The sequence below is a fragment of the Kogia breviceps genome, chromosome 5 (genome assembly GCF_026419965.1).
Source record: "Kogia breviceps isolate mKogBre1 chromosome 5, mKogBre1 haplotype 1, whole genome shotgun sequence".
In the NCBI taxonomy this organism is placed as follows: Eukaryota; Metazoa; Chordata; class Mammalia; order Artiodactyla; family Physeteridae; genus Kogia; species Kogia breviceps.
In genome coordinates this window covers 18848523-19425238 of record NC_081314.1, presented here as the reverse complement: position 1 = coordinate 19425238, position 576716 = coordinate 18848523, and the positions used below count along the sequence as shown (strand labels likewise).

The window sequence follows — 576716 nt, the reverse complement described above, 5'->3', positions numbered from 1 at the left end:
CAGGATACAAAATTAATGCACAGAAATCTCTGGCATTCTTATACACTAAGGATGAAAAATCTGAGAGTGAAAACACTCCCATTTACTATTGCAACAAAAAGAATAAAATATCTAGGAATAAACCTACCTAAGGAGACAAAAGACTTGTATGCAGAAAACTATAAGACACTGATGAAAGAAATTACAGATGATACAAAATAGGTGGAGAAATATACCATGTTCTTGGATTGGAAGAATCAACATTGTGAAAATGACTCTACTACCCAAAGCAATCTACAGATTCAATGCAATCCCTATCAAACTACCACTGGCATTTTTTACAGAACTAGAACAAAAAATTTCACAATTTGTATGGAAACACAAAAGACCTCGAATAGCCAAAGCAATCGTGAGAACGAAAAATGGAGCTGGAGGGATCAGGCTCCCTGACTTCAGACTATACTACAAGGCTACAGTAGTCAAGACAGTATGGTACTGGCACAAAAACAGAAATATAGATCAATGGAACAGGATAGAAAGCCCAGAGATAAACCCACACACATATGGTCACCTTATCTTTGATAAAGGAGGGAAGGATATACAGTGGAGAAAAGACAGCCTCTTCAATAAGCGGTGTTGGGAAAACTGGACAGCTACCTGTAAAAGTATGAAATTAGAACACTGCCTAACACCACACACAAAAATAAACTCAAAATGTGTTGAAGACCTAAATGTAAGGCTAGACACTATCAACTCTTAGAGGAAAATATAGGCAGAACACTCTATGACATAAATCACAGCAAGATCCTTTTTGACCCATCTCCTAGAGAAATGGAAATAAAAACAAAAATAAACAAATGGAATCTAACGAAACTTAAAAGCTTTTGCACAGCAAAGGATACCATAAACAAGACCAAAAGACAACCCTCAGAATGGAAGAAAATATTTGCAAATGAAGCAACTGACAAAGGATTAATATCCAAAATTTATAAGCAACTCAGGCGGCTCAATAACGAAAAAAACAAACAATCCAATCCAAAAATGGGCAGAAGAACTAAATAGACATTTCTCCAAAGAAGATATACAGATTTCCAACAAATACATGAAAGAATGCTCAACATCATTAATCATTAGAGAAATGCAAATCAAAACTACAATGAGATATCATCTCACACCGGTCAGATTGGCCATCATCAAAAACTCTAGAAACATAAATGCTGGAGAGGGTGTGGAGAAAAGGGAACCCTCTTGCACTGCTGGTGGGAATGTAAATTGATACAGCCACTATGGAGAACAGTATGGAGGTTCCTTACAAAACTACAAATAGGACTACCATATGACCCTGCAATCCCACTACTGGGCATATACCCTGAGAAAACCATAATTCAAAAAGAGTCATGTACCAAAATGTTTATTGCAGCTCTATTTATGATAGCCAGGACATGGAAGCAACCTAGGTGTCCATCAACAGATGAATGGATAAAGAAGATGTGGCACATATATACAATGGAATATTACTCAGCCATAAAAAGAAATGAAACTGAGTTATTTGTAATGAGGTGGATAGACCTGGAGTCTGTCATACAGAGTGAAGCAAGTCAGAAGGAGAAAAACAAATACCGTATGCTAACACATATATATGGAATCTAAGAAAAAAAATGTCATGAAGAGATTAGCGGTAGGGTGGGAATAAAACACAGACCTACTAGAGCATGGACTTGAGGATATGGGGAGGGGGAAGGGTAAGCTGTGATGATGTGAGAGAGTGGCAGGGACATATACACACTACCAAATGTAAGTTAGATAGCTGGTGGGAAGCTGCCGCATAGCACAGGGAGTTCACCTCTGTGCTTTGTGACCACCTAGAGGGGTGGGATAGGGAGGGTGGGAGGGAGGGTGACACAAGAGGGAATAGATATGGGAACATATGTATATGTATAACTGATTCACTTTGTTGTAAAGGAGAAACTAACACTATTGTAAAACAGTTATACTCAAATAAAGATGTTAAAAACACCCCACAAACACATGGAGGCTAAACAATACAATACTATATAACCAAGAGATCACTGAAGACATCAAAGAGAAAATCTAAAAATACCTAGAGACAAATGACAATGAAAACACATTGATCCAAAACCAATGGGATGCAGCAAAAGCAGTTCTAAGACGGAAGTTTATACCTATACAAGCCTACCTCAAGACACAAGAGGGCTTCCCTGGTGGCACAGTGGTTGAGAATCCGCCTGCCAATGCAGGGGACACGGGTTCATGCCCTGGTCTGGGAAGATCCCACATGCCGCCGAGTGGCTGGGCCCGTGAGCCATGGGCACTGAGTCTGTGTGTCCGGAGCCTGTTCTCCACAACGGAAGAGGCCACAACAGTGAGAGACTCGCGTACCACAAAAAAAAGAAACAAGAATAATCTCAAATAAACAATCTAACCTTACACCTAAAGGAACTAGAGAAAGAAGAACAAACAAAACCCAAAGTTAGCAGAAGGAAAGAAATCATAAACATCAGAGCAGAAATAAATGAGAGAGAAACAAGGAAAACAACAGCAAAGATCAACAAAACTAAAAGCTAGTTCTTTTACAAGACAAACAAAATTGATAAACCATTAGCCAGACTCATCAAGAAAAGAGGGAGAGGACTCAAATCAATAAAATTAGAAATGAAAAAGGAGAAGTTACAACAGACACCACAGAAATACAAAGCATCTTAAGAGACTACTAAAAGCAACTCTATGCCAATAAAATGGACAGCCTGAAAGAAAAGGACAAATTCTTAGAAAAGTATAACCTTCCAAGACTCAACCAGGAAGAAATAGAAAATATGAACAGACCAATCACAAGTAATGAGATTGAAACTGTGGTTAAAAATCTTCCAGCAAACAAAAGTCCAGGACCAGATGGCTTCACAGGTGAATTCTATTAAACACTTAGAGAAGAGCTAACACCCATACTTCTCAAACTCTTCCAAAACATTGCAGAGGAGGGAACACTCCAAAACTCATTCTATGAGGCCACCATCACCCTGATACCAAAACCAGACAAATATACTACAAAAAAAATTATAGACCAATATCACTGATGAATATAGATGCAAAAATCCTCAACAAAATACTAACAAAGAGAATCCAACAATACATTAAAAAGATCATACACCATGATCAAGTGAGATTTATCCCAGGGATGCAAGGATTCTTCAATATATGCAAATCAATCAATGTGATACACCATATTAACAAATTGAAGAATAAAAACTATATGATCATCTCAAAAGATGCAGAAAAAGCTTTTGACAAAATTCAACACCGATTTATGATAAGAGCTCTCCAGAAAGTGGGCATAGAGGGAACCTACCTCAACATAATAAAAGCCATATACTACAAACCCACAGCAAACATCATTCTCAATTGTGAAAAACTGAAAGCATTTCCTCTAGGATCAGGAACAACATAAGGATGTCCACTCTCACCACTATTATTCAACATAGTTTTGAAAGTCCTAGCCACAGCAATCAGGGAAGAAAAAGAAATAAAAGGAATACAAATTGGAAAAGAAGAAGTAAAACTGTCACTGTTTGCAGATGACATGATACTATACATAGAGAATCCTAAAGATGCCACCAGAAAACTATTAGAGCTAATCAACGAATTTGGTAAAGTTGCAGGATACAAAATTAATGCACAGAAATCTCTTGCATTCCTATACACTAATGATGAAAAATTTGAAAGAGAAATTAAGGAAACACTCCCATTTATCACTGCAACAAAAAGAATAAACTACCTAGGAATAAACCTACCTAGGGAGACAAAAGACCTGCATGCAGAAAACTATAAGACACTGATGAAAGAAATTAAAGATGACACCAACAGATGGAAAGATATACAATGTTCTTTGATTGGAAGAATCAATATTGTGAAAATGGCTACACTACGCAAAGCAATCTACAGATTCAATGCAATCCCTATCAAATTACCAATGGCAGTTTTTACGGAATTAGAACAAAAAATCTTAAAATTTGTATGGAGTCACAAAAGACCCCGAATAGCCAAAGCAGTCTTGAGGGAAAAAAACACAGCTGGAGAAATCAGGCTCCCTGACTTCAGACTATACTACAAAGCTACAGTAATCAAGACACTATGGTACTGGCACAAAAACAGAAATATAGATCAATGGAACAAGATAGAAAGCTCAGAGATAAACCCACGCACCTAAGGTCAACTAATCTATGACAAAGGAGGAAAGGATATACAATAGAGAAAAGACAGTCTCTTCAATAAGTGGTGCTGGGAACTCTTGACAGCTACATGTAAAAGAATGAAATTAGAACACTCCCTAACACCATACATAAAAATAAACTAAAATGGATTAGAGACCTAAATGTAAGTCCAAACACTGTAAAACTCTTAGAGGAAAACATAGGAAGAACACTCTTTGACATAAATTACAGCAAGATCTTTTTTGAATCACTTACTAGAGTAATGGAAATAAAAACAAAAATAAACAAATGGGATCTAATGAAACTTAAAAGCTTTTGCACTGCAAAGGATACCATAAACAAGACCAAAAGACAACCCTCAGAATGGGAGAAAATGTTTGCAAATGAATCAATGGACAAAGGATTAATCTCCAAAATATATAAACAGCTCAGGCAGCTCAGTATTAAAAAAACAAACAGCCCAATGCAAAAATGGGCAGAAGACCTAAATAGACAATTCTCCAAAGAAGACATACAGACGGCCAAGAAGCACATGAAAAGATGCTCAACATCACTAATTATTAGAGAAATGCAAATCAAAACTACCGTGAGGTATCACCTCATACCAGTTAGAATGGGCATCATCAGAAAATGTACAAACAACAAATGCTGGAGAGGGTGTGGAGAAAATGGAACCCTCTTGCACTGTTGGTGGGAATGTAAATTGATACAGCCACTATGGAGAACAGTATGGAGGTTCCTTAAAAAACTAAAAATAGAATTACTATATGACCCAGCAATCCCACTACTGGGCATATACCCAGAGAAAACTATAATTCAAAAAGACACATGCACCCCAATGTTCATTGCAGCACTCTTTACAATAGCCAGGTCATGGAAGCAACCTAAATGCCCATCGACAGACAAATGGATAAAGAAGATGTGGTACATATATACAATGCAATATTACCCAGCCATAAAAAGGAACGAAATTGAGTCCTTTGCTGAGATGTGGATGGATCTAGAGGCTGTCATACAGAGTGAAGTAAGTCAGAAAGAGAAAAACAAATATCGTATATTAACGCATATATGAGGAACCTAGAAAAATGGTACAGATGAACCGGTTTTCAGGGCAGAAATTGAGACACGGATGTAGAGAACAATCCTATGGGCACCAAGGGGTAAAGCTGTGGTGGGGTGGGGGTGTGGGTGTGATGAATTGGGTGATTGGGATTGACATGTATACACTGATGTGAATAAAATTGATGACTAATTAGAACCCACTGTATAAAAAAAATAAATGTGCCTTCTTGATAAAATGTTTAAAATAAATAAATAAATAAATTTTAAAAAAGACAGCTCATCTTTAGTTCCTTGGGTGAAATCTTTCTGAAGTTTTGATTAAGAGCTTGCAGGTTCTCTATCTCCTCAGCCCTGAAAGTTCTTCCTGTTTGGAGGGTGTGTCACAGGAACAGCACAAGACAGCTCCCAGGCCAAATCTTGCCTGTTGCATGTTTTTGTGTGACCCACAAGCCAAGAATGGATTTTACAAATGAAAATTTGAAATCTATTTGATGATTGGGAGCACTAACTTTGAATTGCTATTAAGTAAAGTGTTATCTTGTCCAAAAGAATTCTGTTTTTCTCATAAGTAGACTTGTATTACCAAAAAAAATTGTATTCAATTAATATTATTACGTTTTGAATTTATTTAAAAAATTGTGAAAATTTATTTTCTCTTTTTAAATTTAAGTACCTTTATAATATCCTCAGTTTGCCTCTTAGCCTGCAAGGCAAGTATAGAAATATTTAATATAAAAATTAATACATATAGTTATTTTAAAATGTTAAATAAAATATTTACATAAAATGTTTGCTGACCTCTGGTGTATAAGAGTTTGATCAGAGCAGCAGAACCAGTATGAATGACATGGAATAATTATTATTTGGATTAGACGTTATGCAGTTGTGGCAGCTGGTGGGGAAGACCATGGAAGGCTGTTGCATCTGTGTCTAGCCACAGGTCTGAAGTTGCTATTCACTGGCATGGCAACACCTTGCTGTCTGCACTTTCCCAAACACTGCATATTCTTTCAGACCTGGGTGTTTTTGCCTCTTGGAGTGTCTTTGAAGTGTCCTTACCTGACATCCCACTTAACATCAATTAATTCTGCAAATTCCAACTCAAATGCTAAATTCTTTGCAGGTTTGCATGCTCTTTCTCCTGTGCTTCCATGCCACCATGTACTTCTGCGTAGGTAGCTTTAAAATCTTCCTTTCCAGCCTGGGAACTCCTGGAAGAAGTATTGAGCTTTGTTCATGTCTGTGTCCCCAGCACTTGGGGCCACAGCTGACATCCAGTAGACATCTACACTTGTAGAATGAGAGGAGAATGAAAACAGAAAGAGAAAAAGAAGAAGACAGAAAGAATTACATAAAGAAAGAAAAAGAAAAACAAGAAGAAAGAGAGAAAATGATGGAAGCTCAACTAAGAAGTGTGTTCCTGTTGAATCCACAGAACATTGTGATTATGAGTCCTTCTAACCCAAACTCTGCCCATAGGAAGACATTTTTACTGGAAGCCTCTCTCCTCTGGAGCCAAGGCTAGTTCACACCTGCTCTTTGCAGGCATCTGTACCCAGTGCAACCCTCTGATGAGCCAATCTGCCATCATGGCCCTGATGTGCTTTATTTGGACGTGCCGGACAAGCTGGGACTTGTTGTTGAGCTGGAAACTTATGCAAGTAGTGTGTGGATCCCAGAATGGAAGGGCCATGGCTCACTGGAGAGGTGGGTCCTGGCTGGAGTTTCTAGACTCTCTTTGGAGGGAGACAGCCCAGGATCTGCCAGACACACAAAAAAAGAGCAGAATCAGCTTGCTTCTCCTCTGAAATCCTAGGTCTCATAGCCAGTCTCTGAGAAGCAGGGGTCCCACACAACATCTCCAGGGTTTGCCTAACTTTTCAGACTCCTTTATATTTAACACTTTAGCCAGTGCATGTGCAGCCCTGGAAAAGCAAACAAATTCAAACAAAAATAACCTCTCAGAGGCAGGGACTCCCTCATTCCTTTTGGATCTACTGTGAGGCCTAAATGTGCAGGGTCTCATTGCACCCAGAGTTTATTTACAAGATTGATCCACTTTATCTTCACCTTGAAAGGGCCTGACCAGACTCCAACCCACCTCCTGGGGACCTGAGTCTCTAGAGCAGGTGGCTGCTCACCTGTACCTGGGCCTGACCACCGATGGGCAGCTCACGATAGTCATACATGGTTGTTGACGCTGCCCTGGAGGGGACAGGTTAATGGTGTTCATTGACATGAGCTGGAATAGATGGCTGTTCAACCATCTTTTCGCCATGGGCTGGAGCAGTGCTGAGGGCTCTCTGAGATGCTATTGGTGAGGTCAGTTCCTCCTGGCACATGAAAAGGGCTGTCACAAGAGGGCTGGTCTATAGACCAGCTGGTCTATAGACCCCTGCTCTATAGACCTCTTCATGGGCTCAAGGTCTTTCACTATCTGGAATAAGTCTTCCTTCCCTCAAGGACCATACCAAAATGCAGATATGTACCCAGAGAGGGAGGGACAGGTTCACCTAGGGCAGCCACTGATACCTGGATGGCAGACAAGCAGCACCTATGATGCCCTTGTCCCTAGAGGGCTCAGGGCAGACATCCTGAATCGATCCCGGAACTCTTGCTTGCTGAGCTAAGCTCTGGCCACAGTCCTCATGAAATGAGCACTCTAGGTGACAATACCAATCAATCACGGTTGGCAGCAGAAATGAAATCCATTTGCCATCCTTGCATTAATCTTTTATCAGAGATTAAATTGCCTGATTGGTCAGGGACTTCCAACAACAACAAAGCTTGGCCTGCAGGGACCCGGGCCCCAAGGGAATAGGTCACAAAAAGGGAGGTTTTCATTATCTTGATGGGTCACTGAGGGAATGATCAAGCAGTCTGGGGGTTTTGATGCCCAGTATGAGTTAAGTGGGTGTGGAGAGCTGCATGAGTGAGACCCCTCCAGGCTTGGGATGACCTTCTTCTTTTCCCTGTTCTGCAATGTCTGGCTGGTTGAAAACTCTGTGCCTTTTACCCCACCACGGCGCCAAGTTCTGGCAAATCTCTCCCATTTGTACATCTTATTCCCAGATGATCAGGTTCTATGCTCTATTACATAGCCATCAATTGCTAAATATATGTATCCCTTGAAAATTCAGGGCAGTGCCGTGAAATGTGGGGGGACACGTGTCCTCCTGCTGCCTTCTGTCCCCAAATGACGAGGTTCAAGAGTGTTGGACCTTGCCCGCGGAAGGGTGCCCAGGAAGATGATTCAGGGTGGGCTGGGGGTTAGCTGCATGTGTGTGTGCACATGCGTGTGCTGGGGAGCCAGCCCACCGTAGGCCCTCAGACATGTCAGTGTGTGCCTGGAAGAGCAGCTGAGGTGGGGTGGGCTATTTTCATGAGGGATTGGGGAGCCTCCTGGGAAGAGGAAGTCAGGCAGCAGTTAGGCTCAGGAACAAACCCTCTGTCTTTAGAGGAGCTGTCACTTGGATCTGTGCCCAGTTCATTGTCCCTGGGACACGTGTAAGACCCAGGGTACAGATGAAAGGAGATTTTTCAGGGGCGACCTTGAAAGACTTTGGGTGCGGGAGCAGCCTTGCTTTGGCACCAAGTGGCAGAGCTTCCCACAGGAAAGGGGGAAGGGGAAGGAAAGCATCCTCTTGCTTTAGGCCTCAGCCTTCTGGCTCCAGAAGCCACAGCCCCATTTTGGCAGCTCAGGGCTCTAGAGCCTTCTTGCTGTGGTGGTGGAGGTAGTGCATGGTGAGGGTGGCTGTGATGTGGGCACTGGGGTGCCTGGAGATACCCGAGGCCTCAGCAGCACGTAGCCCTGGAAGAGAAGGGCTAGAGTGAAGGACAATGACTGCTGTGAAACGGTCAGTCAGGGGACCCATCCAGAGGCACGCGACAGGGATCTGAGAGCTCCCAGAAATGACTGGGGGGGGGGGGGGGTGTGATGGGGGGAAACTCTCATCACAGAGCTGTGGCTATTTGTTCTGGTGTGTCTTCCTCCCTCTCTGGACGGTGCCCTGGCATAAACAATTCTCACATTAACAAATGACATTTGTGTAGTGCTTTACTTGTTTATAAATACTCTCCCAGTGAGACTTCACACCCCTCCTGGGCATAAAATGTATCTCACCTCACTTATAGAGGTAGTCTGGAATAACGGAAAGAATTCAGACTTTGGAGCCCACAGAGCTGAGTTACTACCTTATGTGGCCTTGGTCGAGTCATTTAGCCTCCCTGATTAAGAAAGGTAAGGTATTTAGCATGTTGTACCAGCATTATTGGACTATGATTGGTGATCAATTGATGGCAGAGAAATAAATATTAGATACATCTAATTGGGTTTGGGTATGAATTTGAACACGGGGTCTTTTCTGTCTAAAGATATTTTTGTTCCACTCTGCTGCCCCGGCTGCAGATGATTCTGAGAAGTATGGTTGGGAGAAGAAGGCACGATGCTGAAACTCGTGTAGTGGTGGGGTGAAGGGGTCTGGGGCTGGACGGGATGGTGGGAACCATGCCCTCCAGCATCGGTCTGAAGGCCCCAGTGCTGCTGTGAAGTCCTAGGTTTGGTCTCACAACACTGAAGCCCGTCCCAGTGGGCTCGCTGCTGCCATTGGGCTCAGGGATGCAGAAAGTTCACACTGGAGGTTTGAGGTCAACTTGGAAAACAGCTGGTTGGTTTCTCCCTGGACATTTTCAAAGGCTTAAGTCATGTCATTTGTTAAAAATGAAGAGTTCTATCGCAACCGCGGTGAGGCCACGTGCCGTTTCTAACGAGGACACGTCCAGTCTCGACCTGGAAGTACGCAGGGTCACCGGCAGGATTGCACTGAGAAGCCCAGGCTGTGGGGGCGTTCTCTTGGAAGAGGTGAGAATCATTTACATTTTCAAAAGACATTTTTGCGGGCTTCCCTGGTGGCACAGTGGTTGAGAGTCCGCCTGCCGATGCAGGGGACACGGGTTTGTTCCCCGGTCCGCGAAGATCCCACGTGCCGCGGAGCGGCTGGGCCCGTGAGCCATGGCCGCTGAGCCTGCGCGTCCGGAGCCTGGGCTCCGCAACGGGAGAGGCCACAACAGTGAGAGGCCCGCGTACGTCCAAAAAAAAAAAAAGACTTTTTTGCAAAAAATAAAAATTCAAACAGTGCAGTTAGGTTGATGTGTACAACAGCGGTCCCTGCCTTGCTCCTGACCACCCGGGTACCATTCTCAAGAGAGCCTTTCATCTGTTTCTTCTGTTTATCTCTATCTCTTGGTGATACATAATTGTACTTCAGTTTCTTGATTCTCCAGCTTTAATACTATCTATTAACACATTATTTCAAGGTTAGGATTTAGCCCCTTCACACACATACACACACAGACACAGACACACACACACACACACACTTTTACACCTCCCTTCTCCCAAACTGTTTATGCCACAAGATTTGATTAAATAAACGTTCAGTGTTTGCCATACTATGACTATAAAAATAATTGCCCATTAAGCAGCCTATTATTCTAGGATTACATTTCGTTTCTTTAACAACTTATAGTTTATCGTTTTCTGCGAGGGTGGGGAAGTGGGTTAATTGCCTCATTTTTAAATTTGCTTTAACTTCATGTCTCTATCACTCAATTTCCCAGCACTCTTTTCCCAACCAGCTGGTATCTACCAGCTTCACATTTGCTTGGGGACATCAAACCTGGCTTCTCCATCCTTCCTGGTTCCTCTCCAGGCCTTCCGCATACCCGTGACTGTCACTCTGTGACCTCCCTTTACTGTCATCCCAGCAGCTCCCAAGTCCTGGGTCCCATTTCTTTCTCTTTCTTAGTTTATTCCCTTGTTTGGTGAATCATGACTCTTGTGGCTTCCTGACAAAGGGTGCATGATTCCAGGACCTTGAATATTTGTTGAATTTCAGAAATGTCTTTATTGGCACCTGATTAATAATTTGTTCTCATTTAAACATAATTTTTCCTCATCATTTTGAAGGAACTGCGCTATTGTCTTCTACTGCACTTAGAAGTTTCTGTTCAGAGGTCTGATGCCACTCTCATTTCTGATCATTTCTATATGACTTTGATTTGTTTCTGTCTGGAAATTTTTGCCCCAGTGTTAGGAAACTTCACGATCATGTGCCTTTTTTTTTCATTTTTCCATTGTGGTAGACACTTGATAGGCCCTTTCTTTGGAGAAACTCATGTCCTTCAGTCCCAGGAAATTTTCTTGTGTTATTTCTTTGGTAATTCCCTCTCCTCTATTTCCTCTGTTTGATCTTTCTGCAACTCTTCTGTTGGACTTTGGAACTCCTGAATTGATTATTTTATTCCTTATCTGTTCTCCCTAATTGTCATCTTTCTAAAATTTCTAACTTCTGGTAAATTACCTTCTATTTTTTAAATCGAGTTTTAAATTTCAACCTTAAAAAATTTCATAAAACTCTTATTCTCTCTTCCCTCTTCAAATATGACATTATTTTCTCATATTCTTGTATTGTGTGAAGTATTTCCTCTTATCTCTCTAAATATTTATTAAAATTTTTTTTCTTCCCCCGAATTCTGTTTCTCCCAAGTTTTTTAAAATTTAATTTAATTTAATTTAATTTAATTTTATTTTTTTTGCGGTACACAGGCCTCTCACTGTTGTGGCCTCTCCCATTGCAGAGCCTGTGCTCCGGACACGCAGGCCCAGGGGCCATGGCTCACGGGCCTAGCTGCTCTGCTGCATATGGGATCTTCCCGGACTGGGGCACGAACCCATGTTCCCTGCATCTGCAGGTGGATTCTCAACCACTGTGCCACCAGGGAAGCCCTCTCCCAAGTTTTTAAATCTTCTTTTTTGCTTTAGTTTGTTTGTGGTTATTTGACCCCATCTTGACTTTTGCCATTCTGGGCATCCTTGGCTGTCTTATCACATTGAAGAGGCTACATAAGCTTGGGGATTGGGCTTTACTCTAAGGAGGTCAGGCAGGGACTGGGATGTCTTGTTGGTGGAACTCAAATTATAGAGTGTTTTCTCTTGGGGCAGTTTTCCAGTTTCCACAATATTCTCCAGTTTCCTGCCTGGATGTAACCTGGCCATCAGCAGCCTGTGAGGTAGGGAGAGGGCTGGAACTTTCAGAATGATGCCTCTCCCCTACTCATCATCACCCCTGGTGTCTTCTCATCCAAAGCATGTCTGATTCAATTTCTCTGAAGCAAACCCCTCTAGTTTCATGTCTGTGTAGCATGGGGAGGAATTATGTGTCACTATCAGACAGGGTAGGTTTTGGTAACAATATCAAAATCCTCTCTGGGGCTGCCTACTAGGAGAGTTCCTTTTCCCACAAGGTCCAGGCATGCGCTTCTGGGGAAGGACTTACAGCAGCCATTCCTTTCTCTTCCCCTTTGTAGAGTCCCAGTTGTATTGGAGTGTCCACACCTGTACTGGGTAACTCAGGCATTCAGCCACCTAAGCTGATCCCATCAAGTAATTTTCCTTTCCCCTTGCCAGCAGTTGGTTTAGGGATGGGTGTGTCACCTATTTTCAGCTAATGAGACATGAGGGGAAGTCTGCTGGAAAAGGACCCGTCTCTCTGAAATAGGAGATACCTGGAAGAAATAGCCTCTCTTCTTCTTGTCTGATCATGAAGCTAGGAACTACAGCTGTTAATTTGTGACCATGAGGCAAGCTGATCTCTGAGGAGAGAGGTATATGCTGAGAATGGCTGAGAGGAAAGAAGGAAAGGGCCTGGGTCCTTGATGTCACCACGGAACTACTGCATTAACCCACCAGACAGCCACCTTACCTGGGAGCCCCATTTTATTTTATTTATTTATTTATTTATTTATATCTGTAATTAAAAAAAAATTTTTTTTGGCTGTGTTAGGTCTTCGTTGCTGCGCACAGGCTTTCTCTAGTTGTGGTGAGCGGGGGCTACTCTTCGTTTCAGTGCACAGGCTTCTCATTATAGTGGCTTCTCTTGTTGCGGAGCATGGGTTCTAGGTGCGTGGTCTTCAGTAGTTGTGGCTCGAGGGCTCTAGAGCACAGGCTCAGTAGTTGTGGCGCACGGGCTTAGTTGCTCTGCGGCATGTGGGATCTTCCCGGGTAAGGAATTGAACCCATGTGTCCTGCATTGGCAGGTGGATTCTTCAATAAGTGGTGCTGGGAAAACTGGACAGCTACCTGTAAAAGTATGAAATTAGAACACTCCTTAACACCACACACAAAAATAAACTCAAAATGGGTTAAAGACCTAAATGTAAGGCCAGACACTATCAAACTCTTAGAAGAAAACATAGGCAGAACACTCTATGACATAAATCACAGCAAGATCCTCTTTGACCCATCTCCTAGAGAAATGGAAATAAAAACAAAAATAAACAAATGGGATCTAATGAAACTTAGAAGCTTTTGCACAGCAAAGGATACCATAAACAAGACCAAAAGACAACCCTCAGAATGGAAGAAAATATTTGCAAATGAAGCAACTGACAAAGGATTAATATCCAAAATTTATAAGCAACTCAGGCGGCTCCATAGCCAAAAAGCAAACAACCCAATCCAAAAATGGGCAGAAGAACTAAATAGACATTTCTCCAAAGAAGATATACAGATTGCCAACAAACACATGAAAGAATGCTCAACATCATTAATCATTAGAGAAATGCAAATCAAAACTACAATGAGATATCATCTCACAACTGTCAGAATGGCCATCATCAAAACTCTAGAAACAATAAATGCTGGAGAGGGTGTGGAGAAAAGGGAACCCTCTTGCACTGCTGGTGGGAATGTCAATTGATACAGCCACTATGGAGAACAGTATGGAGTTTCCTTACAAAACTACAAATAGAACTACCATATGACCCCGCAATCCCATTACTAGGCATAGACCCTGAGAAAACCATAATTCAAAAAGAGTCATGTACCAAAATGTTCATTGCAGCTCTATTTACGATAGCCAGGACATGGAAGCAACCTAGGTGTCCATCAACAGATGAATGGATAAAGAAGATGTGGCACATATATACAATGGAATATTACTCAGCCATAAAAAGAAATGAAACTGAGTTATTTGTAATGAGGTGGATAGACCTGGAGTCTGTCATACAGAGTGAAGCAAGTCAGAAGGAGAAAAACAAATACCGTATGCTAACACATATATATGGAATCTAAGAAAAAAAATGTCATGAAGAGATTAGCGGTAGGACGGGAATAAAACACAGACCTACTAGAGCATGGACTTGAGGATATGGGTAGGGGGAAAGGTAAGCTGTGATGATGTGAGAGAGTGACATGGACATATACACACCACCAAATGTAAGTTAGATAGCTGGTGGGAAGCTGCCGCATAGCACCGGGAGTTCACCTCTGTGCTTTGTGACCACCTAGAGGGGTGGGATAAGGAGGGTGGGAGGGAGAGTGACGCAAGAGGGAAGAGATATGGGAACATATGTATATGTATAACTGATTCACTTTGTTGTAAAGGAGAAACTAACACACTATTGTAAAACAGTTATACTCAAATAAAGATGGGAGCCCCTTTTTAGATGAAGTGATAGATTTTACTTATTGTCTAGGGCCATTAATTTGTTCCTTGAATCCAGAAGCTTCCTAACTGACAAAGTGAGCATCCTTGGGGGTGAGTAAATTGTAGCTCCAGCCTCCAGGTCTTGGATATGTAATTAAAACAGGGAGTTATGCACAGGGTCCAAGCCAAGTGCAGGCTTGATCTAGGGAGTGAGATATCCTGGGCCACACAGTCAGAGCTAGACAAGGTACAGGAATGTAAGGTGGTGAAGTCTAATGGTTAGGGCTCATGCTCTGGAATCCCAGCTTTGCCACTTACTTGCTAGGTGAACTTGGTGAGCTGCTTCATGCCCCTAAACGTGGTTTCCTCATTTATGAAATGAAAGTGATCATAGTAACTTCCTTCTAAGGTTGTTGAGATTATCAAATGAGATAATATCTATTAACAGCTCAGAACTGTGCCCATGACTGTCAGAGGCTGGACCCCTTGAGTGAGGAGCCAGGGCACCATCGCATTCTCTGCATAAGGGATGTTGAGTCCCAGTGCCAGGGTGTAATTGGGGTGGGACCAAGTGGATGCCAGCTGTGGAGAGGACACCTTCTCCCAAAGGCGGTGGGAAGAGGTCTTCCAACAATCTGAAATACCACGACTGTGGAAGTCATGATTTTGAAGATTATGAATAAAATACATTAGCCCAGTGGTTCTCAAAAATGTGCATGCATCAGAATCATCTAGAAGGCTTGTTAAGCATAGTTTGCCCAGCCCCACCTCAGAGTTTCTGATTCAGTAGGTTTGGGTGGGCTTGCAAATTTGCATTTCTAGGAAGCCCCTACATGACACCAGTACTGCTAGTCTGGGGACCACAGTTTGAGGACCAGTGTGTTAGAGGAGGCAGGGAGAGAGCCACAGCATGAGGGAAAATCAAGTGAGGTTGATGACTTTTAAAAATCTATTTTATTGGGCTTCCCTGGTGGCGCAGTGGTTGAGAGTCCGCCTGCCGATGCAAGGGACACGGGTTCGTGCCCCGGTCCGGGAGGATCCCACATGCCGCGGAGCGGCTGGGCCCGTGAGCCATGGCCGCTGAGCCTGCGCGTCTGGAGCCTGGGCTCCGCAACGGGAGAGGCCACAACAGTGAGGCCCGCGAACCGCAAAAAAAAAAAAAGAAACTATAAGACCATGTCACTCTTCTGTTCAGACCCTCCAGTATTTCCCCATCTAATTCAGAATAAAAGCCAAAGTTTTGGGCTTCCCTGGTGGCGCAGTGGTTGAGAGTCCGCCTGCCGATGCAGGGGATGCGGGTTCGTGCCCCGGTCCGCGAAGATCCCACGTGCCGCGGAGCGGCTGGGCCCGTGAGCCATGGCCGCTGAGCCTGTGCGTCCAGAGCCTGGGCTCCGCAACGGGAGAGGCCACAACAGTGAGAGGCCCGCGTACCGCAAAACAGAAACAAACCAAAAAACAAATAAAATCTATTTTATTAAAAATTATGTTATTATGGAGAAATGAGAGCTGTATAGTGAGCCCTCATGTACCCATCACTCAGCTTCAACATATACTCATGTCCCATCTTAAGTTCACAGATGTCTTTTGAATGGGCTCCCTTTCTCTCCCCATAGCACCAGCAGGAGCCTTGGCCCCATCTTGGGCCGCCTCCCAGGGCTCAGAAAGAGGCCACATCTTTGGGGCCCAGCTGCATGGAGGGATGACTAAGTCAGATTCACTCTGAGGAGAAATACTGTGGCTGGGCATTTCTTGACACCCCCCTGTCAGCCTCAAACGTTTTCCATCCCCACCACGGGTGGGCAGCTGAGGCGGTCCCGGGAGACGGTCCCCGGCCAGTCAATCATTCCATCCACTACACTGTGCCTGGTTCTGTTGGCTGCTGGGGAGGCTGCAGTGAACAGGACCCACTCCAGTGGGGAGTTGGGCCACTAAACTGGTGACCACAGACAACAGGCTAAGTGCCAGGGAAGAAGCCTCTGCAGAATGTGTCCTGGGAGCACAGAGGAGGATGCCGCAACCCTATGGGGAGGCAGGAAATCTAGGGAGGCCCTCCTGACTTGCTGATGCTGGAGCCGGTCTTTCAGGGCTGTGGAGGAGAAGGCCTGGCCACCCTGTTGACGGGCTGTCTGTCTCTCGCTGTTAGAGTCAGCCCATGCTTCCTTCCTGTAATCTGTGTGCAAGCTCCCAGTCCAATCGTGAGGGCACCGGGGTCCTCCCCCCTCCCCACGGAGCCTGAGCCCAGCTGCGGCATCTCTCATGTGAGCCCGTGTGGGGCTGGGGGAGTGCTCTGGGAGGGGCTAGAGGTGGCTGCTCTGGGATTCAGCAGAATCACAACTCTCCATCCTGAATTTCCTCCCTATCAATCAGAGTCATCAGTGATGAATCACACTCCTTCAGCTCCAGGAGTTTCCCCTTCTCCTGGTTTATGTGTAGCACACGGGTGATTCTGGGATTGTCTGCTCTGTGTATGATAGACATGGGGCAGGGCTGCCCGTGTGCATATTCAGCATTGGTGTTGATGCCAGGAGGGCTGGGCAGCCAGGAAAGGGGGGTGTCTCTCTCTGGAGGGGATGGGAAACAGGCAGACCCCAGAGGGCCTTGGCCACTTAAAGAGGTCCTGGTACAGAATCCTACAGGGAGCCCTGTGGGGACGGGTGGAAGGAAGCTTACAATCGATGCTCTGCAAATTTACTCTTTACAAAAATGTCTCTGTTTCCCAACGTATGATCCCACCAGGGCCCTCTGTTCAAGATCCTTCCTCCCATGATTAGATACAATCCCAGCAATTTATCAGCATTTTTATATTTATTTAAATTGCTGTCCCCTATTTAATATTTTTCAACTAGGCTCATAAAGCCAGATCTTACTTATAGGTCTAAGTTTTATATTGTAGCTTCTTTCAAAGGCTTTGTCATGGGACCTTTTTTTTTTTATTAGTATTAATCCCCTATAATAAATAACATCAACTCCAATAATGCTACACTACATACTTCCCCTGACTCCTATCTCCTTCCACATTTATTATTGACTCAGTTTATGTTCCTTTAAATCAGTTTCAGTCTGGGTAGCAATACTCTCATTTACTGACCCATCAGTTTGAATTTGTTTTATAAGATTCCATTAATTACTGTGTCCAATTCCTTTGCAGTGTCTGCAACCCATACATCCCTTCAGTCTCTTTGAATTCCCTCCAGGCTCTGCGGCTGCGGATTTTCATGGCAATGGTGTCTTCAGGTTAGGCTGGTGAGCCCTCAGATGCTCATGCTGTCCGATGTTTTCAGCCTTATTCCTGGCAAGGAGCAGGGGGCTGAATCACAGAGGGCCTTCCTGATACCTTAGTCCTCTAGGTCTGGCCCCTCCCCTGGTGAATCCCCTGAGAGCCCTGCAGGGAAGGGGATGTGAGGTTCAGAGGAGGATCAGCCTCTGCATAGGGGCACGTGGGACTCATGTGACAATTCCTTTTGTGCATAGCTGGGATTTCCTAGGGTCGGTCCCGTCTGCCATCCATGTGGCTGCAGCCCTGCGTAGAGCACCGGCACACATGCAGGAGCCTACCTCCCCCTGCCATAAACCAGAGGTGGGGAGGACACCTGAGCTTTAGCGAATTCCTTCCGTTTCCTTAATCTGAACCCATCTCCTGGCACTGTTTTATGACACTGTCTTCAGAGCCATGGGCGACAGCCCCCAACCTCCTCTTCCTCTACCATTTGGAGAGACACTTATTCTGTTGCCTGATGGTCTGGTTGCTTTACATCCAGCTGGTTGCCTATTTATAGGAGAACATGAGGCTGGGCACCCAAATCTTCTCTGCGATACTCAGACATGACAAATTTGGGGTGTGGGTTAGGTGAGTACAATGTCCCTAAGGTGCCGTCGGCAGACTTAACAGCAGCCTGCCCTGGCTGTGACGCCCCTCCTGGCTATGAGTATTTGGAAAAGTGATGAGATTTAGACAAGGGCTGGCCTATTGTCTGAAGCTAAATGAGAGCTGGTCCAATGATTTGCCTCTTCCAGGACTCGAGAACGGACAGTGAAAGGCAAGTTGGTTGGTGGAGTGTGAAGATCTAAACACGTGGCAAGTGGCTAATCAGGTGAATATGGTAGAGTGCTGGGTGAAGCTGTGTGAACACTTGCTGCCCAAGCCCCCAGCCATCCTCACGGCCGGAACTCAGAAGGTTTCCAGCTTCTGTGAGGCCTGAGGGATGGCAGTGATTCCTGTCCCAGATGCCCCCGAGCACTGCCATATCCTCACAATGGCAGCCCTGCTTCACACACACACACAGACACACACACACACACACACACACACACCGTTCTTTAGTTAGCTCGAGTGATCTTATTTTCTTGCAAATAAAATACTTCTCCTTGAATAAGGGGTGACTCGCCAAAGAGTACTATCTACAGGAGACATGATAATGCTCCAATGTGTCCTTGGAAAGAGCTTCTTTAATTAGGGCAAAGACAGAAGGCCAAGGCCAGTGACAGAGAGTGAGCGTACATACAGGCCACAAGGTTTGTTTAGGAGGGAAGACAAAAGGAAATAAGTCTGTTTCCAAAAGAGCCTGAAAAAGTCTATGCGCTATGAATTAGGAGGCTTCTTTACGATGAAAGGTATTGCGAGGCAGAAGCGAGTACCAGAGAGAGCAAGAATGCATGCAGTGGAGAGCCACTGTCCTTGGAAGAGTGGTTGACTCCCATCCACTGCTCCCTACTGGGCAGGGGAGATGGGGGTCATTCAGCCTCTGTTTGAATGTCTCCAGAGGTGAGGAGCCCTCTCCCTCTGTCCTTCCCAAAGGAGCCTCTAATCTGCAGGCAGTTTGTGGAAATCTCTTGGTTTCCCTGACAGACTTCTATTCTCCCTTTTGCAGGGAGCATCCAGGCTATTTTTCCTTTGGAAAACCACCCCTCCTCGAGTTTCAGTCCTTGTGGTTTGGGCAAGACTTAGCCCAGCTCTCAGTGTTAGTGGTGGGCAAATGATCCAAGCCTGGTGAATCATCCTGTTTCACACCATGGCCATAATGATTGTTTCAGAAATGAGCATGTGACCCAAGCTGTCCAATGAACGTCAGCCCTGAGAGTTTTGGTGGAGCCTTCAGGAAGGAGCTATATTCATTCTCTTGGTTGTTAAACTGATAGGATCTAAGTCTGGTGCTTCTAGTGACCATTTTGCCACCACTGAAAGAGAATATGTCCAAAAATTAAGCCAACATAGAGAAAAACAGTGTGGAATGATGGAGTGCCTGAAACCTATTTCTAGACTTTACATTATGTGAAAAATAAACTTTCCATTTGGCTTAAGCCAATTTGTGTTGGTTTCTGAGTCCTGAATGATATAGAAAGCTTTTAATTACTAGAATTTTATTACTTTTTAAATTTATTGCAGTGACTTCCCTACATTCTTCCTTTCTTAACCTTTGTTCTGCCCTTGGCATTACATAGAAAACAACCATTTCCTCTTTTAAACTAGCTCTTACTTAAAGATATTATAGCTTGCCTGAATCTTTACTTCTGGAGTATAAACCTCATCAATCATTTTATCTATTGTCCTTATGACAAGTTTTCTAATCCCCTCACTATGTAGGTTACCTCTTTCTAGACCAACTATGGCTTTCCAATGTTCCTCTTAAATGTGGCTCTCACATCTAAACCTGGGATTCCTGAGGTGGTCGGATCAGATCGGAGTACGCAAGGCTACCCTTTCCTTACTGGGATGGACCCTCTACTTCAATTAATTCAGTTTAAGACTCCAACCAGATTTTCAGTGGCTAGATGTGGTTATAAAGCCTCTGACTGTTTTTTTACAACAGTTGGTGAGAAGCTGGGCCTAACCCACTCTTAACTAGTAGTTATGGACTCTGCTCTCACACAAACTTGAATCCTGGCTTTCCCCATTTACTAGCTGTCTGACCCTGAGAAAAAATTTTAACTACCTTAGGGTCTTGCTCTTCAAGGTGTGTTACAGGCAGCTTTTAGAAAAATCAAATCTTAAGCTCTTTTCTAGACCTATGATTCAGAACCTGTACCTTAACAAATTCCCAGGGTAATTGCATGCACATTGAAGTATAAGAAGCACTTTTCTAGGATACAGATTTTTTTTCACCTGTGCAGTCAATTTTTTCGAAAAGAGCTTTATTGTGATATGTTACATATCACATAATTCACCCATCTAAGTGCACAATTCACTGTTTTTTAGTATATTCACAGGGTTGTGCAACAATTACCACAACATAATTTTAGACAATTTTTGTCCTCCCTTAATAAAAAAAGTTCCATACCTATTAGCAGTCAATTTGCATTCCCCTCCTACTCCCAAGCCCTAGACCTGAGCAATTACTAACCTACTTTCTATGTATTTGCTTATTCTGGACATTTCCTATAAGTAGAATCATACAATATGTGGTCTTCTGTGTCTGGTTTCTTTCACTTAGTGTAATGTCTTCAAAGTCCATTATGTTTTAGCACGTATCAGCACTCCGTTCCTTCTTATTGCCAAATAATATTCCGTTGTACGGAAGTATCATTCTTGTGTATCCATTCGTCAGTTGACAAACATTTGGGTTGTTCTCATTTTTTAGCTATTATGAATAATGCTGCTAAGAAAATTTGTGTATAAGTCTTTTACATTTTACATTCTCACCAACACTGTATGAGAGTTCCACTTTCTTCAATTCCTCACAAACAAAACTTGTCTGTCTTTTAAAATTATACCTTCTTAGTGGGTGTGAAGTAGTATCTCACTATAGTTTTGATTTGCATTTCCCTAATGATTAATGATTTTGAACATCTTTTCATGTACCTATTGGCCATGTATCTTCTGAGGAGAAATGTCTACTCAAATCCTTGCCCATGTTTAAATTGGGTTATTTTTATTTATTTATTTACTATTGAATTCTAAGAACTCTTTATTGATTATAGATACAAGTCTCATATCAGATATATGATTCAAAAATATTTTTTCCCATTGTGCATTATATATATATATATATATATATATATATATTGAACATTTGGTCTTTCATTTCCTTTTTTTAACATCTTTATTGGAGTGTAATTGTTTTACAATAGTGTGTTAGTTTCTCCTTTACAACAAAGTGAATCAGTTATACATATACATATGTTCCCATATCCCTTCCCTCTTGCATCACCCTCCCTCCCACCCTCCCCATCCCACCCCTCTAGGTGGTCACAAAGCACAGAGGTGATCTCCCTGTGCTATGCGGCAGCTTCCCACTAGCTATCTAATTTACATTTGGTAGTGTATATATGTCCATGTCACTCTCTCACTTCGTCACATCTTACCCTTTCCCCTCCCCATATCCTCAAGTCCATGCTCTAGTAGGTCTGTGTTTTATTCCCGTCCTATCACTAATCTCTTCATGACATATTTTTTCTTAGATTCCATATATATGTGTTAGCATACGGTATTTGTTTTTCTCCTTGTGACTTACTTCACTCTGTATGACAGACTCCAGGTCTATCCACCTCACTACAAGTAACTCAGTTTCATTTCTTTTTATGGCTGAGTAATATTCCATTGTATATATGTGCCACATCTTCTTTATCCATTCATCTGTTGATGGACACCTAGGTTGCTTCCATGTCCTGGCTATCATAAATAGAGCTGCAATGAACATTTTGGTACATGACTCTTTTTGAATTATGATTTTCTCAGGGTATATGCCCAGGAGTGGGATTGCGGGGTCGTATGGTAGTCCTATTTGTAGTTTTTAAGGAACCTCCATACTGTTCTCCATAGTGGCTGTATCAATTTACATTCCCACCAGCAGTGCAAGAGGGTTCCCTTTTCTCCACACCCTCTCCAGCATTTATTCTTTCTAGAGTTTTTAATGATGGCCAATCTGACCGGTGTGAGATGATATCTCATTGTAGTTTTGATTTGCATTTCTCTAATGATTAATGATGTTGAGCATTCTTCCATGTGTTTGTTGGCAATCTGTATATCTTCTTTGGAGAAATGTCTATTTAGTTCTTCTGCCCATTTTTGGATTGGGTTGTTTGCTTTTTGGTTATGGAGTCGCCTGAGTTGCTTATAAATTTTGGATATTAATCCTTTGTCAGTTGCTTCATTTGCAAATATTTTCTTCCATTCTGAGGGTTGTCTTTTGGTCTTGTTTATGGTATCCTTTGCTGTGCAAAAGCTTTAAAGTTTCATTAGGTTCCATTTGTTTATTTTTGTTTTTATTTCCATTTCTCTAGGAGATGGGTCAAAGAGGATCTTGCTGTGATTTATGTCATAGAGTGTTCTGCCTATGTTTTCCTCTAAGAGTTTGATAGTGTCTGGCCTTACACTTAGGTCTTTAACCCATTTTGAGTTTATTTTTGTGTGTGGTGTTAAGGAGTGTTCTAATTTCATACTTTTACAGGTAGCTGTCCAGTTTTCCCAGCACCACTTATTGAAGAGGCTGTCTTTTCTCCACTGTATATCCTTCTCTCCTTTATCAAAGATAAGGTGACCATATGTGTGTGGGTTTATCTCTGGGCTTTCTATCCTGTTCCATTGATCTATATTTCTGTTTTTGTGCCAGTACCATAGTGTCTTGATTACTGTAGCTTTGTAGTATAGTCTGAAGTCAGGGAGCCTGATCCCTCCAGCTCCATTTTTCATTCTCACGATTGCTTTGGCTATTCGGGGTCTTTTGTGTTTCCATACAAATTGTGAAATTCTTTGTTCTACTTCTGTAAAAAATGCCAGTGGTAGTTTGATAGGGATTGCATTGAATCTGTAGATTGCTTTGGGTAATAGAGTCATTTTCACATGTTGATTCTTGCAATCCAAGAACATGGTATATTTCTCCACCTATTTTGTATCATCTGTAATTTCTTTCATCAGTGTCTTATAGTTTTCTGCATACACGTCTTTTGTCTCCTTAGGTAGGTTTATTCCTAGATATTTTATTCTTTTTGTTGCAGTGGTAAATGGGAGTGTTTTCTTAATTTCCCTCTCAGATTTTTCATCCTTAGTGTATAAGAATGCCAGAGATTTCGGTGCATTAATTTTGTATCCTGCTACTTTACCAAATTCATTGATTAGTTCTAGTAGTTTTCTGGTAGCATCCTTAGTATTCTCTATGTATAGTATCATGTCATCTGCAAACAGTGACAGCTTTACTTCTTCTTTTCCTATTTGGATTCCTTTTATTTCTTTTTCTTCTCTGATTGCTGTGTACTTTCTTGATAATGTCCTTGAAATGACAAAAGGTTTTGATTTTGCTAAAATCTGATTAATCTATTTTCTCTTTTGTTGCTCATGCTTTTGGTGTCATAGCTAAGAGTCTATTGCCAAATCTTAGGTCATGAAGATTTACTCTTATGTATATTTTAAGAGTTTTATAGTTTTTGCTCATATATTTAAGCTTATAATCCATTTTTAATTAATTTCTGTCTGTGGAGTGAGGTGAGGTATGGGTATTCAGTGGTCATAGCACTATTTGTTGAAGAGACTCTTCTTTTCCCATTGAATGGACTTGGTACCCTTGTTAAAAATGAACTGACCATAACCTAAGAGTTTATTTCTGGACCCTCAATTCTATTCCATTGATCTATATGTCTGTCCTTATGCCAGTACCACACAATATTTATTATTGTAGTATTGTAGTCATTTTTGAAATTGGGAAGTGTGGGTCTTTCAATTTTGTTCTTTGTTTTTAAGATTGTTTTGACTATTCTGGATCTCTTAAATTTCTACGTGTTTCTTAGGATCAGTTCTTCAATTTATGCAGAAACTGGCAGCTTGCAATTTATTAGGGATTGCTTTGAATCTGTAGATTAATTTGGGGGGTATTGCCATCTTAACAATATTAAGTCTTCCAAAAAATGATCATGATATGTCTTTCCATTTATTTAGCTCTTCTTTACTTTCTTTCACCAAGTTAAGTCTTGTATTTCTTTTATTAAATTTATATCTTTTTATTTTTTTTGATGCTATTGTAAATAGAATTGTTTTCTTAATTCCAATTTTAAAATGTTTAATTTTGAATTGCTGGAGTATAAAAATACAGCTGATTTTTATATATTGATATTGTATCCTGCCACATTGCTGAATTCATTTATTAGTTCTAATAGTATTTTAGTGGATTCTTTAGCATTTCTATAAACAAGACCATGGCTTCTGAAAATACACTTTTACTTCTTCCCTTCCAATCTTCATGCCTTTTCTTTCTTCCTCTTACCTAACTGTCTTGACTAGAACCTCCTGTACATATTTTAAAAAATTGGTGAGAATGGACACCCTTATCTTGTTCTTAGTCTTAGGGGAAAGCATTTAGTCTTTCACCCTTTAGTATGATGCTAGTTGTGGGTTTTCCATAGATGCCCTTTAGCAGACAGAAAAATTTCCCTTCTGTTCCTAGTTTGTTCAGTGCTTTTATCATGAAAGTGCAATGATTTTTGTCAGTTGCTTTTTCTGCATTTGTTGAAATAATCTTATGTTTCCTGTCTATATTCCATTAATATAGTATACTGTATTAATAGATTTTTGAAGGTTAAACCAACTTTGCATCCTTGGGACAATGTATCTTTTCATGGCATATACTTCTTTTTATATGTTGCTGGTTTTGGTTTGCTAGTATCTTGTTGAGGATTTTTGTATCTTTAGTCATGAAATTCTGTAGAGATCTTGTGTGTGTGTGATTGTGATGTCCTTATCTGGTTTTGATATCAGGGTAATACTAGCTTAATAAAATGAGTTGAGAAATATTTCCGCCTCTTCTAATTTTCCTAAGAATTTGTGATGGATTGGTATTAATTCTTCTTTAGTGTTTAGTACAATTCACCAATGAATCTCTCTGGGCCTGATCTGCTTATCTTTATGGGAAAATTAAAAAATATGTTTATTTATTTATTTGGCTGCACCGGGTCTTAGTTGCAGCACGTGGGATCTTTTTGTTGTGGCATGCAGCATCTAGTTCCCTCACCAGGGACTGAACCTGGGCCCCCTACATTGGGAGCTCAGAGTCTTAACCACTGGACCACCAGGGAAGTCCCATGGGAAATTTTTAAATTACTAGTTTGATCTCTTTACTTGTTATAGGATTATTCAGATTTTCTGTTTCTTCCTGAGACAGTTTTAATAATTTTTGTCTTTCTAGAAATTTGTCCATTTCACCTAAGTTATCTAATTTGTTGATGTAAAGTTGTTTATAGTGCTCCCTTATAATACTTTTTATTTCTGTAAAGTCAGTAGTAATGTCCTCTCATTCATGATTTTAATGACTTAAGTTTTCTCCCTTTTTTCCTTGACCAGCCTAGCTAAACTTTTGTCAGTTTTGTTGATGTTTTAAAGAACAAACTTTGGTTTTGTTGATTTTTCTCTATTGTTTTTCGATTCTCTGTTTTATTAACTTCCATACTACTTTTTATTTCCTTCTTTTTCTTGATTTGGATGTAGTTTGTTCTTCTTTTTCTAGGATATAGTTTTTTAATCTAAAAAAAACTCCATAATATTTGCTTCAAAGTGTTGTTGAAAGGATTAAATAAAACATGTGCCTGGCATATAGTAAGTGTTCAGTAAATGTTAGTTCCCTTTTTAAATTCATCCTTCTTGTTTTGGACCCATAAATCCAGCCTGTTAATACAAATTTGAATTTTGAAATTGCCATCAAAACATATTAGTCATGCTACTCAGCTGGGTATCACCGGCAAATCTGGTAAAACATGATTCCAATACCTACATCCAAGATGTGGGTGAAAACAGTGGAGCAGGGCAGAAGGTAATGGTATGCCACTGCAAACCTCTTCCAGATGGACATCAATCCATTAGTCAATGCTCTTTGGGCACAGTGGTTCAGCAATAAATCTACCCAGCTGTCCCCGTTGGCCCCTGCCAAATGCCCTGCTAAAACTGTGTTGCCTGTGGCACTCCCCAATTCTCTCATCTCTGCAGTGGGCTGCAAGCCTTGCCCATCTGTCATCTGTGCTCCTTTCTAGGTGTGGTGGATTGAATTATTGGCCCCAGTTTTCACCCCTCCCTGCATTCACACCCTTGCCTCAGCCTTAGGAGTTGAGTACCCTTTACATCCTGCATTTTGACTTTGGCCATAGGATTTGCTTTGGCCAATCACATGTGGATGAAAGTAACAGTGTTCCAGTTCCAAGCCTAAGTCTTAAGAGGCCTCACATGTTTACCTTACATGTTTACCTCTGCCATCACTTTGAGAAGAACATGCCTAGGCTAGTTCTCTGGTCCAAGGAGGGTGAGAAATGTGTGGGACAAATCTAGGCTCACAATATTATGGCAAGAAGCAGAGCCTCTCCAGCCAACCCACAGATCTCTGAGAATAAATGATGGTTGTTTCATGGCATAGGGTTTTGAATTGGATGATTACACAACATTGGCACAGTACCTGTCAAATACACTAAGAAAAACCCATCCATGCGTGTAGTGTTTCAGCAGGTGTGACGAGGGATGGTAGAGTTACCTTAAAGCTGAGTCTCAGTGGAAAGAGCTTTGGGCTAAGGATGGTTCTGGAGGCGTCTCATCCTAGTCCCAACAACTTCAGGCAGCTCTTACCTCTGTCTACCTGCAACATAGGCCTCCCACCAGCACAGCAGTCCTCTGCCATTTTTCTGTCCCATTTTTCTATGGTGGGCAAGGCCATCTGTAAGATGCATCTCCTCCACAGGATCCAGATTTTGATAAAACTCTAAAAGATAGTTTTGTAGAAGTAAGTCACTTCAACAACTGACAAGCATCATGACAACTCATGGGAAGGCAGTAAAGGGCACTCACACAAGGTTCTGGCTCAGGTCCCAGGGGCTGCGGGTGAAGCGAAAGTCCACTGTCTCTACAGGTTACTTAACCTCTTTGTTTTCCATTCAAGAAAGTGGGAGAGTGAGGTTGTTATTATCCACCAGAGACCAATTTGCCTGTAAACGAGTGAAGCTTCGACTTCAGGGCCCTTACTTTCCAGGCCCCTTTCAAGAATCCTGGGAGGGGCCTCCACAATGTATGTATATGGTTCTACATTTTCGTAAAATTTGCAAAGCTGAAGGGTTTGAACTGCAATAGTGAAACCACTGTCACTGTCCATTCTCTCTTCTGCTCTGTTAAGCTTCTCTTTGTGTCATTGGTAGTATTGGAGTGGCCAAGGGCCTTTCTGGTATTTGTTACAGGGGTTTGAATTGGGATATATTGAGTTTGGGTTTAGTGGAATGTACTTCTGTGGTTTGCGTCACTCTCATTTTTTGCCATGCTGGTACAGGAGTGACTTCCAAGAATGTGCCTACTGCCCATTCTGCAGACTCTCTCAGCATCATGACATGAATACACCCCAGGTATCCAGCTCCTAAAATATGTGGGTGATGCAGGAGACATGAGGCTTGAAATGTACAGAGGCTACGGTAGGATAATCTTCTGATTATTAGGCATATAAAATTGTAAGCAATGGATTCAATTCTCATCAATGCCTAGTCAAAACAGAAGTCCACTTATGCAAGAATATACTCAATAAGGCAGAACAGACAAATATAATTGTAGTATATATCCTTTTTTCCTTTTTCAATGGGAATCATGTCAAATAGAACTGATTAGAATTGCTATGTTACAGGCACAGGCCTATAGCAGTATTTCATACTTCAAGTACAATTGCAGCAGCTCATATGTGAAAGAAATTTGATAAAAGTTTGCTTAAATTTGACAACAATCCTAAAAATTCATGTGACATTACCAATAACAAGTGGTGAAGCTAGAAGAAACTCTTCTAAACTATCAATAACTTAAACCAAATTTCAACAAACTGATCTAAGGGAAAGAGTAAATTTCTACTTATTCTCTCTAGAGAAAATATTATACAATCATTTTCATATGGAGGCTTAATCAAAGAGTATGCAACCAGAAACTATATAAAAAAGAGTATTATAGAGGTATGTCATGCTGTGAAGTATTATTTTTTAAAATTATATCATTTTTCTGGATCTTGTGGCATGTGTGTATTGTCATCACTGTGTAATTTGTAATTGTCATCACTGGTATTTGTCATCAAATTTGTAATTTGCTCTCATTTCTTTTCTCATTCTAAATAAATATTTGTTTTGCATTTAACTTTGTATCTGTAATTTTGTATTTTTTTTCTTAAAACATAGCCCCCAAATTTTACAGATATTGGCCCCCAGGAAACCTGTCTCCACTTTTAGCTGCCAGAGGTCACACCCCAAATGCCTGCAAGGGGCCAACAGTACTTTCACTGGGGAAGTGGTGTGCCCACTTAGGGACTCACAATGTCACCTGAAGAGAGAGCCTTGCCCCCTGCTGAAGGGATGAGGACATTCAGCTCCCATTGAGGGCTGACATCAGCCCAAGAGAAGCTGATAATATGAATTTTTATGTGAATTCTTTAAAGTTAACACTACATACTATGTGAGCTGCTATTTTTCACCCTTTCCTGAGATAACTTTGCCCTTCTCTAATTTGCTTTTTAAAAAGTAAACAACTTGTAAACGCCAGAGCTTTCCTGTTGCAACAATAACTTGCCATGGGCCTTGTGGTGGCATGGGTAGGTCAGGACACTGCAGCGGGCACAGGGCCTAGGGAGTCTCTAGGGTCTTGCTGGCTCTGATGCTCTGGCGTCTCTCTCCAGCAGGCACCCCCCTACCTGGCATCGGTGCAGATGAGAAAAGACTGTGAACCGTGGTCGCCAGGATGCTCTCCAAGGCCCGGGCAGGACAGGGGGCTCAGAGGAGCCAGGACAGCCGAGACCACATCTATAGAGCTGGGGCTGTGTCCTCTGTGGCCCCGAAGGACAGGAGCTTGTGGAAGGACAGGGGGAATACAAGAGTTAATGTGATAATGTCTGTCGATTATTTTAAGCCACATGGAGGAAAAATAAATTATAAATAGCAAGGGCCATAACAGATTCAAAGGGTAAGTGTATTGATAGCTTTTTTCTCTTCCTAAGATTTCTGAGGTTTCAAAACAAGATTATTTTGGGACTGCATCTATTTTAATTCAAAAGATTTTTCTTTAAACACGTTTCAGTGTGAGAGAGCCTGTCTCCTCCCGTTCTCCCCTCGCATTTTCCACGGAAAGGCAAATCTCTGGTTTCACACACCTCGTGCCGGCCTCCAGCCTTTAGAAACCTTTCTGGGCACCACACGGCCACCGTGCATGGTAGCAAAGACCTGGCTTTGGGTCAGGCTCAACATTCTAATCCCCAGAATCTGCCTTGTTTACCACTTGAAAGCAGGCTTCATTTTGAGGGCGGTGCTTTGTAACTTCCAGCTCCTGAAGCAAGAGCAACACACAGGCAGGCGCACACACACACATACACACACACGCCTGCACACACTCATGCACATGCACAAGCATGTGCATACATACACAAGCACGTGCACACACAGCAAGGATGTTCCCTGATCTTAGGGGCAGTCTCCTCTCCCTACAGCACACCAGGCCAGGAGACGCGAAAGGGCTGGCACAGAACAAAATCTTGAGTCGTACGCAAGTGCTGGTTTATAAAGGGCATTTAGACTTCTTTGGAGCAGCCTCGGGATCCCGGCCATGGTGGGTCCGGCCTTGACAAGCTGGGATTTCTTCACTCCCACAACATAACTTCCCCAGATCCACAGTCCCAGCCTCCAGAGCCAGATGCTGAAGTCAGGCTGGTGGCTCAGATTCCAGCGGCTCCTGTTGCTGTCACCGGGATTAGCACAGGGAAAGGCAGGCCAGAGCACGGGGGTGCGTGGCCTTCTCCTCTTCCAGCCTGGCTGCAGTTCTGTCTTTGCAAGCACTTATTTTTTAAAAACGACTTTTGCTGTCTTGCAGACACGCTCTCATGCTCTCTCTCCCTTTCCCCTTCCACCCTGCACACCTATAGTCCTCACATTTGAGGCAGCTTCCTTGGACTCTGATTTCTACAGATTTTTGAAGTTGGATAAAATGGTTCCAACAGAGGAAATAAAGATACTGCCACCATCTTGAGTTCTCCTTAAAACAGGAAGCCCAGTCTGCAGAGGGATTTGTTGCTTTCAGCCTGGCAAAGAGGCCGCCTTTTAGTGGGGAGGGCAGTGGATGAAACCGTGCACCTCAGACTGGGACTTGAACCCACGCAGCTGGGACTCGAACCCAGACAAAACCCACAGTCTTCCAACCGAGATCACACACATGATTTCAGGACTTTATGAAGCTCAGGTTCTTGATGTCTCATTGCAGAAAGAATTCAGTGAGAGACAAAGTGATAGGTAAGAAGTGGATTTATTTAGAGAGAAACACACTCCACAGACAGAGCGTGGTCCATCTCAGAAGGTGAGAAAGGCACCAGGGTATGGGGTAGTCCGTTTTTATAGGGGTGGGTAATTTCATAGGCTAATGAGTGGGAGGAGTATCCCAGCTATTGTAGGAAGGGGAGGGGATTTCCAGGAATTGGGCCACCGCCCACTTTTTGATCCTTATTGTCGCCTTAGAACTGTCATGGTGCTGTGGGTGTGTCATTTAGCTTGCTGATGTGTTACAGTGAACATATACTGAGGCTCAGGGTCTTCTGGAAGTCGACTTGTCCACCATCTTGGACCCATTTAGTTCTAATCCATTTATGTCATGTCCTCAGTCTATGTCATTCTTTCAAAGGTTGTGCCCTGCCCCCTTCCCTCCTGTTTCAGGGACAGGAATCAACCCATTTCCCCTCTCAACATGAGCTACTATTTAATGAAGATGAATTAAGATTTAACAGTGTTAATGCTGTTGAATTATGAGTTTGATTAAGGTGGGTGATTAGTTAGCAAACACTGAAGATGAGTTGTTTACATGCTCAGCAAATGCAAATCGATGGTTCTCCTCTCCTTCGGACCTGTGTGACTTTGACCTTGGCCATTCATTTGGCTAAGTGAGTGGCTGCAATATTTCATGATCTCCCATGGAGTACATGCAGGTAGGCTGAAGAAGGACAAAGGCCATATTTTATGTAAAGAAAGAGTCACCGAATTTGGAGAAACAAGAGAGGGCAGGATTCTGAACTGTTATAAATAAATTCCTTATTGTGGAAGTCAATACGTGTACTTCTGAAATAGAAATACTCATATGGCAGCTTAAAATTTCTTTGGCTATTTATGGGTAAAATGCTGTGATGTCTAGGATTTGCCTAAAATACTCTAGGAAAAAAAATGTTTTTCAAATGTCTGTATGTGTGTGTTGGCGAAGAAACATATAAACAGATAAAATTGTCAAAGTATTTAGAATTGTTGAAGTTGGGAGATGGGGACATGGGAGTTTATTGTACTGTTCCCTCTACTGTTATGTCTGTTGGAAATTTTCCACAATATAAATCTCCCTTAAACCCCTAAAAAATTCCCTGGAAACAATTAGGTAAACTATGAGGCAAGAGACAAGCAGAGAGATTCACAATTTAAAAAGAGAAGATATAGAAGAGAAACATGGAAGGCCCAGGCAGATAGATGGACAAAGTGTATGAGCTGGCAACAGGTTAAAAAAAAAATCATGTCTAAGAAAATTTGAAAACCTTTTCAAACTCACTAAAACAATTGAAGAAATTTAAATGCAAGCAATAGGATGCCTTTTCTCTTCCCCTGCAAAGAGCAAAGATTTCAGGAGTAGGAGCTCCTAATTTCAGTGAATGTCAGGGCCAGCTGCAGAGAGTGCATACTGGGACAACTCTTTGGAAGGCAAATTAGCAGTGTGATTTCAACAACCTTAAGTTTTTCCTATCCACTGAGCCAGTAATTCCATTTCTAGGAATTTTGCCTAAGGAAACAAGTAAAGATATGCACAGTGGTCTGTGATTCATGTATGTAGATGACTGTGCTAGCATTATTTAGAAGAGTGAAAACAATTGGTAATGACCCAAACATCCAACAATAAGTGACTCCTTAGATAATTTTGTATAATTAATTTTTGCATTTATTAAACAGATACTTATCAACATCCCTCTACAAGTCACACCCAGGGGACACAAAGATGAATAAGACACAGCCCTTGTCTTCAGGGAGTTGATAGGGCCATGGGAACATGGAAGAGTAAACAGGTAACAAAGGCCATTCATATAATGGACTATACTGCAGGTATTAAAAACAGAAGTTGCATGGCTTTGTTTCAAGGTAAATGCAGGGTAGAAAATTGTACATACTGCCCTATGTAAAATATTTAAATAACAATATAAATATTGATAAGCAATATGCAAAATATTAACAGATTTATCTCTAAGCATTGGAATAATGCATGATTATTTTTTCCTTAGACTTTTCTCTAACTTGCAAAATTTTCTCTATCAAAATACATAATTCTATAATTAGAAAAAATAACAATAAAAAGGGAAGCGTGCTACATTTAATGAATGCCCATTATATGCCATGTAGATTTCTGGGCACTACACACACACACACACACACACACACACACACACACACACACAAACACTATACATGCTACATACATAGCTTCATTTAACTGAAAACTTTTAGTGGTAGACTTTATTTTTAATTTTTTAAAATGTTCAACTTCCTGTTTTTATTTTTGAATAAGTTCCAAAATACAAATCACATGATTCCAAAATCCAAAAAATATAAAATGGTATATAGTGAAAAAATATCCCTGCCCTGAACCACTGTGCTTTGCACCACCATCCCCCATCTTCACACCAGACTTAACCACTTTTACTAAGTTCTGTGTATTATTTATGTAAAATAAGCAAATACAATAAACATATTTTTATAGTCCTCCTTTCTTATACAAAACACAGCACGTTATACATACTATTTGCCATCTTGCTTTTCTCACTAAAATGAAGTCTACCTGTTATTGTTGTGAGGATTAAAGAACTTCCTCATTTTTAATGCCTGCAAAATATTCTACTGTGTGGATACATTGAAATCTGACTAACTAGTTCTGCTGCAAATGAAGTTTGCATTTTTTCCTATTAATCTGTGTGCTTCTAAAAGGATAAGATCTAGTTCAAATGAGGAGTTTGCAAAATTTTTTCCCTTATGAGTCTGAATGGTGTCTAATATTGGGTTGGCCAAAAAGTGCCTTTGGTTTTTAAATAAAAATAAAAGACACATTTTTCAGTTTCACCCAGAACTTTATTGAACAATGTATTCACCCTTTTGTTCCACTACTTTCTGCCATTTTTCAGGCAACTTCATAATTCCATCTTTCCAAAACTTTTTTTTTTTAAAGACTTAATTTTGTGTTATTTTTGGCTGCACTGGGTCTTCGTTGCTGCGTGTGGGGTTTCTCTAGTTGTGGCGAGTGAGGGCTACTCTTCATTGAGGTGCATGGGCTTCTCACTGTGGAGGCTTCTCTGCGGGGGCTATTCTTGTTGCGGAGCATGGGCTGTAGGCGTGCAGGCTTCAGTAGTTGTGGCACATGGGCTCAGCAGTTGTGGCATGTGGGCTCTAGAGAGCAGGCTCAGTATGGGCTAAGTTGTTCCAAGACATGTAGGATTTTCCTGGACCAGGGATCGAACCTATGTCCCCTGCACTGGCAGGTGGATTCCCATCCACTGTGCCACCAGGGAAGTCCCTTCCCAAAACTTTTTATCTTTTTGAGCAAAGAACTGTTCCAGGTGCCTTTTACAGTCTTCCAGGGAACTGAACTTTTTTACATTAAGAGAATTATGTAAAGACCTAAATAAATGGAAATCCAAAGGTGCAATGTCTGGTGAATATGGCATATGAATCAGAACTTCCAAGCCAAGCTGTAACAGTTTTTGCCTGGTCATCAAAGAAACATGCGGTCTTGCGTTATCTTGATGGAAGATTATGCATTTTCTGTTGACAAATTCTGGACACTTTTCGTTGAGTGCTGTTTTCAGTTGGTCTAATTGGGAGCAGTACTTGTTGGAATTAATTGTTTGGTTTTACAGAAGGAGCTCATAACAGAGGACTCCCTTCCAGTCTTACCATATACACAACATCACCTTTTTTGGATGAAGACTGGTCTTTGGTGTGGTTGGTGGTGGTTCATTTCACTTGTCCCACGATCTCTTCTGTTCCGCATTATTGTACAGTATCCACTTTTCAGCGCCTGTCACAATTTGTTTTAAAAATGAAACGTTTTCATTATGTTTAAGTAGAGAATCACATGTGGAAATACGGTCAAGAAGGTTTTTTCTCTTAACTTATGTGGAACCCAAAATATCAAAGTGATTAACATAACCAATCTGGTGCAAATGATTTTCAGCGCTTGATTTGGATATTTTGAGTATGTCGGCTATCTCCTTCGTGGTATAATGTTGATTGTTCTCAGTTAATGTCTCAGTTTGATCGCTATCAACTTCAACTCATCTACCCAACTGTGGAGCATCGTCCAGCGAGAAATCTCCAGCATGAAACTTCGCAAACCACTTTTGACACATTTGATCAGTCACAGCACCTTCTCCTTACACTACACAAATCTTTTTTTTTTTTTTTTTTTTTGCATTTCAGTTGCGTTTTTACCTTTCTTGAAATAATGAAACATAATATGACAAAAATGTTGCTTTTTTCTTGCATCTTCAATAGAAAATGTCCACACAAAAATTTACCAATTTTGATGTCTTTTTTTTTTTTAATGCACGCTGATATGACAGCTGTCACATACAATCTAACAAAGTTGTTTCAAATGAAGTTAACGACAACTAAGTGCTACTAGAGCCATCTTACAGAAAAAAAATACAAATGAACATTTTGGCCAACCCAACAGAATAAGATTTTATTCAAAGTCACTTGTCCTAGTCCCATTTTATAGGTGAGGAATAGAAGCCTCAGAGAGGCTCAGTGAATTGGCCAAAGTTACAAGCTAGTAAATGAGTGATCTAGGCCTCAAACTCAAGCCTGTCAGGGTCAGAGCCCATGCTTTTTCAGTCAGAGCTGGACTGAGAACTAATCATCACAGATTTATTATAAGAATATACAGGGAACTTAGAATTTTGTATAAAAGGTCAATGATTAGCTTATTATAATTATTTAGGCATAGCAGAAAAAACAATGGAAACTTCTGAATAATTGAGAGCAGGAAAACTCATGGGTAAGGATTGGGGAGGGGATGATCACAAGATCCAGGAGGACTTCACAGTGATTTTGAGGGACCCATACCCACTGGAATCAAGAAATTTGTTGTTTTTCAATAAGGGAAGTTCTGAGTAGGCAAATGGTTAGCAGTCTTTTCTTGAGCTCGGGAGGAAGCAGTGCCTGGCCATAATCCTTCAGTGTGGGGTTTCCCTGGTCGGTTCTAGCTTCTGAGGTCTGACCTTGGCAAAAAGCCTGTGTGTGTGTATGTGTGTAGTGGGGCAAGTGTTGGAGTTGTTGGCGAGGGGCGAGATGGGAGTTCTAGCAGGCTGAAAACCAATGTTAATAGTGTCCTTATTCCTTAGATTAAGTGCTAAAGGGGTCCCTGAAAGACTGCTAGCAAATAAGAGACAATGAGTCTGGGTGTCCGAATAGAGAGCAGACATTTCTAACTCTTCTCAGCTCTGTACAGCAGAGACAGATCATGGGCTTACAAAGAAGAGCCATCTCGCTTTCCTCCAATCCCCAGTGTAATACATGGGTGAGGGTGACCCATAGGGTAGGGTTGTCAGATAAAATATAGGACACCTAGTTATATCTGACTATCAGATAAACATTGTGTAAATGTTTAGTATAAGTACATCCCATGTAAGGTTTTTATTTTCTAAAACTGGTAACCGCACCATAGGGGCTCAGCTCACACCTTCCTGCCAGCATCCATTCTTTTTCTGCAGGTATTTACTAATCTCAGGTGAGACTATTTAGGGCAGGAGGTGTTGAAGAGATTCTGCCTTCAGATGACTTCCATTTTATGGCTGTTGGTAAGTGTACCTGGTTGTAACAACACCATTTCCCTGTAAAACAGAGAAACAAACAAACAAATATTTTATTTATCTATCCATTTATGTATTAAGCTATCTCTAAATAATTTTTGGATTACAAAAAAAAGATATATTCATTGTAGGAAAAATAGATATAAATAGATATGTGTGTATGTATACATATACACAAGTATGTAACAATACATTTAATTTTACTTGAATTTGACTGAAGAATATCAAGGTGTAAATGATAAAATTACTAAACTCCAGATAAATATGTTTTTTACAGAAAGATAAATCAGTTCCTTAAAAAAACTCTAAATTAAAAAAAAAGTAAAAGCAGGGTAAATATAAAAAATGAAATAACATAGGAAAATTATTTTACATGTCTATAATCATGATATAAATGTACCAGACTCTCTAGTTAAAATATAGAATTATCAGATTAAATTGAAAAATCCAAACATATTCTGCTTGCAAGAGCCACATGAAAGCAAAGGGACATGAAAAGGCTGAAAATAAAGGGATGGAAAATATATATTTGCCAGAACAAAGCTTGCATAGCTATATTTTTTTTTTTTTTTTTTTTTAACTTAATGCCTAGATTTTATTAAGCTTTGAAAAGTACTAGGCTAGGGACAGCAAGTATATCACTGGCGGAAAGCAAATCAATGTTAATGACTTATGCCAATATAGTTGATTTTTGGCTCTTACCATATCTGTGCGGGTGACTTTTCCCCCAATAATTGGATATAATGACATTGCAGTTACTTTTGAAATCGTTGACATTGTCTCAAGAAAGATTTTCAGGAAAAGACCGTTTATGACTACTATTTGATAGTAAGGGAACAGAATTCCTGAGTTTGAGGCTTTGAGTGTGCATACAATTACCATTTACACTGTGTTTTAATCCCCCTTGAAGACACAAGTATATCACAAAAAATAAACAAAGAACCCATGTAGCATCTCTCAGCCAATATAGAGACAACAGAAGAATGCATGTATGTGTGTATAATTAATACTCTATTACATAAATAACGTTCTGATTTATAACACATCACGCTGTTGGGTTGCCTCATTTTTTTAGGCCTGATTATTTTTAAAATCATATTTTAATATACTTGATCTCTCTTCATGAGCATGAGGAAAATTTTAAGTGCCTCACAATAACATAAGATATGTTATAGAACATAGTTCAATTTTATATAATAATTAGCTTTCAGTTTCTTAGCAAATTAAACACTTCTTTCTTCTGAAATATATTGATTTTAAAATTAGATAAAATTATTAATATATGTTGTAGTAATAGGTAACATATTAAAACTAGGTAACATATAGTTTATCATACATGAGTAAACTTACACATTAAAAAGATTAATTAATAATTAAAAAGCAAGGTGACACACCCCAAAAGTGGACAGAAGCAGTCCTGTAAGCTAGAGAGTTTTTTTTTTTTTTTTTTTTTTTTTAACATCTTTATTGGAGTATAATTGTTTTACAATAGTGTGTTAGTTTTCCCTCTACAACAAACTAAATCAGTTATACATACACACATGCTCCCACATCTCCTCCCTCTTGCATCACCCTCTCTCCCACCCTCCCTATCCCACCCCCCCAGGCGCATAGCTATATTAATATCAGATTTTTTAAAAAGATGAAGAGGGCCAGTCAAGATATGATGATGAAATCTTCAACTCATTATAAACTTAAATATACTTAATAACATAGTCTCAAAATATATAAAGCAAAATTTGACAGACCAATAAGGATACATTGATAAACACACATCACACTGGGAAATTTTTGATATACTTTTCTCAGTAATTAATAGATCAAGCAGACAACAAATCTTTCATGGTATTTGAACAACATAATTAAAAAAATTGATCCAATGAATATATATATATGTATATATATATATGTATATATATATATATATACCCCTATAGAAAAAAATTGGAGCATATACATTCTTCTCAAGAACATAAGGATCATGTATAATAACTAACCCAAAAGTAGGCTGTTAATTAGGTCTCTGTACATTTTAAAGAATTAATAACATAGAGACCACATATCTGATTCCAGTGCAATTAAGGAAGAAACAAATAGATAAAAACAATTTAAAAATCCATACATTATGAAATTTAAAAATAAAATCGAAACAACTATAGATCAAAAGAGAAATAAAAACAGACATTTACAATACTTGGAATGGTCTGAAAAATAATGGCAATTCCTGCATCTATTGAGTTCTACACATCATTTCCAAAATCAATTAAGTCAAGAGGAAGAGCAATAAAATCATCCCTGATCCACACCTTTACATCACTAGGATACAGAGACCACCACAAACTTTAAACTAACTACAAGCTGAGAAATAAACACCATGTTTCAACAGAGCTTCTGCTGCTGTTGCTGGTAGGAGAGTAGAGGCTTATGAGAATCTGTGAAAAAGGAAATTGGGAGAAGAGGGCATAAACAACACACGTACAAAATCACTCTCAGAAAAAGAAAGTGCAACAGTAAGTGTCAAAATACTGAACACAGGTCTGGGACATGGTAGCTCACAGCATCAATCAAAGGAAAAATCGCTCGAAAGTGAACAGGACTGGAATTGGCAGCCTCAGAAATGCATAACTTCTAGGAGATAATAAAATAAATAGAGATAAATTATGTCCTTTGTGGACTGACAGTGAAGGGAAAGTTGTAAGTAAGAGAGGAAAAATATTGATTCTGTAGAAATGAAAAAGGGTTAAGATATGCCAATGCTTTTCATTCCCCTCATTGTCATCCATAAAAAAACTGCAGAAGAGGGTACTCTTAAACTATGAACTCTGTGCACACAGTGTTCAGGAATAGGAAAAAAAAAAAAAATCAAACCAAGTCCATATAAGACTAGTAGCTAATCAAAATTATCCCCTAGCAAACATCCCCAGAATGGAAGAAACTGATAACACATGTTGTGATATTAAATGAATACACTTAAAAAAGCATTTGGAGATTTAAAAATTAGAATCAGAAATTAAAAATCTAAAACCAAAAATGAACAAAACATTTTGTTTTGAAATGCAATGAGAAGAAATGCAATGAGAGTTGACCCAACTCAGGAAGGAAATTGAAGAAAAAGGCAAAACAATTTCAGAAATACAGAATAAATAACAAGCTGCATAAGGAGGAATATACTGAAGTGAAAATTTGAAAAGGAACACTGAAGAAAGTCAGAAAATAGTGAAAACAACAAAAGTAATAACAATGAAAGAAGTAAAATGGTTCTGAGAACGACTGAAATGGAAGATGGCAAAGAAGGTTCAGCCTACATATAGTAGGAATCCCTGGAAGAAAAGGGCAAACACAGGAGCAAAACAAATATTTAAAACTGTATTCAAGAAAACTTTCCAGAAATGAGAGAAAAGTAAGTAATCATATTAAAATGTCCCATCATGTTGTCAAGAACTGTGAAGAGTCTTATATTTTATCCTACTTATAAGCTAATAAGTTAGCTTGCCACAGTTTTATGGTTGCCAGTAGAAAACATGAGACTCCTAGGTCAGAGAGTAAAGATAGTTTATTACTCACAGCAATATCAGTACCCAATGTATTGTCCTTTTTATGTTGACTCCCTCAGACCCAATATTCAAAGGAGATGTGCAGAGGGCTAGACAATATCTGTACATACAGCGTAACAGGAGAGGTACTCTGAGCCTAGGGAACCTGAGTGTTTCATAATGGGTAGATAGCATCCCTTCCTTTTGCTTTATTATGCTGAACACCAAGCATGTTTTTTCTTTGTCCTGGAGGACAAAACTATCTCTATCTTTGGAGACTGTTTGCTATATAAACGCCCTTAAAAACATAGTCTGGAACAAGACAATGAGTGTATATTCTGTATATACTGCATATACTAATATATGTATGTATATACTGTATATATATTCTGTATATATTTGCAATATATACAGAAATATGAGTGACTCAGAGAGATGTCTCTCAACACATAAACTTTGAAAATTGTCCCAGAATGCTCAAATCTGAGACATAAATTACTAGACTTTAAAGACAAAGAAAAATCCTCAGGGATTCCAGGCACAACTATGAAATTACTTAAATGCATAAGAAAATTAAGCTTCCATCAGTCTTCTCAAGAACAAATACAAAGGAAGGTAGTGATGGAATGATTTTTTTTGCATGTGGGGGTGGAAAAAGAGTAATTGCAGATATAATTAGTAAAGTTAAGAAGATGTAATACTGGAGTACTATGACCAGTGTCCCTATAAGAAAAGAAGAGACACAGACACACAGACACAGGAGAGAAGACCATCATGTGACAATGGAGGCAAATATTGAAGTGCTGCAGCTGTCAGCCAAGGAACGTCAAGGATTGTGAGCAAAGCACCAGAAGCTATCAAGAGGCAAGGAAGTGTTCTCGCCTACAGGTTTCAGAGGGAGAGTGGCCCTGCTAACAATTTGATTTCAGGCTTCTAGCCTCCAGAACAAATTCTGTTGCTTGAAGCCAGACAGCTTGTGGTACTTTGTCATAGCAGGCCTAGGAAACTAATACAGATGGATACTTCCTTAACATGACAAAATATATAAACCTCAAATCCTAAAGCCAGAGTCCTACTTGATGGGGAAACACTAGAGCTATTCTGACTAAGGCAAAGATGTTCATTATCTTTAGTATGCTTTGACATTGCCTTTGAGGTATTAACCAATGCAATTGGATAAGAATAGACATTTAAAGGTATAAGAATTGGAAAAGAGGTAAAACTATCTCTATGTACACTTACCACAAGACTCAGCAATCACACTCCTGGACATTTATCTCAGAGAAATGAAAACTTATGTTCACGCAAAACCCTACATGTGGCTATTCATAACAGCTTTATTTGTAATAGCCCCAAACTGGGAATGACCAAAATGTCCTTCAACAGGTGAATGATTAGACAATCATACTCAGGAAAATAGATTAAACGTTTAAACAAAAAACTAGAAATTTGAATCCAACAGCAAGTAGGGAAAAAAAACATATAATCAGGTTGGTGTTACCCTAGGAGTGCATGACTGACTTAATGCTATAAAAGTATTTACAAAATCACTACATTAACAGATTAAGGGGGGAGCATATGATCATCATCTTCATATTACAAAAACCTATGAATATCTAATGCTTAGATCTCCAAGTTACCCTCTGGGGGTCTCTAATCTTCTCCACCTTCTGGGTGCTCAGGGTGTACAGCCTAATGGCCCCTTGCAGAGACTGGTGTTTATCTTGCTTTCCCCTCTCTCCTGTATCTATTTTCTTGAGAGGTCAGGGTGGATTACGCGTTCTTACTCCCCTTTCCTGAATTACATCTAGACCTTAGATCCTTACTACTCAAAATGTGGTGTGTCGACCTGCAGCAGCCTGGAAACCTGTGAGGAATGCAGAGGCTCAGCTCTACCCCAGAGCTACCAAACCAGAATCTTCCTTTTAACAAGACCCTACGTAATTCCTTTGCACATGCAAATTGAGTAACAGTTGTCCTAGAGCACAAGTTGACACTTTGTCTCTTTTGTCCTCTGGTCCCTCCAAGCTAGCTCCCCTCAAGCGCTGAGGGTTGGCCTTAGGGAAGAGGCCCAGCGGGTAGACAAGAGAAGGGAAGGGGTGCATACATAATTTAACATTTGACATCACCTTCGCGGCACTTTTCATACATTTCACCCAGGTTTTGAGGACTCTGCTGAGGACCCACGCTAGTTCCTATTTGGCTGTTACTCATCAACTGTCTCTGCTGGTTGGGGAAGAATGGTGGGGGGTGGGTGTGGGGAAAGTAAGCGGAGGTCAGTTCCCAGTTTCAGTTCATATTGTAACATCAAAGCCCTCTCAACTGATGTGTGGTAGCTGTGTGCTCCTGTGTCTCCCCTCAGTTTTAGGTCTCCACTTCTGTCCCCTGCCCTCCTTCACCCTCTCTGCCCTGCAGCTCAAGACTTTATGTATCTCTAACCCAGAGGGAACAGGCCCCCAGTCGGGCCTGAAGATGTGTGTGGACAATGTGTGGTCCTACACATTGTTTTCTTCCTTCTCTGAAAATATAAAACAGGAGGTTTAATATTCAGTTCTTCAGAGCCTCTGAAGATCTGACAGCTGGGTCCTCGTTGTCTCCCAGCCTCAGTTCACAGTGCTTGGGGAGGCAGGGGTATTCTGTCCCCTTTGGCTGGGACAATATCTCGCTCCTTCCCCAGGGTGTCTCCCTCACACGCCTGCACACGGCCTCTTCTCCTGCTTCCCTCCTTGCAGCCTAGCCTGGTGGACACTGGCACCGAGACTCTGATCCAACGGCCTTGGAAGACTTTCTTCTCTTAGGAGAATGAGTCCCAGGTGTTGGTGTCTGTCACCATACACACTTGCTGATCCTCTGATGTTTTTAGGCCTCAGCTTCTTGGTCTGAAAAATGGGGATTAGAATTATTTTTCACTTAGTCAAATCTGACAATCATTTCCTTTATGGTTTCTGCCTTTGCTTCATGCTTGGAAAGTCTTCATCACCAAACGATTTTTTAAAAACATGTTTATTTTTTCCAGTTGTATCATGGTTTGTGTTTCCACTAAACCCATCTGGATGGGTTTTGGTGTGTGATGTGAGTTTCTTTTTTCTAATTGTTTCAGGGCAGTTTATTAAATAACGTATTATTTCCTCTATTGTTTTGGAACTCAAACTTTATCATAAACTAAATACTTGGGAGTGTTTGTGTCTATTTCTGGGGCTGTTTGCTCCCTTCTGCCATGCATTCCCTAGACCCTCGGGGGCTTGGCCTTGCCTCTCTGAATGGACCCTCAGGAAATCTGTGACTCTGCCCATGGAGGCTCACACTCCACTGCACGGGGACAAGCCAAACACTCCGAAGAGGGGTGCGGGACAGTGAGCTCATTGCCCGTGGAGAGTGAGTGTGTGTGTGTGTGTGTGTGTGTGCACTGTGTATGTGTGTATGTGTGCCGGTGTGTGTGTTCTGAGGAGCTGTGTCCCATTGGGTTGCAGTTGCAGTTTTAACTTGATTCCATGTCCTACTTAACTTAGATCATGGGGCTTAGGACATGACCTCCTTCAACTTCCATCCTCTCCCTTCTCACCCATGAGCATGCCTCTCTCTGATTGGTCAGTACCATGCTCTGTCCTCCACCTCCTCACCTCTCATCAACCCCTGGGTCTCCTTCTGTCTGCCATTGTCCCTCTCTCCTGCATCTCCACCTTCTTCCTGTCCTTTGGATCCTGTCCTCCAAAACACAGAGGATGGAAGGGTCAAGTACATAGGGTGGATGGCCACAAGTCCAGAGTGGCAGAAACGTGGGGCTGGGTGGGTGGGAGATACCAGGAGATGCAACCAAGAGGTGGATGGGACCTGGCAGGGACCAGTGAGCACGGGGAAATGTGGGCACAATTGTTCTAGAAAATCCTCCCCGGTAGCGTAGTGGAAAAGGCTGGCTGGGAGGGCCCAGGACTGGAGACAGAAATCTTGCCGCAGGAAACCAAGTGAGAGATGGGGTTGGGCCAGGCCATTAGACAGAGATAAGGGATATGCTGGAGCTCCTGGAACGATCTGAGTTAGGATTCTCTCCACTGTGATCACTGTATACTTCTGGGCTTACTTCCATGAGCCCCTGGGGAGGACCTGAGACTTCATGTCCCACCTGGAGTGTCACAGGATGCAATAGCAGTTGGCAACAGGGTGCCAGCTATGACATCAGACCAGACCTCTTCCTTTACTCGCTCCTGACACCCAGCTCAAAAGATGGGCATATCTGCCTCAGCAGGAACCTGGCGAAGGCTGCTTTTCCCATCACAACCTTGTCCTCCCAAACTCTCCTTTCCTCCTGACACAATTCCATCAACAATGCCAGCCGTAACACAGCACGTTTTCCTTTTCCAGGGTCCAAGACTTTCTAAGATAAGCCCCTGCAGAGTCCTCTTGCAGAGCTTTATGTGCACCATCCTGGGGTTCCTAGGGGAGTGTGATGGTCACCCCAGCTACTTGGGCTGACTTTACCTGGGCTCAGCATCCCAATGGGAAATAACCAGAGCCCTGTCCACACTGGAGATTCAGTTGCATACAGCTTGATGGAAGGTTGGGTGTGTGGAAGAGGAATGTAGTGTGTAGACTGACACCAGGTTGCTAAGAAGGACCACGGGGCCTAAGGGAAAAAATGATCACATGAATAAAGATTGGTCTGGTGCAAGTGTCCAGACTTAGCCTCAGGTCCCGAAGAGAAAGGGGCACCCTTTGAATACACACCAGCATAGTCCCCTGGGGACGCGCCCTTCGATTCCTGGGAGGAGGCGCTTATGAGCTCAAAGTGAAAGCACTGTGTCTTTAAGAACTGAAGCTATCCTGCTAGGGAAATGGGTGGTGAATGGGGAGGGAGGAATCATTCTGCAGGCCCCCTTCTCCTCACCCAGAGCAGAGCAGTGGGAAGGAAGGCGGGGGAGTGCTCAGTGGAGGAGCCAGCAGGTCCAGCCTCCAGCTGGGAGCCTGAGAGGTCCCCGAGCAGGATACTGGGCAAGTGCAGAGGACATCAAATGATAGGACTCTCAAAGGTGGTGACAGTGAGCCAGGTGCATCAGGGAAGCTTCGGGAGGGAGCCTCCTGGGGCTTCTCTGGTGGAAGCAGTGGAATGCGGGGGACAAGTCTGAAGCCCCCAGAGGAAACAGCCTGGCATATGGCCTAGTGAACTAGGTGTGCCCCTCCCATGGCAACTGGCTCTGATCTGGATGGGAGAAACGACTCATGTGAAATTTAGAAATGTGTTTTCAATCTGTGTTCTTGCTGGACAAAATTCTGAACACCCACTGGAAACTGGATCCAGATTTTAGACAAAGATTATTTGTCAAAAGGCAGAGAGATAAGGATCTTACCAGAAAGATATTGACTACTTATACACACTTTAATGAGTTTCTGCTTGTGTTTTTCTAATGTAGATTATTCGCCATTACCTAGCAGAAATACCAGTCCTCTCATTTATTTTTTTTTAAATAACAGCTTTATCCAAGTATATAATTACATGCAATAAAATGGCATAGGGCTTCCCTGGTGGCTCAGTGGTTGAGAGTCCGCCTGCCGATGCAGGGGACGTGGGTTCGTGCCCCGGTCCGGGAAGATCCCACATGCCGTGGAGCGGCTGGGCCCGTGAGCCATGGCTGCTGAGCCTGCACGTCTGGAGCCTGTGCATCCGGAGCCTGTGCTCTGCAACGGGAGAGACCACAACAGTGAGAGGCCCGCCTACCACAAAAAAAAAAAAAAAAAAAAAAAAAGGCATAAAGTGTACAATTTGATAGGTTTTGATATGTTTTGTATACACCTGTGAGATCATCTCTGCAATCAAGATAGTGAACCTATCATCACCCCAACATACTTTCTCGTGCCCCTTTGTAACCTGTCCCTCCATCCTGTACCCCCCCACCCCTGCTTCCCATGGCTGCCTGGAAACTGTCTCTAAGCATTAAGCTGGGGCAGTCATAAGGCTCACCTCATGGGTTTCCTGTCTCTCAGGGATGAGCCTTCTTTTTTGCCCCATACCCAATGTCTTGAGCACCATTGTTTAGTATGTTTTTGTCTGGGCCTGTAGTAGTTTCAGGTCAGAGGGTAGACCTAGTCTCTGTTATTCCATCTTGAATAGAAAGGAATTCCAACCCACTCACATTGGATGATTCTCTGCAATTTGGTCAGAAAGCAGTGCATTGTCTCCCTCAGTTCAGAAGTCTGTGCAGTGCCATGGTGGATGGTCCTGAGAATCCATTATGTGAGGGGTGCGTCCGTTCATCCGGTCGCTCAACAAATATTACTGAGGATGTGCTCTGTGCAGTGCTCTCATTTTGGCACTGGGGGTAGAGTGATGGGCGAGACAGACATCATCCCTGCCCTCCAGGAAACCCTTGTCAAGGGAGGGACACAGACGGCTAACCAGGCCATCTCAGATCAGAGCAACAGGGCCGCCTGAGAGGCAGTCTCTGCAGATGGGGCAGGCGTGTTCACAGACCGGATCGGATGCTCTCAGGGCCCCTTGCGCATCCCATTGGCCTACTTCTGGTTTCACCGGCAGCCATGGTGGAAAGTTCCACATGAGCCAGTCCCACCTCTGTGCTTCTCTGCCTCCCGCCTTCCCTCAAGCTTCAAAACCCACACAGCTGCAGACAGGAGCAGCTCAGCAACAGTATGGAAGAGGGAGGGCCTTGTCAGCCCTGAACCATGGGACACGAGAGCTTTGCTAAATGACCCACTTCCTGTCCTCTGGATGCACGGTTCTGGGGACACATTCTGTGTGCTCCTCAGAGGTCCTGACAGGATGAAGCCTCTCACCAGGCAATAGTTAAATAATGTTTCCTCTTTCCTGACTTGCCCTTCCTAAATTTTCAATCCCACTCTCTGGGATCACTTCCTAAATAAATTCCCTGCGTCCAAGACTTTGTCTCAGATTCTACTTTCACGGGGACTCAGATTTGGACGTAGCGTGTCTAATTTTAATACAACAATCCCATTTTACAGTTGAGAAAAATGAGTCTTGGAGCTTTCCCTGAGGTCATAGGGCTGGAAAGTGGCAGAGTCAGGGTACAAGCACAGCTTACTGGACCCCAACTCCCTTGTTCTTCCCACACACTCTAGGTGCCTCCAGAAGCTATATTTCAAGAGCAGGGGTCTCAGAGAGCTGCAGGGGGCTTGCTGTGCATCCTCCAGGAGCCCACCAACCCCTCTGCAGTTAATAGTAAACTCAATAGTAAATGAAATAACCATGACTCTCTGTGCCAACGTGTGTCCAGGGATCTTGTGACAACCCAGGGAACAGTACTTAAGTCGTGGCTTTGAATCAGGTGCCACATATGTGCAGGGTGCTGGGGTTCACGTGTGCCAAGACATGGCCGTGCCCTCCAAGAGTTCCTAGTCTGCAGAGGGTGAGAGCAACAGGCTGAAAGCTAATGACAAGAGGGATGTAGGCTAGTCAGGGCCAGAGGGGACACCCCAAGAGGGAGTGCCAGTGTGCTCTGAGGGGAGGAGTCCACAGCACAGAGGCCTGGGACAGCCCTGCTCAGGGCACCGTTGGCAGGTGAGAGGAATTGAAGCAGGTGTGTCGGGAGGAAGTTGTGGAAAGAGGTGAGCAGGAGGAGGCTGGACTCAGAGGAGAAGCAGGGAGGAGGTCCCAGAGGTCCTGCAGGCCGAGCCAAGGAATCCGGGCCTGGCTGTGGGAGCCACTGAGGACTTTTAAGTAGGTCAGTGGTTTTCAGCTTTAGCAGGCATCATAATCACTTGGAGAGCTTGTTGCAACACAAATATTTGGAATCTAAAAAAAAATGTCATGAAGAGCCCAGAGGCAAGACGGGAATAAAGACACAGACCTACTAGAGCATGGACTTGAGGATACGGGGAGGGAGGAAGTGTAAGCTGGGATGAAGTGAGAGAGTGGCATGGACATATATACACTACCAAACGTAAAATCGATAGCTAGTGGGAAGCAGCCTCAAAGCACAGGGAGATCAGCTCAGTGCTTTGTGACCACCTGGGGGCAGGGATAGGGAGGGTGGGAGGGAGGGAGACGCAAGAGGAAGAGATATGGGAACATATGTGTATGTATAACTGATTCACTTTGTTATAAAGCAGAAACTAACACACCATTGTAAAGCAATTATACTCCAATAAAGATGTTTAAAAACAAAAACAAAAACAAAAAAACCACAAAGCATTGGGCCCTACACCGGAGTTGCTGAATCAGTGGGTCTGGGATGTGTCCTAAGAATTTGCATTTTTATCTAGTTCCCAGGGAATGCTGCTGCTGGTGGTCTGGGAACCACACTTTGAGAAGCACTGAAGTAGGGAAGTGAAGTGCTCAGATTTTCACTGAGATGGACTGGAGAGGGACTAGTTGGGCAAAGTGGGTTAGGAGGCTGTTTGGCTGCTGCAGTGATTCAACGGGGGCCTGAAAGGGCCTGAGCCAGGCGTGTGGGGACGGAGACAGCAGGATGGGAAGCAGAAATGTTAAGAAGAATCAACAGAACTTCTGTGGTTTGGGGAAAGGATAATATAAAATCCAAGTGGATCTTATCATCATTTCAAAATCTCCAGACCAGGAGTCAGGGTGTCCAACCGGGAGAACGGTACAGAGAGGCAGACAGACCCTCCCTTCCCTTTATTTCTTCCACCTCCTTCCCCACCTAGTTAGAAGAGCAACAGAATCTGTTCAAAGAAAGGAAAAAAATGCCACAAGGAAGATAAAGTGGGATGATAAAACAAAAGGAGAGATGAGCAGCAAATCGATTGCCAGCTGGAAGCCAGAGACCAGGAGAGCCAGGCAGATGGAGGGGTGGAGGGGAGAGGATGGACAGACAGACCACAGCTTCCAGTTCTGGGCCCTGCTGGAGGAGGGGTGTGTGCCCTGAGATGCTAATGGGTCAAGGTGCTCTGTGGCAGATCCAGTCTCCCAGTGGTTAATTAAGCCCTTGCTCCCATTAGCTGCAGGACACTAGCTTGGCATTGGAGGGAGGGGACACTTATAAGCAAGGGGTCCACTCAGCCAGATAACACTTTACTATTTCACCTGCTTAAGCTGGGTTGCTCTCCCCAGATCCTGCAGCTTGCAAGGCTCTGGAGACTAAATCACCATTAGCAGCCCCTGGATTAGCAGTCTCACTGTGAGCTCTTCCAGGCACCTTCAACCACAGCATTTTTATCCAAGACCAGGCCAGATATTGACCAAGGCTGTATGATGTGATGGGGCGGGGCCTCTGCTGTGGTTTTGGAGAGACCCCCTCCCTCTCTGCTAATAAATGTCCCTGCCCCTGTAGGTGCCTCCTGGAGGAGTGGCCCCACAGAGTCCATCCTTCCTGCCCCTACCTGGGAACTTCCAGAGCAAGGCTACCCAGCAGTCCAGGTAGATTGTCCTGAGTCCAGGGCAGCAGGATTCCCCTGTTCCTGGCACAGAGCTCCTAAAACTTCTGGAATTTCCTTAGTGATGAGAGTGATAAAGGAGTCTTTTGTTATATTAATGAGGTGAACTTTGGAAAGCTCCTAGGTCAACTAAGGACCAGGGGACCTAACCACAGGATTAGAAGGTTGGAACTTGCAGTCTCACCCCCAACCCCCCACTACTGGGGAGGGGAAAGGGACTAGAGGTTGAGTGCAATCACCAATGGCTAATAATTTAATCACTCATGCCTATGTAATGTAGCCTCTGTAAAAACCCAAAACAAAGGGGTTCAGAGAGCTTCCAGGCTGGTGAATTAGAACTCTTCCACATGCTACCTTGCAAGACCCCAAACTCCACGGAGACAGAAGCTCCTTTGTTCGGGACCTCACCATAGGTATCTTTTCCTCTGGCTATTGATTTGCACCCTTTGGTATTCTTTGGAATAAACTGTTAATCTAGTGAGTAAATTGGTTTCCTGAATTCCATGAGCCACCCTAGCAAATTAATCCAACCCAAGGAGGGAGTCATGGGAACATCTAATTTATAGTAGTCAGTCAGAAGTACAGGTAACCACCTGGACTTGCGATTGACATCTGAAGTGGAGGGCAGTCTGGTGGGACTGAGCCTTCAACCTGTGGAATCTGATCCTATCTCTGGGTAGATAGCATCAGAATTGATTTGAATTCTAGGACACCCAGCTGATGTCAGAGAATTGTGCAGTGGAACAGGGGGCAAAAATCCCTTACATGTTGGAACTGAGTTAGAATCAGAGGAATCACATAATATATGACCTTCTGTGTCTGGTTTCTTTTACTTAGCACAGTTATTTCAAGGTTCATCCACATGGATCAGTACTTCCATGTTATGGCTGAATAGTATTCCATTGTGTGGATATACCACATTTCATTTATCTATTCATCCATTGATGGACTTCTGGGTTGTTACCACATTTTGGCTATTGTGAATAGTGCTGCAACAAATATTTGGGTACAAAAACTTGTTTGAGTACCTGTTTTAAATTATTTGGGTATGTACCTATGAGTTGGATTGACTTATATGGGAATGGGTTATGTGATAATTCATTGTTTAACTTTTGAGGACCCATATTTGTAGTTCAGGGGTTTTCCTACCTCATCTGGACCCATACCTCACAGTTTCTAGGATACTGTGATTGTTGTGGTGTGGGTGGGAGATGGCTCCCAAGGTCTAGCTCGGGCAACTGGACCAGTGGGTGAATGGTGGTGCCATCACTATGGGGAACGCACTGTTGGAGGAGGTCATCAAGAGAACATGACTATAGCTGGTTGACCAGAGAGCTGGACCCAGACAACCAGAGGATCCTTCTCCTTCCCCTGTCCTTGGGATGTATGTTCTGTCCACTGTTCCTACACTAGGAGCTATTTCAAGGACACAACCCTCAGAGAGCAATGTGATGCTGAGACCATGTGGACTGAACACCTTTAGGGCCTCTATATAAAATGGTGATCTACTTGTCTACTGTCCAAGACAATCCTCTTATGTGAGTTCCCTTGCTGGTTAAACCTGCTGCCTACTAAACTGGAGTGCCTGCCTCTTTCCTCTGTTTCTCCTTGCTCTCCATGTATGGGGGCCAGTTTCAGATTTCACCTGGGGAACTCCTGAGATTGTGAACCTATGGTGGGAAATGAGTTCCACTGAGACCTGTTGGATTTGAAGTGCCTGTTTGATGCCCACATGGACGTGCCTGGAGGAAGGGCTAAGTGTGCTCACCTGTATCCACAGGGAAAGGTCTAGGCTAGAGGCTGGAGCAGGCCTCATCAGCATCCCAGGCCATCACATTTGTCTTAACTTAACTTATCATCTCCCTGGACACTGTTCTGAGCACTTTCCACTATTCCGTCATCCCAACAACCCTCTGAGGTTCTATGAAAATCCTCATTTTCCATATAAGGAAAGAAGTGCTGGGCTCCCTTGGCACATCTATATCCCCCAGGCTCAAGGCTCCTTGATATTGTTGTTGCTTGTTTCTAGCCACTTTCCTGGAAGATTGGGCTCCTGAGGGCAGGGGTTGCTCTTCCCACTCTGTTCCCCTGGGCCTGGCACAGGGCTTGGCACACTTGTCCAGTGGGTCCTGAGGGTGACAGACTCTGTGAGTGAGATGAGAAGAGGGCCCAGAGTGGCACCTGGGGAACATGACAATTAAGGGCAGGTGGAAAAGGGTAATCAAGAAAAGAGATCAAGAAAATCACTGAGAGGTAGGGAGGAACCAAAGGGAACCCACAAGGGAGGTATTTTAAGATGAGGCAATCCATCCCAAGAACACCTTGCCTGTGGACATGTGAGCACAAGTTCCTAGGGCAGAGGTCATATCAGATGTAACCCTCACTGCAACCAGTCCCGTGCTCAACACATGGAGGGGGGGGAGCAGAGTCAAGATGGCAGTGTGGGAAGACACAGAGTTCACATCCTCCCACAACTAGGGCACCTGCCAGATGCTGGTGGGGGACCTCGATGCCCAAGGAGATGGGAGGAACCCCCAAGTGAACCAGTAGGACGTGGGGGGACTGAGGCAGGAGGAGAAATAGAGGCCAGACAGGACTGGAGCACCTGAGGTGTGGCTGAGATGGGGGAGGAGTTCCCATGCCTGGAGGGACCCTTGGGGGCTTGGATCAGAGGATAGCTTGCCCAGTGTTTACCCTGCCCAATCGGCTGGGGAAGTCTGCTGGTCCTAAGCCCTCAGAGGTCCCCTCTGGGCCATGTTGGTCATGGGAACCTAGAAAGGGGGTGGAGGGAGAACAGGAGAGGCAAGCAAGAGGGGCTGTACAGGACTGGAGGACCAGGAGAAGGAGCGGAGGGCATTAGCCCCACCCACTTGGGCCCAGGAAGCCTGCTGAGCTCCCAGGTGGGGTCCCCTGTCTTCTGAGACCAGAGGCTGGAGGCATGCCTGGACCCTTTCTGTTCCATTGAGCTTAAGTCCCACCCCCCCACACACCTCCCAGGGTCTTTTCCAGCCCTGTCCTAAACATAGGTCCCACCCACCACCAAAACCCTGCCCCTGCTTAGGCCCCACCCTCCACAGCCAAGGCCTTTACCACTATTGTTTTTTCTCCTCCTCTTTCCTACTATTGTGATTCTGTTTTACCTTCTAGTTGTTGTTTCATCTATATTTTTATTTTTATATTCTTTCTAACATAGCTGTTAGTTTCCTAGTCTAATTTTATATTTTACTTTGTTATTGTTCTTTTTTTTTTTCCACCTGCATGGCTTGCAGGATCTTGGTTCATGAGCTGGGGGTTGGGCCACAGCTCCTGTGTTGGGAGCTCTGAGTCCGAACCACTGGACTAACAGAGACCCTCAGACCCCAGGGAATATTCATTGCAGTGAGTTCTCCCAGAAGTCCTCATCTCAGCACCAAGACCCAGCACTATCCAACAGCCTATAGGCTCGGGTATTGGAAGCCTCAGGCCAAACAACGAGTAAGACAGGAACACAGTCCCACTCATTAAAAAAAAAAAAAAAAAAAAAAAAAAGGGAGACAGCAAAAAAATATGTCACAGATGAAGTAGAAAGGTAAAATCCTACAAAACCAAATAAAAGAGGAAATAGGCAATCTACTTGCAAAAGAATTCAGAGTAATGATAGTAAAGATGATCCAGAATCTCAGAAATAGAATGGAGGAACAGATTGAGAAAATTCCAGAAATGTTTAACAAATATCTAGAAGAACTAAAGAACAAACAGAGATGAGCAACACAAAAACTGAAATGAAAAATATACTAAAAAGAATAAATAACAGAATAACTGAGGCAGAAGAGTGAATAAGTGAGCTGGAAGACAGAATGGTGGAAATAACTGCTGAGGAGAAGAATAAAGAAAAAAAGAATGAAAAGAATAACACTAGATACACCAACATTTGAATTATAGGGGTCCCAGAAGAAGAAGAGAAAAAGAAAGGATCTGAGAAAATATTTGAAGAGATTAGAGTGGAAAACTTCCCTAACATAGGAAAGGAAATAGTCACCAAAGTCCAGGAAACACAGAGAGTCTCATACAGGATAAACCCTAGAAGAAACACACCAAAACACATATTAATCAAACTAACAAAAATTAAATTCAAAGAAAAAATATTAAAAGCAGCAAGGGAAAAACAAAAAATAACATACAAAGGAATCCTCATAAGGTTATCAGCTGATTTTTCAGCAGAAACTCTTCAGGCCAGAAGGGAGTGGCAGGATATACTTAAAGTGATGAAAGAGAAAAACCTACAAATAAGATTACTCTATCCAGTAAGGATCTCATTCAGATTCCACAGAGAAAGCAAAAGCTTTTCAGGCAAGCAAAAGCCAAGAGAATTCAGCACCACCAAACCACCTTTGCAACAAATGCTAAAGAAACTTCTTTAGGCAGGACACACAAGAGAAGAAAAAGACCCACAAAAACAATCCCAAAACAATTAAGAAAATGGTAATAGGAACATACATATTGAAAATAACCTTGAATGTAAATGGATTAAGTGCCCCAACCAAAAGACACAGACTGGCTGAATGGATTCAAAAACAAGACCCATTAATATGCTGTCTGTAAGAGACCATTTCAGAACTAGGGACACATACAGACTGAAAGTGAAGGGATGGAAAAAGATATTCCATGCAAATGGAAATCTAAAGAAAGCTGGAGTAGCAATACTTGTATCAGATAAAATAGACTTTAAAATAAAGAATGTTGCAAGAGATAAGGAAGGACACTACATAATGATCAAGGGATAAATCCAAGAAGAAGATATAATAATTATAAACGTTTATGCACCCAACATAGGAGCACCTCAATACAGAAGGCAAATGCTAACAACCATGAAATGGGAAATCGACAGCAACACAATAATAGTAGGGGACTTTTACATCCCACTTACACCAATAGACAGATCATCCAAACAGAAAATAAATAAGGAAACACAAGCTTTAAATGACACAATAGACCAGATAGATTTAATTCATATTTATAGAACATTCTACCTGAAAGTGGCAGAATACATTTGCTTCTCAAGTGCACACAGAACATTCTCCAGAATAGATCATATCTTGGATCACAAATCAAACCTCAGAAAATTTAAGAAAATTGAAATCGCATCAAGCATCTTTTCTGACCACAATGCTATGAGATTGGAAATCAATTACAGGGAAAAAAAACTGAGAAAAACACAAATACATGGAGGCTAAACAGTGTGCTACTAAATAACCAAGCGATCACTGAAGAAATCAAAGAAGAAATTAGAAAATACATAGAAACAAATGACAAAGAAAATACGATGACCCAAAACCTATGGGATGCAGCAAAAGCAGTTCTAAGAGGGAAGCTTACAGCAATTCAATTGCACCTCAAGAAACAAGAAAAATCTCAAATAAACAATCTAACCCTAACCTAAAGCAACTAGAGAAGAAGAGCAAAGAAAACACAAAGTAAGTAGAAGGAAAGAAATCATAAAGATCAGAGCAGAAATAAATGAAATAGAAATGAAGAAAACAATAGCAACCAACTAAAAGCTGGTTCTTTGAGAAGATAAACAAAACTGGTAAACCTTTAGCCAGACTCATCAAGAAAAAAAGGGAGAAGATGCAAATCAATAAATTTAGAAATGAAAAAGGATAAATCACAACTGACACCACAGAAATACAAAGGATTATAAGAGACTACTACAAACAACTATACACTAAAAAAATGGACAACCTTGAAGAACTGGACAATTTCTTGGGAAGGTATCATTTTCCAAGACTGAATCAGGAAGAATTAGAAAATATAAACATATTTATCACAAGTAATGAAATTGAAACTGTGATTAAAAATCTTCCAACAAACAAAAGTCCAGGACCAGATGGCTTCACAGGTGAATTCTACCAAACATTTAGAGACAAACTAACACTGATCCTTCTCAAACTCTTCCAAAAGACTGCAGAGGGAGGAACACTCCCAAATTCATTCTGTGAAGCCACCAAAACCAGAAAAAGATATCATAAAAAATGAAAATTATAGACCAATATCACTGATGAACATAGATGCCAAAATCCCAAACAAAATACTAGCAAACAGAGTCCAACAACATATTAAAAGGAGCATACATCACGATCAAGTGGGATTTATCCCAGGGATGCAAGGATTCTTCAATATACACAAATCAATCAATGTGATACACCATATTAACAAATTGAAGGAGAAAAAAACATATGATCATCTCAATAGATGCAGAAAAAGCTTTTGACAAAATTCAACACAGATTTATGTTAAAAACTCTCCAGAAAATGGGCATAGATGGAACCTACCTCAACATAATAAAGGCCATATATGACAAACCCACAGCAAACATCATACTCAATGGTGAAAAACTGAAAGCATTTCCTCTAAGATCAGGAACAAGACAAGGATATCCACTCTCGCCACTCTTATTCAACATAGTTTTGGAAGTCCTAGTCATGGCAATCAGAGAAGATAAAGAAATAAAATGAATATAAATTGGAAAAGAAGAAGTAAAACTGTCACTGTTTGCAGCTGACATGATACTATACATAGAAAATCTTAAAGATGCCACCAGAAAACTACTAGAACTAATCAGTGAATTTGGTAAGGTTGCAGGATATGAAATTAATGCACAGAAATCTCTGGCATTCCTATACACTAACAATGAAAAATCAAAAAGAGAAATTAAGGAAACACTCCCATTTACCATTGCAACAAAAAGAAAAAAATACCTAGGAATTAACCTACCTAAGGAGGTGAAAGACTCAGAAAACTATAAAACACTGATGAAAGAATTCAAAGATGACATAATCAGATGGAGAGATATACCATGTTCTTGGAATGGAAGAATCAATATTGTGAAAATGACAATACTACCCAAAGCGATCTACAGATTCAGTGCAATCCTAATCAAACTACCAATGGCATTTCTTCACAGAATTAGAACAAAAAATTTTACAGGGCTTCCCTGGTGGCGCAGTGGTTGAGAGTCCGCCTGCCGATGCAGGAGACACGGGTTCGTGCCCTGGTCCGGGAAGATCCCACATGCCGCGGAGCAACTAAGCCCGTGAGCCATGGCCACTGAGCCTGTGCGTCCGGAGCCTGTGCTCCGCAACGGGAGAGGCCACAACAGTGAGAGGCCCGCATACCGCAAAAAAAAAAAAAAAAAAAAAAAAAAAAAAAAAAAAATTTACAATTCATATGGAAACACAAAAGTACCCAAATAGCAGAAGCAATCTTAAGAAAGAAAAACAGAGCTGGAGGAATCAGGCTCCCCAACTTCAAACTGCACTTCAAAGCTACAGTAATCAAGACATGGCACAAAAACAGAAATATAGATCAATGGTACAGGATAGAAAGCTGAGAAATAGACCCACGCACATATGGTCACCTAATTTACGACAAAAGAGGCAAGAACGTACAATGGAGAAAAGACAGTCTCTACAATAAGCGGTGCTGGGAAAACTGGGCAGCTATATATAAATGAATGAAATTAGAACACTACATAACACCATACACAAAAACTAACTCCAAATGGATTAATGACCTAAATGTAAGACCAGACACTATGAAACTCTTAGAGGAAAACATAGGAAAAACACTCTTTGACATAAACCACAGCAAGATCTTTTTTGACCCACCTCCTAGAGGAATGAAAATAAAAACAAAAATAAACAAATGGGACCTAATGAAACTTGAAAGCTTTTGCACAGCAAAGGAAACCATAAACAAGACCGAAAGGACAACCCTCAGAATGGGAGAAAATATTTGCCAATGAATCACAGGATAAAGGGTTAATCTCCAAAACACACAAGCAGCTCATGGAGCTCAATATCAAAAAAGCCAACAATCCAATTAAAAAATGGGCAGAAGACCTAAATAGACATGTCACCAAAGAAGACACACAGATGGCCAAGAGGCACATGAAAATATGCTCAATGTCACTAATTATTAGAGAAATGCAAATCAAAACTACAATGAAGTATCACCTCACACTGGTCAGAATGGCCATTATCAAAAAATGTAGAAACAATAAATGCTGGAAGGGGTGTGGTGAAAAGGGATACCTTCTGCACTGTTGGGGAATGTAAATTGATGCAGCCACTATGGAGAACAGTATGGAGGTTCCTTATAAAACTAAAAATAGAGCTACCATATGACCCAGCAATCCCACTACTGGGCATATACCCTGAGAAAACTATAATTCAAAGAGTCATGTACCACAATGTTCACTGCAGCTCTATTTACAACAGCCAGGACAAGGAAGCAACCTAAGTGTCCACCGACAGATGAATGGATAAAGAAGATGTGGCACATATATACAATGGAATATTACTCAGCCATAAAAAGAAATGAAATTGAGTTATTTGCAGTGAGGTGTATGGGGCCTAGAGTCTGTCATACAGAGTGAAGTAAGTCAGAAAGAGAAAAAAACAAATATCATATGTTAATGCATATATATGGAATCTAAATAAAAAGGTACTGATGAACCTATTTACAGGGCAGGGATAAAGACATAGACATAGAGAATGGACTTTAGGACACGGGGAGGGGGAAGGGTAAGCTAAGATGAAGTGAGAGAGTGGCATGGACATATCTAAACTACCAAATGTAAAATAGCTAGCTAGTGGGAAGCAGCTGCATAGCACAGGGAGATCAGCTTGGTGCTTTGTGACCACCTAGAGGGGTGGGATAGGAAGGACGGGAGGGAGGCTCAAGTGGGAGGGGATATGGGGATATAGATATGCATATGGCTGATTCACTTTGTTGTACAACAGAAACTAACAGTGTTGTGAAGCAATTATACTCCAATAAATATGTATTACAAAAAACAAAACACATAGGGGCTGTAAGCCTGAGATGTGACCCATGTCCTCCCATCAAGGGGAGGGAAGCCTGAAGAAGGAGGGTGGATCCTGCCCTGCACCCTCTAAATTGGGATCTCCTGCTCTGCCCACCAGGCATGGCCCAGCCCCTCCCTCCCCCCACAGTCCATAGTGGTGGGACTGAAGCCACCTCCCCTTCTGGGCAAATTACTGGAGGGATGGCAGATGATTAGGTACATGGACAGCAAGTTCATTTATTCCCTTTGAAAAGAATTAATTACAGTCATAAAAGGAAGACAGAATTTCTGCCACACTCCTCCACAGAGCGGGTGAAGCTAGGACAGGGGAGAGGGGCAGCTTCACAGGGCCAGGACACATAGAAGGACGGCACCTTCTCAGGAGAGAAAATTGCAGGAGGTTTCATTAATGCCGTTAAAATGCAGGACTGACAGTGAAGGTCCTTGGTGATTGCCTGTGGCTGCAGGAGCTGTCTCCTCCTGCTGCCTGGGCTCACCGATGACCTGCGCTGCCCCCCTGCCGCCCGCCCCACAGGCTCTACTGCTGCCCAGGCACGACACGGGCCTGCTGGCCAGCGGCCTGGCAGGGACTCAGCTGCTGGGAGGGAAGGGCCTCTGGGGAGTCCAGGCACGAAGTGGGTGCCAAAGGTCACCAGCAGACAGGGCTCTGTGTTCCATCCTTTGTTCTCAGTCCTCAGTGGTGGGGTCTGGGCGTACGTGATTACTGAAGCCTGTGATCCTAGATATCGGTCCTTCTGTCTGTCTGTCCTTCTGTCAGCGGGTCTCTGGCTGGCTGTCTCTGTGTGGTCTTCCTAAGCTGGGCTCTGTATACAGGTCCTCTCTGCTCGTTCCCTTTGCATCTGTCACTGCTCTATTTACAGTTTCTCTTTCTCTATATTTATCTCAGCTCTCTTTCCCCTCATTGTCTCCCTGCGGTCAGAGCTTCCTTCCATGGGGACTTATTAACGCCTGGGTCTTCCAGAAAAGCAGCTAGCAGGCTGAAAGTCCCCAAACTCCACCCCTCCGACGGTCCACAAGCTGTAGGTCTTCTGATGCTGGCTAGGGACCCTCATTCCCCGTGGACCACAGAAGATGGAAAACTGCCCTAAAGGCAGTGATACCCGGTGGGCAGAGAGCCAGTCCTCCTGGCTTTGAGAGCACCCACTCAGCATTGTCATCCTGGACGCCCACACACAGACGGCATCTCAGGGTTAAGGGACGGATCTCAGGCCAGGGCTCTGTGGGCCAGTTCCCGCTTCTGCCCTCAGAGTGAGCCCTGGGGGCAGATGGTTCTGACACATGTACTTTTACAAATGAGAAAACAAACGTAGGGTAACTGACCTGAGGACACAGAGCTAGACAGCAGCGCTCTTGGCCCAGGATCCTCTCTCCCAACCACTTCGTAATATTGCCTCGGGGCACTGTGGTGTGAGCCACGAACGTGTGCAAACCGCACACTGGTGTGCACGCTCAGAGCTGAGTATCTGCGAGGTCGTATGTGCACACGTGTGGGGGGGTGTTTTTATGTGTGCTGTTCATGCACCCCTTTTAGGCTTAACTGAAAATGTGACAAAATAGCACCTCTGAGCCCAAAGGGCTTGCCAGGTGCAAGGCCCCTTCTGGGCTGGATCACACCCCTGCCTGCCTTGGCGTCCTGCACCACACTGCATGGTGACTGGGGCCGGGCCGGGTGGGCAACGTTGTGTCTTAGCCTCAAGGACTCTTCGGGGAGTTGTCTTCTGGTGTCCCGGGGCTGCCCCTGCTGGGCCTGTGACCCTGTGACTGCCATGGGAGAAGCGGAGCTCATGCGCAGAGACCCGGGGCCGCCCATCTGGCCCATCGGGAATGTACTCAGAAGGTCAGAGTTTTCTTCCAGGGTTTTGGTGAAGGACACACAGCTCATCTTGTCAACAGAAGGGTGGCCTCGGTGTGAGGAGGGCCTCCTCCTGCATCCTAGCCCTTCCCCTCTATCTGGTCGCTCTCCCAGGTGCACCGACCTGGGGCTTCTGGCCATCCCAAGGCCTCGTGATGCCTAGCTTGGCCATTTTCAAACTGTATCCTCGAGACTTTTAGCCTCTGCATGAGGTGCTTCAGTGACTACTCAACTCAGGGGTGGGGGTGGGGTAGTTATGGATACTCAGGGGATGGGAGTCTGTTTATCCTCCTCTGACCAGGGCAGCCCTGGTTTTATGTTCTGCAAACTGGGTTTCCTTCTAAGAGCTTGGCTAGGCAGCACACATTTTTATTTGTCTTCTTAAGAAAGGCTTTAGGCCACCCTCTCCCTTGACTCTTAACTAGGGACAGGCAAGCTTTCAGCCCCTCAAATCCTCCCTGCCTGCCCTGTGGGTCTGGGGGAAGCAGACCACGAACAGGTTGCATGTGTGACTCTGACACTCCTCCCCAGATCTCTGCTGCACGCTGGCTCCCTCTTCACCGCGGTATCGTGGCCAGGACACACGGGGCCTGTTGGGCAGCTGGGTGTGAGGTCAGCTTATTCTGAGCTCAGAGGAAGGGTACTGGGCCATGTGGTCTGTGAGAGCTGATTTATGGAGGACCCAGCAGATACAAAGGGGGAGGGGAGGGGAGTGCCTCATCCTCTACCAGCTGGGACCTCCCGTCAGCCCTGAGCCCAGGAGGCCCGACAGCTCCCAGAAGGGGCAGAGCCTAGCCCTCACCCAGGGCTGCCCTCTAGTGGAGAGTCTGTGAATGGAGGCCCTCAGGTGGTCAGCATCTCAGCTCCCAGAGGGCATCTCTAGGAGGCTGGAGATGAAGGGTAGTGTCCCCATATTGTATGCACAGAACAATCTGGCTTGAGGGCAGCTGCAGGGCTGCTCCAAGCTGACTCTACCTCTAAGCCGGGGAGATATTGCCCCTTTCTTCAGTCTCCGGCGCAGGCTGCTTGGGGCTGGGACCTCTCCACGCGGCAGAGTTTCCCCCAGCCCCGCTCAAGGTGCCTCTTCGGTGGCTGGGGCCACATCTCAGCTTCTGCCCCCTCCCCTCCTTCATCCTGGCTCCCTTTGCGGAGAAGATACTGAGAGGAACCCCAGATTTGGTAACTTCCCCATACAGCCGATACTTGCGGCTAAGGAGCTGTATGTTGAAAGCTCACCTGGCTGTCTGAGTTTTTGATGAGAACTGGGTTGGTGCTTTGCATGTCCCCAAATGCAACGTTTAGAGAAATAGCACAAAGTGAGTTCCGCTCTGCCTCTGAGGGACAGTGCAGGGGGAATTGCCCCTGCTTTGGAGGAAGGCTTGCACGTGTAGTCCATGGGTGGCCTGAGACCCGTGCAGGGGCAGGATGGTCACCTAGCCCTTTGTGCTGGGGCACTTGCCCAGCCCAGTGGGACAGTCTCCACTTGGCACCCCCAGGACAATTTCAAGTGTTCCTGGTCTGGGTGGCATCTCTTAGCAGTACTTTCTAACTTATACATTCCAGCTTTCCCGAGTTCAGGTTCAGATCAGAGGAGAAGGCCCATGCCTCTGGGTGGAGAGCATTCCCAAAGGGACCATACATGGACAGCTGGGAAATCCTCATCCCAGCACTGAACATTGGGCAAAGTGTCAGGAGGCCCCTTATCAAGAGCCTTGCAAGGGAAGTCAGGTCCAACTGTGTGCAGGATGGAGGGCTGTGATGTCTGGTACATTTCAGGGACCAGTATGGTGTGGGGTTTAGAAACCAGTCCTGTCCTGACCACCGGAGGTCCAGCAAAACCTGGAAAAGTGGAGACCCAGGGGACAGGGAGCATCTGTCCCACACCCTATCCTTCCAGCTCTGGAAGGGAGACAGGGCTCATAGGACAAACTTCTTTATGGGCCCAGACCGTGCTCAACGGCAGAGAGAATCTCATAGCAATGGCTGGGGCCCTGAGCGAGACAAGCATTGGGACCCAGTGGACCTCAGTTTCTGTCTATTTCCCAGGTTCTGAGCCTCTAACACAGGCCACTCTATTCGCATGGAGACATCAGCAAGAAGATGTCTTTCCTTTTGCATCTCTTGTATGGAGGACTGATTGGTTACTTGGCTGGTGAAAAAACTGAGACTGAGAGGACCCCCAGGTTGCAGCAGATGTCACCGTAGACCAGAACTGGCCACCCACAGAGCAGCTGGGTTTGTGGCTGAGCATATCACCACCCAGGACAAGATCATGGTTTTGTCAATAAATACAAGGACAACAGATAATGATTAGGTGACCAGCCATGTGTGTCAGAGTCCTTAAAGCTCATCTAGCCCAACCCCACATTTCATGGATAAGCAAACTGAGATCAGTAACACAGCCGGTGTTAGACTTAGGACTAAAACTCAGAAACTTGTACTCTCATGATAAGGTTGTTTTATCAATACTTCAATCCAATTCAATCCAATTCAATAATATCTATTAAATATGCACAGGATTTGATGGCTGGCAGAATATTGAGGGTGGGTGTAGAAAAAGAATCAAGGATTATTTCAAAAGTTTCAGTCCCAAAGAGAGGAAGAATGTAGAAAATTAGGGAAGAGATGAGCAATGACTTATTTCAGTCACCTGTGGTCACCTGTGCCACCAGGGCCGAGCTCTGGGGAGAGAGAGGCGAAGGAGAGGTGCCCCTGGAGGGGAGCCGATGCAGTCTGGGGGACACCCGGAGTGGGTGCTGAGGACCTGAAGACCCCTGTGGAGGGAAGGGAAGGAGGGAAGCAGGATGGTGACGTGAGCTGCAGGAGGATCAAGGAAAGACCTGTTTCCAAGGCTGAGGAGAACTCGTTAGAACTGTGGGCTTTGGTGGAGGAGTCAGGGGAAGCGGGGACTTGGGGTGCAGAAGTGGGCAGAGAGGCTGGGGGTGGGTAGGAGGTGGCCCCAGCACTGGTGGGAGGAGGAGTTGGTGGGGTGGCTCCAGCCCCGGGCCCAGGTGAAGGGCCAGGAGACCGGGGGCTCAGTGTGCTGGGTCTGGGGTTGAACCTGGCTGTGAGCACCTGTTTGCCCCTCTTGTGTGACTGTGAGCTGGCGGAGGCTAAGACTAAATGGGGTTGGCCAGGGCCGTTGTGCAGAGATGAGATGACAAACGGAAAAGCAATTCAAATCACACCTTGTTTGACACAAAGTTGCCCCTGATCACAGGTGTTATGACGATTATCGACCATTTATGGACTGCTATAAAAAGATGGAACCCAAGGGTCAGCTGGGTGAGATGGGCTCAAGCCCACCCCAACAGCATGGTCTGTGGGAGTCCATAGGCTCTCCCGTCTGTCTGCAGACGTACGGACATGAGCTGTTCACGCCTTCTCTGCTCCCTCCTTCTCGGCTGGTCTCTGCAACCACACAAAGTAAGCCTCCCCTTGGGGCTCCTCAGAGACTCCCCATGCCCCCTTCATCCACCCGCAGGCAGTGCAGGCTTCTCTGAAGGGTCGTAGAGGAGACGGGCTGGGCTGGGCAAGCATCAGGGCAGCCTGCGGTCACCTCTTCTCTCACAGTATTCATTGTCCCCCGAGGGCACGTCACACCCACCTGCTCCGTCTCTGTCCCCTCCTCAGCCCATCCGCTGGCCCCTACCTCTCCCCTCTTCCTCCTTTCCTGCCTTCTACAGTCTCCCCAGGCAGGTCCCCCTGCTCCGAAGCCTTGGCTCCAACAGACGTGCAGCAAACAACCTCTCCCCGAAAAGGGCAGCGTGTTCCATCAGGTTACATGTAATACGTTTTTCACCACCCACTTATTATTCACGTTTCAGGTTTGCTTTATTTTAGGCGGCCCTCCAGCTCTGCACTGAGCTCCGATCACGTCTGTTCTCTACCATCACGGGCCTGACGACTCTCTGGGTGGTCACGTGGGCTCAACTCCCCAAACAGGACACAGCCGTGCTTTCTTAGCTATCTACACAGAGGAGAGGCACCAGGCCAGGAGCCAAGCCCGGGCTTTAGCTGTGGCTGTACCAGTGATCATCGTGGGGGAGGTTCCTTTTCCCAGGGCCTCGTTTCCTCACCTGTAAGGTGAAGCTGGTCCAGGAACCCTGACAGGGCATTTCTCCCCAGTGGCCGGCCGGAGGGGCAGCTCTAGGGGGATGCCGACTGCCGCTTCTCGCCCTCACTTGCTGGGCCTATCTCTGCCTGGCTCTGGCCCCGTTTGTTCCAGTGTAACCACACCCTAGTCCCCTAGACACGGCCACCCTGGCCTCCCTGGTCGCTGTGAGTCAGCTCCCGAGGCTGGGACACTCCCTCAGCATTATTCTCTTACTGCTCTTTGTCACCCAAACTTTGGGCTGCCCCAGTCAATGGCAGCTCCATTTCCCTTGAATTGTCACCCACACCCAAACCCAGGGCTTTCTATCGTGTGTGTTGTTTTGACACCCAAGGGATCACCCAGTCTCTGGGGGCTCAGCTTCAACTTTAGGACTGAGCTGGGGATGCCCTGGGGTCCCTCAGGCCCATAGACCATCCCTGTACGAACCTCCCCAGAGAATGGGATTCTGGTTATTAAGGAGCAGGCAAGTACCCCGTTCATTAATTCACTTATCCGGCACTTCCTTCCAAAGTGTGTGAGTGACCTCCCAAAAGAGAGGGGCTCCTAACCCCCAGTACCTGTGATAGTGACCTTATTTATTAAAAGGGTTTTTGCGGATGTAATTAAGTTATGAATCTTGAGATGAGATCATTCTGGATTAACCAGGTAGGCCCTAAATCCAATGACAAATGTCCTCCTAAGAGACAGAAGAGGAAAGGACACAGGGAGAAGAAGGGAAGGCCATGTGAAGGTGAGTCAGAAGTTGGAGAGATTCTGCCACAAGCCAAGGAATGCCTGGAGCCACTAGGAGCTGGAAGAGGCAAGGGAACAGATTTTTTCCTAGAACTTCCAGAAGGAATGCAGCCCTGCTGACGCCTTAGTTGTAGACTTCTGACCTGCAGAACCATAAGATATAATCAGCTCATGTGCTTTTAAGGCGCTAAGTTTGTGGTCATTGTTTACAGAGGCCGTAGCAAACAAATATAGTCTGTGGCCAAATGGGTCTTTCTCCCCCTTTATAGGAGCAGAGCCTGTCATGGCCATGGCCCAGGACTCTGAGAAATCAGGCCTTTACTTGCCAGATCGTTGCCGTTTCCCACAAACTGGTCCTGTACAGAGACCATAGCTTCGCCTCTGGCATCATCACCCCCTGGATTTTTCTGACAAGGGAAACCTTCCCCTCCTTCCAGGCTGCCTACAGCCGACCATCCAGCAACCCCACAGCAGGAAATCAATCCAAATGAGCCAGAAAACAGGTGGGCCCTGAGTTTGACTCACAGCACCTGGATTTTAAAACTGGAAACCAGTAAAGCCTGACTTGTAGGGCTGTGGGTGGAAAAAACCCTAGTTACAGTGGTGTCTAATGGGAGGAAGGGAGACCAAGCCACTTTCCTGATGTTCAGGTTTTTGTATAAGGGGCAGGGGTCTCTGGCAGTGATGTGTAAGCACAAAAGACTTCGGGAGCAAGCAATCCTAAAAGCAGAAATATAGCCGCGATTATTGCATGTACTCCCATTGATAACAATAGGACAGTAACTGTAATAATAAAAGAAGGCTAACGTGTGTTTACGATGTGCCAGGCTCTCTCCTAAGCTTTCAGCACATAGCTTTGAATCTTTTGCAATAACCTACAAGATGTTTGTCTTTACTATCCCTGCTTTGCTGATGGACAACAGGGGCACAGAGAGGTTAAATAATTGCCTAAACACAATTAGAACTCATGATTAGCCTGACTCTAGGGAAGGCACCCTCAAATCAAATGTAAAGATATTGATTTTCATCATCTCAGCCCTCAAAGCACTTTCCCACTGGTGGTTTCATTCCGGTGCCCAGAGCAGCAGGCAGAAATCCTTCTGTCCATTCTTGAGATGAGGAAACTGAGGTCAAGAGACTAGTCCAAGGAAAAAAGTGACCACTGCCATCCCTGTTCAATGTCTGGTATATCCACACAGCAGAGCCCCATAAGATAATTGGAAGGGTTAACAGTTACTGAGCAATTACTACATGCCTGCCAGGAATGGTGTTAATCCATTATCATGTGCACATTCAGTCTCATAATAGTCCCATGAGGTAGAGACCAGAGAGGTTAAGGAGCTTGTTTGAGGTCACACAGCTAATAGTCAGTGGTCACACAGCTAATAGCCAGTGGTCAAGCTAGAAACGCTCACATGCTCTTGCTGTGAGGGGAGCTCAGAGTCCAATGCAAACAGCTTTCTCACCACTACTTGCAGAACTCGATGGGTCCCGGGTCCCAGGGCCTTTCTCGTTGGAGGGCACTTCTGTAAGGTAACAAGGGATCGCACCTGCTTCGTTTCTCAGTGCCCACAGAATGCTTTCTCTGCACCGCTCCACTGAATTCTCGTGCTGGGACCCTTCCAGGTATTGGGAGTTTTAATTCTTTGGAATGACTAAGCCTGTTGCTCAGAAGGCTATTGCAAGAAAAGGCTGAGGGGGGCTTTCCTGGTGGTGCGGTGGTTAAGAATCTGCCTACCAATGCAGGGGACACTGGTTCGAGCCCTGGCTCGAGCCCTTGTCCGAGCCCTGGTCCAGGAAGATCCCACATGCCGTGGAGCAACTAAGTCCGTGAGCCACAACTACTGAGCCCGGATGCCACAACTACTGAAGCCCACACGTCTAGAGCCTGTGTTCCACAACAAGAGAAGCCACCACAATGAGAAGCCCGCACACTGCCAACAGAGTAACCCCCGCTCGTCACAACTAGAGAAAGCCCCCACGCAACAAGGAAGATCCAACACAGCCAAAAATAAATAAGTAAAATAAATTTAAAAAAAAAAGAAAAGGCTGAGGGGTCTTTTTGCTCTTAAATGATAACCTTCTAAGGTAAAAGCACTTCAGCTTTGCCCCCGAGGAAAAACGTGGATCCGGCTTCTATTTTTGCTGGGGTGACTCCTCGGCTCATCCACTGAGCTCTTTTGTTTAAATGCTCAGACAGACCCCGCCCTGAGCCTGCCAGCTTCCCTTGGCTGCCCACCAAGCTCTGCCATTTGTTCTCCAAATTGGCCCCCTAATCAAATTTTCGGGGCTTTTAATTTTCATAAACATGAATATGGAATATGAAGGGGGCCGGGAGGGTTATGGAGAGAGGCCCGCTGCTGCCCGGACAGGGAAGGTCAGGACTCTTCCAGGTGAAAAGTGCCTGCCAGGGGGCCCCTGGACACCCTCTGGGCACTGGGCAGCCCTTGGGCTGAGCCTTCGGAGAGGATGGCTCTGAGAAGGTGTCCCCTGGATTCATTTTAAAGCTGAGCCAAGAAAAATTCATTTTGTCCAAAAAGTCCAAGGGGAAGCTTCCTGCTTTCGCTGAGATGGCCATTGGCGGAAGCAATGTCTCCACCCTGCGCAGCAAGGTGGTGAGATGCTCGGGGCAGGTATCTGGCAGCCTTCTGGGAGTGCTGTCCACCGGGCCCTGATATCAGTGCTTCAGATTTGCCTAGGAGATTCAGAGCAGAATTTGCACTTCATGACTCTTTAGCTTTCTTATTTTCCCTATGTGTAACGCTTGAACGCACCTGAGCCCCTCACTTCTCCTCCTCTTCTATCCCTGATGAGGAGGTGCTCCTGGGGAGGCTCCTCCGAAGCTTCTAGTCACCCAACCTGAAAGTAAGCGGCAGGAGCCTGGAGATCCTCTCTCCACATTCTGCATACGACACTGAATTTCCTTCACCTCTCCAGCTGCTCCCGATTCCTCCTGCAGGAGGAGAACCTTCCAGCAGTCCTTCTCCTGAGAGTTAACGGAGTTGTCACATTTTGTAGCTAGCTGGGCAGAAGGAGAGGTGAGAAATCTTGATACTGACCCCTCGGTTATATAGAGTTTCCCACGTGTGAGGCCCACAGACGCATGGCTGCCACTGCAGTGAAGGTCCTGGTCTGAGGATGCCATGAAAATAGGCCTGGCCTACAGGTCCAGACTCTGAAAAGACTTGCAGGCCTACAGGAGGTCAGCCTGAGCCAGGCTAAGAGCATGTCTGGCTGGTTACCTACCCTGGGTGGGCTCTGCTGAGGGTGATTATTATCAATATATCGATTTCTCCCCTGCACTGTGGAAATGTGCCGTTTTCTGGGGAACTGGACCGGGTCACTTTGCACTCACATCCCCCATTTGGCACAAGTGCATGTAAGCGGGGTTGTGGGTTGAACTGTGTCCCCCAACCAAATTCCTATGTTGAGCTTTGAACCCCTAGTTCTTCAGAATGTGACCTTATTTGGAGACAGGGATTCATGGAGGTCATCAACTGAACGTGAAGTGATCAGGGTGGTTCCTGATTCAGTAGAACTGGTGTCCTGAAAAGAGGAAGACAGCGTGAAGGCACAGGGAGAAAATGGCCAACTACAAGCCAGGGAGCGAGGCCTGGACAGATCCTTTCCTCACAGCCCCCAGCTGCATGTGAGATCCTGCCAGCACCTGGATTTCAGAGAACAGTGAGACAACACATTTCCATTGATTAAGCACCCAGTTTGCTGTGGGCAGCTCTCGCAAACTTGTACAGGGGGCTTTACTAGCCAAAACAAAACAAACATAAACAAAAAATACCTCTAGCTACAAATGCAGGACTTAGTGAATAAATGGATAAAAGAAGTTCCCCCATGGGGTCCCAGAAACTCACTATGCAACTTCTAGGGTCTGTGCTGGCGACTCTTCTCACTGTGAATAAGAAGGGAGAGACAGTTTTCAGAACCAAATGGAGACGGGTGTGCAGAGGTGGGGGGGAGGAGGAGGGCAGCAGCAGCTTCATCATTAATTTTTGAAAGTAATTTACAAGGCTCATTAAAAACCACAGCTTTTCTATAGTTCAGGGCTGTGTTATGGAGTTCCATATCTGTTTTCCTTTGATGAATCAGGAGTCAGACAGACCAGGACTCTGAAATCTAGAAGTCTGAGATCAGTACCTCTGACATTTATTAGGTGTGTATGAGAGAAACTGTGAGATCTTGTTTTATTCTCCAAACAATCCTGCTTAGTAGATATTTTCATCCCTGTTTTTTTTAATAGAAGTATAGTTGACTTACAATGATTCAGGTGTTCAGCAAATTGATTCAGTTCTACATATGTATGTGTATATATATATACTTTTTTCTTCAGATTCTTTTCCATTATAGATTGCTATAAGATGTTGAACGTAGCTCCCTGTGCTGTACCCCTGTTTTGAGATAACGGTGAGAATCAGGACTCAGTTACTTGCCCAAGCTCACACAGTTAGCTGTGTATTGGAGGAGTATTTACCTCCAAAACACATATTCTTTTCAAAACAATCAATTTCTTGTGGATCAAGTGTCTCCCTTAGGTTTTCTGAGATGATGACCTTGGTGTCCTTAGCCCTGAAATAATGCCCTGTTCTTAGTAAACCAGTGAATGCTTTTCTAGCTCCAGGTGGCAAATCTGGGGTCTCCACCACTCACTCCTCATTTCTTAGGGTCCCACGTCACAGGGTACTAGGTAGAGTGACAAGGGCTGCAGATTGAGGCCTCCCCTTTGTACTCTCTGGGTCATCAAGGTGGCCCAGGACCGGTTTCATTATTGTGTAGAATATATTCTGCTGGCATGTGAAGACCATCTGAGAGCACACTGCAAAGAGATGGGCCATCTAGAAGCATATAGTAGGCCTACAGCCTGCTGCAGGCACAGTTCAACGCTAGTCCGCTCTATTTCCAGTGGCTTCAATGCCAAGTTTAAGTTGGCTTCAATGCACGAGTTCCCACATTCCTAGTCTTTAAAGGAAAATGAGCTCTTTGTGGTGGGCCTTCAGGGACAAGTTCAGGGACCCGAGTTCTGGTTCCTCTTTCCAAAGCCTTCTGAGCCACTTTGGTCTGCTCTCCCCTTGAGCACAGCCCTGGGTCCTTTCATTTGCCTTCATAGTGAGTACGTGACGATACCTGCGTCACTGCATAGTACTAACTTACTTCTTTGGTCCAGGCTCTCTTCACCACTCTGACCTCTGTTACGATCCAATACCTGTCCTGGAGCCTCCTCCTGAGCCCCGAGATGCCCACAGCCATGAGGCTGTCACTTCTGCGGCATTTGCCTCTTGCACTCGGGGTGTGTTTCATTTCTCACAAAGGGGCAGCGTGTGGATTTGGAAAGGGCTTCCTCCCTGGAACCTGCCATGAATGGAACACCTCCCCCATCCCAATGCTCCTTACTTCAGCCACAAAATTAGCTTTCAGCTCTCTGGGTATTCCTTGTTGTCACTTTTCAATTTAGCCTCCAAATTAGTCACCCAACAGAGAAATGATCTCCCCTCCAAACTCTTTTCATCTGAGGTGACACCTCCATCCCTGGAGTTATTGCTTCATACAGACCAATAACTTGGAGAATAAATTGACCTTGGCTGCTCCGAAGGTACAGCTCTGCTAACTGAAAACCACCCCCAAGCCTTGTGTCCAGCATCCTCTAAGCAGTGTTCACGTAAGGCTGATTTCATCGGACCTGCGAGTGCTATCACCTTCAGAACACTCTAGTGTTTCTACCCCTCTGAGGACTCCTTATGTGATGGCAGTGGTTCTCAAACTTGAGGGAGCCACCTGGAGGAGTATTAAAACCAAATGACTGGGCCCCACCACCAGATCATCTGATGAACAGGTCTGGGGTGGGGCCTGAGAATTTATGCTTCTTTTTTTTTTTTTTACATCTTTATTGGGGTATAATTGCTTTACAATGTTGTGTTAGTTTCTGCGGTACATCAAAGTGAATCAGCTATATGTATACATATATCCCCCTATCCCCTCCTTCTTGAGCCTCCCTCCCACACTCCCTATCCCACCCCTCTAGGTGGTCACAAAGCACCAAGCTGATCTCCCTGTGCCATGCGGCAGCTTCCCACTAGCTATCCACCCTACGTTTGGTAGTGTATATATGTCCATGCTACTCCCTCACTTCATCCCAGCTTCCCCTTCCTCCCATGTGTCCTCAAGTCTGATCTCTACATCAGTGTCTTTATTCCTGCCTTGCCACTAGGTTCATCGGTACCACTTTTCTAGATTCCGTATATATGTGTTAGCATACAGTATTTCTTTTTCTCTTTCTGACTTACTTCATTCTGTATGACAGACTCTAGGTCCATCCACTGCACTACAAATTACTCAGTTTTGTTTCTTTTTATGGCTGAGTAATATTCCATTGTATATATGTGCCACATCTTCTTTATCCATTCATCTGCCGATGGACACTTAGGTTGCTTCCATGTCCTGGTTCTTGTATATAGTGCTAAAATGAACATTGTGGTACATATATCTTTCTGAATTATGGTTTTCTCAGGGTATATACCCAGCACTGGGATTGCTGGCTCATACAGTAGTTCTATTTTTAGTTTTTCAAGGAACCTCCATACTGTTCTCCATAGTGGCTGTATCAGTTTACATTCCCACCAACAGTGCAGGAGTGTTCCTTTTCTCTACCCCCTCTCCAGCATTATTGCTTCTAGATTTTTTGATGAATGGCCTTTCTGACTGGTGTGAGGTGATGTCTCATTGTGGTTTTGATTTGCATTTCTCTAATGATTAGAGATGTTGAGCATATTCTCATGTGTTTGTTGGCAATCTGTATGTCTTCTTTGGAGAAATCACATTTCTTTTTAATTATTTTTTTTAAGGTAGAGTTGATGTACAATATCATATAAGTTTCAGGTCTACAACATAGTAATTCACAATTTTTAAAGGTTGTACTCTATTTATAGTTATTATAAAATACTGGCTATACTCCTTGTGCTGTACAATATATCCTTGTAGCTTATTTATTTTATACATAGTAGTTTATTCCTCTTAATCCCCTGCCTCTACTTGCCCCTCCTCCTTCCCTCTCCCCACTAAAAACCACTAGTTTGTTCTCTATATCTGTGAGTCTGCTTCTTTTTTTTATTCACTAGTTTGTTGTATTTTTTAGATTTCACCTGTAAGTAATATCATATGGTATTTGTCTTTCCCCGTCTGACTTATTTCACTTACCATAATGCCCTCTAAGTCCATCCATGTTGCTGCAAATGGCAAAATTTCATTCTTTGTATGACTGAGTAATAGTCCATTGTGTGTGTGTGTATGTGTGTATATATATATATATATATATATATATATATATATATATATATATATATCACATCTTTATCCATTCATCTGTTGATGGACACTGGGGTTGCTTCTATATCTTGGCTATTATAAATAATGCATCAGAGCTGGTGTGTCTCATTCTTTGTGAGGATGGGAGTCAGAGCCATCCTAGTCACCATGTCATCCCCAAGGCCTGGCTAGTGACCAGTAGCCAGTCAGAAAATATTTGCTGAATGAATGAATGAACAACATGAACTTGATCATTGTCTTATTAGGATATTAGCCTACATTTAAATCAGGCAGAATTTTAGTACCTTATGCATACACTACCATAGTGGTTCTCAAGGTGTGATTCTTGGACTAGTAACACCAGCATCACCTGGGAACACCTTAGAAATGCAAAGTCTCTTTGCAGACTGGCTCTGATGATATGGTGGGCTCAGAATGACAGGAAGAGAAGTATAAGCTGCTCCTGAAGCTCAGAGCAGGAGCCCCAGACCAGTCTGATGTGTGAATGAGAGAATAAGGGAGAATGGAGAAGTCTTGTAAGGCTTCCTGGAAGAAGTGGCATCTAAGCTGGATCTTCAAACAGAAAGAGGAGTGAGCCAGAGGAAGTCAGAAATGGGTTGTGTTCCAGGTAAAGGAGAGAGCAGGTATAAAGATCTGGGGAGGGGAGAGTTATGGCATGGCATGATGTGCAACCTGAAAGTTCAGGTAGCAGGGAGGGTGTCTGTGTGTGAGAGGAGGATGGGGAGTAGAGAGAGAGACTGGAGGCTGGAGCTAGCCATGGTAACAGGTGATACTGGGGCAGGGGCTCTTCAAGTAGTCCTTGGACCAGAAGAATCAGCATCACTTGGGAACTTCTTGGAAATACCAGTACTTGGACCCCATATGGATCTACTGAGTCAGAAACTCTGGGTGTGGGTCCCAGCCATCTATCAGATTCCCTGGAGGATTCACAAGCCCTCCAGGGAATCTGATGCAGCTCAAGTTTGAGAGTTACTTGACTAGAGAAGTAGGCAGAGGCTGGAGATGGGCCATGCAAGCCCTAGTAGGGCATCTGGATTTGATCCCACAGCAACCACAGCGCAGAATCATTTCTCAGTAACACATATTTGCTGCTTGATTGAACAAGTGAAAGATTTTAAACAAAATGGTAACATGGCTTACTTGCATTTTCAAGGGATCTCTTTGGCCAATGTGGAGATTGTCTACAACATCATTTCTGTACATACCTTTATTCTCAGGGTTAGTTATCTCTTCACTGAAGTAAGGCCTTGGGGTTATATTCACAGGGGTCAGAAGGTGGAGGTATTGGCTGAGCCTGGCTCCCCACAACTTTCAAATATATTTATTAATGTACCATACACCTACAATAGAATCAACTCATTCATTGTGTGGGAAGAAAGGATGTTCTGGTTTGTGAAATATTCCTGAGAGCTGAGGTTGGACAGGCTCATACTATGAAAGTCCTTGGGCTCAGGGCCCTGCTCTGCGTGTGTGTGTGTGTGTGTGTGTGTGTGTGTGTGTGTGTGTGTGTGTGAGATGTTAGGATCTGCCTCTTCTGCTGTTGACTGCTCTGATGGTAGAGGCTCAGAGATGCAGATCTGAGCAGCCTCTGGGATCCAGCAGTGTCTCTGTGGCTCTGAGCCAGGTCTTGCTCTGTCTTGTCCTGTACCCACTTCTGGTGCCTGCCTCCTGATTTGGGGACCCAGATTCTTAGGACCCTGCCCTCTCAGCACAAATGCCAGCCCAGTGCCCCCATGTGCCGCTTGCCTGTCTGCCTGGATCTTTTATCACCAAGGCTACCCTGCGGGGAATGCTCTATCTAGAAAGGGCCCTTCCCACCTGCCCTGACCACACTCCCCCAGTGGAGGCTAAGTGGGCCTAGTTGGAGACTGTACCACATGACCTGTAACCAGAGCCTCACCAGCTGGACCAAGGGTGGTCATCTGACCATCATTGCCTGCCTGGTCCATCTGACACTGAGCCTGGGCTAATGTCAGGCCAATTCAGACTCCTCCCTATAGAATGCGGAAAATAGACCGGATCGGGCCGTGAGTGGGGGGACTGAAGGAGCAGAGCCATGGTGCAGGGAGGATAAGACCAGGACAGGCTCGGGGGCTTGAGCAGTCCAAGTCACGTGGGGACAGAAACCACCTGTTAGCAGGTGCTGGTCGCAGGAGAGAGAGGGGAGGCCTGACACTGCAGGGACGGGAAAGCGGAGGCACCCAGGGAGAAACTCATCCTCACGGCTTCCTTGCTCCCCACCGCCTTTAAGTTCTAGTTTGTCCATGGCCTGGCGTCCCCCAGTTTCACTCCATGAGATCCAGCAAGAGCTCTGCTCCACCCCGCCCAACGGCATTTAAAAAACTGGCTTGAAAGGTCTGTATTCTTTGTGGCTCTTTGACCTTCAGTGGGCCTCCCTGTCACTGGCGGTATGCCTGGGACTGACTGGTTCTGTCCAGAGGTTGTCTTCCCACGTGGATGCCCAGCACACCCACTTACACTGTGCTGTGCTCGGGAGGACCATCTGATCTGCAGCCCAGTCCTCCCATTCGGCTTCATCTCGCTACCCGGAGCCCTCTGGGCCCAGCGGTGGGAAGAGGCTGGCTGCGGACATGTGTGCATTAGTGTGACTTGGCCTTTGCAACCACTACGTGGAGAAATGGGCTGCAGGGTACTCAGGTCCCAGGCAGAGACACAGCCATGCTTCATACCACGTGGCCAGTGGTATCGTGCAGGCAGTATCTCCCTGTTAGACAAAGAGGTCTCAACTGGAGGCTGAACCACAGCCCCCCTTCATAAGGACTATTTCAGTAGGTTAACTTCATAGACACTTCGACTCAGGCCTGAGGATTTGGGGAAATGGAAGGTGAGTGTTCTGGCCTTGCTGCTTCCACACTTTTAGCCCATGTCAAGATTCCAGACTGGCAGACCTGACCGACAGGCATGTGAACTGTGAAGTCGCACAGGGCTCCATGCTCAGGAACATCCCATGCTCGGTTTAATGCTTTGTCATCTTGAGATTCTTAATAACTGATTAACAAGGAACTCTGCATTTTTATTTTGCAAAGGGCCCTGTAGGTAAGAAGCAAGTCCAGTGGAATGGGCCCTCTTCTGGCCCTTTCCTGACTCCACACCGATTTTTCCTTCACATGCACAAATCTGGGTCTGATTGCTCTAAGTTTTTGCCACAGGTGTTGGTCTTGTTGCTTGTAAGCCAATATTTTTGGAAGCCCGTGCTGTGCCAGGCACCATGCACTCTTCAGGGAGCTCTCCATTCAGGGAGGAGATAGATGCATAGCTGGAAAATGGACATGCAGGAACAACTAATCTAACCTAGCCATGGAGAGGGAAGAGCCTTCCTGAAAGAGTAGTGAGTGATGGGTGATTAGAGATTAGTCAAAGATTCTACGTAGTTCAGCCTGAGCAAATATCTGGAGGAGTGAAGGTCACACTATGTTCAGGGAGCTTGAAACACTTATGGAGGACTCAGTGTGAGGCCAGGAGTGACAGGAGAAGAGGCTGAGGGACAGACAGGGACAAGACCAGAGGGCCTTTTATATACTCAAGGAACTTGGAATCTTTGGCATCAAATGGGGAGCCATGGAAGGATCCGGAACAGGCAGGAACATGATCAGATTTGCATGTGGGACGACCTTCAGGTGCTGTGCTGTGGCCAGGTGATTAGAGGCAGTGAGCCTGTAAGGTGTCTGAAACAAGCTGCCCCACTACCGAAGGTTATCTTTAGCTAGTCAGACCTGAGCTTCCTAGGAACAGGAATTCATCTGGCCCACTGCAGACTTTGCCTACAGATCTGAATTTTGCAAGCCCTGCTTAAAAGTTATTGGAGCTCTAATTAAGGCCATGAAAGGCTTTAACAGTGACCAGAGGCATTTTTCCTTCTCTTCCTATTCACATGGTACCAGAAGGAGCTGAGAACCCTTCTCTCTTCTCAGTTGGCACTGGCATCCCTTCCTAACTGTGGGCCAGCCCAAATGCTGGAAACCCAGGGATTCTGGATGTCCAGGTGCCTACTATTTACATGGCTGAAACTAGGAAGTCGTAACTTCTCCAAGTGCCTGCTCATTGGAAAGCACTGCTAAACAGGTAGAATGCTGTAGTGGGCAGGGGTCTAAAGATGTCTCTCAAATCCCTGTCCTAGATTATTCAATCAAACAGTAACTTAAGTGCTGCTGTGAGGGGACTTTGAGAGGCATTAAGGTTGCTACTCAGCTGGCTTTAAGATGGGGTGGTGGGCTTCCCTGGTGGCGCGGTGGTTGAGAGTCCGCCTGCCGATGCGCGAGACGCGGGTTCGTGCCCTGGTCCGGGGGGATCCCGCGTGCCGCGGAGCGGCTGGGCCCGTGAGCCATGGCCGCTGGGCCTGCGCGTCCGGAGCCTGTGCTCCGCAACGGGGGAGGCCACACAGTGAGAGGCCCGCATACCGCAAAAAAAAAAAAAAAAAAAAAAAAAAAAAAAGATGGGGTGGTTATCCCAGGTTGTCCAGGCAGGCCCGTGGAATCACATCAGCTTTTAAAAGCAGAAGAGTGTCCCAGGAGAGATTCCCAGCAGGAGAAGGGTTTGATGTTCTGTTTCTGGCTCTGATAGAGGGGCCAGGAGCAAAGACCAGAGAAGTTACTAGGCACTAGAGGAGCACCGGGTGACAGCCAGCTAAGGCATGGGGAACTCAGTCCTACAACCTCAAGGAACTGGATTCTGGTAACACCCTGACTAAGCATAGAAGCAGATCTCCACCCCCCACCCCAGCCTCCAATAGGAATGCAGCTGTCTGTGCCTTTCTAATCAAAACAGGCCCTAAAGGCAGGGCAGGGGCTTGGGCTTGGAGATGCATGAGGTAGAACAGTTTTGGGTGGCTCTGTGGTGAGGGAGGTATTACTTTATGTGGGTTCTGAGGCTGGCTAAGAAACAGGCATGAGAACCTAATTTCAATTGACTATAAGTTTCATGAGATGCAGGCACTAAGTACCTCAGTATCTCTTGAGTGTGGTCCTGGACTGGCAGGATCAGCATTACCTGGGAACTCAGAGAAAAGCAAATTCTTGGGCCCCACCTCAGACTTGCTGAATCAGAAAGTCTTGGGGTGAAGGCGGAAGTCTGTGTTTCACCAAGTGCTGCAGGTGGTCCTGATTCTGGCTCTTGTTTGAGGACCACTGGAGTAATGCTAGTACAGTGAGTCTGAACTTGGCTGTGCATTAGGAACAGCTGAGATGCTCTCAAACTTAGAGCTGCCTAGACCCTATGTCAAACCAATTTACTAAAAATTTCTGGGCTGGACATTTGTCATTAAGTTTCCCCTGCAACTCTAACGTACATTAAGAATTGCTACCCAGATGCCTGGTACGTAATTGAAGCCCGGTAAATATTTCCTGACTGGATGGTTGGTTCATAATATACTTTGAAAAATCCTTGGTATTAGTGATTGTTTCACCAGAGAAGTAATCCCAAAGCTGGACCCTAAGTGCCGCGGGAGCTGTAGGGGAGGAAGTGACCAACAGGCCTTGGTCCTGCTTGTCATCTTCTCCACTGAGCACTTTCCTGACCTCTAATCCATCCCACTTAAGTTTATCCAAAGAGGATAGAGATGAGATGCAGGTGTAGGATGAGAGTGTACGGTTATTTCTATTCCCCCTTACATCCTCAGTCCTAGGCTTTGGAGTGTAAATGGGCTCATTTCTGAGCCATGGGGGAACCGTATTATGCCAGCTCCTCATAGCTTCCTCCCCGTCCCTTCGCTGATGTGGAGCCAGCAGGTCAAGGCTACCTTTCTTCTCACGGAATTGCTTTCTCCATTAAGGTAAGCAAGTGTGCTTGCTTTTCAGTCCAAATCGTTAGTCTTCTCTAGCAGGTGGATAGCAGAAATACCAGATCATTGTGAAATCTGGTTGCCCACCAACATCTCCTGGAAAGTGACAATTTATACTGCTAGGTCCCATGTAGACCCACTGGATCACGAAGTTCAATCGTTGAGCTTTCATTAGAACCCCCAGGAGAGTCTGATGTTGTCAGCCCATGAGAGTTTGGGAATCACGGCATCCTAACATACTCTTTTCACAAAGCTATGTTCTTTCTATAAGAAGCTCTCAACACTGTCAAATATAAACTAACTTTAGCAAAGAGATTGCGTCAAGAAACGTATCAATACATTAGAGCAAAATTTAAAGAATTGCTAATACTTTGCAACAGTTACAATACTTTCTACTTATCTTCCTTTTCTTTTTCACCAACCTGATTCTTTTCTTGGGATTTACAGGTACTTCTCTTTCTAACCTGATTTCCGAATTTAATCTTCCCCTTGTGATATTTTTTTTTTTATTGTGCTATAATTGCTTCACAATGTTGTGTTAGTTTCTGCCACACAGCGAAGTGAATCAGCCATATGCATACACACATCCCATCCCTTTTGGACCTCCCTCACTCCCATCCCACCCAACTAGGCCATCACGGAGCTGAGCTCCCCGTGCTATCAAACTAGTTTGTCATCAAACAGCATTCAGGATGCTTTTACTTTTCCCCCTTCCTAGCTGCAATCATTGGTTAACTGTATCATAATTGATCAGGGGTGATAAAATTTATCTCCCTAGCCACGGGGTCTTTGCCATTTTCCCTCTCAGCTTCCACCTTACTCTTGTCAAGCGGCAAAGGAAAACTATAAATAGTTAATAGCATCATCAGGCCCACTCTTGAGTTCTCCTCTTGTGTCTGTTTTGTCTTAATCATTAGGACATGGGCTAATTAGCTTCCAAGTCTTTCAAAGTTACAGATTGTATGGATGCTAATTTGGAAAACAGTGATAAGATTTACATACTCAACACTTTTCTCCTGATTCCCTTAGCAACCATCCCCAAACTCCGCGCAAAATTACCCACCCATGTTGGCCAGAAGGTAACTGTAAGAATACATTTGGACAGACGCTAACAAGGGGAGCCCGCATCCTCACAGAGGTGTCAGGTGCTGAAGTCAGAGTAACCCAGCCTCCCACTTCCACACCATCAACTCTGCCAGCTTCCTGAGTCCAGCCAAGAGAAGCTTTACTGTCCTTTCTCCAGGCTGAGTGAGGCGGGCAGACTGAGGACCAGCGCAGAGCAACCTATGCCCATTTCCACCCTCAGAAGGCACCAGAGTCAGGAGACCTCTTTCCTCTTCTAGTTCTTGCCCACTGACACTTGAGAAATAGCCAGAATGTTCTTAAAGCCATGAGCACTCTGGATCCCTGACTTAGGGGGAAATATTTCAGGGATGAGGGGTTGTTTGCAAGGGCGCTGGTGAGATCGAATTGCAGATATCTTCATGGGGAAAGTGGATCCAGCCATCCAGGGTGGTGGGTGGGGCGGAAGCAGACATGGGGGCACCGAGCAGAGGCATCCCATCCTGACTAGCCCTGTCTGAAACGTCAGTCTAGGCCGCCCGTTGCCTTCTCCCCAGAGGTGCTGCGGGCATTGTGCTCTTTCGGTGCCAGGAGAGGAGGTGGATGGGAGAAACCTGACCCTCTGATGCCAGACGCCCGGTGCATCAGCTGCACGGCTGGATCCTCTTGCCAGACTTGGCTGGCCTCCCTCTCTGTTTGAGACAGCATTAAGGAGATTGAATTCTGTTAGCCAGCCATAATGGGAGACTGTAATGGCTGCGAGGGAGACACTGGCTTGTGGACTTCTTGCATGGATGCCAGTCACTTTGGGAGAGAGCACTTGACCGAGAGCCAGACAAGGCTCCTCTTCAGCTTCTTGCTGTTCTGTTTTCTCCCCTCCCTCCTCCTCTCTTACCCTCCATTTCTTCCCCCTGTCCATTCCCCATGCTCTCCCTTGTGGTCTGGAAATGTTCCATGTGGGAAGGACTCAGAGCCACTCTTGGCTTTGCTTGCAGGGTGCTTGCCCACCTAGATTCTCCCCTTGGTGTCCCTGACAAGGGTGCATCTGGGGTGGGACCTCTGCGTTGTCACAGTGGCGGGCTCCCACCACTGCCCCATGATGGTCCCAGACAGCCCTCAGTCTCATCGGCAGAGTGTAAGTGTTGCCTTGTGAAGTCTGACCGCTCCCAAGAGGGAACGGAGAGCTAGACCATCTCAGGCACTGAAGGGTCATTTCCAGGAGCTCAGCTTGACTGTGACTCAGTTTATGCCCCCTTGCAGCCTTCTGGGGTGAGGGGAAAGGAATTTGGCTTCTGGTGGGTGGAGACAGCTATCCAGGCTGGTGCTACCAAGGCCCTGTGGTCAGTGAACCTCTCCTGGGAAGGGATCTCCAGATTCCAAAGCATGGGTGGCAGCTACGGCCTCCTCTTTCATATACCCTAGGGCCTGCCCAGAGGTGCCCGGAGCCCCTTGGAGTGTGCTTGTCAGTCCCAGTCTCCCACCAGTGCCCATGCACTCGTGGAGACAGCAGGGCTTCAGGAAGCCTTGGGCTGGCCAGGTGGAGAGACTCCGCACAGCTTCCTTGCTCTCCTCCTCAGCCCTGGCTGCAAGATCCTGCTCCTGTTTGCTGCCATGTACACTCAGTGGTGAGACCAAGGCCTCCGAAAAGACAGGGGACCCGGACATCCCAGACATATGGGCAGTCCGGGGGGCTCCCTTCCTGCAGGAGACAGTTCCTCTTAGAGCAGGCAGAGCCCTCTCTGCATGGCGTGGCTGGGAGCGACCTTTGGAGGCCACTAGGCAATGACACCCATAGAGTCCAAGTCTATTTTGAGCGTTAAATTCCAGGTGCTGCTGTTATTAGCTGGTAGGGGTGGGAGAAAAGCCAAGTGCACCCTGGTACCCCTGGTCACAGGTGTATCCCTCAGCACACAACTCCATGAACCTGATACTTAAAATCGTAACTTGGAACAAACAGGGCTCCACATAAATGAACCCTACCCATCTTTCCAACCTCACGCCCTACACTTTCAGCTATTGGTTCCTCTCCAGGCTTCAGCCCTACTGCCCTCCCTCGTCCCTGACATTTCTGTTTCCTTCCCCTGATTAAGTGTTATGCGCTCACAGATGCCCTTCCAAATGGCCCTGGGTGAAGCGTGGTCCTCATCTCACCAAGAGTCACCCTCTGACGAGGTGTTTTACTTTCTACATGGCTCTTGGTTGACACCCTCTGAGATGATCTTATTGTATTTGCTTAGTTTTTTGAGGGGAGGGCGTGTCTCTTCTATACTTCCACACCCATGAGAACAGGGACTTTCTGTCCTGTCATTGTTTCGCCCAGGATGCAAGAGGTGCTCAGAAAATACATGCTGAGTACATCATTGACTGACAGCAGGAACAGAGAGCCTTGCCCTGCTGCAGCAGAGGCTTCCTGGGTCCAGACGAGGAAACACTGTCCTCTGGGCGCCAGAAGGAAGGAAACAGTTCCCACTGGCATAGCCTGGGGTGTCATTTCCTGATTGACACCTCCTCCCCGCCATGTGGGTTTGTTGGTTCACAAACACAGAAGGGTAACACATTGTTGTCTCAAGACTGCATTCTTGAATGGTTCCTAGTGGGGGAACAGTGGGCAGAACATACATTCCAAGGACAGGGGATGAGGATGAGGAGCCTCTGACTGCCAGGGTCAGCTCAGGGGTCAGCCAGTGGTCACATCCTCTCGAGGACCTCCTCCAACAGGCTGATGTCTTCCTCACCTTTACTCTTGTTCTCTTCCGCAGGCTGTCTGGGAGATGCTGGTATGTGCGTTCCTGTTTCTTCCCTTGTGCTAAGTCACATAACCAAGAAATGACCATAACAATTCACTCTCCAGTTTAGCACACAAACTTAAAACTTAATCCTTAACTTGAGTCAATGTGATAACATGCCACAATCCTAATGGAATAGAGAGGAAAATTACGGTATTAAGACTAATACCTTGTCAGGAGAGAGAGTCCTATAAAATGAATAACTCTTTTGTTCCACTGAATCCCCCAATGGGCTCTTGTCCACATGGATAGCCTAGAGCCAAGGCAGCAGCGAGGGTCCCCTGGGTGGGGCAGCTGAAGGACTTTGAAGAACAGGAATGTGTAATGTTTCCTGAGTCCATCTGCATTTCTGCAAAGTAAATATCCCTGTCCGTCCTCAGTGAAGTCTACCTCACACACACACGCTGTGTGAGAGTGGTGAGTGTGTGTTTGAGTCAGTTTGGTGCCTGGTGGAGAGGCTGAGGACATCCATGCATTGAACTCAGGAAGCAGAGACAAATTTGGGACTAGTGTTGAAAACTCTTATGCCCTGACCACATTCCCTCAGCCCTAACATTTCAGTCACAGTGGCCTGACTTCCAGCTGCCAGCTTTGGGGCCCAAGGTCTTTCTCTGGACCTTGGAGGGCTACCTGCCTGTACTGACACAGCTGGAAGTGCTGTGGAGTTGATGCTCTCCACCTTGGCAGCCTGAACAAATGTCTGCTGAGAATTGGTGTATAAATACCCCCACTTTCTCACCCTTGGGTGCGATAACTCGTAGGCCTGTGTTCTATGCTGGCATCCAGAATTTCCCCACAGGGTTACTCTCCAGGTGCCCGTTGGTACTGCTGGTTTGGTAATATATCGTATGTCTGCTTCTCCTCTGTTACTCTGTTATCTCACTTCCCCACTCACCTCTCCATGTTTCCTTCCCCTCCTCTCTAAGGAGGTCCCTAGAAGCAGAGCCTGAAGCAGGACTTAGGGAGAGGTGCTCTCAGGGAAGAGGCAAGAAGGCTGTCATGGGCCAGGGGAAAGAGCTGAGCAAAGCTGTGGTCTTGGCAGGAGACTGGCTTCAGCCTGATCCCTTGGGGAGCTCTGGACCACAGACTCTGTTGCAGAGTTTGTCCCGCCATGGAGTCAAGGGAGCTGGCCTTTTGAACCTCCACTTCAGTTAGTTACTTCCTGAAGATTGCCCTGAATGGTGGGGGTGGGTAGGCATATCCTCCTAGCAGAGGTGGTGTCCTTTTGGCCAAGGCAATGCTCCAGAAAAGGGCCCACCTGTGAGCTGTTAGCAGCCAGTGATCACAGTTGGAGAAGGGGTGCACCGGCCAGCGGAGGGGAGCAGCCAGTGCACCCGTGTATACGCTGGCATTCTAATCTGTCTCAGGGTCTGATTCTGGGTATGGAATGAGAGACAGATTTACCTTGATATCCAGGAGAGGGGAGGCATCAAATCTCTTGATAGTATATTCAAGTACCCATCAGTCCATTTGGTTCTGGAGGATACTTTGGATAATTTGTAGAGTTAATTAGACAGTGACCTCTTCTCTCTCCATCACTCATTCTGTGTGGAATGCTACCTCTCCTCCTGGAGTGACCTGGCCCCTCTTTTTCAGTCTTCTTCTTCCTGTCATTCATCTGTGAATGTGGGGGGTTTCTGAGTGCCCAAACCCCTCTTCTCTGCATCAGATCTACACAGTGAGCACTAACAGCTGAAATGGAAAAAATACCAGGGATTTTACCCACAGGGCCAGCTGCTTCCTCAGCAAACCACCTTCCTGTCCATTTATCTGTGGGTAGAGATGTCTGTGGGATGTAGGACTCCTCCCCTGTGTGGTAGCCTAGTCCCTCTGGATGCCCTGTACCACAACCCACCTCTGTGTGGCCTTGTCACCCACCTAATCCTTGCTAACCTCTGGCCCTAGAGAGCCAGATTCCGTTTCCCATAGTTCCAGTCAACAGCTGGATAAGGTAGAAATATTACATAAGCTATGTATTTTCTAATAAACACATTAAAACGGTAAAAGGAACAGGTGAAATTCATTTTAATATAATTTAACACAATATATCAAACTATTATTTCAACATGTAGTTGATATAAAAATTATGAGATATTTTACATTTTTTAATCCTGAATCCTTGAAAGATGGTATAAATTACAGTATATATATATATATATATATATATATATATATATATATTTTTTTTTTTTTTTTTTTTTTTTTTTCGGTATGTGGGCCTCTCACTGTTGTGGCCTCTCCTGTTGAGGAGCACAGGCTCCGGACGCGCAGGCTCAGCGGCAATGGCTCATGGGCCCAGCCACCCTGAGACATGTGGGATCTTCCTGGACCGGGGCACGAACCTGTGTCTCCTGCATCGGTAGGCGGACTCTTAACCACTGCGCCTCCAGGGAAACCCTACAGTATATTTTATACTGAAAGTACATTCAATTTGGACTAGCCACGTACCAAGTGCTCAATAGCCACTTGTGGCTAATGGGTACCATATTGGAGAGACTGATTCTAGAGTGTCTGGTAGTAAGCCTGGCTTTGCTGAAATGGCCAAACTATGGTGTCTAGGCTGGACTAGGAGGCAAGTGAATCCAGGAGGGCCTGATGCTCTTGATGATGTCGTGAGGCTGGATTGGGTTTGAGGACTGAGATTCATGATGAAGGTGAAGGATAATGATGAGTGGGGGAAGAGGAGGGATGGTTCTGGAAGCCTGGGAAGTCCTGGTCTAAGAGGGGAATTTCCAGAGTTGGAGATGATAGAGGTGGGGCAGTGGCCAATGCTGGTGGCTGTAAAGAGGAGGTGGAGATAGGGACCACTTGCTTGAGGTGCTAGAGGAATGTTCAGGCCAATGCTTTTAAGGCCTTTGAAACTATCCATAGTACTGGTAGCAAGAGGGGCAGATAGACAGGCTATGATGTCGATGCTGATGCTATTTGGGGCACCAGGACCACCTCATTCAGATGGGTTGAGATCAGAGCCAACTGTGTGAATCTGAGGCTCATCTATTTCGTGAGAAAAGTCAACTGTTCTTAATTCTAATTTTTCAAAAGGAAGATTTCCAAAGGTGAGAAGTGAGAAACACAAATTTAACCAGCATGTTTTCTATTGTGTTACTGAGTCCTTGGTGTAGGTGTTAAAAAAGGCACATGTTTCACATTGACCTCCTTGAAACATACTTGTGGATTTTATCATTAATAAGTCCCCTTTGGTTCTCACTCTCCAATTAATTGTGCGATCACCTAACAGTATTTTAATCTGGACTGTATTTCTTGTTATAATGATTAGCATTTCATACCTTAGACTCTGTGAAGAGCAGGATAAATTGCCTTCATTTCTTCTTCTTGATCAACCACAGAGAATGATCAGATTTTTCACCCTCAAGTGTCTTTTAATTGACTTTTGAGCAGGATATATATTCACCTCAGTTTTTAGATGGTTAAACCGAGGCTTTGAACAATTACTGGACTTGTCCAATTGACTCACTTAAAAAAAAATTAAACCTGGAGAGTTTGCTTAATGAAAATACATGGAAATGTTTAGTAATTGGGGTTTCTAAGTTTTACTTTTGGTGAGAGTCAATCCGTCAAATGATTGAATTTTGCAAAGAAGGGACTTTGTTTGTAATTCACTGCTGTACCCCAGATTCTGATATACTGCGTGCACTCAATACATATTTTTGAATGAATGGATGAGTTGCATCATCTCTTCATTTAGTTTTTTTAGATGGTCAAGTATCTTTTATTGGTTTTAAAACATTTTTAAACTTAATATTTAAAATAGTTACTCATTCAGGCTTTTTTTAAACAGTAAATTCTTTCTGGAGATAATTCAGAACAAATAAAAAATATATATACACACCCTTTTGGGAGATATAATACTGTTTTCTCTCACTTGTTTTGCAACTTGCCTTTTCACAGAACACTGGGTCTTGAAGATTTATGTACATTAAACACAGATAGTTCCACATCACTCTTTTAACTCTGGCATTAGTAGTATGGCTGGATCATAGTTTACTTGGTCGTTTCCTTAATTAATGGCATGTAGGTTATTCTTATTTTTTTCCTATTTTAAAATTTGATGCATCAAACATTTCAGCACTTTGAGTCCTTATGTGCCTCCATGACTATTTCTCTTCGTCAGTGTTGAGTAGTGAAACTGGAGTTCATAGAAAGGCCCAGTTTAAGGCTTTTAGATACTTCCAAAATGCCCTAAAGAGTAAAACTTCGATTTATACTTTTACTGTCTATCTGCCCATACATCTTTGCCTACATTCAGTATAAACAAACATTGGTTTTTACCAGCCTGTTGGCTGAAAAATAATATCTAGTTCATTTTGAGGAAGTAATTCTGTTATTATAAATACATACATATATACTTACATGTAATGAGTTATTATAAATACACACATATATACTTACATGTAATGAGTATATGTACATATGTGTGTATATGTATACACATACAATTTAAATATTAATGCCTACCACTCAGCTGAATATTAATATTGCCTTAGGAGCATCTTTTAAATTATACAGCAGTAATTCATTCATTTTTGCTCCTGTATATGAGTATACATAATTTTATCTTTCTGTTCTACAATGATGGACATTTGGGCTATTTCCTGATTTTTCCTATGGTGAATGGTGCATCTCTGAGCTTTCTTGTGTATGTCTCCTGGCTTACATGTGCACGAGCATGGCTAAGGTATACCTAGCTATGAAATTGCTGAGTCCTAGGGTACAGTGGAGACTACCAGTTGTCCACCCAAGTCCATTCTCCCCACTTTCACACAAGGTGTCCAGCTAGACATCTTTCCCAGCTTCCCTTTTAGTTGGATGTGGCTATATGACTAAGTTTTCATGAATGCAATCTAAGCAACTTTCTATTTTGCTACTTTGGGGTCAAAGCTTTAAGGCAATGGGTACACCTCTTCCATGCTCTTATCTCTCTTCCCAGTAGCCAATATTCAAATGTGGTGATAACCCAACTTCAACTTTGCAGAAAAGGGCAGAACCCTAGAGGATGGCAGAGCAATGACTTGCAAAGGACCAAGGACCTAAATGTTCATGAGGATCAAAGTTGTCCTACTGATCAGGACTGTAAACTTCAGGAACTATATGCATGAGAAATATAAACTTCTTTACCTTTAAGCCATTTTACTATTACTATTTTACTATTAGTGTCTTTATTATGGCAGCCTGTACTTTAATTAATACATAAGGAAGCACATGTTAAACCTCACTGATGCCATACTCTTACCCAAAGTGTTTGAACCAATTGGTACTCCCATTAGCAATGTATGAAAGTTCCTGTTGCTCCACATCAAACCAACCCTGCTATTGTCTGATTGTATTATTTTTGCCTATTGGTGTGTGAGGAGTATTATCTTGGTGTTGTTTCACTTGGAAATGAGGTTGTTCATCTTTTTAGATATTGCTAGCTCATTCATATTTCCTTTTACCTTTTTTGCCCTCTTTAATACTGAGTGTTTTTAAAATTATGGTCAAATATATATAAAATTTGCATTTTAATAATTTTAAGTGTACGATTCAGTGGTTTTAATTACATTCACAATGTTGTGCAACCATCACCACTATTTCCAAAACCCTTTCATCACCTCAAACAGAAACTCTACCCATTAAACAATAACTCCCCACACCTCCTTCCTGTGGCCCCTGTTAGCCTTTGATTTACTTGCTGTCTTTATGAATTTGCCATTCTAGATATTTCATATAAGTGGAATCATACAATATTTGCCCTTTTGTGTCTGGCTGAAAAATATGGAACAATTCATGAATTTTTGTTTCAAGGGCTATGCTAATTTCTGTTATCATTCCAATTTTAGTTCCAATATGCTGTCAAAGCAAGCACTTGGGCACTTTTAAATGTTTATTTTTGGTATGTACAAGTTCCTTATCTATTCTAGATATGAATACACTCTTTCTTAACTAAATGGGTTGCAAATATTTTCTTCCAGTGTTTGGCTTAACTATGTTTATGATGTCTTTTGCACTAATGCATCTCATTTTATGTAGTCAAATGTATCTATATTCTCTTCCGTAATTTGTGGATTTTGTGTCTTGTTTATGAAACCCTACTCCACCCACTGTTCCTCATTAAGGTATTCTCCTCTATTTTCTTCAAAAACATTTTTAGAGTTTTACCTTTCACATTTATTTATTTATTTATTTAACATCTTTATTGGAGTATAATTGCTTTACAATGGTGTGTTCGTTTCTGCTTTATAACAAAGTGAATCAGCTATACATATACATATATCCCCATACCTCCTCCCTCTTGCATCTCCCTCCCATCCTCCCTAGCCCACCTCTCTAGGTGGTCAAAAAGGACTGAGCTGATCTCTCTGTGCTATGTGGCTGCTTCTCACTAGTTATCTATTTCACATTTGAAAGTGTATATATGTCCATGCCACTCTCTCACTTCATCCCAGCTTATCCTTCCCCTTCCCTGTGTCCTCAAGTCCAATTTCTACATCTGCATCTTTATTCCTGTTCTGCCCTGAGGTTCTTCACAATGATTTTTTTGTTTTTTTAGATTCCATATATATGTGTTAGCATACAGTATTTATTTTTCTCTTTCTGACTTACTTCATTCTGGTTGACAGACCCTAGGGCCATCCACCTCACTACAAATTACTCAATTTCATTTCCTTTTATGGCTGAGTAATATTCCATTGTATATATGTGCCACATCTTCTTTATCCATTCATCCGCTGATGGACAATTAGGTTGTTTCCATCTCCTGGCTATTGTAAATAGTGTTGCAACAAACATTGTGGTAGATGTCTCTTTTTGAATTATGATTTTCTCAGGGTATATGCCCAGTAATGGGATTGCTGGGTCATATGGTAGTTCTATTTTTAGTTTTTTAAGGAACCTCCATACTGTTCTCCACAGTGGCTGTATCAATTTACATTCCCACCAAGAGTGCAAGAGGGTTCCCTTTTCTCCACACCCTCTCCAGCATTTATTGTCTGTTGTTTTTTGATGATGGCCATTCTGACTGGTGTGAGGTGATATCTCATTGTAGATTTCATTTGCATTTCTCTAATGATTAGTGACATTGAGCATCCTTCCATGTGTTTGTTATCAGTCTGTATATCTTCTTTGGAGAAATGTCTATTTAGGTCTTCTGCCCATTTTTGGATTAAGTTGTTTGTTTTTTTGATACTGAGTTTCATGAGCTGCTTGTAAATTTTAGAGATTAGTTCTTTGTCAGTTGCTTCATTTGCAAACATTTTCTCCCTTTTTGAGGGTTGTCTTTTCATCTTGTTTATGATTTCATTTGCTGTGCAAAGGCTTTAAGTTTCATTAGATCCCCTTTGTTTATTTTGGTTTTTATTTCCATTTCTCTAGGAGGTGAGTCAAAAAGGATCTTGCTGTGATTTATGTCATAGAGTGTTCTGTCTATATTTTCCTCTAAGAGTTTTATAGTGTCTGGCCTTAGATTTAGACCTTTAATCGATTTTGAGTTTATTTTTGTGTATGGTGTTAGGGAGTGTTCTAATTTCATTCTTTTATTTGTAGCTCTACAGTTTTCCCAGCACACTTATTGAAAAGGCTGTCTTTTCTCCATTATATATATTCTGGCTTCCTTTATCAAAGATAAGGTGACCATATGTGCATGGGTTTACCTCTGGGCTTTCTATCCTGTTCCATTGATCTATATTTCTGTTTTTGTGCCAGTACCATATTGTCTTGATTACTGTAGCTTTGTAATATAGTCTGAAGTCCGGGAACCTGATTCCTCCAACTCTGTTTTTCTTTCTCAAGATTGCTTTGGCTATTCGGGGTTTTTTGTGTTTCCATAAAAATTGTGAAATATTTTGTTCTAGTTCTGTGAAAAATGCCATTGGTAGTTTGAGAGGGATTGCATCAAATCTGTAGATTGCTTTGGGTAGTATAGTCATTTTCACAGTGATGATCTTTCCAATCCAAGAACATGGTATATCTCTCCATCTGTTGGTATTATCTTTAATTTCTTTCATCAGTGTCTTATAGCTTTCTGGATACAGGTCTTCTGTCTCCTGAGGCAGGTTTATTCCTAGGTATTTTATTCTTTTGTTGCAATGTTTAATGGGAGTGTTTCCTTAATTTCTCTTTCAGATTTTTCATCAATAGTGTGAAGGAATGCAAGAGATTTCTGTGCATTAATTTTGTGTCCTGCTACTTTACCAAATTCATTGATTAGCTCTAGTAGTTTTCTGGTAGCATCTTTAGTATTCTCTCTATATAGTATCATATTGTCTGCAAACAGTGATAGCTTTACTTCTTCTTTTCTTGTTAGGATTCCTTTTATTTCTTTTCCTTCTCTGATTGCTGTGGCTAAAACTTCCAAAACCATGTTGGATAATAGTGGTAAGAGTGGACAACCTGGTCTTATTCCTGATCTTAGTGGAAATGATTTCAATTTTTCATCATTGAGAATGATGTTTGCTGTGGGTTTGTCATATATGGCATTTATTATGTTGTGGTAGGTCCCCTCTATGCCTGCTTTCTGGAGAGCTTTTATTATAAATCGGTGTTGAATTTTTTCAAAAGCTGTTTATGCATCTATTGAGATGATCATATGGTTTTTCTCCTTCAATTTGTTAATATGGTGTATTACATTGATTGATTTGTGTATATTGAAAAATCCTTGCATCCCTGGGATAAATCCCACTTGATCATGGTGTATGATCCTTTTAATGTGTTGTTGGATCCTGTTTGCTAGTAATTTGTTGAGGATTTTTACATCTATATTCATCAGTGATGTTGTTCTGTAATTGTCTTTTCTTGTAGTATCTTTGTCTGGTTTTGGTATTAGTGTGACGGTGGCCTCATAGAATGAGTTTGGGATTGTTCCTACCTCTGCAATTTTTTGGAAGAGTTTGAGAAGGATGAGTGTTAGCTATTCTCTAAATGTTTGATAGAATTTACCTGTGAAGCCATCTGATCCTGAACTTTTGTTTGTTGGAAGATTTTTAACCACAGTTTCAATTTCATTACTTGTGAGTGTTCTGTTCATATTTTCTATTTCTTCCTGGTTCAGTCTTGGAAGGTTATACCTTTCTGTGAATTTGTCCATTTCTCCCAGGTTATCCATTTTATTGGCATATTGTTTGTAGTAATGTCTTATAATCCTTTGTATTTCTGCAGTGTCAGTTGTGATTTCTCCTTTTTCATTTCTAATTTTATTGATTTGAGTTCTCTCCCTCTTTTTCTTGATGAGTCTGGCTAATGGTTTATCAATTTTGTGTATCTTCTCAAAGAACCAACTTTTTTTTTTTTTTTTTTTTTTTTGTGATACGCGGGCCTCTCACTGTTGTGGCCTCTCCCGTTGCGGAGCACAGGCTCCGGACGCGCAGGCTCAGCGGCCATGGCTCACGGGCCCAGCCGCTCCGCGGCATGTGGGATCTTCCCGGACCGGGGCACGAACCCGTGACCCCTGCATCAGCAGGCGGATTCTCAACCACTGCGCCACCAGGGAAGCCCCACAAAGAACCAACTTTTAGTTTTATTGATCTTTGTTATTGTTTTCTTTGCTTCTATTTCATTTATTTCTGCTCTGATCTTTATGATTTCCTTCCATCTGCTAACTTTGGGTTTTGTTTGTTTTTGTTTCTCTGCTTCCTTTAGATGTAACATTAGATTATTTATTTGAGATTTTTCTTGTTTGTTGAGGTACACTTGTATTGCTATAAAGTTCCCTCTTAGAACTGCTTTTGCTGCATCCCATAGGTTTTGGATCATCGTATTTTCATTGTCATTTGTCTCTCGGTATTTTTTGATTTCCTCTTTGATTTCTTCAGTGATCTCTTGGTTATTTAGTAACGTATTGTTTAGCCTCCATGTGTTTGTGTTTTTTATGTTTTTTTCCCCTGTAATTGATTTCTAATCTCATAGCATTGTGGTCAGAAAAGATTCTTGATATGATTTCAATTTACTTAAATATACTGAGGCTTGATTTGTGACCCAGGAAGTGCTCTATCCTGGAGGATGTTCTGCGTGCTCTTGAGAAGAAAGTGTAATCTGTGGTGTTTGGGTGGAATGTACCATAAATATCAATTAAATCTACCTGGTCTATTGTGTCATTTAAAGCTTGTGTTTCCTTATTAATTTTCTGTTTGGATGATCTGTCCGTTGGTGTGAGTGAGGTGTTAAAGTCCCCCATTATTATTGTGTTACTGTCGATTTCCTCTTTTAGAGCTGTTAGCAGTTGCCTTATGTATTGAGGTGCTCCTATGTTGGGTGCATATATATTTACAATTGTTATATCTTCTTCTTAGATTGTTCCCTTGATCATTATGTAGTGTCCTTCCTTGTCTCTTGTAACATTCTCTATTTTACAGTCTATTTTACCTGATATGAGTATTGCTACTGCAGCTTCCTTTTGATTTCCATTTGAATGGAATATCTTTTTCTATTCTCTCACTTTCAGTCTGAATGTTCCCTAGGTCTTAAGTGGGTCTCCTGTAGACAGCATATATATGGGTCTTGATTTTGTATCCATCCAGCAAGCCTTTGTCTTTTGGTTGGAGCATTTAATCCATTCATGTTTAAGGTAATTATGTATATATATTTTCCTATGACTATTTTATTAATTGTTTTGGGTTTGTTTTTGTAGGCTCTTTTCTTCTCTTGTGTTTCCCACTTAGAGAAGTTTCTTTAGCATTTGTTGTAGAGCTGGTTTTGTGGTGCTGAATTCTCTTAGCTTTTGTTTGTCTGTAAAGCTTTTGATTTCTCCATCTAATCTGAATGAGATCCCTGCTGGGTAGAGTAATCTTGGTTGTAGGTTCTTTCTTTTCATCACTTTAATATATCATGCCACTCCCTTCTGGCTTGTAGAGTTTCTGCAGAGACATCAGCTGTTAACCTTATGGGAGTTCCCTTGTATGTTATTTGCTGTTTTTCCCTTGCTGCTTTTAATAATTTTTGCTTTGTCTTTAATTTTTGCCAATTTGATTACTATGTGTCTTGGCATGTTTCTCCTTGAGTTTATCCTATATGGGACTCTCTACCCTTCCTGGACTTGGGTGGCTATTTCCTTTCCCATGTTAAGGAAGTTTTCGACTATAATTTCATCAAATATTTTCTCAGGTCAGGTCTCTCTCTCTTCTCCTTCTGGACCCTTATAATGTGAATGTTGTTGTGTTTAATGTTGTCCCAGAGGTCTCTTAGGCTGTCTGCATTTCTTTTCATTCTTTTCTCTTTATTCTGTTCCTCAGCAGTGAATTCCACCATTCTGTCTTCCAGGTAACTTATCCGTTCTAATGCCTCAGTTATCTGCTATTGATTCCTTCTAGTGTAGTTTTCATTTTCATTATTTTTTTGTTCATCTCTGTTTGTTCTTTAATTCTTCTAGGTCTTTGTTAAACATTTCTTGCATCTTCTCAATCTTTGCCTCCATTCTTTTTCCAAGGTCCTAGACCATCTTCACTATCATTATTCTGAATTCTTTTTCTGGAAGTTTGCCTATCTCCACTTCATTTAGTTGTTTTTCTGGGGTTTTATCTTGTTACTTCATCTGGTACATAGCTCTCTGCCTTTTCATCTTGTCTATCTTTCTGTGAATGTGGTTTTTGTTCCACAGGTTGCAGGAATGTAGTTCTTCTTGCTTCTGCTGTCTGCCCTCTGGTGGATGAGGCTATCTAAGAGGCTTGTGCACATTTCCCGATGGAAGGGACTGGTCTGTTTTTCTGTTTAATGTTGTCCCAGAGGTCTCTAAGACTGTCCTCAATTGTTTTCATTCTTTTTTCTTTATTCTGCTCTGCAGTAGTTTTTTCTACTATTTTACCTTCCAGGTCACTTATCCGTTCTTCTGCCTCAGTTATTCTGCTATTGATTCCTTCTAGAGAATTTTAAATTTCATTTATTGTGTTGTTCATCATTGTTTGTTTGCTCTTCACTTCTTCTAGGTCCTTATTAAGTGTTTCTTGTATTAAGTGTTTCTTGTATTTTCTCCATTCTATTTCCAAGATTTGGGATCATCTTTACTATCATTACTCTGAATTCTTTTTAGGTAGACTGTGTATTTCCTCTTCATTTGTTTGGTCTGGTGAGCTTTTACCTTGCTCCTTCATGTTCTGTGTGTTTCTCTGTCTTCTCATTTTGCTTAACTTACTGTGTTTGGTGTCTCCTTTTCGCAGGCTGCAGGTTTGTAGTTCCCGTTGTTTTTGGTGTCTGCCCCCAGTGGCTCGGGTTAGTTCAGTGGGTTGTGTAGGCTTCCTGGTGGTTGGGAGTGGTGCCTGTGTTCTGGTGAATGAGGCTGGATCTTGTCTTTCTGGTGGGCAGGACCATGTCTGGTGGTATGTTTTGGGATGTCTGTGATCTTATTATGATTTTAGGGAGCCTCTCTGCTAATGGGTAGGGTTGTGTTCCTGTCTTTCTAGTTGTTTGTCATAGGGTGTCCAGCACTGTAGCTTGCTGGATTTTGAGTGAAGCTGGATCTTAGTGTTGAGATGGAGATCTCTGGGAGAGTTTTTGCTGTTTGATATTATGTGGAGCCAAGAGGTCTCTGGTGGACCAATGTCCTGAACTCGGCTCTCCCACATCAGAGGCACAGGTCTGACACCTGACCAGAGCACCAAGACCCTGTCAGCCACACAGCCAGGTACGTGGGGGTGTTTCCTGCCTTTTGGGAGGTCTGAGGTCTTCTGCCAGCATTCAGTAGGTGTTATGTAGGAGTTGTTCCACATTTAGATGTATTTTTGATGTTTTTGTGGGGAGGAAGGTGATCTCCATGTCTTACTCCTCTGCCATCTTGAAGGTCTCTCTCATATTTATTTTTAATCTACTTGGAATTGATTATATTTGGTATGAGAAAAAAATCTAATTTTATTTTTTTCAAATTGTCTCAGCAAGATTTATTGCTTGGTTTATCCCTTCCCCAGTACTTTGTAATTCTTTTCTTGACATGGATTTTCCATCTATACATTGGTCCTAAATCACTATATCAATTCCATATTGTTTTATTTATGGTAACTTTATAATACGTATGGATAGCTGATCAGGCAAGGTCCTTCATTCTGTTTGTTTTAAAAATTGTCTTGGTTGTTTTTGCCTTTTGCCTGAATTTGGAGTCAAATTGTCATATTCTTCAAAAATATTGTGGATACTTTTATTGTGTTTGTATTAAATTTATAGTTAAAACTTGGGATAATTGCCATCACTTTTCTTACCCATGAACATGGTATATCTCCTCCGTTATTTAGGTTTTCTTTAATAGAGTCTTATACTTTTTTCCATACAGGCCTTTTAAAGCTTTCTTTAGATTTATTCCAAGGTACCTCAATGTTTGCTGCTATTAAAATGCTATACTATTGAAATTTACTTTTTATTTTTTTGTTGATGTTTAGAAAAACAGTAGAGTTTTATATATTGACTTTGTAACCAGCAAACTTGCTCATCTCTCATGTTTGGTCTAATGACTTGTCTGTACAGTCTCTTGAGTTTTCTAGATATATAACCTTACTATTTATGACTCAATTTGGTTTTCTTTCTTCCTTTCCATTCTTTATAGCTTTCATTTCTTTTCCATGTCTTACGAGTGCTGGCTAGGACCTGCAGTAAAATGTTTATTAGAAACAAAGACAGCAGGCATCCTTTTCTTTTCCCCACCTTCAGAGGGAATGCTTCTGATGTTTGACCATCTGATGTATTATTTGCTCTGGGGTTTTGGTATATACCATGTCTCAAGATTAGAAAGTTTCTTCCTATCCTCTTATTAAATACATTTTAAATTGTGAAAAAGTTATGAATTTTTATCAAATATTTTATGTGTCTATGGAGATGAGTATATACATTTTTCTTTTAATCAGTTAATGAAGTGAATAGATTTCTCTAAAATTAGACTATACTTACAATCCTAGGACAATCCCAAATTGGTCCTCTTAAAAAAAAAAGAAAGTATACCATACATTGCTGGGTTCAGTTTGAATGTATTTTGTTATATATTTGTGCATTTATTTGGTCCTTTATTTTCTTGTACAGTTCCTCTCAGGTTTTGATGTCAAGTTTAAATTAGCTTCCTAACATGATTTGGGAAACATATCCTTGAATGTTTGGAGGAGAATTGACTGGCAAAACCATCTGGACTTAATGTTCTTTCCTTTTTGGTGCATAGGTTGTTAATTACTGATTCATATTATTTCATGGTCATGAGTCTATTCAAATATTCTAATTTTTTATGAATTAGATTATTTATGTTATATTTTTCTATTTCATTCAAATGGTTCATAATATTCTCTAAACTTTCAGAGTTTTATTCTATACCTATGTCCCTCTTTTCATCCTTAACACTTTGTCTCATTACAGAGTTCTTGCAAACCAGCTCAATCTTCTTAGAAGATTTTTCCATTTTTATTAGTTCCTTTTTTTTTCAGACAGTGAGTTTTGAGATGTGAGTCTTATTAATACTTTCTGTATTTTCCATTCCTGTATTTTTATGTATTTATCTTTATATTGTATTGCTTTCCTTTGAATTATTCTGTTTTCTTGCTCTTTTTAACTTAGTGATTTCTTTTATTCGTATAAACTTTCTAATATTCTGATATAAGATACAAAATTACCTTTAAATATCACTTTAGCTGCATGTCAAAATTCTGAGAGGCTGAGCTTTAATTATTGTTCTATTTGAAATATTTTTCATTTCCCATTAAGATTTCTTATTTAAAGGTTGTTAAAGTGTGTTTCAAAGTTTCTTTTGTTATTGATTTCTAATTGAATTACTTTGAGGTTAGATGCTGTGATTTGTATGACCAATTATTTGGGCTTTGTTGAGACTTACTTTGTAGCCTGGTAAGTAGTCAATTTTTGCAATTGTTCTACATATACTTGAGAATAATAGGCAATTACTAGTGATTGGATAGGGCTCTGCATATACCTCTTAAATTAAGTTGGGTAGTTATGTTGTTACAGTCTTCCAGTACCAATTTTCATCTGCTTGACCTATAATAACCAAATGAGGTATGTTAAAATCTCTCTCTGTAATGGTAGATTCGTAAACTTCTGTTTGAAATTCTGCTTTTTTATTTCTTTGTACAATTTGAGAGCATGCCTTAGGTGCATAGAAATTCAGAATCCATGTGTCTTCCTAAAAAATTATTCATTTTATTATTGTGTATTGCTTCTTTCAGTACTAATAATGCCTTTTCCTTAATTTTTTGTGTTAACCTAGCTATAACGGATTTCTAAAAATCAATATTTTCCTGGCATTACCTGGCATATATTTTTCTTGTCCATTTACTTTGAACATTTTTGAATCCTTATTTTTTAGTGTGTTTCTTCCAACAATATATAACTGGATTTTCTTCTTAACCAGTATGATGTTCACCTTTTAAAATAAGTTTATTTCATTGATATTTACTATGTTGCAGATACATTTATTGTGATTGCTAATATACTTGGATTTATTTCCATCATCTTATTTTGTGCTTTGTGTATGTATGCTGTGCTTTTCTTTCCTTAGTTTTTCTCCTTTCCTACTTACCACTGTATTGATTAAATTTCATTATTCCCTTTTTCCCCCACTGCTTATCTGGGAAGTGGTTACCCCTAACATTTTAAAGCATGACTGACTAGATAGACAAGATCTAAACTTTTTCAATACCTCTGACTGCTTCCAGAATGGCACCAGCATTTTTAAAAACATTTAGCTTTTTAACTCCTATCTTATATGCTGTTCATATTCAGTATTTTATTGTTATTTAGTATTTAGTGCTTTTGCAAATGCCAAAGATTTGCCCACATTATTGCTTCTTTCATCTTACTTTGCTCTTTTGATTTCATTTCTCTTACTCATGAATGATTTCTTTTAGTAGATCTCAGAGACTGTATCTTGGTGGTAAATGCCCTATGTCTTGTTTGATAAAGCCTTTATTTTGCACTCAGTCCTGAATACAAATTTAGCTGGATATAGGATTTTAGGTTATAGAAAATTTTAGATTCATAGTTATTTTCTTTCTGCACTTAACATTTTGCTGCTGGGAAGACTAATTGTCATTTCTTAAAAGTAACCGTCATTTCTTTTCTTTCTTTTTATTTTTTTGAGTTTCATAGATTTTTAATATGTAATATTTTCTCTTTTTTAACTTTTTATTTTATATTGGAGTATAGCTGATTAACAATGTTGTGATAGTCTCAGGTGCACAGCAAAGTGACTCAGCCATACATGTATCCATTCTCCCCCAAACTCCCCTCCCATCCAGGCTGCCACATAACATTGAGTAGAGCTCCGTGTGCTACTGTCATTTCTTTCTGATCACTTTTAAGAGTTTTTCTGTCTTTGGTGTCCTGAAGTTTCATTATGATTTGTCTAGGGATGAATATTTTTTTGTTTATTCTGCTCAGGACTTCCTAAATCTGTGCTTCCTAAATGTGAACAATCCATTTCCATCAGTTCTGGAAAACTTTCTGCCATTTTCTCTTAATATTGCTTAACCACCCCCAACTCAAATTACTTCAATTATTTCCTCTTAAGTATTTAAAAAAAATATGATAGCCTTCTCTTTGCTTCACCCATATACTTCAACCTCTTTTAATGTTTTACATGTCTTTAATTTTCTGTGTTGCATTATAGGCAATTTTCTCAGATTTAATGCGAAGTTCAGTAAACTTCTCTTTAAGCATATTTAATGTCTTAAGACTACCAATTTAATTTTTAGTTTCAGTGTCTTTTTTTCCTATTTTATGTTCTCTCATAAGTGTTTAATTTTTTGTACTGTCATATTTTAAATATTGATATTTAAGTCCTCCTCTGATAGTTCTATAATAATATGTCTGCTCTATTTAGTCTGCTGAATTTTGCTTATGGTAGATTTATTCATGTGTTCTGTGATTTTGGATTGTGGGTTCATATTTGGCAGGGTTTTATCTGTGGCTATTTTATGGGGGTGTATATCCTTTTTGCATTTCCTTCTACCAACCCATTTACAACAAATTATTTTCAATTGAGTTCTTGGCTTGGGAGATTTGAGATTAAGTAATATAAATCTGAACATTTATCATTCTGGATTTTAGTACTTTCTTTCTAGACTCTTGGGGATAATTATGGGTCCTTCAATGTATTGAAAAGAAGATACTTTACATATTATTGAGTTTTTTTTCTGGATATGTTTAGCAAGAGTTTTGTGGCTTAACCTATAGTATTATCATGAATGAAAGTTATTCTTTTACTATTTATTTTCCCCTTTGTTTTACATATGATATGTAAAACCATAATTTTTTTTAGCCAAAAAGTCTTCTTTATCAATATTCAGTTTATTCATATTTGTTATTGGAAGTGATTTTTGTCATTTCTTATGCATTCTTCTTGTTTAACAATAAGTTATCTTCTGTTTAATAATTTTTCAATTCCTTTTTAAAAAATATACAAGGTATATTTTATTTTTATCTTCTCCAGTGTTTTCAAACGTATACTTCTTTAAATTGTATTTGTGGAAAACTTCAACTATTTAAAACTGTTTTTAAACTAATTTTAAGTATTTTAAACCAATTTCAGTATTTGTAAGATACAAGCATTTAAGAAAAAAAAGCTTCTGAATCCCTCCTATGTGAACAAGGAATTTCACAAAGCTTTGTTCCCCCACCTAACATCCCCCTCCTTTTTGGTCTTAATATAATTTGAGCTATTAGATTTAGGTTTTTGTAATTTGAATTTTAACAACATGTATATTCTTTATTGAGACTACTTTTGATATTTTTATTCAATTTAAAAGTGGTTTGCAAACATTTAGACTTCTATTTTAATTGATTTATGCTTGTCACCAAACTTCATCTCTATCATTTGGATATATTTTCAAGTAACTTTGTTTTAAAACTGCTGCAAATTTTCTGAGACTGGAAAATTTAACTGAATGTGTCTGTTGCTTTTAGCCTGCTCAAATATATTATTTGTGTCACAGATTTTTCACTCTTCAAAGTCTAGAGCTCTGGCTCCATTTTCTTTTGGAATTTAGTGTTATGAAGTTAATGATATTTAGTCCAACTCTAGGTAATCTAATCTGTTTTTCTATGTGTCTGTGTGTGCCCTTGGGCTGACATAAGATTTCTTTAAAATATCTTCAAAAACATCACCAAGATGGGACTATCAGGTCTTTACTCAGCTAAGTAAAGTTTGTTTTTTTTTTTTTTAATATTGATAGCTTTTCCATTACTTTCATGACATTTATACTGCTGCCTCTTTTAGGAACTCTAAACTCTTTCAGGAATGTTTCTGGGAATTCTTTGGAGTCCCCAGCGCCTGGCCAGCATGAACACAATTTTATGTATGTTGGTCCTCCATCTTGTGTCTTCCATATGTTCATATTCTCTCTCAATGTTTTTCCTTGTCTGTCCACTTTGCATGCATTCTTGGAAAGATTCCCCAGCTTGTCTTCAACACCACTCATTCAATGCTCAGCAGCAACAAATCTGCTCTTTCCTGCCACACCAGTGTAGAGTTTAATTCTGCCCTGCATTTTTGTTTCCTTAAAACCGTCTCTCTCTCTCTTTCTCCTCCCTTCTCTCATTCTGTTGCCTTTTCCTCTTAGCCTGTTTTCTTGTCAGCTTCTTCCTTTGTCATGGAATTTGTCTTTATGCATACCAAGAAGCTTGTTGAAAATGTCTCTTGACTGGACAGAGCATCATTTTTAAAGGCATGCTCCCCCTCAGGGTCTTGGAGGTACTGTCCCTGCTCTTTGTCTTGCAGTATTTCTAACAGGTCCCTGGACTCTCTTGACCCCTTTTCACTCCTTCTTGAGGAGGGAGGGACTCATAGTCCTGTTTTATGCTAGGTAGGAGGAGTGGATTGGCCTTGGGTCCCCCATCTCCCTGCTTGCTTGATGACTGAATCATCGTTTTAGACCTACAGCTAGAGGACCAGCCAGTGTAGCCTTCATCTAGTATATCTGCTCCACTGAGGTGGCATATTTCTCCAACTCCCATGTTGATTCTCTGGTGCTCTGACCTGATGTGTCACAGGAAAAACTACACTCCACAGTTGTACTGCTCCCACAATTATTACCATATCTGCTCCAGCCTCTTGACCTTTCTTCCCCTCCAGAATTCATTGTGTCTCCATCAGCCCCTCATCTGTCCAGTTGTCTTGCTCATTTTCAGGCTCTTCTGGGTATAAGAAGACCTTGGGGAAGGGAGGAAGATGACCTGGGGAAACTGTGATGGATATTTACTCCATTCTCTGGTTAGTAGAGATCCTGGATGTCTGAGTCAGGTATTGACAGAGTGGGAATTACCATGTATCTTCCTATTTCTTTAAAGCAAGTTGTCTTTATGGAAGAGAACTTGGCATATGTCATACATGTGTTTGATAGGTTTTTCTCCATCCAGCTTCATCTGCCTTATAAGGATTGTCAGTTCCTTCCACATACTGGCAATTAGTTTGTCGGTCAGTGTTCATTCACCTTGTTACTCTGAGTCTTCATATTTGCCTGTATTTGCTGGGGTGTTTTCCTGAGAAATAGGGAGAGGCTTTGTTAGAATCCTCTAGCCAGAGACCATTTTGTACAGGAAGTCCCACAATGCATTTCAGTGTCTGTCTTCCCAAGGAGGCTCTGAGATCCTTAAAGGGAGTGTTTGGGTCACAGACATCACTGGGTCCCTAGTACTTTGCAGGAAACCAACACTGAATTCCTGATCAATGAACATTGAAAGAACAAAAGAGGGAGAGGAAGCTTTTGTTATTTGTCTATTATTTATTGTTAAAATGTTTAAAATAACTCGTAAATGATCCACCTGCCTCTCCAAAAAGAACTGATGAAAATGTGTCTTGCAGCTTAAGAATCTAATTAAAGGTAGCTTGGGTCATGGAGTGTATGACTAAGCCTTTCAGTTATGCAGTTAAATAACGTTTAGAAAGAAAAAGATGGGATAAGAGAGCAAGTTAATATCTCAGGTACAAGACACCCATATGATCATCTTCAGGGTGGTTACTATTTGTCTATGCTCCCACTACTAAGTATAATGAAGAAAACAGGCTTAAACTACAACAAAAGGGATGCAGGTTAGCAGTGAGCAGGAACTTTCTAATAGAGTAGCTTCATGATGTGTAGAATGGAAGCTGGGAAATTGCTTTCACTAGAAATGCTTTTCAATCTTGTAGACACAAAACTGTTTAGAGGTGGGGGTGACCTGGTTAGCCGCCCCCAAACCTTCCAGCCAGAAGGGCCTCTGAGCCCTAGCAAGAGGGTCAAGTCACCCTTGGGTGCCTGAGGGCCCTCAGCTGCTGGCTTGGAGGTAAGTATCTGTCACTTTGAAGGAATGATTTAGTGATATCAAATAGCTGGGTGATTAATCAAGAAAACAAGTGAGCATTTGACTTCAGAGAGAAGAAAAAATAGCCAAGGAGTTGCTTTGGGGAAAATGGGCACCCAGGCTTGGAATCCCAAACGAATGGTGCTTTCAGGGATATTTACAGAGCATAAATCATTGCAAGAGAGAGATCAATCTGCTGCATGGCTAAATTAATATTTAACTTTCTCAGGATAAGTCAATTCCCTGGGTTATTAGAGAAATTAACAAAAGCCCTAAACTGATGCTATTCTTACCTGAGCCATCAGCATGTGCTAAAAGTCATCAGTGCCGTCCCCCTCATACCCTTTCAAACTGTTGTGCCCCGTCCCCACGCCAATCCATCTCCCTCCTCTAACCCCTCTAATTTTCCCCCTACCTCCTTCTCTTCTTGCCACAGAACGCTTCCTTCAAACAAAACCTGATAGCCAATAGATGCCGAGTAAAATGAAAATCTGACGGAACAGAGGTGAGGTCTGCAGCCCCATCCACTGACCACTTCCCTATCTGCATGTCCCCTGAGAGGACCTCAGGGAACAGTTTGAAACTCCTAGGGAGTGGCTCCCGAGCCTCACTGTGCAGCAGAATCCACTGGCGTAGGACTATAAAACACACTTGTGGCCCTACCACATCCTTACCAACTTAAAATCCTCGTGAGCCTTGAGTGAGCCTTGTGGGTCAGAAGATAGTAAGTGGGTGATTCTTGTGTAATTTTCCTGGCACGGGTTCAGAGACCCTGGTAGAGTTCTTGGGACCCTGTAATTGTGGTGTCCCAGGGTCCTCCCAGGAGTGAGGTTTGCAGTTGGATAATGCCTTCAGCCAAGTCTGGAACTGCTGCTCTGTACCCACACAAGGAGCTGTAGCACAGACTGTGGGTGAGAGGGACCAGTTAAGGGACACCAAGGCTTTCTGGGAGAGGTGGGCTTTGGGTAGAACTTGAGGGCAAGAAATTCAATTCATTTCATTTCAGTTTGCATGAACACATCTGGTGCAGTGCCTGTAGGCAGCAGGTGCACAATAAACAGAAGTCATTCCCCTCATGTCTCACTACCCACCATCACCCTCTAGCTGTTAACCTTGCTTATTTTCCAGTCCTTCCCATCACCTGACACCTATTTCCTCTTTATTATCATCCTTCTCCACTACACCGTAAGCTCCCTCAGAGCAGGGTCTGTGTCTGCGTCTCCCCAGCTTCGAGCAAGCCCTGCCTGGCTCACAGTAGGTACCCAATAAATATTTGTGGAATAAATGGGTGAATGCATGGCTAGCTGGGTGCAAGAGAAGGAGAGCCTGGGTTGGGTGTGGGGAAGGTGAGGGGATCAAGATGGCTGAGCAGCCCAGCCCAGAGGGAGGCTGCAAAGTCTGGGTTGAGAAAGCATGTTCCAGGGAGCTTTTAGAGGAATCTGGATGCCACGCCGAATTGGTTGGCCTTTCTTTAGCAGACAGTGAGGAGCCATTAGGTTTCTGTGCTGGGAAGAGATAAGATCAAGCTTGGCTTGAGGAGGATTGGTTGGGCGGCAGAGTGCCGAAGGATTGGACAGGGGAGGGGATGGAAGCTGGGTGACCAAAGCAGCAGGCTGGCACTGGGACAGGCTCACGGGCATGGGCCAAGGGCATCAGAAGCAGGCTGTGGCACAGGGGACTCTGCCTAATTTACCTCTCAAAAGACTGTGATGTTCATACAGTGGATTTTGTGTTTTGTATTCAATATGCATCAAAAACAGGACCACAGTCCTTCCTCCTTGTAAAGTAAGAACATTTTATTTATGATGTGTGTAGTTTACTTACCCTGCCTCAAAAAAAGAAGGTTAAATATTACTTTTTTTTTTTCCTTTAGGAAATGTAATTTGGGACAATTATCAACACCATTTTTTTGGTCCTTATTCCTATGGAAACTGTATGTACATTTTCTTCTTGGGTGCTCTTTATGACTTTTAAAAATATTAAAAATAAGTAATTTAGAAGTAAGTTTTTCAAATAAAGCAATATTTCTTTAAAAAAAAGACTGTGATGTAGCAAAAGACAGAAAGGAGTCTGAGACTCATATCCATCCATGGGGGGAGGGCTGGAGGCAGAAGAGCAGGTGAAGCTGCTGAGGAATTGTCCATGGACCCAGCAAGAGTTGAAGAGGGAACAGTAAGAAGTGCTAAGATAGGTAGGAGGAGAGCGGGCACCATGGAAACTGAGGCAAGAGCTCCCTGATGTCAAGGGTGCTGAGGGCTTAGGAGGACTATGGGTAACTGGGAGTGGGTCATTCCCAGGGTGATGGCTCCCGAGATGTTGGGATGTACTTGGTGGGGTGAGGCAGGCACGCCGTTAAGGAGGATGAGGGAGTGAAGGCTGGTGCAGAGGCAGGGTGGGACGGAAGGCAGTGGGGAGGGAGGCAGCCTGAGTCAGAGTGGGGAAAGCAAAACAGTGTCAGGATGGGGAGAGAAGTCTGGCTATGACTGAGGGGGGTGGAGCTGTCCCAGAAAAGGAGAGACTAAACATTCAGGGTGGGAAGCTGGTTTGGCAAAGCTGGAAGAGGAGGACGTAGAGCATGGGAGGGGTCATCACATCTGCCCACAGTTAAGTCATTGACAGATCTGGGAAAGGCTTGGTGGGAAAGAGGCGACTGTTGGGGGGTTGACCTAACAGGTCCTCCCTGACCCTGTAGGACCAGACCATCATCAGGTCTGGGGTGGGGGTGCTGGGATGTGGACATTTCTCCAGCATAGCTTTACAGCCTCAGGGCAGATCTTGAACGCTCTGGCTATCCCTAGAGACAGGAAAAGAAAGCAGAGCTGGGGGTGCTGAGCCGGGGAGAATCGCCCCTGCCTCCAATGCCCTGTCCTCCTGTTGCTGCCTCTGCAAGTCCTTCCAGCCCCTCCCCCACAGTTTTGGTGCCTTCCCCCGCCTGCCACCTTGCAGAGCTCTCGCTGCCCCTATTGCATTCTGCCCCTCTAAGGGGCTGTGTGACCACCGGTCCCTCCCGCCTGACCTGTCCTCTGGGGTCGGGGCCCTCGGTGGATGTTCACAGAACACATGGGGAAGTGAAAACTAAAGGCAGCCAGAGACTTCTGGGGGACGAGAGCAGCAGGGAGCTGCACAGGAAGCATAGCCAGTGCCCTGCACCCTGGGGCTACCGCCCCCAGATTCTCTGAACCTCATTCATTCAGTCAACGGATACATGCCATCACCTTCTACGGGCCAGGCATTGTTCTAGGCACTGGCCATTCCGTAGTGAACAAAGCACACACGAATCCCGTTCTGGTAAGGAGAGACCCACAATGAACAAAATTGATTAGTAAAAACCACAGTGTGTTAGGTGAAGTGCTATGGACAGGAGGGATAGGATGTGCCACGGAGGCTGCACTAAATAGAGTAGTCAGGGTAGTCTCGCTGAGAAGATGAAAGAAGACAAATTTGATTATTTATAGTTCACCTAGTCCTGGTGGGCTGTAAGGGGAAGGGTCTTAGTCGGCCCCTTCCCTAGGCCCCCTAGGTTAGGGCATGGAGAACTGGGGCCGGCCGGTGCGGTTCTCTGAGAGCACCACCAGGGGGAGCCCGGACCCCTCCTAGCGCCTTCCCAGCCCTCCCGCACAGCCTTGCAAGCAAAAGTTTTTCTTAAACTAACAATGCCAGGGTAAGGAGGTGCTCGCGCCTGATTGGACAGGGGAATTTTGCAGGTTTGATTCCTTGATTGGACAGGAGGTGTTAGGGGTGGGGAGAGAGCTGATGGTGGGGGATCCCGCACCCTCCCCCGTCAGTCTGGCCGGCTCAGTCCTCCAGTAGGCTCGGCTGTAGCTCGCAATGTGACACCAGGACGAACACGCACTCGCGCGCTCTCCCCGGCTCGCACTCCCTCGCCCGCTCTCTCACACACGCACGCACACACCCACCTCTCCCATAAACACACACACACACATGCACACCCACACCCACGCTCGCCCGCACCGCCCCACGCGCGCACACTCCCGCCCACGCCCACGCCGCGCTCCGGGGAGTCCGGTCCCGGCCAGAGCGCGAAAGGATACGGAGAAGCCACCGGCGGGGAGCGCAGCGGCACCCCGAGACGCGGTGCCCTCCCCCCGCGGCCGCCTCGGCTCGGGCTCGGCCTGGGGACCGCCGGCCGGCGATGGCCCTGGACTGCCTGCTGCTGCTGCTCCTGGCATCCACAGCGGCCGCGATGGAAGGTAACGTACCCACCGCGGAGCAAGTTGGCGGCTGTATCCCCGGGGCTTCTGTGGCTGCTACGCGTCGCCTGCATCCCGCGACCCGAGGGCCAGGTTGTTGGGGAGCATCGGCCGCGGCCGAGCGCGGGGCTGGGGCGGCACCCACCCGCGCGCCCCCGGCCGGCTCTCGGCGCCCGCAGCTGTTTCGCGGAGCCCTCTGGCTCCCGCGCCCGGGCGCTCCTTAGCAGCCCCGGTCTCCCACGGCTCGGCTCAGAGAGCACGGAGCCCGCTGCATTGCGGTGCAGGCTCCTTAGCTCCGGCGGAGACGGGCATTGGGGAGGAAGGGGCGCCTCGGGCGGTCCGGGCCCTGGAGTACGGGCGTCAGTCTGCTCGCTTCCTATTCCGGGCACGGATGCTCTTAGGCAGCCGCGAGCCACCTCTCCTTTCCCTCCGCTCGGGATCCGCGGACTCCAGGACTCGGCCCGGCGGGCTAGCGCAGCGCGCCGGCACCGGAGAAGCTCTGTCCCGGTATCTCGCAAGTGGCTGCCGAATGAGTGGGGCTGAGTTCATTGGCTCGACCCTCGGGGGACAGCTGGTGGTACCGGAGCCTGCGGGCTGCATCTTTCCCGGGTCAGTCGGGGCGAGGTGGACACCTTTGTCGCCTCTTGCTCCTGAAAACGGGGGTGAGGTGGGGTGGGTGATCAGTCCTGACGAAACTCTCCCAGTACCCCTCCGGCCTGGGAAGGTAGCCGACGCGCAGCGACGCTCTCCCTGCTACTTCAGCCTTGGCTGTGCCTCTGCCGCCGTGGCCCGGAAAGCGCGCTCCTCGGGCACAGCGCCTGGCGCAGCAGGGAGACCCGCGCTCGGCGGCGCCCGCGAATCCCTGTGGGAAATCCCTGCCCCTCTCCCGCCTCCCGCCCCCTTCCCCCGCCCCTTTCCTCGAAGCCGAGCGGCGGCCACAGCCCCCTCCCGAGACGCAGCCGGCCTAGAGCGGAGTTTAGTGTCGGGATGGAAGCAATTCTGGGGGGAGGTACGCGCCTCAGCTCCGCAGCCCTGGTGTCCGGCGTGGGTGAAACTCCACCGAGGGACTCCGCACGCAGCCCCCAGCGCCCGCGCCGCCTTCCGAGCTGGGAGCTCGCTCCGCTGGGCCGCCCAGGTCCTCGTCCAACTGCTACTGGTTGCCCAGCGGAACCCTCCGCCCGGCCCCAAACCCTGTGGTTCAGCGCCCCGACCCCTCCGGAAACTGCTGCCCTTCTCGAAGCGAAGCTGGGGCCTTGTGGCCCCGAGGCGGGGCTAAGATTACCCGGCCTGGTAGCGAAGACCACCATATCCCGCGTTTGTTCTGGTGGCGGCGCGGCGGTGCGGCGATTAATGCCTAGAAAGCTCGCTTTTGCTTTTCTGAAAGTGGCTTTTTGTCTTTCCTCCGCCTGCTGCTGCCCTTTCTGGCTGCTGGGTCTTTGTGCCGAGGGGGTTGCTTTTGGGAACGTGCAGGGACTGGAACGTTGGGGAGCGCGATCAACACCCCGCAGAAGGGATGCTCGGATTTGGCTTCTTGAGAGGCAAGCGCGGAAGCGGTTGAATTAGGACAAGCCAGGCGAGGCACACCTCCAAACCAGTCGGGACGACCTGGGAGAGCGGGCATTTGCAATGGGCGAGGCCACACTGGACTTTCTAACGCTGGGGAGGCGCATCCTGCCCGCCGATCTTCGCGCCCCTTGGAGGGTCATCGGCTCGGTCTCGGAGAGCAGATAGGTGCCTACTTGGGGAGCCTGGTCTCGGCGTTGGGTCTCCATCGTTGAAGGGAGGCACATGCATCCGAGGGAAATTGGAGAGCAAATGTGTGGGAACTCACTGAGCGTCTGGGGGCGCGCGGTTTCTACCCTGGACCCCCTCTTGGCTAGACCTCCCTATCTGCTGGGCTCGAGAGGCCCCAGGGAGGGTGTCGTGGTGCCGGGGCCCAGCCGCGCGTACCGGTCCTGTCACCCAGGTCGTCCGGAGCCCTTCCCTCCTCGCAGCTCGGAAACTTTACCGTTAGCCTGGCCAGAAGAGCCCGGCTTTCTGGGCTGAACGTCTGTCTCTCCAGTAAGGGTTAAAAGAAATGCCACGTTCAGCAGAATATTAAAGCAGCCCTGGCGTCCCTGCTCAGTGCACAGGGATAGTACACACCATTCACTCCTTCCTCTCCCCGATGAACACAGGCAGGCTCATTCTCTCCTCCTCACCCGCGGAGCTGCCTTCCCGCCCGCCTGGCTGGGCTGGGGCCAGCGTCATTCGGTTTGTGATGAGTGAGGAATAATTATCAGAAGAGTGGATCAATGAGCTGCCTACACAGAGAGCAGATCCCTCTCACGCTGCCGTGGCCAGGCGGCGCCTCCCCTTGCTGGTTTGGCCACTTTTGTGTCTGTCTGTCTTCTTTCTCTCGTGGGTCTCTGTTGGAATTTCGGCGGGCCCTTGTCACCCAGGGCAAGCAGCTCCAAGAGCAGTCAGGTCCTCAGCCCAGGTCAGGGCAGGGACAAAGGGATAACGGCAGCCGTGGGCCAGGTGGTGGGGACACTTAGCCAGAAGCAGGCGGGGCCCTGGGAGACCCTCTGCCTGGGTGGAAGGAGGGAAGGGGCTGGCTGACCTGGGGAGTGAGGGGCCCACACTGAAGGAGACGGCCCCTTTCCTCCTCCCTTCCCTCCCCGCTTACAGTCCGCTCTGCTGTGTGGGGAGAGAGATGGCATGCAGGGCAGAGACATGGGCTTTTAAAGGCTATTTTCAGAGGGGTGCAGGCAGGCTGGGAGGCAGGGGTGCTGACATACTCTGGACTTCTATACACAGAAGAACCAGGGCTCTTTTCTCTGTCTCGAGAAAAACAACTGCCTCCTCAAGTCCATGTCTTTTCACACTGGGCCTGAGAGCTTGTTGAGAAGCGGCTGCTGGTGTCTGCGGGCTGCATTCTCTGAGCTGCCCTTTGGCCCATACTCTTTGCGTCCGGGTCTGGAGACCTGGGCTTCTCTTGAGGTGCTTCTCAGGTGTTGGGCTGGCCGCAGAAACTTCTCCCTCAGAGTGGAATATTCCTGGGCTAAGCGTGTTGGCCCTTCTGGGAGGCAGTGCCCTGGAATCACTAGCAGCTCATAGCATCCTTCCAGCCCGAACACTCACGGGCGTCCACGAATGACCATAGACATGCAGGTGGCCTCTGTGTTCCACGCTCGCTGACCAGAGCACTCCCGGGAGAACTGCTCTTTGATGTGGCCCCGAGTGAAATCCTGGGCTTGCCACCCTTGTACATGCACACATTTGATTTGGTGGTAGGGCTTAACAAATAGTGAGTTCTTGAAGGAATGGCTGATGTATGAATACATACACCCCTGAGTTACTGCACCCCTTCGTGGGGTACCCCACCTTGACATGCAAGGGCACTGAATCTCACCGTTCACAGTTTGTGGCGAAAAACCCCAACCTCAGCCTGTGTGCCTACAACAGGCCACCAGGCCAGGTGGTAATTGGCAATTTCTGCATTTTCTGTTAATATTCATTTGCTACATGTGCCTCTGTTTTGGGTATCCATGAGCGTGCATGAGCCGGCAAGCGGTAGCAGGCGCCAAAGATTGAAAAAAATGTCTGGAAGAGAAGAGTAAATTTGAGAGAATTCTATCCATTAGTTGATTATACTTTCTGTACGTTATGAAACAGTTACCATTACTCAGTGTTTGTGGAGGGATCCTGAAGCCAGTGAGTGGAATGCTGGCGAGGAAAGGTAACGCAGCCCTGGGCCATTGCTTGAGAAAAGTCTTGGCAGTGTAGACAGCTACAGAGGTAGGACCCAGGCCTGAACCTTCTGGGTTGGCGAAGCAGAGCTGCCAGTAGCTGGTGATGCTCACCCATTCCAGCCTTAGAAGTTAGACAGGTAACATACGTTATGAGCATATCCCTGTACTGGTTTAAAAATAAAGATGCTATTAAAGTCAAAGATGCATTCATATTATTAAACTAAAGCAATCATCTTAGCTAATCCTCAAGAGTTCTTAGAAACCTTAAGGTTCAGGAGCATAGGGTTTCCAGCGTGGGTAAAGGGTGGAGCCAGTTTTGGAAGCCAGTCATCTCAGGTAGGGATTTTGATGCTTTAGGTAGCCTCATGGCACCTGGGCAATTTGCTATAGACTCCTGGACTCTTCCCACAAAAGTTCAGCAGGTCTGGATAGAACCTGAAAGTCTGCATTCTGGCCTTCCAGAAAATCCTGTTGTAGGTGCTTCCTGGAAATTCCGCCCAGGGGAATGGTTCTAAAATAGTCTGTGGTCACAAATCCTGGGCAGGTCTTGCTCCACTTTGCACTTACTGAATGGCCTGGGATCTTCATTTTTTTTTTTTTTTTTTCGGTACGTGGGCCTCTCACTGCTGTGTCCCCTCCCGTTGCAGAGCACAGGCTCCGGACGCGCAGGCCCAGCGGCCATGGCTCACGGGCCCAGCCGCTCCGCGGCATGTGGGATCTTCCCGGCCCGGGGCACGAACCCGTGTCCCCTGCATCAGCAGGCAGACTCTCAACCACTGCGCCACCAGGGAAGCCCCAGGATCTTCATTTTTAATAAATGGGCCCACTGATTCAGATGCAGGCAGTCTGGCACCAGTATATTTAAGAACTGCTGATAATAGCTAACACTTAACGCTAGGTGCCTTACATAAATTAATTCACTTAATCTTTAGACAACCCTATCAGGTAGGTTTTATTATTAACCCTCCTCTCCCATTTTTCAGATGAGAAGACTGAGGTACAGGGTGGTTCAGTAATTTGATAAGGCCACATAGCTAGTGAGGGGCTTGCACTGGAACCTGGGCAGTCAGGTTCTGGGGTTTGTGTTCTTAACCACTCCACCTCACTGCATCACTTTTGTAGGCTTTGCATGAAGAAAGGTTCAGATCCACCTGAATCCATGGGCGGGAAGAATTCTAACGCTGATTCAGCCACTGGCCGTTGGGTACTCCATTGATTACTGGGAACTCCATGTTTTCTTGGTCACGGGAGAAGAGATGAGTGAAAGTTTTGGATAATCCCAACACTTCAGCTGAAGCACCAGTTTCCTACCCCTTCTTTCCCACCTCCCACTCTGTTCCCATCCTGTGCCCAGGCAGGCGCAGGGCTAGGGACCTGTACCGTGGGGAGGCTTCTGATAAGGAATCTAGTAGAAAGACTGGGAGCATCTTTGTTCCTCTTCTTGCCCTGGCCGCTCTCCCAAGGAAGAAATGATTGAGGACGAGGGTCCCTGAAGGAGATGGACCTGGGCACCCTATGCATCCTGGGTGCAGTGGAGGGAGCACACCGGATCCTTACCTGTCCCCCCCGCCCCCCGCCTCACCAATAGAGCACATCCCTGTGCCTGGATTCTAGGAGTCCACATTCCTTGGAAGAGCTCCCTTTATGTCTCCCTCTTCTGCATTAGCCACTTAAGCAACCTGAATATTTCCATCAGATTTCCGTGTCTCCAAAGATGGTGGAGAAACAGCATTGGATGCCTACCCTTCTTAGGAAATTACTGTAATAATAAAGTAACGCCCTGGGAGAGATTCCATATTTGAAAGCACAATTTTGCATGAGAAATTTCTCAGCCCCTTCCGTGGATTGCATTTCAATTGCAGCAATAGTCAGGGTCCCCAGGTGTGTGTCTGTGCTCAGAAGGGGGGCATTGAGCGGCCAGGTCAGGGTCACCTGCTCCATCAAAGGCCCTCAAGCCTGACATCTGGGTCACCTCACTGGCTTTTGTTGATCACTCCTCTGGGGGTTAGAGAGATGGGAACACACTGTGCAGGAAGGCCTGGAGGGCAGTGGGCTTGATTCTTCTTTGCTCATGGAACACTGCTTTCCATCTGACCTAAGACACAGGAAGCAACCGCATGTACAGTTCGCTCTCTCCCTCCCTGTGCCCCAGTTTCCTCATTGTTGAAAGGCTAACGGAGGAGCCGTCATGATGGAGAGGGTAGCAGGGGCTTGGGGTGGGTGCAAACCCCAAGGTAGAAGCAGTGGTAGAAGTAGGAGGTTTGGGGGTGACAGCTGCGGGTACAATGCAGTCTGGGGCATGGTGGCCCCCTGACTAGTTGTGGGTGAGGCGTGGATCCTCTTAGGCTGGCAGGGGTCCTGCAGCAGCACCTCAGAGATGAGTGAGGGTGAGCTGGGCTGACAGTAAGAAGGGTCTTAGCCTGGTGCCCTCCATGAGGAGACCTTGCTCCCTGAACCTCTTGTTGGCCTGGTCCAGGCCTGCTGACCTGGTCCAGCACTGGGGCCACAATCTTCACTGGTCTCATGCAGAATCATCCGCCAGGTGTCTCTCAGTGCAACTGGCTTTTACGTTTGCCACTAACTTTGTGAAAGAGGAGGTTTCACTTCCACAGCCTAGGAAGAATATCTTACCCACCTGTTCCCTCATTCCCTGGGCAGCATGGGAGCCGAAAATCTGGGGCCCTTCACTACATCATAACGACCCCCATAATGGGGTCTTCAGGATGCTCATCTGCTAGAGAGGCTGAAAAAGTGATGGAAAAGGCTGTCTCCCACTCTTCCCCCAGCAGAGGTGTTCCTCCAGGGCAGGGAAACCCCAGCGCCTGCAGACAAACCATTAGCAGCTTCTGAAGGAGGCTGCTCTGTCCCCTCTTGGAAGGTTCCCAGAATTCTCTGGAGCAGATCTGGGCCAACGTGGAAACATATAGGAAATTTCCTGAGAATTACCGGGACTCATTTCTGCCCACAAGTTGCACCTGAGGCCCGGAGTCTCTCCTCTCGTCCCTCCCGTTTTCTGGCAGCAAGTGACAGAATGACTGATTTGAATTTAACCTCCCTGTTCTGCTTCTCCATCGCCCCAGTGGAGGTGATAATGAGAAGAGAAATGGGCAGAGGCAGGTGGCCAGGAAGGGAGGGGCAAGTGAGGGAACAGGGACCCCAGGCTGCAGCCTAGCACTAGCTTCTGAAGTCCCTGGGACGGATCCTGGGGCCGCTTCAGCTCGTGGGGGCCAACAGGGAGTCAGGCTTGTCCCCAGGGCCCCGACTTGTCGGGAGAAGGACCGGAGACAAGTTGTAGGGAAGGGAAGAGACTTTCCAGGAATCCTACAGCCTAGCAGCACTAGAGCCAGGACTAGACTAAGCTTCTATGTGCTGATCCCATACCCTTAATATCCAAGCATCCGTTCTCCCATTTTACAGGTGAGGAAGCTGAGGCATTACTGGCACAAGAGCTGAGATTCAAACCCAAGTCTTGACAGATTGAAGTTGGACAGCTCCTCAGCCTCTGCCTCCCAGTTCAGTGGCTTTTCTATTGAACATTGTTTACTCATGAATGAAATCAGGGAGCACTTATTAAGCACCAGCTGTTTATTCACTGTTCTGCCAGGTGCTGCCAAAGGCACCACACAATATCCTGGCCTCTGTGCCCGCGTCCCTGGGGCCAGGCTGTCCTCCTGCTCTCTGGAACTGCCCCACCTGTGTCCCCAGCTGGAGGAAGAGCTTTTTCCTTCTCCGTTTGCATTTCCCTGTTTGCACATGGCCTTTCCCATGTTGTCCCACCAGTCAGACCCCCCACTGTGGTCGTTAGTGGTTTTCTTTTTGCTGCGTGTCCGTCTGGCTCTTGTCTTTGATGTGTTGCTTAGGCGGTGGTGGCTCGGTATCTGGGCCGGGCTCGTGATGGTGGGGGTGTGTGGGGGGCAGGCTGCTGTGGACCTCCTAGAGCTCCCACCACAGGCCCGCCTTCCAGCGGGAGGGCCAGTTGCCCGTGTTCTCCTTTGGGGACCGCCCTGACTTCTGCCGTGTGCACCCTGCTCTGCCTGGGGCCGGGTTACTCCCAGAGCTCTGGCAGCTCCTGTCCGTCCGTTGGGACAGGTGCAGACCCACAACATCAGGGGAGGACACGGGGACTTAGCATCAGGTTTGAGTGCGGAAGGGCATGTAGCAGGAGTGTGGAGAGAAACCCCTCAGCATCCTGGACTCATTGGGCAGTGCCCGGTCCCCCTGGGGCCGTGCCTGTGGACAGTGCCGAGAGGGAATAAGGGCCGGCAGCTTCATCGACAGGGGCAGCAGAGAAAATGCCTTATCTGTGAGAGGCAGCCAGGCCCTGCGGTTCATTGTTCTGTTGTTTTCCTCTTGCTATTTTTTCAGTACATCAAGGTGGGACCTTTGCCCTTGGCTTTCTCGTTGATGCTGACGCTTGAGCTGTGTGGTGAGCTTGCAAGGGGGAGAAAGAAGGGAGGAACCTCGCTCAGGATGGCTGGGAAGGGAGCCCAAAGAGGGATGCTCTCAGTCCCTTTGGCAATGCATCGAAGTGGTCTGGATGCATTGGGGATGGGGCGGAGCGCAGGTTGTAAGCTTCAGGGCAAGGAAGAGGGTCTTAGTATTAGACCATGCACAGAGCTGTGGCCGGGTGCCCAGGGGCCTGTGTTGGGCACTGGTGAGACCATACTTTGGGTGTCAGACCGCACTGTGCTACTTAGGTTTACCCTGGCTGGGGCGTGTGTGGATCTCTTCCAGCACCTTCAGGACCGATGCGAGGCCCTTCACAATCTGGGTCCTCCTTTCCCCCACTCTGGTCCTGCCAGCAGCACCTCCCCCTGCTCCACACGGGCACAGGTGCACACACGTTGCACAGGTGCACACACCCCGGGCATCCTCTTTACTTTTTCCCCATCTGTGCAGGGGCCCAACTGAATGTTCTGGTGCCATGGTCCTCCGGGTCTGCACCTGCTTGCTCTGCCTGTGTGGCGTTTGTCACTGATCTTTCCTTGGCCATCTCCAACTTAGTCTTTAGAATTTGCTATAGCGGTTGCCTCCTCTTGGAAGCCTTCCTCCTAGCCCCAGGCTGGACTAAGTGGCCTGCTGGTCCCCACCACAGCTGCTTCTGCCTCCCTCTGTGGGAGCACAGTCCACACGGGTCTGTAATTGCGTATTTATTTCACTGGAGACTCCACAGCTCTGTGAGCCCCTGAAGGGCGGGGCTCTGTCTTAATTGTCATGGTATCCCCAGCATGTGACATATAGGTAGCGGCAGTGTGTATGTTGTATTCATGAATACAAAGAAAGAAAAGGTCAGTAGAACACACGAAAACCTGAAATCATGTCTTACGTGGTAGTTTAAACCATGTCTGCAAATTTTTGGATATTCTTTTCATCAAAATGTGAAACCTAGCTCTTCTCCATTTAAATATGGGTTGGCCTTCTGCTTACTCTGATGGCAGAAGTGATCTTGCCTGACTTTGGAGGTGAGATCAGAGAAGACACTACAGCTTCTGCCTGACTCTCTCTCACAAGAGATGTGAGACCTTGTGACCCTGCCACGATATTGTGAGGAAGCCCAAGCAACTTGGAGAGACCATGTGGAGATGTTCTAGCCACAGCCCTAGCTTAAATCGCAGCCCACTGCCAGCATCAAATGCCAGACATCTGAGTGAGTGAGTCTTCAGATGGTTGCAGCCTCCATCTTTCCAGCCATTTCTGCTGACTCTAAGTGGGAAAAGACAGGATTTCCTCACTGAGCCCTGTCCAAATTATAGATCTGTGAACAAAATAAATCTTGTCATAGTTGAAAACCACTAGGTTTTGGATTGGTCTGTTATGTAGCAATGGATAACCAAAATATCCTAGGAGAAGTAGTAGAAGTAAAACGGTTTAGAGAAGATTGGAGAGGACTTAAGGAGAGGCTGGGGAGAGGGAAGAGAAATGGTATCTCATTCATTCAACATCTAACAAATATTTGTCAAACCTCCTACTATGTGCCAGGCAGTATGTGCAAAACAGAGAGTGATGGAAAGCGAGCCCAGCCTTTGGCAGCATCTTAGTGGCAGGACAGACAGTTATTAAGAAGACAAATAACGTAGAACATTAATTTTAGGAAAGTACTATAAATGGAGTAAACAGGGTGATGTGATCGAGGGTGATGGGTGCAGGCTTGGGCAACTGAAAATGAGGGGAGAAGGTGGGGAAGGGAAGACCTCTCTCTGTGAATACATGAAGGGTCATTTTGCCAAGCAGGCTTAGCTTTACTCAGCATGGGAGATGGATTTTGGCATGATTATTAAATTCCTTCCAGACAAACTGAACCAAGCTGGGATAGGCTGCCTTGAGGGATGATACAGCCCCATCCCGGGGTATCCAGGGAGGGCTGAGCCACTCCCAGAGGTGAGAGCCCCAATTCTACAAAAGGCAAATGGGGAGTGGGGGCAGAGGGGCAGAACTGACAGCTTGGCCTGGGAGCCATCGGGTTCATGAATACTCATACAGAGCACATTTATTGAGCATCTACATGAGAAACTTTGTACTTGAAGCTGAAAACATGAAGGTCAGGAAGACAGCCTTTCCTTCCAGGAGCTCACCGATTAACAGACTGGTGGGGGAGACAGAGCCATGCAAACTACAAGCTGTAACAGGATGTATGATGGCATATGCTAGCTGTGGGGTATAACAGTTATAACATCAGCTGCTAGGAGAAACCAAAGGAGAGGGTCATACTTCCAATGGGAAGGATTTGAAGCAAGAGTGTGTGTGCAAGAGAGAGAAACAGAGATAGAGACATGGGGAAAGCTCCTTGGAGGGTGGGTAGAAATTTGTCAGACAGAGATGGGAGTGGGTAGGGATGAGAAACCAAGACTGATAGTCATTCCTATTCTCTGTCTTATGAAGGTGGACTTCCGGAGCTCTCCATGAAGGACTTTACCTATTTTATTAGCCATATCTTTGGCTGTAGGGACATAACATACAACTCAAGCTAGAGAAAAGCAAAGGGTAAGGAGTGATTACTGGCCCTTTTTATTCCTGGACAGTTTGGGATTTAGGTTGTGATTATATTTGGGGCACCAAGGCTGTCTTAGGACTCGGTCTCCCTTTCTTCATTCCTTAGCTTTGTGTCTGTGTCAACCCAGGTCCTGGCAGAAAGCACATGGCATTCTCAAAGGGTTAATTGAGGAGCGTTTAGTGAAGAGACTTTTTCCAGAGGTATGAACAGGGTTAAGGGAACCAAAAAGTGTGGGATGCACCCAGGGTCTGGCAATAGTGGGAAGCCATAGCTCCCCAAGGCCAGAAGGGGGAAGGGGAGGGACTGGTGCCACCAGGACCTGGCAAGAGCTGTACTTGGAGGGGGCTCCCTGATGGGAGCTGTAGACGTAGACAGAGGAATGCAGTTGCTGCCCAAACCATGCGTGGGGATGGGGGGAGGGGCTTCATATTCTCTGAACTCTTTCTCCGCCACTATTTCAACACCTTCCAGTACCTCCTGTTGGGTGAACCCAACAAGTAGGCGGTGGACATGGAAACCTAGTCCATGGAAGTCAGTCTCCTGAGGCTCAGAAGAGGGCAAAGAAATGAGTCTGGAGGGGCAACGGAGAATAATCAGCCCAGTCATTTACATTGACTTCATCCTCCAGCAGCCTCTCCTACCAGATTGGTGATGTGGCCAGTGACAGCTCAAACTCACATCCTCTAGAAATTTCAGCAGAGGGATGAATTCTCACTCCTAGTGGCTCCAGCAAAAGCCCTGGAAGTTTTGTCTCCTTGGTTCCCTTGGGTTCTAAGCCTCTCCATGAGTCAGGCTTTGTCACCAGCATGTTGAAATGCACTCATCGGCCAGGCTTGGGGCGCACGACTACCCATCCCCAGAGCTGGGGGGGCGGTGAGAGTTAGCCCAGACCCACCTGAACCACCAGGCCTGAGATGGGTGATGACTGTCTCCCCACAGAAATCTCAGGATGCTGTTACCGGAAGAAGCAGGAGTGGGTGCCAGACAGGGTAACAGTCTTCCACACCCATTCAACCTTCCTGCGTCACTGGAACATTACAGAGGGCTAGTGTGCAGGAAAGGAAAGAACATGGACTCTGGAGGCAGAAGGAGGAGGCTGCAGCTGTAATGGTCCTGGATGAAGATGTGGGAAAAGCAGGGGAAAGTGAAGGTGATAGAAAAGTGAAAACCCAGGAAGGGAGACCTAGAGATGGCTGGGCAAACAGCTTCTTTCTTGAGAAGGATATTTTCTATATTCCTGAGCATCATGATCAAACTCAAAGTGATGAACAGTAAGACAGCAGGGGTGTTTGGCTGAAGGCAACATGATTTTACGACTAGGGTATCTCAACTAGACTCTGAAAAAGGGAGGATTCCTATTTGGGACAAGATGAAAAAACAATGAGTGAGGGGCTATGCTTCTCACTGTAACTCTCTGGGTTCCAACACAGATACCACAACATCTTAACCTAACCATTGCATTTAAACTGGATGCTCAGAGGAGAGCAAGAATGAAAGGAATGCAAACTCATAGGTACAATGAGATGGCTCATTTCCTCTTATTGTCCCCCATTCTCAATCATGGCTTAGTCTCACCAGGAATTTCCGTTTTGTGTCAGCAGAATATTTAGTCCGTTTTCTGTGTACTTTTTCTCTAGGTTTTGAGACTTGTATAAAGATGGCAGGTCTTCAATGTCTTTTGCAGACTTCTTTCTTCACATCTTAGATGTCTCTTTCTCTTTTGAGAGAGAGGCATCTAAAATCTGCTAGAGTTCATCAGAGGAAGACTCCATTTGCCCTTTCAAGTTCCCTGCTCTTGGCTCCAACTTTCCTCTACTCCCAGCCAAGCAGAAAAAGAACAGGTTGTTTTGTTTTGTTTATTTTTGTATTTTTTATAAATTTATTTATTTATTTTGGCTGTGTTGGGTCTTCATTTCTGTGCGAGGGCTTTCTCTAGTTACAGAGAGTGGGGGCCACTCTTCATTACAGTGCGCGGGCCTCTCACTGTCGTGGCCTCTCTTGTTGCGGAGCACAGGCTTCAGACGCGCAGGCTCAGTAGCTGTGGCTCATGGACCCAGTTGCTCCGCGGCATGTGGCATCCTCTCAGACCAGGGCTCGAACCCGTGTTCCCTGCATTGTCAGGCAGATTCTCAGCCGCTGCGCCACCAGGGAAGCCCTTTTTTTTTTTAAACACAGTAACACAATGCTGCCGCTCTGCATGAAAACCCGTGGTTTTCTTTTTCCAATCAGAAGGAAGTTATTTTCCTTTCACTAACCTCACTAACTTGTTTAAAGCATCCCCTCCTCACCCTTGTCAGATATCTTGCTGCTAAGTATTTGCCAATTCATTTGCATCTCAATGGTTCCTTAGCAACTATCATACCCTCAGGATTAGGTACAAAGCTGCTCTCTGACACAGACTGCTGGGGCTACATCGCCCTCTTTTATGGTACCTGAGTAACCAAACCGAGCCCTGCCCAGACACAAGGCACACTCACTGACAACATCACACAGGTTCTGAATTACAATGCGGTTCCTCCTTACCCTATCTGAGCATGCAGACTTCTAAGAAGACCATTGTTTTTGAAATGCTTCCAGTAGCCTATTGGTGCCTGCAAACTGCCCTCTGATAATATATCTTCAGGAAGAGAATCACAGGTCTCAGCATTGGAGGTGAGTCCCGTCTTCAGATGGGCAGTGGATTTGGTCCATTTTATAGATTTGGCAGCTGAGGCTTAGAGAGGTGAAATGGCAAAGGTGGGGCAGGGACCCTGACATGCCAGGGTAGGATGGGAGCTCAGGGCTCTGCTGTTTCCTAGTGCTTGCCCCACTCACATGCTGCATTCTGCTAAGAGTGACTTCCATTTGCCAACTATTGTGAACTCCAGGAATAAACTTAAAGAAAGGGTTTGTTTTTTTTTTTTTAACATAGGTATGCGACTCTTCTTCTGAGATCCTAGGAGATATCACTTCCCACCTAACCAGAGAGAGTAATTGCCCAATTGAATATGCCAAATATGTACATCGCCTCGTTTCTCTGCTCTTGATGGTTGGTATTCTTTCCATTCTTGGGCTTGTAGCTGTGGGTAACACTGGAGGAGTGAGGGGAAGCCCAGTGTGTGCGTGTGTCTGTGAGTGTGTGCAGTTGTGTGTGTATTTATGCAGATGGTGAGGATAGACAGTGGCACAGGGACTGGTTAGGAAATTAGAATATTCCGCCCAGAGTAGGTGGTGCTACTTTTGTAGCAGCACCAGGCCTCCACCACCAGGGTTCACTGACATGCAACAGCTGGCAAAGGGAAGATGCTATTCAGGAAAGGACAATAAGAACAAAGCTCGTTCTACAGTAGGGCTGACCTTTGCGACTCCCACTTCACATTGTTATTAAATATCTCGAAGGAACTGAAAGAACAATTATAGTATGGTCATACCGTATAAGTGCACAAAGCAAGCCTTGCGCAGGGAGGCTGGGACTCGGCTGAGCTTGACAAAGCAGGGGACTCAGCCACAGCGCTTCATTTCTTCTCACTTGGAGGTTGTTTTCATTATTTCACACGGGCGGAAAAACCACCAATGTGCTGCATGCGGTTCTACCATCAGGAGCTCCGGAAGCGAAGACGTCCAGAGGAGAGGGGTGGAAATCCTTGGATTTGTACTTGCCTCCCTGTAGAACTCCATGTGGAGTCCTGATTGTAGCCGTCCTGATGGCCTGGGCTTCAATGGGTGCTACCCGCTGGGGTTCCAGTGCCAGTTTGCTGAGTTGAGTTGGTTTAAAGGCCTTCATAGGATGGAGAGTGAGTGACTGGCTTTGCCATGACGGGGCGTCCTGTAAAGAAGGATCACAGGGGCTCATGTGGTCACACCCTCCTTCACGCATCCTCCGGCTCATGACGCCACCTCACTGTGGTAAGGATGGGGACCCATAACATAGGGAAAACCATCAGGTGGGAGTTGCACACGTGCACTGGGGGCTGGCTCTGTGGTGTCACAGCTCTCTCTGTTCTGCATCTAAACCAGTGTTTCTCAACCTTATTCTCATTGCCCCTCACCCCATCCCCCCACCTCCCAGGAGACTTTGCAGACATTTTTCCTGACCACCCCCTACCACACCCTATGAAATGTTAATACCTAGATATACTGTACATCTCTTTATGGACTGAGGCCCTTTGGGGCCACAAACCATTGTAATATCTAAGATTTTTCACTCCCCACCTTCCCCCAAGAATCACTTTGCACCCCTGTGCAGAAAACATGATCTAAATGAAATAAGTCCGGCAGCAAATTAGCCAGCCCTCCGCTGAGTTAGAGCACAGCTTGGCCTCTTCTGTTTTTCCGTGTAAGTTTTGCTAAGAGTGGCCCCGGCTGGTTGAAAGGATGTCCACCTTAGCTGGTCCAGGATGTCCCCTGCAGGCTGGTATTAACCTTTATTTGTCAGGTCCTGGTGTGGCCCGGGGAGCGGTGTCCATTGAAGTCCTGGGGCACAAGGGTAAGCAGAAGCCTTGGGCAGTGGTGATTTACCAGTAAGTGCGGAAGGATTTCAGTATTTGAACAAGCATGGCTGTGCCAGCCCATACTTAGTCAACATCAGTCCTGAGTTCCCCAGATTTGGAAATAGTTTCATGAGTCTGGGTCCATTTTTTAAATAAGTAAGCTTTCTTGAGGTATAATTTCCATACAGTAACGTTCACCAAGTTTAAGTGTACAATTCCATGAGACTTGACCAATGAATGTGGGTGTGTAGCCCCCATACGAACATGATAGAGAACGTTTTCATCACTCCACATCCCTTTGCTGCCATCCCCTCCCCTATCCGTCTCCCCTTGACGTTTGGCAACCACTGATCTGATTTCTGCCTCTAGGGTTTTGCCTTTTCTAGAAGTTCATACAAATGGAGTCACAGAGCATGTAGTCTATCTGTTTGGCTTTTTTCACTCAGCACAATGAACTTCAGATTCATCCATGTCGTCTCACAATTGTGGTTCCTTCCTGTTTATTGCTGAGTAATGTTCCATTGCATAGATATACATACTTGGTTTATCCATTCAACAGTTGATGGCCATTTCCTTCTAGTTTCTAGTTTTTGGCTTTCATGAATAAAGCTACTGTGAAGACACAGAACGAAAAATAGCTTTTTCTTAGGTATTGGGTAAATACCTAAGAGTGGTGTTGCTGGATAATACGGTTAGTGTGAATGTGTCTTTATAAGAGACTGACGATTTGTTTTTCAAACATTTTGCCTTCCCGTCAGCTGTGTATGAGAGTCCCTGTGGCTCTACATCCCCACCAGCAATTGTTATCGTCAACCTTTTTAGTTTTAACCATTCTGGATGTATATAAGGGCATCCCATGGTTTTCATTTGCATTCTTTCTTTTTTTTTTTTTTGTGGTACGCGGGCCTCTCACTGTTGTGGCCTCTCCCGTTGCGGAGCACAGGCTCCGGACGCGCAGGCTCAGCGGCCATGGCTCACGGGCCCAGCCGCTCCGCGGCACGTGGGATCTTCCCGGACCGGGGCACGAACCCGTGTTCCCCGCATGGGCAGGCGGGCTCTCAACCACTGCGCCACCAGGGAAGCCCTCATTTGCATTCTTTAACAATGTTGTACTTATCATGTGCTTCTTAGCCATTCATACATAGTCTTTGATGAAATGGATGTTCAGATCTTTTGTCCATTTTTTTGTGTGTGATTGGGTTGTCTGTTCTGGGTCCATTTCCAATTGTATGGTTGTTTGGAGGTAACAGGGAAACCTCACCCCCACTCCTGCCTGTTTGTTGGGGTTGCTGTGTTGTGCTGAGAAGACCATAGGTTGGTACCTGCTGGGTCTCATTCTTGGAGGTGGGGTAGGGATGGGCCATGATCTCCTCAACAGGGATGGTTGTCAGTTATCAGGTAAGAAGTGCATCCCCAGATCGGAGCCAGAAGCTTGGAAATTGGGCTCTTGGTGTGGGAATGTGTGAGCCTCTGCAGGAAGCCATAATTCAAGTGATCCAGCGTTGTGTCACCCTGTGTTTATTTCCCATGTGTTATCCCTAAGTTCCAAGCCTGTCTCCACCATTACTCCAGGGTAAGAAGGGAGGGCCCGTGCCCTGCCCCGGCCCAGCATTACGGGAGGGGCTGGGCCTCCATGGTGGTGACAGCAGAAATCAGGCAGGCAGAGATCCCCACACATCCTGCTTCTCCAGGTGGTCTTATTACAGGTATCTTTTGGTTTGGGGTTTCCTTCTTAAAGAGAAAGGTGATTCCTCTTCACAGGCTGCCCTATGAAGGTTGGTCTGGCACTGCTCGGGATGCCTGGTCTCAGGCTGGGTCCATTGGACAGGGCGCTCAGGTGGCTCATCACCTTTCTCCTGCTCCGACTCCTGAGAGGTTTCCCAGCCCCACCAGTGTGTGCTGCATTCGAGCCATGGAGAATGACTTTGACTCGTTTCTGCACTGTAGGTGACAGATGCAGGATTCCACAGGCTTCTCAACACCAGGGATGACGTAGGTGCTTCAACCGCATTTGCTGTTATTTGCGTGATGATGATAAGTGATCATAGTAATCATGGGGGAGGTGACACATAACAAGGGTGTGGAGGCCTGCCATGGTGTCATCAAGAATTGGGCTCAGCTGGGCCCTGCGTCACATCTCACAGCATTTCTTGTGCCCACGAGCAAAGATGCAGCTGACTCTGCACCACTTCTGGCTCTGGGCAGGGCAGGGCAGGCACCCTAGCCAGAATCCACCCTAATCCTAACCCGGACACAGAGGAGGTACTTGGTAAGTGATGGATGCCTGGATGGATGGACTGGGTCCCTATCACACTGCACAGGGTCACTCAGGTAGAAGGTGGTGCCGGGGGCCACCATGGCATAAAACCAGGGACTCATATCAAACAAAACAACAGCAGCAAAGGAAACCCAGATCGAACTGTGAAGACAAGACCAACACGCCTGGAGCTGGATGGAGAGACCCGAAGATGGTTCAGACCAGGAGACACCATTGAAAGGACCTGTTTTATGGGGAAGCTTAGGGGTAAACTGGATCTTGAACAAGTGGAGACGGAGAGTGGTGGGGCACGTGTCATGCGTAGCAGAAGCGGAGGTATGGCAATGGGAAAGGAAAGGCAAGCACGGGGAATAGCAATACAGTCAAGTGAGTGCTCAGTGGCTCAGCCAGGTGGCCAGGGCTGTAGGAGGTCAGAGGACGGAGAGACGGAATGGCCAGGGTAGCCAGGATGGCTTCCTGAAGGAGGGGTACCTCTGGCACGAAATAGAGGGTTCTTGCTGGTAGAAGAGGCAGAGCATAGGATTCTCTTCCAGCGAAGCTTGCCCTGCCCTGGGCCAGAATCCTCGGGGGTGGAGAACCTGCAGAGAAGCCTGTTTCTGTGACCTATGCCCCTCTGGCTTGGATCTCCTGGCTCCGGAAAGCCCAGCAGGTGTTCCTGTGGGGGAGGGCTCAGCATCACTGCTGCATCCTGAGTCCCAGGGTGCAGCTCACACTGCCAACGTGGGTTCACCTAGAGGAAAGCAAGATGCTTTTTGCAATGGTCTGGACCAGCTCTCACAGCTGTTTTCTCTGGTCTCACACTCGGGGTGTGGTGTGTGAGCCAGGGCCTGGGCTTTACCTGGGAGCTCGTCCAGAGTGCAGAATCTCAGGCCCTGCCTCGCAATGACCGAATTCAGATCTGCTTCGATCAGGAGTCCCAGGCTCTAAAGCTTTTGCATCAGGGACGTGGCCTCTTTAAACAATTTAACAAGCCTTTTTTGAGCATTTTTTTTTTAAAAAGGAATTGCTCCAGATTAATGAAGACCAAAGAGACATGACAAGTAAATGTAACACATGTTCCTTAACTAGATCTTGTACTGGGAAAAAAGTAGTTCTAAAGGACAGTATTTGGACAATTGACAGTGAACACCTCAAATTAAGGGAAAGGGTCTTATTAGATGAAAGTATCATCACAATGTTAAAATTTCCAAATTTAACAACTTGTGGTCAAGTAAGAGAATATCCTTGTTCTCTTAACGTATGTACCCTGTTCTTGGAGGTCTTGGGGAGGAAAAGAAGCGAACAAGTGTGTGCATATTCTATAATAAATGTATACATAATACACATGTATATTTTCTTATACGCTAAAATATACTTGTAGAAAGAGAGAATAAAAAAGCAAATGTGGCAAAATGTGAAAAATTGGTGACTCAGGGTAAGGGTATATGGTGAGTTTTTTGTTCTATTCACGCAACTTTCTTGTGTGATTGCTATTATTTTGAAAATAAAAAGTTTTAAAAAATGCGTCTTGTTTAAAAGTTTGATGGATGTTGCAAGTTACCCTCCAAAAATACTGAACCCATTTATATTCTCACAACACCGTGGGAGGGTTGGTGCAGCTGTTTGATGTAGCTATTTTTATTCAGCTATTTTCATGCCAGCGACTTTTTTTGATGGGGTCATATATCAGTTTTGACCTGGGGATATTTTGCTTTTTCCCAATTTATTATGAATATTTCTAAAAGTAAAGAAAAATCATAGTGCAGCAAACATCCATAGCTGACCACCCAGATTCAAGAATTGTTGATATTTTACCCTGTTTATTTATCAGTATGTATTTTGCAGGGAAGGTTGGGAATTGAGACGCAGCAAAATTCAGTAACAGCCAGAGGTAAGTGATGGAGCCAGCCACCGTATCCTCTGTACCCGGTGCTTTATCTCCTGTCTCCCAGATTTTCCCGAATTGCTTCCTGAACAAATAGAATTTTTTTTTTTTTTTTTTTCTGAAGCATTTTAGGAGAGTGTTGGAGTCAGATAAGCCTGAATTGGAACTCCATCTCTGACCTTGGGCTCCTTAACCTCTCTATGCCTCAGTTTATTCATCTGATAAGTGGGGATGGCCCTACATACCTCTTCAGATTGTAGTGAGAGATAAATGGGATAAACTGCTTAGCCATTATTATTGTCATTTCTTCTGAATGTCTCTTTTCATTTAGCACAGACCTCTAGGCCATCTCCTCCAGGAAGGCTGATCCCCAAGTCTTTATCCTGCCTACCAAGACCTTGTCTAGACCTTACGTTGCTGGTGTGTGGTTCTGTCTTGTCTGCTCCAGTAGTCGCTGGAAAGTTGATACTCAGGCGTGTGTGCTGAGGTGACGTTTGGTAGCTGGACATCAGGACCAGGAATCCCAGACCCTGGGCCTCCCATGTCACTAACCCCCAGCTGCGCAGGTCAGGGTGAAGTCCCCACAGCCCTAGCAGAGTAAGGAGAGGGCCTGTGGCCCACTGCTCCCTTTCCCACCCTGTCTCCAGATCTCTTCTCACTAGGCCAGGATTTAAGTTTGTGGGGACAAGCTAGCACAGGGCTGGGGCTAGGGTCAGAGGACTGAGGCACGCAATATTTAAGGGGACACCCCAAAACTCAGTAACCAAGATACATATTTTAATGGAATATTAAAAAAAAAAATCTTCACGGCTTCCCTGGTGGCGCAGTGGTTGAGAATCCGCCTGCCGATGCAGGGATCACGGGTTCGTGCCCCGGTCCGGGAAGATCCCACATGCCACGGAGTGGCTGGGCCTGTGAGCCGTGGCCGCTGAGCCTGCGCGTCCGGAGCCTGTGCTCCCCAACGGGAGAGGCCACAACAGTGAGAGGCCCGTGTACCACAAAAAAAAAAAAAAAAAAAAAAAAATCTTCAAACTCTAGCCTCTGGGCTGGCTGCCTGTTTTTGTAAACAGAAAATAGAGTTTTAAAATAAAATTTGAGGGCTTCCATCTGCCCACCTGCCCCTCTGCGGCCCCAGGAACTCTCCTGCACTTGCTGTCCTCAGTGTGGAATATCCATCAGAGCCGCGACTCTGGAGTTTGCACAGCTCTTTCATGCCCTAAAGACTGGATGCCCTGATGCTCTTAGCACCTGTGTCCCCAGGCCCATGGCCAGCGGGGCTCATGGCTCGGCTGGAGGGAACACTGGGCTGGAGGCGGATGTGTGTGGTGGGTTCACATGGCGCGGGTGGCACTTGTTTCCCTGTTGTGGTGGAGGGGTCCGCACGGGGCCCCTCCTTGGCCTTAAGCGGAAGGAGTGCCTCCATGGCAGAGGTGCAGTTCTGGGGTCAGAAGACCGGCTGCCGTGCTCTTGGAAAGTCACCTCGTCACCTATCTAATGGAGGTGATGGGGTCCAATCCCCTCCCCCCTGGGGTCTCTGGTAAGAGGTTGTTGAGTAGGAATTAGAGCTGCGGTGTGTGAGATGCTTTGTCCCAGAACTGGCCCTTGCTCTGGAGATGTCAAACCGCCTCTCCCGTAACAGTGAGTGCAATTGATTCCGGTGGCTAAGTGGTCATGCCCATAGAGGATCCCCATAGAGGGGATCAAGTCTAAGACCCCACCACCCAGCCCAGGGTGGGAGGGCTGGGTGACAGGTGAGAGTCTCCCTTCCATGTCTAGCCAGGTTCACAGACACCTCTCAAGGTCCCAGGCCTGAGCGTCCAATCACCTACTTCTCAAACAGGTGGCTTCCCGAGCGCCCCGTCCCTGCCCCATTCCTGGCTCACCTGAGCTTGTGGGGCTGTCCGTGCCCCCGACTCTGCTGAGGACCACGCAGGGAGGCAGGATAGAGAAAGGGAAGGTGTAACCAGGTACAGGATGTTCCCTCAGGTGATCATCTCACATTTCTGGGCCACAGATTTCACTTTTCTATGACCGTCACTCCACAGGTGTGAAACTTGTGTTCAGCTCTCGGGTAACGAGATCGGAAGTCCCTGGCACCCTAAGAGTCTGACAGGCAGACAGCCGGGTGGGGGTAAGGCGCCTTTGGTTTCTGATATTTGACCTGGCTCTGGTGTGTCCCTACTCCTGCGAACAATAATATGGTCCCCTGGGAGCCTTCCGCACACCTGGCCTCTCCTCTCACAAGACTGTGTTTTAGGTTGAACAGGGGGCTGATCAGAGGCCAAGGAGCACAAGGGAACAGGTAGCCTGGCTGGAAACGGGGTGGCGGGGGTGGGGTGTAGATGGGAGCAGATTTAATCTTCAGACGACCAAGGGATGCTTAGGGGCCAGCTTGTGAGCAGAGAGGGTTGTTTGCGTAGGACAGAAATGGGTCTACACCTGGGGTACCAAATAGGAAAGGTGGCAGAGGTGAGCTCCTAACTGAACACAGAGAAATGGAAGGTGGGCAGGCAGAAACACCCCTCTGTTTTACCATTGCCTTGATAAATTGGGGTTTTTCATTTGGTATGTGTCTCTTCCTTTCCTGTGCATGAATAATACCCCCTCGTAGGGGCTTCCAAAGGGAGAAAATGAGCTCACACAAGTCCGATGCCTGTTGCAGGGCTGAGTGTGTAGTGGGCACTCAATGAATGCGTCCTTCCACCTTCTTTCCCTCCTCCTTCGGGGCTGTAGCCTGGGGGCTTTGCTTGGAGAAGCTGGGTCTCCACGTGGAGCCCACACCCTTGTTTCCCACAGGCTGCTCAGACACTTCTCCTTGTGGGCAAGGTGGCTGCCCTGCCCCCAGCTCCTGCATCCCCCCTCCCCTTCTCTCTGCCCTGCTGGGGACTTCCCTGGGACACTCTTGCCTCCTTCCCTAGCCCAGCCTCGCCTCCCCCCACCTCCTGCTCCGACCGTCACTCAGAGGACAGATGGACACCCCTGGTGCCAATTTCCAATTTGGCTAGCGTCAGCTAATTGCCGTAACAGCAGACTCCGAATCTGTTACCCGACAAGATAAAAGTTTATTTCCTCCTCACATCACAGTCCACGGAGGCCAGCGGCGATGGCCCGTGCTGATGGAGGAGAAGGCCGGCCCTCTTGCCTACCCCAGTCTGGAGATGACACCCCACTTCCTCTCCTCTTACGGTCCCAGCTAGACATGAGCTGGGAAATGGAGTGCGCGTCCATCTGGGAAGAGGGCGCAGGTTTAGAGAGCAGCTGGCAATGTCCCTGCTGCTGTACCACGGCCTCTCTGAGTCTGGGCACAGGGGCAAATGCCTCCCTGTGGCCTGGGGAGGCCTGTCCGCCAGGAGGGCTCAGAACGTTCCTCCCTCCCTTCCTGCCTTCCCCCCTTCCCCCTTCCCTTCCTGCCTTCCCTCCATCCTTCCACAGTTACAGAGCAGCCCCTTAGACAAGAAACTGGCTGCCTTCATGCAGTGGAGGAAGAGATGCTTAGGGTAACTTTTCAGTTCATGAGGGCTGGGCTCTCGATCACAGGTAAATAATGATCCAGGTTATTCCACTTACCAGACGCTTCCTCAACAGCAAGTTCTTGGTAGTTGCTTTTTATTTATTTGGGTTTGTCTGGCCACATGCAGTGCGCGCTCCCCCCCTGGCACTCCCCACGCTGCTGCCTCGGCTGGGAAAAAGGAGCAAAGATCAGATAAGCTTTAAGAAGGACGACTGATTTTTAAAATGAAGAAAAAGTATTAGAATTAAGAGGATACGGACATTAAAAAATGCGAATAAAGTGGTACAACCAGGGATCTAATTGCTTGAAAGAATTAGTGGAAGTGAAAAAGGTGTGAGTAAAGATAAAAGACAGGGACACAAGTTATGGTGAAAAGAGGGTGAAAGCCCAAAAGGGCAAGAGGAAATGTGAAATCCAAACACCTAAAATACTGGAAGGCTAGATCATGTACCCCAAAAGACTAAATTTGGAAGAAAGCAGACAGTCCCAAACCATAGGTGATGGGGGCACAGCCTGGCTCTGTAACCATTTCTGTCCCTCTTTCTCTGAGGGTTCTTGGGTGTGAGAAGTTCTAACGTAGGGAAAGAAACAACGCTTCTTTTTATGAGAAAGAGGCTGCAGGCGGGGAGGGATGGTGGGGCTGGGGGCCTGGGGCAGCTGGTGCCATTTGTCTTGCCTCTGGGGTCTGGCCTTTCTCCCTTTTCTCCCTGTGTTTGGGACAGCTGGAGGCAAGAAGCCTGGGAGGTCAGAACTGGGGGCCACACGCGAAGATCAGAGTGGTGCTTCCCAGGCAGCAACTCCAGGAGAACATTGGCTAAATGGAAAGGTAAAGACAGTGTTAAAATGGGACAGGTAGGGGCTTAGAGGGTGTCACCAGGGGCCTGGTGCCGGTCTGGGAACTGGTATAGGAGCTGGGAGGTCTTCCTGCTTTGCTGGGGAGTTGGGTCCCGGTGTAAAGGATTGCTTCAGCTGGCAGAGACATCCCCTTTCCCTCCCACTACCCTCCGGCCCGGAACCCAGCCTCTGGGCTCCGCAGCTCCTGGTCCCCACCGGCCGCGTCACCACACAGGCGGCTTCAGGGCTGTGCCCAGACATGGGCAAACCCCACAGACACCCTCTAGCCAAGGCTTCCCAGACCACTGGCATCTCTGACCGCCGATGCTGGCAATCCTTCACTCCCACCTGGCTGCAGGTGAGCTGCGATGTGTCGCAGGCTGATGGTGTGTGCGGGCCGGTGAGGGTGGGGCGCTAACCAGCATGTGTGTTTTCCTTTCTCATTCCTCTTGCAAAAGAATTGGCCCCCTAAAGTCAGGGCCTTGCCCTGACACTCCAGGAATGCCCATGATTCTTATTTAAAATTGTAGGATATTATCCTGTTCTGCCACTCTCTCCCCGCCTTGCTCTACTGAGCCATCCCTTGCCAAAGCACGTTCGTTTTCCTTTTCCATTTTGTCTCATTTTGCAAAGGTGACAGATCTAAGTTACATCAGGGACGCTTCTGTTTTTAAATAGCATACTTTTGCTGTTAAAAGATTTTTTTCTCAATCACCTTGGAAGAGATTTGTGTCCTTCTCAGAAGTGTGGGCCTAGTTTGCGGGAATTGGCATGCTGATAGGAGGTTTGGCTTGGCAAAAACGCACTCAGATTGTCCAGCCTGGAGTCAGACTCAGCAAGACGTTCACCCTGCACCCTGGCCTCAGATCCAGCCAAGGGGGAAGCAGAAGTGCCCTTGATGGGGTGCACTGGACCACCCTTCACCTGCAGCGGGACCACCCAGCTTACCAGTTCCCTGCACCCCCAAGCACCCAGCACTGGGTTGAAAGGCTCCACTGGCTTGCCCCTGGGCCTGTGGCCTCTCAGATAATTGCTTTTGTTTAAAAGCCATTAAATCTCTCAGGAGAAGGTGTGAACTGTTGTAAATGACTCACCTGCCTTCTTCTTTTTTATGTTCATGTATGTACTTTTATTTTTATCCTACCCTATTCTGAAAAAGATTTGAAGAAGAAAAAGTAAAGAAACAGATAGGAAATGTTCATTCTGTTTAGTAATCAAATAATTGAGCTAAATTACAATTTTAATCACCCTAAATTATAAAAAAATCTTTTCTTAAAAAAACCTGTTATGAAGTACATATCCAGTTTGCAATTAATGGATATAATTTATAGTGCTAATGGTATTATAGTTGACAATCTTTTGGAAAGCAATATAATAGATAGATAGCATGAACCATAAATGTAGGCATAACTACGGAATGAGTAGTAATTCTAACGATTAGTAATATAATTTTAAAACATCAAAATAATATTCAATGGATTTTCATTACAGTACAATCTTTAATTTCAACTAAGAAAACACTTCTTAATTTCTTATTTCTATTGAATTGTTTTTTATCCAAAATATTAGAAATGAGTTGGTAAATTTGAATAAATGAAATAATATTCTGAAGCGCCTCATAAAATAATTATTGAAACGATGGAAAAACAAAAAATTATGAAACTATATCAAACATAACAGTACAAATGAGGATGTCTACCTATTGCATTTCTTGAAAAATTATTCATTGCAAACATCACCTGCTTTCTTAATGGAGGAAATAAATTCAGAGAGAGGCTTCCAGAAAACAACTACAGGCCAAGATCTCCCAGAAGGGTGGTGTCTTCTGTGAGTAGTGGGTTTGATGAAGGCATTGGGGCGGAGCTTGCACAATGGCAAATCAAAAGGGAGCCGGAGGTCACCCTGGACTTGGGGATTGGAAGGAACAAGGTGTCCTGGGGAAGACCAAGCCATTCCTCTGGGCCGGGAAGGAAGCCCTGTGCAGAGCCTGCACCTCCATTCAGAGCTGCCAGCCGGTGGGTCCTTCCGATGGGGCTACCAGGCTGACTGGTGAGTGCCCTGGGATGGTGGCAGGGAGATCTTTCTGGACTAAAGGAGGGTCAGGTCTTGGAGTGTGGGAAGGAAGAAAGTGGGGAGCGAGGAAGGGACGGGGGAGGAGGAGAGGGAGCAATGGAAGAAAGCAGAGAGGAAGAGGAGGAGGTAGGTGGGGCTGAGGATAAGTTTCTCCTGCTTCACTTGGCCCCTTCTGGGCAGAACCATCTGCAGAACCCAGGGGAAGCGGAGAGTGAGGACAGAGAAAGAACGGAGAAAGAGTGGGAGGGAACAAAGGGCCAGCGGAGTTGGTGGCATCCTGGTCCTCTCAGTAGCTCAGAATTTCCAGGTCCCATTACCAGCCCCCTACCTCTGCCAGGTTCCCCACTGAATCAGGCTGCACAGGCTCTTTTTTTTTTTTTTTTTTTTTTTTTTTTTGCGTTACGCGGGCCTCTCACTGTTGTGGCCTCTCCCGTTGCGGAGCACAGGCTCCGGACGCGCAGGCTCAGTGGCCACGACTCACGGGCCCAGCCGCTCCGCGGCATGTGGGATCTTCCCGGACCGGGGCACGAACCCGCGTCCTCTGCATCGGCAGGCGGACTCTCAACCACTGCGCCACCAGGGAAGCCCTGCACAGGCTCTTTAAGTCAGAACTCTGGGGGTCTTGGGGAAGAGAAGCCTTGCCTGTTGAGGGCCTGCCTTCCCGCAGGCTCTGTGACAGGTAACCCCAAAGGCCTTTCCATTTTACAGGTAGGGAAACTAAGGCTCAGCTTGGCCCAGGTAACACCAGAGCTGCTTCTGGGCCCCAGACAGGGTTCTTTCTACTATTCCCCTGAGGGAATCTGATGAATATTCTGGAAGTTGATGAATATTCTGGAAGCTGATGTTTCCCATCGACCATCAAGCTGAGGTCCTCTCAGGAAACTGTAAATGCAAAGACATTTGATTGTCCAAGTCAGAAGTTGGTGATAGCATCAGTTTTCGTGACAACAGGCTATGATGTCACAGACAGTCGCCTGGCACAGCAGAGACACAAGCAGGCGGGAACATGGAGAGCCATGGCACAGAGGGTGTAAGACACAATCCATTAGCATAGATGCTGAAAGCCGTCCACCCACCTTCTCCCAGCATCGGCTGCTGCTTTCTCAAAGGGAGGCACACTGCCATCTCGGAGCAAATACATGGGCTTGATGAACCACTGAATGCTTCTGCTTGCAAGCTCACACAATTAATCAAAGACAAATATGATTTCCCGAAAAGTTTTCTTTGACTATTTCCTAAAAGGACAATACTTTTTTCTTTCTTGTCTTAGTTTTTGTTTTGTTTTTGTAATCCTGGGATCTTGCAGTTGGCTAAGTGGTAGTTGGTTTCTTGTGTGCCCAGCGGGGGAAGCTATTAATTCCTGTCGACATGGCAGAGCAGGGCGGGGATGACAGTGAGAAAAGGCCAGTAGGGGCTCAAGTACTGGGAGGCAAGTGAGTTTCTGGAAGGAGACTGGGAGGTTGAGCCCAGATGCTGAATATTCTGGGGCTGAAAGGCACTAGTTCTGGGGTTCTCACCATGTGACACGGCAGCACTGGGTCCTCTTGCCAGTTGGAATCATTCTCATCGAAAAGCTCCATGTTAAAAAAAAAAAAAAATGTAGGGGCTTCCCTGGTGGCGCAGTGGTTGAGAATCCGTCTGCCGATGCAGGGGACACGGGTTCGTGCCCCGGTCCGGGAAGATCCCACGTGCCGCGGAGCGGCTGGGCCCGTGAGCCGTGGCCGCTGAGCCTGCGCGTCCGGAGCCTGTGCTCTGCAACGGGAGAGGCCACAACAGTGAGAGGCCCGCGTACCGCAAAAAAAAAAAAAAAAAAGGTTGCTCCATGTTGTTAAAAGCTATGACTGATTATGTTGTTCAAAGAGGGCTACAACAACATCTTCCATCCCACATGCTCTTTGGCAAAGGGACTGCGCCAGTGTAGAATTGAATTCCCCTTCCCCGGAATCTGGTCTTGGTGAATTGCTCCACCAATAATATGTGGCAAAAGTGATGGGCCTTCCAAAGATAGGTAATCGGTATCTCGCAGCTTCCACCTGGATGTCTGGGAACTCTAGCTGTTAGGATGCTCATGCTGGGAACCCAGAGGCCACGTTGTAAGTTGTCTAAGCCGCGTGGAGGGGCTCCAGGGACGGCCCCAGGTGTGCTCCCAGACATTTGGGCATCAAGCTTGGGAGAGGTTCCGGTGACTGCAGCCCCTGCCAACATCTGACTGCAGCCTCCTGAGCGACCCTCAGTGAGAACTACCCAGCTGAGCGCAGCCAACCTGCAGAATTGTAACATACAATGAGACATCATCGTCTCAAGCCACTACATGTCCAGGGCGACTAATGGTAACAGGAACACAAGCAATGACTTGAAGTTGTGTGAAACAAAACCCAGACAGGCCCAAGGTCAGAGACCACAGTCATGGCAGGTTACTGGCCCTGTGGTGGGCCCTGAAGTCCAAGGCCTCTGACCTTCAGAACCAGGAGACAGTCAGTGGCCTGCCTGTGGGTGAATCCTGCTGTAAGGAGGGCGTGTGGAAAGTGTGGGGGTCAGCTGTCAGTCAGCTCCAGGAGCTGTCGGTCTGCAGTTTGGCAACATAAGTGCCAATCAGGCCAGATCTGCTCCAGCTCTGATGGGGTGGTTTGGAACCTCGGCGTGCAGGACTGTTCATTTTATCTGGTTGGTTTTGGCTGAGTCTCCCAGCAATTGAGATTGGATGATTGTCCCTTTGCAGAGTTTCATCCAAGCGGTTGATAAAAATGCCAGAGAGCGCCGAGCCTGTGAAATCTCACGGAAGATGCTGCTTCCACGGGGCCCCCTTTGGGTACTGTTATTCTGCCAGCTGTGAATCCACCACTTTGTACTTATCTCGGCCTCTGCTTTTCCATCTGATCCACCATTTCATGAAGTGCTTTACTGAAATCTAGTACAGGATGATTTAGTGGCCTAGGAAAACTTCCAAGCAGGAAAGGAGTTCAAGTTAGTGGTTATTACTCAACCCATCATCCTCCCGGAGACCTCTGTGTTTCCTCTGCGTGTAAGTATTCTCTGGTCCCCACCTTCCCCCATGGGTTAGATCATGGGATACAGTGTTCATAATTTACATTTTTTTCTTTAAAGAAACATTACATTTGTCTTCTCAGTTTTCTCCCACTTTATTCATCCTTTCGTTTCCTGAAGATGCCTTTCTTTGACCGTATCTGCATTGTCTTTCTGTATTGTATTTCCCCCCAGATAGTATTATACTATAAAAGGCAATGAAAACATTTTTAGATTTAGAGCTTAGAACCAGTAGACATTTAAGAAGTTCTTCCAGTACTTTTTTTTATTGAAGTGTAGTTGACTTACAATGTTGTGTTAATTTCTGCTGTACAGCAAAGCAAATCAGTTATACATACATATATACATGCTTTTTTTATAGTCTTTTCCATTATGGTTTATCATAGGATATTGAATATAGTTCTCTGTGCTTTACAGTAGGACCTGCTGCTTATCCATTCTATATATGAAAGCTTACATCTGCTGACCCCAACCTCCCACTCCATCCCTCCCCCAACCCCCTCCCCCTTGGCAACCACCAGTCTGTTCTCTATGTCTGTGAGTCTGTTTCTATTTCATAGATAAATTCATTTGCATCATATTTTATTTTACTTATTTATTTTTTTAAAGATTTATTTATTATTTATTTATTTATATTTATTTTTTTGGCTGTGTCAGGTCTTTAGTTGCAGCATGCAGGATCTTTGTTGAGGCATGTGGGATCTTATTTGTGGCACACGAGCTTCTCTCTAGTTCTGGCATGTGGGCTCCAGGGCTCATGGGCACTGTAGTTTGAGGCATGCAGGCTCTCTAGTTGGGACATGTGAGCTCAGTAGTTGGGGCACGTGGGCTTAGTTGCCCTGTAGCAGGTGGGATCTTAGCTCCCTGACCAGGGATCTAATCCATGTCCCCTGCATTGTAAAGGCAGATTCTTTACCACTGGACCACCAGGGAGGTCCCTGCATCATATTTTAGATCCCACATATAAGCAATATCATATGGCATTTGTCTTTCTCTTTCTGACTCCACTTAGTATGATAATCTCTAGTTGCATCCATGTTGCTGCAAATGGTATTATTTCATTCTTTTTTTATGGCTGAGTAGTATTCCACTGTATATATGTACCACATCTTCTTTATCCATTCATCTGTTGATGGACATTTAGGTTGTTTCCATGTCTTGGCTATTGTGAACAGCGCTGCTATGAACATATGGATGCACATATCTTTTATTTTTTATTTTTGGCTGTGTTGGGTCTTCATTTCTGTGCGTGGGCTTTCTCTAGTTGCGGCGAGCAGGGGCCACTCTTCATTGTGGTGCACGGGCCTCTTACTGTCACGGCCTCTCTTGTTGCGGAGCACAAGCTCCAGATGCGCAGGCTCAGTAGTTCTGGCTTACGGGCCTAGTTGCTCTGCAGCATGTGGGATCTTCCCAGACCAGGGCATGAACCCATGTCCCCTGCATTAGCAGGTGGATTCTCAACCACTGCACCACCAGGGAAGCCCCACATATATCTTTTTGAATTAAAGTTTTGTCTGGATATATGCCCAGGATTGGGATTGCTGGATCATATGGTAATTCTAGTTTTAGTTTTCTGAGGAACCTCCATACTGTTTTCTGTAGTGGCTGCACCAATATACATTCCCACCAACAGTATAGGAGGGTTCCCTTTTCTCCACACCCTCTCCAGCTTCCTGTAGTCATCTTGATGTCTAGCCCATGTCAATTGGGGTGCAATGCCATCTCTCTTCTCATTTCTTTCCCCCTCATCGTGTAAGGGGAAGAATCAGGCCTCTCCTCAGCAGAGCTGCTCTCCATATAATTGACGGTTCTTGCTGTGTCCTTCATCTGCCTTCTCTGCTTCTGGATAAATGATCCCCACTTCCTTGTGTGTTTCCTCACTACCCCTGTTTTTCAGGGCCCTAATCATTTTTATTTCATTCTCCACTATAAATGATTTTAAAGCCCCTTGGAAATATACAGGTTGTCTAAATAATAAATCATCATTTTGGCAAATGATACTGAGACATTTAGAAAGAGAAAATTAATCACCCCCTTATAGCCACAGAGTGGCTTTCCACAGGGCGTACCAAGTAGTTTGTAGCGCTCATCGTTAATTCTCGACCCCTTCCTGGAGAAAGTGGGTAGGGACCATTTATTTTACCAGGGCAAAGGCCATGGAGGTGCAGGCGACTTCTTTGTTGGCACCTCTAGTCAGTGCAGTCCATGGTTTAAAGAGGCCTCTGTTCTCAGCATCCGACACCACCTGTGGGTTGTACGGTCTGTGCTCCACCATCACACAGGGGGCTTCCTGGGCCCATTACCTCTGTACATCAGCCTGTACAGAGCCCAGGATAATGACCATAAAGCACTTTTTCCTTAGAGCAAATTCTCTGTCCAGAGTGCCTCAGTGTCTCCCACTACATCTAGTACAAACACCACAGATTCTACCAATATTCAAGGAGCATGCACTTTCACATACATCAGCTCATGAATTATTATGTCCATTTTGTAGATGAGGAAACTGTGGCTTGTGGACCCTCAGAGGCTTATTCAAACCCACAGAGCTAGCATGTGGCAGTGCTGGGATCTGAGGCCAGGTTACTCTAATACCCTAGTCTAGTACTTTCTCTTCTCTCTAGCCTGAGCTTATGGCTACGTCCATTCTAGTTATTTAGGTTTTGAGTGACAGGAAGCAAAATCAATACACGTGGACACACATACATACCCCTTATCGGCCCATGTAATTCAAAGTACAGTGTGATGCTGGTTTCAGGCTTGGCTGGATGCAGTATGCTGTCGTGACTCAGTTTCTGTCTTGTGGCCCCACTTCCTCTGAGTTGGTCTGATGCTCTCCCATCATGGTCAGCAGGTCCGTTGTCCTGATACAATACAAACAGGGAGATTCACTTCTTGGTAGTTCCTGCACAAGTCCTGGGAGTCATTCTGGCTGATGTCAACCTGGGTCATGGGCTCATCCTTGAACCAGTCACCATGCTCAGGGGCTGGAATTCTCTGATGGGCCTAGATTACTCTTTCTCTTGGGCAGCTGAGGGGGTGGGGGTTTGGGTACTCTAAAGGGTGGGTGAAATTGCAAACCAAGACCATGGATAGTTATGATAAGGAGGAGGATTGGGCGCTGGCTGGCAGAAAGTAGGTGCCTTCCCTGGGCACCCACCCTGAGACCTCGTGCTCTGGCTGGGCTGCTCCTCAGATGGACATTGCCTGCCCCACCAGCATCTCTTTGCTAATTCTTGTTTCCTGCTCCTATTTTTCACCCTTCCCATATGAATCCCCCATACAACTTTAGTCTGTTTCATGCCTCCCAGGACCAAGGAAACCTTCTTGGCTGCCTGGCTCCTGAAAGCTTCCTCCCTTGAGGACCTGTGATCTGGATTCCTGCTTTCTTTTCCTTGGTACCCCATTGAGGAAAGACATCTGCTCGCCACCTTGGACGGTTTTCAAGAAATAGATTACGTCCAAGTTGGAATAAATGTGCAAAATTCACATCTCCGTGCCATTGGGGACTTTTGGTGACTAGTTGGTGAAAATCACTGCAGCCAAGGATGGAGGCAAAACCAAGTGTGTATGAATGGGAACAAAAAAGATCCTGGGGTCTTGGTAGATCGATGAAGACTCTGACTGTGACTCCAGTGCCATAATGAGAAGTCTGGCACCCGGGCACCCAAATGGGATTCACACAAATGGGGCATTTTGGCCTGGAAGTTCACGTCATCCTCTTGCTCTGTTCCTGGTCAGTTAGAACCTTCTCGGAGCCTCATCCCCAGTTGGGCCCATTATACCTGAAAACGTGTTAGTTCCCAGCATCTGACTCAGTGTGATCATTTTCTAGATCAGGAATCTGAGATCCTGAGAGGCTGAATTAATTCCCTAGGGTCATGCAGTGGGTTAGGGCATAGCTAGAAGTGGAGATTACTTCTGATGCTCCTCTAGTGCTGTTTCCAGTCTCTGGTTTTCCAGGGCGGCTCAGCAGAGCATTTACGCTGGGGAATGACTCTGTGTGGGAGGCTTGGGGACTGCAGGCCGTGCCCAGACAGAAGGAGGCTGAGGGCCATGGACGGGGTCTGATGGTGCTTCCTGGAGACTGGTCAGCATAGTCCTGGGCACACGTGCACGCTGAGCCAGTGTGTGGGCACCGGATTGGCTGATGATGCTTTGCAGGGTTGGGAAGATTCTGGTTAGGAAGGTACCGCCCCAATACTTTCTATACGGCAGAGGAATGGGCCCGTCAAGGTGACAGAACGCTGGGCTGGGCCACGCAGGATGGCCACTGGGTCCCGTCTCTGGAGGTATTAGAGCAGGAGGTCTGAGTGACTCGGACAGGAGCTGCCTGAGGCTGGCAGGGTGGGGCCCTCCATCACCCAGCTCGTACTCTGTTTGGGGAGCACCTACCATCTCCCTTTCCTTCCCGTAGTCAGTGACGTATTGTGGTAGAGGTGTGCCATTTCTCAGACATGATTTGGATAAATGAAAACTCTCATATGGGAGGGTGCTGTTTTTAAGGGATACTAGCTATGGAATAAAATTCTATGAAACACACAATTATTTAGCTGTCTTTTGTTCAGGAACATTCTTCTAATTAACGGCCACTAACATCTATTGAGATGTTGGGCAAGTATGCCTGCTACATGCTTGTTTCAACGGGGAAAAAAATTAATTTGTATTCTTGACCCCAGTCCTGAGTGAGCCTCCCCTCCAAGGACCTGAGACAGTCACCTCTGGGGTGAGGAGAAGGAGGCTGTCTTTGTCTGGGGGACACTGGGACTTGGGGAGGTCGCCTCCCCAGGTCCCTCTTGGCAGCGGCAACCCCCCCTCCCTGTGGGGCTGTTATAAGCCTGCGGCTCTGAGAGGGCTCCCTCAGTAATGCTGTCCTCCCCCGCACACCCTCCCTTCAGTCCTTCTCAGAGCTCCTTTTCATTTCTCTTAAAAGAAAACCCTTATTTTGAAATGATTTCAGACCTACGGAAAAAAATTTTAGTACAAAGAATTCTGTTATACTCTTGTATGGGTTGAATTATGTCCCCCACCCTCATTGAAATCCTAACCCCCAATACCCCAGAGTGTGACCTTACTTGGAAATGGGTAGTTGCAGATATAATTAGTTAAATTATATATATGATGAGGTCATATTGGAGTAGGGTGGGGCCCTAATCCAATATGACTGGTGTCCTTATCAAGAGGGGAAATTTGGATGATGCATGTGCACAGAGAGAGTGTCGTGTGAACACGAGGGCAGGGATCCGGGTGATGCATCCATGAGCCAAGCAACGCCAAAGATCGCCAGCAAACCACCAGAAGCTGGGAGAAAGGTATAGAAATACATCCTCTCTCCCTATTCACAGAAGTCAGCAAGGACTCGACAAGGAGGTGGTGGCTGGGGGTGGGGTGGGGGGCAGGGGCATACATCCTCATAACTTCCATTAGCTCTCCCTGCTTTCTTCTCTCCCTTCAGTGATTTCCTGCTCTCATGTCAACTGCATGGCATCCCCAACCAGAGTATTGCTCTTAAACCCTTCTAACTGAGAAATTCCAGAGTGGCCTCTGGGGAGGAGATGTGTCATAAGAGGGCTCCTCATTGGGGTAATTGAGATCCAGTGTCCTGTCCAGGCAGATAGCTTTGCAGAGCTCTGAAAACACTGACCAGAGTGGCCTCCAATCTTCCCTGGAGCTTTCAAGAGCAGCTGGGAGGCCAGGAGTGGGCCCTCAGAGTTTTAGGCTCTAATGAGGGAAGCTCTGGCCTGTGGAGCTGGACCCTCACCCCACAGTTCTAGACAAGCTGCCTGCCCCATAGCTGAGCAGATTCAGGATCCAGCAGACGCTCTGGGACCATGTCTTCCCACCGTGTCACACCCTCCTTTTCTCCAGTTTTCCTTCCCCAAGTTTACAGACTTGCTCAGGTCCCTCCAAACAAGCAACAGAAGTTTGCTTCTGGCTTATCCTACCCCTCTGATGCTTCCCCTTTCCCTTCCAGTGTCTCCAAAGTAGTTCCCACGGGCTGCTCCCACCTCTGTAAAGACGTTTCCCCTGCAGTTGAATTGACTTTTCATTCCCGTGCTTTCCTAAATGTTGCCTCTACACAAATGGAAAATCATCTCTCACCTTCACCTTCAGGCCGCTGTGACTTGGCCCTGTGCTTTTTCACACTTTATAACATTTACTGGCTTTCCCCGTGATTTCAAAAGAAATGCATGCTCTGAGCTCTCCTCATTTTCCAAAGAGGATATCCTGTAGTCGTCCTTGGTTCAGCTGCATTGTGGGAGAACTTACCTCTTTGAATGCTTGTGCGATCTGCTAGGGAGATTTGGGGCTGTTACTCTGAAAAGGAAAATGCCAAGTGATGCTTTCTGAAACCGTCCAATGTGCCAGCATACTGTGAGGGCAGCATGCTGGCTGGGTAGGGTCACCAGATAAAATACAGGATGCCCAGTTAAATTTGGAGTCCAGAGAAACAGTATATCATTTTTAGTATAAATGTGTCCCAAATACTGTGGGACATGCACTGACATATTGCATGTGACATTTGGGATATACTTAATGCTAAAAATGATTTATTATTTATCTGGAATTTACATTTAACTGGGTATCCTGCTGTTTGTTGGCTTGCTGAGTCTGGAACCTTATATGGACAGGTGGGATGGAGCTAGGCAACCTGTGGACGGCCTTCATCTGAGGTAAACAAGGGCATTCGTGAACATAACATAAAGTCCAGGCTGGGAGCAAACCAAGACAGAATGAAGCTGAAAGGAAATCTGGGACAGGTCATGAGACAACTGAACTTCAGAGCTTCAAGTGAAGTGTCTGAGTCATCGTAGCTCCCGAGAATTTGCCCATTTAATCTGAGGCCCTCTTCTGTCCCCAGCTCCATCCCTCTGAGATCACTTCCATGACTCCGCCCTCACCCCCTATGTGCTAGTAGAGACCTAATACTTTCCCCTAAATCAATTCACTTAAAACCTTGAATGAATGTATTTCATAAAGGAAGCTTGATCCCATCGCTCTCAGGGGAAAAGCAGTCTCACTTTTCACAAAATGCAGGTGACTTTCAATGTAAGGACAATGACATTGATGTTGTTGAACTCTAACCTTTGATGAGTCTGAAGCCTGCTCTTGACTCCTTAAAAAGTGAACTTAGTAAGTGGTGGAGAGGTGCTAACGACACACCAGTCCCGGCTTGAAATTTTCTTCTTGACGTAATCACAAGGGCCAAACCTCGAAGAATTGCAGGGGACACAACTTTCTAACCCTGCAGGCCAGCATATTTAATGGTTAATGTGACTCTTGTTTCTAGAAAGTACTGCTGTTGGATACATCTTAGTAATGGCCGGTAATGCTAGTTTGCTTGGTTTTTTTTAAAAAGTTCCTTATAAATGAATTTCTTCTTTCTGTGTAGAGAAGTTTGAATTTTTGCAAGTGGGAGTCAAGTTTCCATAGTGCATGCTCATGGTGACCTGATGTCACATCCTCTGTGGTAGGGCCACCAGCCAACATCCAGCAGAAATCGCCTTGGGGTCCTTTGGGGCTCTCGTTCCACCATGAGTGAGGCTACAGAGGTAAATGCAACTAGACTCTCCAGCTTTGATCTGAAGAGGCCCCACTCTGCCCCTGTGACCCCCAGGCCCCCCTCTGGTTTGATGGCAAGGCCAGAACAGGGTAGAGTGTGCTGAATGGACCGATATTCTTGTTGTTGGGACTGTGAGTGGGCTAGCCTCGTCCCCGACAGGCCAGGCAGGACCTGGAACACAATTTTTCCATGGAAACAATGTACTAAAGGGTGGTTAGGTTTTATTGTATGATTGGTTCAGGATAGTAAATTTTCTTTGAGCACCTAATATATTCCAGACACTGTGCTGGGACTACAAAACGTAGAAAACACTGTTTGGGGCTAAACGCAGTTCAGTCGTGTGGGAGAGATGGGCAGAGAACAGACGAGCGGGCATTGGCTGCTCGGGGTGATGGGTGCCAGGATGGATGGAGGCCCAGTGTGCTGTCGGGGTCCAGCAGTGGGCCCGGCTAAACCTAAGAGCGTCAGGAGGAGCTGCCCTGAAGCTGAGTCTTGAAGCGGGAGGAGGTGTTTGATGGGTGATGAGCAGGGATGTGAGGCATATGCCCAACAGGGTGGACAGCCAACAGTGGGGCCAGGGGGCTGTCCTGCATGGTGTGTGCTGAGCTTCTCCCATCCGCCCATATTTCTAAAGTAAGTTGAGTTTGGAGGGATAAGCAGAGAGGGGTTTTATGGAGCCCCCCCCCACCAGAGCCCGATAAGAAGTGTGGACTCTCAGTTTTAGGCAGGGGAGCCACTGAAGGGTTTTGGTCAAGTTTACATTTAAGGATGTTGCTCTGGCGGTTGTGTGGGTGATGGATGAGAGGTGCTAAGACGGAGGGAAAAGACCAATAGAAGGCTTCTGTGTCATTCTAGGCAGGGATGAGAAGGCCTGGGCCAGGGGTCTGGCTAGGCTCCCTAGAATGCAAGGCCCAGGAAGGCAGAGATCTTAATCTGTTTTGTTCAGACATATCCCAAACGCCTAAATGAGAGCTCGATACATAGTAAGTGCTAAATAAGTATGCGTTGAGTGAGAGGTTCAGAGTGAGGGGAGATTTAGGGGGTCCAGTTTCGTGGAGATGAAATGGGCATTTGATGTTTCAACCTGGATTCCTAAGTGTCCCCTCTAGCAGACCTCCAGAGACAAGGAGGTCTTTTTGTTTTTCTTACACAAAGCAAACTCCTGACCTATGGTTGGTCTTTTGGGATGTGAGTTGTTTGGGAATCTCTGGGTGAGGTCATCTCTGGGATCTTTTCTGCTGGACTCAGTTTGGCCAGCCCAGGCCTCTCTAGCTTGGTCCTTAGTGGAGACGGAATAATGCTTTGCCCTCGTTTTATGCTCAGAACATGTCACCTTCTAGCTTCTTCTTAGGGATAACCCTACCCTTTGAGCCTTTTTACTATGTAAACATCAAGTGGTCTTTCCAGATTCTCCCGTTTGGAGGTTGCCTTATAATCTGTGAGCTGAGGACACCCAGGGGAAGGTCTCCTGGCCGTTGGGCAGTTTGGGATGTCACCCCGTGGAGGAACGTGAGCAGCCACGCCATCAAAATCCGTGATTAATGGACATAATCTCCACCAGAGCATTAATTTGGGGCATAATCAAAGCCCACTGAATTACTTCAGTGTCAGACCTTGACAGAGAAGTCAGCTTGGGATTAGCATTTTGATTTAAAGTTCAAGGGGTGGTATTTATCTTTATTTCTGTCACATACGACTGATTGACTGTCTGTTCTAGAAAATAAAAACAAATGCTACTTCCTCAGTCAAGTGAGCAGGGGGTAATTTAGAGGTGCTTTTTCACCGTTGGCTGGACACGTACGGAATGGGTCAGCAGCCTCCTGTCTTGGCTTCCACAAGGTGCCTGGGCTTCAGGTTCTCGATTCTGTCAGAGGCCAGGTGACTGTGGGAGAAGTCGTGCTAACGTCTGTGCAGGTGTGTCGCTCCTGATGGTAGTGCCTTGGCAGAGCCCTTGCCTGAGCTGAGAGGAGCTGGCATGTGGTGTTGGGGACCCTGGAGAAACTAGGTCCATCCCCATGGGACTGGGTCAGAACATTGGAGACCCCGCCCCTTTCCCAGGCCGGACAGCACTGAATAGTGGTAGATTTCAGATTCCAGGCCCTGTGATTGCTGCTTGCAGCCTTGCAGAGGGGTTGCTCAGGGGAACACGTGAATGTGTGCGCGAACTTGACATTATTGATGCTGACAGTGCAGCCAGGCACTGGGCTGGTGTCTTTACCTTCATTGCCTTGAATCTTGACCACAATTCTTTATAGATGAGGACCTGGAGGCCCAGAGAGGCACTCGCCTGAGTCCAGCCCTGGACAGTCTGGCTCCAAAGCCTGGGTTCCTCGTGTCCCTGCACCTGATGCATCTAGCCAGGTGGGGCAGACCACGGGGCTGGAGGTGACGGGCCCCTGAGCCTTGAGCGTGGCTCTGTAAAGGGAAGGGCCCTACTGCGGAAGAAGGACAGCAAAGGGGTGTCAGGGTTTCCTGGGCTCCCCAGGTCTCCACCCATTCTTAGCCCCACATCTTCATCCTTCTCATAAGAGCCCTGACGCTCCTGTCGCCTGTCCTGTGGGCTCTTTGGCCGCAAGTTGGAGGCTGTTGCCTGGCAGCTGTTTTGGTCCTAACTCAGAAGTGATCGGCGCTCCGCCAAGAGTCCACAAGCTCCTTTGCAAATAGGGTTTAGTGAAAGGTTGGGTCAGAGTCAGCAGTTTGGAGCTTCTGTGGACGTTTCATCTGAAGGCAGAGGCTGTGTGGAGATGGGGAGGGTGCGTCCGCCCTCAGGGAGAGTGGTCCACGAGGCACCTGCCCTGCACAGCCATCCCTGTCCTTCTGGCCACACCGAGCACCCCCTAAAGCACAGACTCCCTTTGTTCTCAGGGTTATTTGACAGCAATGGTCAATGCAAAGTATGATTTCAACATCTATTATACTCACTTTTTTCAATTACAAAGTAAATTTTAATCATGGATTTTAGCTCCTTATTTCTCATAAATCAGATGCAGTTTTTTAAAAAGGTGCATTTAAAGAATTACTTCATTTGTCTATTTTTAATTTTGCATCTGCAAATGTAGTAACCTTTCAGGAATTTCATCGAACACAAATCGAAGCAGATCTTTGTAAATTAAGAGGCAAACCATCTGCAATCTAACAGAGGTATGATATGTACTTGGTGAATTTTTAAAAATTATACTTTTTTAGGCAAATCAAGTACAATTGAAGTAACAGGCAGTGAAACTATTTTCTTTGATTAAAACTGTATATTTATGTATTATGAATATTTATTTACATTCGACAACAGCACATTTTAACAAAAACATGTACCATGCATTGTTAGTATTTTGGTTATAAATATGAAACGTGGACTTATAAAAAAAAACTGTAGAGCTTCCCTGGTGGCGCAGTGGTTGAGAGTCCTCCTGCTGATGTGAGGGACGCGGGTTCGTGCCCCGGTCCGGGAAGATCCCACGTGCCGCGGAGCGGCTGGGCCCGTGAGCCATGGCCGCTGAGCCTATGCGTCCGAAGCCTGTGCTCCGCAACGGGAGAGGCCACAGCAGTGAGAGGCCCTGGTACCGCAAAAAAAACCCCCAAAACTGTAAATATGAATCAGCCTAAGTTTAATCAAGATAAGAAGGTTAATGTCTTCATTATGCAGCCGCTTACCTCCTTCTTCCTGTTAATTCATTGACCGGAAAAGAAATAGGAGCTCGCCTGCTTTTCCAATTCCCAAGTGACTAATCTCAAACTCATGCCCGATGGTCAGGTTTCTTATACCTTGGGAATGCAGCTGGCCTCCTGACATTCTGGTCTGAGCTCTGCCTTCAGGTGGTGGGGGAATTGTTATCACCATGTAGGCCCAGGCTGGGAACAGGGAGATGCTGCACAAAAAGGTGGAAGATTCCTGGGGACTGAGGTCCGGGGAGCCATAGGAGATCATTTACTCCCTCATTTCCAGAGTCTTGAGAGTGTTAGAAGCAGAGCCAAAAGGAAACTGTGGCTTCCTTCCTGCCCCAGCCTTTTTGCCCTCTCACAGTTTTCCTGGGCTTCTTTCACCTCCTGGGTGCCTCCTCCTCAGAGTCTCCTAGAAGTTTATGCTAAAATGTTGTCACCCTGTTGGTCAGTCAGTTCTTCCTAGCGTCTGTCATTTGTGTTGCCCAAAGTTAAAACCTTATCCTCTCATGTTATACTTGAAATCATGAGAGAATAATTGCTTAGTGCTGTCCTGTAAAAGAAAATTCTTCACTTAATAGAATCTTCTAATCTATCACATGTAGCCTTTCTTGCTCTTTGAAAATTAATGTATGGAAAATTCATGGTTGTAGCTGGATCTAAGGCAAATCAGGTGTCTTCCAGCTTGATGAGGAGCCCCGAGCAACCACTGCCACCTGGTGGCAATGTACCCTAATTACAAGAGAAGGATATAAAAAGAGGGCAGCTTTCTTGCGTGCGACTTTGAAGCTAGAAAATAAGTGAACATTCTACCCCTAGCCAGGCAGAGCAAAATAATTAGATGCAGTCTGGAACATGTTCAAGTAAATGAGTTGGTTTTTTTTTTTTTTTTTTTTTTTTTTTTTTTTTTTTTTTTTTTTTACTACATATTCATCCATTAATGTTTGGGTGAAAGAGAAGGAATATTTATGAAGTGCCTACTGTATGCCAGGCACTGTATTAAGTGCTTTACATATGTTACCTCATTTGCTTCTCAATATAAAACCCCCAAATATTATTCTTTTTTAACACATGCTTCGAGGTTAACAGGCAAAGCCACAACACTCTGGAACTCACAGGGTTACGATGTGAACTTGACTTTTCAGGCCCAAGACCATACTTGTCTTCCTTGCCTCACTGACTCCTGATTCTGCAGCCTGCTGTGTGCTGATGGCATCAGGGCTCAGAGGGCACATTCCTGCACTCACTGTGTTGCTATCGGCTGGTGACTATTTCCCTGTTGTAGATATAATTACTGATTTGAGTTTCACCTAGAATTCTAGAGTCTGTTCCTTTGTTGTTGGCTGTTCTGGCTGTGTTACCAGCTTCTGCTGCTGTGAGGCAGAAGTGGATGGGACTGAGTTCTGGGGATGTGATGGGTTCTAAGTTGTGCTAGGTTACAAGGCAGAGGGGCGGGGCGTGTCCTGAAAACGGCTCAGCCCGTGGACACCCAGGCACAAGTCTCAGGGCGCTTGATCCTGGGCCCCTGACTGAGTTGTGACCTCATGCCAGGCTGGCCCGAGTAGGATGACCAATGCAGTGAGCAGCCCCGGAGGGAGAGGCTGTGTCCTGGGATGGGGCCTGGCATAGATGGGATGGTGATAAGTAATGGGTCTGGTATTTTTCCATGTCCCCACGACCAGACACCACCCAAAAAGGGAGCTCCAATCCACAGATGGTGGGACCTGTTTGCGTGGGGGTGAAAAAGCTTCTAGGTGACTCTGCTGTATGTCTTGGGCCACCCTTTGGTGACCAAACAAGTGAAAGGTTGAATGTGCTTCTGCTTTGTTGAGGATTCACTTAGGGTGGGTTTGGACTGACAGCTCACTGGGGACCCCGGGGCATCCCACCAGGAGGTCCTGGGGCAATAGCAAGGAGTGCTATTTCTTCCTTTATTACTCCTCTGTCTCTCCCTAAGAAATCTCTTTATCTCCACTTGGTGCCTCCCTTATTGCTTGAAACTCATTCTTTTTTGGATCAGTTATTTCTGTGTGTCTGTGTGTCTGTCTCCAGGCAGCATGAGTCACTAGGGCACAGGAGCCAGGTCTTACTGTTTCCCCATGGTGCCTGGCACAGGGCTTTGCCTATCGTAGACTATGCCGTGAGTGTTTGTGGTTCATCTAAAATCAGGGGCCCCAAATCCAGAAGCCACCCGGGGACTTGCAGGGTTCAGAACCAGCTGAGGTAGCCTGGTGGGGGCCATGCGAACAGATGAGCCCACGACCCATCTGACTATATGGCCTTGTCTTCTGGATTTTCATGGGCTAATCCCCAATTTTTCAATGTTGGCAAAAATGTACTTTTTTCTTTCTCCATTGGGGTGCAGGCCAAATAAAATCAGTCTGGCTCTCAGATGCGTTAAAAACCTCTAAATTAAAGCACCACAAAAAGCCTACATATGCCCTTGTCCTTTAAAAAAATAGTTTCTCAGTGCTCATGCCTAATTAAATGGGCCTTGGCAATTGAACTTCTTTCTTTCAGGTGAGTGTGTAAGGGCATCCACTTCATGAGAAGGAAAAACTTTATGAAGTTGTTTGGGTCAGAACCATAACAGTACCAATAAAATGTATTTTATGAAGTTGGTGAGAAAGTCGTAATCTGGATGCTCTTTTACAGTGTGTAGAACTGATACACGTTGTAAATACCATTTCCCTGACCGCCCCCTCGGCCACTCCTTCGATGACAGATATGAAGTCCCCTCCCTCCCTTTAAGAGCCCCCCTCAAAGCTTCCGGCACAGGTATGGGCTTTAATGGCCCCGGTAGCTTACGGCCCTCAGGCCAACTTCTGATCAACTCATTATTGTGGTGACAGTCACCGGGGTGGTGACTGCAGGTGTTATTAGGAAGACGGGGGGATGGGGTTCGAACTGCAATGAGCTGCCCCATCTTGGGGCTCCCTCCAGGGCACAGACCCCCTCCCTGGTCTCCCATGCTCTCAGAGCCCCCTTCTCTGGCTGCATCTCCCCGCACCTGGCCAGGAGAGGACGTGTGTGCCAAGAAGGGGCAGAACTCACCGGTGCTGTGGTGTGACTGGGGCTTCTGCACCTCCTGGGGCCTTTTCATGGTTTCTGGGAAGATCTCTGATGCGAGCGGGGATCAGGATGTCTCTAAAACCCCATTAGGTGTTCTGCCACCTCGGCCGTGTTCAGATCCAGCCTGGGCACCTTGGAGGAGTGGGCGTCCCGTCCCAGCTGCCTTCTCCTACTTGCTCCTAGCAGTGCTGGTCCCTCGGGCTGCCTTTTGATGGAGGCTGCTTTTCAGGCATGTCAGTGCATGGGGGTGTGGCTGCGGGCAATGCTGAGGCCAGGTGTTTTGCTTCGTAGGGAACCTGGATAGGCTTGCCAGCAGTAGGAGGAGATATTCCTGAAAGGAGGCAGGGGCAACTCTGGCATAAAGAGCTCTCCTCTCCTTATTTCTCCATTTGATTGATTGAAAAAGCTGACTCTTTGGAGTGGGTACCTTCTCACTGGAAAGAGTGACTGAGTCTGGGAGGAGCGTGTGTGGGGTGTTGGGCACTCATGCATCTGAATCCTGCTCTGCTGCAAGCTTTCTGTGTGGCCTTGGGCCAATGAGTCCTCAGTCTCCTCCTCTATAACATGGGTTTAATAAAATCTTCTTTTTAGGCTTAAATGAGGGAATTTGAGATGCTTATCAGAGTGTCTGGCATTGTGTATGGGTTGATTTAAATTCTCTTATTTGCTTATTTATTTGGGCTGTCTACCTCTCAGGGTCTCCCTCATTCTTTATACCTTGCTAAGCTTATCTGCAGGGATTTTGAGATCTGGGGTGAGAATAAAAATAAGAGGATGTCACGGACATCACCACATATCATTAGGGTGGGCTCCTAAAAGACCTCTCTGATCTGAGCCACACCACCGAGCCCACCCCATCATGGCTCACTCCATCCAGGACCCGTGCCACCTCTGTGCCAGAAGACCCTTCTGAAGGCACTGATTGGAAAGATCAGTTATTCTAATTTAAAAACAAAATCTGGGAGTTCCCTGGCAGTCCAGTGGTTAGTACTTGACACTTTCACTGCCATGGCATGAGTTCAATCCCCAGTCAGGGAACTAAGATCCCACAAGCTTCTTGCTTTTCACAGGCCTCCTTAGTTGTTACCTGCAGCTGACTCTTCCAACCTCACCCTCTAGGTCCTCCAGTCAGACAGCTGACTCTTCCTTAGACATGGCTTTCCTGGCTGCACACTTTCAGCTGTTCAGTTCTCTCTGCCTGTAGTGCCTTCCCCACTGTCTCCATCTTTTACTATCCCACACACCCTTAACAGCCTGCTTGAAGTGGTGCCCTGATCCTCTCCTTTATGCTGCTGATGTTGTATCTGTTATAGCTATAGATGTTATAAACTCAACACACAGTGTTACAATGATTATATAATCTTATGCTTTTTAAAAATGCTAAAAGAAGACACAAGGAAAATATATTTATAGAGTCTTTTATATTAACCCACATATTTACCATTTCCAGTACTTTCTATTTCTTCTTCTGTTTCCATGTTACTTCTGGTGTCATTACCTTCAATCCTGAATGACATCCTTTACTATTTTTTTGTGAATCAGGTTTTCCAGCAATGAATTCTCTCTGTCTTTCTGTCTTTTTCTGGGAATGCCTTTGGTTTTTGGAGGATAGTTTGGCTGGATATAGAATTCTTGCTTGACAGTTTTTTCTTTCTTTCTTTCTTTTCTTTTTTGGTTGGAGTGTGGGATATTAGTTCCCCAACCAGGGATTAAACCTGCACCCCCTGTTTTGGAAATGCAGAGTCTTAACCCCTGGACCGCCAGGGAAGTCTGACAGTTTTTTTTTTTTTTTTTTTTTCTTTTTTCTTTTGACACTTGGAATATATCATTCCACTGCCTTTGGGCCTCCATTGTTTCAGAAAAGAATCAGGAGTTAACCATATCGATGTTCCTCTGTATGTGATAAATCATTTTTTTTTTGCTGTATTCAAAATGTTCTTTTTGTCTTTTAAATGTTTGACTATGATGTATCTATGTGTGAGTCTCTTTATACTTATTCTACTTTGGGTTCATTGAGCTTCCTGACTGTGTATAGATCGATGTTTTTCATCAAATTCAAAAAGTTTTAAGCCATTATTTTTCAATTTTTTTCTGTTCTTTTTTCTCCTCTTCCTCTGGAATGCTCATCAAATGCATATTTGTGTGCCTGATGTTATCTAACAGATTTCTGAGGTTCTGTTGTTTTTTTACTTTAATCTTCTTTCTGTGTTCTTCAGATATTATAATTTCCATTGATCTATCTTCAAGTTCACTGATTTTCTTCCTTTTTCCAACTTGAAGAATCTTCTGTCAAGCTCCTCTAGGAAGTTTCTCATTTCAGTTATTGCATTTTTCATCTCCAGAATTTCCATTTGATTCATTCTTTATAATTTCTGTCTCCTTAGTGAAAATACCTGCTTGTTGATTCATTGTTTTCACACTTCTCTAGATGTTTAAACATGATTTCCTTTATTTTTGAACATATTTATAATAACTACTTTGAAGTCTTTGTCTGCTGAAGCCTTGGGGGACTACTTTTTTTCTTGACTATGGGTTACACTTTCCTGTTTTGGGGGGATGTGTTATAATTTTTTTATTGAAAACTGGACATTTAAGATAATATATTGTAGTATCTCTGGTTCTTCTTTTTTTTCCCCTAAAGGCTGTTGTTACTGTTTTTGATTTTGTATTTGTTTTGTAACTTGCCTGGGTTAAATCTGTGAAATCTGTCTCCCCTGGGGTGTGTGGCCACTGATGTGTTGGTTCAGTTTTTATTTTAAAATTTTTGTTTTTATGTTTATGTCTTGCTTCCTAAGGGTAACCCCTCTGTCTGTGTAGCTTAGTGGTCTTCCAGTGATTAGACAGAAGTTGTGCTCAAACGCGTTGAGCCAGTCCATCTTCCATTCTCTGCTGGCTGATCTGTGTGTGGGTAAAAATGCTCAAAGTTCAGGCCATTTTGAAACCTACTCCAGCTTTGAATTTTCAATGGGAACTTTTGCTTCTCCTCTGAACAAGCTAGTGTGTAGATATCTTGGGTTCTCTCTGATCTTCACTGGACATGTGTGCAACCTAAGCCAGGGGTATGCTTGCCCCAACCATGACCACAGCCTTGCCTGCTGAGATCTTCACTTCTACTGACAATGCTGCTGGACCTGGGCATCACCAATCACCCTAAATCCCAAGTCCTCTTTGACCCCACAGCTCTGCTCTTCTCATGTCATTTCCTTCCCTGGCAGAACCTCCTTATCAACCCAGCTGGGGGGAGGGTAAGATAGGAGGGGCAGCTCCAGGCAAGAATACCACAAAGTTCTTACCCAAAGTTCAGCCTCTGAGACATAAACACTTCTCAGATTGTCTTTGGTAAATTTTCAGAGTGCTGAGATGGTTGTTTTTGTCACTTTTGCCCAGCTTTATAGTTGCTTTTTACAAAAGAGGTTTTGCTGACCTCCTTTCTCTGCTCAGCCATGAGTCTCTACTGGGTTGCATATATTTTTTTTAATGTAATCAGCTTTTTTCTGGCTTCAGAGTCACTGGAGAGCTTGGGTTACCTTCCCTACTTACCCAAGAGCTCCATCTGAATCCACTTTGGATTCGGCTGTGGGTCCTCAATGAGTGGCATCATACCTGGCACACAGCAGGTGCCAGGCACATGTTTGTTGCTCTTATGATCTTAAAGATGGCTGATAGACGGGATGATCCATGTGAACGTTGGATGTGGACTCAGACAGACCTGGCTTTTGTTCTCAAGTAAAAAACTGAGAACTTTATTGCTCCTTAGTTTCTCATCCGTAAAATGTCAAAAATAAAACTCACTTCTTGTGGTAGTTGTGTGAATTAAATAAGAGAGAGTGTAGAAGTCATCTAGAACAATCCCAGCATGGAGTAGTGCTTTGTAACTATTAATTTCATTTTTTCTCCTAAGATGTGGGGTTGATGAAGATAATATGCCTTCGGTAATCTGGCTTATTCATCTATCCATCCATCCATTCATCCGTCCAGCTGTCCATCCATCTTTCTACAGATGCAGAGATAAATGAGAGAGGGGATGTGCTCTGGAGAAACACCTCTAATGGAGAAGACAGACACATAAATAGATAATCTACAATCCTGTGGACAAGAGCTAAGGCAGGTATGAGTGAAGAGCTGCAGGTAAAGAGGCCAAAGGAGGTACATTGGGGTGGCAGTCTCGTGTCCATGCCCCTTGGCTGTGGCTTTGAGGCTCTCTGGTTAGGGGCAGGGAACTGAGGTGGGTAGAGACAAGACCACCTAGCACTTTCTTCATCCCATACCATCCCAAGGGAGATAACCCAGCAGACCTCAGGCTGCAGCAGTCTTATATATGCTCACACTGCCTCTGTAGGAGATACAATTTTACTTTTCCTGCCAAGACACTCATCTCTATCCACTGTTTTACTGCAAAGCACTAATGTATCATGGTTTTTCGTGGAGCCCAGGAGTGCCTAGCAAGCTCTCACTCCTCTTGTCACAGAGGAGGCACCCTCGCCTCTGTTAGGTGACTGGGACTATTTCCCCCTCCCCCGCCCCCCCCACCCCAAGCATGCCCATACTTAAGAGATGGAGGCTTTTGTGCACAGGTCGGAGAGAAGACTGTGGTCGTTTCACACCTGCAGAGGGTCTTCTGAGGCGGCCCATCCTTGGGGAAGTGGGACTGCCAACCTGCGCCCCAGACTTGCATTTCCTTCTCTGCTTCAGGCATTGCTTCTTCTCAGGGGCCCACAGGCAGGAGGGCAAGGAGCAGTGGACAGGTTTTCCCTGGCTCTGTTCTCCAGGCACTGTGGCCCCTGCCATATTAAGCCAGCAACAGTTTTTCTCTGCAAACACAGACCCATTTTAGAAGCTCAGTGCTGAGTGTTGCGTCTGAATAGAAGGCCATTATGAGGTGGTACACTGCTTGCATGTACGGGGCATGTACAGGACCCCGTTGACGGGAATGTCAGTGCAGCCCAGCACCGCTCCGCCTGTGCCCGTCACACTGCCTTTGAGAGCCCTCCCGAGCCCTGCGCTGTTCCCTGCACGCATATCATCGGGCACATCGCCCCAGCGCTCCTTGTCGGCCCTGGGAACTTTATAGCCTGTGTTTACTATCCATTGTTGTTTCCACAGTGCATCTTGTGTGATGCCTGTTCAGTGAAAAATGGTTCTTTCCCTGTCTTCTCCATGGAGTTACTTCAAAACCTGCTCCTGGCTGAGGACAGGGGCTTTCCTGTTTGTGGAGAGGATGCTTACCTTTGCGGGCGGTGTTTGGGGAAGGAAAGGTTAAGGGCAGACCGGGGAGGCAGGCTGAGGGCTCTGGTGGGCCACTCCCCTGTCTGTTTTGGAAGTTGAAACTGAAACCTCTGGGTATTTACCCAGCCAAGTCACCTGGATGAGGAATGGGCCAGGAGGGTCATGTGACGGGAGTTGAGGCGAGCACAAAAGAATCCATTTATTATCCTGGCAGGAAATTTGTTCTTTTGGATTCTGGAGCTGCAGACATAATGATTTCATTTCCTTCAGGGGAGGGAGATTAATGGCCCTTCCCGGGCCCATGTGGATTGCTGTTTCCTGCATTTCCCCGGGTGTTGTCAGCTCCAGTTTGCTGGGGTCAGGGGGCATGTGCCAGTTCACGCTGATTAAGGGAACGTGGCCTTCCCTGTGGAAGGCTCCAGGATACCCGGAGGTGAGCCAGGTTAAAACACACACATCATGGAAAAACACATCCCAGACAGAGAGAGGCTGTCCCCAGAGCCTCTGTGAGCTGCCAGCAGAAGTAGCAGGAGGCTGGGTCCCCTCCTGCTTTGGATGTAGCCACTCATTGTGCGAGCGAGCTAGAGTGGTAACTGCCCAGGAGACAGCTGGGACCAGGACCCCACCAGCGCTGCCACTTGCCCGTTAGCTGTGTCACGGAGCAAGATACCCAGCCTCACCGAGCCCGGCTTCCTCGTCTGTAAAATGTGGAGATTACACTTACACCACCAGGCCCTGCTTGGGAGGTTAAATGAGAGCTGTGCCGAAGTGCTTTAAAACCAGAGTCCTTCGCAGAGGGGTGGCCTCCTGGGGCCCCTCTGGACTCCTGATGCCGAATCAGCCTTGTCTAGAGGACGAGATGAGGTGGGTGCCCTGAGACGAGGAGGTTGAGAAGAAGGCAGGACGAGGGAACCAGAAGGACCTCGCCTGGGCGCGCCTCCCAGGGGTGTCCCCGGGTGACCCAGGTGGCCATTGCAACCTGGCCCCAGTGTTTCATATTGTGTGTAGCAGACATCCCATATGGGGAGTCAGATTCTGTGTCTGGATAAAGATCAGTGTTGCGTTAAAAAAAAACACCAATTTTCCACTGTGGCCTGGAGACGTTGTACCACACTGAACAAAGATTGCTGTCAGGCTCTGGCTTGTGAGGCACTGGGCCTCCTCCCACTGAGCTTGGCTCAAAATCGGTGCCTAGTGGCTGTTTGCTCATTAAGTACCTTTCATTAAACGAAACTTGTGCTTTCCAGAGAGACGCGGGGGTGACTTATTTGGAGAAATGTGTGTATTTTCCTTCCCTCAGTTTCCCATCTATGTCTGCACTCAACCCCAGTAGCACACCTGTCATGGAGAATAGTGAGTTTCTTCGTCTCTGCATAAAGAGATGTCAGACTGAATGGCATGAACTTAAGCTGAGTTAACTTGACAGAGCTGTTGAACACAGGAATGTGTGACCAGGACGAGGGGTTGTTTGTTCCCAGGGGGCCTCGGGAACAGGATGGTGCTCCCAGCAGAGGGTGGTTCCCGGAAGTCTTCCTGAAGGCAGGGGCGTGTCTCGACAAAGCACTACTAAATGTAAGTTAAATATGGATAACAGAGCAATTTGAATAAACATTTTACTTTTAATATGTTTACACTGTTGTTAATTATCTCTCTAAGTGGAGAAAATAGAAACTGTAGCATATTGAGCAAAGATTGCTGATTAGGATAATAAAATGGAAATTTTAATCAAGACGATAACTTTAAGTCAAAGGAGGTTTTCTCCTAGGCTGCTGGAGCTTTCATCTTTATTAAACACCCCATTTATCGTCACCATTCCATTCATCACCAGCATTAGATTAATATTGACAATTTAAAACAGAAATAACTTTTTCTTGCCATTATGATGCTGATGCGATAATGGTGCTGGAGACTTGGAGGAAAACGTCACAAGCTGTCATGCTTCCTTTCCCTGCTGCACTCGGCTGCCACTCTCCAACCCAAACCTCAAGGCACCAGACACTGGGCAGGGAGGCTTTTCTCGCGGGAAACTCCTCCACGATCCGTGACCCCCAGAGTCTTGTGTGTTCTTCCTTGAGAAAGCAGAAAGCCTTTGGTGGCTTGAGGTTGTCTCTTCACGGTAGAAGCGTGTCCAGGAGTCACAGGCCTCTATTTTTCAATCTAATACGAGAGGTAGCTGTTGAATATCTATCTGCAAGGTACTGGGCAGAGGCCAAAAGAGGCGAGACTCAGCCCTGTCCTGTGGAGGCCACAACACGCACAAGGCTGGAGACGTGAGTCTCAGAGGAACGGTGCAGACAGAAGCACCTAGAGGGTAAACAGAGCTGGTCTGATGACCACACTTTGAGAACCACTGATTTAGACTAAGACTGCTATGAACAAACCAGGAGGGCTTCACGGAGAAGGGTCCTTTTGGCCTTTGCTGGAGGCCTAGAACCTCACCAAGCAGAAAGGAGGAGAAGTCCCGGAAGGTGACAGGGCCAGAGTCGGAGGTGGGAAGTTTGAGGCCAGCCGGCCCAGGGAGAAAGCTGCAGAGCCTTTGCAGTTGACATGGAGGTGGACAGCAGGTGCATCCGGGGGTAGGAGATGGAGAACTGTCTCTCTCCATCTCCGCAGAGGGGTAAGTGGTGCAGGGAGAGCTGTGAGGATGCAGGAGGACCCTGAGGGCAGAGCTAGGAGATCTGGGGTCAGAAGCCATTCACGCCAGCTGGACAGCTCCCTCCTGCGATGAAGCCCAGCCAGAGCACACCAAAGAGACCTGTGGTCCGTGGCCCATCGCCCCAGGCCTCCTGGTGGGGTTATTATTGCTGCCTTTGCTGGGTGGGGGAGGGGAAAGGGAGGGCTGTGCCCCCTGGAGCTCTGCTCCACGGAGCCTCTACTGTGGGGAAAAGGACCACCACCTTGGGGAGAGGCTGGCCGCCTGCCTGTGTTAGGTCTGCTGGGCCCGGTTTGGGGCATCGCCCAGCAGCAGGGTGGCCTTGGCCTCTGGGTGCTCTCCGAGGCTGCTTGGGAGGCTGCTCCTGGTGGGCTGTGCCCTGGGGTGCTGGGGAGGGGACAGGGCCCAGGACGCCAGTGTGGAGCCTCCCCTTTGGAACCACTTCATTCTTCCACCTTCCCAATCCTCTAGGGCTTCTTAAATGTGCTACCTCGTTTCTTAAAAGGCCTCTTTCTTTGCCTTGATCATAAAATTGCCAGGGAACAATGACGCTCATTTAAAACAGCAGCCTTAAATCTCCTTCTCCCCAGTTGCCGTTGTCACCTCTGTTCCACATCAAAGCAGCACGGAGCTCCCGGGAGAGCAGCGAGGAGAGCCTGGCTTCCAGGGCCCCGGGGACCAGCTCTCTGGCTGAGACCTTCTTTTTAAGAGGGGTGCCCTCCACGTTGGCCCCTGGGGAGACCTGGGGCCTGGAGAAATGAGGCTGGGAGACCTCCAAGGGTGAGGGCCCCTCAATCTTCTTGGGGCTCCTCTGGGCTTGTCCTCACTGACCACTCTCCAGGGTGGGGAGAGGGCAGTGTGGGGCAGGGAAAGGCTTGTGTCCCAGGCGCAGAGGTGAGAAGGGCCCATGGGGTCTGGAGGCTGACTGAGGAGTCAGGGGGTTGTGCCTGAGCAGGGAAGGGCTGCCCACACAGCTGGGATTCTTGACTCGTCTAATGGCGCTGGGGGTCATGATCCATCTCACTTCCCGCTGCTCCCCAGATGCTCCCACGGCTGCCCTGTGGGCGCGAGGGTGGCGCAGACAGTCTCCCCGTGGATGCAGCAGACCCTCTGGCTGGTTGGTGCAGAGCTAGGAGGGCGTTTGTGACCTGCCTCCTGGGAAAGCCCAGCAGACGCAGCTGGGAGGGAAATTGCATCACAGTGGAAGGATGGGCCCTTGGCCTGTGCTGGATCAGGAATCGCCTTTCTCCCTTCTCTTCCCTGTTGGATCATTGCCCTGTTTCCTCACGGCCAAAGGCCCAAATGCGTTTGTGAGCAAAGGTGCTGGTTCTGTGTCCTTCCAGGGTCAGGCTGCGTCCAGCGAAGAGAGAGGCGGGTGCTGGGGCCCCCAGGGCTGGGCAGGCCTCGTCTGGAAGGGAGAATCCAGGCTTCAGGGAGACGGCCCAGCAGGGGCCACACATGGCTCCTTAAAGCTGCTTCTCCACGACAGGTTTCCAAGGGTGGTTAAGGTCTCTGGAGAGATTCCTTTCCAGGGTCTCCTTTGGGGGCGCCTCCACTGTCCAGTCCTCACACCTGTTTCCCACAGGTCCCTGGTAGCCTGCATTCCTGCTCCTCCTCCTGGCACCCCCTTTCCTCTCCCTGCTGCCCCTTTGCTCCCCGGAGCTTCCTTCCTCCCCCAACATTGGTTATTTCCTCTTCTCTCATTTCCCTTCCCTTTCTCTCTGCCTCCACCTTCTTCAGTCCCTCCCCACCTTCTCCTGTAAGTTCCCTTCCTTCTGCAGTCACCCTCTTCCTGACAACGTGCTCCCCCTTCCCTGCTGGAAGAACTCGGTGTACGTTTGTGTTTGCATGGCGAGGTACACACGGGCTGTCTTGGCGTTTTTGCAGTCTTGTCCCTTGGGCTACTGCCAGTTCAGGGGGCCAAGCCACTCTCCTTGTCCTCGGTACCTGGTGACCCATGGGCACTGTGGTCACTTTACACTGCCTGACAAACGGTAGTTTGTTACAAATCTGAGGTTTATTTACCTGTTAAGCCTTACAAAGGAAGGTATAAATATTGAATCGCCTTTGTTACACATTTAATGAATTATGTTGGCTGAAAATCATAAAACAGTGAAAATCTTGACAGTCTGGAAAACAGATTGCTGCCTTATTTACCTTGTGGTAGCTACGTCCGTGCTCGGAGCTGAGCGATCGTCCTTTGCCAGTCTCTGGAGGCCTGACGTGCGTCTGTGGACCTCAGGATGAGCCTGAATCTTAACCATCCTTCTTTGTCCAATATTTGTCTTGAAATTCTGCCGAAGGGTGGATTTTCAATAGAAACCTAGGGCTACAAGGGTCTGTCCAACTTCAGAGTATGGGCGCGGCCTCCATTCTGCGCGGGTGGCCATGTACTTAACCCGCCTCAGCGGTGTTTTCCTACCCATTTTAAGGACCGTGCATTGCCATCTGGTGTCATCCACCTGCCCCCGCCTCTCACCACTGTCCGCCTCAGCAGTCCCCTTCTTTTGGTGACCCCCACCCCTCTGGCAGTCTGCCTCGACCCTAAATCTGCAGCCACAGCACGCACCCTGCCTCTCCCACCCTGGCGAGCAGCATTTTTGCAGATGGCTCTGTTAAACCTGGATGGGTTGCGAAGACATTGACTTCTGCAGCCCTCTCGTGCAAGACCGCATGGGGCTACAGGAGAAGAGGGCAGAGGGTCAGAGGCACTTAATCTCCCTCCCCCATCCCCTATATGTCCCTCAGGCACCTTCTTCATGGTACTTTAGTCCTTTGTGGTGAAGTGATGGGATTTTGAAGAGGATTTTTGTAGGTACCTCCAAGTGCAACAGAATGCATCAGCCTCATCGGGAGGAGAACTGAAGGCCTGAAAAGCCACAGAGTAACATGTGGGGAGGCTGAAACCAGTCTCCTCGGAGACTGTGGGTGCAGGTGTCCGGATGTGTGGTAAATATGGAGAGCGAGACATCCAAAGAGACATACCCAAGCACCCTGATTATTGATTTGTGTTGTGCCAAGGATGACCAGCCCTGTCTTTAGCCAGAGTCCTAGGCCAAGGGACAGGGACCAGGAGAACCAGTGAAATAGGGAGTGTGAGTGGGGCAGAGAGGTGGACTGGGGCCAGGACATCCGAGTCCTAGAGGGCTGACCCTGTTGCCAGCTGCTGTGAAGCTGTGGGTGCGTGGTTCTACCATCTGAGCCCCACGTTCCCCACCCATAAAGTGGGGAGGGCCGGTGAGATCGCTGCCACCTCTGATTTCCTATGACTGGCCCGTCTGAAAAGGGGAAGAGAGTAGGGCTGGGGTAGGGTGGAGAGCGAGAGAGATGGAGAAGGAGGAAAGAGGGAGAGAAAGGAAAGAAATAGGCCAAGGAGTGGACGTGAATGAAGCAGAATCGAAGGTAAGAGAAGCAAGAGGAGAGAAGGGAAGAGAAAGAACAGGTGAGCACTTACCTGAGAGCTGGCAGTGTCCGAGGAGGAGAGAGGGAGGATGCACATCACAGACCCCAGAGGCAGCGTGTGCTCGAGCCCCCGTGTGACTCATGGCGCCAGCCTGAAAAAACCTGGAGGGGGCCACAGTGCCCCTGAAGGACCCCCAGTTCCTCTGATGGGCTTGGGCAGTCTCTCACAGTGGAGCTAGACATGGGAAGAAATGGCAGACATGTTTTGGTGATAAAATCACAGATTTTAGTGATGGGTTGGCTGTGGGAATTAGGGCGGCAGGCGTGGCCAAAGGCGGCATCCAGGTTTCTGGCTTTCACAGTCGACGGATGATGGGGACACTTGTTGAGATGGGAAAGATGGGAAGCCGACCACGTTTGGGGGACTTGGCTGTGCTGACTTGGAGATGCCCATAAGAATTCCAAGTGGACGTGGTGAAGGAGATTGGATGTGTGGATCTGGAGCTCCAAGGAGAGGTCGGTGGGCTGAGATGGAGCTAGACAGTTGGTAGCCATGTGTATACAGGTGGTTAATTCCCCACCAGAAGCATCGTGGCTCAGCAGTGTTCTTGGACTCTTTTCGTAGGAGTAGAGAAAGAGGAGACTTCGGGGAGGAAGAGAATGCTTTGGACCCCTGCCCTGCTCAGAGCTCAAGCAGGGTGGAGAGTATAAGACATGGGTTCCATGGAAACTATGAGACATGGATGGGTTCCATACAAGAATGACAACACACCTCAGCAAAGCCTATTCCTCTCCATCAGGACCCAGAGCCCATCCATGGCAGAGTTTCTTCCTATGAGTCCATGCTCAGCCTCAGAATCCTTTCCTCCAGTGGCTCCTACCCTCTCTGAATCCTCTCCATGTACAAGCAGGCACACCTGTTCATCTCCTGCCCTGGAGGTTTACCCAAGGCTCCTGTTCACGGAAATGGTGTTTGTCCTGCTGCAAGCCCGGAGCTGATGTCAGGTGGGGCTGGCTTGGGGCTCCGGGTGTGTGACGGATCTGGGATTATTGGGAGGAATGGTGCAGTAGGAGCGCCCGGTAGGTGCTCAGTGAAGACGTGTGGGATGGACAGATGTCTAGGTGAGTGGGTGCCGGAAGCCTCTCGGGGGCAGAGGCCTAAGGAATCTGCCTGATGACCTCAGGACTGAGCTGAGCTAAGCCGAGTCTGGGAGGGACTCAATGAACGGTGATCTCTGGTCTCATTGTGATCTTCTGACGTCTCCCTCTGTTCTCAGACCCACCATGAACCCGGCCTCTTGGTTTCCGCTCCTCGAGGAAGTGCCTTTACCGCAGTGCACTTTGGTGCGATGCTATCAGTCTGCACCCAGAGGCTTTGGAAGAACAGCCCTGGGAAGTCTTGGTGGCGTTTATCACGGGGGTGTCATTGGCAGTGTTCCTTGCATTACACAGTGTCCTTGTGGGGACCAGTGGGAGGCATTGGCTTCGGGCTTCCATATCAAGAACAGTGGGCTTTTCTGAGCAATCATTTTGTTTATGTCCTATGGACCCCGTGACCTGTGTAACCGGTCAGGTTTTCCTCATCCATCTACTGCTAGAAAATCCAGCTTTAATGTGTGGCTTGGCCGAAGAAAATGAGTTGTTTCAGCCTCACCGTGGGCTCCAATTTATGCCTTCACTCTTGGTTTGGCTTTTTCTTCTCACCTATTTTTCTTTAGAGATTTTCTATTGCCCTTTTCTTAATATAAAACAAATATAGATGCTCTACAAAAGTTAAGAAAACATAAAAAACCATAAAGAAGAAAACCAAGTCAGTTGTAATCCCAACCCGCTCTTTGTGGCAATCTGTTAAATTTTGTGTTCAGCTTACCTGTCTCTGTCCTATACACACATGAGCACACGACATATAGGTGTGCACTCACGTACACACATGCACGATATTCAGGTAACAATCTCACCATATTATACATAGTGTTTGGTAACTTTAAAAACTAGTAATACATAATATGTTTTTTACTTGGTTACTTATATATCTTAGAGTATTTTACATAATCCTTGTAAGTCATCTTAAAGCTTCTAAAATAGAGTGGGTTATAAATAAAATAAATGTAAGATTTAAGGCAGAGACTTCCAGGGAAGCTTAGGCCTGAGACAAATCAAGGACTCGGGGTGGAGGTGCTCCCCAGCAGCCAGAGGCTCTGGATAGGGGTGCGAGAGCTGCCCTGTGGGTGGAATTGCTTTGGGAAGGTTGCCTGAGTTTCTTGATAGAATTTTGAACGTACTGGAAGAAATTCACATGTGCCCATTGGATCCCACAGTCAGACTGAAAGAAACTTACCTATGGAACCTGCAGACAGAACACTGGGGCTGCTATGAAGTGTTGGAATGGGGGGAATGCACACCATCTGAATGCCCTACCACTCATCTGAGCAGAGACAGCAGACCTCACCTTAAAGCAACAGGATGTCTCCTGGTTACAGAATGGGCTGTAACCTGAGTGTACAGACTATGATGGTGCTGATATGTAGAGATAGCTCCTGATAGGTTTTTCTGTATCAGCAGGCTGCTTTATTTCCCTGTAGCCTTTCCACCAGTGATTCTGTGGGAAGGAGAGAGGGAATACACCACAGAGCAGGGAAGAAGGAAGCCAGGACCTAGAGATGTTTCTGCTCCACTGGAATAACTCTTGTTATTGAGCCCTGACCTGGTACCAGGCACTCTTCTGAGTGTTTTATGTGTGTTCAGCATTGAATCCACAAAGCAACTTGATTAGATGGTAGTAGTAGGATTATACCCATTTTACAGATGATGAAATAAGAGGAAGAGAGGAGTCAAGCAACTTACTCAAGGTCATGTAGCTACTAAGGGGTGGAGCCAGGTCCAAAGTCAAGGGGCCTGACTACAGATGTCACACTTAACGCACGCGGCTCCAGGGTCCACACAGGAATGCGTATAAGAACACCCTTCTGGTTCCTGGAGGAAGACAGAAAGCAAGAGAGGAAGGTGAGGGTGGAACTGAGAGCCGGTGCCCCAGCGCCCCACTTTGGGGTGAGGGTACTGGTAGGGGGTACTGTGGGCTTGGAGACCCTTAGGCAGGTTTGGAGGTCAGGTGGGTGTGTGGAGAGGACAAGCAGGTGGGAGCAGGCCTGGAGAGGGGCTGCAGCGCCATGGGAGTGACCCATGCAGGCACCCAGGACCTCCACGATAAGCCAGGCAGCTCTGCCTTCCGTCGGGGGACAGGCCGGGTACTCGGTGTGGGCGGGGACAGGAGCAGACGGCCACATCTCATGCCCCTGTATGTGAGGATAGCTGAGCTTCCCAGCACCCCACTTCATCGTGGGGTGGGGCAGATGAGCCTGAGTATATCTGAAAAGAGATTCTTTTAAGCTGGAAGAAATGGAGTTTTCTTTAACTTTACAGTGCATTTTTGTCTGCTGTCATCAGCACTTGGGGCTGATGAGCAAGAGATCAAATTTTAGACCTGTTTTGTTCAGCATGGTAGCTACTAACCACCTGTGGCTACTGGGAAGATGGGATGTGGCCAGTCCTTCCCGAGAGGTGCTATCAATGTCAAAGACACCCTGGATTTGAAGACTTTGTATGACAGAAAGAATAAGCTATCTCAAGAATTTGTGTATTGATAAGTTTAACGGCACTATTTTGGACATATTAGGGATAAGTCAATTATTAAATTTAATTTTACTTTGATTAGTGTGAAATTTAAAATTACATGTGTGACTTATTATATTTCAGCTGGACTGCACTCTTTTAGACAAGGTGGAAAATCGTAAAAACAAAAAAGAAGGAAGGTTGTGATTTTTTGCACATTTTATGACACTGGGTATTTCTGTGGCATAAGATGCATCTGAAGAATGAATGTACCCTTTCAGAGGTAGCGTTAGGTTGGGTTCCTGGGCTGAGTGCTGTGGTGGGATCTGATGCCAGGAAACCAGGGGAAGCCCAGTGAGCCACCCCTGGGAGGGTGGCGGAGGGGTGGTGAGCTCCGAGCGGGGGGCGTGATCCTGGGAGAGCCAGCAGCGTCTCTGAGTTTCCGGGCACCCGTCCCCTTGTCTGCTCCCTGCCGGCGTATGTTCTCCCTCTTCTATCTGTACTTTGCCCTGCTTCCTCCGGGCTTGCCCAGACCTGCCTCCTGTCCGCCTCACAGCCCCAGCTCCTCCTGATGCAGGCATTCTGGTCAGTGAGATTCACCTTTTCACACCAAACCGTGTCCCGGCCACTGACCACCTGAGGATATCAGTCCTGGGCCGGGTGCCGACCTCGTTCCACTCAGTGACTGCCTCTGTGTGGATGCCAGCTTGACGTGGCAACAGGGAAGTTGGGCCTGTGATAATGGGGGCTGGGGGATCAGTCAGGAGAACAGAAGCAAAGACCGGCAGTGTCCATCCCAGCACCACGCTTAGGCATCCCCAGTGGAGGTGAAGGCAGAGCCTGTGAGCTTGATGCTACTGAGTATTTAAGATCCGTTATCAGTTCCTCTGTGCCTGTTGGATCATGTGACTCTCCGTGTAGCTTGTCCACAGGCAGGAGTGCACTGGTGAACCCGAATAGGTACCCTGGCTACCTGGAGAGGTACCTATTTCATTTGAAAGCGACACATTGGCATCCTGGTTATGCATTCCTCTCTGTGAAGTTGGTTGCATGAGTCAGCCCCCTGTTAGCACAGTTATGGGTCTGACCCGGTGTGCCGTGATTTCACGAAAGGTGGTACCACTTAGGCAAACTTGCTGGAAGCCTTCTGGGGGCCTTAGCTCGTGCCATCCCTCCAGCTAACTTTTACAGAATGGCTTCAGGCTGACAACGTCTCTCGCTCTCAATGGTAAGCATTTGGTCCCATCAACACTGTCATCACTATTGTCATTGCCAGGTCTCACTGTAGATGGGGTGACATGTTCTCCTTGCATGGGGCCCCTGAAGCCTGTCCTGTTACCTTCCCAGATGCTTCTTAGGTCCCCTGATGGGTCAGAATCAAAGACGATGCTTTGAGTGTGTTTACGTGAGCGCTTGGGGTAGCATGTGGGAGGGCGACTGGGGCTACCATAGCCGAGTAATTAAACAGGAGAATGTGTCTGATGTCCAGGTAGTTACTGCTGAGCATCTGCTAAATACGGAGTTTCACTGATGGCTGGCGTTGTTAGGCACAAGAGGGCTGGTTGTGTTTGCGCTCCGCGTGGCAAAGGGATGATTTAGAATCTGTTCCCATCAGCGGCCCCTGGAGCAGCCCCAACATAAATTAAGGAAGCCTGGAGCTTATGTAACCTGACCCAAAAATCACTTCCAGAAAGGGGCACAGGAAAGCTCCTCTGCTCTGGAAAGCCTGCTAGAAATAACAGCATGAAATGATCAGCTCTTGACTGAGAAAGGACCCCTGGGAGTTGGTCAAGCCCACGCATCTGACTGTTGAGGAAACTGAGGCGGCGCGGGGAGGGGAGGGGACCACAGGGTCGGTAACAGAGCCAGGACCGGCTGGCCACTCCTTCCGCCCAGGACATCCCCCCACCGGGTCCCCAAATCCCAGCCTGCCCTGGCAGATCCCTCGGAGGCACTTACGGAAACCCTGGGCCCCTGCTCACCGGGGGAGTGGAAATCCTGGGGTGGCCTTCAGCTCATCCTGCCGCCTGGCCACGTAGGGGGCATGCTGCTCACCCCACGTCCTCCCTGCCGAATGGTCACGTGGGCTGGGACCCACAGACGAAGGGCAAGAGGGATCTGGGGAGGTCTCCCGTCTGGTTTGGAGGGCTCTTTCTTTTTCCCGTCCACGCCTGAGGGCAGAGCACCCTGGATCTCCTGGCTCTGGTGCCTCTCTCTTCATTGGCTACTAGTTAACTGTTTTAGGCTCTGCCCTGGGATATGTGGTGTAACATCTTCTCTCCTCCCTCGCTCCCTAATCGCCCCTCCCTAGACCTCATCAAGTGGTGGTCGCCAACCAGCAGAGAAAATTCTTTTCCAACACAGCCTCGCAGTGGTGGCCACCAGAAGGTGGAGGGGAAGCTCACCTTGGGCTGCACTTGGAGGGTGGGAGGAGGTGTCCAGCCCATTCTAGGCCATTCTGGTCAAGGTGTATGGCAGGTCTGGGCCCTGATCTGGTCCAGCGGTCCCAGGCTTGGGATCTCTAGAGGGCCCATCCCAGGGTGCTGCTCTGTGAAGCCTGGTGCCCCAACCCCCTGGCGGAGACCCCGCGGAGCCTTCTGCTAGAGGCTGCAGTGGCCGTCGCAGCTTTTAAAGCATCTTCGTCTGACCGTCAAGACCCTGAGTTCAGTCTCCGTGGAGCCTGCCACCATTAGGATTTTAAATTTCTGCTACCCAAATGCAGTCATTCATTCAATTAACAAGCATTTATTTGCGACCTTTCCCTTTTTTGAAATAATGCTTTATGTTACCAAAACACTAAGTACATTTTTTTTTTTTTTTTTTGGTGATACCTCTTCCGATCTGTGTCCAGAAGCATACAAATTTACTGTTTAGTTTCCCTGCTTTACATAATCTCTATAATTGTCACTTTTCAATGGCTTTGTAAGAGTCTGTCAAATGACTGTATAGTGTTTAATCATTCCCCTGCTTTGTGAAACTGGGAATAAGTATGTCATGTATTTGTATTTTTTAATTTTTATTTTATATGGGAGTATAGTTGATTTACAATGTTGTGTTATTTTCAGGTGTACAGCAAAAGTATATTGTGTGTTTAGCTTTTTTTATACTGCTTTTATTTCCCCCCTTTGGTAAATTCTGAGTGGATTATTTTGAACACTCTTAGCTGTTTAAAGTGCAGAGTTGAATCATATGCACATTTAAGTGACCAGACTTGAACTCTAACAAAAGAGAAGGGGTGGGGCTTCCCTGGTGGCACAGTGGTTAAGAATCCACACCTCGATGAAGAGTGGCCCCCGCTAGCCACAACTAGAGAAAGCCCTCACACAGAAATGAAGACCCAACAGAGCCCTAAATAAATAAATAAATAACAATAAATTTATAAAAAAAAAAGAGAGAAGGGGTGGAGACACACACACACACACACACACACACACACACACACACACACACGCGCGCTCACACACAGCTCTGCTGACCCCTAAACCAGCTTCCCTCCCTCAAGCCTCCCATTCTGGGAGCCACACCCTCATTAAAGACTCTGATGTTAAAGATGCGTGACTTTTGTGTTCTCTGGCACCTAAGGGTCCACCAACTGCTTCATCTGGTACCCAGCCAAAGGAAGGGCCATCTGTTCCCGGGAAAGACGATGTGGCAGCGTCCAGTGTGGTGCCTTCCTCAGGGACTCTCAAGGGCAGTTTTGACTATATAGACTTTCAAACTCACCCTGGTGTAAGAAGCAAGCCCACTTAATACTTTCCAAAAGGTTGCTTGGCAGTGTCACTGTGAGTGACACTAGATCCTCTCATTGCACACCCCATGCATCCCAGCTCATTCCCAGATTAAATACGTGAAAAGCAGTACTTCAAGGCTCACTGCCCAGTTTGCCTGTGTTTGCTCCGTGTTTTGTTTTACTTTTTGTGTTTCCCCAAGAGGCACTTCCCTGGCTGTGGACAGGATGAGTAGGACAGTGCTTGGAGGAAATTGGTGGCTTGCAAGGCCATGAGAGGGCCGGGCCAGGTTTGCAGATGTTGGAATTTTATGGCTACAGGGAGTCAGTGCGGCGGCGAGTGGGGCAGGAGTGGGGAAACATATTCATGCGGAACCCATTGGGGTCCCAGGAGCAGAGGAGCCCCTGAGACCAGGAAAAAGAAATAGAACAGAAGGATGATAATGTCATGCTAGAACGGTCGAGGGCCAGGGCATTTAAGAAGAAAGCAGTCAAGGGGAGTGCATGGGATGTGGCCAAGACAGCCAGCCAAGGGCATGGATAGAAGAGCAGACCTTGGCAAGCTTGTTTTCTGGCATAGTGGGAGGAAGTCACGTGAGGGGGATAAGGAGGGGATGGGAGGTCGTGAGCCTCCAACTGTAGACCACTTACCTGAGAGTTTCAGCAACCAAGATTAGAGAATCTGTAACACCAGCTGTAAGAGGCAAGGAGATTTCAGAATAAGGAGAGTCATGACAGCTTCCAGAAAGGGAAGCTGCCCTGGAAAAAAGGTTTGTGAAAGAGTTAGGGAAGGGATGGGGGTGGAGGGAAATAAGAGGAGAAACCATCCTCCCAGAGGTAGGAAAGAGGTATACAAACACTGTTGGGCTGAAAGAATAACCTGTGTGTAATATAGTCCCTGGGCTTCTGCCCGGTGTCTAACTTGGGTATTCGTTTTGGAGGAGTGAAGAAATATGAACTTGGCAGCCTCCCCAGCCAGTCCCGGGGTGGGAGCTCCACTCTGCGGGGATTCTTTGGAGCGTCCATCGCGGCCTCACTGCTGCCCCTGCGCAGAGGCCTTTCCCAGATTCTCAGCTTCCCCTGAGCAGCCGGGGTAAGGATGAGATGCTGTGGAGAGCAAGGAATCACGGGCCTTGCCCTGGGCCTTCCCTGCCTGCTGGGAGCGTGAGGTCTAGTGCAGAGGGTGGTGGGGCTCATGGGCAAAGCCACCCGGGTGTCTAGCTTGGGGCTGATGTCCGGGAGAGGCACCTGGCTCTCTGGGGGAGGAGGAGTTGGTGCGGGATTGGAGGTGGGGGACAGCAGGGGGGGGAGGGCTTTAAGTTGGGCCCAAAGAGGTCAGAGGTGTGTACTACATGGATGTCCTTAGTCTGTCCCCCTGGAACCCTAAAATAGACTTGCACCTGTCTTGACCACAGTTCTTCCCCTGGGGATACTGGCCTGTTTGGTCTTAGATTTATTTTTGTGGACAAGCTCTTATTCTTTCTCTTGTTCAAACCTTGTGAACTCAAAAAAAAAAGACACCCAATTAGAGTAAAACTTTAATTAAATTGAAACACCAATGAAAACATATCATCAACTAAAATAGAGCACTAATTAAAGTGCTTCCAACAAGCAGCAGCCAATACGGCCCTGTGGCCTGGGAGCCGCAGCCTTGGTCACGGGACGGCTGGAGGGCCAGCCAGACATACTGCTGGTTTGGGGAGTAGGAAACGGAAGGCTGACTTTGGGCCCTGGGAACAGGACATCCCTCTTGTTGAGTCCTTCTACCTGTGGCACAGTTGGTGACCCTCTTGCTCCTTTTCCTGGAGACAGAGGGGCTCACAGCTGGTGCTGGCTCCATGTGGAGTGGAGCAGAGCCTGTCCCCATGGGGCCCAGAGTAGGAAGGGCTGCAGGTCACACACAGGGAGTCACAGGCCACACCTGACAGAGCCATCTGGACTCAAAGCCACATGCACATTTGCAGGTGTTCTTTTCCTTCCTCTTGGTAGTGAGGCTCTGAGAACCACTCTGTGTGTGTAGCTTTGCTCCACGGGTCCCTGGAGCTCAGGTGGGGTGAACCCTAGGCTCCCCCTGACCTGGCAGGCCTGGCATTCATGGCCTTGTGCCACCTGGGCCCTCTGCCCTGTCTTCCTCTTCTCCCACCATGCCTGTGTGTACAGAGGACCTCTGTTCAGCCACTCTGGTCTCCTGGCTAACTGGCAAGTTGTTGGAAGTAATAAGATGTTCCTCTAAAACTGTCCCTGGTTACCCTCTCCTCAAGGCCCAGTGAGACACGTCTTCTTGCTGCTCCCCTAAGTTGGTCTGTTGACCTTGACCGGCCTGTCTTGCATCATTATGTACACAGCCTTCTCCATCCTTCTGTACAAGTCAGGGTATATGTTAATATATAGTATTAAGTTACAGCTTTCTTGTATAGGGGACTGCGTGTTTTTTGATGGTAGCGATTGACCTTTGCTTAACTTTTTATTATCCACTAGTTTTTATAGTCATCAACTCAAACTTTTAGAATTTTATTTTAATCGTCTAAGGAAGCATTCTAGTTTGACAGCAACAAAATGTCGGAGTGTGGAAAGGCCCCTCCGGTGTCTGGCCACCATGCCCCACCTACAGAGTCTGGACCAGCGGGCCGTAACCCCCACCTACTTGATGTGAGCTCACTTCAAGAGCAGGCGAGTTCTTAGGAGAAAATCAATAACCTCATGTGTGCTTGTCTTTTAAGCCCAATGCTCTTAAGTGGCAGCAAGCTCTACCAGGAACAAAAGAAGGAAGAAATTAGGTAAAGGGAGAATCAATATTTGCGTTGGGTTTTTAAAGACTTAACACTCTGTTACTATCCTTGGTTCCCGGGAATAGTAGCTGTTATTGCAGGGCTTCTGGAGCGAGCCTGGGGAAAGAAACTCCATGTTTGGAATTTGCTCGTCTACCTCCGAGCCTGGAAATAGAACAGGTGTGGCAACCCCAGCAGAGCCCTGTTCCTTCTTTGTAGCGTTGTATGTTTTTACCCAGCTTCGTATTTAAGGCAGAGATCGGGAGAAGCAGGCCCAAGTGTTGACAGCCTGTCGTGTCCAGTGTCCCGATCCCCAGACCGCATCCCAGGAGAGGGAAAACAGATCACGGAAGTGGGCATCTCTGTTGCCTGCCCTTCTCCAGCCACATGTCAGCTTTCATTGAGGAGGCAGCTGGTGGGGAGGTGGGGCTCAGGGACAGTACTGCAGGAGGTCCCAGCATCTCCGCTGGGGGCAGGATGAATGCTTCCTCACTGGAGAGATGCTTTCAGGAAAGTGGTGCATCCTGGCCTCTGGTGTCTCAAGAACAGCAGAGAAGATGGGTCAGCTGTGACCTCGCGCCCCAGCACTGGACCTTTCCGTGTCTATACACGTCCACCTGGCCCTCTTCCGAGCCCCGCTGCAGCTAGTCGCTTTTGCGTAAGGTTCCTTCACCTCCTCTTTTAAACCTCCTGATCTGTGGGCTCTGGACCGGGCTGGGCAGTCCTGGGCTCAGGAGAGGGCTTGCAAAGACCTGGGCCCTCATCCCCAGCTGTCGGTGTGGCTGTTTTCTTCCCTTGAGCTCCCACTTGCTCACCTTTCCTCAGGTTGTTTGGAGACCTGTGCACACATGCTCCTGTCCCGGGATGTCCCCCCTGCCACCCTCCTTATTCCCCTGGCCTTTTCTAACCCTTGTCTCAGGCCCTCACTGATGGTCCTCTCCTTCGACATAAGTTGCCCTCTCGCCCTCCTCCACCTCCCCACTCCCCTCTCCCTCTAATGTTCTATTTCTCTCCCGAGAGCCCCAAGCTCAAAGTAAAAAAGAAATCAGTGGATTCAAAGGATATAAATCATTATTCTCTCTCTCTGAAACCTTTTCCCTCTCTTTTCATAAAACCAAAACAGCAGGTGAGGGACAGTATCACCATGGCTGAGAAAAAGAGGAAGTGGTGGAAGGCACATGGAGGGGATGTGTCAGGAAGAAGCCAGGTTTGCTCATTTCTTCAGGGCAGCGTGTGTTTGCAGAATACCTCACTGCCAGAGGGGCTGCCCACCGGGGTGAGAAGACAACCCGCTGGCCTGTTCTCGAGCGGCCCACAGTCATCAGCCCAGGATCTCCAGACCTGGGGTCCCTGCATGGGCCTCTGAGAGGTCAGAGATCAGAGATGTTGCGTGTGTAAGTGCATTTTCTGGGAAGAGTTTCTACAGTTTTCCTCAAATTCCTGAAAAGGTTCAAGATCTAAGACTTTCCAATTTTTTTTGACCATGACCTGCAGTTAAAAAGACCCGTCTAGACCTTGTCTCACACATCCGTGTATGTATGTGTGTGTGTGTAGGTATGTGTGTGTGAGAGAGAGAGAGAGAGAGAGAGAGAGAGAGAGAGAGAGTGTGTTAGTTTTGTGGGTGTCTATATCTATTTCTGTATCCATGTCTATCTATATCATCTCTGAAACAAAAGTTCCCCAAACACTACTTACCCTTCTACATGCAAATCAATGTGGTATCTCCTATTTTACTCTTCTTGATTCTATAATAAGCCATTCTATTCTATTTCATTAAAAAATACTGATTATAGCCCACGAAATTGATTTCATAACCCAGTATTGAGTCACAACCTGAACTTTGGAAAACACTGATCTAAAGGAAAGTGTTAAGGATCACTGATCTGGGAACTCTGGCTCATTCTTAATGAGGGCTTTTTGGCAATATCTATCAATGTACAAATACATATGCCCATTGACCCTGATGTTCCTACAGGGATGTTCCACTTCTAGGAATTTCTAGAAATCCCATTACTAGGAATTTCTCTTACAGATATACTTATGCACAAAGATGTTCAAGATAATTCTTTGCTTTGTTGCTTATAATAGCAAAAGATTGGAGACAACTCAAATGTCCATCATGATGGGACAGGTTGAATAACTAATGGAACGTCCACACAATGAAAGAATACTCTGCAGATGTTAAAGAAGAAAGGGAAGCTCTCAGTGACCTAAGTTGGAAAGATTGCCAAAATATATTTATTCAAAGAACAAGACGCAAAACAGCATGTCTAATTTGTTACCTCTGGAGTGAAAAAGGGGGCAATTAGATTCTATATTCATACCTGCTTATATTGGGTTGGACCATGTGAAATTCCCATTTTTAAAGATCAAAATAATTGAATATTGACAGTTTCACATGGTTCAAATAATGTGCATAAAGGAAGTATAAGGTAAGAACGGGTGGGAGATTTCTTGCTGGGACCTGTTAAAATAAGGAATCCCATTGGTTAATGGGACAGGAAAGGGGCTCATCTCAGGGCTGGGCTGGAGAGGGCTGAGGACTCAGGAGAGCTGCCTGCAGGCACAGACCATTTTTCTCCTGCCCAGTACCTACTGCCAGCTGCCCAGCCTGATGGTCAAGCTCAGTGAGGTTTCTAGGACCCTAGGGTTATATCTGGGCAGGTGTCTCGAGGGGTTGGACACTGTTGAGGTGTGGGTCGGGGTACAGTTGAGGATGGAGGTGGGACCTGGTCTGTTTACCTCAAAGCCCATGCTGATACTGTTTCAGTTTCCAGGGCCAAGGAGGATTGCTGGGCAGCTGGCAGGTTATTCAGCTAGGACCTCATAGGGCAACGTTTACCTGGCACTTCACCACCATGATCTTAGTGCTACAGACTTGGAAATTTGTTTTCATCAGCATGTGGATGCTGTTCAGGCTCTCAGAGACACCTATGTAGACCCTGCCTTGTGTGTTCATTACCCTGGGAGCAGAACCACCAAGGGAAGTGGATGCCCAGGCCCTCTGATCAGTATACCTTCTCCTCTAGGCAGCTCCAAAGGGGCAGAAAACTAGCATCAGAAGGCCTTTGGTAGGCAGGAACCTGTGCTATGTACAGGCCACCCCGGGGCTATGCAGCACCAGCCCTGATGGATACCTTGGGGACTGATCCTTTCCATTGAGAATGTATGAAACGAGGGGCTTCCCTGGTGGCGCAGTGGTTGAGAGTCCGCCTGCCGATGCAGGGGACACGGGTTCGTGCCCCGGTCCAGGAAGATCCCACATGCCGCGGAGCGGCTGGGCCCGTGAGCCATGGCCGCTGAGCCTGCGCGTCCGGAGCCTGCGCTCCGCAATGGGAGAGGCCACAACAGTGAGAGGCCCATGTACCACAAAAAAAAAAAAAAAAAAAAAGACTGTATGAAACGAATGTGTGTTGTGTACTAGGGTGGGGGGCAATGCTGGCAGGGCCATGGCTTAATCACCTCTTAGAAGTTTCTTTCTATTCCCTATGTGTGAGGAGTCTCCCTTGTAGGGCACATTCCTTCATCAGCTTTATATACCTTTAATTCAATTATAGTTGATTCTATCTGGACAGATATCTTCGGTCTCCCTTGGAAGACTCCATGCATTGACATTTATCCAAGTTATATATGTACGTATGTATTTTGGCAGGAGAGGATCTTATGTTCCCTCTCGTTTTCTGCCTACATTTTACCCCAAACGCCAGTGCTCAGATAACAGAAACAGCCTTGGGCAGTGTTTAGTAGAGAGAATTGTGGGACCCCAGTGGGGGGTCTGTGAAATTAATCAGGAAGCACCAGGCAGACAGAGTGAGCAGGAACTGGGCAGGGCCAGCTGGAAAGCTACTGTAGAAGCTCCAGTGAGCAGCCCAAGGGCCTGGGCTGGGAGGAGCAGGCAGGTGTAAACAGGAAGGTGAGTGGTACCAGTGGCCTTGGAAGCTGACTCAGTATCAGAGGTAAGAGGACAGACATGGGATGACTCCTCTGGATCAAGCCTGGTGGTGGGAAGTGTGATGGAGAGGAGCCCTTGGGGAAAGATGCTTAATTAGTTCAGGACTGGACTTTCGGATCTGACTTGCTGATGGGGATGGAGAGTCCCATCTCCCTTGGCCCCGGTTCCCCGGTAGTTAATTTCAAGCTTGGGACTCAGTTCAAGATTTTGTCCTAAACTTCATAGAAGTGAAAGGTGGTGACTCACTCACGTGAAGGGATGAATGAAATCATTTAAGAGGCAGTACAGAGGATGTAGGTGACCAAAGACCAGATCTTGGGGCTGCTCCATTGGGGGGTGCTGTACCATGTTGTTGCTTCTCATTGGGTCCTAGGCTGAGAGTGATGGGGGGTGGTAGGGAGAGTTGAATGGAGACGAGGCTGGTCTCCCAGGGCTTCTGAGGGAAATGCTGTGGGCATCACGTGTTGGAGGCCCCTTCCTGTGGGCTCTGTCCTCAACAGTCCCTTCAGCCTGTAGTGGAAATGGAACTGGGGGCACTGGGGGAGAATTGGAACCAGCAGAGGGTATACCCTGAGGACAGTAAGTAAAGACCTCATTTCTAAATGTGAAATTCAGGGAGATTTGAAGGAGGGGTTCTGCTTTAGCCAGGGGAGAAGAGTAGGTTTAGGTGAGTCATTGATTGATGAGTTCAGGTTTAGTGAAAAGATACCAAATTGTACTTAAGTGCTTATCTTTCTGTGCCTCTTGTTCTTAAATTATGTATCGGATTTTTAAATGTGGACATGATTAATGCTATTAGGATCTCCGGCTTGGCTGTCTTAACAAAGACTTACATTTTAACTTAAAAACATAACTGAGTGGAGACTCTTACCATTTTTCATCAATTAATCACCTGCGTGTGAAGCTCAGCTGTTTGGACCCTGAGGCCATATGCAAAGGCAGCCGTGCCCACGTGGGTGGTATCACCCTCATTACGGGGCAGAATATTTTGGAGAAAGTAAACTGACTCCTGAATGTTGCAGCAGTAATGTGAGATGAAGGTCACTAGGAATGCAGAGGTTCTGTGTTGCACCAGGAAGGGAAATGGATGTAGAGGGTGAGAGGGGAAGAGCACAGTGCTGATGCCAGGGCAGGGGCAGTCTCATCTCCAGATACACCAGGTAGAGTCCATGGATACTTGGTCCTCGAAGGTCCTTGGTCCTTGGTCTATTCAGAGCTTAGGAAGTGAAGTACCCAGGATGGGCCTGACTTGCACAGTTTAGTTCACTAGACATTTATTGAGCACCTACTATGTGTCAGGTTCTGGGAATGCAAATAGGAATAGGATACATTCTTGGCTTTAAGTATTTAGCAGGTAGTGAGGAAAATGGACTGCTAAACATTGGATGTGATAAGCCTGTGGCTTGTTCAAATAATAGACGTTTGTATCAGACCTCCTGATGAGAAAATAATGAATCTGCAGTGCAGGCCTGCTGTCGTGCTGGACCCTCAGCTGTCATGTGCCACTGGGCAGCCACTTGGTTCATTAGAGGCCATGGGCCTCCAGGGTTTGATGAACTCTCACTGAAGGGATGATTACGTGGGTTCAGGTCTTGCCTATGCGTCTTACAAGTTGTGTAGCCTTGAGCGAGTCACTTAGCAACCCCCTGCCTCAGTTTCCTCACAGTGGTACTTACTTCACAAGGTTGTCAGAATGATTCGATGGGGCTTCCCTGGTGGCGCAGTGGTTGAGAATCCGCCTGCCGATGCAGGGGTCACGGGTTCGTGCCCTGGTCCGGGAAGATCCCACATGCCGCGGAGCAATTAAGCCCATGACCCATGGCCGCTAGGCCTGCGCGTCCGGAGCCTGTGCTCCGCAACGGGAGAGGCCACAGCAGTGAGAGGCCCGCATACCACAAAAAAAAAAAAAAAAAAAAAAAAAAGAATGATTCGATGTGTTACATAGTGTTAGCTTAATGATGGAGAAGAAGTGGAGGGGAGGTCTAAGAAGCGGGACTGGAAGGACATTCTCAGAGGACAAAAAGCTAGGCAGGTGATAGAAATCTCAACCCAGCTTGGCTCAAGTGAATGGGGAATTTACTGACTTTCTCAGTGGACCAGGAAGGTGAAGCAGTGCTGTGGACCTGGTTTCTCTCTCCCCTCAGTGGCCACGCCCTCTGGGCTGATGTCATTCTCACAGACTCTCAGCACAACCTTATCAAGTTGGTTGCAGGCAGTTGCTGGGACTATAGCCCTCCAGGATGCATTTAGTGGGAAGTAATAGCAAGAATCTTTGTTCCTGCATTTCTATCAAGAGCCCTTGGATGGACTCTGTGCCTGACCTTGAACCACTCCCTGAGGTTGACTGAGTGCTCAGAGACCATTCCACTCTCTCCATTTATGACACACCCTTTGCAATGTCCAATTCTGGCTTCTTGTAACGGAACAAGAACTTTAGGACCCTAAAGCATGTTGAGTGCAAAATCTGCTAGATTATTAGTGATATTCTGTTTCTGATCTTTTAGCTTGTGTTACCCTGTCCAAAAAATGAACTTCTTAAGCAACTCGTTGTGTCTTTCCAAAGCATTCAACTTAGTGCCATAGAAGCAGAGCTCTTCTTCTTCACATTTCTACTTCATAGATTTATTAATATTTGATTAAATTAAGTATTTATAACTGCAAATACAGCTGGCAAACAGGTATGGGGACAAACACAGACTCTGGGCAAGCATTCTTTAATGTTTAACTCATGGGCACAAGTGCACAAGTCTCCTTGAGCTGTCACGGGACTGTGGGCATTGGGTCCATGCATTTGACAGAGCGAATAGAAAGAGTAGGTAAAGCAGGCAATCACATAAGGTCATTAAAGAGAGTTTCCACTGCCCAAGTTTGCTCTCGGATGACTGGCATGGCTGGGCCAGTTGCAGGGGATGTTGAGAAAGTGAGCTGGACCCACATGGGATGGGCAAGAGAAGAAGGGAGCTCTGGCCTCCCTAAGGAAAGCCAATGGAACAGAGAGAGACATAATGACTTCAGTCCCATGCAGACCCGATGTCCAGAGTCTGTGGGAATCCAATCTGAGCAAGGAAGATACCCAGGGCAGAGTTGGTGGGAGCAGGGTGGAGGTGTTACGAGCATCCTGCCCATTCTAAGTGTATCCCCTCAGGGTGGTCCCAGGTGGCAGAGCAAAGCAGGGAGTAGCCTAGCTCACAATCTGGAGCTTGGATCAACACACCTTGGATCAGTTGAGGAGTATTCAGAAGGGGCTACCGGCCCAGGAAGGCCAGGAGGGCACTGACCCTTTGCAAGGGAGTCACAACAAATTTCGAGTCCCACTGGATTGAGGCTCTTGGACAGGACTGGCATCATCTAATGCTGCCCTGGACAGCCTGACATCAGCTGCATTGTGCTAGGACGACCCAGCCTTAGAAAACCCCAGCCCCACACAGAGCCGGTCTCGGGAGCCTCATCAATAAGACGGGGACAAGGGGACAGACCTCACAGATGGTGCGAGGATTAAATGAAATGAGAATCGCTGAGTTCCCAGTACAGAATAAGTGCGTAGTAAGTCTCAGCTCCCTCTTAGCCGTGTCTCCCCGGCTTTCCACTGTGGAAACTGATCTCACAGAAGTTATGCAACTTGCCTTGCTTATATGGTACAAGAGGGGCCAAGCAGGGGCCACCAAAGCTTCCTCTTTTCCCCCCCAAACCATATGTGGTCCATACACCAGGCAGGCTGCTGCCTCTCTAATAGCTTGGACTCCCCCCTCCCGGCCCTGGGATGGGTGGCCTTTATCATGGATTCCTACACAGTGAGAAGGACCTCAGCTTAATAATGTAACAGAGATTAGAAAAGGTAGGCCAGAGGGAGGCCATAGAAAGACCTAGTTACTAAAACAGTATCAGATAACGACCTTTCAAACCAGCTGCAGCTCAGAGAAGGAGAAGAGCCGAGTACAGCTCGGGGCCTAAGGGGCCCAACGAGGAGCCCATCACTTATTTATAACACCGCCGCTTTCTGGCTGTTACTGCACGCGTGCCCCTGGGTCTAGGCAGGGGTTACCTTTCATAATCTGAGCAACAAATGAGTCGATTTGGCCAATTCTCTGGGCTGGGGGATTGGCTGGGATGAGGGGTGAGGGATTCAGCAGGTGAGGTCCTCACACGCTAGTCTTGGGGTGAGAGGCAGGGGTGCAAAGCTCTGCAGTTCTCAGAGTCTGTTGTTCAAGGTGGATTCATTTGCTGGGGACAAATCAAGTCGATGTAGGGTTGTTGCTCTGCCACCTCGCCGTGTTCATTATTTATGATCATTATTATCATTGCCTTTATTGAGTGCACTGCACTTTGTAATCCAGGGCTCCCTAGGTGAGCTCAACCAAGCCTGGGACTTTCAGTACCACCTAGATGCTGACGACCCCCAAACTTATGTCCAGCCCAGTCTCTCTACTCACTGCAAACACACGATTCCCTCTGTCCCTGGACCTCTCCAGCGGGATGTCTCACAGCCTACCGAACCATAGCAAGTCCAAAATGGAACTGCTCCCCCGCTAGCCTTTACACCCCAGCGAATGGTGTGATCTGTCTGGGTGTCATAGCCCCAAAGCATGGGTCCCCCTTAATCCCTCCTTTCCCTCATAGCCCTCAGCCGGTCACCCCCATACCCTGCTGCTTCTCCTTCCAGAGTGCCTCCTGGATCTGTCTGCTTCTCTCCACCTGGTCCTTAGCCTCCAGCATCTTTTGCTTCCAGATTGCTTTGTGCCCGTTCTGAGTCAGGTGATCCCCCTCTCCACCTCAAACCTCCTGGTGTGTTCCCAGCACACTTAGAATAAGACCCCAACTTGGTGCCATGGCCCTCAGGCCCCCACGTGCTCTGACGCTTGCCCACCTCTGCAACCCCACGTCTTACTTGGAAATATTCCACAGGCTGCAGTGACCTCTCTGGCCCTTTAACAGGGCAGGCTTGTTTCCATCTCGGGGTCTTTGCAGTTGCTGTTCCCTCTGCCCGGCATGGTTTCCCTCAGGGTTTCCTGGACTGGCTCTTTCTCTGGCCAGGTCCCAGAGAGGCCTTCCCAGCCCACCTTAGTTAAATAATACCCCTCTTATTATACCATCTCGCTTCATCATATATGCAGCACTTGTAATTATCTGAAATAAGCTCACTTATTTGTTTACTAATTTACAGTCTGCATGCACTGGAGTCTGCATGCACTGGAGTCTGCATGCAATGGAGCAGGAAGCTTTGGTTGCGGGTTCTGCTCTGAACAGGGCCTAGTATAGGACATGGGGCATCATAGGCTCTCAATAAATATTTTATCGAGTGAATTCACGATCAAGTGTTTTTCTAATTTCAATAATAACCTAGCAAAGTAGATTTCATTCGCTCAGTTTTATAGGAAGTTGAAGTTCAAATAAGTCAGAGAGCTTGCCCAAGGTCATCCAAGCTTGTCAGTGGCAGGGATGAAGTTCATGCCCAGTTTCGTCTGCTTTAACACTCTTCTCCAAAACCATGCTTCCTTGCCAAGACAGACCTGTTTGGGTGCTGCTCCCAAAAGAAAGTTTGAGGATCCCCTGGGAAGATGTTCCTTAGCGGCCTCACGATCACTCCTACAGAGCTGTTACTGTACCTGGACCCTGGGGTCTTTGCAATTGCCAGTCCCATCAGCCTAGAAGCTGCAGGTGAGAGAGCAAGGTTGAGTGTGTTTGGGGGGAACGGATGGAATGAGCAGCGGCTGCCCTAAAGCTCTGGGTTTTCCTCACAGGGACCACATCGGTGTGTCCCTTTGATGGCCAGCAGCTGGCCTGCTGAGGGGAGTTCATATCGTTAATGGCACCAAGCTATTAATGCAACCAAGGGCAGTATCTGCAAAAAGTCCAGACCAGAGTGGAGCTATGTGGGTGGCTATTGGACAGCAAGCACTGGATGCTGTGTCACCACGGGGTGACACAGGGGCTGCCAAATTGCCCTTCCACTCACCTCTGAGGGCTGCATCCGCTCCTGTTCCCCACGTGGAGGTGACCCCTTCTGCTGCAAAATCCTTGACTTTCTGGTCCTCTCCCACCGCTCTGTTTCTCCGTGGGTTCATTCTGTTTGTTCTGAGTCTCACCTGGTCCCTTAGAATAAAGGACGACTTCTCACAACACATTGACAAAGGATGGCTAGATTTGGGGTAACAGCTCTGCCTCCCCCAGGAGGGAACCGATGAATCTGCCACTGAGGGGGCTCTGGGATCCCTCCCAAAGTAGCCTTGACGTGGTTTACATGGACCCTTATAAGCACATTTGAAAGATAATTCCCACTTGAGGGAGAGGCCTTGTACCCACAAGTGTCTTAGTTCTCTCTCCCATCGCCTCTGCTAATCCTTATAATTTGGATCCAGTACAATTAATCAGACTGTAAGAGTCCAGGAACAATTAAGCAGAATTTGCCATTTTCATGCAAAGCTGAAAGACATGGCTATTTCACATGCAGTGATTAGATGTTTTTATGGCCAATCTATCACATTACACACCACAGATTTCCAATAAATAAAGGAAAGCTAGAACGGGGCCTGCCAGTTGTATTACAATCCAGCTAACAATATCGTGGGCAGAGCAGTGCTTTCCTGACATCTAATTTACTCAATTATGCAAGTGATCATATCACTCCCTGCTTAAGCTCCTTCAATGTCTTTCCATCAATTAGCGTGACGGTGCGTACCGCACAGCTCCCCTCCATCCTGGCACCAGAGCACGATATGAGAATAGTCCATGGGCCTCCCCCATCAGACTGGCTGTCCCGTGAGTCAGGGACCACGCTATTTTCCATATCCCTTGACTAGACCAGGGCCCAGCCTCCAGAGAGAGCCCAGCAGAGGTTGGCTGAGTGGATGGATGACTGAATGATACACCCGAGATACTGTGGCCCTTGGCTGGCAGGGATGGATGGGGGAACATCTCACAGACGTGACACGGCTCGTGTTCAGCCATAACTCACAAAGTAACGTTTCTGGATATTTGACACATCACCTGGAATTTCCTATCTCAGCCTAACCTGAACCATTAAATTAGAATTCATGAGCCATGGAAGCAACCTAAGTGTCCACCAACAGATGAATGGATAAAGAAGATGTGGCACATATATACAATGGAATATTACTCAGCCATAAAAAGAAATGAAATTGAGTTATTTGCAGTGAGGTGTATGGGGCCTAGAGTCTGTCATACAGAGTGAAGTAAGTCAGAAGGAGAAAAACAAATACCGTATGCTAACACATATATATGGAATCTAAGAAAAAAAAAAGTCATGAAGAGATTAGTGGTAGGACGGGAATAAAACACAGACCTACTAGAGCATGACCTTGAGGATATGGGGAGGGGGAAGGGTAAGATGTGACGATGTGAGAGAGTGGCAGGGACACATACACATTGCCAAATGTAAATTAGATAGCTAGTGGGAAGCAGCCACATAGCACAGGGAGATCAGCTCCGTGCTTTGTGACCACCTAGAAGGGTGGGATAGGGAGGGTGGGAGAGAGGGTGATGCAAGAGGGAAGAGATATGGGAACATATGTATATGTATAACTGATTCACTTTGCTGTAAAGGAGAAACTAACACACCATTGTAAAACAGTTATACTCAAATAAAGATGTTAAAAAATAAAAAAGAATTCATGAGCCAGCTCATGCCCTCCTGGAGAGAGAGGGAGAGGGAGACAGATGAACGCATGCCCCAGAGTGAGTGGGGGCCAGGCAATGCTTTCTCTTCTCTCCTGGCTCCCTCGTGCTCCTTGTGACCTGGACATCTTGCTGCTCTGAGTGTGATAAAGAACTTGGCCTTTACACCTAATTCACCCCACCCTTACCCCAAGTCAGAGAAAACTTCTCTGGGGTGTATTTGCCACATCTGAGCCACTCACATGGCTTGGGGACTCATACTGAATTTATCTGTATTCTAATAATCAACCTCAGTAATTGTCTTTTCTGCATCTCAGAAATTAAGAGTGTATATATTTATTGAGGAATGGCAGTGAGGACCCATTACCTGCTGCTGTTAATTCACAAGGTCTGCTCAGAGCTGCCTGTCCTGCAACCAGGAGATGGTCCTGCCCCATCCCCGCCTGCTGCCCTTCTGGAGAAACCGAACTGGCCCGGGGATGGCCATTAAAGGATGGCCCTTTCATGCATCTGGGCCAGCAGGTGGTGGCGGACTGTGTCTCTTGACAGCTCTGACGAGGGCTGGTCTGGTGGGTTTAAGGGCACTGGCGGGGCCTCCAGTGTGGGCTGAAGAACAGAAGTAAGCAAGAACAAGGAGGCAGTCTCTCAACCTCAGATCCCAGCTTTGGCAGGGTAGCCTTCCTTAGGGTGTCGGTGGGCAGTGGTTTGTCACTCAGCTTGCCCTGAGAGGTGTCAAGGAGAGACTGAGCAAGGAGAATGGGGTGTCCTCCTCTCCAGAGAAACTTTTCCTTTTTTTAACATCTTTATTGGAGTATAATTACTTTACAATGGTGTGTAGTTTCTGCTGTATAGCAAAGTGAATCAGCTATACATACACATATACCCCCATATCCCCTCCCTCTTGCATCTCCCTCCCACTCTCCGTATCCCACCCTCTAGGTGGTCACAAAACACAGAGCTGATCTCTCTGTGCTATGCAGCTGCTTCTCACTAGCTATCTATTTCACATTTGGTGGTGTATATGTGTCCATGCTACTCTCTCACTTCGTCCCAGCTTACCCTTCCCCCTCCCCATGTCCTCAAGTCCATTCTCTAGTAGGTCTGTGTCTTTATTCCCATCCTGCCCCTAGCTTCTTCAGAACCATTTTTTCTTTTTTGTAGATTCCATATATATGTGTTAGCATACGGTATTTGTTTTTCTCTTTCTAACTTACTTCACTCTGTATGACAGAATCTAGGTCCATCCACCTCACTACAAATAACTCAGTTTCGTTTCTTTTTGTGGCTGAGTAATATTCCATTGTATATTTGTGCCACATCTTCTTTATCCATTCACCTGTCGATGGGCACTTAGGTTGCTTCCATGTCCTGGCTATTGTAAATAGAGCTGCAATGAACATTGCGGTACATGACTCTTTTTGAATTATGGTTTTCTCAGGGTATATGCCCAGTAGTGGGATTGCTGGGTCGTATGGTAGTTCTATTTGTAGTTTTTTTTTTTTTTTTTTGCGGTATGCGGGCTTCTCACTGTTGCGGCCTCTCCCGTTGCGGAGCACAGGCTCCGGACGCACAGGCTCAGCGGCCATGACTCACAGGCCCAGCTTCTCCGCGGCATGTGGGATCCTCCCGGACCGGGGCACGAACCCGCGTCCCCTGCATCGGCAGGTGGACTCTCAACCACTGCGCCACCAGGGAAGCCCTGTTTGTAGTTTTTTAAGGAACCTCTATACTGTTCTCCATAGTGGCTGTATCAATTTATATTCCCACCAACAGTGCAAGAGGGTTCCCTTTTCTCCACACCCTCTCCAGCATTTATTGTTTGTAGATTTTTTGATGGCCGTTTTGACTGGTGTGAGGTGATACCTCATTGTAGTTTTGATTTGCATTTCTCAGATGATCAGTGATGTTGAGCATCTTTTCATGTGTTTGTTGGCAATCTGTATATCTTCATTGGAGAAATGTCTATTTAGGTCTTCTGCCCATTTTTGGATTGGGTTGTTTGTTTCCAGAGACACTTTGATCGGCACAGAAATTCAGCTGCTTCCACGGGTTGGTTCTGGGTAGAAACCTGAACTCCGTGGGGCCTGGCCGGGGATGCTGGCAGGCAGGCGGGCAGCCTGTGGCGGCAGGCTCATTGCTCCAGCCCTGCCCTCGCCTGTAGCAGAGCAGGCACGGCCAGATCTTCACATGTTCTTTAATGCAATCCAGAAATTGGCATTTTTGTGTGAAAGTTGCACTTTTTAAACATTAGCAACAGATTTTTAAAACACTATACACTGTTCCCCCCTCTCACTTTCCCAGAAGGTCTGTGGGCAGCGTGGTCGTTGGCTTCCGGAGGCAACAGACTCGCCCGGATGGCCTGGCGGCACTTGGTGTTGACTACCTCACAGGCCCGTGTGATTCCCCACGCCCCATCTGAAAGCACAGACAGAAATACTCCTAATGTGGAGACACGTTCCGCCTTCTTGCTGGAGAGTATCCAGAAGGAGGCCCCTAGCCTGGGGGCTGCGTGCATCATAGTGTTACCTGGTGGCCTATTTATAAAGCGTGGGCCCTCACTCTGCTGTCACCGGAGCCCCTTCCTTACTCTGTTGCAGACTGAGAATGCATCGATGCGCCCTCCTGAGAGCTTGGGGTCCCTGGAAGGGGGACAGTCCACTTCCCTCCCCTTCCTCATTGTTGTCTGATCCGGGCAGCCAGCGGGCCAGGCTTTTGCATCACTTCTGGGGTCCTGCCCAGACCTTGGCTCCTGGCATCCTTAGGAACTCATCCCCCAAGGGATCGGCCTCCCATGGGGCTTGTGGCACCTGGACAGAGTTTTCGGGGGTGAAGGCCCTGCCTAGTTACAGCAGGCAAGGAAGCAGGGCGGCTCAGCTCATCCGCTGGCAGGTGGCTCCTAGGAAGACGCCAGGGCTTGTCCTGATGCCTTTCCATCTGAATCGGCCGGGAACAGCTGACCTCCCCGCCTGGTCCCTCACCAGGGCTTGTGTTGGCGGGCAGAGGGGAGCAGGATGCCAGCTGGGACGGCGAGTTTGGGCAGATGGAGGTGCTGCCGGCAGTGGGGAGGGCGCACACGGGCAGTGTGGAGAGGCCTTGGCCCAGGTCTCACGTGCGGAGCTGCACGGAATGCGGGGGGCCGGTGGCCTTCAAGGGACCCCGGGAGGCCCGGGTAGCCGGCCCCCCAGACCTGTTCTTCCCTGAGACTCCACACTGATGCTGCCACAGTCACAGGAAGTTCCTCCGCACCTCTGAGCTCTCGTTTCCACATCTATAAAGTGTGGATAATAACCACCTCTCACCGTGCTGATGAGCTAATGTTTGCAAGAGGGCTTGAAACACCATAGATCGCTACGCCTAAGTGAGATGATTATTATGTTTACCTATTTTTATTCCACTTCTCGAGTACTTATTTTTCATCCAGCTCTTTAAAGCAAAAATTTTAAAGACATCCAAATGGAACAGATCAGGGAAGTGGCCACAGGGCCTCTTTTTTTTTTTTTTTTTTTAGTTTTATCTCAGTTTATTATTTTTTCTGCATTACTGAAACAAATTCAAATGAATTTTAAACTTAAAAACTTAGGTATATTAAAGATTTGTAGTGAGGTGGATGGACCTGGAGTCTGTCATACAGAGTGAAGTAAGTCAGAAAGAGAAAAACAGATACCGTACGCTAACACATATATATGGAATCCAAGGAAAAAAAAAATGTCATGAAGAGCCTAGGGGTAGGACGGGAATAAAACACAGACCTACTAGAGCATGACCTTGAGGATCTGGAGAGGGGGAAGGGTGAGCTGGGACGAAGTGAGAGATGGGCATGGACATATATACACAGGGCCTCTTTTGAGCCTTTTGTCATCTCCTGCTACAAAGGAGACTGTTGCCTCCTCCCCCTAACTTGCCTCCCAGCACCCGGCCTGGCCTCCTCTGCTCCCTCCTACACGCGGCCTGCCGAGGGAGCTTTTGGAGCCTGCACCCCTGGTCTTGTCGTCTTCATGCTCCACAAACTTCAGTTCATAACTCAGCTCTCACGTAAGAGATGTACGCTGAGTTCTGTGCTAGGCAGAGAGCTGGGCGGGAGTGGGATGGGGCACCGTCCTGTCCCCGGGCTCATGGCCTGGGGCTTCTCTGCCCCTGTTGGGTAAGAGTCCTGGCTCCCAAGTCTTCTGGCGCTGTTCCCTGCCTACCTCTCCAACCCATCCTCCTCGCCCCAGGTGAAACAGCCCCAGTGCTGTTCTCCGACACACCCGGGCTGGTGCTGGGCCCCTTGCCCTTTCTTCTTCCCTGCTTCCTCTTCATTTGCCAGTTAGCTGCCCAGCCTTCACGACTCAGCCTTTGGAGTGTTGCAAGGGATGGAAAGTCCACTCAAAATGTCTTCAAGGAAAAAGGAAATGTATTGATTCATGGTGAAGAGTTACATGCTTTCTGGATGCAACACCAGGACCCGATCTCTCCCATCTCCTGGCTCTGCTGTCTTCCCTGGAAGCTTCATTCTTAGGCCCCCAAAGGGTGGCAAAGATGACCAGCCACCAGTTTAGGCTTAAAATGTGGGCAGTGTGCATCTCCATGGTGGTGCCAGAGAAGGCCCTAGGCAGAGGCTCACTTGGCTGGGGTAATGGGCTAAGATGGGGCGGAGAGTTGGGGCAGGAGGGGGCAGGATGGGGAGTCCATGAATCCCATGGACTGAGAGTGGGAAGGAGTAGTTTACTGGAGCAGCATCAGGGGCTCTTAGTAAAGAAGAGGGCATAAATGCTGGGCGGCAGGCACAGAAGTTTCCAGCACACCTTCCCTGACTGTTCCCACCACCCGGGGGGTTGTGTGCTGTACACGTGCCTTGATGCTGTCAATAGCGTGGGAGGAAATTTTGCGCCTGTTTCTCCCACTGTAAGCTGCCTGAGGCCAGGGCGTTTGTCCCCTTCAGCACTGACGCCTCAACACCTGACTCCGGGCCTGAGCCCCATGGGGGTTTGGTACCTGTGAGTCCACTGAGGCCCAGCCTCAGGCTCACACACAAATTGAAGAAGTCTGGAGTCAGATGGTGGATCTGGGGTCATGGTCCTGGGTGTGGACCCTTGACAAGCACACTGGTCCAGATCCTGTGGGTCCTGTGGTCTGATAAGATCCACCATTGGGGGCGATTCCTCCACGAGCTGAGAGTGCCCTGTCACGGACAGGATACCCGGAGAACCTTAGCTTCGGATGGGGATGCTGCCCAGCAAGAATGGAGATGAGCGGTGCGACATCCTCAGAGCTGGTCCTTTCCTTGTGGGGGAGGAACCCACCCAGCTGCCAGCACCACAGCCCCCAGGGAGCAGGGCTGGCCCCGAAACTGTGCTCCTTCCTTGCTGAGAACCTCTCCTTATCCTCCTCTGACCCTCGGGCCTTCACATCCCGCCAGCCCCTTTGATGGTGGGCTGAGCACACCCAGGAAATTACCCTCCCAATGGCACCAACTCCAGAAACGGGGTCACCATCAGTCAGGAGACAGACCATAAGAAAATTGTAACTGGGCTTCCCTGGTGGCACAGTGGTTGGGAATCCGCCTGCCAGAGCAGGGGACACGGGTTCGAGCCCTGGTCTGGGAGGGTCCCACATGCCGTGAGAGCAACTAGGCCTGGGCGCCACGGCTGCTGAGCCTGCTCTCTAGAGCCTGTGAGCCACAAATACCGAGCCTGTGTGCCACAACTGCTGAAGCCCGCACGCCTAGAGCCCGTGCTCTGCAACAAGAGAGGCCCCCGCAATGAGGGGCCCGTGAACCACAGCGAAGATTAGCCCCCTATTCCCACAACCAGAGAAAGCCTGTGCACAGCAACGAAGACCCAGTGCAGCCAAAAATAAATAAATAAATATTTTCTAAAAAGAAAGAAAATTGTAACTGATGACAAAAAACCCAAATCTGTGAATAATCTGTTTGCTTCTTTAGCAAGTTGTAGGGTTCCAAGTTTCCTCCATATAACAACTATCCCCTCACTCACATGTGCTTTTCTGTGTGGGAGAGGAGGGGGTTGGGGGCTGTGTGTCACCTGCAGCCTCTCATACCCATGGTGCAGCCCCCTTACCTGGGGACCCTGGGAAGGCTGTGCCCGGCCTGACAGTGTCTCCCAGCCGGGCAGGGGTTCAGGCAAGACCCACTGCTCTAGGCTTTCCTCCTTCCCTTCAGCAATAGGAGTGCCCTTCCCCCACTGCCTCAACCCTCAGTACTGCCAGGTCAAGTTGGGGTGCAGTCACCACAGGGCAGGGTGGCGGCTGAGGGAAGGCCAAGCCCCCCCCCCACGCCCCTGCGTGGAGGTGACCACCAGCCCTCCCAGCGAAGGTGATGGCGGCACTGAGCATGTCAGCTCTTCACATCCCAGCTGAGGGTGGCCTTGGGAAGGCTGGGGCTTCCTGGAGAACCTTCTGGCCCTGTCTCCATTGATCTTTCTGAGGGATATTTGTATATCATGAATTAAGAAGGAGTTTCAGGCTGTTCTTCAAGCAATTTCTTAAGCAAATGACCCAGGTGAAATTAGCTATTCTGAATAATTCATTTTCCTTCTTCCAAATTTAAATTTGCTCTTCCCTTAATGGTGAATCAGCTAGATGAGGGGCAGGGGTAGTTGGTGGTTCGTATTAAAGTTATTAAAGAACAAAGAGAGGCTGGAAACCCTAGGAATTAAAAACCACTGTGTTGCCCCTGGGGGTTGGCCTTGTTATTCTTGGGTATCATGAGGCGGTCTGCTTGCCATGCACCAGGAGCCTGTCCCCACAGGGCTGGGGGGCTGAGCACTGTGAGGACAGGGCTCTCCCTGCTGTGACATCCTCTGGCTTCCACAGAGCTGGTGGGAGGGGAGGATTTGGTCTCTTTGTGATGACTGATTACAGGGATGGTTGGTTTCCCCAGTCAGGAGTCCAGATGCAGAGGGCAGAAGGGAACCCCCAGGGCCAATTGCCCAGCATTTCCTCCATTTCTGTTGTTCACACAATGACCACACTGATGAATTTTTGCCAGGAGTTTACTATTGTTGATTCACTATTGTACCATGGTTGATTCACTTTTAAAAAATCTAAGTGCATTCATTTGTAAAAGAAAGTTTAAATCGATCTAGTACATGGCAAATATGCAACGGTCAAAACGAATCAAATGAAAAAAAACCATTAAGCTTTAGCTAAAACGTAAGCCGGTTTTCTTGTTTTTGAGTATCAAGTTTTCAAGAGGTGTTAAGGAAATGCCACACCCAAACTAAGACTTTCTTCCTTAAGGTAGTCAGAAGGATGGAAAGGAAGTTAGAAGGGGCATGCATTTCTCCCAAAGTCAGGCAGGACGATTTAGCGTGGTGTCTGGCGCCACCCTGAAGTTGCTTTGAATGTCACGATGGTGCCTGCCTCTCCCTTCTCACTTAGAAAAGCCTGCTCCCCCTCAATCCTCTCGCCCATTTTGCAGAAAGCTTTACTGAGGCTCATAAATAGAGTAATATATCCAAGGTGCCCAGAGCTAGCCAGAGAGCAGAGTCCAGGTCTTAAGACTGTCCGGGGAACTGGAATCTTTGGATCACTGCTAAACCTGGAAAACCAACATCTGATCCCAGTTCCAAGCCAACATCACTTACGAAGCAAAGATTCCATCAAGAAATGCAAAGGGTGGAGATTCAGTGAGGGAAATCGGTCCCATTTCCTGAGCTTTAGAGGAAGGGAATCGAGTTTGGACAAAGCTGTGAAAGAGATAAGGTAGGTCTGTCGAGTTGTCGTAGAATGATTTATACCCAAACCTAGCCTGATGCCATCATAACAGGCAAAATCAAATCCAAAATGGACATCGGTAGGGTACGATTGATAGAGAAGTGATATAAACGAGGCTGGAAAAAATCAGCACACCCCAGAGGACATCTCGGAGCATCCTGGGTTCCTGTTCCTTTATATCCACCCCAAACGCTGGGCCTTCCCTCACACCATGCTTCACTCTGTTCTCAGCTTTTTACAACTGTGCCTTTTGCTGGAAGAGGCCTTGTGGGAGGAAGCACTCTGCCTTGGTCTGAAGTGGCCAATGTGCAGCTGGCCAGAGAGTAAACACTGAAGCAAAGGTGACAAGGAAGTTGCTGCCCTCCAGCCGTTGAAGGACTAACAGGGAAAAGTGGAGGGGCTGGGTGGACAGACCCAGGCCACTTTGCTCTGGGACTTCTGTGGAAGCGTGTTTCTTCAAGACACCTCAGTGGAATTTTAGGATTGTGAACAGTCTCTTGGGCCACCAAGGGGGCTTTGGTAAGGAGGCCTGCAGGGCTGGTTTGTCTACTTGGCAGCGGCCACGGGCTGTGTGCTGCCCATGGGAGGTAAAGGCTGGTTCTACTCTTGCCCCTTTGTCCATTCCTCTCACCACTGGCTTGCAAGTTTCCCGGGCAGGCCTACTGGTGGTGGCAACATGTGGTCCACCTCTTCAGGGGTTCTTCCTGGAGACTGCAGTAGCCCTCCACACAGCCCGGAGATGGTCTCCATCACTTCAGAGGACACGGCATTGAGGGCCCATCACCAGGGACCACAAGGCCAGACAGCTAGCCCCACATCACTGCTCAGCCAAGATTCATCTCCCTGGGCCCCCCTCAGGGTACCCAGCCAGTGCTTAGCAGGGCGAGGCTACAGGGATGAGCCTCTGGGCTGCAGGGCCGAGCCGTGAGGCTCTCAACACTGATGAGAATCCCTGATGTGTCCTCTCAGGAAGGATAGGCAGCTTGGAATTGGGCTTCTGGGTCCTTCTTTCAAGAAGGAAGAGATGTTATTGCTTTATCTGGGAGAGGAAGGGGTGGTGTGAGAATTACATGGCCAAGGGTTCTGAGAATTGGGGTGTAGTTAAGGGGAGTAAATTTGTTCATCATTGGAACAGCGCCATTTCTACACTCGTGTTGGCAGATCAAGGGTAGCAGAGGGACCCTGGTCAAAACAGTTGGAACACTCTGTTCTCGTGAGGAATTCTGGGTAGCCGAGCCTTTGCTGGTTGTGGGAGTAACTTTTGTTAGCAGTGGCTCAGAGCCTTTGTATTAACATCCCTAATGCAGGAAATAGCATCTCCCAGGGAGTCAGAGGCCCCAAAGGCTCCATGGGAAGCAACAGGTGGGTGTGTGTTTCACATGTGCATGGGTGTATTGGGTGTGTAGCAAGTATATAGTAGTATGTTACAGTAGTATGTAGCATGTATGCTGTGTATGTGGTGGGATGGGACATATAGGTGTGTGCAAGCCGATAGGGAGGCAGGGAATTGTCAGAAAGGAGAGCCCATCAAGAAGCAAAATACAGACGCTAGGCTGACTTGAGATAAAGGTGTTTTGGTGGATGATGGATAAGATGCACCCCCATTCCAGAGCAGCTTCACCTGGGGTCCCACCTGCCTCAGATTGATGAGGCCACTGGAGAGACCAGCTGGCAGAGACTGAGTGCCAGCCACCTATGGGGCCAGATCAGAAGGGACCTCTCTTTATGAACTAGGAAAGATCTACAGGGGCAGGAGGCCTGGCAAAGGACAACGACGGGTTCTTGTCCACCAGCAGAGCTGCCTCAACAAACGTCAGCACCAGAATGGTAAATAAATGAATAATTGAAATCAGCCCCTCAACACAGGCATAGATCTTATTTTTAATCCCTGGAATTCTGACTTTTTTGAAAAGAACTTGACTTGGCAGGCAGCAGCACAGAACGTGGGAGTGACTGCCTTAACGCCCAGCCATAGCCTAGCGCGGCTTCCCATCAAAGATGACTGAGTAAATGAAAAGAAGGGTTCACAGAGGGTTAATAAAGCTTTATTGAAAAAAAACAAAGAATTCATGGAATGAAAGGATAATGAGGAGCTGTCCAACAGTATTCTTTGGGATGTGTCCAAGGCTGTTATCAGAGGCAAGCTAATTCAGTACTAATTTCAGGGGAAAAGATGGGGAAAAAATGGATAATTAGAAAAGAAAATGGGAACACTAGAGGAATCCTATAAACATAAATTAGGTCCCAAAATACTAGCACAATAAATCGCAGCCAGGGGAGAATCAAATCTCATCCTATCAAGAAGAACTGAATATTTCAGCTCTGAAGAAGAACTGAAGAACTGAAAGTATACAAAAAAGGGATGAACCAAGAGGAATATAACCAGCCATAACTAAAACAAACAAACCAAAAACGCTTGTCAGAAATTAACAACTGAAATGCAAGAGAGAAATAACTTCTTCATTAACTAGTGGGGATGAAAAGTAGACTCAGAAAATACAACAAATGCTCATATTCCTCAAAGCCCCATCTCTTTCTTTTGAAATTACAGCCATAACTTTCAAAGATCTTTCTATTTTTCCTCTCTCAGGAGCAGAATGATTCATTGTATATAAAAAAGAAAAGAGAACATAGAAATAATTAAAGCTATAAAAAAAATTCCCAATTATGAAGCATCAGATTCCAGATGGCTATGACACAGACTCACCATGAAGAATCAACTTGTGTGTGTGTGTGTGTGATCGGGGGGCATCTCTAACATGATGGAGTTGGAGACCTAGAGAAGGAAGTGCTGTTAGAACTCTTCTTTCCTCCTGAAATTAGGACTCATTAGGACTGGAAGGGAATATTCTACCATGATGGCACTTCACTCCGAAGGAGGAGAAACAAGCCCATGGTCTGTTCTGAGGAGCAGGCTCTGGAAATCTGTCCTAAGAAGAACCATTGAAGCAATGAGGATGGACTGGAGAGGGGAAAATCTCAGAGGTAGATGTGAGAGTTGCTGCAAGGAAAAGGGCCCCCTAATACAAAGTTTACACCGAGTCTCTGACTTGGGCCCTAGCTGTCTTATAAAGAAATGTCCTGCCTTCAGGGACAGTGAGCTCTCCATCCCAAGCAGAGGTTGTACAACCTCCTGTCAGAAATGTTGAGAGCGATTCAAGTACTGAGTCTGAAACGGCCTTTTTATCCTTATGTTGTTTACTTCTGAGATTGCAAGCTGGACCAACTTTAAACTCTCCTAGAAAGGACAAGTGATAGATTTAAGAGTTTGGGAGGAGGAGAGAGTTCCTTGGCTAGCTTTTAACAGGTGACCATGAACCCTGAGTTACCCATGAAAAAATAAAGGGTGTTACTTCTCTCGTGGAGAGGAATTGGGTGGACAAGGGGATCACTGCCTGTTCTGAGACTGGACCTTCCTGAGAAACCTCTGGTTACCATGGAGCCTCCATAGCAGCTCCCATCAGGGCTGAGATGCTCATAGGGCAGGTGTTGCCCTGCCTTGGAGGATCAGGGCAGGGGTCAGGGAGAGTAGCCCTTAGGGACCTTCCCTGTGCTGGGCACTGTGCTAAATGCATTTTATGCATCATCTCATGGCAACTCTATGAATCACAAACTGTTTCCCCTGGTTTAAGAGATGGAGAAATGTAGTCTCCATGAATATAAAGTTTACACTGTTGGTAGGTGGTGGGAGGATGGGATTTGAGCCCAGGTCTATCCATTCTAGAGTTGGGTGCACTGCCCTGTGCTGCCTTCCATTTTGACCTCTATGTGTCAGGCCCTGTGGCCATGGTAGTACTCTGGGCCATGATATCTGAATGTCTGAGTGGTGTTCCATTGGCTGAACTCCACGCCTCAGAGGCTCTGGTCCCCCGCAGCATGGCGGAGAGCAGTGATGGTGTGGAGAAGACAAGAGCTGAAATTTCCTTTTTGGGTAGGGCATAGCTGGAAGAATTCTGAGTTCGTGAGCAATCACAATTCTGAAGCCTCAAAGAAGCCTTTTGTATGCATAAGCTTATTATAAATAAATGAGTGTAAGCTTTCTTTTAACTCTAAAATACATGCTTGAAGACAAAGCTGCCCAGATACTGTTCCTGGGGACTCAGAAGTTCATTTGATCAGAAGGTGGTCTGTTCTTGCCAGAGAGTACAGTGGGTTCTAATTAGCTCGGGTTCAAAGACTGAGAGAGTACTGGCCACCGTTCTGTTAGTTAAAGAAAATATCAAAAATCAGCATAAACAAGCAATAGGATATGAGTTAATAATACCATTTTGTTTCAAAAGACCCGAATGACTCAGACCATATTTCCTTTGGCTAATTTGAATCTTTGCATTTTAAGAGGCCAAGGTACTGGGGCACTGGAATAACATAAGTGAGAAAGCCTCTCAGTTTACTCTGCTGTGTGGGTTGAGCTGTGCGTTACCCACAGCTGACATGTGCAGGCGCAAGGGAGGCACTGAACCAATGACCAGAAATTGAGCAATCCATCTATTTAGACCTGATCTTTGGAACTGCAGTCAATCAATCAGCATGCATTTATTGAACACATATAAATAAAGGCATGCTGGAATTGACGTCAGCCCTTGGAGGAAACACAAGGAGTGGATGCAATGATTCTCATGTTGCAGGTCTGAAAGGGTGGCTTTGTTTGGTATTCCCTCAAGTAACTGAAGAAAAAGTTTGGATTCTAATGGTTCAGAGTTATCTCTGCTTTTGGAGGAGGTAGAGGAATACATGAGCATGATAAGGAGAGACAAAGAAGATGTAAAACATGTCCAAGTTGAACATCTAGAGATGAACATCTGAGATGAGAAATACACAGGATGGGATTGAAGGAAGATGAGGCACTGCAAGAAAGATTAGTGAACTTGAAGACAATCCAAGATGAAACACAGAGGGATAAATGATTGAAGAATAATGAACAGAGCATCAGTGAACTGGTATTAAAAAACCAAATGTAGTACCATGTATAATGTTAGAAAATATAAACAACAGAAAAAGTGCAGAATGAAAGTGATAGCCTCTTTTGCCAATCTGCACTCCCATGTCTTTCCCCAGAAATAATCACTGGTAACAGTTTCTTGTGATTCCTTTCAGAAAAATAAATACACCCATAGCCACCTATTTGTATTTATACTTCTGAGAAGCAATCCCGGGTTTGAGGACAGTTAACTAGCCAGCAACAGCAGATCATCTTCTCCAGTTCTGTACCTCTAGGACCCCCTAACCACTCTTGCTTACATGCCTCCAGGGATTTTGTGGAACATAATTGATATTGTGAGAAAGGAGGGTTCCATGGCTTAGAAAGTTTGGGAAACCTTGGGGACAATAAAGTCAAGTAAGTAGGCCTAGCTATTGCTGATTTGGCAGAGCTTCAGACTCCTGGTAAAGGAGAGATTGTTTCTCAGCCTTGGATCCAGGAACTCGTTCAGGGGAAGGGTGTGTCCTAAGCATGACCTGGGTGCTTCAGGAATATTTTGGGAGACACTGCTCTGCCAACAAATGGGAGACGGTGGCTTGACTGGAAATGGAACTGAATCTATGGGGTGGTTGTGTGTAGGTGGTATGAGAGAGACAAAAGTCACACAGCTTGGAAGTGATGCTCCTTTCCAAAAAGTGAGTTCACCTGGGAAGAGATTGGGAAATAGGGAAAAAAAAAAAAAATTAGAGATACAGGCTCATGGGGCCACAGACACAGGACAACAGTTATCCATTGTTGCACAGCAAACCACACCCCTCCCTGCCCCCATTCCCCTACATGTAATGGCTTAAGACACTAACAGTGAATGACTTCTCATAGTTCTCAGGATCAGCTGGGCCCTTTCTCTTCTGGTTTTACCTGGGCTCACTCCTGCAGCTGACTTTGGCTGGAGGGTGGTGGGTTCTAAAGTGGCATCACTCTTGTGTCTGGCAGTTGGTGTAGGCTGTTGGCTGGCGGCCTCGTTCTCCTCCATGTGGCTTCTCATCTGGCTCCAACTGGGCTTCTTTGTGGCACGGTGGGCTTGGGGACAGAGGAGTGGAAATTGTCAGACCTCCTGAGCTCCTGAATTCACACATCACTTCCACACGTGCTGTCGGTCAGAGCAAGCCACAGAGACAACCTGACTTCAAGAAAGTGGAGAAACAGACGCCATCTATTGAGGGAAGGTGTGGCCAAGTCACATTACAAGAGGCATGATGGGCTTCCCTGGTGGCGCAGTGGTTGAGAGTCCATCTGCTGATGCAGGGGACACGGGTTCGTGCCCCGGTCCGGGAGGATCCCACGTGCTGCGGAGCGGCTGGGCCCGTGAGCCACGGCCGCTGAGGCTGTGTGTCCGGAGCCTGTGCTCCTCAACGGGAGAGGCCACAGCAGTGAGAGGCCCGCGTACTGCAAAAAACAAAAAGAGGCATGAACACAGGGAGGGAGGCAAGATTCACTGGGAACCATTATTATAAGTGCCTGCCACACTGGGTTTGGGACAAAGGGCGCCAGAAACAAGGAATGACATTTGCCTAGGAAAGAATCAGAAGTATTTATTTTCATTTGTGTCTTTTGATGTTAGCTCAAAGGCTACCAAAACAACTCTTTATCAACCTGAATAATGTAAAGAAGTTGTTTGGGGAGTGATGACAAAGGAAAATCAGGTTTTTGTTGTTTTAACTCTGTAGGATGATCCATTTTGTAAGTTAATAAAAAGTTGAAGATTAATGAGACCATATCCATGGAGTATTTAGAACTCCTTTTAAGGAGAGTGGAAGATTCATCAAACAGCTGTCCAAATGCCATTTAAGAGAGGACAGGTCATATTTTCCACCTGTAAGAGTTGGCATCTGACTTTCAGGGGCCTCCCTGCCTGGATTTGTGTTGACTTAGTTCACCTACTCCTCTTGGCAAAGGGTAGAGTGACTACTTTTCTAAGGAGAGGATTTGGGGCCAGGGGAGGACTCGAGCTCCTCTAGCTGGGAGCACTGGGGGAGGGGTAGTGTGGAAGGGCCCACCTCCGATGTGTCCTGGAGGAGAGCCCTTCCCTATGGACAGCCTGAGCACAGCCCACGGGGCAGCTGCTCAGCACGGGGAATCATTTCTGGGGAGGGGAAGGAATTTCCTCCCCGTCCCCACAGGCAGCATCCATGGTTTCACACAGGGGCAGCCGGCCAGAGCCCCAGGGGCCTTCCCATGACAGGACTGGACTAGGACAGTCTCAGCTCCACACCAATCTGGAAGGAAGGTCTCACCACCGAGCTCCATGCCGTGAGGGATGAGGGATTCTTTAGGGCCCCTAAGGCCCTACAGTCAAAGCATTCTATGGTCTGATGTGGCCTATATCCCTAGTCCCTTCTAGGAAAAGAGACTCCTCTTTTCTGGAAATAAAACATATCTTCCTGGAGTGTCAGTCTTACCCACATGTAATTTGTTTATCCATCAAATATTCTGAGTGGCAGTGCATCCTGGGCAGTGTGCTGGGAAGGGAGAGACAGCAATGAACAAGGAAGACAAAACTCCTGCTCTCCTGGAGCTTCAAAGAATGTTCCAGAAGGGGAAGGAGGACAGTGCAAAGGTTCTGAGGGGAGGAGCATGGCAAATTCCAGTAGCCGAGAGAAATGTTAGTTGGCAGGGACTGACTGTAGGGCCTGGATGCTCAGAGGTGGGCCAAGGTAGACCCCTTAAAAGCCATTCATAGGTCCTGGTGAGGAATTTAGAATTCTGCTGAGTGCAGTGGGGCGCTGTGGAAGGGTTCTGTGCAGGAGAGTGAATGGAGGTGGTACATGTTTAAAAGATCCTGCGAGCTGTTGAGTAGGGAGGCAAGAGAGGAAACTGGGGGGAGGGGACCAGTGAGGGGCTGGTCCAGGAGGCCCGACTTGAGGAGATGGTGGCCTGGGCTGGGGGATTATGCATAAGCATGTATATTTGAGTAGATTGCAATTCTGCCTTTACTGCAGCAATAAAGCTTGAGCCTTCAAAGAAGTTTTGTCCCCATGGTGGGCCACTTTGGGCTGTGGTCCCAGACCCCCAGGTCCCTTGTTCACCACCATCCTATCATGAGGGATTCTTGGGTGAAAAACTGTGCAGAGGGGACTTCCCTGGTGGTGCAGTGGTTAAGAATCTGCCTGCCAATGCAGGAGACATGGGTTCGACCCCTCGTCTGGGAAGGTTCCACATTCCGCAGAGCAACTAAGCCTATGCGCCACAACTACTGAGCCCACATACCTCAACTACTGAAGCCTGAGAGCCCTAGAGCCCATGCACTGCAACTGCTGAGCCCGCAAGCTGCATCTACTAAAGCCTGCGTGCCCAGAGCCCATGTGCCACAATGAGAGAAGCCACGGCAGTGAGAAGCCTGTGCACTGCAATGAAGGGTAGCCCCCACTCACGAGAAAGCCCGTGCACAGCAATGAAGACCAAACACAGCCAAAAAAAAAAAAAAAAAAAAAACAAAAACTGTGCACAGAAACTATTGTGTTAGAGCAAGTAGGTAGCCCTCTGGAAAATGAAAGGAAGGGATATTTCAAAACTGTATTTTATTCCATTAATCTACCTGTTTTGTTTGTTTGTTTGTTTGTTTTGTGGTACGTGGGCCTCTCACTGTCGTGGCCTCTCCCGTTGCGGAGCACAGGCTCAGGACGCGCAGGCTCAGCGGCCATGGCTCATGGGCCCAGCCGCTCCACGGCATGTGGGATCTTCCCGGACCGGGGCATGAACCCGCGTCCCCTGCATCAGCATGTGGACCCTCAACCACTGCGCCACCAGGGAAGCACAATCTACCTGTTTTGATGCCAGTACCACACTGTTTTTACTGGCTATGGCATGATAATATGTTTTAATATCTGGTAGGACTGTTGCCTCTTCTTGTTCTTTTTTTTTAAACATCTTTATTGGAGTATAATTGCTTTACAATGGTGTGTTAGTTTCTGCTGTATAACAAAGTGAATCAGCTATACATATACATATATCCCCATATCCCCTCCCTCTTGCATCTCCCTCCCACCCTCCCTATCCCACCTCTCTAGGTGGTCACACAGCACCGAGCTGATCTCCTTGTGCTATGCGGCTGCTTTCCACTAGCTATCTATTTTACATTTGGTAGTGTATATGTGTCCATGCCACTCTCTCACTTCATCCCACCTTACCCTTCCCCCGTCCCATGTCCTCAAATCCATTCTCTACATCTGTCTGTGTCTTTATTCCTTTCCTGTCTCTAGGTTCATCAGAAACAGTTTTTTTTTAGATTCCATATATATATGCGTTAGCATACAGTATTTGTTTTTCTCTTTCTGACTTACTTCACTCTGTATGACAGACTCTAGGTCCATTCACGTCACTACAAATAACTCAATTTTGTTTCTTTTTATATCTGAGTAATATTCCATTGTATATATGTGCCACATCTTCTTTATCCATTCATCAGTCGGTGGACACTTAGGTTGCTTCCATGTGCTGGCTATTGTAAATAGAGCTGCAATGAACATTGTAGAACATGTCTCTTTTTGAATTATGGTTTTCTCAGGGTATATGCCCAGTAGTGAGATTGCTGGGTCATATGGTAGTTCTATTTTTAGTTTTTTAAGGAACCTCCAAGCTGTGCTCCATAGTGGCTGTATCAATCTACATTCCCACCAACAGCTGCAGATTACATGATACTATACATGGAGAATCTTAAAGATGCTACCAGAAAACTATTAGAGCCAATCAATGAATTTGGTAAAGTAGTGGGATACAAAATTGATGCACAGAAATCTCTTGCATTCCTATATACTAACAATGAAAAATCTGAAAGCAGAATTAAGGAAACACTCCCATTTACCATTGCAACAAAAAGAATAAAATACCTAGGAATAAACCTACCTAAGGAGACAAAAGACCTGTATGAAGAAAACTATAAGACACTGATGAAAGAAATTAAAGATGATACAAACAGATGGACAGATATACCATGTTCTTGGATTGGAAAAATCAACATTGTGAAAATGACTCTACTACCTAAAGCAATCTACAGATTCAATGCAATCCCTATCAAACTACCAATGGCACTTTTCACAGAACTATAGCAAACAATTTTACAACTTGTATGGAAACACAAAAGACCCCAAATAGCCAAAGCAATCTTGAGAAAGAAAAACGGAGCTGGAGGAATCAGGCTCCCTGACTTCAGACTATACTGCAAAGCTATAGTAATGAAGACAGTATGGTACTGGCACAAAAGCTGAAATATAGATCAATGGAACAGGCTAGAAAGCCCAGAGGTAAACCCACGCACTTATGGTCACCTTATCTTTGATAAAGGAGGCGAGAATATACAATGGAGAAAAGACAGCCTCTTCAATAAGTGGTGCTGGGAAAACTGAGCAGCTACATGTAAAAGAATGAAATTAGAACACTTCTTGTTCTTTCATTAAAGTTTTCCTGGTTATTCTTGTTTGTTTATCTTGTAGTAAAATGTTTTAAAAATGTTTCAGATCTATAAAGAGTAGAAAGATTAATGCAACATTAAACCAAAACAGAACAAAAAAGAAGACCGTGTTCTAGACACAGGTCTACTTACCACCTAGCTTCTGAAATCTCTTCCAATTTCCTCTACAAATGCAGAGAAGCCCCATCCATCCCACCTCTCTCCCTGACCCTCCTCTCACCAGGATGGCCACTGAATTTGGTGGGGTTTGGTCCCATTAATTTTATTCACTTTTAATGTCTATGTATGTGGGCCTAAACACAACAGTAATCTAGATGTTTCTAAATTTTATATAAACAGTATTATACTTTGTGTCCTTCTGAATCTTGCTTTTTTTCCCCAACTCAACATTAAGCTTGAGAGACTCTTCCAAATTGAGATGACTTGCTCTAGTCCATTATTGCCACAGCTGTGTGGTATTTTGGTGTATGAAAATACCACAATTTATTCATTTTCCTGTTAATGGGCATTTAGCTTGTATACAATTTTATTCCATTATAAACAATACTTCTACTGACACTCTTGTGCATTTCTAAGAATTTCCTGTGGATCTTTTGCATCTATACTCAGGAATGGAATAACTTGTTCATCAGATATACACTTGTTCAGGCCTCCTAGATAGAGTCAAATTGATCTTTGAAGTGTGTGTACCTGTTGGTTTTCCTGTTTTAACTTTAGAATTAGCTCAACTATCTGCAAATGAGCATATAAATAAATTACAGTTTCAGTGGATTAAATTTATAGATTAATTCAGGAATAATTAACATTTTATGATGTTTAGAATTCTTATCCAAGAATATGGAATTTATCTTTTTTCTTATTAAGTATATCTCCAGGTATTGTGTCTTTTTTTTTTTTTTTTTTTTTTTTTTTGCGGTACACGGGCCTCTCACTGCTGCGGCCTCTCCCACCGCAGAGCACAGGCTCCGGACGTGCAGGCCCAGCAGCCATGTCTCACGGGCCCAGCTGCTCCGCGGCACGTGGGATCCTCCCGGTTATGTCCTTTTTTGTTCCTATTATACATGAGAATTTTCTCGCCTATTGTGTCTTCCAGTTGGCTGTTGGTAAATATAAAAGCCATTGCTCTCTAGATATTACTTTGTAACCTGTCCTCTTACCATTTAGAGAAGAGTGCAAGTTGATTGTCTTGGGTTTGCCGGGCATACAATCATAGTATCTACTAACGTTGACTGTTTTTGTCTCCTCCTTTCCAATTTATACACCTGATTTCCTAATTAGGTATTAATTGTTTTGCCTACTGCTCCACAACACTGCTCAATAATATGGTAAATCTGGACATTTTGCCTTGCTTCTAATTTTCGTGCGGAAAATCTGTTGTTTTTCTATTAAACGTTTTGTGTTAAGAAAGACATATATCATCATGGCAGAAAATATCCATCTATCTCTGTTTTCTTATGAGTTTTTTAAAAATCAAGAATGAGTGTTGAGTATTATTTATTGCCTCTTCAGTATCCATTGAGATGCTTAGATAATGCCTGGCTCTAGTAAACTGGTTAAATTATGTTATGGATTCTCTAATATTGAATGATTCTTGTTTTGTAGTCAACCCCACTTAGTCCTTCAGGGTGTTGCTGGATTTTCAGCTAATAATTTATTTAGGACTTTTGCACTGCTATTCATAAGCAAGAATGATTTCAAAGCCTGTCTGGATGAGGGGGAGCTGTGTGGGAAGCACCCTGCGGAATCTGGCTGTTGGAGTCCCCCTTACAGCCTCAACATTTATACCATGAGCCAGTTCTCATGATTATTTGGGTCCCCAAATGTCCACGGACCTTCGGCCTTCTAGAGATGATCTCCTTCACAATCTTGTCACAGAGGAGGATGGCCTCTCAGGTAGGAGGGGTCTGTTCAGATTCCCACAGCCTCCCCTTTCTGCTCGTATTATTCTGTCTCTAGTCTGGCATTTTTCCATAGAAATGCGTTTTGGGAATGAGGTGTAACTCATTGTCTAAGCAGATCCTCTCCCAGCCTTCTGCCCTCTCTGTTTACTGCTTCAGTAGAAGTACTTTGCAGCTTTCCAAGCAGGTTCTTTTTTCAGCGTTGAATTTGTAAGGGAGACATTTAGATCTAGGAGTATACTTTCCCAGAGAAAGGATGTTTTAAGTGGTAGATGATCTACTACTTCTTCCTGGCCTTGAAGCCCACTTACTGCTTCTCGTCCCTACCAGGGGTATCCCAGCCACAGCTGCTCACCAGGTGTATATGCTGGGGACAGGAACGTGGGCTGAGTTCTGTGCTGGGACCCTCCCCAGAGGAACATCCTTTCCAACCTTGGCCCAGCAAGAGCATCTCCACCTCCAAAAGGCCAATTGCTTCTGGAGGATGCTTAGACTGGGCTGCCTACTTGCAAGAGGAGTACTAGGAACAGGTTAACTCTGTTTTGAGAGAAGGTCCCCTCTCTATTTGCATGAGAAAATAGAACTCAGTACACTTTCTCCAGAGAAAGTCACTGCCCATCAATCACTCCCTAGGTGACCCCTTGGGAGAACAAAGGGCAGTTGGTTTTTTAAGTCAAGTGTTTCTAAGTTAGAGGTAACCAGCAAATGGGATCTCTCTTGGTAGGATGCTTTTCTTTTTCTTTTTCTTTTTCTGCTGATGGACAAATTAGGCTCCATTTTTATTTCTTTCAGACTCCAGGCATCCCTGTAGGTCTCTGTTCCCTGGTTTTCCCTCTCCCCTTCCTTTTTATACTCACTTTTTCCAATTGGCTACCACTCCACTCTGCCTTCCCTCCCTCCCTCTCTCCATTCTATCTCTTGGTGTATAATTCGTTTGCAGTCAGGTTGTCTCTTTGATTTACTGGGCTTTTTCTCAGCAGAATTATAATGAATGGATTGCTTTGCGGCTCCCCGGCTGGCTCACCACCCTTGCGCAGCCTGGGTCAAGCCCCTTGCAAACAGAGGATGCTTGCAGCCTGCACAAAGGCACGTGCTCACACATACCATATCAGCCCTCTGCATATTTTTCTAGCCAGATGTAATGAAAAATCTCAAGTCATCCATCTGAGACCCAATTAAGTTGCAAGAATATAGGAAGAGATGTCCCCGGGATGGTCTACTTCCGCATACTGTGGTCCTGGGTGCCGATGGTCTCAGGAGCCTAGAGATTGTCCTGATTACAGTCTTAATTAGCTGTGTAATTAGCAAGTGTAGGCCTGTAAAACCTTTGTTGTTTGCATCCAGAATGCATATAAAGAGTGTAAAACTAAACTGTGTTACCTGAAACGAGGAGCGAACAAATCCATTCACGGGCTGCTTGGCCTCAAACACACTTCAGCGGTCCCAGCACTGAGAATACAGTAGAAAAACAAGCAAACAAACCATAAATCCAAACAAAGAACATTTTAATGTGGCCTAGGAGGCCCAGCCTGCCCTGTCTCCCCCCAAATCTCTCTAATGCAAGTGCACACTCCCCCCACCCCGGCCACACGCACGCCCATGCAGATGCCCACGGGAGCCTTTCACTTGCTCAGAAGTTCTGGACCTGCAAGGACTTGCGAGGGCCCTGGACCCACCCTTGCTCTGCCTGCTGCATCTTACCAGGCCCCAGCCCCGCCTCCTTCATCAGGCCCCTTCTCTCCATCCCTCTGTCTCAGTCTCAAAGCTGCTTCTTCGAGGAAACGTTCACATCCCCCAGCCCACTATGTTGAGTGAGGTCCCCTTATCTACTCCACCCACTAGTGACATCCTCCGTGTCAGTCAGTGCAAAGGTCATGATATCAGTATTTGGGCCATTCCTTGCGGGATGTCTGTCTGTCCCCCTAGACCATAGACTGCCTGAGGGTTGGGCTCCTGCCTGTTACTTTCTGGGCTTTATCCACAGACCAGGTGCTCCTCCCTAAGTGCCTGTGGGTGAACTGAGGAAGGAAGGAAGGAAGGAAGAAAGGGAGGAAGGAAGGAAGGGAGGATGGAGGCTGGGAGGGGAGGAAGGAATGCCAAGAGTAACAGCATCTTTCTTCCCTCTGCTGTTGGGAGAAGTTTGCATTGAAGTGTGCATTTTATCTTGTATGTGCTTCCTCTGCTTCCCACCCTCAGCCCACCCTCCTTTATTCCTGTTTTTCTCTGAGTTGAGCCCATGCTAGTTTCTCCCCACCAAAGCCAGAGCATCAGGGAGGAAGGGCTAAGCTTCCACCCTAGTGGTACTCCTGCAGCCAGTGCACATGGGGTTCACTCTGTATTTGTTGAACTGATTAGTAATTTCATTCAGAGGTGTCCCTTCCCGGGGTCGCCCCTTGTCGGCCTCAGCTTCAGGAAGACCCGACTCACCGTGCTGCCTTGAGACCACACTCCCGATCTCAGTTTCTTCATCTGAGGACCCTTCTATTTTTCTTTTTTAACATCTTTATTGGAGTATAATTGCTTTATAGTGCTGTGTTAGTTTTTGCTTTATAACAAAGTGAATCAGCTATACATATACCTATATCCCCATATCTCCTCCCTCTTGCGTCTCCCTCCCACCCTCCCTATCCCACCCCTCTAGGTGGTCACAGAGCACCGAGCTGATCTCCCTGTGCTATGCAGCTGCTACCCACTAGCTAGCTATTTTACATTTGGTAGTGTGTATATGTCCATACTGCATATGGTATTTGTTTTTCTCTTTCTGACTTACTTCACTCTGTATGACAGACTCTAGGTCCATCCACCTTACTACAAATAACTCAACTTCGTTTCTTTTTATGGCTGAGTAATATTCCATTGTATATTTGTGCCACATCTTCTTTATCCATTCACCTGTCGATGGACACTTAGGTTGCTTCCATGTGCTGGCTATTGTAAATAGAGCTGCAATGAACATTGTGGTACATGTCTCTTTTTGAATTACGGTTTTCTCAGGGTATATGCCCAGTAGTTGGATTGCTGGGTCGTATGGTAGTTCTATCTGTAGTTTTTTAAGGAACTTCCATACTGTTCTCCATAGTGGCTGTATCAATTTACATTCCCACTAACAGTGCAAGAGGGTTCCCTTTTCTCCACACCCTCTCCAGCATTTATTGTTTGTAGATTTTTGATGATGGCCATTCTGACAGGTGTGAGGTGATTTGAGGACACTTCTATTAATACAGTTTGAACGTTTTGAAGCAGAAATGCAAAGACCAAAGCTTCTCAGCCTAGAAGCCTTCCAAGAGGCTGTCTAGCCTCCAGGAAAGCTAGCATTTCCTCTCTGAGGGTCTGTTTTTCTCTATTGCCCTTCTCCCTGTCTACCTACTGTCTGTGAAGCCCAGGATTGTTGGTTTGGGTCTTTCCTTGGGTTCTGGCAAATGAAATAAGGTTCTGGAAGAATTATGGAGAGTTTTGTTTGGAACGAGGGCTCTGATGTCAAAATAACCAGCCTCTGTCCCCAAACCCTCTGCCATGGGCTCTTGGACACTCATGCCTTCGTTCAGCATTTGAGGATACATCCGTCATAGAAGGGACATTTCCCCTGCCTTCTCCTGCAGTCACCTCCCATCTGCAGAGGTATGTTGAAAAGCCAAGTGCTTTGGTCTTGGAAGATGTCCCGTTCTGATGGCTTTATTCCCCTAACTGATGTTTTTCTGTCTCGTTTTTTCATTTTCTCTTTGTCTTTGGGAACAACGAGGAACCGTGGCTGTTATGCACAAGCTTCTCTTTTTCTTGTTTGAGTTCAGTAAATCTCCAGCATCTGAAAGGAGTGACAGCTTCCAGCCTTGGGTTTCTGCAGGGGAAACAGGCTTTTTACTCCTTAATGTGTAGCCAGATCTTCTGCGTTAATAATCACTCCTCTTTCTTCTGGGTATTTGCAGCTTAAAAGGTGTCATTTAAAAGAAATTAATGCAAAGTAGGGGTCTGTGTTGCGAGAGAGCCCTAATGCCCCCAGCTTGCCCTGCCCCCTCCCTGTGGCCCTGTGGGCTGCCTTGCTTTTCCTGCCAAGCTTGGCCCCCAGGAATTGACATCCACAGAGATCAAAACTGCCACTATCTTGCCTTCTCACTCTGCATTTGGTGGCTTGTTGGATGCCCGGTGAATTAAACATTTTACCCAATGACAGAGAATCAGGGTCCAGATGGACAGAGGCGTGGCCTTGGTGCCCAGTGCAGAAGGGGTGTGTTGGAGAGTGAGGGCCTGTAATCACCCACGGGCAGAGGGGGAGCTTGGAGAGAATAATCTCTGTTACCAATGCATTTTTTTTTCCACAAAGAAAATAAGAAAGCCACAGTTTTTTGTTTGTTTGTTTTTTGCGGTACGCGGGCCTCTCACTGTTGTGGCCTCTCCCGTTGCGGAGCACAGGCTCCGGACGCGCAGGCTCAGCGGCCACGGCTCACAGGCCCAGCCGCTCCACGGCATGTGGGATCTTCTCGGCCCGGGGCACGAACCCGTGTCCCCTGCATCGGCAGGCGGACTCTCAACCACTGCGCCACCAGGGAAGCCCAAAGCCACAGTTTTGAAGTGGAAATTTTCTAGGCTTGGAAGAAGCTGAAAAGTAAAATATGGTGCTCGGACCTTTTGTGTGCAGATATGGAATCTGAAAACATGCACTTTTCCCATCCAACATGCTCAAATATTTTTCTAGTACTCTTCTAAGGAAACATGAATTCACTGTTGTAAGCTCTAAGAGGAAAAATCCACCGAATGTTAAGAAGGGCAGCCGAAGTTTCTTTTGAAGTTTAAACTGCTGGAGAAGATGGATGATAATAGAAAAGCACGCCAGGTTTATCTTCTGCATTGTGAAACAGGTGGGCTGGCCTGGGGACGTGGGTACAGTTCAAACCCCAAATGTAAGGCACAGGGGTCTGTCCATAAGGTCACCCTACCTTTCGATTTTGGTCCCAAATTCTGCAGCCTTTGCCAACCATCTTCAGGACAGGCAAACAAGGCTTGAAGATGAGGTGGGGTTGAGAACAAACAAGGAGCTGGAATCTTCTCTTTGGCTCCTTTGTCAGCTTTCTTCCATGTAGCCAGTAACAGGGAGTTGTAAGCTTTCTGGAACCTTTCTGGGATCCCTGGGGAGATGTGGAAAGAGCAGCATTTGGATGGCTCAGCTGGTCAGGTACATGGTGTGTTGAGGCCGGGGAAGAAGCTCTGAGACACCAGGCAGAGTGCCCAAACCTCAAAGGGTCCTCCATACCCTCCCCCTGCAGAGGTCATCTCAGAGATGCTAAGTCTGGATTTGCTTGGCATCTGCTGGATGCTGAGCTCCTTCCCCAACCAGTTCTCTTTAGTCCTGGCATCCTCCCTCCTATAACCTGGTCCACTGGATGAGAGTTGTCTGTCAGTAAAGGGAGACAATCATAGAACCTACCTCAAAGTCATCAGGGACCAACAGAGGTGCTGAGACCATACCTGGCACATCATAAGCATCCAATAACAGCGGATACTGTTGTGGTGGATATTATTATTATTATTATTATAACAGACATTGTTTCCGCTTCCATTGTTCACTTTCTTGCCAGTTGACTTGCTGGTTTCCTCCTGTCAAAGCCTGTGCCGGCTGGTCTCCACTGTAGATCTTTGTGGGGTCAACCTCCTGCACCCCACACCCTCTGCCCTCAAGTGTTTTGAGTGCTTTGCTCACTGGGAGTAGTTCCCTGGGGTGTCGGGCTCAGAGGGAAGCCCCACTTGGGCAGACTTGCCAGAAATAGAAAGCGCCATGAGTTTGGTGTTGACAGAGGTGGCAATCTGAATGCAGGACCATGTCCTGAGGGAGCCAGAGCCCCTGCTGTCGTGATTCAAGGGCGTGGAGGTTGGTGAAGGCTTAGCCTTGATGGGAAGCTCCCTCTGGGTGAATGTCACCTTCCTTCCATGGCACCTGTTCCATCCCCTGGGACACATCTGGGCTGTGCTAGAGGGGACACGAGGAGGCCACCGGGAGTGCTGGGAGGAGGGCTCCAGCCCTTTGCTGAGATGTCTGTGCCCCGGAGATCTTCCCTGAAAGGGTGAGGGCAGAGGTTCTCCCTGATCTTTTCTCACAACCAGGTTTAGGTGGGAGACCCAGGGCACAGCCAGCCCCATCACCATATTTATTCCTAAAGAATAGCTTTCTTCTTGGTCAGTTCAGTGCATCAGCCTTAGGAGTGTGAAAGGTCCCAACCTCTCTTTGGCCGGGGGAGTGGTGAGGGGCCGCAGCATCTTGAAGGGAAGGTGCCCCAATCCCAGGCACTCCCTAACCTCCTGGGACTCAGTCCAAGGGCAAAGGGAGGCGGGTCAGGGCAGCAGCAGTCCCACGGGAGAGCGTGGCCACCCTGGGAGTGCAGGTCCTCATTCACAGCGGTGCCAATCTTCGGGCACCGTCGGCTCCCTTGGCCTGGAATTCCTTCCCCACCAGTCTCTTCAGGGCCACAACTCATCCAGAGCTCAGAGGGGCATTTCCTCTGGGCGGCCTCCCCTGACCACCTGCTCTGAAGTTTCCAGCCCTGATCCTTCTGTCGCACTGTTGACTGACGCGCCGAATGGATGATGGACGGATGGTCGGCTGTGAAAGCCTGGTGCTGGTTTGGGCCCCAGCCCGAGTATGTGTGTATCTGCACATCCTCCCTGGGGAGAAACCTCTTTCTGCTCAGGCAGCTGGGTCTTAGTGCTGTGATGGAGGGAGGGGTTTTAGAGACCCTTCCACTGGCAGCTCCTCTTCTCATAGAGCCCAAACTGCATGTGGACCGTGGCCCGAGGCTGTGGCACTCCTGTATGTCACCATTAAATGTCCTTCAGGGATTTGTGGCTTGGGGCTTCTCTGATGGATTAATCAGCGAAGGGATTAATTTGCCAAGAAGGCAAATCGATGTTATCTCGTGTGCCAGCTGGCATCGAGTGGGGCGACAGCGGGGTGGGTGGGGAGGGGGGTGACTTGGGGGATGGGCGTGCCTGGGTCGCTGGCCATGCCTGCCGTGGGTGAGAGGAGAGGTGCGGCTGCAACACAGGCTGCATATTTGTCATCCAAGCTCATCAACTTCATGTCCAGCTCATCTCAGTTACACTTTTCAGTCATCACCTCATGACTCCAAGCCGCATCCTATAAATGGACTTCGTTAACAGCCCCATTTTCAGATGGGAGAAAATGACTTGATCACGTGGCAGGAATGCTGATGGCAGGGCTGGGGGAGAAGCCGGGCTGCTGGAATTTGTAGCCCCACCTGTGCAGGTTCCCCCCCGCCTCCCCCTGGTCGATCTAACCACCAACCTCACTTAATGGCGCCGATTCAGCTTCTCTGTGTAGTTGGTGGGGGGACAGCCCCTGATGCTCCGACTCCCAGGAGACTTCAGACAAGCGACGGCGGAGCCTGCGTGTAGCAGGTGATATGGGGTTTCGGCACAATCTGTAGTTTGGAAGCAACTCTGTGTTTTCCAGGCGCCCATCTGTGGAGGAGAGTGGGGTCTGTGCGGGGTCTGCTTGCTTGTTGAGGAAACAACTGCTGCTCAGGACTGGAAGTGTCCGCCCCCTTATGTGTGCCATTTCGTTTCCAAGCTGAGACGTCCCGGGCTTCTGTGGGGAGGGGCTCTGGCCCTTGGGAGCTCTGCCTGCAGGCCTGGGAGCACCTTGGTGATTCCCTTCCTCTCTGGAATGAACCTGTGCAGCACTGGGTATGCTGCACATGCGCTAGGGGCTCAGGCCTAGCAGTGCACAGGATTCTGATTCGGACCGGCACCCCGAGGGAGTGGGGTGGAGGTAGTACTGTGTGGGCCAGCGGTTTTCTTAATTTCCAGTGTGCTGGTCAGTGAAGTGGAGGACAAGAGGCGGGCCGTGTGTTCTTCACATCACCTGAGATGCATGCAGGATGCTTCCCAGGGGTTAGGAGTAGAAAAGGCACTGCAGACCCGTGATGCATGAGTTCCATCATCATCATCATCTTCTTCTTCTTCTTCATTTTTATCATCATCCTCAGCCACGGGGGCCTAGGGATTATGGAACTTTAAAAAAAAATTGTAGTATAGTTGATTTACAACGTTGTGTCAGTTTTAGGTGTACAGCAAAGTGATTCCGTTACACACACACACACATTCTTTTTCAGATTCTCTTTATGGAACATTTTTTGCTGATGTTCTAGGCAGAGAGTAAGACTGCTCCTAACTGAGGTTGGCCTGGGGTGTTCATTCACTCTTGCCAATGTATCTGAGATTCTGTACTAGGCAGGTTGCTGACACTCCCCCCGGCCCAGCATTTCGCTGTTGAATGCTTCAGTGCCTTTGCCCTTGCCCTTCTCTTTGCCTAGAATGCCCTCGCATGCTTCTTTGACTAGTATATTCCTACTCATGCACTAAGCCCCAGCTTAAGCCCCCCTTCTATCAGGCAGAATAAATATCTTTGCAGAGATAGTGTTGATTACACCCTAAATGATCTCTTCCCTATTTTTCAACCATCCAAAGCACACACTAAGACTTGGAGCTAATGGAGGGGAAGGGCTTTCTAGCGAATGGTACAGCGGGACAATGGACCACACCTGGTGAGTTTTCGAGGTGGTGGGGAGACTGATGGCGCCGGGACTTGGTGCCCCGAGGCCAGGAGTGGCAGGGCCCGGGCCGGGTCGGTGGTGGAGGCAGTTGGTGTCTAAGCTGTTGAAACCGTCCGAGGTGAATGGACCCGGGGGTTAGACAGGACCTTGGTTGGAATTAGGTTCTGGGTACAGTGTATTCTGAGGTTGCATCTCCTTTGAGCCTCAGTTCCTTTTTCTGTGGAAATGTGATAGTAGAGCCTATTGCAAAGGCTGCTGTGAGAATCATGTCAGGTGATGCAGGTAAAGGGCGAAGTAGGTGCTCAGACACGGTGGTCATAACTGAACTCATTCTGGCTGAGAAGCTGAGGCCTTTGGGTGCAGGGGTGGTGCCTTTTCCGTCTTTAGATCTGCCAGCGGGCCTCGCACAGTGCGGGTTACTGGCTGCTCACTTTTTAAAGCGGTCTGAGTGAAGATAATGCCCTGAGAAGAATTTTGAACCAGGGAGAGGCAGGGCGAAAGTGGTCGTTAAGGAAGACTTTGGCAGGGGTGTGTGTAGGGGGGGGTTATAGGCAGCAGGGGTGTGTGGAGGGGAGCCTGAGAGATCAGGACATTTCAAGCACACTCTGAAGTGACCTGGACTGAGCGCTTCTAGGAAGTCCTAGAGCCTCTTGAGGAAGAGCTTGGGATCATGGGGCCCAGTGAGAGGTGGACTTGGGCAGAACATGTGCGAACGTGAGGGCGGGCGTGCTTGTGTGCGGGTAGAGGTGCTTGCTGGTGTGCGTAGGGGGTGGGGGATGTGTGTGTGTGTGTGCGTGTGCGTGCGTGCGTGCGTGTGTGTGTGTGTGTGCACTCACATGTGTCCACCCAACAGTAACCAAAAGACAAATATCCGCCCTCACAAAGCTTGTGACTGTAGTGACACGGGGAAGAAGACTGTAATGACTTAATGAAATCATTACTCAAAAGTGTGATGACAGGTCTGATGGGAAATTTCCGGAATTCTTTGAAAGTTCATACAAGTACCTCATTCATAACTGGGGGCTTGGAAGACAATCTGCCTTTTAAAAAACGTTCATATTTTCAGCTTATTTATCATAATTTTAATAAACATAATTCATGTTTTACATAAATATGTGCACATTTTCCTTCTGTAACATAGCCACAGCACCATTATCACATCTGAAAAGATCAGCACTGATTCCTTAGTGTTATCAAATAGCCAGTCGGTGTTCAGATTACCCTGTGTGTCTCATGAACGTTTTTACAGCTGGTTTATTCAAATCGGGATCCAAACAAGATCCACACGCTATGTCTGGTTGACTTGTCTCTCAAGCCTCTTCTAATCCATAGCTTCCCCCACCCTTTTTATTTTCCCATGTAATGTATTTGTTGAATGAACCAGATTGCATGTCCTGTAGAGTTTTGCAGAGTCTGGATTTTGCTGATCAAACCCCGTGGTGTTGGTTAGTATGTTCCTTGGTCCCCCGGGCATCCTGTAAGCTGAGAGTCAGACCTATCGATCTGGACAGGTTCAGGCGGTTGCCACACAGGTTTTTCCGGAAGGTTTGGCAGCCACTGGTGGCCGTGGGCTTCTGGGGCAGGACGTCTCATTGATTGAAGCATCTAAGCTGAAGCCAGCTGGGCGAGAAGAGTCACCAGGAGAAGGGAAGGGGGAGGGGATCATGAATCGAGGCTTGGGCGTCTGAGAGGACATGTCAGAATTGAGCGGCTCGGAGGAGCTGGGAGGTGGGTGGCAAGGTCAGCACCGTGGTAAAAGAGGGCTGTGCTGGAAGCAGAGGCAGAGCAGTGCTGTGGGAGCTTGGGTGGTCTCCCAGCCTCTTTAAGCGTCATCTGTAGAGTGGACACAATCCCTGTGATTACCTCCTGAAGTGACTGTGGAAATGAAAAGAGACAGCAGATGAAAAACCTTTAGCACCAGCATCTGGCAAATAGAAAGGAATCAGTAGATGCTGTTGGTGATGAGGAAGATGCGGATGAGGACGATGTGGAGGAGGAGGGAGGGGAGCTGGGACTGTTCCCTGAGACCCATGGGAAGTGATTGAACGCTTCTGGGTCAGAGTGATATGATCAGATTTGCATTTCAGGAAGCCTGACTTGTCTGCAAGATGGAGAATAAATTTGGGAGGTGCAAGAAAAGGAGTGAGACAGCAGTTAGGGGCTGATGTAGTTGTCCAGAAGAGAGGGGGCTGGCCTGGGTGGGGTGATTGCAGTGGGGATGGAAGTGAATGGACTTATTGGGAGGTATTCAGAGAATAAACACGGAAACGAGATGATAGACAACACAGGTGAGAGAGGGGAGCCAGGAGGGGGTCGGGGTTTCGGCTTGAGTCTCTAGCAGGAGGGTGGTGCAAGCCACTCAGACGGTGGGGAATCTCCACACCTCCAGGACCGCAGGCCAAACACCACCCCAGTACTTGTATAGTTATGTATTTAGTGAATGCGTGTGTGCTACTGTGCTAATATATTCTGTGCATTTTAATATAGTCAATAAAATAAAAATTATTAAAAATCAGATAAAGATGAAATAAGCAATATTTTAAACTTTCTTACTGTGATGAAAATGGCCTCTTAATCTCATTAGCTGGTACAGCAAGGCAAAATATACACTCAGGGAGAGGTTCATCATTCACAGTAGTAGATGTACATCCATATTTCAAATAGTCTTCCTGATTATTTGATGTTTTTGGCCAATTTCTTGTCAGATCTGATTAGACTGTCATGGCTTTTAGCTCTTTGTGCGGCTGATAAAGAGTGATTAGCAGGGGTGGGGTGGGTGTCAGCACCCTCGAGCTCGTGGGCTTACGACCGACCACGTGCAGTGTTGGAATTGTTCAGCTTGTGCGTTCTTTGCCAGAATCTTTTAAAACCACTTATTCCACCTTTGTAAGGATTGGTTTTGTCTAAACCAGATCACAGAAGCTGTAAGTGCTCTTTGCCAGTACGTCACCCTGGAAATGAACAGAGTTAGGACACCTGGGCTCCTCTCCCTCGGGCTGCCTCCCATTCGGCTCCCAGGACACCTCGGAAGCTGCATCCGACATGGGACCCTGACCATGGCCCAAGCGAGAGCGTCAGGGTCCATCTGTATGTTCTGTAGGACTAAAGCTTAATTTTTTCTTTCATCTTCTCTCGTGTATTAAAAAAAAAAGAAGTAGAAGTGCAGGCACCCCACTTGAGCTCTGGGCTGCTCTTTGCCAAGTTGGGGGAACGATATGCCTTGTGGGAGGTGGTTAAGGCAGGTGAGGCTCTGAGCAGCTGCTCGGGGCTCTAGTCTGGGCTCCTACATCCCAGGTACACCTCCAGCTCATGGGTCTGGCTGTCGAGGTAGCTCCTATTGACGCCGGAAGAGCTAGGATAGGTGTGGGGGGAAAGGGAGGGGTGGGGCTCCTTGTACCCCCTCTCTGGCCTCTTCGTCAGTCTGGCCAGGAGAGAAGCCGCAGCTCACCCCAGGGCCTGGCGTGTGTCGGCATGCACGTGAGTATTGGCACATTTAGCAGCAGCCCTTGCGCTTAAAAATGAATTTGCCTGGGACCATGCTGCCCTTTCCCAGAATCCCCTTCTCGGAAGGTCCTGGGGGCTGGAGGTCGGAGTCCTCCCACCGCCCGCCCCTGGGCACTCCCCTCCCACCCGGCCCGGGCTGCGCACGCACCTGTACCAGGTTTACTTCTAGGGAGGAGGCTGAGGAGGCCTCTGCAAGGGGAGGGGCCCGGGCATCCACCAGAGATGGGAATCAGATAATAGATTAACCAGGTAGAGCTGACAGAAAAGAGATCTGTGGGGCTCTTTAAAATTGTCCAGTGTTCTAAAGCCAGTTTTCATTCTCTTGCTGCTCATCCTGGGTTCTGAAGAATCCCCAGGAGACTGATGGGCTCACACGTTACACCTGTGCTGAGCAGTTCTGCCTCGACCCCGGCGCGGCCAGATGTGCCTGTGAAGGGAAAGTCTGGAGGACTGTGGGCCCTAATTGGCTGCCACCGGCCTTTTTTTAAAAAACAACAAAAACATCTTTATTGGAGTATAATTGCTTTACAATGGTGTGTTCGTTTCTGCTTTACAACAACGTGAATCAGTTATACATATACATATGTTCCCATATCTCTTCCCTCTGCGTCTCCCTCCCTCCCACCCTCCCTATCCCACCCCTCTAGGTGGTCACAAAGCACCGAGCTGATCTCCCTGTGCTATGCGGCTCCTTCCCACTAGCTATCCACCCTACGTTTGGTAGTGTATATATGTCCATGCCGCTCTCTCACTTCGTCACAGCTTACCCTTCCCCCTCCCCATATCCTCAAGGCCATGCTCTGGTAGGTCTGTGTTTTATTCCCGTCCTACCCCTAGGCTCTTCATGACATTTTTTTTTTCTTAGATTCCATATATATGTGTTACCATACGGTATTTGTTTTTCTCTTTCTGACTTACTTCACTCTGTATGACAGACTCTAGGTCCATCCACCTCACTACAAATAACTCAATTTCGTTTCTTTTTATGGCTAATATTCCATTGTATATATGTGCCACATCTTCTTTATCCATTCATCTGTCGATGGACACTTAGGTTGCTTCCATGTCCTGGCTATTGTAAATAGAGCTGCAATGAGCATTGTGGTACGTGACTCTTTTTGAATTATGGTTTTCTCAGGGTATATGCCCAGTAGTGGGATTGCTGGGTCGTATGGTAGCTCTATTTGTAGTTTGAGTGCAGAGGCAGTGCGAGCAGCTGCTCCTGCTAGAGGAGCCAGGCCGGTTCTCCAGAGAGGGGCCGCCCCCTGGGCCATTTTCAGGAGGGCGTGTCCACCCGTAGTGGGATGGGCCGCAGCTGGAAGGAGCCTCAGCTACGTCCCAGCGTTCCCCGCCCTCCCTCCACGCCCCGTGGAGAGGAAGCATCCCAGCGTGGGAAGAGGGGCCGCTGGGCTCTGACCCATTAGGAGCCCTGCTGCCTGGCACTTTCGTCCCCTGACTATCACTGCCTTCTTCGGCGGGATTCTGCCCTCTGACTGTCGCAATGCATGGTCTGTTTGGTTTTTTTCGGTTTACTTCCCAGTCATTTCGTGCATGAATGAGTACAATGAAACACGTTTAATTTGCTGTTAATTCTCTGTTCAGAATATTCCCTTCTGTTTCAGGGACGCAGGCAGCTGCGGGGGTGGGGAAGGGGAGGGGACGGCGGGGTCTTCGGGAAGTGGGTGAGCCCCACGGGGAAGACATCCTCCCCCCAGAACCTGTGGGAAGGAGGGTCCGAGGTTGTCAGGCCCTTACACTTGCGGAGCTAGGGGTTGGTCGGACTCCCTTTGCAGGGGGTGAGGGGTAGGGGGGAGTTCAGGGTTGGAGAAATTCCTCCAGGTGGAGGGGCTGGAGGGGCTTTGGCAGGGAGATTTGAGGGTGCAAATCGAAGCTAGCGTCTGTGGGTCCCAAGCGTGGGCGTGAGGAAATGAATTCTGTGGCTGATCACCAGTTGTGAGGTAGTCAGGGAAGACATCGGATGTGATTTAGGGAACACAAACTTGAAAAATTGCCTCAAAGCATCTAAATATAGTGTTTGTACAATTTTCTCAAGCTTAGCTGGTCTGAAAGGAGATTTATGTTTGACAGAAAGTTGCTAGTTTGGGTCAACTGAGCCTCTCTCTAGCACCTCTGTGTTTTAACCCGGGCCTTTGGAGGGAGGGAGGGGCTTTGCACCTGCTGGCAGATGCTCGATCCCCAGTCACAGGCCTGCGTTTTGAGAGACAGATGATCTCCACAGCAGCTGAATCTGCAAAAGCAATGTCGGGGTGAGGGGGCAGCAGCTGTGTCTCTTGGTCACCAGGCCATCCCTCAGGCCACGTGGAGGTGGGTGGAGGCGGCTGGGTGGTGGATGGGTGGGGCAAGTCCATCAGAAGGGTCTGCCTCGCCCTCTGATAACTGCAGAAAGACCCCTCCCTCGGCAGGGTACCTTTTCAGGTACTCTGGTAAGTTGCAGATAGAGAGGTTCAGAAGCCGCCCGGGACCAGCCTCCTCCTTGGAGCTATGGAAAGTGCTGGTGGAAGGGGCCAAGGAGCCTCTCTGGAAGCCAACGCTTTTGATCTGTGAGTCTGCACCATCTGCGGGCTTCCCAGACTGACTGTGCCCATGGCAGGCACCGCCCTACCTCACCTCCACACGGCCCTCCGGTTGCCCTCCGTGGTGTCTAACATTTCTGTTGTCACCCTGGGGTTCCTGACCACCCAGCCATTGTGGACCTAGGTAGGAGGGCGAAGTTCTGCTTTGGAAAGCACACAAGCTTTATCCATCAGTTCAGCACATCTGTAGATACCGCCTGCTGGGTAAAGATGCTTAGGTAGGTGCAAAGGGAAGAGAGCAGGGCAAAGGCAACGTGTGGTGGGTGGCTTTACAGGACCAGTCAGTATGGCCTGGGGGCACACTCTGCTGTGTACTGCCTGGGGGACTGCCCAGGCTAGGAGCAGGGAGAGAATTCCAGAGACCAGGGATGCTGGGAGGCAGGCATCTTGGGAGCAGGTGCCGCTCTGAGAATGGGGTGAGGGGATGAGCTGGGTTGGGCTGGGCTCAGGGGTAGTGAAGGGGCCGCCCCAGGCACGAGGCTGCTTGCCAGCCTCTCCACTTCCTGCTGCCCCTTCTTGAAATGAGCACCATTTGGGGAACTGGGGCAGAGATTCCTACCCAGGAGTGAGCTGTAAATGAACCAAATCAGGATCAATGTGCTGTTCAGGGGCACTGTAGTTCTACCAAAGTGGAACATTGTCATTAAGTTCATCATAAAGACAATAAAGTGAAGATAAGCACAGTCTGTGCCCGTCATCTTGCCTTCTTTTTTAATTAGGAAGTTTTCCTCCTCAGTAGAAAAGATGGAGTTGCTTGTGTTCATGTGGGAGGGGACCTTTGCCCACCAGGTTCTTATCAGAGATGCCTCCACCCCAGATGTGGGCCCCCCTCACCTCCAGCGACATGCCCAGCTCCTGAGTGATGTGGAAGGATGGCTGAGGATGGTGAGGATGGTCCAACCAGCTGACATCAGCCTGGCCCTGCCATGGCCACACTCCCCTGTCCACTTACCATCCCTCTTCTTGGCAGCCAGAGAGCTTGTCCAGTGGCAGCTACTGAGAATTGTCTTTTTCCCTGGAACCCCACTTCTCAGCTCACCCCTTCACCCTCACTCTGAAGAGTCTTGCAGTAACGACACTGGCTTAACTAACTTCCCTAACTGATTTGACCGACTACTTATTTTCCCCCTGAAACACATGTTCTCTTTCCCCAGTTCCACAAATTACCCTTTGGGAAACACTGCTCCAAACCCTCCAGCCTCTCATTTCTCTTTCCACACAAATCCTTTGCATAATCCAAGCTGTGCCTATTGTCTGCCTCTTGCAGGAAGGCTTCCCTGACCACCCCAGGCTCTTGTCTCCTCCCCCGAGCCCTGGTAGTCTATACCAGTTGGCTCCAAGGATTCTTTTGGACACTGCAGTGATGAGAGCATTTCTTAGGACAGCCTCAAGCCCCGAGGTCATGGCTTGCCAAGAACCCAGCTTCTGCTTCCAGCGGACCCTTGAACCCCTGCCTCACTTCCTCACTTCACTGCCCCAGTGCCCCTGAGCTCAGGACCTCCCAAGCCAAGCCAGAGAAGCCCACAGCCTTCAGGTCAGCGCCTTGGCCAGCTGACCACTCACTTCTTGTCTCACCCTCAGGCCCGGGGACCACCTGTCAGCCAGTTCAGGGCCTCAGGTGGTCCTGACTCTCCGAGCCCAGAGAAGGCGGTATATTTACAATGAGCCTGGGGCTGAGGACAGAGGGCAGACAAGACAGACCATGCCCCTGGGATCATGGAAGGGGGGACATGCCATTCCCAGCTGAATTAGCTTCCTAGGGTTGCTGTGAAAGAAAAAACAAAACAAACATACAAAAACCACCACCAGAGATTGGGGGCTTAAAACAACAGAAATCTATTCTCTCGCTGTTCTGGAGACCAGAAGTCTGGAACCAAGGTGTCAGCAGGGTGCTTCCTTCTTCAGGTTCAGAGGGAGAAGCCGTTGCACCCCCAGCTTCTGGTGGTGATCTTTGGTGTTCCTTAGTTGTAACTGCAGAAATTCAGTGTCTGTGTCTGTCCTCATGCGGGCTTCCCCCCTGTGCATCTCTGTGTGTCAGATCTCTTTCTCTCTTTTCTCTTCTAAGAACACCTGTCATCGGATTTAAGGCCCACCCTAAATCCAGGCTGATCTCAGCTCGAGGTCCTCAAAGGTCCCATTCACAGGTCTGTGGGGTAGGACCTAGACTCATCTTCTGGTGGACACACAACTCAACTCACTATGCTGGCCCTTGCTCCTCCCCGCTGGAGGTGTGGTGGGTTCCAGCCTCCTCCCCCAGGAGCCCCAGCCGTCACCCATTACAGCCATTCACGGTAACACGAGCCAGGTCTGGAGAGGGCTCGCCCTTGGTCTCACCATCTCGCTGGCTGTTGTCTGGCCTTCGTGGACCCACCGGTTTCCCCTTCACTGTGGGAGGAGTTTTGGAGATAGCCATGGGAAACTGCCATCACAGCGCTGCTTAGAGATGTCTCTTATGCTGGAGGCTCTGAGGAGTAACCCTGTTGACCCAGCCCTCCTTTGCTTGTGAGGTCTGGCCAAACCTGGACTGAGTATCAGCTACATTTTCTGCTGGGAGGTGACAGGGGCCTCGGGGTGACCGTTTCCCCCAGCGGCCCTCTAGGCTGAGGGAGGTGGACAGAGCCCTGCCATCTCCCCATCGTTCCTGGGCAGGTCGTGGCCTGTAATGAGTGAGCCTCTTGCTGTTGGCTTCCCTTCTGAAGCCCTCTTGGCCCGTCTGCTCACTTCTCTGCTTCTGCCACCTGGTTTGGCTGTGCCGCATTTTCTCCCATCTCCTCATCAAGCCTCTGATTGTGGTCCCAGCAGATCCGAGGGGACTCTTCCCCGAGCCCAGGGCCCTTCTGAGTGACCCTGTGATGACACGTTTCCATTACGTGCCAGGTCCACAGACTCCCCCCTGACAAACTCACTAATTATACACGTTCCTCTGCAAATGCGTTAGTGGTGAATGAGGCTCATGCTCCCCATGATTGTCCTGTTTCCCTTCAGATCCTCTAGGAAGGACTCAGATTCCCTCCCAAATCTGGTAGAAACCGGTTGCCCCAAGAAGACAGCATCACAGGCCAGAATTGGGCCCGTTGTCTTCTGTAGGTACACTTTGCTGTGAATATAAACCTTATTTAAGCTTGTTTTCTTTCACAAATATTCCCATGGTCCCCGCTGGTGTCTTTCTGGTGTTCTGAAGGTCACAAAGGCTTCTGCGGAAGTCTGTAGTTATAGTAATGGCTAGAAAGTTATGTTATTATTGTATGCTAAAATAATGAGTTAGTCGATCAAAAATTACGAGAAAACATTTAAATATCGCTGAACAAATTTTGTTAGCACATTTGTCCGTGCCAGAACTCTTGCCTGTCTGGACAAGGGGTGGGCAAACAGTAGCCTGCAGGCTATTTTCAGGCTGCAGTGGCAATGGCAAAGTTGAATAGCTGCAACAGAGACCTTATAGCCCATGAATCCTAAAATAATTACTATCTGGACCTTTATAGAAAGTTGGCCAGCTGCCAGTGTAGGTGATGGTAGTACACATCCTAGCAGCTCAGCTCCTGAGGGCCAGTGGTAAACTAAGACCACCTGGGAGGGTGTACTCCTGGACTGGGCTGGAGGACTTTTCCTAGAGCTATGTTTCTCCCCAGCCAAGACAGTGTATCACCTGTATAGATCTAGGGGAATGCAATCTAAGACCCATTCAACTGATGGTATTATGTCCAGTTTTGTAAAAAGATCTCAAGCTGGGGCTCAGAGAGTTTGTGTAGGGCTAATGCTTATCTCATAATGGTCTTCTGAAATGTGATAATGTTTGTGAAGACATTTATAGACCCTAAGGGCTAAAAAAGAACTATTTATAAGAAGCGTACGTTGGCACTCCCCAAAATGAAATAGTTATGTATAAATCTAACAAAATATCTACGAGAACTATAGAAGGAAAAACTATAAAATTGATGAATGAAGTCAAAGAAGAACTAAATAAATGGAGAGATGTTCCATGTTCATGGATAGGAAGACTCAATATTGCCAAGATGGCAGTTCTTCCCAACTTGATCATAGATTCAATGTAATCCCAATCAAAATCCCAGCAAGTATTTTGTGGATATTGACAAACTGATTCTAATATTTATGTGGAGAGGCAAAACACCCAGAATAGCCAACACAATGTTGAAGGAGAAGAACAAAATTAGAGGATTGACATTACCCAACTTCAAGACTTACTATAAAGCTACAGTGATCGAGACAGTGTGATATTGACAAAAAGAATAGAGAAATAGATCAATGGAACATAACAGAGAGCCCAGGAATAGACCCACATAAAGATAGTCAACTGATCTTTGATAAAGGAGCAAAGGTAATAAAATGGAGCACAGATAGTCTCTTCAAAACATGGTGCTGGAAAAACCAGACATCCACATGCCAAAAAAAAAAAAAAAAGAGTCTATACACAGACCTACACCCTTCATAAAAAGCATAATTTTTTAATCCAACTGTTTAGAAATAATAATAGATAATATTGATGAGTTGTTATTATGGGCTAGGAATAGTAATAGACACTCTACAAATAGCATTTCATTTGATCTTCGTATTTCCTTAAGAAGCAGGTATATTGCACCCATGTTACCTGTGAGAAATCTGGGGCTCAGCGAGTTTGTGTGGGTTGCCGAGGCCACACTGCTCTTATGTACACAGCCTGGTTAGAACCCATGTCTTGTGACTTCAACTCCAGTGCTCTCCTAGCTACAGCATGGCTGACAAGGTCGGGGTCCTATGAAGGAGGCAGGTGTGTGTTTACCTCTGCTGGCAAGTAAAACTGGGCATCATTTTTCTAAAGGAAGGGTAGGCGGGCCCAAGGACCTTAGTGAAACATAAAGAAAACACAGCTCGTTGTCTCTGACCATTCCCAAATTTAACACTGAGTTTTGACTGTTGTAGAAGTTCCATGTCATTTTGCTGAGATGTGAACTTGAATCACAGCACCAAGGGACCTACCAGGAGGGACACAGTTGCTTTGCTATTTGCCATTTATCATCATTATATTGTGTTATGTCCATTAGAGTAACTCTTATGAAGTGGGGAAAAGGTGGCTCCCTCCTTCCCAAGAAAGCCAGCCAATAGTACTAATGATGGAAATCAAGAGAAGGTAAAGAGAGTAGACATTTTACAAGAAAGAGTGTACCCTTGGTTGTATTATTCAATCTGAAAATTAATAGAAGTCTTGGAACCTGTCCACATTTCACCAGTTGAGTGTACTTGGAAAGCAAAGAATAGTCATCCATGCCCACACCTGCCTCATCTGCTCTCTCCCCTCCCTTGTGCCAGAATTTGGCCTTCTTCTGCAGGCATCCAACGTGTTGCTGCCCTTAAAGTCAGGGTCTCCTGCTCCAGAGTTAGGGACCAGTGTGTTCCAGATAAGCTGCCTCCCCTGAGGTGCTGTAGGCCAGAGCCGGTGGCCCCACTAGGGTCTCATTCCCTCACTGATTCAGTCGCTGATCCATTCCCCCATCCTCACAGCAGACACAAAGGGGCCCATGTTTGGTGTCTGACCCTCCAGGCACGTTTCCCACCCTTAGGAAGCCTGGAGTGTCTTCCTGTCGGCAAGCCCTCATCTCTCAGAATCTAAAGACGGATGTGGGCCTTCTGTATACCCATCCAGAGGCCCCAGTGTGTCAGGGATGGAGGTGCTGATACCCCCAGTGACTGCGTGAGGTGAGGACCACGCCAAGCCCCTGGGACTCTGCAGCTCTCTGAGCTCCGACCCTTCCCGTCGGCTCTCTCAGGCCCAGGGCCCAGGGCTCCAGCCTCTATGCTCAGGGCTCCCAGGCCCCCACAGCATCCCATGTGGGCAGCACGCGGGGCAGGGGTTTCTTCTCTGTGCCTGTCACTCTGCACTACGTGGAGGGCTTTTGTGAGTTCTCAAGTGAATCCACTGACCCATTGTCTGGGCCCAGTTCTCCCTAGACCTCCACCAGCTCCGTGAGGACAAGGGCAGGGCTGGGAAAGGCCAGATGTGTTCCCAGCCAGAGCTGAACACACTATTTATCCCAGAAATACCCTGTTAAGCAGCAACAACAGCACAAAGAGGGAGGAGGGGGGAGAAAGAGGGCAGGGAGGAAGGGGAGCTGGCGATGGAGTCAGAGCTCTGAGGAGCCTCCTTTCTCCCAGGGAGACCCTGGCATGCTTGGTGGGATTCTTTTTTTTTTTTTTTTTTTTTTGCGGTACGCAGGCCTCTCACTGTTGTGGCCTCTCCCGTTGCGGAGCACAGGCTCCGATGCGCAGGCTCAGTGTCCATGGCTCACGGGCCCAGCCGCTCCACGGCACGTGGGATCCTCCCGGACCGGGGCACGAACCCGTGTCCCCTGCATCGGCAGGCGGACTCTCAACCTCTGTGCCACCAGGGAAGCCCCTTGGTGTGATTCTTAAGGGGATCTACAGGGAGATGAGGAGAGAAGTAGAATGTGCCCACTGGGGCGGTGACAGCCCCTTTCTCTCTCCTGGGATGCTGGGAAACCGTCAGAGGTGGTGGGGCTGGAAGGACAGCTAATGGAGCCAGGAGGTGTGGGGCTGGAAGAGAGGAAACTCAGAAGGTCCTGCGCCTGCCTCATACTCCGAAGGGCTGCCGTGGAGAAAGGGGAGCAGTTGGTTCTGTGGGGACCCTTTCGGGATACAGCAAGAGACAAAGAAGGAAATCCCAGGAGCCAAGCCTCTGACAGTTTGGGCTATCTGACAAGAAAACGGCCCATCTGGGCAGGTAGTGAGTGCCTCGTCTTGGGTGGTATGCAAGCAAAGGTTGAATGGCCGATTGGTGAGGGTGCTGGATCAGAGGCTGAAGCTTGGGGAGGAGGAGTGCACCAAGTCTCTGCAGCTTTTTACCCCTTGAGAGGTTCTGAACTGAGAGCAGTGCCTGGCTTTGGACCCAGTCCCTGGGTCCAAAGGAAGTGGAGTGGGCAGATGAAGTCTGGACTGGTCATCAGGTCCAAGCTGGAGGGCAGGGAACAGAGCTCCAGATCCCGAGCCACTGAACTTAATCTTTTCTCAGTTCAAAAGGAGGAGAAATTCAGGCCTGATTTTTCTAGAAGTCTGTTCTTTTGGCCAGACTCTCCACAATGGAGAGTCTTGAGGCTCCAGCCCCTCAAGGAAACTTTTGCCCCACCCCAGCGGAGAGAATGCAAGGCCAAGTCCACGAACGACCCTTTGCATGAGCTTCTAGCCCCTAAGAGGAGGAGGAGATTCCCAGGGGCCCCGACTGCCTGTTGTCAGAGACCAGGAGTTGTGCTTGCTGCTTCCTTTCACACAAGAGCCTCTGATAGAGAATCTGTTCTCATCACACCCAACCCTCCACCCCACCACATCCCTCCAGCTCTCTGAGGCCTGGCCACAGTCCCTCTCATCCTCTCGGGAAGGCTGCCTGACCGCCCAGCCCTAGCTCTCCTCCTGCCCCTGAGGATGTCGGCCACCCCGCACTGGCACTCCATCTCTGTAGGGCCTGAGTTCTGGGCTGCTCCTCTGCTGGTTCCCTGGCCGCAGTGGCCTGTAGGCTGCGTGAGTGATGTCAGTCTCCTCCGTGGATCCTCTGTGCCTCGCCTGTGGCCACAGATAGATAGGGGACCCACTGATGTAGCCAGCCTTGCTATGTGAATGCGGCCCCAGATTCAAAGGCTGCAAGGCGGAGGCCCCATCACTCCTCCTCCAGGAGCCTCCCTGGTGGTTGAAGCCACCCATTCTATCCCATGCCTCACCTTGTACCCTCAGGGCAGCCTCAGTCACTCTCTGCCTTTCGTCCTTTCCCCTGTTCTGTGGGGTGGATTTTGAACTGCTTGTGATGGCCTGTCTGACCTGGCTCTGATCCTGCCCTCCTTGTACCCCATAACCGCTCTCATCTGCATGGTGGTAGGGGGAGCAAACGGGCCACCGGCAGCAGAGCCCATGAGAGGAACCTGCCAGGGGAATGGCTGCCTCCTGTATGCGAGGTCACAGTTCTGGCCTCCTCTAGCTGAGCGGTTGTGGTGACCAATGCCGTGATGCCCAAGGCCCCTCCAGTGCTACTCTTGTAACTCCACGGATGCCTCCTGCCCCCAGGAACGGACCTTTTGCCATTGTGCCTCTCCTTGTCAGGGCAAGCCTGTCCTGCCCTGCCTGTCATTCCTGCTCCTGAGAACGTTCCATCATCACCAAGACACCTGGAGAGCGCCCCGGGAAGACTTCTATTTGTGTTTCCCGATCAGTAGCATTGACTGGCTCCCGGCATCCTGCGTTTCCTAAGACCCCAGACAATCTCGATGCCATTAGTGTCCTCCCCAAGCCTTGCAAACACCTGCAACGCATGCCTTTGTGCAGAAATGTCTCCAGAGATATTGAGGCCCCAAGCAAAGCCCCCTTGTTAGCCTTCGAGGGGTCCTGCCGGGTTTCCACAGCTGGGGCTGGCAGGCCTGCTCCCCTCCCGCTCTGGCCGGGACAGAAAGGGGTTGGGCAGGCAGGGGGACGTCTGGTGCCTTAAAGCCCCCAGGGCAGGAACTGTCACACTCCCAGAGCTGTGAGGCTTTGGGGGCTGGATAAATGCCACATCACAACCCAGAAGCCAGCCATCCACACCAAGCCTTAGGACAGCACCCTCAGCTACAGAGGAGACATTTAATGCAATTGTTGCCACGTAACAAGCAGCTAAAGTGAGACATGGAGAAGGAAGGCTGTCTCCACATAAGCTTGTCAGAGGGAACAGACCAGAAGACAGAGGACCTGGGGAGTAGGCCTGGCTCTGCCATCAGCGTGTGATGTGAGCCTGGACCCTCTCCGCCCAGTCTCCTTGGGCGGACAACGATGGGTTGGCTGGCTGATCATTCTGGGCCTCTCTGGATGGTGCCTGGCTCTCTGGAGAGAGCAGAGGGGGCTGGGCATGAAGGCTGGATGCCAGGAGAGCGGTGCCGTGAGACAGCGGTAGCTTCCGCAGGGCCGTGTCGAGGATTGCACGCCCCTGGAAGGAGATGTCCATGCATCTGGTGGGAGGTGCTCTGCGGAGCGGCCCCAAGGGCTCGTTTCAGCTCTGGTGGCCCCTTGGGACTCAGCAGCCCCAATCTGGTCCAGGATGTGTCCACGAGAAGGCCAGGGCTGGCCTGCTAGCCCCCGCTCCTTCCTGCTCTGGCTGGTTGCCCCGCCCCTTTGCACATCCCCAAGCCCCTAGCACAGCCCTCCCCCGGGGGCCCCTGGCTCTGTGGCTGCTGCTGGTGCCTGCAGGGGCCCTAGGCGCAGAGACATCTGAGAGTCACTGTGCCACAGCTCAATCCAGGATGAGGGCGCAGGAGGGCCTGGCGGTGGGTGTGGGGTGTGGAGGGGGGGCAGACAGCAGCGTGCTTCTTCTGATTAACGAGCCCGGGTGGCCATCCATCGCCGGCCTTCATTAGGGCTGCAGAGAGTCCTTTTGCATGGGCGTGCGGACTCTCCTCCCCGCTGTTCTCCAGGGTGATTGACGCCCCTTGGGTGCCGGCATCCCCTGGAAAGCGGGAGGCCCTCTCTCCTGGCGCCCATGAGGGGCAGAGCAGCGGGCTTCCTGTGCATGATTCTTACCTGTGTGCCGTTGGTGCCAGCTCACGGGTCTGTCCGAGTAGCCGGGGCAAAAGGATTTTATCTCCCTTAGAATTCATGGCGCTGGGAGACTGGAAAATGCCAGACTCCTCAATCTTAATGGGTCTCTGACTCTCCCCACAAACATGCAAACAGGTGGAGCACAGAGCAGTGGGGTCCCTGCCAGGCCAGCATCATCAGCGTGCCAGGACGATGATTTAAAGGATGTCCCTGGACCAGAGCCCTCCTGTGCGGTTCTCTTTTCTCTCCTTGCTGCTGGATGGTGTTGGGGAAGAAGCTGGGTCAGGAGGAAGTGAGGGCTTTGGGCAAAAGCTCTGCTGCAGGTCTGGTTAAGGGCCCTCCTGATGCCTGATGGCCTGGGCGTAGCCGGTGCTGTCGGAGGTCATGCCTGGGCTGGAGGGCAGCCTCGGAGGCCCGCCTTGCCTGTGCCCACCAACGCCATCTGGCCGGTTTGGCTTCTGCCTTCAGGTGTTCGATGCTGGAGAGGACGGGAGATCCCCAGCCAGTAGTGGTGAGACTCACTTTTCTTCTTGGCTCTCTGCTGTGTGGTATTTTCAGACGTAAGAGGGGTGCACTTGGATTTGAGAGGGTGTCTGGTCATCTTGAAGGATCAGGAAATACAGGTATCAGAGTGGGAAAGGGAGCTGAGATAGAAGGAAAAGAAGGCAGACGAAGGAATCAGGCAGAAGAAAGACTGGCTGTTTGGCATTTTGGGCCTAAAATGAAGGCTTTCAGTCTCTCCATTTCCTGGCTCCTGTGTTTAGTCTCGCTTGCTCAGGGCTTCTCCTTTGTTGGAGAACAGCTATCAGTCCTTGCACCCCAGGCCCCCTCCTCCATCAGGGAAACATATGGAGGCGGGAAGCCGTGCAGGATGAGTGCAGGGGCCTGAGGGGGTGGGCGGGGCCCAGCATGAGGCCTGTCTCCTGAGGGCGGGGCCCAGCACGGAGCTTCCACTTCCAGTTGGGCAGGAACACTACGGACATTCTTTCAGGGCGAAAGGTGAACCCGTCAGGCCTGATACCTCGGGGCAATGAGGAGCGCATCATCTGGGAGGTAACAGGACAGGCACTGAGGTCTCCCTGCCTTTGTTCTGAAGGCCATCCCTGACCTTGGCCCCTTGGGAAAACTCGGAGTGGTTGAGCTGCTTGCTGATCTCTTCCCAAAGTTCTCTGGATGCAGGGAGAGACTCTTGCCTTCAGTTCTTGGTGACCTCCTAAGAGGGAACACTCTCTGGTGACACATATGACAGTAGGTGGGCAAGAAAACCACTGCCTAGCGCCATCATTCTCAAACCAGTGGTCCTTCAACCATAGTTTTGAAGGATGAAGCCACGAAGCACCTGACTGAGGGGACCCACGCTCTCTGCAGCCAGGGCTGCTGGAGCCCACTGCCTCACGAACAAGACAGCCCGTGGGGCGTGTGTGATGTGTAAATCCACTACTCTCTCCCACCCGCGCTCCACAGGCCGGCCATATGGTGGGTCCCTATCCCAGTCCAGGTCCCTTACACGGACATTCATCTCTGGTTAATCCAGAATGTTTCTGCGTCCAGCCCAGGAGAGGGGCTGTGGCCCCCCAAGCCTGGCTGCTGGAGGCTGCAGACAACCAGCTGCCCCCTGGCTGCAGAGCCCACGGCCCACCTTGGGATGGGGAGCCGTGTGAGGAGGCGGGCAGTGTCGGGGACACTGGGTCTGGAGTGTGGCCTGTTCATCCAGAGCAGAACCACAGCCGGAGCCCGCACGCGCCAGCCTCGCGAGCTCTGCGCGCGCACCAGGGCACCAGGAGGAGCGCTGAACCCAGCAAAGGCCCGGTGCTGCTCTCCGGGCCTCAGGGTGTATGTGGAGGCCGGCGGAGCCACCTGGCTATTTGGGTTCCTTATTGTCAGCCATCCCTAGAGGCCCGGATGGGGCCCTGGTCTTCAGGGGCAGCCTGTGGGAGAGGCATTTGGTGCACTCTTGCCGAGGCTGCGGCCCCGTGCCAGGTCCCCCATGCCAGGGGTCCGTGGGGTGAAGCAGGATGCAACAAGGCTCCCTTGGTGGCTGGATGGGGGGCCTGAGGAGAAATTAGAGTGTGGCTGGAGGGCCGAGGCTTTTCAATCAACCAAGGCTGCCAGGGTGGGCTGGGGTGAGGGGGGACCAAAACCCACCCTTCAGCGTGGGCCTTAGGGTCTGAGACCCAGTAGCTGGCCCATCTCATAGGGCACAGCTAGGGACCTTAGGCCTGTGAGAGAGTCCACTGCCCACACCAGGACCAGACACGGGACGTGACAGTGTCTGCTGCCAGCAGACCAACTTCTGCTTGTCAAGCGCTTGTGCAGTAAGTGTCTGGTGACACTTACTTCCTTGGCCTAGCCGACTGCCTTGTGACGTGCGCATTATTACCCTCATTTAATGAGGATGACTGAGCATGAGGTTTCGGGGTCTAGGTGACTTGCTCAAGGACATACAGCTGGATAGCATGGGGCTGGGACTCACACCCAGGTCGGTCTGATCCGAGCTCAGTGCTGTCAGGACAGGCCAGGCTGGCAGGTGGCTGCCTCCCGTGTGCGACGCAGGGAGGGCACAGGAGACGAGGTGCTGCCGACCGGGGGCTACGGACCGAGGCCCTGCGTATCCCCAGGGATCTGGAGAAACAGATGACGCAGTCCAAAGAGGTGATGGGTGGAGATGAACGAGGGGACTGTTTGCAAAGGTTTGCACAGAGTTAAAGAAAGGCGACGAGGATGGCAAAACCCTTAGGGACTTGCAGCAGTGGGGGGCTTTTACCACCCTAGGCCTGAAGGATGAGTGGAGGGGCCCTGGGAGCAGGATCGGGCAGTAAGAGAGGACCACCACCCTCTGCAGCTCAGCACTGGGCAGCTGGGGATACTGCCCCCCCCCAACCGAAGCCTTTCCCTCCCACCCACCCCAGGCTCCATGGCAGGGGGCCCAGTCCATGTGTCTATGAAGGCCTGCCTCCAGGTAAGGAGTGGGGGGTGGGTGAGTGGACCTGGAGCACCTAACAAAGACCTCCCATCACCTGCTAGAATGGGGTCTTTGAAGGAGGCACCTGGCCTTCTTTGTGTCTGAGTCTCCTAAGCTCCCAGCGCAAGGCTGAGTATTTGCTGGAGGAAACCCGACAGCGGTATTTCCTGGCATCCTACCCTCCTGTTATGGGTTCACTTGTGTCCCCTCAGAAAAAAGATATACTGAGGCCCTAACCCCCAGTGCCTCACAATATGACCTTATTTGGAAATAGGGTCATTGTGGATATAATTAGTTAAGATGAGGTCATACTGAAGCAGGGTGGGCCCCTAGCCCAATAGGACTGATGTCTTATAAGATGGCCATGTGAAGACAGAGACACACGGGGGACACCCTGGGACCCTGAAGGCACAGATTGGAATGATGCAGCTGCAAGGCAAGGAACGCCAAAGATCACCATTAAGACCCCAGAAACTAGAAGAGGCAAGGAAGGATTCTCCCCTACAGGTTTCAGAGGGAGCATGGCCCGGCCGACACCCTGGTTTTGGACTCTTAGCCTCCAGAGCTGTGAGACAAAACATTTCTGTTTCCGAAGCCACCCAAATTGTGTACTTTAGCTATAGCAGCGCTAGGAAACGAATACATCTCCTAAAGCAATTTTTATATTTTATTAGTGAAAAGCATTTGCAGGGGACAGGTGTATGCACTGCTGAGTCACCAAAAGACCAAGCCAGACCTGGGGATTCAGGAGGCAGAGGGGTCCACCCAGCCTCCAGAGATTCATTTCGGTTTCTTGCCATGTTTCTTAGAGATCACCCCAGGGACTGGGAGCCAGAAGCACCCTGCTGAGGCCAGAGAGGACAGGGACCCTCCCAAGGCAGGTAGCAAGTCTGAGCTGGGCTGGGCAGAGAAGGCAGCCCTTCTGAGGCTTGTCCCCAGCCCTTTCCAGCTCCCCAGCTGAACAGACCATGTCACGTCTCCATGCTGTGGTCTGCTCCCTGGGAGCCTCGCTTGGCAGGGCCCTGGGAGGGAGAGAAAGCAGAGCTGTGCGTCTGGGCCTTCCAGGCTTATTCATGGGCTCTGCCATGTGGGAACCAGAGCCCCTGCCGGCTCCTGGAAACATATTTCTATGTTATGACCCATCTAAGCTGTGGCTTCTTTCTATTTATGATAATTAACTGTACCTTGGAAAATAAAAGCAACAGAAGGAAAAGGGTGTGGTGGGGAGGACTGGGCTAATCTGTGTTCTTTAAAAGAGCAAATTTCACAGTTTGTATTTATAATTTAAGTGCCTGTTCCTACTCATTCAATCAGTCAGTCATTCAGCAGATGGACTGGACTGGCTCATTCGTTTACTCAGGCTTGTTTCTCTTCCTTGCTGGCCACTATTACACATGAGTCAATGGAGACTTATGTAATAACAGCTTCTCTTGACCTAGCATTTTACACTTGGCAGAGACAGTAAATAAATATTATTCTAATGAGTGTTCTTAAGAATATACAGAGCACCTTTCTGGGTCTGGTCTCCCTGGCTCGTGGATGCAGGAGAAAGATGCCTCTCTCCGTGAAAATCAGACTTTGATGCTCAGAGGTGACTTGATTTGCTTGTCAGTCCTGGAGCTGGGACTTGAACCCAGGTCTCCAGAGCTGATGGAGCATTTCTGCTGTATGAGACATCTGATCAAACTCTGTGGGATATAAGTCACAGCTCTACCTTCTCATGGTACTTACAAAGTACTTGGGGAGGAAAGATACAAACCAGATTTCAGGTAGAGAAGAGGAAGAATCCATTCCAGGCAGGAGGACCTGCCTGAGTGCAAGTGCAGGGATGGGAGGAGATGGGTCTCCTTTGGGAAATTGAAGATCAATTTGGAAAAGACGGGCTTGGAACAGAAGGTTCATGGAGGCCAGAAGTTTGTCGCATATCCTGGAATAGTGGAGAGATTTTGAAAATTATAAAGTAGGGGAGTGAGGTGGGATGAAAGAGGTATTTTTAGAAGGTGGGTTAAATTTCTATTTCTGAACATGTGTCTTCTAAAACAGCACAGTAGTAGTAAGGATGTAAGTAACTGTAAAACCGACATCCCTGACCCATCAGCCCTTGTACTTTGCTTTCTGGTCTTTGTACTCATGGTGCCATTTTACTCCATTGAAGCACTGTTTCCAGAGTTGCATCTGTGGTGCAGACACAGCTCTGTTTCCTGCTCTGTGTTTAATTGCCGGCATCCTGATGCCGTGACATTATCCTCGTAACACTCCAGGAGCATGAATATGAGCATGCCATCCTTCACCTCCTTCCACTATGCTGCTTCTAGTGTTCTCACATTCTAACTAATGCTGTAATGAACATCTTCACGCAATAGAACCTTTTGTTTTCTTTTCCTTTGGAATTATTTCCTTTGGACTAATTCTTGGGGGTGACATCACTGGATGATCAGAGGACCTGAGATTCTCCAGGCCCTTGCTTGGTGTGGCCACATTGCCTTTGAACCATTTACATTGACAGCAAGAGCTGAACTGGGCAGCTGTGTGGAGAATGGTGCAGCTGGGGGCTTCTGCTGAGACACCAGCTAGGAGGTGGTTGCTGTGGTCCCACTGTGCAGGGCTGATGCCCTAGACTCAAATACATTGCCGAGACTGGAAAGGAATACACAGTGAAGAAGATGCAGGAGTCACTGTGGCATGGTGAGTGATTTGATGATGGACTGAGGGAGAACAAGGAACCAAAGCTAAATGCCTCTGAGGTTTCACACAGGGGCTCCAGGGAAGGGCAAGTGGGAAAGCGTGGAGGGGGACAAGTGTGAAGAAGCATTGGATGGGTGGACACGTGGGATGGGATGTGAAAGGCTTGCTTGGAATACTTTATCACTTCAGTCTTTCATAGCTGTGCAGGGCCCGGAGCCCAGTTGTGCCAGAACATAAGCCCCTGAGGTCAGCTTCACAGTTCACACTCGACCAGAATCATCCCCAGACCCAGAGCCAGCAAGTCTCTCCCTCCTCTGGTCCAGGGAGGTGATATGAGGCCTATTGAGAAGGATGGGGATGAGATTACAGGGAGGCTGGCCTGAATTGGCAGTAGCAGGTCTGGGCAGGTGTGAAGTGGGGGCTTAGCAGCTATTGGTTCTGGGACCCTGTGTCAGGGGCTGAAGACTGTGGGGGCAGCAGACCACCTGAGGAGTCTATGCCCAGTGAGCGGGGTGTGTGAAGACAGGACACAGCCCCAGGAAGGTCTGGGGAGAGAGCCCCACGAGGCCTCTGCAGCAAGGCTGGGCTGGTGTCCTTGGCAGGCTGTGGTGATGGATGGAGCAGGGCCAGGAGTGAGGGCCACTGAGGAGCCTGGGGTGGTGGCTGGAGGCCGTGAGCTCCAAGAAGTGCTCAGGTTCTCTGTGTTGAGTCCAGGTCTGGAGGGCAGCATGGGGATCCCTTGGAAAGGCTGAGTACCACACCGTGGTCAGGGCTGCTCAGCACATCGTGGGGACCGGTACGCTCTGGATTTGGGGTGGGGGAGACTACTTACTCGATGTCCTATTCCTGCAAGTATGGACTCAGTCCTGGGACAGGAGTGTGCATGTGTGGGCGTGTGTGTGTGTGTACGTGTGTGTAAAGGGGTCCGTCCCAGTGCTTCCGTCAGCCGGCGGCTGGGGAAGGAAGGAGGAAGTGCCAGCTGTGTGCCAGGCTCCATACACCTGTCATTTTATTCAGTCTTCACAACCGTCCCTGGGATCACTCTTCCTGCCATTCACCAAGGCTGTAATCGCAGGTTTGGCTGCGTGCTTATTGGATTAATTTCTGTTTTCCCACTTGCCTGCACTCTCCCTGAGGGCTGGGGTGTCTGTCTTTCTCTGCTTTGTCTCTGATGCCCGTACAGTGCCCACCTTGCCTGTGGGAGTGACTTGGACAACCTTTGTTGAATGGGTACCAGCACCCCTTTATGCCACTGCGTTTCAGCCCTCTTCCAATGATCCCGACTGCACTGTGAAGGCTGAGGGAGAGGGTGGGCTGCAGGGGGCTGACCCCCAACTTCTGGCATTTACCTGATAGGACCTGGACTCATGAAGCAACCCTGTGCTGTGGCTCCTGGGTTTCAGGAGCTCTGCGGGTCACGGAGGGCTGAACAGGGCAGTGACGGAACAGCTGCGCCGGTCCTTCCCTGCTTGGAAGGTCCATGGCTTTGCCTTATCAAATACACATGAGGCACTGCTCAGAGAAGGCCTGGAAGCCCCCATTCCATCTGTATATGTTGTTGTATATTGTTACCACCATGGAAGGACGTTGTAAATATTTTCAGCTGAATGTCTGATTAATGTCTCTCCGAAAAGAGCGGCGGAGCTGTAAGGAGAGGGTTTATTTAGCTCTCTTTCACCATGATGGACATCTAATTCATCCCAAATGTCAATACATCCCAACGTGCCAATCCAGACAGAAACAGGAACCGTCTGAGAGTAGGGCGGCAGCTGCCTCGTCCCCCTAGCAGGGGGCTCAGACCTGCCCCCTCCACCTGGACCCTCGGGCGGCGGCCCCGTGGCGTTGGTTTCCATATTGAAAGCCCTGTAGGGAGATCATCCCCTGGGAAAACGGGGTCTCTCAGCCAGGCTGCTCGTGTGCCCCAGCCTTTCTGGCTTCTTGCCAGTCCGGCCGGCTCTTGCTAGAGACCTCCTTCTGTCTCCCCACGGAGCCTCCCCTCCCCTCTGGCTCAGTCTTCCTCACCCCCCACCCCCTTAGGTTTGGGACGGCTCCCACTTCGTTCCAATTGACCTGTCTCCGCCCCCTCCTGGCTGCTCTGGCAGTCACTCTGCCACCTCTGTCCCAGGCGCCAGGTGGACCTCTCCGTTCTTGCCTCCCACCATGGCCCACCCCTATCCAGGAGACCACAGCATTGCTTTTGCCCATACACAGTGCGAGTCTCCCTTTGGGGACGGGTCCACTGACTCCCCACATGGAGAAGAATTGTGTCCATTCTCTTGAGTTTCTCAGTCTTCTTCTCATGGCCTCAGCCAGAATAGGATGTCTAGTGGAAATTTGTTTCTTATCTCTCCCTGAACTGAACCATGAGTCCCTCCAGGGGATCCACTGCTCTGATTCACTGCTGCATCCTCCACAAGTTACTCCTTGGTCTTTACAAGGAAGGAGGTAGATGAGATATCCGTGGAGATCCACGCTCGTTGATTCTTCCAGATATCTTATATGTATTTTACAGGTAACGATCATTAGATTCTTTCCATAGCTAAGAAGCAGAAGCTCGGAGTGATTAAGTTATAACAATAAAAGCCTTTGTTTGGCGGTGTTTTGTGTCATGCAGTCCATCCTTGGTCCTGAGCACTAACTAGCCCTAGCCCCGTTCTGCAGATGAGGATGGAGGGAGGGGGAGAGAGAGAGGGAGGGGGAGAGAGAGAGGGCCACTGAGTGGTGGAAGTGGGACCCGGACCCTGTCTGTCTGCCCGCACCAGCGCCCTCTCTGCCTTCTGTGTGCCCTCCCCAGCTTTCCTCCCGTGGGCAGCGAGCACGCGCTCCCAGAGAGCAGAGGCTGGCGGCGGGTAGGAGTCCTAGAGTCACGTCCCCTGAAGGCATCGGTTCTGACAGCAACACGTGCACCTCCAGCTGGTTTGGTCCCCATGCCACTGTTTGAGAGTAGAAGTGATGGTAAATATTTAATTGTGCTTCCATCATAACTTTCTGCCAGAACTCTCAATATGCTTTATAAATGCAAATGAGTACTCTCTTCTTCTCCAGGGAGATGTAAACCTCCTCAAATCACTTTAATTCAGCCCCCACCAGAGTGTAATGCCATAATCAGGAGCGCTCTGTGCCAGAAAAGAAACTGCCCTTAATCATATCAAGTGGATGGTTTACGGTTTTGTGGTCTTTTGTCTCCACGCGGGCAGGATGCAGAGAAATGGATTCCTCTTGCTGCAACTTCTGTCCAAGAGGGTGGATGGAAAACATTATTTAGAAACAGATTCAATTACAGCCCTTGAGCAGGTAACTATGAATATAATGAACTCTTAGATTGTATTCCTGGGGTTAACACAACAGACCAGTCCTTGGAAGACTGAGAAGTGAAGGCTGATTCTTACTTTTGATTCTGGACTCTCGTTTCCTCCCTGACCATGTCCTCTGCCTGTTTACTGCACTTCAACATGATCCTGAGTTTGGGTAGTGCCATGATATACATTATTATCGCATTATGCCTTATTCTGGGGGCTTTTGCGGCTTCTTGGCTTTATGAGCAAGGACCTCCATTCCAGGGCCACAGCAGAGCCACTGGACACCCAGGTCTGCCTGGTGGGCAGCAAGCTGAGATTCGGGGCTGTCAGCATCAGGATGGGAGGCTGTGTGACCCAGCGGGAGGCACTGCACCTTTCTGTGCCCTGGTCCCCAACCCTGCCAAATGGGTTCAGTGACTCCTGCTTCAGGCCCACCTGGCAAAGGCATTTTAATCATGGAGATGAATTTCCACAGTGCATCATGGAGTGCCTTCTGAGAAGTGTATTATGTAAATTTGGTGTGTCATTATGATCATTATTAGTGCTGTGAAGTGGAGAGAGGAAGGGCTGCTCCATGCAGGGATCTGCCTCCCCAGCTGTTGGAAGAATCGGAGGAGAGAACAAACTGGAGAAGTCTGTTCCAGCGCTTCCCTTCCTTCAGATATGCATGGGGCATGACTCTCAATCTAATTCCAAACTCAAATGGGCACGAAAATCCAGCTCACTTTATTTGCTTGACTCCCCTCTGTTTGCAGTGTGAGCCCCCCCTTCCACTGGGGTGGCAGAAAAGCTGTCTAGGTTGCAGGCGGGCTGTATAGCGTCAGGTTGTGAGGGAGGCGCCTCACTGACTTGTTAGCGCCCGTGCACCCCGGCATGCATGGAGACACACTGGACCCCATCTGAGCCTTGTGTATAGTCTATGCAGGTCACCACTGGGTGGTTCTGGGTTCCCTTCATTAGACCCGTTCTGGCTCAAAGGCTTCCTCTGCTCCGTCTGTGCCGTGTCAGCCTTGTGGGGTCACTCCAGGCTAGGATGCTGGGTGTCCAAGGCCCTGTCACCTGGAAAGACTTCTGCTATCCCTTTTCTGGGGTTGAGCACTTGGAGATGAGAGTGTAGGGGACTCTTTTGCTCAACACAGCTTCTCGTTGATCACTCTAGTTTCACCCCTTCAGTCCTGCCCATAGGGTGGGTTTCTTCCCAGACCTTTGGTTTATGCCAGGAGTCCTTCTGTTTTCCAAGGGGCCCAATCAAGACTCTGCCTTCTGCCTCCATACTTCCCATCTCCTGCCAGAAGCACTGAGCAGTGAATGGATGTTCCCAGCGGGAAGGATGTTCAGGAGAAAAGGAAACAGAAGAGGGAGAAACCAAAACAACACGTCATGTCTATTTCCTGTGCCTGTGTTTGTTGAGCACCTGTGCAACTAGGGTGTGCTGTGCCTGGTCCTTTGATACATGCCCTGGGAAATTCAAGTGCATAAGACACCTCCACTAGCCTAAACAGCCCCACTGAGTGATTTTAAAAGGTGCCCCTTTGGAACACTGGATACCCATGTGAAAAGAAAAAAAATTGTATATTTGACTCAGAGCTCCCACCTTATGCAAAAATTAACTCAAAATAGATCAAAGACCTAAGTAGGAGAAAAATCTTTGTGGTCTTGGGTTAGGCAAAGATTTCTTAGATATGACACCAAACCATAAAAGAAAAAATTGAAAAATTAGACTTCTCCAAAATTTAAAACTTCTGCTTTTTGAAAGACGCTGTTAAAGGGATGAAAAGATAAGCCATAGAGTGGGAGAAAATATTTGCAGAGCGTACATCTGATAAAGGACTTGTATCCAGAAGATATAAAGAAGTTACCAGGAATTCCCTGGCGGTCCAGTGGCTAAGAATCTGCCTTCCAATGCAAGTGATGCGGGTTCGATCCCTGGCCGGGGAACTAAGATCCCACATGCTGCGGGGCCACTAAGACCGTGAACCACAACTACTGAGCCCGTGTGCTCTGGAGCCCGCGCACCACAACAAAGAGCCCACCTGCTGCAGTGAAAGATCCTGCATGCTGCAACGAAGATCCCTTGTGCCACAACTAAGACCCGACATAGCCAAATAAATTTAAAAAAAAAAAGTTACCAAACTCAACAATAAGGAAACGGGCAAGCCAATTTAAAAATGGAAAGATTAAACAGATGCTTCACTAAGAAAGATATACAGATGACAAAAAATCATGTGAAAAGCTGCTTAACATCATTCTTTATTAAGGAAATGAAAATTAAAACCACAATGAGATACCACTGCACATCTGTTAAAATGGCCAAAATTAAAAATGACTGACGCTGCCAAGTGTTGGTGAGGATGTGGAGGAACTGGAACTCTCATGTAATAGCCCCAGACTGGAAATGACAGGTGAACAGTAGACAAAATGCAGTCTCTCCATACAATGGAATATTGCTCAGTGATAAAAAAGAATGAACTATTGTTACACAGAAACATGATCAATCTTAAAAACAACTGTGTTGAGTGAAAGAAGCCAGATTAAGAAAACAGTATATACTATATGATTCCATTGATGTAAAATTCTAGAAAATGCCAGTTACCCTATAGTGACAGAAAGCAGATCAGTCATTGCCTGGGGACAGTGACAGGGTGGGGCAGGGGTAGGAGGGAAGGAGGGATTACAGAGGGACAGGAAACTTCTGGGAATGACAGATATGTTTATTATCTTGACTGTGGTGATGGTTATAAATATATGTCAAAAATTACCAAATTGTATGTTTTAATTATGTACATTTTTTGCATGTGATTTCTACCTCAATAAAGCTGTTAAAAAAAACAAAACAGGGCTTCCCTGGTGGCACAGTGGTTGAGAGTCCGCCTGCTGATGCAAGGGACATGGGTTCGTGCCCTGGTCCGGGAAGATCCCACATGCCGCAGAGCGGCTGGGCCCGTGAGCCATGGCCGCTGAGCCTGCGCATCCGGAGCCTGTGCTCCACAACGGGAGAGGCCACAACAGTGGAGAGGCCCGCGTACCGCAAAAAAACAAAACAAAACAAAACAAACAAACAAAAAACAAAACAAAGGGGCTTTTGGATTTGCTGATCAGAGCTCTTATCAGCCTTTGGGGAGGAGTTTCCCTTGAGAGGTGGGGCTGACAGAAATCAATAATAGATTGAAAAGGAAAGAAAGAAAAAAGAAAAAGCTTCCCCATTTTCAGGACACTTTACTACTAACTGCCAGAAAACAGGTATAATAAATATCAGCTCTGTGATCACTAAGTGGTGCCTGGTGATCTCGGCGTGTGTACTGTAGCCACCCTGGTGGCCCCTGGGGACTCACAGCCAAGTCAGGGTGTCTGTCTTTCCCTTGCTGGCCAGAGGGATTGGTGATCAGGAAGCAGGCCCTTGGAGTCTGAGATGTGCATTTATGTTTGGGGTAAGGGCTTTGCCAAAGCTGTGTGAGCCCACAGCAGAGCCTTGGGAAAGGGGCTGGCCATGTATCTGGGCCCAGGGACAAAGGGACCTGCAGGAGGGCTGAGTGTTGGGTCCAGAGGGGTTGAAGGGAAGTCGGCCAAGAGTGTCAATACGGAGGCCTGAGTGGAGGCGGAGGAGAAGGGTGGGGAGGAAGGAGGGCAGGCAGATGAGGTTGGAGGGTGGGGAAGGAGCGGGGAGGAAGAGGGCAGAGGAGGTGGCCGGGGAAGGCTTGAGGAAGGAATTACATTTGGCTCCTGGGTCAACATGGCCTGGGAAGACCCCGGAGGTAGAGTGCTGTGGGAGGAAGCTGCGTCTCAGGGTTAAAGTGATGAGTAGGCAGATGACTTCACCCCACCCAGGTGGCTTGGGGTCATTCAGGTAGAGATGTAGCATCAGGACACCTGAGGTCTGCGCCTAGCTCTGCCACGAGCTGCATCCTCCTAGTAGACCTCTTCCTCCTCTGAGCTGTGGGCTTGGCAAAGGAGCCCAGGGCGCCTATCACTGATAATTTACAGTCATAAGTAACTTCAAGAACATAAGGACCACTGTCCAGTCACCCTTCTGATTCACCATTTTTTTTCTTTATTTTGATCTGCAGAAACGTTAATGGACACCAGGACGGCTACTGCAGAGCTGGGCTGGACAGCCAATCCCGCATCAGGGGTGAGTGTCAGACCATCCATCCTTCAATCCTGATGAGTAGCTGTGTGGGAGCAGAGCCTGACTTGCCCCTTTGGGACGTGGAATATAGGCGTGAAAGGCTGTGTCCACGGTCCATCCACAGAGAGGCAGCAGCAGGGCCTTCAGACCTGAGCTGCTCCCTGCTGCGGGGTCGCAGACCATCAGTCCTCCAGGTGACCAGGGCCTGCGTGGGACTGGGGCCAGTGGCTGCCAATAGCTGGGCTCTCAGGCCAGTGGTGATGGGGCAGACATCCGTGCCACCCATGGGGCTGCAGAAAGGCCAGGGCATATGAGGAGGAGCTGGAGTTCAGAAGGGCCGAGGTTCTCTTTCACCTGATGTCTCCTTAGAGAGATGTTCTGTATTCATTTGTTCAGTGCTCATGCAGCTGGCCAGACCCTGTAGCTACAAAGATGAAACAGCCTTGAGGAGCTCATGGCCTCCTGTGGGATCCACCATGTTCATGAATGAGCTGAAATGCATCTCTCCTTTGTGGCAGTGGAGAGGTCAACAGGCAGGTGTGGGCACAGAGCCGGGAGTGAGGCACCTCAGAGGGAGACATGAAGCCTTTATAGAGAAGGCGCGCGCGAGCTGGGTTTTGGAGAGGGAGTAGGAGTTCGACAGGTAGTGAATGGGGAACTGGAAAGATATTCCAAGTAGGAGGACTAGCTGGTTAAAAGGGATGGGGTCATGAAAAGATGTGAGAGCAAGAGTCTTTGTGTCTGGACCAGGGCAGGGTGTGGGCAGTGCTGAGGTTGGGCTGGGGTGTGGATCGGCGGGGGCACAGGGCGGGGAACTGGGGCTGCCGTGCTGAGCTAGCAGTTTGGATTTATCCTATAGGTAATGGACGGGTCTTGTCATGCTTGCTGACAGGATTGTAGGGAACAGTTGAGAGAAAGGTCTTTAAGAGGTCCTTTTAGCTGTCTCAGATGGGTCGGAAGCATCAAACTAAAATGGGATACTTAGGACAGTTGGAGCAAAGAGAAGCAGGAGGCATTGGCAGCGTTTGGCAATGGATGGACTGTGGAGAAGAGAGGCAGAGAGAAGAGTAGGGATGAGATTCGCATCCCTGGCTTGAGTGGTGGGCTCGTTATGGGACTTAATCATGAAGGGAGAAGGCGGGAGGAGTGCGTGGACACTTCATCCCGGCAAGGGGGTGAAGCTGGCAGGGGTGTGGTGGACTAGGCCCCCTTAGCTGCCCCACGCCTCCTCTCTCCTCCCTGCCTTTGGTCACCTCCAGCCCAGGGCCTCTCTGCACCCTGGGGTGCACGTTACAGCCAGTCCTAACACACCCGCTTCTGCCTTAGCGACACTGGGATTCAGGGCCCGAGGCAGGCTGTGGCCTCACCCGCACCTTCTCCCCTGGCTTCTCGCTTTCACTGCCCTAGGTGCAGGCATCAAGCCGTGAGGCAGGAGGGCAAAGTCTAGTGTGAGCTGTGTTTCCCAAAGGAGGGGTGGGGGCAGGGACACATCTTGCCCACTCTGACGAAGTCCAAATCCTGCTGGGAACACCGTGGGCCACTGGGAAATACTTCCCACTCCCAGTAGGGACTTTATGCAAAGCCGACGAGGCGGCAGCTCTTCAGGTGGCCTGGACATTAAGAACTTGCCACTCTTTTACAAGTGACGTTGCTGTTTGAAGGTTTGCGTGTTTTCTCACGAGGCAACGATGTGATTTACGGTTCATTTTCCCCTTGATTTTTGTACACACCACCTGTCTTCTTTAAACTTCTCATCTCCTTTCCCAAGGAAGATCGTCCTTTAGGGAAACATTCAAAGTCAAGAGATGCCCTGTCGAGCCGGCAGCTGGCTGGGCTGCTCTCTGCGTACCCTTCCCTCGTTGCCAGCCACGCTTGGTGGCCTTGCCCTCATTGCCCTTCTCCCAGGGACACGCAGCCAGATGGCTCTCCTGGTGCCCTGAGCAGCTTGTGAGCCCGTCTGGTTTCGGGCCAGCAGCAGGAGGGTCAGGCAGGCCCTTGGCCTGGGCGAGAGGGCGGATCGAGGACGACACTTCCACCCAAGCTCTCGGCCCGCCTCCCCGTGTTCTCGTCCTGGAGAGTTGCCTCTGATTCCGCGAACACACCGGTGACTCCCCAGTTTGTCCCTGGCCCAGCTCACATATCCACCTGCCCTGTCTTTCATCGGCTGCTCAGCGTGGCCCGAGCACAACTCACCCTCCTTTCCTTCTCCCACCGGCACCCGTGGGCGCCATCTTAGCACATTGTGAAGGCCAGAAACCAGAGCCGTTCTTGACTTTCCTCTCTCGTCTTCAGGCCTCAGCCCACTCGGCCCATCCTCGGGATACCTTCCCTGCATCACCAGACATGTGAGGTCCTCCATCACAGGTCGGTCGTCTCAGGGCCGGGGAGCTTTACTTCGCAGTTCTCTTCACAGCTGCAGATTTTACATCTCTCTGTGTTAGTGTTGGACCCATCTCCGCCCCTCGCCCACTTTGGCCATAGTGTGGTCTCCGTGGTGGCCTGGACTCTATTCGTTCAGCATTGGAAACTGGCACCTAGTTCACTACGTATATTTCAACGTGTATTTGTTGACAGTTCTTGGCTTGGGCAAGTGGGGGGCTGATGGTGTCGTTCTTGGAGATGAGGACACGGGAGGAGGAGCAAGTTTGGTGGAAGGAGGATGAGCTCATGAAGCTGAAGTGCCCCTGGGCACCCCTGGGAGGGGCCCATTAGCACGTGACTCCAGGGCAGTGGAATGAGAAGGCAACCTCACGTGTGGGAGGCGAGCCCAGGGGGTGGCTGCAGTCTCCCGGGGAGAGTGTCTGGAGGGAGAAGAGGAGAGAACTTGGGATGGGTGACCTGATTGAAGGGTCAAATAGAGAAAGAGGAGCCTGAAAAGGGCATGAGAAGGAGTGGCCTGGGAGGCTGGAGAAAACCAAGAGGTGGTCTTCTCACGGAAGCCAAGGGAAGAGGCATCAAGGAGGACGTGGGACAAAAGTGCTGCTGGGTGTTGAATGTTTCCTCTGGGCTTGGTTACAGGGACCCTTCTGGTGACCCGTGCTGATGGCTTCAGAGGGGACCAGGGTCAGAAGCCAGAAATCAGGGTGTTGAAGGGTCAGTGGGAGGTAAGGAGATGGAAGCAGCAGCTCATGAGGAGAGAGAATACAGAGCGTGGGGGGGGGGGGCAGAGGGCTGTGGGCGTGGGTGCCTTTCAGGGGACGGGACTCCTTTGCTGTTGAAATGGCAGTGCAGTGACCAGGTGCCTTCAGAGAGGTGGGCATGCTCAGGATTGGAGACAGAAGCCATCAAAGAGAAAAGTCTTTCAACTTCCTATCTTCTCTCTGAGGTTGGAGGGGAGGTTTGGAGAGTGGAGGTGGGGAGTCTTTTTTTGTTTGTTTTTTCCTTTTTATTATCAACAAGCATTGGCCAGAAAATTTAAATAATGTGTGTGATAAAATACTTTCCCCTGGGCTTCCCTGGTGGCGCAGTGGTTGAGAGTCCGCCTGCCGATGCAGGGAACACGGTTTTGTGACCCGGTCCGGGAAGATCCCACATGCCGCGGAGCGGCTGGGCCCGTGAGCCGTGGCCGCTGAGCCCGCGCGTCCGGAGCCTGTGTTCTGCAACGGGAGAGGCCACGACAGACAGAGGCCCGTGTACCGCGAAAAAAAAAAAAACAAAACTTTCCCCTGCCCACATGCCACTACTGCTACAGAGTGGATTGAGAGCCAGGGAGTCAGAGAAAGGAGAATGCTTAAATCCAGAGTAGGACAGCCAGGCTTGAATCCCAGCTCTGATGTTTAGTAGCTGTGTGACCTTGGGTGAGTTACTCCACTTCACTGAACCTTCGTTTTCGCACTTGTGAACAGAGTACCATGCAACTTCAGGCATTGTTGATAGCTCTACACAAGTTATGAGGTAGGGAGTCTTGAGTAGCAGGTTTTAGGAGGGAGGAAAAGGTGTGAAGTAACTGCCACTGCTGGTGACTTGGAGAGAGGCTGGACTTGTCTGGAAGGAATGTGGCTGGAATAAGGGCCTAGCTGAGGTCGAGGCCGTGTGTTTGTGACGGCCCTGATCAGGTGTACCTGGCGGCGGAGTCATCCTGAGTTATGGTGGTGCAAGAATGGTGGGTCCGGAGGGTCGGGAGCTGAGGACGTTGGCAGCAGGGGACTGCATGCTTGCAGCATGGCATCGACTCCACGAGAAGAAGAGTAAAGCCAGGAGGGACTGACCATGTGACAAAGTACAGGGTCCCAGCTGGGGGTCTCGGTGAGACTGGAGGAGGACTGGAGGCTGTGGCCTTGAGTCAGGGCTTACACTTAAGACAAACAGAGTACTCCTGGGTGATGAATGGGTCCAGAGAGTGGGGACATGGCTGGGCATTTGAGAAGCCAGGAGGCTGGATGGGTGGTCCACATTTTCCTGGGATCCAGTGGGGGAGGAAATTGCCCCCCCCCAACCCCAGAAAGGGGACCAAGACCTCAGATGGTCCCTGCAGTCAGGATACCATGCATGCGTAAGATTTTGAAGGGTGGGCAGACATTGCTCTGGTTGCCTGTGGGTCTCCAGGGAACTGGGTTGGCCTCATCTAGAAGAGGCACCATGATTCTGCCAGGGGGCACAGCTGACATTTCAATGAACCCTATCCACAGTGCACTGTCTGTTAGGTGAGCTCCCCAGAGAGAGACCAAGAGATTTCCTTTTATGGGGTCACTAGGTATCTTCACCCCTGTACTTGAGGACTGCAGATGTGGGAAGGAGTTGGACTGCCCACCCACACATAGCCGGCAAATTGTTTTCAGCTATATCGCTGGAAAGTGGATTATAATATTATGTGTCAAAAGCAGAAAGTATTTCTGCTCAAATGTCAAAATGTTGCTTTATAGTCTAATTGCAGCTTTAATTTAAAGCCTTTAGTTTTAACCCGAATCAGAGGCCGCCTGGTGAGCAGGGGGGAGAAAGTAACAAATACATTTCTAAAGTAACAAATGCAAGGGAGGGTCTGAGGCGCCATCAAAGGGCATCCTGGGGCCCTCACCCATGACCCTGCTGACCTCACCCTCCTCCCTCAGGCTACCTTCAGTTACCTCTCCCAAACCCTTGTTTCCAGCCCTGCTCCGGAAGCGTCCTGACCTTCAGTTTCAGGAGCTCTGGGCAGTGGGGGAGCTCTGAGAGGTCCCGTGGTCAAACACTCGGTGCTGTGCTCAGCCACCGGCAGAGCTCAGTAAGTGCTAGTCTTTGTGGTCACATGGTCCATCTTAGCAGTCCGCGCCAGTTCCTAGATGCTGCCTGGCTCTCTCCACCATCTTCCTTTTCCAGGGCCCTCCCTCCTTGCATCACTCTCTGTCCCTCAAGTGTCAGCTCCGTTCTCCTCCCCTCAGGGAGCCCTCCTGGACGCCCCTCCCCACCAGGACTCTGTGGTAGGGGCCCTCTTCTGAAAGCAGATGTACTGTCCATAAACCCGTGTTGATGTGTGCTTTCTCCTACCGGCCAGAGAATGGAGTGCTTTCATCTCTGTCCCTGGTGGCCAGCACTGGTCCACTGGTCCAGCAGGGGACAGGCTCCAGTAAATATCTGTTGGCCAAATAAATGAGGAAGGACTGGAGCATTCGTGATACTTCCCTGCACCTTCAACCCAGAGTTCTGAATTTAGGATATGCTCAATTTAGGTTTATTGTAGCCCAATAAAATGTTTGTTGTAGGCCTCTCCAAACCCAATTGATTGTCCATATCTTTTTAAAGAAGTTAATTAGTGATGCAGACGGAGCCACCTCTCCTAAGATGAACATAAGAGAGGAGACAAGGACACCCCCCAGAAGGTCCCAGTGGCTTTCAGGCACTGGCTGTGATGGATTAGGAAGGTGAGCCTGGGTCCCTCTGATAGTGAGGGTTCTTCAACTTGCTTGCTGGAAATCCAAGCAAGCCCTTTTACTTTCACAGAGTTTTGCCAGGGCTCACTGGCTATGTGATTGTGGGCGGCCAGTGACCTCTGTATGTGTAGGTTTCTGTGTCTGTGGGATGTGTGGCCCCCGTGGGACCATCTACAGATCGTGAGTTATCTTCAAAGAGCACTCCACAGGCTTCCAGACTCCAACTCCATCTGTGCTGCCCTTTGTTTTTTTTTTTTTTTTTTTTTTTTTTTTTGCGGTATGCGGGCCTCTCACCGTTGTGGCCTCTCCCGTTGCGGAGCACAGGCTCCGGACGCGGAGGCCTAGCGGCCATGGCTCACGGGCTTAGTTGCTCCGCGGCATGTGGGATCTTCCCGGACCGGGGCACGAACCCGTGTCTCCTGCATCGGCAGGCGGATTCTCAACCACTGCGCCACCAGGGAAGCCCCTGTGCTGCCCTTTGAAACCACCTTCACGGCCCATGACATGCTCTGTTCTCTACTTTAATACTGGCAAATCTTCATCATGGGGAGTGGGGGAGGTTGATAGAAGAAAGATGGAAAAGAAATCTGGAGCCAAGACCGATGAGCCTTCAGGATGAGCAGGTTGTGTGTGTGTGCGCCAGTGCTCCGTGTGTGTGCATGTGTGTATAGGTATGTGTGCATCTGTGTGTGCATATATACGTGTGATATGTGTGTTTGCATCCAGGTACATGTATGTATATATGTGTGTATGTGTCTGTGTATATATGTGCATCTGAGTATTTCTATGTGATATATGTGTGTATTTCCATGTGATGTGGGGGGTGTGTGTGTGTGTATGAAGTTAAATGAGCTTATTTCACCTTATGCCTCTGCAAGCGGTTCCCAGAGTTCTGGAAAAATCTTAAGTGATGGGAGGATTATTGGACTAAGTAGAGAGCTTCCAGGGAGACCAGTGTGAAGGGAACAACCTCCATTTGAATGCCTGTGTCTGATAAATTAACTCCCCACACAGGATGCACACCCATGAGGACGGTGCATTGGGGTCTTCCTCCCTCACAGCCCTCCTTGTCCACGTGGGGACCCTCCTGGCAGCCTCCTGTCTCCTTGTCTGTCAGATCCAGGCACCCTTGCCAGCTGCCCACATCCTGGGAATAAGGACAGCACCCTCTGGAGAGAAATCCACCCTAATAACATCCCATTCGTTCCAAGGCCAAGCAAAATCAATTGAAATTTAGCTGGTCTGCTGGGTGAGAAGTTTATGGAACAGCAGTGAAGGCATCGGGACTTGACATCAAATAATCTGGCTTCCGTTCCCGCTCTGCAGCTCCCTGGCTATGTGATCTTGGGCCCGTCACGCAGACTCCTTCAGTCCTGGTTTCCTCCCCTGCTCAGCACAGCGAGGATGGGAACTGTTCCATATATGAAACCATGTCGGTAAAAAGTTTTCCTGGGTAAACACTCAGGAAGTGTTGGCATAGTACTCACCCTCTGGAGGTCTGGCTTTTCTCTTTTCTTCCTTTGATGACTCAATCATGCTAATTAAGACAGAAAAGCCTGAGCTAAATTAGGCAAATCCAAGAGACATTTAACTCTGGGCAAAATGATTCTGTGAATGGAGTTGTACGGTTTGGGGATTTCCGGCCATGCCGGGGGCAGGCAGGCAAAGCGGGACAGAGTTGGTCATCTTTTCTCAGACCGGTACCCCTGCCTGGGACTTGCGGGGGTTGGACCTAGTTGCTGATTGCTGGGAGCCACACTTTTGTATCAGTCAGGACTTCTTGGTGGCCAGGGACAGCAAAGCGTAAGTCAATCTTAAGGAAGGTATCTTGGCTCATGTAAATGAATGGTCCGGTGGCTGATGTGGCTTCATGTGTGGCTGGTCCAGATCCTTAGGATCAATCTCTCTCTCTCTTCCCACCTGCTTTTTCCTCTCTCTACTCCCCTGGTGTTGGCTCCATGCTGGGCCTCCTCTCGGTAGTAAGAAGTCTGCAGAGGCTCCCGCCCCTACAACCACATCCATCCATGTCCCCTGGGGAAGAGCAAGCACCTCCTCCCGGTCCCTCCAGCAGAAGCCCTGGAATTAGCCCTGAATGGGCCTGACTGGATCAGTTTGACTCCCGTGCCTGCCCTGATCCAGTCCCTGCATCCAGGAAGTACTGAGTGGTACTCCCAGGTCCTGTGTTCCAACCCCGTGTTGTGCTGAGCCCACCAGAAGCCTTGGACTGACAGGCTGGAGGGAGTAATTCCCCAGAAGGAATCGGGATGTGGGTACCAGAGAGCTGAATAGGTGCTCGGCAGAGAAAGAGGAAATCTAAGCCTGTATCACAGGCCCCATGTGCTTTACAGCCAGGCATGCATCAATCCTCACAACAGCCCCGTTTTACAGATGAGAAAACTGAGGCACAGAACAGCTGTTAAATCGCCTCTGGTCACATGGCTAGCAAGCGCCAGTGCTAACCTCCAGCCTGCTCTCCTGCTGTACTCTCTTTCCCAGTGAAATGCTACAGTGTCTCCAGAGGATGGCTTCCAAAGGAACCCCCAGCTTGAGTTGCTGGGGGTTCCTTGAATTCAGGTTCAGTATCTAAATGGTTTTTTTCACAGTTCAGGACATGGGTGGTATCCTTTCCCTGACCTGTTACCCAGGAATTAGTACTGCTTTCTCCTCTGGGAGGGACCTTCCCACCCCTCCCCTGCCCTCTTCAGGTAAACCCATGAGATAAGTCAGAGCTCCCACCCTGGGCCTCTCACCCACTCTTTATCTTTTTCTCTCGCTACCAAAAGGCCTGTAATTAGGAAACATTAGCAGGCTCAAAACAGCTTTCATACCTGAAACATCCTCTGTAATTGCACTCAGCAGTGCTCTTCTCTGGCTATTAATGTCACTTTTATGAAACAATGAGGAACAAAACACCCCAAAGCACTTAAAACATTTTTTTTTAAATATAATATGTGTCTTTTAGGAATGGAAGTTTAAAATCACCTCTCTGACAGAGAGAGTGATAGACAAAGGCCTGGGGGCTCAGGACAGAGCCACGGGGGAGGGACCCTGGGGAGGTAGAAGGCGCTCCAGAGGTTCAGAGGCTGCTCTGGGGAGTGTGACTGCCCTGGGGTGGGTTGGCCGAGGCTGCTGGACCCCAGGGGAGGAGAGGTGGGCTGGACAAGGGCACAGTTCTGCTTGGCTTCAGCTTGTGTGGTTGCTGTCTGTCACAGGGCTTTTATATGAGCTCTTTTCTGTGGGCACGTGTGTGCCTTTGACAGAGAGGTGACTAGGATGTTACAGATGACCAGTGTCATTGGTTAGAATATGAATTATTACATAGAGTAGAATATTAATCATTGCACTCGTTGCAGAAATGCTAGGGAACCATTGACCGAAACTGCCTGCCTTGGCCAGGCATGATGGTAACCACTTGCAAGAGTTGCACCGAAACAAGAGGTACTGATAAGCAACACGGTGCTGCCGCCATGAAAACTAACGGGAGAATCCGGGAGGGGCCAAAGGAGGGAGGAGACGCCAGTCCCTATGTCCTGCTCTAACCTCCCAGAATCCTTCGCTTTGGAATCCATCTTGGCTGAGAGATGCAGGCAACAGGGGAAGGACACTGAGTCAGACCAAATATGAGCCAAGCAAGATGACTGGCCAGAGACAGCCTGGAAACTAACCCCATTACCATAGAACTGGAGACAGCCAGCCACGTGGCAGAGCAGTTCTCCTGGTTTCCCTTACCCTGCTGCTCTCCGCCCAGGCGCTCCTTCGCAATAAAGTCTCTTGCTTTGTCAGTACGTGTGTCTCCTTGGACAATTCATTTACAAGTATTAGACAAGAGCCCACTCTTGGGCCCTGGAAGGGGTCCCCCTTCCTGCAACAGAAATACATCGGGTATGACTGCGTATATGTGTGTGGAGTGGAGAGAGAGATTGACTGAGGGAGAGATGCTTCTCCAACTTGCTGTGTTAAAGAACTTTGGGAGTTGTGGTGGTTTACCAGAACCTTACTGTCTGGCAGATTGATTTTCTTGCTCTTGGAAATGCCTTGCAGACTCATTCATCAGCAGAGCAGGAGATATTTCTGTCCGCAAACTCTGGGAGGGTACCCCAGAGGTCACCCAGCCACCCTCCCCCTCTCAGAGGCAGGCTTAACCCTCATTTGTCCGGACAGATAGGTGTCTTTTCTCTAAAACCTTCCCTAGGATGGCAAATCCCTGGCACACCCCTTGTCCCAACCCTGGAAACCTTTCTCCCACCAACATGTGAGGCTGAGGACCAGCTGCCTGGTGACAGCTCTTCTCAGGTTGAAGGCTGGAGTGGCCCTCGGGGCCCTGGAAGGAAACGGGGCTCCTGACACAGGCACCAGGATGCAGCTGAAGGGGGTCCTCAGGGCCTCGTTGCCCTGACAGCCTGAACTCACAGCTCCTCACTGGTCTCATTGGTGAAGGAAAGAAATATATTACAGTGGAGGATCAAGCATTAAAAGGAAGGTGAGGCAGAGTTAAGAGGCCTGGAGAAGATGGACAGGAGGAAAATGGATGGAGAAGGGGTGTCAGGGTGGGCAAAAGACATGGATCTTCTGGCTCTGGAAGGACAAGCCAAGCTTGTGCGGGAACAGGGAAGCCCTGGGGGTGTACCCTTGACCTTACCTCCAGCTACGGCCCAAGCGAGAAGAATCCTTTGGCCTGAATCCCACTGTATTTCCCGTAGCGTCAAGGAGCAAACCCAGGATTTGCAATCTAATATGCTGGGTTTATTTCCATTTTCCTCTGAGTTCTTTAACTTCTCTGAGCCCATCTTCTGCCTCTGTCACATGGGTAATGTAAGATCTTATTTATAGAGTGGTTGACAGCATAAATTGTGTTTACCTTCTTTGGAAACACCAAAGCTTAGTCAATACCACTTGCCCTGACTAGTACTAGTGGTCTCAGTGATTTTTGTCTGAGGGACTTAACTTGCATGGGATGAGGGTAGGAATTGATGGGTGAGGGGGCCCCTGAGATGCAAGATCAGATTTCCAGCCTTTCTGTCAGGTTGTGGCTCTTGCGAGAATACCATCGGAGCGTGCACCCTGTTATTACTCATAGCACTTTTATTAGGGATAGTGATAAACTACTGCTACTACTAGTTACTATTAATTAAGTACCAGCTGTGTACCAGGCACTGAACATCACTTGTTCAGAATTCGCTGAATTCTCCCCAGGACCCTGCAAGCCAGTGGGGTATTTCTCCCATTTTACAGAGCAGACACTGAGGCTCGGGGCAATGATCCAAAGTCACAGGACTGCTTAGGGGTTTTGCCGAGACTGACCCCAGGCCTGTCTGACCACAGAGCTCACTCCTGTTCTTGTACTTCTGCCCCTGGATGAGAGTGAGGAAGGGTGAGTCATACATTGTTGAGAAACCAGAGAACAGGGGGCAAGGAGAGGAAAAAGTTTCCCAGTTTTCTACAAAGGGAAAGGGTAGGTTTGACAGTGAAACGTACACATGTTAAGCACCCGTGAATTGCTTTTTAAAGCAGGCTGTTTGGGGAGGGGTGAAGCAAGCGCTGTGTGATGTGTGGAGTTTGGGGGTAGAGTAGCAAGTCCAGGAAGAGCCTTGAGGGAGCAGCCCTATTCCCAGGGCAGGTGAGGCCTGGCCAGGGAGCCAGAGGAGGACACAGGTGGTCCCTGGGGATGGCTGGTTCCAGATGGTGATGGAGGAGAGTGTGGTCAGCTCCCGCCCCCAGGCTTTGGCAAATGCTCCGGAAGTGAGGACTCCTGGGAGGGGAGAGAGGTGAGGGGCCTCCGTGAGCTGCTGTTTCCCATCCAGTGGCCCCCGTGTCAGTTCGGCTGAACCAGTCCCTCCTGCATTTGAGGTGCTCCTCTGCTAATAGAATTGGGGGGCGTCTAGTCGTGGTACACCCTCATCTCCATACATACTGTCCCACTCACCACTCTTCCTGGTGGAGAGAGGCATGCCCAGCACGTTTCCCAGTGTCACAAAGGACACCCACGTGAAAGATGTTGCAGTCAAGATTCAGCTTTACCTCGCTCAGTGAGAGCTCTGTCTTCAAACTGACATGGTCAGTGGTAATGGTCCACACTTGCGTCTAGGTGTAAATGGGTCACTGTGAGAAACAAGCCAGGGGTGACCCAGGTGGGCAGTGCCTCAGGTGGTGGGAACTTCCGTGTGGCTGGCCACATATTCATGGGGACTGACCACAAGACACAGGTGCAGGAAAGGCAGGTGCAAGTCACAGGTGATGGTGGTCCCATTGCATGCTGTGCCGGCCTGAGCACATCTGCAGAAATGGGCTTATTCTGGGAGCAGACTTTTGAAAGGGACAGTGGACCCGGAGTGGTGCCTAGTGGGGGGTGGTGCCGAGTGAGGGGTGATGCCTAGTGGGGGATCCTAGTGGGGTTATTGCCTAGAGGAGGGTGGTACCTAGTGGGGGGTGATGCCTAGTGGGGGGGTGACCAGTGATAGTGTCATTCAGAGAATGTTGGTGGACCTGGGAACCTCAGCCCAGAAGCAGTCTGAAGCAAAGTCCAGGAGGCAAAAGCACGAGATCAAAGTCCTCCCCAGGCTTCCCAGGACCAAGCTCCAGCAGCCACAGTCCCTCAAAGTGGATCACACACAGTGGCCACATTCCCAGAGTTGGGGAGGGGACAGGATGGAGGGGAGTGTGTCCCCTTCCCAGGTCACATTTGATTTTCCTGCACCCTGAGAATGGGAATGATGCCAGAGCTCCTCTAGGAAGGCCAGTCTCTTCCTGCCCCGTGGGTTGCTCCCTTGTCTCCAGGACAGCTCCAGCTGGCCACAGCCAGCCTGTCCACACTCAGTCAAAACTCTCTGCACTCATAGAATGAAGAACCCATCTCCTTGGCCTGTAACCCAGTGTGCTGGTCTTGGCTATGCGTGCTGAGCAGAAATACCTCCAGGCTGAAGGAAAATGTCATCAGTCTCTCCCAGGGGTAACTGCTTCTCATCAATGGAGCCCAGGCCTGGGCAGAGCAGTTCCAGGCCGCTAGGGCCTGGGGCCCGCAGCTCCCGCCCCTGCCTTGTTCGACAAGGCCTTGTTGGACAGCAGTGGGGACTGCATTCAACCGACAGCTTAAGATAATCACATGTGTGAGGCGCTGGGATAATGACAGCTGAATACCCTGCCACCGTTGCCATAGTGACCAGCCAAGCACTGGTTCCCTCCTTTTTTTTCTTTCTTATTTTCTGGGCCTCCTTGTTATAGGGCTGGCTGGTGGAGGCGGGGGGGAGTTTGGGAAATGGGAAAGAGGAGGAAAGGGGGAGGGGAGACCCAAGAGGGGCAGCCCATTATATGCTCTTTAAATACCCCAGCTGGAGGTGTTTTAAATCTCAACAGAGACAGAGAGAAACAGTGTCTTAATCCCCAGCTCCCTGTGAATTATTTAAAAAGGATCTTGTCAGAAGGATGAATTTGTCACTGTTTCAGTGTCAACAGCAGCAGCAGCTGTCATAATGGCCGAGGACCCCACTCCAGGCAGGGCCTGGTACCAAATGCTGCTTCCCGGTGGAAGTTACAGCGGCCCCGGTGCTATGGACAAGGAGCCCCTACCCGAGGCACAAGCCTTCAGTGTTTCTCCTGGCGTGCTGACAGAGACTGGGCTGTGAAATGTGCCAGGATGCCGAGATGCAAGCCATCTGGACCTCGGGACGGCTGGCCTTGCCCTCTGTTAATTTGGCTCCCATGGCCCATAGCCATGGCGTCTCTGTGTAGCGAGGGGCGCTCCCTGGCTAGGAGTGGGCTGACTAGAGCTTATACGGTATCTGACGGGTGGGCATATACCCAAGGGAGGGCACACGGGCCCCACCTGGGCCACAGGCAGTGCCCCCAGCTACACACACACACACACACACACACACACATGCACACCCAGGCATGCATGCACACATGTACATACGTATGCACACATATGCACCCGTGCACACACCAAAGATGATACACAGGTGCAGACAACTAGACAGACAGGAGAGAGCCGTAGATCATACACATCACGGAGGGAGAGCAAGACTTTCAAGGAAAAATGCCTGGTGCTCAGAGAGAAGTGCTCACAGGGCTGATAGCCACAGCTCGCAGGGGTCTCTTGCTCAGGTTGAAGTGCTTCAGGCGCATTACCACGTTTAAGCCTCACAGCCATCTGGGGAGGTGGGTACCCTGAGTATCCCTGTGTTAGAGAAGGAAACCGAGGCTCAGGGAGGTTTAAAGACATGTCCGTGGTCACAGGGCTGGGTCTGGCTGACTCCAGAGTCTGTGCATTGAACTCCTGAGCTAAGCCAGGGGTCACCATGACCTCTGGGGTTCAGGCTTAGGCAGGGTGACAGCAGTGCTTCTTCATCCCAAGCCTTTGCTTCTCAGCACAAAAATCTCCTTCCGAACAACCTGGGTATGTTATGCTTGGGGCCATTTCTCTCACTCCCACCTCGACACGGTATTTCTTGCATTTTCCCACCATCCAAGTTTCCGGAAGGATTTTGTGGAGATTTATAGAGACCGCCTTGGTAAACAATTAGTATGTTTTCCATACTCTAATTCTTTCCATATTCTAATTGTGTCCGTCACCCCATCCCCTGCTCTTCTGCATCTTCTGCACCCTTTAGAAAATGCAGCGCTTTGTGCCCTTCCGAGGCTCTCAGAAGCAGTGGCTGCCCCAAGCCAGGGGCCCAGCTCCTTTGCACACCACAGAGGGCCATGGTAATGAACAGGGGCCAACGTGTCCTCCCAGCCCAGTACTTCAGGGTGGTAAATGAAGCATATTGGGAGGTGAGCTGAGGCTCGCAGCCCTCGGGGGAGCCCCTGAGTACATGGCTGCCTCGCTTGGTTGGTGTACTAAATGGTAGATCCCTCTGGGCTTGTAGGAATTTATGCCCCACGGACCACATTTTACATTTTAATTAGCCCTCAAGCTTGTCTAATATCCAAACTCCTTCAGGCTTAGTTTACTGTCTACACAGGAGCTGTGTTCTTGGGATCCAGGCCGATTGGCGGTGGTGACTCCAGCCCTGCCCGAGCCATCTGCTGCCCTGAAGAATCTCTGGCTTCCTTTGGGCTCTGTGAAGTCGTGTGTGGCTCAGGCCTCAGTGGGCTTCTCTTCTTGTTCAGAGAGCAGCCATCTCTTACTGGGAGCCTGAAAGCAGGTCTTCGGATTTCCCCTGATTGAGCAGTGCCATGGGAGTTAGGGTCCTACGCCGTGTGGTGATGGCGACTGTTTGCAAAATAGCAGCTTCCTTCAAACAAAAGTTTGTGCCCAAATGCAAGCTGAATGGGAGCAAACCCTGTGATGTGTGTCCAATTTTGTCTCCTTGTGGTCTGGTGGCTGACAGTGGCCCGGGGATTGCCCGGCTGAGGGAAGGGGGCCCATGCTGAAACCTGCCCAGAGGCAGCCCTGGAGATTCCTGGAGGCATGGGGAGAAGGCTGCTGGCTGTCCCTCTGGGTCAGTAAGGAGACCGAGTTCAGCCCTTCGGTCCCTGCATTTTCTGCTGACGGAAGGGTAGGATTATTTATCTAAAAGGGAGGAGATGATTTCCACACCCTGATGCATCAGCCGGAGGAGGATGCTCAGGTTAACATCACAGCCATGCTGCTGCTGACAGTAATGATAATAGTTGGTACTTAGTGAGTGGTAGTTACTTGCAGGCTCAGCGCTAGGTGATTTCTTACCTAGGTGATGATCTTTCAGTCCTCGTGACACCCTGCAGGGTAGAGTGTTTTGCAGATGAGGAAACTGAAGCTCAGAAAGCTGTGTGTGGTTGCAGAGCTGTAACTGGCAAAGGTGGGGTCCGCCTGCCCCCGGCAACCTCTCCTGCCTCCCCTCCTCCCATTTTCCCCCTGCCCTAAGCCACTTGGCAGCCACCCCGGCAACCCGGCTTTCTCAGCCACGTGCCGGCAACGCTCTTGCTCCAGAGAGTGTGTTCTTCTTCCCCGAGCCTGGGGTGCTGCTCCCACGTGTGCCCTCCAGGCCGGGGGTTCCTGAGTGTCATTCAGATCTCTACCCAAAAGGAGACCTCTGACGACCCCGCTGCCAGCTGTCACTCGCTAGCCCCTCACCTGCTCCTCAGTAGTATCTAACACTGTTCAACTTTATATTATTAATTTGTTTTCTCGTTCATCTGCTGGTTTGCACCATTAGATTATCAGGCCCATGGGAGTGGGACTTTGTCTCTTAGTCACTGCTGTGTCACAGACACCTAAGACCACTACTTGGGGATGTAGTAGGTGCTCAATTCTTTATTTTAAAAATGGGTTAAATAAACTGGGTTGGAAACAAATCAGAATAGCCTCTTGTTAGACTAATAGAGGCCCAAATGCCAATTTCAATGATTTCTGTCCTCATCTTCAATAGCAGTGTCCAGAGGAGCACCCCTTCCTGGACAGGCCCTGTAGAAGTAGCTTATTCTCAGCAGTTGTTATGATGCAGCACCACGGCAGCCACTGGGCACTCTGGGAGGGGCAGGGTCAGCCCAGGGAGGTGCAGCAGTCCAAGGAAGGGCCAGCGATCATAGATCTTTCCAGAACGCCATGCTTGGAACTGTCTTCAGAGGCATAAGTAGCATCATCTCTCTCTTCTTAACTTCATTTTATAGTGGTTCTTCATTTTTGACCAAGAACTAGTATTTCTTGGCTTGCTCATCCATCTGACTCATCAGATTGGGCTCCAGAAGACCTTTGCCTGCCTCCGAAATCCAAACCCACCCTTGGAGGATAAAGAATGTGTTCGTGTTTCTGAAGGTCGTTCTAGAAGGGCAGTGTGGATGGACCAGTGGGTAGAGTTCGTGGCAGTGGTTTTGAAGGAGAACAGTGTGTTCTATACACACGTATGCACACAATCGGCCGGACAGCAAATGCCAGCAGGCACTCGGGGCCTACTCCAGAGCAACAGACCTGCAGGTTCTGACTCCAACAAGCCAGATGAGAAACGGAGATCTTGGAGGAACCCACAGGGGTCTTTATCATACATCAAAGTCCTGATCTGAAAGCCTGAACAAGTACTTTCTAATGGGTGTCATTGTTTTCTTCATTGTGTTTATCTCAAGGACAGGTAGTCCATTGGCATCAATAATAATGCCCTTTCAAAGGCTGTTAATATTCTGCTGGTTGTGCAAGGCTGCTTTGTTTCTTCTTCTCCCAGGGACAAGTTAGCCTGGTGGCACCTGCTATAAGTCCCCAGCCAAGGACCAGGGGCTGAGGAACAGACCAGGAACTTGCTTATTCCCTCAATTTGTCAGTATGTATGGAGGGCTAGGCACTGGCCATGTCAGGAGGTCCCTAACACAGTCCAGCCTTCTAGGGGGCACGTCCACATTGGGGAGGGTGGGTGGAGGTTGGATTTGTGAGACTGCAGCAGGACTGCAGAGAGCAAGGAGGTGAGTCCCAGGAGGCAGCTGGGTAAACAAGTCTGGGCCCTGGGAAGAGCTCGGTGATGTACCACATGGTGGTCGCAGCCTTGTGTGTAGTTGAGATGACCCAGGATAAAAAGTGAGAGGAGAAGGTAGTAGGGGTAAAGCCCCAAGAAACCTGTGGGTTTCACTGGTCCCAGACATCGCTGAATAAAACCGTCATCATGTAATACCAGTGTTGCAAAGCTAAATGCACAGAATTATCTCACTGTCGACAGAACTAATAAATTAGTCAAAACATAATTCCCTGTCCTCAAGGACTCCCATCCTGGTAGCGGAAACCAAAGCAATTAACGAATCGTTCAAAGCAGTGTATTATCAAATGCTAAATTGGGTGGAATAGCTCAGCCATACTTTAAGCATTTGGGAAGATGGTAGCTGAATATAAGCTGGGAAGGCATCATGGGAGAAATAAGACTTGAGGGCCCTCAAAGGAAAGGCTGCAGAGAAAGCTAGGCTCTGCCACCCATCAGCTGCCTGACTCCGGGCCACTATTGTGTCTCTGGGCCTCAGTATGCCCATTTGTCAACCAAAGGTCTTGGTCAACATGACCTATAGTGGCTTCCAGCCAGGTTGTTATTCTCCGGTTCTGTGTCTTGGAGGAATTGAGATGGGATGAGGATGGGGTAGAAGAAAGACTTCAGAACATTAGCAACAATATCAGGAGACAAAAAAGGGCACCGTCTCTGAGTGACGGGAGAGGATGTGGCCCTAGCTTGAGCCCTGGCTCTCTCTTGCCTGGTCTGCTCTCATTACTCTCTGACCAAACAGCAAGCCAGGGCATGAGTCCAGGCATGAGGTAATGCTAGCCCTAGGGCGTGGCCACGGAAAGCAAGAAAGAGGTCAGATAGGAAGAACTTTGTTCTGGAAGAAATGGCAAATTGTGGTAACAAATTGGGCATGAAGATGCCAGGGGCATACTGTTTGTGGATAATAGAGACCAGGCCAGCATTGTTGGGTGTTGAGGTGTAGGCTGGACCAGAAAACAAAGTGTTTTTCAGAAAAAGCTATGTTAGTTATTAATTACATGTCATAAAACTTACTCATTTTAAGGGTACAATTCAGTGATTTTCAGTACATTTACAGAAGTGTATAATCATCACCCCAATCCCATTTTAGAACATTTCCATCACCCCCCAAAAGATTTTTCATGCCCATTTGCAGTCACTCTCCTTTCCCATCCACGATCTCAGGGAAATACTAACACTTTTCTGTCTATAGATTTGCCTCTTCTGGACATTTCATGTAAATGGTACGCTGCAGTACGTGGTCTTTTGTGTCTGGCTTCTTTCACTGGGCATCACGTTATAGAGATTGTTGCATGTACTGGTGTTTCCTTCTTTTTTTATTTCCAAATAGTGCTCTATCGTATGGCTACATCACATCATTTCTGTCATGCCAATTAAAAATGTATGGAGCTTGGGGCTTCCCTGGTGGCGCAGTGGTTGAGAATCCGCCTGCCGATGCAGGAGACGCGGGTTCGTGCCCCGGTCCGGGAGGATCCCACATGCCGCGGAGCAACTAAGCCCGTGAGCCGTGGCCGCTGAGCCTGTGCGTCCGGAGCCTGTGCTCCGCAACGGGAGAGGCCACAACAGTGAGAGGCCCGCATACCGCAAAAAAAAAAAAAAAAAAAAAAAAAAAAATGTATGGAGCTGAATTGATCAATCTGTTCATTTATGGCTCCTGAGTTTCATGTCATAATTACTATACTTACATTGTCTCCATAGTTTCTTTTAGTATTTTTATGGTTTCATTTTTAATGTTTAAATCTTTGATTCACTGAGAATTTTTTTCTGGAGTAAGGTAGGAAATATGGATGCAAAATTATGTGTTCTTTTCCAGATGGCTGCCCAGCTATTACAACAATTTTGAAAAATGATTCACCTTTTCCCCACTGATCTGAGTTGTGGCCAACCTTTTAAATGTTGAGAGAAACTATTGATTTGACATCTAAAACATTCGCCAGTTACACTGCCACCAATAGGCTTGGGAGTGGCCTTTTCATTCTTATGGAGACTTGATATTTTATCTTTTTAATTTTGTGCCAATCTGATAAGCAAATTACTGTGTTTTGTTGTTTTACTGGGAGGAGATAATTATAGAAAGGAACACAGGAGGCAGTGTGTCAAATGCCTAGAAGTGGAGGCTGAGAAGCTGCCACTGAACGGAGACCTTTAGTAGGAAATTAGCTTTGGAACAGGCAACGAGAATGCGTCACAGAGACTGGAGCCAGCACAGGTCTTGGGTAGAAGAAATTGGGTCTGAATATCAATGGGGTCACATATCCAACACTGGTGAAACTCCCCCTTTTTAAGGATCTGGGAAGCGGTGTGCCCGGGGACACAGGGTACCTCAAAGCCTGGCTGGGGAGGCAAGCCTGATGCATGAAAGGATGTTAAGGGAGCACACGGCCCCTTGGGTCTGGTTAAAGCAGCCTCTCTCTGTCCCTCCCCACTCCCCACCTCGGCTGATGAGAGCCTAGAGCTTCTGCTGCACCAAGATACATTTTCAGTGTCCGCTGGTCTGGTCCAACCCACCATCATCTCTCACCTGGACTAGGACAGTGATGTACATGTCCCGCTCATGCACTTGTCCAACCCAGTCTCTACTTTGTATCAGAGAAATCTTTTAAAAAATCAGCTCTGATCACCTGATTTTCCTCCTTAAAACTCATCAATACCTTCTAGTTACCCTCAGGATGAAATTCGAAGTTCTCTACCAGACTCATCCTCTCCCCAGTCTTCTTCCTGCCACCTCCAGCTTTTTATGACTCTTCATTCCTCAATGGTGCCAGGACACATTTCCCCACCACAGGGCCTTTGCACTTGCTGTTCCTGGGCCTCGATGCTCTGTCCCTTCTCTGCCCCTCTCTGCCCCCAGCAGATGTACACTTTTCTTGGCTAACTTCTATCCATCCGTCCCTCTCCTCTCAGCTTGGAGGGTCTTCTCTGCCAGACCTCTGTATATCAAGTACATGCCCCCTCACTTGGCATCCTGAAATTTTTCCTCACAGCAGTTAGCACAATTGTAATAATTTAGTTATTTTAATAACCATTTGTCTAATTTCTGTTTCTCTCACTAGATTGTAAGCTTCATATTTCTGCATCCCAGTGCCTGGCATAAAGTTGGCATTCAGTAAATATTTTTTTCGTTGATGGATGAATGAGGTAGAACTATAAAGTAATGACACTGATTCCAAGTATCATAAACAAAGAATAATGTCCGTCCTCCCTGCTGGGAATGCTATTCCACCCTCATCTCGATTTCCCCAAACCTTCTCTTTCAAGGCCCCCAATCCTAACTGCCGCTAACTTGGAGAGCATTTGTGCCTCCTCCAGCCCCCTCTGATTGCTATATTTCCAACACCCGTACCACCCGCGAGCAGGAGAAGAATGAAAAAAGGAAAGAAAAAGACTCCATCATGGCCTTTTCCTGAAAAACAAGGAGTTATTTTCCTTTCTCTCAATTTCTCTCTACTCTTTCCCTTCGAATATACAGCTGTATTCCCCCTAATTTGCTTTGATTACTCCCTTAGGAGTTGTCATAGAATCAATTAGATGCGTAGATTTTTATGACTCCAGGTCACCCAGTATGATTCCTCATTTTACAGATTAGAAAACTGAGGCTCAGAGAGGTTAATGTTTGAAACAATTACTTCTGTTGGGTCTTATAATACCAATCAGTGTCATTTTCAAAGATAAATGTTCTCAATATCCCAACTCCACCGGAGCGTAAATCCTCATTCTGTCTGTTTAAGTGTGTACTGGTGGTGATAGTCTCAGTGCTAAGGTGAGCCCCCAAAGGTGGGCTTCCTGTCCCGCTCCCACACAGCAGAGCTGCATTAGTCTTGGATGGGTCAAGGTCCCCACCCTAATTGGGGCCTCAAGCTTCACCTGTGCGTTGACAAAGGAGCCCCATGTTTGTGCTGAGACCTCATACAGCCCAATGAAATGATGGATCATGAAACCTGCTGTGTTTAAACAATTGCAGAACAGCCAAAAAAAAATCCTTTCCTTCCCTCAGAAGTCATGTAGGGTCAATTGGGAAAATGTAATTTCAAAACAGCCATGGGAGAGAGGCCTGAAAATTTGAACTGAAACGACTGTCAGCGATGACTTCTCCCTAATGTATTTGCTTTCTGGTTCCAAAAAACCAGGCAAGCAGAACATAACTTTAACGAACACATTTAAATAGAACATAGCACAATCTAAAGATGGGAAAAAAAGTGGTTCCTCAGCATCTAGAGATTCAATAAGAAGTGAAGCAAGGTCTAGGTGCAGTTGGCTGTGTGTGAGGATCCCAGAAGAAGCCCACCAGCTAGAGAGGGAACAGGACCCCCTGAGAGTATGAGAGGGGCCTGGGGAGAAGGAGTGGCCATGGGGGTCACTGTACAGGCCTGGGTGGGCGTGGCCAGCTCTCCACATACCCATCTTTCCTCTGCACCATGCCTGGTCTTCAGAAGCCCCGGTACAAGTTTAAAGGACAGCCTTGCTTTGCCCTCCTGCTCCTACAGATAATTAATTCTGTGCAAGAAGAAATTCTGGTATATTTCCCATGTACACTCGATTAGCTTTTAGCTCTTTTAATAAAGAATTCTAATTTATATATTTCAAGTCCACACTGTGAATAATAAGCAATTAATACAATATTTAAAGAAATGGCACTTGTTTCGTTTTTTTTGTCACCACTGCTAAATAGTCAAGGACCTTCATCTATTTTCTCTTTTCACCTTAGAAGTTGAATTTCTTCTGCCCCTTATTTATATCTTTAGCAAACACATTGGAACCTCCTGAGAAGACCCCCAGTTCTTGAGGTCAGCATCCCGAGAGCTCCCCAGTATGGGCAGCTGCTTCCTCTCCTGGCACAAGGAAGAAAGAATGACCCAGCAACTCTTCTTTGACCCCTGCCCCAGAGTGGCTCATTAAGGAAGCTGTGTCTTTATGGATCCCCTCCCCTTATTGCCTGTTACTAAAATAAGTTACTAGGTGAATTTCTTTGGCCATTCAAAGCACTTGTTTCTATTTCCTCTCTTTCCCATCTCCTTTATGGCCATGGGACCACGGGTGAATTGCATGATGTCTTTTCACCTGTAAACTGAGGATGATAATCTAGTTGTATGGGGAACTGCTGAGACCATTGAGACACATCACTTACTAAATGCATTTTTCCTCCTCTCCTTCCAATCTACAGGACTGCTAAAAATGAGAGCTCTCTTTTCCAACATGAATCACAATAGTCTCTCCCTTATTAAGAAGCTTTCCTTATTCTCTAAGTAACCCCCTCCAACATTCTCTTCCATCACATCTTTGTTTGACGTGTGTGCACAATGATGCTTAATTTGCTTCATTAAGGATCTCTCTTAGTATCTCTACTCTTATCCACTTCAGTCTAACTTTTTCAGAGATTGATGTTATAAAACAAAAGTTTATGCAAATCTAAGTTTATTGAACAATTCTGAAAAGCTTTATATTCATATGCTTTTTGGAGATATAAAAGAGTTTCACCACAATAAAGAAATTAGGTTCAGAAATGAGAATTTCCCAGGTGGGGGTGTCATGTGGTCAGACCCGTAATACACAGAGTGCCTGTTGAGAGCAGAGGCAGTGGTATTGAAGATGAAAGTGCCTACCATTGCACGGGGCTAAGAGCTACAGGTGGTCCCTTGGATGTAATGAGTCATTGTCACAACGAGAGCTGTGGGTTAGATGAAGGGAGGCTTTCTAAGGTGAAGTCTATTATATTTTGGGATGGGCTGCAGAGAAGTATTCTGAAGTCTGCTTATAAGGAGACCTTTAAAAGCAAGTTCAAATTAGGTGCATTCATTTCTCAAGTCAAGCAGCCAGACTGGTGAGCTCATAAGGCCCCCTCCAGTGCCAGGCTTCTCCTCTGCTCTGCCTCTCCTTGTCTTCTTACTCTCTATTTTGTGTTTTTCATGTGTGTGCCTGGCCTGCTTGGTACAGTGGGAAGAAGTCAGTGGCTATGATGAAAACCTGAACACCATCCGCACCTACCAGGTGTGCAATGTCTTCGAGCCCAACCAGAACAACTGGCTGCTCACCACCTTCATCAACCGGCGGGGGGCCCATCGCATCTACACGGAGATGCGCTTCACTGTGAGGGACTGCAGCAGCCTCCCCAACGTTCCAGGCTCCTGCAAGGAGACCTTCAACTTGTACTACTACGAGACTGACTCTGTCATTGCCACCAAGAAGTCAGCCTTCTGGTCTGAAGCCCCTTACCTCAAAGTGGACACCATTGCTGCAGATGAGAGCTTCTCCCAGGTGGACTTCGGGGGAAGGTTGATGAAGGTCAACACAGAAGTCAGGAGCTTTGGGCCTCTTACGCGGAATGGTTTTTATCTTGCTTTCCAGGATTATGGAGCCTGTATGTCTCTCCTTTCTGTCCGTGTCTTCTTCAAAAAGTGTCCTAGCATTGTGCAAAATTTTGCAGTGTTCCCAGAGACCATGACTGGGGCAGAAAGCACATCTTTGGTGATTGCTCGGGGCACATGCATCCCCAATGCAGAGGAAGTGGACGTGCCCATCAAACTCTACTGCAACGGGGACGGGGAGTGGATGGTGCCCATCGGGCGCTGCACCTGTAAGCCTGGCTATGAGCCTGAGAACAGCGTGGCCTGCAAGGGTAAGCCCTGAGGCTCTTGAGGCCTCTACTTCCTGCCCTCCTGGGGCAGGGCCGAGTCAGCAAAGGTCCCTGCCTCCAGCTTGGGATCATAAAGGAACAGAAGAGCCTAATGGCTTCTTCTAAAGTTCTGGGGGGAACCTCCATCTCCAGTGCTAGGCCTTATGATTTTCCAGTTGTGTTCAACTGGATATCTGTATTTATGATGGGGGGAAGAGATGGGGAGAATTCCAAATGGTGGATAATTATTTAATAACCACTAAGGTATATTTAGTTTTGGGGACACTGACACTCATATTCTCCTTCTGTCTCTCTTTCTCCCTCTTTCAGACACACAGACACACACACAGACCCACACACCTGCATCCAGTCCAGCCCCGTGCTCTGAGGTGTGGATTATTTGGGTTGTCATAGACAAGTCACTCAGGGGTAACTGAGAAATGACTGAATTTGGAAAATATTTTTGTTCATTTCAGTCCGGCTCCCACAGCACTCAGCTTGGTACCGAACCCATGTAGCTCATTAACTCAAAGCCCCCTGGCATGGCTGTCTTCCTCCAGGGTCTCAGTGCCAGGCCCTGGGGCAGGAATGGGGTCTAGCATTAGTAGGTCCTGGAAGGAGGTGAAGCTGTTGGAATTGGGGTGGGACAGTACTGTGTGTTCTACTACCTGTGCTTCGGAATGATACAGAGTGATGGTGACTGTGCAGATAAGGGTGTCAGGGTACCCTGTACTCACACTGACCCTCCTCAGTCCAGGAGAGCACGTGTGCAATACATGGCAATAACCGTGCTGAAGTGGCTTGAGACTCGATCTTCTCTGGAAGTTAATAGAGGGGTCTAAAGGGTCCATGGCTCATCTGTTGCCTGAGTACATGGAAGCTGAACAGGAGGGAATCAAAAGTTGGGGAAGAGAAGACTGTTTTCCTTTATCTTTTGCTTGTGGCTTTCAAAGTTTCAGATTCTTTCAAGAGCAAGGCTTCCCATATGGACCTCAGAAACCACCTTGACCCTAACTCCTTACTGGGGTTGCCCCAGTCCTTTGGGGACAAGTTGGAGGTGGGGGGGCTGTGGTTGCTCTCTCTTCTCCATCATGAGCTTCATGCCAGCTGTCCCTCGTCATCATCCCTACGCTGCCTGAGCATCAGAACATCCCTTGCATGTCTCCTTCCCCACTTACCTTGCTCGCCAAACACCTGCAGGCAAAGCACCAGGCACAGGATTGCTAATGCCCACCTGCTCTGCGATCCTTTGGACTCAGCTAATTGCCTGGGCTGGGGCACTCACACAGCTTTGCTGAGGCCTGCTGAGAGCGGAGAGCTGTGCCTTTGTGTCTTTATTGGGTTTCTTGGTTATGGTACCCGTGATGGATGATGTGGACACTGGGGGGAGAGAGTGACAGATCAAGTGATGAATCAACGCAGACAGGTTTGAAACCAACCCAGCCTGGTCCCACAGTCCTCCTTTTTGTCCCATGGTTTGGGGGTGGGAGGGAGGTACCCTTGGGCATGTGTTAGGGTCTGAGTGGAGACCCAGGCCCCAGGCTGAGTTCTTAAAGGTGCAGGTGCGGCAGCTGCCAGGCACACTCGCAATAGCACGGGTGATTTCTCCAGGCTTCAAAGGGTTGCCACACTGCACTTGCTGGCTGGGGCCCTCTTGTTTCTCATTATTTCCTGAGCAAAACGGCAGGAACCAGAGCAAGCATTGATTGGTTCTGATTTAATTGGGAATCTGGGAACGGGCTCTCATTTCTCTGGGCTAATTGGAACTTTTCTCTTTGGGCAGGTTCTTGTGTCCCTGTTGCTTGTCCGTCACCTCCTGTGGTTGTCCTGGGAGGGCCTATGGGGACAAATATGTAAATCCAAGTGGTTACTTTCCATCCTCCCTACTCAGCCCCGCCCTCCTCCTGACTTTTTGGTGGATGTTCCTGATCTAGAGCTGTCATGAACCTGACCTGACTTCACAAACTACTTGTTGCAAACTCACTGGAAGCTGGAGGAGATGGGGAGCCCAGGACATCATCACTTTGCCATTTCAGAGGCACAGGCAGCCACATTTTGGTGGCATTTCTAAGAGCGGAGAGTGGCAAGCCAGGCAGCATCATGGGTCCTGCAGCCCAGCGGCCTGGCTGAGCTCAGTGCCCTAGAAAGGCAGAAAAGCACCTTTTCTTCTGTCTCAAGAACTTTAAGCTGAATCTTCCAAATTCTTTGACCTTGGCTTTGCTGGTAACCTGGGCTTGATGGCTGAGCCTGACCTCCCTCCCCGGGGAGGTAAAGGGGCCTGGGACATAGATGGTAATCTTGGGAGGATTCTGCACCCTTTGGATGGGGATGGGAAGTGCATGAGGAGGTACTTGTAACTAGTCCTTGGGGTGTATCTTCAAGAGAAGGTGCTCAATTCATTTTGGATGCTCATGCTGTGGGGGTGTCAGGTGGGCACTGTGACCCTTCACAGAAGTTCTGGGGTGGCCTGCTTAGTACAGGCAATTCTCCTGAGGCAAGAAGCATGGAGGTTGGTGGATGCAATAGAGACCTGTAGGTGAGAAAGTCTTGTGAATCTCCATCAGATGTTCTGGTAGGACTGGAGAACGAAGGCAAGCTGCCCTGAGAATTGATGCCCTGGAGCCCAGCTGGGAGAAACCTGGATGGTTCCATGATTCACAGTTTTGTTGATTTGATTAACTTTCTTTTCCAGATATTTGAATCTGAGCCTCTGCATGTGTCGAATCTATGGGGTGACAGAAAGAATATCTTTTATATTGTTTTTCTGGCAGTTCAGACTTTCATCACAGGCAAGAATCTTATTCTGACTTTTCCCTTTGCATCTGCTAAACCCTCTCCTGTCAAAGACATGGTGACCAATTTTTTGGTTTTGCAGAAGCATCTGGGGACCAATTAGGCAGCTCAACCAGCAAAGAGTGGTCCTGGCCTAGAGCTGTTCCTGTTGTGAGGAGGGAGGATGCTGGAAGGAAGGGGTGGAAGCAGAGGAAGCCATGGGGGGAGCTTGCACATCAGGCTGTGCAGCAAGCGGTTCACACACTTTCTAGAGGTCTCCATGGCCCAAGGCCTGTTCTGGACCCATCCTTTCTGCACACATAGGTTGGACTGATCAGGCAGAATCACGGCAGCCTGTTGACCCCACCAGTGACTCTGACCCCATTGTGCATTTATCTCTGTGAAATTGTTAATTAGTAGGAAAATGGCCCATATGCCCCACTTTCAAGTTTTATGCTCTTAGTTTAGCAGATTAATGAGAAATCATGGCTTTGTCTTTCCCCACCTGCATGCCTTCCCTCCTCAGGTTGATGGCTAAGTCCATTCTCTTTGTGAGTCCCTGTAGCCTAACTGTCCCTGGGCCAGGGAAGCCAAGAGCTGGTGCTTGGCAAGCTCCCTCTGTGCTGTGGGGCCTAAAATGTTGCATCAGCTAAAGTTGGTCTCGGGGGTCAGCTAAGATCATTCCAAATCTGGATGTTGGCAGGGCCTTGGCAGCTCCTAAAGAAGAACAGAGCTGTTCTCAGCTGTTCTGTGTCCCTCATTTTGTGTCTCTTCTGCTCCTTAGCATCCATCAAAGGCCTGCCTTGGGCCCTACAACCTCATGGGCACTGTCTGTGCAGCCCTTCCCCCCCTTCCCCCCACCCAGCTCTTCGGCCACACTTCCCTGCCCCTCCCCCAGGTCTCTTTTTCCCTCCTTCCCTCCCACCAAATGGGAACTGTTTTCCTTTGTAATTTTCCACCTACATGTAAATTCCTTCATGCCTGGAAACCCAAGGGACATTTTGAACCTTTCAACAGTTTCGGCACTTTTGTCAACCTGAGCAGCCGAGATGAGCCAATCTATAAGCCTGGGGGAGTTGAGACAAAAAATCTGCAGGATTCGAAGGGGGGAGAAAAATGTGTCTAATTTAGCTCCTCTTGGAAAAAAAGAAGTTTCTGGGGCCTATTTCCACCTCCCTTCATCCTGGGTGTTGAAAGAGAAACTGGAGGCCTGACAGAGCTTGTGTGTGTGTGTGTGTGTGTGTGTGTGTGGTGCTGTGCTGTGCTGGTGGCTGCATTCAGGGGCACTGAGGAACCTTTTCTGCTCTGCTCTCTGGCCCATCAGCTGTTGGCTGGTGACTGAGAGGAAGGCCACAACCTAGACGCTTCCTCTCAAGCCCCAGGGAGACCCGCTCTGCGGAGGCCAGGGTCATTAACACCGCAGCCCGGTAAGATGAGCTTCATGATAGGATTGCCCAACGGGCTACTTCATTGAGAAACTTCTCAGGCCTCCACGGTGGCCCTGCCCAGCACCCTCCAGAGAGGCCTCCTATGTAATTGGCTGGATGTAATGGGCTGTGACACCAGCATGAGCAACAATAAACAGCTGGAAAGATGCCCTCTGCCTCACCGACTCCAGCACACGGGGCAGGGCTGCGTGGTCCTAGACTCTGGTGGCGGCAGGGGACAGCAAGGAGAACAGGGGTGAGGGGCAGCTCCGGGTTCCAAACTCCCTTGGGCTCTGCATCGCCCCTTCTGCCTTTGAAAGACAGGAGTAGAAGCACCCAGATACAAGAAATCATGATTCTCCCAGGTCAGTGCTAGTGTAAAGAGAATGTTCTGGGCATGATAGCTGTCCTGGGTAGAAGTCCGTGACTTAGTAAATATTATCAAAGATGATGATGAAGGCACCATACGGTCATTATTGAGTCGGTGTGGGCAGTGGACATCACGGGGTGAGCAGTTCAGCTGGGGCTCTGGGGCCACCACTACTGCACCATGAAGAACCATCGAGCCTGAAACAACCCAAGCTGGGGTGGTGGGGCAGGAGGTGAGGGTGGGGGTGGGAGTGGGCAGAATACGGAGAGACCGTCTCTTCTGACTGCCTCATTTATCCATGGAGAGAGGGCGGCCAGAGAGCATCTCTGGATACCAATCCAGGGAGCCCTGGTGGGTAATGTCAGAGCTGGTATCAGGAGCCAGGTCTGGGAGGCCACCATCTGCCTCTGCTTCTGAGTCTGGTTTTTGTTGAAATTAACCATCCTTGGACGCACAACAACTGTTTCCAGGAATATCCACCCCCTCTCAGCTGTTTTCCCATGAACACTTTCTCTGTGTCTGTGTCGTCCCTTGATTTATCTCGGGTCCAGGCGCTCCGTGGAGCTGTGCTCTACGGTCATACATTTCCTCACCGTACAGCACAGGGCTCCATTTTGACTACCCCCATCTTCGTTTTAATCTTTCTGGGAGCAGTACCTTCTCTCCAGGTGTTCTGACGTGCCTGTGAGCCATCCAGAGGGGCATGGCATCTGGGCGGGGGTGGGGTGGGGGGCTGGTGACACCAAGCTCCCTGGGAAGGGTGAGGTCTAAGGTTTTGTGCTTCCAGAAGAGGACAGGGGGGATGGCAGGGCTGTGGGCTGGAGGCCTGATTGTGGCTCTGTAATCGTCATCAAGGAACAGCATAGGTCCAAGGGTGGAACCCGGGCTCAGGCAGGCCTGTGGTCAGACTTACCCCTTTGCTTCCTGTCCCCAACTCTCTCTGGAGCTGGACAGCCCCTGCATGCAGAACCTGAGCACACACATCTTCACAAACTTCCTTGCCTGGATGGTGAATCACCGCTTTTGAGTTTGAAGCATGGAGATGAAAACTCCCACTGGTTCTGAGCTTGCCTGGAGCTGGGACCCTCCGTTCCGGACCACAGGAGCTCTGATGATCTGAGCTCTGTCTCCACTGCTTTGGCCCGTTGACAAGCTGTGTTGACAGTGCCCTAATGCTCCTGGGCCTCAGTTCTCTCTCAAGGCAGCGGAGTGAAGATCCTGAGAAGAGTCAGCTCAGGGCAGCTGCAACTGGTGAAGGAATGCATCCTGTTTGCACACCGCCAGGAGCAAGTCTTATTTTGCCAACAGGGCCATGGCAGGGACATTGAGAGAGGGACACCCTGGCCTTTCCCTAGGGGAGGGGTCTCTGCAGATTCCCTGTCTGTACTGTTCTTGCTGGCTAAGAGCTGGAGTACCAGTTACCTGGTCAGGCAGCTGCAGCTGAGCTTTCCACTTTGGTTTTAAGGGCCAGTTAATGAGGCAGGGCAGGAAAACCCCAGGGAGATGTGGCTTAGGACAGAGGAGTATGTCTCGATCTGCTTGGGGCCCCGGGAGCTATCCTGTATGACAGAGAGCATCTTGTCTTCCTGTGTGCCCACCCAGCCTGCCGCACGAGGAGTCTGTGCAGCTGCAGGTGTACTGGGTTCACCCTCGTGTGTGTGCGTGTGTGTGTGTGTTTGCGCGTGCGCACGCGCAGGGGCACACTCATGGCCCAAGAGGTCGGGGGGAAATCAGCTCGGCTAAGTCAGGCCTTGGAGAGGTTGGTGAGGGTAAGGAGGCACTGTGGAAAGCCTCAGGAGGCTTCTTGGAATCACAGGACAGAAATTTAGGGCCAGGAGCAGCCCTAACAAGGGTTTTCCTTGAGGGTGGGACCCAGTTCGGGAGAAGGGCTGGGCCAGACCCTTCAGTTTCTAGCTTGTCTCTGGCATCTGTCTGGAATAGCCCACCAATGCTGTGGGCACACAGTGTCCTTAGTGGGGGCTGGAGTTACTTGGTCTTCAGGTATGTCTCTTGGGGCCTGCTCAGGTCACCTCCTTGCAGGCCTTGGCAGTTCTGGCCCCCCATTCCTCAGTCTAGCTGGATTCCACTTGTGAGTTCCTGTGGATGGAGTGTCTCTATGCTCATTCTTTCTCTAGGTTCTTATTGGACACCTACTGTTGCCAGGCCTTTTATACTTATACACTCAGATGAAGCGATTATACTTCTGAGAATCTGCTAGATTCTTAGCTCTTAGAAAGCACTTGCAATATCCAGAAGGCAAGTGGCCTATGGAGGATGGCCCCTCCCAGCTAGGTAAGGCCTCTGAGCCCACCAGATGACACATACTTTGCTTTCCCACAGTGGTCCCCCAGCCTGCTCTTAGACACCACCAGGGATGGGACACTCTGACTTCCTGAGGCAGCCTGGTTCATCACGGAGCCCTTCTTTCTAGGACTGAAATGAATCAGGGGCCCACTGCTCTTGTTCCCAGGTTGGAACTTTTAAGCAAATCTCCCTTATCCCAAGTTACCTTTTGCTGTGGTCATTTTGTAAATGCTTTGAACAGGTAGGACATATGAAATTAAGTTTCCCTTTGACTCTGGTCCTGATCGGGTCCCTCACTGTTTTAGTTTCTGATATTCTCTTGCCAATAGGGTCCATGCATTTGCACCCCCAGAATGTAGACAAGTCCTTTCCTCGTCTACACAGGGCTGACTGCACAGGGTTTTTCACCTAGTCCCACCCCACACCCCCTTCTTGCTTAACAAGGAAAGTTAGCAGTAATTTGGTTGGTTGTATTACCTAGAAATCTGGCCTCTTTCTTTCCAATGATTGTGTAATATTCCACTGGATGGTTGTACCTTTATTTAATTGGTCCTTCATTTATATACATGTAGGTTGCATCCTGTGTTGTGCTATTTCTAAACAATGTTTCAGCAAACATCCTTGTGCCTTCGTCTTTGCACTTAGGAGTGAGCATATCTGTGAGATTAATTAATTTATTTATTTATTCAATGAATATTTATTGAGGACTTTCTGTGTGCCACGGACTTTTCTAAGAGCTAAGATGCAGCAAGTTCTTAGAAGTAAAATTGCTGAATCAGAGTATATAAATTTTTAATTTTGATAGATATTCCCAAATAGTCCTCCAAAAAAGGACATTTTCTTCCAATTTTTGCTCCCACCAACAATGTATGAGGGTTCCTGTTCCCCATACCTTTGCCAAGATAATAAAATATCAAGTGTTTTTATCTTTGCCAATCTGATAGATGAAAATTGGCCTCCCACTGTGGTTTCAGTTTCCATTTGTCTTGCTATGAGGGGCATTGAACATGGCAAAGTTCCACAGATTGCCCTGTTTGTGGGTTGAGACACAAGCGTTCCTATGTAAGGCATTATTACATTAGGTGGGTTTGCACTTGGCAGTCAGTTTGGAGTGTGGTCACTCCACAATGTAGTCTACCCTTCACTCTCCTCTGGTCTCTTCCCTCCTTCATCCCACCCTTCATGCATTCTTTGCCCATCTCTAGCCTCAGGACGTTTGGGTACATGCTGTGCACCTATTTCAGTGTTTCCCGACTGTGGTAGGGGAAAGGAGAACAGGTGGGACAGGACAAGAGCCGGTGCTGATGCAAAAGGGCCATGCCACCCTTCTGGCCAGTCTCAGGAAGGCTGGCCAAGCCCGGTTTGGGGGGAAACACACCTCACTTTTCCCATCCTTCCTCTCCTGCCAGGGCCTGTTCTGGGCTCCCTGCTCCCCTTCTTGCAGTCCTGCTCTGCCCCACGCATCCCTCAGCTCTCACCCTTTGCCCAGTCCCTCCACCTGGCATCGCTTCCTTTTACTCTCTCAGCTTACCTCTGGGGCCTCGGGGCTCAGCTCACCCTGGTGACTCCCACTGCACCGCCCCTTCCTAAACCACCAGCCCTCAGCCGGTGCCTCCTGCAGCCTCCTCTTCATTTCTTCTGCAGCCTCTCACCCTCACTAGACCCGCCACCCCTTCCGCGGCAGCCCTGAATCTGTCTCAGTCCCATCCCTGACCAGGTGTCCTTGCCCAGCCTGCGGAAGCCCCAGGCCTACTTCTGCCAGTGGGGGTTGTCTTAGCCCTGGGCTGCGGCTCACTGCCTCATTCTCTTTTTGGTCTTGTCTTCAACTCTGCAGCAGTTCTTTCTCTCTGGGGACATGGACTTCCCACCTCTCTTACTAGCCTCAGCCTCCCTCTCCCCTCTTCCTTACTCCCCGCCTCCCCTCTCCTCTCCTCTCCACTCCTCTCCCCTCTCCGCCCCCCTTTCCATCTTCCCTCCCTCCCTTCCTTCCTCACTACTTTTCTGTTTAAATATATTCAGGTTAAAAGGTGAGTCAGCTTAAAGAAAAATAATACGTTAAATAATAAATTTAAAAATCTGGCATGTAGATATGGCAAGCAGCTATCAAGATAATATGCAAATGACTGATGTTTAAAAAACTGCTGACTTGCCCCGTTTACCTAGGTTAAGAAAGCAGCCTGTATGCTCTGCAGGGCAGTTCCACACTCCATTGTCAGATCATGCTGACGGCTCTGATTCGGGTACAGATCAAACTTCTCTGGACTGGCTTTCAGCTTGCATTGAGGCACTAGTGCAGCGTGGTAATCATTTATATAGCACTCATACGTACCGGCTGCTCTGCCAAATTCCTCTCCTGCATTATCTCTTAAATTCTCACTGTAGCCCTATGAAGTACATACAATCATCATGCTCGCTTTTCAATTGAAGATACTGAGGCACAGAGAAGCTAAGTAGCTTTGCCGAGGTCATGCAACGTAGGACTCTGAGGCCTGGCTGAAAACTCTTATTCTATACTCCTCTGACAGCTGGAGAAGAGCAAGATTTGCTTAGGGGCAGACCTGTGTTTTGTGATGGGAGCTAGGGCTTCAGTGTCCCACGTGGACTGAGATAGAAGCCTTCCCTAAGGTACCCAAAGAAAAGCCATCAGAGTTTGATCAGCATTTTCCATTGGCTAGGGATGAACCAGGAGGTTCATGGAGGGACCATGCTCATGGCAAGAATGAATCAAAGACACACCCCTCTGGCTCTGTGGTCAGCCCAGCTCTCAAGTTTCTCCTCCCCAAACTCCCTACGGGCAGGGCCACCCCTGATGAGCCTCTGTGTCCCAAATGCCTACACTGTGCCATCTGTGAAATGAGAACCAAACAAAACACGTTGAAAACAAAATTGGTGGAAGCAGGATGTGAGCTGAGGAGGAAGAAAGGCTTTGCAAGTAAGTCAGACAGAGAAAGACAAATATATGATATTGGTTATATGTGGAATCTAAATTTGAAAAAGAAGAGTGATACAAATGAACTTATTTACAAAACAAAAGCAGACCAACAGACGTAGAAAACAAACTTATGGATACCAAAGGGGAAAGATACTGGACAGAGTGGGGAGAGATAAGTTGCGAGTTTGGGATTGACGTGTACACACTACTATATTTAAAATAGATAACCAACAAGGACCTACTGTATAGCACAGGGCTCAATATTGTGTAAGAACCTAAATGGGAAAAGAATTTGAAAAAGAATAGATACATGTATATGTATAACTGAATCACTTTGCTGGACGCTGAAACGACCACATTGTTAATCAACTATACTCCAATATAAAATAAAAATTTTTTTAAAAAAGATGTTTAAGGGCTTCCCTGGTGGTGCAGTGGTTGAGAGTCTGCCTGCCGGTGCAGGAGACACGGGTTCGAGCCCCGGTCCGGGAAGATCCCACATGCTGTGGAGCGGCTGGGCCCGTGAGCCATGGCCGCTGAGCCTGCGCTTCCAGAGCCTGTGCTCCGCGACGGAGAGGCCACAACAGTGAGAGGCCCGCGCACCGCACACACACACACACAAAGATATTTAAGAAAACATCTCAGCTGAACTGGGCAGTGTAAATTCCAAACAAACCAGGCAGGAATGGAGCGTGAGTCCGATGACAAGGCGTGCACTCGGAGAGGTGACGATGGCAGAACCAGATGGAGGAAGTAACCAGTGATGACAGAGGCCTCGTCTGTCTGTTGTCCAATAGAGTGACACATTGTACACACACAGGCACACACAGAAGAAAATCAACAGAGCGGTTGCAAGCCCATACGTCATGAAACCCTTTCGCTAAAAGTTGGTGATAATGTGTCAGTTTGACAGAGGACATAAGGTCAGTGTAACGTGTGTGCTTCAAGCAGAAAATGACAATCTGCTCTTTGCACAAGATGGATAGAGCTTCTCGTTGAAATTGTATGGAATATGCAAGAACTCTGCCAAATCACGAACTTGGCAAAAATGTACCTGTTCTGCGAATTAGGCAATTGGAGGGTTTCTGCTGGGTTTCTGGGTCTGTCACACACATGCCTGTGTTGATCCGAATGTGGAGGCCCTTGTGACTTGGGCTTCTCTTCTCTCACTGGTTCCGTTTGTCTTCCCCTCTGCATCTTTGGCCAAATTTGTCTCTCCCCTGTTTTCCTTTTTTTTTTTTTTTCCTCCATTTATTCTATTCTTTTGTCTGTTTTCTCTCTGGAGTCGATTCGAAAAGAGAGAGAAGAGAAAACACATTCCACTGGTAGAATTTTAATGAATGGATGGCTAATTCCATTCATTTTATTTTTTTTCCTCTAGGAAACTGTTTAGATGCAAATTGCACGAACAAATGCATTTTTTCATGTAGGAAAATATAGGAAATCAATGTTCATGAGTGAAATCAATTGCAAATATTATGAGTAACTTTTTTCATCAAAAATTTTAATATGTAATCACACGTGTTGATAATAAGGTTATTTTTTAAAAAGAACATAGCTTTAAAAAAAATGTCTTTGTAGAATGTCCTGCTTCTCCATGCTCATTTCTTTATTTTTCTGGAACATACTCTACTGCTTTCAGCTTCTTCAGCCCCATTCTTGATTATTCCTGGCTAATGAGAATTCTTTCAAACTTCCTTTTTTTCCTAACATCTTTTAAATCCTTCAGTCCAGCTACTAGTTAAGAACCAGTTACCACAGCCATTTGTGGTTTAACATACCCAATCAGAGTGACAGATGCAAAATTTCAGGCTGACAGCTGCCCCTCCCCTCTTGTAGGTGGCTCTAACCCGCTTACCTAGCCCACTTACCTCAGAATTTCCTCAAGCAAACTGTTATTTTGGAGAGTGTTTCACCTTTGGGGATTGGACTTTCCACTCCCCTTTGCTCTGAACCCAGTCAGGGGGCACTTACTGCCCCTCCTTGCCCACTTGTAGAGTCTAAACGTGAACTCACACTCCCAACGCAGGCAGCAGCCCCCTCCCCTCTGCGGACTTGCTGCAGCCTTGAGGCAATGGATGTACTCCCCAGAGAGCTGAAGGCGTCAGCACACTAGCCAGTTGGACATCCATACCCCCACGTCTTCCTGACCAGGAGGAGGTAGAGGTGGCCGGACATCCTCGCCCCAGGGGTCCTCTCCCCACCCTGGCTCCCCCTGATGGCCAGGCCTCTTCTGGCCACCACCCCCCGCCATGCCCCCAGTCTCCTTTCCCACCCGTAGCTGTGTGCCGGCCCTTCCTTCTGGGCCACAAAGGCTCTCTAGACAGACATTGTGTGCTGTTTGCCAACACGGGGGCCCGGGTACACAGAGGGGGCGAGGGAGAGGCCAGCTGCTCTCTCCTTTCACACAGACCTTTGCTTTCTCCCTTTCAGTCTCCCCCTGGCTCTCTGTCTTTGAACGTGCATACAAAAATAAAAAAAGCAGTTGCTAATTAGAGCCAGAGAATGAGAGCGAGCCTGGAAGAGGGAGGTAGTGGAGGGGCCAGCTCCCGTGCAAATCAACCGGGGAGGAAGGGCAGGGGGCACTGAGAGGCTTGGGAAGGATAGTTTGTCAAAGTAAGCAACAACGCTTCTTCAGAATGGCAAAAAGGGATCTTGCCTTAACCTCCTGTCCTAAAAGGGGAGGAAAGGAGAAATGACAGTTTCCTGTAAACTCCCACTCTGCTGGCGTCCATCTACCCTTCTCATCTTTGTCCCTCTCTCAGTAGCCCCGTAAACAATTGTATCTCTTTGCGGGACATTTAAGTGTATCCTTTTATTGGTCATTTTTGTTCTGGCTGATAGAGAATGCAGGATCACTGGCTGAGAGGGGAGCCCCCTTACAGAGGAGCCGCTGAGGAATCAGGAAGCCCCAGCTTGGAAAACATCCTCTGACAAATCAAGGCTCTCTGTCAGGGCTTTTTTCTCACCCAGTCCTATTCTTGGTTCACCAGGCAATTTCTTTTCCCAACCCCATGCCATTAAGTTCGCCAAAAGCAAAAGCAGCCCTGATGCCCGGTGCTGAAGGGCCGGATGCCCGGTGGATGGCTGGGGGAACAGCAGCCAGTGTCAGGACAGGACCCGACTCCGACTGGAGATCTTTGAACCCATTGCAGGCTCACAGCCTGGGGGCACCTACCTGGCAGTTCTTCTGTGGCTTAGAATGGCCCCGCGCTTCATAGGGCCAGGATCACTCTGAAGGCTGGGAGGTGCCTGGGGGTACTGGCTTTGGAGAGCTGGCAGTCACAGGGAGGGAGGGTTACCTGGTGACTCGGCCTGTCTAGAGATGCAGTTTCTCCAGGCATATGGTGAACGAACTGATGATGCAGATCTATAAAGGTTTTGACGTCAGTGCCCTGTGCGTTGAAAAAAATGAGATAATTTTCTGAAAAGGAGAACAGTGGAAGCTTCATTATGATACAGATTGGTACTAACTAATCAGGAAGGAAGAAAGGAAAAGGAAATAGAACCTGGAAAGCAAAGATTATAACCAGCTCATTTTCTTCCATGGTGGCTGTTTCAGGTAATGGCTACATATGAGAAGAGAGACCCCACTGGAATCTATTGGGAACATCCTCCAGTTCTGGGATGAGGTCTCAAAATGAGCTTTTCTGGAGTCCATACACAGTGGACTGTCTGTAGCACACAGCTCAGTGTAGCTCGTCTTAACCCTGCCCAAGGACTCCTCTGGAAAATAAGGGCTTCAATCCATATCCCATGCAACTAGCCAGACCACAGAGCTGTTGAGAAAACAGCCATCGATGGGTAGTTGTAAAGAGCTGGCGGCAGGAAAGCTTGGGTTGCTCTGTCCTGGCTCTGCGTTTATGAGCAAACTGACCTCTCTGAGCTCAGTATCGTGTTAACTGGTTTTATAACAAACACTGGGCTCGGGCTGGCAGTGAAGACACCATGAGAATCTCTGCCTGGGTAGAGTTCAAAACGGATGCTGATATTATCAACATTTTATTATTAAATAAGCCAGAGGATAATTTTCTATCTATCTATGGGGTTGGTTCTCTTGAGGTGTATGAGAATTGTGGAAAGGATGTGGTACATTTACAGAAATCTGGTAAATAGTAAGAAGGCTTAGATAACATGATCTGGGTCATGGATACATAAACTAGTTTAGAGTCTCTGGAGATAGTGGAAGACACCCATCTAGTCATAAGTGGATATGAGTTTAGAGTCTCTGTGGAAGCCACCCATATAGTCATAAGTGGACATGAGTTTGTCCAGTTTCTCATTGCAAAATTAATTTTTTAAAAATTCTTTTTTTCATTTTTCAGTAACTTTAAATTTGATTTTAAAAAATTATCATACAGAAAATTTAACTTATTTTGGTGAACCGTGTTTTGAACTTTAACACATGTTTAGATTTGTGTAGCCTCCATAAAAATTAGGAAACAGAAGAGCTGCCTTATGCTTTCCCTTTATCTCCATTGCCTCCTCCCATCCCCCTCCCCTGGCAATCAGTGATCTATTCTTCATCACCCTTATTTTGCCTTTTAAAATGGAATGATACACTGTGCCAACTTTTTGAGACTGGCTTCTTTCACTCAGAATAATGCCTGTGACATTCATCTTAGCTGCTGTTTGTGTTGGTAATTTGTTCCTTTTCATTGCTGAGTAATATTCCATTTTATGGATGCACCATAGTTTTGTGTACCTATTCACCTGCTGAAGAACATTTGGATTGTTTCCAATTTTTGATGATTACATATAGTTGCTATAAACGTTCAGGTACACGTTTTTGTTTAGACATAGATTTTCATTTCTCTAGGGTTAATACCCAGGAGAGGGATTGTTAGGTCATATTAAAATGGGATGTTTTACTGCCAGGCTGATTTTCAGAGTGGCTGTACCATTTTGCATTACCAACAGCAGTTGCTCTGCATCCTTGTCAGCTCTTGCTATTATCAGTATTTTTATTTTAGTCATTCTAATTGGTATGTCATGGTATTTTAATTTTCATTTCTCTAGTGAATAATGATGTTGAATATCTGTCATGTGCTTATTTGCCATCTCTTTATACTCTTTGGTGAAGTGTCTATTCAACATTTTTGCCCAAGTTTTAATTAGGTTATTTGTTTTCTTACTATTGAGTTTTGAGATTTCTTTGTATATTTTGGATACAAGTAGTTTTGTTGAACGTGCGATTTAAAAATACTTTCTAGTTTGTAACTTGTCTCTTCTTTCTCTTAACAATGTCTTTTACAAAACAAACATTTTTAATATTGATGAAATCCAATTTATCCATTCAGATTTTTTAATTAAAGATTGTATTTTTAGAGCAATTTTAGGTTCAGAGCAAAATTGAGAGGAAAGTACAGGTTTTTCCCATATACCCCCTACCCCACATGGGCATAGCCTCCCCCATTATCAACATCCCTCGACAGAGTGGCATATTTGTTACAACTGATGAATCTACACGAACACATCATAATCATTCAAAGTCCATAGTTTACATTAAAATTCACTCTTGGTGTTGTACATTCTGTGGATTTGGACAAATGTATAATGACATGTCCATCATCATAGTATCATACAGAGTACTTTCACTGCCCTAAAAATCATCTGTGCTCTGCCTGTTCATCCCTCCCCACATCCATCCCCTGGCAACCTCTGATCCTTTTACTGTCTCCATAATTTTGCCTTTTCCAGAATGTCATACAGCTGTAATCATGCAGTATATAGTCTTTTTTAATTGTCTTATTTCACTTAGTAATATACATTTAAGTTTTCTCCAGGTCCTTTTTATGGTTTGACAGCTCATTTCTTTTGAGAGCTGAGTAATACTGCATTGTCTGGAGAATTTATCCCCTTTTTTCCAATTTATCCAACCAATTATTTTTTCAATTGTTCCAGGACAGGAATCATATTTTTGGTGTCATGTCCAGTAATTCGTTGCCCAACCCCAACTCACAAAGGTTTTCTCTGAATGTTATCTTCTGAAAGTTTTATAGTTTTGTGTTTTTAGGTCTATGATCTGTTTTGAGTTAGCATTTGTTGGAAGTATTTGTTAGAGGTTCAGGTTGAAGGCCATTTTATTATTACTTTGCCTGTGATGTCTAGGTGTTCCAGTACCAGAGATGACTCCTTCACCTCCTCCAAGGCTTTACTTGAATATTATCTTCTCAGTGCCCCCCACCCTGACCACCCTACTCGCAGTGTAGACCACCCTCAGCAGCCCTCCTGTCTCCCCTACCTCGCACTCATCATCTCTAAATAGTATATAACTTATTGGTTATGTGTATTATCTGTCTCTCCTCAGTAGAACGTGGGCTACAAAGGGATACTTTGAGGGTGTGTGAAGGTCTGCTTGCTAACTAATGTGTCCTGAGTGATTAATAAGAACTGGATGCACGGAGAGGCTGGGCTCCCTCAGAGCACACGCTGCAGAGGGAGAAGGAGCAGGGGTCGCTGGCAGAAACTCCCAGGCCAGGTCAGATCAGAAGTGAGCTGTCCGGAGCCCTGCCTCTCACGTTCATCAGGCAAAACAGGTTTGTCAAACACTCCACGCTGAGCTCTCCTCTCACCCACCCGCCCACTGTATTATTTGAGTCCAGTAAGAACTTAAGCAATTAAACCATTTTTTTCTATGTCTTAAAGTATTTGTTCCTTGAAACTTAAGCTTTATCCCCTTTTCACCCTTACACCCCTTGAAAAAAAGAAAGTGCTCTAATGTCCTGGGAAAGTGATCTTAAATTCTAATCAGCCCTCAATCCTGGGTGTTGGAAGCCACTCAGCGATGAGGCGTTGGCAGGGCAGGGGTGCACGGGGAAAGCTATTTAGGAGGCAGAGTCAGCTAAGATGCAGGTTTCACCTGGCCGGACAGTCTTCCGTTCCAGCAAAGAGGTTTAACTTATCAAGGTGGAGGCCCAGGGAATCCGAGAAACAAACAGTACGAAGATATGGAGATGGCAGAAGAAAAGAGGGCAGCTTAGACGAACTGGGGTGGGGGACTTAGTGGGTTCCTGTCCTCCATAATGGAGCCCCTCTCCATGCTGTCCTTACCTTGAGTCCCGACATCACTCCCTCTCTCCAGTGGCAGATGGAAGGAGTGTATGATGCTGTGTCTCCCTGGGGTTGGCTCTGGGATTTCTATATAGGAGGGGTTTGGGGCCATGGCTTGGTTGGATGGGAAGGGAGGGAGCTGGCTGGGCACTTGAAGGCCGCGTTTGTACAGCAGTCTCACTGTTCCTAAAGGGAATGTTAATTTGGAGTGCAGGACGCTGATGGGAACAGGAAGGGAGGCAGTGTCTGTGGGGACCTGGCTGCAGGAGGAGCTGGCCCTCGCCCTGCCTCACTGCAGAGGAATCTGCCCCATAGATACCACCATACCACCCATCTCCCGCCCCAAGGTGGAACCCTGCTCTCTGATGATCTCTGAACAGCTAAGGCTCCTGGCCTGTTTGGAATCTGGTCACATACTACATTTGTTCCCAGAAAAGCAAACCCACATTGTCTCCTATTTCTGTCTCAGTTCCACCGCTGGAGAGACCAAGTCGGCTAATTTTCCCTTTTGATAAATTTGCTTTAGTTCAGTGGGAGGCGCTGCTGATTTTGAGTCATCAGACCTATGAGGGTGGGGGAACCCAACTTGTAATATTTCTTAAATTATACTTTAATGAAGACGCCCACTAACACTTGTAATAATTCACAGAAAATAAGCTCAAGCAGATCTGGTTGAAATGTCTTCCTTTGCGGTTTTTGTTTTTAAAGAAGTGTTACCAGCTTAAACGGAGGTCTTAATTACAGATCAGAAACAAAAACTTGCAGTGTCTGAGAATTGCTTCTCGCCTGTTCCCTTGGCCACACTTGTCTCCCGTGGTTCCTCAGGGGGAAGACCCACCCAGGAGAGGCTGCCTCTCCTGCTTTGAAGCATCCTTGCTGTGAGCCAGCACTGGGTGCAGGGCTCCTTAGCTGTATAGAGAGTGCCTGGATCTTTGGTCTTTCTCTGAGAATCTATGTATGGTAATGTCAAAACAGGGTTACAAAAATTGTGGTATGATTTAAGAGTTTGCATTCAACAAATAAATGCTTTTAACACAAAAAAACTGCAATACTTGATGTTATGCTACAAGAAGGTACTTGCAGAGTTTATGAGACGTGTACACGTGCAGCCCCTTAGAGGCAGGCTGGTTGGATAATGTGATATGTTTGAAGTTGTGATGGACTCATCTCAGTCCTGTGACTCTCTCGTCAAGTGTGAGGCCTTTCCCAAATGGGAGTGAGGCCAGGTGGCCCTCCTACCTTGCCCGTGACAGCCCGGCTCAGCCCCTGAGTCTGGGGGGGGGAAAGGGCAGCACTGACAGAGATGAATCCCTTGCCCACCTGTGCATACCAGCCAGTCCTCAGCAGCATCCTCGTCTCTGGGGGTCTGACCCCTCTTCTTGCTCCCTCCACAGCCCCGCTGGGGGCTCCAAGGACAGAAGCATTTGGAGTCTGATTCAGAGGACAGGTAAATCTGATGGCTGACCAAGCTGGGGGTTGCCGGTGCAGTCACTCTCCTTCCTGGGGTGCGGGGCACGCATCATCCTGCAGGAGCCCCTCCCTGTGGCTCCCCCTGTGGTCTAGATGCATGTGGGCATCTGTGTGCCCTGACACCCAGGTCTGCAGCCCGTTCCAAGGGCAGGCGCCCAAAGGGACTGCTTCTCTGGCTGTCTTGACTGGCCCTTTGTCTTTCCTGGGGAGCCAGGCAGGGGAGACTGATGGGAATGCTCCCTGCTTCTTTATTCTGGGGGAGCCCACTGTAGGTCTGGCAGTAGGGGGAAAGCCAAGAAGAAGCTCTCCTTGTCTGTATTCTGGTCTTTCAAAAGGAATCAAGTAAGTAGAATTAAAATGCCCAGGAGTGATGGAGTGGGTTGGGGTAGGGGTGGTCAAAGGACCTGGGGAGAAAACACTTGTGGAATGCTTAATCCTAGAGGAAAACGCTGTGGCTGGCTCCTGGCTCCAAGGCCTGAGTGGGAGGGTGTGCTTTATCTCTGCAGGGAGACCCTGAGAGGTGTTATCTGACCTGGAACAACACAGAGACACGTGTGTGCAGGAGGGAAGATTCGAAGGCCAGCGGGAAGGTGGTGATTTGGCTGAGGGGACGGTCTTCAGAGAGAACCGTGGAGTGATTTAGAGCTGCCTCTGGGATGGAGGGTGTATCCCATCTCTCTGCCTTCTTGATGGAGCGCTGCCTAATGCAATGGCCTCTAACCAAACCCTGCCCCAGTACTCCAGGTTCACCCCATCTCCAGATTCATCTTCCTAAATCCCAGACTGGCTCAATCACCCACCGGCTCACAAACTCTTATAGCTCCTCATTGCTCTAAGAGCACGTCTCAGGCAAGCATTCAAAAGTGCACACATACCCACAAGTACTGCAGGCCCCAAAGCCTGGTTAAGAGTGTAGTCTCTGGGACCAGACTGCCTGGCTTAACTCTGTCTCCACCACCTACTAGCCGTATGACCTTGGGGAGGTTACTTTACTTCTCGGTGCCTTGGTTTTCTCAGCTGTAAAATGGGCATAATAGTAACCTACTGCCTAGGGTGGCTCTCAGAGAGCATTCAATATATATGCATCATTGTTATTGTTTTCCAACTCTCACAGGTAGCCTGCTGGCACCCCTCCCCCTTCAAGTCCAAGAGTTTACATTTTATTTTATTTTATTTTATTTTATTTTATTTTATTTTTTTTAAAAAATTTATTTCTTTATTTATTTATGGCTGTGTTGGGTCTTCATTTCTGTGCCAGGGCTTTCTCTAGTTGTGGCAAGCGGGGGCCACTCTTCATTGCGGTGCTCGGGCCTCTCACTATCGCGGCCTCTCTTGTTGTGGAGCACAGGCTCCAGATGCGCAGGCTCAGTAATTGTGGCTCATGGGCTCAGTTGCTCCACGGCATGTGGGATCTTCCCAGACCAGGGCTCGAACCCATGTCCCCTGCATTGGAAGGCAGATTCTCAACCACTGCGCCACCAGGGAAGCCCAAAAGTTTACATTTTAAATCTCATCAAGCCCCCCAAGGCCTGACTGAACTTCTGCATCTTCTTAAAACAGTTTTTGATTTCTTGCCCAATTGTCAGCTGGACGTAATAGTTGACTTTTCTGTCTGTACGTATCTGCCAGCACATTGCCTATTTGCCCCTTTGTCCCCCAAGTGCCAGAGGCAGATTGTAAGCCCCTGAGGGGTCCTCTTTCTTGTTCTTCCTGGTGTCCCTGTTTCTTGCAGGGGACGGGCTCTCACCGCTTCTCCTGGCTGAGCTGCTTCAGCACTGGCACCTCCTTTCCTGCCTTCTGCCTTCTCCCTGTGCTCCTCTCCTCTCCCCGGACCCCACCCACCTCCCTCTGTTTCTTTGAGTCCTCCCCTCTTGCCAACTCTTCCTTCTTGATTCTCCTTGTTTCTCTGACCTCCCCCACCTCTCTCTTAATGAGAACTATCACACGTCATATTGATTTGGAGTTTTAAAAAGCCAGCTTCGATTTTCCTGGGGCGCTTTTCACGATCTTACTTTTAAATGTAGGAAGAAAGCTGTTTCAAAAGCCATTGACTTTGTTCTGTTGAGTTAGGAGTCCAGGTTGGAAACTCTTCCGGAGACTGAGAACTCGGGGACCTCAGACGCCACATCTCATGAGCTGGGGCCCGAGTCTGGGGGCAGAGAGCCTTGGGCAGGGGAGGCCTTGCACACTGGCCTGGACTTGAGGATAAGGGTAAAGGGCAGGCGTCGAGCTGGGCGACCAAGCCGACAGACTGTGGGCCGCTGGGCTGAGGGCGGAGGGGAGGAGGACCATGGTGGAGATTCGTTGGTGAGGCCCCGGCTCCCGCCCGCTGCTTTGACCTCAGAGATAGCTTGGTCTCATCTCTTCCCGCACAAAGCGCGTAGTGATCCAGCCCCTGTGCTGAGGGCCCCGCCTGTCTCATCCCATCTAATACTTCAGTAACCTTAGGGGCAGGTCATATTATTTACATCTTGCTTTATGGGTAAGACGACATTACAGGAATAAAGCTAGGGAAGGGCAGTGGGTTCGAAAACAGAGTCTGTAAAGATGAAGTAATCGAAACAGCTAAGTGGGCAGAGTTGGGGGGGGGGATGGCAGCATCCTAACTCCTGGAGGATGTGTGTGTTCACACATACAGGCTGCATTACATCTTTTTGGGAATGACGCTGTATATATATATATATATATATATATATATATATATACACGTATATATATGTATATATATATACACATATATATACACATATATACATATATATACATATATATATATATATATATATATATATATATATATATATACACCAACAGAATCAAGGGAATAGTGAGGATATTGGATGAAGGGAAAATAAAGGCAGGGAAGTAAGATGATCTGTAGCTGAAAGTCCTGACGCCCACGGTCAGAGGTGGGTCCTCTGGATGGACTGCTTGCTTATCACCAGGTTTGCCCTGCTCCTCTCTCCTACCCCCCGCTTGGGTTCTGCAGCCATGAGCTGTGACCACCCCTCCCCACGTGACTTCAAAACCCTATGGAAGCAGCCAGGAGAGCAGTAGCCTAATCACATCTCATCTGACCCGGGCTCCTGGGCAGGCGCAGGGAGGAAGGGTCAAGGGCATGGCTGCGTCCATGCAACAACCCCTCTGGGCACTGCAGCCTGGCAGCCCCTGGCAAACGCAGAACAGCTTGCCCACCTGGCTCGGTAAACATGGCACAGGAACAATTCATAGGAACGTTGAAAGGGGATCAAATCATCCTGAGATGATACAGAATTTTAGCCTGTTTGCCAACTTTTAGATATTGTCTAGATTTCGCTGTGGAACAATTTTGCCCTTTTTTTCACCAGGCTAACTTCTCCCCAGTTTTTGGATTTCAGCTTAGGGGTCACTTTATCCAGAAGTCATGCCATCTCCTCCTGGATGCTAGGATACTCTCCATGGCCTAGGCATTCTTCTGTAATACAGCACATAATTCCCTAAATTTGCACCCTACAGTGCCAGTGCTTCTGGGGAAAGAAAGGCTGGGGCTTGTCCTTCAACATTTTGGAACTCTGTAGCCAAAGCCCTAAGGAAACAGCAGCCCAGGTAAATCTCTTCCTCCCCATAGGTAGAGGCTTTGTAGCCTTGAAGCCTGGCGCCCTGCCTTCTTCTTGGAAATGTAGGTCCCTGGAGGACGCTCACTTCTAGTTGAGACCCAATTTGTCAAAATTAAAAATCCGAAGCTTCCTTGTGGGTGCTTTAAGACAGACAGCCATGTCTTTGAGGCTGTTGCATCTGCATTCCCACCTTCATGGCTTAACGGAGGGGAGGGGGTGAAGTGCTTGAAGCCACTGAACGGCCACAACTTACACTAAAGGAAGCATGTGTGTAGACTTTCAGCTTGTGCTGAGTGTCACAGGTGCTGCCACATAATGGTCTGGGGTGTGGAGGAGAGAGACTCCGAAAATCCCCAGCTCCTGGACAGGAGGAGGGGCGGGAGCTGCTGGAAGTTCATCCTGGGCCCAGTGGATGCCTGGGTCCTGTGTCCTGTCCATTATCCCTCCGGGACCCATACCGTGCTGACACCCCCAAATAACTGTTCCCTCATTTTTAGGCTTTCCTTTCAGGAAAGATAGTGAGGCTCAAAATCTCTCCCTCGGTGACCAGACACCCCCTGGTCGCTTCCCCTCCTATGTCCCCTGCCCCAGTTTCTCATCATCACCCTCGGCACGTTCAGTCTTCCTAGAGTTAGGGGTCCCCAATTTGCTCTTGGGGTGAGATGCCCTGGTTTGTTTAGAGTCGGGGGTGCTCCCCACCACAGTCATTCTCTGTGACTCCCCCTGCTCTCTCTACACCCCCCAACTTCACCTCAGCTGCTTCCCCTCTCGTCCCTACCATGGGCGGGGTGAGTTTTCCACTCTCCCAAGATGCTCCCTGGGTCGTCCACAGGAGGTGTAAGGATAGAGGCCTAACCCCAGTGAACGTGGGAAATCTTCAGGGCCGGGAACCGAGCCTCCGGCCTCCCCAGGCCAGGCTGGTGGGATGGCTTTACTAGTGGAGAAAGGAATCAAAGGAGACTTTCCCACCTCTTCTCCATCCTCTGTTTTACTTTCTGCAGTGTCCAGGCCTGTTTAGAGGATCCACAGACAGTGTGATGGATAATGAAGGAACCTGGTGTCTCTGCCATACTTACACATTGGCCTGTGGCTGACTTAAGCCCCCTCTGAGGAGGCAGGGGCTTGCTTCTAGAACTTCAAAAATTGGAGGTCCAAGCTTTTCCCTCCTCCTCCTACAGAATCTTCCCATCTCCCCAAGCCATTGAGTTACCAAGTTCTGTCCATTCTACTACTAAAGCTCTCTGGAACCTTCCCTTTCTGTCTGTTGCTCCTATCCTACTGCAGTTGGGCCCTCTCTGGTCATCCTGACTCCTGTCCTGGCCCCTCAGTGCATCTTCCACACAGCTGCCCCAAGGGTCTTCCCAAAAGGTAAAGCTGATCTTGACCACTTATGCAAAACTCTGTAGATGTCTCCATGGCTTCTGTTGGATAAAATCTGATGCACCCCAACCCCTTAGCACCTGGGCATTTGGTAATTTGACCCCTGACTTATCTCCAGACTATCTCCTGTGACTCCACCTCAAGCTCCTGGCCGAACAGTGCTCAGGGGTGCCCAGCACTGAGTCTGGTTTTCAGTGTAACTTACATGCTCTTTCTTCTTCCTGGATTTCCCTTCTCTCTCTCTCTTCAATTGGTTCAGCTTAAGTCTGCTCAAATGGCTCCTCCTTACTAAGCCTCCCCTGTCTCCCCCACAAAAGCTTGTCAGCGGCTCTTGCTTCTGTGTCCCCAGTGCTTTGTAAGCATTGACTCTGGTGGCATGCATCACATGGTACCACAGCGTGTCCTCTCTCCTGGTCCTCCCGGGAGATCATGAGCTCCCTGAGGGCAGGACAACCTCCAGGTCACTTCTGTGGCTCCTCACCCGGCCCAGTGCAGGTATTATAAGGACTCATTGTACATGCGTTGAATGAGTGAATGAATGAATGAATGAGAGAATAGTGTGGGAGCTACACAGTGATGTGCGGGTTGGTGGATGCTGCTGCCACCTGGCTTCGGAGGAGTAAAATAGAACCAGCCTTCTTGGGCTTCCTCCCCCAATGTGCTGTCCCCATGGAAGGCAGGGCTGTGGGCCTTGGTCATGGGATCTGGAAGCTAGACAAACACTCAGGGTTTCTGGCCCCACAATGTAACTCGTCGAAGCCCCCAAGGAAACAAAATCAAGATGTTGGAGGATTTTTCCTTAGGGAAATAAATATTCTCAACTTATATTTAGAATGGTACAGTATCTTCTGCATTAAGATTTGACTGACAGAAGAAGTGTGTTTAAAGGTATTTTTAACCTGGAATCTGAAGAAGAAATCTAGTGATTAGATCTTTGGAAGCTATTGTATAATTTTAAAACTTTGGTAAAGGAGTATGCTTAAAAAAGAGAGAGGAAAAAAAAAAAAAAACAACCCAACCAGATTGATGTGTTTCAGTTCTCTCCGTAACTTTAGACTATTGTTTGAAAGGCATCCATTTTCTTCAGAAAGGGACAACTAGCTGTGTGAGTGTGTGTGTGTGTGTGTGTGTGTGTGTGTGTGTGTGTAATTCACACCATTCTCCATAAATAGCTTAAGATTACGTTCTTGCCTCAAGAAAACATTTTAGAAGGGGCTTTTTTCACTTTGTTGACAGCAACAGCGAGTGCTTGTGAGGAGTTTATTACTGTGATCATTATTATTCCCATTTTGCAGAAGGAAAAAGGTGCAAACAAGAGCGTGTGAATGACCCACGCAAGACCACTCTGTCAACGCTTGGTTATAGACGGTGTTTGAGTCCAGACCCTCTTTCCCTAAATCATGTATTTTTTCACAGTTATTTTGATGTCTGAATGAAAAAGTTATTTGGGTTATCCCCACATTGCATTGCTGGAAACTTAGTGGGTAGAATTGTGTTTTGCTTACGTCTTACTACATAACTAAACAACCTCAATGGCTGGGTAAAATAGTGACCACTTTTATTACGTTCTCAGATCCTCTGGATCAGAAATGTGGACAGAGCACAACAGGGATGGGTTGCCTCTGCTCCACCATGGCTGGGGCCTCAGCTGGGAGACTTGAACAGCTGAGAGATGGAATCTTCTAGAGGCTTCTTCACTCACGTGTATGGCACCTGGGCTGGGATGACTAAAAGGCAGAACTCAGCTTCTAGAACTGGACTGGACCCTTACAGGTGCCCTCTCCATATGGCTTGGGCTTCCTCATAGCATGGCAGCCTCAGGGTAATTAGACTTTTTACAAGGTGGTTCAAGGTTCTTAGAGAGAGTATTTGAGTGAAGAAGGCAGAAGCTCCTTGGCTTTTAGGACCTAGTCTCAGGAGTCAAACATCATTGCTTCTGCTCTACCCCACTGGTCAAAGAAGTCATAAGCCCACCCAGATGTAAGAAGAGGAAACATAGATCCCAATAAATGTAGATCTCAGTGGGAAGGTTGTCAAGAATTCACAGCCATGTTTTTAAAACCACAACAGATCATTTCTCTTCTGCCTGGATTGATCTGGATTCAGTGTTATCTGGAAGGAAGGGGAGGAAGAAGGTCACCTCTAGAGAGACTTGCTAGCAGTGGACCTTTGGTGATACCTTAGATTCCTCCAACCACATGAGCAGACAGGCCTTCCAGATTGTCCCATTTAGTTCTCCTGGGCAGGACCGGGCCAGAGAAGAGGTGGACCCTGCCACACTCTGCTGGGATAGATGCTCAGTGCATGTCAGGTGGATCATCGGGCACCATGCTAGGCCAGGGTCTTAAGTATTGTGTGGTTTGAGGTTCTTCTGCCTGCTGCCGCTAAGCCATAACCCTGTATCATCTTGGAGGGAAGATATTTCATCTGGCAAAGTCCTCGGGGGTGAAGAGATTGAGAACCTCTCTGAGAGAGGAGCAGACAAAGCGATGGCTTCCTGGAAATTCAAAGCACTTTATCCATGAGCTCCAAGGGTTTCCCCCCCTCAACACTGGAGCAAGGAGATAAGCATGGGACCTGCAGGATATAGGACCTCACAGGGTCATCATTGTCCTGCCGAGGCATTCCTGGCACATTAGGGTCTCCTGGAACACATGTTGACTAACTGCTTCATTCTTGGCAGTCAAAGGTGGGCCCAAGTGAGCCTTCTTACCTTATTTCCCACATGGTGGTCCCCTCACCAGCACCCCAGCCACACCAGATTTTGCATTAAATTTTCATGAGCCATCATGCCTGTACCAGTCCGCGTAGGCTGGGTTATATTGCAGTAACAAATACCACCCACGCCCCAAGTCTTAGTGGCTTAAAACAACACCTGTTTATTCCCCCTTCATAGTGTATGTTCATCATGGGTTGGCAAGGGCTGTATTTCATGCTGTTGAAAGTCATCTGTGAGAGGGAAAGGGGACCCTGGTCGGTCTTGCATTGACAATTATGCCCTGGCTTGGAAGTGACACGCGTCACTTCCATTTACAACTCAGTGACCAGAACTACACCCGTGGCCTCACCACCACCACCCCGCCCCCAAAAGGGCCAGGAAGCACAATCTCACCATATACCTGCAACACAGGGAGCTGGAAAACGTGGCAAATTGCATTGATTGCTACGTAAATACCACAATCGTCTCCTCAAATCATTATCTTTGCCCTCTCTTCACAATATCCTTTCCCTCTTCTTCACATTTACATTCATGCCTGCATTCCTGCATGCAACCATCCATTTGCCCGTCTAATGTTTAGTGAGTACCTGTGCTGTTCCAGCTATGGCTCCAGGTGCTAAGCATATGGAGATGAAAAGGTTCCCTGGAAAAGCTCCTAGTCTTAACTGGGGTTGTTCAAAATCTCTCCAACTTTTTCAGGCTGCAGCAGAGTTGAGGTTTAAATCTGGGCCAAGTCCAAGTTCTTACTCTTTGATGGCTACATCACACTTATTTTTAATGCTCATGCAATCTTTTTCTCTGAATCAGAGACCTGGAAACAACAAAGATTATTTTCCTGCAGTTGTACTATGAGCACTTAAAAGGTGAGGATCATTTCCAGTGATTTCTGATCATTCGAGTCCTTTTGCATGAACGAATGAAAGAGGGAGAAAGGGAGGGAGGGAAAGGAGAAAGGAAGGGAAGAAGGAAAGAGAGAAGAAAGGAACAAAGGAGGCGGAGGAGAGAGAGGGGTTGATGCTCTTGACATAGAGTGAAAGTCTTGCCTGGGAGGTGGTGTGGCTCTCTGGGCTGCAGGCAGGTGAAGGCAGCGCGGACCCTTTCGGAGGGTGTCCTGTAAGTCGGCAGTGCTGCTTTTATAACCGGATCATCACTGATCAACAGCTCTGTCCGTCAGCCTCCCAGTTCCGTGCCTTGGCGCGTCTCATTACCGCTGAAGAGGATCACCAGTCTACCACGTCTAAACTGACTACAATTAAATACACAGATGTATTCCTCCTCACTCGGCTGCTGAAAAGGAAATATTTTTGAGAAATATGAAACTCAGTATCACAGCTTGGAGAAACTGGAGGAAGGAAGAAAGGGCTACAAAGGAGGCATTAAACAGAATTTTTAAAGGTCACTCTGATTTTCTGTGTTACTTTCCAAAGTGATATTTTGAGATTAAAAAAACAACAACCTACGAATATAACAATTATGGCTCTCCTCTGTCCTCTGCAGTTAAACAATAGTTTACATGGGAATCAACAGCAGTTGGTGAGGCCTGAAAGCATTGGCCTTTCTGTAGCTTGGCACTGTGTGCTAGGTCCAATTTGTTTTCCACGATTGCTCAGGCTTTATCAAAAGAACAATCTGGGCTTCCCTGGTGGCGCAGTGGTTGAGAATCTGCCTGCCGATGCAGGGGACACGGGTTCGTGCCCCGGTCCGGGAAGATCCCACATGCCGCGGAGCGGCTGGGCCCGTGAGCCATGGCCGCTGAGCCTGTGCGTCCGGAGCCTGTGCTCCGCAACGGGAGAGGCCACAACAGTGAGAGGCCCGCGTACCACAAAAACCAAAAAAAAAAAAAAAAAAAAAAAAAAAAGAACAATCTGCAGTCCTGGGCTGCTCTCATCTGGTGCGGGAGCCTTAGACTATGTCCTATATATCGATACAAGGCTTGAGTTAACCTAGATTTTTCTAATGCAGCTTGTTGGCATTTAATAAAAAGGCCCCCCTTAGTGTCTTTCAGGCTCCAACCTCGAGGGTCAAACTGCTTTCTTCCGTGTTCACTCCTTCGTGTGTGTGTGTACCCCTGTGCATGCGGGTGTGCCCCTGTAGAGGTGCGTGCACCCCTTTGTATACTGTGCGTGTGCACGCACGCCCATGTGTGACCATGCATACACTATTGACTGCCGTGTTGGCAGCTTGTGGCTTGGAGACGATGTGTAGGCACTAATTTCATTTGCTTTTTAGCAATTAACCATTTGCAGGTGCAACTAGTTGTGAGCACAGTTCTGCGTGTGTGACTAATTGCAGGCGTCAAGTGCTCACCTCTTGAGTTCCCTTCAGGGCTCAGTGGGGCTCAGCGCTAAGTCCCCCTCACCATCTGGGTTCAGGCACCTCCTCTGGCCAGAGCATCTCCTTGGGAGAGGGCCCCAAGGGGGGAGGTGGGAAAGCTGCTTCAGAGCAAGAAGGGGAAGGGAGGTGAAGCGCAGAGTTCCTGGGAGCCTCTGCGGGGCTTAGCCGGTGAGCGGCTTCCCCGCCATGCCACCCATGCCACGCAGAGGATTAGCTCTGTCTGGATGGCAGAACCTCCACATCCGGGACCTGGCATCTCCTCTGTGAAGGACTTTGGTTTTCTGAATGGCCTGCAGAGGGTGGCTCCCTCTCCTGGACCCTTTGCCCAGGCGGTGGGCAGGGACCCAAACCCTCAGGGACAGAGGTGGCAGATGGAAGTCTGGACAACTGTTCCGGAAGCTGGGGCCCTTCTGCAGTATCACCCCCGCACACTGTGTGACAGGTGCACCCTTGGCCTTAGCAGCTCATCTGCAAAATGGGAGTGACCCCTCCCTCACCTTCCCGGTGGGCCCCCCAGGGTACCTGAGGGTTAGGCGACTGTGATTTCAGTTGTGGACTTGCCCAGTGAAGAATACATTCTGTGCCCTGCAAGGGAACAGGTGACTCTTGGGTGACCATGGGCAGTTTCTTACCTGTGATGCATTCATGGTAAAAATCTCCATAAAGGTCAAGGGGCTGAAGAAGCAGGAGCGAGAGCAGAACTCTTGGCCCTGATCTCTATGTCCTGCGTCTGAGCCCCTGTCTCACCACCACTTGAAAGTGAGGGCCTGAGAGCAGCCTGAGATGACCCTCCTCAGGACATGGGTGGTCCTCCCAGTGGAGGCCCTGTGAGCGCCCTACAGCTGGGCCTCCTTCCCCTACCCACCGAGGCACACCTACCTTGATGACAGTGGCCCTGACCGTGGCCTTCAGAGAGCTCCTCTCCACAGCTCAGGCCTGGGTGGTGTGGGGCTTCAGGGAGAGGAGAAATGGGATGAGGCAGAGCCCCAGGGAAGAATGAAGGCCAGGAGGCGGCCAGGACAGTGCCACACGGCGAGCAAGCACAAGGTGGAGTATTAAGCTCTCCAAGAGGCCTCTCTGCAAAGTCTGGGGGAATCGGCTGCTTCCGGGCAGTGGAGAGGGAAGGGCCCTCGCCCTGGGAGCTCCAGAGAGTTCGGAGTGCCCAGCCTAAGGGCATTCATGGAGCCCCTCTTGCCATGTTAAAGGTGTCACTGCAGGTCCAGACATGTGTTCCTGGGGTGAAGGGGCTCAGGGAGTCGTGGGGAGAAAGCCTCAGAGAGTGGCAGCTCAGTGTCCCACGGGGTGGGGGGTGCTAGAGGAGGCCAAAGAGGAGTGTGTGAGGGTGGGGGCTGAGGCCAGGGGAGAGATGGGGTGGCACAGGGGAGAACAATCATGTCATACTCTACCTTGTGGCCAGGGTCGGGGAGCTAGGGTGGCCTCAATGGAAGGGCATGGAGCCTGGCAGGGACCTCGTGGAATTTGTGATTCCCAGAGTTTACTCCACAGGGAAGCTGGACCAGGAGGGACCATCACCCTGGTGTCACATTTTCAGCTGAGTCCTTTTTATTGCATGATTAAACCTGGCTTCCCAGTCCTGACCCTTGGGTTTCCACTCTGGGTCACTTTCAGTAACTACCCTACAGGACTTAGCTCGACCCTGAGGCCCTCGGCCTGCCCCTTGGAGGGATTCAATGGCGTGTGCCAGAGCAGTTAAAGATGGCTTTCTGGGGGCTTCCCTGGTGGCGCAGTGGTTGAGAGTCCGCCTGCCGATGCAGGGGACACGGGTTCGTGCCCCGGTCCGGGAGGATCCCACATGCCGCGGAGCGGCTGGGCCCGTGAGCCATGGCCGCTGGGCCTGCGCGTCCGGAGCCTGTGCTCCGCAACGGGAGAGGCCACAGCAGTGAGAGGCCAGCGTATCGCAAAAAAAAAAAAAAAAGGAAAAAAAAGATGGCTTTCTGTTGGGATTGAGTTGACTGGTTCGTTTTGCCTTATTTCTGCAGAGATTCTGATTCCTTGAAACAGAGATGAGGACTCTTCCATCTACTTTACCACTTGCTACTTGTGCCTCAGATTTGTCTATAAAATGTGATAATATATATATTTTAATTTTTATTTTATATTGGAGCATAGTTGATTAACAATGTCGCGTTAGTTTCAGGTGTACAGCAAAGTGATTCAGTTATACATATACATGTATCTATTCTTTTTCAAATTCTTTCCCCATTTAGGTTATTACAGAATATCGAGCAGTTCCCTGTGCTATACAGTAGGTCCTTGTTGGTTATCTATTTTAAATATAGTAGTGTGTACATGTCAATCCCAATCTCCTAATTTATCCCTCCCCCCAACTTTCCCCTTTGGTTACCTTATGTTTGTTTTCTATGTCTGTGAGTCTGTTTCTATTTTGTAAATGAGTTCATTTGTTTTTTTCAGATTCCGCATATAAGCGATATCCTATGATATTTGTCTTTGTCTGACTTTCTTCACTTAGTATGATAATCTCCAGGTCCATCCATGTTGCTGCAAATGGCACTATTTTATTCTTAAAATGGGATAATATTAGAGACTATTTGTTAGGGTTGTGGAGAGGATTAAATGAGATGAGTAAAATGTTCATCGTTTTAGGTAGAACAGAGCAAAGCCACACTAAATGTTAGCACTCAGGTTACTCATGTTGCTATTACTGTTCTTACTTTTACTTTACTGAGACTACTTTCTTCCCAGAACATCTGCCCCTCACCCAGGATGGCTTAGTCAGTGTTGACTGTTGGCTTTGGCTGCCAAGACCCCATAATTCTGAGATCAGTGTGGTCTGAGCCTGAGTTATTGGCTCGGTCATGAGAGCCAATGGCCGTGTGGTCGCTGGGCAATGTCTGACTAGGAGTCATGCGTGGTTCCAGCCAAGCAGATGTGCTCGCCCAGATCATGGCCCTTGGACAAGGGGTTTCACTCGCAACAACTCGGGGGTGAGGCACAAATAAAGACTTTATTTCACCCATTGCTTTAGATCATAAACTCAAGCTTCACACAATCAGTTCAGGATGTGATCATTCAAATGCCGACTCCTCGGCTTCATCCCAAGATCCCAGGGATTGACCGATAATTAAAGGATGTGAGTGCTAGGAGGATCCCTCATGATTATTCCACAAACCCATCTTTTTCCTTTGAGAAAAGTGGTGACCGAGTGTTTGGTAAATTTAGCCAGAGTTCAGCTGACTTGGGGTGCTTTATCTTTCAGTTGGTTCCTTTTAACTCATTCCTGTCAGATGCAGTGCCTCTTAAATGAGGCTTTCTTAACTTGCCAATCCTCACAAAGAAGCATGTGCATGGATAAGTGGCTGTGTGCCTGGCTTTTAGCGTCCTGGCCAATGGGTGGCTGATTCTGGATGTTAGCCTGAGGGACCGGCTGAGGTTCAGCATCAGCCAGAGCGCTTGGAAACCAAGTGAGGTCATGATCCAACTTATCCATCTGGAAAGTGGGGGCCTGGGACAGAGAACTCTGATTTTTCAGTTCATGTTGTACCACAGTCCAGCCCATGGATTCCAGACTTTTGGACAAAAATGGTCCCCAAAATACAGGTTACTAATATAAGCTCCCCATTAAGGATATTAAAGTACACACACACGCGCACAAACTGCCTGAACAAAAACAAGAGAGCCGCTCTCCATCACGGGAGCATCATTTCTTAAAGAAGGTCAGTTTAACACCCGAAAAGGGACAAAGAGGGATCCCTTTATTTTCAGTGTAATGAGGTTTGTCATCACAGTCCTGGAACAGCCTAACTATAAGTTTTCCAAAAAGGGGAGGGGGACATAATCTCAGACTTTAAACACCTAAGAATTTAATCTTTATGAAAATTTCATCTTTGTGAAAATCTCACTACATTACATTTCTCTCTCTCGTGTTCACACAGCTCTTTCACCTTTGCCTGATCCAGGTGTGGGAATAATTGATCTAATCTGCTCTAAAGGTGAAGGACATTCTCCTTCTTGTCTTGTGCAACTCATCAAGACACTCACCTAGAGAGAACTGTGAAAGATTGGACACTTGCTATTTTTCAAACATTAGTCTATGATGACTCAATATTTTGACAACAATGTAAATAATAATTGCTAACATTTATTAAGCACGTAGTACATATAGGCACTGTCCTACCTAAGTGCATCACATGCGTTAACTCATCTAATCATCCCCACAACTGTTAGGGACTGGATTGTATCCCCACAGAATTCTAGTGTTGAAGCTCTAACCTCCATTGTGACAGTATTTGGAGGAAGGGCCTTTAACAAGGTGAAGAAGGTTAAATAAGTCATAAGGGTGGGGCTCTCACAAGAAGAGGAAGGAACACCAGAGCTTTCACTCCACATATGCATAGAGAAAAGGCCACCTGAGGACACGACAAGAAGGTGCCATCTGCAAGCTGAGCAGAGACATCTCACCAGAAACCAGCCCTGCTGGCACCTTGACTTAGACTTCCAGCCTCCAGAACTGTGAGAAAACAAATGTCTGATGTTTAGGTGACCAGTCCGTGGTATTCTGTTATGTCAGCCCAGGCACAAGAATACAACAGCAACGCTTTGGGGTATGTACTTTTTGGTCAGCTCCTTCTTGCCAAGGAAGACCTTAAATCCCGGAATTGTGACCAGCTTGTCCAAGGTTGAGCAGAAATTGTGGCCCTTGGCCTTGTCCCAGAGTCCGAGTTGGTATCCATTAAGGATACCTTACACTGAGGTACCTTACATTCTCCTGCCTTACATTGAGAATGGAGGGAGGCCCAAGTCACTGTTCCTCCATGTAAGGTCCATCCCTCCGAGCCAGGGCACAAGGGTCTGTGTTGAGAAATGCCCGACTGCCCAGTGGGGCTGTTACGGTAGAAAGAGAATGAATATAAAGTCCTGGGCTCAGAGTAAGCAAGAGCTGGGCACAAAGTAGGCAAGAGCTCAAGAGATGCTAATGGGATCTGATGAACAAACACACAGAGTACGTTGACATCTCTTCGTCTTCAGCTTAATGTGTGAACCATGTTCCTAGAACAGCTTAAGTATATATTTTACAAAGAGGAGCAGTTAGCCTAATCAAATGAGTAAACATGAACAGAATGAATCACTGTGAGGTTCTATAAATTGTGTCTTGAAGTGCTAACAGCCCTAATAAGAGCAACCATGGTAAATGGATGTGCCATTAGACTGAAAACAGAACTCTTCATACCAGAATACTCCTGCCCCCACCGCCCTTATTGCTAATGGATACTGGCTGGGGTGACCATGACAGATACGTGCTACAAGGGTTCAGGTGTCCAGATTCATGTGATTTGTACTTGTATTACCTACAGGGATTTGTGTGAACAATAATCCCTCCCCAAACACTGATTCTCTTTTTATGGAATTCTGGTATCCCTGGATTTACTTCTGTATACTTTGAGAATTTCTGTTCCAGGTTACTCAGGTTTTGAGTCACTGCTGTCGGGAACACTTTAGAAATAGAGGAATTGGCGGTAGGAGAAAACAGGGTGAGTGCAAGGCAGAGCAGTGGGCAGTGCTCCCAAAGCTGTCTTGGAGGAAGACCTGGGTGCCCTCCCATGTCCCAGTCTGCTCTGGGAAGGGTATTGTGATGTGCCTTCCCTTGGATCAGAGTTTGAGGCCAGGGGATGAGGAGCTCTGGCTGTCTCTCCCACCATGTTTGCAGGCAGGCTGAGGAATTAGACACCTACGGAGGTCTTCTGAGTCAGGGTCCAAGTAGCAGGTGACATAAATCACATAAATCAGAAAGGCTCTGAATATTCGATTAGAGCACAAGATAGGGTCATAAAAGTGAATCAGTGTGTGCATTTACTGCCCCAGAGTGAGAAAATTACAAATGCCTTTTCAAGACTGTGGAGAGGGAGATTCTGAAAGTGTTTTTAGCAAATGGGAGCTAGTAAATGGGAATTACTAACATGGAAATCATAAATTATTACTTTAATTTATACAGCATGTTATTGATATTCTTTTTGTGTCTGACGTTTTTATTTTAAGAAAGGTGACTTTTTGTTTTTATTAAAGGTACACATTTCTACTAACATTTCACAGAAGAAAAAAAAAGTATAATGAGGAAAGAAAAAATGACTCAAAAAAGCCAGAAACTATAATTGTTAACGTTAGGTCAACGGCATTTTAGATATGCCGCTATAATCTATCTTCACTATAGCTAGAAAGATAGATGAAGAGTCAGAACTAATTTTAGAAAAATGTGATAATGGTAATCTTGAAAACATTAATTTTGTTTAAATGTAACCGAAGAAAAAGAAACTAATGTAAAATGGAGGAAATTGCTACATTTGATAAATGTTTCTTCACCAGAAAATATATTTCCTGAAATATTCTCTTAAGATCAAGAAAAAATATTATTAAAAAAATGTGATTTGACTCATTATTCTAAACTTCATATTTCAATTTTAAATAGTAACTATTAACCTCTTTCTATTATAAGGTTGGTATATATATTGTATACATATTGTATTTCTTTCCCTTTCCCTGCCTCCTGATTTTCATTATTAAAAAAAAATTTTAATATTAGGGTTTATAACAACTTCAGAATGTTTTCATTTTATTTCTATATTTAAGAGACTATAACAACTCCCAGCTGCTTCATCACAATTACTCTGTACTGAATTCATCATTTTGATTTAGCTCTTGGTTGATCGAATTTCATTATCAAGTAGCTTTTCCCCCTGGAAGGACTCTCCGTTACCTGAGGTTCTACATCTCTGAGAACATCTGCCTGCCAATGGAGGGTCGCTATAGACAGGCCTGGGGCTCACGTGGGCCTCCCCTGAGAGGTGACGGGCTGAGCATTTCCTTCCCTTTGAATTTCAGCAACTTTACCAGACTATGCCTTTGACTCTGCTGATAATTCCTTCACTTTTAGGAAATTTCTTTCTGTTGGGTCTCTGAATACTGAATACCTTTTTCTTTTTCTCTTTTCTTTTTTTGGGGGGTATTGGGGGGGCTCAGGCTTCTAACTTAGGAATACCAGTTTTCCTCCATAGATTATTTTGAGCCTTTTCTTTGCTCAGCACTTATTTTTTATGTATTTACTCTGTCAGTAGTTGTCTTAAACTATATCAATTCTGTAGCCTTTTCTGTGTTATTTATTTGCTTTATAATGTTACTTTCATCCATAACTTGTGTCTTTAATTCTGCCACCTCCCTTTCTAATTGTTTTCAGTTGTTTTATCATCTGGTTTTGAGCTTTTGTGTTATTGAGTTCTTCTGGAAATGAATCCTTATGGATAATTTTCTTCTAGTTCTTGGACTGTATTTTCTTCCATACTGAGTTCTTTTCCTGTTTTCTTTTCATGCTATGTTTCTATATTTATTTCCTATTTTTTATACAATTTGTAATGAGTTTGCATATTTGCCTTGCCCTTCATTTCTTTTCATATTGTTCACACACCCTAAGGGTGGCTCTGGGCAGCCGGACCTCCTGTTTCTCTTCCCCACTTGACTTTCTGAGCACTTGGCCTTAGGCCCATTTGTCTTCACACCTGAGCCATAGTTTAAGCGCCTGGTAATTCCTCCCTCAGCCTTTCTGTCCCTGTAGGAGGAGGAAAGCTCAGCCAGGTCTGTTGCACCATCTTTGATAGAGGCACAATATCTACTCTCTATCACTGCTTCTAACTAGGGTTGGTCTTCCTCAGCTTTGGGGTGGTGGGTAAAGCCTTGGCACCCAGTTTCAGGGTGGAGCCCTGAAGCTTCTCCTTCTGTAAGGGTATTACCCCTGAAAAGAAAAAAAAATTAAATACTTTAGCCTATTCCTTTCCAACTCTACACATGAGGAGGTCTGGAGAGAATTCTCAGAACTCTAACTCGCCTGTTGCACTGAACTGGCCTGCGTGGTCTGCCTGACTCACCCCTCACCCCTGTGCAAACCAACTTCACCCTTGTCGACCACCCCTCCTGCTGGCCTGCTTTTGTTCCTTGCCCTGCCTCATTTTCTAAGTCAGACCTCAGCTCAGATGTCCCAGCCTCAAGGAACCCTCAGGGACCCCTCACACAGGCCACGCCTCTGCTCTTCACACAGCTTTCCATTCCCATCGGTGAGAATGCCTCTTCTTCTCTGAGTCGAGGTGTGAGGTTAAACTCCCTCAGGACTTCCACTGGTGGGTAAGTCTGGAAGCTGGCCCCTTTCCAGGGCTGTTTATCTTAGTTATCCGTTTCTCCCCTTGATTCCCTCCGCCTCCACTTTCTCTAGCTGCATTTTGGAAACTTTAATCTCAGGTCACCTGTGAGAGAAAACCACCTGTCCTTTTTCATTTGTTTTTTTAAAAGGTCGCACAATACATGATCTCAATGTTGGGACCTCACGTGAGATACTGTGGCCTTGGGAGCCTGTGATTTACGGTGCCGGGACATTAGCGCAGCGCCTGAGGGCTAGTCCGGGGGATGAGGGGCGGCCCCGCAGTGAAAATGAAGGTTGGAAGCTGCTCTCGGGCCCTGGCTCCACGGAATCTCTGTGTTTGAGCTGTAAGCTTGTGGGAGCTTGGTAATGCCTTTGAGAGAGGCAACCTCATGTGGCGCTCTGGGCTCCAAACTTCCCTCTGGTTCCAGGACTACGTTGCCCAAACTTCTGGCCAGTGTTCTAGATGAAAGTTTGTTTGTGTTCTTAGTTAAATCAAGACAGACATCCCGCAAGTGTCGACTGAGCATCTACTTGGTGCCAGGCAGTGTCTGAGGCTTTGAGCACAAGCACGGAATGGTCCTGCCCCAGTGGAGGGATCTTTATCGCACTAGGGCTGCCAAGTAAATGCCCTCCACAGTTGCTTCTTATTGGAAACAGTGTCTAGAGTCAGATGGGGACAATGTGGAGCCTTGTCCCTCCCTGTCTGCGCTGTGAGCTCCTGGAGGAAGGACCTGTCTTTTCACCCCCACCTGCAATGAGACAGCGGGTGGAAGGGAATCTCACAGAACTTCTTCCCTTCTCTTCCCCGAACACTCAAATCCCATCCCTTCTCACCTACATCAATCACCCTGGCCCTGTTGTTGTGGCCCCTGAGTACCACTGTTGAGAGGTGTGCTTCCGGCCACGTCTGGGAACTTCTGCCTCTTGTTTCTCACCCGGATTTGGAGCTGACCGGTGGGCTCCCCGCTCCCTCGTTCCCCTAGCCCTTAGCCCCATGTCCTTTCCTGAAAGCCTTTCCCCAGATTGTACTTGTCCCCGACAGGCATCTCGAGGTCCAGAAGGATGCCTGCCTGGCCAGAAGGGTGCTGTCCCCTGCCCCCCACGGCCAGGGTGCCTATCTGCAGTTCTTGCTCTGACTCTTTGGAAGCTACAGCAGCATAGGCTACTGGCTGCCCTTGCTGCCAAAGCACTTGCTGGGAAACCATCTAGCCTCATCCGGATGCCAGGCGAGTAAGACCTGGGGAAACAGATAGATCTAATCCTGGCCTCGGAGGGGACAGCTAAATTGTCAAGGAGCATAGTAATGGGGACTGCTGACTGCACAGGTATCTCTGGGTTATAAATGCCCATCACCAGAGAGCCTCCTAAGTCACATAGAGGACAACTTTATGATCCAGAAAGTAAAGAACTAGAACAAGATCAGCTCGTGACAGGGAGTAATTGATTGGGAATGGGAGAGAGCTTGGCCTAGGAGCTCGGAACTCCATAAACCACGGAGCTCAGTGCTTCCCGAGGGGACGTGTGCTGACCACAGCACAGGGGGCCCGGGGAGCTGTGAGAGAGCTCTGAAGGGCTGTGCACTGGGAACCTGGAGCACAGATGGGGCCGGGTTCCCTGCACCGCCCCAGTTGATTTTCCTCATTGCTCGCAGCGTGATCTCCCTCCAGCTAAGTTCTGATCATGAGACTCTCCTGTAAAAAAAAAAAGACTTCAGGGACTCCTCCACACTCCGCCGTTCAGGGTGCTGTGAGATCCTGGGTTTGATTCGCTTTGCAGCCACATCTGATGCCTTGGGTCCCCCCAGCTGTGACACACATTCTCATCTCTGGGCCTTTGTACAAGCCATTGATTCCTTTTACCTTGAAAGCCATCCTTCCCCACCTTCTGCTCATTTGGATTTCTGTCACGGATGCTTCAGGTTTTAGTCCAGATGCCACCTCTTCCGTGAAGCCCTCCATGTTTAGGTGGCCCTTCCGTATACAGTCTGTGCATACTCTGTCATAGGACTTTTCACAGAATAATGTTTTTGCATTTTTCTCTGTTTGCTTGTCCATCTCCCCACCAAAACCTTGGCTGGGGGGAGGTTGGACAAGGAGAGTTTCTTATTTATCATTTTATCCCTAGGGCATGGTGCAGTGTCTAGCACATGGAGGATATTTGTTGAACAAATGAATGAATGAATAAATAAATTAATGATATAAAAATAAATGAAATAATATGACAAAGTGGGGAAAAATGTTGGCCCTCCTGGGGCATCCTCTCTCCCTGTCTGCCCTGCTTCTTATGCCTCTACAGCAGGCTTCTGAGGCTTCAGAGATATAGTCATCACAGGATCTTAAGCTGCATCTTCAAATACTGCTGTTTCATGCCTGGGAATGTGCTTGCTGCTTACAGTCCTTTCAGACTTCTCAGTCACCTTCCTCCAGGAAGGCCTCCCTGAATCTCTTGTGGGCCTCCCCCAACCTCTGGCGTTCACATTGCTCTTTGCATAGCTATGTCTTAGCCTGTATCCTGTTGCATTTTTGTTGTATATTTTTTTGTCCCATATTTAAATTTTTTTTTAAATTTTGAGATAATTATAGATTCTTATGAACTTGTAAGAAATGATACAGAGAGACCCATGTGCCCTTCATCCAATTCCCCCAAGTGGTAACATCTTGCATAACTATAGTGCAATATCTGATACAATCCATTGACCTTATTCAGATTTCACCAGTTTTACATGCACTCACTGTGTGCGTGTGTGTGATTAGATCTATTCATTTTAATCGCACGTATAGAATTGTATGACCATCACCATAGTTGATATGCGGAGAGTTTATCACAGGCGTCCCTAGAGATACCCTTTTAGAACCATAGCCAACTCCTTTTCTCTTCTTCCTGCATCACTGGCAACCAACCTGTTCTCCATCCTTCTAATTTTGTCTCTTCAAGAATGCAATATAAATGGAATTATGTAGTATGTAACTTTTAGAGACTGGCTTTTTTTTCACTTAGCATTATTCCATTGAGATTCATCCAAGTTGTGTGTATCAGATATTTCTTTTTATTGCTGATTAGTGTTCCATGGTGTTGATGTACAGTCAGCTCTCCATATCTATGGATTCCACATATGCAGGTTCAACCAATTACGGATCAAAAATATTTGGAAAAAAATTCCAGAAAGTTCCCAAAAGAAAAACTTGAATTTTCCATGTACCGGCAACTATTTACATAACATTTACATCGTATTAGGTATTATAAGTAACTAGAGATAATTTAAAGTATATAAGAGGTTGTGTGTAGATTATATGCAAATACTAGGCCATTTTATATAAGGGACTTGAGCATCCACACATTTTTCTATCCTTGAGGGTCCTGGAACCAATCTTCTGAGGGTTGACCAGACTGTAGTTTGTTTAACCATTCACCCATTGAGAGAGATCTGGGTTTTTTTCCAGTTTGGGCTAATTATGCATAAAGCTGCTGTGAACATTCATGTACAGGTTTTTGTGTAAACATAAGTTTTCATTTTTCTATAGATGGCTGACAAGCACATGAAAAGGTGCTTGACATCATTAGCCATTAGGGACATGCCAATAAAAACCACAATGAGGGGCTTCCCTGGTGGCGCAGTGGTTGAGAATCCGCCTGCCGATGCAGGGGACGTGGGTTCGTGTCCCGGTTTGGGAAGATCCCACATGTCACGGAGCGGCTGGGCCCGTGAGCCATGGCCGCTGAGCCTGCGCGTCCCAAGCCTGTGCTCCGCAACGGGAGAGGCCACAACAGTGAGAGGCCCGCGTAACACACACACACACACACACACACAAGATCATGCGTGCCGCAACTAAGACCCGGCGCAGCCTAAGTAAGTAAATATTAAAAAAAAAAAAAAAAAAAACACAATGGATACCACTATATACCTCTCAAAATGGCTAAAATTTAAAATAGTGACAACACAAAATGCTGGCAAGGATGTGGAGAAACTGCATCACTCGTACATTGCCAGTGGGAATGTAAAATGGTACAGTCACTCTGGCAAAGAATATCACAGTTTCTTACAAAACTATGCATGTGCTTATCATATGACCCAGCAATTGCACTCTTGCGCATTTTAACTGTACATTAAAGCAAGTTTGAAAAAATACATAATTCATACCCATAATAAAAAAAATAGAAATATGAATAAACATAAAGGAAATAATCTCCTGTAATCTTGCCATAACTACTTGATATATCTACTGCTAATATTTTGATGTATTGTGTGTGTGTGTGTGTGTGTAGTTCTTTCATCAAAAATGGTGGTGTATACTTTTCTGACTTCGTTTTTATTTTTTTTTTAACAATATAGTGTTTCCCCCCTCCATATCAATGGATCCCTACATTATCATGTTAACACTTGCCTTATATTAAGTTTGGTGACTTATTTCACTAAACTGAGACATCTAGGTTATTTTAATTTTTTTCTCCTGCTGTTATAAACAATACCTAATGAAATTCCTTATTCACATATTTTTGATAATTTAATGGATGATATTCTCAAGATAAGTTTCAATATGTAGAATTTTTGGATCAAACTTTTTTCCATTTTTAAGGTTTTTGATAAAATTCCCAACTGCCATTCAGGCACATCGCACTGATGTACCCTTCATATCCTGGCTGCTCATGAGTGAGCCCTGACTGTCTCCAGCAACAGCCATTGTAATTCTTCTTATTCTATGTTAGTCTGACAGCTGAAAATGATGTCTTAGCTATTTTATTTTAGATTTTTAAATTTGACTGCCAGATGGACTAAATATTTGTTTGGATTTCTTCTATTGTGAATCACCTGTTTTTATTTTTTATCCATCTATCTATTGATTGGAAGGATATGACCTTGGTCATCTGTATTTCATTTTTCCTAAATTTGTAATTAGATTTAGAGCAGTATTTTTGCATCAAACTTTAAAATTTTATGTAGTTCAGTCTATCAGTTTTTCTCCTAAGTGCTTTTCCCTTCAGTTCCTTCTTTGAAAGTTCTTCCTCACTCTAAATTTATATAAATATTCATCTGTGCTTTACCATATCACTTTTATGGCTCAATATTTCATTTAAATATTTAATCCCTCAGGTATTCATTTGGGGGATTTAGTATAAAGTAGGGATTTAACTTGTTTTCCTGTAGCTAACTTGTGTCTCTGCCTGGTTCCCTGAGTAATTCACTCTTTCCCCCAACTGGAAAGGTCATCTTCATCACAGCCCACATCCTTCTCTGCCCTCAGGTCTGTTCTGTGTCACCAAGATGTTTGAAGCCACCTTATTCAACCTGCAAGCAGCCTGCTTACTCTCTCCAACATTATCTTTATTATTTTCCATGATGCATCTAGGGTCTCTTTTTGCTGACTTTGCCTGTTGAGCCCATCTGTCTGTACACACAGGCCTTTATCTTCAGCTCGGTAACATTTTATTACATTATATCTTTCATTTCTCTTCTGTGTCATTTGTTGTGGATTCTATTTTAAGAATGCTCATTGTCTACATGTGTTCTTCATTCTCTATTTGCCAAATCTTTCACCTTCTGCCATATTGTCTGAATTTCTTTCACATTTGTTTTCTGTGTTATTGACTTGATATCCTGAAGCTTGACTGCTACTCTTCCCTGTCTACAAAGTGGCTTTGTTTCCATTATTGCATTTTCAGTTTCCTTGCTATCGTCTCATTTTGAATGCATCCTCCTTTTCATCTCATCGTGCTGATAGCCCCGTCTTGTGACTTTCTGTTCCTCTGTCTTAGAAGCCAAGCTTTTTGTACACTCCTGAAAAAAGTAAACAGTTTCCTGAACTTTTCTTCTGAATTCTGCAGTATCTCACTTTTAGAGGCTTGCTCTTCCTCTGGCTGTACAGAATGATGTTCCCATTCTTGTGGTGTGTGGTGTTTTCCCTTGTAATTGAAAGCATGATAGACTTTGGTGAAACTTGGTGAGGTTCCACAAACTGGGGAGGCCTGTCCTGAAAACCTATGTCCATTCGATTCTTGGGGAGGCCTGTCCTGGGGACTCCGTGTCTGCCCACTTCCAGGGTGATTTCATTCCCCTCTCAGCATCAGCTGGGTAGATGGATGTGTCCACTTTCTCACATCTAAAATGCTTCCATGATGCATCTCTCCCCTGCTCAGCTGGCACTTTCCTTTGACCTGCAGCATCTGGTTCTTTGGTTGTTCTAGTCTGATGTGATAGGTGAAAAGTATGATTTCCTGCCTGCATCACTTCTGGGCATTATTCTCCTTACCCTTTCCCAAAAGTGCTCTTCCCCTCAGACCACAGCTCTCAGATACATGATGTTACTTGTAGACCTTGGATAGCTATGTTGTATCTGACTGTTTTCTGGGAAGGGAAGAGAGTATGGGTGGTGAAATGGAAACTTCCTTGACTCCCAGCACAGCCCAGTTCCTCACCGGTAGTAAGTAGCCTTGGATCTCTGGGGCAGGGACAGCGCGTGGATCTTATTACTCTTTTTCTCAGGCAGTCCTCTGTTTCAGGCAGCAGAGTCAGGGTGTGTCTGTCCCAAGCCCCAGCGCATTTTCTCAATCCAGCCCTGATGCAGAGCTTCCCTTCCCCCATCCTGACACCGGCTTATCCGATTATCCATCAGTATTTGATTGAAGAAAGGTCGTTGGGAGCTTTCAACTTTCCTCTGACATGATAATAATTTTACTGAAAAATTGGGCATGCCTTGGTCTGCTCTCCCCATTTTGAACCAGAAAGTCTGCTTAATATAGTGTGTTCAATCATTTATTTATCTGTCTACACCCTCCTCCCCTCATTTGTCTGTCAGCTTTTGGTAAGACTTATAATTCACCACTACATCAACAGTATCTAACAGAGTCTTGTGCGTAGTGTTTAATAGAATTTTTTTTTTTTAATTAAACTGGGATATGATTGCCAAGGAAGAGACTGGGGAGAGAGACAGCACTGGCCTTTGAGGGACAAGACAGCAGCAGGAGGAAGATATGCCAGCCAGGGAGACAGCAGAGCAGGCAGGAGGATGGGTGGGAGCGTGGGTGGGAGAGGGCTAGACAGGCGGACTGGTCAGGGCTGACAGGGTCGGCCATGTGGCTGAGAAGGGCGATGAGCGAAGAAGAGGTGATGCCTGGTCAGTCTCTGGTGACCTTTAGTTTCGGAAATGTGATGGAGACAAACCCTTCCCTAGTTGAAAGGCTGTGTAGGTTGAGGAAGGAGTTCAGAACAGATTTTAAAAGAAAAAGTGAAACAGAGATAAAAGAGGGCTTGAGGGGAAATTGGCATGCCAGAAGGGTTTTTTTGTTTTGGTTACTGCTGTTGCTGTTGTTGGAATGGGGAAGATCTGATCAACTTAATATCCTGAGGGAAGGAGATTGTGACTAGAAAGAGCAATTTGCAAGACAAAGGAGGAATATGAGCCAAAGCCAGTCTGAGTCTGGTCTGAGGAGGAAGGAATCAGAGGAGTGGACGAGTGGAGGGAAGGTTGGTCTGAGAACTGGAAGACAGGGCTGTGCTCCCTGTGCAGAGGCCCCCTGGGCGAGGGAGGTGCGGGGCTTGTTGGGTGGAAGGAAGGAAGCCCAGGGCTGTGGTGGAGATACCTTAGGTGGCAAGGACAGAGGGGAGGGGCGCCCTCTTCTCCCAGCTCCTAGTACAAGTGTAGGGGTTGGGGGTGGTGAGGGGAGGACGAGAAGCACAGAAGGCCTGGTGTAGCAAAATGGGGAAAGATGAAAGGGTTACCCGGAAGCCTGCAGGCCCAGCCTAGGGGCAGAAGAAGCCTCTAGACATGATGTTGGGTGGCACCACAAGAGACTTGAAAACCTCTTGCTTCGGGTGGCCTTGTGCACTGTGCTAACATTGATTGCCTTTCTAGGAGGCTTGAGGAAAGGTTTTAGGAAGTAGTAGTCCAGGAGGGAGGCTCTCCCTGGACTACAGCCCTTTTTTCCTCACCTTTCAGCTGTTTTGGGGGAATTGTTTCATACTTGTCTCCAGTGATATGAAATACATGGGCTGAGGACACACAGTAAACCTCTGTGGAGATGTCCCTGTCCTGGGTCCTCTGATCTCCAGACACCGGCAGTGGTTCCCCTCACACCCTCTGTGCCCCTGCCCACCCCCTCTCTGCTAATTTACCTCTCCAAGGACTAACTTGAGCCCCTCAAGTGGACTGGCTTAGCACTGTCAGCTGGACCAGAAAGCAGGTTGTGAAATACGCAGCTCTGAACTTGTGCTTTTGATAGCCTTCTTGGGTTGAAAAACAAGATCTCAATTAACGAATTAATCAATTAATAAATAAAACATGTCCAAGAACCTTGTGTACGTCTGATACCCTAGAGGCAATCAGGCCATCATCCATGCCCATGAGAGTGTACGTGTACCTCAATGAAAGAAAGTCACAGAAATAAAAGCCTTTAAACTAAGGGGGACAATTCATCTGAGGTCTGAGGGGTAGACAGTCCATTTAAAGGAGAGGCAGAGGGGTGGATGAAGTGAGTCTGGAGTCCTGTCTCAACCAAGCCGTTTCATTTTAAAGCAGGACTTGCAAATTAACTTTCCCTTTTGGTATTCTTCAATGCCCTTTCAAACAAATGATTAGCCATGCAAAAATAATGCAGCATATTCTAGAACTCAATTCCTAGTACTACTCTCCAGAGCACTTGAACCGTGCCCTGAAGCTGGCATTGTTACAAGGAACTCTTGATGAGAATAATGCCTGACACCGTGCAGTTGTGTGCAGTTGGCCTTCCTTGCGTGGTCCTGTGTACGCACATCAATTACACGCATTCGGGATAATTTGTCTTTTTAAAATCACACCTTCTATTTCACCCCAAGAAGATAAATGGATCCTGCCTCGGTCCCAGTTCCATTGATTTTTCTGTGGTCCTATGGTGAGGCTATTATCAACACTAATCTCAAACCCTGCTAGGAGCCAGGAAGGCCTTAGAATTCAGAGCACCAATTTCAGCAACTTTCACCTTATTTTTCTTTGCACGGGCTTTTGTTCTGACTCCCCTCCTCATCTCATTTTCAAGTATGATTTGATTATCATCCTGTGAGGTCTGTTCCGCTGGCTCTGAGCAGACACCTTTTCGCCATATGCAGGTTGCAGGAGGGTGACAGGGGCCTCTACTGGTGGGGGTGACCCTCCTCAGGGCAGGGTATCCCTGCAGCTTTGAAGCCTCACCCCATGGCCTCCCCTTCTGGCGGGGTGAGCCCACAACCTTCACCTTGTAGCTCTCAAAGTTACTTTTCTAGGGAGAGGAGGAAGAAAAGAAGAAACGCGGAGTGGAATTGAGAGGCTTACAGGCACTGGGGAGGGTTTTGATAGTGAGCTCAGTGTTGGAAGTTAGAGCAGCTGCCGCCATGTTCCCAGGGTTTGAAGTGATAGATGTCAGGTGGCCCTTTTCCTTCCATTTCCCAGGGCTGTTCTGCAACCTCCCAGCTGTCACACATCCCCACCTTCTGCTGGACCCGGGACCAAACTCAGGATCTGAAGAGATCACATGCCAATTAAAAAACATACTGATTAATTTTCATAAGGCAAACCATTCAGTTCATTAAGATATTTCTAACAGGACAAAGGGCATATAGGAAAGAGTGTCTTCCTTCACTGCTAACCCTGGGCCCCGTGGCCTCCCAGAGCACTGCTCTTACTGGCTCCGTGGAACCTTCCAGAGACAGTCTATAAATCAGGCATGCCCTCAATTCTTCCTGCCATGTCACTGTCCACGCTGCTGGTGGTCCTTTTCTGCTTTATTTCCCCTCCTCCTCTTCCTCTCTCTCCTCCCTCTCCTTCCCCCCACCGCTTCTTTTTCTTCTTTGATATAATAATTTACCTTGTAGATGGTTCCATACCAAGACTCATAAACCTGCCTCATTCTAAAGGGTTGAATCATAGTCTACAGTGTGGAAATATAATAAGTTATTTAACTTATCCCCTAGTAATAGTTATTTTGGTGGTTTCCACTCTTTTTTTTTTTTTTTTTTTTTTTTTTTTTTTTTTTTTTTTTTTTTTTTTGTGGTACGCGGGCCTCTCACTGTTGTGGCCTCTCCCGTTGCAGAGCACAGGCTCCGGATGCGCAGGCTCAGCGGCCATGGCTCACGGGCCCAGCCGCTCCGCGGCATGTGGGATCCTCCCGGGCCGCGGCACGAACCCGTGACCCTTGCATCTGCAGGTGGATTCTCAACCACTGCGCCACCAGGGAAGCCCTCCACTCATTTTTTTAACCATTAAAAAGAATGCTGCCCAAACGAATTGAAAGCAGGGACTCAAACTGATATTTGTACGAAGATGTTTATAGCAGTATTGTTCACGGCCACAGTAGCTAAAAAGCAGAAACAGCCCAAGTGTCCATCAGGAGATGAATGGATAAACAAAATGTGGTATATCCATACAATGGACTATTATCCAGGCACAGAAAGGAATGAAATGCTGATACATAGGACAACATGAAAACAGTATGCTAAGTGAAAGAAGCAGCACACAGAAGGACAAATGTTTATGATTCCATTTGTATGTATGAGGTTCATAGAATAGGCAAATTCATAGAGATGAAAGTAAATAGAGGTTTTGGGGGGAGGCAAAGGGGAATGGAGAGTTATTGTTTAATGGGTACAAAGTTTTATGTTGGGGATGATGAAAATTTTTTTTTTTTAATTTTTTTTTTTTTTTTTTGCGGTACGCAGGCGTCTCACTGTTGTGGCCTCTCCCTTTGTGGAGCACAGGCTCCAGACGCGCAGGCTTAGCGGCCAGGGCATGTGGGATCTTCCCGGACCGGGGCACGAACCCGTGTCCCCTGCATCGGCAGGTGGACTCTCAACCACTGCGCCACCAGGGAAGCCCTGAAAATGTTTTAGGTATAGATAGTAGCGATGGTTGTGCAATATTACGAAGGTATTTATTTGTATTTTGTGTGTGTGTGTGTGAATGTATTTAATGTCACTGAATTATACACTCGCAAAGAGTTAAAAGTGAAAATTATCATGCCATGTATATTTTATCACAATAAAAAGAAATGACGATAGAAAGATAATAATATGCTGCTGAAGCCTTAAAAAGAAAAGAGTGCTTCAGGGAACATCCTTGTACAATAGGGCACTCTGTAGGAACACAAGTATATCTGTATGATACATTCCCAGAAATGGAGAAGGAATGTGTACATTTTAAATTTTGATTTACAATGCCAAATTTTCTTCAGAATATTGGACTAGGTAATGCTCTGGCTCATGAGATATGAGGTTGGTTTGATACCAACCACAGTCTGACATCAAACAGTTTGATCTTTGCCACCCTGACAGCTGAAACATGGACCCCTTGTCGATTTAATTCAGATTTCTCTGAGGGGGTTATGCCATACGTGTGGTGAGTGTCACAGACTCCCCCTGATCAGGAGTCACCTTGGTGCCAGGTCAAGACAGAAATAGGTCAGGAGCGGCCTGGAGGCACAAGGGCAGGCTGGCTGGCTGGGTGGCTGGCTGGGGTGAAAGAAGAATTTCTGGCTCCATTACCCGCTCTGCAACCTCCCTCTACTTGCTGCCTCAGCTTTATTATGTAGTTCATGGAACCGCAGAATGGCCCCTTGGAAGAGGACCTAACAGGTACAGTTGCCCAGCACAGCGAGTCCTTGGTGTGTTCCCCTCCCAGCTTTGAGAGTCTCTGTGCACTGCTCGTGACAGCAAGCTCACTTCTTCCTGATTCCTAGAAAGGCTATTCTCCATCAAATGTACCTCCTCCTGGTTTTCCATCCCATGATCGTAGACCCTCTGAAGAACCAGAACAAGTGTAGTCCTTCTCTGATCAGCTCTTGGGCCAGTCACTTGCAAAGATAAAGCCTGAAATAAATGATGGTGAATGAATCCCTGAATACATGCATTATCTGCAAATTTCGATCACTAATATTATTATCCTGCGGCTTCCATAACAGTATAGAGTTCTTAGAAAGGAACTTGCTCAATTCAGAGGACAGTGGGCTGGCCCTTTCTGGGATACAGCCTGCGCTGAGTCAATGCAGGAAGCATGTAGCCAGCTTGCATGCTTTGGCCTTCTTCACATAGTGAGCTACAGAGCCAAGGTGCCTTGATTTATAATGTACATTTGTCCTGTCTAAGGATCACCTTCTCTTGGCTTCAATCCAGAATTCCAAACCCCCATGATCAGTCTGAGTGAATCTTAACTCACTCACCAGCATTTTAGTAATTTCTCCCAGCTTGTTGTCACTTCCTGATTTGATATATATTCCGTTAAATATTCTTCCTCCACTCTATGGATTTACAATGTTGATTAGGTCAGGACCAAGGGCGGTGTCAGGTGATGACATCCCATTTCTCAAGCCTGACGGGATACAGTTATTGAACAGAATTATTCCTAATGGGATGGCTGAGGTCTCAGCCAACTATCACGTTTATGGTGAAATCATGAGGGGCTCAGACGCTCTGCTGATATCAGGATGCTGGGGACGGAGGGAAGAGGTGGGAGACAAAACAGGAAAGTTACTGTTAGTGCGTGAGTTCTGACTACCAAGGAACAAGCAGCTTGTGCAGTGGAAGAGGGGGTAGGGTGGAGGCAGGGAACTTGGACCAGATCATTGGCTTGGTATGTGGAACTGCAAGAGGAGAGTAGGGTGCTTGCATTCAGACGTGTAGGTATAATTCGAGCCTCGGAATAACAAATCTATACATAGTGCTTACTGTGTGTCCGACACTGTCCTACGCATATACGAACTCATTTCATTCTTACGCATCCTAGGAGGCAGGTGTAGTTATTATCTCCATTTTACAGATGAGGACACGGAAACACAGAGAATGGTTAAGTAATTTACCCTGAATCATACCTGCAGGGTTTAAAGCCAAGCTTGCTGGCTGCGGGGCGTGTGCTCTTAACCACTTCACTCTATGGCCTTGGAAAGCTCAGCCTCCATCATATTGCTGTATGGATTTCAGAGTCCACTGGCACGTTCAGCTTCTAGAAAGAGGACGTGGCTAGCCCCAGGGGCTCCAGACCACAGGGCAGTTTCTCCAGGGCCAGCAATCCCTGTGGAATCTTCTCTCAACCAAGTGGGAGAGGTGAGAGTGACTGCTGTGAGGAGTTGTTAAATAATCTGCCTCAAAAGACGTCTTATCATGTTCTGAATGTGCGGTGGTATTTCCTAGCTGAGTGGGAATGGACAGCAGGAGAAGGTCTGGGTCGAGGGAGGGCTTTGCCATCATCTGACTCCTTGGTCTTCAGTTGTTTCTCTTCTGTGAATAAACAAGGCTGAGCTAAAAGATAACTTTAGCGTAGTTACTTTCTTATGAAAAAGTTTAGTATGTCTTAAGATGGGGGAACTTAAGTTATATACCTGGATGAGTGCATTCAGTGCAGGCAGCCTCTTCGCTGGACACGTGTGGTCAACACAGGGATAGACTTGCCTTCTGTCACGCTCGGAAGTGACAGAGTCCCGTGTTGCCTGGGGAAGGGAAGCAGCATAAACCCACGTCCTTCATTAGATGCAAGAACAGATGTGAGGGCAGTGGTTCTCAGCCCTGGCTGCCGATGCCCCAGCCCATGCGCAGAGGCTGATTCAGTCCTCACATGGGGGTGGGGGTCAGGATCGCCTGCAGAGCTGCTGAAGCACACATGGCCCCTGGGAGCCTTGAAGGAGGATAGAGCCCAGGCTGTTACAGTTTTACCAAGTTTTCCTGGACAGATTCTGGTCATTATCAAAATTTGAGAACTAGTGGTCTGGGGTGTGGCTCACAGTCATTTCTTAAAGTTCTGGGTGTTCTGTTGTGCAGGTAAGGTGATACAGTCTGTGGGCTCTCCTGTATTGGGCTGTTAGGGGTGCAGAGAGCAGCAGGGGACAGGGAAGCAAAGGCAGGCCTCAGTGGGCTCAGTCAGGGACTGATGACACCAGGACAGGCCACAGCTGAAGCTGCAGGCACCAGCATGGCATGGAGGGACAGAGCCCTGGAGAGATCCAGTGCATTTGCAAACTGCTGGAGAAGCTTCTTAACAGAAAGCACAGTGAGGTTTTTCTAACATCCTGGAACATAATGGAAAAACAGTGTTTAGTGGACCTAGGGTAATTACATTTTTAGCCAGCTTATCTCCCAGTTTGACTTCTTTTAGCCTCATTTTAATTATTTTTCCGCAGGATTTATACAATGTAAGTTCTAATTAGAACATCACATAAATCTGTTATTTAAAACAAAGACAGATCTTTCTGGTTATGTTTTTATGTTTTTTTAAGAATTTTTTTTGTGAAATTGATACAAACCCATTATTTGTTTTTTCGATCAAGTAATACACAAAAGTACGCAAGAAAAGAAACAGAAGAAATTACATCAAATTCTGCCGTGGAGAAGAAATTAACATTTGGTGAACATTATCACAGCTCTCCCTCTCTGATAGAGTGATAGCTAATTAGGTAAATTGAAACACTTTTACAAAAATAGAATCTTACTGTACACATTTTTAAAATTAAAAGCAATATGTTTAGTTTGATTCAAATTTAATAGCCAAAAAAATTCAAATGAAACCTCAAAAATTGCTGAAGTTCCTTCCAAGTTATTTCAATTTCTGCAAGAATTATCTGACGTTATTTATTTGGGGGAAGGAAGATGAGCTTTAGTCCCAGTTTTAAAATTGCACAGTGACTCCTGCCACTTTCCACCATCCCTCCAACTCTGGATTTCTCTTGCTACTATTTTTACATCAACAAGGATTGCAGCATTTGCATTCTGTTCCGTGCTGTCATGCCCAGGTGCTTTACCATACTCCCCTCTGCTCACCTGCTGTTTGCCTGACCTTCACCGGCATTTCTGTATTCCAGGGCAATGATTTTCAAACCTTAAAGTGTATATGAATCACTTGGGGATTTGGTTAAAATGAGGATCTTGGTGTCCTAGGTCTGAGGTGGGGGTCTGCATTTCTTACAGGCTCCCTTAGGATACTCACACTACAGCTGCAAGAACCACACTTTGATGACAGGTTCTAAAATGTTTTACTTCTTAGACTATCAGACTCTATCCTCTGACCCCTACCCACCCACCCTCTCCCCATAGCTCATTGGTGCTGTGTTCCCTGAAATGTGTAACCCTTGAGAATGCTTGGATCTTCTTGTCTGTTTGTATGCATGGGGTGGGGAGCAACCTGCCTGGCTTTAAAATACCTGGGTGACATACATTCCTCTCTCAGAATTGTGGACATTTTTCAGTGTCTTCTGGCATTGAACATTGCTGTGGTCAGTTTAGGACAAGCCTGATTTTTACGGTTTTTTTTGTTTGTTTGTTTGTTTTGCGGTATGCGGGCCTCTCACTGTTGTGGCCTCTCCCATTGCGGAGCACAGGCTCCGGACGCGCAGGCTCAGCGGCCATGGCTCACGGGTCCAGCCGCTCCGCGGCATGTGGGATCTTCCCGGACCGGAGCACGAACCCGTGTCTCCTGCATCGGCAGGCGGACTCTCAACCACTGAGCCACCAGGGAAGCCCCTGGTTTTTACCTTTTTAAGATGATTTGCCTTTTTCCACCTGGATAGCCAGAGGATTCCTTCTTTATCCTTGAGGTTTGGTAATTCACCAGGATGTGTGTGGATTTGATCTTGGGGTGTATTTTGACTTTTTCAGAGGGCAGTGTCAAGCCTTTAATTCAGGAAGCCTTTGTCCCATCTGCCCTTGAACTGTCTGTACTGTGCTTCTGGAGTCTTACGCAGAACACTGATGAAGCATTGTCGGTGGATGCAGGGGGTGTGCCATTTGTCACTGGGTCTGTGGGCTGGGACCCACTGAGGCTGTTTTCCTGCCTCCTCCACACTCTCTCTGGAACCTTCTCTCGTCCAGGGATCCTTGTCCTGGTAGCAGACAGGAAGAGGTAGAGACACAGGAGAGAGAAAGGAACACCCTCGGGCTATTTCACAGATTCCTACACCTCCCCGCACCTTGGCTCTCATGAGGAAGGGCCTTTCAGGATGCAACATTTCCTTTGGAGAAATGCAAATCTTACCCAAACTCTGAGGAGGTTTGGGTTAGCTTTCAATATTCTTCCAAATTTCTCTGCATTTTCTACTATGCAGTTTGTAGTAGTGGCTGTTTCTTTTAGTAAAGGTTGGTCTTTCTTCTCTTCCTACAAGAAAAAAGCCCTTTTCTTTTGTGCATTTAGCTAGAGATAAATGGGAGGAGATAGAAGGCTTCAGCAACAACTTTGCTTTCCTCCACCTTTCTAAGCCAAGGCCAGGATGAGGCTCAACCTGTTTCACATTTAACTGGATTTTTTCTTCTCCTTTTTTTTTTGCAATTGGATGTTGCAATGGCTAATGGGGGGACACCTGACCAACAGGGGCCTGATCCTCTGTCCCTGCTGCCTGGGTTGAAGCTGCTCAGTGCTGGGGCTGCCCCAAGCCAACTCCCTCTCAAGGGGAATATACTTCGGCCCAGGTGTATCCTCAGTTCGTTTCTCTGCAAGGCCTGTTTTACTGGCAAATGGTGAACCAGGAGAAAGTCTGAAACCACCAAACCCACCGACCCAGCTCCTTGGATGAAAGCCACTTGCACCATCATTACTTGTGCTATGATTTGCATATCTAGGCTTGACTGGGAAACAGGGAAGGCTGACTGGAGATACTTCAGGGTGACCAAAACCTAACAGATGTGGCCCCTGACCGCTTCAGAGTGAAGGCCCTGCAGTCTCTCAAATCATCCCCACGGTTACCCACTTAGGATCGTGCCAAGCAGGAGGACCATCACCTCCACTTTCGAGAAAGGGAAGTTGAGGGAACAGAAGCAGGAGTCGCAGACCCAACCTTATTTCTACCTAAAACGGTGAAACAGACGGCGATAGCCCCCCACCTCAGGACCTTAGCGAGAGTCCTTAGGGAACTGAGGAAGGTGCAAAGGTTTACCCCTGATGCAAACTCACGTGTGGTCCATTCCTGTGGTTCCCCTGCTGCTCCCACACCTACTGATGTGGGGCTCACCCTCCTTATTGGGACAGCTGTGAAGCCAGCTGCCTTCGGGGAGGATGGACGACAAACAGATTGCAGGCCCCGGAAAGAGCAGCCCGACCCTCTGCCTCACCCCAGCATGCCAAGTGTCAGAGGACACATCTGGGAGAGCTGGCAGCCCATGAACAGATGCCTTTAGGGTAAGATCGGGGAGGGCAGAAGGAGGACGCGTCAGCCGTCAGGCTGAAAATCCTGGGGCTAAGCTCCACTAAGAGAGAAAAGTAGTTTTGTTCAGACCTCTGCTTCCTGCCAAGGTTGCGACCCCTCCTCCCCCCAACCCCAGCCCATAGCTTGGAAACAACCTAGTTCTCTAAGGGAGCATCATCTTCTTCCCAAGTGTCTCCCCCAGACAGTGTCCCTAGCCTCCCTTTGTAACCGGAGGCTAAAGTTACAGCTGCCACCGTTTCCCCCTGGCTGTAGATTAAGCGTGTGGTAAACACTAGATTGTAAAACGGAGTCAATTACACATCAAGCAAGAGAGCTGCTTCCATTCAGCTAGTTTTAAAAGTCTGCTGGAATGAAGTCATTCTGGAAATTGAAGATGGGATTCCGTGTTGTAGTGGATACACATCGGATGGGCTAGGGGCACCACTGAGAATTAGAACACTCGCTTGAACGGGGCTGGGGCCGTCTACCTGGAGAGCCTCAGGAGCTCTGAGGGGCCCGGATGGTCTCCCCACCGACCTCAGGGAGCTAGAGCATGGGCACTGGGCCCCGGCTCAGCCACCTGGAAGCTCCTCACTAAGGCTTTGACTTTTGAGAGAGCGACTCAAAGGTTTAGGAGACTTGGGACATTTGCAGCGGCATTAAGTCCCAGCAGATGCATCTGCATCGGGCGTTTGGAGGGTGGGCAGGGCAGAGGGGCCATGGGGAGTGTCTCAGCAGGTCCAGACCCTCTAGGGTCTAGGTGCAGCCCAGGCTGCTTTGTCTGCTGCCCAGCTTCTCCAATGATTCTGAGCACTGCTCCATTGCTTCCCGAAAGGCTGCCTCCCTTTTCTGTTTCTTTCGTTTAACCACAGTCCATTTCCGTTGCTTGAAACCAGGAATCTTCACCGATACAAGAGCAGTGCCAAGTTTTGAGTCTGCCAGCTGTTTCTTAGAGGAAGGCTGCGTCTAGCAGGAAGACCATACCTGTGGAGGAGATGGAGGAACGCCCATTCATAATTTAGTAAAGGGCTATTGAGTGGGTGCTAGTGGCAGGCACTCTGCTAAACAGTAGGAAGCATGCCTTCATGGAGCTTTTGCACGAGTGGAGGAGACGTGCCTGTCCAGCATCCAGATCACGGCACCAGGTGGGCCCCGTTTGGAAGGCTGCCTGCCTGGTGGGAGGATGTGCCGTCCACTCACACAGCAGGTGCCCGGCAGGCCTGTGTGGTGGGGTCAAGTAAGGTCCTGACGTTCATCCACGGCAACGTACCTAGAGCCCAGTGTCCGTACAGGCACACATCGCCCAGGCTTTCATGGGTTGTTATAGCTGTTTCTTCTAGTTTTGGCTTTCTGGTTTTATTTTTCTTTCTTCTTATTTAGACCTCAAGAGAGAGAGAATTACTGCTCACAGCCAATCACAGATTTACCCTCTGTCTTTAGGGTTGAAGGGACACTGGACTACCAGGTGCTTATATGTTTGGGGGTGTTAGGAACCCCCATGCAGCACCCCAGGCTCCAGTCCTGACTCTTTCTTTGCACAGCCATCCCATTTGGGCCCAGAGCCTGACTGCAGCCTTCTGCAAGCGGGGCCGTGGCTCCCATCCGCCAGTTTCTATGCTGTTCTAGCTGCTGCCCTCTGCCTGCTTCCCCATTCCTGGAGTCACTGGGCATCTCAGTGCCCATCAGCTGGAGCCTTGGACTTCTGGCTGCTCACCACTGACCCAGTGGCCCATGCATACCTCCAAGGGCAGGTAGCACATGTCCCTAAGTGCTGATCCAGGGCTTCTTAACCTGGCTGAACTTAAGAAAGGTCTGGGGAACTTTTAAAGCAACACTGAGGTGCCTATGAGGTGGCATCAGCCGGAGAGGCCAGCCGCTCAGGTGTCCCAGCACCTGCACAGACCCCATCAGCGCCTCGGGGCGCCCCACAGCACCTCGGGTGGAAAACCAGCCACGGCCTTTCCTGGCGGCCTTCTGTCCTCGCTGCCCTGCAGAACTGACCTTCCCTGTCTCAGCTCAGGGGCCTTGGACTTTTCTCTTGTCTGCCTCATCTACTAGAAGCTGAAGAGTTTGGGGTCAAAGACTGAGACTTTCATGGTCTTTTATCGTGGCATTCCCAGGAGTCCACCGCAGGGCCTGGCTTACTGTGGTCAGTCAGTGTGTGTTTGTTGAATGAATAAATGAATGAATGGATGACTGGGCACAGGAGGGACCTGCAAACATTTCAGACACATTGAGGTCATCTCGCTGCCAGCTTTGGCAGGTGCGTCCACCGTGCCTGAGCTGTGAGGTGGGGTGTGACTGGACTCTCCAGGGGGACAGAGGAGGGAGGAGAAGCTATGAGATAGGAGGTGGTGCTTAAGCTGGGCTTGGACAGAAGGACAGGTTCTGTGAAGCCCTCATCATAAGGGGTGCTGGTACTTCCAGGCAAGCAGCAGTCTCCCTCATCCTCCCCACACTCTGCTCAACTTAGACCCGTGGGCATGGGTCCTCTGAGAAACAGTGCTGGTGAGTGGCCAGCAAGGCCTTTCAGCTGCTTTGATGGGGTGCTGAGCAAGGACCGACCTCCTTGGGAGGCTGTCTGGGGGTGTAGTCTACACAGGCCGTGTGACACTGCTCCCACCTAGGGGACCTTGCTGATGCTGTGAGTTCCCTCTGTTGTGGCCTTCCTCCCCTTCTTCAATGAGCAGCTCAGGTGTCACCTTCTTCCCCTTAGTAGATTCTTGAAACTTCTGCTTACACTGTGACCACTGTCAGCCCTGTGTCTTGGCTATTGCTGATCTGTCTTTTCCTATGACGTGCCTGCCCACGAGCTGCACAGGACACGAAGAGCATCCCGTTCAGTTTGTTTGGTAGCTGCTGAATAAATGCAGGGCTTATTTCCTTGACAGACCAATTTCCTAATGCTTTTTGAGTGACACTGTATGACAGGGATTATACATGGGCTTTGGGTGGCGCTCTCATTTCCTCCTCAACACTGAGCAGGAATGAGTCTTGCCAGCTGATGGGGACCGAGGGATAGAAATTCCGGGCTGGGGCTGTGCCTTGGAGAGGCTGTGGGGTCAGGGGGACCAAGACCGTTTGGGGTAAAGTCTGCCTGAGAACCTGTGTGTTCCGAGCACTCTTGCCTTTCTACCAAGGTTTAACCACGACAGACCGCCCAGCCGAGCTCTGTGTGCCGTGCTGCAAAATACCCAGAGGCCCCATCTGGCGTGCCCCGTGCTGCAGCCCTTGGCTCCAGCGTAGGAGGGGCTGCCCACAGCGACAGGCTTGGGGGCTGAGTGGAGACTCCTCCTCATCTCTTCCACAGGCCTGAGTTTCCACCATGAGACATCCTTTTGATAAACCGGTAAAATACTGAAACAAATCTTACCGTCTAAACCAGTTTTAAGTATAAAGTTCATTGGTACTAAGTTCATTCATATTGTTGTACAGCCATCACCACCCTCCATCTCCAGAACTCTTTTCACCTTGCAGAATTGACATCTTGCCGGTTAAACAATAGATCCCCATGAACCCCTGCCCCCAGCCCTTGGCAACTACAGTCTTACATTTATCTCCCTATTTCCCCCATACCTCAGCCTCTGGTGACTACCATTCTACTCTCTGTTGCTATGAGTTTGGCTTTTATATCTATATTCCACTTATATATAAGTGAGATCATGCACTATTTGTCATTCTGTGTCTGGCTTACTTCACTTAGCATAATGTCCATGTTGTCCCAAATGGCAGGATTTCCTTCTTTTTTAAGGCTGAATAATATTCCATTATATGATAGAATACACACACACACACACACACACACACACACTCATGTATACACACATACACATATCACAGTTATATACAATGGAATATACACATATATATGAATACATATATATCACATTTTATTTACTCATGAGACATTCTTTTCACTGAGTTTTAAAGGTTCTTTAGCCTTTAATATGTTCTTTGTTAGAATAAATACTACTTTGGGGGAAAAGACTTTTAGATGCATCAATGTTGTCAGCTTTATTATTCTCTGAGATTCTCAGCCCCCAGAGATAAGAGCCTAGGAGAACTGGAGCGTAGGAGTGCTTCATAGTCAGTGCTGTGGTCTGAATGTTTGTGTCCCCCCCGACCAAGTTCATATGTTGAGATCCTAACCCCTAAGGGGATGGAATTAGGAGGTGGGGCCTTTGGGAGGTGATTAGATCACAAGGGTGGGACCCTCACAAATGGGGTTAGTGGCTTTATAAAAGTGGGTCCAGAAAGTTCCTGTGCCCTTTTGGCCATGTGAACATACACTGAGAATTCTGCAACCTGGAAGAGGGCCCTTACCCGACCATGCTGGCACCCAAATCTCAGAATTCTAGGCTCCAGAACTGTGACAAATAAATTTCTGTTGTTTATAAGCCACTCAGTGTGTGACGTTTTGTTATAGCATCCTGTACAGTCTAAGACGGCCAGGCTGGTCTAGCAGGATGGAGCTGCCCCCAGGAGGGTGGGTGGGCCTTTAAAACTGACTCCACCCCAGTACTCTGGGAGGAGGGAGGGCAGGGGTGGCGGGGGTGCACAAAGCAGGTACCAGATTTCAAAGAAATTGGTTATTCATTCTTCTGGTCAAATACTTCTCTGTAGATGAATATTCCAGAAAAATATCAATTTTTTGTTTTTGAATTACAGTAATAAAATATGCCTATTGTAGGCAGTGTGGAAGATACGGGAAATAAAAAGAAAAATGAAAATCACCCAGAATGCCATCTAGAGATCATTTCTGCAGCCTTCTGGTGTATTTCATCCCAGCATTTTGTGTGCATGGGGTCATATTGTAAGCAATTTTATATCTTTCATCCACTGAACATTACATTGTGATTATTTTCCCTGTCATTAAATTTATTTGAAAACATCATTTTTAATGGCTGCATAATATTCAGTCTTGTGGCTGATACATAATTCATTTAACCATCTCTCCCTTTTTTATTCTGAACACTTATGCTCATCCTAATTTGTGGATATTATGAATATCCACAAAATAATGATGCTGTGAACATCCTCATACATGAATGCTTGGACACTGTGCTTAAGGACAGAGGACAGAATTCTAGACATGGAATAAAGGGTGTGTGATTTGGTGATGGGTCTGGGTGCTTACTTACAAGTTGCTTTCCAGCAAGGTCTCCAGATGAAGGTTTTGCTACAATAGATGAGAATATCCTTGCTCTGGCACCTTCTTCTGCATTGAGCATTATTACTGTTCCTTAAATCTCTGCTAACTTGATGGAACAGACACATTAGTTTCTTAATCATTTACCATCTGTTCATTGATTTTGCCCAGTTTTCCAATAGGGTGTCACTCTTTTACTTATTAAGGAGTCCCCCATATATCAAGATTATTCATCTTTTTTCAAATATGTTACAAATCTTTCTCCCAGTTGGTTATTTGCCATTACATTTTTTACAACAGCTTTACTGAGATATAATTCACATGCCATATAATTCACCCCATTAAAGTGTACAATTCACTGGTCTTTAGAATATTCACAGAATTATGCAACCATCACCACGATCAATTTTAGAACATTTTTAACATCCTAAAAAGAAACCCCATACCCACCAACAGTCACTCCCCATTTCACCTCCCCTCCCCTTGCCCCCAGCTCTTGGCGACCACTAATCTGCTTTCTGTGTCTACGGACTTGCCTATTCTAGATATTCCATAAAATGGGAAGCATACAATACATGGGCTTTTGTAACCAGCTTCTTTCATTTAACAGGGTGTTTTCAAGGTTGCATCATGTCTCACTACTTCAATGTGCCATTAAATTTTGCTTATGATTTTTAATAGTAGAAGTTTTAAATTTTTATGTAGTGAATGTTTTGAGCTTTCCTTCTGTGATCTACCTTCTCTCTTTCAAGGCTTTTATGCTTAAAATGTCCTTCAGTTAAATTTACAACTGTATTTTCTGTTAGTTTTTTTTTCCTTAACTGCTTCATTAAAACATTAGAATGATTAAATCTCAAAGTAATATATGGATATAGTCCTGTTTTAAATGGCTTTAGTTTTTATATGAACTCTTCAATCCACCTGGCATATATTTTAGTAAATAGTAATAGGGTGAGAGTCTAATTTAATTTTTTTTTCTAATAGCCAATTGTCCCAGTGCATTTCTACCCCATTTACTTGTGCTGCTTCCTTTGTAATTTATTAAGTTCTTAAATGTACTTTGGTCTATTTTAGTATTATTGCAGTGCTCTGTTTATCCACCACTGCACCGGGACTGGGCTTTCCAATTCTAACAGTTGTAAAATAAAGTACAGTCTGGTTAGACTAGTTCACCTCTCTTTATTCTTCTTTTTATGGACTTTCTTAAGTCCTTTGCCCATTCATTTTACCCGAAGATCTGAGAATTGTTTTGGTCAAATTTCCTTCCCTTCTCTGGAACAATGCCTTCTCCCCACCAAACAGCTGCTGGTAATTTCATTGGTCATGCTTTAAACTTCCATGTTATTTTGAGAATTGATTGTATTCAGTCTTTTATCCAGGAGCACGTCTCCCCATTTTGTCAAATCTTATTTTATATATTTTAGTAATGCTTTTAATTTTCCTCATTTTGGTGTCACAATTTAGGGCTATTCTGATCTCTTTGATTGCTTTTGATATTTTTTATTGCTCTTGTGAGTGGATTTTTAAAACTGGTTATTTCTTTTATTAAAGAAGGTTCTTTTTTCCCCCTGTTGGTAATGGTCTACTTTTCTGAACTCTCTTTTCTAATTATAAGATATTTTCCAGTTGTTTCTTTTGCAATTTCTCTGTCTTGAATCATACTGTCCAAAGCCATGATGATTTCTTTCTTCCTTTCTAATAGTTACATCTCTATTTCTGTTTCATTTCTTATTGTCTTGGCTTGATCTTCCAGAAAAGTGTAAAGCATTAGTGAGAGGGAACAAGCTTATTTTCTTTCTAATTTTACTCGAACTGACTTTAGTTGTTTCATTATTAAAATAGTGTAGCTTTAAAGTAGAAAACTAGGAAGAAAAATAGAGTACATTTATTTGAAAAAATAATAAAGAATATAGTCAGTATGTTTTGAGATAAGCATATTGTTTTCTCTGTTGCTCAGTTGACATGGGGTTTTGATTAATATTAATAAAAATAGATAAAACTATATTTTCATTTTTTAGAATAAAACTTAGTTGGCCATGGTGAATGTTGCATTTGATTTATAGTGCTTTTATTTGGATGCTCGCATCTGTATTCATAAGTGAATTATTCTTTATTTTTTTTAGTTATATTGGCACAGTTTGATACAAGGTTTTACTAATTTCATAAAATGAGCTAGGTAGAGCTTTATATATTTTTAATGCATGGGACAGGTAATACAGCATGCAGTTATCTTTTTCTTAAAAGTTTGAAAGAACCCCCCTTGTAAAAGTATTTAGTCTTGTAATGCTCTGATGTAAACATTGGTAGTTTTTTCATTCTACCCTGATAACTAATTAATCTCTTAAGGTTTTAATTTTTTCCTGTATCATATTTTGACCATTTACATTTTTCAGGAAAGCTATTCAATTTGTTGAGATTTTTCAATTCATTATTGTGCTATACAGAGAGATTTTTTTGAACTACAAGAAACCACTGTGTCTGTCCCTTTCTTATTAGTTATGCTATTTGTTTTCTCTCATTCTCATTTACAATAATAATATACAGAAGTTTACATTTGAATGGGTTTATTGCTTACTTCCAGCTTTCCCATTCTTGAATTCTTCATTTTGATTCATCACTCAGTCGGGTGAAGTGTATTTTCAAGTAATATTTTCTTTTCTACACAATACATGTTAAAATTTCAGAGTTCGTGCTTTATCTTGAAATGTCTGTTGCTCCACATTTAGACAATGTATTGGTTGAGTATAAAATTTCATGGTCACAACAATTTTCTGTAAAACTCAATGGGTGTTGTTGTCTGAAATCTTCTGTTCCTGCCTTTGTGATATTGCTGAAGTGGTCTGAGGCTAGTCCTTTATTGTTATTTCATTTTTGTTTTGTTTTCTTTTGCTTTTTCTCCTGCCTGAATACTTGTATATATATATATATATTTTTTTTTTTTAAACATCTTTATTGGAGTATAATTGTTTTACAATAGTTTTAGTTTTTCCTTTACAACAAACTGAATCAGTTATACATATACATATGTTCCCATATCTCTTCCCTCTTGCATCACCCTCTCTCCCACCCTCCCTATCCCACCCCTCTAGGTGGTCACAAAGCACAGAGGTGATCTCCCTGTGCTATGCGGCAGCTTCCCACTAGCTATCTAATTTACATTTGATAGTGTATATATGTCCCTGCCACTCTCTCACTTCATCACAGCCCACCCTTCCCCCTCCCCATATCCTCAAGTCCATGCTCGAGTAAGTCTGTGTTTTATTCCCGTCCTACCACTAATCTCTTCATGACATTTTTTTCCCTTAGAGTCCATATATATGTGTTAGCATACGGTATTTGTTTTTCTCCTTCTGACTTACTTCACTCTGTATGACAGACTCCAGGTCCATCCACCTCATTATAAATAACTCAGTTTCATTTCTTTTTATGGCTGAGTAATATTCCATTGTATATATGTGCCACATCTTCTTTATCCATTCATCTGTTGATGGACACTTAGGTTGCTTCCATGTCCTGGCTATTGTAAATAGAGCTGCAATGAATATTTTGGTACATGAGTCTTTCTGAATTATGGTTTTCTCAGGGTATATGCCCAGTAGTTGGATTGCTGGGTCGTATGGTAGTTCTATTTGTAGTTTTTTAAGGAACCTCCATACTGTTCTCCATAGTGGCTGTATCAATTTACATTCCCACCAGCAGTGCAAGAGGGTTCCCTTTTCTCCACACCCTCTCCAGCATTTATTGTTTCTAGAGTTTTTGATGGTGGCCAATCTGACCGGTGTGAGATGATACCTCATTGTAGTTTTGATTTGCATTTCTCTAATGATTAATGAGGTTGAGCATTCTTTCATGTGTTTGTTAGCAATCTGTATATCTTCTTTGGAGAAATGTCTATTTAGTTCTTCTGCCCATTTTTGGATTGGGTTGTTTGTTTTTTTGTTATTGAGCTGCATGAGTTGCTTATAAATTTTGGAAATTAATCCTTTGTCAGTTGCTTCATTTGCAAATATTTTCTCCCATTCTGAGGGTTGTCTTTTGGTCTTGTTTATGGTATCCTTTGCTGTGCAAAAGCTTTTAAGTTTCATTAGGTCCCATTTGTTTATTTGTGTTTTTATTTCCATTTCTCTAGGAGATGGGTCAAAAAGGATCTTGCTGTGATTTATGTCGTATAGTGTTCTGCCTATGTTTTCCTCTAAGAGTTTGATAGTGTCTGGCCTTACATTTAGGTCTTTAACCCATTTTGAGTTTATTTTTGTGTGTGGTGTTAGGGAGTGTTCTAATTTCATACTTTTACATGTAGCTGTCCAGTTTTCCCAGCACCACTTATTGAAGAGGCTGTCTTTTCTCCACTGTATATCCTTCCCTCCTTTATCAAAGATAAGGTGACCATATGTGTGTGGGTTTATCTCTGGGCTCTCTATCCTGATCCATTGATCTATATTTCTGTTTTTGTGCCAGTACCATATTGTCTTGATTACTGTAGCCTTGTAGTAGAGTCTGAAGTCCGGGAGCCTAATTCCTCCAGCTCCATTTCTCGTTCTCAAGATTGCTTTGGCTATTCGGGGTCTTTTGTGTTTCCATACAAATTGTGAAATTTTTTGTTCTAGTTCTGTAAAAAATGCCAGTGGTAATTTGATAGGGATTGCATTGAATCGGTAGATTGCTTTGGGTAGTATAGTCATTTTCACAATGTTGATTCTTCCAATCCAAGAACATGGTATATTTCTCCACCTATTTGTATCATCTTTAATTTCTTTCATAAGTGTCTTATAGTTTTCTGCATACAAGTCTTTTGTCTCCTTAGGTAGGTTTATTCCTAGATATTTTATTCTTTTTGTTGCAATGGTAAATGGGAGTGTTTTCTTAATTTCACTCTCAGATTTTTCATCATTAGTGTATAAGAATGCCAGAGATTTCTGTGCATTAATTTTGTATCCTGCAACTTTACCAAATTCATTGATTAGCTCTAGTAGTTTTCTGGTAGCATCCTTAGGATTCTCTATGTATAGTATCATGTCATCTGCAAACAGTGACAGCTTTACTTCTTCTTTTCCTATTTGGATTCCTTTTATTTCTTTTTCTTCTCTGATTGCTGTGGCTAGAACTTCCAAAACTATGTTGAATAAGAGTGGTGAGAGTGGGCAACCTTGTCTTGTTCCTGATCTTAGTGGAAATGGTTTCAGTTTTTCACCATTGAGAACGATGCTAGCTGTGGGTTTGTCATATATGGCCTTTATTATGTTGAGGAAAGTTCCCTGTATGCCTACTTTCTGCAAGGTTTTTATCATAAATGAGTGTTGAATTTTGTCAAAAGCTTTCTCTGCATCTATTGAGATGATCATATGGTTTTTCTCCTTCAGTTTGTTGATATGGTGTATCACGTTGATTGATTTGCGTATATTGAAGAATCCTTGCATTCCTGGGATAAACCCCACTTGATCATGGTGTATGATCCTTTTAATGTGCTGTTGGATTCTGTTTGCTAATATTTTGTTGAGGATTTTTGCATCTATGTTCATCAGTGATATTGGCCTGTAGTTTTCTTTCTTTGTGACGTCTTTGTCTGGTTTTGGTATCAGGGTGATGTTGGCCTCATAGAGTGAGTTTGGGAGTGTTCCTCCCTCTGCTATCTGTTGGAAGAGTTTGAGAAGGATAGGTGTTAGCTCCTCTCTAAATGTTTGATAGAATTCGCCTGTGAAGCCATCTGGTCCTGGGCTTTTGTTTGCTGGAAGATTTTTAATCACAGTTTCAATTTCAGTGCTTGTGATTGGTCTGTTCAAATTTTCTATTTCTTCCTGGTTCAGTCTCAGCAGGTTGTGCATTTCTAAGAATTTGTCCATTTCTTCCAGGTTGTCCATTTTATTGGCATACAGTTGCTTGTTGTAATCTCTAATAATCTTTTGTATTTCTGCAGTGTCAGTTGTTACACCTCCTTTTTCATTTCTAATTCTATTGATTTGAGTCTTCTCCCTTTTATTCTTGATGAGTCTGGCTAATGGTTTATCAATTTTATTTATCTTCTCAAAGAACCAGCTTTTAGTTTTATTGATCTTTGCTATTGTTTCCTTCACTTCTTTTTCATTTATTTCTGATCTGATCTTTATGATTTCTTTCCTTCTGCTAAATTTGGGGTTTTTTTTGTTCTTCTTTCTCTAATTGCTTTAGGTGCAAAGTTAGGTTGTTTATTCGAGATGTTTCCTGTTTCTTAAGGTATGATTGTATTGCTATAAACTTGCCTCTTAGAACTGCTTTTGCTGTATCCCATAGGTTTTGGGTCGTTGTGTCTCCATTGTCATTTGTTTCTAAGTATTTTTTGATTTCCTCTTTGATTTCTTCAGTGATCACTTCGTTATTAAGTAGTGTATTGTTTAGCCTCCATGTGTTTGTATTTTTTACAGATCTTTTCCTATAATTGATATCTAGTCTCATAGCGTTGTGGTTGGAAAAGATACTTGATACGATTTCAATTTTCTTAAATTTGCCAAGGCTAGATTTGTGACCCAATATATGATCAATCCTGGAGAATGTTCCATGAGCACTTGAGAAAAATGTGTATTCTGTTGTTTTTGGATGGAATGTCCTATAAATATCAATTAAGTCCATCTTGTGTAATGTATCATTTAAAGCTTGTGTTTCCTTATTTATTTTCATTTTGGATGATCTGTCCATTGGTGAAAGTGGGGTGTTAAAGTCCCCCATTATAATTGTGTTACTGTCGATTTCCCCTTTTAAGGCTGTTAGTATTTGCCTTATGTATTGAGGTGCTCCTATGTTGGGTGCATAAATATTTACAATTGTTATATCTTCTTCATGGATTGATCCCTTGATCATTATGTAGTGTCCTTCTTTGTCTCTTGTAATAGTCTTTATTTTAAAGTCTATTTTGTCTGATATGAGAATTGCTACTCCAGCTTTCTTCTGATTTCCATTTGCATGGAATATCTTTTTCCATCCCCTTACTTTTAGTCTGTATGTGTCCCTAGGTCTGAAGTGGGTCTCTTGTAGACAGCATATATATGGGTCTTGTTTTTGTATCCATTCAGCCAGTCTGTGTCTTTTGGTGGGAGCATTTAATCCATTTACATTTAAGGTAATTATCGATATGTATGTTCCTATTGCCATTTACTTAATTGTTTCGAGTTTGTTCTTTTAAGTCTTTTCCTTCTCTTGTGTTTCTTGCCTAGAGAAGTTCCTTTAGGATTTGTTGTAGAGCTGGTTTGGTGGTGCTGAACTCTCTCAGCTTTTGCTTGTCTGTAAAGGTTTTAATTTCTCCATCAAATCTGAATGAGATCCTTGCTGGGTAGAGTAATCTTGGTTGTAGGTTTTTTTCCTTCATCACTTTAAATATGTCCTGCCACTCCCTTCTGGCTTGTAGAGTTTCTGCTGAAAGATCAGATGTTAATCTTATGGGGATTCCCTTGTGTGTTATTTGTTGTTTTTCCCTTGCTGCTTTTAATATGTTTTCTTTGTATTTAATTTTTGACAGTTTGATTATTATGTGTCTTGGCGTGTTTCTCTTTGGGTTTATCCTGTATGGAACTCTCTGTGCTTCCTGGACTTGATTGATTATTTCCTTTCCTATATTAGGGAAGTTTTCAACTATAATCTTTTCAAATATTTTCTCAGTCCCTTTCTTTTTCTCTTCTTCTTCTGGGACCCCTATAATTCAAATGTTGGTGCATTTAATGTTGTCCCAGAGGTCTCTGAGACTGTCCTCAGTTCTTTTCATTCTTTTTTCTTTCTTCTGCTCTGCAGTAGTTATTTCCACTATTTTATCTTCCAGGTCACTTATCCGTCCTTCTGCCTCAGTTATTCTGCTATTGATCCCATCTAGAGTATTTTTAATTTCATTTATTGTGTTGCTCATCATTTCTTGCTTCCTCTTTATTTCTTCTAGGTCCCTGTTAACTGTTTCTTGCAAATTGTCTATTCTATTTCCAAGATTTTGCATCATCTTCACCATCATTATTCTAAATTCTCTTTCAGGTAGATTGGCTATTACCTCTTCATCTGTTAGGTCTGGTATGTTTTTATCTTGCTCCTTCATCTGTTGTGTGTTTTTCTGTCTTCTCATTTCGCTTATCTTACTGTGTTTGGGGTCTCCTTTTTGCACGCTGCAGGTTCGTAGTTCCTGTTGTTTTTGGTGGCTGTCCCCAGTGGCTAAGGTTGGTTCAGTGGGTTGAGTAGATTCCCTGGTTGGGGGGACTAGTGCCTCTGTTCTGGTGGATGAGGCTGGATCTTGTCTTTCTGATGGGCAGGTCCTCGTCTGGTGGTGTGTTTGGGGATGTTGGTTACCTTATTATGATTTTAGGCAGCCTCTCTGCTAATGGATGGGGCTGTAGACCTGTCTTGCTCTTTGTTGGGGATAGGGTGTCCAGCACTGTTCTTTGCTGGTCCTTGAGTGAAGCTGGGTCTTGGTGTTGAGATGGAGATCTCTGGGAGATTTTCGCCGTCTGATATTACGTGGAGCTGGGAGGTCTCTTGTGGACTAGTGTCTTGAGGTTGGTTCTCCCACCTCAGGGACACCGCCCTGGTGCCTGGCTGGGGCGCCAAGAACCTTTAATCCACGCGGCTCAAAATAAAAGGTAGAATAAATAGAAAGGAAAGAAAAGGAAGGAAGGAGGAAGGGAGGGAAGGAAGGAAGAAAGGAAGGAAGAAATGAAGGAAGGAAGCAAGAAAGGAAGGAAGGAAGGTGCAGAGGAAGAAAGGGAGGAAGGAAGAGAGGAAGGGAGGAAAGAAGGGGGAAGGAAGGAAGAAAGGAGGGAAGGAGGGAAGAAAGGAAGGAAGAAAGGAAGAAAGAAAGGGAGAAGACAGAGTAATATAAAGTATAGTTATTAAAATAAAAAATAATTATTAAGAAGAAAAATTTCCTTTAAAAAAAAAAAAACAGAAAAATGGGTCGGTCTAACCCTAGGACAAATGGTGAAAGCAAAGCTATACAGACAAAATCTCACACAGTAGCACACACATACACACTCACAAAAAGAAAAAAAAAAAGGGAAAATAATAGTATATCTTGCTCCCAAAGTCCACCTCCTCAACTTGGGATGATTCGTTGTCTATTCAGGTTTTCAACAGCTGCAGGGCACTTAAAGTTGATTGTGGAGCTTTAATCCGCCGCTTCTGAGGCTGCTGGGAGAGACCGCCCCCTCTCCTCTCTGTTCGCACAGCTCCTGGGGTTCAGCTTTGGACTTGGTCCCGCCTCTGCGTGTAGGTTTTCCGAGTGCGACTGCCCTTCGCTCAGACAGGACGATGTTAAAGGAGCAGTTGATTCGGGGGCTCCAGCTCACTCAGGCTGGGAGGAGGGAGTGGCACGGGGGCGGGGCGAGTCCGCGGCGGCAGAGGCCGGCGTGACGCTGCACAGGCCCAAGGCGCGCCGTGCGTTCTCCCAGGGAAGCTGTCCCTGGATCCCGGGACCCCGGCAGTGGCGGGCCGCACGGGCTCCCGGGAGGGCCGGTGTGGAGAGTGACCTGCGCTCGCACACAGGCCTCTTGGTGGTGGCAGCAGCAACCTTAGCGTCCGACACCCGTCTCTACTGTCCGTGCCGACAGACGCGGCTCGCGCCCGTTTCTGGAGTTCCTCTACACGGTGCTCTTAATCCCCTCACCTCACACCCGAGGAAGCAAAGAGGCAAGAAAAAATCTCTTGTCTCTTCGGCAGCTCCGCGCCCGCCCCTGGGGCTCCTTCAAGCAGCGCACTTAATCCCCTCTCCTCGCGCCCAGGCAGCAAAGAGGGAGGAAAAGGTCTCTTGCCTCTTCGGCAGCTCCAGACTTCTCCCGAACTCCCTCCCGGCCAGCCGTGGCACACTAGCCCCCTTCAAGCTGTCTTCACTCTGCCAATTCCAGACCTTTCCCTGGGATCCGACTGAAGCCCGAGCCTCAGCTCCCGGCCCCGCCCGCCCCGGCAGGCGAGCAGACAAGCCTCTCGGACTGGTAAGTGCCGGTCGGCACCGATCCTCTGCAGGAATCTCTCTGCTTTGCCCTCCGCACCCCTGTGGCTGCGCTCTCCTCCGCGCCTCCGGAGCTTCCCCCTCCGGCGCCCGCAGTCTCCGCCCGCGAAGGGGCCTCTAGTGTGTGGGAGTCTTTCCTCCTTCACGGCTCCCTCCCACTGGCGTAGGTCCCGTCCCTATTCTTTTGTCCCTGTTTATTCTTTTTTCTTTTGCCCTACCCAGATATGTGGGGAGTTTCTTGCCTTTTTGGAGGTCGGAGGTCTTCTGCCAGCGTTCTATAGGAGTGTTCTATGGGTGTTCTATAGGAGAAGTTCCACGTGTAGATGTATTTCTGATGTCTCTGTGAGGAGGAAGGAGATCTCCGCGTCTTACTCTTCCGCCATCTTTAAGCCGTCTCTCTTGTATATTTTTTAAAAGTCCTTTTAGATAACAATATTAGGGGCTTCAAGCCTAATGTATTACAGTGTATTGTGAGAGAGCGTGTGTGTGTGTGTGTGTGTGTGTTATGATGGGAAAATAGATATTCTCATTGCCTTAAAATATGTACCCCACACGGGAATTCCTTGGTAGTACAGTGGTTAAGACTTGGTGCTTTCACTGCCGTGGGCCCGGGTTCAATCCCTGGTCGGGGAACTAAGATCCCACAAGCCGTGTGGTGCTACCAAAAACATATATATATATATATATATATATATATATATATATATATATATATATATATATACTCCACAAGGTACAGCAGTTTTTCTCATCATTGAAACTATTGACATTTTGATTCAGATCATTGTTTGGGGAGCCATCTGTAAGATGTTGAGCAGCTTCCCTGTCCTCTACCCACTAGAAGCCAGGAGCATCCCCTCTCCTCAAGTTGCAGCAGTTCCAAATGTCCCCAGACATTGTGAAATGTTTCCTAGGGGGCAAAATCACCCCTGTGGAGAATCTCTGGAGAGAGGGTAGCATGAGCTTGTGTTTTGAACTTGGGTTCAGGAACAGAACGTCTTCCCTATCTTACTTTAATTGGTCTGTAAGTCAAGCAAATATATATATATATTGTGTTTGCGCTTTTCAGTCCTGCTCCCATGGCTTTATAATGGGTGGAAATCCCTCAAGGTTTTAGCACCAGATCAAACGTAGTTTATGTAGTGGCTTTTGAGTTTTTACTTGTCTAGTTTTTACCGGTGTTTTAGTGGGAATTTGGGAGAAACTGTCAGGCATTTCTGGCCAGTGACTATTTAACACCATTCTCCCTTGTGAATTTTCTCACTCTGAATTTTTATACTCAGACTCTTTAAAAATTAATTTTTGTCTCTTAGAGGAATTGTTTTGAATACATATGATGGTATTTTGGGTGAATATGTCACTGGTTCAGGTTGTAATTTGGGATGCCCAGTGAAGTCATTTATTCTGGGCCACACTGAAAAACGGCCCCTCTGCAAGCTTCAGACCTCGGTCAGTGATTCCAGACCCGCAGCCAACTTGGTTCAGACCACAGGTGATGGCTGAGATTGCTGGGCTGAGCTATCAGCTTGCGGTCTACACCTAGTCAGTTATGAAACCAGGCAGTGACAAAAATCCCCTCTAAATGCAAAGATGTGTGAGACTCAGTCGAGGCTTGGTGTGAAAATAGTTTGGCTGCATCCCCTCTGCCCAACTTCATCTCAAGAGACTCGGGAGAAACACAGAAGCACCTCCTTTCCAGGATTGTTTATTTTCATGTCACACACTGTGCGGTGGAATGAAAACAGTGCCCTAGTGTGGCTCTAGTTGTGAAAATTCGAGTTTTATTTCTATTTTAATCCCGAAAAGGGACAATTCCAACTAATCTGCTAAAGCCACGTTCTTTGAAACCTTTCAACTCATGGTTTAGAAACAAAGCTGGATGTCACCAGAATTTAAGTAGAGTGTCAGTCCCAGTCAGAGTGGAACACGTGTTTCGGGGGCTCCCTTGTCATTGGCCCCCTCCCTACCCCACACCAGGGGGTGGACCATCACCTTCTCCCCCACGATGTAGTGGGCCCACCTGTGGAAAAAGCAGCTTTTCATTTTTTCAATTAATTTTAATTTTTATCAAAGTAAATGGATTAAAAAATTCAATTAGTACCAAAGTGAAAAAATATCAGTTTCTTGACCACCTACCTCCCCCTGCCCCCCATCCTGCTCCCTAACACTTTGATCTGTTTCTTATATTGACTTCCATTTTTTGAATTATATACTCCTAATGCTATTTATTGATATCAGTTTAGACATTGTCTTTTGACTCCTCCCCATGGTTGCCGAGGATTTACCTCTCCTATTTTGTCCCTCTCCACATCCTTCCTCTTCTCTCATTTTGTTAATATCCATCACTTTTATCACTTATATATAATTATATAATGTTTTGGTTATATATATCTGACTTTGGGATACCCACCTGTGTGTAATGCAGAATATATTTATATATTTTGTTAATTTATACTGATAACGTTTTGGTTAAACCATATCACGTTTACATTATTATATCTATGCAACCATTTTTCAGTGCTGAGTCGAGTTACATCGTTGTTCTCTTTCTTGTATGCTTTTTATAAAATTTGGGATTAATAAAATTTAATAATTTTTTCATTTATTTAATTTTCTGTATAGTATCTATGTTTTTCACAAAATCAAATCAATCCAATAATAATCAATATTATTTTCCCAAAGCTCAGAAAATTCAAATGATCTCCCAAGTCCTTCCTGAAATCCTCTATTATCCTGCTTAAACCTTGCTCTCCAGTGCTGCTGCCCAGTTGGCATTTTAGGACTTTTCTTTGCTACTTTCATACATTGCTTCTTGTGTTTCCTGAGTCTTATGTCTTCACCTGTATTGGTTTACTCTCTTGTTTAGCTTGAGTGCATCCTTCAGAAATTATGTTAAGAAAAAGTGTGTTTGGGAGATAAATGCTATGTATTCTCACCATGTCTGAGATTATTTTACTCTTGTAGTTGATTGATTGGCTGGGTATGAATTCTAGGTTAAAAAATCATTTGAAGACACTGAATTGGCTTCTTCTACATGTCAGTGCTGCTGTTGGGGTGTCCAGTGACAGTCTGATTTTCCTTATTTTATATTTGGTATTTTGTTTGCTTTTCTTCATTGGAAGTTTTAAATATCTTCTTGTATCCTTGGGATTCTGAAATTTCATGCTTCTTTTTTTTTTTTTTAAACACTCATTGCCTGGGCACTCCATGAATATTTTAATCTGGAGTCTGCTGTTTTTTGTTCTGGTAAAATTTATGCTACTGCTTTTTAAATATCATTTCTTTCTGTCCATTTTATCAGTTATCTTTTTCTTAAACTCTCATTAGTCAAATATGAATGAGACCTCCTAGTTTGATTTTTTTTAAATAATCTTTTTCCTATTTTTCATCTCTAATTGTTTTGTTTTCCTGTGTAGGTGATTTCCTTAATTTCATCATGCAATCATTTTACTGATTTTTTTCTTTTACTTTTATTTTCTAAGACCGGTTTCTTTTCATAGCATCCTATTCTTTTTTCATGAGTGTAGTACCTTTCCATCTCTCTGAGGATATTTACTTTAATTTTAGACATTTTCTTCAATTCTCTGCTTTCCTTCTTTTTCTTCTGGATGCCCTTTCTGTTTGTAGGTTTTGCTATCTCATGTTGCAGGCTTAAAAATCATATCTGAGTATTCAGGCAATCTGTTCCTTTTTTTAATGTGTGGCACTGAAAGATGGTCAGACATTCCACATGAGTGGCTGGGGCTGTTGATAGATGGATAAAACTGTCAAGTAGTCAGATGGCAAAGGTGACCAATTCACTGGGGTCAGTATCCAGAGATCTTTTCTCAGATGCCCTCCAATTTCTCAAGAGATGGTTTCTCCAGTACCCTGATCTGTTATTTATCTGTTTGTTTTCAGCAGAGACATCTCTGCCTGCATGCCCCACTCCTACCCTCTGAGGCCTGTGCCTCTGAGGAGTTCCAGTGACCCAGCAGCTCATATGACCCCACTCGAGGCCCGGACACAGTGGCCATTCCTCAAAGTCAGTGTCAACTCCTCCCTTCAAAAATATACACAGACCTTTGTGTGCTGAGTCTCCCTGTTCTTTGGGAGTTTACGCATTCTCTACTGTTTATTGTCATTTCCCGGGGTTGCAGGAGGTAGCAAAGAGAAGCCTGTGTTTAAATTAGAGGTTTGACTGTGGATGACATTAGTGGTGAAGTCCATGTGACTGTCTAGCACAATGGGGCAGGGAAGAAGAACCTGAAGGGATCACCAGGTGGGAATAAGAGCCCCTGGGCTTTGATACAGGATTCAGTCTATGTTGTGATAGGGTATTGCAGGGGAATTCCTTTCCTGCAATGTGACAATCAGGGTAGATTCTAGAATCGTTTACTGTTGATTTAGCTTAAATCATTTACTGTCTTTAGCTTAAAGACAGAGGGATAGACTCAGAGAACTCAAGGCCAAAGCTCATCTTGAGGACAGGGCAGCATGTGTCCTGCAGGGAAGGTCAGCTCCCCTTGGGACCTTCCATCGTTACAGCCACTGGAGTCCCTAGAATCAAGGCCAACCTAAGCCTGCAGGAATCACGCAGGACAGCTACTCTCTCTGTTACATTGACTCACTAGGCCTCCTCCCTCCTGACTCTAAAGTGAGGAGATTGTTTCTAACCTCCTGGGGCATGTGGCTGTGAAATCACAATCTGCACAAGGGTCTGGAGGCTCCAGGAAGGGAACCACCACTGATTGAGAGCTTGCTTTACATCAGGGCCAGCATTAGGGATTTCACACACGTCCTCCTAGGAAAACGGCAGATAGCTAGAGTCAGGGTAGTATCCTTAAAAAAACAAGAAATTGCTGTTTCTGAATACATTGTTTGCAAATATGTTGAGAATGGGAATCAGGATATGAAGGTGAATAAATCACCAGCCCTCTCCTGTTGCATCAGGAAGATTCCATCCAAGTCCAGTGTGCTCTGCCTTGGCCCCCTGAGCGTGCTCAATAATGTGTCACAGATTCAGAGAGTTAAGTTGCTGGAAGGGGCCTGAAAGGTTCTAGCAAAACGCTTCCCTTTTGTAGATCCTGCCGCGGCAAAGCTGTGGTACTGCACGCTCTCCCTCACACCATTAGTGTCAAACCCTCGTCAATATTTAAACATTCATTATTCAGAATTTCATTTCTCCGCTCCTCATTTTTTTTTTAACTTGGAGAAGGAAAGAAAAACAAGGTTAGCAACTATATCCTGTATTTCTGCAGGAAAGAAATGAGCCACTTCAAAGCTGAGTTGATTTACTGGATAAATATATATTTAGGCATTTGGGGACTTTAAATGTATATGATTTTCCAGAGAAATAGGGGGCATCCTTCAGAATCCATGATGCAAAGACATATTGACACAATTTCCACTGTATGGTTATGTCTTTGATAAATCAGCCTGCCACCTGCAGACCTTCATGGTCCGCTGGACATAAAATATGCACCTCCTGTCTGGGGAGGGGCAGGGGGCAGGCAGGCTGGGAAGTACGGCCACGTCTGCCTGGAAGGGTCTCACAAGGGAGGCTCCTGTGCAGCACAGAAGCTCAGCCTGGGAATCCTGTGTGTGTGGTGGCCGGGGGGCTGGTGTTGGCCGCAGGCTCCTGACTGTGCGTTTATGCCAGTTCGGGGGCCGTGAGAGGCAGGCGCTGTCTACTTAGGGGAGAACTGGAGGCTGGAATCCCATACGGGACCCTGGTGGAGGTGGGTTGTGCTGAAGTGATAGCTCTACTGCCTGGACAAGGCTCGGCCCCAGTCACAGGCACGGGGGCCCTGGGCAGGTCCTGCCAGGTGGCTTTCCCCAGAAAATCCCTGCATGTGAGCTCAGGTGATCCTGTCAAGGCAGCTGTCGGAGGTCCTGACAGCAGGCGCTTTTGAAGCTCACTAGAGGGGGCTGGTGACTATTTAAGCAGGTTGCGGGGCGGGGATGGGGGGCAGCCCTGTAGCTGGTGTGGAAGTGCAACCTCTCATTGCCTGGGAGCCTTGGGAGCCCTGCAGGATGGACCCTGCCTGGAGGACCTGAGTAGGACGTAGGGCCAGAAGGAAGGGGGACAACGGACGGGGAGGCTGCCGAGCGGAGCTGAGGAGGGACAGAGAGGCCCCCTGAGTATCGGAGGCCGAGAAGGAGGCCACACGCTCACACACTCTTCAGGCTGGAGCAGTCTTCCGCGGGCACACCCCCGCCTGCCGCCGGCTCACAGCCATTGCCATGGCCACGTTCGGAGCTCAGTCTTCTAATCCCACTGGGGTTGGGAGCCACGTGGCCTGAGCCCTCTAGGCTTCCTGCTGCTCACGTGGAGTGGGCGTGCGCTGCGCCAACAGCCCGATTGCACCTAGCCCTACCCTCCTGCACCCATCTCCCCTCGGGGAGGCTGCAGAGATACCCGCCGTCCCCCTTGGCAGGGGTCTCTTATCCACAGGCCTTGTCTGCTGCCCTTTCCCACTGACAGGGCCTGGCTTCTTACCCACCAAGTGGGGATTTTGCCACCTAGTTCCACAGATGCTGAAGCTGTGGAAAAAATAACTTTCCTATTCCAGACCAGTATTTACAATAATTATATGCAGTGATAAATGGAATTGGGAAAAGTGAATTAGCTTTAATTAGAGGGTCTTTTATTCTTAAAGTACATCCTAGGGAGCATTTCTTTGGGTAATTAGAGAAGGAGGTGGAAATCCAGCAGGTTCTGTGTTTGGGGCATGGCCCCCACTCAGGACACCCCCGCCGTTCACCAGCACAACCCCTCTCACACCAGTTGCATGGATCTGGTTCCTATTGCTGGGGGAAGCTGGGCTGGCTGGAGACCTGGAGTCTGTTGGCCTTGAGTTACTATTTCAGCGTCTCCCGCCACCACAGACATCCTTGCCTGATGCATGAGGCATAGGCCCATCCAAAGCTTTTGAGCCTGTGGCAGATGTCAGATGACTGGGTCACCGGAGGCCTGTGTGTAACATACCAGCCGTCTGCTGTACCACCAAGAAGAGAAGATTGGTCCCTAGGGAGGTCGGCTCATGGGACTCGTCAAAGTTTCTGGTCTGGGCAGGTCCACAGGTATGAGGAAAGTGGGGCATGACCATCGTCCCTTCCATCCACCCATGTCTCCACCCATTCACTGATGCCACGTACACCCACAGAGTGGCTGCCAGGCTCTGGGCTAAAGGCTGAGGACAGGTGAGAAGCTGCTCCTGAGCCCTGGGAGTCCATGGTTGGGTGGGGAAGGCAGACAAGGCCAACAGCATAAACAGCACGGCAAGGCTGATGGAGCACGGCCTCTGGAGGACCAGAGCCTCAGACTCACATCATACCTAAAGGGGACAGTTAGTGCAAGGGAGGGCTGGGGCCAGTCTGGCCAAGATGCTAAAGCATGCTTGAATTGGATGGGGAGAGACTTCATCAAGGCAGTGGTGGAATTGGCACACACCTGTCCAAACTGGCCAGGATGGAGGGGGCAGGGCTCGATCGGTCAGGAGGCCCCTCACTGCTTTACCGTTCTGTGCTGTCTCTACCACGTGGGGACCCTGCAATGCATAGATTACCACGCCCTGAGATGGAGAGAGGTGTGTGCCCTGCAGCCTTTCACATCTTAGGCAGTACTATCTTCACCATTCTTTTCACCTTCAGACCTGTGTGGGGTCCTTTTAACTCAGCCACCGTGACAGTGTAACTGGGGGGTGTCCCAGCCCTCACCTTACCCTGAAGAGCTGTCTGAACTTGGGATTGGTGCCTTCACCTCTCTGGTCAGTAGGGTCCTTGTGCCTATTTCGGAAACTTCTAAAATAGCAGGTTGTGTAGACAACAGGCAGCCAGGTTAGGAAACCAAAATTTGGAAGCCAGAATTAGGATCTACCTGACAGCATCAATTTCTATTCCATCCCCAACCCCCATCTAAAATAGCAAGGGGGTGAGGGGGTGGGTGTTGCACTTGATGGTTGAAAAAGAGTGAATGAACAAGCTAAAAATTTGCATTGTACCTCAGGTCCATTGGGGATAACAGTCTCATTACAGAGCAAGCCAAGAGGTACAAAGTTGCAATGTGGATTTCACATTTCCTGGAGCTTCCACCATGTCTGCCTGGAGCCAGTACTAATTCATCTGTGTTGCTTGAATGGTGGATTTCATCAGACCACATGCAGCTCTGCCTTCTTGGCCTTTGACTATTGGAGTGATTTATGAAGAAAAGTTACAGGAATTCTGCAGTTAGTGTTAGAATATTTTTCTGGTGTGCCCTTTATCAGTCCCTATCCTTCTTTTTTTTTTTTTAGAAATTATGATCACTGTTTATGCCCAGCAGCCTAAGATCCCCCAGCCTTCGAGCCCCAGGACCTTTGCTCCTGCCACAGGGCTCTGGTGTGCCCCTGCCTGCAAGCATGCTCCTCCCATCACCTTTACCGGAATAAGGTGTGGGGGGCAGCCTGGCCAAGTCTATCTGTGGGTTTACTTATCCCCTGCGGGAGAATAGAGATGCCAGCAAATTCTTTGACACTCATCCCATGGAGAGATGGGATCCATTTACTCTCCCCTTGAACCTGCTCTGGCCTGTGACTACTTTGACTGGAGTGTGGTGAGAGTGACACTTTGCTGCTTCCAGGCCTTGCCTTTAAGCGTGTGCGCTGCTCTCTCCCTGGTCTCTTGGTCCCCTGCTAGAGAGAGGACACTGCAGGGTGAGGGTGAGGGAGATGGGCCCAGCTCAGCCCAGCTGGCCCTGCCATGGTGCCAGGCAGGTAAGTGAGGCCATCTTGGACCCTCTTGCCCAGTTCAGCCACCAACTGAGGGACACAGCTTAATGCCACTTGGAGCACGAGAATTACCCCACCAACCTCTGTTTGAATTCCTGACCCCCACAAACTCTATAGATAATAAAAATATGAGTTTGGAGTCTGACTTCCTGGGTTTGAATTCTAGTTCTGCCAGTTTCTGGCTGTGTGACTAGAAGCAAATACTGATCCTTAGTTCCAGTACCTATAAAATTGGATAACACTACTTTCCTTTCGGAGGATTAGTATACACCATAGTATGGTGTGAAGGGCTTGGCATATAGTAGGTGTACAATAAGTCCAAGTTATCCTTTGAACATTTTGCCAGCAAACCAGAATTCCCTCAGGCAGTGGGATGTTGGGAATAGCTCCCCACATGTGCTGTGATGTCCCAAGAGCTTCCCTGCTTGTCCTCTTGGGGACCTGCGGTATTGATAGGGAAGGGCCACCCAAAGATGCTGAGCCCTGGGTGTGGAGGCATTTGGTGAGCTGGAGGCCCATGTCCCAACTTGCCAGGAATGCAGGAGTTGGGTTTATGGTCAAGACACACCCGCATCTACAAGGCATGTCTATGTGCCCGTGCATACACGTGTGTGTGTCAAAGGGGCGAAGGAGCTGAGGTTGAAGGTGTTCAGTCCAGTGAGCGTGGCTGTGAGGGGCACTGAAGCAGGAGCTGTGAAGGCTCAGAGCATAATGTCCCAGCCCAGGAGGGTCTCCCGTCCGCCTGGCTCAAAGCTAATGCACCCAAAGCTCTTCCTAAACTGTAAAGCACTCTCTGTGCGCAAGGCACTGTTCTTAATAGCATGACAAGGAGGAAGAGAAGTTAGAAGAAGTGGACAAGAAGAAATCCGCCTGAGCCCTCCTGATAACAATTTTACATCTATAATTCCTTCCCCTTCTTACCACATTGGAATTTTATGGGATTAGTAAGCGTCCAGCTGAAGAAGGCCCGAAGCACCTTAGGAAAGGCTCAGCTTGGACTTTATTTAATGAATCCCCTCAGAGGGGATTTTCTATTGTGTGGATATATTCCCTGCTGGTAAGGGATGTTTTCCACAGCCTGGGGCCCCTTCCCTGGGTCTCTGTAATCCAGGAGGGCAGGGATGATACCACTCTCCAGGACGTAGTGGTGGGTGTGTTGGTTGAACTACTTAGAACTCCATAGCCACAATTCTAATTTCCTCCCTCCTTGTCTCTGCCCTGGAGAGAATAGCTCCCAGACCTATCATTCCCCATTCCCCACACACCATAATGTGGTCCCCTTGGAGTTTACTTGTGCGGGCCAGAACTGCTGGCTTGTTCCCACGAAATGCCTGGGGAGACTTCTGTGGCTGCAGAAGTGCTGGCTGTGATGTTGGGGTTTTTTGCCTTCCTATAGAGCTACTTCCTCAATTGGCGTTTCTCAAATGCATTCCAGCTAGTCTTTCATAAGGAATCCTGTGGTCTTATCTCCCCCACCATCATAGCCGGAGCAGGACTATCCCCTGAAAAGATAAAGAAAGGTCCACACTCCCTGAGCAAGGAGGTGAAAATGTGAAGCCCAAGATTTGAGACCATGAGGATGGGGTGGCCAGACAAAATGCAGAACGCCCAGTTAAATTCAAATTCCAGAGAAACAGTAAATAACTTTTTAGTATGCCCCAAATGGACTTCTCACAAAGAATGAGTTTTCAGTATAAGTATATCCCGTGCAATATTTGCGACCTACTTATGCTAAAAGAAAATTACTAGTTCTTTGTCTGAAATTCAGAGCCAGCTGGGTAGGCATCTTGTGTCTCATTTGCTAAATCCCCCAAGCCTGCCTGAGGAGGCTGCTGTCCTGCGGTGGTGGTCGGGTCTTGCGTACTGAGCTGAGTCTTTGCTGAGTTCGCTGAGTTTGCAAGGCAGCCTCAGCTGATTGTTTCCTCTCAAGGAATTCACTTGCTCCAAGGTCGGTGGCCCCAGGTAGGCAAGATGCTGCTTTGTTATCTGGTCTGTCCAAACAGCAAGTGCATTCTTCAGCTGATCTAGAGAAACCTCATGACTCATCCCCTCATGCCCCTTCTTTAAGCATATGACCATCTCCCCCTGCCAAACAGCAAATGGTAGACCATTGGATTAAAGAGGTTAACTGCTAGGCTTTTATGTTCTTGTTTACGTCCTATTCTCATATCAACAAGAATGTGGAGTATCTGAGCCCCTAAACTTTTCTCTCTAATCTTTTAACTGTTAGTCAACCAGGCTCAGGCTTAATCAAGGCAAGAACGGGGCTGTCTTGTGCCCAAATATCCATCTCAGAATGTAAACCCCTCCATGGGGCCAAAGCTGGGAGTAAAGACTCTCCCCAGCAACAGTTCTCCCATCTTCCTCCCCCTCCCCCTCCACACCAGTTCCCCTGACTTGCCTGTTAGGAGAGGGTCTGGCTGACCTCATCTTTCCCGTGTCCCGTGTCCGCCTCCCTGCCCTCTTCCATGTAAGGTCCTGCTCCATCTCCATACTAGGAATTCCCAAGATGCATTCCTTGGGTGGAAGCCTTTTGCAGCCATAGAGATGCAGCTGCTTCAGGCACCGATGATGCCTTGAGGCTGACTGGTCCCTAATACCTCAGACTGTGCTCCACAGGTCTTTCTCTGAGTTAGTGCCTGGGGAAGAAGAAGTGGGAGAGGCTGACCTGCATATTCCCCGAAGCAGTGAGGAGGGAGCATGGAGGACGTGGCTTGTCGGCTGGCCGCCTGATCATCCCCCTCCAGCTCTGCTCTGGAGTCTCCCCAGCGCTCCACTCTTCCCAGCTGACTGTCAGGGCTGGGCTCGTTCTAGAGCAGGTAGGACAGTCACAGATTAACAAGGTAGATTGTAGAATGAATGTCCTGAGCAGTGAATTTATCAGGAAATGGATTCTAATTAAAATGGAATCTATCTCACTTTCAAACCACTCATTTTTTTTAAAAAAAAGGGGGTTCTGCCTATAGTTACGGCAGCTCCCCAAGATGTCGGGGAGGAGGCGGATGTTTCTGTATGTGTCACAGGTAGGTGCGGGCAGTTTGGTGGTGCCATGGCCACTGTAATAAAGACGATGGAAATGATGGGAAGGCAAGACCACACCCCTTGAAGGTTTGCAAATGCGGCTGAGACACGCTCTCCTGGAGGACAGCAGCTGTGCCTGCATCTGCCCTGAGGGACCAGTCCCCATGGATGCAGGCCAGCATTGAGCCCTCGGCAAGCAGCAGAGTAACATCAGCCCAGACTATGGGCAGCCATGCTCCAGGTGCTGCAGAGCAGAGAGGCTGAGCCCACCAGCTTCCTGGTCAGACAGAACCAAGATTGTGACCACAGTTCTGCTGACTTCTTTACTGTTCTTTAATATGGGGCACATGACCTCACCTCTCTGAGTCTTAGTTTCCTGGCCTGTAAATGGAGGTAATTATATTTGTTACATAGGTTGTTGGAAAGAGCAAACAAGATAACATAGGGAAAAGTCTCAGCATAAAGTCTATCCCTTAGTAAATGTTTAATAAATGGTACTGATTATTATTAGAAAACATATTAATTAGGTCTGTAGTATCTTAACACATTTGGTTGTTTTTAAAGTGATACCTTTTAAGCTAAATTAAGCTGCCTGCTTAATTCAACTATATTAGCTCATGCACTGCGGTAGAGACTATTATCTTTCCTGAAATGTTTCCTCCTTACATTTTCACCTTTTGTGTTTTCTTTTCTTGATGTGTCTAATCTCTTAAGACATCTCAGAAGCAAGGCTGAGTATGAACTGGATAGGTAGTTGTTCAGGAGATGCCTCAGAAATGGAATTTAGTGCTACTGTAGCACAGGGGATCTTAATGTGTGCTCCATGGACCCCTGAGCATTCCTTTTATGGGGTCTTCAAGGTCAGAACTGTTTTCATAATAAAACTTATATGCCATTTGCCTATTTCCCTGTGTTGCTATTTGCACAGATGGTGGGTAAAACTTGGATCTCTGACTGTGAAGCTGGTATTCTTAATTCTTACCTTATCTAAGATTAAAGCAGTAGCACCAAAGTGTACAAGTGGTCATTCTGTCCTTTACTAAGAGTAGAAAAAACAAACAGAATATGTCATTTTCACTTAAGAATGTCCTTAATGAAGCAGTACAAGTTAACAATATTTTTAAAAGTCTTGATCCTTGAGTACATGTCCTTTTAACATATGATGAAATGCCAGGTTCAAATAAAAAACTTCTGCTGTACACTGATGTGTCATGGTTGTCTCAAGGAAAAGCATGTTTGTGATTGTTTTGAGTTGCAAGATGAACTAGCCATTTTTTAAATGGAACATCATTTTTTACTTGAAAGAACAACAGACATACAAATTATGGCTACTCAGACTTGGATATTTGGCAGATGTTTTCTTGAAAATACAAGGAGTGAGCTTATCATTTGAAGGAAAGCACCTGAAAATTTTGGTTGCTAATCATGATGATAAAATGTGAGGTTTCAAGTGAAAATTAGAGCTTTGGGACACTTGAAACTTTCCCATTATTTTAGAGATTGTATTTTAATGAATATCGGTTTTTTTGGTACTGTATGATGTGCCAACATCTGGAAGTCCCGCATAACTCATTTTATTGATATTTGTCTCACGACCTCTGCATGATGTGACTAAATCAAACATAAGTAAAAGTTCCATGAAAAATTCAAAACAGATGAATACGTTTGTAAAGCAACATGAATGGAAAATTTTCATTGTTTAGGTTTAAGGCTCCACATTGCAACCAAACCTACTGAGTTTTGGTGTAGTATTAGAGAAGAATAGCTTCAGTCATCTGAAAAGACTACTACGATGCCTTTCTCTTTTCCAACTACATATCTGCGTGAGATTGCTTTTCTTCGTATACTTCAACCAAAGTAACATATAACGTCAGGTTGAATGCAGAAGCACAAGTGTGGGTCCATTTGTCTTGTATTGAACCAAATATAAAGAGATTTGAAAAACTGTAAAGCAATGCTAATCTCACTTTTGTTGAAAGTATAGTTATTTTTCATAAAATATGGTATTCGTGTTCACAATGTAACGATTCTATTATTGGAGTTCTCAATAATTTTTAAGATTACAAAAGGACACTGAGACCAAAAAAATTTAAGGACTGCTGCTCTAGCAAATGCTTTGTTCTTTCTGAACCATAGCTCTACCGGCATTTTATTATAATTATTGGTGTGTGTGCCTCTCTCCCTCAATGGAGATATAAGCTCATGGAGAACAACTTATTATTTTTGTTTGCACCCTTAGCAACTAGCACATGGCAGGGCACATGGTAGATGTTTGGTAAATATTTAAAGAGTGAGATAATGGCTGTTGGATTGTCTCTCCATCTATAAAAATGGGATCTTTTGGTCCACAGTTACCTGAAGTGATGTCAGGTTATGACTTCAGACTCTACTCTCCAAGAGACCTGGTTCCCATCCATACCTGCCCCCTTGGCATCTGTGTAGTCACTTGAGTAAGTTACTTGATTTCTAGTCTAAGGCATTCATACTCTAGTTGAGAAATACATATTCCCTGGCCCCAGTCCAGACCTACTGAATAGAAACTCTGGAAATGGAGCCCAGCCATCTGGGTTTTAACAGGCCCTCCAGGTGATTCTGATGTACCTTAAAATTTGAGAACTTCTAAACACCTTTTATTCTCCTGTAAAATGGAGACAAGAAGTCTCACTCCTGGGGGTTGCTGACAGATTCCATGAGGTGATAGTCATAAGACTCTTAGCAGCAATGCCTAGATACTCGATAAGCAGGACCTATTCTCATTTTTTTTTAATCATCCTGGGATTCCTTTTTATTGTATTCCTGGGCTATATCCACTTTTTCTTGCATCCATGTCTTCCATTTCCAAGGATTTTATTATTATTATTGTTAAACTTTTGATTTTAAGATAATTTATTTTCCATATTTGGAACTGCTTACATAACAGTTCCAAATGTTAAATATGGAAAATAAATACCCCATCATCAAAATAGTGAAATTATTAACATTATAAAATAAATTGCAAAAGAGGTGCTTAATTTAATGGCAAATATGCCCATTTTAATAAAAGCAAGTTGTTTCCTAAAAAAAAAAAAAAAAAAAAAAAAGATAATTATAGATCTATATGCAGTTATAAGAAATAAGCCAGAGAGATCCCAGGTAACTTTTACCTCGATGGTAACATCTTGCAAAACTGCAGTGCAATATCACAACCAGCATATTGACATTGAAACGATTAAGATACAAAACATTTCCATCATCACAGGAACCCTTATGTTGCCCTTTATAGCCACATTCACTTCTCTCCCACCTTAACCCCTAACAACCAATAATCTGTTCTCTGTTTCAATAATCTTGTCATTTCAATCATGTTCAACAAATGGAACATGGGACTGACTGGCTTTCTACCAAATATATAAAGAAGAATCCTAAATAATCTCTTCCAAGAGATATAGGATGTAACAATTCTCAATTTACTTTATGAAGCTAATATTGCACTGACACAAAAACCAAAAACAGTACAAAAAAAAAAAAAAACTAGAGACCAATATCCATAATAAATATACATGCAAAAATCCCTAACAAGATTTAACAATAAATTCAGCAGTCTATAAGAAGAGTGATCACTCCAATAAAAATTAATAAAAAAATAAGAGTGACCACATAAGGTTTATTCCAGGAATGCATCAAAAAGGAACAAATTGTATTATATATTTGTATTATATATTCTATTTATCTATCTATCATCTATCTTTAGAGAGAGAGACTTGGATGAATCTTCAGAGAATTACGGTGAGTGAAAAAAAGGACCTATTCTCATTTTAAAGGCCAAAGATAGGGCTTCCCTGGTGGCACAATGGTTAAGAATCCACCTGCCAATGCAGGAGACACAGGTTCAATCCCTGGCCCAGGAAGATCCCACATGCTGCGGAGCTACTAAGCCCGTGTGCCACAACCACTGAGCCTGTGCTCTAGAGCCTGTGCTCTGCTACAAGAGAAGCCATGACAATGAGAAACTCGTGCACCGCATGAAGAGTAGCCACTGCTTTCCTCAACCAGAGAAAGCCCGTGCACAGCAATGAAGACTCAACACAACCACAAAAAAAGAATAAATAAATTTATTTAAAAAGCAAAAGAAGACAAGGATGCCTAGACTATTTTATACCCTACTGGACTGTTTCCTCACCCACAGCCCAGCCCTTGCTCACATTCTGGGGCCCCGAGCTCGGGGTAAGGATAAGGAATATGGCTGAGTTGGAGAGCGAGAAGAGAGGCCCAGGAGGCTGAGGAAGGATGGCATTCATCCCAGTCCCTGAGCCCTCTGTCTCCTTCTCCTTCCTGATGAAAGTGTTCCGACCTTTAACCCTGCAGTGAGGGACAGCACACAGCAGTCCAGTGAACTGCAGAAGAGGCCCTGATGGAGGGAGAGAATTGACAGCTCAGAGAGAGGTTAAGGGAGGAGAAATGCCAGGCAAATTAGAGCAGGTAACCTTTGCAGATGGCAGCTAGGGAAGCAGAAGGTGAGAAGCTGTCATTCCAAACTACAGCTTGACAAAGGGAATGAATCAGCTCCTCGGCAGACAGGTACCTGAGCTTCCTGTGTCACTCTCTGAATTCAGCCTGGCTTATCAGAGGCCCCATTCCTGTGGCCCTATTAAAGCCATTGGCATCTGCAAGTCTTCTCGTTAATTGGAAACACATTGAACTGCATAGCCAGCAAAAGCCCATTGAGGATGCAAGGCCTCAGTAGGACCCGCTGACCCTTTAACTCTTCTCTGCCTACAGCTCTCAGCTTTCTGTACCCAGGGCTCTCCAGTACACTGATTCACTCATTCATTCATTCATTCATTCATTTCCCTTGTTCCTTCCCTTAACAAACATTTATTCATACCCTTCTGGCAGCCCCTCTTTACTCTAGACTCAGGGGTTCTTAAACAGAAGAGGCATTTTTTTCCCCTCTTCCCTTCTGGGAAATATTTGGCTTTTGACTTTCAAAGCTGGAGGGTGTATTGGACAAATAGTAGGTAAAGATGATACTGTAATGCACAGGGCAGCTCCTTGCACAACAAAGAATTATTTGCCACCCCCCCCATGTCCATAGTGCTGAGATGGAGAATGCTGTGCTAGATGGAAGATGGCTATTCGAGGGTTACCCAGGGAGTGAACAGGCAACGGAGACAGCAGATAGCAACCACGTTGTCAAGGTGAAGAACAAGACTGTGGAGTGGTGGCTTGAAGAGGGAGCCTGGGGAAGCTGAAGATTTTTCTCTCTAAGGGCCAGTGGAGGGCAAGGGCAAGGGTGCTGGGCAGAGTGGCATGACTGCAGATTGAGGTCTCAGGGAGGGAGGGAAAGAAGCCTCCTTTAGTCTGTCCTCTGAGTCTCATCAAGTCTCTCCTCTTGCCAAGGGCCCATGACCTTAGGTTTGCAGCTGGTGTCATGGAACATAGGAGAGCAGAGTAGCTAAGCTGTCACCGCATCCACCACTCCCTGCACACAGACGGGGCTGGTCACACTTGCTGGACAGCAAACACTGTGTTTCTGCACACCTGGGCCTCCACACCAGGGCTTCAGGGCTCTTGATCATGAGGCCACTGTGGCTTCTGCTTCTTCCAGCTTTGTGTCTCCTCACATGAGTGTCTGTCTCAGGAGATGGTAGAATAGCTCAAATGCCCAACCAATAGCCAGTTCACTCCTGCTTCCTTCCTCTGTGGGCTTGGTTGCTAAGCACACATTTCTAGAAGGTGTGGGGACCAGTCAAGCTCGAGTTCCAGCCCTGCAAATGCATCCTTACAGGCTCGGAAGTGGGCCATCTTCTACTCCTCTGGAGAAGGTGCCTCTGGCCATCGTGGTCCACTGACTCTTTGGGGATCTAAATGGAGGAGTCTGCTCTACAAGCACCACCTTCTGGTTCCTCCTGCACCACCCCTGGACTGCACTCAGCTTTCAGCAGCTGAATGGGAGAGGATCCTCCTCACTGAGATCTTTGCATATCTTGAAAAGTATCTCCTTGCTTAAGTATTTGGCTCAGACTACATCTTTAAGCCACTTAATGTGGTTTTGCCTATTGTGTAACAAATGTATTGGCTAAAAACAGCAACAACCATTTTACTACCATTTCTCACAGCTCTAAGACTTTGCTGGGCTTAGCTGGGCACATCTTCCTCATCTTCTCTTGTCCGTTTACAATCAAATGATGCTGGGCTGGGATCATTGAAAAGGCTTCTGCTCTTACAGGTTTGATGGTTGATGGTAGCTGTCCCTGAGAACCCAGCTGCAGCTGTGGTCCAGAAAACACCTTTCCTCCTCATGCGCCTTGGGCTTCCACACAGCATGGTGGCTGGGTTCTAAGAGGGAGTGTCCCAGGAGACAGGAATTGAAAGCTGCCAGGAGTTTCTTAATGCCTCTGCATGGAAACTGACAGAGCTTCCATCATTGTCAACTCCTCAAACAGTCACAAGAGTCCAGATCTAAGGGTGGAGACATAGACCCCACCTCTGAATCAGAGGAGTGTCAGGTACTTCAGGGACCATGTTTTAAAACCCTTCACAGCGTGTGATTAGAGAGGAGTGAATAGGCTTTTCGTGCATTCATTCACTGACCAAACGGTCCTGAGCACCAGCTTTGTGCCAAGTTCTCTGTGGGGAAAGAGGCAAGCCATGCTTCCTGCCTCTGAGGAATTCAGGGCTCTCGGGCTTAACTTCTGGACCTTTGAACTCTGTGCTCTGAGTGTTCTTCCTGCTTGGTGACCTGAGATGGGACAAAAGCTGGCTGGTCCCTGAGTTCACAATGTCTTTCTTCTGTGATCTTCCATTGGTCTCCCAGGACAAGCACTCCAAGGAGACTCACCTCGGGGAGTGAAGCCTGCTTCCGTCTTCCATTTTAACCTTCACAGCCAGTGTGTTCCCTTTGGAGTTTAAGCTCATGTGCAATGGGTATTCTGTTACTTGCATTCAAACTGATATAGAGCATTGACTAAGAATGAATTAAGGGGAATGATACAAGGATGCATGCATGCCATCATGTATGTATGACTGCCGTGGAAGGCTAATGGAGAGGCTTCTTGAGGATTAGACTTTAAGGCTTTTGTCCTATGTGCTGACTTTGTAGCCTAAACTTTGGGTTGGTATGCTCTTCTTCTGTGAAACCACAGAAAATGTAATGACCACCTACAGCCATTGTTAATTCCGTAAAAGAGAAGACACCTTAACCCAACCCCCAAAGTGGCAAACACATAGTAATAAAGGGCAGTGCTTTCAATTAAAATGAATTTATCTTTATGGAAGCATATTGCATTTTTCATATCTTTGTCATCATACTGCAGATTAATAGTCAATGTTGTGGGCATTTTCTTCCTGGGGCCCATCCTTTCTGCAGGTGAAAGTGAGTGACTTTTGATTATTAGGCGTAGTTTCTGCTTCTTGTAGCTTTGGGCCTCACCTCATTCATGAGCATTTGCCTCAGAACCTCTGATCCACTTGCAGTTGCTGATGGAATAACTCCAATATCCAACCACCAGTCATATTTGGGTCTTTTTATCCTTGATTTTCTGGGTCTTTGTTAACTTTGAGAATGGACAAAAGGACAGGAAATAAGAAATCCAACAAACTAGAGTGTGTATGTGGACATTTATTTCATCCTAGCCCACCCTTACTCTGGGCTTGGATACTAACCACCCTTACTTCTTCCCAAAGTTAATTTATTTTGCTTTGAAAACTAAGATAGAAAAAGGCACCGAGGTGGTTATTCTCTAACAATAGCTGCCCACCTCCACTACCAGCCTCTTTTCTATCATTCCATTAATAACTTAGTCCCTTGGAGGTTTCCTCTTGGAAATTTAGGAATGACTCGAGCAAAAGCCTTCATCTTTCTAAATCGTTTCTGATCAGAGATTCAAGATTGATTAGCACCTGCTCTCCTATTTCTTCCCACCTGCAGGCATTTTTGAGAGCAACACACTGAAAAGACGGCAATGATAGGGACCTACGTAATTCATAAATGGCTTTGACTTCGTGGGTTTTGATGAGGCAATATGGAAAATGATTGCATTAAGCATTGCTATTTATTTACTTGACTTTGTACAGGACAATCAATTTGTTCACATTCCGTGCCTCCTGTCAGGAAGTTAAACAGCAGAGAAGGCAGGCTGGATGCATTACCTCATTGCTCTATGAGATGCTGTCACTTCGTAAATCACTTTAGATTGTTTTTAATAACAGCATCTTTCATTCCGGCCCATGGAGGGAGTGGAGATTCTCTCTCCACAGAGAACAGGATGCTGAGGAAGGTGAGGTCCGACCAGGAAAAGATGAGCTCATTTTTCCTTGAACTCCATGAAAATGCTGTTTCCTAGGTCAAATATCAGCAATTTCCTACAGATCAACATAATAGTTTAACACATGCCTTTGCCAGGATAGAGTTAATCTGTACTGGGAAGGGAGGAATAGGTCCTATGTGAGCATTTAGGAAAAAATTCCCAGTCCTTGCAGAGAGAGAGCTGGTCAGTATTCAGCCCTGGTCATGGCAGACATCAAACTGAGGTTATGTAAAAAGATGGCAGGTCAGAGGCTGAACTGGACCCACGGGATGAGCCCAATTGGACAGTGCATGCATCTTGGGTGTGTGTTGATTAAATATTTTTGGAAGTTCTGGAAGATTGATCAGAATGATAGTGCCTTTAAGATGGCCTCTGAGTTTGAATAAGCTCTGGAAATCAGGCTTCTGGGTTTAAGGAAAAGGCCGAATAGAAAATAGCAAAGGAAAAAAATATGTTTGCTATTGATTTAAGAGGTGTAGAGTGGAGGAGGGAAGGTGCACAGACACCAGGTTGACTATGAGTTTAGGCTCTGTCAGCTCTGTAGCCAAGTCATGGTGTCTCCAAGGATTGGCTTTTTTCTCATCTATAAAATTATAAGATTAATGTGATGGTTAATTTACTATGTCAACTTGGCTGGGCCATGGTATCCAGATATTTGCTCAAACATTATTCAAAATGTCTCTGTGAAGATTTTTTTTAGACGAGATTAACATGTAAATCGGTAGACTTTGAGTACGGCAGATTACTCTCCACACATGCGTGGACCTCATCTAATCAGCTGAAGGCCTACATTAAAAGAAAGAAAACAAAAAAGATGGACATCCCCCAAGAAAGAGGGAGTTTTGCCAGTAGACTCCCTTGGACTTGAACTGTAGCTCTTCCCTGGGTGCTCAGACAGCTGACCTAAAATATGACCTGCATATTTTGGACTTGCCAGATCCCAGAGTTGTGTCAGCCAATTCCTTAAAATCTCTGTCTTTCTCTCTCTCTACACACACACACACACACACACACACACACACACACACACACACACACACACACACCACACACACACACACACACACGCCTCTTATTGGTTCTGTTTCTCTGGACAACTCTGACTAGTAGAATGGATAAAATAATTTTAAAGTTATCCCACATACTCATTCAAAGCTTGAGGCATCTACTCTGGGTCTGACCCAGCACAAGGTACCTTGACAATAAGTTAACCTCTAGGAGACCACAACTGTCTCATTCACCGCTAGGCTCCCAGTTCCCTGTACGGCACTTAGCACACAATGTATTCCTATCAAATGATCATTCTTTTTCTTTTTGGGCCCTTAAATTTGGGGTCTGTTCCAGAGGAGTGGGGCTTGGCTTGGAACTGGAACAGAAGAGAGTGGATTGAAAGATGGGATACAACGACTTCAGAGCCCTGGGAAGCCAGGTGCAGAGAGGAAAATTCAGAGAGCTCCGGGTAGATGCTAGAAAGGGTCTGGACGGGCGTGCTATGTGCTGCACGTCTTGCTTTACCCTGTCCTGGAGGGCATCAGATGGCATCCCACACAGGTGAGGGAGGGCGACGGCCTCAGAGCATAGCCAGCTAAACCCACCATTGTTGTACCAAGGCTCCCGATTGTCTGTGGGGAGCCTGAGACTTCTCACATTGCTAGCTGGCACGGACATTAGCTCATCGGATCTTCACAGATTTATTATAAAAGATTTACATTATATACATATTTATTGTTCTTTTTTCCAGATGCAACACAATTTCCACAAACACTGCATGTTTATTCCTTATAAACTTGAATTTATTATAGATTCAATTTTCTTTTTCTCTGCATGGGTTTCATCCTTCCCTTTCTGGGTGTTTTCCTGATTTAGAGCTGCTTCTTCTAAAGGCGTCCATTTGTCCTGATGCATCTCATTCCCTTCTGCCTCCTGATGCCTTACGTCCTACATTATATTCCTCTGGCTCTCATTTTTCATTTTTGTTCAAGTAAATTAAATATTTTAATACACAGTTGGCCCTTTGTATCTGCAAGTTCCGCATCCATGGATTAAATCAACCATGGATCAAAAATATCCAGAAAAAAAAAATTCCAGAAAGTTTCAAAAGGCAAAACTTGAATTTGCCATGCACTGGCAAATATTTACATAGCATTTACATTGTATTTACAACTATTTGCATAGAATTTACATTGTATTTACAACTATTTACATAGCATTTACATTGTACTAAGTGTTACATGTAATCTGGAGATGATTTAAACTGTATGGGAAGATGTACGTTGGTTATATGTGAATACTACATCATTTTATATAAGGGACTTGAAAATCTGAAGATTTTAGTATCTGTAGGGGGAACCAGTCCCTTGCAGATACTGAGGGATGACTATATAATTAACAGATGCCTACTGTAAAAATTTGAGAAGTTAAACATAAGAAAGAAGTAGGCAACATAGTACCCATAATTCTATTAATATTTTGGTATGTTTACTTTAACTTGTAGCCTCATTGTCTGCCTTATTATCGTTTGGTACCTAACAGTCTAGTCGTCTAGTCCAAATATTTGCTATAAAACATCACGAACCTTCTTTTTAATGGCTGTCCATTTGGCTGTCTACCTTTAGGTATAATATCATATAGAAAACAATTCCTGTAATGTTGGACATTTGGTTTGTATCTGCTTTTCATAAAATGATGATGCATAACACTTTAAGGAACATATTGTACCTAGCTCTCTGTCTTTGGGGGTTCATATTTGGGGAAGATTCCATCATACTGCTGGCTCCCAGCTACCGTGCACTCCCGCGGGCCAGCGCCTGTGCTAGGCGCTGCCTGGTTGCTTGTGAAGCAGCCTTATGGAATTGCTACCGCTACTCCCATTTTTTAAAGAGGAGAACACCAAGGTATAAGGAGATGAGGTGACTGGGACTTGTCCACGATCACTGCTCAGTCAGCAAGCGGCAGAGTCCCCTTTGAAGGTGAACGGGGTCATGCAGCCAAGGCCTGGCACCAGCCCACGCTTGGTCAGTGCCCAGAGGGATGGCTGCGTCATCTCTATGGCGAGACCTCCACAGCACAGGTCTACGAATGGGCCCTTCTTCCTCACCTGTGGGGAGGCTCCTACTCTCTCCATCCATGCACCTTCCCGACCTGTGGCCTAGAGGACAGGGAAGCAGGAAACACAGCGTTTCCCCAGAGCTCGTCTACCCGGGGTCTCCCTGGACAGCACTCTTCCCTGTGTCCTGTGTCCTAGCACTGATAGCCCACCCATCAGATGCTCATTCCCTGGAGAAAGAGTGCTCTTCACATCCAAGCCCAGGCCTGGTGACCGTGGTACCCGGAAACCTGTGCCTCACTGTGGAGCATTGGTCTGGAGCCTTCTGCCTCCACAGCTCACACAGGGCACACTGCACACAGTAGGGGCAAGGCTCTGTCCTGCGGGGCTGCTCACCCCCAGGCTGCAGAGGCTCCGCAGACATTTCACACACCCCTCCTTCTCTTTAGACGGAGCAGCTCTGCTAGGAGCCCTGCTCTTCCCAGAATGCACCCCGTCAGCAGGCCTATGGACCCCTCGGAGTCTCTGGAAGGTCCTGTCATAGGCAGAGCCAATTTGATGCTCTGTGTTCTACCCCCGAAGCAGCAGATTTCCCCAGAAGGGCCAGAGCTGTCATGGAGACTAACTCAGGTGTGCTGATGGTATCCCAGGGCACTTCTGAACAAAGGCAGGGCCACATCCAGGGACACATGAGATGACAACATCAAATCCAGGAGTGGGAGAGAGAAGTTAAATACTGTCTTTCTGTTATCCTCTGGTGTCATTGGATTCCCAACAGATTTCATGCTTCCAAATGCATTTGCCACACAGAAGTGCTTGCGGTTTCTCGGAGGCCGTGCAGACAGGCAGGTAGGGAGGGAGAAAGCTCGGTCCTGGGAGCAGGGCTGCTGGCAAGCCGTATGGGCGGGGCTAGAGGACATGAGCCCCAAGAGCCGCGACCAGGTTGGGAGAAGATTCCTGCCGAAGTCACTCAGGGTGACCTGCCCCTCCTGCATGGGCTGAGAGAAGGACATCCTCGTATGCAGAGCACTGAGATTGGGAGTCCCCTCTGGGCCAGCTCAGTGAACCCCAGGATAGCAGTTACTGGGTATCCTGGAGAAAACATCAGACCCCACGCCCATCACAGCCACATCTCTCCTGCTGCCTCTGATCCAGGAGCAGGTGAGGCAGGTGTGGGGGAAGGAGCAGGCACAGGCTCAGAGGTGTCCTGCCTACACAGATGGGCTCCAGGGACCACATGCAGCCCAGGTTATCTTGGGAGAGTCCTTCCCAGCAGGAGTCCCTGGATAAGGAAGGCTTAAATGGGAGGGGGCCAAAGAGCAGGAAGGAAATCACAGGCTGGAGGGCTTTGGGGGCAGATGAAAGGGATGGAGAACAGGAAACGTAGGGGTTGCCTGTGAACCCCTAGCGTCCGGTGCTGAGGCCACTGGGCTCATTCCCATCCTGCCCCGGGGACAGTACCACTTGTCTCTCCCGTCCTCTTCCTCTGTTCCTTCTCTTCCCGCTCTATGACTCTCTTCCCCTTTGGGCAGGTTCTGCTATGGCCTCCTAATGGGGTTATCAAGTCCTCCAGACCCCAAATCCCCCAAACCCCAGCCCCATGCATTCCTTAAACCACCCTCCTGGACCCACAGAAGACTGCGGTCCCTGCTGTATCATTCCATCTGTGATGCTTACCAGCACCCCGTGTCCTGCCTTCTGTCCACAGGACTGGGCAGCCTGGGCGTGGGCTGGATCCCTTGTCCAGCTCTTCAGGGGTGTTCTGCACCCCACCTCCCAAGGCTTTGGTCACTCTTTCTTCCTTGCAGGTTTTCTGAGTGTAGTGACCACATTTTCCAATCTCAAACTCAGATTTCTTGACATATGTGCACCGTGTCATACGTATGCATGTGTCTGTACACACACACACACACACATACTGTATTTGTCAGTATACACACGTCGGTAGGCATGCTCCAAATTCTGTGCTTTGCTGCCTTTACTGAAAGCCCGGGACAGGCTTGGCTGTGGTGCTGAGCCCCTACCTGCTCGGGCTTTGTCTTTCAGGTTGCTTCACTTCTAGCTCTGAGATTAGCTCAGAGCTAGCTCTGAGTTTAGCTCACTAAATTTCTTTTAGTGAGTTTCTTTTTCTCTCTCAACTGGAAAATCACATTCAATCAGCTGTAGAGAGCAATCAGATACTGAAACATTGGGATTTTGCCCAGGCGGTGGCTCCTCCAAAGCTGGTATGCATTCTCTGGGGTGAGACGGGACTCATGGGGAAACACACCCAAGCCTCAGGAACAGGGAGCCAGGCAGACGGCAGACGGGTGCAGTCTGGGAGAGACAGAAATGAAGCCGCCCAAAAGCTATACTGTGCTGAGCTCTGGAGCCCTGGGCTTCTGGGTTTGGGCCGGTGCGTTCTGTCTGCCTCGCTCTATGCTTCTGCTCTTGATCTCACTTGACGAACGTGGCAAAAGGTGAATGGAGTGCCCTCGTGGCAGCACCTACGTCCACCCCTCTGCTGCTGGGACATTCCGTGCATGGGAATGGTGGAGCGGGCACCTGGCTAGGCAGTGGGCTCAACCCTCCTCTGCTGCCCACCCCCTCCCCCGCTGCCTGTGGCCCCTCCATGCTCCGGAGAGGAAGAGGGCCAGCCACAAGAGGGGCTTCCTTGCGGGCTTGTCTTCACCGCTGTTCCGGATCTCGTGGGCAAAGCTCTCCTGCTGATGTATAAATATAGTCCGAGAAGCATCTCTGGGTATCTGCCCGCATAAAGCTCCTGGAGCAATGCATCAGTCCATAGCCCGGAGGGTCCTCACACCAACCCACTCATCCCATCCTTACGTATCGACCCAGGCTCCAAAACACCTTACCTGCCTCTGCTGCTTTCCCATTCCCAGCATCGGAAGCTCAGCCTGCTCCTGCGGCCCTGGCTGTCCTGCAACATCCTTGGCTCAGCAATGGTATCTCCTACCTACGTCCACAGAGCTCCTGTTCCTTCAGCTGACATGGGGGTTCTCTGGAAAAGGGTCCACGGTCAGAATGATGTGGGGCACATGGGAGGGCTCTTCTCTGCAGACCCCCTAGATCTTTCATATTCTGGGGTACTCCTTAAGGCTCCACAGGAAGGTATAGTATGAACCTTCTACTAAACTAATTTGATCACAGGAAACTTCTCTTCTCAGAACACCTTATGATACCTCCCAGAATACAGTTTGGGAGAAGCAATTTATTTTTAAAGTCGACTCCTCGTTCAAGTTCCTGAAGTGATCCTTAATGGATAGTATCTACCAAATCACATCAACAAAGATTTTTCATGCCCCTTCTATGTGCAGTGTATCACTTTGGTCTCTAAAGCAGCAGATTCTTCTGTCTAAATTCCATTCTGTGATGGAACTGGGGGACTTAGGCTCAGCTTCTCTACAAGGTTTACTTCTGAACCAGGAAAAATTTTATTACAGAAGGAGCCCTCTCGGAGTGAACACAATCATTTACTGCTTCACAGCTCCTAATTTGACATTTAGAATTCAGGTGTCACCCGAGAGCGTCTGAACTAGCAGGTTATCTGGATATTATGACATGGGTCACTCTTCCTCTATAGGCTGATCCCTGGCAGCTCACCCCATTACAGGGAGGTCTTCCAATTTGCCATTACTTGAGGAGCGAACTCCCACCTGCTTGAAACAACTTGAAAAGGGGGGCGGAGAGGGGAGGAAAGGAGGAGGTTTGTGGCAGAGAAGGAGGTGAGGCCCAGCCAGTGGGGGTTTTGGGGGAGCAGAAGTTGCCAAGCCTCCCAGATTCACTGACAGTGTCAGTGAGAGGTATGGGTTTTTTTTTTTCTGTTTTAGGTGTGATGGATATTTGCTTCCTAATGGGAGTGGATGGGGGTGGTGATAACATAGACATTAAAAAGCAAAGTATATATTTTACTCCAAATAGCATCCCAAGGCCTCAAATTCCTAGGGCAGCTGAGTAGGTCCTTTAGAGGCTCTGAGGTATGGGGACATGGGCTCTGGTTCCAGCTCCGCTTCTGCTAACATGTGACCTTGGACAGGTCCCTGTGGCCTAAGTATGCTCATGCATAAGATGAGAATCATTTGGGGCCACAATTCCCACAGGCAGTGTCTTGAAGGGGCAATCCAGGGGCAAGGCCACAGGGAGGGACGGGAGCTCCAGCGTGCATGTGTTCTCTCTCTTTCAATATTGAGATAGTTCCCGTATCATAAAATTCACCCTTTAAAATGACTTTTAGTATATTCACAAAGTTGTGCAACCATCACCACTATCTTATTCCATAGGATTTTCACCACCCTAGAAATAAGTCCATTAAGAGAGAGGCAACCACTAATCTACTTGCTATCTCTGTGGATTTGCCTATTCTGGACATTTCAAATGAATGGAACCAAGTAATATGTGGTCTTTTGTAACTGGCTTATTTCACTCAGCTTAATGTTTTCAAAGTTCTCCAGCTTGTAGCTTTCCTCTTTATGACTGAATAATATACCATTGTATAGATATCCCACATTTTGTTTCTCTATCCATCAGTTGATGAACATTGGATTGTTTCTATTTTTAGCTATTATGAATAATAATAAGCTTTGTGCACAAGCTTTTGCATGGACATATGTTTTCGATTCTCCTGGGTTTGGGATTAGACATTCTGGATCATATGCCAACTCTATGTTTAACTTTTCGAAGAACTGCAGAACTGTTTTACAAAGTAGCTGCACCATTTTGCATTCCCACCAACAACGTGTGAGCATTCCAACTTCCCCGCATCCTCACCAACACTTGTTATTGTCCATCTTTTTGACTATAGCCATCCTAGTGGATATGAAGTGGTAGCTCATTGTAGTTTTAATTTGCATTTCCCTAATGACTAATGTTGTTGAGTACCTTTTCATATGCTCATTGGGGCCGTTGGTACATTTTCGGACAAATGTCTGTTCAACCCATTTGCCCATTTTTAAATTGAGTTATTTGCCTTTTGATTGTTGAGTCGTAAGAGTTTTTATATATTCTGGATACTAGTCCCTTCTCAGATATACGATTTGCAAACACTTCCTCCCATTCCGTTGGTTATCCTTTACTTTTTTAATAGTATCCTTGGAAGCACAAAAGTTTAATTTTGATGAAATTCAATTTCCCTATTATTTCTTTTTTGCTGCTTGTGTGTTTGGTGTCACAGTTAAGAAACCATTACCTAAATTCAAGATCATAAAGATTTATATCTATGCTTTCTTTTAAGAATTTTATAGTTTTATCTCTTAATTTAGGTCTTTCATTCATTTGAGTTAATTTTTGTAGCACCTCTTTTAAGACAATCTATGCCATTGAAAACAAACAAAACCTTCTTGCGTTCTGTTGGGCCAGGCCAAGCCTTCCTGTGGGTCACTAGTTTTGCAAGTTCTGAGCAAGGGCTTTCTAAGGGATCTCTGCTACTTCTCTGTCAGGCTGCCCTCCTTTAATGAGTTACTGGGGAAGAACCTAGAACCTCAGGGAAGACAGTTTAGAGCAGGATCTCCAGCAGCAGTAGAGGCCAATGGGGCCGTCCTGGGACAGGGAAATGTATGGGGTCTTCTGATGAGGGAGGTCAGATAGACACAGATGTGCTGGTCAGAGGGCCCCAGAGCTGGATAAGGCCTTGCCAGGTTAGACTGAGCCTGACCCAAGTTCTGTCGGCTTAGGCCTGGTGTGCTTGCTTATACATGTCGTCACAGAGCTCAAGCACTGGCCTGGTTTTTGGAGCTCTGGGTCCCCTTACTAGTTCCCCTATAACCTGCTGCGTGTTCCTAGGCCACTCACTGAACTACTCTGAGCCTCCGGTTTTTGCTCTGAAACATGACATTGGTGACCTTGTATTAAAGATTCTGATGACTGGGCTTCCCTGGTGGCGCAGTGGTTGAGAGTCCGCCTGCCGATGCAGGGGACACGGGTTCGTGTCCCGGTCTGGGAAGATTCCCCCATGCCGCGGAGAGGCTGGGCCTGTGAGCCGTGGCCGCTGAGCCTGTGCGTCCGGAGCCTGTGCTCCGCAACGGGAGAGGCCACAGCAGTGAGAGGCCCGCGTACCACAAAATAAAAAAAAAAAATTTTTTTAAAGATTCTGATGACTGCTTGAGTCCCATTGACATGTGATGTTTTCAAAACAGTTAGAAAGGTTTGATCGTGGTGATTCTGAGTAGCGTTTCCTGAAGGGCATACCATAGAAATGTGAGAGACAATGGCTGTGTGCACAAATGACTGAGAAACACTAAATTAAACACAAATAAGTGTCTTTACTATGGCACTTTCCGAGTTTTTCTGGGAACATCGAGCCTGAATCTGTAGGAGGGAGGTGTGCCATGCGGGATTTCCCAAATTAGTTTAACTATGAAAGAGCTACTGAAAAAAAGTGAATACTGCCTGTTTCACATCATGTAAATGAAACGACAGTCATGGAGCTGGACTTCTGTCTGTATGTGAGGCTGTTGGGTCAGGTGCAACTCTGTCCAACCTAGCACAGAGTATTTTTGCCACCCAGAGTATGCTTTCCCCTCTGGGTACCCAAAACAGTCCACCAAGCTGGTCTGGTTATGGAAAGGGACTCTGGGTAGCCTGTAAAGTGTTCAGATCTTCACTCCCAGCTGGTCTGACATTCAGGGCTGCCTGCATTCCTCTTGGAATTGGCAGCCAAGGAACCCCATAATTCACCTGAGCTGTCCTGGACCAGGGAGGCTTTGACCTTTGATCATGTCCGAGATGGAAAGCCAGGTGTCTTGGGCTCATCCACCAGCATTACTGGCAGTAGAACTGGCCAGGCCACCAAGAGGCTGAGCCCTAGAGTTTGGGAAAGAGTCCCGGGCCCAGGGAGGAGAAGAAGGGTCCGACAAGGCCAATGTCCCAGGTGACTTCCCTCTTTTCGTCAGCCCAGGTCATTTGCTTATTATTACTCTGAGGAGTTTGGGGTGGGGTGGGTGGAGATAGTAATGAAGGAAAAACTCTACACAGGAATGTAATTAATTTATTCAATAATAGTTCGATGCTAGATCCTTTTTGTATTCAATCTAACTCCCTGGTTTTGCAGTTTTAGACAAATGTTTGCATTATTTTGCACCCCTAAAGTACACATCGAGAGTTGCAAGATGGATGGCGGGGTGGGATGTGGGACTGGGACATGGGAGAGGGAGTTCTACACCTGAGACAGGTAGACAGGGACAGCAGCCCGTAAGCTCTGATTCTGCATGTAATCAAAAATGATTTACATGGCCAGGTGTTCATTGTACCCCAGCGGAAGTGTGGTCCTTAGGGTCAGAGGGTGGTGTGTCTGGTCCATGTCGTCTTTCCTTCCACACAGCTGGGAGCTTGGGGAGTGAGCAAGGCCACTTCCTTGTATATAGTCCTCCTCAAAGGCCAAGGAGACCTGCTCCCAGCTGCACTTCCTCTGTTGACCTGACCTGGCTCTGCCTTGGCACAAGATTTTGTAAACCCTCAGCAATAGATGATCCTTCACTGAAAGAACCACTAAGGAGACCCTGGTTCCAATCATCCATCCGGTTTGTGCTGGGATGCAGAGGTGAGGCTGATACAGCCTCTGCTCCTGGGGCCATCACAGTCTGGCTGAGGCTGACTGTGCCCACATATTCACAGTACTAGGCTGACAGCAGGGCAATCTCAGAGAAAGGCAGATGCAGGTCAATGGGAGTCAGAGAAAGAAAGATCATTTCCACCCAGTCTGAGGGACAGGAAGACTTCATGAGAATAACACGACTTTGTAAGAGTCCTCAGAGAGGGTAGGAGTTGCATATGCCGAGTCAGAGGAAGCGTTTTTGTGGCTTCTTCCAAGAGTTCATTCAGAGGAACTACACGGATGCGAAGAGAGAATTGCTGGACCAGAATGTGTGGAGTCTTACATGCTGGGCTCTGGAGGTTGACAATTTAAAGCTGTTTGACACCTCTTTCTGTTCCAACACCATTTCATTTGAAGTTACAGAGATGTCTTGGGAAACGGAGTGGGGTCTCCCCTTAGTGCTTTATTTTGGTAATGAGTGCAAAAGCTCATAGCTCTAAATACCATCTATATGCTAATGACTCCCAAATTTACATCTCCAGCCAGACCTGAGCTCCAGAGTCATATATTCACCTGCTGACTTGACATCTCCCCCTGGACAGCTAATAGGCATTTCAAACTCAATGCCACCCACACAGAACTCCCGCGTTTCTCTTTCATGTCAGTTGCTCCCCACTTTTCAACATCTCAAAAAATGGCACGAGCACAGATCCAGCTGTTGAATCGAATAAGTTAGGACATTCTTGATCCTGCTTCCCAGAATCTTTCCCAACCCTGCATGCAGTCCACCAGTAGGTTCTATCAGCTCTACCTCGAGAATATGTTCCAGTCTTTGCTCCATCTCAGCTGTAGGGTCCAGCCCAGACTGCCATTGTCTTTCCCTTAATAAAACCATCAGCGTCCTTCTCAATCAAACTAAATTCCTTACCAGCCTTCTGCGACCTGACCCCTCTCTACTCTCTGACATGTCTCCTTACGCCCCGTCCAGGTCCACTGAGCTGCAGCCACGCCAGACCCAAACAGCCCGTGGTCATTCTGAGGCTTTTGGTACTTGCCACTTCTGCCTAGAAAGTTACTTCCCTGATCTTGTGTGTGGCTGACTGACATTCCCTGAGTTTAAAGTCTAAAAGGTCCTTCATGCCCCATCCCTATCACTCAAATTTTCCCTGTTCTATTGTCTTCAAAGCGTCTATCATTGTATGACCTTGTCTTAGGCATTTGTTTATTTATTATCTGTCTCTTCCTCCTGCTCTACCCTCAGTAGAATGGAAGCCCCGTGCGTGCCATGAGAATGTTTATATTTTCCGTCTAATTCACTGTTGCATCCTCTGCACCATCACCTAGTAGAAGCTCAATGATATATTTTTAACTTATTTATAATGAAAAGTTTCCAATATGCACAGAAGTAGAGAGAGAACAGGATAATGAACCCACTTCTCATCACTCACCTTCAACAAGTATCAACCCAAGGCCAACCTGTTTTTATCTATCCCCCTATATTGAAGCAAATCCAAGATATCATGTAAGTTCATCTATAAATATTTCAGTGTGTATCTCCAAAAGATAAGGGTTCTTCAGAGAAAAAACCAAAATGCCATTATCATATCTACACAAATTTACAATAATCCCTTAATATCATCTAATATCCAGTGAGTTTTCAAAGTTCTCTGAATGTCTCACTTTTTTTTAAAAGGTTGTTGTTTGAATTAGGCTCTAAAGAAGGTCTTTAAATTGCAATTGTTTATAATGTCTTTTGGTCTCTTTTAATCCAGCCAACTCTCTTGCTTTGTTCTCGCTATCTATTTATTGAAGAAACCAGATAATTTGTCCACCAGAGTATCCCATAATCTAGGTTTGCTAATTGCATTCCAGTGATGTTGTTTAACACATTCCTCTGTTCCCTGCATTTTCTGTAAATTGGACTTAAGAGGCTTGATAAGATTCAGGTTTGTTTCTTTGGAAAGAATGCTTCTGCCTCATATTCTTCCTTCAGGAGGCACATGGTGTCTGCTTGTCTCCCTGTGAGGTCAGATGGGTGGGTTATCATGGCCCAGATCCAGTATTTCATTAGACTTGATAAAATGTTAATATTCTTCTATCTTTCCTTCTACATATATTAGCTGAAATACTTTTATAAGGAGAAACTTACCCTGATTATGATTTGGTTACCTTGAGGTATAGTTTATATAGGAAAGGCAGATAAATGCTTGATTCTCTCTCTTTGTCCATTTCCAAAATAATGAGTTGGTCCACACATCCTCCAAAGTTTACCAGTGAGGATTTTCATTTTAAGTATCATCATGAGCTCATAGATTTAAACAAAAGTGATGCATTTCAATCAACAGATATTTGTTGAATTGATGCATGAATAATTAAGCAAATGCAAGTTTAGAACTTTCTATAGGCTTTCAGTTCTTTCTTTCCAGATTTTATAGCCCCAGATTTTATATGCAAAGCCACTGGGTGATTCCCCTTTAGGGTTAATTCCGTTCCTTAACTATTTACTTAGTCCTCTAGAGTTTAATTGAGTAGGTGCCACACAGTCCCTGCTTTTAGAAATATGTTGATCCATCTGTTACTAGACAACATGCCTTCAGTTAGATCCTGAATCCGTTCATTATCAAAACCCTCTGATGTGCTTCCCACCTGGGAAAATACTGGTCACTGGCTCAGAGGCAGTGGCACTGATCAGGCCTGGTCCAGGCTCCTCTGCTGTGGGCTTGGACCAATCACCTCCCCTTTGGGTCTCAGCTTCTGCATTGGAACAGGTAGGGAAGGTACCAAGTCATTACCAAGGCCCCTCCTCCTCAGTGTGTGTGACCTCTTGGTAGAGGCCATGTGAATGGCGTCAGACAGGGTGAGCGAGCCAGCTCACCCCGGTGGGGAGGGGGTGGGGAGGGAGGAATGGGACCCACCGGCCATGAGGGAGAGCCCCCCCCCCACACACACACAATTCAACCAGCGGCTCAGAAGGCACCATGGCTGGAATACATGTGCCATTCGGCGTGCTGTCTTCTTTAAAAGCTTTCTGGCATGTGGTGGGAGCAGCAGGTGCCTACCAGCTTAGGAAAGATTTCTGGGAGTGTTTGGTGGCCTCTGGAGGAAGAGAGGCTAGGTGCTGGATGCAGAAAGCTGTTTTCATAGTATGGTCCCTGGAGCACGGGATCTGATGCCTGAGCCACCCCCCTTCCCCCCTCCGCCCCGCATTTCCTGCTGGAGCAGCTCCAAACCCTCAGCCCATCTCCCGCTGTCCCTGCCGCCCTCCTGGAGGCAGAGGCAGCCTTGCCAGCTGCCCTGGCAGCTCTGCCCGTCTGGGAATTCAGACATTTGGAGTGCCAGAGGGTCTGCTGGCATTTTCCTTTTGTCTGCCACAGGTTTGCGCGGCGTGGGCCTCGAGAGCCTGCATTCTGGGAGCTTTCTGAGGAGCAGGCCTGCTGCTGAGTTGTTGTCTGTGGCCCCACCCTCCAATCACAGGGCCCACAGTTCCCCAGCTCGATCAGCGGTGTGCAACGCAGGCCCCCAGTAGAGAAGATCAGTTTATCTGATGCTCACGTGGACCTGACAAGGTATCTAGAGATGACAGACTGTCTGTCTCTCCTGCTTCCTGACACTAGCTGCAATAGCCAGGGGCTGGTGGGTTGTTTTTTTTTTTTTTTTTTTTTTAACCAAGGACAAATGTTTGGCTGATAAGGGCGTATGGTGGCTTCCTGCCCTCTGTGGTAGGAAGGCTGCTATCCTGCCCCAACCCCCATCACCTTCACAGTTCTCCATCACTGCCATCAGCCTGAGTATAAACAGTGGGCAAGTCACCCTAAGAGGGGAGAGGTAAGCTCTGCACCCTGCAAGGAGGAGCTCCTGGGCCTTTCTCCTCAGCACCTTGTAGGCAGTGTTACTTTCCATTCGAGGCATCTGGGGATGATTGGATGGTCAGAGTCACATTGGTGGTTGGAAAGCATCCCAAGAGGTGGGTTCATGGTGTTCGTTTAGAAAGAAGGCACAGTGGTTGGGACAGTTGGATATCCATACTCAAGAGAAGCAAACACAGACTCTTAAATCACCCCATACACAAATATCAACTCAGAATGGATCATAGACCTAAATGGAAAAACCAAAAGTATAAAACTTCTAGGAAAATATTTTGTGACCTTAGGGCAAAGATTTCTTTGATATGATTCTAAAAACATAATCCATAGGAGAGAAAATCGATAAATTGGATTTCATCAAAATTCAAGCTTTTGCTCTTCAGAAGATACCATTAAGAAAATTAGAAGACATGGCACAGACTGGGAGAAAATATATGTATCTCATATATCTGATAAGGGACTTATATTCAGAATATATAGAACTCTTAAAACTCAATAGTAAAGAGTAAAACAACTCAGTTAAAAATGAGCAAAAGATTTGAATAGGCATTTCAGCAAAGAAGATATAAAAATGACTAATATGTACATGAAAATATGCTCAACATCATCAGTCAGCAGGGAAATGCAAATCAAAACCACAATGAGCTACCACTTCACGCCCACTAGCATGGCTATAATTCTAAAATTTAAACTTAAAGAATGGGTCCCTTGTACATTACAGATGGTAGAAATATAAATTACACAGCCCCTTTAGAGAACAATTTGATCATTTCTTAAGTTAAACGTAAATTTACCATACGACCCCAAAATTCCATTCCTAGGTTTCTACCCAAGAGAATGAAAACATATGTCCACACAATGACTTGTATATACATGTTCACAGCAGCATTATTTATAACAGCCAAAAAGTGGAAATTATACAAATGTCTATTAACTGGTGAGTGGGTAAACAAAATGTGATATATCCATACAATGGAATATTATTCATCAATAAAAGGGAATGAAGTACTCACATATGCTACAATATGGATGAAATTCAAAAACATTATGCTAAGTGAAAGAAGCCAAATCCAAAGAAAATATAGAACAAGTCCATGAAATATCTAGAAAAGGGAATCTGTAGACAGAAAGTAGATCAGTGGTTGCCTGGGGTTGGGGGGTGACAGCAGTTATTGACTATAGGGCATGAGGGAACTTTCAGGGGGTGATGGATGTTTTCTAAAATTGGATTGGGGTAATTGTTGCACAACTCTATAAATTCGCTAAAAATCATTGAAATGTACACTTACAATGAATTTTTATGGTATGTTAATTATACCTCCATAAAGCTGTTTAAGGCAAAAAAGGGAAGAAGGGAGAGAGGTAGACTCCAAAATGTGCTTTGCCAAAGGGACCACCTCATCCAGGGATAGAAGGGGAGAGTGGGTGCAGGAACTCATAAGCAAGCCCCAGCCTCCAGGTAGGGTGCAGACCCCACCTGGTCCAGCCCACTGAACTGAGTCCTGAGGACCTTCTACTGCCCCCTGCAGGAGGGGCAGCCATTGGCGGCTCTGCAGCTCAACTGTGAGGCCTCAGCTCACCACCCCATCTCCCAAGCTTGTTCTTCCTTCCTCCAGCAGACAGCATGGGAGTCTTCCTGCTCTCTGCACCCCCTCAGCCATCACGGTCCTGCCCGGTGCCACTTCTGGAGTCTGCCATTTCTCCCACCTTCTCCATTGTCCTGGCAAAAGTTTCCTCTAACGGGCATGCTTGTTTTCTAGTGTACGTCACTAGGTCATGAGATGGCTGGGTGTAGATTTGCTGGGAAATGGTCCCAAATCTAGGGAAGGGGAAGACATAGTAGAAGGAGCAGACTGGATTGAGAGGGAGCTGAAGTAACACCGCATGGGATGTGGGCAATCATAAAGACCATTGGATGTGTGCACACAAGAGGGGCAGGACAACTCAAGGTAGGAGGCTTTGGAGGAGCTAAGGCCTTCTGGGGTTGACTTTGCTGAATTTCAAGAATTGAGTCCCCCCGCCCCTGGAAGGTCAGCCCTTGCCACTGGTTTAGTCACTTACTTCAGAGTATGAACCAGCCCCTCAGAACTTTGAGCGCAATTTTGGAGCCCTTAATAAATGGTAGATTCTATTGAAGGTATGTAGTCAGCATCCATTCATTTAATCCTCACAAAACTCTTTGAAGTAGGTGCTATTATTATCACTCCATTTTGCAGATGAGGGGAACTGAGGTCCAGAAGATAAAGCAAGTTATCCAAGCTTTGGAAAGCAATGAGCAGCAGAGCTTGGATTGGAGCCCAAACAATGGGTCTCTAATTCCTGCATCCCACCAGGTCCCTGCCAAGAGTGGGCTTGATGGGGTAAGAAGCCAGACTCTTAAAGGCCCAGTATGAGAAGGCTGGAGGCCTTTAAGACAAGTTCATCTACTGGGCCCAGCAAGACAGGGAAGAAGGAGAGGAGTAAGAGAAGAAGCTGACATGCTCTGGGATGGAGGATAGCACGGGTCCCCCCAGAGAGGTGTCCTGGGAACCCAAGGGGCCTGAGGCTGCCTGTCTCCTGGGGGGAGAGGGGCTGGTTGGGCAAGGCACCCTTAGACCAGCTCCCTGGCTCAAGGTGGCAGGAAAGACCAGCCACACACAAGACCAGCTCTTACATCTGTAGGGTACAGAAAAGTAGAACCCTGTGGCCTGGACACCGCAAAACCAGCCCCTTCTCTGGCCACAGCCAGCTGAGGTCTTCCAAAAGAGCAGCCCATAAGGCCAGTGTGGGTGGAGATGGCACCGCCTGCATGAGAGGAAGGCAGACGAAGGAGTTTGGGAAACTGGGATGTGTTGTGCCGAGAGAGACCTGATCTTGCCTCTTTCGTAGGAAGAGGAGGGGCTGACAGCAGCAAGTGGCTAAGCCTCGAAGAACCCAGTGACAGAAGAGTCTTGAAATTCAAGAGGATTTTTACCTTCTCCTAGCGTGGCTTCTAGGAGATTCAACCTAGGTTGAATCTAAGTACAGGTTGAATCGTGGCTTCTAGATTCAACCTGTACTTTCTGAGCACTTACTATGTGTTTGGCTTCTAGGATAGAGGCCTTCTCATAGATCTGGGCAGGCTCATTCCCTTCTTTGCATCCCTTTTCCTTTTCTTTGATTTCTATACTCACAGAGGAGGTCCTTGGGGCAACAGTATTTGTGAGCAGGTGCCACAGATCTCCAGCATCCAACATCCAACACCACAATGCTGAGCCCAAAACTGTGCCTGGGTTAGGAAGTGGGTGGGGAGCTATAGACATAAATTTAAAAACCAACCAACCAACCACTAAAGACTTACCCTCCATAACATCTTCTTAGAAAATCAATGCCTCTCTTGGGCTTGGGCCCAGAAGGCTAGAATGAGTTGATCATAGAGCTCTCAGCCTACAGAACGATGGTAACCTGCTTATGGGCCCATGCCTCCAACCAACTGGGACCTTTCCCTCCATCCAACTGCGACCCACACTTCCATGGGACCCAGGCCTCCATCCATTTGCAACCCATGCTTCCATCCAATCAGAACCCATGCCTCCATCCAAATGAAACTCATGCCCTTCCAGCCAATTGGGACCCATGCCTCCATCCACTCAGGATCCATGCCTCCATCCAAGTGAAATTCATGCTCCTCCATTCAGTTGGCACCCAAACTTCCATCCAAAAGCCCATGCCTCTCTCCAAAGGGAACCCATGTCTCCATCACAATGGGCCTATGCCTCCAATTAATTGGTGCTATGTGAGACTTCTGTCTTCTGCTGCCGCTGCTGCCACAAATTCCCTGATTCCATTAGAGCAAGTCCTCCGAAAGACTCTCCACAAACCCCATGAGAGAGAGCAGGCCTCAATCTGCTTCCCGCCTCCTGGAGTCCAGCCATTCATTTAGATAGTAATGCTGGGGAGCTGGGTGGGGAGGCCCTTGGCAGAGCAGTCCTGAGCTCCATCAGGGCGGTTCTTCTTCCCTTTCCCTTCACTTTGATTGTTATTCCAAAGGCCTCGTTATGGAAATTACAAAATAATGGTTCTGCAATTTGTGCCTGTGTGGCTATGTGTACACTAATTGCCATCCCTGTGTACCCTCTCTAGGAGGCACTGCAGTGGCAACCGATGAGAATCACTCTTCACTGCAGCTTTGCCTCCCTCTCCTGTCAACTGTCACCCCAGCTATCTCCTTTCTCCAGGGTGCCAGGATAAAGTGAGTGTCTGGGTAGAAATGGCCGCCCCAAGCCCACCAACATAGATCTAAAGGGGTCCAGGGCACACAAGAGATGTAGAGATGCCTCCTGGCTTCAAGATCTATGAAGTATGCACACTGTTTTAACAGAGATCCTGTTGATTGGGGGTGATTCTGGGGGGCTGGTAGAGATAATGAGGCACACTGTCCCTTGGCACTGTCACTGTGGCAGCCCCGCCTCCTGGTTTGCACAGTCCTTGCAGGTTGGGAAGTTACTTGCAAGGTTCGGAAAGGGAAGGGTGGGAGAGAGGAAGCTCATGGCAGACGGGGTGTTACTGCAAATCCCGGTCCAGGCGTGGTGCCCTGAGCAGGACGAGATCTTGGGCTCAGAGGAGGGCTTCATGGAGGAGGAGGAGTGGCCCTCAGTTAGATTTCAGAAGGGCAAGTTGGGGCCAAGGAAGAGAGCAGAGAGGGTGGTAGGGGGAGAGATGAACGGAAACAACCTGCCCCAAACCCCAAACTCCTGTCGCTTGCACTTACAAGCTTAATCAGATTCTTTCTAAAGGAAATTGTTTCTGGGGAAACTCAAAACTTTCTTTGCAAGAAAAGGTAAATTGCTTTCATCAAATTACCCCTGGGCACACTTGGCCTGGGGCAGAGCCTTCAGAATACCCACGCTGCTTGAACTGTCTGAGGAGAGTGTGGTTCTGGGGAAGGGGAAGGGGCAGCAGGTGTGAGAAGGACTCAAAGAGGTGGCCACTGGCAGGACAACTTAGCATCTCTAGGATTTGAGGGCCAGTGAAAATGGCTGTAGGTCGTGGTCTGAAGCTTCAAATTTCACCTGCCCTCGACTTCGATCAGGTGCAGGAGTGACCCAGACCTGGCTTGAATTTTGATCCTGTCTCTTGCAGCTGTAGGACCTGGGCGGAGCTACTTAATCTCTCCGTACCTTGGCTTCCACATCTATGAAAAGGTGTAAGGACAGAACCTCTTTTGTGGGCTGGGGGGAGAATTGAACAGGACAAGGTAGCTGAGCCCTGAGTGCAATGATCTCCCAGAGGGAGTCCTGGCCTGTGATGGCCATTTGCTGTTGTTATTGTGCGTGGTGGTTGTGCTGTTTTGAGGATTCGCTGGCATAATTATGTAATTTCTGTACAGCATCAGCACAGTGCCTGCTACGTAACCACTGTTTATTGTGTTGACTATTGCCTTTACATCCAACCTCTTTCAGTTCAGTCAGACATCTCCCGCTCCAAATCTCCATCCTCTCTCCCTCCAGAGAAGTGAGGGGAAGAATCAGGTGGAGGGGACGGGGGAGAGTGAGGAGGGGTCCCCAGGGGTCCCCATCCCACCCCTTCCTCCATCATCAGCAAAGCACACGAAGTCCTTGGGGAATTTCATATTCCTGGTACCTTTGAATACCTTCCTCACAAGTTCTCAGAGTGTGTAGCATAAAACTAGGGCTTTGGGAAGAATTATTTCAGCATATTTTAGAAAAAAAGCTGTGTATGGAGAGGAGAAGGGAGTTGATATAGAAATACCCCAGTATTTCAAGCAGAAGCGGATTAGGTATATTCCGATAATATTCCTATGCTAGATATAGGAATTTAGATGCCTACAAAACCCTTGAAAGAGACAGGAGACAGAGGTCAGTCAGGCCCCTGAGCGCTCTCAGGTTGGACACTAATGTCCAGGGGGTCGTCAGCCGGAAGGTGGTGTTCCAATGGTCATAGCTGCCCCCAGCACGGAAGCAAATGCAGGGACAACACGTGGAGGTCCCTGTGATACTACAAATCTGCTTAAAAAGGGGTGGCTGCTTCCCAGCTGCTGCCTCCTGTCCCCCTCCCCCTCTGGTGGGAGGGCCACTCCTTGGTGGGCTCTAATCCAGACCCCACAGGACAGCATTCTGGGAAATGGAGTTCCCCTGCTTCCAGCCCCTGGGAGCCTGAGGGGAGCAGAAAAGGTAGGAGGTGGGTGGGGGCTGATTGTCTAACAGACAATCCGTTGAGATGGGGATCTGACCCCTTTAAGATCCAAAAGGCACTGGTCACATGTGCAGAGGTGGGACCAACATCGGGGAGGCAGGAGGGCACAGAAGGCACCAACGATGCGCTGTGCGCAGAGGTCTCAGAGCTGCACAACTTCTGGGGGAGGGAGGGGAAGGAGAGGTGAAGCCTGGGCGCCTCCCTGTGAGGCAGACGGAGCAGCGGCAGGAGTGGGTGATCCGAGCAGGAGGCCCCATCTAGTAGGCGCTAAATGAAGGCTCTCCCCAGCACAGGTGATGGGCTGTGTGCGAAGGATAAACTCGGAGCTACAGGAAATCCTGTATCTGATCCCCAGAGGACCCCTAAAACTGGGTCAGGGCCAAGACAAGAGCTTGGGGAAAGCCAGGGGTTCCGTGGAAAGGCTGCAGGACCACCATGGACAGACACGAGAGCCCAAGAGCCAGGAGGGATATAAGGACAGTATTACAGTGAATTTAATTCGACCAGTTCCTGAAGCCACCATCTGGGCTCTGCAGGACCTTGACATAGAAGGGTACAAACGTGATACAGCCTCAGAAATGTCCCATTTAGTGAAAGAGACCAAATGATGATGGTGATGGTGGTGGTGAAGATTCTGGTGAGGAGGTGGAGGAGGATGGTTATGAGTTAACTCTTTTGACTGCTTAGTATACAAATCATTTTACATGGATTATCACATCTACTCTCCAACAGTACAGGTAGGCACTATTATTATTATGCACTGTCCTTACGTACTATTATTCTTCTAGCAGGTAGGAACTACCGTTATTCCTAATTTACAGGTGGGGAGCCTGAGGCTGAGAGAGGCTAGTGACTCTGGCCACACAGCTTATAGGAGGTGGGGCCGCTTTCCCTCCCTGGGCCCCGTGACTCTATATGCTGCACTGTAATGCAGGCAGACAGGACACAAATGCACGGGCAGTGCTAAGGGGGGATTGAGGGAGGAGACATTCGCACCGGCTGGGAAATGAGGGGCACTGGCATGGGTAGGGTGGCATGAGCTAAGCTGGAGGGAATGGGCACACCTCAGGTGCAGAGCTGGGTAAGAAGGGCCTGCAGAGAGTGGGATTCACGTTAGCGACGTCTTGGAAGGTCACAAGTCATATAGTACGGAAAAGTAAACGAGAGGTCTGAGCTCCTCAGTGTTTATCTTGCTTGTACCCGTTCTTTTGCCCATTCAACACGAGTACGTGAGTGCTGTTTAGGTTCTGGCAGAGATGCGCAGGGTACAGGTACAGAAGCCGCAGTGCTTCCAGGAGGAGGGGGCCCTGAGCCGTTCTGACACATGGATGGGAGCGCCTCAGGCAGCCGGGCGTGGGTGTTTAGGGGCAGGGAGAGGCTGATGAAGAGGCTGGAAGGGTGAGCAGGACCGGTGATCCCAAGGGGCCTGGAAAAGACACGACAGGCAGAGGACTTCGGTGCCAAGTCAGAGGCGCCCTCGGAGGCTTTAGACAGGCAAGTGGCATCGATTCAGATCCCTGTTATTGGAAGATTTCTCTGGCAGGTGTGCAGGGGAGGCAAGCGGCAGTCAGGGAAATCAGGGAGCTGGTGACAAGACAAGGGCCTGAACCAAAGTAGAGACAGAAATCAGGAGATTTGACAACAGCGCGGACAGATGACAGGATGTGGAGACAAGTGGATTCGGGGAGTTGGGGGGGGGGGTTAGGGAGGTAACAGGTGTGGGACATCTGCTGGTGGACCATCCACAGGATGCGTCCTAGAGACAGAGGCCGAAAATACAGAAGAGAGGATGAGACCATTAGGGCAAGGCTCCAATCCCAGCAGAAATGGGGCTGAGAGTGGGTGGGGGTGGGGTGGGGTTCATCTCCATCACAAGGAACTTCTTCTCCGGAGCCTGGGGAGGGGCAGCGGGGAGGGGGTGAGCCTCCCTCCTGCTGTTCTCCTGTGTCTCTAACTGGAGCTTTTAATTGTGTGTAGTAGGCAAGTTAGTGCTGTGTGGGTCAACTTAATTAAAGCCTGCACGTTGAAAAATAAGAATGATAATAAAGGCCAAGGGCGTCCATCACGTCTGTCACCCTGGCTCCATCCCCAGCTTCCTGGGAAGCCTGGAACAGTCCGTGTAGCCCTGGTCTCCATGGTCCCCAGTCCCGTCCTGGGCCCCCTCACCTCTGAAGAGCAGGTGATGGTGGCAGTTCAACGAGCACCCGCACAGGGTACGTTTGTGGCAGCAGAACCATGAAATAGTGAATCTAGGAGGTGAGTAAAAATCTTTGCTGGATATAGTCCTCCCTCTCCCTTTTCAGGATAGATTTTTCTCTTTCTTTCTTTCTTTCTTCCTTTCTTTTCTTTCTTTCTTTCTTTCTCAGAGATATGCCAAGGAAATGAAATAAAGTAAAGGAGAGAGAGAGAGACCAGAGTGCTTTTAATTTGAATAGCTTTTTCCCATGTGAAAAAGCAACAGCTCATTGCAAAATATTTATCTTCATTACCGTTGGTATCATTATGGATGGAGAAGCCCTACAGACTAATGAGTAAAACTCTCTAGGAGGCCTGAATCCAGATGAGCTGAGTCTTCACCTTGCCTTCAACATTCTGGGTTCCCCCAGCTGACTCACGGGTACAGCCGGAAAGGACAGTGCTCGTGGTTGGATTAGCCTCATAGAAGTGGGAGAGGTCCTCCGTATCAGGGCGTGAGCTCCCTGTGGCTGGGACTGCTTCTTGCTTGCCTTTGTATTAGGCGGGGCCCCCGCTTAATAAAGGTGTGTACTGAATGGCTGGAGGATGGATGGATGACCGACCGTGAGAGCGAGCGTGTGCTAAAGGGATAGGCGGGCGATTGAATCCAGTTTAACCGTTCATTTCACCAAAGGGGTCAGGTTGGTCCAGAGAAGGGGATCACACCCATCAGCGGCACAGCTGGACTGAAGTTCAGCCCCTTCCTTCCCAGAGACCTCTCTGTCCCTGTCCCTTCTGCTGAGAGATGTTGTAAGATATAAATGAGAACATGCTCTTGCAGCTAGTTTTGCTATTCAGAATAAAAGGAGTTTATAACAATCAAAGTGTCATTTACCATGACGGATGTCTCAGAGGCTCAGGTTAGCAACCGTGGGAGCTGTAATTCACATGAACATCAAGCCTTGTGTGTGTCCACGAGTCAACAGCAAAGGTGCAGAGCTGTTCTTACTCCCCCCGTTCCCATTTCACAGATGTCGCCCAGAGAGGCGACAATGGGTCTTATCCAAGGCCTCACAGGCAGCAAAGGTTTAGGAACTGGTTCTGGAACCCCGGCGTTTGGAATCACCACTCAGGGTGAATTTTGCTTGCCCGTTGCCGCCTCCTGTGACATCCTGGGCCACGTGTTGAACGTGCGGCCATGAGCAGTCGGGGCCAGGGCTCAGCTGGCTTTTCTGGTGGCTGAGCGGATTGCTTAACACAGGAGGTGCTGAGAATAGCCCTGACTTTGAGGAATTCCTCGAGGGGAGCTGAGTGCATCTTCCCCGGCTTATTACCTGGTCTCAGAATTTTACAGCCACACCTCATAAATTGGTACAGTGTAACATTTGGCTGTTTCCAGGGAAGAGATGGCAGGGTGATTTAGAGCTCCTGCATGCGGGTTTCTGGTCTGTGTCAGCGCAGGGAAAGCTTCTGGAGGACGGAGGCCTTTATGAATTGTTTTCTGAGTTCACGCTCAGCCACCTTCAGGCCCACTTTTATTGCTCTGAGGTTGTAAAGATGCGGAGGAAGGGAGCCTGGGCCTGGTTTTGCCCACGAAGGCACCTGCTGGTCTGGACAAAGATAGCATCACGGATGTCTGATGGGGGACAGAGCTCGCCCTGTCCTGAGGGCGTGGGTCAGAGGTCCCCAGCACATCCCTCCCAGCAGCAGAAACAAGGCATCCAGGCCCTGCCTTCCTGCCTCCGTCTCTCCCAGGCAACTGGCCTCCCCTGTCACGCGTCCATCTCCGCGCTTTACCGACACCTCCTCTGCCTCATGCGGCTTCCCTTCCCCCAGGGAGTGCTGTGGGTTTGAAATGATGGTCTTTAATCATTTCTTAAGTGACCAGCCCAGAAATCATTTCTTAGTGCCATACACACAAATTAAATCATAAATCCACACGGGGCCCTGCCTGAGAAGGACGGAAGTACAGCCTGATTTGGAGCAGAGAGGAGGCCTCCTTAGGAGACAGGAATCAGCCTGCGCCTGGAGGGAAGGCCAGGGCCTGGGAGAAAAGGAAGACACGTCCTACCATCTAAGCAGGAACTGCTCGAACAAAATACCCCACGTTGAGGGGTTTAAACAACACACATGTATTTCTCACAGTTCTGGAGGCTGGGAAGTCCAAGATCAAGGTGCCAGCAGATTCGGTGTCTGGTGAGGGCCCGCTTCCTGGCTTGTAGGCAGTTTTCCCATTAAATCCTCACATGCCATTTCTTTGTTGTTTGCGGGGGTGGGGTGGGAGGTGGGTCTCGTGTCTCTCTCTTTTTTTTTTAATAAAGGCATGAATCGCATCATGGGGGCCCACTCTCGTGATGTAGTCTAACCCCCATTACCTCTGAAAGGCACCACCTCCAAATACCTATCACATTGGCTGTTAGGACTCCAACATATGAATTTGATGGGGTAGGTGAGGGACAAACATTGAGTCCATTGCACCTACTAACTCTCCTTCTTCAGAAGGGCCCTTTTGTACTTCTGTTATTCTGCTCTGGACAAAAGAGTTCCCAGAGAATGCAGACAAGTGGGTTCAGGGCATTAGAAATGTGCTTATCTCAGCGTTAGGAAGTCCGGGCAGCCCCATCCAGGGCTGAGACACCCATATCCTGCTATTCGGAATCAGCCAGGTCCAAGAGTTTCTTTAATTAGCTCTGGGAGGTCGGAAGGAGGTGGCAGAGTGAGGCAGGTGGTCATCAAGAGAGACTCAGCGCTGGGGGATTCAAGTGTGTGTTCCTGAAACATCCATGATTCCTACTTATTTCAAGTCTCAGTGCAACATTCTGCCTCCATTCAAGACTAATTCCAGCCTATTTGAAACAGCTGATATCTCTCCCCATGAAGACAAAGTCTTCTCGTTGATTAGGATGGTGATGGGCTTACAGCAAGGACACTAGCAAACTACTAAACATCCTTGACTCTTCCCCAATCACCATGCTTTTGCACATGCCATTTTCTTTGCCTGAATGCCTTCCTTCATTTTATATACTTAGTAAACTCCTATTCATGCTTCAAAACCCAGATCAGCTGTCATCTCGAAGAGACCTCTCCTCTCTCCCAACTAATACAGAGAGGAGATTGCCTCTTTTCTCCCCACCCCTATACATGCTTCTCTTTTCCCATTAGTCATGCTACTTTATAATTACTGTTAGTATTTTGTTCTTTCATTAGGCTTGTGTTCCTTGAGAATGGGGACCCTAGCTTACTCTGCTCTGTATCTCCAACAGCCAGCCTAGTGCCTGGATCCAAGGAGTGATATTTCTTAAGCTGTGTAGTCAAGTGATTGGAGCCCCAAAGTGAAAGAGCTGCTGCCTATCTTTCTTTTGCCTCCAATATGCTTTGTTTATGTAAGTCACTCAGCTTCTGAGTTGAAAATCCGAGTTTCTTCCTCTGCAAAATGGGAGGAATAAAACCAGTGCCTTCACTATTTCAGAAGTCTGCAAAGAAGATGAATCTGAGAGTGGGTTGGTGGGGAATGTGTCGAAACCCTCTAGCTTGAAAAAATCCATTAAAAAGTCAAGGTGTTCATATTGCAATTATTATTTGATTCCCAAATGGTGAGAGTGCTTCCAGAGATGTGCTTTTCTTGATGAACCAATACATTCTCAGCCCCCACTGATGAATTTGGGAATCGAATTCTTGTCATCTTGAAATAATTGACACATCTTGGTGAAGCGCTTATATTCCTCTGATGAAATTCTGGAATCTTATTGAGAGCAAGGAGAAAGACATGTTACATGGGAGCAATATTGTTTTATGGACCTTTATCTTGGTTATTAACAAATGAGTGTTTCGTGTAGAAATGGTAAAGGGGGAATTCAGTAATGAAGTTTCATAGGATTATAATGATTATTAGTCTGATGATGAGGAAATCCAGACTTCAATGCATGTGGTTTCCTTGGCCCTCACTGCTCTGTGCCCTCAATGCTGGTAGACAGCAGGCTGGCTACTTCTGTACCTCTGTTCCATTCTGAAGTTATCTGGGGAGTTGGCACAAAGGTAATAGCCTCTTTTGGCATATTTGGACTGAGATGTAGTAAACAATAATAATTCAAGTGCCCATATGTCATGTCTATAGCAAACATCTTATGTTCTAGGAAGCTGGCACCCACTGCAGGTGGGAGCAGTTACTGCCAGTGAATACTTACCCCCCACCTGCTGCTGGGCTGCCCACGTGTCCTCTGGAAAATCCGCCTGTCTCACCATTGACGCTGCCTTCCTTTCCCTCTCTGCCTACCAGAAGCCTCAGGGAGGATGAATTTGCCTTTCAGAGCAGGTCTCTGCAGAATGCCCAGCAACCAGACATCACCTTTTTACGTCTGGTCAGGAATCCAGGCAGGCAGGGGGACTCAGAGGGCTCAGAGCCAGTATATGACATAGACCATAGCTGGTTTTCCTCCCTCCCCTTGGAAGCAGGGAAAGTAGGGCAAGATGACTTCAGTGAGCAGGAAAGCAATACATCTTGTCCCTTTCCCAAGCCTCTCATCCAAACTCGTGCATTTGAACGTGTCATTCTCAAGCCTAAGTGCCCATGCCCATAAATACAGAATGCTGCCGCCCCCATGAATAAGTTATCTTAGTAAATATAACTGGAAAGGGTATCAGCTTTGAAGCCAAGCAGATCTGGTTTTGTATTCTGCCTGTGCCACAGATTAGCTGTGAACTACCAGGCAAGTTGTTTTACCTCTCTGAGCCTAAATGTCATTACCAGTGAAATGGGAACGATACTATCTTTCTTACAAAGTTTCATTGTAAAGAAATGGTATGTTAGGATTACAGTGGTCTATGAGAAAGAGAAAACATGTAAGATAATTCGGTTTTTTAAATATAGAGATTTGTTTTCTGTCATGTAAAATATATGCAGGCTGGTAGAGTACTCCATAGCCTGGTGTTAGAGACCCAAGTATATTCAGACTTGTTGCTCTGATATCTTCACAGCCCAAGATGGCTGCCTGAGTTTCAGCCATCATGTCTACTTCCCAGCTAGCTTTCTCTCTTGACAGTCACTGCTCAGAAGTCACATATGCTTCTGTTTACATCCCTAAATCTTAGCAATTCAAGCCGAGGCTCATGCATTATTAAACCTTGATGAGAATGTTCCATGTGGTGGGACAAATGTTGACTATAAAAAATGTAAAACATTAGCAAGGTGATAACACACTGCCTATAGTGAACACATTACAATTTTATAACAGAATAATATTAACAGATACTTTTAATTGAGTAGTTAATACATGTCAGGAACTGCACCCAACATTTTATATTCATTATCTCATTAAATGATCAAAACAACTCTTATTAGATAGGGACAGTTATTCCATTTTTACAGATGAGGAAACCAAGGCTCAAAAAGATGACAGAACTTGCTTCCTATGGCTCTGGAGTAGTGGAGTCTGTAACTCAGAAGCTGGTACTCATTCCCCATGAAGTTATGTTGGCATAGTTTGCATTTAACATGATATACACTAGTTTTTATTGGTTGCAAGGAAATTTATTTGATTTTAAAACATTCCAACCAATGAGTCAGGCAGCCTGTGTTCAATTCCTGGCTCCACCACTGGCTGTGGACCTCAGACAAGCAGCTGATCTTGTTTGAGCCTCAGTTTCCTGATGTGCAAAATGGGAACAATTGTAGCATATGTCTCTTAGGGCTGTTATGAGTATGAAATGAGGTAATGCTGAGCATCCGAGTACCTGGCCCTTGATAAATGCTATCTAAATGCTGATCGTTGTTATTATTAATAACATTATTGTTATTATTAATAATATGGACACAATTTTGTAACCAATTTTAGCCAGTGGAGGTCAGCTTGGCAACCCACAGACCTTGCCTTAGAAGGGTCCTGAGAATGGGAGGAGAGGGCCCAGCATCTCGCCCCAACTGTGCTCGGCAGGAAAGGCTAGTCTCTCATTTAATAAGAGGCCTCTGCTGGCCTGACCCAAAGGCTGGCGGGGAGTGGGTGGGCAAGGAAAAGCAGGCCCTTTCCTCTGCAGTGGAGGGTTAGGGTAGTAGTCTCCTGTCCAGCTAGGCTCCTGTGAGCCCTTCAGCCCCAGACTTGTTTGGTTTGGGGAAGTCCTCTCCCAAGCTGCTCAGGAGGGCCCGTCCCCGCTCTCCCCACTCCTTCCTCCTGGCTCTCCCGGAGGTCTGCACCTGCCGCTCCTTCCCTAGGCCTTCCCTCATGCGGTGCCTTCAGAGGGATGGTTCTCTCGGTCTCCCCTAGGTACGCACCAAGATCTAAGTGCTAAGTGCACCCTTCACACCTCTGATCTTTGCTGGAAGCTTCCCTCTTAATCATGTTTAACTGACAAATCTGAAGGCAGCCAGTGATGCTAATGTACATCCAGGAACTGCAAATAGGGAGAACGCAGAGCACTTTGGAAATTAGCTCTCAGCACCTGGGAATAAATGGTCACTCGAGAGAATACAACTCTTCAACCCTTTTCTGCCCTTCGTGCAGCAGGAGCCCTGTCCCAGCTGCTCTGATTTACAACCGCTGCTGGGCCACTCACACAGCCTCCAGGGGTCCAGTGCCTTGGGCGGCCCTGCTCAGCTGCGCCCAAGGATGGCATCCTCTCTATTCCAGAATCCATGAGCCCCGTTTCCCTGTTCAGACTCAGTGAGGTTCCTGAGCAAAGTCATGGGTCAGACAAAACATATTCTGCCAACTTTGTCGTCCTTCAGCCTTTTGGATAAATGTCATGTTCACTCCTACTTGGAGAATCTTTGGGGATGAGTATAACCTTATTATTTCAATACTGATTATTACTCACAGCTATTTCCCTTTATTTAGAGTTGACACTGGGACTTGCTGAGTGGTACACCCACTGCCACTGCAGTGTAGGAGCTGAGACAGGGCCCAACACACCCTCCTGGCAAGGGACCCAACTGATTCCTCTGTGACCTTGGACAGGTCCCTTTTCTCTGACACTCTGCAAGAAGGCCCATGCCACACTTTGTGCCACCAGGTCAGGCCAGGGCAGCATGAGGGGAGGATTCCTGTCCTTTATCTGTCAAAAGAGCTCTGGTAATCCAGCTTGAGAATCTTGGCCTCAATGCTTTTGCTCTGTCATTACCAAAAAATAAAAATCATTTATTTTGCTCACTTGTCCCACTTGAATGGTGTGTAATAGTGTCATAGATTGATGGTGTTTACGACTTTGTGATCTAGGGAGAAGCTGGAAATTCCACTGTGCCCATTTCTACTCCTGGGTTTCTGTAAAGGTCACAGTGAAATTATTTTATCAAGTACACCGCAGAAGGGGAAAATCTTAATCTTACATTATACATATGCAGCACTTGACCTTCTCTTGAGATGTGGCACCTCTTAGCTACACTTACTTAAACATAATGCAGCTCTTCCCCAGATGCACACAGAGGGAATAATTAGGTGCCATGGCATTCCAGCTGGAGAGGACTCTGTGCTGTGGGGCTGACCTCAAAGGTGAAAAGGAGAAGGAGTCGAGGTAGGTAGGGACAGGGGTGGGGTGAGCACCCCAGGGCTGCCGCGGGCTTGTCCTGATGAGGCAAGGGGAGTGGACTCTGTGGCTCGTTCTGGTTCCCCCAATGACTATGCATCTCTGGCCAAGATATTCATTGCCTTCTCTGGGCGTTAGTTTCCCCATCATAGATCTGGGATGTGCCAACTTTGATCTGTGGGTAGTGGCTGCCTGGGACATTGTGTTAAAGATTCTGAGCTCTGGTCTGGGTTGAGTGGGAATGAGTGCCATGATTGATTAGTGATGTCTGTCATGGGCGGCGTTGGGGGTTGGTGATCATAGCTATATGGGCTAACCCTGTTCTAGGGTGTTTCTAAGGTCTTTTTCCAGCCTGACTGCATGTGATTTGTGGACTCGCCAAAGCCCTGGGGTGAGGAAGCTTAGAATAGGGGAAACAATAACAACCTTCCCTAAGAGAAGAGTACTATGTGCCTTGTCAGGTTTTGGAGCAGAAATGAGATATGTGTGATGCATCCAAACGTGGTTCTTTTTTTTGTTTGTTTTTTTCACATTGGCTCTGTGAGAAGCGGAGAGACCAGGGGACAGCAGTGTTTTTTCTGGGTGTGATGACTCACCAGACCTGGCTGTCTACGTGCGTTCAGGTGGCCGGCCCTGCCCCGGCCAGGGGAAAGAGCGAGGAGCCCTGGGTGGCTTCTCATCATTGTCCAGCCTTGAGAAATGCAGTAAGAAGTCACCTTCGTTTATCTTAAAGACTTACTATAAATTAGTTTTTAAAGGGAATCCATCAAGGTCTGTGTCAGGGGAATACCTCAAAATAAGGCTTTTCTCAAAGGGTAAAATAAGCACTTCAGTTTGAAAATGTGGGAAGCAGCCTGACTGCCAGCATATGTCCCCTTGCCTGCTGTCCAGAGCGACCAGATTGGCGGTGCTTTTAGAACGCTGGCAGCCAGGCTCTGACGTGGGTGGAGACAGGGCCTGGGGAGGGGACATGTGGGGATTCCCTGCCCTCCCCTTCCCCTGGCATAGCAGTGGGGGTCTAGGCCTGGCAGCCCTGTGGCCCAATGGGTCAGATCAAGATAGAGAACCTTGGGGCCCTTTGGAGTAGCCAAAGCGATCTGACCCTCACTTCCTCCTTGCTGAGTCCCAGGGTCCCCGGGGAGCATCTCTCTGGTGGTGGAGAAGGAAACGGGAAGACCATATCCCCTTAAAGGAGTCTGTCCTGCTGCTGGCAGCATACTGCTGTTCTCTTCTCAAGGACAGAACCCCTCCCGCCCTGTCCCCCCAGCATGGGTTCACCCACCTCCTTCACCACCTGGCTGTGACATCAGCTCTTCTCCAGGAGGCTTTCCTCTGCCCCTGGAGCCCCACATCTAAAGAATTCCACCCTCACTGGCCATCTGCTACCTCTGGATTGAGGGCTCCTCCAGGTCCCCTTCCACTTCTGATTCCCTGCACGTCTGCCCTCACCCCTCAACAATAGCCTTCTTCTTTCCCAAGGTAAAGAAAGTGACTCTTATATCGAACTCAGGGCACATAGGAAGTGCTCCCCAAATGAGACAAGCGTATAAAAGGGAAAGGGCTCTGCTGGGCTAAAGCTTAGGAAGCGGCTCCATGGGGCCCCCAGCTACTACTGGTAGTGCAGGTGGCCCGCTGGGAAGGCACCCTGGTAGCACTGCACCTTCAGGGTCCAGTGACATCAAGTAGATGTTGGGGGTGGGTCTCAGCTAGAGGCCCCTCCCCTAGCAAAGTCCCGAAGGGTTCCTGAGTCTGAAGGACCCTCGGTGGGTGGACTCCTCCAGCCCCGTTTGCAGGCTGGCCTGGGGGAGACAGACTTGGGGAGCAGACCCAGCCAGTTCCCAGGGGAGCTGCCCCCCACCTTCCCCACTCTCCCCTCTCCTACTGTCATTCTCAACCCCCTCAAAGTCGTAGGGACAGTGAACCCACTGCCAGGGTATAGGATTTTTAAAAGAGATCTCCAGGAAGAGGAAAATACCTGGCCCAAGTGGTTGAAGTGTGGAGGGCAGGCTTTCTGGCATTGGTAGGAAAGTAGGGGTACAAGCCAGACAAGGGGTCACCTGGCCCAGTGCCTGGCACCCAGTAGGGGCTCTGCTGAATGAATGAGTGATCCCCGGTAATCACCAGATCCTCTTCTTCTAAATGACTCTGGCCTTTTCCCACTACCCTGGTGATTATCACTCTGTCTGGACTCCTGTGTCTCCCCCTAACTGTCCCCACTCCTCTGACCCCTTCTCTTTCCAGCAGCCAGTGTGATCTTTCAGACACAACAATCTGATGCGTGTTTTTTCCCCATGTTAAACCCAACTGTGGCTTTCATGACCTAAGGATAAAGTCCAGGGGCTGCCATGAGCTCAGGTTACCTCTCCAGACTCAGCCTCCTCCTCGCCAACTGACCCCTGCCCAGCCCACGAACAACTGTCTGCCTGAGCCCGTGGCACTCACACTACACACTGATCGATCATGGAAACACTGCTCTCAGTCTATTGACTGAGTCGTATTTTTTCTCCAGGGCCTTTGCACATGCTTCTCTCTCCGCGTAGAGGGTTCTCTGTTTCCCTTCACTAAAGCATCTTACCTCTGCCAACCTATATGGCTCCTATTCATTCTGTGTGACTTGACTTAGACCTCACTTGCCCAAGACCCTCCCAGACTCAGAGAGGTCCCTGATCCGGCCTCCTACACCGATTACCTCTGTTGGAATTTCCAGTTTAGAGTCTGTCTTCCTCCACTAGGATGTCAGCTCCATGGGGGAGAGCTCTTTGCGTGTTTCATCTATGGGTGGGTCCCAGTGCAGAGCACAGCTCCAAGTTTATAGTAAGTGGCCAATTTAAATACTTTAAAATGAATGACTGATTAAAACATTTAGCCTGGCTCCTTGTGGAAAACACCCAGCTGCTATTTACTGAGGAGGTGCTACATTCCAGAAAGTTGGCACTGATCGTCACAAAGCTATAAGAAGGAAGTTACCCTAGTACCCCCTTTTTGCAGAGGAGGGGGCTGAGGTTGAGGGTTAAGTAACTTTCATAAGATCACATAACCAGTAAGTGGCAGTTTTCATGGACACCAAGGCCAGGATGTTTCCTCTCTACCTGGAGGTCTAGAGCAGAGGTTCTCAAACTGGAGCTGCATCAGAATCTCCTGGAGGGTTTGCAAACACTCAGATTTCTGGGCCTCACCCCAGAGTTTCTGGCTCAGTAGGTTTGGAGTGGGGCCTCAGATTCTGAGTTTCTACAAGTTCTCAGGTGATGCAGCTTCTGCTGTCGGTCTGGAGACCGCAGTGAGAATCTCTGGCGTAGGTCACAGAAAACCCCTGGGTTTGCTTTATGCTACCCCACTACCCAACCACACTGATCTTGGGCCAGGATTGCAGGATGCAGCCCTGAATTCCCTGCTGAGAGGCTCTGATGCCCAGCCCAGCCTCCCTCCCTGAACCTGGCCTTGGCTGTGCTGTGCCCGGCTGTTCCCTAGGGACAGGCGCCATCAGTGACAAGGACTGAAGTGCCTGCCCCTCCCCCTTGGGACACTGCCCTTCTGTTTGTCGTGTTTCAGTCCTGACCAGTGATCTCCCCATTTCACCAAGGCTAAGTGCCCCTGACCCTGACCCCACATCTTTAACAACTTCCGTGCTGATTGATGCATGCTAGGCTTGCTGCTGCTGGAAAAGCTTAATAGCACTGGAAGTTACAGTCTCGTCTGTGTCAAGGTGCCTGCAGCATTCATCAATTTCAGAAGTGTCACCAAGAGTGATACGAGTGTATGACACAGCTAAGTGTTCCCTCCGCGCAGGGCATTACAGCTGGAGGTGGGCCCATGGAGACAGGGACTGGAGACCAATTTGGCCTCGTGTGTGCAGGTTGACATAGACATGAGCGCCGCTGGTCACCTCCTGCTGTGGCCCCTTGAATGCTGTGTGTGCCTGGCAGTCTCTACTGCCAGGTTCCCTCTCCCTACCAGGTTCCCCGGGCACTCCAGGCAAGTGCGGGTCCTGTTCTCTCTGATGCTTGGGGCACTCTTTTCCCTTTGCCTCACCCTCCCATTTCTGCATCAACTTTTACCTGTCCTTCAAGGCCTGTGCATGTGCCACCACCTCCAGGCAGCTTTCCCAGCTCGCCTTTACTCTCCCCTTCCTCCAAAGACCTCTGGCACAGGGCATCTCCGCCTCTGGTGTAGAGCTTTTCTCGGTAAGTAGCCCACTCTGACCTGCCCTGCTCATCTCAGCTCCTTGGGGTTGGAGGTTGACGTCCATACTTTTCTGTCCTCCGCCAAATTTAAAAATGTAGTGATTGAGATTTTCTTTGATTACTCGAGTCCTGTATATACAATGCAAAACATTGGGAAATTATGGAAAAGCACAAAATCATCATCATTGCTACCACTTCCAGTTTTTATTTTACTGCTTATGGTTTATATATATGTTTGCATATATATGTATATGCTTGTATGTGTATGTATAATGATGTTCAAACTCTATAGTTTAAAACTACTTTAAAAATATTTTTCCATGACTTAATTTTAATGACTGTGTAGTATCACACTATACAGATGTTCCATAATTTATCTAGTGAATATTCTATTATTTGACTTTTTTTTTTTTTTTTTCGCGGTACGCGGGCCTCTTACTGTCGTGGCCTCTCCCGTTGCGGAGCACAGGCTCCGGACGTGCGGTCTCAGCGGCCATGGCTCATGGGCCCAGCCGCTCCGCGGCACGTGGGATCTTCCCGGACTGGGGCACGAACCCGCGTCCCCTGCGTCGGCAGGCGGACTCGCAACCACTGCGCCACCAGGGAAGCCCTTATTTGACTTTTAAGTTCTTTTTTTCCCTTCCTTCCTTTCTTTCTTCCGCATTATAAATAACAGTGGTGTAAGCATCCATTAACATAAATCTTTTTCCACATCTCCTTGCTTTTTCTTTAGAAGTAGAATTGTCGGATCAAAACTCTGGACGTTTTGAAGGTCTTAATGGAGAAAAGTTGTAAGAATCCACACTTTGTAGGAGAGTGCCAGTCACCTCTTACCCTGTAATATTAAGATTTTGTCATTATTGTTGTTATTATTTTTTTTTAATCACAGCTTTTATCTTTGGGTCTTATCACAGCAGGCCTTCAATGAACTTACAGTTCAACCAGACGCAGAATGCATGTGCCTACATGTAAGGCCTGTGCTCAGTACCAGGGAGAGGAAAATACAAAGATGGCAACACCTAGCATCAGCCTTCAGATAATTTTCAATCTAGTGCAGTAGTTGGAGTGCTGGCTGGCTGGCTGGCTGGATGCCTGGGAACTACTTCTGTGCTAGTGGTTTTCTCAACACATTGCCCTGACTATAAAGGGAAATGGGGGTTTCACAGGATTCTGGGTCCCACTGGGATGGCCTGGGGTTGTTCAGGGAGACCCATTTCTGGGAAACGCAAAGACTGTTCATGAGCATAGACAAGGAACCCCAGCACACCTCCTTCCCTGGAGTTGCAGAGTCAAGAACTCCTGGGGTCAGCCTCCATAATGTGAAGATGAGGGAGGCACTGGGCTGCAGGTGTGACTCTAAATACTGTACCGGGCTCAATGTGAGGCCACAAGACCTGTGAGTAGAGCCCTGCAGAGCTGTGCGCATGCTCTGCAGGAAGCTCATCCCCTGCCCCGCCCACCACGCCCATTCCAGGGTTCTCAGCAGCTGCTCAGAGCGGCTGGCTCCCTGCTTGTCTTCCATAGCAGGGGCAGAGCCTGGAGACCAAGGGGAGCCTGAGAGGCAGTGAGCTCAGGGCTGTTTACCTCTTTCTTCCCCTCCAGGAGCACGAGCCTTGCCCCTCTCAGTGTCACCCCGCGAGGCAGGCGAGGCAGGCACACCTCCCAAGCCAGCTGATCGGCTGCACCTGCCTTGAGAAAAAGGCACCCGGTTCTTAAGCAGGGGATGAATATTCATCAGCATGAACCTTTGCAAACTCATTTGGGGGAGAAAAATTAGATCAGGAGCAGTAATCAGATTATTAAAAAGAAAAAGCAAGGACAGAAGGCAGAGGCGGAGGGAAGCATCACATTTAAAATGCAAGGAGAGATTTCCTTCCTGCAGAGAAGCTGTGACCCCCCCTGGACCATGCACCGGGAATAGTTAACCTCTCCCACATTCCTGCTGCATAAAAATGTTGTTTTGAGAGGCTTCTGTGGAGCGGGCAGGGGCAGAGGCAGTGTGCACCCTCCACGTACAAAAATTATAATGTTATGAGGTTTTCATTTTATCTTCCTTGGATATCAAGAAAAATTGTGAGAGCTAAAGAGGCTCTGGCGAGTGCTGAGTGACAGGTTAAAGGGCTCCAATAAAGATTAGATGGTCCACTATCTCCTGAGGAAATTGCATAAAAGTGGTTATTCCCTCTTGCTTCTATTAATTTCCTCTTCCTGGCTGCTTGGAAATGCTTCATAACCTGAAGTTGCAGATGGGGACGAGAGGTGCTTTCCATTATCTCAATCACTGCACTGTTTATGAGACACTTAATCTGTTTCTTTATAAAGTAATAGTACTGTAGGTGATGGATTTAGTGTCACTGGAAGGCTGTGTGCAAGGATGGCAGGGGACGGGGTTCTCAACAGCACTGTAAACGCTAGGTAATTTGTTACATCTCCGAGACTCTGAGAAGTTGGGTGGGCGTTTCAAGGTGATCTTCCGGATTTCAGCTAGAGGTCACGTGTACCAGTCCCTTCTTGCTTGAAGGGGGAGGGAAGTGCTGCATGTTTTGCTTGGGGAATGGAAAATGCACACATGCTTAGGGACCTCACGTCTTGTCTCTTCCTCTCTGCTGAAGTCAGAGGCGGGGAAAGAGGTGTGTATGTGGGGTGCCACCTAAAAGCTGCATCTATCACCTGTCTGAACTGTGATCCCCTACAATGGAGGGAAGTCAACCCCCTTTTCTTAAGGAAACGAAGCCATCCGGGCTGCGCTGCTGTCAGAAATGTACAGCCCTCCAAGTCCCAGGTGTTCCATGGACAAAGGTCTTGTGGGAATACACAGCGGCTCTTCCTTTCCCACCCACCTCCTGGAATAGTGATGGAACCCTCCTGGCTGAGATGGAGCTGAGCACTCTCTGACCTAATTTCCCTTCCTACCGCTCCTGTTCTTCCACCTCTTTCCTTCTAGCTTTGTCTTTGCCTCTCTTGAATCTCACTTCCTAGTCGCCACAAGAAAATGCTTCTTCTGGTCCTCGTCTCATAGCGATGGGTCCTCCAAGTCAGGCACTTCCTGCCTGACGGGTCCTCCACCCCCAACGCCGTGCACACATAAGCATAACACAGATGATGCTGTGTGGGAATCAGCCAGCGTTCTATCGTCTGCCTCCTTCCTCACCCCCCCAAGGAAGGCGGGCACCCCAGGGTCTGTCCCCCATCCTCTGTGCCCTGCTCTATTCCTCTAGCAAGGTGCCAAGCTCGCCTAGATCTTCTGTAAAATTTAGTTGAATGAGAGGTTCATGCCTGTAGTGAAAGTGCTGACGATAATTTTAAATCAAGAGAAAGGAAACCCCTGAGGTTTGAAATGATATTAAAGCAAGTAGCTGTGCTATCCCCTTTGAAATTTCTTGACAGTGTGGATATGTGCTTGATTAGATGATCACAGTATTTAATTGTTATTTTTTGAGACTGTGAGGTCTCCAGGCTGCTGGGGTCCCAACCATTCTCTGCTGTGTTACTCCCAACCACTTTATATACTCAGGTGACTTCTCTGGGCTGAGGTGATTGCTTTTGCCTCCCTTGGTCTAAATATTCGTTGTTACACTCTACCCAGCAGCTCCACATATCACCTCTAATTAAAGCTGCTTTTCCTCAAGGAGCAGCACAATTTTCTTATTTATTTTTCTACGTAAATTTGCAGTAAAATAACAATCGTATTCACTTCTATTTCTCATTAGTGGCGTCTGGTACAAGATGAGTTTAAAAAGGCTTTGTGGACTAGCCTGACACTTTAAGCATTATTTAAAGCATTAATTCTATGAGAAAATATAGTCCAAGTCTTATTACAAGTTACAGTCCATTTTGTCACTCTCTCACTTCGTCACAGCTCACCCTTCCCCCTCCCCATATCCTCAAGTCCATGCTCTAGTAGGTCTGTGTCTTTATTCCTGTCTTACCCCTAGGTTCTTCATGACCTTTTTTTTTTCTTAGATTTCATATATATGTGTTAGCATACGGTATTTGTTTTTCTCTTTCTGACTTACTTCACTCTGTATGACAGACTCTAGGTCCATCCACCTCACTACAAATAACTCAATTTTGTTTCTTTTTATGGCTGAGTAATATTCCATTGTATATATGTGCCACAAAGTGAGAGAGTGGCATGGACATATATACACTACCAAACGTAAAATAGATAGCTAGTGAGAAGCAGCTGCATAGCACAGGGAGATCAGCTCTGTGCTTTGTGACCACCTAGAGGGGTGGGATAGGGAGGGTGGGAGGGAGGGAGATGCAAGAGAGAAGAGATATGGGAACATATGTATATGTATAACTGATTCACTTTGTTATAGAGCAGAAACTAACACACCATTGTAAAGCAATTATACTCCAATAAAGATGTTAAAAAAAAAGTTATAGTCCAAATGTTCAATAAATAAACCTAGGCATACTGTTTCTTTATAAATTAGGGAATGCCTACACATAGATTTTAATAAAATATTAACTTATGAAATGTGAATATTAATGAGTTTCATCCATTTTGTAATTATTGACAAATTATATTTTACAGATATAATGATTCTCCCATTATACAAAACAGAAATAATCTGTGCAGAAACACATTCTTCCATTTGGTTCCAGGATTTATTTGCCGACTTTGGGACTCTAAGTTTATATTCTAACCCTCAATTCGAAAAGTTTGTGCAAAGAAGACTTGTTTTTCAAAAGGGACGGGATAAATGGAGGTAAAGCGGAATTAGCACTATTTAACACTTATTGTGCATAGGTAAATTTTCATATTTGAGTTTAATAAATTCTAATGACCTGTGGGAGTTGTTTTGAGAAGTGTTAAATTTCTTTTTTATGGATACTTTATACAGATGAGCAAGTGAGAATGACGTAACTTGCCAGTGATCACCCAGCTAGGATCCAGCAGAGCCAGGAATTGGACCCAGGACTGTTTGATCACTACTTAGTGCTCACTGCCCTGGGGAAGATGGAGTCATACCCCCTCCCAGGGCCTTTCACCCTAACCCTTCTCTAAGCTTCTCTCTCTTAAAGTTCAGCTTGGCCTCCCTCTCCTTCATTTCCTCCCTCTGTGGCTGTCAGAGTCTAGAGACACCCAGTTCCGCCTTCCTTCATCAGAAATCTCAGAGGAAGACACTTCCTAAATCCTCTCTGCCACTTGCGGACATCAGGATGGTTGTTTATGCTGTGAACTTATTAGATGTAAAGCAAGGAGGCTTTTACATGCTGGAAAGAAAGTGAAAACACCTTGTGTCTCTTGGATTGATACATTAAGAAAATTATATGTGGGAGGGCTCCAGTGAATGCATGAGTCTCCACATTCCCCTCCCCCGCTTTCCAGGGAAAGAGCTTCCGCTGTGTTTGGGAGGCACAGGCCTGGGATTTCTCTGTGTTCTCCAGCTCCAGAACTGAATGGAGTGCAGAAACGCTGGGAGATTTACAATAGAAAGGGCCAAGTGCTTCTCATGGGTGATAAGGAAGAGATATGGAAAGAAGAAAGGGAGAGAGGAGGAAAGAAATAGGGGGAGAGACTTTACTGAGTGGGCTTGGAAAGTTAGATCAGCACGCCAAATTCTAGGATACTAGGTGTACCATTCAGCGTTTTCCTTTTGGTGTTGCATTTGTTGAGCCTTTCGTAGAGATTGAATATTTTTGTTTGTTTCTACGGAGAAGTTTATTTGAATGTACTGAGATGGGTAGCAAGTGGCCCATTTTTACATGGGTTACAACAGAAATCCTTAAGAACCTTATTGTAGCACCTAGACAACATTTACCCCGGTACGTTCCAGGAAACTTGAACCCCAGGAGATGCTCTGCAATATAGGGCTTCTTGGTGAGAAAACACAGCATTCTGTATCCCATTTTGGGAAGTCCTGAAACATTCTGTAATAAAAGATGAGATGAACTTTTTAAACCCACAGATTCAAAATATCTGACCACAGGCCCCTTTTGTAAGTAACAGGTGTTAACAATCCTGAGGACATGGACTCCGTTGAACACTCTTGGGTTATGCCATTCCAGGACATTCCGTTTCAGAAATTCCCTCCCATTCAAGATGACCTTCTGCCCCGGGGCACTTCCAGAGTGACCGAAACCCTATACCTCACTTCAAATGAGCAAAGGAGTGAGAAAACTTGCCCAGCATAGGAAACCATTCTTCTTTCTTGTCTTGGTAGAAAAGCTGTGGATACTATTCAAATAGATTATATGTATATCATAGCTATTACTTCTCCCACTGTGTGATTCTGGGCAACTCTTTTAACCTTTCAGTGTCCCAATTTCCTTAGTAACAAAATGGAGCTAATAATAGCTACCCCATAGAAGAATGCATGTAAAGCACTTAACAAGAATGTTAACAGTTGGTGGCTATTGCTACTGTTAAAGAATACTCTACACTTTCCAGGAGGGAACAGTATATTTGGGAAGATGAGCTTTGTATAAGTAGAAACCTTTATAATGGTACTTCTACTATGGCAATGATCACATTGTATTGCAACCGTATGACCTCATTGGATCAAGCACTCCTTGAGGGCAGGCTCTGTTCTCAAAATTCCCTGGATCAGGTTCTCAGCAGGGTCACGGTAAATGTCTGTTGAATGAACTAGTGAAGTATGTAAGAAAGCCAAATGAGTTGACCATGAAATTAGTTTTACCTGATCTCAAAGGAGGATAAGTCAGAGCAGGTTTCTTGGGGACCAGAAGAATCAGGAGCTGAGATAGTGAGGAAGGGCCTCAGGGAAGCAGGGTTGGCAGGGGCAATTTTCTGTGGAATCAGCAAGGCAGAGACCAGATGTCTGGAGTCAAAGGTCTCTGTAGATGAGGCATGGTAAAAGCTTGAGAGATGGCCTAGAGCCAGACATTTTGGGGCATGGCTCTTCACAGGCTGACCCATGGAGCAAGGAGAATAAGTGCCTCATATCTGAGAATAGCTCCAGTGGGCATCGGGCTATACCAGGAGTTCCCAATCTTCCCCACTGACATGTACATGATAGATGACACCAAGTGATGACACATTCCCTGGTGCACTGCCTACAAAGGCATCCTGCTTTGCCCCACCCCCACAAAGCATTTCAAAATGCAATTAAGGGAGAATGATGTTGTTTAGCCAGTAACCTTGAAATCATTTTAATATCTTCTTAAAGAATCACTCATGAATTTCAGCCCTTTACCACCGTTCATAATAAGTGTTAACACAGCTCACAGTTTCCCTCATGTGTGTTGTAACATGGGATTTAAGAACCATGGGTCCAGTTCATTGTCAACCAGGACCTCTTTCCATCCGAGGCCCAGGTGAAATTTCTTCACTGAGTGAATCAGGGTAAGGCCCTGACTGTTAACAGGCGGAAGAGGGAGGGAACGACCGTTTATAGAGCACTTATGCCTCAGACACTGTGCTACACATTAATTCATTTTCTCAATTAAATCTCTCGACACATCTTAAAGGGAAGAATCATTATTCATATTGTCCAAGTGAGAGAAGCCATTGGTACCAGGAAGGCATATTTCACTCAGGATGTTTGAAGACTTGGAAGTGTTAAGTAGGGGTTGCCTCAATCCGAAATGCTCACTTTGTGCAAGGGGGTATCTCAATGTCCTTTTTAACGTGACAGAACGTTTCATTTTCCAGTTCCAGGGAAGGGCCTCTGACTGCCACTCCCATCAATTCTGAGATGGTCTCTTTGTGTTACAGCCTGCCCTGCCGGGATGTTCAAGGCCAGCCAGGAAGCTGAGGGCTGCTCTCACTGTCCCTCCAACAGCCGATCTCCTTCAGAGGCATCTCCCATCTGCACCTGCCGGACTGGCTATTACCGAGCAGATTTTGACCCCCCAGAAGTGGCATGCACTAGTAAGTATCTAGCAGGGGCTCTGGGGTGGGGAGTTTGGTTGTCCGATAGTGCAAGTGGTGGGCCTAGGGCAGGGAAGACTGAAGAGAGCATGCTCCAATTGCACAATACAAAGCAGAGACGTTGGCTGTGGTGCTGAAACGGACAGCTCCTTGCTGGGCAAGCAGGGCCCCTCTCTCCGTAGTATCCGGTCAAGATTTTTTTCTTGGCCCCCTCCTCTCAGATGGGAGGGCCTTCCTCCTACCCAAGGAAGACAACTTATGCCCACCAGATGGTTAAAAAATGTCAACTGGAGAGTTCTTTGAGTGCAAAATCAAGATGCGCCAGGATGTTGCAACAATTCCTAGTAACCCTTCCAGTCACCTCCTCCAAGAAGCCACCTTGGTCTTGACAGATGAGAACATCCTCTCTTTTCACTGGGCTTCCTGTACCTCTGTGACCAGGCTCCCTCAAAACTCTCCAGATTTCATTAATTGTCCAATTATTCTGCACTTGCCTTCTTGGTTACCAATGAAGGTCCTTGTGTGCCAGCTCCGTATACTCATCTCCCTGTGTCCCTTCCAGAGCCTAGTGGTGGTGCATCCATCCCTCTGCCAAATGACAAGACCAGAGTCCTGGCCTGTGTGCACTGAGGCGGAAATTCTAGGGGCTGGGTCTAGAGCGTCAGCTCCACCACTCTCCCCCTCTCTGCTGTAGAGGGAAGGGCAGTCATCCTGCCAAAAGTGGAGGTGGCAACTCCACTCCCTGGGGAGGGATGGAGGAGGGGAGAATTTCCTCACAATCTTCTCCCTTATGATCCACAATCGTGGGGAGTCAGGAAGCACTGCTCTCCCTGCACAGCACTTTCAAGAACTTGCTCCTCCTCTCCTAAGTGTAGCAGCCCTGAAATAGGGATGCTTTTCCTTCTCAGTATTCCTGTTGCATTCAGAAGTCAGTGCTCCAGGTTAACCTCTAATTCTGCTAGAACTTTCTTCTGGGTTGGATGCTGTTGCCTGGATACCTCTGAGCAAGGACCTTCCCTTCGCCTCCTCTGACCAAACTCTTTCCACCCATCCCCAGCATAGAAAGGCACAGACAGAGCATTTCATGCATATTTGCAGTTTGATGAACAGAAAAAAAATGACTGAGCTCCAAGTAGAATCATTTCTTAATTCTGGCCTTGCAGATTACATAATCTTTGCTGGATAAAAAGGAAGAATGAAAGTGCCTTCTAGACCAAGGTCCTAAGGTCAATCAATGCTTATAGATTTGAACTGAGGAAAAGCTCATCCTCTTATAAACTGATTTTTCCCCAGACCTGCCTGGGTTGGTATGAACAAAAATGATTCCATTTCTTCTGACTAGAGTCCCTGTCTTTCTGTTGTGTTATCCCATCTACTGATTTCTGAGGTTCCCCTGCGTGTCTCTGTAGGCTTGAGAAGCATTGTTTAATGTACTTCTTTAGAAGCCACTTAGGATGCTGAATCTCTGCTGCCTGGATGTCCAGACCAAGGGCCAGTCTCCATGATTGCCAAAGCCCAGGTCTCACAGCTTCCCTTCTGGAAACATTCCACTGCACTCTGCTCATGGATCCTCTCTGATTGGCCAGGCTCCTTCTGCAGATAAATTCATGCAAATAAAAGTCTGGGTCCCCAGCTTCCCACCTAGGGAAGTTCAGCAGACACACCCTGTAAACCCATCCAACCCCTGGACAAGGCCACCTAGAGAGAAGGTAGACCAATAACCAGAGGCTCAGAATACTGATGTGGAGATCCTTGCTGTATAACACCTCTCCCATCCGCCTCTCACCTGACATCTCCCATCTACCTTCCATCACCAGACCTGAAGTGCTTGAACCAACAGGACTGATTCCCGGCATAAACAGGAACATCCCAGAGCCTTCACTCTACACATTGCAGACCCTCACTCTGCGCTGCTTACCCATATTCTGAGTCCAGCTCATTAAAATCAGACCTCCCAGGCTTTTCTCTCCTGTCCTGGTCCAGCCAACTCTGAGTTAGGGACACCTTCCCATCCACTGTGTCCCACCAAAATCTCCTCAACTTACCCAGAGTGGGGGTGAATGCTGGACATGCCTGGGGGTGTCACCACACCCTGTACACAGCCCTGTGCTCTTTTCCCCCCGAAGGAGAGCGCTAGGGTCAGCCCAGAAATTGCCAAATCAAAACCACACTTGCCTGTGAAGGTCAGGCCAAGAGCTGCTCAGGGACGCATTGTCTGGCTCCCTGCCCTGGCCAGCAGGGGCCAGCAATGGGTGAGAGGACACAGAGGCCAGACTGGGCAGCAGCACAATACTAGGCAAAACAAGTGTAAATAAACCTATTATTTTACTGAGCCTCATTATATATTTGATTTATCGTGTGCCAGGGAAGTACTGTATGAAAAAGTCAATTTGTTGGCTTTTATAATCTCATTAGGCTTTCCTTTTAAAGCATTCTAATTGGAGGCGCCATCTGTTCTCTTAAAAAGGCATCACACATCACCACAGTAAATAATTATTCAGATACAAGGAGCATATCTGGAGCTGTGGAGGTCAGGCACAGCCCTGCACCATGACCTGGGGGCCCAGCTGGTTCTGCAGGTGGAGCAAGGCGGCCAGCATGGGCCCAGCCGGCTGACAGAGGGCGGTGGGGGGTAGAAAGGGCCCAGGTACTTGCTCACTTCGCAAGTGCATTCCTCTGTCCATCCAAGCAGGAGACGGTGATGGCCCGGTAGGGTGCTGGGAGGACCCAGGCAAAGAGGAGGTCTGTTCTAAAATGTACAGGATAGCTGGCATCTACAGTGTTCAGGTCCCATGGGTGTCAGGGAAAGGGGACACAGTGTCAGAAGCTTCCAAGAGCCTAGGCGTCAGGTGTGACCTGTTGCCACCGTCTTTAAATGAGGTTGTATCAAGAGTCATTCACTGACAATATGGAAAAGGTTACAAAGAATCTTACGATTTAAAATGTACTCTTTTACAAGGCTAAAACTATCTATAGTGTGCTACAAGTGAATGTTTTTAATGAATCATGTTAATCTCATGAAATGAGCACATATGTATTCATTGTATTTTTTTATTGTGTTCAAAATGTTAGTTTATTCTAAATTAATCTAAACATTTAGAATGCATGACAACTTTTGTAGCCCTATGTCGACATGTCTTCATTTTCTTTTTAATCTCCTGGGAGAGCCTGTCATCTCCTTGACCTCTGAGAGGCTCTGGTATCCCTGTGTGTCCAGCCTTGTCCTTGACAATGTTCATAGATTCAGCAGGGATTTGAGCACACCCCAAGGCTGAGGTGTCAAAGGGGTCGGAGTGGGATTCAAGTGAAGTGAGACGAGGGGCCTTAGGGAACTCGGCGAATGAGTCTGTGATGATGTATTTCTGCTGGTCTTGGACACCCAGCTCCCTTCTTCCTTCTTCCTCATCCTCCTTGCACCTCTGCCAAGCCTGGCATTCTGGATCTGTTGCATCAGTATCTGGTCGACTGCCTCCTGGTACAGCCATGGCCCCAGGCGCTCATGTTCAGGAGGAGGCCTTGTCCCTGACAGGCTCTGGAGGGACGGAAGGGAGGACCAGGAGGCTGATGTCAGGGTTTAGGGTGCACACTGCAGCATGTCAGGACTGCCCTCAGAGAAAGGGGCAACCTAAGCCATGGATGGGATGAGGTGGGAGCTTGGGGGATGGCTAGAGGCAGGTCACAGGTGACCTCACCCCTCCCTGCTAGCAAAACCCTCTGAAAGAAGCCAGGCTACACAGAGTGGACAGTAGGGACCAGCTTTAATGAGGAGTTACCAAAGGGCCACTTACAGCAGGGGGGGAGGGGGAGACGTCAAGGGGAAGGTGCAGCCCCACCCTCCAGAGGGGTTGCAGAGGTTGTAGGCTGGGGAGCTGAGACCCTGAAGTTTTTCTGAGCTTCAGCTGAGGAAGTTGCAGCTTTCTCCCTCCTGCTGTCTCCCTGGGCCACTGCGCAGAGGCACTGAGGCCCCCTGGGGAGTCCTGGCATCCCCAACTGCCCCAACCTTGAGTGGGTCCTCGGAAGGCGTATTGAATCATCGATTTGCATGTAGCACTCGGAAGGTAGGCTTGACACTTCACAGACAAAAGTTTGAATCCTGACTCTGTCTCTTACCATCTCTGTGACCTTGAGCTAATGTCTTAACTTGTTTACATTCTGTCATTTTCTTCTCATGACCTCATAATAATGTATGCCTTTCTGGATTGTTACGAGGATTAAGCAAAATCATTATGGAGCCTTTGGCGCAGTGCCTGGTTCGTAGTAAACTCTCAATCAGTGTTAGAACTTGCTTTGGTTATATCCCTGGAAAGTGTGAAGATTGCAGCAGATATGGAAGCTTCCAGCACGATAGGAGATCTAAAAATAAAAGTGACGTCCTTAGGGAGAGTACAGGTTTGACGCCAGCCCCATGGGTCACAGCAGAATCCATCGTGTGGCTCAGATCAGAGTCACTATTCACCTTAGCCTGGAGATCCTGATGAAAACCAACCAGAAGGTGACAGCCACTGGGAATGGACGGGCTGTAGGAGGGGGAGGCGCTGATAGAGCATCCGAGAACTCCAGACACTGCTGAGCCCTCTCCTCCAGGACGGAGATATGCTGAGAAGCTGGGCAGGAGTGGCCACTGAGGAGACGGGCTATCAGTTCTCAGGGAGCAGGGGCTCAGTGACTCCTCAGGCTCAGACTCGTTTCTTTCACAGGAGGGTCTGACGGCCCTGGAAGTGTGACGGGCGGGACATCAGGAGAGAGGTGGCAGCCAGAAACGTAGGAGGAAGTGTGTGACAATGTGAAACCAAGCACTGAAATGCATGTCTTCAGTTTTAAGTAATTTCTATTTACAGGGGGAAGAAATGGAAAGGAGGAATTTATGAAGCAGGTGAAAATAGATAATTATGCTTTATAAAATTGCTGTCTGTGAAAAACTATGCAAAAGGGCTGGTGTAAAAATAATTACCTTGTTACATTTCCGACCACAGAAACCTTTTTTTCTGCACCCACATGGGAGAAACTTTGATGGATCACAGAGACAAGCTAGTGCTTGTCTTGTTTCTTTATTTCTCCTTCAAATACAATGGGTTTTCCTCTGCAGTTTTGATTATAGAGGTGGAGTGAAAAGGGGCTCCAGAGATCATTGTCTTGTCCCCTGACCCCGCCTGCCGTCCCCTCCCATGGGGGGCACATTGGCGGCCAGCCCTCCAGGGTCCCCCAGAGACCACCCCTGAGCTCCCTCCTGACTCAGAGAGGTGGCTGGGAAGCTAAGCAGCAAGGCAGGCACTTTGGGTGTGGATCCCAAAGGTGTGTGACCTGGGGCACGGGACGGCCTCTGTGAGCAGGGGCTTCTCATCGGCTGAGTTGGGCATGATGGAACTCAAATTAGGAGGTTGTGGGAATTAAATGACAGGATGTCAGGCAAGCCCCAGGATGGAAACTCGGGTCTGTCTGCTTCCAATGCCACGACCTCATACGCAGTTAGAGCTACAGTTTGGTAGCTCTTAGGAGCATGTTGTAGATGTAGATGGTCATGGCAGGGATAGAGATTTGCTGTTACTCTCACTCTTGAATCTGTACCTCTCACAGAGAAGGATAAGAATCCAAGCTTCCCTCCGCCATCTCTGCCTACTCCCGTTTCTCTCTTTTACGCTCATGTTCCATCCTTTAAGGGGCTGGCAGCTGTTTCCCTCTCTCATCCCAGCTGTCCAAGGCAGCAGAGTGGTCCCCTATGATGCAGGGAACATACTCCTTGGATGGACTTCCCAGGAGTGTGGCACTGCCCAGACCCTGGTCTTTGCAGGCAGGGTGGGTGGAATGGAGAAGAGGGTAACGGGGCCCAGAAGATGGGAAGAACCTTGGGATGACAGAGAAAGAAGGGAGTCCTCTGCAGCCAGGTCTCATGGCCTTCGTGGTGCTGTAAAACGTCTGTAAGGACATCAGATCATAACCTCGTCCTGCCAGTCCTGGGTCCTGATGGCTTATGCTTGACAAGTTGGCCAGGGATGGTTACCTTTGTAGCAGTGTTTTGTTTGTTGGTTGGTTGGTTGGTTTTGCGGTACGCGGGCCTCTCACTGTCGTGGCCTCTCCCGTTGCGGAGCACAGGCTCCGGACGCGCAGGCTCAGCGGCCATGGCTTGCGCACCCAGCCGCTCCGCGGCACGTGGGATCTTCCCGGACCGGGACACGAACCCCCATCCCCTGCATCGGCAGGCGGACTCGCAACCACTGCGCCACCAGGGAAGCCCTGTAGCAGCGGTTTTTAGATGCAGTGCTTGGACGAACAGCCTCAGTATCACCAGGGAACTTGTGAGGAATACAAATTCTCAGCCCCTCCCTAGACCTCCTTGATGAGTTACTCTGGGGATGGGGAGTGGGGAGGAGAGGAGGCAGAGATCTGAGTTTTAACAAGACCTCCAGATGATTCTGAAGCTCGCGGAAGTTTGAGAACATTGCTTTAGAATTAGGTCATATTTCTCTGTCCTTTGCCTCATGACTCCTGGGGAGAAAGGCCACTGAGTGAATTCCTGCAGACTGGGACCACAGGCCTGCCCCTCTCCGTCAATGTCTTGTGTAGCAGGCTGGAGAGACAGAGAGAAAGAGAGGGAGAGAGAGAGAGGGGGGCTACGAATACATGCGTGAGGAAGAAGAGAAGAGGGGATGTTGTGATGGGAGGGTGTGTCTGTGTTTGAGTGTTTCAGGGAGGCTCTCACTTGTTCTCAGAACCACCCACCTGCTCTGGCCCAGTTTCCATTTTGTTCTCAGTCTTGGGTGGTGGGACCAGTGGTGGGGGAGAGAGAGTGGAGACCAGAGAGCACGACCTGGCTGGAGTGGGCTCAGGGAGAGCTGAGGGGGAAACTGAAGCAGAAGCAAAGTGCCTGGTGGGGACCATTCCCCTGAGCTCAGATGGGAGATCAGGTGGGCTGGGTGATGGGTGATGGGCCTCACCCCTCAGGTGGTCCGCCATGCCACCTAGCAGGAAATAGGTCAAGAGGTAACCTCTGGGGGCCACTGCTTCAGGGAGGGGCCCTTCAGTCCAGTAGGGCAGGAGGATCCCCCAGGAGGACAAACACTCCACAGGACACAGGAATCCAGTGTTATAAATTGAGGACTGTTTGCTCGCTAGTCTACATGCCTTCACATTGGGGGTGATTTTAAATACTTTTCAAATCCCAGCCTTTTCAAAAGCACTTACCTCATCATCTAGGAGTTGCAACCTATTAAAAGAGGGCAGCTTTAGTCAAGGTTAGTTTCACTATTCATTGCTGATCAGGGTTTTAGTAAAATATCCACCATGTGCCCCTTTCTATAGTCAAAGGTGCCGCTTGATTTTACCCTGTTTTGTGATCCACACTGCATATAAAAATATATCATTTGTGTTTTGAGGGGGAGGTAATCTGCGTGTTCCTTGAGATGAAATTCCAACAGGGGTCACAGATAAATAAGAGTCATAGGGTAAGCTGTTTCTCAGAGTGCCTGGATTTGGATAGTGTATACATCTAGATGCAGAATTGAGGGAGTGTGACAGCAATCTGAAAGCTATTTATAACTGTCAGTGCCGTTTCAAGAAGGGTCAGCGTTACCTGTGTACATGGGCTTTCACACTTCTATCATCTACAATTTCTTTTCACAGTTGTTGGACCCAAGTGGGTATAACCCTTAGGAGGCATCATATAGCTCTAAGTTTTAAGCTGATAGCCGGGCACAGGCTCTGCTGTTTCTGCTTCAGCTTTTCCTCTTAAGAGCATTTCATCTCATGGGCATTTGGAGTCACAGATTATTAACACTCTGAGCAACCTTCTAGGTCTTGCCACCCGAACTCCTCCCGAGCGTCAGCCCTGTCTCTCCAACAACCCTGAGAGGCAGTCATTCCATTTTTAGTTTTCTGAATATTTGTGATGACGGACAGCTGGTATATTTTGCAGGGCAGCTCCACTCCACTGTTAGGTAGCCATCACCCATCATTGTAAGAGAGATCTTCTGGACCTTGGATCAGGCACTGCCTTCCTCCCCTCCTCACCACTGGTCCACCATTGGGGACCAAAGTCCTGCAGGTGGAACCAGGGGTTCCAGCGCTACGAACAATTTCCTTATCCTTCCTTAATCACCTACTGTAGGCAAAGCATTGGTTATAGTATCTACTCCCCAACATGTATGATTTCCTGAACCCCAGTGTCCTTTTCTGAATCTCACATTTATCAATACAACTCTTAAAACATGGCAGCCAGAATGAAACATATGACCCTCGCTCCCGAGCAGGGTCCAGTGGAAACTTGGTGGATTTTCTCCTGTGACTGGGATACTGGTGATTGTTCACTTTGGTTGCAGCCTCTCACATCGTGGGCTCCGACCATACTTTTTGACCACTGAACATTCAAAGTTTTTGTTTGTCCCTTTAGGAAATGCTGCCCATCTGGGTCTCCCCTTCTCTGCACTTACACATGTAACTTCAGACATTTTGCCTTGTGGATTTGGGCACCATGCTCTTTCAGGTATAGACCATTTTGAAGACTGATTTCAATGGACAAGCATTAGCATAATTGGTAGGAGTGTGCTCTCTGGTGTTTGGGTTCAAACATTGCTCCGACGTTTGCCAGCTATGTGATGTGGGGCAAGTGACAGGGCTCTGTGTCTCCACTTTCTCATTCAAAAAGTGGGTATAGTGTTAGTGTCTGCCTCACTGTGTCATCAAGGGTATAAATGGAGTAATGCTATTAAGAACAGTGTTTGGCATTGTCCAAACCGGAAGCATTCAATGAAAGTACGATATTTTATTTTACTACTATTATTGGAGTTGCTCACCCTACTTTTGTGCTATTTTCAAAGCAGCTAAAATCCAAGCACTAGAATTATCGTTTCGCTAACATCTCTTCCTTCGGCACACAAATATCTCTGTACTTTTTTCAGTTACCATTCTTAAAACCTAGCTATACTCTTTATATTCTTTTTCTCTAAAGGCTCATACATGTTTAAAAGAAACAATGTCATTTGGCCTGACATATGTAGAGACCCATGCTGGGTTTTGTCATTGTCTCCTTGAGGCTCACCATGCACTGATTTAACTATGAAGTATCAGAAGTAGGAGGGGATTGAGGTACATTTTATTTATTTAATCTACTTTCTTCTCTATTTTGAACATCGGAACAAAACTGTCTACCCCATGGCTCTAGGACCCTCTGTTGTCCTGAATGTTCCTTGCTGGCCTTCAGGCATTGGCTCTGATGTCTCATTTGCAGGCACTGATCCCAGGTGGGGCTGGTCTCAGAGGGATGCTGGAATTCGATGGCAGCTGTAGCTCAGGGTCCTTAAATCTTCTCTGCTCCAATTCTCCTCCTCAAAGGAGGAGACAGTCTGAGGCATGTGGCTGTACAACCTCTGTCTTCTGCCAGCATCTTACCTCATCCCCAGGAAAGGAGATGCACGCTCTGAATATTCTATTCAGATCTATTCAGGTGTAGGGCTTTCTCTGTCCGCTAGACTGGAAGCTGTGGACATGCTGATCTGATTTTTTATCCGCTCTGTGGCCCTGCATGGTAGGTGCCCAACACAGCCAGGTGGTAAGAGCCCTGCTCTTGGGATCAGGTAGACCAGACTTGACTCTTGGCTCCACCCCTCCTCTGCCATGGTTACTTAACCTCTCTGAAACTCTGTTCTTTTCCATAAAATGAAGATACACTTTATTATTGTGCCAAGCTGTGATGATGTATATACCTAACTCAGTGTCAGACGTATGGTAAGTGCTCAAAAAATTGTCTTTGTTTCGGTCGTTATGAATAAGGTTTGAGTCATATCTGAATTGCACGGTCCAAAATAAGAACAGAAAAAAAAAGTGTGGGGGAAATGGGCATCTTAGGGCAGTTGCTCCTGGAGAGTCATCCTAGGTTGGCTGGAATCTCACACCATCACTCCCATCTCCACCCCATCACGATGTGACCACAAATCCGTGTGTTACCTGTGCAGACCACCTTGGTCCCCAGCTCCTCATAGGTGGTCCCCAGCTGTGACTAAGGTCCTGGTTCCCCTAGTCTGCCTTCTTCCATCCATGTAACCCAGAATCTTATCCCGATCCAGTTCCAACACCAGAGGCCAAGCCCAAGTCCCATAGGGAGGGAGTCAGGTCTGGGACTCCCTCCTAGCCCTCCAGCCAGTTTCTTCTTTGCAATCACCTTTCAAAATCACCACTGCCAATCAGTCCTGGAACTGATATGGACCCACTGCGCCTCTCTGTTATGGATCATTGACCCTGTCCAGGGACTGGGCTCAGAACCTACCCTCAAACTACATTACACTGGGTGGGATCACTGGCTCCACCCCTGTTTTCATTCTCTGGACCTCCAGCTGCCATATTGGAAACCTGGCACTAGCCAACCCTTTCCCAGGCCAGAACTGTGATCTTCTGTATGCCCCAGTTGGCTAAAACATGTGAATGCAGCAAGGCAGTTAGAGCCAGAGACCCACAGATGTCCCTGATGGCTTCCCTTGGGTGTGACAAACACCAAGAGCCCCAGGTATCTTTGACTCTCATCAGAGATTTAGAAGGAAGCCACTTTCAACTTAGTCTAAGGGAAGATTCTGAACACTGTCCAAGAAAGTGAAGCCCCTGAGTGATTAGTGATCTGCTCCCAACTGGAAGTGTACAAAGAGGTACTGGTGATGCCTTCTGAATTGTGCGGGAGGTTGGGTGAAGCGGAAAGAAATGAGTCTCATAGTCAGTGTGGGAATGTCCATGCTGTCTGAATTATGTGTGGCATCGGACCAGGACAATAGCATTTTAGAGTAATTTATTTTGAAACTTTGTGTTGGTCTTCTGAGAAACTTTCCACACAACTAGCTGTAAAGTGTACAGTTGGAGCCAGACAACTGAGAACTGTTATGACAGAGGATTGGCTATGGGCTAAAAGTCTGGACTCCCCAGTGGGTAAATGATCACGGATGACTTTGCAGAGAGAGAGCAGGCTGCAGTCTGAAGTCCACTGTGGAAGGACCAGGATTCCGTCCAGCTTGTGCCAGAGACCACCTCTGCCCCACTCAATCAAGGTGCTCTGACTCTGAAACCACTTTAAGAAGGGGGGCTTGTCTCAGGGGTTGATGGGTAGAGGGCCAAAAGCCACTTGGACACAGAGATTGCTCTGTCCTCCCTCCCCATTCTGTAGAGAGAAGGTTGGGGTAATGGTAGTGTTGGTGTGTGTCTTCCCCCCGCCCCGCCTCTCGTGACCGTGGGCTTAGACTTGCCAAGAGATGCCCAAGGTGGCCTTTTGAGCAGCCCCTCTGGGGCTCATCTCACGAGCTCTGTTCATCTTGGAAATGGCAATAAAGGAAGCTCCACCTTGCAGCGTGGAGTGAGGCCGGCATGACAGCTGTGCAGTGAGATGTGGCTTGGTGCAGGCTGCCTCTGTTGGTGGGTGATCGGGAGCCTGGAGGGCAGGTGGGCCATGGAAAGCCATGGTCACCACCGAGCCCTGTCCGTGCTCAGTGAACAGAGATGGAGAGCAACTCTGTTACTCCAGAGAGGATGCTGTTTGCTGGCCAGCACAGGGGAACTTGCTTATGAGGTGAGACTTCACTCTCCCTGTGAGCAAAGGGCAAACTTTGCTAGTGCCTGTCAACTGTGGAAGGACCAGGGCTTCCTGGTCCTTCCAGGGCTGTAGGCAGCTCTGATGAGGTTAGCCATGCCCGTACCTGCTCTCCCTGCATGGGGAAGGCTGTGCACCACCACGGCCGAGGGCAGAGGCCTCTTCTGAGTGGACCCCAAGTGCTGTGTGCCTGGTGCTCCCCGACACAAGCCACAACCGACTGGATCAGGAACATAAGTGCCAAACAGTAAGCCTAACCTAACAGCTGGTGCTGATTAAGCACCTGACATGGACTTTCTCAATTAACCTCACAGGATATAAGATAGCTACCTCTGTTATTCCTAATTTATAGATGAGAGAACTGAGCCCCGGCAAGGCTAGTACCCTAGCTCACACATTCGTGAGTGTCAGGGCCCGATTTCTGCCCGGACCTGACGGGTTCAGGGCTCCCTACCCGCAGTGCTGGGCTGCGTCCGTCAGGAAGAAAGACTGTTGGCTCTGAGCTGGCCCGACTACACAGTAATGCTGATGCCTGCTTGAGACGGTGAAGGATTGCATTTCATCGGTCAAGATTCGTCCTGTGATCTCCGTGGAAGTGGCTGGGAAATGTGTCTTCAGTGAGACCGGGGAAGAGAGGAGAGTTGGGGTGGTGGTGGAGGGGAGATGGCAGAGGGGGGAGCAGGGGGATGGGGGGAGGGGGAGGAAGAGCAACCTCTGCTGTGTTATACAGTTCCCCATAGGTGGGCATTTAGGCCAACACAGTGTTTCACTAATACGAACAATACTGCCATGAAAACGCTCAGATATACCTTGGGGACACATAAGCCTGTATTTGTGGAGGAAATTCACCTAGAAATAGAATTGCTGGGTTACTGGGCACACACACTCAGAAAGCCAGTCAATACCACCAAAGTGCTTCCCCAGAAGACTCGACCAAATGACACGCCTACCAGTGGTGTACATCTTGCTTCCCCACTGGCAGGCCCAGTGTTATCAAGACTTCTGGCTTTTGCCAATTTGACTAACCTCCTAGTAATTTTGATGGTATTTCCCTCATTATAAATTAGTGTTTGCTTTTCATATGTTTATTGACCAGTTTATTTTGTCTTCTGGGAACTGTTTATAACATTTGCCCTTTTTCTATTTTTAAAAATTGATTTCTAGATGCCTATTAATTATATGTGACATCTTGCCCCCCAGCCCTGTACTTATTTTTAACTCTATTTATAAGTGCATTTGTTGGCATTATCGAGGTTTTTAATTTTTGAGCTCATACCTGACCATCTTTTTCTTTCTGGTTTGGAGGATTTGCATCTTGACTTTTTGCCTTGGTTTTGTATATGTCCTCCCCACTCTAAGGTATAAAGACACTCTCATATTTTATTTTAAATCTTTATATAGAGTTTATTTTTAGCTCCTTCCTCCATCTAAAATTTATTTTTGTGTAAGATGTGATATTGGTATTCTTATTTCTCTTATTAAAAGTAACATCCCGGGGCTTCCCCGGTGGTGCAGTGATTAAGAATCTGCCTGCCAATGCAGGGGACGTGGGTTTGAGCCCTGGTTAAGGAAGATCCCACATGCCGTGGAGCAACTAAGCCTGTGCACCACAACTACTGAGCCTGCGCTCTAGAGCCTGTGAGCCACAACTACTGACCCTGCGTGCTTCAACTACTGAAGCCTGTGCGTCTAGGGCCTGTGCTCCACAACAAGAGAAGCCACCACAATGAGAAGCCTGCACACTGCAACAAAGAGTAGCCCCCACTCACCACAACTAGAGAAAGCCCGCACACAGCAATGAAGACCCAATGCAGCCAAAAATAAATAAATAAATTTATTTAAAAAATAACATCCTGTGAGCTCCATCTGAATTGTCCAAAATATTAGTGAGATAACTCTTTTATTACCTACTAAGTGACTGTACAGACTTATCTTTATTCTTTCCCATTGATTGTTTAGTCTTTCCTGGAACCAGTTCTAAGCTGTTCTAAAGATAGTAGCTTTATAGTATGTTTCAATAACTGGTAAACCAAGTCTGTACATGTTATTCATTGTCAAAATATCTTGCCAATTCTGAAACATTTTTATCTTCAAGATGAGCTTTGAAATCAGCTTGGCACAGCTCATTAATCAATCCTATTACATTGATTGGGATAGCATTGACTAGAGGGATTACTTTGGAGATGACTGTCATCTTTATGATATGCATCTCTTCATCCAGGAGCATGCGTTCAAGTCTTCTTTTGTGCCCTTAAGTAAAGTTTTATAGTTGTCTCCATACAAGTGTTACACAGGTCTTGTGAGATTTAATTCTACATATTTTATGGGTTTTGTGGTATTGAGAATAGGTAACTTTTTTCATTGTATTTTCAAAGAGGTTATGATTATTGTTAGCAGATGACTTCCTGGTGGTGGGAGTAGTGAGCTTCCCATCACTAGAGGAATCAAACAGAGGCTGGCCAACCAGATAGGGACTGTAGAGGGCATTCACCACCAGGGACACACTCCGACCTCCAAGGCTCCTTCCCATGCCAAGAATGAGTATATCTATGAAGTGTCAGAATCAGAACTTGCTTTTGGATGACCCGAACCTTTCTGGGAGGTATACCTGCCTTTTTCAATTTCTCTTTTTGTTCCCTTAACCTTGAATTGTTATCTTTGGATTCTGGGCCTTTTCTGTACACCTGGAAAGAGACAGTACAAGTCTCTTTTAGAACCACATACAACAGTGCTGGGAGACTCTTCTGTGTATTCCCAGGGAAAATTAAATGAATAATCCATTACTATGCAACCCATAGTCTTTTCCCAGCTGTTGTCTTGATGCCATTCTGTTATACAGCCTCTAAAAAAGATGGATAATTGTAACAACTGGAAAAGTTCTGCCACGCAGTGAGGGGCTTTTTGTCATTTGTGAAGAACTGTGGAGATGCAGGAGTCCTTTATGGGCCCCACACTCTTTCTGCGGATGGTGGAGAGAGAGGACTGCTGATCCTGCAGTAGCCTTGAGACCTTATCCCAGCTACCACCCCCGCATGCCATAGGGGCTTCTCCAGTCTGGCCCAGATGGTTATCTTCTTTTAAGAATTACCTTGGAAGATCCTCGCCCTTCTCTCTTTAGTACCTAGTACCTGAGAGTTCAGAATAGGCTGTGTGCCGAGAGGAGTTCAGGGGAGTTGAGATGCTTTACCTGCAAACCTTCCATCAAGTGTGTGACCCTCATCCTTGACAGGCCTTGGTCCAGTGGCTGCCAACTGTACCTCAAGACACATAGCATCAGTTTCCTTGTTCTAGATTTCTTTCTTGATCTCATTGTCACTAGCCTGGGGGAAATTACCAAGCTCTGGGTTGAGTCAGGACATGCTAAATCAAATGAGTTGTATGGGGGTGATTCAGGGTTTGAGTTTGCATCAAGTAAGAATGATATTCCAAAACAAGTTGCTCTGTGGGAGACCCTGCCCAAGAACGGTCTATCCTTCTGTTGTGCCAAAGACTGAAGTGTGTCCCAAAGTCCTTTGACTTTAAGAAGAATCTGACTGGCTTATACTGTTGCCTCTGGTGGCAGCAAACACCTTAGAGCCTGCTTGACAGGTTGTGACCTAGTGTATGGATCTTTCAGCAGGATGACCTATGAGGATTCTTTCTCTGAGGGACTACCTGAATCCTGCAGAGAAAGAATACCAGTCTGGGGTGGGAGCCCTGTATAGAAGCCTGGTAGATCCCATAGAGAAGATCTGCCTGGGGCCTCAAAAGCCCTAGGCAGGAAGATGTCTTCAGAGGGCCTTCAGGTCAAATGTTCTGGACAGTGTCTTTTATTCACTGTACAGGTGTGCACGTGGTCACTCTTTCTCTGCTGGAAGGTGGATGGATAGGCAGGGATTCCTGGGTAACTATACTGAATAGTCTTTAATGCATGTGGAGCTTACTAAGATACACTATGGCTTCAACATATATTCTGCCATTTGATTCTCCCATAAGTGGGAAGAAGGCAGGGACCCTGCATGACCCCGCAGCATGATGCCTGGCCCTCTCCAGGCCCAGGGATGCGTCTCCACCAGTCTTGTCAGTCAGTGGCATGTGTGACAGCTGTGTAGGTGCCCACCTCCCCTGCAGACTTTGAGCTCCTCAGGGTAGACGCCAGGGAATTTTTCATACCATAATCTTATATACGGGGCTTAGCACACTGTAGGGTCTCAGCAACACACATGGATTGATCAGTCAAAATCCAAGAAAGGTTATGCTCAGAGAGCATGAGTGACCTGCCTAAAGTCACAGAGCTGGCACTCAGCCCGATTTTCTTTGTGAGTCCAGTGCACCTTTCACCACTTCTGAAAGCTCTGAGACCACATTTCAGGGCCAGGAAGGAGGTCTTGATGGGCAGGTCTTTAAGAGGACATGACCGCTAGCTCTCCTTGACTTGAAGTGTTCCCAGGGAATCTGCAGGGGGTGTTATGTCCAAGCTCCCCTCTCTCTGGCCTCACTTTGGGCCACAACTAGAAGATTCCACCTTCTATCCCTCCCTTGCACAGACAGTGATGCAAGATGACTGTCAGCCATTCCTGATGAGATACACTGTCTCTTGGGGTGCAGGGCCTTCAGCCGTCCTCCAAGGGCTCCTGCAGCCCTGGGGAAACCTAGATGCTCAGACTTTGGCTTAGGCCAGGTAGAGGGGATGTCTCTTTTCCCAGAAAGTGAGACTCACCCCCTTCTCTCCCAGACAATTAGCTCCATAGAAGCAGGAGAAACAAGAATTACTTTCTATAAACATTGGTGTTTGGTGAAATGTGTAACACTGGGTTCTTTGATGCTCCTGAAATCCCTCTCAGAGGGGTCTCTCCTTGTTTTGACTAGTCATTTCTTCTTATTACTAACTGTTATGATTAGGAGAATTGCCTGAGTACAGGACCAGTGTTTCCAAGACCCTAATGAGCAACAGACTCAGACGTGCTCATCAAGGCCTTGGAACAACGGTTGCCCTGTTTCTATAGGGAAACTACTGAAATGGTTCAGGAACAAGAGCTTCCTGCCTCCACAAGAGACCTACCCCCTACCCCTCAGCACCTGGTTACATTTGCATCACACTTGCACCTTGCACCCTTAGGTGCCTCCACCCTAGGGAGAAGGGTTATTAAGAGTGCAGTTTGGAACCACTCAAGCCTGTACTCAAGTCTTGATTCCAGCATTCACCCACCACATGATTTAGGCAAGTTATTTAATGGCTCTGAGCTACAGTTTCCTTATATGTAAAATGGGGATAATAGTTCCTACCTCATGGGATGTTGGGAAAATGAGATTTCATTAAGTTATGTACCAAGATGCCTATGATAGTACTTTGCATAGAGGGTTTGTTGTTAAAATGAAATTCACAATTCCATATAGAACTCCACTGAAAACGAAACCACAGCCATCTCTCTGATCTTTCAGATGATCTTTGTAGAAATCTATTCTAGGCAAACTACCAAAATTACTCACTCACTCAGTGGCATGAAGCAAACGAGTTCCACCAAATCAAAGCCTTGTCATCCCGACATCCATGCAGATGGCACAGGTGTCTATCCCCAGAAAGACTATGTCCCTGGGGTTCATTTTAAACTGGTTCAAAAGGTGACATAAAGTTGTCTCTGGGAACGTTGAGATCCCAGGGCAGTTAGGAAAAGTAAAGTAACATGACTGCTCCAGGTTTCAATGTCCTCTCCTCCTTTCTCCAGGGGGGACAGCCTACATTTTGAGGGGAGTAACCAGTGTACCTGAGCTTGCAAAGGGACAGACATGACTCAGTTTTCCAGTCCTGTGCCTCAGGCCCCCAGCACAGCTCCCTCTTTGGAAAAGACACCTCAGGACTTCAGACACTACCATCTTCACATTGAGCAAAACAGTGTTCAAATTGTCTGGTGTTCATCCCTCACAAATTATAGATAATGCTTGGTCAGTTTTTTCCCAGAGATCCCAAGCCCCTCTAAGCTTCCACTATTGAATCGAGGGTGCCTCAGCAGTCTGTTCATTTGATGCCACTGCTTTCCACCAGGTCCCTGATAACTTACTCTTGGTTTCCTGATATGGCCTCAAGTAGTCATACACCGCACCCCCTTAATGACAAAACTTTACAACCCCTGTTCTCAAAGACGTTTGTTCTTGTGGTGTTATTGGTGCCTGACAGAGAATCTTTGGGAACTGCCCACTGCCATCCAGGGAACCCCAGTGAAAGTGGGAGTGCTCAGGCTCATGTCCCTCTCCAAGGTGCTGAACCTGCATGACATACCACATCACAACCCTTTCCTCTAGCATAGTGGTCACTCTTGTCCAATCTCTCTCAGGAAGTCTACACCAAGTGAAGGAATGGTGGAAGAGGAATTGGTGCCTCAGGAGGAAAAGAGAAATGGAGAGAAAGAGAGAAAGGGAGGGCTGAACTTAGTCTGAAGAGTGTCAAAGCTACACGTGGCAGCCAGACAGAATAAAGAGACGTTTTTTGTTTTGACATTGTTTTCAATGAACAAGTTACCAAAGAAGGAACCACAGCTGAACATGAAGTTGACCTCATGTTTATTTGGTAACTCTACAGGCTTTCTGACATTTGCAAACTTTCCCTTTTTTGGCTTATGTTACCCTCCAACCCATCCTGCTTTCAGCCCTGTATGCTGTATTGAGGCGTAAGCACCAGCCTGACTTAGTTTCCTACACATTTTGCTTTTATAAAAAACCTCTTCAGACCTTCATAGCCCCCATTTCCATGTCTGCCTCTTCTCCCTGATACCTATCTATTTCTCTATAAAATCTCAAAGACCTTTATTCTTCTCTAGGAAGACTTCCAATCACTCAGACATGGTTCCTTAAAGTAGCTATGTCACAGTGAGCAGTGAGTAAAGAGATGTCCTGATAGTACTATCACTTTTGATAACCAGTCCTGGACCACTCCTCACATGTCTTCCTTGCCCCTCACAACACACTTACTTTTGCCATCCCTAACCCTGATGTTATTTTCTGATCTCCCTTTCTCTCCCTTCTTAATCCTCAACCCACATTAAAATGTGCAAACCACATATTTCCAAACTACAATCTTTTTTTTTTTTTTTCCGGTACGTGGGCTTCCCACCGTTGTGGCCTCTCCTGTTGCAGAGCACAGGCTCCAGACGTGCAGGCCCAGCAGCCATGGCTCACGTGCCCAGCCGCTCCACAGCATGTGGGATCCTCCCGGACCGGGGCAGGAACCCGTGTCCCCTGCATCGGCAGGTGGACTCTCAACCACTGCGCCACCAGGGAAGCCCAAACTACAATCTTGACTCTTCTCAGCCATAAGAACACTACTTCTGCATTCAAGAGTCTTGAGTATCAAATGTCCTTTTTGGCTCATTCACAAACCCTATCTCAACCCTTTCTCCTAAAGGAAGATTGCATAGAGAACACAGTTTGCTGTAGGAGTATAAAGGTGGGGTTTCCCTGCCAGGAGGAAGGAGAACAAGCAAGACCAGATACTGGTCAAAGCCAGACAGCCTTTGGGGAGGCCAGAAAGCAGATGTATAGATGTACACAGAGGTTTTGAGCCCAGAAGGTAAAAAGAGCTGGAACCATTCTGGAGACACAGCCCTATACCCAAGACTAGGGTTCTACCTAGGATGTGCTTGCAAGGGTTAGGTGTCCTAGAGGTTATAGACTAGCGCAGAAAGCCTTCAAGGTGCTTCTCCCCAATCACAACTCCAATATTGCAGGCAGGATGCCCAGACACAATCTCTAAAAATTTTGTTCTTCACTGATCTTATCATTCCTCAAACATCCGTTTGTAACTCTTTGTGTCTGTATCATTTGCTTTGACACTTAACTGTATGTGCCCACAATTCCCAGTACTCTGTAGGTAAGGGGTCTTGCCTCATTAATAAACATATGGGTTCCTCTTATCTTCATGGATGTCAGCATAGGTCTGGGCATCAGGGTTTCTGCTCAAGGAACAAGTGGCTGAATTAGACTAATCTTAGTTCAACAAGTGGGTCAACCAGATCATCCAATAATGACAATACCAATACTAATAGCAGCTGACATTAACTGAGTTTTTCTGTGTACCAACCATATAGCTAAACTCCTTGGACTTACTATCTCATTAAATCCTCAAAACTACCATTTTTCCGATGAGAAAACTAAGGCTTAGAAGTTCACATCCCTAAGGTTTGCCAACAAGAGAATATTTTTTTAACTTTGTTGCTGTGAACATTTAGGAGGTTTGTTGGTTGGTTTCAGAGACCTCTCCGAGTCTCTGGAAACAAGTGTATGTTCAAGTACATGTTCGTTTTTCTCAGGAAAATCTTTGTTGCTTTCATCAGATTCTTCAAGGGGTCATGCACACAAAAGGGATGGCCTCACCTGTGGCCTTATGCAGAGCAGTTCAATTCCAGCCTGCACAAGGAGCCTCCCAGGAGAGCATTGCCTCGCTGTGATTGTCACCCTCACCTGCTCCCCATGGGGAAGGGTACAAGGACACAGACCCTGGCAGCAGCAATGCACAGTTAGCTGGACACTGCCTGCTCTATACCTCGGACCAGCCAGAAATTCACATCTAAATTCTAAAACCAGGATGTTGGCTTTATTAAGATTCCTAATAAAGAAATTGGCTTTCGGGGCTTGCCTGTCTTCAGCAGATTTTCCCTTTGATTACCCAAGAGTGCTCTTATTTCCAGCTTTATGCCTACAAATAAACTCAACTACTCTCTCCCACCCACCCTGTCTCTCGATTCTTTAAAAAAAATCATCTGGCCCAAAACACATTAAGAAGTAGGAGATTCTATCTCAATGTGACAATACTTGGGCTAGCCCTATGGCTCTAGAAGGATCATTTCTGCTTAACTCTTTGAAGTCCCAGTGCCATCCATGCTCCATGCAGGCTGAACCAGCCTCTCAGGCACATCCTGGAAGACCCTGGAGACCCATCTCCACAACCCAGAATCCACCCTGTTCCTTCCACCCAGACAGAGGATCACAGCTCAGCAGTTTTCCCATCCTTTAAAAGGACTGAGTTTTCCTAGCCCTTTCAGCAGGAAGCTTTCATCAGTAGTAACCGTGGCAACAGATCAGAGAGGCTTCAAAAAGCCTGTCTGTATGTAATTAAGAAAAACGAGGACACGGACGAGAGAGCAGGGAGTTTAGACAAGGAGACCCTGGCTCTGAGCCCTGCCAGTGTACTTCCCGAGGGCTTCTGAGGACGGAGAAAGCAGATTTTCTTCTCCCTCTGGCCTCCCTCTCCACTCCCCCTTTAAAGTTTTGGTTTGCTGGTCTCCTTCCTGAGGATGTTGCTGGGGACCCCAGTGCTGGCTAAATACTCTCTGCAGGGGGAGGGCCCCAAACCCAGGGGATGCAGCCTAGATGGGTAGGAAACGGCCCTAGCGCTTCCTCTAGGGAGATTTATTTGGAGGCCAAATCTGCTCTCTGGTTAGACTCTTTGTTCAGCCACAGGAGAGGAGGCTGCCTACTTGCAGAAATGCATCCTTGTCATCAGGACAATGGAGAACAAACTTGGGGACGATCATTGTTTTAGCTGCCCAGACACTGGGCCTGGCTTGCCTGGCCTGGAGGAAGCCTCATGGGAAAAGGGACAGGAGCAAGCATTGTGGGGAGGCAATCTGAGCCTGGGGATGGCTTTATTTGCTGACACTTATTCTTATCTGGAGCCATCTCCTTTATCTCTGTGTTTCCTTTTCTCCTGTCAATTTTTCTCTCCATGTAAGCTCCATGGGAGTAAGGAGCTTGTCTGGTTTGCTTTCTCCTATTTCCCAAGTGCCCAGAACAGTGCAAGAGTATTTATTAAAAGAGTGAGTGATGAACAAATGAATAATGAATTGGGTTCTAGCCATCGTTTGTGGCCCAGACTCGGGCCACTTCCACGAGTACGCACTGGAAGCCCAGGCACCGTGCAGGTTCTCCGAGCTGTCTGAGTCTGCTCTCCAGGGAAGGCTCTTAATGTCTTCTCCTGCTCCTTGGAAGGAAAGGATTCCGATTTATGCAGCCTTGGACTCAGCAACCATGGCTCCCACAGAGCCCTGTTCATGCCCCGCAGATGCATTTGCTCTGGAGCGCAGCCATGAATGAGGGGTGGTTGCCTCATATGAAGCCTGTTTCTAAATAAACTTGAAAAATTCTTCTTGGGAATCCACTGCTTTTCTTCTTGAGTGGGAAGCAAATGAACAGACGTGGAGAAAGTATTGACCAGGGTTGGTCTCCACCAACTGCCATGGACACCAACGGATCAGGGATGGTGCAGCTCCTCACGGCCACCTTTATCTCACCAGAGCCTCTACCATTCAGGGGCACAAGCAAGGTCCTCCCTGCTGCTGCTGCTGCATCCTCCCTCAGCCCCACCACAGGGCATCATGTCTCATGCCGGAGAGGGGTGCACACATGTGACCTGAAGACTTGCACACTGAGTAGAGGTTGAAAACTGGTGGAATGGGGCCTCTCCCAGGCAAAATGCTGAGCATAAGAATCATGGAGGGGTTTCCCTGGTGGAGTGGTGGTTGAGAGTCTGCCTACCGATGCAGGGGACACGGGTTCGTGCCCCGGTCCGGGAAGATCCCACATGCCGCGGAGCGGCTGGGCCCGTGAGCAATGGCCACTGAGCCTGCGCGTCCCAAGCCTGTGCTCTGCAATGGGAGAGGCCACAACAGTGAGAGGCCCGCATACCATAAAAAAAAAAAAAAAAAAAAAGAATCATGGAGACTAACCAGCCACCAGCCCCTGTTCACCTGGAGGCCACAGCACCGTGAGGACACATAAGAAGAGCCCATCACAGTGCAGTGGTGGATTCTGAGTTAGGCATCCAGAAATGGGCTTATGGAAGCCTAGCAGGGGAATGCATGACTCCTGGTGGAATGTGCTGGATCTGGAGGGTGAGCAGGAGTTCCTCAGGTAGGTAAAAGGAAAAGAATTCCAGACAGAGGAGAAAACACAATGCAAAGGCTTGGCAGAAGTAAAGAGAGCTTAGTGTGCACAGGACATCACAGGAATCTTCCTGTTCGGTACAATATGAGGGTTAAGGTCCAAGGGGCCAAAGATGAGATCAAGAGCAGCAAGACCGCATGGGGACCTGAAGGACTTGGAAAGGAGGGAGAAGTTTTGAGTAATTGGGGTTTGAGTAGAAAACAGTATGATCCCATGTATGTTTGGAACTTACACCCTGGCAGGAGAGAATGGATAGGAGAGGTGGAAAATGATGTTCGAGAATTGTTAGGAGTCTTTGCAATAGGGCAGGAAAATTGACAAGACTCATCATCGTGAGGCAGTGGAGATATAGAGGAAGGGAAAGATCAGAGGAAAGGAGATAAGCTGACAGACTGTGTGTTGGGCTCCCACATTGTGGTGACCACACAGGGAGCTGTTAGGAAAGTAAGGACTGAACTGTGTTCCCTGGATTTTTCAAGTAGGAGCCCCCCCGGGCCAAAAAAGGCAGGCATGGTGGTGGAGTGGGAGAGCAACCAGGCTACAGTTGGCTGAGCAGGGAGAGAGGGAGACCCATAAGTGTGACTCCGCTTTGGGAAAGCTTGGCTCGAGAGTAGATAGAGGACATGTAATATGGAGAAAGAAACGCCAAGTGACCATGTTTTGGTTTTAAAATGGCAATGACTTATGCATGTTTAAGGGTATAAGGTGGAGTTAGGGGAGAAGGTGAAGGTGAAGTTCAAGGGAGAGAGGAGGTAACTGAAGTGGGGAGGTCTCCAAAGGGTGGCAGGGGTGAGTGGCCACTCTCCCTGTTGGTACCTGTCTCTGCTCCACCGCCCAAGGCTGCTTTCTGAGTGATAGCCTCAAGATGTCATAAGGATGCAGCAAGATAACATGGTTAAAGGATTTACCCCATGCCTGGCATAGAGCACGCGCTTGGTGAATGTAATTATTATGATCACGAGAAACAGTGGCCTGTGGCTGAAGCTAGACTGTCTGCTGTAACAATGAGACAGGCAGTGATGGCATTGACCACTGGGAGCTTGTGGTCTGAGTCTCATCAGTCCAAGCAAACAGGCGTGTCTAAGGCAGGCACCGACCGATATGGACGTTTAATGATTAGTGCAGCGTGAGATGAGGCTGGTCACACCCTGTAGAAGCCCACTTAGCATGGTCCCGACTGCCTGCCCAGTACTAGCTGTGTGCTGATTCGCAAAGAGATGGATATTCATATCTGGGCATATGGGTGGGGAATTCCTGAACGCTATTTGCAAGACTTTAGTAAAAATGCTTCACGAATCCTGCCCTGTCACAAGCATGCATGAAAGTCGTGCTTTAGCTCAGGCCTAATGGGCTTTATATAGTACAGTACTGATTTTCTTTCATGTTTTAATACAATCCGATTTAATATTTGCTTTCAGCTCTAGCTGCTTGCTGTTGACTGATTCAACACAGACTCCTTCCCTGGTGCCCCCCGACCCTGTTGTTATTTCCTCATTCTGTGTGTTGGCATTTGATTCCTGTCTCCAGCATGAATTGCCATACATGTCTTCGTTCAGCTGGCGACAGTCACGTGCGTGAATTCTGAAAGCATTACTATCCAGAGCGGTGGCTCCAGCTGGCCCACCATTCGGAGGGGTGGTGCTTCCAGGAGGGATCCATTTCCATCAGGTGGATACTGAGGATAAGCAGAGCTCAGCCTGGGAGCCAGAGGCTGTGATCTGCTCTGTTCTTGGGCAGGAGATTCTCCAACTTAATCTCCAAATGCTCAGGACTGCGGCTGGCCATTCATTCGGCAGCATTTTTGCCCTCTTACTAGGGACCAGGCTTTCTAGAGTTTTGCAACAAGGCATTTCAGCCTTTGCCAGAGTGTGACCAGCAGCCATAGGCAGAACAGTCCAGAGGGAAGAGGCTGCCCTCCTTGAGTCCCTGTGAGCCTGGCTGATTTGTAGGAGAGGCAGTCTGTTCAAATCTCCTGTTGTCCATTTATAGATTTGACTGTCAACTCTTGGAGTGTCATATCAGTGTAAGGCCAGCTCTTCCCTTAGTAGGAAAAGATAGTTTCACTAACAGGCAGCACACGGCTATAGTTAAGAATGTGAGCTTTGGAATCAGGCAGAGGTGGTGTCCATGCCAATTTTAGTTCTCATAGACCACATGATCTATAGCCAGTCCCCATTCTCAGCATTAGTTTCCCTTTCAATAAAATTGAGTTAATTATTGTACCTTCCCAATAGCGTTCTTTGGGGGTGTGTGTTAAATGCATGCAAAGTAGATAGCAGAGTGTCTGGGACAAACCCCTGTGCTCTTCTAGTGTCATGGGGTCAAAAATGGTGGCTGTGTGAATTTCCTGACTTCATGCACCAAAACTTGTGCAATGTGAATGTTCATCCCTCCAGGTTTTCTGGCAGCCCATCCTACAGAAAAACACTCCCAATGCCATGCACACACCACATAGATCCCAGATTGTATGAGATTTTATGCAGGATGCCTGGATATGTTGGGTCTTATGAGGGGTCACTCCTATCCCTCAACCCTTGAGTTCTACACCAATTAAGAAAAGACAATGGGGCTTCCCTGGTGGCGCAGTGGTTGAGAATCTGCCTGCCGATTCAGGGGACACAGTTTCGTGCCCTGGTCTGGGAAGATCCCATGTGCCGCGGAGCGGCTGGGCCCATGAGCCATGGCCGCTGAGCCTGCACGTCCGGAGCCTGTGCTCCACAATGGGAGAGGCCACAACAGTGAGAGGCCCGCATACCACACACACACACACACACACACACACAAAAAGAGAAGACAAGGAATCCAATAAGTGTCCAATATACATACATGTTACTGCTGCTAAAGCTGTCTGGAGGATGCAGCTTGGTCCTGAGAACAGAAGGGCTTGTACCCAAGTCCTCCATCGTCCTCCCCCTTGGCACACATGATTCAAAGAAGGAAAACCCCAGTGGGGATGGCTAAAAGGGGAGTGGGAGACAGGTTATCATCTCTGTCTGTCATTTTTTCTCAGAATGGATTGAGGCATGGAGATCTGGGGTTGAGGGAGGTGAGGGGATGTGTGTATGTGATGGGAGTAGGAACACACCAAAGACGGATGGAGAGATGCTGGGGAAACTTCTACCCAACCTCACTGTCCTTTCGTTGTCTCCCTATAGGTGTGCCATCGGGTCCCCGCAATGTCATATCCATTGTCAATGAGACATCCATCATTCTGGAGTGGCACCCTCCTCGGGAGACGGGTGGGCGGGATGACGTCACCTACAACATCATCTGTAAGAAGTGCCGGGCAGACCGCCGGAGCTGCTCCCGCTGCGATGACAACGTGGAGTTCGTGCCCAGGCAGCTGGGCCTGACTGAGTGCCGTGTCTCCATCAGCAGCCTGTGGGCCCACACCCCCTACACCTTTGACATCCAGGCCGTCAATGGGGTCTCCAGCAAAAGTCCCTTCCCCCCACAGCACGTCTCCGTCAACATCACCACAAACCAAGCTGGTAAGTCTGCAGGCGTCTGTGCTCCTGTCTGTCTGTCTGTGGGGCTGGCTCTTTGCCACTTCCGTGCAGGAACAAAGCTTCGGCCACACATATCCCATTAGTCTGCCCTCAGGCCTCCTCCCAGGAGTGAAGGTATCAGGCGATGGGCATTTGTGACCATGGAGGAAAAGGCTGTAGTGTTTCACCTCTGAGAATGAACTGGATTCTGAGGGGTTTTCTTGTGCCCAGTTCAAAAGCGAAGATGTACATCCAAGCCAGAGTGAGACCCAGTGCTCTGCATCCAGCTGGGGCTCAACGAATGTCCTTGGAAGGATGGATGGACAGATGGATGGATGGGGAGGTGGGTGGATATGGGCAGAAGCACTGCACGATCTTGAGAACACCAGTGCCGCTTTATTAGCCAACCTAGTGAAAGAAGCTTCCCCAAAATCAGGTGATAGTCAGTACTGCCTTCATAGATTGTTTTTCAATTAAACCCATGTAATTCAACAGTACGTTCTCCTTTACAGCTTGGTCAGATGAATGCTACACTGTTATAGAGACTTCAGATAGTTGGCAGTGGATCACTCCTGATGGCTGGTGCATCCCTGTGGCATGCATAGTTCAGAACGCATTTTCTTCTCTTCTCTTTATGTCTGCATCTTTTGCTCTTCTGACCTTTTCCTTTTATTACTTTTCACACCTCTTGCAACAATCCATTTCTTTTTATATCCATTTAACCAGTCCATTCATGCACTCACTCATTTATTTATTTATTCACTCAATTATTGAGACAGTTATTCAGCATCTACTGTGTGCCAAGCTATGGATTAGACACTGTGAGGGATACAATGATACTTGGACACCATTGCTCCTCCCATGAAACTCAATAACTGAAGAATTTCCAGGACATAGACACAAAGTACAGAGCTGCAAGGTGGTATATTCTAAGTATTGTGTGCTGTAAACATGCAGTAAATACCAAAGGAGCTAGAGAGAAATGAGCAATCTCCCCCCTGGAGGGAAGGTGCAAGGCTGCAGAGGGGACATGAAGATCACGTCTATAGACAACGATGGGGATCGTGGGCAGTGGACCATGATCTTACTTGGAATTATAGATTTTTCTCAATCAACAAATTCTAAAAGGACATCTTGTTAGTGGAATAGCAGGAACCGAGCATTTGTCTTTGCTCTCTCTCCCTCCACACGGCCCCCAATTCTTGACCTCTTCTATTCTTCTCCATCCTTTCCTACTTCTCATCTCCCCATCCTGAGACTCCTTCTACCTCTTTTAATACCAGGCATCTCTGATGGCAGATGATTCTTGGGTTTAAGCTGTCAGAACTGAGAAGAAAAAAAGGTGTCGTCGGAGAGCATGGCTATCCAGATGGCTGCGTTGTGGCTGTGAGCGTGTGTGTGTTCGTGTGTGCGTGTTTGTATGTATGCGTATGGTCACGGGTTTACATGCATACGTGTGTAGTGAGAAAATAAGAGTGGAAGTGTGGAAGCCTCCAGCTGGTGACCACAGCCCCAGTGCCATGGAGACAAAGGTTGTGACAGCCCGTCTTACTCAAAGAGAAGAGAACGGTAATTTCTGCATCATGATGAGCACATAACATGAGCAGCCTTTGTTAGCAGTATTTCCCTTGGAGAGTTTAAGGCAGAAAACTGGCTGAAATATTTTAGTGTCCCAGCTTCTGGGAATAATAATCCTTCCAGTCTGTCATGTTACGCTGGGCTTGGCTGTCTTTTCCCTCTCTCTAAGCATGTGTGAACAAACCTGCCACTTATATTGGTTTGCTTTGATTCCTGCCCCTCCCTTCCCTTACCCTGCTATTCCCGAACCTGCCCATCTGCTTGTCTTGCCATCTGCACCTTCTCAGGCTGCCGTGGAGCTGAGGGACCAGGGCTTCTACAAGGGACCCTGCGTTACCAACATTCAAAATATTTATTTTTGTCCTTACCCGTTGGCCCCTCCAGGACCATTTCTCATGCCCTTTGTTCGCCCTCTCATGGGCCCTTTATTCTTCACCTTCCCTGATTTTGTAGTCCCGGCCCCATTGTCACTGTCCAATCTATGATTTCTCTTTGGGAATTCTGGAATTCGGGTGTCAGAAAGTTTACAATCAACGAGGTAAGGTTGTAACTGCTTCTTGGTGGCATATGGTTATTATAAAATCAAGGTCAAGTTAACCAGTGGTTTCTCATCCGTGGGCTGTGGGGCTCTGAGGAACACGGTGCTGTTTGGTGAGTGCACATGTGAATGCAAATTACTTTCCACAAACAGATATTTGTTTAAAAAGATGAGAACTTTCAAAATAAACACTCGAGCTTGTACCTCGGCAAGAAGAATTTAGAAACATGAATGGAAGAGCCAGATTTTATAAGGGATGAAAGAGAGACTAAATAACAGGCATCATAAAATCCCTAGTGACTCACTCAGATCCATTAAGAGACAAGGTGAATGAACCCCTGTATCACCAAGAAGTCATGATATGCCTGTCCGCTTTCCAGAGCAGCCCTGGGCTCTTCCACTCTGGGCAAGATCCAGGTCAGCCTCCCCCCTCTGACCTCCAGGTATGGTGCGACCCTTGTCAGTACCTGTGGCCACATTTGTCCTACTGTTTGGGTCATGAGTAGGTAGATGGCAGGTAAGGAATTTGACCAAGAGCCGTCCTGGAATCAATCATTAAATCAACTGCTAAGTGTTTACTGAGTATCTATTCCCTGCCTGGAACAGCCCAAACTGAAATGGTGGGGGGACTATTGAGTGGGTCCTGATTGAGTAATAGTTATTACTCATAGTTTGTGTCTCTTTTGAGTTGACAAACAATTTTGGAATCTACAGACTCATTTGATCTTCATAATTACCCTGTGACTTGCACATTATTGTTCCCATTTTTCCTATAAGGAAGCAGAGACTTGAAGGGCTTGGGAAATCTGGGATTAGAAGGAGGGTCAGCAGGCCATCCATTCTGTTTCTCTCTTCTGTTTCCTGCCCTAAAAGGTGGGCAGTCCCTCTGGGCTCCCCATATCATAGCCTCCAAGCACAAAGGGGTTATTCAGAGACAGCCAGTGCCATCTGGCTGAGTGGATGGCATCTCAGTGTGCAGGTTGATTACCCTTCCACAATTTTCTCTGTGACGCTGAGCCATGAAAGGCTTCCCTCTGCCTCTGGATGGAAATGGGAGATAGGCGTGTGTCTGTTGAGGGGTACAAGTTGTTCCAAGGTGAATTGGATCCTGACAATGGATATCAGGGTCACATGAGAGAAGTGTTTGGATGAGTTGTCTGCCAAGGGCTTTGGGCTTGATCTGAACATGAGAATCTATCTTGTGGGGCTGCTCACTGCTCTGGGCTTGTTCCTCCTTTGTTTAGGAGCTATGGACGGCATCTGTGGCTGGGTGTGCCATTCTTACTGTCCAGTAGAGGCAGGATTGTCATGCTCTTCTTCCTTGGGGCTGCCCAGATGTGCCACTTTGGTGCTGCATCGTGTTGCTCTCATGAGCCCTGCCCAGTGGAGGCAGGCAGCTCATCTTAGCTGATTTAGCTACCCGACAAAAGAGTCATGGTGGGTATCAGTCTATCAGAGAAAGTCACCAGTAGGCTTCTCTTTCTTTCTTTCTTTCTTTTTTTTTAACATCTTTATTGGAGTATAATTGCTTTACAATAGTGTGTTAGTTTCTGCTTTATAACAAAGTGAATCAGCTATACATATACATATATCCCCATATCCCCTCCCTCTTGCATCTCCCTCCCACCCCTCTAGGTGGTCACAAAGCCGGTAGGCTTCTCTTGACCCAAGGGTTTTGATCTAAGGAGATTTTGTAGTCATCTTTTGGTCCATTGGATACATATTAGGTATAGTTCTTCCCTCGGAAGCAGCATGACTGGGGGACACCAAAGGGTCTATGGCATCCTGAGATCCAGCGAGCCTTCATCTCCTTCTGTGATGACCCCAGTCAAGTATATAGTCAGACGACTCAAGGATCTTGTATCACCCGGAGAGTATCAGGATGGGATTCTCACGCAGCCCATAGGCTGAGGCAGAGGACTACCATTTTTGAGCACCTCCAGTGTGCCAAGCCCCTACCAAGGTCTTTACAAAAATGATGTGGGTCATATGAAGAAATCGAGGTCAGAATGCTTTTGGAATTTGCTCAGCATCTCACAGCCAGCAAATGATGTTTCTGGGTTTCATACTCAGGTTCGTGGCCATTTGTATCCTCAGACTGATCAAAAGTTGCATTATGGTGAGCTGTGTAGGTTGTAAGCTCCCTCTAAGCTATTGCCACATAGCTGGGCCACTTTAGATGTCAAAAAAATGTCCATCACCTTTGGTCAGGGTTGGTCATGAATTATGCAAGCTCAGATTTACGTGAGGTCTTTAGGGATGCAGCCTTGCGCTGAATACAGCTGCCTTGAGTTTAAAATAAACCAGATCAGGTGGAACTCTCTCTCTGTTCCAGTGGCCAAGCGATCTGCAGAGAGGCTGTTATCACCACTAACTTCTGCAGTCACTCTCCGGCGCCTGGCCCCAGGTTCAGACTGATGGCCGGATCATCTGGCTGTCAGAGAGAATTAAAGTGAATGACAAACTTTACTTCTCTTTTCTGCCAACTAGACTCTGAGTGTCAGAGTTGGGGAAGACAACCTCAGAGGAAATCTTGGAAAAAATAAATAAGACAAATCAGACCAGCACATCTATGAGCTCAACTTGTAGTGTGGTAAAATAAAGTCAGTAAATTTGGGGGCACCTGAGCCAGAGAGAACACACTCAAAGACCCATGAGGCCAGGCAGGTAATGGAGAGGAGCAACACGGGGCCAGGAGTCAGACAAGAGGGAGGGGTGGGGAGTATAGGGAGTTGAAGAGAAGAGCAGGGCGGCCCCTACTAAGCTCCAGCAAGTGGTGTCATAGCCAGCGCTGCCAGATGTGATAAGCTGAAAATCCAGATTCAAAATGTTGACAACTAATTAGAAAATTTTAAAATGCTTGAGAGCCAGACAAATCCAGTTCTGGATTTGGCCTTTTGGCTGTGGCTTGCCGCCTCTGATTCAGAGGGCTAGTCTGACCTACCCAGGCTTGAATGGTGTGTGTGCTGTGTGGTACCATCTCATGCCCCCTCGGGGCAGTCACCTTCCCTGACTTCTGGGCTCATGGTGGCAGCTGTGCAGTGGGGAGGGGAGACGTGGGGTTGGCCCCTCTCTGCTCCTCACATGACTCATGCAAGTTCATTGAATTGCCGTGATCCCTCCTTTCTCCACAGTAAGATTGGAGTAATGGCACCTGCTTCCTAGTGCTGTGTGACAAGCAAATGAGACAGAAGAGAGAAAATCACTTTGCAAACCATGTGATGGACTGGGAGATGAGCATAATTTCTGAGAATATGTCCCGAGCCAGACAGCAATTTGTGGGCTTTTTTTTTTTTTTTTTTTTTTTCCCTAGGCTGTTTCCTTCCAAGGCCCCTGGTCCCTTTGTTTGGGACTGATGTCATCTAGATCAGATAAATGACAGATATTGGTTTGGCCACTTTTCAAGGAAGGAGTAGGCACCAGAAAGGAGAGCAGTGAAATCTGTGTTCCAGGGGGTTAATGAAGAGGGCAGTGATGGAATGGAACCTGTATACCTGACACAGGCTCAACTTGCTGCTGAGGGGTCTGACTGTCTTTCCTCATCATGTGTTTGGAGAAGCAGCACTTTTCCCTTCCCTGCATGATGCATCAGCAGCATTTTTATTTGACATTTATATTATGCACAGTTCATGTATGGCCTGTGGTGCCAACTGCATGTGATATACTAACACATCCACTGTGCCCACAACACAGACACAAGCCGTTACTTAATTTTATTTTAAAAATACGACACTACTCTGTCAGTCATCACAAGCCCCTATAGTTTGTCCATTTTTAAGGCATTTTCAAAGTTCCTAGACAATTAAACTCACTCAGAGATGCTACTTTTCCCACACATGAAATACCCAGCCCACCAATTCCTCTGAACACATCACCTAATTTGCATTATTCCTTGGTTAAATATAGTATTTGCATGCATAAAGAATAATCTTTGAATATGAAAAGGAATTTTATGATATTGCAATATATTGAGCTCTTTGGAGGAAAGATATTATGTAAATCTCAAAATTAAATATTAAAACAATATTACACTGCTGCCTGTAAAAATTTAGTGTTAAGATCCATATGCTGAATCGAGTCCATTTTTTAAGGGCTGGTTTCACTGGAAATTAGCAGGTGAAATTTGTTCCAGAGCAGAGAAAAAGATTGAGTCAGAACATCAAAAAGATGGGAATGACTTTAAGGAAAACTTTCATTGAAGTTAATAATGAAAAGTTAAAAAAAAAACTTAAGTCAATGAAAATTTCACTGTTCTTAATTCAATTTTAGTTCATTTTATTGCTTTCTTCTCATTGTTAATTTCCAAAAGGCTGTTTTTATTGTTTCTTAAGTCCTGGCATTGAGGAGGAGCTTCCAAGTGGCCTCAGAAAGGTCCTGCCATCTGCAAACAGGGGTTGTTGTCTCTTGATTTGAGCAGGTCAGCACATAGCATTGCCCCTGACCAAAGTCCTGGCCTTCCACTCCCAGCAGCCTTGGGCTCTCCACGAGGTGGTGAGCTCTGCAGAGAATCAGACTTTCCAACCTACCCCACTGTCATGAGGGAGGGACCCACAGCACTAGGCACAGAACCTTGATAAATATTTGCCAGGCTCCTTTCGTCCCTACATATGAGCTTTGGTATATAAATGTTTGGTTGATGTGTAGTATCAGAATATATCCTGGTGCTCCCTCCAGTTCATCCAGGGGACCAGGTATCTTCCTCTCCTGTGGCTCTTAGAAGGAAAACTTAAGGGGATGATCTTAGGATGTTACCAGAAGCCCTGATGTACTCAGAGGAAAACAGTGAGATTCAAAGGGGGGGTTTGTTTGTTTGTTTAAGCACATTAACTTTGGAAATGTACTCATTCATTCACCACAGTCTTTGTGACTGGCTTCCACATGCTGACTCCTTGGCTTCTGCTTCTAGGGGCTCCCATTCACTTACTCAATAAATATTTATTGAGGTCTTCTGGGTGTCATTCACTGCTCCAGGCCTGAGGAACACAGGAGCAAATGGCACAGACAAGAGTCTGTGCCTTGGGGAGCTCCCATTCTGGTCGCCAGCACTCATTGAGACTGGGCTCAGATGGCTAGAAAGTCACCAAGGGGGATCTCAGCCGGGCTCTGGGTACCACAACCCACTGAGGTGCCAGCTCTCACTTTGCAAAAGTTAGGATGTGATCCCATGCCATTGCTAGAAAGCATTTCAATCCGAGGAGGTTGTTGCTGTACAGTGACAGTACAGGGTGGGATATTTCATTACTTACTATCTGACCAATTCGAACTTCTTGTGGACAGATTTCACATGCTGGGCCACGCGGTGGTTGGGCGTAGGAATGCTCCCTGTTCCAGGTCCTGAGCAGGGCCTAAGATGATGTTAAAAGCTCGAGTTGTGTGGCTCTGAGGATGACCAGGGATCTATTTGCTCATTTTACTACCTCTTGGGCGCTCTAAATACATGGCTTGTTCAGTGAAAATGGGACTTGTTCAGGCAGTGAGATGTAGTAAGTTCCTTCCCCTGTTCAAAGTCTAAATGAGATTGTTAATCACCCTCGTTACAGAGGGAACCTCTAGTTGGATTACGAGATAGTTCCTGTTCACCTTGTGGCCAAGGCACAGGGGGTAGGAGGGAGGAGGAGTCTGGTGATGAGTCTGCTCCTTGCTCCTCTGGCAAATGTCAGTTCCATGAGACGACTGTCATCTCCAGGAGAGCGTGCCCTGTATCCACCTGAGTGGCTATTGTTCCCCAGTGACTAGCTAGGTGCTATTATTTCTCTAATAACAGCATTTGAGAAATGTTCATTGAATGATTTAATAAATTATCAAATAAATGCAGGAATGGATGCCTCGATCCTTCTTAAATTCATCTCAGACATCAGCAAATGATGTGGCCTGAGCTTTCTCTGTGATCTTTCCTTCCTCCGGCATCTCTGGCCGGGCCCTGTGATTGCAGTTAACACCCCACGTTCTCCCAGATGTTGGAGAGACCTGGAATTCCTGGGTGCACTGTCCTCCCGAAACATGGCCCCGCAGGAGACACTCTGCTATGCCCAAGCTGGGCTGCCCCCTCCCGCATAGGCAGGGCCCCAGCTGCTCCAGCAGGCATCAGTGGGGGTATCGGGTTGGCAATTCCGACGCTGCTGTCCGTCCACCTGCACGCCAGCTCTGCGCCTATCATTTTCACAGCACCATCCATGTTAAACAGGCAGGAGCACCAGGGGTTTTTGAATGCAGCAATTAACAAAACAGTAATCAAGCTAAGTGTTTAATTTCAGAAAATTAACATCTTCTCTGAGCGGATGTGAAAGATGGGGAAAAAGGCACATTAAATGTTCTGGGTAAATAAAGGCAAAGCCGGACTACACATATTTTCCAGTGCAAGAGGGACTTTTTACCAACCCCCCAGGCCTTGGGATCAGTTTCCTTCTGAGAGCGGAGCCGCAGGACAACCTCAGCTATAGAAATGAGCCCTGGGGATTTGAAGTGTGTGTCTCTCTTTTGCTTCCTTTCTTTTTCTTTTCTTTTCTTTCTTTCTTTCTTTTTTTTTTTCCCTCTGGACAGAACAAATGCTTTATGTATCCAGAAGAGCTCAGGGGAAAAAGCATGCTCCCTGTGAGCCCGTCTGCCCCATAAAAACCCCTGATGTGTTTCTTGTCCTTCTCTGAGTGGTACTAGTTATAAGGATGGCGCATGAGTTCTTGAATGTGTAGGAGTTTTTTGTGTGCATGGGCCATATGTCTCCTGATAGACTGAGGGCTCCCTAGGGAAAACACCATGTCTCACTGCTCCAGTAACCCTTGCACCTCAGTGCGGTGTCCTATGTGTCCCGGGAAGTCCTGTTAGGCCTGACATAATGTTCACAGTCTGGTGGCACCTCATAACCCAGTGGGCTGGCATTTGTTCGCAGGAACGGGTTTGCATGTGGGTAGGGAAGCGTGTGAGGAGGTGGGTATGTGGAGGGCTGGTTGGAAACAGGGCCTCCTGGTGTCTGTTGGCTCATCTGATGCCCTAGAAGGAGTGAGGACAAGGAGGGCAAGGAAGGTGGCTTTGCAGGAGAATCGCCAAGGTTTGAGGCACAAATAGGCAGCCCCAAGGCTCCTGAGGAGGAGCTGCAGCTCAGCAGGGAGGTGGCCTTGGGGAGGTTGAGTGGGTGCTGCCTCAGGGAGCACAGGGGAACCGTGTCCCCACAGGCCCACAGCTCCCCAGGGAGGGCCCTGGAAGTCTGGCTCAGGGAACAGGTTTCCCAGGGGGCTCTTGCAGGCAGCCGACATGGAAAACAAAGAAACCAAAGAAGGAGAATAAGTGGATGGTTTGCAGATACGTGGGAGACATGCCGCGGGCTCCCAGAAGTGCACAGGGACCATGGGTTCGGTTTTGCGCATGCGCAATTTGAGGAGCTTTTTGAGTACCCGAGTCGCAGAATTATTGATGCAGTTGGACGTTCAGGCCTCTATTTTCTCTGTAGGTGGGTGGTAAGCTTGGTTGCTGAGAGTGAAAGAGGAGACATTGGGGTTGAAGGGTTAAGGAGAATGAAAAAAGTTAGGCAGTCCACTCCAGGGAATGGGAGATGGAAATGACCAGAGAAATTCAGCATTTCCAGAAAGTATTCTGAAGGCTTATTTGAAGTTGGTGATCTTATATTTACAGAGCTGCCCATTTGCCCTGTTTTGTGACTTTCTCAGCAGTGCCTGGCTGCTCAGAGCAGACCCTACAGGAAGAGGACGGTGGGTCTCTCTCGGGTTGAGTTTTGCTGCTTGTATCCTATGGAAAAATAAAGGCAACTCACGCCTGAGGCTTAGGGGAGTATTGTCAATTACACAATTGCAAAATGGAACCCAAGCTGGATGATGCGGGATATGAATTGGGAGAGGGCTATGCAGAGACAAAGGCGGAGAGAGCCAGATGAGGCTGCAGGGGGTGGGGGGAGTTATCAGAGGTTGCCTCAGGCAGGATCCTTGCATTCAAGAATACTTGAACGTGTGGCTTTGAAACTGGAGCACCTTCAGATGAGGCCAAGTCCAACTATCTGGTGGGGAGGGTCAGGCACGGAGGAGTAGTGCTTGAGAAGAAGATAGAGATGGAAGCCCAAGGCGTCAGTGAGTCAGGGGGTGACGTGGGAGGGAGTGCCCCGTGGTCCCAGGCTCAGGGAGCAGCAGCCCGGCCGGCATGTGGACAGAGGGGGAGACGGCGAGCAACAGTGGACGGAGCACAGCGGGGACACAGCCGCTTCCTGACCCTGAGGTGTGCCGGGCATCAAGTCACACACTGCGCGCTGGAGAGAGCTGCGGGGCGGACGGGTCTGGGGCGGACGGGTCTGCGGCGAGAGCTGCTGTTCCTCAAGGCGGCCATGCAGGGAGTGTTCTGGGAAGAGCCAGGTGGAGGCCAGGGGGCAGGTTTTGGCTCCTGAGCAGTCGTTTTGGAGGGCCTGGGGCAGGGGTGTGCAGGGTGGTGGAGGAGGAAGTCAGGCGCACAGGAAAGGAGGCCCCGGACGTAGTGGGACGGGGGTGCAGAGAGGGCTCCAGCTGGGCAGTGCCCTGCAGGAGGTGGGCTCTCGGCCCTGAGGCCAGAAGACTTCGACCTCCAGGTCCGGGGAGGACAGTCACAGGGGCTGCAGGCGCGGCTCCCCTGCCTGGTGGCAGTGGCAGTGATGTCAGGCTTTGGGGGGTGGTGGGTGCCCCGCTGAACCCCTGTGGGTGAGTAATGGGGCACACAGGGTGTCCTCTGCTCACGCCTGTGGCTTCTCCAGTACCGGAATGGCCTTCTGTGCTCAAACATTCAATAAACCAGAGCTGCCATTGCTCTGGTCCCACACCAGGAAGGCTGGGGCCTGCCCCAGGCACCCTCAAAACCACTCTGGGGTGCCTGCCTAGGACTGGCATCACCTGACAAGAACCCCCATCTCTCACATGCCCCTTCATAGCCTCCCGTTGCCACAGGGCACAGCATTCAGGTTTGCTCCCTTTAACTGGCACACCTTCTGGTTCCCCCAGGAAGAAGAAGGAGCAGAGGAAAAGTGCCAGGCAGGGGTGAGCCAGGGGCCAGAGGGGCTCTAGGACCACACTAGCGAGGATGCCTCGTCCTCCTGGTACAGGGCTCTGCTCACATCCACCTCTGTTGGGACCCCTGATCTCTCCGAGGGTTCAAGGGTCCCAGAGGGCAGCACCCACCCATGAATGATGTGACCCTGACCGCACCCCACCACATGCTGGACCTCTTTCAGGGGCTCTGAAAATGCGGGGTGCTTGAGTGTAGGGGGAAGGGAGAGAGAGCCAGCATCTGTCTCAGGGACAGGAGTCAGGCTGATTTGGGCTCTGCTCTAGCCTGCTGGGGACATAGGGAAGCAATTTCTCTCTCTTACCCTCAGTACTATAATCCATAGATGGTAAGAACTGACAGAAAACTGAATAACACCAGATGTCCTTTGAAAATGTAACATTCTGGACTTCCCTGGTGGTGCAGTGGTTAAGAATCCGCCTACCAATGCAGGGGACACGGGTTCGAGCCCTGGTCCGGGAAGATCCCACATGCCGCGGAGCAACTAAGCACACGAGCCGCAGCTACTGAGCCCATGTGCCACAACTACTGAAGCCCGCGTGCCTAGAGCCCATGCTCCGCAGCAAGAGAAGCCACCGCAGTGAGAAGCCCACACACCGCTATGAAGAGCAGCCCCCGCTCGCCGCCACCAGAGAAAGCCTGCGTGCAGCAACGGAACTTAAATTAAAAAATAAAATGTAACGTTCTGATTTCTACATTTCTAGACAAAGTTCTCAAACTTGAATTTGCCTCAGAATCCCCTGGAGGGCTTGTTAAAACTCAGATGGCTGGGCCCCACCTCCAGGGTTTCTGATTCAGTAGATCTGAGATGGGGCTCAAGGTTCTGCATTTGTTATCAGTTCTCAGGTGACGTTGCTCTGGGAGTATGTTTTGAGAGCTAGCAGCATCAGGTAGGTGATCCCAAGAAAGAACCCACCCCCCAATCAGAGGCGATATCAAAAACGAGGGCCTCTTTGGGCTTCCCTGGTAGCGCAGTGGTTGAGAGTCCGCCTGCCGATGCAGGGGACTTCCTGCCGATGCCCCGGTCCAGGAAGATCCCACATGCCGCAGAGCGGCTGGGCCATGAGCCATGGCCGCTGGGCCCGCGCGTCCGGAGCCTGTGCTCCGCAATGGGAGAGGCCACAGCGGTGAAAGGCCCACGTACCGCAAAAAAAACCCCAAAAAACAAGGGCCTCTGCTGTAAACCCACAAAGCCAGAGCAGCCCCCAGCCCCCGACCCCCAATGTCACAGGCTCCCTTGGCTTTTAGAACAAAACCCTTAGTGGATGGACCAGTGAGGGAGGAGACCCTCTGGGGCTGTGGGGTCGACTCAGACACCCAGGCTGGAAGCCCTCACTTTCTCTCCCACTCCCACTGGGTTGAGCCCATGATGAGACTCAGCCGATATTCCACAACAGCATCGAACTGATGCCGCCCACCCAGAGCAGTCCTCTGTCCCCAGGGGACTCAAGGTAGAGAAGGAGATTGGAAAGGGTTGTCAAGGCTATCTCAAGGCACAGCTCGGAGCAAAAGCAAAGAAGCCAATGTCCACACTAGGGGGAAGACAATTAGAAAAACAATGAATTCTGCTTTTGTATTCATACCCAGTCTCCAAACTAATTACTTATCTGTTTAATTGACTTTGACCAGAAGTGTTACTGCACCAAAAATATTTAATGAGTCAGGCTTCCTGATGTAAAATTCAAGCGTATTCGTGCAATGAAATGAGTTTTCATCAACAGAGGCGGAACCTGTTATCTAAGCAGCACCTTCTCAACCAAGTTCTCTCCTAGAATACGGATGTCAGAAGAAACAAGATTCTTCTATGCACAGTTCATCATTTACAGAATTCATCTGTGTGCAAATTATTCTTCTTTGTCATCAGTACTATCGGGCCTGATGTCTTTACCTGACATTTAAATACAGATTTTAGTTTTTCCTAGGGATGTATTTCATATAAGGCAAAAGATAACCCATAACCCTTAATTCCTCATATCCAACCTCGAGACCCATGTCTTTTAGGAACTCACATAATTTAATCTGAGGTCTCAAGGGGACTTTTGGAGGCTGCCTAGCAGTTTTGGATCTTTCCATGAAACCTTCAGAGTCTGGGTTGGGGAGATAGGAAATGGACCAGCCTCGGGGCTCTGGGACCCCTGCTTCTGATTCACCCAGAGCAGCACTGCATTGTTCTGCTTCGCACTTTATACTTCAAGGAATCTTTTCTTGACAGAAAGGATTTGACAGCTTAAAAAGAAAAGTTAGAAAACCACTCATGTTAAGGTAACCTTTCAGTTGAAACATCTCAGTGAGATGGAAATGGCCCCAGCCTTCCCAGTTTCTGCCTCTGCAATCTAGAAGCAGTGCTGTCCCCACTGCCCTGGGACCTCTGTGTTCAGACCCACTCCACGTTCCTTCCCAGGTACAGGCTGCAGAATCACAACCTGCCTCCCCTCCCCCGACACCCTTCTCCTTTAAAGGCCTATGTCCATGTTTGGGGCAGCTGTGTGATTTTCCAACCCCTCTTACTTCCAGCGCCTTTGGGGAAGAGCCCACAGCCATTCCAGTAAAGGCAAACTTTTATTGAACATCGATTAAGGGCTAACACAATGGGAAGAAGCTAAAAATAGGACTTGTGCCCTAAAGAGTTTATTCTAGTGATGGAGACCAGAGATGATCACCTGGAAAGTTAGATCCCAGTGCACTGTGTCCCACGGTGGTAATTACAGCCCCATGAGAGTTATTAAACATAAGGACTTTGAGTTTGGAGGAGAGTAGGACACTTTGGTGGGCATGGTCTGGCGTGGCTAAGCCAGGGCAGTGTGCGGCCTGATCTGGACCTTTGAAGGCTGGTGGGGTTATGAAGAGAGGTGGCCGTAGTGGGAGATCCCTGAAGCTGAGTTCTGCTGAGACTCAGTGAGTGGAACAGTGAGATGAGAGCAGTGGGCCCCTTAGAGGGAACCAGGGGATGCACCTGGACCGGCCAGCGGCTGCCACATTATAAAATGTTAGAGAAGGAGTTGAGATTTTTTTCCAATGGGGAGCCATTGAAGGTTTTTGAGCATCAGAGGACGTGAGTAAAATGAGCTTTGGGACAGTTAATCTGGCTGCAGTATACTTTGAACTGAAGAAGCCCAGAGGTGGACAAGGGATCTGGGACAGGATATTAGGTGTAAGGCAATGCCAGTGGCCAGACCAAGAGAAAGGTGGGCACAGAGCCGAGCGAACGTTGTGACTCCTGGACCTGAGTCACACCATCGGATGGGTGGGCCATGCCTCATCCCCTCCCCACAGTCACAAGCTCTCCTTGTCCTCAAGGACAAGGCACCCCATTGTTTACTTCCTAGATTACTTCCCAGAAAAACTTCAGGTCATCTCGAGATGTTACAGGAAACTATCTTCCTTCTAGAGCATTTATCACACCAACCTCCGGGGAACCCCGCTGTTAGCCTTCCCTTTCTCCAAGCCTGTTCTTATTCACCACCCCACTCTGACTGGGTTGACATGTTTATTTATCCCCTCAAAGATATTTATCATACAAATAGCCAAGGCTTGTCACTGGATTGTGCTCTTCACATTTACCTTGGGAAACTATGCCCAGGGATTCATTTGCACCTGTGAACGGTGGTGGACCCAGGAGGAGCCTTTGGGCTGGTTGCCAAGTCCCCTGGGCTAGCAGACTGGATCTAGTTGAAAGAAGCAATGAACCACACGGGGCACATCCTCAGAACATTTGAAAACCTCATAACATCAGGGTTAATATTCTTGCTTTACAGTTGAAGAATTTGAGGTCCAAAGTAGTTAAGTAACCTCAACCCAAGATCACAGAGTAAGCAGATGGCAGAGCCAGAATAGGAGCCCTCCTCCCTCTGCAACATCTCTAGAGCCCTGAGCATAGTCCGTCTCTATTTTTGCTAATTTCTACTTCCCTAGGCTGGGGCCCTTGGGTCCTTACTATTCCTTACCACCCCCCTTGTTTTCCTCACAGCTGGGGTCTATGGTGTAGATTGCAGGTGGTTAGTGCAAGGATGATTTAGCTGGGAAATGCTATTCTAGAAAGAGTAGGAGAGGTTAGCATTACCATATGATCCAGCAATTCCACTCCTCAGTATATACCCAAGAGCAATGCAAATATAGGTCCACGCAGAAACTTGTACATGGATGTTCTTAACCGCATTATTCACAAGAGGAAAAATGTGGAAACATCCCAAATGTTCATCAAATGATGGATGTTTGTCCGAGAAACAGCAATGCCCCGGATGGTTGAAGTGGCAATAACACTCAGATGTACACTGTTCAGGCTGGGGCAGGTGTATCACTCTGAGGGGTCACTGTGGGGACCTCCCCCCACCCCACAAACCTTTCCCCGTGGAAGGACAGGGGAAAGCTCCCCAATGTGACCCAGCATGAGTTATTGTGAGGGAGGCAGTGGGCTGCCCTTTCCATGGGCCTCCTTGGGAAGTTCAGACAGGAAAGCCTCCTAAGTGGAGACACCGTTTGTCTTCCGGGACACTTGCTAGGCTTGTTACCTGAGCTCAGGAAGAGGTGACTCAGCTGTGACCCTCACCCCTGCTCTAGGGCAGGTAAGGGGTAGCCTTACAGCAAGGCTGTCCCTGGCATGATTTCCACCTGCAGAAGCAACACTGTTTTCCCCTTTATTTTTTTTTTTTGCGGTATGCGGGCCTCTCACTGTTGTGGCCTCTCCCGTTGCGGAGCACAGGCTCCGGACGCGCAGGCTCAGCGGCCATGGCTCACGGGCTTAGTTGCTCCGCGGCATGTGGGATCTTCCCGGACCAGGGCACGAACCCGTGTCTCCTGCATTGGCAGGCGGATTCTCAACCACTGCGCCACCAGGGAAGCCCTGTTTTCCCCTTTAGATGAGACTTACTGAACTCTGAAAATCCAAGTTCCATATTTTTATAGCCTCTTCAAACGTTTTTCTCCAATAGGTCAACTTAATTTTGAATGCATGTGTGTTTTGCCATTATTTTTCTTCAAAACTACTGATAATACTTTTGATGTCTTAAATAAAATATTTTAACATTATTTATTATATCCCAAAATGGATTACGGTGATAACTGTTGAAAGAATCCTTTTGACACAACAATCAATGAAGACATTAAGAAGTAATTTTTAATAAGCAAAGATAATGCTTTAGAACTTAGTAATTGTCCTAGGAAAAAAGCAACAATTCGTTCTCACATTTTGGAATCTGAGAAACTTAATCGTTGGGGGAAAATGCCCCTATCAGATAAGGAAAGCAAAATGAGTAAGAGAAAACTTTGAAAATGACTGAGTCAGTAACTAAATTAAAGGGTCAAGGAAGGTCATACATAAACTGTATGGTCCAGGAGAACCTGAGATAGGAAATCAAGGCTCCACACATTAAGAGCCAGGGTCCAGATTTGGGGTTATTAACTTGCAGGCAGATTCATGCCACCCTCCCAAGACCCAGCCTGACTCTTACAGGAGTGCAGGCCCTATGATCTCTTTTGGAGCCCTTCTGACAAATGGAGGGCTGGTGGGTGGTCCACCAGGCCCCATCCGTGATGCCACTGGCAGTGACCTGTGACTACTTTGGGCTGATACTTGTCCCACGTCACCGGTGAGTTGTTTCATAACTTACAGCTGGGGCCATCCTGTCCCTGCAATTTATCCACTTCTCCTTTGTCAGTTCAGGCAAGAACATTCTGTGCACTCTCACTGCTGTATGTGATATACTATCTTAGATCTGTCTGCTTCAAAAGCAATGGACTTGAGGATATGGGGAGGGGGAAGGGTGAGATGTGATGAAGTGAAAGAGTGGCAGGGACATATATACACTACCAAACGTAAAATAGATAGCTAATGGGAAGCAGCCGCATGGCACAGGGAGATCAGCTCTGTGCTTTGTGACCACCTAGAGGGGTGGGATAGGGAGGGTGGGAGGGAGGGAGACGCAAGAGGGAGGAGATATGGGAACATATGTATATGTATAACTGATTCACTTTGTTATAAAGCAGAAACTACCACATCACTGTAAAGCAATTATACTCCAATAAAGATGTTAAAAAAATTTAAAAAAGCAATTTGGGAGGAAGTTCTTCCCAAAGTCTTCCTTGGTAAAAACAGAGACAAAGGACTCACTCCACCTGCACCTGCATTTTCTTCATCCCTAAGCCCTTTGACCAATGGCGTTTAAGTCTCTTTCTGCTTCTGACATATTTAAAGGGTTTCTTATTATTGGCTGTAAGCAATACATGTGTGTGTCTTTTACACACTCCTCGTTTTGATTCTGTTTGAACCCTCAAACAGATTTTCCTCAGTGCCTGACAGGACACTTGTCATTGCTTCTCCACTGTCCTCTCTAGATTCTGGCTTCCTGTTGGGCCAGTCTCTTTATTTTGCTGAGAAGAAGTGCAGGGCAATTTTATGTTTGGATTTTTTGAGCACCGCTAGGCCAAACAAATCTTTCTTTTTTCATTTAAAAATTTTTTTGAAGTATAGTTGATTTACAATGTTGCGTTAATTTCTGCTGTACAGCAAAGTGACTCAGTTATACATATATATATTATTTTCATATATATTCTTTCATATTCATATATATATTTCTTACATATTCTTTTCATATATATATTCTTTTTCATATTCTTTTCCATTATGGTTTATCACAGGATAATAAATATCGTTGCCCTGTGCTATACAGTAGAACCTTGTTGTTTATTCATCCTATGTGAATAGTTTGCTAATCCCAAACTCCCAGTCCAACCCTCCCCTCCTCTCCCTCCCACTTCGCAATCACCAGTCTGGTCTCTATGTCTGCAAACACATCTTTTTTTTTTTTTTTTTTTTTTTTTCCGGTACGCGGGCCTCTCACTGCTGTGGCCTCTCCCGTTGCGGAGCACAGGCTCCGGACACACAGGCTCAGCGGCCATGGCTCACGGGCCCAGCCGCTCCGTGGCATGTGGGATCCTCCCGGACTGGGGCACGAACCCGTGTCCCCTGCATCGCAGGTGGACTCTCAACCACTGCACCACCAGGGAAGCCCAACACATCTTTTTTGATCCTTCAGTACCTTCTTTCCAAATAGCCCCTAAACTAATTCTTTGTCCCTACTTTTTTAAAAGAAAGGTCTATATTTGCTTATTTGCTGAAGTTTAATAATTTTCATTTCCTTCTCTCTGTAAAATGTTTAATTTAGTCAAAAACATTCTGTGTGCTTGTGAGGGAGAGACTCCTTCAAGCATTCAGTGAAACTGTCCCTTCATCATAGGATGCATGTTTATGGAGAAAAGACAGCTGGCCAGGACATACTGTTCAAACTATTATTGGATTCAGGGGTCCCAGGGGCTGCTGCTTTGAATTAATTTTTCCTTCCTGTCTTAGTCTGCCTTAGTTTTGCTAAAAGAAATTGGTGTTTGAGTGGATACCTGAGCTCTTCTTTATTTTATTTTGTCTGAAGGTTTTATTGCATGTAAAACACCAGATTTAGAGGTGGCATTTGCACTTGGAGAAGGAAAAAAAAACCATTTGTCACCCTAGGTGATCACTGATGGCAGAGGAACAAATGTAAGCTGCTCCTGATCTTCAGGGAGGAGGAGTAATACTTTCTTACTTTCTCCCCTGTGCAAAATCCCATCTCAGTTAAAAGGTAAGACATTTAGAGTGACCTGTATGAGGATAGATAGCCTGCCAGGGGGCCCATGACGATGGTGTCATCACCATAAATCTGAGAAATGCTGGCGGAGGTGACTGTCACCCTCCGGCAGCTTCTCCTGGATCTGTGTGTTGCTGCTGGGCTGCAGGGAGGTCCTTGCCACCTGTATAAAAGGGACATTCCTCTCAGTGGATTTGACTATCCATTGCATCTGGATCACCTTGCCTCCTTGCCATTTGACCCCCAAATGGGACCTTCAAGCAGGGCTGTGACTTTCTTACTTGTCCTTCTGTCTTGAGTAATTAGAGCAGGGCCATGGCACAATGGTTGGCATATATGCTGAGTTTTGAATGATGGCTTTCCAGGGATTAGAGGCAAAGTAAAGAACCAAGCCCATCAAAAATCCTCAGGCCATTGGGATTAACCTTTCTAATTTTTAATACATGATGCTTCAGCTTTTGAAGCAGAAGGATACTGAAAACCTATATGGCACTGACATGATTAAAAACATGTCAACTGAATCGTGTTTCCACGGAGACCTGAAAGGGCAGCTCTTTCAGTGTGGTGGGCGGTGGCCGGGGATAGTGTAGAGAGGGGAGGATTAATAGGGGCCATTCTCATCCATCCTGGTGGGCCCAGCAGGATCCCAAACCATCCCGACTGACTCCAGAACACCGCCTCTATTTCCTGAAGCTCCTTCATCCTCTCTTGGGACTCTGCACAGTGCACACAAGCCTTGGGAAGAAAAATCCCAAGCACCCCGTTAACCATTCAGCCTGTACTAAATCGACAGTCACTGCCTAGTTTCACTTTGGTGACTCAGCAGTGGCATCTCACACATCCTGTCCTCCGGGGAACGCTGACTGTCGCTTGATTTCTAGGTGATCGCACTCTCTGATTCTCCTTCCACATCGCTGGCCCTTCTTTCTCAGGCCCCTTGGTGGCTTTCCCATCATCTCCTGAGTCTTAGACTATATATCCTCCTCTGCTCCTTCGCTTGGTGATTTCTGTCATTTCCAGTGCTTTCAATATCTTTGAACTATGATGACTTCACATTTATAACTCCAGTCTGGACCTCTTCGACATGCATTTGCCTACTCAGCATCTCCTCTGGGACATCCTGGATGTCTTAAAGCCAGCAGGTCCGAAGTGGATCACCTGTTCTTTCCTCCCAAACCAATGTCGTACCAATGTCGTCCCTGATCTCAGTGATGGCTGCCCCACTTTTCCAGGTGCTTGGACCAGAAACACAGCCATTGAGATATATTCTAAATATATTCATAATCTGACCATCTCCTCTCTCACCACCTCTACCACTCCAAGCTTGGTCCAAGTCACCATGATCTTCCAGCTGGATTATTCTTTCAGCTTTCACACGGCCCCTGCACTCCATTAGCAATATAGCACAGGGTGATACTGGTAACATGTAACTCACATGACGTCACTCCCCTGTTTGCGACCCTCCCATGGGTCCCCATCTCTCTCAGTAGAAGCCAACATCCTCTTTTAGTGTCTCTGGGGGCCCTACCATCTGTGACCTCATTTCTGCACCAGTCCCACTGGCTCTTTTCTGTTGCCCTGAAACACCAGGATGCCCCCAGATCAGAAACTTTGCCCTGGCCTCTCCCTCTCACATGCTCTTCTCCCAGGCATCCGTCTGGCTCCTTCTTTGCCCTCCTTCATCTCTGTGCCCCCGTGTCTACTTCTCAGAGAAGGCCTGGCCGAACACACGACTCAGAATTGCAGCCTTCCCCTGGCCGGCCTCCTATATTTTGGCATTCTGTATCCCTTCTCCTCCGCTCCATTTTTTCCCATTGTACTTAATATTTTTAACATACCTTGTAATTTATTTATTTATTATGTCAAGTCTCTGAATCCCTCCACTAGAAAAGAAGCTCTATGAAGGCAAGAAATGTTTGTTCACTAAGGAATCTCTACAACCTAGAACGATTACTGGCACATGACAGATGCTCTATAAATATTTGTTCAAATAGCTAATTAATGGATCTGAGCCATGATCCTAAGTTGGGAGGAAGAGACGATGCATTTGATGGTTGAGTCAGGATCAAAAATTATTTCAACTTACCAGACTCCTAGGCCAAATTAGCACCATAAAGGCACATGTAAATCCCTGTAGTCAAAGCTAAAAGCTAACTCTACAGACAAAAGATGAGGAGCACACCATGGGAAAGCCTAAAGGTTATAATGACTGTGGTTTCAAAATCAAATAGCAGGGATATGTTTTTGAAGCAAAGGCTAATGGTCATATTAATAGATGAATAGTACACAGATCATGGTGGATGGATATTAGTTTTACTCTAATCTTTGCTGTTCAAACAGCAGTGAGAGAACTGAGTTCACCTCTGGGCCTTATGCCTAAAGAGATTTAGATAACATGAGCCCTGTGTGGAAAAGCGCCACCTCAGGTGGCAGCATATCATGGGAGAAATGTTCATAGTATCAGATCATTCTTTTCAGCAGGAAAAACTCAGGGGAGACCTCAATAGTTTCTTTAGCTATTTAACAAGCCATTCTGTGGAAGAGGGAACATTCTCTAGGACTTCAACTGGCAGAACTGAGACCGGTAGGAAGAAGACATATTTCAGATAAGGATTAAGGAAGACATGCACGTTGGTGAGAGGTATCCAGGTATGGAGCAGCAGCTTCTGGAGGCAGTGAGCTTCCCATCCCTGGGAATGCAGCAGGGCGGGGCAGGGGATACCTGATAGGGGGATTCAGGACTGCATCAGCTCAGGTCCTCCACCAAGCAGACACCAAGATGGGAGCGGACGGGATCAGATTTACCAGGGAAATGCGGTGGAGGCCAGAGGAGGCTGGGAGAGCTATCAGACCACAATGAAGGTCTGATCCCTCTGAAGGAGAGAGGCAAGGAAGGAGGATTGAGTGGGAATAGTCTTAGACTGCCACGAGTTACAGGGAAGTGTTGGGATATCCAGTGGGGAGTATTTGAGTAGAAGTTGCCCATCAGAAGAGTCAGGAATGGACCTGCCTCAGCATCCCCGCCATTCTCAGTCTTTGGCTGGGAGCAGCATGTGGGAAGTGGGCTCTGCGTGGATGCAGTGACGGATCGCAGAGCGCAGCAGCTGGGGTCATTAGGCAATTATGCTCCCAGGGCTCGGAGCTCTGAGGGGCGCATTTTCGCGGCCATGCTGAGGTCTCTAATGGGAACTGGGCAAAGTCCCAGGCAGACACTCCAATTCTAAGGGCTCCTCACAGCACCTCTTACTCTGTGCTCTCCTATGGCTGCCCTGGACGGTGAGCATCTTCACAGCTCCGCATCTCCACCCCGGCCCAGGGGCCTCACACAAGAGGTTCTCACTGAGAGTCGGTGGATCATGGAGACTGAGGAGCCACCTGTGACCCGGTACCCGTGCTCTGTAGTTTCAGGTCTTGGAGGGGAATCTGTTAACTTAAATCCAGGATAGGAAATGTCACTCAGCCATGGTCCCCAGAGAAAGCCTTGTAAGGTGGAGTTCGTGTGAGGAAGCGACCTTCATCACTGCAGAAGTGCCAGGACCAAATGGAGCCGCCCCTGAGCAGAGCACAGACTGCAGCCTCATCCATCACCCACCTCTTCTCCTAGACAGACAACCCTCATTTATTATCTCCAGACTGTTTTCATTTTACTTACACTGTGTGAAAAATGTTGAACTGGGAAATAAATAATATTCTTTTTAAAGAGAGATTTCGGAAGCACTTCACAGATTTTGGAATTATTATTCTGTTTCCAAATGTTTGGTTTGTGTCTCATTTCTTCATTTATATTTGCGAGTTCTCAACAGCAAATGTCCTCATTTGGAAAACTCTGACAGAAGTCTACAAGAACTCTGTTTTTGGTCTGTGTTCATGTCTTCTTGAGCGATGCCACCTCTCTTCCTTTTGAGATGAGGCAGAATCTTCCATGCAGTCTCAGAAGGAGATGTTTGCTAGAATGTTCCTTTCCACTGCACAGCAATTCTGTACTGACCAGCTCGACTCTCTCGCTGTCAGGCCTTGCCTCCAGATCGTCTCCTCTGTGATGGCTCAGCCCATTCCTGCAAGACTGAGGTTCCTTCAACACCATCTGCTCAAAGACGTTCCATCGCGCCTCTTGTCCCGCTGCCTGAAGCCTGGACTTGTCCTGCCGGTCACACCCTCCACGTCTGCCTCCAACTTTCCCCGCCCACACTGTTTTCCTGTGATTTCTCCAGCCATCTCTTGTTTTGGTCAAACCCTTTTTTCTTCCTGTCCACTCTGTTCCCTGCCTTCACACCTGTTCTCCTGTCCCAAATTGTCACCTTTTCTCTCCTTTGGTACCCAAACTCCATTTGTTCTGCAAAACCCACAGGAAGTTCTGTAGATCCAGCTTAGTTGATGAGAAATGTCCAATGACATTTCTCTGCCTCCTTGTCTCTGAAAGACAGCACTTCTCGTATAATCGAGGGTCTGTTCATCTGCCCTGTCTCTTCCTCTCTCTGCAGCCCCTTCCACTGTCCCCATCATGCACCAGGTCAGTGCCACCATGAGGAGCATCACCTTATCATGGCCGCAGCCGGAGCAGCCCAATGGCATCATCCTGGACTATGAGATCCGGTACTATGAGAAGGTGAGCCAGCCCTGCCTGCAGGCTTGCAAGACCCAGGGCCAGCCACTTTTCCGTGAGTGGTTGTCCGCTGAGGTCCCAGGGAGACAGGCTGGAGGGAGTCCTGAGCCGGGGAGGAATCTGGTGACACAGGTCAGAGGCTCCCTGAGAGTGCTCCCAGCTCTGCCCCAGCAAAGGCCTCCAAAGCCCAGGCACTTTCTGTACCAACTCATGAGAGAACCTTCCAAGCCCGCTGTCTGCACCGCTCACTGGGCCGTCATGGATGGGCAGGAGCAATCCCATTCTCCCAGTCACATGCTTGCTGTACTAGTGCAGATGCTACACACCCACCAGGTGTCCCTTGAACTTTCTGAAGATTCTGTGGTTTTGAAAACTAGTGTTTTACTTTTTCTTTTTTTTGGGGGGGGGTTACGCGGGCCTCTCACTGCCGTGGCCTCTCCCGTTGCGGAGCGCAGGCTCCGGACGCGCAGGCTCAGCGGCCACGGCTCACGGGCCCAGCTGCTCCGCGGCACGTGGGATCTTCCCGGACCGGGGCACGAACCCGCGTCCCCTGCATCGGCAGGCGGACTCTCAACCGCTGCGCCACCAGGGAAGCCCTTTCTTTTTCTTTTATGGCCGTGCCACGTGGCTTGCAGGATCTTAGTTCCCCAACCAGGGATTGAACCCGGGCCCACGGCAGTGAAAGCACGGAGTCCTAACCAATGTACCACCAGGGAATTACCTAAACTGGTGTTTTTCAAAGTTTTTGATCATATACCTCCAATATAAGATTGTTTATTTATAAATCATATGCATATACTACTGTGCTGGTATGTATGGAGGTTTAAAATATTTAAATGGAAATGTAAAAGGATAGATAGAAATTAATCGAAATAGAAATTTGTATGTAATTTCCCTTGACTGCTCTCTCACAGCTGCTGCTGGGGGCTACAGCAGGGCATGCCCTGACAAGAAGAGGGAAATAGTGCCCTGTGGAGTTGACCCCTGGCCTATCTGTGGGGGAAGCAGGGCTTTCCTTCCACCATGGTGATCTATAGCATTTGCAAAATCCCAGGAAAATATAGTGTTTTCTATACTGACCCAACACAATATTTTTGCAAATACCAGATTTATTCCTTTATTATTCGGCGAGTATTTACTGAGTGCCTGCTATTTGGCAGTTACTATTCTAAGATACATTAGTGATCAAAACAAGGATCCCTGCCCTCAAGAAGCTTACTTTCCAATAGAAGGAGAGAGACAAAGAATAATGAATATAACAAATAAAGATATCATATAGTGTGTTAGAAAATGAGTGTAAATTGGGAGGGAAGCAGATCAAGGTAAATGGGGTCAGGAGGGTCAGGTTTGGGGGAGGAGTAGGTTGCAGAAATAAATAAAATGGTAAAGGTGGGCCTCTTGGAGAAGGTAAGTGCTAAGTAAAGACAAGGGTGTTGTGAAGCAGGCATCTGGGGAATAGAGATCCTGTGCAAAGGTCCTGAGGTGAGATCATGACTGTTCGTTCAAGGAGCAGGAAGGAGACTGGCATGACTGGAGTCGTACGAGCAATGGGAAATTAGTAGTCAGGGGAGAGGTAATCAGAGGAGGTGCTCACGTTAAGCCTTAAGAACTTAAGCGTTTCTACTGAATAATATGGGAATCCGTAGCAGGGTTTGGTGCAGAGGAGAAACAAAATCTGACTTACATTTTAAAAGGATCATTCAGGCTTTTCCATTGAAAATAGACCTGTTAGATTACAATCATCTAAGACAAGGATGATGGTGGCTTGAATCAAAGTGGAAGCAGATGGCTGGTGAAACATAGTTGATTTCCAGGTGTATAAACCAAAGACAAACCAATGGGATTTCCAACAGGTTGGGTTTTGGATGTGGGAGGGTTTGGGCCTGAGTCACTAGGAAAATGGAAACACCAGTGGCCGAGAAGAGGGTCACTATAGTCAGAGCATGTCTGGGGTGAGGGAAGGGACCAAAGTTCAGCTCCATGTCTAAAATGCCCCTGAGGTAGCCAAGTGGAGATGTGGAGCAGGCAGCTAGATGTGCACATCTGGAGTTCAGGGGAGAGGACGGGCTGGAGATGACCATTTGGAAGTTGCCAGTGTGTGGATGGTATGGGTGAGATCATCCAGTGTGTCAGTGGGTATAAGAAGAGGAACAGGGACGAAGACCTGCAGCCTCCAACATGGAGGCAGTGTTGAAAGTGGAGCACGACCACACTGGGAAGGGAGCCCTGGATTCCAGGGCCATCCATCACTGACAGACACACAGCCATGGTCCCATTAATGAACCACTTACTCTAGGTCAGTTTTCACATTTGTAAAATGGCACCAATTTACCTCCCTGAAAGCAGAAGCTCGGATGGATCACCAGTCTAGCCTGCAAGGAGGTGTGCCCTTCAGCCATTACAGCCGAACTTGCAAGCAAGGTGAGGGTTAGGCGGCTTTCTACTCATTTAGAGGAAGCTGGGTTTTGTAGACAGTTGATTCTGATAATTCAGGGAATTGGGGGTAATTCAAATGATCTGGATTCATAAGCAACCATTATATCCATTCAACTTTGAATTAGGGACCCTTATTTGCTAGATATTTTTTATCATTTAGTAAAGTAAATGTTGGACCAATCCAAAAATGTTTTGGACCTATCTCGACCTATTGATTACATGGCCTCGTTTCATCACCAAAGTTGACCTAGACCAAGTTCAAGTTGACCTAGACCTAGTTCTATTGACCAAGTCCAGTAGAATATTATGCTTGGCCATATATGGTGTGATGTCAGTGTCACCAGTAAGGTCCCACCCAGCCCCCCTTCCCACATACACATGAACTTGAGCGTTATGGCTCATCTCAGATAAATAATAATACTTTCTCCCTAGAATGCCCCTGTTGGGTGTCAGAGGCTTTCTAAACATCATCTCCTCTCCCCTTTCACAACCCAGTATAGTAAATCTTAGTATTGTTGTTTTGAATGTGTAAAAAAAAACAAATGCACAAAGAAGTTGAAAAAAACAAAACCCACTTGCTCAGGTCACACAGCTAGAAATGGAGCCTATAGCCTGGGTTCTTTGCCCTGCCGCCCGTGGAGGTGCTGGGAAGGGGCTGGACGCATGGGAAACCACCAGCCCTTCTCCTCACCAGCCATGCCAAGGGCAGTCACCCTGGGACAGGGGTGAAAGGTGCAGAACCGAAACCATGAGGCTCATGCCTGTGTCCCCTGGCTCCTCGTTCCCCAGCCCACATCTGAGTCCTCCATGGCCTTTCCCTGGACAAACTAGTTGACCTCAACTTCTCCCTGGACAAACTGCAGTTGACCTCAACTTCTGACACTATGAAGGAAGATTATTCTCCCATCTTAGGCCCTGTCCCTACTTCTCAGTAATTTATACCAATTATTAACAAAACACATGCACAGTAGCTCAAGACCTGAGGGGGCTTCCACACCTCAGTGAAGGATGTCATTGTCCCTGAAGATAGAATGCTTTTTTTAGGAACGCAGAAGATTCTTCACCTAAGCACTTGTTGCCATTTGGTATATTACGATAGAATTCTTCCTCACTTATAAAGTGCTTGACTATAAAATACATTACATGCCTTGACCATTTCTAATATGTCTAAAGAAAGGACATTACCTTGTGAGGGTATTTTGAAATAATAACCACAATGATAATAACTCATTATATATTGAGTGCCTATTATATGCCAAATATATTACTTCTGATCCTTAAAAGAAATAAAAGAAAGATACTTGAAAGCCAAGTATAACCAATTTATGGATGATGGAACTAAGTCACAGAAAGGTCAAATGACTTACCCATGACCTCACAGGTCACAGCTAGAGAACCACAGAACTAGAACTATAGATATTTTTCCTATATTTCAGTATATTTCTGAGCTCAGTGTAGGACTGGATGCAATTGTGCTGATGCTGAGGATCTGAAAATTAGCATGGCCCCCTGAAATAAGAGATTGTATCTTAATTTTCAATCCAAATGCTTGTAACCAGAATGGTTTCCCTCCCTGCTCCACAAGGCTGTGGAATCCTGGTCTTAAGAAGATGCAAACACAAGTAGAACTCAGCTCAGTAGATGTCCTGGATTCAGTCCAAAGAAACAGAATTCATCAGTCCTCCATCCTGCACTACTTCTTCTAAAACAGGAATCAGCACCATTTTTCTGTGAGGACCAGGTAGTAAATGTTTTAGGCTTGTGGGTCATAGAGTCTCTAGCCCGACTACTCAACTCTGCCTTTGTAGCAGGAAAGCAGCCATGGGCAAAAGATGTCAATAGATGGGCATGGCTGAGATCCAATAAAACTTTATTTACAAAAACAGGTAGCTGGCCATAGGCTGTAGTTTTCCAAGCCCAGGTCTCCTGCTCCATATCACACTCATGGTTCGTGCTTGGTACACCTTTCAATTTCAGCGCTGTGGGTAGAATCGATGAGCTTTCATCTCCTGCAACAGCTCATTAATAGAGAGCTCAGATGCCATCGAGCTGATGATACTTCCAGGGTCGCTCCCATGTTCATCTCCTTCCCCATTTTAATACATTTCCATTCATCATTCCCTCTTGTTTACTGTCTTGTAGCACTTTTCACTCCTGGCATCAGCACTTGTAGGCAAACCAGGGGACGGGCATCTACAGCTGCTCTCGGCTGTCTTAATGATTAAGTGTTAAGACGTGTACTCGCCCTTCACATTAACTGTCTAGGTGAGAAGGGGCTGCTTTAGGCCTTGGGAATTTCTACCCATCAAATTTAGGATCATTTTCTCATAGGAACTCTTTCAGACTCTGGCAATGTCTTGTGCTCCATAGATGGGTTAAAATGACTGGTCCAAAGTGTGCTGTTTACTCATTCATTTAGCACTGAGATGTTGGGCACTCAGACAGGGCAAGCCCCGTGCTACGCTTTGGGGATGGAGAAGGAAGATGTGGTCTCTGCCCTCAATAGCCGCAGCCTCTGTCTCCCGTACACTTGTGAAATCAGTCATAAGCAACCCAAAACAAACAAACAAACAAACACAACAACAAAAAGCAACCCTGCTCTTCACTCTCACTTGTCTGCCTGAGGTTGATTAGTGTTTCTGAGAGAACAAGGACTGATACTCATTTTAATCATTGAACTTCTTGAAGGATGCGTAGACAATAAAGTGATTATGGGTTAATGTTTGGTCCTCACAATCCAAATATCAATATACCAGAACACATTTTTCAGTAAAAGAGCTGCCCAGCCAATGCTTCACTTATTTTAAGCAGTGCACGCTTGCATGTGATTCCAGTAAAACCAGAGAATTCAGGCAGCCACCTGGATTTTGTACCAATGGGATTTTGTCCTAATTCGTAAGGTGGACTATGATTTTCATAGTTTCAGATCTCTAGCGTGTCAAGGTAGTAATGACCAAAGTTCTAGATGGCATCCCTTCTAGAGTGGATGACCTTCTTTCTGCTGATTGGTGGGGGCTGGGTTGGAGAGGAGGGGCATCCACCTACTTTTTAAGTAGATCAAATGATAGACAGGTGGTCCCTCCCCAGGCCATCTCTCCCAGAGACCAATGGATATCACCTCACTTAGTGTGGTCATGGGCCTCTTTGTAAGGTTCATGTGTCTCTTTGCTCTGGCCTCTAACCTGGAGTCCCTTACAACTGCCCCCAAGCCACTCATCAGCACCCCCATGCCACTTATGCTCCAGAGATGCCCACTCACTTGCAGGCTCCTGAAGCCCTTTAGGCCTCACCTTTGCATCTTTTATCCTGTTCTCAGGGGATAGTCTATTCAGTTCTCACTCTCCTCACTCATCCATGGGGCTAATTTCTTTCCTCTTCCATGACTCACGCATGTCACCCTTTCTCGGAGCCCCTGTCAACCACCTTGTCACTCTAGGCTGGGGGACCCCCTTAGCTGCCCACTGCCAAGTCACTCACTCAGCACTGCTGTCATCTTCTGTTTGTTTTTGGCCCCACCCTACACGAGGTCACATACCCGAGGGCAGGGACCATGCCTTGGTACCTGCAGGCCTTATATTGTGCCCAGCACATGGTAGTGTGTCATCAATATGACCACCTGGCCAAATGAATGAATGATTACACATCCAGTCATCTCTGCCTCTGCAAAGTAGACTTGATTCACATTTTAAGACCACGGTAATTTCTTATCATGAGGCTGTATTCTTTTGTCCTAGTTCAACTCCCCATGTTTCTTCTGTCCTTTGACTAAGGCTTACAGACCTCTGGTCATCAGCTTTCCTCTCATTTGTCACCATACCTCTTGGACTGCTGTGCCTAGAACTCATCACAGTGCCCTAGATCTGTACGTGGGACTCGGGACCTCCTTCTCGGTGACCCAAGATCTTCATTTTCACTAATGTTGCCATTTTGCTCTAAGATTCATGGTGCAAAACAGGGGCAGACCCAGACTCTAAACTTCTGTGCCTACACACTGGAGGATAAGCCACCATCTTCACAATGCTCACGTGGAAGTGATTAGAGACCAGGAATGGTGTTCATGGAAGTGGTGAGGGTGAGATGGAAGGATGAAGGACAGCAGTGAAGAGAGTCCATGAGCTGGAATAGTGAGGGGTGCTTTCCTAGGAGAGGAGGCCTTGAAGGGTGTAGGCGTAAGGAACCTGGAGACTGAAGAGGAGGCCTGGAGAGAGGCATTTCAAACTGGGAAAACAGCCTAAGCGAAGGCCTGGGGGCCAGGGCTGTGGCACCTGGAGGGGCAGCAAGGTGGCGATTTAGGGAGATGTGAGAGATTGGAATTGACTGTTATGAAAGACCCGTGGACTGAGACTGAGGAGTTTCGTCTTTCTCTGATAATAGCTTTAGGGAGTCAGAGATCTTTTTTACAAACGAAGTTTAGTTTGGGTAGAGAGGGAGAGGCAGAAAAGATGGGAGGCTACAAAAGTCCAGGTGCAAAAAACCATATATTACACAAGATCAGCAGCAAGGAGAGCAAAAGCAAGGACCCTTTAAGGGCACTCACGGTGGATGGGAGGGTCAGAAGGGAGAGACCCAAGCAAGGTCTCTGCATGCCAGAGGACACACGTGTGCAGGTAACAGGGACTGCAGAGGGCAGGGCAGAAGGTGCTGGAGACAGTAACACACAGGAGGGTGGGGCTGACCCCCTGGATAGTAGGGAGAGGTGAGAACACAGGGCCTGCTCTCCAGGAGAAGGGGCATGTCCTCCCTAGATGCTGGTGGAGAGGAACTCAGACCATGGGGACCCAGACGGACACACACTAAAGCAGAAGCAGGTAGTCTAGAACGGCCTCAAGTTTTCAGCGGAGTGAGTGGACACAAAGCCATTTGTCTAAGGACTTGAGGGCCCTTAAGGAGTGACCTAGAATAGCCATGGTGCGGAGTGACCGAGAAGATCTTGAGTGAGGAGAGGAAAGACCAGGACTCAGCAGAAGCAACACAGAGAGAGGCAGGTAGGGTGCGAACGTGACCCACTTTGCTTCGGCTGAGGTCAGAGAACAGAGTGGATGTGCTTTGTGATTCTGTCTCTGAACCCCGAACCCCCTTGCCAGTCCATGAGAGCTCAGCCATTCACTCAGACCCCTCTCTTCAGAGCATCACCACCACACAGTCCAGAGCTGATTTGGCGTTCTTTAGGTCCAGGCCAGTCTGTCCCTGTTTCGAGGGATGGCTTGGGGCTGGGGACAACTTCTAGCAGGTCTGCAGGACCAAGAACCGAGGGTCCCGCATGCTTAGGAGCAGGCTGCCCACCTCTTCCCCTTGCTCCTCTGCAGGAACACAATGAGTTCAACTCCTCCATGGCCAGGAGCCAGACCAACACTGCGCGGATCGATGGCCTGCGGCCCGGCATGGTGTACGTGGTCCAGGTGCGCGCCCGCACGGTGGCCGGCTATGGCAAGTTCAGCGGCAAGATGTGCTTCCAGACTCTGACGGATGGTAAGAGGCAGGCCGGTGACCTGGGCACAGGGCAGGCCACTGGAGGAGGGAAGAGCCCCCCACAAGGCTGTACTTGCAGCCAAAATGCCAACTGCTAACTGGATTCCGGTGGAATTCCCAAGGAAGTGTTTGTCCCCAGTAGGGCCGTGTAGACTCCTCGATTCACTAGGCAGGGCATCTGTCTGAAGCCTGGCCCATTTCTCAATATCTAGTGGATTTGCCTCGGCAAGGTCTATGTATCCCGCATGCGCAGAGGCCCCCACGTGTTGGCCTGCGTTTGCACAGCAGTGAGATGTACACAGAACTCAAGAATATGCCTCTGTTGGTGCCTGTGTTGTTTCACCCTCACTCCCACTTCACTCCTCTGTTCTGGAGGCTGGGAGCTGAACGCACAGCCTCATTGCATGAGCCGAGGACTCCAGAAAGAAAACAGAGGGACACAACTTGGGGAGTGGCTGTCCCACGTGTCTCAGAATATTTGAGGCAGCTTCATGTGTGACGTGACCCTCTGTAGGTCCTGCTGAGGCGTCTCCAGAGAGCTTGGCCACTGGTTTCCGAAATATCCCCAAGGCCGCACAATCTGTCACCAAAAATACCTCCACCTTTGAGCTTTATTAGTTCTCTGTTTAACAATCTCCCCCAGTCCTCTGAGACCTCCTCATTTAATTGTTATGAAATCCAATTCCTTGTAATCTCAGCCTTGTGTAAGGGTGTCTGTCTCTACATTAGCCACTTACCATAGTGTATGTATTCACTTACCTATCTACTATCTACCCACCCATCTATCTATATTTATTTATTCACTGATGAGCTGTTTCCTGATAGTTTCCCAGGTGTCACTCTATTCCCAGCGTCACAAATTGAAAGCCTTTAATTTTTCCTGTATTACTTAAATTATATAGAAAACACTCTGCCCTTACATAACATTTTATTTTAGGCCAGCACTCTCTGATGAGGCCCTTAAGAGGACTTGAGGTTTTCTACTGACCCATATTATATTTTGAAACAATTTAAAAAGTCATCAGAAAGATTTAAAAATCAAATGATTTTATATAAAAATTATAATACCCATTTTCTTATGAAAAATTGTAAGAGAAGCCAATGCAGGTGGGTATCCTAGTGTGGGGACTCTGCCTTGAGCTGGGGGCTTGCCCCCCACTTTCCAGTGATCTGTACTGGGATGCTTTGATGTGAGCTGTCTGGCCTTTGTAGGATGAGAGTTTGCAGGCAGCTCTGAGTTTATTTTAGGTGAGTTTTGGTTCATATTTTGAGGATGGTGAGCTAGGGTAGAAAGGTGAGCCAGTTTATCCAGATGAATAATACTGCTGGTACGAAAGAACACAGGCTGTCTTCAGTTCCTTAAGGATTCTGTTCCTCTCTTTGCACCTCACTTACCATCTAGATTTATGGGCACTTTGGCATCAGGAGGGACACAGGATTAAAAGCCCAAACTCAAAATGCTCTGAGTACTGGTCTCTTGGCAGTTCTGCTAGACAAATCAAGAAGTAACAAATTTCTCCCGAGAAGGCTATTCCTTTTACATTTGGCAGTTAAGTTTTGTAAACCCAACAGAGGTTGGATGTAGGAGAGTTCTGGTAAGTGGCCAAATTCGAGAGTATGTATCTTAATGACTGAGGTTCACACATCGCTAGTAATTATGTTCACTGAGGCTTCAGGCCTCCCTGCAGCACAAAAGTGAGTTGGAAGGTTGTCAGTGAGAGGGTTATTGGGGCGGGCAGGACCTGTGGGATCCCGCCCGGGGTCAGTGACCATGCTTTGGGCCGGTAACGTCCACATGGGCCAGAGCCGCTGTGGCCCTGGCTGCTCTTAGCTACAGCCTGCTAACTTTTGACTTGGTCGCCTCATTTTTTTTTTTTAAACCCATTTATACAGCAGGATATCTACATGTTTACCATGTGTTCTGGGTGATTCTTATGCACCCCAGTGTTTAAGAACCATCCTTCAACTCTGTGGGTGGAGAAGGAGACTTCTAAAGCCAAGGATATGGGTTCTCGAAGCCTCTGAGTCTCTAGAAATTAGTTGGAAAGTGTGAAGGTCACATGGCTTAGGAATTTTTTTAATTAACATGAATTTTATTTTATTTTTTTGCCAAATTATTATTTTTTAAAACACACATGTTACAAAAAGCTCGCAGCAGAGGGAAACTGAAACTCTACCTTCAGTCTTTTAAATTGATTTCTAGAGAGTGGGAGGCTTCAAGAACAACATCCTTGTCTTTTGAAATCTCATCCTCCACCCACAGAGTTGAAGCATGGTTCCCAAACATCAGAGTTCCTAAGAACCACCTGGAATGCTTAGTAAACACGCAGATACCCTGTCTTTCACTCAGAGGTTCTGATTCAGTAGGTCTGAGGGGCCTGGAAATAAGTCTAACAGTCGGGCTCGGGTGATTCTGATGCAGGGCATGGGAACCTCACTTCAAGAGGAATTATTGCTAGGGGGCTCAGACAAAATACAGGATGGTCAGTTAAATGTTGTGAATTTCAGATAAACAACAAATAATGTTTTAGTCTAAGTATCTCCCATGCAATATTTGGGTCATACTTAGACTAAAACATTACTTGTTGTTTCTCTGAAATGCACATTTAACCGGCCAGCCCATACTTTTATTCACTATATCCGGCTACCCTACTTGTAATAGTACATACTTAGCTTGACCTCCGTCTGCCTCAGTCCCGAACATTCGATAATGGCTCCTTGACACCAAGTGAGAGAATAACCACAATAATAATAATAGCCCACTGGGCCAAGTGGTTTATATGGATTAAGGGAAAGAGAATTCATATTAAGGGCATCTGTGATAGATCAAACACTGTGAAATATGTCACATGATCTGACTTAAAAATTTATTTGAACAGATAAGAAGTCTGAGAGTCAGAGAGACTAAATGCTTTGTCCAAGATCACCAAGCATCCCCGTGGTAAAGCCAGGGTTTGGGCGAGCTCTGTCTGCCTCTGTGACTGGCAGGCGACCGCTCCCCGGTGTGATACAGCCTGGTTCTAACACCAGCAGAAGCCTGGACCCATTCTCTTGAGTGTGAGCTTGAGAGCGCTGGGCTGTTTCTTAGCACTTCCTTCATCCTCTGCAGCACTGGGTGTGGTGCTGGCTGGCTGCAGATACTCTTAAATCTCTGCTCAGCGAATCTGTTGACTGGGCTGCACCTCAGCAACTTTGCGTTTTAGAAGGTACTTCAGCAGTGGTTTCCATTCCCCCCCATTAGACGTATCCTTAACACGGCTGACAGACCTTTGAGAGACCTTCCGAACGAGGGCATGAAGATCAGAGTCACCTCTGCCCTGGGACCAGTGTCATCAGTGTAGTTCTGAGATCCTCTGTCACTGCTGTTTTGCCTTTATTGTTGACACTGTCCTTTGGTTTTCGTTGTTTTTTGTTTATTTGTGACTTAAAGATTACTCTTGGTTTAGGTCGGGCTCACAGCTCTGAAGCATAGAACCTATCTATCTATCTATCTATCTAATGCTTTGTTGTCAACACCGAGTACCAGCCCTGTGCAAAGGGCATGCAGGAAGCTTCTAACGCCTCTTTCTCACCTAGACGATTACAAGTCTGAGCTGCGTGAGCAGCTGCCCCTGATCGCTGGCTCGGCGGCAGCCGGGGTCGTGTTCGTCGTGTCCTTGGTGGCCATCTCCATCGTCTGCAGCAGGTAGGCCCCCCACTCCTGCTCCCACCTGCTCTCCTTAGACCCAGGAAGCCCCGCTTGTGGACCCCTCCCATGTCATTGCAGACTGGACAGGGCCTGACCATTCAGGGACGCACCGTCAAACTCACCACAGCCATCATCCCATCTCCGTCCACAGGCAGCCTAGAATTCTCCAGATTATTTATTTGCTCTGTGCCTGGCATAAAATCCTCTGTAAGAGCTGGGCTAGGCTCTAAGCATTCGTCCTCAAACCTCATTTTAGCCAAGATGTTTAGCACACCTACGCACAACGGTTTTCCTGGAGTGACAGTTACAAAATTGCACTTGACCCGCTGGAGCATCACACCGCGTGCCGCGGCCCATCCTCTGGCTACAGAGCTAGGGCCCTCGGCGCAGGGCGCAGTGGGGCAGGAGGGGAACGGAGGAGGAAACGAGGGGCTCCGTGTCCTTCAGGAGGGCAGGCCCTGAAGGCCTTGTGAATTTTTAATACTGTTGCTGCTGCCTTGGGTCGCTAGCCCAGATTCAGCTGGCCCCTCCCAAGAAGTTCTGCAGTGCGGCCAGAGTGCTAACAGGCGTCATCCTCTGCACCAAGCTCTAATGGAGACGCACAGCCCTGCCTGGCCTCTGAGAGATGTTGACTTGAAAGACCTCGACCCAGCTGCCCCAGGTGGTGGTCGAGCCAGAATTCTGGCCACGACAGGAGCGCCACTTAAAGTGAGAGTTGCAGTACCCAATCCCACGAGATGCCTGGGTGAGCCCCCATCAGGACAGGAGCCCCAGGAGCTGAGTGGTTGAGGTGCACCCCAGCTGAGAGCGCTCCTCTTCCCTTGTGTCCACAGGAAACGGGCTTACAGCAAAGAAGCTGTGTACAGTGATAAGCTCCAGCATTACAGCACAGGCCGAGGTGAGTAGAAAGTAGACACCTCCCACCTGAGCCCCGGAGAACCACTGAGTCGAGCAGATGAGTGCTTGGAGGGCTCCTTATAGCCAGACTGGCCGATCCCAATCACAAGCCCCCTCCCGGCCCCCAGCACCCAGCAGCTGGGTCCCCAGGGACCGAGGCTGCCCACCCCTTCTGTGTCCGCCCATTGTGGGCACTCATTGGATGCCTGGCGGGTAGATTATCTTCTGCACTGATAAGCCCATAGAGGACATGGAATGCAAGGAGAAGATTGGGTTTAGCAAGTCAATGAATCCTGAAATCAGACCCAGTGGGAAAAGACAGAGGGTTCTCTATTAACATCTTCTGCCTTATCTTATCCAATGGAGCGGCTGGGGAATGTGTTAACCAAATTCACAGATAAGCCAGAGAACACGAATGTAGGGAATTAAAAAGATAGCAGAGCCCAAGAGGCCAAAGTGTTGGGATATCTCCCAAGTGTTTTCTTTTAAGCAGTGCCTTTAAAAGTTTTTCTCACTCATTATCTACTCTCTTTTTGTCAAAACCTAAATGTAATATTTTATAACTAAAATTTCCCCTCGCCAACGTGCAACGTAAAGGCCTGTGTCAGTATTATTCTTTGATGTGTGTAATGGCAACGTTGCAGGATCTGCAAAGGTCCTGTTCAGTCCAGAAAGCAGAATGCTTAGATCTTTACAGCAGACACGCTCTGATTCTAAATAACTCCCTTTGAATTCCACGGACGCCTTCAGAAACCTGCCCCAGCACTGTGTGCTGTGCCCTCTCTGTCCCAGGCTTCTGCCGTGAGCTGCATCTCACCTCAGTCCTGCTGTGGCTGTGCCTGCCCGCCCTCCCTGTTCACTGGGCGGTGAGCACGCAAGACAGGCTCTGTCTACACACATCCTAAGCTGGCTTTCACTGGGCGCTTCTGGGATTGGAAATGGGCTCCAAGGCAAAAGTTTTCACCTGAGGTCACCCAAGGCAGGATGCCAGGATGTGATGCCAGGATGCTCCCATGGCAGCTTCACCATGGGAGGGGCTCGTGTTCCGGCGTGGCCAAGGTCGATGCTGGCTGGAGCTGCACAAAGGCCACTCTGTAGATATGGCTTTGTTCCCCGGGGGCTTTCAATCCAAGAACAAGAACCTGCCAAAGGTCTGTAGAGGACCAAGCCCCTGACAGCTGGGCTGCTGTTCCACAGTCATGGCTGGGAGAGGTCTGCGGGCTGGGAACCGACTGAGGCCCCCACGGTGGTCCAGGCAGCCCCCATGATCAGGATCACAAATGCGGAGTGAGGGTTTGGGAGAGCAGCCCCCTTCTAAGCTATAGGCACAGCTCCTGCAACACTCAGAGTCCCATTTACCCCTCTTTCTTTCCCCCAGCAGGCCACTTGGGCCTCCATTTTAACCAGACATCACTGGTTTTAGAGGGGAAACTTGAATGTGTTCTCTCTCCTTTCCTCACATCCTGACTTGCACCTCATGGCAAAATCTACCGATGATTTTTCTTAAGAGTAACCAGTGCATTTCCCTTCCAGGCAGGGCCTTACCTTCCTAAGAACAGAGACTTTGATTTATCTGTGATTCTTAAGTGAAGGTGCCCCCTGCAGGGTACATCAGAATTACCTGCAGGGCTTTCTCCACTGCCCTGCCTCTGTCTCTCTCTGTCTCTCTCTCTCTCTCTCTCTCTTTCTCTCTCGGGATCCTGACATTGCCCCACCTCCCTGCTCTGGGCTGACTCCTGGCCATGTTGAGAGCCACTATAAAGTCTATTTCAGATTTGGCATCCTTTGAACTCTGGATGAAACATTTAAAGAGGGCCATGTGGGCTTGAAAGCAGAGGACACAAAATTGGGTTCAAAAGGAGGAGTGCCATTTTGAAGACTAGAGACGCCCAAAGGTGAGAATGTCCCTTTTTAAAGGCACATAAGTTAAGCCTTGTCACCGTCCCTTAGTTGGGGTACAGAAAGTCCCTAAGCATCAAGCTGGGATGCATCTTGCTGCCTTTTTGGGCACTTCAACCTCAGACCTGACCATTCTGCTCTCGAGGGGCCGGCGTGGCTGGGCCGCCACGTGGCACCCAAGCGCACAGAGGTCTGCTCCCAGAGCTCTCACAGCCTGCTTCTGGGGTACTCTGTCCCCTCTAAGACCAACAGAAGGAGGCTTCCCTGGTTCTCAGGGTCCACAGAAAACCCACCACCCAGTCTGCAGTAGCAGAGGCCTTGCTGCAACCAACCAGTGAGGGCAGGACCTGGAACGCAGAGTTCTTCATGGACCAGAGTTCACTCCCTCCTTGGCCTTAGAAGTCTGTCTTCTTTTTAAATCCATTCTCCTTTTTATACATGCTCTTTCCTCCTATTCATAACCGTTCTCTGTTTATCCAGTCCCCGAAACCTGGCTCCTCTTTGCACTCTGGTTCTCTAAACTCATAACCTCATGCTTTGAGTTACATTAGTGCATTTTTCTCCCACGGACATCCATCAATCTGACTAAAGCTATTACTGTTGGAGAATGACAGTCTAAGGGCTGTGGAGCTGGGAGAAGACTCAGCACACATATAGCAGAAGAGGAAACTCAAGGCTCTGGTGGAGAATAGGCCTGGCCCGAGACGGAGGCGGGTAGGAGTAGTTAGTTATGGAAAGCCTGCTCGGTGCATCGGGAACTTTATTCTGGAGGCTCATATCAAACCCTATGACCCTGACAACCACTCTAGGTGACCGACATTAATGACATGACTTTGCCTGGTCTCACCACTCATGGGTGGCCAAGGTGCCACACACCCTCTCAACCTGGCTGCAGAGCCCACGATCTTACCAGATTGCAGAGGCTCAAGGTGGCTGGAGGTCAGGAGCAAGTCAACATGGGGTGAGGACTAATCTCAGAAGTCCTGGTGGGTGGTTTGTTGGTCCTCTCTCTGGGTCCCACCGCAGGAGGCAGAAAGGTGGATGCGGCTGATGTGAAAGTGTGCACGTAACCATTCCTGGGCCATCCACGTGCATGCACCTCGCTGTGGGACGCGGATGGTAACCTGGACATCTAGGCACTTCCTGCCCTGGGAGGGACAGAAAACCTGCAGCAGTTCCCCAGCCTTACTCATCAGTACCCGAGAGGGCCCCTGCCTCTCTTTCCCTCAGGCAGGGAGGGCGTAGGGCCACATACAGAGAGGTCAGCGGTCCCTGCCCTCCCAGACGTGCCTTTCAAGCTGATGCAAAGGCTGAAGGAGACATAACAGAAATGTTGGCAAACATAACACCTTCTCTAGTCCGTGAAGCCCTGGCAGATCTGGTCAATTTGAGAATGCCAAGCGCTCCCTAGGGCACTGGCTTACAACCCCGCTCTGAGCGTGCAGCACAGAGAACAGACTTGGAAGGGGGGATTTGATTTGGGTGAAAGAGACTAGAGGGAAGGCAGGTAGGGAAGTGCAAGTGCATGGATGTGGTGCTGGCTTCTGGGCTGAAGAGCCTGGGAACCTGTGGTTCATGTTCAAGGGTGGGTGGGAGTGTGGGATTCCCATGTCGGGGAAGAGGCAGACAGACGGAGTGTCCTCATGGTTTCCATGGGCCAGTCCGCAGAAGGTGCTGGCTGACTAAAAATTGCCTGGATGGGATGATCCAGGTGGGCTAGGGTAGGCTGGGTAATCTATCTTTAGAAAAGTTCCAGTTGATGCTACATTTTGGAAATGCTACCAGCTACTTATGGGGCTTGGATGGACAGCTATACACTTGATGGTGATTGACACTGCACTGATTTCTGAGATGGATGGAGTGTGCAGGGGTGGGGAGAGAAGAAGGTGAGGGCTTGGTAAGGGGTCAAGGGCTTTCAGAAAGCAACCCTAACAGAATCATCTCCTTGTTACAGGCAACCGCAGATATAATCACCGAGCTACTTTTGTTAAGCTTTGAGAAAAGCAAAAACAAATAAGATATGTGTCTAAAGACCATAAGACTGGCAAACACACTAATTTTCACACAGGACAAGAGGACACAACACAGGGACCACAGAACGGGAGGGTGAGCTTGATCCCTGCCAAATGCTCAAGAGACTGGGAAGCAGATGGGTTCTAAAACTAAATTCAGTGATCACAGGACGAACACAGGATTGTTAAGAGAAGTTATGGGGACCTCATCTCATTTACTAGGGTTATGCATTTAGTAAATTCAAGAGGAATTGTATATGTAGTGGATTTTTATTTTGGCAAAAATATTTTATGATCTCCCATGGGAAAGCATTGTAAAGTGGGTACAGAGCTGGTCGTCATACGAAAAGACAGTGGATTAGTGAGTCCGTCAGCCAGGAAGGAAGTCACCAGTTTTATTCTAGTTCTCGTCCAGTTCAATCTCTTGTTTGTTTTTTAAATTCGTGAGTCAGGTGCAAACCTGGGGATGCTTATCAAGTTTGTAGGTAGCAGTTGGGTGACTTAAGGAACTCCACAGAAGACAGAATCAAAATTCAGAACTATACAACAGCTTTGAATGCTAATTTGAAATCTGCAAGACAAAATGTTAGAGGGATAAATCTAGAAGCTAGTGTTGGTTAAAACAAAAATAAAGCGGTACAAAGAGGAGGAGACCTGACTTGCTATCTGTTTGTATGGAAAAGTTTCAGTACTTAGTTGATCACATGCCTAATAGGAGTGAGAAAAAGCTAATAAAAAAGGCTAAGCAGGGCTTCCCTGGTGGCGCAGTGGTTGAGAGTCCGCCTGCCGCTGCAGAGGACACGAGTTCGAGCCCCGGTCCGGGAGGATCCCACATGCCGCGGAGCGGCTGTGCCCGTGAGCCATGGCCGCTGAGCCTGCACGTCCGGAGCCTGTACTCCGCGGCGGGAGAGACCACAACAGTGAGAGGCCCGGGTACTGCAAAAAAAAAAAAAAAAAAAAGGCTAAGCACTGTTACTAATGCAGAATAATACTACTAAAAGCCTCCAATTTGAGCACTTACATGTTGAGCACAGTAACTTTAAATTAACTAATTTGATCCTCATAACCGTCCCATGAGGTAGATTTTGCATGTGAAGAAACAGAGGCTCAGAGAAGTCAAGTAGCCTGTCCAGAGTTTTATGACTCTGTGGTCACAATTAAAGTTGGGATCAGAGGAGGCGATGTACAGAGATGCTGTCCTCTGTGCTGGTGAGAACACATCTAGAAGGACATTCTTGGTTCTAGGGACCCCATGTGTCAAGAAGGACTTTGTCAACAAAGCAGCTGACCCATGGAGGGTGCCAAGTCCTGACCTGTCACCTCAGAGACACCAACCGATTTGGTGCTGGAGAAATGCAGGCAGGAACCTGGGGGTCAAAATCAAGCATGACACCATCACGGCAAAAGAAAGGTGATACTGTTGTCGGGCTTTGTTGTGTGAAATGGAACCATCGGTGAGAGATCCAAGTAGGCAGACTTTGATTCAATGTACGAACAGCCCCCCAAACTGGAACTGTCCACACAGAGACAGACTGCTTTGTGGGGAGGGAGGTAAGCCCTCTGGTCTTGCAGAGACAGATATCAGTAAAGGCTGCTGTAGAGGATGTTGTAGAGAGGATTCCTGCTTTAGGTAGGACACTGGACTTGATTCGACCCAAGATTCTACACCCAGCTTTCTTGACTCTGGGTGGGAGGGACATATCCGAACCGTTCAGGACACAGCATCCAGCGCACTGGAAATCGCCTTTGGACACCAGGGTGAAGGTCAGGTGTAGCTGGAGGAGGGACACAGACCATGGATATTTTGACTGCCTCTCCTGAAGGTAACAGGAGCATTAGTACCTGAACATGAGTAAATGAGGGCCTATGGGAAGAGGAGGAAAGGCCCCCAGGTGCAAAAGGTGGCTGAGTGTTCAGTGAGTGCTTATTAAATGTCAAATAAATTGAACGAGCGAGCTTCACCCATTTGTCTGCTGCTGGCTCAAAGCCAGAGCCTCTAGAAACCAGGGTAACTCTTTGAGTCCCCAGATCCTGGACTGTTGCCCTCAGGTTCTGGGCAGGACTTCAGTGGCCTAGAGACAGTGGGCCTTGTCTGGAAGGACCTGCCAGTCCTGGTCATTGATACCCAAGAAGCAGGGAGATGTTAAACTATTTTTCCTGAAATACCTTCCTCAATAGCAAGTAGCCTGTGGTCCACTTTCCTTCTCTTGGAGACACATATTAGGCAATAACTGTGGTTTTAAGAACAAATCTTGAAATGTGGTGAAACCCCCAAACAGAAAGTAGAAGGCAGAGCTTCCTCAGATTCGGTGCTTTTCCACCAGCCTTATTGTCCACCCTGGGGCTCCCTCTCTTGGATTCTCCCTCTAGCCTTGGCTGGACACCCATGACCTCCATTCTTTCAGGGAAAAAGACAACCACCCATCGTCCTGGTCTTGACACGAAGCAGGCGGAGCAAAGTGTTTCTGGTGCCCATCAACCTTTCCTGGTAGATTTGCTCTAAGAAACTACCCGTCCTCAGCCTTTCACATCAACAGCTTCAACTGTGTGAAGCTCTGGGTAACTCATGTGTCCACCACATCTACCACTCCACATCCAGCCTTTCAGCTCTGTTTCCACTCTGAGTTTCCTGACTGACTTCTAGGCCTTGCATATTTCATCCATGCATTCAAAGTCTAAAGCCATGTGTGCAAACTTCCCTAACAATAGGGTTTCCTTCCCAAAGTCCATCACCTAGTTAATAGGACCACTTAATTCTGGAAGTCTTGGCATTGATTCGCATTCTTCTGGTCCTTCCTTCATTCCTCATCTTTAATTGCTCGCTAAGTGCTGTCAGTTATTCCTTTGAAATATCTTTTGCCTCTTCTGCTGTTGTCAGTGCGATGCTCTGCTTATCAACTGTTATCTTGTACCGTAATCACAGCAGCAACCTCAGAGCTGTTTTCTCAGCCTCCAGCCCCTTCCCCGCAAGGATGCAAAGGAATGCTGCGGGCTGTCAGCAAAATGAACTCCCCGACGCCTTGCTCTCAGTACATCCCTTCCCTGCTGCTGGCACAGTTGTTGGCTCTGTGTGTCCAATGGCGGCAATCCAGATGCCTTTGATGGTAGTCAAGGGCCTTCCACAAGTGCATTAGCACCGTTCTGCCTCAGACCCCCGCTTCCTTCCACACTCAAGCCGACCACACTGTCCCCGCTCACGCGATGGCAGGTCTCTCTCTGAGCTGTGCCTCATGACACTTCAAGCTTCTCCCTCTTCGGTGAAGGACCACATGACCTGTCCTTCTAGAACTCTGACCTTGAAGACTAGCATCCACAGTACTCTTCCTTCTCTGGTTTCTGCAGAACTTACAGCTTGTTTCTGGGTGTGGGATCCTGATTCTAGACTCTCTGGCACTGCTCCCCGGTTTGTTCACATCTCAGTGACCTGAGAACTCCACGAGCTCTGTTTTCCCTGTAAGCTCCCACAGTCCCTGGCACAGGGCTAGTTGGGTGTCTGGTCAGCATTGAGAAAAAGAGGGGTGATCAACGTTCTGAGGCAGAGGACTGGATGAGGTCCCTCCCAGGAACCGGAGTTTATGTGTCCCTAAACAGCTTCCCTCTTGTGCTTAGATATCTGGACAAAATTTAGGTGAGTCATGAATAGGACAAAGTCTGCCTTGGATCCACAATGGGGAATGAGGAGCCCTTTCCTGTGGCTCCATCATACCTGCTGGGACGCAAGATATCAACGACTGAAAACAACCTAATTTATGCACTAGCTTTCCGGACCCTACTGGGGGATTCTAGGAATCCTCCACCAGCAGGAGGGCACTGGGCTCTTCCTGGCACCCTGAAGCCGCCCTCATGGGACCCGCAAGCTGACCGTGGTACTGATTTTGTACCTTCTGAATGCACAAGAGGTTCTGAATGGCAGTATTCCATCTTCTTCCACTTTTAATACCTAAATGTCACTTACTGTTTAGAACTGGCCCTTTACCAGTCCACGCTATCCCGCCCTGAGACCCTGGCACTTGTAAACATGTCGAGCTGACTTTTTAGCTACACCCCACAATCTGCCAGCATCTCCCAAATTTATCCCAGTCTCTTCCCTTTTGAGAGCACACTGATCTCCTGCTACAGGATCTCCAACAATACCCAGGAGTTTCTTGTGCTTCAAGGACTGCTCCCTGCCGTGCAGGAAGGCTCTGGATGACGGCAAAGTCATTTCTCCCCAAAGTTAATATCTTTAAAGCCTTGGTTCATGTTTAAGATTTTGCAGATCTCCTGGGACTATGGTCCTTTAAAGCTTTAACAGTCCAGGCTGTGACCCCACTCATAGCATAAATGGGTTTTGAGATCAAAGAATAAACATATCTGCAAATCAGATCTTTAATAGAGATTAGTAAACTAGAAGATCATAAAATTGAAGTTTTTATTTTCTCTCTCTTGGTACCATCTATCAGTTTAGATCTGTACATACCACTTTTGTGCCAAAGGTATGTAACCTATGTTAAAAATGATGAAAATAATCAGAAACTATAAGATATTATAAATATTATAATATTAACACTAACAATAATGTGAAGCATTGGACAGAGCATTATAAAATGTCTTACATTATAGAGCTATATTACATCTGATATTATTATAACTGCCATTAATAATATTTCCCCAACACTCACCATCAGAGAACATTTTCTGAGCCCTGTCTCTAAACGTTTGGCTGTGCCCGACTCCACAGCTGACTCGAATTCCTTGTTCACTGTCTGGTGATTCATTGCACTAAATACCATTTCCCTGATAATTAAAAACTGCTCACTGGCAAGTGGGAGCAGGAACAGGCTGATGCGGGATTTATGCAGAAACACAAAATGAGCCAAAAGACAAATGACCTGTTCTGCCTGCTGAAGACATTTTATTTTTCCTCATCATCTTCTGGGAGTAGAAAAAGGCTAGCTGTGATGTGGGAAAGAGGTCTGGAGAGACGTGTCATCCTGAGATGAGGTGGATGCAGGGAGAGCCATTAGTGCATGTGTTCCGCCAAATCACTCGTCAGACTTGGGACCTAGGGACCCTGCCCTCAGTCATTCCTAGACTGACCCTATCTGACCCTCATCAGAGGAAAAGCACTGAGTTTGAACCGTTTGTTAGACTTCTGATTTCAGTTTTCCTTCTTCAGTCTAACAATGGTATCCTCAGTTTCAGGGAAAACAAGAACTGATTCCTACCCTGCATAGGTGCAGGATGTTCTAACTTGACACTGCATCACCAGGTCTGGGCTCCATGCCACCTCCTCGGCTTCTTGTGAAAAGCTTCAGTGATGACCAAAGCCCCTGCCTGGCCCAGAATAGCAGTTGAGACATCATGTGTGCTCACACACGCACATACTCATACACGCACACATTTGTACACTCACACACATACACACACTCACATACATACATACACACTCACACACACACACACTGCTTAATTCCACAAGCCAGTGCGGTAACACAGCTGCCCGTGAATAAACCACACAGTGATTAGAATGTGAACTTTCTCCCATGCATATGCCCTTGCTTGGACGCCCCTGGCCTAAATGAATCCTGGCACCATGGAGAGATGAGCCTCTACCTTCTGGGAATAGCTCCTTCCCAGAATTGATTGGGGCCGGTATCTGTGGAGCTCATTAACTCAGAACCCTCTCTCATTCATCCTTACCTATGTCTTTACTTGCAAACCATTCATTACAGCACATTCTAGATTGCTTAATTAGTTTCCATGGAAGAGTTCCTGTAGGACAGCTTAGCATACATCGTTTAGAGCCCCTTGATCCAAAATAACAAGGTGGTATTTTTAAAGTAACTAATATAACCCTAAGCGGTTTACAGCCCCCCAATGCCCAGCCCCCATGCCTTCCCCCCGGCTTCCTCTTCCTACCGCCCCAAACACTTCCTAGAACAATTTACTGATAATAACCACAAGCATACCAGCTTGTGAGCCCTCCCTGTACATCAGGCACCGTGTTAGGCATGCCACTTGCAACGTGGTCCTTAATATCACAGCCGCCCCGGGAAGAAGGTGTTCCGTCAGCAGAGGAAAACAATGTTCTAAGAGATGTATGTGGTCTCGGCTCAGAATGCCCGGCTAGTGAGAGGCTTTGGGGTTCTGACCTCACCTCTAGATCCCAGCCTCTGGGCTCTGAGCCTTCTCTCATTTCAGCCCAGAGCTGGGAAGAAGTCACAGGTTGTTGACACTAGCCTGCTGCCCCTGTGGCATTTTGAGTGGGTCTTTTGTGGTGACCTCGTCTCCTGAGCTCACCCCTCCAGCGCACACTAGCCAGCTTCCACCTGACCCCGCCCACCTGCCCAGCAGGGCAGCCAGCCCTCAACCAATGACTCATGGGAGTCCTGTGGAGCTTGCCAGCTCCCTCCACCCTTGGGTGGGCCAACTCTGAAGCACGTGGTCTCAGAGATTCCTAGGGGGTGAGGAGTTAAGCCTGTGTCAATTACTCACAGCCCCAAGGCAGTAAGTGCCTTGAGAGCACACCTTTCATAGGCTGCCTTCCTTTCCTACCCAACTGTCACACTTGCCTGCAGCTACTTCTTCTGATCACCTCCCAGATAAGTCACTTGCTTTCAAAACCTTGTCTCAAGTTGTTGCTTCTGGAGAAACCCAAAGTGAGACTGTCTGGAGATACTGGTCTGGGTTGTTAGGCTTTCTATGTGGTTTCAATCGTTCTTGTACTTCACTTGTTCTCCAGACCAAAGGAGAAAGGGATGCACCTCCAGCTCTGTTTTCCCCTTTGTCCACCGTTATTAAAGTAAACTCTGTCCCCCGCCCTCTCTCTCTCTCCCCCTTTCTCCCTCCCTCCCATCCCCCCAGGGATTAGAACCTTCTATTATAAAGATGAGGATTTGCTTAGTTCAAAGTTCCATCAGCAGATTCCAAAGTCAATGTTGTCATCCCCAAGTTTTCAAAGAGCGTTCTAGAATGATGTCGACCACCCTAAAGCAAGCCGCCTGGCGGGCTTGCAGTGCTTTCATTTCATGACTGGGTATAACCCAGCTTTCAAAGGAAGCAATTCCTCTGGTCAGAGCACCTGGCTCTCTGGCTTTCAAAACATATCCCCTTTTAATTGTTAGCTGCATCTTCCTTCTCCCTCTGGATTGTATTCTGGCCTGAATTGGTGATCAGAGCAACATTAATCTGGGGGAGCTGTAGAGTCACCAGAAGTTTTTTGGATGAAAGATGTCAAAACTAGACCACGCGCTCAGGGCTGGGACTCACTGAGAAGAAGCCGCGGTGGCTGGGGGGGATGTGTGCGCTGAGAGGAGCTCAGCTCGGGGAACCTGAGATCCAGCCTCCACCGTAGGCACAACACTTGGACTTTTGCACACCTGCCTGCCCTGCTGACCTGCCTCTTCCACGAGCCAGACAGCAGCGATGGGCAGGGAAAATGGCTGCTCTTCCCAAGGATGCGATACCAGACCGTGCTGAGCAGCTTTCGAAGCCCACCTCCCATCACATCACCCCCAGGAAAACCATCTCCATTCTTGCCTAATGACACATCCAACACGGTGAAAAACGACACTGTGATGAATCCATTTGTTTTGGGGTTCCATTTCCTTTCTTTTGTCCCCTCTACTCCACTTTTTGAATGCATTTTTTCTGCAGTGACGATTCTCTGGTTTTGTCCCTGTGCACACCTATTTATCTTGCCACTGTAAACATCAGTGACAAAGTCCACATTCCTTTATGTATTTCTCATTCACCATTTTATTCACTTTTCATACTTCACTGTGTCTGAAGGCATGGGGGTTCAATCACCATTTTTCTTTCATTCCACCTCATTTTTTTTTCCTATGTAGACTTTGCTCTTTCCTCTCCCAGTGTTTTCTATGCTTTTCTCTTTCCATTTTCTCTTCTGGTATACTGGCTTGGCACTCCTATCTTGAGGTTTTTCTAATAGCAATTTCTTTCTTTCTTTTTTTAAAATCCATCCTCATCCTTCTTCCAGCCCTGGACACAGCCGTCAGTTATAACCTTAACGGTGGCCTCCACTCAGAAAAGTTGTCAAGTTGATAAATATTGATATCTGCCCTACCATTTTACCACCACTTTTCTGCTAATGCATTTGGTTGGCATTAATCAGCTTCTTTGCCTTCTATGAGTGCCCGGTGTGGGAATTGGTCCCGATCTGTCATTTATAAGTAACCTGCTCCACATTTCATCAAGAGCTCAAAAACAGACGAAAATACAGAGGAGAAGTAGAGGACAGAGAACCAGGCTAGCGTGGCCCAGAGGGAAGGGAGATGGGGAGGTCCAGCAAGGAAAAGAGAGGCAGCCCTATGTGTAGGAGAGACACCCCTGCCCTGGTCATACCCTTACAGCTGAGGACATCAGCCAGTGCTTAATGACCGCCGTGTCCTCTTTGGGATGTTAACCCTGCTTATCTCCTCTAAAAAGGCTCCCCAGGGATGAAGATCTACATTGACCCCTTCACTTATGAGGACCCCAACGAGGCTGTCCGGGAGTTTGCCAAGGAGATTGATGTCTCTTTTGTGAAAATCGAAGAGGTCATCGGAGCAGGTATGGCTTTCCCCTCCCCTCCTTTCTGTTCTCTTGGTGTCCAAACATCCTCTTCCCACCGCTCTGGGTGTTCTCTACCATCTTTTTCCCCAGAAAATACATCTAAGCCATCTACAATGTGTGTCCAAGATCATTTGGGGAGCTTGTTCGCGGTGTCCAAGCTTATTTGGTATTACAGAGAAGTCAACACTAGTCTAAAAAGATTCAGAAATAGCTTTGGAAATGGACCACCAAATGCAGAGAAAGAGAGAGAAATAGGGTAACCAAGTGAGAAATATACATTTTTAGAAGCTGGACCTAGTATCCCCTTCACTGACTCTCATATCTCCATGGCTTTGGGCCAAGATTTCTTCCCACACTTTCAGTTCTCCTTTTCTGATGTACATGGATTTGGAGACAGACCATGATAAACTGAAGAGGGACCACTATTTCCAGAAGAAAGCTCACCCATATCCATATTTTTAAACAAAAGATTTATGATATGGATGGTAATACAAGACAAATTTCTGTCCCAAAAATGTGTGCTCTCGTCCATCTTCCTGTATTGGAATAGAAACCCAGCCCAGCAGAGAACTAACTGCCTGAGATGCTCTTAGGAAATTCTACCTAAAGACTGATCTAAAATTTTCATCTCCCTTTAATGGATCAGTAGTTGAGTCAGTTGGGCAATGGATCCAGCCTTATTGATGTAAATGAGTAAACTATCCCAAAATATCATTCCTTTGGAAGTAATCTCTTTACTGCCCCCTCTGCTATCTTTTCTGAATCTTCTCAAAGATGTGTTTGCTTTGTGTCCTCTTTCCTACTTTTGTTTCTACAACATTCTTTGTCTTCTCTTCTTCTTTAAATTGTATTAACCACTATCCAATCTCTCTTCACTCATATGTTGTATTCTTCTTTGTAGTTCCTATGCATAGAAGTGCTTTTTTTCATGTCAGTATTTGGAGAGCCATGGGATTGCCTCTCCAAATAATATTTTAAACTCCATAAAATATGTTTAGTCAAAGTCTTCCAGACAGCCACTCCATATATTGTCTTTAGGGGGAAAGTCACACTACTTCCATTCACTGCCTCTCTTAATGCACTGAGGGGTCAAAAATTCATCTGTGAAACTGAAAGTCACATTTGAAATCTTGCCCCCATTAAGCCACCATGCTCATGCACTGCTTTCCCTATTAAAGAGCTCCAACCTCATGGCATCCCTGTCTTGGGTCCTGGGACTCTCCCTATCAGGACACACCACTCTCTTCCTACCAACCCTTCACGTGTTCCAGCCGGTTGACCATAATCTGATCCACATGAGTCTATACATATTTCCCATTGACTTTCATTAAATACTGAACCACAACTTTCACTTCTGTGCAGATAATTTTCTGTTCCCCCTTAGACACTGACAGACCTAAGGATCATGCCTTGGAAGGCTGGATCCCAGATAAATTTGATGACTCATAGGGGCTCAGACTTCTCCAGTAAACTTGAAAGAGTGTTGGGCAGGGTGAGAGGGCGTTCAGTCCGGCATCCTATTCCTCCACGTTGTTCATTGTTGTTATGTCACATGGCAATGGTGCTAGCGATTTGAATGTTGTTATTTATGTCATGTGCGTAGAGCAATGTGTTCTGGACTGCATTTCATCCCAGAGAGCACACGTCAGCCCCCCTTCTGACTTTGTCGGGGGAGGAGTAGAGAGCCTTCTCACTTTATGACCCTGCTAGGGAGTGGCAACTTAGAGTGAGCTCACCAACTGCTGGATGCTGGGTAGCATTTGCTGATGCTGCCATTTTTGTACATTCTGCTCAGAGAAGGCTCAGTCCCCACCATGGCTCACCTGATCCCGGGGAGGGTTGATACATGTAGCAGTTTATAAGATGGCCAGCAGCTTGGGATAAAGACTTCTGCCCAGTTGCTGCTGACCACCCTCTACCTGACACTCATCTGCTCACGATTCAGAAAGCACAGAGCTAATCCCTGGGGATATGAATTCACTATGTGTAACTTGATGCAGTTTCAACAGGAGACACTACTGGCTGGTGTCAACCTCTCTCCACTCTCCAGTTCTTTCTCTCTGTCACCACTCCTGCTTCTCCCACGCCCTGCCTCACTGGCTTCACATTGTGCTAAAAGAGCTGGTGTGAAGGTTGAGTTAAAAAGAAAAACAATTTTGTAAGGTAACATTTATGCAGTGTAATTGGCAATAGCCACCTGGCCGAGTCGGCTCGGGGGACCAAATCTGGGCTGCAAAATGGTAACACAACATGAGAAGAAGAATCAGAAATCATTTCTCCTTCCTTCATTCTATTCCTTCCCTCCTTCCCTCGATAAGCTCTTCTTGAATAATTTTTGCATGTGGGTGTGGAGAAGAACAGACACGCTCTTGTTCAGAGGTCTGACAGCCTTGGGGAGAAACAGGCCAGTAACATGCTCACTACTTCACACAACCCACAACACAGGTATGTGCAAAGGTGGTGACCAACATAGAGCAGTGTTTAGCTCCCTGTTCTGGGAGTGAGTTGGGGCATCAGGATGACTTCACAAAGGAGATCACCTGTGGCCTGAGCTTTCAAGGGTGGAAACTAGTAGAAAAAGTAAGTTTCTGTGAAACTCATGAGAGGATGAGACAGAAGAGGAAAATTAAATGACGTAAGGAGCGGAATGACCATGACCTTCCGGCAGTGGTGTGCTGGAGCCTGCTTGCACTACTTCGCAGGAGCCAACCATGTGCATCTTTTTCCAGCCCTGTGTTCGGCGGCATCATGTTGGTAGTTTGACGTTAGCCCTGGGAGGAGTATTTACACCTTGAGAATTAGCAAATGCTACAAATCAGGGGTCTTTGTTTCTTCGTTTTCTGGAGAGCTGGTAGTTGAATGCTTACCAGCATACTCTGGCCTTCCAGAAGGTGCAAGATAATTTCAAAGAGGAGGCAGAAAAACTGGCCCATTCCTGCTGAGAATCAATCCAGAGGAGAGGGCTATGTTTGTTGCAAGAGGGATTAGGTTGAGAATTCAAAAGATCAAAGCCTGTGACTGTGGTGGATTCTGGAAAACACACTCAGTGCCTAATAATCCCGGCTGATATGTTACTGTCTAACACAGATGCAGTCTCACTCCACGAGAGGAGGGGAGGAGACTGAGAGCTAAGACGAGGGACCAGAGAACACTCAACCCCGGAGGTGGGAGGAGGAGAGGCTTGATGGCCGGAGAGGACTCAGGGAAGAGTCCCCTGAGGGCTTGGAGGCTGTGGATGGGCTGACACTCTGTGCGGCACATTCTGAGAACAAGGCTGAGAGGAGGCTGCTGGGGAGGGGTTTCCTGAGGGTAGGAATGAAGCATTAAGTCTGGAATCAGGCTGAGGCTTAGCAATCCAGAGACTGCAATGTGGATTTTATCCTGTAGAAAATGATGAGTGGGGTGCTTTCTGAGCAGGGTGGGTGGTAGGAATGAGGCGGGAGAAGAACCTGATGAGTCTATGTTTCAATTGGACTGGAAGGGGTGCTGGGAAAAGGTAGGTAAGGACTCAGAGGCATGCAGACCAGTTATGGGGCTTGGAAACGTGGAGAAGTTTTGAGATGGCCGATGATGAGATCAAGGGTGGTAAGGGAGGCTGCTGTGCAGTGAGTAAACTCATCTAAACCGGAATGTACCCACACATGGCGAATGGAGTGACCAGTGGGTTTGGTGGCTGGAGTTGATGGGGAGACACAGCGTGGAGGTTGTGTCCAGAAGCGAGAGCCATCAGGTTAAACACCTTGAAAGGAGAGGGGGGGCTGCCTGGTTCACAGGGTGTGGGACTGGAGGTTGTGCTTGAGAGTAAAGGCCAATAGAGTAAAATCTAAAAACTATAAGTTTGAAGAATGGCACCAACCTCCAAAGTTTCTTCTACAATTGTTGAGGATATTGAACAAAAGAATAAATAACAAATCACTGTGAGCCAGGTGAGAATTGAATTACATCTGACCCTTGAACAACACAGGGGTTAGGTGCATCGACTCCCATGAGCTATTGAGAATCCACGTGTATAACTTGACAGGCAGCCCTCTGTATCCATGGGTCCACATCCCTGGAATCAACCAGCTATGGATAGTGTAGTACTGTAGTACCTATTTATTGAAAATAATTCTGTGTATAAGTGGACCTGTGCAGTTTAAACCCATGTTGCTCAAGGGCCAACTGTATAATTAGCTCATTAATCATTATGTAATTATTTGTTTAGTGACCCTCTTTTATCACCGTGCTCAAAGTTCCACGGGAGTGGTGAAACTTAAGTACTTCTGTGAGTCCCATGCTTGGCCTGGTGTGGCACTCAGGTACTCAGTTAAATATTTGTTGTGTATGGTTGAATGTCTTTGGGGGAAAACCATAACAGGGATAAGAATTTGGAGAACTGGGTGGAGTTTGGGAGAATGCAGAGAGACCAGAGAGAGGTTGAGTGAGGTTGTGAGTCATTCAGTGCTCTGAAAGGAGCCTAGTGGAATGAGGAAGGCTGATCCTTTCTCTTTACCCTGCAGATGATGGGAATGATTGAAGTCCCTTTAGAGAGGGCAGACGGCCATCTGCTATCTTTGGAGAATGTCAGCGTTTTATAACCGTGAATCTGACTCATAGGAGTCACTCACAGGTCCGCTTCAATTGACCTGTGGAGTTCTGATCCAATGTTTTATTCTGATCGGTTTGATCTATAGACATGCCCAGAGCATAAAGCAGGGCTGCCATGTCTAATTGGGCTCTACAGCATGAATGGTGCTCCTGGGTCATGCAGTGTGCAATCTACATAACTCTATGTAGCAGCCCTGAGCATGACAAATGCATGAAAATATAGGTAGAGGTGTCACCATAAGGGGTCATCCAAGGGGAGACATGCCAGTTGTATTTTAATTAATAAACACATCCTCCCCTGACTCAGCAGCTGCTGATCCAGCATGTCCATGGATGGCTTACTGTGAAGGAGAAGGAGGCTTGAGGTGAGAGGGCTGGGTAAGGAGAGCTGGGGAGAGGGAAGTTGTGATGTATATGGATGGAATGGGGCCAGCAAGGCCCACCATTTGTCTTTGAAGAAGAGAATGTGTTTCTTGGGGATGATTTGGTAGAAAGTCACCTGCCAGCCTGACTCTCTTGGGCTCACTCAGAGCGAGAATGGGCAGGATGAGGGTAGCCTCATACTGGATAAGAGTCACAGCAGGAAGGGTTTCCAGAGGAGCAAATCAAATAGATATTGCCTGTAAGTATGATTAATATAACTGGCATGCACTCAACATGTACATACTTTACAAGCATTGTCTCATTCAACTCTCATAATGGCCCTGTTAGCCCTGTGTGTTAGTTTGTGTGTGTGTATGTGTGTGTGTGTGTGTGTGTGTGTGCACGCCCATCTGTGCACGCACATGCATTTGTAGACTGGTTGGGATATCCACATTCAGTGAACAGCTTGCCAAAGGCCATGCTACTGGTTGGACTGAGTTAACAGTAGAGCAAAAACTGAAACCCAGATAAGGTTGATCTTAGTCTGGTGAATGTAACTCCCACACTACCTGCCACTTTTGTCACTGTTCTGGAAAATAGCACCTAAGTATAGAGACATTGTTTTTGATGGCAAACTCTAGCTAGCAGTTTAGAATACCCAAGCCTCTTGGCTGGGAATGACGGCACTCCCCTAGAATTCAGTATGCCCATATGGTGGTGCCACAAAGATGCCCTGGGGAGAGCATGTTCTTCCTAGAATACCCTTGTCCCATCCTCTGGTCCTCCTATTCTAGTATGATCAGTTATTTCCTTAAGAAGGATAACAATGAGGGCCAAGATAATTAGCATTTTTAATTATATGTGCTTGCTTATATTAAGAAAATAAGTAATATCTAGGTATGTGGTTGTCTAATGACGACAAAAAGCTATGAGAAAAGAGAAAACTAGGTTTACTCTCGCCATCTAGGTATTAGGTATTGTGGGCACCGTGGCTATTAATTAGATTCCATCTCATTTGCCAACCCCAGTAGCCTGGTAATGGGTACCTGGAGAACTCTGCTGAGGAGAAATAGGGTTGTGATCAATTAGTAATGTCTGTCCTGGGTGCAAGGACAGGAGGTGGTGGAATGCCTGCCATGGTTTTACTCTCCCTGGTTTAGCCATAACCTATCTTGCACAGGACAGTGTGAAAACTTGCTGGAAATCATACCTTAAAAACCTAGTTTAAATTAATTATTTAAAAGTTTCTTTTCCAGTGGAAGCTTGAACTAGTAGCGAGAAGCTCTGCTTTCCTTTTTCCCTCCCTAAGGCAGTTTGTGACTTCACAATGCTGCTAGAAAAAAAAAAAAAAAAAAAAAAAAAGACTGCAATTGTGTGTAGATCCACGCTGCACATAGCCAACAGCTAGCGCTTGAAATGCCTGCTGGCAGGTTGGATGTTTCATTTTCAAAAACTGAAAATTCTTTCCTTCTGATTTTATATATAATAGTTGAGGCATTTAATGCTGCTGAGCCACATTTTCTCTCTTCCTTACTTTGTCAAGGAGCTGAAACTTGTAGGGAATAATTTCAGCAGCTGTCCGGGAGGGCAGTGACAGGAACTGGCAAAATGACACTCAGCTGACAGCCCTGAGGGCCACGGTTCTCAAACTGGAACCAGGCATCAGAATCACCTGAAGGCAAGTTGAAACCCAAGTCACGGGGCCCTGTACTAAACTTCGGATCCAGTTGGGTATAAATGGGGCTTGAAAATCTGCATTTTCTAACAAGTTTCCAGGTGATGCTGATGCTGTTGGACAGGAGCCACATTTTGAGAACAATTGCTAAGAATCACTGGCACTAAACTGGCACGAAGCTGGAGCTAGTTTAATGCCAGTCCTAGCCAAGAGGTTGTTTGTCTGTAGGAGAGGGTCCAAGGTCAGCTGCAAAGATGTGTGCCAATCACAGTCCAGCCAGACCAAAGTTAGGTTGGCTGCAATTACTCTCAGTCAACGAGCTGTATAGAAAGAACCAACCATAACAACTACCCAGTCATTTCCCGTAAGTATCTATTCTAAGTATAATGCTGGGGAGTTCCCTGGTGGTCCAGTGGTTAGAACTCAGTGCTTCTACTGCCGTGGCCCGGGTTCAGTCCCCGGTTGGGGAACTAGGATCCCGTAAGCCTCACGGTGCGGGCAAAATAAAAACAAATAAATACAATACTAACGCTTCATGTGTTGAAAATATTTTTTAGGCATTAAGAATTTTTCTTAAAAAGATGAAAAATGGAAGGCCATGTTTTGGAGCTCATATGAAAGGAAGCTCTATAGAGTTCAGATCATGGCAAAGCGAAGCACCACAGACCTCAAGTTCTGGCCCTGAAGATAGGAAAGGTGTCCAAAGAGCAAAAATAGTTCCCTGAGCAAAGTATGTGAACCTGAAGTCAAAGATCACAGGTGACAGCAGTCAGATTTCAAGTGACACAAGGTCTTGGTTTTCTGTTTGCTACTAAAAAGGACCCCTCGACTCCCACTCCCTAGGAGTCTGTGGCGGTGCTTGGGGGCCAGAGGCCCCAGACTTTAACGCCCCAGGCTTACCTGAAGACACCCTCCATGCCCAGATACCTGGCAGGGGGACTTCCCAGCACCCCTGGCAAGATGCTGTGCTGTGTCTTGGATCAGCCTCCTTCAAGTTCCGCTAGGCTGCAGAAAAATACGTTTGCTCCCTTTTCTCTTCCACTACCCATCCTCACTCCCTACCCCATGACCCTACCCTCACTTCCCACCCCACTCTGTACCCGTGGCTTGTCTTTTTAAAATCACTACCCTCCTTTTAAAAATCACTACTGTCTCCAACAGTGTGTACTTTACAAAGCACTTTTTCAGAGACCCCCACGCCCTGTTAGGAAGGTCCCACAGTTGATCAGTACCTTTTGTCCAACAGAGCTGAGAGAGCTGAGGCTGAACAAGGGAAGCACCCTGCCCCAAGTCCAGCGGGAGAAGAAGGAAGGGAGGATGGTGTAGACTCAAGCTTCTTCCTCCAGAGTTTCTTCTTCTGGCCAGAGTTTGCCCCAGCTGCAATGAGGGCCACTTAATCACAGGATGGAGCACAGCCTCTGAGTAAGGACTGTGGATTAAGTGACTTCTTTTGCAGTTGGTGGTTTGAAAACCTCCAGGCTTGGGGAATATGAAGTCATTTCTTTGTCAGACAAAGAAAAAGAGCTATTATTACAGAATCACCATCCTGTAAGCCACTGCTTTCCAGTGATTATAGAGCAGATTTCCAAGAGCAGTAACGATACAGAACCCATCTCTCCCTACCCAAGGAGAGCACTTTCTTTTTTTAAAAGACTATTTTTTCGAGAAGTTTTAGGTTCACAGCAAAACTGAGTGGAAGGTACAGAGATTTCCCATATACGCCCTGCCCCACACATGCATAGCCTCCTCCATTATCAACATCCCCCGGCAGAGTGGTACATTGGTTACAACTGATAAAACTACACTGATAAATCATTATCACCCAAGATCCATAGTGAAGGTTCACTCTTGATGTTGTACATTCTATGGATTTGAACAAATGTATAATGGCGTGTATCCACCATTTAATTTCATATAGAGTAATTTCACTGTCCTAAAAATCCTCTCAGGAGACCACGTTTTTATTTTATAATTTCAACAAACTATATGATGAGACCCCTACAGAGGATATAATTTAGAGCTAAAGTATTAGGAACACTGCACCTGAAGACCAGTCAGCCACAAAGATTAAACAATGACATGACATTTGTCAATTAGGAAACGAATGTACGTAGCCCGCACTGTTCTATACAGATAGGACTTTGCAAAGCCACACCTTCATTGATTGCTTGCTTCCTTCTCTTCTTTCTCTCCGCTCACAGCTCCAAAGCCCACACTATGTGCCAGGCCCTGTGCAGTGAAAGGCAGCTTGTAGGCAAGCACTGCTTTCAAATGAATTCAAAGGTGTAGCGATGAATTCCAGGTACTCGAGGGCCTTTAGCAGTTCCCTAATCCGTTTGAAATACGCCTGGGTGGTTTAGACCCCTGGCTCTCAACGTTGGCTGTTCCTCAGAACCACCTGGGCAGCTAGGCCTGGCTTCATGGGACCTACGTGGTCGCACGGAGTCCCATGCTCAGCAGGGCCCACACTTAGTTTAATGCTCTGCTGTCACAGTGTTGAAATTCTTTATAAATTCTGAGCAGGGAGTCCTGCATTTTCATTTCGTACCAGGCCCTGCAAATTACGTAGCTGCTCCTGCGAGCAGCTTTTAACTATGTCCATGCCTGGGCTGCACCCAGACCAACTAAACAGAATTCCTGGAGGTGGGACCCAGGACTCTGTGCTTTGTAAGCTTCCCAGGGAATTGCAGTCGGCAGCCAGCTTTGGGAACGCTGGTATATAACAGAAGTCCTCCACTGGGGAGTTTATGTGTATGTTGTGGGGAATAGCAGATCCACCTAGGGCACTTTTACACACTCCCCAGACTGATGTGTAGAAATCCATAAATATTCTGATTCCTAAATATTCTGATCTCATCTGACTAGCTGGGCAGGAACTTTCCATGAATAGGATATTTGTCTATAAGGTAGTCCTGATACCAACCAGGGTTCTTGGGCTTCCCCAATCAATAAAAATTGACTAGACGCCAGACAAGAAATTCAGGCAAGGCTTTACTGTGACCCCTGCTACAGCAGAGGGGAGTGAGAACAAACAACAGTTTCCCTGCTTTGCTAGCTCCCTCAGGAGAGGCGAGCTTGTTCCTTATAGGGTGTGTGTGCAGGGGTCAGTCTGGAGGGGTGGCTTAGGTGGTTTGCCCACCCCTTAGGAGGTGTGGTGTGCAGGGGACATGCGCGGTACCCTGCTTTTGCTCCTGACTCCTTGCTCTTGTTCCGGGCTCTGCAAAAGTGGCAGTTGGGTTTTTTGGTCTCTGTATCTTTTGTCCATCATTTTGCCCAAACTGCACATGCATGCAGTTATTTTTAGTCCCATACAGTTTCTTTGTATTTTGTTGCTTGAGGAGAGGTGTGTCCAGGTGCAAGCACTGCAGCGCTGCAGCAAAGGGTCCCAGCTCCCTGCCTGTCTCAGTCACTGTGTTTGCTGTTCCCTGCTTACTGAGTCACTATAACAGTAACTGCCTATGAATGGTTAGGACTTGCACAGTTGGAACACAGTGGTCCCTGCGTTGTGACTTCACGTCCACCCAGCTCTCTTCCCTGTGGCACTGCTAACCGAACACACCTTCTGAGAGGCGGTATGGCAGGAAAAGGGAGAGGCCCCGGGGAGTATCCCTGGCTCTGCCTCACAGATGTGGGGTTTGAGGCATGTTTTCTTTGTGCCTCAGTTTCCTTATTAGTAAAATGGGCATGATCATACCCAGCTCATGAAGGTGTTGTGAGGATTAAGACATGCAAAGAGCCCAGCACGGTACCTGGCACAGAGCAGGTAGTCAAGACATTTTGGTGTACTATCTCCCCCAAGAAGAAATATTAGCATACTTTCCCCTCACTCTCAACTGTGTCTTTTTACTAAAAGAAAATAGAACTCATTAGTATGACAACAAGGAAGAAATACTGATATTTTTCAATTAGTATACTTATTAAATATGCAACCTGTATTCATTCAGCTCATAGTTATTGAATAACTACTAGGTGGAGGTGTCAGAGAGATGGATTTCATATATCTCTATACACAGACACATATATATATATATATATATATATATATACACATAGAGACACATCCATATATACAATATATACACACACGCATATAGACACATACATGTATGCATGTATATACACAAGTATATATACATACTCTACACAAATATATATACATAGAGAAGCACACACATATATGACAGGTGGTTGTTATTCAGTATTTTTCTTTAAATTTTACTCATTTGAACTGCAAAGACAATGCTTATTGTAACAATTTAAACATAAAAGTAACTAAAGTTTACTAATCCATACTTCCCCACTCCTATTCCCACCATTCTAGTGTAACCAATTTTTAAAACAATTTGAAGTTGAAAGTAAATTTGCTATGAATTTTTCCCATAATTTTTTTTGGCATACACCACCCCCCATGGGCATATTCTACAGACCACATTCTATTAATATAACTTTCTCTTCTTTTCTGCTTCACTTAGCAATGTAATGCAGACATTTTTGAAGCCAATACATCTCACTCATCTATTAGTTTTCAGTAGCTCATAGCATTCTGCAGGATGGCTGTCCCTTTCAGCCACCCCCCTGGTTATGGTCATATGGTGTTTGGCTGTTGAAGGAGATGCTGCCATAAACAGTCTTTTGTAAAAATGTAAATGCTGGTACTTCCATTTCTTTTGGAGCCTCCAGCAGTTTGTAACCCAAGAATGGGCAAAGCCAAACAAATAATAATAAATAAGATACCCCAACTTTTATTGGCATACCTACCACGTACCAGACACTGCAGTGGTGTGTACAAGTTACGGACATGAATGAGACTTGGTCTGACCTCAAGCAGTTGTGATCTCACGTCAAAACCAGTATTACACATGCTGTCTATCTTAGGTCCATGCTGAAACCTTCCTAATGGTGCTTAAGCCAACCTCTACTCCAGCCTTAGATTCTAACAAGTTCCATAGACTCTGGAGCAGTTTTGCATCCAAAGGTTTGCATCCTTTCATGCAGCTTCCTTCCAACCTATGCAGCAGAAAATACAAGAAATTCCCAACTAAATCACAGATGTTAACTTGCTTTTCTAATTCGGCCAGTAACGTATCTGATTGCTCACAGTTTGCTCCATCATCGCCTTCCAGAAGCTGAAAGTGAGAAAGAAACTTTTCCCAGCAGAAAGCCATGTTTCTCCTATCAGGCCTTTGACACCCGTTTCTGCGATGCACTTACAAGTATATTCTAAACTGCTTCACATTGGAGAACTGAAGTTACAAAACCAAGTTAAATCATAAGATAACTTTTGAAAGCACGTTGAATGGGATTCAACAGATTTTTTAAGCAGCTGTGAAATAGTGTCACCAGAATTGTTTTTACTCTTGGTGATTTTACTGCAAAAATGTTTAAACGCTGTGGCACCCATGGAGGTGTGCAGCTTGTGTCTGCTTGAAAAAGCCACTTGCTGTTCAGCTGCCAGGAGTGCAGGTAGCTGCCAGCCTCCTGCTGCAGCGCCTTCAAGATCTGCCTCAGCTTTCTCGCAGGGACCCAGCTCTTTCTGGCAGCCCCAGTCAGTGACTGAGCACGGTGGGATGCTAGGGCCTGGGCCTTTCCGGAACGGGCACTCTTTATTCTGAAGCTCCTCATTGGGTTAGATGAGACTGTCAGGTCGGCATCAACCAGGTCTGCACTGCAATCTGGGCCTCTCCTTGCCCACTCCCGCTTCCTCCTTCTTTTCATAAAGTCAGGTCTGCACCATGATCTGGGACTCTGGCAATCCTACTTCTCTCCCCTTTATCCTGCACAGTGTCTGCTAACTTACCTTCCTAACTCCTCAGTTTCTGTTTCCGAGGGACCCAATAGACACGAACACTTTCACGGCAATGTAGCAACATAAACGCTATACATCTCATTCAGAGGACTAAAGTACCTGAACGTATCCCATAACCCCTGGACATTCTTGCACTAGGCTCTGCTAAAAAAATGAATTATGATTCTGCCACAGTGAAACTGACCATTTCATTTCAATTGTTCAGCTGGGATACAAATGAAAAACCAAACCTGAGGAAAAACAAACCCATATAGAGTCCGAAATTTCACTTTAGTTACCCAGGCTGAGATCCGAGGTAAAGAACATATTTGGGTAAAGAACATATTTCTGTTTTTGCCGTGAACTGCTTAGCGCTGGGACGTCACAGTTACAATGAGAGGACACTATTTCCTTCTGCCACCTTAATCACCGTTCCACTTGGAGCACCATTGTTCTTGATAAGCTGCCTCCCCTCGTGGTTCCACAGACAGAAGGAAGTGAGTAATAATTGCGTTCTTGTTGCAGGAGAGTTTGGAGAGGTGTACAAGGGGCGTTTGAAACTTCCAGGCAAGAGGGAAATCTATGTGGCCATCAAGACCCTGAAGGCTGGGTACTCGGAGAAGCAGCGACGGGACTTTCTGAGCGAGGCGAGCATCATGGGCCAGTTCGACCATCCCAACATCATTCGCCTGGAGGGCGTGGTCACCAAGAGTCGGCCGGTCATGATCATCACGGAGTTCATGGAGAATGGCGCTTTGGATTCTTTCCTCAGGGTAAGAGCAGCTCAGCTCACCTTTTCTCCTCAGAGCAAAAGCATGGATGATGCTGGCGCTGGTGGACGCTGGCAGACCGTAGTGGGCTGGGGAGAAGTGTCCGTGTGAGGGCAACCTGCCCCTCAGGAATCCCCGATGAAATGCGGGTGGGCGTTGAAGGTGTCAGCGAGGTTAACAGATTTGCTGCTGAAAGGAAAGAACAAAGCAGAGCATGTGGACCCCTCTGTAGGAGGACGGCATCGAGCCAGTCCTGGATAAGTGCTTGCTGGATGAGTAAGAGTGAATAGAGGAGGACGGAGAATGGCCATCGGTGTCACTGAAGAGACTGAAGAGACTTCCAGCCGCTGCTCTGTCCTGCGTGATTCACGCAGATGCCAGTGACCATCTCTGCCTCTTCCCCAGCAGAGCCGCCCTCCCAGACAGCTCTCTTTGTTCACAGTTCAGAGATAAAACAGGTTGCCCTTTTCTGATGCCTGGGCATCCCGGCCTCTGAGGAGGCGCTTCTGGGCAGGTCAGGGGAAGACTGTGTCACAGGCGTCCACAAGTCTTTCCTGGAGTTGATGGAGAACTGTGGCTTCCAACCACCTGCTGTAGAGGTGCAGGTCCCTGAAGGCCTATGGCCAGGAGATCTGTAAAGGACCATTGTCAGAACATGCCCACATGCAGCCACAGTGGAAGCATTTTCACTTCTGTGGGGCATTCCAGAGCTATTCAGAGAGGGGGTGAGTGAGCATGGCCGAGGTGCTCATGTCTGGAGGGTAGAAGCTGTCTGACCCCAGGCCGTGGAGGAAGGCCTGCCTCGGACCAAAGGGGCAGCTGGGCGGCCTGGGAGCAAGAGGGTGCTGGGAGCAGCATCAAAGAATGGGGCAGGACCTTCTGAGCAAGGGCTTCAGAGTAATGCTAAGTAGCCAGCTATGCATGTCACCAAAGCTACCAAACAGTAGCTATGGCTGAAGATCAAAGGACCCTTCGTAGAGTCTCATTGAAACAGTCATGGGGTGCCCTGTGCTGGGGACTGGGCCTATATTGATGAGAGACACATTGCTCTAATGCTGTGGAACAAATCACCCCAAGATTTTAGTGACTTAGCCCAACAACAATTTGGTTTGCTCACAAATCTGCAGTTTGGGTAGGCCTCGGTGGAGACCTCTCTGTTCCATGTGTTGTCAGCGGGAGCAGCTCAAGGGCCAAGGCCTAGAATCTTCAGAAGCCTCATTCATTCATCTGTCCCATGGTTGATGCTGGGTATCAGCTGGCATCTCTCCACCTGGCTGACTAGGGCTTCCTCACAGCAAGCTGGGTCCCAAGAACAAGCATCCCAAGAGTAGAAGGCAGAGGCTGTATCAGTTTTGTAACCTAGCCTGAAATGTCACACAGCATCCTTCAACCACATTGATGGGCCCACCCAGATTGAAGGGGAAGAAACATGCCCCACATCTTGATGGGGGACAGCAGCCTTCTTACACATAAGGGATGGGAGGTCCTGTTAGATCTATTTTAGAGAATACAACCTGCATAGATGCCTTCAAACCCCAGGACCTTAGTGCCCAAAGCTTCCAGCAATCATCTGCCTAGATTATACTTTTTGTTTCCGTACATGAAGTACAGAGCTATCACATAAAGAAGAACTGAAACCTTCCTGAGGAAGCCAGGGAAGCCTTCAAGGAAGAGAGAGAATTTCTCTGATATTGGAGAAGGAGGAATTTGCCAGACAGGTCAGGAATGGGCAGGTAGGCTCACAGAACAGCAGAGCTGTGTGTTCATAGGCCAAAGCCAGCGTGGCCTATTTGGTAATCTGTCAGCTGCTGCCCGGTGGCTCCAAAGCTAAGAAGCAGAGCTTAGGGGATGCAGTGTGGAAAGGGAGCTGAGGACTTGTCTAGAAGCTGCATTTGTACACACTGAAGCTACCTTTGCAGGGGGAGCACGCACTTTATGCCTCGTCTGGGTCGATAGGCAGTAGTGGCTTTTGTTTGGTGAGGTGGGGGACAGCTGATGTAGGTTATGGGCCCCACGTACTTTGCCTGGTACAGCCTCCTTGAAGGTGTGGGTTATGCTTTGTATTTTGAAACCCCAGCACCTAGCACACTGAGCACCAGGTCGAGGCTAGTTGAATGAAGAACCGTTTCTGGAGCAAAAGCGTTTGGGCATGGCAGGAGAGATGGAGCATACTGAATGTACACGGTCTCCTGTCCTCGTAGCCAGACCTCTCGTGGCAGCCAAATAAACGTGGATAGGAGGTAATGTTGGAAGAAAACGTATTTTCTGGAACCAGCCTCCGGACCTATCAGGAGTCATTTATTTCCTGCAAGCCACCTGTCTGTGCTTCACAGAGACCCTCAACGCGATCTGGAGACTGTGATCAGACTCTTTCCCTGGAACGCACAGGCGAACAGGAAGATTCATTCTCAGGAACCTGCGGAAAGTCAGAACCCCGCACCGCTGCTCTGCACACACCTGTTCCATTTTGGGGGCGCAGGACATGGGGGCAGGTTGGATGCCAGTTATTTTTCATGACAATGCGGCCCAGGCAGTGAGAGAAAAGCTAGGGGTGAGAGAAGTGCACAGGTAAATAGAGGGGAAAGGATGGCCAGAAGGGAGTGGCCAGAGCAGGCGGTGCTGGGAGCTGAGGGAAACGAAGCATGTCCGACTCCCCACCCGGCACGGAGGCAAGTAATCTATAAATCTAATTTCAGCCTCACTAGCAAACCCTGGAGCATAGCAGCATTAATTGGTGTATTTGCTGCTTGATAAAATTGAAAAGTGGGGCATCAGTTCCGTCCTGCAGGGTCCATCTTCTGGAGGTAGTATACTTTTAAGATCACCATTCAGAGAAGAAAGGAAAAAGGTTAGTCTTCAATTTGTGCACCTTCTTCCTCCTCGACCCTCCACTGGTCCTTTCACACCAGACATGGTGGCTTTGGAGAGTAACCACAACTCCAGCTCTGGATCGGTGTCTCAGAGGATCTGGGCATCGAGGGTCCAGGGAACACATCGGAAAGGACTTCTCACAGTCTGCTCACTCATTGCAGGACTCAGAATTCTTCACATTCTGGAGGGATTGGAAACACCATTATTCTTTAACCACACATTCAATAGGTTCATAGTTATCCATTTAAAAAAAAATGTCTGTGCCATGGGTTAGGTAGACTGCAAATCCATAATTAAATATTTCCTTCTTGGCACTCAGATTCAGGGGATTCAACCTGGTAGCTCTTCCATAATCTTCGGCACAAGCCCTGAAGCCCTCCTCAATGCCTTATGCCTTAGCCAAGAAGGTCGACCTGCTCCATAAGGCCTTCGTGGTTAAAGCTTGGCCTTGTGGCTACTGCTGGTTCATTCACAGATGGTCATAACTGGAAGACTCCTGGAAGTCACTGAGCAATGTCAAATGGGGGCATTTATCATTCATGGGATGCTCATTCATGGGCTGGAGCTAGAGGACAGCAAGCCAGTTGTCAGAAAGAGAACACCAGGTTGCAAGTTCTGAGACTGAGGCCCAGCTTTGGGCTCTGCTATGAGTCACCCTGTGGCCTTGAGCAAATCCGTTAAATCAATTTCCCAATCTATAAACTAAAGGCATTGAGCTGGATGATCTTGAAAGGGCTCTTTCAGGTAAAAAACCAAACCAAAACAAAACAAAACTATGATTCATTCTCTTCAAACAAATCAAATAGGGGTTTCATTTCCTGAAGTGGGTTTGTCGATGAAAGTTGAAATACCTAAATCCTTCCTGGCTAATAAAAGGGCCAGCAAGTGGCTTCAGTGAATTTGCAGAAAAGTAATTTCAGCAGAAAGCACTTCATGAAAGGAAGAAAGTTTAAATCACTTCACCCAGCCTGTATTTCTTCTACAAACTGTGTTTTTACCATGTGCTCAGCACAGAATCACATCCTTTCCCAAAGTCCTAAGAAATCTATTTTTCTTTTTCTGTCTTATTTATCTTTGTATACTGATGCTCATATCTCTGAAAGTTCTTTTTGGGGAGTTTATATCAATGAAGTGAACATAAAACAGCTGGACATGTCAGAAGATCTTAATATGTTTATATCTCTAAGTTTCCAAGATTATGGACACAACAGGTATGACTGTCTTATCATGATATCTGATTCTCCTGCAGATTCTAAAGAAAATGTGTTGTAGAGTCAGCATTTTCCAGTGGAAAAGGCACTGGACAGGAATTATAAAAGATTCAGATAAAGTAGCATATTTGTGGTACACATTTCTACTTTCTATTTCTATGGCCATGGCAGCCATCATTAATCAATCATAGAGCTTCTTCCTACAAAGCTTATACACAGACTTCTCCACACAACATTTGAGGCAGCCATTACCAATTGATCAAAGATGAAATGTAAATGGAGAAGCAATTTGCTGTTTGGACTTAGATTCTTGTTATAAGTTAGAATCACACAGAGTGATTTAAGGCTGATCACTTAAACTTTCTGGACTTCCTTTATCTTCTCTATAAAAACAATGTAATGTTGCCTGCCTTGCCTACTCCACAGGACTGGAGTTAAGGATGAAAACATATTCCATGAAGTATGACTTGCCATTCAAAGGCCAAGAAGGGAAGAAATCAGTTTGTAGATTAATTTCAGGCCTGCATTATTAGCTCCTACTACAGTTAGGGTGGGGATGATTATTAAAAATGCCAGACTGCTGAGTTCAGAATGCCCTGCGAACTAGGTTCTCTGAGGACAGTGATCCTAGGACGTCTGCCCCACACACCCAGGAAGCCAGGAGGAACCTGCAGTCCTCGTCCAAGGTGTCCTCCATCTCTCTCACCAGGCACCTGGGGTTCATGGGAGAGCTGATTTGTTAGACATTATGGCCTTGCTGATAATTCCAGCAGTCATTGCTGCTGTCTTAGTATTCACTGGGGCACTGAGCTAAGCCCTCCACATGTATCATCTCATTTAACTTTGAATCTCAAATCTCAGGAAGAATGGGCACTCTGTTCTTATTTTACAGATGTGGGAATCACTGCTCTGGAGGTTAAATAACTTGCCCAAGAGCATGCAGCCAGTGAGAGACAGAGCTCGGACCCACCATGGTCTGTCTGGCTCCAAAGCCTGAACTTTTCATCACTTCTTGCCCTTTGTCAACACCAGAATCTATAAGATGACTGATCTAAACATTCAAACAAATCAGAAAATGAAGCAGCTCAGTGAAGTCTTTAATGACTTAAAGTAGAAACATAGACACAAATCTGCAAAGGCTTTCAACACTGCTCTTGGCAAAGCTGCTTCCAACCAGCACCGGTGCCCTCCCCAACATCTGTCTACAAGTGGGCCTCTGTAGGGAGACAGTTATTTTTAACCACACTGTTGTCTCCACTTAGAGAGGAGAATGAACAAACTGAATTGAAAAAATCTGACCCTTGGGACTTGTGGCTGAACTATATTTTCTAACATACGGAAGTCGCATGACAACTTTCTGGGGAGGCAGATCCCCAGAGACCTACTTAGAGAAATGATGGTGCTCGGGAAATCTGGGCTAGCTTCTCAAGGAGGTGTGGAGTGAAGTTCATTAGCGAGCAAGATTTGCATCACTCACGGCACATCCAGCTCTGGCAGATGGGCAGCATGTGCTGAAAACCAATCAGTTTCCAAAAAGCAGCTCTGCACTTTCTTTTGGAGTTGGTTAGAAGCAAATATTGCAGACGAAGCATTCTGGGCAGATCGGGAGGTGGTTAAGGTTTGAGTGGGAACTTGGAGTATGTCAAACTCAGTGTGTTTGGGGGGGTCCTCCTTCTGGTGGGGGTTGGGGGCTCAGGAAGGAGTGGAGGGAGTGCCAGTTTGCTCCACTCCTTCAACTGAGCGAGGGGCATAACCAACCCTCGGGCTTGCAATCTTGCATGAGGAGCAAAGTCTTCAACAATTCATGCTATACCGTTGTTAGACTTTTCAATTGTTGGATTTTTTTTCCCTAATAAATAGTGTATTTTTATAACAGCTCTTTTCTTTTTCTTTACTTATTTTTGCATAGAAAATTACTTTTGCAGGAGCTCATGCATAAATGATGTGTTCCATACATGTCAGTGAGACAATGCATGTGAGTGCATCGGGCACCATCTCACAGACAGTAGATGCTCAATAAATAGGAACTCCTCACACTGTTTATGCTTCCTGCATTTCACAGGAGGACCCTGGAGCAGAGGGAGGGACTGCCTTGCCCAAGGTCTGTGCTCAGCAGTAACTGGACTAGCCCAGGGTGCCTCGCCTCCCCCCCCTCCCCCACTCAGAGCATCTCAATGCCTGGGACATGCTCCGCTTACGCAATACAACTCATAACCCTTTAGGGAGCAGCTGGGGCTGGACTGGTTGGGAAAACATGTTCTTGGAAGCATGGCCCAAGGTCCACTGATGTAACTAACCAGTGTGTGCAGAGCCCAGAGTCAGGGGCTTTGGGGAGGTGGTGGAAGGCACACATTCACTCACAGAAGAGCCTGTCCTCTAACCATGGAGGAGGGAGGGCATCCAGGTAAGAAACTGTGATTGGAGAGAAGGCAGCACTTCAGGTTGGCAGGAGGAGGGGCAGCGACAGTGTCCATTCACTGGGAGAGTCCACGAGCCAGACACGGTGTGTGCGCTTCTCCTGACCATCCAGCCCTCTGAGGCAGGTGTGTTATCCACTGTCGAGCAAGACACCGTAAACATTTAATTCTGGAAAGAAGAGATGTACCAGCCATTCATCCAGCATATGTTTATCGAGCTACATCTGTCTACTCAAACGTTCTCAGCACTGGGAATGCTATAGTGACTGCAAGAGGGACGGTTCTTGTCTCAAAGAGCTTAGTGTCAAGTAGCAGACACACACACACACACACACACACACACACACACAACTAAACCTTGGGATACATGCTAAGAAGGAAAAAAAGAGCATGCACTGAAGGATACTAGTAAGAAAGTGCTAATTATGTGTGGGGGAGGGGACTGGCTACAGAGACATCCTCTCTGAGGGAGTGACATTTAAGTGGAGACTTGAAGCAAGTAGGTGTTGATTGTGGGGAAAAAGACAGAGGGAACAGCATGTGTAAGGGCCCTGAGGCAGGAAGGGCTTGGCCAGGGAGAGGATTGAAAAGTCGCCAGTCACTGTGGCTTTAGCACAGGAGTGCAGGACAAAGTGGCATAAGGTGAGGCAGTAGCTGATCCCATGGGGCCCCGTGGGCCACGCTGAGGAGTTTGGCACTTTCCCTTAATGCAGTGGGAGGCCATTAGAGTGCTTCAGTGACGTGACCTGATTTCCCTCTTACGAGGATGGCTCTAGCTGCCCTTAGAGAATGGACTGGGACGGGGGAAGGTGGAGGGAGGCTGTTACAGGTGATGTATGATGATGAGTTGGTTAGAATGGTGGCAGTGAAGGTGGAGAGGAGTGGATGGCTTTGAGATGTAATTTGGAGATGAAATCCACAAGGCTTGGCAAGGAGAAGGCAGAGTGTTCAAGGAGAGGGAGGAGAATGGGAGTCGGAAGGGAGAAGAAGGCAGTGGGGCCCTGGCACCTCAGCTTCTGCTTAACCACTGAAGCCCATCTTGATCTGGTTGCCCTTGGTGTCTTATTACAGCAAAATGATGGACAGTTCACGGTGATCCAGCTGGTGGGGATGCTGAGGGGCATTGCCGCGGGCATGAAGTACCTGGCTGAGATGAACTACGTGCACCGGGATCTGGCTGCGAGGAACATTCTGGTCAACAGTAACCTGGTGTGCAAGGTGTCTGACTTTGGCCTTTCCCGCTACCTCCAGGATGACACCTCAGACCCCACCTACACCAGCTCCTTGGTGAGTCCTTCTGTGTCTCCTCGGGTCAAAGTATGACAGGGGTGAAAGGTGGCTGCTCATGGCAGGGACCCATGGCGGACCATACTGGGAGGGACTGGGACCAGAACTCATCTATCCACTGGGGGGAGCCAGGTGCTGCACGGACCATTCATCCAGGAGAAATTACAGTAGCTGTTTGTCCAGGCAAGCGTTGGGGCATAGGCTGTGAGAAAGGGTCGGTGTCTCCTCTGAAGCCATGCTGTTCCTGGCCCATGAAGAGGACATTTTGGAAAGGATGATTTGGGAGGAATCCAAACATTTGGACAGTGGCATTGGAGACAACTGTCAGCAGGGAGTGAGCTGCAGTTGGGTTGAGCACTGTGATACCAGGTAGTCTCCTGGTCCTCTTCTCTTTCTCTATCATTTCCAGAAAGCTTTAAGTACCATCTACATGATGAGTACTCTCAAATTAGTATTTCTTGCTCAGCTTCCCTCTCTACAGCCCAAGCAGTTTAATCAACTGTGTCCAGCTGCCTAGTTCACACAATTCCCTTTAGAACTTCCACAGGTCCAAAATACAGCTCTTGATTTACTCTCCAATTTCCCCTCCCCCATCTCTTCAATTCAGTGGTTGCACCATTCAACGAATGACTGAAACCTGGGAATCAGTCTTGAGTTCTCTCTGTGCCTCCCCATCCGGGTCCAATCCCTCAGCTACTCCTACAGGTTTCTCTAAAGTCTGTCCCTTTCTTCCCACTTCTGCTGTGCACCCACCTTATTTCTAAGCACCATTTTCTTTCACCTGGACTGTTACAGTAGCTTCCTAGTTGGTCTCCCTGGTTTCCTTTTGTCTTCTTACATCTATTCCCAACAACATCCAAAGTGATTGATCTTCCTACTTACCTACCTACCTATATTCCTTAAGCTTGCAGAAGCAATGCATAATTATCATAAAAATCAAAACAATACAGAGGAGAGGAAAGACTAACTCAGAACCTACAATTCCCTTGAAGCAAGGGTTGGTACATTTTTCCTAAGGTGACATATAGTAAATATTTTAGACTTTGCTGGCCAAGAGGCCAAATGAGTATATTATGCACATGATTATATAACCATTTAAAATGTAACCCTTTAAAAATGTATGAACACCACCCTTAGCCCATGGGCTGTAAAAAACCAGGTGACCTGTCAGATTTGGTACTTAGGCCATAGTTTACCAAGCCCTGTCCTGAAGCATCAGTTTCAACAATTAGATGTGTCTGCTTTCACGCTTTTCTCTGTGTTCAAAAATTTGAAAATTTTTGTTTTATAAAAATGGGATCATACTATGCCTGTTTCTCTGTGTCTTGTGTGTCTCTTGGGGATTCTTACTACAGGTGGCTGCTTTGAAAGTCTGTAAACGTTCACACTTCACTAGGGTTGTACAGTGCCCACCTTCCAACATCCTCACCAGCATTGAAAGTAATCGATATTTTAAAATGTGCTAATCCAAAGGTGAAAAATAATACCTCATTTTGTTTTAATTTGCATTTTCAACTGACTGCTGGAGATATTACTGTCTTTTTGCACAGTTACTGGGATTCATGTTTCTTCTTTTGTTAATTATCTGTACATGTATTTACCTATTTTTCTATTGGGTTATTTTCTTGTTTCTTAGAAATTTATAGGAATTCTTTTTATGTTAGAGATGTTAACCCTTTTCCTGCCATATATGATACAATTAATTCCTTCACCTTTTTCTGTACAAAAAAATACAATTCTTTTTTTTATTCAAAAGAATACAATTGTCCTTTTGATATTGTTTATGATATCCTTTGGCTTGCAAAAGTGGTTCATATTCATTTAGCCAAAAATATCTATCTTTTCCTCTACTTATTGGATTTTCTGGTTTATTCTAAAAGTTCTCAGGGTTATAAAATGCCTTTTGAAGGGGGTTGTCCTATATCTAAATAGTTAGTACACCTGAAATGTATTTATTTTTCCCAAGGTTTTAGTTTAAAAAATTTCAAGTGTACAGAGAACTTGATAGAATTTTACAAAAGACAGCCATATTCTCACCACATAGATTCTAGAATTAATATCTTGCTATATTTGCTTTATCATATAACTATTTAATCCCTCTGTCTATTCATCACTGCATCCTATTCTGTTGATGCATTTCCAGATAAGTTGCAGATATTAGTACACATCACCCCTAAATGCTTCAGCATACACATCTTTAATAAGAGTTAAATATTTGTTTATAGTTCTTTCCTTGATTAAGGTAAAATTTGCATATAAAGAAGTGCACAAATCGTAAGTGTACACTTACAGAGTTTTAACAAATGCATGCAACGGTGTGACCCAAAATCCTATCAAGATAAAGAACATTGTCATCATACCAGGAAGTTCCCTCATGTCCCTCCCCTGCCCCACACCCAGAGGCATCCACTGTTCTGATTTTTTTTCTACCATAGGTTTGTTTTGCCTGTTCTTGAACTTCACATAAGTGGAATCAGGATGCTCTTTGTGTCTGGCTGCTTTCTCTTAGCATTCTGTGTGTGAGATTCACTCCTATTGTTATGTGCAGAAGTAGTTTGTTCTTATTTACTGGAGCATTCCATTGTTTATTTATCCATTCTCTTGTTGATAGACACCAGGGCTATTCTCAAATATGTTTTTGAATATGTGTTAGGACATATATTCTTATGCTGTTTTCATACAGGTGAATAGATAATTATACCAACACCATTTATTGAAGATATTTTCCATATTTTATTGAATCACATGTCATCCTTGTCATATGTTAAGTTCCTTACATAAACTATGTTTTGATTCTCAAATCTGCTCCATTGATCATCTTAAATTCTTATGCCCAACCATATTGTTCTAATTATAGTAACTTTATCAGAAGTTTTACTATATGATTACAAGAATTTTAGCAAGAATTTTAGTGTTTGGATAAAGTAAGTTATTCTTCCTTCTTCTCTTAAAAAAAAATTCTTGGCTCTTTTCAAATATCTTTTTTTTTTTTCAATTTAAGATCACTTTGTCTGGTTCCAAAACATGCAGTGATACATATACACTCACATATGGATTTTGAATGCAATTCTACTCTACATTTGGAAAGACTAACATTTTAATGACCCCGAGTCACCTAAATTATAATGTGAGTCAAACATACAATCTCTATATGTCTTACATTGAAAGTTTCTTCAGTGAAATATTCCCCACATTACTTTCCTGCACACATTATTTAGATAATTTGCTGTGATTTTGTGTTGCTTCTAAATGATGAAGCTTATAAACTAAACCTAACAGCTTTCAGGATCCTTCACATTTTATCATATTATTCTTCCATGTTTTGCCTTTTATTCAAAATAGAGAAAATTATCATGTTTGCTGATTAAACTATTGATATTTCTAAAAATGCAATTTATTCACATGAAAAATATTTATTGATCATCTTCTATGTACCAATCCTGGGCTACAAGCTAGAGGCACAATTAGGATTGAAAAGAGACAGCATTACTATTCTCACATTACTCACATTCGAATGAGGAAAAGGAAGATTAATCAGACACATACACAAATAAGTGCATAATTGCCAGTTGAGATAAGAGCCACTGTGTTCTGTGAGAGCATGAAGAAAATAATAAATAAGAAAAATAGCCTGACTAGATCTAAGGGAATTAAAGAGGGCTTCCAGAGCAGGAGATGGTGCTCTAGCAGAGATTTGAAGAATAAGTCACCCAAATGAATGGGGCAGGTTAGAGCACTGAGAAACATAAGCAGCACATACAAAGGCTCTGTGTCAAGAGGAAAGGTGGAATTTTAGAGGATCTGAGAGAGGACTTCTGTGCTTGGCATTTGGAGAAAGAAGAGAAAGCGACCAAGGAGGTCAGCAGTAGTTACATCGGGCAGGGCCTCCTAGAGGCTTGTGATGGAATTTACCTTCTTAGAGCAATGAGAATTCATTCAAGCGCTCTGTGTTGGGTGGGGGTGGGTGGTGGGAGGGGTGTACACAGATGCACACACATGACCCAAAGGTGATGAATTTGCATTTTAGAAAAATATCCTGGTTTTTCTCTTGCTTTTCCTTTCCAATATCTTCCCTCCCTTTATAAACAAAACAAACAAAAAACTTTCTTGGCTTTCTTCCTTCTTTCTTTCATCCAAAAGTCATTTGGCAAGCCCAATCAAGGTAGATGTTCTGATCTAGAGAGGCAAGCTCTAGCAGGGATCAGGACCCATGGGTGATGGGGCTGGAAGGTCAGCACTATTGGAAGATTAGCTATAGACAGGGATATTGAGAAATATATTGGAGACAATGGGAGCTTTTGGTAAAGGAGGTACAAATATGGAAAGCATGAAAGCTAGAATGAAGTATGTGATGTTGAATTGGAATTGGAGGTATCTGTGAGAACTTGTGGTTTTCAATATATAAGGAGATAGAGAAATAAATAAGAACTGAGAGTGCCTGTACACAATGGTACCTGTGTAGCAAAAAGTACACCTGGCACTCATATCTTGGACTCTGTATTCTCTTCGATACTAAAAGCACCCAGAACTCATTAGAGAAATGGCCCCTTCCAGGGCCTAGGCGGGAGAAGTATTAGATGAGCCCAGTACACCTTTATGTGCCAGAAAGTACTCAAAGAATGATGGGAATATGTCAAAGGTACACAATACCCAGCTTAAAGGGCTTCCCAATGTCCAAATATAGTATAAAATGAACCTCAAAATATATACTGATGGTAACAGATTATAACCTATTGAATAAGATAGTAACTATGGAGTCCACACTGATATGAATATGAATGAATAAATAAGAGAAGATAAAGCTTTTCCCAGTAGTAGAAAGAATGGTGTTTTTAGAAAAATCACTATTTGGTGACCATCAGATTAATAGTTAAGAAACGTGTTAATACTTGGGGTGAAATGAGAGAGAATGGGGACTTTACATAGCCTCCAAGTATTTCCCCCAAAATATTAATTACAAAAGTAACTTTACAGAGAAGTCTGGTAATACCATCTGAATCAAAGATTAGAATTCACACCACCAATAACAGACATTGTGTGCCACTGAGAGTATGCAGTGAAAGAACATAGCATTTCAGATACTCTGTTCAAAATGTATAACTTGGATCTTATCATGAGGAAAAATCAGACTAATTAAAATTAAGATACATTCTATTAAATGCCTAAACTATGATCTTAAAATTTCAAGGTCATGGGGCTTCCCTGGTGTCGCAGTGGTTGAGAATCCGCCTGCCGATGCAGGGGACACGGGTCCGTGCCCCGGTCCGGGAAGATCTCACATGCCGCAGAGCGGCTGTGCCCGTGAGCCATGGCCGCTGGGCCTGCGTGTCGGGAGCCTGTGCTCCGCAAAGGGAGAGGCCACAACAGTGAGAGGCCCACGTACTGCAAAAAAAAAAAAAAAATTTCAAGGTCATGAAAGTTAAGCAGACCACCAACTGTTCCAGATTGAAGGGCATTAGAGAGACATGATAACTGGGTAATATTTACATATGATCCCTAAGAGGGCATTTCTGTGACAGTTGTTAAGAATTTGAATGGAGTATCTGGATGAGGAGTGTATAGGCATTCTTTGTAGTATTCTTGAAACTTTTCTAGACATTGAAACTGTCTCAGAATAAAATGTTTTTTTAAAAACATTTACCCTGGCTGAAGTGTAGAGGACAGATGGGGGAGGCAACAGTAAAAGTAAGATGTGACAGGAGGCCATGGGCAGTGGGAATGAATGAAGCCCAGGGGGATCAGGGGAGAAATGTGGAAAAGACCTGAGAGTGGATGATGCTTATGGATGAGGGTAACAGAGGTCCAAGGATGACACCTGGTATCTGGACTGTGTCTCTGGATGGATGATGGTGCCATTCCCTGAGAATGGGGATTATGGAAAGGAACTGGTTGGAGGAATAGGAGGATTGGGAGTAAATTGTGGGTTTAGTTTAAAGCAGAGTCTCTCAAATTTTGGTGAGTATCAGGTTTACCTGGAGAGCTAATAAGGAACACAAAGGAACAGACTCATGAAGTTGAATACAGTCTGGGCCTTGGCATTTTCACCAAGATTTCCCAGATGATTCTGTTACAAAATTTGTAAGACACTTGTTTAGAATATTTTGACTTTTATGTGCTGGTAAGATATCTAAGTAGAGCTGCTGAATACGCAGCTGGAAATCTGGGTTTGGAGCATGGACGAGAAGTCCAAATGATGATGTGTATTTAGGAGTCATCAGCATAAAGACAAGAATCAAAACAGGGGCCATAAATGTACTTGACTTGGAAGAGATAGAGTGGGCAAAGGACCTCATTCTGAGAATGAAGAAGCCCAATACTGACCAATACAGATGTCTGTAAAACAGGAAGCATGGATGTCCAACTGTCCCTTTCCTCCAAAGGGGCAATTACTAAGAATTTGCTGTAAATCCTACCCCCTCACGTTGCAGAGCAGGGATCGAGGCCCAGCATGGTCAAATGAGTTACTCAGTTACATAGGTTGCCAGTGCAGCTTTGGCCCTTCAGTTCAGGTTTTCAGACTCTGAGTCCAGTGCTCGGGACACCATGGCTTCCTCTCTGGCCCCACAGTGTGTCAGACTCCCTGATCAACTTGGGTCAGTTGTGATATCACAGAAAGCCTATTTCTCTTTCTTTCTTTCCCCTTTTCTTCCCCAAAATCCAGCAAAGGATTGTCATCTTGGCCAAATGGTTCTGCTGGCCTTTGGGCGATACACACAGAGGTCAGGCCATATTGCATCGCCCCCACCCCATCTTCAGGCAGAGGTAGGCAGGCTGTTAACTTTCATTTATTTATTGATTTCTTTTCAGCTCTACTTCTTTACATTTTTTTAAATGATTACTCTAGGATTTATATATATAAATACAAATATAAATATAAATAGTGACTTTCTCTGTTTGCTTTCAAGATTTTCTCATTATCTTTGGTTTTTAGCTTGACTATGATGTGCCTGGTCATGCTTTTTTCCCCTAATTTATCTTGTTTGAGATTCTCTCAGGTTCTTAAATCTGTAAATTTATGTCTTTTACTATTATTGGGGAATTTTTCAGCCACAATTCTTCAAATATTATTTCCTGTCCCCTTTTCCCTGTTTCTAGGACTACAATTACCCATGTGTAAAACTTGTGAAATTGTCCCACAGGTTCCTGAGGCTCTGTTCATTACTTTCCCCATTTTTTCTTCTCCCTTTCTCAGATCTATCTTTAAATTCATTGACTCTTTCATTTGCTATCTCCATTCTTCTAAGAAAAGGCCCTCAAGAGACTTTTTCTTTTGATAATGCATTTTTTAGCTCTATACTTTCTTATGAATCTTTCTTTTATACTTTCCAATTCTCAGCTGAGATGCCTTACTTTTTTATTCATCATAAGCATATTTTTCTTTACCCCGTTGATCATAGCCATAATAGCTGCTATTGTAAGTCTGGGTCATCCTGGGATTGGCATCTTTTTTCCAATGAAAATGGATCACATTTCCCTGGCTCTTTGTATGTCTAGTAGTTTTGGATTACATGTGTTGTGAGTGCTGTATATGTGATGTAGAGACTCTGAATTCTATTACACTGATCCAAAGAGTGTTGCTCTTTTTGATTTAGCAGGAAATTAACATGTTATACTCAACCTGCAGACTCTGTCATGTATGCAGTGGGCAAGAGCTCAAATTTCAGTTCCTGTGGTTTTCAATCTGTGTTATACTTGCATGGTTTAGGAGTCAGCCAGAGAAATGGCAAAAGTTTATACCCAGAATTTGGAATCCCATTTCCCTGGTTCTCTTATGTTCAGGGATTCTTTCCCAACTCTCCAGCATTCCTGATTATCCAGGACTCCTTCACTTGGTTTCTCCTGCCAGAAAGATGGTAGGTTTTCCCACTAGAGTGTTAGCCTTTGGGTGGACAGCTGCCCCCAGGGCAAAACTGCAAAAAGTAAAACTCACCTCATGCTGCTCAGTTTCTGGAACTTTCAGGTAGTTTTTCCTTTCTTTTCTTTCTTGTTTCCTTTTCTCTTCTCTTGTATTTTGTTGTTATTTGCTGGAGAGTCCGTTTGTTAGAAGCATACTCCTCCACACCAAAAGTGGAACCTTCAGCTTATTACCATAATCAGCAGGTCCGTAAGACAGCCCTTAGGCCTGCTGTAGTCCATCTTAAGCTCCTTATTCATGCAGTTCTTTCAAGATCTTTTAAACATCGTCACCTTCTAATACAGCTTGTTTTACTTTATAGGTAGAGACCTCAGTCATAGCTATTAAAGTTTTCTAGTTTTTCCTAGTAGGCCCTCAGTCTTCATCTCTTATTCTGTCTTAATTCTCCACCATGCTTCCCCCAGGTCTTCCTTCTCTATTTTAAATTGCTATTTCTAGCCCCAAGAGCATTTCCTTCCCATCAGGCTCCTGGAATAATGAACAGATAGAATTTGCTCCTTTGTGCTTTTCTATGACTGGAATAAACCCATGAAAATAAGGAGGAGTTCTGAACTGCTCCTAACATTCCAGAGAGACAGACCAGTGAGCTGGGCTGGGCTCTAATACCTGTACAATTTATATAACTTTCTTTTTGGCAGGTGAATTTCTGAATACTGTTATGGGTGTTCAAAATAACATTTCTACGTGTCTGCTCAAGCTGCTCTAACAAAATATCATAGGCTAGGTGGCTTAAATAACAGACATTTATTTCTCACAGTTCTGTAGAAACTGGAGGCTGGGAAGTCCAAGATCAATGTGCTGGCAAATTTAGTTCTTGGTTGGAGCTCTCTTACTGGCTTGCAGATGGTCGCCTTCTTGTTGGGTGCTCAGATGGCAGAGAGAGATAGAGACAGAGAGAGAGGCAGAGACAGAGACAGAGAGAGCAATAGCTCTGGTCTCTTTTCCTCTTCCTGTAAAGACACTAATCCCATCATGGGGGCCCCACCCTCATGACCTCCTCTAAACCCAATTACCTCCCAAAGGCCCAACCTCCAAACTGGGGATTAGGGCTTCAACGTATGAATTTTGAAAGGACACCCTCATTCAATCCATAACACTGTGCTTGTGTTAAAGACCAGTGCTCAGTGTTTGACTTCACAGGTAACATTCTGCTTATTACTGGCCCTGTCTCCTGTTACCAAGGGAAAAAAAGGCACACATATCAGGGAAAGTGCCACATCTTTGTTTAACTCTGCATTTGGGGCTCACATACACATTCACAAACCTGACCTTAGCCCTTTCTCAGCTCACACCGGTGGACAGAGCCCCAACAGGGTCCCACAAACCCTCTCTACATGGCAGCTTTCTGCTGGTTCAGTCAAAAGCTCTGCTCCGGCATGCCTTGCTTTCTTTTCTGATCAGTAGGAAGAGGCCCCATCCGGCCCCTTTGTGAGCAAAATCTTTGCTTCTTCGTATTCAGCCAGGTTCCTTCTGCTAAAGTAGTGTCAACTTTCCCATCCTTCAAAGCCCCAGGCTTTCTCTCTAAGAAGTCTCTGGCCTTGCCCATGCCTTCCCTCAACGCTGCTCCTGGCAGACCTCCGTATTTTATCCTGAAGTGCACTCTGTCTCAAGGTGCCTCTGATATCCCCCAGCCCCTTCCCCTTTGGTTCTCCTGCCTCTCAGCCCTCCTGTCTCAGTCCCTGGCTCCTCCAACACCCGGTGTTTTTCTGGTGTTTCTGCGTTTCTGAGGCTCCCTTCCTTCCAAGCCTGCCAGGGCCTCCCTCCTCTTTGTTTTCTCTGTTCTAATGTCTGCTGATGTTCCCTGCCCACTCTGTCCCCCTCTGGGGAACCTCAAATAGAGCTGCTTCTTGGGCATCTACCCCTCCTGGCGGGAAGCAGAAGCCATTTTCTCAGGCAATTCGCCAGCCGCTCCTTGTCCTGCCTTGATCTCTGTGCCTGCCCAGCTCTCCCTCACATACTGTCCTCACTTCCCTCAATGACTGCCTGGACCAGCTCCGGGACAGCTCAGCTGGTCCTTCCTCTAGAATCTGCCCCATCTGCATTAGACTCATTTCTTGAGCTGCCCCAGGGGCACTGGACACGGAGGGTCCACCCTCCCCATGGGACAAGGGTCAGACTGTCCCGCAGGGACATCTCTGTGAGAACCTGTCCCATTGGCTTGTCCTGAACCTGCCGGGGAAACCAGGCATGCCCTGCACATGCTCTGAAGAGGCCCTTGTTCCCCTGTGATGAATTTCACTCATCCTGTCACCATGGAGTCAGGACCCTCTCTCATCCTCCCCCATTATTCCCATGAATTATTGTCTCAGCTGCAGCCTCCAATCTCACCATGTTTCTGGGAGAGAGCATCCATTCTAGCCACGATCGATTCCCTGCTGAAGTCTCCAGGGCCTTTCCTTTCACAAAAAAATTGACCTTTATTCCATGATATTATGCTGCCCATGTCTTCAGCAATGTGGGCTGGGAAGGTGGCAAAAAGATCCCTTCTAGAACTGTCTCCCACTCTGGGGTAGCAAAATAGTTCTTTGAACATGGTAGGAAGATGCAGGATTTAGTTTCAAACTATGCTCTATAAATTTGGCCTTTGGTCTTCTCATCCATAAGATGGGATTTAGAAGAATTGTCAGATTCATATATCCCCCTGTGATAAACTGGAAACAACCCCTAAGTTAGGTCCTGCCCTGGTTGCAGTGTCTGTGATTGTTGTGGGTGCTGCTTCAAGTGCAACCCAGGCTCTCAGAATCCATACGCCACAGCGAGAGACACCCAGATATACATTTTCAAGGCTAACTGGTAAAAACGATTGTGACTTTCCCTCTTCCTACTCACTCCAAAACAGAAAACAATGAAGCAGAGAGCTTCCAGAAGCCCAGGATATTTTGATATTCACAAAAGAAAACAGGGCCCTCATGACAGGATCCCCATGGAAGAATTTTGAAGAAGACTTCTCAGGAGAGAAGAGGGGAAAAGGCAGTTAAGATTATTGTGTCTAGGGAATTCCCTGGTGGTCCAGTGGTTAAGACTCGGGGCTTTCACTGCAGTGGGTCGGGTTCGATACCTGGACCGAGGAACTAAGATCCCACAAGCTGTAAGGTGCAGCCAAAAAAAAGAGAAAAGATTATTGTGTCCATTGAAACCCGTGGTTCTCACACTTCCCTGTGCCCCAGGATCCCCTGGAGCGCAAGGAAAGTGGAGGTTTCTGGGCCCTGCCCCCAGAGTTTCTGATCAGTAGGTCTGAGGTGGGGCCCAGGAATATGCATTTCATACAAGAACCCAGATAATGCTGATACCACTAGTGCTGGACTGCACTTTTAGCATGACTGCACTGAAACTATTTTAGGGAGCATAAATTCACTCACAAACCTGCGTTGCAAGAAAGGTCAGTTATTTTTCAAACATCAAAGTAAATCTGACACTGAGTCCCCATCCCGTCAGACTAGAAAAGAAAATGTATTTTCAGGCATCCTGGAGTGTTTCCTCTCTCCCCAAGCCTGAGGGATTATGCAGGTCCTGGGGCCACACCGGGGTACCATGTCTTTGCAGGGACTAGAGCCCCTCCGCCTCTGGCCCAGCATCACCCGTGTCTGAGGAGACAGGGAGGGCACAGCGCCCATAGGTGTCCCCACCACAGAGCCCCAAACCAGCATCTGTCGCCAGGTCTTGGAACCTCCATCTGACCCTGCCACTTAGTTCCCCCAATAACCCATCTCTCAGAATCTGCATCCCCATACTGCCCCATTTATCAGCTTTTTTGGAAAAAGAAGAAAAAAAAAAAAAAAAAGCAACGTTGATTAAATCAGCCCTGAAGATCCCGGGGTTGGTTTTTTTTTTTTTTTTTTGGTACGCGGGCCTCTCACTGTTGTGGCCTCTCCCATTGCGGAGCACAGGCTCCGGACGCGCAGGCTCAGCGGCCATGGCTCACGGGCCCAGCCGCTCCGCGGCACGTGGGATCTTCCCGGACCGGGGCACGAACCCGTGTCCCCTGCATCGGCAGGCGGACTCTCAACCACTGCGCCACCAGGGAAGCCCCCGGGGTTGGTTTTTGAGGAGCTGGGGACAGATTGATGATCACCCTCAGTCTTGAGATTCTTCAGTGCCATAGCACCAAGCACACATGAATTAACACCTTGGTCATTTTCATTGACATGGTTACCAGTCAAGTGGCTGCCCAGTAAACTGGAGGTCAACTCAGAGAGGGTATCTGGCATTGTGTTTGTTTAGCCTCCATCTTCTATACATAAATAAGGGCTTAAGGAAGGAAGGTCGTCCATGGTGCCCTAGGGGCTCACCCATGTTTGCGATGGAGAATCTTTTTTCTCCAGGAACTTTTACTTGGGTAACTTTCAAAGAGGGGATCCACTGAGAAAAGACCAAGAGAGTCAAAGCCTCAGCCTTAGGGGCCCTCCCGCTTCCCCGTGCCAGGTCCTGAGCCCGACCTGCACAGGAGAAGTGGGTGCCCCAGCCTGAGACCCCCCCTTTGGTTTGACATGTCCCGGAGGAGTGGCCGACCTGCATCCCTGTTTCCCGAACCAGCTGGGGACCGAAGGCTGAGCGGGGAGCATAGCCATCTCCCCATCCAGGCTGCCCAGACTTTCTGTTCCACCAGGAGCCAGAAATGCTGTCCCTAGCCCTTGTGGGTGACAGACGGTTAGGGGGACTCTGTGATGAAGGCAAGAAGCCTCTGTGAACTTTCTTTAAAGCCTGTGATGAGTGGCTCCCACCAGCATCACACACGTAGCATGCACGGGCATACACACAGGTACAGTGCAGTACACACACGCGAATACCCAAGCACAGAGACGGACAGAGAAACACAAAGGGACCCAGGGCTACCTTGAGACAGGCACGTGCCCTTCCAGTTTCTGTGGGGCAAGGGCTAGGCTTTTCCTTTCCTTACCACTGAGAAGTGAGTTCGACTGCTAGACTGGTTTTTTGTTTTGTTTTGTTTTGTTTTTCTTATAATGTACTTAATGTTTAAAAGGTGCAAAGAAAGCAAAAAATTATCTGAGATAATCCTTGCTGCTAGCCTTTGGGAAAAAGCCCCCTCTGTCTGCACTTTGCAGAAGTCTCTGCTGAGAAGGTTCATCCCTCTGCTTGAGGGTTTGGGCTCAGGTTAGGAACTTGGTCCTTCCAAATGAGAGAGGTTTGCTGGCTTTCTGTCCAGTGACCCCAGGCCCAGTTTCACTTCTCCCCACCATTCTTGGCGGTTTTTACGTTTAAATCATACTTCTCCTCCAGGTCTGATCCCTGCCTTCCCTCAGGGGGCTGTTTTCAAATTGTGATTTCTCACTTCTTTCTGTCACTGAGCTAAGGTGACAGGTTCTCTCTTGGGTGGATGGGAAAGTGCAGAGCAATGAAGACAAGCAAAGAAAAGAGGGGAGCCCCTTTAATTGCAGCCGGAATAAAACCGAGGCCCAGTCACCCAGACTTCCTCCCCCAGCATTAATTAAGCTGAGGGCGGAATCATTCAAATTCCTCTCCAGTCACCCCGCTCTGCAACTCACATCACTCTTCTTCAGGCAGCCCTGCCCTCCCCTTCCACCGATACGTCTCCCCGGATCACTTTGTCACCAGACGCTCAGTTAGGGATATCAAGCCCTGACTGAAATGCCCTTTTGAAAAAGATTCCGCATAATTAAGATTAGTAAGGCCAGTGTATTACTAGCATGAGTGGGATCAGGATGGGATTTCAGAGCCTGAGCTAGCTCGTACCCTGGTGACTGGCTCAAGGTCAGGGTCAGGTTTCCGGGCCAGCACAGCTCTCTGCTCTGAGTGTGGTGTGTGGGGTCAGCCAGGCAAAGCCCTCCTCCCTGTGTGCCTGTCATCACGCAGGAGGGGCCAGCCACCTGCAGGAGCATGCAGGTGCATGCAATGCCTCTACCAGCCATTCTCAGCCAATGCATATTTATTAAGCACCTACTGTGTGCAAAGAGCAGCAATGAATAAAACAGACGCTTCCTGAGCTCCTTGAAGTTCCTTCCTAGCAAAACAGATGGACATTAAACAACTGATGCAATTAACTATGTAAGGACAATTGTTAGGTGCTATAATTACAATTGTTAGGTTGCCATGGAGACGCATATATCAAGCACGTATTGCATACCCTGAGGAAGGAACATCTGGGCTGAAACTCAGGGGTGTCCATTAGGGCAAGAGTGCAGCCAGGACCCCAGGGGAACAGTCCCAGAGCTGGAGGCACACTCTGCCTCCTCAGCAAGGACAGGGCGTGGAGGAGAGGAGGGTGCTGGGGACACTTGTGCACAAGCACAGATGGGGGAGAAGCAGCTGCCCAGTGGAAAAGGCTTTCAAAAGGGATGTTGCAGGAAATGGCGAGTAGAGATGAGTCAGGATCATGGGGTGGAACTGTGTGAGCAGCCCAAGTGGGCTCACAGTAGCTTTGTTCCAAGCTGTGAACTCCGAGGGTGGGGGGCGGTTGGCCAGGGGAGGTAGGAAAAGAGGAAGAACTGGAAATGAGACCCTGACCCAGGTCCTCAGGGAACAGGCCTGGGAGCCCTGTGCAGAAATGGAGGCTTGAACTGTGAGGGCACCTGGATCGAAGCACACCCAGCAGATGGTGGAGAGATTTTACCTTCTCAGCTGAAGTCCCAAAGAGTCAGTCAAGAAGTCAGTGAACCAATCAATCAAGGATCATTGATTCCTTGCAAGACTTCTGCTAGAGAAGGTCGTTATTTAATATGTTGATTGGCAGTAGTATCTGTAAATCATTCAGTAAGATTTAAGCTTACTTTCCTGATTGGGTGCTTAGTAAATACAAGTTTGGAGCCATGGCTTAGAGAAAAGAGAGATGGCTTTCAGCTGAGATGAGAGAAGGGGGTGGAGTGGATTCCCAGATGAATTGGAGGTGAACTAGGCAGTAAAACTGGGCACATAAAAGGTACTCAGTAACTGTTTATAGGATGGATGGATGGATGGGTAAATGAATAAAGTTATAAGGGCTCAGAGGCTGAGGGTTTTCCAGAAAGAGGTAACATCAGAATGGAAGAGGTCAGAAAGTAGTGTGCTGGCTGCTGCACTCCCAGCTTATAAACAGGCTCATTTGTCTGGTTTGGGGAAGAGGGTGTGCAGGCCGATAAAATCAAGGCGTGCTAGCCCTTGAAGGGCCCTGTTATCGGTTGCATTGTGTTCCCCCCAAAAAAGTTACTTGAAGCTCTAACCCCTGTATCTGTGAGTGTGACCTTATTTGGAAATAAGGGTCTTTGCAGATATAATCAGGTTAAGATGAGGTGGATTAATGTGGGCCCTAAATCCAATGACTGGTGTTCTTTTAAGAAGGAGATCCTGGAGTCTTTGCAAATCTCCCTCTAGTTCTGCGGGCCTCCTCTGCATCATTAGAAAAGTTGGTACTGGGGCGGGGGTGGAGGTGCTCATCCCCTGCACCTAGCTTCATAGGGCCTTCAAGACCTGATAGGGCTTGACCCGTGAGCCCTGCACAGGGCCGAGCCTCTTCACGAAAAGAGGCCTGGGTCTAGCAAATCTCTAGAAGGCAAGGTGTTTATCCATGAAAGTGACACCAGGCCCTTCAATCTAACCCTCCGAGAGCACAGGGAAACAAGAGCGATTTTCTAAAGACCTCAGTAGCTCAAAACCGGCCCTATTGAGGCTGAGCATATGACACCTCCTCTGGGCAAGCTGAATTTCAAAAGCTGAAGGCAGCCAAGAAAGTCTCTTCCAGTGTAGTTTACAGATCCAGAGGTAAAAGGAAGAATGAGTCAGTGTAAGCAAGAGAGAAAGAGAGAGTAGAGTGAGGAAGGGAAAGAACAGGGGGAGAGCTGATCAAAGGCCGCTCTGCTCTCATTCATTCTGCAGGCACTCTAGCTGCTGCGGGAATATGCGGGGAGGACTTTAGAGGGGATCGTTTTATTTTAATCCTCTCACAAAAGCATTCAAGTAAACCCTTTCCCTGTGAGAAAGCGAGAGAGTACAAAACAGGAAGAGAAGATTCTCAGTGAAAAGATCCATGTAGACTTCTACTAATACTGCTCACTTAGAGAACACATGCCATCTGGGTGTTTGATACAAAGCAAACAAAAAGGCATAGAGAAAAGTTCAAAGCCCATGGCTTCAGCTTGTGAGTTGCAAGCTGCTTGCCTCTCCTCCTGGCGGATTTTTTTTTTTTTTTTTCTTGGTCAGCAATGACTAGCTTTTCAAAGTGACCTGTCAGATCTTCGTTCCTTTCTTCTCTTGTTGGCCAAGGAGCTGAGCAGTGGGGAGCAGCGAGAGGAGGTGACCCAGGTGACAAGAGCAAGGCAGACCTTCTATTCATTAACCCTCTGAGAATTTTCTATTGAAATACAAAGCCTCAGCCCACTTGTGCCTGGGCCTTACCCAGCAGCTTTACATCTTGCTACTCCATCCATGCCAGATGGGACAAGACACCTGCCTTGATCCATGCACATTTTTTTACTTCTTCAGGAAATGCTGTGGCAGGAGGGGGTAGAATGGGGTGAAAGTTTGGGGCAAAAGCCTGGGCAGGGAGAGGGGCTGGTTCCTTAGTCTCACCTTAAGATAGTTTATGTTCCTCCTAAATTAGTTTTTTTCCTATTACACATGCTATGGTTCTATTATTCTAAAATAAGGATGAGTATTCTACAATAGGTCTCTATTCGAAAATTATTTTAGTTAATAAGACATCATTTAAAACCCATTATTCAATTTGTTGTTGTTTATTTGTATTGGCTTTTGATATGCATTGTTCTACCAGTAATCATTATCTTCAATGACAAACACACTAAACTCATTCTTTCCTTCCTTTATTTTTTTTTAATTTTTTTTTAATTTTTATTTTTTTTGCGGTACGCGGGCCTCTCACTGATGTGGACTCTCCCGTTGCGGAGCACAGGCTCCGGACACGCAGGCTCAGTGACCATGGCTCACGGGCCCAGCCGCTCCGCGGCATGTGGGATCTTCCCGGACCGGGGCACGAACCTGTGTCCCCTGCATAGGCAGGCGGATTCTCAACCACTGCGCCACCAGGGAAGCCCGCTTCCTTTATTTTTCAATGTTTTCATCACATTTCAAAAAATGTAGCAAACTCCATCCAATAGCTCTAATGACAAACAATTCAATGCATAGAACTTCACAGTAGATAATTCTGAAGGGTGGTCCCCTCAGCATTTATAAGGACAAGGCTGGATTTTCAGCCAGAAAACATGGTTTGAGTCCTGGCCAATTATTAACTTAGGGTGAAAGTCACTTTACCTCTCTGAGGCTCCACTCCATTATTTGTCAAATGGGAATAGGATATTATACTCTGTCTGTTATCACATGACTATTGTAGAGATCAAAGGAAAAATATTGTATTGAAAGTGCTTTAATAAATTTCTGAAGTCCTGTAAACTGTAACAAAATAAAAGTTACTATAAAAGCTGATGCAATAGAATAAATTATTCTGGATCTTAGTGAAATACTTTTACTTGATTTGGGGGGAAAAATTTGTTCCAATACAGTTCCATTCAGTTAATAATGCAAGTGGTAGGATCTTGCTTTAAACTCTAACAAATGTAATATAAAGAGCACAAACTTGGATATGGCAATGCGACTGAAATACAAACCCTGGCTCTGCTACTAATACGTTATGTAAACCGGGTGAGATCTTTACTTTGTGAGAGCCTCAGTTTTCTAACCTGTAAAACAGGGATAAGAACCTACCTCTTAGTATGACTGTGAAAATTAGGTGATATTAAATATGTCAAGTGCCCAGCAGAGCAGCTGGCACCCAGTGGATCCTTGATAAATGTCCATTTGCTCTAACCTCCTCTGAAATTCCTCATAAAAATGGGAATGGAGATAGAGCCTATTCTCTTACAGTGCCTACTTCTTCAAGGCGAACTCACTCAATATGTGGTTGTTAAATGGGAGAATGACATTGGTATAATGGTTCTCATATGACCTTTTCCTGGGATATTTATGTCCTAAAGCAATAAGGGGCAAGATTTCTTACAATTAAAGAGAAAGCCTTAGCATCATAAGAAGACCTTAAGGAAAAAGTTGGAATTGACAAAAAAGCCTTTCTTTAGTGCAAGTAGTGGCTGGTTTAGTGGTTTCCAGAACCACTATATTTTCTACTCTGTTACCTGGTAAAGCTGAGACAAAAAATTGAAGAGACTATGAAAGCATGTCCTTTATGTTAAATTATATTTTTTTGGACAAAGAAGTCTACACTCTGGGTCAGATTTTTAATTTTAACGAAACTGACTTCTGTGATATGGGAATGCCCCCCACCCCGACCCCCACCCAGGACCTCTTTCTCCAAGGAGGAAGCACAAAATCCAGGGTTTTGGTTGCAAAAGATTGACTGACTTATGTAAAGGCAGGTTTTAATTTTCCTGTGTTGCTATTTTTATTAGGATTGTGTTTTTGTTACATTTTGAGTGGTCTTCTCCAAATGTAATTATGTCCCTTAGTCTCTGTTGTTTTATTGTGCAATTTTGCAGAATGTGAGGTTTTTCATATATATATATATATATATATATATATATATATATATATATATATATGGCATTATAGCAGAAAGCCTGTATTAGGAAATTAGAGTCCATTCAGTCACCTACAGGAAACATATGCTCCATTTAGGTATAATAAATAGTTGAACCATCACTAGGCCTAACCATTTGAGATGGGGAATATTTTTAGAATTTTTAATAAGATCAAAACGAAAGCAATTATGTGAGAATATATATGTGAGTCAAAGGAAAGGAAAAAATGTGAGTCTCTAAAATGCCTTTCAACTTGTGTGATTGATAACGTCAGCTTCACATCCTAGAATTTATAGGAACTGGGTCAGGGCCCTGCTGGGGTGATGGGGAAACCTAGCCAGGCTCCAGACCACCACCCAGCTTCAATCACAGAAGCTCCTCTCTTCTTTGTTTTAGATTGAACTTACACTGAGGTTTCCTTTCAGACAAGCGTTTTTGAAGACTATAGGTCATTAAATGTGATGACAATGCATCATTTGCGGTCAATATTTCTGTCCCACCAATTGTCCTTTTTCCAGGCCTAGAAGAGACTCTACAGATCATGACCAATATTGGTCTTTAAGGAAGACTCAGAAAAATTTTATTACGTTTCAAGAACTTCAAAGCTAGGATATTGTCCATATTGCATTTTCTTCACTGCCTGCGTTTGAAGTAATGGTAAAAATGCTTGGGGCACTCCTCACTGGCTTCTCTGTAAGAACAACTTCAAAAGGAAATGCCATTGCTTGGTCAGAGAACTCCTTTAGATACCTGATCATGTGAAAAGGAGATTTTTAAGAACTTTTTATTTGGATAAAATTTCCCTCCCAAAATTTTAATGAAGACATCTACACTATGGTAAGATTTTTAATTTTGTCCAAATCAATCTCTGTGAGGAGTGAATGCCTTCCAGGACCAGGGTCCAGGGTCTAGTCTTAATCCTCATGTCTCTTCAGTCTCCTTCAGTCTGGAATATTTCCACTGTCTTTCTTTGTCTTTGATGACATTCACATTTTTTTTTAAGAGTACATTTTTTTTTTTCATTAGTAGAAACCTTTGAGGTTTTCTGGTATTCTTCATAATTAGATTCAGGTTCTATATTCTTGGCCACAGTCTTACATTAAGTGATATGTGTCCTTCCTAAGGTATCATATCTCAAGACACAGGATGTCCATGTGCCCCCTAAATGGACTTACTGATCTTCATCACCCAATAAAGGTTTGCTCCAACTTCTCCAATGTATATTTACATGTAATATATATTACATATTGTTTTCTCTTGTAACTGATAAGCAGTCTCTGGGAAGACAGTTAGGCTATGTAAATATCCTGTTCTTCATCAATATCCCTCCTCCTCCTTCCCCAGTTTTAGCATCCATTGATGATTCTTATCTGAACCAGTCAGTACTACCATGGCTGCAAAATGACCTTTTCTAACTCCAGCCAGAAGGCCAGCACTTGTCATTGACAAGGAAATATTTTGGATACTAGTTCTATAACCCAATAAAATGTCTTGCTTGGAAATGCAACCTAATAACATTCTGAAGATCACACTCTCTATGATTTTTATCTGAGAACTTTTGGAATGACCTTTGACTAAAACCGTTAAGATTCTCATCTGTCCCCAGGTTGCCAATCCCTGTTTTAGGTTATGACCTTTCAGACTGGTCTTGTCCCATCACTCTGCCCATACCTTTGATCAAAATAGTCTGATTTACTTGAAGGGAGGTCAGATGAGGCAGGTAGGCAAACAAGCTCCAATCTGTTGCACGAATATGCTAGCTCATTAATTCCTGATTCTCTGCCTCATGGCTGCTCTGCTCCAGAGCTAGGATGCCCTGCCCTCTACCTCCACCTGTCCTAACCTCACCCATCCTTTGCCACAGGTAGTAAACTACAGACCTGGAGGGCTCAGAAATGTGAAAGTCTGAGAGGCCTCAAGAGATACTGAAATGTTCCTACAGGATATAGAACCACTGGGAAGCTCTCCACCAAGCCCAGATGAGCAGTCTCTGTTTATCACGTGCAGAGGCCACAGATCTTCGGAAGTTGTGAGAGCTTCTCTTGACTTGTGGTTGAGGATTATCTCCTGAAACTTTTAGGCTCCTATAAAACCCTGGGTTCCCAGGCCTTGGGAGACCATGGATCTGGTGGAAATGGGAATTATTTTGGACGGGTTCACAGTTCACCAGCCCCAGATAAAATGGGTTCTGAACTCTCTGAAGAGAGAGTCTTAGATTTCAGCAGGGGATGCTTCCATGACTCTCACAATTCCAGAAAATTCTGGAACAGAGGCCTGGCAGTTCTAGACAGAGCTTCAAGGCTATGGCAAGATTAGGAAGGCCCTAGTGAGTGGGTCTGGTGATAACAGCCACTAAGTGCCACAGCAAAAAAGTCAAGTTCAGGGGGAGACACTGATGGGTCTCTCCTTCCCACTGTGAAGAACCCAGCTGCCTTTGGGACCACCATATGGTCAACCCATCTCTGGGCTCCCATGGGCCCAAACAGGTCAGGCAGGGACGCAGACCAGGGGTTTAGACCCACCAAGTTGGGAGAAAGCTAAGTCTGGGAATGCAGGAGGATCTCCAGGAGTTGGTTTTTCTAAAGAATGGGAAAACAGCATAAATCCTAAAGTAGATCAGAAAATAGATGAGTCAAGAGAAGGAACAGATAAGATGCAAGCAGCATTGGCTAAAGTCTAAATCAAGCTGGGGTCCCAGTACACCCCAAGCAAGTTCTGGAGTGCAGGCCGAGGTAGGACAACAGAATCCGAGGCCAAAAGAATGAGAGGTTGTTCTCAACCTCGGACAGCTCAGCCCACAGTCCAGCCCCGGCCATGCTCTCAATGCTGCTTGTACAGCCTGTACCAGCTTTCACATCAGTGCCCTCGTCCAGGCTGTTCAGTGGCTCTTCAAAGCCTCTTCCACATGCCTCGTGGTCTCACCCGGCCCTGCATCCTTGTCTCCCAGCAGCTGGTTTGGCTTCCTCTTTTATCACAGCATCCCCGAGCTTTCGTGTGCTACTCAGTAAGTGTTTGTGGAGTGAATTAAGAAATTAATTAATGAGTGACACACATATGCCTGGAGATCTGAGATACCAAGTAGGAGACTGGTCAGTGTTGACTAGAGCAGAAGCCTGTGTATCCAGGGAGAGAGATGGCTATCCCAAGATAGCCTGGCTCTACCCAGTGGGAAGAAGATACCCTTCAGTTCCTGCTCTTCCAGCCTGGACTTGACCCTTCCCCTGAGGCTCTTAGTGGCTGTTATCACTGGCCCCCCTCACCAGACTTACGCCTGTCATAACCCCCACTCCCTCCCCCGACATCTGGGGAGGACTGATCCCTGACCAGGCAGGGAGAAGGGACTCATTGGTCCAATTTGAAACGTCAGCCCATCTGAAAAAAGGGACCCAAAGAAGTCTCTAGACTGCTGTATTTTAAAATATTATGGTTTTATTTTTTAAAGCAATGCTTAAAAACATCAAAAAAAAAGTATGTTTAAAGTAAAAAGTGAAAAAGACTTTCCCTTCCCAATCCCCAGAAGTCAGTCATGAATAGTTTGGTGTTTCCTTCCCAGCTTGTGTGTGTGTGTGTGTGTGTGTGTGTGTGTGTGTGTGTGTGTGTGTGTGAGTGTGTGTATTTATATATATATATATATTTGTGTCTGTGTGTGTGTGTGTGTGTGTGTGTGTGTGTGTGTGTATGTGTGTGTGTGTGTGTGGTACGCGGGCCTCTCACTGTTGTGGCCTCTCCCGTTGCGGAGCACAGGCTCCGGACGTGCAGGCCCAGCGGCCACGGCTCACGGGCCCAGCCGCTCCACGGCACGTGGGATCCTCCCGGACCGGGGCACGAACCTGTGTCCCCTGCACCGGCAGGCGGACTCTCAACCACTGCGCCACCAGGGAAGCCCTGTATTTATATTTTTAATGGTCTCAATATACATACCAATCCATTCATCACCTTGCTTTGTCACTTAACAATGCATCATGAGCATGAACTTTTCCCCTCTTAGTACCTTACCTCCTGCCTTTGGAAACGTTTTGCAGCTGCTCCTGTAAGTTTCACAGATTCTTTATCAGGCATCCTTTGTATGAATGAGCTGTAGAGACTATTTAACAAGCTCTCTTTTTTAACAAGCTCTCTTTGATGGCCATCTAGGTAGCTTCTGATGTATTATCTCAAACATTGCTTCAGCTTTGCACGCTTATATACATAGTTCTATAAAATTAATTTCAAGAAAAAAAATTACTGGGCCAAAGAATTTGCACATTTAAAAATTTTTAAAGTAAACTCAAACTTAAAGAAAAGTTCCAAGAATAATACAAACAATACCCACATAACCTTTGCCCAGATTCTTTACCTATTCTTATCATTTCACGCCATTTCTTTGTTATTTGCCTGCTCCGGACCAAAAATTGTTTTTTTCCTAAACTCTTGGAAGACATGCTGCATACATCACGGCTTTTATCCCCATAAGGTAACACATACTTCAGTGTGTATTTCTGTATTTCCTAAGAATAAGGATATTCTCTTAATAACTGTAATAGTACAGTTGTCAACTTAATTTAATTTAACATGGATAAAATACTTTTCTCAAATCTACTGTCTGTATTCTAATACTGTTAACTGACCCCCAGAAGTCCTTTTTAGCACTTTTTCCTCCTAGTACCAGATCCAGTCCAGGATCAGACATTGCATTTCGTCGTCATGTTGTTAAAGCCTCTTTTAATCTGGAACATTTTCACAGCCTTTCTTTATTTTTTATGATATTGTCATTGTTAAAGAACACTGCCCCTATTTTTAATAGCAGCTTCCTCTTCGGGGGTTTGTCTGATCTCTCCTCACCATTAGACCCAGGCTCTGCATCACACATTACATAAATGATGGTGTGTGCTTCTCAGGGTACCACATCTGAGCACATGATGTTCATCGGCCCCTCATGGTGATGTTAAGAACTGCATATTTTAAATTCTGGTAGGAAAAAAGTTCATTTCCCAAAACTTTTTTGCCAGTGCATACTCCTGCCACAGTTTGTGAGATTTCTGCACAACCCTATCCCTTTCCTTACACAGGCACCACCACCAGTCTTCCCAACGTATGCCCGGTCAGTACACTGTGCTTGTTAATGCTTTATTTTAAAAAGAAAGCAATACATTTTTTTTCTCATTTCATTTTGAGATACTCTCCAGTATTCTTATGCCTCAACAAAGGTTCCCCAAACAACAAAAATGCAGTAGACTCCCATGGTCTTTTGTAGCCCCGAACTCACTGGGACTTGGACAGTGTGAGAGGTCATGGCACAGGCAGGATGGGACCCTTGGCTGAGAGTTTGGGGCTCCACGCTCTGTAAAAGCAAAACAGAAACCAGTCCTTTTATTCCCCCACTTTGGGAGAGAAAAGATGCCCCTGCCCTCCATATGCAGGGACATTTATTTCCATTTATGTTTCCATCTTCTTTCCTATTATCTGCTATGAGGAAAAGGCAGCACGGGATTGGGAGTTGAAGGATCGGTTTCGAGTGTCCCCTCTAGTTTCTATCAGGTGTGGACTCATGGCCACGCTCCTCGCCTCCCCCGGTTCACATAACTGATGAGGAAGGGACTCAGGAGGAGCTGGCCTCCCCGAATGGTCTTTGGGGCTGGCCCTGGCCTCCTTGGCCTCCCTCACTGCCACCAGAGAGGACAGGTGGCCCGGGGAGCAGGGGTCCTGCTGGGAGACAGGCGGAGCAGCCACGCTCATGCATCTCACACGCCGCCAGCATCAGCCAGCAGCACCTCGTATGCCCCTCTGAGATAATTAAGCATTATTATCCCTATTGGCAGGTGGAGACAGTGAGACAGAGTGGTTCAGTGACTTGGTTATAACTGCCAGGATTGTTTGAGGGAGAAGCCATGCCAAGAAGGGAGTGCGGTTCAGGAGGCCAGAAGAACTTAAGCTATTTAATGTGACTGATTATTTTAAAATAGCTGCTGGAGGGTGGGGGCCGGAAGAGGGGCTAGAGGCATGGCCAGTGGACATCAGGAGGCACCAGAAATTACCCTGTGAATAAGGAATAGACCTAGTATACCTGTGAAAATGGGTTGCCACAGTCTGTCAGATGCTTACAGAAGAGGAGGGAAAACACTGAAAGCTCAGTCAGCTCGGTGAGGACAAGGAATAAACCCCTCAGCTTCCCGCAGAGCTGGACAGAGGTCCCCAGGATGGGCATGTAGACAGAGCATCCACCCTACCGGCGCCCTCCCCTCACGGCTCAGTGTCTGGAGCCCTGCCACGTTGCCCTAGGAGGTGTAGCCCTACCTCAGAGTGGCAGGAAGCCCCGAGTGTCTCCATGCACAGAGGTGGGAATAGAATGGGAGAAGAGTGGGTGCCCGCCTGAGGGTCACAGGGGAGACACTTGGGACAAAGGTGGGGAAGTCGTCACGGCCTGTTGACAGAGACAGGAGCCACAGAGACCTGGTGCCAGGTGTCACTAGTGAGGCAAACAGATGCACTAGAAAAGGAGAGGAGAACTGTGGCCTCTAAGGGCCAGGCAGACAGGCAGCAGTGAAGCTGTGGCGATCGCAGCTCCAGGGTAAAGCACAATTCCTGCCATGTTCAGAAAAGCAGCCAATACACCCTGGACCGGCCCGGGGAAGGGAAGGGTAGAGAGCAGGGTGACTGGCTAGCCTCCCGCTCAAGCCTGACCATCCCGTTTGCTGGCCCTCCCCTCCAACCTTGCCATTCCGAGGTCACATAGAGGTTCACCCTCCCACCCCACCCTCTTGGGGCCCAGGCTTGGGGGTTGCACCAGGGGAGACTAAGCCCCATCATCCCTGTCAGTTACCACCGTGGAATTCCCCACACAGTGCCCTCTTCAGGGCAGAAGTGGTTTTGTTCTCTTTCCCTCTATTGACCCTGACCTTGCCCGGAGAGGGTACGCAGTGCCTGCTTGTTGAATGAATGAAGGCAGCATGTGAATTTTTAGCCCTTGTCTCTCCACCCTTTCTTTTTAATTATAAACTCGAGAAACGCTGTGTGATAAAAATATATATAATTAAATGCCCACATCTCAGCCATCAGGGGCTATTTTGGGGGTGGATAGTAAAAGACAGCTGTTTGCCCTGACAGTATAATACAGAGAAACAACGTCTGTTTGGTTGAAGAACAGGGTTGTTTTTTTTGTTTTTTTTTTTCCAGCTGGGAAACGTCACCAAGTGGCCTTTCTGTTCTTCACACATGAAACACACACTATCATCCGCATATTTTTAGTTAATTTATGTCCAAATAGGCCTTTCTCTCGCTGCTGGAAAATGATGTTTGGGCTGCAATTACCTTTCCAGCATCTCACAGAAGGGTTTCAGCGCTCACAAAGCTCAGGAGAGAGGCAGCACGTACCCCACCGACTGTAAATCTCTCCATTTGTAGCTATTCAAATCACATATTTTATTACTAGTACAAAATACGTTGTGTCATTCACTTTGGAGGAGCAGCTAATGCTTTAAGAAAAGCTTTGAAAAACATTCTGTTTAGAAACAATTTTGTCTGCAGCCAATGCATTGTGTCTTTTGGGGTTGTCTTTTCTCCCAGCCCTTTTCTCTGTTCTGTGTGCCATTTGCATGACAAATGAGATCATCCTCTCCAAAAGCTCACCTGTCCATGCAGCCGGTTTCCCACCTAAAGTTCTAATTCTCTCTATGTTGCATCATAATCCTTAGCATGGTAATAAATTACAATGTCACCATCAAGATTGTGGCTTCTGTAAAGAAATAAGCAGCGGGGCCAGATGAACTCTCTCAGAAGATTGAGAGACTGTTTACATGCAAATTCCTGGCATCCCGGGGAACTAGAAACAGCCTCTTTATTATATAGACTCAGTTGCAATCCAGCAGCCAGAAGCCATTTCCACTGGCTCTTAGAAGCTGGTAATGCTCAGAGCAAGATAACCTTTGTGGCAGAAACTTCTTTTTCTTCTTGGCTGATATGGGTCTTATCTGAAAAAATCACTTCGCTCATTAGGTTGGGCAAAATGGGTCAGTGTACTTTCCAGAGTGCTTTTAAATAGAGACGTTCATTCTAAAATACCTTCTTAATTTAACGCTTAGAATCATGTTAGATCTCTGGGTCCAAAGCAGTGGAGAGTGACTGGGGAGCAGGAGGAGTGCGTGTCCCATGGATGCGCCCTAGGGCAGGGCCATCTGTGTCTGAACTGTCTACAGAAGGCTGCACAGAGCCAAGGCTGGCCAACCCCATGGTCAGGATGGTCACTGCTTCAAGGGGAGTGTTCAACCTGCCGCTCCAGAGGGCCACTTGCTATATGTGATGTAAACTTCACCCCAGTTCGCCCTCCATTTCCCTTGAGCCATAGAAACACTGGACAGAAACTCTGATGAAGCCAGCTCATTGCCTTTTTCCCCATCATTTTAAGATCTTTTGCAGTTCAGCGCAGTGAGGCAAATACTTGCCATATATAGGCTACTCGTTCTCTCACCTGTAGCAGGCATCACTCATTAGTCATGGCAGCATTCCTTGCTGAACCCAGTTGAAGCCTCAGAATCCTTCTCAACCCAGCCATTAACAATGACCAGAGTTGGTATATGAGATGAGACTTCACTCAGTCCATGACTTATGCTGGATTGATCTATGCCAGTGGTTCTTAAAGTGTAGGAGCCACACTGAGAATTTGTTAGAAATGTAAATTCTCAAAGCCAATCCCAGAACTAGTACATTTGAAAGTCCAGGTTAGGGCCCTGTGATGTGTGTTTTAACAAGACTTCCAGGAGAGTCTGGAAATTTGAGAACCACAGTTGCAGGCCAGTGCTTGTGACGAATGACTGCTCGTTAGAATCACCTGAAGCATGTTAAAACTTACCAGTGCTCGAGCACCACTCCCAGAGATTCTGAAGAAATTAGAACACCCACTGGCATTAAAAAATAATAATAATAATAACCTTCCCCAGACCGATTCCCAATGGGTAACCGAGCTTGAGAAGCACACACTAGTATTTACGGGTATGTCAGGAAAAGGGATATTGACATGGCCTTCAGCTACTGTTGTGCAGTTAAGATGAAGTTCCCGGGCTTCCCTGGTGGCGCAGTTGTTGTGAATCCGCCTGCTGATGCAGGGGACACGGGTTCGTGCCCCGGTCCGGGAGGATCCCACGTGCCGCGGAGCGGCTGGGCCTGTGGGCCGTGGCCACTGAGCCTGCGCGTCCGGAGCCTGTGCTCCGCAATGGGAGAGGCCCCAACAGTGAGAGGCCCACGTACCACAAAAAAAAAAAAAAAAAAAATGAAGCTCCCCAGGCCTGGAGTGGCCACCTGGGTCTGTGGCGGCTGCTGGTGGAGTGAGGGTGGTTCTCCCTCAGGCATGTCACGCCTCTCCAGTGAGTAGGGGCAGTGACGTGGCTCCAGCATCATCAGCAGAGCCGCCTTCTGACGGCTGTCCTCATTTCCACATCAGTGGAGATGCCAAGGATCTGTCCCTCAAAGCCCTCACCCCACAGCACTCACATTACTCAGCCAAGGGCAGTCCTTCAAGGAGTAGACTTGGCCGGGTCTAAGCAACAGCACTGAGGACGTATTACAGAGGATGCTGTGGTTTGTCTTATGGGCTCCCACCTAAATGTTAGAGGTTTCCCTCACACCCAATAGTAGCCCATGGTGGATCTGCCACCTGGGAATTTGACAACAGTATTTTTAAACTGGTGCCTGATAAAATGGTATATACTCAATGATTCATTCCTAGGGCTGCTGTAGCAAAGTACCACAAATTGGGTGACTTGGAACAGCAGGCTTGTTTTTTTTTTTTTTCTTTTTCCTCTCCTAGTTCTGGAGCCTAGAAGTCCAAAATCAAGGTGTTGGCTGGGTCATATTCCCTCCAAAGTCTCCAGGGAGGAGTCTGGTCCATGCCTCTCTCCTCGTTTCTGGTGGTTGCTGTCAATCTTTGCAGTTCTTTGGCTTGTAGATGCATCACTCTCATCACTGCCTCCATCTTCACTTGGTATTCTCTCCTACATCTCTGTGTTTTCACATGGCCTCCTTATAGGGACACCAGTGGCTGGATTTAGGGACCACTCTAATCTGGTATGACCTCATCTTTTACTTTATGTTACCGAGCAAAGGGCTTGCTGCCTGACATGCGTAGAAGCCAATACCGTGGAACCAGCATTTGAGAAAAGAAAAGGCTTTATTTTGAGGTTGATCAGCAAGGAGACAGGAGGCAAGGCTCTCAAATCTGTCTCCCTGATCCAGGGTTGGGTCACAGCTTTTCAAATTAGGGGAGGATGGTTGGTATGTGGAAGCACTGGATGGGCAGGTTTTGATTGGAGGGCTTTTGAACTTGGCCATTCATGGTAAGGTATGGTAAAGGGCCTTCAGCACCAGTCTTTACGGACAGCGCGCCCTTAGTTTCTGAAAGGGTTCCAGCATTCAGGTTCCAGTCATGTCCCAGGTCTTTGGTTCTGTGGGTTGGAGAAACTTTGGTTCCGGGTGTTATTTGAGATCAAAAATGTCTCCTCTGTGTATGCTTCAGCTGCACGACTTGCAGTTTTGTTCTGTTGTCTCTGAAAAACAACTCAGTATATTGCTAGAAACACAATAGGGCCGGTTTGGGGCTGGTGCTTTGGTTACAGTTACATCCCCAAAGACCAGATTTCCAAATAAGGTCAGGAGTTTCAAAGTTGAACGTATCTCTTTTTGGAGGGAGGCATAAATCAACTCACAACACTCAATAAATTCTTGTTTAATGGTAACAATGATATACTGGGTGATTTACGTATATATAATGTTGGATCTTCAAGACAACCCTAATACATTTTATATATTACAAACCTATTCGAGAGTGAGCATTGTGAAATTCACGACCATTGTGTGATGATCTCAGTCATAAACCTGTCACTTCAAGGGGATTCCTCATGCGGCACGATTCCAATGATTCCATGATCCTGATACTCAATATTCATGAGTTATATCCCTGCTGATCACACATGATGGGGGAGAAAAGTACTGTAGCGACGCCGCCCAGACACACAGCAGCATTACCCTCATGGGCATCTCTAGGATAAGTAACTAGCAAGGGAAATCAGTCCTATGCTCAGACTTTAGCCTGGAAAACTCCAAAATTGGGTGGGTTCTAGAAACGAAAGCTATGAGCTGTGCCTGTCTAATGTCACTGTGGCAAGGCAGTGAGCTGTCTGGGTGGCACTGGGGATATCCTTCACTCCTTGAGAGTGGGGTTCAGTCTCATCACTGCCAGGTTCCCAGCAGGGGGCCAGGCAGAGTGGGTGCTGCGTAGATGCTTGTCGCAGGCCGGCTAAGGCTGAGGGACTAAAGTACCTCTATGCTGAAACTTTCTACCTGTTGGCATCACCCCTGGTGGCAGCTGTAGGTGTAAGTTATCAGCAGGTGCCCCTGCAGATGGCTGGGTTAAAATTAATCTGCTGCCAGACACCATCTCCTAGTTTATCAAATTACACATACACATGCACACACACAAAACACACACGCGATCTTCATAGTTTGTCTCATACCTGACTTAAGGCATGATTATTCGGAAGCAAACTTTTAGAGATGTTAAACTTTTGAAGAATTTCTGGGCAGCACAGCCATTCAAGGCCAAGCTTTACCTGGAAGGTCAGTGTATGAAGTACACTGATTGTAGTGAGATGCCTCTCCCTCCTGGCCTCTTCTCCCTCCCCCACACCCCAACAGTGCCCCCCCCTACGATGCAGCTCTGGGGGAACCGGGTCCCTGCCGAATGCACACTTGCGCCTTCAACATCCCTGGGGCATCGAGTCATCTGGTGCTTGGAGGAACCTGTGCAGGGGACGATGCTCTCTTCAAGCCCAGTGTTGGCCCCTCTTGCCCACGTAGGCACAGATTCCTTCCAGAGAGTCTCACCTGTTCTCCATCCTCTGAGAATTCTTCCCTCACGCTTCTTCCCATACAACAGAGCAAACCACTCCTTCCCTATGCCCCTTCCTCATGCCTGCATTGGTAATAACTGGGACCCTCAGAGAACTCTGCAGTCCCAGGAATGCCTTGGCCTTGGACTTTCCAGTCCAGACTTCTCTTCCGGCAAGAAGACCTCCTTCACTAACAGAAGCCCTGGTGGCTGCAATACCATCCCACTTCCTTTTCTCCTAGTCCCCTGCGCGGAGCTGGACACCATGCTCTACATTAATAGATTTCCTTTCATGTAATTGAAGACGGGTTAAATAATCATCAGCATAATTACCTCTGAGCATCAGAGGGCAACGCTGATGACACGATGTCTGAAAGGCTGAGAGGAAACCAAAAACTCCAGAAGGAAAACACCCACCTCTGTGCTCCCCTGGCTGCCTTAGAGGTCAGCGCCCCCTGCTCTCGTGGCAGAGGGCCAGTGGTGACAAGCTGTCACCTGCCTGTCCGGCCACTCTTCTCAAAGGCTCTGCCACCTGCTGGGATGGGGGCGGGGTAGTGACAGGCCAAACTCCGTGTTCAGTGAGGCCCAACAGAGCAAGGTGGCAGGAGGGCTGAGGCGTCAGCGGGCCTGGCACTGCTACTTGACATGCAGGAGGGAGGGCTCAACAGCTGTCACCCGTGGCCCCTGGGGTCTGCTGCAGACGCGGTAGAGAGGACACCTTCAGACTCCCACATTTCCTCTTTGATATTCAGAAGAATCACACTTTCGTCTCCCCTCCCTCCTCTCTCTGACACAAACAGATGCATAAAAGATAAGCCCCCCCTCCACACACACACACGCACACACACATGCACACTGCTCTCTCCTACCTCAGGTAACCCAGGTGTATTGAGAGACCAGAAACCGCTCCCCTCTGGCGGAGCCCCGGGCCCCCTCCAGGTGTGGCAGCACCACCTCCCCTAATGGGGACACACAGCATGGGGTCCCTGCGCTGTCAGTCACCGGCCTCAGGGGCCTCAGGTGTCTGACAACTCCCTGTTCGCTGGCTGAGTTTTCCACCTCTCTTCCCAGCCATGGTACCGAGGAGATAAAGCCAGTACATTCATTCATGTTTTGGGGAATGGTGAGAACAGAGCCTCCTGTTGCCTCGCAGCCCAAGCCTGCCCTCCAGGCATTTGTCACGTTGCTGGCATTTGAGCTGAGGATGTCTCCCACCACAAAAACCTGCCATCGTCCTGGGGCACATCAGGGCTGTCTTCTTGTCAGAGGGCTGGATGTGTGCCTGGGGAGGTCGGGGCCAGACAGCCTTTATTCCTCCCAGACCCCGGGTAGGAAACCAGGTAAAAATACACTTTGCAGTTTGCTTCTTTTTCTCTCACTCATTCTCAGATTAACCACTTACACATTTTTAAGGTATTTTTGCTAAAGTCCAACACATGTCTCTGGTGATTTGAACAGATCGTGGGAATGGTCAGTATAAAAAATAGCCTCCTTCAGCCAAGGCAGGAGGCAGATGAGAAGGGGAAGGAGATAGAGAGCTGCAGGTCTCGTGGCCCAGGCGTCGCAGCGGGGCCGTGGGAATGAAGTCCAATATTTGGCCTGCAGAATTGAAAATGAGGATCATCGACTCTAGAGAATGATGAACTCTACCCCCGTAAGGGGCGTCGGTGCCCTACAGAGCTGCTCTGCCCTCTGCTCCCCTCTGTTTCCCCCGTGAGAATTCCGTGCTCTAGCCATCCCGCACTGCTGGCAGTTACCATCTTCTCTGTTACCCCAGCATCTGCACATTCTCCTCTCTCCCTGGACTTCCCTCCTCCCCACACTCTGCCTGATTAGCTAGTTACCTCGTGTAGAGCATGGACCCTCTATGCCAGGCACTGTCCCAGCACTAGATGGATCGTAATCCACTTATCCTCATGATGACCTGACTATGGAAGTGCGATCATTACCCCCATTTTGGCAATGAGATACAGAGGCACAGAGAGGTTAGGTAACTTGCCCTAGGTCACACAGGTAGAAAGGGACAGGACTGGTATCCACACCTGGCCAAAGGCTCTAGGAAACTGCCCTTCTGACTGCTCCTGGCCACTTCCCCGACCCCTTCCTATGTTAGGGAGTTTCCTCTGGTTCTCAGAACACCCTGTACCCCCCTCGGCCTCCCCGTCATCACTTTCCACCTTGTTAACAATATGTATTAAGTTTCTGTTTTCTTGTCTGCCTCCCCATGCTGGCCCAGCTTGAGGGCAGGGCCCCTGGCTGGCTCAGCTCTGGTACACCAGCTCCTCAAAAAGGGCCTGGCACGAAGCAGTGCTTCTTGCCTATTTGTTGACCGGGTGCATGTATGGATGGATGGATATCAACCCCTTAGGTAAACAAAACAGGCCAAGTTCTGGCAGACAAACCAAGGGCCAAGCAGAGAGCCAAGTGGGAAACACCCAGGCTGGGATCAGAGGGTAAAATGGAGAAACAAACCTAAGAGCGGCCCTTTAGAAAACTGTGTCTGCAGCTCTGGATGTCGACCTGCACAACAGGGCAGGGGGGAGAGCCAGCATCTACCCGCTCTGAGCCCGGTAAACCCCGTGTAGCTGGGGCTGCCTGCAGGCTGCAGAGTGAGGAAAACCTATCCCCCAGGGGTGGGGCACAAGGCAAGTGGGGCAGAGGGGAGGCTCAGTGTGATCTTGTAGTCACAGGTGTCCCAGGAGGTATTACCAATTGCTACCTTCGTTTCTGCTTGTTTTGCTTCCTTCTGGCCCAAGTGTCGTGACTCATACATGCTATGGGACAGCAGAGCATCACCTGCCTGTCACGGCTCACGTGGCCCGTCTCACGCAGTATCGTGCGCTGGCGCTTTTCTGCCAGTTTCACTCTCTCCTCCCACCCACGGTGACGTTAGAATCAGGACGTAGGGAATGGGGGGTAAGCACAGCCGCAGCACCAGTTGCCACCTCTCGTGCGGTGCGATGTGCCCACATGCGGCGTGAGATGGCCCAGCCCCGCAGGTCCCCCTGCCTGGGGGCACCAGCTGTCCTAATTCACGAAATGTCGGGGCGGGGGTGGAATGGAAGGACACGTGTGTCCACTTTATTCTCACGCACCTTCAGCTAGGAGCCCTACGGTTGGGCTGACCAGGCTTCTCCTTCCCACAGGGAGGCAAGATCCCCGTGAGATGGACGGCTCCAGAGGCCATCGCCTACCGCAAGTTCACGTCTGCCAGCGACGTCTGGAGCTACGGGATTGTCATGTGGGAAGTCATGTCTTTTGGAGAGAGACCCTATTGGGATATGTCCAACCAAGATGTGAGTGTCAGTGGCACCTGGCTGCTACAACCTTTACCCCAGGGGTCCCACAGGCCATGGCATGCCAAGCCCACCTATCTGTTTTCTGCTTGGGGCCTCAGAACATGAACGTGAGATGTCCAGGGCAGGGGATATTGGATCCCCTTGGCACCAATGTTTGAACTAATCAAAGAGCCCAGCATGACCCCAAAGCCTGTAAAGATGCCCAGGCCGACGCAGGAGACAATGGGCTGGTTCTGAATGGCCAGGAACCATGAATAGATCAGGCCCGAAGTTAATCAGGAAATTCTACCCCACTTCAGAGTTCCATCATCACGTGCAAAGGAAGGGAAGCCGTGCTGGTGGGAGGGCGGGCCTGGCTTCCAGGCTGCTCTGCTCTGACAGATGTGCTGTGTAGAGCCAGCTGCAGCTTCTGTCTGCGACTCACACCTCTCCACTTTAAAGAGAGGAATTAATCGTAAAGGCCCTTCTTTCCTGAGAATCTGCTCTTCTGGGAGTCCGTGTCACCTGTCAGTGCAGGAGGTGCTGAGTGAGAGTCCCAAGGCTGGTCAGCTTCAGATGGGCCGCAGGAGGGGACCTGTCTGAGTGGAGGTCAGCAACACCCCTCCAGGCCACTCACAAGGGACAGGGGGAAAGGAAAGGGCCATCTGAGGTGCTTTAAGCAGAGGCATTTTGGGGAGGTGTTCCAGAGGGGACACTTCGCTCCATAATTACTAAAAGGTAGGAAGCCTTTGAGGATGATCTGCTTTGGTAAGGTCCCAGTCAAAATCCTACCTGGATTCCCCGACTGCCTTGGACCCTGGGCTGTTCCCCAGGGCCACTCCTCCTCTGTGTTCTGAATACATGCCCTCCCCTTGGAGAGTCTGCTGTGCCCGTGTTACCTCTGCTCTCTGCTTGCTCTCCCCATCACCTTGGGGGACAGTTATTATCTTTCCCAACTTCCAAGCAAGAAGAGGCAGGGCTGGCCCGGTCCAGATGGGGAAACCAGCCACCCCATAAGCACCTCCATAGTGGGTGGGCTCTCCGTTACTTGTAAACTGGAGAAGTCTGCCCCCAGCCAGCCCTCTATCCAGACAGACGTTCAGAGCCATGGCTGTCGCTCTTAAGGTTGAGAAAGGTGGCGATCTGGGAGTCCAGGAAACACTTTCCAGTGAGCCAAAATGGGAGCTGGGTGCTGCCATGACAGTGCCTCCTGCCCCCAAGGGTAGAGTGGCTTCAGCCCAGAGCAGGTGAAATGGCTGCATCCTTAACCAAGTCCTGCTGCCAACCATGTGTGACATCTAGATCCTCTATTATCTCTGATTATCCCTGCTTTACCTCTGCTCCTGTAGCATGTCAAATCGGTAAGTGTCGGAATTGATGCCAAGGCTGCTCTCATGAAATCAAGTGCACCCTGGTTTTGTCCATACTGTCAGCTAGATGAGTAATAAACGTTAGCCAGAAAACGCACACCCATTTTGTCCTGCCCAGAGACTGTAATTCGATTAAGCACAATTTGGCACACATGGAACGGATTATGAAACTCTCCGACAGGCAAGATTTGACATTCAAGATATTCTCAGCAAATGCATTCACCTCTGCTGAAAACAAGTGGAGTTTCTGATATCAGACTTCCAGAATTCCCAAATCATTCATTCCACGAACATTCAGGGTATGCTAACTGTGACTAAGCATTGTGCTTTCCGGGTCTATTCTTGGGGGGTTTATAGCCCAGTGGCACATGCACAGGGCTGTGGGAACATTTAGGGGGGAGGTAAGGAAGGTTTCCAGATATTTGACACTTGAGCTGGGCCTCAAAGGGTATAAGAACATCTGCAAAGTAGCTGTTTATTCTAATTTTATTGTATTTCTCCAAAATAAATCCTCTCAGCATTGTTCCAAGTACCATTCCGCTCTCTGTGGAAGGAGGAGGGTGACTTTTGCCCATTCAGAATGTATCTTCTGACCCGCCCTGGGAGAGAGCCAGGAGGGGCTCCCAGCAGCTCGGGCTGCAGCCCCACTCATCAGAAACCACTGAGGTGGTGGCGATAAAGGATTTTACAGATGACAATTGAAAGGCTTTACGAAAGAGAATTGCAGAGGCAAGTCAGAGTGCTGGTAATTGGGCTTCCGGAGCCCAGGAAGGTCTTTGAACATATACAGAGAGTTTGTCAGCCAGAGAGAGAACTTGGAAGTTCTACGGCTTGGATCTGATTGACAGAGATAATGAGAGTGGCAGTGTCTGTGGGGAGAAGCTGCGGTTTTATTGAAACATCAGAGCTCAACTTAACCCCCTCTGCCCTGGATCCTCCACTGCTCTCAGCTCCTCCACTTCACCCTCCGCATGAAAGGTCGGGGAAGCCCGCCCACCGCCCAACTTCACTAATGAAGAGTGCACGTCTGGGGGCAGCCAGGAGCCCCTCTGGGGACAGGAGAGCAAGGGGTGGGGCCTTGCTCCTTTCCCAGAGGAGCTCCAGCCCTGGTCCCCGGTCCAGACCACCTGTCCCTGGTCCCCACCTAACCCTTGCACCTGCCATCTCGGGGTACACGTGAGCAAAGGCAGCCCTCACCCCAACCCGTTGCTGCAGACCATTCAAAGCAAGTCAGCCCTGCTCCGTGACAGCTGGCGAAACTCGTTCTCACCGCCACGCTCGCCACCACCTTCTCTCTGGAAACGCCATCTGATCTCATTTCAATCTCCAGTCTTTTCAGCGTCCATTTCCCTCATCCTGTTGTGGACCAAGGAAAGGGGCCCAGGACTCGCTCTGATTTTTCTATTCTGCTCAGCAGGACCCCCTCTGCCCCCAAGCTTGGGCCATATCTTTCCTCACAATTCAGACGCAGTCACTGGTGTGTGGACTGAAAGTGGTTCTCCTGCCTCCTACCTGTTTTCTCCACACCTGCCAGTAAGGCAGGCATGACAGGAAGTGATCCCAAAGCCCCATTAGAGGACTACAATTCCTTTTCCAAAATAATGATGTCTTAATTTGATTATAAGTTATATGTATTCAGAAAATTTAGAAAACGCCCAGATCCTTAAAAAGAACAAAAAATCTCCAAAGGCATAGAGCTTCAGAGAAAGACTTGAATAGATAAATGTTACCCATACAGCAATTAATGACCTAGTTCTTTTTCTTTGGAGTGGAGGGTAAAGCTTTTATTTTTTTCATGTGTGCAAGAAGCATCAATGCTCCCAGAGCATCTACTGGAGTAATAATAACAAAGTTATCTAGAAGAAATAGCAAAGAGGAATTCCCTGGTGGTCCAGTGGTTAGGACTCCGTGCTTTCGATTTTTCACTCCCAAGGGCACGGGTTCGATCCCTGGTCAGGAACTAAGATCCCTCAAGCTGTGAGGCAGGGCCAAACATTTAAAAAAAAAAAAAAGGAAGAAATAGAAAATGAAATAAAGTCCCATTTGTAAACAAGAGCATGGGAGGGGGCTCCTCTATCCTCTGTCCTGAAAGGTGAGATACAGAGAGGGAGGTGGCATTTACCAAGTCCTCACTACATGCTTGGTGCTTCTCAAATACCATCTTCCTGGATGTCCAGTTGGCCGGCAGCAGAACGGCAACCCTCTTTGAAGAGAAGACCTCCACTGTAATAGACGTGGCCGCACTGACAGCCTCCATGTGATGATGCGATTCTCTCGACTCACATGTGTGGTGCTCAAAGCACATCGCCTCACTGTGTCATTTAATCCTTCTAACACCCCCATCTGTGCAGTTTCAGGAAGTCAAGTGACTCTCCCAAGTTTCTGGAGCTAATAAGAAATGGAACTAGGATCTGAACCCAGACCTCCAAGGTCTATGCCCCTGATGGCAAGGCCACACCATCACTAACACAGCATGTGGGGCTACACTCCTGTGGACCTGCAGTGACTGTCTGATGTCCTCTTAAAAGGAAAGTCAGCACATCAAACAAACAGAGGAAGTACAAAAACTCACGCCAGGATGGTGTTCCAAATATTCCGATGAGGTGGCCTGCAGAAGAGACGGGGGAAAAGCAGCTTAGTGGCGTCCAGTCTAAAGCTCACAGGTGGAAGAGTCAGCATGTGCCTGGATCCGCTGATGCTCTGCCAGGAGCGCTGGGGTCAACTGGTCACACCTCTGAGCTGTGCCCCCGCAGAGGGGCTCTGCCACCGGTGCTCCTTCCTCTTATGGGCAGACGGGAGAGTAATCTTGTCGGGGGGAACATTAGTATTTGGGAATCTGGTCATCAAATAATTTGAGCAGGGATGCCAGCGGTTTAAGGGGAACAGGAGCTGCCCTACACTGGAAGACTTTGGGGACCCTTAACCCCCAAAAGAAGTTGAATTTGGACACCAGCCCCTCCTGCTGGTCCCACCTAGCTTGTCCTTAGGCAACCCAGAAAGAGCTCGTGGGGCCATTCAGTGGGTAATCCCACTTGTCCCCTTGGTGAGTGGGGACTCTGTGACAGGGGCCCTTAATCCGGCTGCCTGGAAGGAGCTGGAAAGGATGCCAGTTTTAAGCAAGGCTATTCATCCTCATGGATTACTTGGTTTAGCTCCATACCCCCGTTTCCTACCATGAAGACATCAAATAGCTCCAAGGACTGTTCTCCAGGCTGAGATTCCTGTGGCATCCCCACAGAGCCTAAGAAGAGCGGGCTTCAAGGTATTCAGAACTTAAATTCAGGGATTTCCCTGGTGGTCCAGTGGGTAAAGACTCCACGCTCCCAATGCAAGGGGCCCAGGTTCGATCCCCGGTCGGGGAACTAGATCTCACATGCATGCTGCAACTAAGAGTCTGCATGCCACAACTAAGAGCCCACACGCTGCAACTAAACATGTCACAACAAAGATCCTCCTGAATGCTGCAAATAAGACCCGGTGCAGATAAATAAATAAATAAATATTTTTAAAAAAATTAAACTCAGATACCCCTGTGATTTTTTTCACAGCCCTGTCCCTTACTAGCTTCGTGCCCTCAGGCAAATGACTTCCCTGTTTGTGCATTCATTTCCTCATGGGGAAAATAGGGCTAAAATGCCCTCCTCAGAGGATAACAGGTAATTTGACTGACAACAGTCTGGCTAAGATAAACATTTGTTAGTGGTATAAAATATTATTCAAAAGTGCATATTCCCAGTTGCTGTTTTTTTATAAAGTGATCATATTGGTGTGGTTTGTATGCTTGTTTGTTTTTCTGCCACATCGAATAGAAGGAATAATGCACCTTGATTATCTTTAATGACTTCAGGTTATTATATTATCTCATGCCCCGTCTCGTGCCCTGTATACTGTGCATAGAATTTGTAAAAATATAAACTGATTGAGCCTATTCACTTTCTGACCAATTTACAAAGTAAAAAAAAAAAAAAAAAAAAGAATAATCAGTTGAAATGAATCTGACATTTTTTAAAGTAGAGGCAAAAACACCTGAAAATCCCTGAACTCCAAATTATTCCCTGTGTTGTTAAAGGTGCTTTAACTGTTTATATTAATGTAAAATCAATGCCTAATTATTATAGAAAATAAACATACAAAGAAACAAAAAGAAAAACACAAAGGGCATTCATCTTTCTACCTGCCCAGAGGCAACCACCATTAGCTCCATGGTATAGATCCTTCCAAGGACTTTTCTATGCATGTGTGTAATTATTAGTTTTTGTTTTGTTTTGATTCCTGTTTTTGTACAAAAGCAAGCTTATACCATACCTGCTTTATACCATACCTGCACTTACGCAGCCTGCTGTTTTGCCTACTATTACAATGTGAGTATATTTCCATTTCAATAGGCATATTTTTGTAACATCTTAAGGCCTGCATTGTATTCCTGGCCTTCCACGGTGTTATAATAAATTACAGAGCAGCCATAATTGTTTTAAATGAATTGGAAATTAAGGAGTGAAGGGTGAAAAACACAACAATCTGAAAAACAGAAAAAGGACTTATCTTTACAAAACTGTCCCCTGGAGTCTGCGAAAATTAACAAAACCTGATTGGAGATACTCATGTTGGATCACCTTGTTATTTTCTCTGTTGTCATTGTACTGAACCAATTTGTTTAACTAGATTATCTTTTATTACCCAATTCCAGTCGCTGCCTCATGAAGATTAAGGCAGATAATGCCCCGGAAGCATCTAGAGGGTCCCTGGCATGGAGTTGGCTCTCCATCAAATTGGACCCCTTCTCCCACTTTCTTTTCCCGTAGCAGTGAAAGGATGAGGTCACAATGGGCTTTGGTGGGTGTCCTTTGCAAATAGTTGGCACGTTTCCCATGTGCCATTGTTTCATCTGCCCTGGTGCCACCAGCTGCCAATAAGGCAGAATTGGGCCGGACGTCCTCTCAGGGAGAAGCTCAAACCATTCTTCAGTAAACATTTATAGCCATCTAGTGTGTGTCAGGCCCTGTGCCAGGTGCTGGGGACACAAAGGCACAATAAGAGGTGGGCCCTGCTTTCTGGGAACTCACAGTCTAGGGGGAAAAGCCAAGTATATGTAAAATCTCTTACTATGGGAGGTGTAGGAGCACAGAAGGCGGGGCACCCTGGGTAAGGAGGCTCCATCCTCGGAAGCTAATTTGTGAATGACTGGCTGGCGGCTCATCACCAATAACACCTGTTCCCATGTGTGTCGCCGCAGGTCATCAATGCCATTGAGCAGGATTACCGGCTGCCCCCACCCATGGACTGCCCAGCTGCTCTACACCAGCTCATGCTGGACTGTTGGCAAAAGGACCGTAACAGCCGGCCCCGATTTGCAGAGATTGTCAACACCCTGGACAAGATGATCCGGAACCCAGCAAGTCTCAAGACTGTGGCAACCATCACCGCCGTGTGAGTCTAGTGGAACCGGGTGGTTCCTAGGCATGGGTGGTCTCATAGTCAGGCAGGGCCCAGAGGGAGGCTGCTAGCCTTCAGTCTACTGAGAGCAAGGGGGAGACGGCTGAGCTTATCCACGGATGCAAGAAATTCCAAGACTCTTCCCTTCCTTCTTCTCTTCTTTCTCTCTGAAATATTCCCTGCCTCCAGCATGGGCTGTAGACAGATGAAAAGATAACATATCTGTATCTCTACCTTCCATTGGCCTCAGGTGGGCTGGGCACTGGGCTCTGTAGTAGTTGAGGGTATCTGTCTGACTGGTATGAGACCCCACTTGTGGGCAATCCTGTCTCCAGAAGGCACGCTTTCTGTTAACCACACCAGCGCATGAGGCAGGTGGAGCTGCAGACTTGGAACCCTGGCCAACCTATTAACAGGTAAAGGCCCTGATTGCTGTGGGACAAAGAAATGCAGCGCAGTGGGATTTGTTATAAGCAAATGCACAGAACTGTCAGCTGTCAGTCACAGTCAGCTGCACATCACTCGTTACATCTGCAGTGTTAACTCATTTATTAATTCAACCCTTCGACCAGAGTTGATTGGGTGCATATGTGCTAAGAACTGTGCCCTTGCTGGCTGTATAGAATGAGCAAGATAGACGTGCCCTCATGGAGCTTAGAATCATTTAGGAGCAGCGGACATTAATCAGATGATTGCCCAAAGAAATACAGATTGAGACTTCGCTGGCCAGTGCGGCAGGGAAGCGCCTGATGCTTGGTCTGGCGTCAGGGAGGCGACCCTGAGGCCTGTGATTTCAGTTGCGAGCTGAAGAGGGAAGGTGAGTTAACTGAATGAAAGGAAGATGGGAGTAGAGAGTCAGGGTTCCAGATCAAGGGTGCAGCATGTGCAGAGGCCCGAGTGTGGGAAGGACAGGGCCAGCGTGTTGGGAGTGCAGTTTGTGGGGGCACCAGGTGGGGACTGAGACTGGTGAGGTGGGCGAGAGCCAGACACTCAGAGCCTTTAGGCCCTGCTAAGACTTTGGAGCTTGGTTTTCAGAGCAATGATCACCCACTGAAGGGTTTGACATGAATCAGGGTCAGGAGTTGGGTTACTGTCAGGATCACATCTCCATATTTTAAAGAGTACCAGGCTATAACATGGACCTGTCGTTGAGGGGAGCATGAAGACAGGCTTGGTAGGAGGACATGGCAGTAGTAACCATGATAGAGAAGATAGCATCTTCAATCAGGCTAATGGTGTGGAAAGAAGCGGATGAGTTTGAGAGATTTTGAAGGTCAAATCTTTATGACTTGGTGATGGGTTGGGCGTGGGTGTTGAAAGTGAGGGCGATGTGAAGATGGCACCCTGATTTCTGGACTGAGTACCTGGGGTGGGGGGGGGTCTGCTTTGAGAACATGCCCAAGAAGGTCAGTGGTGGGCTGCTCTGTTCCATTTCTTTTAATTAGCTGAGGATGGAACCCGGAGAAAAAAATGTTACCAATAGATTTGGAGAGGTTGCAGTGAAGTTTATAGATTTGTAAAAAGAGCATATCTTTGGTCGGTGAAGATCTTAGATTTCAGTTTACAGAGGAATTGTGGCCCTTCTCTTCCCTTCAGACGGCCTGCTGTGTCAGTCTGTGCATCTGGGCTGACTGGCATGGGACAGAGCCCAGAGGCAGGGTGGCTGGCCACCCGGCTTGAGAAGCCATGCAAGCTCAGGATTGTGTAGGGAAGGAACGGTCAGCCTGGGTTTCCTGCATAATTCTCATCCCGCCAGGGCTGCTGAACCTCCACGAAGTCTGCCGTCTGCCCAGAGTGTGGCTCTGCCCATGCGCCCCTGCAGCTGTGGGGTCACCTGCTCCCCTCTGTCTTCCAGGCCTTCCCAGCCCCTGCTCGACCGTTCCATCCCAGACTTCACTGCCTTTACCACCGTGGATGACTGGCTCAGTGCCATCAAAATGGTCCAGTACAGGGACAGCTTCCTCACCGCTGGCTTCACCTCCCTCCAGCTGGTCACCCAGATGACGTCGGAGTGAGTGATGGGAATCACCTCTGTCCGGCCCGTGGGTGGGGTCAAGGCTCCGTCCCTGCAATCACCCGTGGTGCAAGTCATGCCTTCTGGCCTCATCCTCAGGGCTCCACCTCAGCATAGAATCAGACCTGGCGGGGAAGCGCCTTGGAAAGACGGAGGGCTGGGGTGGGGAGGCCCAGATCTATTCTGGGTCCCAAATGAGAGTTCTTCAAAGTCACAGCCATATGTCATTTGCCTAATCACTGAGAGTCTCTCCTCCGTTTAAGTTTTTAAACTCAGCCCATCAAAGAGAGCATCCAGATGGAAAGAACACAGCCAGCCAGCACTTTAAACAGCATAGCAGGAAGAGGCAGAGCACTGATTCAGCAGCAATCTCCGATGCGCTGGGAGCCTGTCTTCGTGCTTAGACAGCGCTTGTAAATAAGCCGACGTTTCCATCCCCCACTAGTTATTTTCCAGGCTGCAACCCCCATAAGAGTGTGGAAGAATACAAAAACTAAGATTATTCAAATCAGATGAGAGCAAGAAAGGGTCTTAAAGGCCCACGTAGTCCATCATTTCCCCAAGAATGTTCTGAGCAACACCCACTCTGGGAAATGTTAATAGGTTCTCCTTGGAAAAAAGGTCCCATGGTCCAATAAATTTGGGAGATATTGAGCACTTGAGCACTCTCTTGGAGAGTCACGCCACATATTAGCATTGTTAAGGCCATAGGAAATCCTGAAGTAAAGAAACCCACGTAAAATTATTAAATACCATGGAAGCGTATTTCGGAGGGGTGGGGTTTTCTGGGCCTGCATTTTGGGAAATCTCTATCTAGTTCCACCCCTTCTATTCAGTGATTCAAAAAGGAGGTGATGTTAGTGCCTGAAGACTTGGCCGTCAGGAGTGACAAAGCGGGAACAGAAGCCTGCTTTCCTGACTGCCGGGTCCATATGTTCCAGCCTGTCTACCCAGGGCCACCTGGGGCCATACTTGGCTATACACACCCTGGAGTCACCTGGGAGTCTTTAACTACTGATGTCTGATTCCTACACCCAATGTAGATCTTCTGATTCGTTTGGTACGTGGTGAGACCTGGGCATCAGGATGTTAAAACTCCCCAGGTGAGGGCTTCCCTGGTGGCGCAGTGGTTGAGAGTCCGCCTGCCGATGCAGGGGACGCGGGTTCGTGCCCCGGTCCGGGAAGATCCCACATGCCGCGGAGCGGCTGGGCCCGTGAGCCGTGGTTGCTGAGCCTGCGCGTCCAGAGCCTGTGCTCCGCAACGGGAGAGGCCACGACAGTGAAAGGCCCGCATAAAGCAAAAAAATAAAAATAAAAAAATTAAAAAAAATAAAAAAAACTCCCCAGGTGATTCTAATGTGAAGCCAAGCTTGGGAACCACTGGACTAGAGTGGGCAAGTCGAATTTTGAATACACAAGCGCACACAAGCGCGCGCACACACACACACACACAGCAGGGACCTCACCAGCTGTCCGGCTGCAACGTGTACTAACAGCACCAGGGTTGGTAGCCTGCGGCACACATTTTCCCTGGCAGAGGATGAGTCAGTCCGCCAGGCAGTTGACAAACACTTATTGATCACCTGTTCTGTGTCAGGTTCAGTGCTGGGTGCTGGGATTCCCCGCTGGGTCAGGCCAGGTGCTGAGTCCCAGGGGAGAGGCGGGGGTCATCCATCCTGAGCAGTTGAGCCCCAGGGGGATGGCTTATTGACACTCAGCCTTCCATCCCAGATTCCTGCTCTGCAGTCAGTCTTCATAGAGTCCAGCTTGATGTGTCTCAGGTTTATTCTTGCCTGAAATGATGGAACCTCCACTTTCTCCCAGGAAATGACTTGGATGTGCCTCTAGCCTTGGATCCACTAAACACCAGAATTCACTTTTTCAAACCTGAGTTCATTTCCTGGTGATGCCTAAACACGTCCTTACCGTTATGAATTATCGTCAGACACCAAAAATAAAAACTATCCCCTTCCCAGTGGAAAAGCAGCTTTCCCAATACACAGAGCTGGAAAGGATGCCTGGACTCAGGGGCAGGGTGGGCGTCCAGGAAGGCAGGGCTGCGCCTGCTTTCCCACTATCACGGGGCTGAGTACGGGGACCATCATCACCTGATGTCCCACAAACTGAAGGAGTCAAATGGAGTAATTCCCTCAGTCTGGGAATAGCCACATGAAAAAGAGCTAGAAGAAAAATAAAAGGAAAGTGAAACTGAAAAGTAAGGGATTTACTTCAAAGTAAAAAATATCCACACACTATTGGAGCACTTTCGTTTACTACTTGAGAGATAAATGGCCGAAAAAGAATATGTGTACGTAAATAAAGTAGATTGAGAGACAATTTGTGAATTCAAAATCCAAGCATACCTCTCAAGCTTGTGTGCTGAAAAGACGTGGGCAATTTGACAATCTAGACCAGTGACAGCCCTCGGGGGACTGACAGCCAGCTGAAAGGAGGGGTCAGGAGAGCCCAGGCATTGTGGAGGGGGGCCCAGCACGGGGGCCTCCTCATACATCTTGTGCACCGTGCACAGAGCGATCTGCTCTGCTGGGGCAGGGGGGGGTCCGCAGGGAATACAGTCAGGACGTTAGAAGAATTCTGAGAGCAACCATGCAGGGTGGCTGAGAGCCAGGCCATGCTGAATTTGAAGGCCAGCTCCTCCACTGCTTACCTGCTGTGTGATCTTGAGCATGTTACTTAACTTCTCTGAGCCCTGCTTGCCTACTCTATAAAGGTGCAAATAATAATAGTGCCCACCTCACTGGTTTGTGGTAAGAAGTGAGTGGAATAGTACATACGAGGCAACTGGCCTATTGTCTGCCTGCAGGACACACATGAGAAATGATGGGTGGTAAATTATTATCATTGACTCTAAGTGGTTTGGCAGTTTTTACGAAATGCTTCCATAGGTTTAAATGAGTTGGTATATGGCACATGGGAAGCACTCAAGTACTGTAATATTATTAACTAAAAAAAGATGTATGGGTGTCCCCAAAGACAAATATAAGCCATGAACTCGTTCATATTGAGACTCACAGTTCAAAGTTGAATCCAGTCCAAATCCCTATCCTAAACATCTTCCTTGGATTCCTGCTTGGGCAGATATTTGAAAGTTATTTTGAGATCACCCTTCTTAAAAATTCATGACGTTAAAATTCAAACAGAGGCAGAAAATGGAAACTCAGGGGAAAACATCAGAAAACCAGGCCAGCCTCACATCTTTTCAATCACAGCGGGCGATCACTAATTTAGGCAGAAACCTCACAGAATAACTGAAGCCCCATACAGTGTGTCCTTGCATTGTTAAAAAAAATAGCAGAGGAAAGCTCTAGTCCACCTAGGGTCATGGACACAATGAAGGGCTGCTCCAGAACCCGCAGGTGAGGAAGAAGGCACAGCACTTCCAGGGTCATCTAAGTTGGAGGGGCCATTGGAGGTGGGGGCCACTGCTTGGAGGAGGAAGTGAGATTGAGCAAGGGAATATCTAGTTAGGTGTTTTTCAGACTCGGGTAAACTTGGCCTCATTGGATTTTAAACACTTTTATTTGCCTACCCCACTATTATCAGGAGCTTGCCTTCTGTGATGAGTTTTGACCTGTGAAAAGCACTAACGTGCCTTCTTTTGTGGCTTTTTCCCTCCTAGAGACCTCCTGAGAATAGGAGTCACCTTGGCAGGTCATCAGAAGAAGATCCTGAACAGCATTCTGTCTATGAGGGTCCAGATGAGTCAATCACCAACAGCAATGGCATGAGAACTCTCATTTTCTGTGGGGAGGAGAGGAAGGAAAAGGACCAGGCTCAGGGGGGAACCAGAGGTTGACCACTGTGGAATGTCCTGGAGAGACTGGCTTTTCAGCTGAGAAATGCATTCTCATCAACGAAGAATAAACTGGACCTATTCCTAACAGGCAAACTTCATTTCTCAGTGACAGACGCAGGTTTAAGATGCCGTGGGAAACCAAATATGTAAGAATAAAAATACTCAAAGGTGATGTTCGACGGAAGAGAAGACAAAACAATATGTGTCTGGGGCACCAAGAGTGAACACAGCTCCCACCCTGGGTGGGCTGGAGTCATCCATCTACAAGAAGAAAGGGAAGGAGGTAGAGGGAAGAAACAGAAGCAGTTTCCCATTTTCTTCCTCACCAATGACATTCTTTTCTTTTCTCCTTTTGTCCTCCTCCCCGAGTCCTCACCCTTCCCCCACATCCATCTCCCTTTGCTCATGACTCGTGTAGGGAAGTTTCTTCAAACAAACCCCAGCTCCTGAGTCTCCAGATGTTCTGTCAGTTGCCAAAGGACCTTGCTGACCACTGCATGGGGAATCCAACCAATTCAATTAATGTCTTCATATTGAAGAAGAGATGTACCTTCAATTGAAACCTTGTTTTTCTTTTGTTTGCATTTTCTGCAAAAAGGAAAAAAGAAACCACAAATTGGAAAAAGAAAAAAAAAAAAAAAGAAAAACCTGTTTCCGTGTTCAAGGGCACGCCTATGTATGTCTGTGTTATAAAATGACTGCTTGTTCGTAAGAGATGCAAACAAGAAAGAACTGGGAAGTCTTTGTCCCTGGAAGATCCAAAGGGGCTGGGGCATGTTGTTGGTCTGGTTTTCTGATTGGCTCCATTGGCCTATTGGCTCAATGAGGAGAGAGGGTAGGGAGAAAAATAAAATAAAAAGGGGAAAAAAAAAAACTCCGGAGGGCTTGCAAATTCAGACAGGAAACAGGTGAGTGGGTTTGAATTGGATGCAGTGTGGGACATTCGAGAATGATACTGACTGATTCACTATTCTTGGTGACATCTGAAGAGAAGGAGAAGGAAGGTGTTTCTGGAGAATGTTCTTCCACATCCCTGGAATCTACAATTCAAGATGGCTAGGGCGAGTCCTTCTTCTCTTGTCTGGGGACTGGCTTAAGCTGTGTGACATCCGAGGAATGTTTCAGATGTGTCTGTGTTTCTCTGCATTCCTTCCTGTACCACAATGTTCAATTCACTTTTGTAAATTGCACCTGACATTTAAATATTTTTAATTTCTCCTTTTACCTTAATCTCCTTGCTAATTTTATCTGTCTAATTAAAATGAACAGAGGCATGTCTGGGTTTACATAGAATGGTGTCCGAGTGTGTGTTCCCAGACTCCAGTGGGTCCCTCCCCACGTTATGGGAGAATCCTTAATAACTGCCCTTCTTCCCCTAACAGGGGAGGGAGGGAAACACATACCGGCCCCCGGGACTCCCGAGAAGCAGAGTTTGTGAGAATCACTCTCACGGGAGTGACCCAAAGGAAGAACTAAATACATAGGAGGCTCCGAAGCCTCAAATATGCAGCGTAAAAAGTCACTGGCAAATAAACATAAACAATCACCGATAACGCACGATCTGCCCTGAGCTCAGTTTATACACTGCATTTGAGAAGTTCACATCCAGGCCAAATTTGTAAAAGCCACTGAAGACTATTCCAGACTGCTTCCTTGTGGGGTCCATGAATGTACAGTTCGGGGCGGTGAGGGGATGAGGCAGAGAAAGAAGCTAGGTTTCCCACGTAGCTTGTTTCAAACATATTTAAGGTGAGATGAGCCTTTTTCCCTATTCCGAAGTAACTTTGTACTTGGAGAGAGCCTTACCTTCTGAGGCCCCTTCAAAGAGGCTCTTAGGCCTGGGGTTACAGCTCTGATGCAGGGAAGCCCCATCTTAAAGCTCCACCCTTTGCTTAGTGGGCTGGGAGAAGATGGAGAGAACTGTCTCAGCAGATTGGCATATGGCTGCAAGAGGCCCCCTTCCAGCCATATAGCCTGTAGAAGAGAAAACTTCCCTTATTAATAGCTTACCAATTCCATGCACAATTTGCTAATTACCCCAATGACCTCAATCCATGCCGTGTTTTACAAGCCTAAGCAATTCGGCTAATCTACTCTCAGTTCTCCACAGGAATGAATTCTAATTTGTCACCAAATTCCTCAGGCAGCCTCCTGAACCTGAAATCCTCACTGTGCCTCCACCAAGGCCAGCCCATCTCCTGGCTGTGGACAAAGCAAGGTCAAGGTGAAGGTCACATCACGCCCTTTAGTTAGTTTTGTCTATAAGATCCCACAAAAGAGAGAAAGAGAAAGAACCCAACATACACAAGGGGAAAGCATGAGGGGTCAGCAGAGCCAAGCCCTGGGCACCTCAAGGTATAGTTCCCAGTGGAAAGAATGTCACCAAGTCTGGACACGGCCCCTCCCTGTAGATGCCCAGCATGGCTTCACAGGCCAAGCTCACCCCCTCCATAGCCCGAAAGGCAGTGTCTCTCCAGAGAGTGAAACCCTGTGTACTCCCTCTGAGCAAGGGCAGGTCTCTAACCTCTCTGACATCAGTTTCCCAGGGGAGCCACCTGCAGCCACCAGGAGTCACAGGGGCGGGGACGACATAGGAGGCAAGTGGGAGATGCTTAATTAATGTTCCTGGGTCAGGGGTTATGGGAATGGAGGCGATTTGTGGGAAAGCCTTGGAGATTATGACTCACCTCCTTGTGGCCCCTCCCTGCTGCTCTCTAATACTCGAAGATAGGAATGAAGAATAGAGTAGATAAATCTACAGACATGTGCTTATTGCATCATCTGAAAATCACTGAAGTTCTTAGATGTTGAACAGGTATACATACTTCTAGAATCATATGCCTCCTTCCACCTCCCTGTAACCCCCCTCCCCAAGTTATGTGTAGAAGCAGGTCACTGGGCTCACACCGAGGACCCCTAGGATAATTTAAATCCAATGAGGATTAGAAGTTGCCCTTGACCATCCATTTGTGAAGAAGAACAGAAACCAGTGAGGATTGAGGACTAGGACTCCAAGAACATTGCAGGGCAGGAAGGATGAGACAGTCAGGAAGGTGAGACTCTTCAAAGCATCAGTTAACAAAGATGCTCACAGCTATGTTTCATTCCAGGAAAGCCTTTGTGGGCTGGCCTGGAACTTTCATTATCATTTCGGAAACAATAGTGGCTATGGCACCAACTGACTAAGCATGATGAGTTCCTCCCCCAGAAAGTGAAGCAAGGGAGAAGCGCAGCGTGATGGGGTACCAGCAGCCCACAGGAACCATCCAGGGTTCACTGCCACCAGGAAGGCTCAAAGGACACTTAAGATCCCTGTCAGTGAGCTCCGTGTTCATTGCCACACCTTGCAGTTCATACAGAAGTCACAGGGTCATTTTCAGAAGTAGCCAGAGGTTTTGCATTGTCCAAATTATCAATGGGCCTGAGGGCTGGGGGCTGTACAGGGCAGTCACTGAGGTCACAGAAAGGTTATCAAATGGAAGAAGGTCATTCAAGTTGATTGGGGTCAAAAGGTGAATTATTCACCACTGGGAGTCTTTTGAGATCAGCAATTTCTAATTGAGAATAGAACAGGAGCACAGATGTCTGAGAACAAACTCTCTGTCCCTCTCAGAGAGCAACAGTCCTGGGGGTGGGGGTAAGGATGGGGGATAATGCATTCTGCAGACCCCACTTCAGGGTGGATGGGCTGGACAGACCCATGGGCGGTGGTAGATGGACCTGTATCACCCACCTGAGAGAAAAGAAGAGCTCTCCACACCTTTCCCTCCATGCTTGCATCCCTCCTGGGCTGACCACGTTATCACAGGCCCTTGATGGGTCTCATGTTGCTGGGAGTCATGATTGGCACACAGCATTCCCAGACAGAACTTTCTGGTGATCCCCAGAGTAAGAGTAGACACAGGACATGTCCTATTCACTTCGTTACATGGCACACCGCCTACCACAAGGAAGGTGCTCCATACATATTTGGTGGCTTAAACAAGTTTGAGTTGAGAAAGTCTAACATGTCCTACATCACCTGCATTGGTCCACGACCTTAACAACAGACACTTAAAGAAGTGAATCCCTAGGTATTTGGTTGGAATTTTTCTCATTACTCTTAACTACAATCAATTGTAGGCTATTCTAATTTTAGTTTTGTGAAATTAAACACACTCCTTTTCAACCCTGCATCTTTGATACGATGTCACGAACTTCCCCAGAGCACCAGCCTGGGAAAGCAGCCTCCCACTGAGTGTCAGTCACTGTGCAAAGTTCCTGAGATGCAGAAATGAAATCGGCACCATCCCTGGGACAATAGAGGCAAACTGGAAGGGCAATGAAGCACAGTGAGTGGACCAGCCTTCTGAAAGCAGAACCAGGCCCTTGTCCCTCCAGGAAGATGTCCAGCTGGGCAAAGAGGATAGGCAGGACTTTCCTGGCCAGAGAAACTTTATTTGCATCTTTGCCGCTCCCTGTCCACTAAGACTTTCTTCTAAGAGTTGTTTTACCTTTTTAAAGACACTCTTACTCCTGTAGATTTCCTGTAGCCACACATTCACCAGGAGAAGTTAAAATAAGCAAACAAAATGATGGGCAAATAAGCCACTTCTAAGCTACTGAGATGCTGAGCCCATGCTATGCTGTTCTCCTAAAAGAGAGAGGTTCTCTTCACTCCAATAAGACTTCAATTTCCTTTTCTGATCTTTACATTCATATTGGCAAGTACATTATGAACAAATGTAGCTCTGGAAATGGCTTTCAGACACAGAATACAATGGCAAGTCCCAGATACCTTCTTTATTGCACAACTCAACTTCGTAAATAACTTCAATGGGGAAATAAACATGGCCATAGGAGCCCAGAGAAGGGCACTGCCATTGTCGTAGGGGGTCAAAGAAGGCATTCTTGAGGGAGGTCACTGAGGAGTGAAAGGACTTATCAAATTGAGAAGAGGGAGATGTTAGTGATGGAACTTGTATTGTAGGAGGAGGATGCAGCATCCTGGACAAAAGTCCAAAAGCCATAGAGTAGGTGGCATGTGTGTGGGATCAGGGGCTGTTCAGCAAGGCTGTAAAATAAGATTCCGGATATGGGTACCTGGAGGGGTAGGCAGTGGCTAGATCATGAAGGGTCTTATATGACATAAGTAATCTGGATACTCTTCTGAATGCAACTGGTGGAAAGTGGGTTGAAGCAAGGGGATTATATTTTCTATAAATCACTCTGGCCGCAAAATTGAACATGGAGTGGAGGAAGTAGACGCAAGTCTGGGAGCCTGGTTAAAAGGCTGGTAGGCCATGAAGTAGGCCAGAGATGATGGTGGTCTGGGTGGGGGTGTGAAGTAACATTGGGAATGGAGAAAAGTGGACCCGTTCAAGAAATATGAAGGAGGTAGGACCAGCAGAGGTGGATTAGCTGTCAGGGGTGAGGGAGGGAGGAGTTGAGGATGACACTCCACTTCTGACTTGGGCAACTGAGTGGGCTTTGATACCATTCATTGAAAAAAGGGATACAAAAGGAGGAAGAAATGGGGGAGGGGGTAGCAATATGAATTTGATTTGCCCATGGCCTTTTGGACACAGAAGTTCATAATTCAGCAAAGAGATTTGGGCTGATGATATAGATTTGGGAGCCATCTTTTTTCATCATGACTCTCCCGTGGCCATCAAAGCCACAGGAGTGAAAGAGTGTCCTGCATGAGAATGTGAGGGTGGAGAGAGGACATGGAATCCTGAGAACAGCCATATTTAAAAGATGCCCCAGCAGAGGGAGGCCCACAGAAAAGTGGGGATGGAGGCACTGCAGGGAACAAGGAAAAGCCAGAGTGTGCTGTGTCTGTGGAGCCAAAGGAAAGCCTTTTAGGGAGTGAACAGCGGCCCCAGGGTTCAGTGTCACCAAGCAGGGCTAATATGAGGCAAGGGTTGAAAACTGCCTATGGGTTTGGCCACAAGAGGCCATGGGTGACCTTGGTAAGGGCAGTTTCAGCAGAAGTAGTAGCAGAAGACACTGGCTGGACTGAGGACAGGGAGGCCATCACAATCTTTCAAGAAGCTCGACTTCGAAGGGAAGAAGAAAAAGAAGGAAGGAGCTGGATGAGTCTTCCTTTTGTTGTTATTTTTTAGTGGGAAAGACTTGAGCATGTTCAAAGCCAATGAAAAGGAATCGGGACTTCCCTGGAGGTCCAGTGGTTAAGAATCTCTGCTTCCACTGCAGGGGGCATGGGTTTGATCCCTGGTCAGACATCTTAGTTCAGTGTTGCCAGAAAAAAAAAAAAAAAAATAAGGCCAATGTAAAAGAGTCCACAGGGAGAGAAGAAGGGAAGGAGGCTCATGGAGAGGGTCAGGTGCCAAGAAGGCAGGGGGTGTGGCCGGATGGGTGCTATGGCTGAAAATACAACCACTGCAATTTGGTTTGGAGGGTGAAATGAAGAATGACATGAGTCCCTAGCAGAACTCCTTGAGCTCACCTTTCCGGCTCCTCCCAATCTAATCACATGGTTCCCGCAGCCCCTTGTGCAGACCTCCAGAGCCGTGATTGAACCCGTGGGCGTTGCCACCGCAATGCTAGAACAACAGGTAAGCAGGCCCATTTGTGATGAAATGGATAAGCGGACAGTGAGAGGATGGTGAGGAACGCACATGGAGCATCCCAGGCGCCTCTCCCACTCCGATTCAGTGGCCACTCACCACCAAAGGTATAAAGTCCAAACTTCCCACCACAGCACCTACTGCCTGCCTCGCCCTTTCCACCTCTGTTTCGGCACTCACGGCTGTCCTTGTGCTAGGATCCCTTCCACTTCCTTGCCTGTAAGCCCATCAGGCCCCAGCTCAAACGTCACAGGTCTTGTGAGGGTGGCCCCATCTGCCTGGTCACTCGCCTCCTTCTCACCTCCTATGGCTCACCTTCTAGTCTGTGAGCTCCCTGAGGGCAGGGAATGGACTGTATTCATCTGTGTGTCTCCAGCATCCTGCCCAGGGACCACGTATAATAAATACTTACAGGAGGAGAGGCATGGCCAGGCCCAGGGAAACTAAGCCCAGAAGGAAGGGGCAATCTGGGTGCCCTGGGGTCAAGAAATTGATAACCTCTGGGCACTGGACAAGAGAGAGTCAGACACAGAGAATGGAAGGGGAACAGGCCTAGGGGAAGAGACTCAGCCAGGATGCTAATAAGAGGCCACAGGTGGTCACCCTGGCACATAGGGGTCAGGACTGGGAAGTCCAAGAGAAGTTCATGGACATCGTAATGAGTGGAAGGGCTGAACAACAGGCAGGCAGTAGGGTTGGGCTATCTACGTTTCAGGGTTAGACGGTCTTCACCAGAGGGCAGAGCCCAGGGTCAGGACCCCAGACTTCCAGGAACTAGAGTGGGGGGTTGGAGAGTACAACCTGGTAGCAAAGCAGGATTCTTCTCATTTATTCAACCAACATGCACGAGACTGCTGCTGGGCTCTGGGGGGGGGGGCTTTGCAGAGTGGTGGGTGGATACCCCAAAGTCATAAAGTTAGCATAGCCTTGTGAGCTATGTAAAGGGAAAACTACAGCTCAGGGAAAGGAGGAGCCTGCTTGGGGACCAAGGCTTCAGCCACAGGGAGAGCCAGGCAGCCAGCAGACAAGGGAAGGTAGGAGACAGCACTGCCCATCCACAGACAGGCCAAGAAGTCAGGTCAGACGGATCGGGGAGAACCCTTGGCTTTTTCGCCCAAGCTTGGTGTGTGTTTGGGCAGGTCACCAGCCTTCTCAACTGTGGCTTCTCCAGCGCTCACACAGGAGGAACACAACAAAACAAGGCGGGCGGGGCGGGGCTGTTCTCCCAGGAGCTTTACTGCTGCGGGACACGATCCTGAGTGTGCACGGCGATGTCTCCCTGTCCAGGTGCTGTGGCTTCTGTTGAATGAGCAGGTGGGTGGTGACGTGTGAGCTCAGGGCTCTATCTGCCCATGTCAGGGCTCTATCTGCCCTCCTCAGAAACTGTCCAATGTCTAAGCTGTACAAATAGAACATGCTGCTTCCAAGTCTGACCTAGCACTTAGCCCACCTTTGCTGGATTGCTGTGGTTCTGTGTTGACCGTGTCCCCTCTATGCTGCTGGGGCAATAGGACTTGATGACAGCCAAGTCCTATTAGGAGAGGCATTAGGAGAGGTCTGGGGGTAGAGTGCACAGCACTTAAGGCTGGTGGGGTTTGCTGCACCAACTGGGCTTCCTGTGTGACCACACACATCTCCAGGACCTCTGATCACAGAGATTTTCCAAGGCTGATAAGCTGATTAGGGCTCCTATACCAGGTTTCGGTCTGAATAAGAGCTAGGAGTATGCTACATTTAGAATTTAAATTGAGTCTTTCTATCAGCTAATTAGAGGAGGTATTCCTGGGGTGAGGCCGGAATTATGGCCACTTGAGAAGTTCTCAAAAATAATAATCACAAATTCAATTATATAATTGGTAATAGCAAGTCCTACTTTTTTTTTTTTTTTTTTTGAGCACTTGCTATGAGCCAGGCACACCAAGTATTTATACAGCTGGTATTACTATACCCATTTCACAAATGAATTAACTAGTGAGGCTCAGGTTCAGGAAGCTTGTTCTAGATCACAGTGAAGAGTGAGGATTTGAACACAGGTTGTTTTTTGAAGTGTGTTCTCTGAATCACCAAATATACTGCCACTGGAACGAGGAGTCTCGCAGGAATTCCTGCTGGCCATCCCAGTCCTGTCACTCAGCACTGGTGACATTATTAACACTCCGAGGCTTTGTGTCTGTAAAATGGGGATAATACTATCTACTCCACGAGGCTTTTGTGAGGGGAAAAGAGGGGCCCTTATAAATCACACAGGCTAGTTTCTGTTTTATGTATAGGGAGTGCTCCATAAATGTTGCCTGGTATCGGTTAGTTTATTTTGCTTCTAGAGATTTGGAAACATGACCTAAAAATAGAAAGCTGATCAGTGCCCAGGGTTTGCTGTAAAAAGCCTTCTTGCATCTGATAAGGTCAATCCTTAACATCTGTGGATGTGGGGTTTGTGTGAACTTCACAGTTGCGTGTTACCTGTCATCTTGATCGTTTCTGCCTTCACCTTGCCTGTTTGCCGAGGTTGGAACTGAGCTTTGCCTTGCTCCTGAGTGGGTTTCCAGGCTGCCTGTCATCCTGGACCAAGGGTTGGATTCTGGAAACGTCTCCGATATGCTGCCTAGGCGTGCTGCCTGCTCTCGTCCTTTCTGGTGCTAAACCAAACCTCTTCATTGGATCAAAACCCAATTTCTGGGCCTATTGGTCCATATGAGGGGCTTTCTTCAGCTAATAACTATTCAGAGATTTTCTTGTGACTGAAATGCTGTCCTTGGGGTCAACCTGCTGGGTTTCCGAGAATGCATCAATTGGCCAGAGGGTTTTAGGATGTACATGTCCAAATTCTTTAAAACCATAAAAGTTATACATTTATCTTAACGTATACTAGAGAAAAAAATATATAGTGCATAAAATACGTACCACATTATTTCACAGATATCAGGAAGTTTCCTTTTAAAATAAATTTATTCAAGTAAAACAGTGCCTTGGTTTTAAGAAGAAAGAGTAACTAAAATGATAGTATAATTAATACGTGGATATGGCAAAAAAACTTAAAGGAGGGACTTGAAAAATGGAAGTTCTGAAACCTATGAATCCTCCTCAGTTTTTTGTGTTTTCCAACCCCTGCTCTGGCACCTCCCATGACATTCACTTTCCCTGATACTCATGGCCTTGCCTTCTGTCCTGGGATTCCAAGCTGGAGCAATGCCCTGGCCCACCTCTTCTCACCAGAAGGCTGCTTCCCAGCTGTGCCTTGAGCCTCAACTCCACTTGAAGTCACCCCGGAGGCCTCCCACCCGGTCAGCTGCTTCTCCTCTGGGGCCCGTAAGCTCTGTGTTCTTCTCACCATCATAATGCACACTCTCTGTATTATAATGATCTGTTTATGTGTCTGTATCCAACCCTCCCAGACTGGGCGCTTCGCCAAACTGGGGAGCATGTCTTATTCATGGCTGAATCTGCAGGCCTGGGGGCACAGTCATCACACAGTAAATCTGTTGAATAAATGAACTAGTAATTGAATCCATGTACCTCTGACAACAGTTGCTTCCAACCGAGGGAACCAAAGGACCAACAATACTCATTGATTACACTGATTCTTCTTGAAGTTACTTTACTACAGGCTCAAGACTGGGCCACGTTTACTACAACTCTTTAGAACCGTGTTTACACTGCCTTGCTCACATGGTTTTATTTGTGCTTTCTCTAAAGGAAATGCAGCAGCTGAACAGGGCACCTGGTGATGGGTCTCTCTGCAGAACAGAGCAGGTGGCACCAAGGCTCACATCCATTTTGCCCAGTGGGGGAAGGGCTCCTTTGTCTTATTGGTGACCTCCAGTCTTATTCACAATCTGATACTTTCCAAACGCAAACTGCCTACTGCAACTTGGAAAGATATTCTCTCTGACAACCAATTTAACAATTAACAATTTTTTTATTGTTTTTTTTTTTTTTTTCCACCATGTGGCTTAACTCCTGCTGGGATGTTTCACAGAGAGGGCAGTTTGCCAAGCATTAACTTGTCTGGCCCAGAGGGCATAACTGTACGGCGGATTTCATTTGAGTGAACATCATTCCTTTGGTCTTTTTTGCAAACTGTCATATGGCGCTGAGATTTAATTAACCATTTGTGGTTCTAAGTCCTGCGGATAGTCAGAGAGCAAGACTATCCAGCTTCTCTTCTAGAATCTAGAGCAGCAGATATAATCCAGGGGACGGTAGAACTTTTCTGTTAAGTGCCTGAGAATAAATATTTGAGACTTGGGAGCCATATGGTGTCTGCCACAACTATTCAACTCCTCTGTTGTAGCATGAAAGCAGACAGGAGTAATATTTAGATGAGTGGGCATGGCTGTGTTCCAATAAAACTTTATTTACAAAAACAGGTAGAGGGCTACATAAAGTACACAGGTATTACCTTGCCGAGCCTGGTCTAACTAGTGGTTAAGAGGCCCTGATCTGGAGTCAGGCCAACCTGGATGCAATCTGCCTCAGATGCATGAATGGGCAGTGCCTAGAGTCAGGGAGACTGTGGCAAGGTTCAGAAATCCAAAATACTTATAAAAGCCTCCCCAACTAAATCCTGATCCTGGGACTGTCTGATCAGTGGTCTCTCACAATCATCCTTGAAAGCCCATTTTAGGAGAATCTTACTGGACTCTAACCCTGCTTATTACCACCCATCGTACAGAAAGGTGGAAACAAAGCACTTTTCTCAGAATATTACTGTGAGTGGTGAAAAGTAGATGCTCATGGTCAGTGTTAAAATGATCATGGTCCTGGACTAAAGCACCAGGAAAGGCAACAGTCGGTCCCATGGACTCTGTCTCCTTCGGGATTAGGGCAAATGATGAGATCTCCTCCAGGCAACCAGCAGGGGGTCAGGGGAAAGTAGAGACATCCAAGCAGGTGACTCAGGAGAGAGTGGTAGCAGTCAAGATCAAAGAGAGTCTCTAGGAGGTAAAGCATATATATTTATTTATGTATTCATGCAGTCATTGACTCACACCTCTTTACTGAATCCCTATAAACGCCACTCTTCTCTCTAATGGCACTCAACAGTCAAATCAGGGAGTAGAGAAAAATGATGTGAGATGTGCTGCCATTAGGGCAGGAGTCCTGAAGGAGGCAGAGGAGGCCGATGTCTGAAGGTCTGGCCTCCTGGCTGAGAGATCTGTTAGGAGACAAGGTGGCCATTTCCATACACGCAAGGAGCAGCAGACATGCTCCAGAGAGAGGCCGGCTCGAGAAGCTTGGCCCCCAGCTGCTGGCACCCTCCCAGGCGAGATCCCCTGTCACTGGCTGTGATGGAGATGGCCCTGATGATCCAGATGCCGCGTGCTCCTCCCCCTGGCTCTCAGAGCCAGCAGCGCACCTCTGCGGCCTCTGGGGGCCCCCGAGAGCGCTCCGGAGGCCTCACTAAGACTTGCGCTCTCCAGACACCACAGGGAAATTGTCCCTTTCCCAGCCCCCGCTGAGCAGCAAGCATAACCAGCTGCCTCACACGTGTAATTAGGAGAAATAAGAGCAATGAGCGAAAATTGGTTAAATAAGCTCAAAATGACCTTTTTTAAAAAGAAATGAAGGAATAAACCTCAGGGAAAAGAAGCGAAATTAAGGCAAAGTGCATCACTGTGTTCCCTTTTGCCACACATCAGGTTTTTAGAAGGAATCCCAAGGTCCCCTGGCTGACACCGGGCTCTGCCTCACCCACACCAGAAGGCTAGTGGGTGGTCCCACTGCTGGCTGAGGGCGGAGGGCATCCGGACAGTCCCTGTGGCATGGCTGCATTTCTGCAGACCCTGTGTTGTTTGTGTCTCTTGCTCTAGGACTGCATTCTGATGTCAGCCCTGCCCTCTGGCAGGATCTGCACTCCTAGGCGGGGACCTCTCTCCATATCTTCCTTCCTCCAAACACATATTATGCAACTGCCTATCGATCAGCTGTTCCTCTAGCCCCGTTTGTCACCCTCCCCTCCTTCTCCTTTGCTCTGCGGAAGCTTCTCAGTTGTCAGTTCCATTTCTATATTTCTATGGCAACCACAACCCCCAGCCTCATTGCCTTTCCCCCCCTCCTGCTTTTCTCCCCATCCCCTCCTCCTTTTGCAAGTAGGATTTGCAGGGAAGCTGCTGACAGGCTGGTCTTCTAGTAATTTCCCTCGTAAAACAAACAGCTGAGGAGAGGGAGTTGGGAGGCGGGGCTGCAGGGTGGGCAGGAGGGAGCAAGCTTCTCAGAAGACACAAGGGGACAGAGAAACATGAGAGAGTGGTGTGCATGCAGAGAAAGAGTCCGGGGCACAGTGAGTGACAGCAATATGAAGTCGGGGCCACCCCATCCTGGGGGGCTGGGTGAGGTGTGGAAGGCTCCCTCCAGATGTGCAGGGATGATGGGCCAAGTGCCAGCCTGACTGTTGGCCATCCCACCGGCCCCCAGGAGAGGCATGCCTGCCTGGCTGCCGTGACACAGACCAGGGCGAGTGAGGACACAAGCTGCAGCCCACAGGGGACTTTATCCCAAATATCCTCATTATCGAGGCAAGTGTCTCTGAACCCATCAGTGTTTACCAGCTGCAGGTGCCCTCGCCCTGGAAGGCAGGGCCATTTCACTGACACTAATGGCAATTTTCCTCCACCCCAGTCGGTTACGAGTCACAGGCTCCTCTGGGTGCTGGAGGCCACCAGGCAGGTGTCAGGCACAGAGCAGGTGTGCGGATGCAAAGGCCACCAGGGGGCACGTTGCTAGGGGCCAAGGTGAGGCAGGAGGCTTAAGCCGGAGTGAGTCAGCAGGCCAGAGCTCAGGAGGAGAGTAAATATTAATAGCTTTATTACATGTCTTTTTTATAAATAAAAGAAATATGGTTTTGGCTGCTAATGACCTTCAAATTAGCAGCTCTTTCAAAAAGCACTTATGTATTTTTAATTCCAAATGTAGCTGAGTGTCAGTTGCAGCAGCAATGGAAGCAGCAGGGCAGCTGGGTAGTTTTAAATAAGAGGAAATCCAGATCATTATTTTTGAAACTGTCAGCTTTTACGGCTTTTAATGGATTCACTTTCTCTCATCTCTTCCCCCACTTCTTTGCTCTTTGAAGATTCCCAGGCATTCTCCGTGGGAGAAAGGAACAGAGGCACAGGTCTGCCATATGGAAGGACCTGGGCTTTAGTTCCCACCTGGGCATGCAGGGTGTCACAGTCCCTGGCAGGGAGGCTTTGGCACAAGGGCTTGCAAAGGGCATCAGAGAGAAGAGGAGAGAGAGAGTTCCAGCCTGGGATGCAGAGTGCTGAGTAATGGGACCTGGGGCTTCCTTCTCTTCCCTGCTCCTGATTCTAAGTAACCAAAAGAGAAATCAGCGACCTCAGAGCAGCAGACAGAGAGATTAGCAGGGACGTAGAAGACAGACCAATACAATGAGAGAGAGGACACGGAGGCAGAAGTAGATAGAGAATCAGTGAGAAGCTGAGTAGGGAGGAAACTAGCAATAGAGCAGGGCTTCTTGGCATGTGGACCCCAGACAGGCAGCTGCAGCATCACCTGGGAACTTGTTAGAAATGCAAGCTCTTGGGCTCCAGCCCAGAAGCAATGGATCAGAAGCTCTAAGGGATGGGCCCCACCACCTGTGTTTTCATAAGGCTTCCAAGTAGTTTTGATGTTCACTCATGTGTGAGGACCACTGATCTAGAGCAGAGGAAGGAAGGCAGGAGGGCAGTGAAGGGAGGCAAGACGGAAGGAAGAGGTCTTGATGGTGGCAAAGGAGGAGGAAGAGGCACCTAAGCGAGAAGAGAAATGTGGGTGTGAGTCTATCCCCCCACTCATACACTCCTTGTAGTTTTTCAAATAGCTCACAGGTGACTGTTCCATGGATGCCACAGACACCTGCCCTCACACCTGGGACCTCTCTTTCCCAGTGGGTTTCTTAGTTGAGCTGACCTCCAAGCCGCCAGTAACCTGCAGCTGTACCAGGCTTCTTCCGACACTGGGGAGGATGCTATGTCATTTCGCTGATCTGAAAAATGGGGGTGGTGTCCCTCCTTTGCTCTTGTGGGTTCCTGACCATCCTTTCCAATGGGCACTCCATTTTCATTTCAGCTACCAGAAGGATCAGCTTCCAGGCTGAATTTTACACAAAGCTGAGCTTTCTCCAAGTTGTCAGGCTGATGGACAATGAACAAGGATATTTCTCATTTGGTCATGGGGCTCTTGGTGCTTAAGGCATAAATGTCTGCGTGTTCAAAGTTAACAAATGCATGCCGTCTCCAAATCCAGCCAATAGACCTTTATTAAGTGCCTACTCCATACAAAGGTGACTCTGCCTAGCTAAACCCCCCCAAGGACCTCTGATCTCCTAGATAGTGATTGATAATAAGGACCTCGACCCCACACAGACCTCAGCCTGGAGTTTGTCTTCTCCAAAGACTTACTTTTTCAAGCATCCATTCTGGCACTGTGAAATATGGGGCTCTCAGGACTACTCTGATTTTAGCAGTGCTAAGTGTAACTATTCATTCAACAAATGTTTACTTAGTAGGGACTTCAAGCCATCTGGAAACAGGCACTCTTTCCAAGTGCTTAGGATCCATCAGTAGACAAAACACAGATCTGGGTCTTCAACAGGATCTAGGAAGGGGAGACAGACAAGTAACAATAAATGTAAACATAAATAAATTTTCTAACATCTTTGAAGGTAAAAGTGCTATGGAAAAAGGAATAGTTGGAGAGTAGGAGAGTAGTTTGCAATTTTAGTTTTGGTGATCGGGGCAGAACTCACTGAGAAGGTGGGACTTGGGCAAATACTTGAAGGAGGTAAGGGAGTGAGCCAGGATGGGAGTCCTGCAGGCAAACACCATTGGAGCTATGGTCTGGTATGTTCAAACAACAGCCTGACATCTTCAAAGAACAGTAAACAGACTTTCCATATGCTATCTCACTATGCCTTAATGCACCAGCTATTGTTATTAGCATTTCACTGATGTAAAAACTTAGATGTAAAAACTGAGGTTTAGGAAGTTTGCATGGTTTGGTTAAGGTACTGGGTTGCAGAGCGGAGATTCCAATCCTGATTGAAATGATCCTAAAGCACACATTGTTTTCTAAAACTTACCTTGCTTCCCTGTGTGTAAAAGTGGGTGTGGGGATGTGGATCACAAATTGGACACAGAGCCAAGCCATGAAGACAAGGGAATTGCCACAAAGTATGGCCCAACTTCCAAACAGGGCAGATGCATCTTTGCCAAGGGAAATGGTCTTACATTAGAAAAGGGAAAACTCAGGGCCAACAGAAGATGCAAGTCCTCAACAGTAACAGAAGGGTCAAGATCAGCTATTTTAAGTGATTTCAAATCTCCCAGCTGGTTGACTGATGTCACAGAACTCTACCAGGAGTTGTCTGATGGTAAGAAGTCAAGGCAATCTGGGTGCCCATTGCTGAGGAAGTCAATAGTCAAAATGTGCTGTGTGCACACCGGGAGTACATATGTTCCAGGTAATGGACTGTTTGATTTTTTTCACATTAAGAGTTGCATAGAGTTTAAGATCATAGAGCTTAATAGGCAAAGCAAGAATTAGGTTGGATATGTAACATAATACCTATTCTACAAGAACATACATAACCAAATTATCTGCATTGAACACAGTAGAATGGTTGCCTATGGTTGGGAATAATGGGGATAAGCTACCATTCCCTATTTATTTCCCTTGCTGCCTTTAAACTAGGTCAATACACTTATGTGTGTGTGTGTGTGTGTATATATATATATATATATGTATATGTATATATATATATACATATATGTATGTATATGTATATGTATATATATATACGTATACATACATATCTGTTTCTGGACATATGAGATGCTTCATGAGTCTGCCAACTCTTATTCTAAGACAGCACTATCTTAATTATCACAGCCTCATTACACATTTTAATGTTGTGTAACATGGGTCATCCATCCTTATTCACTTTCATAATTCTCATGACTATTTTCACCTGTATATTTTTCCAGTTGAATTATGAGATAATTTTGTAAAGTTCCAAAATACTGGTATTTTTATTGATATAGCTCTAAATATTAAATTAATATGGGAGAGTGAAAATCTTTATACCAGATATATCTTCTACTTAACAAATATGGACATTTCTCTCCATTTCATCAAGTAGTCTTTTATACTCCTCAGCAAAGTGTTGTACTTTTCTTACAAATGCTACATATTTTTTGCTAAAAATGCCTATAATTCAAGTTTTGCTGCAGTCAAGGGAATCTTCTTTTTCATAACACTTTCTAATTTTTTTTCAGTGATGATGAGTGCTTTATTTTTTTTAACATCTTTATTGGAGTATAATTGCCTTACATTGTTGTGTTAGTTTCTGTTGTATAACAAAGTGAATCAGCTATACATATACATATATCCCCATATCCCCTCCCTCTTGCATCTCCCTCCCACCCTCCTTATCCCACTCGCCTAGGTGGTCACAGAGCACCAAGCTGATCTCCCTGTGCTATACAGCTGCTTCCCACTAGCTATTTATTTTACATTTGGTAGTGTATATATTTCAATGCCACTCTCTCACTTCTTCCCAGCTTACACTTCCCTCTACCCATGTCCTCAGGTCCATTCTCTACATCTGTGTCTTTATTCCTGTCCTGCCCCTAGGTTCTTCAGAACCATTTTTTTTCTAGATTCCATATATATATATATGTGTTAGCATACAGTATTTGTTTTTCTCTTTCTGACCTACTTCACTCTGTATGACAGACTCTAAGTTCATCCTCCTCACTACAAATAACTCAATTTCATTTCTTTAAATGGCTGAGTAATATTCCATGGTATATATGTGCTACATCTTCTTTATCCATTCATCTGTCGATGGACACTTAGGTTGCTTCCATGTCCTGGCTATTGTAAATAGTGCTTCAAAGAACATTGTTTTACATGACTCTTTTTGTTTCTGTGTGCGTGTGTGCACATGTGTGTGTGTAAGACATCAAAAGCTGGGACACACCCAAGGAAAGAGATGAAGTTACTGATCTGAAATTATTTTTCTTTTTCAAATGTAAATATTTACTGTTATAAATTTCCTTCTAAGCATTGCTTTTTATGCTTTCTGTTGTTCAGTGCAGTGTTCTACAAGTATCAATAAGATAAACTGGTTGATAGTGTTGTACAGGTCAGCTATATTCCTGCTGATTTCTGACTACTTATCTATTGAGGATTAAGGTCTGGAAGTGTCACTGTAGATTTGTCTACTTTTGCTTTCAGTTTTTTTCATTAATGTTTATTATTTATTTTTCTTATTAGTCATCCATTTTATGCACATCAGTGTATACATGTCAATCTCAATCGCCCAATTCATCACACCACCACCCCCATCCCCCCATCCCCCCACTGCTTTCCCCCCTTGGTATCCATATGTTTGTTCTCTACATCTGTGTCTCAATTGCTTCTCAGCAAACCAGTTCATCTGTACAGTTTTCTAGGTTCCACATATATGCGTTAATATACAATATTTGTTTTCCTCTTTCTGACTTACTTCACTCTGTATGACAGTCTCTATATCCATCCATGTCTCTACAAATGGCCCAATTTCATTCCTTTCTCTGGCTGAGTAATATTCCATTGTATATATGTACCACATCTTCTTTATCCATTTGTCTGTCGATGGGCATTTAGGTTACTTCCATGACCTGGCTATTGTAAATCATGCTGCAATGAACATTGGGGGTGCATGTGTCTTTTTGAATTATGGTTTTCTCTGGTTATATGCCCAGTAGTGGGATAACTGGGTCATATGGTAATTCTATTTTTAGTTCTTTAAGGAACCCCCATACTGTTCTCCATAGTGGCTGTATCAATTTACATTCTCACCAACAGTGCAAGAGGGTTCCCTTTTCTCCACACCGTCTCCAGCATTTGTTGTTTGTAGATTTTCTGATGATGCCCATTCTAACTGGTGTGAGGTGATATCTCATTGTAGTTTTGATTTGCTTTTCTCTAATGATTAGTGATGTTGAGCAGCTTTTCATGTGCTTCTTGGCCATCTGTATGTCTTCTTTGGGAAATGTCTATTTAGGTCTTCTGCCCATTTATGGATTGGGTTATTTGTTTTTTTAATATTGAGCTGCTTATAAAATTTGGAGATTAATCCTCTGTCAGTTGCTTCATTTGCAAATATTTTCTCCCATTCTGAGGTTGTCTTTTCGTCTTGATTATGGTTTTCTTTTCTATGCAAAAGCTTTAAAGTTTCATTATGTCCCATTTGTTTACTTCTGTTTTTATTCCATTTCTCTAGGAGGTGGGTCAAAAAGGATCTTGCTGTGATTCATGACATACAGCGTCCTGCCTATGTTTTCCTTACGAGTTTTATAGTGTCTGGCCTTACCTTTAGCTCTTTAATCCATTTTGAGTCTATTTTTGTGTATGGTGTTAGGGAGTGTTCTAATTTCATTCTTTTACATGTAGCCATCCAGTTTTCCCAGCACCACTTATTGAAGAGGCTGTCTTTTCTCCATTGTATATTCTTGCCTCCTTTATCAAAGATAAGGTGACCATATGTGCGTGGGTATTTATCTGGGCTTTCTATCCTCTTCCATTCATCTATATTCCTGTTTTTGTGCCAGTTTCATGCTGTCTTAATTACTGTAGCTTTGTAGTGTAGTCTGAAGTCAGTGAGCCTGATTCCTCCAGCTCCATTTTTCTTTCTCAAGATTGCTTTGGCTATTCGGGGCCTTTTATGTTTCCATAAAAATTGCAAATTTTTTTGTTCTAGTTCTGTGAAAAATGCCATTGGTAGTTTGATAGGGATTGCATTGAATCTGTAGATTGCTTTGGGTAGTACAGTCATTTTCACAATGTTGATTCTTCCAATCCAGGAATGTGGTATATCTCTCCATCTTTTTGTATCATCTTTAATTTCTTTCATTAGTGTCTTATTGTTTTCTGCATACAGATCTTTTTTCTCCTTAGGTAGGTTTATTCCTAGGTATTTTATTCTTTATGTTGCAATGGTAAATGGTAGTGTTTCCTTAATTTCTCTTTCAGATTTTTTGTTGTAAGTGTATAGGACTGCATGAGATTTCTGTGCATTTATTTTGTATCTTGCTACTTTACCAGATTCACTGATTAGCTCTGGTAGTTTTCTGGTAGCATCTTTAGGATTCTCTATGTATAGTAGCATGTCATCTGTAAACAGTGACATCTTTACTTCTTCTTTTCTGATTTGGATTCCTTTCATTTCTTTTCTGTCTCCGGTTGATGTGGCTAAAACTTTGAAAACTCTGTTGAATAATAGTGGTGAGAGTGGGCAACCTTGTCTTGTTCCTGATCTTAGTGGAAATGGTTTCACTTTTTCACCATTGAGAACAATGTTGGCTGTGGGTTTGTCATCCCTCTAGGCCTACATTTTGGAGAGTTTTTATCATAAATTGGTGTTGAATTTTCTCAAAAGCTTTTTCTGCATCTATTGAGATAATCATATGGTTATTTTCCTTCGATTTGCTAATATAATGTATCACATTATTTGATTTACATATATTGAAGAATCCTTGCATTCCTGAGATAAACCCCACTTGATCATGGTGTATGATCCTTTTAATGTGCTGCTGGATTCTGTTTGCTAACATTTTGTTCTGGTTTTTCACATTTATGTTCATCAGTGATATTGGCCTATAGTTTTCTTTTTTGTGTGCCATCTTTGTTTGGTTTTGGTATCAGGATGATGGTGGCCTCATACAATGAGTTTAGGAGTGTTCCTCCCTCTGCTATATTTTGGAAGAGTTTGAGAAGGGTAGTTGTTAGCTCTTCTCTAAATGTTTGATAGAATTTGCCTGTGAAGCCATCTGGTCCTGAGCTTTTGTTTTTTGGAAGATTTTTAATCACAATTTCAATGTCAGTGCTTGTGATTGGTCTGTTTATATTTTCTATTTCTTCCTGGTTCAGTCTCAGAAGGTTGGGCTTTTCTAAGAATTTATCCATTTCTTCCAGGTTGTCCATTTTATTGGCATATAGTAGCTTGTAGTAATCTCTCATGATCCTTTGTATTTCAGCAGTGTCAGTTGTTCTTCTCCTTTTTCATTTCTAATTCTGTTGATTTGAGTCTTCTCCCTTTTTTTCTTTATGAGTCTGGCTAATGGTTTATCAATTTTCTTTATCTTCTCAAAGAACCAGCTTTTAGTTTTATTGATCTTTGCCATCGTTTCCTTCATTTCCTTTTTGTTTATTTCTTTTTTTTTTTTTTTTTTTCGGTACACAGGCCTCTCACTTTTGTGGCCTCTCCCATAGTGGAGCACAGGCTCCGGACACACAGGCTCAGTGGCCATGGCTCACGGGCCTAGCCGCTCCACGGCATGTGGGATCTTCCTGTACTGGGACATGAACCCATGTCCCCTGCATCGGCAGGCGGACTCTCAACCACTGAGCCACCAGGGAAGCCCCCTTTTCGTTTATTTCTGAACTTATCTTTATGATTTCTTTCCTTCTGCTAACTTTGGGGGTTTTTCTTTGTTCTTCTTTCTCTAATTGCTTTAGGTGTAAGTTTAGGTTGTTTATTTGAGATTTTTCTTGTTACTTGAGGTAGGATTGTATTGCTATAAACCTCCCTCTTAGAAATGCTTTTGCTGCATCCCAGAGGTTTTGGGTCATCGTGTTTTCATTGTCATTTGTTTCTAGGTATTTTTCTTTTCCTCTTTGATTTCTTCAGTGATCTCTTTGTTATTTAGTAGCGTATGGTTTAGCCCCATGTGTTTGTATTTTTTACAGTATTTTTCCTGTAATTTTTATCTAGTCCCATAGCATGGTGGTCAGAAAACATACTTGATACGATTTCAATTTTCTTAAAGTTACCAAGGCTCAATTTGTGACCGAAGATATGATCTATCCTGCAGAATGTTCCATGAGCACTTGAGAAGAAAATGTATTCTGTTGGTTTTGGATAGAATGTCCTATAAATATCAATTAAGTCAATCTTTTTAATGTGTCAATTAAACCTTGTGTTTCCTTATTTATTTTCATTTTGGTTGATCTGTCCATTGGTGAAAGTGGGATATTAAAGTCCCCTACTAAGATTGTGTTACTCTTGATTTCCCCTTTTATGGCTGTTAGTATTTGCCTTATGTATTGTGAGGTGCTCCTATGTTGGGTGCATAAATATTTACAATTGTTATATCTTCTTCTTGGATCGATCTCTTTATCATTATGTAGTGTCCTTCTTTCTTTCTTGTAATAGTCTTTATTGTAAAGTCTATTTTGTCTGATATGAGAATTGTTACTCCAGCTTTCTTTTGATTTCTATTTGCATGGAATATCTTTTTCCATCCCCTCACTTTCAGTCTCTATGGTGTCCCTAGGTGTGAAGTGGGCCTCTTGTAGACAGCATATATACAGGTCTTGTTTTTGGATCCATTCAGCCAGTTTATGTCTTTTGGTTCGAGCATTTAATCCATTTATATTTAAGGTAATTATTGATATGTATGTTCCTATTACTATTTTCTAAATTGATTTGGGTTTGTTTTTGTAGGACTTTTCCTTCTCTTGTGTTTCCTGCCTAGAGAATTTCCTTTAGCATTTGTTGTAAAGGTGGTTTGGTGGTGCTGAATTCTCTTAGCTTTTGCTTGTCTGTAAAGCTTTTAATTTCTCTGTCAAATCTGAATGAGATCCTTGCTTTGTCGAATAATCTTGGTTGTAGGTTTTTCCCTTTCATCACTTTAAATATGTCCTGCCACTCCCCTCTAGCTTGCAGAGTTTCTGCTGAAAGCTCAGCTGTTAACCTTATGGAGATTCCCTTGTATATTATTTGTTGCTGATTCTAATATTTTTTTCTTTGTGTTTAATCTTTAGTAGTTTGATTAATATGTGTCTTGGTATGTTTCTCCTAGGATTTATCCTGTATGGGATTTTCTGCATTTCCTGGATTTGATTGACTATTTCCTTTCCCCTATTAGGGAAGTTTTCCACTATAATCTCTTCAAATATTTTCTCAGTTCATTCTTTTTCTCTTCTTCTTCTGGGACCCCTATAATTTGAATGTTGGTGCATGTAATGTTGTCCCAGAGGTCTCTGAGACTGTCCCCAATTCTTTTCATTATTTTTCTCTATTCTGCTCTGTGGTAGTTATATGCACTATTTTATTTTCCAGGACACTTATCTGTTCTCCTGCCTCAGTTATTCTGTTATTGATTCCTTCTAGAGAATTTTTAATATCATTTATATTGTTGTTCATCATTGTTTGGTTGGTTTTTAGTTCTTCTAGGTCCTTGTTAACAGTTTCTTGTATTTTCTCCATTCTATTTCCAAGATTTTGGATATATTTACTATCATTACTTTGAATTCTTTTCAGGTAGACTACCTATTTCCTCTTCATTTGTTTGTTCTGGTGGGTTTTTACCTTGCTCCTTCATCTGCTGCATATTTCTCTGTCTTTTTGTTTTTCTTAACTTACTGTGTTTGGGGTCTCCTTTTTGCAGGCTGCAGGTTCATGGTTCCCCTTGTTTTTGGTGTCTGCCCCCAGTGACTAAGGTTGGTTCAGTGGGTTTTTTAGCTTTCCTGGTGGAGGGTACTGGTGCCTGTGTTCTGGGCAATGAGGCTGGATCTTGTCTCTCTGTTGGGCGGGACCTAGTCCAGTGGTGTGTTTTGGGGTGTCTGTGAACTTATTATAATTTTAAGCAGCCTTTCCAGTAATGAGTGGGATTGTGTTCCTGTCTTGCTAGTTGTTTGGTATGGGGTGTCCAGCACTGAAACTTGCTGGTCATCGAGTGGAGCTGGGTCTTAGCATTGAAATGGAGACCTCTGGGAGAGCTCTCGTTGATTGATATTACATGGGGCTGGGAGGTCTCTGGTGGTCCAGTGTCCTAAACTTGGCTCTCCCACCTCCGAGGCCCAGGCCCGACAGCTGGCCAGAGAGCCTAGACCCTGTCAGCCACACAGTTTAGAAGAAAAGGGAGAGAAAAAAAAGAAAGAAAAATAAAATAAAATTAGAAAAAAATTTTTAATATTATTAAAATGTAAAAGTAATAGAAAAAAAGAGCACAACAAAACCAATAAACAAATCCACCCATTATAAGAAGTGCTAAAGACTAAACTAAGATAAACATGGAAATCAGAAACTAGTCAGTCACATACAGCAAACCCCAAGTCTACTGTTTCTCAGAAAATCCACCGCCTCAATTTTGGAATGATTCATTGTCTATTCAGGTATTCTGCATATGCAAGGTATATCAAGTTGATTGTGGAGATTTAATCCACTGTTCCTGAGGCTGCACAGAGTAGTTTCCCTTTCTCTTCTTTTTTTCACACAGCTCCTGGGGTTCAGCTTTGGTTTAGACACTGTCTCTGCATATAGGTTGCCCTCTGGCATCTGTTCTCCACCCAGACGGGAGGGAGTTAAAGTAGCAGCAGATTGGGGGATCTGGCCCACTCAGGCCTTGGAGAGGGAGGGGTACGGAATGCGGGGTGAGCCTGCAGTGGCAGAGGCCAGTGTGATGTCACAACAGCCTGAGCTATGTCATGTGTTCTCGTGGGGAAGTTGTCCCTGAATCACAGGACCCTGGCAGTGGCAGACCACACAGGCTCCCAGGAGGGGAGGTATGGATAGTGACCTGTGCTTGCACACAGGATCCTTGGTTGCTGCAGCAGCAGTGTTAGCATTTCATGCCGTCTCTGGAGTCTGTGTTGGTAGCCATGGCTCATGCCCATTTCTGAAGCTCAGTTAGGTGGTGCTCTGAATCTCCTCTCCTCACACACCCTGAAACAATGGTCTCTTGTTTCTTAGGCAGGTCCAGAGTTTTTTCCAGACTCCCTCCCAGCTAGCTGTGGTGCACTAGCCTGCTTCAGGCTGTGTTCACACAGCCAACCTCAGTCCTCTCCCTGGGATCTGACCTCCGAAGCCTGAGCCTCAGCTCCCAGCCCTCACCCGCCCCAGCGGGTGAGCAGACAAGCTTCTCAGGCTGGTGAGTGTTGGTCGACACTGATCCTCTGTGCAGAAATCTCTCTGCTTTGCCCTCTGCAACCCTGTTGCTGTGCTGTCCTCTGTGGCTCCAAAGGTTCTCTGCCCAGCCCACCCCCCATCTCTGCCAGTGAAGGGGATTCGTAATGTGTGGAAACTTTTCCTCCTTCATGTCTCCCTCCAAAAGGTGCAGGTCCTGTCCCTATTCTTTTGCCTCTGTTTGTTCTTTTTTCTTTTGCCTTACCCAGGTACATGAGGAGTTTCTTGCCTTTTGGGAAGTCTGAGTTCTTCTGCCAGCATTCAGTAGGTGTTCTGTAAGCGTTGTTCCACATGTAGATGTATTTTTGATGTATTTGTGGGGAGGAAGGTGATCACCACGTCTAACTCCTCTGTCATCTTAAAGGTCCTCTACACTTTCTAATTTTTAATGTATATTTTATAAATATCCAACACTGAGCATTATTATTATTTAAAATTTCTTCAATGGAATTTATTATTTCATTTGTTTGTCTTTTATTCAGGCACATAATGTCACAGTCTACAATACAAGAGAATATTAATTTCAAGTTAACCATATTTTAAATTTAATTTGTTTTCCTGCCTTGTTGCATTGTCTGGAACTTCTAGAAAAATATTCAATAATATATTGGCAGATGTATTTCTCTTTTTTCTCATTTAAATGGAAATGCCTTTATTTTTTCACAATGAAGTGTGCTATTGGTTGCTGCTATTATATGAATGTTCAAATAAGGGAGTTCCTATCCTTGTTTTACTAAGAATTATTATTTTAAATAGATACTTTATTTTTTTCAAATGCATTTTAACATCTACAGATAAGAGAATATATTGTACCAGACTTGAATTCCTGAAGTAAACTCTACTTCTTCATGGCATGTTTTGTTTTTAATTTACTGGTGGATCTGATATGCTATAATTTTACTTAGGATTCTTGCTTCCATATTAATAAATATTATTAGGGTGTAGTTTTCTTGTTTGTATATTTGCTAGCATTTTATTTTCAATGGCCCTGAGTATTTAATCACTTTTATGAAAGTATAATATAGAAGAAAAACTGTCCAAATTATATCAACAGCCTGATGAATTTTCATAAAGCAAACTTACCCATGTAACCACCACCTACATCAGGAAATAAGAAAGCCACTAGCATCAAGTTCCCTCCCAGTCACTATTCCCCCAGCTTTGCAAAAGTAAACAGGTAACCAACTCCTGACTTCTAAAACCAAAGACTGTTTTGCATTGTTTTGAACATTATATAAATGGAATAATAGTGTTTATTATTCTGTGTCTGAATTGTTTTGCTCAAATCATATCTGTGAAATTCATGTCCTTATAATTTAATTCATTCATCTGAATAGCTGTATGATATTAATTTGTATGAATATACCACAATTTGCTTATTTACTCCATTGCCATACATTTGAGCTATTTCCAGTTTTTGATTGTTATAATTGTACTGTGAATATTCTCACACATGTTTTTTGGTGTACATGTCTTTTAATAAACACATGTCTGCATTTCTGTTAGTATATATCTAGAAGTGAAATTGCTGGGTCCTGAAATATCTATATGTACTGTTTTAATAGGTACTTTCAAGTAGTTTTCCAAAGTCATAAAATAGGAGATTAAGTTTCTCCCAAAGAGATAGCTTCCACTTTTTCATGAAAAACCAAGGTGCTGTTGGGCCAACCTGGCTAAGGACTTGAATATAATATTTGCATTTGACAAGTGAAGCTCATTGGACACTCCCCAATTTGTTAATCATTGATCCTGGGTCACAAGGACTTCATGATCAGGCATTCACTTTCCACAAGAGCAAACTAATAGATGCTTTTCAAAAGGAATGTACTTGAACACTGTGAATCCATCCACATAGTCCCATAGACTCAGAGAGCAGGATTTGAATTTTATCAGAGTTTATCAGCCACCCCAGAGGCATGATCACATTACAGTCACAACCACAGAGACCCAAGCTTCTGACTTGCCAACCAACAGGACATAATTTACGTAGGAAAGCATTAGACATCAGGAAGTAGAGACACCCTTGCTAAAATCTGATTCATTCACCACTGGCAAATCACAGCACAGTTTAGGCACTCATGGGGAAATATTAAGCATTCAGTGAGCACTTCTCTTCTGATCAAGAGACCCTCCTCTGGACTTTATGAGCATTCACAATGCATGCATGTAAAACATCAATATCGATTACACATTCAGCAGTGAAAGCCACAACCATAGTACATTTAATTGTCCTGAAGGGTCCCAACCACAAAATTACATTAACTCCCTTCCTCTTCTCTGAACCTTATCTAAAACCCCATTAACTGCATCTGCTTTTTTATTTCCTGATCTGGGTGGTAGTTACATGGGTGAGTTTGTTTTATGAAAATTCATCAGGCTTTTGACCTATAATTTGGACAAATTTTATTCTATATTATACTTTCATAAAGGTGAATATTAAATTATCAGGCAATGGGCACAATGGTGACTTGGGCAACTGTGTCCAACAGAGCCACAAAAGTTGAATCTCTTCCCTCCCTGAAGTTCCCTAGCACACACAGACAAGTGCATATTGCCTTCAGTACTTCTGAACAGGAGGAGATCTCAGCCCCAAGTCTAATCATCTTTCTCCTTAAGAAACTGAGAGAGTGAGGGAAAGATGAATCGACGGGATTGGAGAGAGAGTAGCTTCACACCGTAAGTAAGTAAGGCACATTTACTTTCCATTTTGAGCAGTGCAGCAGCTACTCTCAGCTCAAACAAACAAAATTCCATTGCTTCAGCCTATCCAATACTATGTGGAATGGTGATGTTCTCATGGCTAACACCCTCTGTTTAATCCTTGGGAATCTCTTGACTCAGCAATCACAGCCACATCGATTTCCAGCTGGGGTCACGGGATGTGTGCCATCTGGCTGGCTTGGGCTTGGCTCCCACAGCAGTAACCATCTTTGAGGAGCCCATATTAATCTGGGACCTCATTCCGCATTAAGAAGATAACACTTCCTAAGTTCTTACTCGATCTCCACATAAGGGCTAGGGGAATTTTCCAGGATGGCAGGGTTGACAGCAAGCATTTATCTAGATTTCATTGAGTCAGTTTCTCATTCTACAGTGGGTCACTTTCATCATTATAGTAAACCCAGTTCAGAGCAGTAAGACCCTGAATACTAGTCAACACCTCATTTATGGTTTCCCAGAGGAGTTTGTCTGTTTTAGGGAAAACTCCCTTATTGCAGCCAGTACCTACTGCAAAAAAAAAAAAAAAACCTCTAAACCTATTATTGTCAGCTCCAAATGGACCTGCAGTTGTCATGACAGACTGACAGAGCCCTAAGATGAACCAGCTGTTCCCATTCTTCCTTAAGAAGCATCATGCATCCCACCCCCTTAATCTCCCAAGTGAATCTGCCAAAGGTCTATAGATTCTCCTGTTTTCTGCACATTGTGGTAACAAATTTCCCTCCTTTCATTATCTGTGTATGTGGGTGTTTTTGTAACTGTTATTTAATAGAGACAGAACCTTTAACCAGCTGCCCCCAAGAAAAATCTTAATATCAGTTATAGGGTCAACTTGAAGTTGACCACTGGACTGGCGAAGTCCACCCACTAGAGGAGAGTTACAATATCCAAGGCCCAGTTCAGGCAGCTGTCTTTGAACCTATTTCCTAGTATTTAATCTACAATTTCTCCCCAATTCCTTGTCATTAACAGACAATGAAGTAGAGGACAATTTATTGCCTGGTTGAACATATATTTTGGTCAACATGTTTGCTCAAAGTATCAAAACTGTGAAGGGTCAGAGATTTTACCCTACTTGCAAGCTAACAAGTTACCCTGCCATTGTTTCATGAATGCTGTTCTACCAGACTCCTGGGTCAGAGATGAAGGACAGTTTATTACCACAGAAATAGTAGTAACCAGAATATCATAACTTTTGGACAGGTTCCCTGAGTGTCAGTTCCCACAGGGTGTCATGACACGGGCCAAAGGACACCTGCACGTGCAGCGTGTTGCATTGCAGAAGAGGAACCCTAAACTTACTCAATAGTAAGTTTTCTTTTTGACCCAGAGAGAGACACTTTCTTTACTATACCTGACAGTAAGTATGCCTGTGCTTTGCTCCAGACGGTGTCTCCCAAGGCTATTTGCTATGCAAACATTCTTGAAAAAATAGTCCAGAACAAAGGATAAGCATTGCCTTACCCATAAGACATGCAAGAAATCTAATTTATATAAAGTTCACCTTTTTGAGGTGTACAGTCCTCTGAGTTTTGAAAAACATATACAGTCATGTAATCACTAGGACAATCAATATAGAATATTTTATCGTCCCCAAGAGTTGACTTGTGCTCCTTTGTTGTCAGTTTCTTCCCTCCACCCACAATTCCTGGCAACCACTGATCAGACTTTGAGCTCTATTGTTTTCCTTTTCCAGAGTGTTGTATAAATGTAATCATAAAAAATATAACCATTTATGTCTGGCTTCTTTCACTTAGTGCAATGCTTTTGAGATTTGTCCATGTATTTTTAATGCTGAGTAGTATTCCATTGTACGTACAACGATTTCTTTATCAATTCACCAGTTGATGGAAATTTGGATTGTTTCCTGTTTTTTACTGTTATGAATAAATATGCTATAAACATCCACATACAGGCTTTTGTGTGAACCTATGTTTTCATTTCTTTGGAGTAATTAGTTTGAAATAGATTCTTGGGCCATATAGTAAGTTCATGTTTAACTTTATTAAAAAACTGACTGCAGTTTTCCTAAGTGATTTGTACCATTGTTCACTTGTAGCAGCAATGGATGAAAATGTTACTTCACATCCTCACACTTGACATGGAATTGTTTTTAATTCCAACCATTCTAATAAGTGTTCAGTTATACTTTTCATTTACATTTCTCTAATGATTAATGAGGCCAAGCACCTTTTCATGTGCTTATCGTTTTGTATGTCTTATTTGGTGAAGCAGCTATTCAAGTCTTCTTTCCATTTAAAAATTTTTTTTTCTTATTGAGTTTGGAGAATTCTTTACATATTCTGGATAGACATTTTCTTTATCAGACTTTCTTTTTTTTTTCCCCAGATGTTTTCTTCCAGTCTATGGCTTTTTACTTTCTTAACATTCAAAGAACCTGAGTTTTACATTTTAATTAAATTCAATTTATCTTTTTTTAATCTCATGGTTTGTATTTTTGTGTCTTCTCTGATCTTTGCTTAACTGAAAGTAAAAAACATTCTCTTTTATGTTTGTTATGCTTTACTGTTTTCCATTTTCTTTTCTTTTCTTTTTTTTCACCTTTTAAATTTTTTGGCCACTCTGCACAGCTTGTGAGATCTTAGTTTCCCAACCACGGATTGAACTGGGGACCCTGCAGTAGAAGCACAGAGTCCTAACCACTAGACCACCAGGGAATCCCCAGTTTTTCATTTTATATTTAGGTTTGTGATCCATTTTCAGTTGTTTTTGTTGAAGTTTTGTTTTTCTTTTTACATGTAGATATCCAACTGTTCCATCAATGTTTGCTGAAAAGACTGTCTTTCATCTATTAAATTACATTGGGAACTTTAGTGAAAATCAATTGATTACATAGGTTTGAACCTATTTCTGCTATCTTTATTCTGTTCCATTTATCAGTAAGTCTAACCTTTCACAAATATTACTGTGTTAATTATTGTATTTTATGGTAAGTGTGTAAATGATGTGGTCGTGTCCTCTGTGGTCTTTAAAAAATTGTTTTAGCTATTCTAAATAATTTCTTTACTTTTCCATGTATATTTTAGAATCATATTTCTGATTTCTACAAAAGGATCTGCTGGTATTTTGAAAGGAGTTGCAATGAATTTATAGTATAACTCTCCATTTATTTAGTCCTTCTTTGATAGCTTTCATTAATATTTTATAGTTTCAGGATGCAAATATTGGAATATACTTTGTTAATATTTTATGTTTATGATGCTATTATAAATGTAACTAATTTATGTTTTAAACAAATGAACTATTTATTTTATTGTATATTTAAGTGATCATCTCTACTATATAGAAATGCAATTATTTTTTAATCTTGACCTTGTTAAATTTACTTATTAATTCTAGGAGCATGTTTGTATATTCTTTAGGATTTTCTATGTAAACACTCATGTTATATGCAAATAAATACAGCTTTATTCCTCCCCTCTAACCTAGATGTCATTTCTTTCTTTTTGTTCTTCCTTGTTGGCCTGGCTAGAAACTCCAGGAAAATGTTGGACAAAAGTTATATATACATATATATATATATGTATATATATATATATATATATATATATATATATATATATATATATATATATATAAATGAGAGCAGACAAACCTGCCTTATTCCTTAGGGGGAAAGTATTCAGTCTTTCACACTAAATATGGTGTTAAATGTAGGTTTTTCTAGATGCCCCTTTTCAGACTGAGGAAGTTCACATCTTTTCCTAGTTTGGTAAACATATTTCATCATGAATAGACACAGAATTTTGTCAAATGTTTTTTCTGCATCTATTGATATGATCATGTTTTTCTCTTTTTTAGCTTGTAATATGGCTGATTGAATCCATTAATATGCTAGTGTTAACCCAGTCGCACATTCCTGACATAAGCCCAGTTTGGTCATGGTGTATTATCCTTTTTATGTATTCAGGTTGCTAAAGTTTGGTTAAAGATTTTTGCATCGATGTTCATGAGGTATATTAGTCTACTGTTTACTTTTCTTGTAATGTCTTTGTCTGGTTTGGTATCAGTGTAATGCTGGCCACATAGAATTCACTAGGAAGTTTTCCTTCCTCTTAAATTTTCAGAAAGAGTGTGTGCATAATTGGTTTTTTTCCTCCTTATATGTTTGGTGGAACTCCCCACTGATGTGAACTAGGCCTGGGGTTTTTGTGAGAAGGGATTTAGCTACATATTCAATTTCTTTAATAATAAAGGGCTGTTTAAATTATCTGCTTCTTAGAAAAGCTTTGACAGATTGTGCATTTCAAGGAAATATACCATTTCATCTAAGATTTAAAATTTTATTGCTATAAAATTCTCTATAATGTTTTCTTAAAATTTTTTATAGCTATAGAATCCGTTTTGCTGCATATTTCTTTCTTTTAATTATTTTTTATTGAAATATAGTTGAATTACAATGTTGTGTTAATAACTGCTGTACAACAAACTACCTCAGTTATATATATATATATATATATATATATATATATATATATATACATTCTTTACCATATTCTTTTTCATTATGGTTTATCACAGGATATTGAATATAATTCCCAGTGCTGTAGAGTTGGACTTTGTTGTTTATCCTTTCTATATATACCAGCTTGCATCTGCTCATCCCAAGCTTCCAATCCAACCCCCTCGTCCTTGGCAACTACCAGTCTGTTCTCTATGTCCCTGATTCTGTTTCTGTTCCATAGATAGGTTCATTTGTGTCATATTTTAGATTCTACATATAAGTGATATCATATGGTATTTGTCTTTCTCTTCCTGACTTACTTCATTTAGTATGATAATCTCTAGTTGCATCCATGTTGCTGCAAATGGCATTATTTCATTCTTTTTTATGGCTGAGTAGTAGTCCATTGTATATATGTATACAATATTTACACATCTCCTTTACCCATCCATCTGTCTTGCTGCATATTTCATTGCTGACATTGAAAACTAGTGTTTTCTCTCTCTTTCTCATAATCTGTCTGGCTAAAGGTCTATCAATTTTTTGATCTTCTGAAAAACCTTTTGTTTTTATTGACTTTGTTTTTCTGTTTTCTATTTCATTGTCTTCCACCTTGATTTTTATTGTTTTCTTTTTTTCTACTTACTTGAACTTAATTTATGCTTCTTTTTCTAGTTTCTAGAGATGGAAGCTGTTTGGGGATATTTTCTTTTCTTTTTCTTTTTTTTTTTTTAGTTCCAAATATTTTCTAACTTCCCTTTTGATTTTTCTCTTTGATGCATGAGTTATTTGAAAACGTTATTTACTTTCAAGTATTTGGGAATTTTCTAGATATTGTTCTTTTACTGATTTCTAATGTAATTTTGGTTTTGGTCAAAGGGTAAATTTTTAATCATTTCAATTCTTTCAAATTTATTGAGATTTATTTTATGGTCCATAATATGGTCTATCCTGGTAAATAGTTCATGTGCATCTGAAAAAAGCTGTATTACACTGTTGTTGGGTGAGTGTACTATGGATGTCATGTAGCCCAGGTTGGTTGACAGTGTTATGCAAGTCTTCCATATCTGGTTTTCTGTCTACTCATTCTGTCAATTATTAAGAGAACAGTATTGACATTTCCTAAAATGATTGTTTGATTTATCTATTTATTTTTGTAGTTTGTCAGTTTTTGTGTATTTTCAAGTTCTGTTGTTTAGAGCATAAACATTTAACGTTGTTACATTCTCTTGATACATTGATATCTTTATTATCATGATATGCCCTTCTTTATCCCTGGTGATATTCTTTACTCTGATTAATGTTAGCATGCTGTATCATTTTCCATCCTTTCATTTTTAATCTACTTATGTCTTTATATTTAAAGTGCATTTCTTCTAGGCAGCAAGTACTTGGGCCTTATTTCTTATCCAATCTACAATTCCACTGTGCAGTTAGAGCGGTGACACCATTTTCATTTAATGTAATTATTGAATAACATTGTTATAAGGGTAACTTTTAAAATACTACTGAGTGACACAAAATAAGGTTTTGATAATGGAAAGGCTATTGTATTATTGGATAGAAAAAATCAATATTATAAAGAGTTCACTTGGTCTTAATTTAATATCTACATTTAATTTTGATCCCTATAAAATCAATAGGTTATTTTTGAAGTAGAATAAATTGAATTATATGTTGTTAGAAAAATAACCACATATGTATCTCTAAGAAAATTCTGAAAAATAAAAATAATGAGGAAAAATCAGTCTTACAAATACTAAAATATTTTATAAATATAGAGTAAATAGTGTACTGTTGACATGACTGGAATATCTATGAGTGGAACAGAAAAGAGAATGGAGAAATAGATACAACATTCATGTAAAAATTTTGTATATGAGGAATCTGGATCAAGATGGTAGAGTAGGAAGAGTCTGAACTCACTTCGCATGGACACTCCAAAACTACAACTATATACAGAACAAACATCTGAGAATGACCTGAAGACAAGCAGAACAGATTTTTTGCACCTAAGGATACAAAGAAAAGGTCCTTTGAGACAGGTAGGTGGGGTCAGAGATGCTGTCTTATCAGAACCCTCACCCCTGGTATGGGGGCCCACAGGCAGGAGGGTTATAACAATTGTAGAAGTTCCCCCTGAGGAGCCAGGATTCCAAGCCCCACATAAGGGTGCCCAGCAGCAGGAAGAGAGTCCCCATAACATCTAGCTTTGAAAACCTGTGATACTTACATCTGGGAGAACCAGAAGGCTGTGGGAAAACCAAGACTCCACTCTTGAAGGGTTCACACACAAATACTCTCTCCAAGTCCCAGCACAGAAACAGAGGCTTGAAAAACACCTGGATAATATGGGAAGGAGATTCATTGGCTAATTTTAAGGTATATACCAGAGGGGGCAGGGATTAGGTGGAAGTTTCACCAGGGACAGAAGTGCTGGAAGCCACTTTTTTTTTTTTTTAATCTTTTTCTTTGGTTAAATTATTGTGTATGATACTGTGTTGTATACTGGCTTGACGTGATTTCAAATCCACTTGTTTATTGTTTTAAAAAGTAGTTTTAATCCATTTGTTTATGACAAAGACCAAAAAAAGTTGTTTTTAGCAATAAAGTTGTTTTGATATAAAAATGAAATAAATTGTATCAAGATTTTATCATGTCATCTGTTGTCATTGATAAGCACTTAGTAGCTTTACTGCTGAGGGATCCCACTAAGGGGGGTATCAATAAAACAGATAAAGAGGCAACTATGGAAAGGGGACAATTAAACGATAAATATTGAGAGTTTGTAAGGAATATCCTAGAGTTTCAGTCAGAGGAAAGCTACCCTTTGCTGACCTGCTCTCTCAAGATCCTGAGACACTTGCTCCTGCCATAGATAGCCAAGTGACAGTTTTTCAGTCGGCAGTGGTGTTAAATAGTGCAGCAGTCTCAGGAAGAGAAGGGACATTTGCCTCTGCCCTAATAAAGGTGACTCCTTTATTGGCAGTGGTGGCAAACTTTGCAACAGCCTGAAAAGATCAGGCAGCCAGTCAACACCATTGTTCCCTAGCAAAGTGCTCTAGCAACAAGGGACTTTTATTTTTGTGCTAGCAGCTGAACTTCAGCAAAGTCATCTCTCCAGAGAAACTCTAGAAAAGGTAAACCTCCACTTAATTTGAATTTTATTCCTTTCATTTTACCTTGCTTGGAACAATAGAGTAATAAAGCTATCTGGAGTATGTTATTTATTGGCTTATTAAGAAATATTATTCTGTATGCTATTGGCTTGCAAAATTATTATAATTCCCACTGTGAATCTGTGTTAAATAAAATATTGGCAAAGACAATTTCAGTCTCTGAGCATAATTTGCCACCCCCAAAACAAAACACACTGTAATTGTAGCTGTATGACACTATACAATTACCAAAACCTGTAGAACTTTAAAGCACAAAGAGTAAACCTTAACATCTGCAAATTTAAAAAACTCATTTAGGAGATTGTGAGGGCACTCTAGGATGGAAAGTAGAATGTGACAGAAGAAGCTAACTGTATTACTAATGTATGGAACAACCTCACTGAAGAGGATGAGGGAAAAATTGCTAATCTAAGTACTTTGGAAGTGAGTAGAATCTGTAAGACTAAAAGCAAAGGAACACGTACTTCAACACTGTACTCTAATTGATAAAGTTGTTTTCCAAGGAGTATAGGTTAACAATTCTGAAAACACTATACAGGTATACTGGAATTGAGCAATTAAGTAAGTGCATACAGATGGTAGGAGCCAGGGTTCTCAATGTTAGAGTAGGATTTTACTGATAGGCAAGGAAGGAAGCTAGAAGGAACATGTGGTGCTGGATTATAGTTGAAGACATCGATAGGAACTCATGTTTAGCTTAGTATACATTCAGATGGTTGTATAGAAATATTTATAGATACGTGTATATACACGGGTTATTATACACACATATATTCCTTGTTCTGTCAGCTGAGAGGGCCTAGAAGCAATGACATTCCAATTAAAATGAGTACACCTAGAACCCATACCTTGGTTTGTAATATCATTCTCCAGTGAAAGGAATAGGGCTCCATAGAGGAATGGTTGATTCTAGGACTGGGACAGGAAATATAAAGATGAGCCTGGAGCATCTTGAAGTAAGGAAGTACTTAAGAAACCACACATTCGCAATGATGGGGGTATGCCAAAGGGACACAGGGTCCAGCTAAAGAACTCCCAATGGCCAAAGCAAAACAATTGGAGCAACAAAATAAATAAAGTGGTATTGTATTATAAACCAAATTATAAAATAAATATTCATGAGTCCATACTGACATAGATAAATCATAGACTAAATAAATAAACAAATATGTACATACCTGCATAACTTATAAATAGTGGGAGAATAGACAAATCTGCCATGCAGAATTCTCAATAATTCATGAAGATACTCCACTTCAAGAAAGTGGAGCATAAGTCCCCATTCCTTAGATGTGAGCTGCAGATAGCAACTTCCTTCCGAAGAGTAAAGTATAGAAAGGAGGAAAAGCAGAGTGACTTTATAGTGAAGAAACCTGACTACCTCAGCCAGGTAATCAAGGTTAACATCAACAGTAATTTAGTCATGTGTATAGTATGTTCATTTTACATGATGTGATGAGAATGGTACTTTACCTTTGTGGTCTTCCTCCCAGTCTAATCATGAGAAAAACATCAGACAAAGCTTAACTGAAAGACACTATACAAAGTACCCAACCAGTGCTCCTCAAAATTGTCAAGGTCATCAGAAACAAGGGAAATCTGAAAAGCTAAGAGGAATCTAAGGAGATGTGATGACTAAATGTGATATGATAAGATCCCAGAACAGGAAAAGGACATTAGATAAAAACTAAGGAAAATCTGAACAATAAAGTATGGACTTTAGTTAATAATAATGTGTTAATATTGATTTATTAATTGCTTCTATTGAATCATTCTAATCTAAGATGTTAATAATAGGAGAATCTGGGATGGGGTATATAGAAACTGTACTTCACAATTTTTTTTTTTTTTTTTTTTTTTTTTGTGGTACACGGGCCTCTCACTGTGGTGGCCTCTCCCGTTGCGGAGCACAGGCTCCGGACGCGCAGGCCCAGCGGCCATGGCTCACGGGCCCAGCCGCTCCGCGGCATGTGGGATCTTCCCAGACCGGGGCACGAACCCGTGTCCCCTGCATCGTCAGGCAGATTCTCAACCACTGCGCCACCAGGGAAGCCTGGGACTTCACAATTAAAAAAAAAAAAAATCTGAAACTATTCTAAATTTTGTGTTCCAATAAAAAATTTTTTGCAAAGTTAAGATGGAAAAAACTCCATAAATAGTATCTAAATAAATGTTTTTAACTCACATGATAGCAAAATACTAATTTCTGTAACCCATAAAGAATTCCCATAAAACTTTAAAAATAGCAATAACTTAATAGATATGTGGTCCAGGTTTAACTAAATAGTTAACAGAAATTAAATTGCAAAAGAATTTTGAACGTATAATAATTTGATTTATAGCACTCATAAAAAGAAAAATGCAAATTAAACTATACTAAAATACCATTTTTCACCGATGAAGGTGGTCAAGTCTGACAGCATACTTTGTTGAAGAAGGGGTAGGACACAGAACTCTCTTCATGCTGTGGGATTGTAAATAGTGACTCAGTGGAGGAAGACTTGACAATACCTATCAAAATGAGCAGTGCATATATACTTCAACTTAGCACTTTTTGTTTATTTACTTAGTGTACTGTTTAGGTGCCAACTCTTTTTTTTAATTGAGATATAACTGACATAACATTATATTCATTTCTGGTGTACAGTGTAATGATTTGATATTTGTATATATTGCAAAATGATCATCACATTAAATCCAGTTAACGTCCATCACCACACATAGTTACAACAATTTTTTTTCTTGTGATGAGAACTTTCAATATCCACTCTCCCAGCTACTTTCAAATATGCAATACAAATTATTAACTATAATCATCATGCTGTACATGCTATACCTCAGCACTTTGTACAACTATGAATTTATTCCACTGAAATAATAACCTATATGCACAAAGATATTCATACAAGGAGAATAATTGCAAAGTTGTGAGTGTAATATCAATTCTGTATTTTAAAGCCAGATATCCATTATTAGGACACTTGTTAAAGAGTTACACATACGTAAAATATAAAATGAGATACAATGTTGCTATTAAAAAGAATTGAAATAACCTCATGGGTGCTGACATACAACAATTGCCAAAATAAACTGTCAGGTGAAAAAAAGCAAAGTTCAGAATATTGTGTTCCTAATAATAATTCATATTAGTATACATAACAACAATTTAAGAGAAATTATATCCCTAGAAGAAGAATTCGATCATTTAAAAAGTACCATCAGGAAAAAAAAAGTGTTCTAAGTACAAGGTCAGCCGGCCCCAGCTGCTGGAGGCAGGGAGCAGTAGCACAGAGTTGTACCTCCAGGAGGACTGAAAGGACAGAAAAACTTGTCTGTGATGTGATATTGTGATTTATAATAAGAAATAGATATTTGGTCATTATTCCCATTCCTGGCACAGAGTTCCTAAACTCGTGTAATTTCCGGTGATAAGAACACTAAATGTATCTTTTGCTATGTTAATGAGGTGACTTTCAGAAAACACCTAACCCTAACGATGGGGGTTGGTTGCCAGGAGAACCAACCATGGGATTAGAGGGTTGGAACTTTCAGTCTCATCTCCCTGACCTCTGGAAAGGTGAGAGAGGCTGGAGGTTGAATCAATCACCAATGGCCAATGATTAAATCAATCATGTCTGTGTAATGGAGCCTCCATAAAAACCAAAAAGATGGGGTTTGGAGAGCTTCCATGTTGGTGAACACATGGATATGCTGGGAGAGTTGCAAGCTTTGAAAGAACATGGAAGCTCCAAGCCCTTGCCCCATACGTTGCCCTATGCATCTCGTTCATCTGGCTGTTCCTAAGATGTATCCTTTTATAATAAACCACTAACCTAGTAAGTAAAATGTTCCTCTGAGTTGTGTGAGCTCCTCTAGCAAATTAAGAGAATGCAAGGAGGGGGCTATTGATACCTCCCATCCATGGTCTGTCCTTCAGAAGCACAGTTGACAACCTGGGCTTGCGATTACCATCTGTAGTTGGGGGAAGCAGTCTTGTAAGATGAGCCCTTAACCTGTGGAATCTGACACTATCTCCAGTAGGTAGTGTCAGAGTTGAGTTGAATTGTAGGACACCCAGCTGGTGTCAGAGAATTGCTTAGTGTAGGGAAAACACCCACACACTGTAATTGTAGAATCTGCGGTGGCCTCAGCTATTAGTTTCCTGGCACTGCCACAAGAAAGTACTCCTCAAACTGGGTGGCTAAAACAATAGAAATGTATTGTTTCAAACTGCTGGAGGCTGGGAGTCTGAGATCAAGGTGTCTGCGGGGCTGCTTCCTTCGGAGGCTGTGAGGAAGAATCTGTTTCATGCTTCCCTCCTAGCTCCTGATGGTCTGCTGGCAATGTTTGGCATTCCTTCGCTTTTAGAAGCATCACCTTGATCTCTGCCTTCAGGTTCACGTGGTGTTCTCCCTGTGTGTGTGTCTGTCTCCATGTCCAAATTCTCCTTCTTTGATGGACACTCGTCACAATGGATCAGGGGCCCGCCCTACTCCACTATGACCTCATCTTAACGAATCACATCTGCAATGACCCTATTTTCAAATAAGGTCACATTCTGAGGTGCTGGGGGTTAGGACTTCAACAAGTGAAATTGGGAGGGACACAATTCAACTCATAATTAAGCTGTAGACCATAGCTCTTTCTACTGCACAGAACAGGAACGTTTGGAGAAAAGAAGGTTAGGACTAGCCAGTAAGTGTGGCTTCCACCTCCTTACCTGCCATGTAGGTGCTGGTGGGAAGCAGGTGACTTAAGGGCAGGAATCGGTGAGCATAGCTGCAGTGGCTGGGGGCGAAGCACAAAGCAAGGAGAGGGTGGCTACAGCAGCTGGAGGAGGGTGGGCGACTATTGTCAGGACACACTGGTCAGCATGGGAGGAGCTGACTCTCCCTTCTAGTCAGTTATTACTGTAATTATGTTATTATTTTTTGAACTCCCTTGATTATGTTTATTTTTCTCCATCGGGTTGATAGGGGAATGGGGATTTCTGCCTTGGGCTGTGGACCAGGTTGACATCTGCTCCAAGGGCTCCCAATCCTGGGACCAATGGCTACCTGGGGCACACCCTTGTCTTGGTGGATGGTGGGCTGCAGAAGCACAAGGGGCCAATCAGACCACACAGACAAGCTGATGCCACCAGTCACATCACACCTGGTAATATCATACTGGCTATAGCAAGTCACATGGCCAAACCCCAAACCCAAAGTCAATAGATCAGGCACGAACACAGTGCTTACTCTACTGGGAGCCAGTACAAAGTGTTCCAGCAAAAGGAATGGTTGTATCATCTCTTTCAGGAAGACAATGAAGAGGTGGAAATAATATCCAATCAGTAAAATTCCTGCTTTTATTTCTTTCTTAGAAATGACAAAATTAACCCATGCTCATCGTTAAACATTTGGAAAATAGAGAAAAATACCCATCATCTGGGAATAGCCACTGCTGACATTTGGTGCATTTTTGGTATATTTCATTGTTAATACATTGACCCTCGTAAACCATCCCTATACCCTCTTCTCGCCAGCCCTGCAGTTGCCCCTTTAGGCCTTGGAAAATAAAAAATATACTTATTAGACTTATGAAGGAGAAAGCTTCTAGGCTTTAGATTCAGAAGTAAAAAAAGATTTAGTTTGCTG

The 576716-nt window shown here is 46.8% G+C and overlaps 1 protein-coding gene across 1 annotated transcript; it reads left to right on the top strand.

Moving 5' to 3' along the window:
- Positions 1-106002: 106002 nt before the first annotated feature.
- EPHB1 (EPH receptor B1) lies at positions 106003-537483 on the top strand. The gene is made up of 16 exons (XM_059064129.2): positions 106003-106432; positions 239717-239781; positions 262988-263669; positions 394608-394763; positions 420390-420725; positions 443969-444093; positions 451833-451995; positions 455572-455680; positions 456517-456581; positions 468922-469044; positions 481983-482230; positions 489798-490013; positions 523425-523574; positions 530160-530353; positions 532215-532370; positions 536014-537483. The coding sequence occupies exons 1-16, from the start codon at positions 106375-106377 to the stop codon at positions 536120-536122; spliced, it is 2955 nt and encodes a 984-aa protein (XP_058920112.1). The 5' UTR covers positions 106003-106374; the 3' UTR covers positions 536123-537483.
- The last annotated feature ends 39233 nt before the right edge of the window (positions 537484-576716 follow it).

Coding starts and splice junctions, on each gene's coding strand:
- EPHB1 (XM_059064129.2), top strand. CDS start 106,375: ATGGCCCTGGACTGCCTGCTGCTGCTGCTCCTGGCATCCACAGCGGCC. Junction 469,045..481,982: donor CGAAGAGGTCATCGGAGCAG/GTATGGCTTTCC, acceptor TTCTTGTTGCAG/GAGAGTTTGGAGAGGTGTAC. Junction 490,014..523,424: donor CCACCTACACCAGCTCCTTG/GTGAGTCCTTCT, acceptor TCCTTCCCACAG/GGAGGCAAGATCCCCGTGAG.